Source organism: Lontra canadensis, unplaced genomic scaffold (genome assembly GCF_010015895.1).
Source record: "Lontra canadensis isolate GAN:19392208 unplaced genomic scaffold, GSC_riverotter_1.0 scaffold149, whole genome shotgun sequence".
Lineage (NCBI taxonomy): Eukaryota > Metazoa > Chordata > Mammalia > Carnivora > Mustelidae > Lontra > Lontra canadensis.
The window spans coordinates 1,814,471-2,352,118 of NW_022631143.1; the positions used below are offsets into that span (position 1 = coordinate 1,814,471).

Sequence of the window (537,648 nt, forward strand, 5' to 3'; positions counted from 1 at the left end):
TTGCCTTAGTCATCGTAAGTATACCCAGCGTTTGCTACATACCTGGTTCACTAGGTGATAAATACTGAAGAAAGAGTAGATAGAGTAAAATACTATTTCAACCCTCAGTTAGAACACGTGATTGGAAAAGTGTGTCTAGCAAACCATCCCAGCACTTGGCGCTGCAGAGGCCCCAGTCCAGCAGCAGCGTGCGCACACGGCACTGCCTCAGTGTTCCCGGCAAGTAGCAGAGCTAAAGAACACCCTCACGCACATCACACCAGCGAGTCCTCACCCAGAGCACACATGAAATGAGAACACATGTGGAGGAAGATACTAACACTCCATTTATAAAAAAGGAAACGGGCTCAGAGTTTAGACAACTGGTTCAGAGCCGCTATAGTACGCTCATTTTACTGAGGTTTGAAGGGAAAGTCTCTATAATGAAGCCATGTATCCCACGTCTGAGAACATGCCTCTTGGCCACAAGCCTCCCAGGGAACTGATTTTGTTTTTCTGTTCTTAGATTAATGTTTTACATTTACTGAGCATTCACCCAAGTGCAGGGCATCATATTTCAATACATTATCTCATTTAACTTAGCAAAGCTACAAATCAGCAATGTGAAACGCTCCTCACAAGTGCTGTCAACTACCATGATTACCTGCATTGCGTTTATATAAGGAAATGGGGGCTTACAGAACTGAGTTCCTTGCCTAGGGTCACAAAGCTTTGAAATAGTTAAACAGAACCTTAAAAAAAACACAGAACAAAACAAAAAACACTGGGCATCTGGCTCCAGAGTTCATGTTCTTAAGCACTACTGAGAAATTATTAATATGAATCTCCTAACTAGATTAGAAGGACCCATACGGAGCATTCTGTGTCAGGCCTTGTGACATGATCTCGTTTTAATCTAATCCTTTCTGCTACCATGTCAATTTTGAGTTAGACATTGAACAATGATATTTCCTCCTCCTGAACACATGTGTCCCAGCCCCTGGGGATGTTGCTGGTCAAAACCAGTAACTGCCCAGAGATGATAATATACTTGACTTTGTCAAATATCCAAAAAGGAACCTGTCTCATCAACAGCCACAGGAAAATCAACCAACATTTCTTCAAGGGATGGGGTGGGGGCATATGGGTTACATTCACACTGAAGAACAAAGTTGCTTACAAAGGAAAACAGATGCAGGTCAACAGAAGAATCATGTATGCACACTGCAAATTAGCCATAAGCTTTTCTAGGATTCTTCAAGTGTCACTGTCTCAAGTCCTGTCTCCGTACACATGCGGCTGTGCCAGAAATAAGAATCAGGGCCATCGAAGACTATTAGGATTGTTGGCTAGAATTATAAGGAACTGAGATGAGAATAAAACTCTCCAAAACAGAGAAATGGGGAGAGTGTGCATAAAAATCAAATAATGGTTCACACAAGATGAGGTTGTGCTGTAATTCTCTCCTGATGAGTTTCATGGCCCGCTATGTGGCGGGCATGCTAGATAAGTGAATTTAAAGACCACAAAGGCAATACTAAAACTTCAAGGTGAGGTTTCTGCCCCTAAGGAATCAAAGATGGCAGCCACATGGCTCATCAATTCTACTCCTTTGTATCTACTCAAAAGCAATGAAAATGTGCACACATGACATGCATGCAAATAGTCACAGCAGCACTATTCATAACAGCCCCGAAGGGCAAACACCCCAGTGATGAAGACATAAACAAAATGTGACATATCCATACCAGAGAACACAGCCATAAGAAAGTGACATAATGCATGCTCTAACATGGGTGAACCTCAAAACCAGTATGCTGAGTAGAAAGTCAAACACAAAAGACCCCATGTGACTTGATTTCATTCATACAGGATACAGAAGCAGATACAGAAGCAGATCAAAGGTTGCATGGTGCGTGGGGATGGCGACAGGGCATGGGTGACAGTAGGCATGAGGGAACTTTATGGGGAGATGGAAGTATTCTAAAACTGGATTATACTGATGGTTGCACAACCCAGTAAACTTAATAAAAATTTTATGCGATTGTACACTTACAGTGAGAAAACTCTATGGCATGTATGTTATTTCTATGTTTAAATAATTTTTTTAATATATAACAGGCCAACAAGCAAATGTATAGCTTCCATTTGCATTAGAAGCCAGTATGAAGTACTTTGAATACATAAAGACATATGCAGCTGTTTTTCTGAGAAGCCTACAGAAGAGTTTTTCATTGTGCTGGGTGTTCAAGGATCAATTAAAGTTCATAGGACAAACAAGGGCTTACTCGGTAGTAATAGATTTTCCCAATATTTTTTTCAGAATATATAATTTTACTTATGGTCAAGAATGTGTCCCCCTAAGACTTCACTGATACTGTGTTGTACTAACCCTGAGACAGCCACCATGTGCAAAGCAAACACAAACGTGACAAGTAAAACTAGCACACGTGCTCATCTTAAATACAAAAGGATGTGTGACTCAAATACTAGGTGTTAATAACTAAGACCTTAGTACTTACAACTTTATAATGAGAAAAATCTGGGACCAAGTCTTCTGTCTTTTAACTAAATCTGTGACCTTGAGAAAGTTCTATAACCACTCCAGTTCCACATGAAAAATGGAGTAACATCATCTTAAAGGAATGAGAGAAGTAAATGAGATACAGTATTTAATCTGTTAGCTCAATGTCCACCACAAAAGAAGTGCTCAAGACATGTTAGCTGTTTTGTAACTACTCCTCAAGGAAATCTAAAAGGGGAATTTTTTTTCATGCTCTCCCCAGAAATACACAGAAAGAGTGAATGATGAAGATGGGAACACCAGGACTATATATAAACTTTCAACCTCACATACCCTAATAAAGTAAGGTCACCCACAGGATTAGGGGAGACTGTTAGGATACTGGCCTGCATTTTCATTATGTCATACATTCCCAACTATCAGACCTTGGCAAGGGTCATCCAGAAGTGCAGTCACTTTCAGAAACGGTCTTCCTTTTCCAATGAGTATCTCATAGCACAAGAAGAGCAGTGCCAAGGCAATTAAAGGAAAAGTGGCAAAGTTACAGAATTTTATACAGCATTCTTCCTGGTCAATAAGGAGACTGCCCAAAAAAAAAAAAAAAAAAGAGGCAACCACCCTGTTCCTCTTTTATCCCACATGCAGAGTTCCCCCAGGCTCTCCCTCTAACTGAAGCATATAAATATGAACTAAATTGCCTCAATTGGCATTGAGAGGGAGAAAAACTGAACTCAAAATCACTACTATAAATATCTTTTTTTAAATACACCCAGCAGAACTGAAAACATGTCCACATAAAAACTTATATGCAAATATTCAGATCAGCATTATTTATAAGAAACCAAAAAATGGAAACAATCTAAATGTCCATCAACTGATAAATGGATAGATGAAATGTGGTATATCCATACAGTTAAATACTATTTGGAAACAGAAAGGAATGAAATACGGGGGCATGCATATAACACAGATAGACTTTGGCAACAGTATGGTAAGTAAGAGAAGCCAATCACAAAAGACCACATATATTATAAATCCATTTATATTAAATTCCAAAGTCGATCTGTGGTTCCAGGGGCTGGGGGGAGAGGAGGAGATAGTGAGGAGTGACTGCTTAATGGGTACTGGGCTTCTTTTGGGGGCTAGTGAAAATGCTCAAAAATTGTATTGATGGTTGCACAACTCAAAGAATATGAAAAGCCTTTGAATTATACATTTTAAGTGGGTAAATACTATGGTATCTGGATTATAACTCAAAAAAGATGTTCGAAAGTAGAAATATATAACCAAATAAGCCCTCTATTAATTAAACTGAATTTGTACTTAAAAACTTTTCCATTAAGAAAATTCCAGGCCCAAGGGTGCCTGGGGTGCTCGGTGGGTTAAGCCTCTGCCTTTGGCTCAGGTCATGATCCCTGGGTCCTGGGATCGCCCGCATCAGGCTCTCTGCTCAGCGGGGAGCCTGCTTCCCTTCCTTTCTCTCTGCCTGCCTCTCTGCCTACTTGTGATCTCTGTCTGTGAAATAAATAAATAAAAATCTTAAAAAAAAGAAAAAGAAAAGAAAATTCCAGGTTTCACTGGTCAATTCTATTCAACATTTAAAGGAAGAAATAATACCAATTCTACAGAAACTTTTCAAAACAAACAAACAAACCTGAAGAGGAGGGAATAATTCTCAATCCATTCTGTGAGGCCAGTATTATTTAACCTGATACCAAAATTAGCCAATAATTAGAAAACTACAGACTATCCTTCATAAACATAGACACAAAAATTCTAAACAACACTTTAGCATGTAGAATCTAACCATATTAAAAGGATGACACACCATGACCAAAGGGTTACCCCAGGAATACAGAGTTGGTTTCAAGATCAACCAATATAACTGACAATAGTGGAAAAACTAAGAAAGAAAAATCCAGAAGATTATCCTAACAGATGTAGACAAAGCATATGATAAAGCCCAACATATACTCCTAAGTAAAAGCTAATAAACTCTCAGCAAACTAGGAATAAAGGGAACTTCCTCAACATAATAAAGGGCATCTACAAAATACCTTCTGTGAGCACTGTACTTAATGTGAAAGGAACTGTTTTTTTCCCTTCTAATTTCAGTAACAGAGAAAAGATGTCCACTCTTATTATTTCCATTTAAAACTGCACTGGAAGCTCTACCCAAAACAGGCACACAAGAAAGAAAGAAAAAAGCATTTAGATTAGAAAAAAAAAAAAACATCTTTATTCATAGACCAAAGGATCATCTATGCAAAAGTTTTGTGGAATCTATAAGAACACAAGTAGATTTTTAAGAAGTCAAATACAGAATTATCATAGAACCATGAAATTCCACTCCTAGATATAGACACAAAAGAACTTAAAACTGGTCCTCAAGCAGTACACACATGTTCATAGTAGAATGGTATGCAGAAGAGAAAAGGTAGAAACAGCCCACATGTCCATCAATGGATGAATGGATGAATGAGTAAGCTGTAGTACATATCAACAATGAAATCTTATTCAGCCATAAAAAGGAATGAAGTACTAAGTCATGGTATAACATGGATAAACATCCAAAACAATATGCTAAATGGAAAAATGACACATAAAATTTCAAACATTGTTAGATTCCATTTATATCAACCACCTCTAATAGATCTATAAATACAGAAAGTATATTTTGATGGTTTTTAGGGGCTAAGGAAAAGGGATAAGGAGAAACTACTTTATGGATAAGAGTTTTACTTTGGGGTGATGGAAACGTTTTGGACCTGGTGGTTATACACTATGACTATACTAAATGCCACCAAATTATTTCCCTTTAAATGGTTAATTTTATGTTATATTAATTTCACCTCAATAACTTAGTTTTAAAGAGCTGCTGGAGGAGAGTGCCCAAGGTGGCAAATAGGGAAGCTCTGGACTCACCTCCTCCACAGATGCACATTAATTTATGGAACAATTCTTCCTAAAGAACTGAGGGCTGACTGACCTTTTGTACAATAAAAGAGAGGGAGAAAGAGAGCACAGAGAGAATAGCAAGAGGAACAGAGAGATGGAGACTCAGTAATGAAGGGAACCCATACCACAGCCCTATGAACTGCAGTAGGAAGAAATAGTACAGAGGGACCTTGAGCAGATTCATATCCCTAGGGCACAGACAAAAAGCTAAGGCTTAAAAGAACAAGTAGAATATAAAAGATCCAGCCTTAGAACCCTGCAAAATGTCAAGGGAACTACTCGAACACTTTCTGAGTGGGAAGGGCTGGTAAACACCATGGTTTATGCTCCCCCTGCACCTTAACAGTACAGATCAGAGCACATACCCAGTGCCACAGCTGGCCATCCCCCTCAGTAATCCAAGTTGAAGAACACTGTAACCAAAATGAAAAGTACATCAGAGGGAATCAACAATAAATTAGAGAACGCAGAGATCAGCAGTCTGCAAGACAGGTTTAATGGAAAGCACCCAAACTGAAAGGCAAAAAGAAAAAAAAGAATTGAAAAAATGAGAATAGGTTAAGGGATCTCTTGGACAAAATCAAGCAAAGAAACATTCACATTATAGGGGCTCCAGAAGGAAAAGACAGAAATGAAGGGGAAGAAAAATTATTTGAAGAAATAATAGCCAAGAACTTCCCTAACTTGGGAAAGGAAACAGCCAGCTTCAGGAAGCACAGAGAGTTCCAAACAAGTTAAACACGAGGAGACCCACACAACATGTAATAATTAAAATGTTAAATATTAAAGATAAAGAATTTTAAAAGCAGCAAGAGAAGCAACTGATAACATACAAGAAAAACCCTGTAAGTCTATCTGCTGATTTTTCAGCAGAAACTGATTTTTCTGTAGGCCAGAAGGGAGTGCTCAAGTGGGCAAGGTCAGCATTCAGAATTAAAACAGAAATAAAGAATCCTGCCAACAAACATAGGTTAAAAGAGTTCATTACCACCACACATGACTTCAAAACATGTTAAAGGACTTCTTTAAAAAATAAATAAGTAAGTAAGTAAATAAAATAGAAAAAAGGACTTCATTAAGTGGAAAAGTCTGTAATTAAAAGAAAAGGATGAAAAGAAAAAATTTCATAAGTAAAGGCAAACTTATATAGAGGTTGTAGAGAAATCACTTATAAAGCTAGTATGATGGTTAAAAGACAAAAGTAGCAAAATCAACTCGGATTGGTTTTTTTTTCTACTTCCTTGTTGAAATTCTGAATTCATCCTCTCTTCAGTCCATTGATCATCTTTCTGACCATTACTCTGAACCTTTTATTGGGTAGATTGATTATCTCTGTTTCATTTAGTTCTTTTTCTGAGGTTTTGTCTTGTTCTTTTTTGGAGCCTATTCCTCTGTCTCCTTATTTTGCTTAACTCCTTCTGTTTCAGTGAATTAAACTTGAAGGAATATTCTTGATATGGTTATAGACTGTGTAGACTGTGTGATTTGTGTAGACTATATGCGTGGTGACTTTGGCTGACTGGCTGGAGTTTGGCTGGCATAGGCTGGGGTTTCCAGGGTAGTTTGTATGGGGATGCATGGTTGGGACAGCTGGAGCTGAAATGAATGTGGGCTTGTGTGGTTCCAGGGTTCTCCATGCAGGAGGTACCCTGGCAGGACAGTTGTAGCTTAAGTGGTACAAGTAGGGATCCTGGAGTTTTTATGTAGGTGACACCCTGGTGGTTGGAGCCCAGACAGTTGTAGGCTGGGATGCTCTATTAAAGGGTTGCTCTGTGCATGGTATGCTCCATGCAGGGGTGCTTCTGGTGAGTCATCCAGAGCTGAGGGCAGGTGGAGCTGTAATAAGTGAATTTAGTAAAGTTTCAGAATACAACACTGGTACACAGAAATCTGTTGCATTTCTATGTATTAATAGCAAAGTAGCAGAAATAAACAATTCCATTTACAATTGTATCAAAAAAAATGTACCTGGGAATGAACTTAACCAAGGAGGTACAAGATCTGTACTCTGAAGACTATAGAACACTGATGAAAGAAATTTAAGACGACATCAATAAAAGATTTTCCATGCACATAGAATAGAAGAATATTTTTTAATGTCCATACTACACAAAGCAATCTACAGATTCATTTCAATCCTTATCAAACTGTAAATATTTTTCACAGAAATAGAACCAATCCTAAAATTTGTACAGAACAAATAATTTTGTATAGAACAAAAGACTCTGAATAGCCAAAGCACTTGAGAAAGACTCACAAAGCTCAATTCATCCCATATTATCACAATCCCAGACTTCAAGATATACTACAAAGGCAGAGTAATCAAAGCAGCACGGTACAGGCACAAAAAATAGACACATAAATAAATGGAACAGAATAGAGCCCATATTTAGTAATGTAATCCCATATTTATATAATCAATTTATAACAATAGAGGCAATAGTATATAATAGGGAAAATACTGTCTCTTCAGTAAATGGTGCTGGGGAAACTGGACAGCTACATGCAAGAGACACTTTCTTGCACCATACACAAAAATAAATTCAATACAGATTAAAGACCTAAGCGCGAGATTTGAAACCATAAAACTGGTAGAGGAAAACGTAGATAGTAATGTCTTCGATATTGATCTTAACAACATTTTGCTGCGCATGCTTCTGCCACCAAGGAAAATAAGCAAAATTAACTACTGGGACTGCATCAAAATAAAAAGTTTTGCATAGCAAAGGGAAACGATTAACCAAACAAAAAGCCAGCCCACTGAATGAGAGGAGATATTTGCAAACAAAAGGGGTTCATATCCAAAGCATATAAAGACTTATACAACTTAACACCACCACCAACAACAAAAAAAACCTAATTAAAAATGAGCAGATCCTGGGGCACCTGGGTGGTTCAGTCTGTTGTTGGTCTGCCTTTGGCTCAGGCCATGATCCCGGGGTCCTGGGATAGAGCCGCGCATCGGGCTCCCTGCTTGGTGGAACCTGCCTCTCCCTCTCCTCTGCCCCTCTCTGTGGGCCCCCACCCCTGCTCATGCCACCAATCTCTCTCAAATAAATGATACCTTAAGAAAAAGAAAAAGAGCAGATCTAAAAAACCATTTTTTTTCCAAAGAAGACATACAGATAGCCATACACATGAAAAGAAGCTCAACATCACTTATCATCAAGAAAATGCAAATCTAAACCACAATGGGGTATCACCTCATACCTGTGAGAATGGCTACATCAAAAAGACAAGTAAGTGTTGGCAAGCATATGGAGAAAAAGAAACTCTCTTTCACTGTTGGCGAGAATATAAACTGGTGCAACCAGTTTTTTTGGAGGTTCCTCAAGAACTTAACTAGAAATACTGTATGATGCAGTAATTCCATTACTGGGTATTTACCCAAAGAAAAATAAATTCAAATTTATTCAAGCTAATTAATTCATCTAATTGAATTATTCAAATCTAATTCAAAAATATATATGCACCCTTATGATGAGTATTACAAAATTACCTCCAACAGCCAAGATCTGGATGCAGCCCACATGTCCATCAAGAGATGAATGGATAAAGATGTGGTATACACATACAATGGAATATTACTCAGCCATAAAAAATGAAAAACTGCAATTTGCAACAACATGGATGAATCTAGAGGGTAAATGCTAAGTGAAATAAGCCAGAGAAAGATAAATAATATAGATTTCACTCATAGGTGGAATTTTAAAAAGAAAACAAAACAAACAGAAAAGCAGAAACAGACCCATAAATACAGAGAACAAACTAGTGGCTGCCAGAGGGAAAGACAGAGGGAGGACAGGCAAAATGGGTTAAGGGGAATGGGAGCTACATGCTTCCAAGCAGGGAATGTATACATCATGGAATGAAAGGGACAGTACAGGGAATATAGTCGATGGTGTTGAAATAGTATTGTATGGTGACAGTGGGAGCTACACTTGTAGTGAAGATAACATAACATATAAAATTGGGGAATCACTATGTTGTACACCTCAAACTAATGTAACATAGTGTGTCAACGCTTAAAAAATAAAGATAAAATTAAAAATAAGTAAAAATCTATGAGACCTAATAAGTGAACTTAGCAAGATTACAGAATACAACAGGGGTCAACAAACTGGTTAGGGCCAAACCTAGCCACTGCCTATTTTTCTAAATAAAATTTTTTTGAAATACATACACTTATTCATTTTATATGTGATCTCATTGCTTTCATACTGCAATGGTAGAGTTGAATGCTTCTGACAGAGATATATGGACTGCAAAGCCTAAAATATTTACTACCTGGTAACCGAATGAGTTTTCTGATGTGTGTGATAACAGATCAATATACAAAAATTAATTTTATTTCTACGTAGCAGCAATAAACAATTAGAAACCAATAGTTTAAGGTACTATTTCCAATAGATTCAAAAAATATGAAATACTTAGAGACAAACCTGACAAAGTATGCGAAAAACCTATACACTGAAATCTACAAACTACAGCTGAGAAAATTTAAAGAATATTTAAAAACAAGCAGAGAAACCTATCTGTTCCTGTGATAAAAGACTTAACATGATTAAGAAGTCAATTCTCAATTGTCCTGTAGTTTTAATGTAACTACAATCAAAATCCCAGTAGGTTTCCATAGAAATTTACAAGCACATTTTAAGGTCATGTGTAAATGAAAAGGACCTTGAATAATAAAAACATCTATCAAATAGAAGAACAAAGAGGGCTAACTGTACCTGATTCCAAAAATTATTGTAAAGCTATAGTCATCACAACAGCATGGTACTGGCATAAAAACAGATAGTTCAATAAAGAAGACTAGAGACTCCAATAAACCCACATTTATAGAGACCAACTCTTCACACAGGTATAGAGGCAATGCAATGGAAAAGAGTCTCTTTAACAAATGACTAGAACAACAAGCTATTCAGGTTCTAAAAATGAACTTAGATCCATACCTCGCACCACATACAAAAACCAACCCAAAATGAACCAGACATTAATGTAAAACTTAAAGCTATAAAACAGGATGAAACATAAGAGAAAAATCTCTGACCTTCGGTGATGAAGATTTCTTAGACATGCACAGGAAGCACAACCCATAACAAAATGAATTGTGAGATTAGATTTCAACAAAATTTAAAACATACACTCTTCAAAACACACTTAAGAAAAGAGAACTCCTGGGACTCCTGGGTGGCTCAGGTGGTTAAGCAGCTGCCTTCGGCTCAGGTCATGATCCCAGCGTCCTGGGATCGAGTCCCACATCGGGCTCCTTGCTTGGCGGGGAGCCTGCTTCTCCCTCTGCCTCTGCCTGCCATTCTGTCTGCCTGTGCTCGCTCTCTCTCCCTCTCTCTCTGACAAATAAATAAATAAAATCTTAAAAAAAAAAAAAAAAGAAAAGAGAACTCCTAAATCAGGAGAAAAGTCTTTTCAAGACATAAATCCCTATAAAGAATGTATGTCTAGAATATGTAAAGAGCTCAACAGTAAGCATTAAAAAAAAAAAAGTCAAAGAAATGCTTCACCAAAGAAGAAAAACAGAAGAAATAGGCATAAAAAAAAGAAAAAAAAAGATAATCAATATATATTATGGAAATACAAAATAAATGCTTCACCAGAGAAGAAAAACAGAAGAAATAGGCATAAAAAAAAGAAAAAAAAAAGATCATCAATATATATTATGGAAATACAAAATAAACCACAGTAGTATAATACTACACACCTATTAGAGTATTAAAATTAAGAAGACTATATCCAACATTGAATGTGGAGGAACTGGAACTCTGTTACACTGAGGATGGGAAGAGACAATGGTACATATGCTACACAAAGTAATACAATAGTTTTCTAAAAAGTTACATATATGCTTACCCTATGCTCTACACATTCAACTTCCAGCTATTTACCCCAAAGAAAAAGAAGTGTATGTCCACAGGTTTGTCCATTTGTACACTAATACTCATAGTAGCTTTACTTGTGAGACACAATAGAAAAAGTCCATGAATAAATGAAAAATAAATAAATCATGGTTAAGTAATACAACGGAATATTACTCAGCACTAAAAATGAAAGAAAGATCGATACATTCACTAGCTTGGATGAATCTCAAAAGCACTGGGCTAAGTGAAAGAAGCCAAACACAAGAGACTTCAGACTGTATGCTTCCATTTAGATGACACTCTATAAAGGTCAACCCACAGCAACAGAAATCTGATCTGTGCTTGCCAGGAGCTGGGGATAAGAGGGAAGTTACCACAAAGGAGAGAACTTAACAGACCGATGCCTTGATTGCTGTGTTGATCGCATATGTTTCCATAATATGTGAGTCTGTCAAAACTCTCAGTTGTACATTAAATACAGTGAACTTTACTGTATGTAAATTATGCCTCAATAAACATGAAGTTTAAAACAAAAACAAACTTCAGCTTACAGAATCTGATATAATTGCCCTTAGAAATAAGACACAGACCTAAATCATTTCTTAAAGAACATTAGGCACTACAAAAGAGTTCATATAAAGGTTCTCATATTAGAAATAGAGACCATGGCTAACATGTGTAAATTCTATTTTCCAGCTAAAACACTGAAGTTCTTTCAAAAAGTCCTATTTTAAAGTCCCCCAGACCACCACCACACAAGCCCTTATGATGCCTCAGCCAAATGACAGCAAAAATTTGCTCACTGATTTGTCTCACCACCGCAAACATGCCTCCACACTGCTTCCCACACTTTCCTCCCCAGACAAATCTGGCCATGCAGGCCTTCCATTCAAAAGCTTCTGATGCTTCCCCATAGCATAAATGTTAAACCTGTTGTGATGAGCACTGGGTGCTGCATGGAAGCGATGAATCACTAAATTCTACAACTGAAACTAATATTACGCTGTATGTTAACTAAATGCAACTTAAATAAAAATGTAAAAAAACAAAAAGAAAAACGAAAAATACTCCAAAGTCAGGCAAGGCCCTTCTCAGATTAGTCTTAGCTTACCACTTTAGGCCCCTTTCTGTTCAGTCTCCCCAACACGAACTTTTAACCCAATATACACAAACAAACTTTAACATCACTTCATGCAGACCACTTCGAATTGCATCTTGCTATCTCCCCCAACGCCCTTGTATCATCAGGCTCAGAGACCTGCCCCTGCCCTAACTGTTGCCTCTCTTAAGGTTCTTCTATAAAATCTCATCTTGGGGAAGACTTTTCTTGACCTTTTGCATCAGCACACACCTTCTTTACAGCATTCAGCACACGTTCTTACAATCTGTTCACTTGTTCACAATCCAGATCTTCTCAAGGACAGGTACTCTGTCTTGATTTAGGGCCTAGTTCTATTCTAAATGAATGGGTGCTTTCATGAGAACTTATTCAATGAATTTTTTTTTCTTACCACTAAAGCAGTGGAAAAGCAACTGTTGAAAACTTCGTATCATTTTTGTTTATTAAAACATTCTACATTTTGAAGATGGTGTTGTGAGAGACAAAAATCAAGAAGTGAAATCATTAAGTTTATATGAGCTACTCGTTAGTTGTATTACCTTGGGCAATTGCTAATCTTTTTGCATATATTTTCCAGATATAGAAGTAAGAATATTAATATTGGTCTTCAAAGAGATAATGCAAATACCATAATGTAATAACTCATTCTGAAAGGGTTTTTGTAATCTATTAGGGAGCTACACAAATTTTTAGTAGTAATAGGGGAAAATTACTATTTTTTCAGAAGTCAGCAAGATGGCAGAATAGAAATCCCTGGACCTTCCCCATCCCTACCTCCACAAACACACTAAGTCAACAATTCATGGGAAAATTCCCTTGTGAGAAACCTAGAAACCTATTTTTTTAAAATATAAACAAAATTGACAAACCTTCAGCTAGAATAAGGAAAAAAAGAAGACTCAAAATAAAATAGATAAAAGACATTACAAGTGATTTCACAGAAATTAAAAAATCTTAGACTACTAGGAACAATTAAATGCCAACAAGCTGGACAACATGGAAAGATGGATACATTTCTGGAAACACATAACCCACCAAAAGCCAATCATAAAGATACAGAAAATCTGAAGAGACCTCTAACTAGAACAGAGAGTGAATATCAAAAACCTCCTGACAAAGAAAAAGCCCAGGACCAGATTACCTCAAAGGTAAATTCCATCAAACACTTAAGATTTAAAAAGAATTAAAAGTATTAAGAACAAAGTCAGTCCTTCTTAACTCTTTCAAAAAAAACAAAAACAAAAGTAGAAGGAACGATTCCAAACTCATTTTATAAGGCCAACATTATCCCGACACCAAAGCCAAAGACATCACAAGGAAAAGGAAACAAAGCAACACAAAAATGACAGGCCATTATCTTTGAGGACTATAGATGTAAAACTACTCAACAGAATACTAGCAGACCAAATTCAGTAGGTCACAAAAAGGATCATACATTATGACCAAGTAGATTTATCCCTGGGATGCAAGGATGGTTCAACCATATGAAAACCAATGTGATATATACCACGTTAACAGAATAAAACATAAAAATTACACAATCATATCAACAGATGCAGAAAAAACATTTGACAAACTTCAACACTGTTTCATGATAGAAACACCCAACAAACTAGGAACAGAATAAAGTTACTTCAACATTATAAAGGCCATAAATAAAAAGCTCACAACTAACAGCACATTCAATGATGAAAAACTAAATCTTTTCCTCCAAAATCAGGAACAAGTCAAGAAGACTCACTTTAGCCACTTCTAGTCATTCTATTAGACTATATCATTGCAAGTCATAGAGCAATTATGCAAGAAAAATAAGTAAAAGCCAGTCACACTGAAAAGGAACAAGTAAAATTACCATTATTTGCAGATGACATGATCTTCTGTATTGAAAAATTCCAAAGATTCCATCAAAAAACTGTCCTATTAAGCAAATTCAGTAAAGTCGCAGGATACAAAAACAACATATAAAAATCAACTGCATTTCTATACATTAACAACATACTATCTGAAAAGGCAATTAAGCTAACAATCCCATTTACAATAGTACCAAAAATAAAGTACTTAGGAATCAACTATGGAGGTGAAAATTTTGTACACTGAGAACTACAAGACACTTATCAAAGAAATTGAAGGGGAAAAAAATGAAAAGATGTCCCTTGTGCATGGATTAAAAGACTAAGTATTGTTAAAATGCCTATACTGCCCAAAGTGATCTATAGATCAATGCAATCTCTATCAAAATTCCAATGGCATTTTTCTACAGAAATAGAGGAAAAAATAATTCTAAGATTGATAAGGAAACATAAATGACCCCAAATAGCCAAAATAATCTTCACAAAGAACAAAGCAAGAGGCATCATGCTTCCTGATTTCAAAATATACAGGCATACCTTAAAGATGTCACGGATTAAAAAAAAAAAATAGTGTGGACTCAGTTCCAGACCACTGCAATAAAGCAAATACTGAAATAAAGCAAGTGAAATTAATGTTTTGGTTTCTCAGTGTACATAGAAGTAGTGTTTCTACTGCAGTCTGTTAAGTACACAGTAGCATAATGGCTTTAAAAAAAACAACATATACACCTTAATTTTAAAATACTTTATTGCTAAAATATGCTTGCCATTATCTGAGCTACCAGTGAATCATCATCTTTTTGTCAATTGAGGGTCTTATTTCCACATTAATGGTTGCTGACCTGCCAGGTGGCGGCTGCTGAAGATTGGAATGGAAGTACCTTCTAAAAAGACAACAGTGAAGTCGGGCTCCTTAGCAGACTATCCCGTTCACAAGAGATTTCACTGTAGCAAGCTAAACTGTTTAATAGCATTTTACCTGCTTTCAAAATTGGAGTCAATCCTCTCGAACCCTGCCACTGCTTTATCAACTAAGTTTATGGATTATTCTAAATCCTTTGTTGTCATTTCAACCATCTTTACACCATTTTCATTTTCACCATCTCAAGAAACCCTTTTCTTTGCTCATCCAGAAGGTGCAAGTTCTTATCTATTAAAGTTCTATCATGAGATCCCAGCAAATCAGTCACATTACCAGGAGCCACTTCTACTTCTAGTTCCCTTGCTAGTTCCACCACATTTGCAGTTCCTTCCTCCGATGAAGTCTGGAACCCCTCACAGTCATCTATGAGGGCTGGAATCAACTCCTGTGAATGTTGATATTTTGACCTTGAATCACAAATGTTCTAAATGGCATCTACAATGTTGAATTTTTTCCAGAAGGTTTTCAGTTTACTTTGCCTAGATCCACCCAAGAAATCACTATCTCTGGCAGCTAGAGTCTTACAAAATATATTTCTTTAATAACATGACTTGAAAATCAAAATGATTCCTTGATCCATGGGCTGCAGAATGGATGTTGTGTTAGTAGACATAAGAAGAACATTAATGTCACTGTACATGTCTGTAAGAGTACTTGAGTAGCCAGGTGCAGTGTCAATGAGCAATAATATTTTGAAAGGAATCTTTTCTTTTAAGCAGGTTTCAATACTGGGCTTAAAATATTCAGTAAACCACATTGTAACCAGATGCACTGTCATCCAGCTTTCCTGTTCCATTTACAGAGCACCAGAAGAGAAGATTTAGAATCACTCTTAAGATCCCTAGGATTTTCAGAAGGGTCAATGAACACTGGCTTCAACTTAAAGTCACCAGCTCCATTAGCTCCTACCAAGAGAGTCATCTTGTCTTATGACATTTTGAAGCTAGGTACTGACTTCTCTCTAGCTATCAAAGTCCAAGATGGCATCTTCTTTCAACAGAAGGCTGTTTCATCTACACTGAAAATCTCTTGCTTGGTGTAGCTACCTTAATGAATTACCTCAACTAAAACTTCTGCTAACTGCAAAGCCCAACAAAATGAGGTATTCTTGTATTACAAACATACAGTAATTAAGTAGTACAGCAGTGGCAGAAAGACAGACATACAAACAAATGGAACAGAATAAAGAGCCCAGATATATGGTCAACTTATGTTCAACAAGGGTGCCAAGAACATACATCAGGTAAAGGACAGTTGTTCTTCAACAAATGGTACTGGGGAAACTGGATATCCTCATACAAAAGAAATTGTATTTTGACTTCTATCTCATACTTTATACAAAAATCAACTCAAAACTGATTAACTATTTAAACAGGCCTAAAACTGTAAAACTAGAAAAAACCTTGGGGAAAATTATCATGATAATGGTCTTGACAACTATTTCATGAATATGACACCAAAAGCACAGACAATAAAAGAAAAAAATAACATCTAACTAAAATGTTTCTTTCTGAACCGAAGAAATAATCAAGAGTGAAAAGTGCAGCCAACAAAATGAGAGAAAATATTTGCAAACCATTTATCTGATAAGAAGTTAATTTCTGATATATGTAAGAAACTTCTACAACTCAAGAGCAAAAAAATACCCCCCCCCAAAAAAAAAACAAGTTAAAGACCTGAATTTCTCCAAAAAAGATAAATAAATGGCCAATAAGGATATGGAGAGGGGGCACCTGGGCAGCTCAGCTGATTAAGCATCAGACTCTTGATTTTGGCTCAGGTCATGATCTCAGGGTCCTGGGATTGAGCCCCACATTGGGCTCCACATTCAGCAGGGAATCTAATTGAGGATTTTCTTCCTCTCCCACTGCTCTTCCTCTCCCTGCCTTTCGCTCATTCTCTCTCTCAAATAAATATTTTTTTAAGATTTTAAAAATTTATTCATTCATAAGAGACAGAGAAAGAGAGGCAGAGGGAGAGGGAGAACCAGGTTCCCCAAGGAGCAGGGAGCCCAATGCTGGGATCATGACCTGAACCAAAGGCAGATGCTTAACCATCTGAGCCACCCAGGTGCCCAATAAATAAATCTTTAAGAAAAAAACATGAAAAGATTCTTAGCTTCATTAATCAGGGAAACACCAATCAAAACCATGATGAGAAACTGTATTATACCTATTAGGATGGCTATCATCAAAAAGTCAAAAGACAGCAAATGTTGGGGAGGATGTGGAGAAACTGGAATCCTTGTACGCTATTGGCAGAAATGCAAAACGGTGCAGTTCCTATAGTGAACAGTATGGAGGTTCCTCAAAAAATTAAAAATAGAAATAGCATATGAACCAGAAACCTCACTTCCGGATATATATACAAAAGAATTGAAATCAGAATCAGGACATGAATGGGTCAAGAAAATGTGGCACATACGTACAATGGAATACTATTCAGGCTTTAAAAAAAAGGACATTCTACCATATACAAAAATACAGTTGAACCTGGAGAACATCCTGCTAAGGGAAATAAGTCAGTCGTTGAAGGACAAATACAGCATGATTCCACTTATGTACCTAAAATAGTCATAGGGTCAGAGAGTGGAATGGTGGTTACCAGGGGCTGGGGAAGAGGGAAATGGAGGATTGCTAATCAACAGCCATAAGTTTTCAACTATGCAAGATATTTTCTAGAGATCTGCTAAACAACATCGTGCCTAGTTAACAATATTATATGTACACTTAAAAATTTAAGATGGTAGAAAAAAATCACTATTTTTCTGGATCACAGAGCCCTCTCTGAAAAAAGAGTTTAATGTATAATGTTAATAAATAATTTGAAATTACCTTCAAAGTCAGAAGCCAGGGTGACTTACACAGCATAGAAGAGAGTTTCAGTACTCCATACATTTAGTGATGCCTTTGAAAGTCTGTGTTTAGCTGGTGTTTCAGTAATATTATTTAACAATCTAAGGTATTAAAATAATCTTGGGCAGGAGAATATAGTCAAGAAATTAATTTTTAAATTTTATCTAAATGATGAGCTTTTACAGATATAGCTGGAGCTCTCAATAAAATCCACCTTAGAGCTGGCAAAAGCTCAAGCTATAATTAAGAATGTTCAAAGATTAACTTATAAACAAACATAAAAGTAGAATTATTCTAATTGCAGCCTTCAGGAAGGTCAAAGACAAAATGAAGACTTAGATTAAAACACTCAATTTGTGTTGAATGGGCCTCTAATCCTGAAGGCGTGAAAATATGGTGGCTGTACTTTTCCAACAGCAAAATGCAGTGTGTCAGCATCCACTAGGATTGTTATAATTAAAAAGACAATAAAGAGTGTTGGCAAGGATGTAGAGAAACTGGTATGCCCAACCATTCTCAATGATGTAAAATGGTGTAGTCACTGTGTAAAATAGTTTGGTAGTTTCTCACAAAGTTAAACACAGAATTACTGGATGACCCAGCAATAGCACTCCTGGGTATATATCCAAGAGAAGAGAAACAAAAGGGCTACATAAAAACTTGTATATGGATGTTCGGAGCAGCAGTAGTCACAATAGCCAAAGGTAGAAAAAACCCAAACATCCATCAAATGATGACGGGATAATTAAGATGTGGTATATCCATACGTGGAGTACTGTTCACCTATAAAAAGGAATGGAGTACTATTCCATGCTACAACATGGGTGAACCTTGAAAATATTATGCTAAGTGAAAGAATCCCATCACCAAGAGCACATATTGTATGACTGCATTTATAAGAGATGTCGAAAATAGGCAAATCCAAAGAGACAGAAAGTAGATTAGTGGCTGCCAAGGGCTGAGGACAGGTAGGATGGGGGAGTGTACTATTAATGGGTACAAAGTCTCTTTTTCAGGTGATGAAATGCTTTGGAATTAGACAGTGGTAATGGTTGCACAACTTAATGAATACACTACACACCAGTGAATTACATACTTTGAAAGGTTGAGTTATATCTCAAACCTTAAAGACACAGGGTGTCATGATAGGGCATTGCATCTGATTAATCAAAGCATGATCTCTGAGAATTGAGGGCCACGAACAGTATAGCTGTTTCCTACTTAAACATGTTAGACTACAAATTACACCTTCCTGGGGCCAAGAGTCAAGTAAAGAGCTGAGAAGACGTTTTTCTCAAGCACCCCTTGCTATAGCCAGATCCATCTTTTGGCCTTCAGTACCACAAGAAGAAAATCTCAACATTATTTTTACCTTGAATATAAATGTTTCAGACTATAGTACATTTCCTAATGGAGTGAGGTGTTTTATAAGATTTTTTGTTCTAGGTCTACAACGTGGGAAAAGGCATTGCAACAAGTATGATCCTAAAAGGACTCTTCACTTCTCCAGCCAGTTATGGGTAGTTGGGAAGAATCTGTCTCACAAATAGTAATATCACCAAGGATGTTCAGTTGTCTGGAAAAGAACTGCTGAGTTAAGCCAAGAGCTAAAACTCAATAACCATGAAAGCCAACAAAGGGCCAACTAGCCAGAACACTAAAATTCACTCAGAGGGGTTTCCAGCACTCCAACTTTAAGAAAAAAAGATTATCTCTTTACTGTTTACACCCCAAATCCAAATTCTAGGATGTTAGCAGGGCCTTTTTTTTTTTTTTTTTCCCTAAGGTTTACTCATTTTAGAGCGAGAGCATGCAAGCAAAGGGGAGCACAGGCAGGGGGAAGAAATCTCCAGCAGACTCCCTGGTGAGGGCTGAGCCCCACGCCAGGATGGATCTCACCACCGGAAATCACCACTGGAACAGCTATCAAGGGTGGGAAACCCAAGAGACTGGGCCACCTAGGCCTCCACCAGGGGCTCTTATGGACAACACACACACACATACACCAACCCTGCAGCACTGTAGGTTACACACACTTCTGAGAAGAAACCTACACGTGCACTGTTCGTTCCCAGGTCTCAGCACAGTCATTAGCATTTTACCAGTAATATTTCTTAATGTTTGAGGAAAACCACAATCTGAACTAAAGACCCTACACCACCATAAACCGGGAATGCAAGAAACTACCTACCTTGTATGTCTACCTGCAAAAGTAGCAGAGGGAGAGAACTTTTACATGCATTCCACAAACTCCGTTCTTAGGCATTCCCAGATGATAGTCACTCACTCTTCCAAGAGAAAATTAAATAATTACAAGGGAACATGAAAGAAGTTTATCATCATGTTTGCATCTTGGGCAAAGGATAAGCTGGGATAAATTAAATGCTTTATTCGTTACTGCCCACAGGAAGAGGCTGATTATGCTCCTGACCCCATGATATGGAGTCTAGTGTCCTCAGGTTCAATGCACAAGCCGGCCAAATCTGTTTACGATGTAACTCATGAGAACAAAATCACAGTACCAACACAAGACGGGAGAGCAGAGGGCAGATGCTAATTGTTTCATTAACAGATTGCGTGACTCGTGGAGTGGGATGTCTGGGGCTTGGGGCCACCACCTACTTTCCGACCATGAAGGCACTGTGTAAGCAGAACAAGGGCACCCTGTTGTAATTGCGCCGCGTGCACAGGGAGGGGGCTCCCACTCCACCACTAAGAACTGCGAGCTTCAACAACTCGTCTAGGCTCCAGACGCTCTGTGAAGAAGAGATGGGACTCACCGTGCAGGGGGCTCTTGGGATTGCAGCAAGCACAAAAGTAATTTACGCGAGTGTAAACCACCTGGCCCTGAGAGCCGATAAACAAAAGTGGAAGCGTCCCTCCTTGGAAGGACACACACAAAACACTCCATAAAGGCGTCCTGAATTCATCCCTAGCTGTTTTCCAGCATGTGCACCCTGCCTGCCCGCCTGACGCGCCCAAGTTGCATGAGCCTAAAGTCCAGCAGGGGCGTGGACGCTGTGAGTGCAAGGAAGGGCTGGAAATGCACAGGGCCAGCCGTCGCTCATCACCTGCCTTGCCAGCATGGTGCAGACGCCAGCTGCACCTGGGCAGGTACTCCAACAGGGCAGCACAAGGGCCAGAAACTCGACTCAAACCAGCTTACGGAACATACAAAAGAAAAGCTGTACCTCAGAGAATGAGATGCGGAAACTCGACGTGAAGCCCTTGCAGCCTCGGCTCCGCAGACCTCGGCGGGTGTGACACCAGCCCCACGTCGGGCGACAACGTGGTTTCACCACCCGCAGGCAGTCTGGGAGAAGCAGGGTGAGCTCCCAGAAGGCCTCAAAACCGGTGGGCTCACCTTCTATTGGCCCACACTGGCTTGGGCCTGCCCACCCCCCCGCCAATCAGCGGCAAGAAAGAGCCCAATAATCGTGATTGACTGGAAGCCAGTTGTACAGGTGGAAGGAATGCTTGACGAGCAAACGCAGGGTCTGCCCAGTAAATAAATAGTCGGTGAGGAACGGTGGACTAATGCATGGCTGAGTCTGCAATATAATGGAATATGTGCTATTTTTATGTGCTCTTTTTAAAGGACTTTTCCATCTTTGGGGTGAGAGGCTGCCTTTGATTTGAGTTCCGCATAATTACATAGAGATAGTCGTCTTAAGCATTGGCCACCATTACTATAACCCAGTACTATGAGTCAGGAACTCCATGGAGGGTCACTTGGGCTTAAGAGCTCAATATTTGAAGTGAGACTGGACCGAGTTCAAATCCTGACAACACCATTTACTAGGTGTGTACGCATTGCTTGACCTTTCTGGGCCTCAGCTTTCTCCTCTGCCTAATGGGCAAATGATAGTTCCCACCTCACAGTGTTGTGAGAATTCAGTAATAAAACGTATTTAAAAGGGCAAGCATACGGAATGTTTAATGAATGCTAGCCATTACTATCATTCATAATAAATCCATCCCGAGACAGCTTTAGCTTCGTGTAAACTGTATATGAAAGTAGGAGAGGAAAGGTACCTGTTCTCTGGCTAATGTACAGTTCCACAAATGGAGAGACAACCGTTAAAATTGTCCTCTAATTAGCGGGTAGGATGGGGGTGGGTAGGCTGCTCCCACCTAAGTGGAGGCTGCCTGCTTGGGAACCTGGTCCCTTTCTGTGAGGATACCTCCCAGGAAACTCTGAACTTCTCCCTGCCCCCAACAAAGCAAGTTATTACTACGTTTCCTCATTCAAAATCTACCTATTTACCCCGAAGAAATGAAAATATATGCCCTTGCAAAGGCTTGTACATCCATGTTCATAGTAGCTTTATTTGCAGTGGTCGAAAACTGGAAAGAACCAAATAAATGTTCATTAGCAGTGTCTGGATAAACTGTAATATATTCATAAAATGAAATACTACTACTCACTGATAAAAAGAATGAACTCTAATACAAGCAACGACATGGACAAATCTCAAAAACATGTTGAGTGAAAGAAGCCAGGCACAAAAAGCACATATTATATAATTCCATTTATTTGAAATCTTATAAAAGGCAAACTAATTTATACTAACGGAAAGCAGATGAGTGGTTTCTGGGGAGCCAGGAGTTACAGGTGGGGTAGAAACTGGCTGGCATGAGCCAAGAGGGAATTTTCAGGGGCGATGGAAATGCTCTATATCTTGACCAGGGTGGTGGTAGTGGTTACAAGAATATATATAGTTTTCAAAACTCATTAAGCTGTTCGCTTAAAATAGCTCAATATACTTCAATTATACCTCAATAAAGTTGATTTTTTAAAAAAGCAATGAAAAGAAAGCTAACGTATTGATGACCCTCATGTGTATCTGTGTGTATATATATTTATGTAACTTATATCAATATTAACATATATATTTCCTGCTTAATTTTAGTATAATTGACAAATAAAACCTGTATATATTTAAGGTATACAACGTAATGTTTTGCTATACATATACATTGTGAAATGATTACCGCAATCACGCTAATTAACATATCCATAACCTTATGCAATTACCTTTTTTTTTTTTTTTTTTTGGTGAGAACAGTTAAGATCTACTTATTCTGGTTGTAAACTTAAGGTAAACTTAGTAAACTTCAAAGTACAATACAATGTTGCCGATACCATTTACATCTCCAGAATTTATTCATCCTGCATCTCTGAAACTTTATACCTTTTGACCAACATTTCCCCATTTCCCCTACCCTTTACATCCCCCATTCTACTTTCTGCCTCTAAGAGTTTGACTTTTTTAGATTCCACGTTTAAATGAGATCATGAAATATTTGTCTTTCTGTGTCTGGCTTATTTCACTTACCATAATGTACTACAAGTTCATCCAGGTTCCTTCTTTTTCTAAGACTGAATAATTTTGGGGGCACCTGGGCAGCTCTGTCATTAAGCATCTGCCTTGGCTCAGGTCATGATCTCAGAGTCCTGGGACGGAGCCCCGCATCAGACTCCCGGCTCAAGGAGGAGCCTGCTTCTCCCTCTGCTTGCTGCTCCCCCTGCTTGTGTTCCCTCTCTGGCTGTCTCTCTCTGTCAAATAAATATATAAAATCTTAAAAAAAAAAAAGACTTAATAACTTTCCATTATATATGTATAGTACATTTTCCTTATGCATTCATCCAACTTCGGCTGCTTCCATATCTTGACTGTTGTGAATAATGTTGCAATGAACATGGGAGTGCAAATTATGTCTGGAAGATACTAATTTCATTTCCTTTGCATATATAACCAGAAGTGGGATTACTGGATCATATGGTAGTTCTAGTTTAAGATTTTGAGGATCCTCCGTACTGTTTTCCATAGTGAGGTTTTTCTGGGATGTTAATAATGTTCTGTTTCTTAATTCTGGGTGCTGGTAACATGGGTATGTACAGTTTGTAAAATTCATTGAGTTGAGTTGTTTGTGTGTATATGTTATGTAAGGTACATGTTATACTTAGAACATTAGGGAAAAAAAAAACAACTGATGATTTGTCATGAGTTGGTCAGGCCACAGATAATATTTCTGTTTCTTCTTTTTCTTCTCTCTTTTTCTAAATTATACAAGTATTACTTTATAATGGACAACATATAAAGAGTTGATCTTGGCTAACTTTCCAAGTGACCAGCATGCACAGTACTTCTTTAAGCTTGGAAGGAGGATGTGCTGCCCTGGGCTGGAAAACTATAGGATTAGAAGGAAGCTCTTCAGCTCTGCTAAGAAGAAAGTGAGGGAGGTGTGTGGGGCAGGGGAGGAGAAAGGGGAATAATATGAGCCCATCTTTGGAGGCAGGGGTATGATGGACAATTATTGCTCTGTGGCTGCTGAGCATCTACTCTCCCTTCTTCTAACAACACCCCCTCAATATTCCCTGGGAGAAAGGACCCCTCTCCCATTCCCAGTACATGTGCAGACCTCCCCCTGGGCTCTGTGTAAGAAGATGCTTAGTCAGCATATCTCATCCCAGTAGATCGGAGATGGCCGTGTGACCCAAGCCCATCCAGAATAAAACTCCTGGGTTTTGCTGAAAATCTGGGGACAGAGAGACTCTCTGAGGAGCTTTAGCAGATATAATGTCTGCCTGGAGTTACTGGTGGCCGTGTTGGTACAGGGAGGGCAAAAGGCTGCCTGAAAACAAAACAACAAAAACTGAGGTGGGGCACCTGGGTGGCTTAGTTAGTTAAGTGCCCAACTCTTGATTTGGTCTCAGGTCATGATCTCAGGGTTGGGGGGCCCACCTTGCTTGAAATTTTCTCTCTGCCTCTGCCCCTTTGCCCTCTTTGCATGTGTGCACGCACTTTGTCTCTCTAAAGAAAAAAAAAAAAAGCTGAGATAAGTGATGGAGGGGCAGATCTCTGGCAATGTCCTGGAGCATCTGGATGCAACAATTTCTGAATGCAGTTTGCGTCTCCTGGTGTTTTCACTATTGTGGGCCAATAAAATCCTCTTTTATTTAACCTTTTCTGAGTTGAGTTGCTAGCACTAGCAACTCAAAGAGTCTTAGTCGCATACAAAGAGCAGGATGACACCCCAGAAAGCCCCGCAGGGAGGACTATTTTAACAGGACTTTGTTTACAATTACCAGTTTATAATAAAAAAGCATACCAGCGTTTAGTTGGTTTTGGTTTTGTAGAAATTTTTTATAGACCATGTAGGTCCCTACCGGGACCCTAGGGCACACCGCTCCCACTGTCCCCTCCTACCTCACTCCTTTCCAGGGCTCCGTGTTATTCTGCACACATGGGGAGGAAGAGCATGCGCAGATTTTGAACTGCATATGGTCTCGGAGAGACTTACCTCAGTGAATCCATTTATCAATTAGGAAGTGACACTTGGAGAAGAGAATAAATGTGGCCAGGAGCTGATCTGCACGGGTCCAGAGAGGCAAGAAGAAAGAGAAGTAACGTGCCTCACTGAGCCATGAAGCAGATGACCAATAGGAAATAAAAACCCTCAGTGGGCCTGGGACATTTCTGTTCCCACATCCTCTAATAGATGTTAGATGTGGGTATGGGTGGGGGATTTTTTTTTAGTGTACTGCTTTCTGATTTAAAGATTCAGCCACATCAGTCAGCTCAAATCACTGATCTATTTTTATCCAGAGATAGTGGCACTTGGACCCAGTCCTTGTCTGAAACACAACTTTCCAATTGGGCGGGAAAAGGAAAAAAACCCACCAAATGCCGGCTGCCTCTTCACACCAGACACACCAGCTTAAGCTGAGGCATTCCGGGAGGGCTTTTGTATTGAAAAGCTAGTGGGACTGTTCCTAAGATGGTGCACAGATGTCCCTGAATCAGGAGGCCACCAGCAGCTGTAATTTCACCAGAGAGGTAAGATTGAGACCCTCAACTCACCCCTCCTTGATCACAAAGTTAGATGACTGTGTTGGAAACAATCCTACCCCCGCTGCATTTCCCATCCTCCTGAAACATCTTCCCCCTTAGTCACTCTTACCGGGTGCGAGTTGCAAACCAAACAGGTGACACTTTCGGTTTCTGCCCACCCCCTTCATGTCCTCTTGCTGGGCAACGACCCGCTGAAACCGGTTACCTTGGATGTTAAGGAGTGGAGAGCAAGGGATGTAAGTACGGTTATTAGGATCTATTTTCTTTTGGGCCATTTGGACCTAGCAAAGGTTAGCATCTGAATGCTCTGGGTTCATCAGTTGAAGACTTTGTGAGCTTGGGCAAATAACTCTGTGCCTCAGTCTTCTCATCTGTAAAATGGAGCTCAGACCCATGTGGTGCTCAAGTGAAATGGAGACAGGTTCTTTTCCATGTCCGTGGACGGCAGGTATCCCAAGGTCAGATCACTCTTAGCCAAGTTCCTGCCCCACATCTCCACAGACTCACCCAATCCAGCAACCAAAGCCTGAGGGGCGCTCACTGGATCACTGACCAGGTCAGTGGTAATGCTTGGACTCAACTCCAGACATCCTGAGTCTCAGACCTGTACTAATGTCTTTAATGGCTCTGAGCTACGTTCAAATTTACCAGAAAGACAGAAATTAAGTAATTATGCCTGGCAAAAAACAGAGCCTGGGGAAGGTCAGGCTGAAGAACGCGGAGAAGTCCCCCCAGCTGCTCCTGGTGCAGCTGGGGAGGAGGCCCGCAAGCCTCTCCACTACAGGTGGGAAGGGTTTGCTGAGCGTGAATAGTTAGTAGCTGTTTTGCAGGCTGGGACCCCCAACCCCACACGAACCTGGTTGCTTTCTTTTTTTAACAGCAGAAGAAAAGTAGTTGAACTCCCTTCCCAGATAGGAAGCAGGAGAGCTAGACCTTGCAGCGAACAATCCCTTACACATCTTGGAAGAATCTTCCAAATTCTTCCTTGGCCAGCAAATTCCCTGTATTAGGCTTCTGCAGTAGGAGGCTGTCTTCAGAGAATTTTCTCCTGCATGCTCTCAATCTGGAGTGACCAGTGAGGAGAAGCGCTTCTGTCGTGCTTTGCTGGTCCCGACAGAATAAGGGCGACAGGGTCCTTCCTTCAGCAGCTCTGAAGATGGAGATTTCTGGGTCACAGCTGGAATGTTAGTTCTTCCTTGGAGCAGTCTCTGGCCCCTACACTCCCCTGGCACCATGGAGGTCTCCTTTACACAGCCCTGAAAGCTTTCATTTCTGTTCATTTAATTTCTGTATCTGTGCATATTTTACTAATGTAATCACAGGTTCATGGCTGCCTTGTCTTCAGGACCGCAAGGCTTACGAGGGCCAGGGGAGGGTCTGTCTCAATGACAGCTGTAACCTCAGGTGGGTATGCATGCTGCGTATGAGTGGGTGGTGTGCACGAACACATAGATGGATGGTTGCAGCTTCCGAGGCTTCTGTTTGGAGGAACTTAGGTCAGTTTAGAGGAACTTTACTTCTTTGGGCTTCATTTCCCACAGTGATAAAGAACATGCTTCTGTGTTCTCTTACAATGTTGAACCTGCGTGATTCCAGGAAGAAAGGGCCAGCAGCAAGTTAATGTCCTCAAGACAGGCTCCCACAGAGAAGCACAAAGGGAAGGCTTCCAAGATTCCAACTGGTAGTTAGGTGACAAAGCTGGGCCATGCCGTTGTCTGCGTGCAGCTTTGGATGTGCTCCCACCCGGAATGAGGGATCCTGGTCAAAATCCAACTGGAGGCTGGGCATACCACAACAACTGGGCAAACGATAACATCCATTATATCTACACGGAGCCTGGTCTTCAGTGGAAGATGCTTCTTTTATGTTTAGGACTCTGCCCTCCACCCTGCCATACTCCCTCCGTTCCCCAGCTGGTGCTCCTCCCAACCCAGAGCTCAAAGCTCAGACAGGTCAGGAGTGCCTGAACCCAGCCCCAGACTATGAGCTCAGAGGGAGGAGAGAGTCTTACGGCAGATCAGAGAAGTGACTTTTGGTGGCACAGACTAAGGGTGTCATTTCAAATTGATGGTTCACAAGCACCAATTTAGAAAGGTCCTCCTCCTTCCTTCGTGGGCTCTTCCTGTATTTTAACCTGAAAGGGACCCATGGTGGCATTTAGCTAATGTGATAAGCCCATCTCCACTGCCCTTTCTCCTAGCAAGAGCAGTTTACATGGATAATGAAATCAAGATGCATTTATCCTATAAACAAGTAATCCCATGTTTAAGAATCTCGATTATAGCTACACTTGCACTTCAAGTGTGAAATGATATGTTCAAGGACATTAAGTGAAACTTTGTTGTAATAGCAAAAGATTGAAAGGAGCTTAAATGTCCATCATGAGGAGACAAGTTAAATAAATAATCCATATGATAGAGACTGAGACAGGCAGATCTTTTTGTGCTGATACAGGAAAATCCTCAAGAATACACGTTAACAAAGCAAGCTGTAGACAAGTGTTTAGAGCATGCTACCATTTGCTTAAAATTAGCATGTACTTAAATGTCTGTGTTACATGGGTTGAACTGTGTCATCCCCAAGTTCATATGAAGTCTTAATCCCTAGCACTTCTGAATGTGACCTTACTTGGAGATAAGGGCTTTATAGAGCTATTTAAGACCAAATAGGATCATTAGGTCAAGCCCTAATTAAATATGACCTGTATCCTTAAAAAAAGACCAAATGAGGACACAGACAAGCACACAGGGAGAACGCCGTGTGAACGTGAAGGCAGAGACAGGGACGATGCGTCTATAAGCCAAGGAATGCCGAAGATTGCCAGCAGGCCACCAGAAGCTAGGAGAGAGGCATGGTACATGGTACATACTCTCCCTCACAGCCTTCCTAAGAAACCGACCTGGGTAGGCCCCTGATCTCAGACTCAGACTCCTAGACCTTGGCAGCCCCAGTGGTTAATACAGAGAGAGAGAGAGAGAGAGAGAGAGAGAGAGAGCGTGCTTGCGTGCTTTTTCCTTCCCACACTCCCCACACTCCCAGAATATATATATATATACAGGCAAATAAAAGTTGCCTTCAAGAGACAACATCCAGAAAGCATCCACATCTTCCTGATCTAACTTTAGGGTCTCAGTACACTTCACCCTTCAGTACCAAATCCGACGGATTGTGCAGGGCTGTTGCTGGGAGTGCTGTCTTGGAGGAGGATGCCGAGGCCTCTCCTGGGCTCAGTGGAGAAGAGTTCTTCAGTCACTGGCAATCTCTGCAAGGTGCAGGGAGGGAATCCAGGGGCAGGAGTTACAAGCATCTGCCATCCCTGACCAGTGGTTGGGATTTCAGCTTGGTTTGGGGGTACAGGGGGTAAAATGCAACTAATACTCACCTTCATGTAATAGGGATGTGATGATGGAACTTTGTTCTAGTGTGGGGTCAGGCAGGTGGCTCAAAAACACATGATATGATGACTCAGCTCATGCCTGAATCTGGGCCAATTGTGTGCCAAGAAATCCTTTCTCCTTTCTGAAGTAAATGGGCAGATGGATAGTCACTGTGTGAGTCACGAAGCCTGAGGCCCCAAATGGCTGTGCAGATGGAGAAAAATGAGATCCCGTGCAGGAGGCTCCCATCTCCTCCACCTGTGGGGTCTGAGCCCTGGGTGCACCGCACCTGCCAGAAAGTGCAGTCTTCCAGTGGCCGTCTAAGCCCCGTGGCAGAGGGGCATGGACTCTCAGCCTGGATTTGGCCACCTGCCAAAGTAGAAATGATCAGAAATGGGAAACAAACCTCAAAGTGGAAGAAATCAGAATGAAGGCTGTTAAGTTAGTGCCTGGGTCAACCTAACCCTGCTTCTAAATATCATAGGAAAACATGCATGTGTGGCAATGGACACCTCAGGTGTCAGCATTTTATACCATTTACAGTGTTTTTCTACTCAGTGGCTACTCCCTCCAAAGGATAACAGCTAAAGCCTTTTAAACAAAATCAGCTCTTTCTCTGATCCCATAGGAAAGTATATTTTCCCAGCTAGCAAATCCAGAATATAGCTTTTTTTTTTTTTTTGGCAGTAGAGAGACGTCCCAACACCCCCTTAGAGATCTGCTGAGAAGGCAAGAGACCAGGAAAACAGATGAAAAAAGAATACAAGTTCAACTGAAAGAAGTTGGAGAAAAAGGTAAATTTGGAAGCTTGAACTCCCCTTTTCATAGAATCACCATGCAAGTGCTTAATCGTATTGTGAAAGGACAGCAAAGGGCAGTGCTTCTCGCACACAGTAGTGCTCTGTGGGACAACAGGTGCATTATATCCATCCTTTCCTACGATGGCCAAGTTCAGTGCTGGGCGTACAGAACACCCGGACAGAATCCTTGATCTTGAAAAGCATGCAGTGTCACACAGAAACAACCATGAGACAGATTCGTGAGTTATACTAATGAAGGCATAGTATGCTCAGGGGTTATGGAAGAAGGGGAGGGGTAGACTTCAGAACTGAGTTAGAGAGGGAAGTAGGACTTTTCCAGGGTGAAAAGGAGGCAAAGGAGAGTGCACACAGAGGACATGGAGGGGGCAGTGTTCAGGGCAAGATGAAGCTGGAGGGCTGGGAGGGGCCTTGTCTAGTAACTCTGGTCCACACTGCAGCCTTGAGTCATTGGGAAGCCAACACATGCTTCATCATGGTGGGAGAGTAACCTGTTTCCTGCCTCAGAGGTAACCTTGCCCTTGATCTGGAATGTGAAGCAGGGTGGGGGAGCTGGTGAGGGGATACTACCCAGGAAGGGGCTGAGGTGGTGCCGGTGAGAGGTTACCAAACCCCAAGCCCTGAGTGTCAGCATGTGAGGGCCCGGGGAGGAGGAATTGGATCGAAGCCATGTGGGATTTGGAACGGATAGGACCTCCCACAGGTAGGGGCTCAAGGAGAAAGACTTGGAGTTTTCTGAGCTGGCGTGGGAGAAAGGGAGTGAGGTCTTGTTTAGGAAATGTTGAGTCTGAGATTCCTGTGGGTCCTCTGACTGGAGATGTCCAACACGCCAGCAGAAATATGGGTGTGGAGCTGGGGAGAGAGAATGCTAATGGAATATCTTTCTGATGACACATTCCTGTTAAACGTCCATTCTTCTGGTTTGGCTAATGCCACTGTGGATGGGTCAATGGGGAATTGCCATTCTGACCACCTGGGTGTGGTCTCACTGTCCTGAGAGCAGGACAGATTTCTTTCCCGCCCTCTGCGTGGGGGTCAGGACATGCATAGGCCCATGCACCAGGTAGAAGTTGAGGTGAAAACACTTGTCACACCTCTGGGGCCTCGTGCTGCGATTTGGTGGGCAAGCACATGTTTTCCCAGGGAGCTGCTCACGCAGGATCAATCCCTACAGCATCTCTGAAGGCTCAAGAGCCCCAGGTTTAGGTAACAAATTGGAAGCTTAGGATGGGAGAGGAAGGGGAAGAGGCAGCTCTCCTGCCCCAGGCCCTAGAAGGTTCCCACTAAGAGCTGGTGGAGCAGTTCCTACTAGAGAAGTTCCAGCACACCTTAATAGAACCCTTCTGATTTTGATCATTTCATAATAACATTGTGATAGCATTATTTTACACCTAAAGGGGCTTTCGATTGCTTGGGCATAAAACCCCTGCCATTTGCACTACCTTATTTACTGAATGCCATCCCTACGAGTTTGGTTCTATATTACAGTGATGATCCCCATTTTATGGATGAGGAAAATAGGGGGCAGAGAGGTTAATCGACCTGCCCTCAATTCACCTATCTGGTGAGTGATTTATCCAGGCTCTGGAAGCCATCTGCCTGAATCCAGAAGCTGCGCTCGTAAACACAGAGCCACAGGCTCCCCAGTACGTGGATCTGATGGCTGTATTTTTATGGCATTTTGTACTGCTAAAAGCACTCTCTTATATTTATGTCTACAAATTGACAGAGATGGGGCCAAGACTGAACCTTTAATTTGAAATGGCTTTCTACAGAGTTCTCTGGGGCTGGAAAGTGAATGCAATATCTGAGACACTGCCATCCCTTCCAGGAGATGAGCCTAAGACATGGTGTCAGAGTGAACCCCAGGGGCTACCTCCCACCTCATGCAGGAACACTTGATGAAGCCTGCATTTCCTGTAAGACCACCCATGGACCCCCGATCCTTGGACTATAGCTGCCCAGAGGAACTGAAACAAAGTGAATCCCAGAAGGAGGGTGGAGAGTTACATTTTGTACTGCAAGACCAAAAAGTGCTTTCAAGCAAACCTTTGTGCTGCTTTGGTATGAACGGATTTTTCTCTTGGCTTCTAAACTCTTCAAAATAGATTCAGAGTTCCATTAATAATATTAACAGATATAAGGACAGAGAGAGTTATCAGTTATTTAGTATGTGCTGGATACCCTAAAAAAAAAAAAAGTAATTTCAGACTTACAGAATTGTTGCTAAACTAGTGAATTTCTGGAATTATCATTCTTTACCCTGATACCTCAAATGTTAGTATTTACATATTTGCTCTATGTATCTATATATCTATCAACCCCTTACCATTTAAGATGCTATAGATCTGATGCCCTTTATCCCTAAATACTTGCATATATTTCCTAAAAGCCTGCCTAAAAATCCTGCCTCTCAAAAACCACACCGCAATTATGTAAATCATGGTATTAACATGGATGCAATACACATATTTAGTCTACAAACCTTACTCAGATTTTGCCAGTTGTCCCTATAATGTCCTTTCCAGCTAAAGAAATAATCCACAATTATATGTTGCATTCACTCATCACATCTCTGGACATCTCGAAAAGTTCTTGACTCTTTCTCGTTCACGGCATTGGACATTTTTGAAATGAACACCCCAGCTTATGCTCTAGAAGACTCCTCAGTTTGGTTTGTCTTTCTCATGGCAAGATCCAGGTTATACCCCTTTTTTGGGAATTCCACAGAAGACATGATGAGTTCTTCTCAGTGCCTCATAGAAAGGACAGGCTGTCAATTAGTCCCAATAAATGCTCCTGGGTTTCACCACCCTGAAGTCACTGTTTTGTCCTTTGTGATTACTAAATCTCCTGTGAGCAGATACTATGAGATTATGCAAATATGAATCATCCATTGATGATTCTCAACTGGCTCATATGGTTGCCAAATTGTAACAGTCTAATTCTGCCATTCCTTCTACAATTGTTAGTTGGCTTTCAACTATAAGAAATAATTTTCTTATATGCTTTTTAAATTTCTATCAGCATGGACTCATGAATTCTTACTTCATTCCATTATTAGAATTCTTTACTATCCTTCTTCTTCTTCTTCTTCTTTTTTTTTTTTTTTTGAGACTCAAAGTGTCCCAGATGTTTGCTAGGTACTTTCATGTAAATTATTTCACTGAATTCTTAAAACAACTCTATGTTGTGGAGATTATGGTCATCCCTATTTTCTAGATGAAGAAGCTAAAGCTCTAGGAGATTAACTTTTGCAACATTTAATTGACAGAATCTCCAAACTTTCTGTGTCAAATGCCTGATATGTATACATACATATGTGTGTGTGTATATATATATACATATATATACATTTCTCCTCTATTCCTCCTGATGTCTCTGCCCTGTAGGAGTTATCCTTTCCTCTCTGTTTTAAGGGAAAACAATCTCAGAGAGATTATTAAGTAACCTGTCCCAGAAGCTGTGATGAGAGTTCGAAGGCCTATTTGTAATCTCCTGTTGGTTTTTGGAGGACCACGTTGCCTCTTTCTGCTGTATTTCCTTCTGCAGGTGGGATACTTCAGCAGCAAGTCTTTTTTGCCATTTATGCAAATCTATTCAGAACAGAGGAGGTAAAAGGAGAAACTTTTTTTTTTTCCTTTCCTTTCTTTCCCTTCCCTTCCTCTTTTCCTTCCTCCCTTCCTTTCTGTTTTTCCTTCTTTTCTCTCTCCTCTCTCGCTTCCTTTCTTTCTCTTCTTCTTTCCTCACTCCTTCCCTCCCTCCCTCCCTTCTTCCTTTTGCTTCCCTTCCCTTTCCTTCCTTTCTCTCTTTCTTTCTTAACAATCTGTATTTGTAGCAGTTTCTGCTTCAGCTAAAAGCGACCCTGATTCTAACCAGCACCAAAGCTGGGAAGTAGTGGAGTTTTAGATCTTGCTAGAATCTTTGGTGTTCTTGGATAGTTTACAGCTCCAAGAATGACTGAAAATACAATCTCTTAAAGTGAATGCATTCATTCTAGCATTTAAAGGAAGACTTTGGTGAGATCTGTCATTATATAGTCACTCTCTAATTTATCATATATGGGTCTTTCCGTTATTCCGCTTGTGTTCACTTTGGTACAGGTGCCCATTAGAAACACAGACTCTGGAGACTCCTCCTAGACTCATCAAATCAGAATCCCTTGGATTTGAGAAACTTTCCAGAGGTCCCTGATGTTCACTGAAGTGGGAATGGATGTGTGAAGGCCTCTGACCACACTTGGTTCCTGTGGGCTCACAACAATGCTGGCTTCAGTCCAGTAGTGTCAGCCTCAGGGCCACTTGACCTTTGCCCCACCTCTGGCCCGAAGCAGTCACCACAGGAAGTGGGATTTGCCCTTTGCACTGCCCTCAGGGAGTGAGCCTAGGGTAGGCTCCTGTGTCCTCCCTCCTGCAGGAAGTGAGCAGCAGAAGGAATGCATCATCCCCCAAGTATTCTGATGTACAGGATCTGTACATAGTTCTTGGCATCCCTGAGCCAAATTCTAAGAAGTGTGTTTTGAGGGGGGGGTGGTGGCAGACCAACCCCTTTTCTAGGCTCTGGTTAAAACCAGTGCAAATAAACAAAAAACAGCTGTTGATTCACAAAGTACTGCCTGCAGTTAGGAAGTGTTATTTTATCCCCAAACCAAGATCACTGTGAAGTTACTGACTTAACTCCAAATGGGGTACGTGTAGCTTCTCTCCAGCTCTCTGCCCACCACCCCCACTCAGGCTGAAACTACTCTAGGCTGCAGACAGAGCCAAGGACAGATGTTGCCGATCATGTCAGCCCTAGGAGACCAAGCAGTGGAGCACTGGGGAAGGTTTCACAAGGATGGGCTGATTTGTAGCCTTTGGTGATTTCCATGGTATGAGAGCTCCCACCAAGGTCGTTTTCCAGCTACCAGCAATTTAACGACCAGATCACAGGATTCCTATGTGTCTAACAATTGCTCTTCTGAGCTGGGATGAGCCGGTTCCAGCAAGGGACAATCCTGAGCGGAAGATTTCATCAGCTTTCGTGGGTGTTTAGGCAGGGAGGGACACGACAGTGCTGGATGGTAAGCCCAGACCTCTGAGATCCCTACTGCAGCTCCCTAGCATCTGAGAACAGAAACATGGCAGAGCGCTCAAGACTCTTCACAGACCTCACCGTGCACCCAGGTTTGCCTTGAGTAGAAAACCACTGCAGGTAACACAGATGGAAAGAATGTCAAGTGGAGAGAGAAAGTAGAAAATAGCAGTTTCTTTTTGGCTCTCTCTGCAATACCAGAGCTTCATGTGTGTGTTTTCTGAGCAATGGGTAGTATGAACAATAAAAAGAGACTAAATTTGCCTGTGGAATTAGTGGTCAGCCCAGCTCATGCCAGGTTCTAAAGCTATCCTTCCTAACCCTAGCTAGAAAGCGATATGGGCAAGGTGTATACACACCACCGTCTCTCCTGGTGTGAAGAAATCTTATGGTGGGTTCCCTAGTGCAAGAGCTCCAGAATGAGGAGAAGCCCAAGGGTACAAACTCCATATCACAACGTGACATAGGGCCACTCATTTTGCTGACAGAACCTCTGGTTTTCCCCATTGCTGTCGGGACCCATCATGGTTCGAAGGAAGGCTCTTCTGGCTGCCAGGAGCAGAAACTATTCAAACTAGTCCAAATACCACAATGTGTTAATTGTAAGGATGGAGGGATCATTTGGAATTCTGTAACAGGGCATAAAGGATATTCAAGCACTCCAGGAACCTAAAAAGCTATTCAAGGTTGAGGCAGCTTTCCTCTTTTTCTTGGTTCCATTTGGCTTGTTCTCTCTGCATTAATCTTCTTCCTCTAAAGACAGGCCTCCTTGTATCTTTAAATGTGTACCCAGCACAACATGGCCACTGGTCGCAGCTCAACATCAGGATGTCTCCTCTTGTACACTCATCTATAAGGGCAACTTCCCTGGGAAGTCAGATCCACAGGAGCAAACAACTGACTGACCTACATTATGTGATTAAGCCAAGCTACCAGTCACTGCATTAAGACAACCTTAGACTTACGCATCTGCCCATGTATGGTTCTTATGGCCATGGCTGAAGAAGCAGGTGGGGAGAAACACACGACGTGTTAAGACTGTCCTTCACAGAGGTGATGGGCAGAACTCCAGGAGCAGAAGATGCAATCCCAGGACTGGTAGGCCAAATGCAGTAATGGCTATGAAACCATGTAACACACATCCAGATGATTTCCGAGGAGAGTGAATTTTATAAAGTTCATTAATAAGTGTTATTTTGTTTAATGGAAACAACCTTAGAGGATATGCATTCTTAGACCCATTTTAGAGATGAGGTAACTGATACTCAGAGAGGGTAAGGATTACTTCAAGTTCCCAAGGATGGGAACCAGCAGAACCAGACTTAATGTCAGGTCTTCTGACTCTAAGTCCAGTGCTCTTTCTTCTTGGCAAAGGATCCAACAATCAAGTGGGAGAAAGGACTGCACAGAAATCACTCTGAAGCTTTATCTGGAGCTTAAGACTTCAGTTGTTAGCAAAAGAATGAAACTCAAACTGTTTTGAGCACAATAAGAGTTTATTGGCTTATGTAACAGAAAAGCTCACATGCTTCTGGACCCATGACATGGAGTGTTGCTCTTCTGTGTCATTCTTGGTGGCTTATTTGAGTTTCCCAGTTGGGAGTCAAGCTCCCCCTGTAAGGAGACAATATGGCCGCCAGCAGTCCTCTTTGCTTCAGATGGAGAAAGAGAGTCCCTTATCACAGCAGTCTAAGAAATTCAGTGGTTCTTGGACTCAGTTCGGTCCTGGCTCATTTCTCAAGCAGTTATATTGGCTGGGTGTTCCAGGCCTAGCTGGGATCACAGGTTCACTACTGGATGCAGGAATGAGGCCAAGTCCCCTAAACCCATGGGACCTGAGAGTAGGGGAGGGGTGGCTCTCCAGACCAAAAAATGAGGTGCTGTTATCAGAATAAGGAGTAATGGTTGCCCAATAGGCAAAATCAACAGTTACTGTTCTTGGGGTGGGAAAAGTAAGGGGCATCTGACCCCAAGTTCACCTCAAGGATACAAGGAAACAGTACCCTAGCACTTGGATGTGGACATAGTAGATGATGAAGAGTTGGTGCCTCTGGGGCATAAAATGCATAAAGGAACATGAGAGAAAAGATGCTGGGGCCATACTGGGAAACACCCTTAATGCCATAGTGTTTTTGTTTTTTTTTTTTTTTTTCCCCTTTCAGGCCATAAGAGCTTCTGAAGGTTTTTGGATCAGGCATGTGCCATGGTCAAAATCTGGAGTAGGAAAACAACCTTGAGACTTTTCAAGTGTTATCCAGAAGTGAAAACATTATCTTTTGTGGGCCAGGAGTGGCCTCCTTGCCTGTGAAGGTTTTTCCTGTAAGATTTGTAATCTCTTTACCTGGATATCCCTGAGACAAGAAAATTGTGAGCACATCATGGAGAAACAGCAGCAGCAGGTATCTGAGTCTGATTAGATCACCCACCCCCTTCCAGGGCCTCCAACTATGTAGTCCCACCCAAATGAAGTTGAAGGTCTGAACTCTGACACTGGAGTTTCTCAGACTCGAATTCATGGGATGGTTGAACAGGTCTGGGTGCGGCCCCCAGGGTGTGTGAACTGAGGAGTACTTTATGCCATCCAGTTCCATATCATGATTAAGCATGATTTATTGCCATTTTTGAACTGCAACTGACTTGGGGGTCCTTCATGAGAAACCCAAGGTAAAATGTGTCAACACTAATGAACCACTGGGATGGGCCAAATTGTCAAGTAGTGACTTGAATCAGCTGGGGTTGGAAAAGTATTGTCAGAGGACTCTGAATGACACAATTCCTCCCTGTTCTCATGAGATCCAGTATGGCTTCTTCCGGTCCAGAATAGAGAACAAACGCTGGAATTTTAAAAATAAGTTATGCTTGCTGAGTTCAGGCATCAAGGTGAACTCATTCCAGGATTGGTCAAATTAGAGCAGTGTTTGCCCATTTCATATCGCAATTAATATTTCAGATCTTCTGCTGTTCTCTGAAGTGACTTTCCTGAGAGGTACACTACTAAAATCTCAATAAATACATACTTAACATAAAGTATGCGGGCCCTCAAATAAAGACAAGTGGCAGACAGAGTTCATATTAAGAAGTCATTTGCAGGTCAGGGGAATGGTACTTACTATGCTTCTCTGATAGGAAGAATATCTGTGACCCTGCGGCAACCTGTATACCTTACCCCAGGACAAAATTCTGGCACTGTGGATTTAACCAGGCCCCGGGCCCATTCTTTAACCAACCAATCACTGGAGCTGGATGGATCTGATGATCTCATAGGCCAGAACAGTGCCACTGGTACACTGCTGGATCAAGGGTTGATGCCCAGCCACCCAGACCCATGGAACCTAAACCCATGGGCCCCAAATGATATCTGAGGTGCCCTTGCCAGAAGGGGTACTGGATGCCAAAAAGCAAAAATAATAAATACTCCCTCAGGGCCAGGGAAGTAAAGAGCATTCAAGGGCAGGAGCTTCCAACACCTTCTCATCTGGGGACAGGGTGGGAGTTGAGGGTAAGCTGAGATATCAGTTTTGCTGGGGTTCCCTGTCTGCTCGGTTACTTATTGGCTTAGTGACTCTGAACAAGTTTCCTGGTCTAATACTTGGCTTCCTCATCTACAGAAGAGGGGAGTAATAGGGCCTATTTCACAGGGTTGATGGGAGGATTAATAAGATGATGCATGTGAAAGCAGTTAGTACAATGGAACTGCTCCATAAATGAGACTTACTTGGTCACTGTCATCTTGACATACAACAGCTCTATGCCTCTGAAAGCAAGAGACCTGGATGAGTCCCATCCTGCCTTTAAGGAAGTCCCACAAGTACTCACCATTGTCTGCCTTGACTTCTCTTACTAACTCCTCTAGCTCTGATTTTTTTCAAATCTCATTAAGTTCAAGAGGAGGTTAAAATGCCAAGGAGATTCTCTTTTTTTTAAGCATTTGCATATCAGGCTAGATACACTGGCTCTCCCACAAAAAGACACATGCTCATGGGATTTCCCTGGCAATCCCGTAAGAGCCTGATGGTCCGTTGTCGGCAGCTGGATCAGGGTGGGGAGAGGGACTGTTTTTAAATTGTTAAATTTTTAAAAATGTGCACACTACATATTTCCAGCCAAAAAAACATGGCTGGCCTACTACAGGGGCTGCCTCCTTACAGTGTCCTTAAGGATGCTGGGACCAGCCAAGGATTGCAGCTGGAGTCCGTGGGGCTGCCCAGACAACCAGGAGTGTCTGCAGAGAGCTCCAGAAATGGGGAAACTATTCACCCAAAAGGAGTGAGCACAGGGCTCCTAGGAGAAAAGAAAGTTTTTATTCAAAACATATCCTGTTCTTATTCTGGCCAATAGGGAACCAAAGCTAAGTGTTTGTGGGAGACTGCTCGCCAGAGCCCATTTTGAAGGGCTCACTACTGAAAAGGACAAAATGAGGTTGTTGATGTCAGGTTTGAGGATGCTTAGGTAGGGGATGGAAGAACCAAGTCAAAAGCAGAAGGAAAAACTTCCATGCCGTTAAAAAATGCTTACACATTTATGTAAGACCATGTGTGTATACCTATAAGGAAATTTTTTAAAGGTAAGAGCATATGGGCTCCAGAAGCAGACAGACCTATCCTAAAATTGAAGTTTCACCACTTCCTAGCTTGTGTGACCTCCCTGATCCTGTTTCCTCATCTATAAAATAGGAGTAATTATAGTATTTCTCATGAGTTTTGAGGATTCAGTGAGTTAATGCATTTATAATAGTGTCTCATGCCTAGTAAGACTGTAATTCATGTTAGCTGATATTGTTGGTCATTGGGAGAAAACAGAAGCCTAGAGGTCAATGTGGGGAGTGGGTGAGGGTGACCAAACGTACAGTTTTCCAGGAAGCTCTTGCCTCTTTATGTCCAATCATACCCAATTCACCTCCCTCTCTCTCTCTCCTCTCCATACCTCAGTCCTTGCCATCCTTGAGCCTGGGATACTTCTCCAATGGTCTAGGTGCCAAACTCCTCTCTACCTTTTGAGATCCCTCTCCAACGTCACTTCTATGAAGCTTTCTCTGGTACCTGCCTCCCAAACAGAAAGGCCCTTCTTTCACAGAGCCCAAGACTATCTGCCACACAGCAGGTAGACATGTCACATGGCATGTGTGGCTTCTCATACATGTCCCTGTTGTGAAGACCAACTATGAGTTCCCTGAGGACAGAGATCATGTCTTTTAAGTCCTGGTCGTAGGAGTTCCTGGTACATAGAGATGGTCCAGAAGTGTTTGCTGGATGGAATCACAAAAATGGAGGGTGATTTCTCTGAAAAAAAAAAAAAAAAAAAAAAATGAGGCAAGCAGGTCCCCACTCTAAAGAAAAACAGAAAGGAAATGGACCTTAAGCTGCATCATGGGAAACTTAAATTAGACACAAAGAATTCCCTTAGTGAGAATGTTAGATGCCAGACCAAATCCCCATGGGATAATGTGGAATTTCCTGGAAGGGTCTTCAAAAAAGAACACTTTTTATTTTGGGGGTGATTCTGATGTGGCTTTGCTTGAAGGCAGGCCCGAGCCTGGTATGAAGTTCATAAAACTGCCCATAAGCAATTCAGAGGACAGTGAATGGTCTTTGGCTCCCGGTCATCTGCTTATCCAGATGGCTTCTTATACCAAGCACTAGGGAGCGGGATGGGAAAGAATGTGGTTGTGTGTGTTGTGAAGGGTGGGAAGTCCACTTCCAAGGAGCTGAAATCCCAGGACGTGAGTGAATGGAGGAGCTTGCCAGAGGTCACAAGGTCACCTTGTGTTCAAGAACCCAAGTCTAATGACACCCAATTTCTTTCTTTCAACAAGAACTGTAGAGTCCAACGGGAAGGAGGAATATAGGGCCAAGCAGCGCTCTTCCACTTTCGGTCACTCGGTCAGCCCACCCAGAGGCTACTGGACATGTGCTGGGCCAGGCCCTGGGCTGGGAGCTGAGTGGACACGGGTGAGCAAAACCTGGTCTTTGCCCTTATGGAGCTGTTAACTAAGAAGAAGATGACCCTACACATTTTATGATGAAAACTGAATGGATGACACAAGGACATATGAAGGGGCCAAATGGTGTGAGAGAAGAAAAGGTAGGAAAAAACGGGCGACCCTTTACTGCCATTACTTCACTGCATTTAACACAGGAGAGGCAAGCTGCTTCACCGAGAAAGGTTCCGAGAAGGCAGAAGTTCATTTAAAAAACATCTTTCCAGTAACTTATCAGAAAAACTACAAAGAGGACATAGAGCCATAGTGTCAGAATAAAAAATTTTAATTTGATGGTGGGCTCAAGACTTGGAGGGTAAGATGTGATTTTTGTACCTAAAGCCCCAAATGAATTCAAGTCTTGATTAATTTGCTGGTTGGCCTTGTGAAGGCTTATTAGCTACCAGGGTTCTAGCAAACCGAGGCTGGGGCCCGCCTCATGGGGTGAATTACAGGAGATGAGATGCACAGTGTGACTGGCATTGCTGTCTACAGTGGGCCGTGGTTTCTGACTTTCAAATTAAAAGCTTCCTGCTTTGGTCCCCACTGACTGATGATGCCTGGGTGTGTAGGATGCCAGTGTGAGGGATGCAGCCCTGTTGGAACGCCCCTGCCTGCAGATGGTTATTTGCACCCTCCCATGCAGGAGCCTCTCGCCCCTACCACCAAGCACTTACTGCATTGGTTAGAGGCTCCTTCGGCTGTCATGCTGGTGGAACTCTGGCAATTCTGCCTAACCCAGCCTAGTTAATTAGTTGCAGCTTAGTTTAGTGTTATTAAAAGGAGGGCGAGCCAATGACATTGACATATTAGGGTAGGAGAGATGTGTGGTATCTGAGCAGAGACTGCAAGAACTAAGAAGGAATTAAAGCCCTGATTTAATTCCCAAGACAGCATACATATTTGGGGTCTAAGAAAATCTTTCATTTACTTAATTTCAAGTGTCAGTCCAGCCCATTTCTAACCATGGTGCTCTTTTAACCAATCAGGCAGCCAGAGCTAACAAGTGAAGAACACCAAACCAACCACAAGGCTTAGTAGGGCCATTTGAGCTCTGCAGAGTGGCTACTAAAATCAAAATGAAAATGAAATCTTTTCTGTTAAAAAGACATAAAAGGTGAAAGGATTGCCAAGTCTGTTAGAAAGGCCAAGGACAAAGATAAAACACAAATACATACCATATATCTCATGCTCCCACTATGGACATAGTCAGCTGTGTGTGCCACTCAGAAGGTCTCCCCTAGGTGCCGTGTGACCTCATGCATGTAGGAGACTTCAGATGCTCGGAGAATTTTCCAGGGCAGGCATAAGCTCCATGATGGCACAAGGACTGAAAGCTTGTGCTGTTCACAGGGGGAAAGCCAGTGCCTTCTTAAGTGACAAGTGAGCACAGTGTGAGTGGCTCATGTGTGACCCACGTACTCAAGTGGGCACCCCCCAAAACCAGGCAGCAGGGAGCCCCACTCTCCTCCTCCGCTGCCAGAGTGTCCTCCTGCCCTCTCCTTCTGAGCCCTCTGTGCTCACAACAGAAGGTGGGAAGTCCATTATAAACCCGGGTTCCGGGCTGCAACTCTGAATATGTCCAGAATGGACACAATGAATGAGAAGACTTGGTAATAGAAGCAAGCCTGGGACATGTTACAAGTTCTAAACAAATGATGTACAAACCTGTGGGACACACTGAGCTGTGTGGGGGGACTGCCTGTGTTGTGGCTCTTTGATTATCCCACGTGGTATAATGAACTTCTACAAAAGAGTGGTTTTGAAAACCGAATTCAGGAAGAATAAAAACAACTATAGCTTCCAGGAGATAAAGTCAGAAACATTAAATAGAATATGGATTTCCGGGGCTTGGTTGATACGCCTCACAGCTCCTCAAGTTCACTAGCAATAGCTCTTTCCTAAAAGAAAGCGAAGCTCTCCACAGCAGGTCAAAAATCAGCACTGCAGTTGTTACCAGCGACCACAGGGACCCAGACCTGGAACTGTGAGCATGTCTTTACACTCTTATTTGAAGGAATATGAAAATAGGCATCATGTCAAAATTTTATCAGACACTCAAGAAACAAACGTGCCACCAAATGGAAAAGTCATTTAATTGAAAAATCATACTTCCACTCGTTTCATAAGGATTGTCACATAAACCAAGCAGATGAAAGAAAGCCAAGTTTCAGAGGCCACTCAACAGAAACTGGATTTTCCTTATAGGTACGCTTAGTGACGCAAAAGCACATTTAAAAAAAACAGCCTCAACATGGCAAGACTATTTTACTAAGAACAGAGAAAAAGTTCTATTCTAGTCACAAATTACTTTTTAATTACAGAATTGGATTCTACACACCAGTCAATATTCAATACTGAAGTTTAAAACAGTGCATAATTTATGGTTTAAAAAAATTAAAGTGCCATTTTTAAGTACTTTATTGATAATCTATCACACAGCACTTTACAGTATACTCAAAGGTAGCCTAAATTAGGAGATAAACATGCAAATATTTTCTTCTCCAAAATCTGGACAAAATGTCTTTTAGAGTGCTTGTGACTGCTAGCCTAGTAGTAGCTACTAAAGGTTTATGAGTTTGATCTGTTTTCCTACACGACATTTAATAAGTTAATAAGGAATACAGCTGTAGATAGTAACCATTTGATAAATACGAAGTTTTAAAATGGCACTTAATTTACATCTTTGATCATGTTGACAATCAACAGCCTCTCGTTTCTCTTGTTCTCCAATTTGAAATCTTAAAAGGCTGTCAAGTCTCAGCGGCCGCCAGCTTCCGTGGGCGTCTACATGAGCATCTGTGTCTTTATTGATGTTGATGTGTGTGCGCATAAACACACACAATACACAGACACTTTAGAGTCACCACATGAACCTCTTTCCACAGGTACCAGCGTGATCCTGGCATCTGGATACCCAAGGGAGTTGCTCTTAGGTGTCTATAGGGACAACTTTGTAGAATGTCTTGACCTCTCCAGGACTGCTCCAGGGAAATGGAACATTTTGATTATCGATACTCTGGTTCTGATTACACTCAAAAGAATTTTCATGTAATAGTAACTGCTATTCTTATATGGGTCTAGGACTACCCCAGGGCTTTGGTCACTATAGCATTCTGCCTTGAAAGGCATTTCCATCTTGTAGAGTGCTATTAAAACTTTCATAAAAGTATCAGTTGTGAACTTTTTCTGTGGTCGATTTTTCCCTATTAAGAACTATATTTATTCCTCCTAACCAGCACCCCCCGCCCAGTTCTTCAGTGTGGTTCACCTTTCTCTTTTTCTCCACTCCCTGCACGACTTGACATCCAAACCTTTTCACCCCAGAATACAGCACTTCCATCGGAAGACCACATTTCAGTCAGGGATGGCAGCTCTGAATGACATCTGGATTCTCTATATGGTCTCTCCCTCTGCTTTGGGAAGTTCTTTAGTTAGATAAGTACTGTAGGCGGCGAAAGGAGAAAAGCTAATTATTACTTGTTGGGAGTCTCGTCGCAGGCATGCTGTAGGATTGTGCAAGGTTCATTGCTCTGCTGTTGTCATTTTGATGCTACAATTACAGAGAAGTGGTTCAGCACCCAGCCGATCAGCATGGCTGCCAAACACATTTGAACGCGAGATGAATTTTTTAAACACCAGCTAAGGGTGTGTGAGAGGACACCCAGTTGACTTAAAAGACATGTGGGGCAAAGTTGTCTAGGTAATTGATTACTGTCAAGTTTGCCAAAGATGACAGATAACTCTGGAGATAGAATACCTGGGACATTCCTTTTAAAGTTAGGTAGTTATTTGGTTTCTTCAAGGCTGGCTATCTACTGCAATAATATGGTTACTCATACAATATTCTGTACTAGGGCGATCTCTGAGTGCCTTGGTGGCCACTGTTGTACCTAGGACTCCTGTTGTCTATGAAACTGTTGGTCTAGACTTGCTTTTGGAAACAGAAGCCAGAGGATGAAAAGTACCAATAAAGAGTCATGAATAGGGGAGCAAATTACCTTTAGCTGGTTATTTCTGTCTCCCCATGCTTCAACCATAGATGTTTTTGCAGTCTCTGTAGTCAAGACAGAACTTCTGGGGTGACTGGGCTTGCTGTTGTCAGGAGACGCAGTTCGTAAAAGGACTTCCCTCTGAGCTACAGGCATGGCGCACAAACTGTGGAGTCCTGGGCATGCCTGAAATGGTCTTGTCAGTAGCATGACTCTGTCCTGCCGATGCCAACCTGCCAATGCGTGATTGCTTAGCTTCTTTCTGTTTGCCTCTCTGTCCAAAAAGCACTCAGCAAAAGGGAATGAACTAGAATTACGGTGTAAAAGACAGTTTGGTCTGACAGAAGTAAACGCGTATTGGCTGCAGAAATATTAAAACACTAAGTGAGAAACTGGCTCCAATTATAAGATACTAAGGAAGGCTGTGCTATACAGGGTCCGTCCCTATACATTGATTTTTGAACACAGAAGAGAATATCTTGAGCAAGGGATTTGGGGGCAGGGATTTGAAACTAGTATCTTTCACAGCATGGAATTCTGTAGCTATAGACTTCTTTGAGTACCTGATGGACGAGTGAGACGAATCATGATGCCCAAGTAAAGGTTCGGGCTCCATGTGCTTCACCAAAGTGCCTTACAGAAGAAACACAAGGTTCCTGGGAAAGCTCAGGGATCTTGGTCCACAGTCCTCCATTCTGATACCTTGTTCACTCTCCTAATCTGCTCCAAATTCCCTATTTGAGCAGAATTAGGAATGGGAGAGGGGCATAGACAGTAAAGAGAGTAAAGCCTCCTTTTAGTCATCAAATTCCTTCCCTGTTTCTTGGCTCATATTCTTAATGGTATCTCCAGTTCTGCAGCAAATGAGGAGGAGGTGAGCCTGGCTGGGGAAAGGGAGCAGAGCAGCCATCTGTCACAGCCCCAGCATGGCCACAGGGAAGCTGGGAAGGGGTCTACCTAAAAATTCCCATTGGCGGCAGTTCCTTTTCCCTCCGGCTTCAAATCATAGCCAACTGAAGAGGGAGGGACAGGCTTCCAAGTGGTCAAGCTGGGGCCAAGTGTTGACAGCTATGCTTCAGTGAGTAGCTCCCAAATCAGGGCCTGGGCCTTCTGCTCCTCCATGTTAGCTCTAGTTAGGGTTCCAGTAAGGCAGGTGACAATTTAAAACATCAAATGTGTTAAAAACAACAACAACAACAACAACAACAACAACAACAACAACAACATTGTGTGGGGTTCCTGACATTTAGAAAGCACAGTGGACAGACTATGCTTGTCCCCACAAGCCCCACTGAACAGGTTCCGCAGCTGTCCCAAGTCTACAGGGAGTAAGTGTAGCCAGTTGGCGTGTTCTTTCTTGGGTTTTCAGTGATAGCTTTCCTGAGTCCTATCTTGGACTTATCCAGTCTTAATTCTTGCTCTCTGAATTGGTAGTGGTAGTGTCTCACTTGCTGCTGGTTGAACTCTTGCATAATAGCTGGGTAATCCTTGAGCTGATCAACTGAATCACAATGACAAACTCCTTTAAACTTAAAGTCATCTATAAAGCTCTATCAACAGCACAGCCTACATCCCTTTTGGAGTTTTTCTTTTATTTTTGGGGTTATACGAAACTTGAGATGAAAAAGAAAGGAAAGAAAGGGAAAGCAGCAGCATACTGAGGACCCAAGATCCTAAGAAGCCAGTTTTTCCTAGAATGTAGACACACACACACGACGTTTACAAAATAGCTCGGCCTCATGTGTACAGCCTTGGAAGATGTGCAGAGGAGTAAGATATAAGGAACATGCGACAACCCTGTCGCCTTCTGTCCTGACATCTTGGGGTACCAAGAAATACACCTGAGAAGAAAAATGGAAAAAAAAAAATCTAACTCCTATCCCCACCTATTTGAATCCTGAGCTTCATCTTACTACTGAGCAAGAATTCTTCGAAAAATTCATTGCCTGAAAATGCTCTTTCTCTCTCCAAATTCAAAGCCCAAGAAAAGCTCAAAAACACATGTGGATAAAGACCACCAAATACAATCAGTGTGTCACGCCCACCAACAAGAGCCAGCAGAGTCCCTAGAAACGTGTCCTCCTTCCTCAAGGCCAGAGAAGGGATGACCCTGACTCTCTTCAACCTTGCCTTCTCCCTCTCCCTCTTACACACACCTACTCAACAATCAAAGCTTAAATGTGTGGAGTGCTAGCTTAAAGATTATCAAATATAAAACTTCACCATATAATATTTCAAATCACTCTATTTACAAGTTTATCTTTAAAAAAAAAAAAAAAGCAAAAGATACAGTAATTCAACACAATTCAAGTTTTTCTTTTCTTCTTTCAACTTCCCTAAAGAGGAGTTCCAGAAGCAGGAAACACTCTGGGGTGATGCTGCCAACCCGAGGGGCTCCTGGGGAGCTTGAGAGTCCATCATTAATTTGGAGTCTGTCTGCCCAGAGTCACTCTTGCAAGGACATTCTAAAGTGGAAGATACTGGGAACTCTATTCCTTTGAAGGCCAAGTGAATGTGATATGTCCAGACCCAACTTCCCCACTCCTGGCAGTCTTGCACAAGACCCAGCCCCTTCTGGACCAGGAAATTCTCTTTCTTAGAAGGTACCCATGCCACCTTCCAAGCCCCAACCTTTTGGTGCTCTCCTGGATCAAAATGGCTTACAATATTAGTCTTGTGCCTCAAAAGCCCGAGAAACAATTCCCTTTTTCTGAGTGGCAGTGAACGTATATGTCCTTTAAAACTACAGGCCATACAGTTATCCTGGGAATCATCCTTGAAAGTCGCCTGGTCACCAGTGCTCAGCAGCCCATGGCACCGCCAACGTAAGTGAGGGGCTAGAGGCAGTCAAGGGCAGGAGAAGGGACACGGAATAGGAGACCATGAGTGAACAAGTCGAGGGGAGGAGAGGATGTCGCCCATGAGGAGGCAGCACATTGCCCCCAAGAAAGCAAACACTAGTTGCATGGAAGAGCAGAAGTATTAAGCCTGTATGTAATTTAATCTCAAGAGGTTACTAGAGTTTGTTCCAAATATATCCTGATGCTGCTAAAATTCACCAGAAAGGGAAGCGTTCCCAGCTGCTATTCTGTCTGCCCCAAGCAGACCACTCTAATTCCTTGACCTTCTCCTTCAGGAGGTTGGCAAATCATTCAAAAAATGACCAAAAAGGGGGAAGAAAAAATATGTCTTGCAAAAAGAGTGTTTTTTTTTTTTTTTTTTTTTTTTTGGTTTGGTTTCAGAGTAGGTTGGGTTGCCGTGGTTACATGGTGATGGCAGCTCTCGGTGGCAGAGAAGTTCCTAGCTTGGGAGGAGGAACATGGGGCGGGGGGATGTGTTCCCTTGCACGAGAGGACAGAGCTGAATTCTGCTCATGTTTGGCCAAGGCTGCTTGGAGATGGTGAGAGATTGCATCTTATGTAAACAGTGCTGTAACCCCTCTCTCTCCTGCATGCAACCAGACAGACCCAGCTGCCTGTAGCACTGTGGGTCTCAAGTATTTAGAGGTGGAGTAGAGAGAGTGTCAACTGTAAACAGAAGCAACGGGCCCAGCCTGGGCCTCAGAGCCAATGCGCAGCCCTGTTAGACTTAGCTACATTACATGCTCTTGAGGACTACATACATCTTTCTTACTTCCTTTTTTGGATTTGGGTGACTATTGAAACAAAATGAATGCTCCCTATTTAGGGAGCTAAATGAGAGGAACGACTTCGCAAGCCTTTCTCTTGATTATTGAAATCAAATGGCCTCCACTGCTGATTTACTTCTGTTCCGTGCAGTATCACCACATGCCAGCTGACATGATCATGGGGATGGGTGACACCAGAGTTTATAGAAACATTCGTGTTGACAGGTGGTAACAGAGTCAGTCACCCTGCATTTCTCAGTGGCAAAGAGAAATGGCCTACAACACTGGAATCAGCAGTTGTCATGGACACCATGGAAAGCTCAGCAGGTCTGCTGGGGTCACCAGTTAGAGGAACTCCACGTAGTTCTCAGGTATGAGGCCAGTCTTTCCGTCGAGAGTCCCCTCCAACCAGCCAGGCTCCTGAGATGGATGAACTGTACCGGAAGAGGAGAGAGAGCAAGCGAGAAGAGAAGATGTTACAGGTAGGGCAGGTGGTAGATGTGTGTGCACATGAAAACAAATGAGTGCAATCGCTTGTTATATTTCACATTTCCAGGACTTGTTTAAACCAGGGGTTCTTAACTTTTTGTGGGACATAAGCTTTTCAATAAAGGTTACGCCAAATGTTCTTTGTAACAGAAAAGGAAACAAAGACGTTCCAAATTTTACATAGAATTTTAGGAGGTTCCTAGACTTTCTGAAATTGCTGGTTTAAACCAGAAAGAGGTGACAAATCTCTACTTTTTAAGGTTAGAAGTCAGTTACAGTGCTCCATCCATAAATTTATCTAACCATCCATCCATCTAGCCATCCATCCACCCAACCCATCTATCTACCCAGGACTGCCTATGTACCCAGTGGAGTGCCTTGGAGGAATGCTAAGAACTCGTCTTTAAAGATATATAGAATGCATTTTACTAATCTAATTATGAATTTCACTTCCTTTTAAATCCTTACCCTCTGCTTCCAACCTCCCTGCAAATTCTGTTTGGTTTTTTTGCATAGCCTTTGAACAGCCCCCTCTCTGTTCCACGCATACCCTTAGTTTTCTTTGCTGTTCTCTAGAATTTTCCTCCCTCCTACATACGATACTGAAAGCTGTCTTCTTCCACTCTCTCTTGCAACTTTCAAAATCTCCAGTTCTTTGATTTTTCAATAACCAAAAAAAAAAAAAAAAAACCCAAACAAAAAACACTCATTTCTGTGCTATCACAATCCATCTTCATGGAAATTAGTGATATTGTAAAGATTATATAAAATCTAGCTGAGTCTGCAAAGTTCAATAGCAAGAAGAAAAAGAGAAGGAATCGTGGGACCTGGAAATGGGGGGGGTGGATATTCATGCTTGTAAACTAGGAATATACAGATCACTCTTAATGGGAACTGCAACATATTTGCTCTTAGTGTGTTAGGAAAAGTCCAATTTTCTGAGATTGTTTGAAAAGAATGAATTTTTTCTTATTCCCTTCCTAGGCTAATTAAGTGACTTCCTGAGCTTGTTTTAGAAAAGCATTTCCGCCCCCATTGCTACTATATAACTCTAGTTTCAGTTTTTAGGGAAAGAAGCAAGAACAGAAACAAAAGGAAGCAACGGGGGAGAAACAAAAGGAAGCAATGGGGGAGTAGCAAAAGGACACACATTGAGACTTATAGATCAACGTCAATGTAATCTTGAAAGCTTCTTCAGGAAAAGACATGCTCAAACATCTATTAGTTGGCCTCCACAATGCTTGCATAATTTTGTATCACTAGGCTTCATGAATAAACCAAAAATAGTAAGGGTACTTCGGATTCATGACGCCCACACAAGGAGGAGTCTGGAAGAGAAGTGCCGTGGAAGAACACAACACAACTTAAAGGCAATCCGTCCTCTCCAATGATGAAACTCTCAACCTACCTCTAAGATACTAGCACCCAAACACCATCGCCTTCTGCCCAGCCACCCAGCTCACAATGTTAAGATCACTTAATTTCTGTACCTATAAACTGGTACTCTGTCAGTGAGTTCTTGTGAAGTTCCAGGGGCCAGCATGGAGAAAGCACTCAGCAGAGAGCCACGACACAGCTGGGCTAGTCAACAGGGGATCCTGCATCATTTCACCGTCACTTGGACTGCTCAACAAGGCTTTCGCCCAGTAATGGCCTGGTCTCAATACCCACCCAAGCTTTGGGGAACCTCAAATGTTCAGAACCAAAACAAACAAACAAACAAACAAACAAACTCACTCCCCAAGATAAAAGGCCTAGAAAGAATAACCAACCAACCAAACAAAATAAAAACAAAAAAAGACGCCTTCCACTTTACAGCAGAGCTCCTAGTTGAATTGTTACTCCACCAGATAAACGTAGTCCCTCACTTTCAGACATTCTCCCTTCCTGGCCAGCTGTTCAAACACATCTCAGGTGTTGAGGTAGTAATGTCTACAAACATTAAAAATGGAATTTGCAGAGTAAGGGAAGAGTGAGAAGGGATAAAGGAGGCCCTCCATATTGAAGAACAGGAGCTGTGTCACAGGAGACGGCAGGGGACAGTGCAGCCCTCAGCTTAGACTGGGATTCACGGGTGTCTTCAAGCTGGGTTCATCAAGGCATGGTAGCAGACTACCCGAATCACCTAGATGGTTATTAAAACTGCAGTCTTGGACCCTAAGGCATACCAGTTAAAACACAATCTCCAGGAGGGAGGTCCAGGGATCTGTCTTTTTAACTCATCCAAAGAAAGGTAAGGGTTATGACTTTTCTGTGCCAAAATGCCTCTGTAACGAGGGTGGTAATAAGAAAATGCAAATTCTCATTTACTGCTAGAGGAGGGAGGCAACATCAAATGTCCTCCCAGCTTCTGTTGTCTTCTGTTTCCTGTCCTCCCACTTCATGGCTCAGCTGAAGCTCTACTTCCTTCATAAATACTGGCATGGATTCTGGTCTACCGTACCTGTACCCTCTTTTCTCCAAACTCCTGGAATGCTCATGGTATGTTCTGTACATTGTTCATGGGTCCTATTAACACTGTTTAAATGTGTTAAGCTTTGCTTCCCCCCCTTTTTAAAGGACACTTAGTCTGTACTGTGACTCCCCTCTGCCTGGTGAATTATGACAGAAGCTAACAGATAGCGCCTGGGAAGGAGCCAATGGACTGAGAGCTTTAGACATACATCAGTTTATTTGATCCTAAAGATCCTAGCTTGCATTTTACTATCTGTACTTCACAGATGAGAAAATTAAGGCTCAGAAACATAAATTAATTTGTACAGCAGGATCACAATGGTAGAACTAGTGTTTGAACCCAGCTTGTTTGACTCCAGAGACCATGCCCTTTTACAAACCACTGCATCTATATTCAACCAGAGAATGTGATCTTTGGGGATAAGAATGATACATACACACATACTAAGAATGCACATATACATATATATGTACATGCCAAGTGGTGGCTTTTTGCTAATGCTTTGCCTGCACTAACTCCTTTCATCTTCAGAATGACTCTGGAGTTGATTCTGCTATTATCCTCATTTTACTGATGAGAAACTGAGGCTCAGAGAGTTTAAGCATCTTGCCCAATATTACACAGCTGACAGGGGATGGAGGTGGATCTGAACCCAGGGTATCTGACCAAAGAGGCTGTGGTCTAACCACTATAGCTTTTGCCTAGCCCAATGCTTTGGACGACAGTGATGCTCATAAGTACTCGTTGAACTCAACTGAGCCAATGTCCGACTTTCTGAATTGCACCAATGTCCAATGTGCTATATAAACACACGGAGTGTTTCCGTGAGTTGCCCAGGCAGCTCTCCAGCCCAGCAAGCATCTAATATAAGCTGCCGCTGACATGGATGTGCTTCCTGCCAACCACCTTCTCTCAGCTCCAGCCACACACACTCCCTACACCCCTGCACACACAACTCAAGCTCTCTCCTTTCCTTCTCTCACTGTGGACAAGAAGCAAGCATGTGGCTATGATGTCTAATGGCTGACTGCTCCAAAAGGAAGCAGCACTGGCTGGAAGAGGCAAAAACCCTTGTGTAGCTGAATACATTTACTCATTTAGCAAGCATTTATTAAGCACTTACCCTGTGCCAGACACTGTGCTAGGGAACCCTGGACACAGTACTGAGCAAGCAGAAGGATTCTGCTCTTGGATCAAGGCAATATATTAATAAAGAAGCACATAATTTTAGGGAGTGATGAAGGAAGAGAGAGAGACTGCGATAGGGATGCAGGTATGGAGAGGAGCTCAAAAAAGCTAAAACCTAAAGGATCTAAAGGAGCTAGCCAGACAGCAGATAATGCCAGTGCAAAGGTCCTAAGGTGGCAGAATGCCTGGTATGATTTGAGAACAGTGGTCTGCAAATTTTTCTCAAAGAGCCAGATTGTAAATGTGTGTTTCTACTCAACTGTGCCATTGTAGCTCTATAGGTAATGTGCAGACAAAGAGGCATGGGTAGCTAAGCTCCAATAAAATTTCATTTACAGAAATAGTCAGTGAGCTAGATTTGACAGGTCATAGTTTGCTGACTGTAACTGAGAACACAGGGAAGGCCTGTGAGGCTGCAGTGTATCAAGTGAGGAAGGGAAGGGCCAGGGGTTAGGAGCTGGTCTGTGGAGGCACCCACCAATAACTGTGGGAGGAACAAGAGACCAGGAGTATGTGAAACAAAATAACATGGTGTGATTTCCAAACCACACTGGCTGCTGCACAGAGAATGGGTTATGGGGACAAGAGTTGACATGACAACTATATAGGTAGCTGGTGGAAACACCTGGGTAAGAGATGGAGGTGGCTTGGGTTTGTGTTTGGATTTGGCAGTAGAGACAGCTGTGGAGTCCAAGACTTCACTGAGGACCTCCCCACAACACCCCACTGGTGGAGTGGCTCAGTGGTCCCCTGGGGGGGTGTTCTCTATTGCGGAAACCCAGGGCAGCCGGATCTTAACACTCATGCAGTACCCCATACATGGGAATGAATGGATCCAGCCCACCTCAAATCTTGAGGGAAGTATCCCAAGAACCCAATTTTAGTGACTACCATGTGAATTTTCCAGGTACCACTAATCACATTGCCATAAAATGACTAATGTTCCTGAGAACACAACTTATTTCTCTTTCCAGTTACTATCTGAGGTGCTCCTGGTGAAATGGGCTATTTCCTAGTAGACTGGCAAGGGCTGACAGTGGAGTTATTTCCGAGTATTGCACACCCATTCCACCCTGCACAAAGTCCAAAAGCTGACTGAGCAGCCACCTCAGATTTACAGCACAGGCCCCTGGAATCCAAAGACTTGTTGATTAATCATTGCGAAATAACAGAGTTTCCCCTCAGGGTGCCCCTCCTTCTTCCTCCTTATTCATTCTTCCTGATCCTGAAAAAGACGACACACAGGAACTCTAACTCTCGAAGCCTGTCATTAAGAAACTTTCTTCCTATTGGTCTGATGATTTAATCTCATAGCTACAGAGCATCCAACTTAAACAGCTCTTACTGAGGTCTCCAGAAACAAACTAGCAAGGGAGAGAACAAGGGAAATGATCTCCCTGCCTAACATGCTAACAGCTTTTTCTCCCGTAATGCCTGATTTCTCCAACAGATGTGAAGGGAGGGGGGAAATGGGGATATGTGTAGCATTTTCTAGGAATCACCACAAAAAAGTGTATTCATGGGGTGCCTGGATAGTTCAGTTGGTTCAGCATCTTTTGGTTGACTTTTGGTTTCATCTCAGGTTGTGATCTCAGGGTCCATCCTGGGATCAAGCCTGGCAGCAGGCTCCTTGCTCAATGGGGAGTCTGCTTGCTTGGGATTCTCTTTCTCTGCATGTCCCCAATCCCCCCCCCCCCATCATGCATACTCTCTTGTTCTCTCTCTAAAATAAATAAATAAGTAAATCTTTAAAAAGTGGATTCACATTTTGTCAGATCCTTCTTTGACTGCAGCTCAGTCAACACTGAGAGGTGTTTTCTTTGGGGTTTCATTTTACCTTTTGCTCTTCAGGGAATGTGAAAGGGCATCCCTGGTTAAAAACAAGCTGCAATGACTCCCAGAGATCACAGGAAGGCATGGATAAGGTCTCTGACTCATTAAACCAAACCTCTTTCCCGCTCTCCTTTATCATTATAGGATTTACAATGATGACCAAGTTGTGTGGTGCACGCAGTCCCAGGACGTACTAGGCAGAGCACCCCGTAGGGAAGCAAAGGACTTGGCAGTTAAAAATCACCTAAGTTTCTTTTCCTTCCTCTTTGGTTACCTACTTAAGCTGCTTCAAAAAGGAGACTTAAAAAGGTGGGAAGGTGACATGAAGCAACCTCTCTGTAGAACAGTCTGGCAGCTCCTTCAACTGTTTAACTGAGTTTCTGTGGGATCCAGTAGTACCTCTGCCCTCGCCCAGGTCTATCACCAAGAGACCTGAAAGGTGTCTCACAAAAATCTGTACGTGCACGGTTATAGCCGCATTGCTCCACACAGCCAAAAAGTAGAAATAATCAAAATGCCATTAACTGATGAGTGGATAAATAAAATGTGGTGTATCCACACAAGGGAAGACTACCCAGCAATAAAAAGGAAAGAAGTCCTGATGTACACTCCAACAGGGATGGACCTTGAAAATACTATGCTAGGTGGAAAGAGCCAGTCGCAAAGACCACATACTGTGTAAGTCCATTTATATGAAATACCCAGGGCAGGCAAATTAATAATGACAGAAAGTAGAGGAGTGGTTTCCTGGCTAAATAGGGGAGGACTGGGGGTGAATGGAGCATGGCTGCTAAGGGGCACTTTTGGGGGTGATGAAGATATTCTGGAATTAGATAGCAGTGATGGTTGCACAACTCTGAATATACTAAAAACCAAAGAATTGTACATTTTAAATGGGTAAACTGTATGGTATGTGGGTATCTCAAGAAAGTTGTTTGGGGGGGAAAAAAAAGGAAGAGGGTTGCCCTTGAAAAAAGGAGTCACAAACAAGATACACACACATACACATACCTTTTGAGAGTTTAGACCAAGTTTGCCCCTAAGATCAGGGGTCCTTTGTGCAGTCACAGGGAATAGCTGATAGGAACATGACAGTCCCCTGCCTGCAGGAGCAGTGAACTAGGGTTCAGAGGACAGACTTTAAGTTCTGGATTCACCTGTAAACGTGGGAATGTCTCAAATCCTGCCCATCTCTAGGCAGAAGGCCTACCCCTGCTGGCAGGGCAGGACACAGAAGGACTGCATGCAGCCCACGCGGGTCTGTCTGCTGGGAACGCTGCGTCATGTTAGGGCTGCGCTGGGACTCCACCACGTGGGCCTATTCAGGCAGAGCACACTTGTCAGTGACATGGCTCTGGACAGCCTTCCGTGGACCCATGTCACCTCAGGTCTGCCAGGGCCGGAATGCTCCAGCTGCTGACAGGAGAGGCAGCTCAGTTGGCTGGCTGCACTTGGATATGTAAAGCACCCAAGTGAAAGTTAATGGAGCGAAGGTTTAAGGACAGTGTTTTGGGGCTTAGAGAACAATACAAGAGGACACACGCCCAGCAGGCCACATACAGTCATGGGCTCACCCCAGGTCCTGCGGTCTCAGAAGGGCCTAGTGTGACCTAGGAATCCCCCAGGTGCTCTGTGACCTGTCTCCCCATGCCTAATTATTATCTCTGCAACGCTGAATGCAGGGCTGGGCAAACAGGGGGCTGCCCCTTCACATGGAGGTGCACTCAAGACTGTCCCCAGGAGTCCATCTTTACTTGGCTTAGAGGCTGCTAAAGACAGCCAGGACTCAGAGGGCCAAGGTGTGGTACCTACTGACCAGGCAAGAGCCAGGCCTGTGTTATAGGAGGGACAAATATAAAAGGGTCACAGTGAGCTATGAGAACATCAGGCTCTTAGATGGGCGTAATGATGGCAATCATCATCATGATAATAACACTGAATGCTTAATGTGTTGAGTATGCTCTTAAATACATGATGTGCATTACTGCAATTCACCCTCACAACCCTCTTATCTTTATGTGGCAGGGGACAGAACTGAAGCACAGAGAGTTTGTCACTGCTGGAGTTCACACAAAAGCAGGTGGTTGAGCCTGGACTTGCACTTTGGTGGCCTGAATCTAGAGCTCAGGCACTTCAGTGCTAGGTGGGGGCCTTGGCTGCTCTGTATTTCTGCCTCTCGAGCAGGTGGCAGGAGGTGTGACCTAGGACAAAGTGGGGCACTCAGCCCTGAAGGGGAGCGCTTGGGCGACAGGCACTCAGCCCTGCTCAGAAACTCTGCCACTACCCCACCGGAGATCAAGAAGGCAGTCCGTGAAAATGTCTGCTTCCTGAAATCAGGCAGCAGCTCTGGGTTTCTCCTGTGGGCAAAACAAGAGACCCTTTCACCCAAGGACCCAGGAAGATTAACCCCAAAGGAGAACTTCATCTGGCAAAAATCTCAGCTACAACAAAGACTCTGGCTTTTTCCCAGCATCCTAATTTTTCTCTTATGTAAATGGTAAGTTATGACAAACTATGACATCAATATCACTTTGAAAAATACTACATTTTCCTTATTTTTGGGAGGAGAACAAACAAACAAACAAAAACAAGAAAAAGGTAAGACTGGTTTCCAGTTCTACCATGCGGGTGCCACGACTCCATTTTCACACAGGATACTTGAGCAGCACAGCTGGGAGTCTGCTGGGAGATGGCCCCAAGGGAGTCGACTCTACACTCCCAACAGTCAGGGGGAGGACAAGCATGGCTGCATGGAGGCTCACTGACCCTGAGCTTGCCCAGTGCCCTGCTAGCCTGGAAATAAGCCTCACCTGATATGGAGAGTGAATGCCACTGAACCCAGGAGGAAAAGAGGCACAGACCCTGTGTGCTTCAGTCTTCACCCTGAGCCAGCCACTTGTAGGATCCCTGTTCTCTGCTCTGCTATCTCCTATCCTCTGTCTAGTTCCCAGACTCTCAAAGCCACTGCCAGGTGCTGAGCGGAGCCCTGTCCAGGTACACAATCATTTTTCATGTCCAATACAGCTCCATGAGGCTGAGTCTATCCAAGTGAAGACTTCTGTACACTGTCCTACTCTTGACAGCGCCTCTAGAAGTCCTGCTGCTACTCCCCTATTTTGGGGAAAGACCCCCCCCCACCCTACCACACTTCTTTTCAGTCTTACCCATTCAAGAGAGAGAGACTGTATTTTTTTTTTCCTCGTAGGAACTTTGAAAACTGCAGGGTTATTTTGCTCCCCTACCCCTCCCACGGCTCTGCAAGGGGATGAGAAACTCACCATTGTCGAAGACTGTGCCTGCTGTGAACGAGAGCTCTGAGTCATGTTCAGCTTTGCAGGCATATAAGGCTTTTGCCTTCCGGAACGGTGTGCTGTGTGAAAACAGGAGTTTATTTAGCAGTATTTTTAAACCTTCTGAAAGCCCCAGATATGTAATCTCTCTCATCCACTTCCCTGCAAGCCACCTAGTTGTCTCTTGCGGCAACAGCCTGACAAGGCAGCCAGATGGCAAAACATGAGGTGGAAAAGTTGCAAAGGTCACCAGAGAAAAATGAGAATTATTCAGAGACAAGACATAAGCCCTGAGCAACCACACTTCTTGTGGGGTCACCTTGTGTCATGTGAAACTCTGCCTAGGAGTTACAACACCTGAACAGTGGGAGTATAGGCTGAGACCCATTCTTGGAGCAGGAGTAGTTTGGGGAAAGGGAGGTTGGGCAGGAAAGAGCTTCCCAGTTGCTCTGGAGAGCACTCATAACAGACCTGGTTGAAAACTGGCAATGCTCAGTGAGTCAAAAAGCAGAAATTCTAATAGCCATGTTTCGGCTCTGGGCCACGGGCTGACATTCGCTTTCTCAGATGTCACTTATTTCTCATTGGGCTGGTGGAGCAGGATTCCAGAGCTGGAACTTCCCGACCCCCAGGGTAGGGCAGGCAACAAACAAGTTGTGTGTGTGAGCACTTACATGAATGTGTGTGGGGAGCGTGGGGAGGAAGAAGGGAGGGGGAACATGACATATATATGTGCATCAAAATAATTTCTGAAAAGCTCTCAAAGTGACTCTAGTGTGCAACCAGGGCTAAGAACCACTGTTCTAGATTAGGGGTTGGCAATCTCTTGCTCTAAATGGCCTAGCAGTGAGTATTCTAGGATTTGTGGGCTATAAGAACTCTGTTGCAATTACTCAGCTCTGCCTTGTGGCATAAAAACAGCCATAGACAACACGTAAATGAATTTGTATGGCTATGTTTCCTCAAAACTTTACTTAGAAAAAACAGGTGGTAGGTTGGACTTGATCTAAAGAGTAAATTGTTAAGAACTGGTAAATCCTATTACCTTCTATCAATTTTTGCTTTGATATCCAAATAGTTCCAAATGATCTATGGACTTCTCAAGGGTCATAAAACAAATAACATAGAACAGTCAGAAGTTGACTCTTTATTTGCTAAAAGTCATCTCTTCTCCCTCTGAAGAAGCACTTTTAGGAGCTCAGGGCACAATAACAAAAGAGCAAGTAGGTCCTCTGGGTTAAACAATTATTCCAGGGATGGATTATTTACTCCAGCTTCATCTGACTAACAGAAAGCCTCCAGGAGCCGGTGATGCTAAGTGCCCTCTGGCACACTGACTTCTAGCAGCCAAATGAGATTTAGGTAAGGAAAGTCTGGTCTTAGGTAAGCCCAGATAAAATCACAAGAGGCAGGGGTCTTGGGTCATTATGACACTGTTATTTCTCAGAGTCACCAAATCCAGCTTCTCTTTGGGAAGGAGAAGCCATGGATGGATGGATGGACACTTATACTGGGACCAGACATCAGAAGGTCTAGTCTTGGCTCCATGAAAACCGAAGGAAAGATAGTTTAAAAGTTCTGCTGCACACAATGATCATGATAAATGATTATCTAGAACTGTTGCTGGGCATAGTTTGCCATTCTTTTCTCTGGTCTTCTAGTGGCCAACAGATGATGGCCAGGTGGGAGAAAATTGGGAAAGTGGGAGAAAATGAAGTGGATTCACTGGGAATCAAAGAGAGAAGAGCCATCAAAATTCCTGAGCTTTAAGTGGAAAACAGCTCTTTCTGGGGTAATTGTCATTAAACTCAGAATAGAGCTCTGCACCAGAGGCATATTCTGTGATCTAACTGAACCAAGTCTGCATATTGTCAGGAAGGGCCAAACATCCATTGTGCAACTTTCCATGGAGGGAAAAATAGTTTGTTTTTGTTTTTGAGGGAGTGGGAGCCAAGAGGAGGAGTTGCCTGGTTATAAAAAGTGATAAAATGGCCCATATCCCATAATGGCAGGCAAGGAGAGCCTGGAAGGTAGAAGGAGAATCCATCTGACATTAACCTTGGTCACTGGCCCCTGAGGACAGTGCACAGCGGGTGGGTAGAGTGCATAGATTAGGGACGAGAAAAATCAAAGGTGAGGGTAAGATTACTGAGGCAAGCCTCCTCCAGCTGGATTTTCATAGAGGTTACTTATTAACTTCATTAAATAAAAGGAATGGGACAAAATGGGCAAACCAGGGAAGCCAAGTGGGATATCTGGCAGGAATCAAGCAGAGGGAATGGTCTCAGGTGCTGAAGTTTATCATTCAAGAGAAGTAAATTTTCTACTAATGTTAGGCTTTTGGAATTGAATCAAGTGACAATAAAATAATCCATTAAAAATAAAAACAAAGATCAGGAAAGGGACTTGCTTTTTTCTTAGATTAACAGGTGACTGACCATCTACAAGAAGGTCTTTTCCCCTGAGACCTCCTATTCCTGTTTCCCAGGACCAGGGCTGCCAAATAAAGTACAAGACACCTAGTTAAATTAGAATTTCAGATCAACGAGAAATGCTTTTGTAGTAGAAGTATGTCCCAAATACTACATGGGACCTACTTACAATAAGAGAAATCATTTGCCATTTATTTACCATTCAAATGTAACTGAACATTCTGTATTTTCATTTTATTTGCTAAACATTTGCTAAATCTGGCAATTCTATCTGGGGGACAGTCTTACCTTTTTTTAAAAGTTTGTCAGCCCAACAGGTCCAGGGTCCTATGTTATATTCGCTCTCAAAAGCCCCAGTAGTTTGCTTAAGATAGGGTTCCTAAAAACAGACCCTGTTGGCACTGAGGTTGTGTTTGTAGGCTTTGGCTCTGACTTAAAAAAATTAAAACTCCCCACACCAAGCATCCTTGGCTCTGTGGCTCCCCATTCTCTGCAGTGCATCTCAACACTGGACACAGAGAGCCTTAGGTGCCTTCAGCTGCTCCTGAGACAGTACCCTTCAGACCTCAGCTGGCCTTCAAGGGCATGAACAAGTTTGGCACCTTCTGCTGGTTCATTTTTAATTTTCGCCTCTGAGGATGGCACAAGGCCAGAAAAGCACTCAGAGGAGCTTCCCTCAAATGCCCTTGCAAGCCTTGCAAAATGATGACCCACTGTCCATCAGATGACACTACAGGGAGGTGGGGCCAGCCAGACTGGCAGGATGCAACAGCTTGATCATTCAGGCCCCACTGCCAGGGACCACTGTGTAAAGGGAAGGTATGGTTTAGGGGCTGGGAGCTTCTCTAGGGGTACAGGAAAGGGAAGTGTGAAGGGAATATGCTTCTATGACCCTTCCTCTGCTGTGCTATTAAAGGCATCTTCCTTCCTGCGCTTGAACTAACAAGCACTGAAAATGCTTGGAAGAGTGGAGAGGGAGTCATTCCCAGAGGAGACATTACATAGAAGTTCACAGGACCATTTATTAGGTCCTATGGAGTATTTACTTTTTAAAATCTCTGCCAGGGGAAGGAAATCTGAAGCTTCATGCTCTTGAAGTGGATTTGGGGAAAAGCCCCCATTGGACCTGAAAACAGGTATGCTCCCATCTCTTGGCTGCATACCCTAATGGCAGTTAGGGGACTTTAATCCTCTCTGTTGGCTAGGTCTGATGGGCTAGCTCCCAGTAGGGTCTCCATCTGTGCTCACCTCAGCACACACACTTAGCTCTGTGACAGCTGATTCCAAGCCCCAGTCTGCTTTTCCTATTTCAAAATGGCAGATTCCTAAAGTGTTGTTGAATGGTATCATCCAAATGGTGCTATTTTAATGATGGCCAGAGTGGGCAGTTCTGAATAACCATGACCCCAGACCTACTACAGTAGCAGATCCTACTGCCACCATGCTTTGTCAATCATGAAATACTTTGGGAGATGGAAAGGAGTAGCTAAAGAAAGAAAAAAACAAACAGACCCTGAAAATTTGTTGGGTGATGGAACGGAGTACAGAGGTGGAGATACTGGTCAGGCAACAGGCCCCCAAACTCAGAGACACAAAAAAGTGAACATCCTGAAAGCATAGAATATGTTCAGCTTTTTACCTGAATGATTCTGAGTCCCCCAGTCCATTCTGTTCAAGGGACCAGTGTTTTGAAGATTTTACTTCCCTTTGTACAAAATGAAGGAAACACGTTCTGCTAATGACCAAGCTTCTTCTATGAGTAGTGACGCTTATTGGAAGGTGGCTGTAGTTTGCTGTGGTTCAGGTCTTCATGGGGGAATGAGTGACTGAACTGCTCTGGTTAGATCCATGCCATATCTCATGTCCTAGAAAGTTAGTGTCTCCCAAAGCACCCAGAATATGTCTAAGAAATAATGAGGAAATAACTTGAGTGTCAGAAAAATAGGGTCTGAATTTTAACTTTATTCCCAGGATGAGGACAAGAGTATATGAAAAAGCTACCTTGCCCAACTTCCACTGCAAAGCTAGACAGAAAATCAGGAAGAGCAGGGCAGGCTCTGCAGCTGGGAGTGGCATGGAACCTTAGGTTTGGGGACACCCACCATGTTTGGAGGAAAGAGTGCTGAGTTGAGGACAAGAAATCCTGAATTCTGGATGGGCTCTCATCCAGTGGTGGGACTACAGTCAACTCTCTGTGCCTTAGTTTTCTTTCTCTGTAAGACAGTTCAGGCCATTTCTCCTCTCATTCTCACAAGATGATAGAATGCAATGATAGACTGGAAAGTTCCTGGAGAAGAATAAACTAATATATACATCTATATATATAAATAACATGGGTTTTCTTTTTTAAAAGTGAGACTCAATGTTACAAATTATTTAAGTCTCTCTGCTGGACCCATCCTTCAGGAAAAAAAAAAAAAACAGCTATGAGAAAAAGATGGACGAGAAAATACTGTTAAGGCTCCAGGGGCTTATGATGCTTTATAATTGGGCTCTACATTTTAGTTGTCTGCAAGCAGAAACTAAATTTGAGAGAGACACAGCCTTAGGATCCATATAGCAGAGAGATTCTGCAGGGAATTTTTATTAATTAATTCTTTTTTTTATTTAAATAGCTTCTTTTCTCTAAAGAATTAAGTCTAGACATCCTCAAACCAGAGAAGAACTAGATCAACCTGAGAAAGAGGTGCTGCCTATTCCCATGAGTGCTAAGGGTCCATGATGCATGGAGATCGGAGATCGGAGCACACAGAGGGCAAGGAGGCAGCCATGATGATTTAAAGAGAAACTGCTTCACATCTCCATCCTTTATTCCATTACATTCATCTCTCTCGTGATTCTGGTCTTAGCAACTAGGGGTCAATGCTCATGGCCAACAGTCAAACCCCACAAATAAATGCTGCCTGATGCTACTTGATAAAAATGAGGGAAGAAAAGGCCAGTACGTGTCTCAGCACTGTTCCCTCTGGTATTATCTTATACCAAAGCACAGAGAAAGCTCCATGACTCAGAGAACAGGGGCCCATCCAGGAGGCACTCTTTCCCCAACTCCAGGCATCACGGATTCATTCAGAAATTGGAGGAAGGGTTCAGAGAGATGTGGAAAATGCCATGCTGGTTCATGCACATGTCCCTCCCAGCTTCGGTCTCTTAGGCTGGAATTATAGGAGGGCAGAGGTTAGCCACCCCCACTGTTCCTGACTGGCTTTGGATAAACAGGAATAGATCGGTCATCATCCATGATTTTACCTGGAGTCTTCACGAACCGCTTCTTCTGGCCTGTCAAAAAGCAAGTGCAGGTTTGGATGGCGGGGAACAAAGTTGACGAGGAGGCTGAACACTGCATGAAGAGAGGACCAAGCCAATGAGAGAGCAACGGCAGCAACAGAAAACCAAACAAACCCTGCAACAGACCTGATGGGGGATGAGTCGCTGGACGTGGATGAGGTGGGCATAGGGCTGGATGGCGCCGAGAACATGGGCCAAGATGGCGAGAGGGGTGAAGTTGGGCTTGGATTCGGGGGGCTGCAAGACAGAACAATCAGAAAACTCGTCAGCACAGAGGGAAACCACAATGGGGGCAATGAGGTTCATGGGAGGCCAAATGATGGGGAGCTGGAGCAGACGAGGAGCACTGAAACCCGGCTGTGTTGTCAGTGCCAAGTCACTTTTCTCCAGACCAGACCTCGGTATATTCCAAGTAGCGCCTCTTCTGCAATTCCTTGGAGTACTAAGGAGTGTCTCTGCCCTGCAGAAGAGCTGCTTTCTAGGTCACAGGAGCTTTTTTTATGGTGTGCTTTGCCCACTGGTGGAAGATGCCCTGGGCCCATGTGTGTGAGCTCCCACTCATACCCTAGCACCAGCCCATGTGGAACAGGGCTAGTTTCTAAGAGGCCTTCAGGCTCCACTGCTGTGAGAGTGTTTTTAAAGTTGGATCTCAGCAAAAATGACCATTTTTCTGGGCCACATGGGCCATGAAGCCAGAAAACAATTTCCTGTTTACATTTTTAACTAAACGGGCTGTGTGCCATTGGAGACTCAGAGAAGCAGTGCATCAGAAATACGATAGCGGATGAAGGACGGGTCTGGACACACACCTCTCAGGAGAGGGCACACATTACCCACAGCATTGTGGTTCCCCTGAGGTTTGCTTGCCAGGCCTGCCCTTTCTCTTTTCATGGATTTTGGGCATTGTGATGCTCTAAGTAAAAGCCCCACAGGGAAGGCAATGAAAAAATGAGGAATAGAAATCTTCAATCTGTCATTTTGTTCTTTGATGGGTAGCTGATCAAAAGTTTGCAGGGGAAAGGTTAAAATTACTCACTGAAATACAGCTTGTGACTTTTAACTGGTCACGCTAGCCCTTTGACTTATTTCTACAAATTATACAAACAAACATCTTAGCAACTCCATAAAATCACATTAAATCACAGATAGTGGGAAGACCAATGACTGAGAAAACAATGTGGAAATCGTCCAGCCACAACACCCCCTGTAGTCCTGAGCCTCAGCCGACGGCTGGAATGTTTGATCCAAGCACTTTAACGGGGGGAAAATGACAGCAATCCAATTCCAGTGCAACAGACTCTCTAAACATAGCGCGATTTAGCAAGAACGCATAGATGTTCTACTTAATGGGCCATTCTCAATTCAGACATGAGATCTAATAATGGTCCTAATTACCTCTGGTTGTAACATTCATTCTCATGGAAATATACAGTAAAACCTATCACATGAGTTCACCAGAAATCACAGACTAAATGAATGAAACACTTACTTAATGCCATTATGTACATTATATTTCTAGAACATAAATTCTATAAGGGCAAGGATTTTTATCCATTTTGTTTACTGATCTATCTCCAATGCCTAAAATAGTGCCTGTAAGTATTCAAGAAATAATTACTGAGTAAATTAATAAATCTCATTTAACTTTCCCAACAAGCCAAGACACACAAAACAAATGTGGAAACTTGGGGCCAATTTGAGGCTTGCCTCTAAGTGACAGACCCCGTTCCCCTAGCCCTCAGCCCTGGGCTCTGGCCACCACAGTGTCCTATCTCTAGGGTAGCAGAACCGGCTCTTTTCCTTTATGCCGTGCCAAGCTTCCTTATAGGTCCGGTCACAGCACTAGAAGCCTTCTTAACCACTGATTTATGAGTTTCCTTTAGATCCCTGCCACATTTGCAAAGGAAAATGGGAATGTAGCAACAGACAGATTCAATAAGAATCAACACATTGTAAATTCCCCAATCCTGCCTCCAGTCTTCTCTCTGGTAGATTCACATAGCAGATGGAATTCATATAATATAAGAGATTAAATTCTAAAAATATGGCTTTTTTCTCTTTTTCTCAAATAATCCAGCAAAAAGCTACTGAGCATACAATATGTTCAAACACAATAAATGGAAAACAATTTAGCATTTGCCAAGATCCCTAACCTCAAGAGTTCCCAATCTATTTAACAAGATCGGACTGACCAAAAAAACAACTATAACATAAGACAGTAAGATTTGGCAGCTGAGGGGTAAGTTACTCTCTTATTAGTTGAATACCTGCTCCTGCTTGACTCTGTCTCGAGTCCTGAGAGAGAGTGCTGCCTCATTTTAACTGTGCAGTCCTCACTTTCTTCTATAGCTGCAGCTGGTAAGCAAGACCTTGCTCTCTCAGGCCTCTCCCCACAACACACCCCTCTTGATAATGACCTAGCAGGCAAGGCCTGGCCATGACTTCCAAACAGCAACCCAGTCCAGGAACCCAAGCTCTGACCAGGGAAAATTTGCAAGTTCAAGAGAGCAAGCAGCCCAGGCCAAGAGGCCTGAACTCATCTGTTCCTCTGGTCAGTGGTCAGCACAGGACAATTAAAAAGTCCTTGGACTTTTTGTTTGTTTGTATTCTTTTTTTCTTTTTAGTGGCTTTTATAAGTACAAAACACCTCCAGCTTCCTATCTCATTTGTACAAGAATCATGCCTTTGGCTAAAGGCATAGCTGGGGACATACTCTATGAACACAATGTGGGCTCTGAATGTTTTTTCACATCCATGCCTATCAAAGTGGTTCTTGGCCAGTAGTACATGGCTGAAATTATCTGGGGGTACAGTTGGAATTCCAAGGTATTTGAAACCATTATAAGAACTTACTCTTCAATCTCCATGTCAATTATTGTAGTACTGTCATTTTTAACAATTAATAAGATTTCATTTGTTTGCTTGTGTTTTACTCATAGCAGTGACATTTATTTGCTATAAAATGACCACAATTTAAAATTTGTGCTGACTATATTTTACTGTAACAATAAAATGCACAATCCACAGTACTCTGATTTTTTAAACTGCTGGAATTATGCTTTTTAGTCATTTGTGTTCAGAATCATGTCAATGAAACTCATGATCAGCAATACTATAGAACATGTGTTATTTATTTAATGATGGATGTCTATAGCAAAAGAATGACAATAATATGTAACTATTATTCCAAGAAGCAAGGAATACATTTTATTTTAATTGTGATACAACTCAGAGAACATATAGGTGGGAAATAAGATCACACAGATGATGCTAATGGCCCAAGACTGTATAATCTTTCATTTTCCTTCAGTTCCAAAGTGTCTGGCAATAGCTTACTGAAAAATGACAACAGCAGACAAAAAAAAAAAAACACAACAAAACAAAAACAAACAAACAAACAAAAAACCCACAAAAAACCTCTCCCTTAAAAAAACCTAAAACAAAACACACAAACAATAAAGGTCAGCTTGCTACTGGCTCTGAAGCTGCTATCAAATTCTCACTTTCCCTAAGGAGGCCAAAGATAACAAATGACTGAGGTTAGGATAGGAGAAAGTAATTTTGTAACTACAGTCTTAGCAGATGAGCCCCTAAGGCCTCTCGACCATCCTCAGAATAAGGCTGTGAGTATCTGAGCTGAATGCCCCAGCACATTTTTTCATTCCTGGGGATCTGCCCATGCCCTACCCCTCTCCCCGCCCCCTTTCAGGCCAGCTACAACAACAACAACAAGAGCTTAAACTTTAGCACGAAATGAATATTTGCTGTTTTAATTTGGATTCAGCTGGAAGGCTTATAATAGTTTAGTCTGCTGGTCCACAGTGTCCTCAAAAGGAGTCATACAGTCCCAGTCAGTCCTGTTGACATTCACTGGACAGTGAAGAAAGAACGGTTTAGGAAGATAAGGCTCAAAGGCCTGGCAGCATGTTGGGTTGTGGCCAATAGTTCAAGTACAGTGTGTGGCATTATCATCAGCTTGACACCCTTCTGTGGTGACTCATTTGAATGATGGAATGTCTGGTATACCAGCCAGGGCATGCCTGCCTTACTATGGACAGTGCTGCCCCAGCAGGCTCCCAATCTCATCATGCACGTGGCAGACTCAGGCTAGTCTCTACTCTATGGCTTTTAAAACCTGGTGCAAGATGAGCAGTAAGCTGACCATTAAGAAGAAAGCTATTCTTTGAAGATTCTGATACTCAAAATTATAGATGGCCTTGTAGAAAACTAGAAAATACCAAGAATCAAGAAAAAGCAATATAATCATAATTTATAACCACTGATAATCATTATTAATATCTTGGCATATCTTCTCATTTTGGGAGGAATAAAACTACATAGTAGCCCGTTTTTTTCCCCCACTTATTAAAGCATTTTTGAATATCATTAAATAGCCTTTGCTATCACATTCTTAAAATGGCTAGAGGGGTATTTTATCATATGGTATATACCCTGACTTATGCAACCTTCCTCTTATTATGTATATTCAGATTATTATGTCCCTCTAGCTATCATAAAGAGTGGTGCAACTCGCCTCCTTGTTGAAGATCACTGAATGTATGTTTCCTTAGCGTAAATTCCTGGAAGTTACATTACTGGGTCAAAGGCTAGGAGTCCTTTTTAAGGGTATTGATACATCCTAGCAAATAGCTTTGCACAACGGTTCTTCGGAACTGCATTCCCACCAACAATTCCTGGAGGCTGTCCCTTCCCTCTCACCGTCACCCGAGCAGCAGGAGGCATCATTAAAAAAAAAAAAATTAGACTTTTTCTTTCCCTGTTGGGCTCTACTCTTTCTTAGCACTTCTAGTGATGTAAAAATGAATACAATTCCCTTCTCTTGTTCTGTTTCAATCTGGAAGCAATGTTTAATTTTCCAAAGGGCATTCTGCCAAGAAGGTAGTATAGGGAAGGACACAAGCAGGTAGCCAGAGAAGACAATGTAAACCTGGAGAGTTAGAGCCCTCGTCAAATGGTGTGGCTGACCCAAGGGAGGGTGGGAGTGACAGATGCTCAGCCTACTCCTGGACTCTTAAAGATGGGACTAGCTAGGAGGGATGAGGTATAGAAGAGTGTCCGGATAGTCTTCTGCCAGGGGTGTACTATGGAGAAGTAAAAAAACTGGCATTTTCTCCTCTCTGCCAGGCACTGGACTGTGATCTATGGCCCAGGTTCCCAGTCACATATGTTGGGCCTGGGCAAGGACTGTGAGATCACTAGCCCAGGACTGACCTTAATGTACCATCAGTCTTCTCTTCCCAATAAAGTACAGAATAGGAAGGTGCTATTAAATCCAAGGGGGTATGCTTGTCTTTTCCCCCACCCCCTGCCCTTTCCTCCTATGAGAGATCAGAGAAAATTCCATGAAAACCAATAATGTCCTATTTAATCTAATCCCAAATCAGTGAATTCTTCTTCCTTGGAAAATATCCCTTTATGTCTTGATTTAAGGCACCATAAAAAAAGAAGGGATATCAAACCTCAGCCAAGAAAAGAGGGCCAAAAGGAATACTGATAAAATGGATAGTGGTGAATCCAAGCAAATGACACAAAAAATGATTTTAATTTGTTAAAAAACTGAACCACATATTTTTCACATGTGTCTGCTGAAGCTGTGTCAACACAGAAATCCTATATATGTCCCAAACTAGTGAATTTTCAGTATGTGCTTCACAGTCTAACTAGAGGGAAAACACACATGCCCCTGAGCTGTATCATTCTGTGTTCTTTTGACTTTTACCAGTATGCATAGTATTTACAGATTCTTCCCCTCATCTAATATACTACCTAATATATCTTAATGTGCATTTTTATCCTAATGTATTATCTATTTTAATGTGCATTTTGATCCTGTCAATGACAGTCCTGATTCTTATTTTAATGAGACAAAATGGTAAAATCCCCTTAAGGCCTTAGAAATTATAGGCAATCACTTTTAAGACAGTTTTTAAGTGATTGGCTTTTAAAATAGTTCAATTCATCTAGAGTGTAGTAGTTCCCTTTCTTTTCTGAAGCATAAATTTCAAACAAAATTTAAACTCGGATGGAGTGTGCTGGGCATGGCAAATAATTCCATGATTTAAACAAAATTCAAAATCTTAGAATAGAGCATCTGTCATCCTTAAGGTTCTCCAAGTCAGTAATTTGAAACTTTTCATGTATAATAATACAGAAATGGGAGGCAGAAGGGAAATCTCTGGATTGGAAGTAAAGATGACTGGACAACAGTTCCAGTTCAGTTGCTCAGTGTGCAGGGAAAAAAGCCTTAAGGGAAAGGACCAGCGAGGGTAAGAGGGCCAAATACCTCCACTGTGCTTCATGGTGCAAAATATTGAATAAGCAGAGTATTCTTTTCTGTTAAATCTGAGGGTAGTCCCTCAGGCTCTTTCAGTGCCACATCCCAGGTACATGAGAATTGATTTTTATGTATTTACTCTCTTTCAACTGAAAAAATTTCACAATTTATTATTTATTGAAGTTATTTGTAAAGAAAGGCTGAAGCATTTTGGGTCACTACAGAGAATGCGTATGCTCACACTTGCTGTTTCAAAGATTTGAACAGTTGCTGAGAAATCACCAAACTTCCTTACTATCTTAAATTGAGTGCAGTACAATTGTCATTTCCTCTATAATGAAGACATCGCACAAGCAAATGCAGTCACTGTAATTTAAAAAGAGAAGGAAAGGAATAGTGCTGCCAGGTTCAATCTTACTACTGTCCTGAGGTGTAACTTAAGGCCACCATTCTAATGCTAGGGATATTTAAACATTATTCTTAAAATACATCTGCAAGGAGGAAACTCTAACTACACCTCAGGGGATTGAGAGCGGGGAACTAGGTGGCATGGATTTAACATTCACTTTTTAATTTTATTTATACTGTTTTAATGTTTTAATCATGAGGCTATATTATTTTGTAATAGTGGAAAGCACTCTTCTATAAATGATGCTAGGATAATTGGATATCTGTATGGTAAAAGTAACACTTGATCTGTCCTTCATATCATACCTAATATACGATTTCCAGGTGGATTACAGATCCAAATGCCGAAGGCAAACAATAAAGGTTTTAGAAGAGAATAACTCTGGGAACTTGAGCTTGGAACATATCCAACAGAGCCTATAAAGCAGTAACCATAAGGATAATACAGATATACTCAACTACATTAAAATTAAGAATTTGTATTTATCAAAAGACAACATTAAAAGAGAGTAAAAAGGCAGCTTACAACATATAAATAAACAAAGGGCTTATAACCAGACTCAACAAAGAGTTCCTACTGATCAGTAAGAAACAGACAGACAACCAAGGGGGAGATGGCAAGCAACTTGAACAGGGACTTAAGAAGAGAAAATGCATCCAGACGCCTGGGTGGCTGAGTTGGTTAAGCACCTGTCTTTGGCTCAGGTCATGATCCCAGGGTTCTGGGATCAAGTCCCACCTACATCAGGCTCCTTGCTCAGTGGGGAGCCTGCTTCTCCCTCTGCCTGCCGCTCCCCCTGCTTCTCTGTGCACTCGTGTACTCTCTCTCACGCTCTCTCTCTCTCTCTGACAAATAAATAAAATCTTTAAAAAAGAGAGAGAAAAAATGCAAAAAAAAAAAAAATGCTTAACCTTGCGGTAGTCCAAGAAATGTAGATTAAAACCATAATGAGGTAGATTTTCACACATACCAGAGTGACTAAATAGCTAACACCAAAATGCTGAAAACACCACGTGGTTGCAACATGTGGAATGTCAGAGCTCTACTACTTTATTGGAGGGATGGAGACTGCCACATCCACTCTGGACAGTTTGGCTTCATCTGGCAAAGGTGAAGTGATCACCCTCTCTGATCCAGCAGTTCCGTTCCCAGACATACTCCCTCCAGCATGGCATGCATGTGTGCCTCAGAAGAGATGCATAAGAATGTGCACAGCAAATTATTTGTAAAAGCAAGAACAAGAAAGCCGGAAGTTCAGCAAAAGAAGAATGGAGAACGACTTTTAGTATATTAATATGATAGTACACTCTACCATAATGAAGATAAATAAACTAACGACTAATTTTAAAAAATGAATGAAGGACTCTGAAAACCACTGAACAAAGGAAGCCAGACATAAGAAAACAAAAAATTGTGTTTTAAGGATGCATACAGGTGATCCTTATTATTTGCAGATGCTGTGTTTGTGAATTCGTTTACTGGCTACAGTCTATTTGTAACCTCAGAATCAATACTCATGATGCTTTCATGGTCCCTCATCAACACCCACCCGCAAAGCAATGCAACACCGGAGTCTCTCTAAAGCGCCCAATGTGCACAATGCCAGCTGAGACGGCACGAAGGGATTGTTGTTTCGGTTCTCCAGAGCTTCTAAGTACAAGAAGGCACGGATGTGCCTTATGTAGGAAACATGTGTTTAGTAAGATTTGTACAGGTATAACTTACTGTGTTGTTGGCCATGCCTTCAATGGTAATGAATTAACAATGTTAGACACCGTATACAGATCAGTTGACAAAAATGTGGTAAAGGGGTGCCTGGGTGGCTCAGTTGTTAAGCGTCTGCCTTTGGCTCGGGTCACCATCCCAGAGTCCTAGGATCGCGTCCCGCATTGGACTCCTTGCTCGCGATGGACTCCCTGCTCAGTGGGAAGCCTGCTTCTCCCTCTTCCACTCCCCCTGCTTCTGTTCCTTCTCTAGCTGTGTATCTCTCTGTTAAATAAATAAATAAAATCTTTTTTAAAAAAAATGTGGTAAAGCCAGAGGCTCACAGGAGCATAACCCTGTACTTCCCCTAGGAGCAGTGGTTCAGTATTTGCTCATTCAGTATTTGTATTGACTCTATTGAACATAACTACTGGACGTAACAATGATCTGTATTTAAGAGACAAAAATGCAAATAAGAACATGGAATTGATTACTGTAAACATCTGATCAGTGATTCCTTTTGTTGGGGGGAGAGGACTAAGAGAGGGAAGGAGAAAGCAAGAGATGCAGACACTTCTGGGGTCTTGGCAGGATTGTACTTCTTAACCTATGTGTAATCAGGTGGGTGTTTGTTAAACGATAACTTCTTAAACTGTACATTCATATTTCATGCCTTTTTTTATAATAAAAAACATGGGCAAACCTATCTTAAAACAAACCGATAGACAGTAAGTAGATCAACATATTAACGGCATTCTCTGGATGATGACAATAAAAGTAATTTTTATTTTTTATGCTTTAAACTCTCTTCCACATTTCCTATAGTTAATCTGTTATGTTTATAACCAAAAAATAAATGTCACTAATAAAAGCAATCTCCCTAATCATATAAGTGGCTACTTTTATTCTCTGGAGGAGGGATGCTTAATAGAGCCAAAGTGACAGTTCCATCTTTCTTGCACCAGTCTGTAGTTTGGGTTGCATAATACAGTTGGCAGCTCCCAACTGTTCGTGCTGTTTCTCTTCTCTTTTCAGTCAAATACAATCAACAAATATTTGCTGAGTACCTTCCATATATAAGAACTAATTTTCCCATCCTGCTCTCCTCACTGAGAAATGATGTTGGGTCCTCGAGAGACATTTTTATTTTGGCAAAGTTATTACAGTAAATCAACGGTGTCTTCTTTTCTCCCAACGATGGGGAAGTCAAATAGGACAGTTCCAATGTCACATTTGAGTAAGCTAGACAAGATGTTAACAACACGGGCTGTAAGTCACTGGCCATCTGGCATACTTTTCTATAAGGTCTGCTTGCAGGGAATATTTCCTGTTTGGACAAGGGGGAGGAAGAGGAGGGAGAAGGATTTACTAAGAATCTCAGTGTCCACTGCTGAAAATAAAGGAGTATCTAAAATTAGCAGTGGTGGCCCAGGACACTTTAGCTTAAAAGTAAACCCTAGGGAAAGGAGATTCCCTGAATAAAAAGGCTGAAATATTTCACTATGTTCAGAACTCTCAGCAATAGAAAAAGCACTTTTGCTAAGGATAATATTCAGGACGATTAAGTCAAATTTCTGCAAGCCTACAAATCCTTGGTCTGGATACCACAAAAGGCATGAGGCAGAGAGATAAGCAGAGATGAACTTTGGTGAAAAGGCCAACAGTCTGACTCTCTTTTCCTCCTCCCAAGCAAATAGCTGACTTCCCTCTAATTCTTGTGTTTATTCAATAGTCTAAACATGTGGAAAATTATTTCTGATTTGATTTCAACCCACACAAACATCTTCTCTACTCCATTTATTACCTTCCATGCCTGGCCTTGCTCCTTCAGTGTGACCATGCACAAAACCTGCATCTTCCCCTGGACCACACTCTGTTTCTACAAAGGTTGGCTCAGGCTGCCCAACAAAGGAATGCAATCTCACTAGGTTTCATGGTGATTTTTGCCCCTTGTTCCTTTGGGTCTGAGTTGCTTATTGACTTGACTAGAAAAAACTTCAAATGATTTTCCAGCAAAGTCACCCTTGCCAGTGGGGAAAAAAAAAAAAAGAGTTTTAACATCTGTGCATAAAAACAAACTGAAGGAAAATGATTTCTATATTCTGCTCTAGTTATTATACTCTAAAACCAAAAACCCACTGAGAAGTCAATGAAAATAGACACAGCAAAACACCATTAATTCTAATCTTACAAATATATATATATTTGTAATTATATATATACATAAAATGCATTTTCAAATATGAGGCAGATACAAATTACTCTGCAGAATCTTTGGCAAATTTACAATGTAAGCAAGATGTTCAACACAGATACTTAAGAGGACCGTTCCCAAATCTGATCCTGTCTACTCTTTGCTTAGAACACTTCAGTGTTTCCCCTTTCCTCCGAGGACGAAGACCAATGCCATCTCACCTAAGACTACACAAAGACTCTCTAGCCTGGTCTCTCTACCTTTTTACCATTCCAATCCATCCTACCTCATGTTGTAACTACATGAACCTCTTAAACTCATAGCTCAAATTTTGAATGAATAGCAATTTCCTTCTCATAAACTTCTGACTATCTATTGCACAAAGAATAAGGGAGAGTGAAAGATGTAGTTACACAGTTTATTCCTGGCCACTAGTTTTCCCCCTCCCTTTCTTCTGTTCCACAAGTGATACAGGTGGAGCCAGCGTCCCGTGGATTTCATTACAGGGGCAGGCGTGTGATCCACTCTGGCTTGTCCGAGGGCCCCTTTCCTCTGGACACAGAAAATGGGTCAAGGATGGACATGCAACTGACCATAGTTCCTCCTTGTGTTCCAACATACGAATGCTCTTCTGGAAGCAAAAGCCATTGGCTTAGTGTGACCAGAGATCTTTTTTCCCATTACATGGCAAGCATCTGTCTGCAAATGAAGTTTGTTTGTTTGGTTTTTGTTTTTGTTTTTGTTTTGTTTTGTTTTTAAAGGAGGGAAGAAGAGTCAAGTAAAATAATAATTTGGGTTCCTGGATCCAGTACTGCTCGAGGTTAGATCCACCCTGAGATTTCCCAAAATTGTAACTTTTTAACTTCCACTTTTTCCTTAGGCCAGTTGGGTTTCTGTCATTTGAAGGTCTTTCATAATACAGCCCCAATTGCTCTTCTTAATCCAGCTTACTTGCTTTTATGCCCTCAGGGATTTCCGAGTCAGCAAACGTTTTCTTAAAGGGTCATATAGTAAATATTGTAGACTCCCTGGACTGAGAGGCAAAACTGAGGGTATTAGGTAGTTACTTACATAACCATTTAAAATATAACAGCTGAACAATGTAAAAACCATTCGCATCTCATAAGCCACAAAACAAAAACAAAACCAAAACCAAAAACAATAGACAGCTGGCTGGATGTGGCCCATGGGCCTTAGTTTTCCAACCCGCTGCGTTCTAGCCAAACAGTTTTATTTGTGCCACGGGGGTGCTTTCAGCTTTCCATTACCATGTTCTTTGCTGATGCTGTTTTCCCACCTGGACTGTCTCTTCCCTTGCCCCTAATTAATGCCCATCCACCAGTCAAAGCCCATTTTCAGCGTGAACTCCGACATGAGGCTTCTCTAGTTATCACAGTAAGTTCTATACTTCTTTGAATCCTCAAGCACTAGCCTTTCCTTTCTGGTCTTGCAGAAGGGAAGTTATGGTCCTCATCTTATATCTCTTGTACACTATGATGCTTCCTAAGTTTCTTTGGAATTGACAATATATAAAGGTTTCATTAAAAAAAAAAAATAGACCCCACAGGATCAAAGTCATTAAGGAAAGAAAAGGAAATAGGGTTCTACCAGAAGCCAAGCATAAGGCCCTGGTAAGCCGGGCAGCTAGATATTCCTGAGTCAGAATGATCTGATATCATAAAATGTAAGCATATCTCAGTCTAGTGCTGTCATGATGGCTTGCATTCTTCCCCCTTTGCTCGCCTCGGATGGCAGTGCCTGACAGGTATGACGGAAAGGGTGTTTCAAACCTTCTGCTTCTGGCAGGGAGGGAGACAGGCACACTAGACTGTACTCTGATGGACTCCTGTGTTTCCATATTTAATTTTGGTCACTTGTTGGCATTATTCTTCCTCCTGACTACTGGGGAGTGCTGCCCAAACCTAGTCATTTGCCCCAGCCTCCTAGCTTTGGCTGTATCTGTGTATCATGTGTACATTTAATACAGAATATCCTAATATTTTTTTAAAAATTGATCCCTGTAATAAAGCAGAAGCATCCACTTATTCCCTTCTAAATCATTCTTATTAAAATGAAGAAAAAAGGTCATCCAGGCATTATTTAAAATGTTCAGGTACCTCAGTGTCATAAGACTTAAATTTTGGAAATTTCTGTTCTTGGTTATCTTTTTCTTTCCTCTAGTAAAAGTACAGCATTTATTTTTCCAAGACCTATTTAGTTATTCTAAAAAGCAAAATTAATTAATAAAAAACTTACATGCTGATTCCAGGCAAGGATTTAATGGTTATTTAACATTTTTGCCTCTTAATTCTGCTTTCATTTGTCAATACTACATCATCATCATCATGTCAATATTTACTCATTGTGTTTACTATTCTTGGAAGAAGAGGATATTAAAAAATAATTTTATTGAGGTATAATTTCATAGTATAAGGGTCACCCATTTGAAGTGTACACCACTGATAAGAGTTGTGTAGCCATCACCTATAATCCAGTTTTATGATGTTTCTATCAGCCCCCAAAAGGTCCCTCCGGCCACTTGCAATGAAGCCCTGCTCATGTTACCAGCCAGTGGCAACCACTGATGTACTTTCTGTCTCTAGAGATTTGCCTTTTCTGGACATTTCACAAAAATGGAATCATGCAATGTGTCTTTTGTGTTTAGCTCATTTCTCTGTTTTCACATGTTTATAGCAGGCCAAGAGCTTTCAAAGGGAAGGTGAAAATGATGATGGTAATAAGTGGTGAGTTCTAATTTTTATTAAATACTTACTATATATCAGTCATTCTGCCAATCTTTTCACAGGCGTCCTCTCAACTTTTCCAAACCACCTCAGGGATAGATATTATTATTCTCATTTTTCAGGTGAGAAAACAGAAGATCATTAAGTTTAAGTATCTTGGTTGCCTCAGGCCAAGTGGTTAGTGGACAATGAGGAGCTGGGATCTGAAACTGGTCCTAACTCTTAGCCACTAAACCATCTGCCCCCTCTTTAAAAAAAAAAAAAATCTTAAAATCAAATAAACTGAGCTCTTTCATTTAAAAAATATGAGTGTTCAACTCATGGGAGAAGGCAATGTATAGTTTAAAGTGCCGGGGAAAAAACCCTGTGAGGGCACCTAGAAGGAAAGGTTCACTATGGTGAACCTTCTTAGCACATCTGGCCTCCAAGGGGGCACAGAATCTCCCTTGTGCATGCCAGACACGCCACACCTGCTGCTCAGGTAAGCTGGAAGTGCCCTGCTCCCTGCAGCATTGTGCATATGTGCTCTTGCGCTCAATCTACTAAGACTTTTCACTTTATTTAGAAAGCATGTGTTGGAAGACATGAAAAATAATATATTTAAGGCTGTTTATGAGCAAGTTTCCTCAAAAAGCCTCAGAAGCTGGTCCATTTGTGCCATCTGTTCTAAGAGAAACTAGAAACCACCTGTCTGTCTGCTTGAGCTCCGCTCTTATCAAGGAAGTTGTAATTACCTCTTTGGTGAAGGATTTGAATCATTACAGTAAATCCCTTATTCAGCACATATTGTATTAGGAAGGCATTCTGACCCTAAAAACTAGGGCTTTTCTCTTCTCGTCCTGCAGAGACGCAATAAACCTCAGCTATTGGGAGCCTGGCAAGTGAACCATGCCTTAGCCTTCCTTGTTACTCAATAGTAAATACTAAACAAATATTTAGTGCGCACTTAATACATGGCAGTTGCTGTCGCAAGCACTGGGAACACCTCAGAAAACAAGAGGAGTGAGGCTTCTACTCTCAAACACAGCGTCCTGCAAGTCAGGCCATGTGGGGAAAAAAATATCAAAGCTTCTATTTGCATTTTTTATCTGATCCTTGTAAGATTTGTATTTTATATATATCATCTGATATATGTAATATAATAATTAGTAAGGTAGGTATGTAATTTATAAATAAGTAAATAAAAATAACTAATACATATTGGAGATACATGTCCCCAATATTTTTTCTAAGTATATTTTGATCATTTAAGTAACCAAAACAGTTCCTAGGAAAGTGTTACCTGTGTGTGTAATAGACAATAAAAAAGTAAACAATCAGGTAAGACATTTTAGCTGGTATGAAGAGCTATGAAGAAAACAAAAATCAGGACAGGATGAAAGTGAGCTCCCGAGTAGGAATGGGTGGGTGGGGGTGACGCGGGTTCTGTGTGGACAAGTCACTGCTCTCAGGACTCCTGTCTGAGCAGAGGACTCCACAGAGCAGAACATGAAGACCTCATTCTCTTCAACACCTGGGCTTCTTTTTATTTTAACATCTGAGATAAAAACAAAGACCAAGCCCCATTTTTTCCTAAGTGCCCTGACAGTCTCTCTGCCTGCTTGTAAGGCTTTTCCCAGAACACTATGTAAACTTGATGGAAAGGGCCCTATCTGCAAAGAGAGGACTATCGAAAGAAGACCAGTAATAAATGCTGGCTGGGGCTGCCGCAGTTCCCAGTAGTGGCTGGTAATAGCAAAACATACTTTTCCTGCAAGAGACTGTTTCCTGGTACAGCTAGAATGTCATTCTGTTTGGGGAAACAAATGTTCCCCTTTTCAACGAAGTCTCTATGTGCCCTAAAAAAAGAGTATGTGGTTTGTTCCTTTTTGGAAGAAAGGAATTATATAATTCCCAAACGAAACCAACAGCCCAGACACTTCGCTTCCTCTATGCGAGCTGCCATGTCTCTGGGTTGCTACAGGACCAAACCCATGAGATACTCCGGTTATCTTATCCCCTTCTTTAAGGTTCCTCTGACTTTCACCATTTGAGGTGGAACATTTCTAGAGATGTAACCACTTTCTGTCAGTATGTTTATATTAATTCACTTACAGAGCTATTTGTGGTAATAGTATTACAAGCCCATTCGGTTCCCTTTGGAAATGACTGCCTAGACTTTCAAACACATCCACCTGAAACATGAAGGCAAGCCTTCCACAATGCCCGCACCACATGACTGTCAATTCTTCCTTCCTATGGTCACCCAGGGTTTTAGAGACAAAATGACACTTTGCATAGACTTAAATTTTCATTCTCCCAGAGAACTATGGAAAGGAGGATCCTCTCAAGAAAACCAAAGGAAGAACACTGCAAATCACAATTTAGCATATCATAAAATAAAAAGAAACACAATGTATTTTCCAAAATGAAAAGCCCTCCCAGCGTCAAGTCAATGGATAAGTCAGGCTCAGCTGGGTCATAAAAATCACGCTGTCCCAATTCCCTCCAACCTCAGCCCCGTGATTTTGATAAGCAAGTAGAGAAGGGAACCACTGATTCTTGGTTTCTACAGTGTTCCATGTCAGCTTTGGAAATTACTGGGAAATGTGACTTATTTGCATGGATTTCATTATATTTGGCCCCATAGCTGTGTACCCTCATCTGCTTAATGAACAGACTTTGAGTGTCCACCTCTGATTTGATCCCAAGAACTGAAGGGTTCTGAGAACAGAGGGATTGGTAATCTGGAGTAGTTTGGGAAAATTTCCATGGGGTTATGGTGTTCCCATTTTTCAATTTTGGGGTTAAAAATTAGGCAGCTGTGATCATCTTATATCTGGGAAAAGAGAATTATTGTCAAAGGCAAAATGAGCCCCCACTCTATGCCAAGACGAGGTGTAGCAACAGGACAAAGTCTGGCTTCTAACCTAACAGCTCCCACTGATAGAGTACTTCCAACATGCCAGGCCCTGGGCTGGGCATTTTTTGTCATGGACTCCTCCAGATAACCCTGTGAGGGCTGCCCTGATCTTGAAGAGGGGTAAGTTGAAAGATGGAGAGATTGAGCAGTTTTCTGAGGTGGAAAGTGGGAGTGCTGCAGCTGAACCAAGGCAGCCTGTCTCTGGAACTTGGGCTTCTCTGAATGCCTGTGCCCACTGCTTCCCTCCAGCCCTTCCCACCGAAGAGGATCCTAATGAAGCTTCCCAAAACATTTACTTCACGAGCCTGGTGGACAGAAGGGGTCAAGAAATGCCCAACACCAAGCTGGCCAACTACAGGGGGTTGTATGACATGTCCTAGAACCTGCTGAAACAGGTGAAATCCCAGTTCCAAGAAATCATAAATACACATTCAAGAGAAAATAAAGAAAAATGGTTTGGAAACTTCTCAGTAATTTCATGAGAACACCTGTCATATTTGCTAAACAGACTTCTAAATGAAAACAATATTCTTAAGAATAGCGAATTAACAGCTAGGTGCAAGTTTTTAGGGTCAGACGGCTCTCCAGTATTGGCTCTGCAGTGTGACCTCGGGCAGCTTAACTTCCGCGTCCCACATTTTCTTTCCCTGCTTAAAATGGGGATAATTAAGGAGATTATAAATATACTTAGTGTATTAAAGCTTGATATGCAGTAAGTGTTCACTAAAGGATAGCTGTTAAGATTAGGGTATGCTTCACTTGTCTTGAGAAAACAGTTTTTCTGTTACAAAATGAAAAGTAGGACTTATACCATCTATAAACCCCAATGAAATGATCCCAAGAGGAGTGAAAATGAAGAGAAAACGGTACCACTACTTAACTAACTACAAGGACAGAGAAGAAGTAGTAATATGCCTCAGGTTCTCGGGTGTCCCTCTTTCGATGATTCCCCCTCTTAGCACAGCTCTGTTACCTGTGTCTGCACAGCAAAGCCCCCAGTGGAAAACATAGAGGCACGTTCACAGGCACTCCGGTCGTGTTACCGGGGGCAGAGGGGTCCAGGGGTGTCAAATAACTGGTGCCCAAAGCCCAGAATTTCATGTTCAAACGGAGGTGTCAGTACTGAGCTCTGGCTCATTTAGGGACCTTAACTAAACCCTCGTTTTTCAGGGCAGGCTACCAGGAAATGTCTGTTTTTCCACTAGCTCTCTCAAAGAAATGCTGCTGGTGTCAGTGAAAGCCTTAGTGGTGCAGAAAATGGACCTGGGCAGATGGGCAAACAGGCATTACCCACCTGCCCACGCTCATTCTGGGGGTGTCAGTGGAGACAGTCTCAATCCCCAGTCACTCCTCTGGAATGCTTCCTGAGAAGCCCCCGAGGAAAGGGTGGGTGGACAGACAGAGTTGTAGGATAATACTTCCTCTTTGGGCTCCGTCTTTCTCCGAGGATGAGTCCACACTCTGAAAAGCAGCACTGCACGGGCTTCATACAACTGCTGCCAGGGACGGCACGGCTGTTCCTCTAATACTCTGCAGTGGGAACTGCTATGTCTAAGCTGGCCTAGGTGGGCTTGGCTGGATCCTTGAATGTCAAGACTCAATGAATGGCTGCATTTCTTGGGGGGTGGTGGGTGGCCCACTGCAACAGCTTCCATCCCTTCTTTTTCTGCACAACCATGGGCCTCTCAGTATCCAACTTCCCTTCTCTCTACGTATACCTCTGTCATCAGGGTAAAGGCTGGTTCTGTGAACAGAGTGGCATGTTGAGGAAGACAGGCCTAGAGAAGACTGGGAAACTTCTGTAGGGAATGCTAGGTTGAGTGGGAAGAGCAAGGCCTATGGACACAGGTGGAATTCCTGTGGGACTCTTTACCACCCAGCTCTCTCTCCTCATTTGAAAACCAGGGAAAATGTTACCCCAAAGGGCCTTTGTGAGGACTGCATAAGTGAACCTTCATAAAGGACAGGACACCACATCTGGTAGAAGGGGCTCCCAAAATAAAAGCAAGTACTGATACTTAATGAATTTGATAAACTCACAGATTTAGAGTGAGGAATACAAAAACCTTAGTGTTCGCACAATCATATCTGCCTATCTAAAGCAAAATTAACCAGGAAGGACTCCAAGGCTCTGGTTAATTCTAATATTTAAAGCCAGCTTACTTCCTCCGCTCCTCCTCCTCCTCTGCCCATTTTGGTTTAAAAAAAAAAAGGGGGCGATGCCCCATGATATATCTTTTCAGTGCATATTTATATTTTAAAATATAGAAAGAAAATCCATTGTTTCTGTTTTTGCCTATAAAAGCAACTGTGCTCAATGTAGACAATGAAGAAACAACAGGCAGAAAGACAAAATGAAATAAAAATAACCCGCAATACTATTACCCTACAGTACCATTGTTAAAATGTTGGTGACTGTTTTAGAACCTTGCTATGTGTAGATATGCATCCATATGTATTTTGGTTTGTGTATTAAACTGGCATTGTAATTTAAAGACTTTTTTATTCTGCTTTTTTCAACAAGGGCGTTTATTATGAAAATATTCCCTTGCTGATGAAATGTACTGGCAATACAACTTTTAATAGTTGCACTGTAGTCCACGGCTGTGTGTTAATTATCAAATAATCGCTATTCTTCAACATTTAAGTTTGTTTTTGAAATTATAAATAATACTGAGATAAAAGTCCATCCACTTTTGCATAAATCTCTCATTATGTATGTCCTTGTGGTAAATACTAGAAGTGTAATTGCTCAAAAGATAAGCCCATCTTAAGGCTTATGATCAATATTTCTACAGTGCTAAAAAAGGTCATGCTGATGTATAATCTCACCCACAGCGGGGTAATTTGGTCTCACCCATGTTCGTTTTTCTTCCCCACCTGTCCCCTTCTTTGGTCTCTTAGATACATGGGGTTTTTTTTCTTCCATCAAATGAGCCAATCAAGAGTACTAAGACAAGAATGGGGCCAAACTAACCTGGGTTCAAATCATTCCTCCAAAATAAACGAGAGCTCTCAGAAAAGACTGCTTTGAACCACTGCAGTGTTTTAGAACGAGGGGGTTGGTGGGACAAGGGAGGGTAGGTTTGCTCTCACTAACTATTCTCCTGAAATGAGGATTACTGGCTCCCTACAGGCCATCAACCAGCAAGCTGAGTCTGAATGCTGAATTATGAACGAGCTTATATAAAGTAGAGCCACACAGGCTGAGCCCAAACATGCAACCAGATACCCCCATTACATTTCCAGTTGCAATGCTGGAGACACTGTAGCAGGTAAAATGTCCTTTCTTCATCCTCACGGAATCAAGGGGGGAATGATTCTTACTCATTTTTTAAAGGAAGATAAAGGATTAGCAAGAATTAATTTGGGTTGGAGTCTCAAATATTTACACTGAGTGTTTCAGCTAGTTGAAAAGAGGCACTCTCCACCCCCTAATGGGCAGGAAGGGACAGCAGGCATTTTGCAGCTGGCAATTCCTCCTGGAAGATCAATGCCATCTCTGTGTGTGATAGACCGGTCTGGTTTAAAGTTTACTTGTGGAAATAGATAATGTAATATTCAGACCGTCAGCACATGGACACATATGCTGTTTTCCGTTAACCCCCTTTCCTTCTAAGAAATTTCTACAATCTGAATAACTTGCTCCCTTATTCGAGAAGCAGAGTTTATGATCAGAGGCAAAGGGAACTTCAAATGTTATGACTATCATGGAGAGAGGAAGAGAGACAGAACAAACAATCTGCAAGAACCTCAGGTTATCCAAAATTCTGCTGAAACCAGGAAAATGGAGCCCTTCCCCAAATCTCTTCTGCTCTCTCCCCATGAGCTCTGCCTGCTTACAAGAACGGCAGAGAGAGAGGCTTGTTCTGCTATCTGTGAGGAATAGGGCAACTGCTATAGAGCCTCAGGATTTGCAGACCTTGGCCAGACACCTAGGAGCTGGTGAAGGAGGCCATTCCCCTGCCATGCCTTTCCCCACAAGCAGAGGCAGTGAGTGGCCTTGGGGAATTTCCACTGGTGGCTGCAGCTGCTGCTTTCTGGGTAACTCACAGTACGTGTGGGCAGGGAAGGGCTCGAAAAATGAGTTGCCTGGAGCCAACTCATTCTGCAAGTTGCTCCCTAGCAGCTGACAGATTGTCAGTGAGTTTTGCAACTACTCAGGATAGGGTAAACTCTAAGTGTGTTAGAGACAAAGCCCAGTGTCTTGTGTCCTTCCAGAATATGAGCTGAGATGAGTGAACAATAGTACTAGGTAACATTTACCCAAGGTATATTACAAGGCAGGACACAGACTGCTTTGCTATCATTATTTCCTCAATTCCCACGATAGGCCCAGCAGATGAGAAGAACCCATTTTTGAATGTGGGGTTTTGGAAAATCACAGAAAACCCTCCAGGATATTTTACTTTGGGCCTATACCAACCCACTCCTGCCCCTCACCTTTGGAGTATTTAGCCAGCATTGTGTTTATGCATGTTTTGCGAGGTTATATTGTCACCAGTAACAGGCCAAATTCCCCTACAGGCCTTATCTAGGAAAAGAAACTGGCTCATTTATCAGTTTTGAATTACCTGAGGCATAAAGAGAATAACACCAAAACCAAAGTAGCCAAGCAGCTGGGTTCACATGGAGTCAACAAAACTGGAGGACCACAGAGTGTGTCTGGGCTCTTATCGACTGGTACCATCAACTTTCCAAGGAACCTGTGTTATAAAGGATCAGGTAGACCATGATCAAGAAAGGATCTTACCCTAAAAAAATACTTTTCTTGACATGATTATGGAAAGAACTACCTAAATAGGAATTCAATTTGAGACTGGAGTAGCTAAAGACAGAGTGATTAGCTACCTAAGAACTAGCCTGGCCAGGCCACCACCCAGACAGAGCAAAAAACGTCTGTACTAGCAAACTTCAGGACATTCTGGCCTGACACACCGGGTGATGAGTATATAAAACTTACTTGCTATGTGAATTATTTCCTAGGCCAATTACTTAAGCTACATGAGAAATTATCTTGTTCATCTTCTGTGTTGATGACAGGTTTTGGATAAAGGAATTCTTAGTGCATCAAAAACTAAGTTTTATTTTTTAAAAACTGGATGGATTTAACAAATATTTATGAAGCATTGACTCTGAGCTAGATCTTCTCTAGGTGCTGAGAATCTTGAGATGGTAAGATAGCATGGTTCTCACTGCCACAGGACTTACAGCGTCTTGAGGAAAGAGGGGCAATAAAGAGCTGAGTGAGTGTGTCTGGTTAGAACACATCAGAGGGAAAGTGTTACGAACAGAGTAAAAGGGTGATGTGGCAGACAGTGATGGGTGCGGACCAGAAGGTTCAGGGCAGGCTAGGGCATGTGAAGATCAAGGAAGAACTTTTTTTTTTTTTTTTTAATTTTATTTTTTTATAACCATATAATATATTTTAATCCCCAGGGGTACAGGTCTGTGAATCGCCAGGTTTACACACTTCACAGCACTCACCAAAGGAAGAACTTTCTAAGGCAGTAGGAACAGGTGTTGCTAAGGCCTAGTGGTGAGAAGGAACTTGGTTTACACAAGGAATAGAATAAGCATAGGACCATGGCAAAGCCGGGGAGACAGCCAGGTGAAGTGAGGTCAGAAAGGTCAGGTAAGGTAGGCAAGGGCCAGGTCACGTAGGCAGGATAGAGAGTTTACATATTATTTTAGCTATGGGCAAATGGAAGACACTGGAAATTTTTAAACAATTCTGGAATACAAGGAGTTGCTAAACATTTGATGTGTTTATAGAATTAAAAAACTAAAAATGGTAACGAAACCAAACTCAAACCACTAAAAATCTCAAAGATAGTGGCATTCCTGTGGGGAGGGTGCCAAAATTCCACTTTCTGCAAAAGGGATTGTCCAGAAAGCCTTCTCAATGTATTTTATGTGTTTATTCATTCATGCAGAAACCTATTTTTCCTATGTTCTCAGCACTGTGCTGGACACTGAGGAGATACAATTGAGAAGACATTCACCTCAGAGAATGTAACAAATAAACGGCTGATGACATCACACACTACTGGGAGCTTAGTGTTTCCCCAATATGCAGGGGTTACCCCATCAAGGGTGAGGAGGGAGAATCAGGAAGGGTTCTCTGCAAGAAGGGATGTTTAGTAACATAGCATTCCCTGGAAGTGAGAAGCCACAGGGCAAGGTGGAGGATGTAAAACCAGTTTGGTAGGGTCCACCCAGAGAGTTTCAACAGAGGCTGCAATGTCAGGCAGGGCTGGACCACCCAGGGCCTCTCAGTCAATTAGAGGATTCTGGAGCTCACAGTATCCATTGGTGAGGGGGGGAAAGTGGTGTGTTCAAGTTCGCCTGTTAGAACAGTCCTAAGGGTTGCTGTACAGAGAAGAAGCTGGGGGTACTGGCCGAGGGTCAGGAAGACTAGATGGGCAAGGCTTGGGCTAGGGTGGAGGCAGCAGGGCCAGAGACAGGTGGGCTGATGTGAGATAGGCAGAACTGATACGTCTTGATCACTGACAAATCCATGCTAAGTAAAAAGCAGAGGAAAGGAAGCTGGCCAGGTTTCCAGGCACTGACTATAGAGACAGCGCTGCAAAGTAGCGCCTAAAGTAGTTGATGGTGATGTAGTTGGGGAAGGCTCCCTAGAGGAGCCCGCAGTGGATCTTCAAAGACACAGCAGATATGAGCAAGTGCTTGCAGGGAGAAGAAACACTAGGCAGAGGGAATAGTAATCTCCCATTTTTCTACATTTCTCCCCCAGGTGATTCATTTCATACTATGAACACGATGCTGCTTTTTCTGTGTGCTGGTTCAACAGAAAGAACACTGTGCTTGGAATCAGAAGGTCTAGGTTTCCACAAAAGCCTCCTAACCTAAGACCATTATACATTCTCCAACAGGGTCCTCAAGCTCTCTCAGCTTCTGTTTCTCTCATTCACAAAACAGAAACCTTAGTTGCTTCATCCTACATTATCATTCTTGACAATAGTGCTAGCCAGATTCCAAATCTCCTAGGAATGTTTTCAAATTTCTGGCCTGCTGAAGGCACCTTGTTTCCAAAGCAGCTATGGGTCAAGGTTTATGGGTCTGCTATATCTACACACACACACACACACACACATGCTGTCACTCTCAGGTTATCTGTGGCTTGGTAATCAACTGTGACAGAGCAGTGTTGGCATTTGATGAGGCCTGCATGGACACACACAAGATGTTCCCATGTCCAAAGATGATCAGTTTAGTAAAAAAGACACTTGGACATGAATATGATGAGGTGTTAGGATTAATGTCATACTAACTATAATTAGAGTGATCATAGAATTTACTGCCCAGACAGGACAGTGGGTAGAGTAGGGCCTACTTAATTTTTACCTCGGCAATAGCTGTAACAGGCACACTGAGAAATATGCTCCCTAGAAAGAATAGAGAGGTCAAATTTTTGTTCAAAGTGATGTCAGTCAAATGCCAAAGCATACTGAGACTGTGGCCTGATTCAATGTAATACACATTTTTGCTTTCCATGAAACTATTTATCTCCTTTTCATGGTTCCTGGCAATATATAATTTCTTTTGCATACTGGACCCTAAAGGCATTTGTGGATTCTTAAATTATGAGCTGAAAATTGCATAAGGATGATAATGAGATACCTGAGTTTTTTTAATAGCAGAAATTAACATTACAGTAATGAAATTTAAGGTTCCATGCCATATCTACAGTTTTGCTTAAAGGCTTGCCACTTAGGTTTACATTAAACCTCTATCTAAAGGAATTTTCTCCTTGGGCTCCAAAATGAACTGTCTTTCCAAGTGCTTTTTTATATTAACCTTCAAAAGCATTCTCCAAGCTACCCTAGGGCTAAGCCAAATTAATTTCTCATTTTTAGACCGGCTCTTCCTATTCAGTTGTAAAAGAACTTCAACTTTAACATGAATGAGTATGGAGCTGATCCTCCTTGTAAGGTGAACTGGAGGAAGGACAGAAAAAAAAAATCCTGGAGACATTCATCTTACAGTATTTGGAAGTCACTACCTTGACAAAAGGGTGTGCCCACCAGATCTATAGATAATTTCCTACGTGAAATTTGCTATCAAAGTAAAGTCCCATGGGATTAATTCCTACCACGTTAGAAGTGAACTTCTGTTCCTAAATATGAGAACTAGACTTGGTGAGTCTCTGTCCAAAGTCTACTGAGCAGTGGATTCCTTACTACACAGGGAATGTGACTTTTCATCTTCCTTAAGAAACAAATGCATGACCAATCTTTGGTTTACAGGAAAAGATATACATCTCATGAAGATGATTCCAGCTCATTTCACATGCCATATTTCAGATGAAGAACTTAAATCATAAAAACAAAAAAGGTAAGGTTGGTTAAAAAACCATGAGAGACTGAACTATGGGAAACAAACTGAGGTTGCTGAAGGGGAGATGGGTGGAGGGATGGGGTAACTGGGTGATGGGTATTAAGGAGGGCAAGTGATGTGATGAACACTAGGTGTTATATGCAACTGATGAATTGTTGAACAATATATCTGAAACTAATGTACAATGTGTTGGCTAATTGAAATTAAAAAACAAAAAAACAAAAAAAAGAACACAAAAAACAAGGGCACCTGGGTGGCTCAGTGGGTTAAGCCTCTGCCTTTGGCTCAGGTCATGATCTCAGGGTCCTGGGATTGAGCCCCGCATCAGGCTCTCTGCTCAGCGGGGAGCCTGCTTCCCCCCTCTCTCCTCCTGCCTCTCTGCCTACTTGTGATCTCTGTCTGTCAAGTAAATAAATGAAATCTAAACAAACAAACAAAAAAAAAAAACCCACAAAAAATTCCTTATGCCAATTCTCTCTCAAACCTAAAAAAAAAAAAAAAAAAGAATCAGAAAGAAACGTAAGCCTGGTTTTGCAAAAATACAAAAAACTCCCTCCTCTCTACACCAAATACATTAAACAGCCTAAAACTTCTAGATCAGATGTATATTAGGAATCTTCTCACTTTGGTACCCATTATCCTTCATAAGAATAAGTTTATAATTTTTTTTTCAGTAAACACTAAAAATTTGGTACAAAATTCTTCCTCTAGAATATTCCCAATAATATGTACTTGCAAAAAGAAAAATATCATGTTAAGTTGAGGTATGGCAGACACCCTCATTTATGACAAGAATGACAAGATGATCTCAAACACATTTTCCTTCATTGTCACCAGAGTACCACAGTCCTGCTTCCTCAGACACCCTTAAGCATCTGTTTACGTTTTTCATGAGTTTGCCTTTCATGATGTTTATCAATCCCTTTGATAATTTACTGTTCATAAATTCTGCCAGCTGAAAACAAAAGCCCAGATGCTTGATTTTTTTTTTTTAAACTGGTTAAAATAATACTACCACTTAGTTACCTGGGAAGCACCAAAAAGTAAGACTTAGCTCTTATGTCACCTAAATAGCCTTAAACAGGAGACAGAAGTTTTGGGCTCCTTTCACATAGGAAAGGAAAACCTTGTGAAATGTTGGAGCAACGTATTCCAAGTACGTAAGTTCTCCACATTCCTTCCTGTAAGTCTGTATCAAATGTGAAATGTAGTTAAATCACAGGTTTACATTTAAGCTTCCTTATCTCTGATAAGGGACTTGGACACATATCAAAGAACCTGCCCGTGTACACTTATCAGTCTCTGACAGGTATGAGGTTTAGGAGTTCAATATAGGACTTTACTGCTTACTTGTTTAGAAATTCAGATGTAATGTATCAGCAAGTATTTGGATGAGGTCTCCAATTATTTATGATCCTAGGTAATCCTATATTGCTACAGGGTTGTCTGGTTATAAACTACCGATTTAAAATGCTCTTATGATGGATAATTCACAACCATGAGATAAAGGTACATATCTGTATCTATAAATAAACGAGATGAATACCTTTCAGCTTGTTTTGGGAATGTTTTGGGAATCACTTTAATTTGTACACTGATCTATTGTTTTGAATGGACATTATATCAATTGATAAAATTTCCAAAAATTATAAAAGGGTATCAGTATAAAAAGTTGAAAGGGAAAAATAAAGTCTCCCATTCCAGAGAAACCCCTCCCCACCCCCCCCACCCCCGACGTAACCATTGTTATGGGTTTCTTTTACTTCCTTTCAGAGATATTACAGAAAAGCTTAGGTGTATGCATTTATGAGAGAGAGGGTGAGGGAAGGAGGGAAGGAGCAGTACCAAAACTTCATCAACTTGAGAGGGAGAGAGAAAGAGAGAGAGGGAGAATGGTGGATGGATTGACTTCCCCATCTTTAAAAACAAACAGTAGTAAGTTGTTCACATTGTTCTCAACACTGCTTATCTTCCTTAACAGTATATCCCGGAGATTGCTCCATCAGTACATGAAGACTTGGCCCTTCATTTCTTTATGTATATAGATAACATTCCCTTGTACAGAAGCACAACGTCTTATTCAACCAGATCGCTACCAAGCAACATAAAGCTTGGTAAAGGCAGTTTCCTGCCTTTTGCTTTTGAATGGGACTGAATTATCAGAGCTGGACTAAAACCGTGGGGGTGGTGAGGGTGCACTGAATAAATATTAACATTTTGTCCTGCCTACTGCCTGCCTTCTTTTAAAAAGTACTGATGTCTACACAACAAGGAGAGCCTCTCTGGAAAAGACGGTTGTTAGCCTTCCTGCTGCCACACACAGGAAGGTAACAGTTTTCTCTCTAAAGCTGATGAGGTTTTGGTGCTGCCTATGCGCAGCAGCTGAATACTGGGAAGAGGAACCACCAGACTTTGCAAGAAGCTCATGTTAGGGGACCAGCCTGGGCATCTAGGCAGCCTACCCCAAATGAAAATTCTCCAACGTTAGGGAAGCCTCAGTGGAATCTAGGTCAGGATCACCCCTCCCTTCCACATGGCATGATGCAGAATTTCAATTCTGTTGGCGCTTAATTTAGAACTTCCACAGGCTTTGGACAAAACAACAACAACAACAACAACAACAACAACAACAATGACAAACTCCCAAACAGTGAGGTGGTCACAACTCTTTAGGGCTGGACTGGCTAGGTTTTGGGCAAGTTACCCAACCCTCCTGTGGCTCAGTTTCCTCTCTGTAAAATGAAAGTAATACATACCTCAGAGGGTGAGTGTGAGGATTAAGTAAAATAATGCCCATGTAACTTGCTAAGCAAAGTGCCTGACCTTTTTAAAGGCTCAGGAAAATGTTTATTATTGGTAAAACAATCCAACACCTTTTTTTTTTCCCCCTTTTTTGGAGAAATATCTTGGTAGCACCAAAAAATACACTGGTTGTGAATTTGGGACTCAGGGTGATCCTTCTGTCTCTTGACTCTTACTTTTCCATGCCCCCACATTCTCTGCAAGCCCCCTCACAGTTTTGGGACACATACTCTGTGTCCTTGTACTTATGCAGTTCCATATGACTACAATGTCCCTCGTCTTCACATGGGTAACTTCTACTCACTTTCCAAGATGAAGCCCAAAGGTCAAGGCTAAGTGTCCTCCTTCTGGATCCCACTGTCATGCTACCCGGAAGGGATGTGAGAGCAGGGTCTTCACAGGAGCTATAAACTAAGTTCCCAGAGCCGTGTTAACACACTGTAGGCACCTCTTAACTGTCGCTTGAATTAAAACGAACACCGATGGAGGCAGATTCCAGTCTACTTAATTCCCTTGACAGAATATAATCTATACCTCTGGTATCTTCTTATAATCAACAGTGTGGTTATTTGCATTTCAGGTGTTTATATTCTTAAAAGCCTCAATTCAGAATCACCTGTCATGTAGCTCCTGTCAGAGCATGGCTGAGCCATGTGGAGAGAGACTTCATGTAAGAGGCAAGCTACCTTCTGCCCATCACTCCCTGACTCGGGCAACCCACCAGAATGCTGTGACTAGGTTGTTCTCCACCTTGCATCATCGTAAAAAGAACTTTTCAATACTTCGGCCTAGCATTATACTCTACCTTTAATCAGAAGCAATGGGAAAAACGACTATATAGAGAAAGCCTAATTTATTTTTTGCATTAAACTGCTACAGAAGACATAGTCTATCGCGCTATTCAAAAATCACGAATACACAGACTTATATGGCAAATTACTTTTAAAATTTGCAACTCGCAATGAACTGGCATGCCTTCCTTGAACAGACCACCTCACAGTACATTCTGTCATATTTTTCCCTTCTTTGTTACGGCTGTGAGGTAGCTCAGGGCAGGCCAATGCCAAATGACTCTCCCCTTCTCTCAGCCACTGGTTAAGCTGCTGCTCTGTCTTATTCTAGATTTACTCTGCTGTTTATGTATTTTGAAAAAGAATAATGAATCTCACATATTTGTTCGGTTATCAGTAATGCTTGGAGAACATTTGTCATCAGACACCTGGGACATGTAATACAATTTGCTTGCACTGTCACCCAAATGTGCCCTAAACACACACACACACACAGTCTCTCTCATACTGAACTTGTCAGCACACAAAGACTTGAAATAAAAAAACAAATGCTTGCACTTAGGAAAGGGCTGCAAGTCTCAAAGACGCTGCCCCAGTTTTAGCTGGCAACAGGTGACAGGTATGCATGTGGCAGGTACCTGCACAGACGGTGAGCTGGGTACAGCACCTGGGCTGAAAAGCCATCCTTTCATCAGTGTACTGAAATCAGTTCCGCCTGGAGGGGGTCTATTCTACCTAAATTCCAAGCAATGAAAGGAAGGAAAGGGAAAAAGCGAAGAGGAAGTTCATTCCGCAAAACTGAGAGTGAATTGGGACTGTACTCACTAGACACTGGGACGGTGCCTGTGCCAGAGATAAGCGCTAGACTTGCAAACATCCTGCCACCACCTCTGCCATTTGGAGGCAACGACAGTGCCAACCAGATGGTCAGCTTCTGCAGGAAAGGTTTTAGTTTTGTTTTTAATGGCAGAAAGGAGCCATTATGAGGAAATTTCACGACTATGCTCACCTGAAATGAGGAGGCTAAGAAATGCTGAAGAGGAGCAAGTCTGCCAGCATACTTCACGTCTCAAGAGCCGGCTCTATAAAGTCTGAAACTTTGGAAGGAAGGAGGAGGGCTGTCAAGCAGTTTCCTTCCCTCCCGTTCCTCGTGATAGCAGAAAACAGCAGGAGTCTCCCAGCAAAGGAAGGGCTGTATCAGTATCCTCATCTCTGAGGATCTGCCCTATCTCAGGCTCTCATGGGAGGCTCACATCTGGGCTACAAACCATGGCTACGAATAAGAGACTCATCCTCATCCTCAACATGGTGGAGGACTGGCTTCAGTTTGACCCCTGGTCCTGCTGCCCCCCAGCTCTCTGATCTTGATGAAGCCATGCTTTCCCTCTGAAACCCAGTCTCCCCCTCCGCAAAGTGGGGATACTGAAAATGGCTGTTAACCGCACTGGGCTGCAGGGAAGAGAGACAATGTCCACAAAAGCCCTGGACTAGCACCTGGCAGCAGTAGGCGGTCACAAGACATCCATCCCACTCTTTCCCTTCCTGAAACCCCCCCATCATCATCCTTCATGTTCTCTGTTCTTTGTTCTAGTCTATTCCAACTGCTGCCTACTCTCCTCTCCTTTCTTCCTCTCAAACTTTGGCCTGCCCCACCTCTTTTCTCAGGTACTCTTTCATTGTTCCTGTTCTCCCACATTCTTCCTAGCTCCCCAAACTCACCCAGAATCTGGACTTGAGTGATACTAGGGCATGGAGGGTTAGAACAAGAGAACAAGCAGTGGCTGCTTCAGTGTCTTTCCTTATGTACCCAACAGGAGGAGCTTGCATTACCCACTCACTACCAGCACAGCAACAGGGCACGGTGACTGGGTGTGGAGGAATACTGGTTTCACACCCTGCCCCCACCCCTCAGGTAAGTTAGGTAGCCTCTCTATACTTTTTTTTTTTAAATAAAGATTCTATTTATTTATTTGACACAGAGAGAGAAAGTATAAGCAGGGAGAGCAGCAGGCAGAGGGCGAGGGAGAAGCAGGCTCCCTACTCAGCAAGGGACTCAATCTCAGGACCCCAAGATCAGGACCTGAGCCGAAGGCACAAGCTTAACCAACTGAGCCACCCAGGCGCCCTCTCTGTAGCTTTTTCATCATATGTAAAATGAGGGTTTCAGCAGAACCTCATGCATTACGATGATTAAATAAGTAAATACAAGCACAGTGCCTGGAACAGCCACCCTTAATGAATTACTAGCTATCCTCTACACCATCACCATCCTCCTCTATCTTATGGAGACTTGATGTCCCATGATTATATTTTCAATCTTTGAAAGCAAAATTTGTTCTTAGGAATATGAACCAGGCACGGGTACATCACATCAAGATGGAATTTTCCAGCAGTTCCATGTGATTCTGGCAGAAGAATCAGTTCTTATCCACATTTATAGGCTTTGGACAACGTCACCACAAGTTGGAGACTTGCACATAGCACATGAGTTGGCTGCTCTGCCGTTTCTGGCAGACCACCAGAAGATGCCACCACCCAGAGGCCTGTGCCTGAGGAGCTCCCAGAGCTGCCAAGCCAGAAGATACTCTGTTCTTGCACGTTCCTGGCTATCACAGAAGAGAAGGGGCCAGGCCTTTAAGATACGTTTTTCTCTGCTAAATCCCATTCTAAGATGCATCCTTATACCACTGTCATTAAAACTAATGGAGGCCAAACACCAGCACACTGGCATTTGTGTCCTCTAATGATCTGTAATGGCCACTGATAATGAAAGCCTTTTCCCAGAAATTTATTTTTTAAATGCATCAACTGTGTCCAGAGATAAATAAGAAGACAAAATTTTCTTTGTTTTTAAAAACTATACAATATGTTATTCTCAAAGGAGCCGGTCAGTTAGGAATAAATTCTGTAATAACCATTTTTAGAGAATATGTGAGGAACTCATGGAAACAACAATAAAAATCAGTATAGATTTCCCTCTTGGAATGTAAAGCTACCAAATCCGCCACTAAGTCCATGTAAGAAAGACCCACTGTAGTGATGTCTCTGGTTTGAGGCTGTCTCTCCTTCTGGGAATGCCCCCTCTTCTAAATTCTCACAATTCAAGAACTCTGCATGTTGATCTTCCCTCCACAGCCGAGGAGGAACAGGTTATTCAGGCCTAGCCCAATAGAGTATTATATACTCCTGCCCAGAGATTGGTTAAGAGATGGGGAGATGATTCAATCTGGACCAAGAGGAGTTAAGCCCAAATGACCGTTCAAACTTTTGCAGAAGAGAGGCTCTCTTTCTTTTCTCTTGGACTTGAAGTTTATAGAATTAAGTCCACCTGGTGGCAACCATCTTGCAATCAAAAAGAAAGAGCTTACCTAAGAGAAGAGTCAGCAGAGAGGAAACTGAGCTGAGAGATGCCAGAAGTTGGGGCCTGATGGCACCATGTGAGCCCCTGGATCCAGCCATGCCTGGAGTCTGTGATTCCTGTGATTTTCAAGTAAATATAATGAACCAAAAATTCCCATGTTAGCTTAAGTTAGTTGGGTTGAGTTTCCTGTTACTTGTAGGTAAGAATCCTAATTGGTAATTTGCTCAAGTTGACACAGAGGATCTTGAGTATAGCAACTGCCTATACATTTAAAAGATGTCATGTTAGGGAAGTTTATACTAGTGCTCAGCTTCCAGAAACATGTGAGAAGGACAGGAATAGCTAGCTCTCCTTACTATCTACAAAGGCCCTGGATTTAGAGAAATGCAAATGCTCCAAAATAAAGACCAGGGCAATGAATTAAACAGAGCACAGTGCTTTGTGACAGTGCATCAACTACATCTGAAATGCTGGGATGCAATTTCTAGAATTCACCTAAAATTTGAGAGAGTGGATGTTACCAATCCAAATGAAAATAAATACTAGGATCACTTTAGCAGGTTTAACACAGTAACTAAAGGCTAAACATAGCAACTCTGCCTAAGGAGTAAAAATAAGCAGGAATTTTCTGTAAGGCTGTGTGATGGCTATTTATACTCTCTCCTTATTAAGCCCCCTATGAATCTGGACTGTCACAATTGTCTCTGAACTACTCTGCCCTCCCTGAGCCCAGAATTAGTCTCTTAGAGGTATAGCCTAACTCCGAGGTAAACAGCTCCTGCTGAAAGCTGAAGGTGCCAGAATTAGTCTGATGTGTTTAGAGCTGGGTTGTAACAGACAAGAAGAATCCAGCGGATTTTCAGACCCATTTTGTTGGCTTTTTACAAAATAAAACTCAAAGCAAAGAGGATGAAGCACAATGTTGTAGGGCCTTGTGTGACACTTAGCAATGAAAACAAGCCCTTTGTGGAAGAAAATTCAGGCTAAAAAAACTAGGGAAGAGTTCCAGATGGTGAGGTCTATTTACTGTGAAGGAAAACTGTGATGAAAGTAGGGAATGTCTCAGGCAAGTCAATTACACAAGATAAATCGATAGAAGATGTTCTATGTGGATCTAGCTAGGATGGAATTCTGGAATAGGAAGACAACATTAATAGACTTTCCCTGCTTTGGCACCTTAAAGAAGTAAAAATCATATTGACATAAGAAACAAAACAATTTTAATACTATAGATGAAAAGCATATGTTCAGACAAAGCCAATTATGAGCTGCCCTTTACACATGCCTCATACATTCCTGCCTCTAGGTCTTTCCGTACTGTTTCCCTTGCCCAGAATACCCCTGGTACCTTTGGTCTGAAGCCAACCCACCTTTCAAGACCCAGTTCAAGTGCCAATTTGATGACAGAGCCTTCCTTGACCATCCTAGCTCAAAGTTATCTTTCTAGTTGGAGACTCTGAGCAGCTCTTTTGTCCTGTAGCACCTAGATCTTTTGGTATTGTTTTATAGTTTATATGTTGTATATTAATAATGAATGAATATATTTTCTATTTCCTTTATCTCTCACTATTCAGGGCACTGTCTCCATCTATATCACCTCTTACATGATTACATACCGAGGTCATTCAGTAATTCACTGAACTGAGGAATAATTTGGCAGCAGAAGTATGGGACACTTTGAACCAGAGAAAAGAAAAGTTGTACAGGAAGTCACTTTCTAGTGTTACTCCTACTATATTTTGTCTCTCTGTACAACGTAATCACAGCAACTGGTCTTTCTCCTTGCAGTGTGAGACACGGCTGCTCATCAAACTGAAGGCCAAGAGACATTCTTTTTTTTTTTTTTTAAAGATTTTATTTATTCATTTGACAGACAAAGATCACAAGCAGGCAGAGAGGCAGGCAGAGAGAGAGAGAGGATGGGAAGCAGGCTCCCCGCTGAACAGAGAGCCTGATGCGAGGCTCAATCCCAGGACCCTGAGATCATGACCTGAGCTGAAAGCAGAGGCTTTAACCCACTGAGCCACCCAGTCGCCCCACCAAGAGACATTCTTAACCCAGCTCCAGTTTAAAGAAAAATCCCTATGAAAATATTATGTTCAACCTGGCTTGGTCATGTATTCCCCTCCTTTCCCCACACAATTATCAGAACTGTGGCACAAAATCTACCTCAGTGAACAACAAGGCTTTCCATCCCTTAACTCTACAGACAAATTTAGTTATTTAAAACCCATGTTTTTATTACAACCAAGTGAAATCTTTCTAAGATACAGCATGCATTTTTTTCCCTACCTTCACAAATAGAATATATCAAATGGAATTTACTAAGGGATGAAGATTATAAACATCAGTTAGTGTTTGTGTTGTCATATACATGTCAACCCAAGGGGCTCTTGGGCATGAAGCATGGCTTGCTTTTTATCCAGACCTCTGCATTATTATAGCTTCTGTGTCTTTTCCCCCCCCTAAGTTCCCTGTACCTTGCCTCATCAGCAATTAACTTTTGTCAAATCAACAGACGAAGTGTTATATTTCAAACTACTGGATGATGGGAAATCTGGGAGCCAAGTGTGTTTTAACCGGTTACAAAATAACATATATCTTGGACATGGCAACCTTAACAGCTGCTCCCTGCTCAGTTCCTGCTGAAAGGTTCTGTAACCTAGCCCCTCAGGCCACAGATGAGTACAAGGTAGAACCACCTGCCTCAGGATCTCTGGCCCACAGGCACCCACCGGCCAATGACAAGGCCCAGAGCAAAGCTGAGCTCAGTCAGTCAGATCCTCGCTCTTGGGAAACAGGGCTGAGAAGCAGAGGGTGGCAATCTGTGGAGAGTGAAGCTCTGAGCTAGCTCTGGGCTGAAAGGGTCATGGGCACTCCAAAGCTATGGACACAGAAACCAGGGGTGGGGGAAAGATGCAGAGACAGAACAGTGGGAAAGGATAAGTCAGGGGTGAGTATGAAGCGGAGGCAGCTTCTTGTTGAGATGGTCAACACTCCAAATGGCTAAAGGGTAGTGATATGGCTGGCACAAAGAGAGCCGCTCAACTTCATTCTGGTCCTGGCTTTCCTTCAAGAGATGCCACCTCGCAGAAGCTCCAGCTCTTTCCGGCCTGACTGGATTTCTGGCCCGTGCTTCTGCTTCATACTCCCTCCATCCCCTGAAGTGATCAGAGGAAGGTGTGGGCTCTCCTGGCTATTCAGAGTGCTTTAGTGCTCCCTGTTAGGTGGGTAACCAAGATTGGTCTGGATGAGTTAGGGGGCGTGGTTGTGTCACTCTGGAAATGGATTCAGTGGAATCCTGTGGGCAGCCTCCCTTCTCACCCTGTCAGGAGGCAGGATTCAACATCTCAGTACACCCTCAGAGACACTTCACATCCTCAGTGACTGGTAAAGTAACAACTCTCCCAATAATTACTAACATAAATAAATAAAATAATATAATAAAATAATATAGAAAATAATATAAATAATATAAAAAATAAAAATAAATATATAGTAAGTGAACATTTATTAACTAGAAGCCTTGCTAAGTTTTAAGCCTAATGACAACCCTGTGAGGTAGATCTACTACTATTCCTATTAAATAGAGGTGCTTACAGATGCCAAGTAAGTTCTTCTCAGCAACACAGCTAAGAAGCAGTGAAGTTGGGATACAAACTCAAGTAAGTCTGTCCCAGAGTTCATGTTCTTAACACTGTGACACTCTGAATAATGAAAACTTGATTACTGAAGACTCATGAGAGGACTTGAAAGAGCATTCATACCTCTTACCAACATAAGAAACTTCCTAAGGTTTCCTTTTAGATAGTTCTGTTCCCCCAAAATTCCTCCCCTACTGACAACACTGTCATCTCTCCTCCCTCTTTCCTACCCAGCCTCCAAAAATCTCAATCTGCACACCCTGCTCAACAAAACCAAAGCACAGCCCTTAGAGGAGTCCTGATTCTACTCCCAGCTTTGCAAAGACACACATTCCCATCTCACAGCTATTATACGAAGCAAAGGCAGCCCCACAGTGATACACAGGAAAGTAGTCACTTATTTATTGTTTACATATTTTATTTATTTATTTGTCAGAGAGAAAGAGAGAGAGAGAGAGAGGGAGAGAGAGAGAGAGACTGAGCAAGCTGGGGGAGTGGCAGGCAGAGGGAGAAGCAGGCTTCCCTGCTGAGCAAGGAGCCTGATGCAGGACTTGATCCCAGGACCTTGGAATCATGACCTGAGCCAAAGACAGATGCTCAACCAACTGAGCCACCCAGGGTTCGCTGAAAGTAGTCTTTATAGGGTCATATCCTCTCCGGAAAAAAAGGGGGACATCTTTATAGGTGGCAAGACTCAGGTCAGATCATCTGAGCAGAGAAAGTATCTTCCTTCTCTTCTTTACTACAAATTCTTCTATTTCTTGATGGATCTGGAGTAAAAGTTAAGCCCAAGGCTGTGGCAGCGCATAAGAGGGTTTTTTGTTTTTTGTTTTTTTTTTTAAGATTTTAGTTATTTATTTGACAGACAGAGATCACAAGTGCAGAGAGGCAGGCAGAGAGAGAGAGAGGAGGAAGCGCGATGTGGGGCTTGATCCCAGGACACTGGGATCATGACCTGAGCCAAAGGCAAAGGCTTTAACCCACTGAGCCACCCAGGTCCCCCCATAAGAGGGCTTTGCTTGAAATCAAATTGCTCTCCTATTCTGGGGACGGGGGCCGACGTACTGATTACATATTTATATTCTTGATGAGGATCTTAGGTTTCTACTGACGGTTTTGTACATAGAGACCTAATTCTTCCCAAGATGTGCCTGACTTGGTGGAGAAATAAAGTGAGGAATAAGGCGCAAAGCTGGCTTTCAACAAGAGTATTCAGATTATTGGTAACAGAGCTCTCTTAAGAGCCCAGTTCAGATCAAATGGTATTCAAAATATCAACTCAACTTAGGTTCTGTTAAACCTCCCTTTGTACTGCCACTGGAATTGGTTAGTGAATTATACCTTGAAAAGAATAAACACCAGAAGCTGACATTTCTGCAAGAGGAAGAAGAACTTGGAAAAATCAGTCATGTGTGTAAAGAAAAATACAGCAGGAAAAGTTTCTTCCTTTGTAATGATGAACCAGAGTGCTTGCTTGTGGGCATATGACCTAATTGACTCATGCTGAAATTAAAGGCAGAACTTAATAACTTGTTTGTGAAGAAGAGGGAATTTAGAATTTCCTTATAGACAAAGAGCTAGAAAAAAGAGCCTGCACCCCTACACAGAGATTTGGCTGTGCGTGAAAATGTGGTAGCAAAATTTCTCTTGACCCACTATGCAAAGCATAGTCTCTGCTCACCTACTTTTCCTGGCTCTTCTGATTCAGAGTTTAAAGAACTAATTCTCAAGAGCTTTCCTTTTCCACATTAGTTCAGAAAACAATCCCTCAAGTTAAATTTCAACTTAACAGGATATTTGGTGTAGGGCTTTATACAAGCAAGTGTTAAGATTTTTGTAGCAAGTATTCGTAAACTGCTGGTTGTTTGGGAGGGAAAAAAAAGTACAAGAGTCCGAATGAGAAATTCTGGTTGGAGGTGGGGAGGCTTCAAAAACATAACATAACCAAATGAGATCAAATTCTAACTTTTAATTCCTTCAAATATTTTTTTCTCTCTCCATCATTCTTATAGTCCAAATTTTAAATTTTATGGCATCTTAAATGTGAGGTCCATAGAGACTTCTGGTTAAAACAAACAAGCCAACAAACAAACATTTGGAACATTCCACCATCTTGTTTTCTAAGCCCAAGGACAGTTGGCAGTCTTAACCATAGGCAGCCTTCTTGCTAACAGAATAAAAAAGTTGGGTCATAAAACTATAATTCTTCCTCCCCCACTCTCTGTAAGCTGGACCAAGGCAGACAAGGAAATTACAAACTTCAGGGTAGCTCTAGAAGATGAAGGAGGGAGATTATTGGAAACCCTGCCCACAAAACATAAATTGCAAAGACAAGTCAGTCAACCATAAATATTTTTAAGTGAACGACAAAGCCACTCATTTACTACTTAAAAACAGTCTCGCTCTGGCACCAACACTCCCCTCCCTATATATAGATCTGATTTCTACCATCTGGGTTGTAAGAGATTTGAGGGAAAAGTATTTGCTCATCTCTTTCCTAGTGCCTGGAACAGTGTCTTAAATATGTGGTATTCAGTATGTGTTTGCTAACTGACAGGGAAGGGATTGTCTGTCAGATCTGGCCGACTCCGAGTGCTGATGTTCAAGAGGCCTCCAGGGTGCAGGAAGGCTACAGCAGCAAATATTCAACTGGTGGTGCCATATACCAAAGGGACACGTAAGATTAAGTCTGTGTTCCACCGAGATTCAAGATAGGTTAGAGGGTCACGTAAGAGCAGTTGGTGGGTGTTCTTCTGGTAATTATTCAGTTGTAGTCTTCACTTGGGACAGTGCTGGGTCTAACTACTGTCTGGGAGGATTATATTGGCCATGTCAGTCACTAACATGTGGATCCTGTGTCTATTGGATTAGTGTGTCCAGGATTCCCATGACTCCACTTCTTGATTCTTGATCTCCTGCCAGTGTATTTTCACTGTGACAATTGCACATTGTAAATGCTGCCATGGGATGACTAAGGACATATTTCCTCTAATTCCACTTTCACACAAAGGATCAAGAGAAGAATGGGAAAGAGGATGTGTGAGGGGGTGGGGGCTGTTTCTCCCCCAGAGGAAGCAAAGAGTTCCATGGCACTCCTGTCATGAAGTTTGTGCTGTAAGGCATGGCGTATGGAAGTTAAAGGAGAATACAGGTTTCCTCCAAGACAGAGTTGAAGTCAACACATTATTTTAGATAAGAAATCTCTTTTGTGCTTCAGGTTTGGATTTTCCAGCTTTCAAGCAGTATTCTTCAAGTTTAAGGGCTGAAGTTAGTGGGCTTTAGCCGTTCTAGTTAGGGATGTTTGACATGGCATGATGACAGCCTTGCCCATGTCATTCCTCATTACAACCCTAGTGTTGTGACCCTTAGATTCAAATCTGCAAGTCGTACCTGCTTACATCCTCTAAGGCTGTGAGTACAGTGGTGAACAAAATTAAGCTTGCCAACTTGTGCAAATCTAAGATGATTTCTCTATTTCACTGCTTTAGTCATTCGAAAAACAAAAAACCCTCTTTTCAGTGTGTCTAATCACAAACAGTATCACTTCTCCTACTCCTATAGTAGAACCTAAACAGGATTATAAAATTACTCAATCGTTCTTTTTCTCATTAGCACCAAGCAGGTGATCTTACTGGCTAGAAGGCAGGGGATAGTGAGGAATACAGGTGATTTAAGCAGTGTGTCTGAGGTTACCAGGGCAACTGCTAATTATTATTGAGTAACTAGTGTACCTCTATAAAAGGTCGGGAGCTAAGTTTTTTTCATCATATATTTTGCTTTAAAATGGGGCTTTTAAAGGAAATTGAGGAGAGAGCAGATGGAGGATGACAGATGAAGATGAGGTTAAAGAACTATATATAGCTCAAGAAAATTAAACTACTTAAATTTCATAATGTTGGTTTAGGAAATGGTGGGGGAGTTCATGAGTAAATGTAAAAAACGACTTTCTGGTTTCCTAAGTTAGGGCTTCTCAAATTAGTAAGAAATCTGAAAAAAGGCCAGATGCAGAGATGTAACTGGAAATACTTTACTTAGTTCCCTGAGACAAATTTCCTCAGCTGTCTCAGAGTTACCATTTTCTAGACTGACCTGGAGCCCTGGGCAGACCAACCTGGACAAGAGTCATGTGGTCATTGAAAGAATAATTCAAGACTTGATTTCACTGAAACACACCAAAAGCAACACGTTCTTGGTATAAGTCTTATTCTTCAAACAGCATCTTATACACATCCTTAGTTATTAAGGATGTAACAAATTTGAAAAGTTTAAAAAAAATTCTTGTGTTCACTTTGGCAGCACATACACCAAAAATTGGAGCGATACAGAGAAGATTAGCATGGTCCCTGGGCAAAAATGACATGCAAATCATAAGCATTCCATATTTTAAAAATCAAACCATCAGACTGAATGCCTTAAACTTACACAGTGATGTATGTCAATTATTTTTCAATAGAATTGGAAAATAGAAGCTCACATGTATTAAAAAAATCCTTACAAAGATGTACCCCACAACTATAAAAAAAAAAGTAAAATGGTAATTTTAAGACTGAGCTAATCTATTTCTGATTTTCAAAACTGAACAATCCATACACACATATTAAAAAAATTCCAACACAACAAAAAGGTAGGGTTGAAAGGAAATCAGTTTCCCTTCCACCAAAGGCCACTGCCCTGTCTCTACCATTGACTCGTTCCCCTGTAACTTACAGAAATATTAAATATGTACACACATCTGTAGATATATATATACCTCCCTAGATTCTTATATATTAATAGGAGCTTATAATGCACACAGGAAGTTTTTAAATCTAGCTAGGTATCAAAATCACCTAGGAAGTTTAAGAAACATACCAAAATTCAGACACCACCCCAGACCAATGAACTCTGAGGCTCCAGCAAAGGAGCCTAGGTGTTGACATTTTTTTACTTTAGGTTTCCCAGGTGATTCTAATATTTTATTTATTTATTTGTCAGAGAGAGTGCACAAGCAGGCAGAGTGGCAGGGAGAGGCAGAGAGAGAGAGAAGCAGGCTCCCCGCTGAGCAAGGAGCCAGATGTGGGACTGGATCCCAGGACCCTGGGATCATGACCTGAGCTGAAGGCAGTGGCTTGACCCACTGAGCCACCCAGGTGCCCCTCCCCAGGTGATTCTAATATGCAGCCTGGGCTGAGAACCAGAGTACCTTGCTTTTTCCTTAATGTACCTTAGAAGGTTGTTCTATACCAGTACATATAAAACTACTTCATTTCTCTGCTGTACTGGGTAGCAGTCTACTCTAACATGTATTTTGCCCATCTTTTATTGATGGTCATCCCTTCAGATTCTACTCTTTGGCTTTTATAAATGGTGTTACAATGTCCGTCTGTGCTGGAGAACATCCACTCTTTTTCCTGCCCTCTTCTCTGGGAGCTAACCAGCATGGATTACATCACGAGGTCCCCTGCCTCCTCTGGCTCCCTGTTGGGGTAACTAAGGGGGAGCTCTGGCAAGAGATGAGCAGGAAGAAGGAGACAGCCAAGGTATTTATTTCCCTGTCTCCCTCTGAAGTTGCCTGTCCCTGACCGAACCCCTTAACCAACATTCCTTTCAAGGTGCTGACTCAGTAGACCTCGCTCCCCTTTTGAGTGTGGTAACCACTTTCCTCCAGCCTAAGGATAATTGGTTAGGTGCTACTGTCCCTGATTTACTGTACTATCCCGTGATTTTCCTGCCCTCTCCTTCTTCATAAATAAACTCTCCTTGAATTATGCTATTTTCATGGTGATGTTTCTACTTATGGTTCTAATACATCATCCTTGGACATACGTCTTTGCATTTTATTTCCTTATGGACAATATCATCTTGGTTCCCTCTGGAGGCAAAACTTCTTCACATAAGGCAAAAAGAGGATGGGGTGCCTGAGTGGCTCATTTGGTTAAACGTCTGACTCTTGATTTCGGTTCAGGTCATGATCTCAGTCAGGGTTGTAAGAGCAAGGCCCGCATTGGGTTCCACACCAAGTATGGAGCCTTGCCTAGGATTCTCTCTCTCCCTCGCTCTCTGCCCCTCCCCCCTCCACTTGTGCTCTCTAAAAAATTTTAAAAATTGAAAAAAAAAAAAGATGTAATGGGGCAGTCCATACAGCAGCTCTTTTATTCCTTTATGGAGCATTTTTGACAGCAGCCTGGGCACAGCCCCATCACCTGTTCAGTTTGTAAGGACTATTATAGTGAACACTGAAACAATGTCTTGGGGAGAAGTCCACTGCTTCTTTGAGAAAGAAGCCTATAGGCACTAAAAAGAGAACCTCCTAGAGCAAATACAATGAATGACTGAAAGGCAGAATTTCAGAATGCTTTCAGAAACTCTTTCTTTTTGTCATAATGACAGTCAAATTTACACAGAGTCACAGGCTGGAATGAAATTCCTGAGGCTAAATTATCCCCCAGTGAAAACTTAGACTGCAGTTAGTTTCTCCTCTAATTACTATGGTTCCAATTGGCTCCACCTAACAGAGAAACAATAGAGCAGATAGACGGCTTGACAGAACTCTGGAGAGTACACACCTAAACCTGCTGACTTGGTGCAAACAGCTTAAAGCTACTAATCCTCAGTATATTTTGTTATTTGTAGTTAACTGAGTTTTAGGTGCTTTATTTATTTATTTTTATTTATTTATTTTTTTTGGACAGAGAGAGAGACAGAGATCACAAGTAGGCAGAGAGGCAGGCAGAGAGAGAGGGAGAAGCAAGCTCCCCGCTGAGCAGAGCTCTTGATGTGGGGCTCGATCCCAGGACCCTGGGATCACAACCAGAGCCGAAGGCAGAGGCTCAACCCACTGAACCACCCAGGTACCCCTATTTATTTATTTTTAAAAGATTTACTTATTTGAGAGAGAGAGAGAGAGAGAGAGCAAGGAAGCAAGGGAGCAAGTGAGCAAGCGAGTGGGGGTGGGGGATGGGAGGGTGTGGAGGGTGGGCAAAGGGAGAGAGAGGAATCTCAGACAGATTATGTGCTGAGCCCTGAGCCCGACAAGGGGCTTGATTTCATGATCCTGAGATCAAAACCTGAGCTGAAACCAAGAGTCAGACGCTTAACCCACTGCACCACCCAGGTGTTTTATTTTAAAATTATCTCAGTGTTTTGATGTGGGTTGCTCCGTGTCACACCAGGATCAAAGAAACAAAAATAAACACTGAGTGTCTACTGCCACCACCAAAAGAAATCAATACTAAGGATTTGTTCATTGGTAAGGGGATAGTCTAAGAGCAAACCAATTTTTGCTTAGTGAAAAAGGGAACCTTTTTTAAAAAAGATTTTATTTGAGAGAGCGCATGTGTAGGTGAGCGGGAGAGGGATCTCAAGCCAACTCAACATGGAGAGTAGAGCCAGATGTGGCGCTAGAACACACAACCCTGAGAAAATGACCTCAGTTGAAACTAGGAGTCGGACACTTAACTGACTGAGCCACCCAGACACCCCAGAAACCCAATTCTTATTAACCACTTAATGTAAGCCAGGTCAGTTTTGCTGGCAGTAACTCATCTGACCCTCACAACAACCCTGATAATAGGTCTTCTTATTACTGATTATTTTTACTATCATTGTTACCATTTCACAAAAGAGGTTTAGTTCAGAGAGGACAAGTAACTTGTCCAATTTTACAATTAGGGAATAGCAGAGCCAAACCTCACTACCAGGCCACATGGGCTTTTCCCTACACCAGATCTCAAAAGCTTTTTGTACACGATAGAACCCACGTCAGCCTTCAGAGAGCTATTTGTAGCCCTACGTTTATATATAAACTGCATCTGTTCTCCTGAATGACTGTTTCCCATAATGCCATCCATTATGAGAAATACATTTTCCCCCCTCAAAAGTAGAGTATTCATTTGGAAAAGCCTTTCCTCAACCGCAAAATATTGTTTTATGATGCTATAAGAGAAGTGTTGTAAAGAGCATGTTCTAAGGTCAAATATACATTTAGGAAATGCGGCATAACACGTGCCCTTTTCGAATTCACAAGGGACATATGAATGACACAAAAGTCCTCTACACAAGTATCTGTGGAACTTTATTCAACTGAGAGCTCTTGCCTTTCCGCACCTGTCCCGCCCTCTTCCTGCCTCAGTTTGGGGAGTGCCAATTTATAAGTCTCAAATATCCTGTACAAGTCGATGATCATCTAGCACTTTCCAAGCTGTTTTCCTGTCAATGCAAAGGTCTTGATCATCTCTTGTTACAAGCACAGTAGGTGCTCAATAAAAACATCTATTGGTTTAACTGATGCACCCACCTTATCTTGATTTGTGACTGGAAAGGCATTTTCAAAGCAGCAGGCTGGCTTCTGTGGGCCATTGAAAAGTGTAGCCTTGGTGAGCTAACTGGGTTCCTCTATGAAGCAAACCCATCAGTCCTCAGCCTCAAATGTTGTGATTAACCTCAAAGACCAGGGACAGGGTGCTCTTAAGACCCTCTACAATCAGCAATGCAGGAACAAACAGAATGCCAGTGATGATACAGACCTGGTCCTGAAAGCATGACAGTGAGGTCAATCCTGTTTTTATTCTCATGGAAGTACATCCATTTAATGCACTATGCCTATGGTTCTCAGACTTCAGGATGTATCAGAATCACCTGCAGAGCTTGTTGAAACACAGAGGACTGGGTTCCTCCTCTAACGGGGCTGATCCAGTAAGTCTACAGTGAGGCCTGAGAAAGTATAGATCTAACAGGCTCCCAGGTAATGCCAATGACAGTGGCACAGGGAGCACACTGAGAATACCACACTGGCTAAGACCCTGCCTAGAAGACCAGTGTACCTGGAACCAAAGGAAGCGTACATGAGATTCTTAATGCAGAGACGGAGCTAAAAACAAGATCCTAAGGCTGTTTCCAACTAGAAATGTGTTCCTGGCTAAGTAAGTATCTGCCTTCCAGACTGACTAAAAAGGTTTAAAAGGCAGTACTTTAATATGACTTTAATTTACTTGATTTAGGATCTAAATCTACCAATGAGATTCCCCCAAAGTATACATGTAGGTAGAGAAACAATTCCTAATCTAATTCTAAGTGAGAAAAATGTCATTTTAAAGTTCCTTCAAAGTCCCTTTACAGGCATAATAGTGCTAAAAGCTATTCACAAAATATTAAGCCTATTTCCTTAAGATTCAATAAAAAATTCAAGATTTATAAATCCCTAACACCTACTTACATATATAAAATGCAATGGCATAATGCAGTTGAGGGCAGCTAAATTCACAAATACATTTTTTAAATTTTATTTTTTCAGCGTTCCAAGATTTATTGTTTATGTACCACACCCAGTGCTCCATGCACTATGTGCCCTCTTTAATTTATTTATACGTTTAATTAAACACCAAGACTTTACTTAGCATCTACTGTATGTCATGATAAATTTGGATAATTGTTTTACATTATTTAGCAATATTAATTCATTTACAAAAAAAATACAGACTCTTTATGATGTTAGCTCATCAAGGGGGAAAGAAAACAACAATGTGTGTGAAGGAAAACATTTTTCCATTTGCGATATCCACGCTGCTGGAAAACAGGGATGTGAGATGCGGCTAAGCCCTTGAATGGTGTCCCATCCCCGCCTCCTCCCATACCCCCTCTGCTGACAGGCTGTAGAGATCCAAGTGCCACTGACAGCCCTGGTGCTTGGGAAAGAAATCCTGCTGGGTCATGAAGTGTGAGGGCTGCCTTGAGCAATTTTTATGTTAAAAAAAATCCCTGCTAATCACCAAACACATTTATCCAATAAAAATCAGATGGGTCATCAGGAAGGAATCTCCACCCTCAACCAAGGGAGGCCAGCTGAGCTCCTGACTGGCGAAGGAGAGCTTGGCTAGGGAATGGGAAAAGCTGACAGAAAGCCACTCAGAAAACAAGAACACAGGTCGCATCATTGACAAGCTCTGAAGATGCCAAGGGGGCATACTTGGAGGAACTATGGCCATGGTGTCCCCAGGAGACAGACGTGTAAGAGGGATGGCTTGGGGCTTGTCCAAGAAACAACCATGAACGAGCTGGCTGGAAGCACCATAGAGGTTGTGAGGAGGAATGAGAAGAGGCAACTGATTCCTTGTGAAAAATAACTCTACTTTCAAATTATTTCCCAAGGTGAGGAATGCCATCAGGTTTTTAGGCAAAACAGAAGAGACCTTTTCTGCTTGGAGGTGGGTGAGAATCAGAATCCTCAGTCTTAAGAGGAAAGATCCTCCTCCACAGAAAAGTGATTCAACCACAGAGGAAAACTTCCTCTTTCAAATCCCTACATTCCAAAGAATGACAAATCAAGATCATTGTAGTAAAAGCATATTGCCTGTTTGGGTGTAACTCTTTTGGCATGAAATAGCACTTAGAGGAGATAAAATTACTTTTAAAAAATTCCATTTATTATGACCGTTGAATGCATTTTGTGATTCATTTGGTCTCAGTAAATAACAGCTATGCACACGGCTCAACCGCGTGGGATGTGGACGTTTCCAAATTGTTCAGCAATAGGCATGCCTAGTCTCCAGTTGGTCTTGGTTTAAAGCGGGGTAGCACCTGCCCCTAGAGAAGTTCCTCCTTTTCACTGATAACTCAGTGACTGAACTGATAGGTCCAGTCTGGGATTCTCTGATTCCAGATGGGAAGCTCATGGGGGAAGGTAAGGAGAAGAGCCTGGGACATTTCTCTGCACACAAGAAAGACATACCAAGGCTGAGAGGGTAGAGGGAGAGAAAGGGAATCTCTGAGAGGGAGGAGGACAAGAGGCCCCTCCACAACAAAATTAACTGCTATTCACAGATTCACAGTGCTAAACATATGAGGTAATGAAAGATGATCTCATTTACTCTTCCCAACTTTTTTTTGGAGGTATAATTTCTTTTTTGAGGAGGTATAATTCCTGTTTTATAGATGGGGAAAGAACAGAAGGCAGAAAGAACTACAGCAGAAATTCTTTTTGTTTATCACTGTACCTTCAGCATTTAGGATAATGCCTGGCCCACAGTGGGTGTTCAAATAGTATTTGTTGAATAAATGTTGAATGAATTAAGTAAAACACAAGTAAAATTTTGGAGATACCTCTAACGTTTTTCCCAGATTTTATCAGAGAGCAGCTGAATCAAATTCAGGAGCCAACAGTGCTTCAGAGAAACAACGGTGCCTGGAAGTAGGCCTTGTTTATCCTCTGAATTTCAGCGACTATTCTCTTGCCTCTCACTGGCCACTAAGAGGTAGAGGACGGTTGACTCTGGCATAGTCTGAAAGCATTTGGCATGTGTACATCTTTTAGGTCACCAGAAATAACTTGGAAATGCGTGTGTGTGTGTGTGTGAGAGAGAGAGAGAGAGAGAGAGAGCGGAAAGGACAAGAAAAATTAGTTTTATTTATGGGGCTACTGGGCAGTGAGTTATTTATTTTTTAGGGGTGGGGACCACTCAGGCAGGGAGAACTCCAAGCTTGGGTTCCTCCCATGGCTATAATCATCCTCCATCCTCCTAGCATGGTTTCCATCTTAATAAGCCCCTCTATCCCTACCCCAGAAATCTGAAGAAAGCATTTACCTAGTAGTTTTTAACCTGAGGGAATTACTGCAGTATTTTATGTCCCTAGTGGGATGTCCCCTAATTTTTTTCTTTGCATTTGTTTACCTCCTTCTTAAAAATCACTATCTTCCAGAAAGAAGTCTTCCAGATTTCTTCCAGAAATCACTATCTTCCACAAGGCCAACACCACTGGTCATTGTGAGAGTGGAGAGTGATTTTTATTTTGTCAGTCCTTTCTAAGCACTCTTTGAACAACCTCCGTAGTTAGAGACAGGTCAGACCCCACTTCTTCTGGCACAAGGAGCAGGGGATGGGCGCACTCAGGGCCAAGGTCGGGTACCAGCCAGTCTATGTCGGTGCCAGGAGTGAAACCTCGGCTTTCCTGCTTTCCATGCCACTGTTTGAGCTATCTTTCTGATTGCCTCAGTCATTAGCTATGGGTTTTGTTTTGCTTCTTAACTTCTTAGAATCTCACTTATGAGTCATCTGCTTTCAAAGAAGATTCTGAAAATTGACAAGCTAGTCTCCATGCTGCCATTCTCTATGGTGAGAGCCTGTCCTACCCTTCCACCTTACCCAGGAAACCCCACCCCCTCCCATGGCAGCTTGAGGATTCTGAGGTCACAAAAGCAGAGGCCTATGTCATTTAACTATTGCTGAATAAACTGACCTGAACTCAGTGGCTTAAAAAACCACTATGTATTATTTCTCATGCATCTGTGGATTGAACAACAGCTTTTCTATTAGTCCTTTCTGGACTCACTCATGTGGCTGCATTCAACTGACGAGTGGCCCCGGGTTGGGCATGGCTGGGACAGCTGGGCTTCTCTCTCCAATAGTCTTGCATGCTGAAAGAGACTAGACTAGATTTTTTACATGGCTGCTGGATTCTAGGAAGATGAGATGGGAAATTGCAAGGCCTTGTGGCCTAGGCTTGGATGTTATACATGGTATCATTTGTACCACATTCTATTGGCCAAATCAAGGCAGGAGATGAAGGTCAGCCTAGATCCAAGGACTCCACCTCTTCATGGGAGCTACAAAGATTTTGGCCATATGTCATCTATCATAGGCCTATAGCCAGGGGGTAAGGAGTGAAGCAGGCCAGTTGTGAGAAGATAGCCACCGTGGAGAACATCACTTGTTACCAAGTAACACACAGATTTAGGGTGGCCAAATCTTCTAACTTCTCAAAAGAAGTTGGAACTATAGATTAAAAAAATATATTAATTTTTTATAGCAGTTCTATGTTTACAGAAAAATGGCTCAAAATAACTCAGTTATTTCTCCCTGCTGCCTAAATTCCCCTGTAATTAACATCTTTCGTTAGTGAGGTACAATTATTAGTAATATTACATTAACTTAACATTACTTATATTAGGATTCACTCTGTGTTCTATTGGTTTTATAGGTTTTGAAAACCAATAATGTCTGGCATCTACTATTACAGTGTCATACAGAATAGTATTGCTGCCCTAAAAATGCCCAGTGTCCACCTATGCACCCTTCCTTCTCACTCATTTTTTTACTGAGTCTATAGTTTTGTCTTTTCCAGCATGTCGTAGAGTTGGTATCACACCATGCTGTGGCATTTTCACAGTGCCTTCTTTCACTTAATAGTCTGAACTCAAGCCTCATTCAAGTCTTTTCCTGACTTCATAGCTCTCTTCTTTTTATTACTGGATTATATTGTCTGGATGTACCACAGTTTGTTTATCCATTCACCTACCGAGGAACATCTTATTTGCTTCCAAGTTTTGGCAATAACAAATAACAATAACAAATGAAGCAATAACAAATAAATAACAATAACAAGCAATAACAAATAAAGCTGCAGGTTTTTGTGTGAACTTAAGTTTTCAACTCATTTGAGTGAACATATTTGAGTATGACTGCTGGACTGTTGTATGAGAAATCTATGTTTAGCTTTGTAGAAAACTGCCTAATCATCTTTCAGAATGGGTGTCTGCTTTTGCATACCCACCAGCAATGCGTAAGAGTTCCTGTTGTTCCATATCCTACAGCACTTGGTATTGTCACTATTTTTTATTTTAGGCCTTCTAATAGGTGTACAGAGAGATCTCATTGTTTTAATTTGCAATTCCCTGATGATATAAGATGTTGAGCATCTTTTCATATGCTTATTTGCATCTAAATATCTTCCTTGGTGAGGTGACTATACAGATCTTTTGCCCAGTTTTTAATTGGGTTTTTTACATATTATTGGATTTTAAGCGTACTTTGTTTATTTTGGATACTGATCCTTTATCAGATAAGAGTTTTGTAAATATTTTCTCTTATTCTGGGCTTGGTTTTTCTTTCTCTTAATAATGTCTTTCACAGAGCACAAGATTTAACCACAATGAAGTTCAACTTACAAATTTTTTCTTTCAGGGATCATGTACCTAGTCATTGACAAACCCACGGTCACCTATAGACTCCCTTATATCACCTAGAAATTCTAGTTTTGCATTTACATTTCAGTCTAGAATCCATTTTGAGTTAATTTTTTGAAAGGTGTCAAATCTATATCTAGTTTTTTTTTTTTTCTCATGTGAATGTCTAGTTATTCAGCACAAAAGGTTGGTTTATACTTTAAAATTGGGGGGGGGCACATAGCTGGCTCAGTTGGTGAAGCATGCAGCTCTTGATCTTGGGGTTGTGAGTTCAAGCCCCACAGTGGGTGTAGAGATCATATAAATAAAGAAAGAAATGTGGTTTGTTGTTGTTATTATTTTTTGGTGGTAGTGGTAGGGGAGGAAGGAACCTTCCCCTCTACCAACACACATGTTGTGTTGTCTGTAGGCTGTTTTTCTCCATCCTGGATCATCTTTGCCTCCCTCATCCCCCTCACCTGCAATGAACTTCATCCATCCATATTAATCTATTTAATCTTACTTAACACCAACCTCACATTTTCACTATCCACTTTTTCCAATATTCTGACTGGTGCATGTACTCAACATGATCAGTTAATGGTTGGTGAACTCTAAAACCACTTATGAGCTATAAATCCCATTTAGCACTGCCATATACCATTGTTCTTTCTCCTTAGCCAGACTACAAACTCATGGTGAGGCCAGGAATCATCCTGTTCTCATTTACCCCTGGTAGCCTAGCAGAGGTCTGGGCACAAAATAGGTCAGCAATATTTGCTGACAATTTTAGACTACCTGGGCTTTGGTCCTGACTTACCAAGTGTCTTTGATCTTCAAGAGGGATGGCTACACTTTAGAAAGTCCAGCTGAGGACCTGCCAAAATGGAAACCCCGCAACCTTGCCCTGCCATGGCCAGAATAGTGCATCTCTAATTTTGATGCCCGATTTAGCATTATGCCCACACAAACAAGAGGGTCCTGATCTCCTTAGAGAATTAGGAAAGATTTACCAACGAGACAGCAAAATGTGGTCTCTAAAGTACCGAATGATGCTGAGTCACAAAGCATGTTCCTTTCATTATGATGGTCACATGGTCATAATGACCACTCCAGTCATTCTGAAAACAATGAAAAACAAATGAATGAAATAAAAAGGAGAACAGACTGTTTCTGGTGACTGGTTCCCTACCTCATGCCCAATTAATAATCAAAGTAATAATAATCCCCCACCATCTGTGTTTTCTGTTTTCATCTGCATCGTTAAGTATTCCCACTCAAGGATCTCTGTGTAAGTCAAAGTGAACAATGATAGAGGGAATGAAAGTGTCCAGAACTGAGGTTGAGACCCCAGTGGTCTCTGATGGTTGTGACTGAGCCCAGTCACCATGGCATACTGTGCTCCCAGACCTTTCAGAATTCACTTTCTATAGCCAAATACTGCAGCGTCTATTTCCCAGGACCACCTAGCTTCTGTCTATGGCCCACCCAAGCAACTGTAGGCAGAAAAAAGAAGGGAGGCACAAACTTGGATATGGCGCATTCAGGGCCTTGGGTCTCAGAAATGGTTGGCAAAATTCTCGCAGAGCTCACGGCGCCTTTGGGGTGGGCCTCCGTGAGGCTACGGCAAACTCTGGCATCAGTGCCAGCAGCAGCATTCCTTCTGCCTCAGGAGCAGCCTGGGGCTCAAGACTCACAGGTGCCAGTCAGGTGTTCACTCAGGCTGTAAGAACAGCAGACATTTTGGCAATATCTACTATCCTACCTCTAACTTTCCTTGAAAGTCAAACAAAGTGCAACTGTTCCTGGCATCACTCTTCCTGCCCTGGGAAAGCCTCCAAATTCTGGAGCAGGCAAGGACAGTCCCTATGGATGGGGGTCACTGGCAGAGTGACCCCCAGTGTCTTATGTAAAACAAATCACATCTAGACAACTGAAAAACAAAAACCTCAAGTCCCCTCTTCTAGGACCTGTTTAAAAGACAGTGTCCTGCAATTGCACTAGTGGGTATTTACCCCAAATGTTCATAGTACCCAATGTTCATAGCAGTAATGGCCACAGTCATCAAACTGTACAAAGAGTCAAGATGCCCTTCAACAGATGAATAAATAAAGAAGATATGGTCCATATATACAATGGAATATTATGCCTCCATCAGAAAGGATGAATACACAACTTTTGTATCAACATGGATGGGACTGGAGATTACGCTGAGTGAAATAAGTCAAGCAGAGAAAGTCAATTATCATATGGTTTCACTTATTTGGGGAGCGTAAGGAATAACACAGAGAATATAGGGAGATGGAGGAGAAGTAAGTTGGGGGAAATGGGAGCGGGAGATAAACCATGAGAGACTATGGACTCTGAGAAACAAACTGAGGGTTTTTGGTTGGGGTGGGTGAGCCTAGGTATTAAGGAGGGCACGTATTGCATGGAGCACTGGGTACGGTGCATAAACAATGAATCCTGGAACACTGAAAAAAAATGAAATCACAAAAATAAATAAATAAATAAATAAATAATAGAGACATTGCCCTCTTTTGTACCATTTAGCCACCAAAACAGCCTCTTTAGACATACCATACTCAGTGGTAACTCAGGGGGCTCCCAGCTGCTAAAAACAAAGATGAAAGAGGGGTGTCTGGGTGGTTCAATCAGGTAAGCATCTGCCTTTGGCTCGGGGTCATTATCATGGAGTCCTGGGATCAAGCCCCACACTGGGCTCCCTGCACAGCACAGAGTTTGCTTCTCCCTTTCCCATTGCCCCTCCCCACTGCTCTTTCTCTCTCTCTTGCTCACTTTGTTTCTCTCAAATAAATAAATAGAATCTTAAAAGGAAAAAACCCACCAAAATTAAAGACCATTAAATGGTATTGCTGGCTAAGATCAGAGGACAGTAAGCAAAATGGGCTAGAAATTCAACCTTGCTCATGCTGAGCAGCAAATAACATCAGTAACTGACAGGTACAGAAGTTTAAACAAAATGGGGGATAAAAAGAGAGAGATATAAAAGAAACCAGAATCTTCTTTAAGTCGAGGAAAGCAGGTAAAGGAGTGCTTGACAAAGCCAGACAATGAGGGATGGAAATTCCATACATAAGTCTCGCCATGGAGAAGCAGAGGAGATTCACTGCTCATAAGCAAAAAGAGTTTTCCCAGTACATAATTTCATCTTACGTTACTGTTTTCATTTACGGTAGAAGTACTCCCTAAGTGCATTTTAGAGTTCTTCTCCCCCTATGCCTTAATATCCCTGAGTTTCTTCTAAGGAAAAAATTGTTGGTCCCATTTTGCAGATCTGTAAATATCTTACAGAGGTAGCATGGCAGGGTGTGACCACACAACCACCGCCCGGAGATGGGCAGGAAAAGGTTCTGATATCCTGGTGTCTCACCAGAAGCAACGACTGCCCTGAAGACAATCTGTGGCTGAACTTCAAACTATTTTCACTAGAGAAAGGCAAAGTCAATTCTGCTCTTCCGAAGTCTTATACAACCGCAGCCTGAGAGTCCAGCTGTTCTGGTCATGGCCTTACATTCTTTCTGTAAAGACTCTAGTTGACAAGATTTATTTGGTGGTCTGAAGAAGCATGCTAAGCAGTGTGGGAGGAAACCACAAGGGAGGACTTTCTGGCCATAGCATAGTGAATCTAGTTTCTGTGGAGGATTAGACAAGCAGCCCCAAGCTGCCTGTCTCAGCTATGGATGCTTATCACCCAAGGGTGAAGCAACAAAAGTTCTTCTCTTTTCTAGTCTCTGGTATGTCATCACAGTTGTGCTAAGGTTTGAGCATCTGAACACTGTAAGGGCTACTGGAGGGCTTTTCTTTCAAGAAGTGGACACAGAGGTAGCACTGGACATATTCCACATCATCAGGGAGAAGGGGAAACCAAGACAACATAAATGAGTGAAACAGACTTGGCTACTGATCTCCTGAGTTGCTACAGTGCCTGGATGTTTTATAAAATTAAAAGAAATCGCTTTTCATGCCCAGCAGCCAGCATAGTCAACAGCCATCACCAAAGCCATCTCAGCAGGAGGGTAAATCAAAGATCACCAAGGCCAAGAAGCAGTATGTTAAGAATAATGATTCCCCTCTGAGGTGATGATGCTCAAAAAATCCACAACAAACTAGCCAAGCTCCACATTTAGAAAGAAGGTTAAAATCATGTTCACAGGACAATGCTCAAAGTCAGATGAGGCCAGAGCATAAAGTCTGGGCAGGATGGTTGAGCAAAGCCCTACCATGGAAGGCAGTCAGAAATCATACTTACAGTGAATTGGGCCGGGTGGGTTTGAGCACATCCAGGTCTGGGTCACTAGAGTTCATGTTGGGCTGTAAGCTGCTGTTGGAATTAAGGATGCTATTTGCATTTGATGAGACGACAGATTCCAAACTGGAGTTGATGATGCTGTTTCTTTGTTCCTCTGGAGAAAAATAAAGCCCAAAACCCCATATTACTATTATTTCATAGGGATAGTTTGTTTCAACATATATAAAAACCTACCAATAATGAGAATGGATTGAGATCTCAGCAAAGCTCAGAAGAAGACATAGGAAAGATAAGATTTGCAGGTGGGAAAGGAAGATGAACAGGTGACTTACAACTTTGGAGCAAACCCACCTCTGTTCAGCCTGATGGGTCAGACCAGGCATTTTCCTAAGAGTGACCCTACCACCACTGTGCCATAAATTTTGTTCTTCTTTTGACTGGTAGATGGGCAGAACATAGAGTAGCCTTCAGAGCGCCCTTGTATTTTGGTTTCTGCGACATTCACCTTTTATTCTAAAACTCCTGCCCCCAATATGGTCTTAATTGTCAAGACCCTGTCCTACCTCCAATTCTATAGTACCTCACCATAAAATATCTACTACTTGGTCATCAACATCCTTATGACTCTGCAGTCTACACTCCTGACCACTCTCAAGACAAACCCTCCTGGGTTGCCTCCAGCTCCATGTAGTTGATGTCTAGCTTCAAGTCAGTTCTTTAAATAACAGATCTATAAAGGCTACAGAGTTGTCTGCATATTAAAAAACCGAGTCCATGGTCTACATAGTCACATTAATACTTGGAGAGTATTACTAAGCCTGGAGGGAGGAAACCTGAGTTCTCTTCAAGACTCCACCCCTGCTTGGCTGAGTGGCCTCAGGCAGTTTTCACTCTGTTTCTTGGCTAATGCATCTACAAAATGGGGAGAATGAGAACTGCCTTGCACAGCTCAAGGAGTTCATGAGGATGAAGTGGGTTCATATGCAAGAATGCATTTTGTAAACTTCAGAAGACTGTTCAAAGTCAAGAATTTTGTTTCTTTCCATCTTTAAAACTTGGAACCATGTGCTGAAGAAAACATTTTTGGGATAATTTAGCTAAATGGCACAGGCACCACTGCTGTAGCAAAATAGCAGAGACTTGGAATGTCATTCTTGTCCCACATTCATTACAGATACACCATAATGAAATCAGCTGACGCTGTGGGCAATCAATTCACTTCTCAGGAAACCCAGCCTATGTGGGTTACTCCTCACTGGAACTTTGAAGCAAGCTGGAGATATACCATGTCCCTAAGACAGACTAGACTTACTGACATGGTAGTTCAGAGGGTGATATTTGAATTCTTCAGGCAATAAAGGGGGTGATGTAATTTAAAAAAAAAACAAAACTTTTCCATTTGTACTAGTCATGTGCATAAAAATTTATCATGCTTATGCAATGATGTTAGAGTAATCTTTACATTTAATACACACACACACACCCCAACACCCCTAATATCTTGGCAAATTCTCTATGCCATGCTAAAATCCTATAGAAGAGTCAAAAACTCCATGAGGCTATTGGGAGATTTCTCAACTCTTAAGTAGATTTTGAAAAAAGTAGATTATTAACTTGATTCCTGGGATTTGGAACTATTCATATTACAAGAGTTTAAGTTCCAAACAGGAACAACAAAGAAAGAGAAACCAAAAGAATTACAATGCACCCAGATGGAGGCAAACTAACAGGGACTTTGAATGGGAACCTGCTATCAGGAAGAAAAACAACTCTAAAATTACATAATTAGGGGATCACTGAGAAAACGGATATGCCACTTACCAGTATGAATCAGTGCAAACTTTCCTTTGCACAAAATACTCACGTTGAGATTTCTGAAAAAGACTGAGAAGCCCAAGACCACCATACAGGAAAGGGCACTCAACATACTTCTCTGGGGTTCAATGAAAACAATTTCTGCTTCCCAGGGAAGGAGAGGTGAATAGTTTTATTAACTCTAGTCTGAAGCCAACTTTTTTGCATGATGTAATTCTCTGAATTCACAGGAAACCTAAGAGTATAACCACAGCTCATATTTCTCCTGTGATTATATTTACTTGCCCTTAAGAGGACTATGATTCTATAAATTAAAAACAACACCTTGCTAAAAACATGTTAGTTTTTCTAAAATATTATTGGGACTTTTTTTTCCCCTGACTTACTATACATTAGAAAAAGAGATGGAAGTTTCTTCAATTTTCATCTATTCAATGAATACTCAGTGAGTACCAAACACATTCCCAGATAATAAACACCCTTACACTAATTCCTAGGTGTTTTATTCAGATGTATACTAGAATATTTATTAGTGACTTGCACATACTTATTTGTTCATATGTCTACCTTCCTCGGTAGACAAGGAGCAACCTAAGATTGAACATGTGACAGATAAAGCTTTGAAATCACAACTGAAAAAAAATTAGATAAAGATGCTTTCCTTTACGTAATAACACTTTATCAGAATCCTTACCTCATATAAGAATCTGATTCTGTAAATGGGATTTGGGTAAAATTTTTGAGACCATATCTTCTGTTACAGTATTACAGACTGGCTTTCTCCATGAGCTAAGCAAGGAACACTGCTGCATATGGAAGCTGACATTTGTCTGAAACGAACCCACACAAGAATGAGGATGGGGTGGACAATGAGAGCCCAACCCTGCCTGGCCTGGAAAGGTCACAAAAATTAAATGGGTGGCTACCCCCAAACTGAACTCGAGGATTTCTAGCATTTCATTCAGTGGAGGACACTAGAACTCTTTTTTAGGAAGTAAATCCTTTTTGAGATTCTATTTTGACCTATATTTAGGTATTGTGGGCCTGATACATATGGCAAAATCTCTAACAAAATGACAACAAGAGCAAAAGATCAAGGAAAGGTGTCTTTGTCCAAAAAGAAAAAACACAAAAAAATTAATCATAAAATTTCATAGTTTTGCAGTCAAGATGGCCAAATATACATCTAAAGAGTCAGACTCTTTACCGGTATGACTCAATGGGCCACATGATAAGGAAATCTGGAAACCTGGCACTCTCGGATTATAAGACCACCACAGTTTTATTGGACATGAGACCACAAATAGCGAGAATGAGAACATCTAGGTGGCTAGGTTTCTGAGCTGAAATATTGACGATCCCTACTGAGGGTGAGCAGGACAGTGAGAGTCATTCCATGGAAGAGGTGGAGAGTAAAATCCACAGGAACTCACACGTTTTAGTGGTATGGCAAACTATACCAAGACAAATTCTAAAGCATTTGGCATGAATTAAGAAAAAAAGAGAACATGATTCAGTAATGTCAAACACGGGGATCTTTGTCAGGTGGGCTGATGAGTACTTTGCCTAACAGCAAAACATAACGAGAACAGGCAGCCTAAAACATTATTTAAAAAAAAATTAAATTAACCAAATTGTTCCAATACCAGACCTGGACTTCTCAGAGACATTGATGATTCAAACTAGGTCTGGCATCCTCATCAGAAGGTATAAGAAAGACTGATGGCAATTACATTGCTGAAGAAAAGGAAATTATAGGCTAGGGGACTGAATAAGAAAAACAACAACAGTTATGAGTCAAAGCAAAAGGATCACAGAGAACCACTTAAATGACCAAAAGAGAAAGAATATCTCAGGAATATTCCTAAACTGGATGAAATTAGTGGGGATGCTTGGTTTCTACAAACATGTTTGTCAATAAGAAACTCTTTTCATTTTAGTCACAGAAGACAAGAGCTCAGAAGCAATGAAATGATAAAATAAATCCCCCAGCAAATGTAAACATGTATGAGTAAGTGATGAATGTTTTCATGAACACAGTTTCTATGAAGAGTGATAAACTAGATGTGGTGCTAATGCTGAGAAATGCAAACTACTCAGGGTAGGGGCACGTATGCCCATACAGAATACCTCGAGCATCTGTTACAGTGACCTGCGAGGTCGGCATCAGTCACACGTTCATGGCACCTGGCCCATGTATAATATACACTAAAGCTCCATGAATGGTTCCAAGACAAATAATAAATATAAGGTGACAATAAGCAATGAAAATGTATTCTGCTAGCACAGAAAGAGGCAGTTCCGAGTGACTGAATTTTCCAGGTGGTTCAGACAGGGACCACTAATGTCCTTGAAACCAAAGTAATGGTTACAGTGGGCAGAGTCTGTGTTTTTTGTACAAATCAGGAGTGGAAAAATATGACTATGCAACCAAATCACTGCAACTAAAAAAAGAAAGCCACAGAATAATTTTGGTGATATTGTACTTGTTCTGGGGGTTGCCATGGAAATCTGGGAGCTAAGCAACTTCACTTTCCATATTTACCAAGTGACTCCTGCTCACTCTAATGACAATCCCTCCCCATCCCCACCCCCCCCATACAAAAGGCAGGGTCTCTGTTTATCAAAGAACCCAGAAACAAGGCCAGGAATGTGCATGCAGAACCAAACCGAATTCACATGTCTCGGCAAGCCTCAACACTCTAGCCCACTGAATACCTAGAGTTGGAGGATAAATAGGAAACACAGACTTGCAACGTAACTTCGGGGGAGGTTTCCCACCACGCACGGACGTCCGTCAGAATACGGACTAACATCATCTTTCCATGATGTCTGAGACTAGCTGTCAAAAAGAGGGAAGAGAAATGTTCTTTAACAGCAGCTCATGATGCCTCACAGAGCCCTAAGGAGGGAACATGCTCTCTACATGATCAAACAGGGAGGAAAGGGAGTTACCAGACTGACGGAAGTTCTGGAAAGACACAAGCTTGAGACAAAAAATATTAAGACAAAAGCAAAATACCCAGAGGCTTTCCCTTGCTGTGGTACGGAGAGAGGTGTACTTTCTCCTGCTTATTAAAGTTTTGCAATGAAGTCTGTAATGTATCATCTTGACAAGATAGGATGATAATAGAATGGCAGCTTAATGAATTTTGCAATAAAAAATGATGAGTGCACAGCAATTTCTGAGTTTACCATCTCTGGGAAACACCCAAGTACATGAGAAGCTTAGAAAAAGATTTTCTGAAGCAGTATTTTTTTTTCTCGGTAGTTTTCGTTCCTGATAATAGTGGCGTGCCAAGCCACACTAAAATCTGAGGTGGAATGATTTCGTGTTGACCCAGCGTCAGTCCCTATGATAAAAATAATCTCAAAAAGCAGTTTGAGCAATGTGTTTGGGCACATAAAAACAGTTTGGGCAATGTTTCAAAAAAGAGTCTTAAAAAAACAGTTTGGGCAATGACGGACTAAACAGTGAATTGATAAGTGAAAAATGTGGTCAAATTGTTGTTCCGACCATAGGACATACTACATAATATTAGAACTTTTGGCAGCTTGTCTTCAAAAAAACTACCAATTTTGGTACCATGTGGAGTGACTGACTGACTTCCTTCCCATGGTGCTCATAAAAAACCCTTCTCTTTACAAAGGGGAAAGAAATGCCAATAAAACTGGATTTCATGAGGGAGCGGGGGAATCACTGCGGCTGGCCCAGGGCTGAAATGATTCACAGGAAAGAGGCATGGAGGCACAACAGGGAAGCCCATCCCCGAAACAATACCTTTTCAAAAACCACAATGTAGAAACAAACCCCTACCTAATGGCTGAACAGGGAGTTGAATGATCAGAGTTAAATACATACTCTGCCACTTATAACATAGCCTTCTTTTCCATCTGAGAACTTGCTTTCTAGTAGGGATGTTCTTCCTTAAGTCTCTGGTTCCCAGGAGAGTGAGGGAGACGTCTATAGACTGCTTACATTATTGCTCATTAAAAAGAAAAAATTATATATATTTACTTATTTTTATACCATGACTCACTGCAAAATGGGCTTGAGATAGTATATAAAATGTGTGAAAATGTTGTTTGATTTTAATAATATAAAAATCAGTCAATATATAATAAATATGCATTCCTCTCTAATTTAGAAAGTACAGAAAAGCATATATGCGTTTTGTTGTGTAAATGTCTAGTTGTTTTTCTATACATAGAAAAATACACGCATATATACTTTTCTTTTAACAGAATGGTGTAACACCAAAACAATATTGAGTTACCTGTTTTGTTTACTAACTGATAAAGCCAGACACATAAGACCGCAAGACACTTTTTTTCATTTCATGATCTACCTTGAACTTTTTTCTTGCCATTGGCTTTCCATGGCATCATTTTTTAAATGGCCACATCAACTATGTCATTTTCAGTCACATATGGTAACTAAGTATAATTAAGCCAAGAGCCACATGATACCTTAGTTTGTGCGACAGTAAGAATCCATGTGGATAAACGTGTCTCCTGCCAAAACAAACAGGTGTGTCCAAAGTACCCAGGATCTGCAGAGGCAAAACCTGAGAACAGGCACATGCTGCAGCCTTGAGCACTTGGAGAAAGGCATTATGTAAGCCTCTGAATAATATGAATTCCCAGTTATTTTTCAACAAGGAAGACACAAATGAGTATATGAGTTGAATTCTTAACCTCTCACTGGGTCTGTCTGGGAGAGGGTCCAGGATGAATTAAATGCACTAAAAGAATTAATGACAGCTATAATCCCAGCAGCTAGTTAGTGTGATCTGGGTTAAAACAAAGCCCAAGAATCTATTCCCACCTCGCAGCCCCAGCAATGCTGTACAACTCATCCCAGCTGCTGATGTATTTGAATTCAAGCATCAAATCAGCTCTCTCTGGGGCCAGGGTGACTCTGCATTCCCCTCACATATGGGCCTCTTTTTTGGAATCTGCTGGATCCAGAGGGGGAATAATTTCCTTAGCAAAATGTAATGTAAAACTATAGTCTGATGATAACCATCACAATTGTAGCTAATGTTTATTAGGTGCTTACTAAGTTCTAGGCGCAGTATCAAGTATATGACATGCACTTATACTGGCTTACTTAATCATGGTAACTGCCCTCCAAGGAAGCTGTTCTTAGTGACTGATTTTACAGATGAGCAAATGGAGGTTCAGAAAGGGAAAGTAATGCATTCCAGTTCTCAAGGCTGCTAGGTGACAGAGATGGCACTGAAACAATGCAGCCTGACTGCAGAACCCCTGCTTTCCAACACCACACCAGGCTGATGCAAACCTCAACAGAGTCAAAGAGATGTTCTGGTAGTGACAGAAATAAGCAACCTTGACTGTTTGCCCCTCCCCCCAAGCCTATGTGTCTCTCACTCTAGCTGGCGTCAGCATCACCAAAGCATTCTTTAAAATACAGATGCCAGGGTGCCTGGGTGGCTCCATAGGTTAAGCATTTTACTCTTGATTTTGGCTCAGGTCGTGATCTCAGGGTCATGGGATCAAGCCCCACGTCTGGCTCCACACTCAGAGTAGAATCTGCTTGAGATTCTCTTTCTCCCTCTGCCCCTTCCCCTGCTCTCTTTCTCTAATAAATAAATAAATCTTTAAAAAAAATACAGATACCTGAGCTCTAGTCAAGACCTCCTGATTCAGAATATACCAAAGAGGAGGAGGAGGAGGAGATCAGGCATCTGTATTTTTAATAAGCTCCTTACAATGTTCAAATGCACACTAAGTCTAAGAATTACTGTTCCAAGAAACATGTTTCAACACCTTGGTGTAAGTACTAAAAATCTGAGACAAAAATCGGTGATAAATGTCACTTTGTAATCTCTTAGAAGATTATTATTATTTTTTCTCAAGTAGGCTCCACGCCCCAACGTGGAGCCCAATGCAGGGCTTGAACTCAAACAACCTTGAGATCAAGACCTAAGTGGAGATCAAGAGTTGGATGCTTAATACATTGAGCCACCCAGACGCCCCTCTTGGAAGAACTTTAAAGGGGACAAGACCCGGTTGCTGGTCCTCTAATCCTTCTGGCTCCACCTTCTGCAGTTGTCCAGAAAAAGTATAGCTTCTATGTCAGTAGCTTTCATCTAGATATACCGCTCCCATTTCTGCTATATGATGTATCCATGTGGCAACTTGGAGATTAAATGTAATTTCCCTTGCTACCATTCATCTGGCAGCACAATTGAAAAACCCTGTTCCATCTGTTCTGAGGTGATCACAAAGGAGAGTGACTACCTTGGCCCAGCAAATTAAAGGTACTGCTGTATGCATATTGCTCTCTGCATAGTTAAGGCTAGATTTGGAGGGGCTGCTGTCTGCTGGTACGCATATTGAGGAGTCCATTCAGGATGGTTCGAGTGCCCCCATGGCACTACTGGATGCTAGGACAGATGGCTTTTACTGCTTCTATAATTCAGTCTAACCAGATTTTCACTTCCATGGCTGAGGAACTGACACAGGCACCCTTTCGAAGACAACGTGGCATGGGGAACAGACACCGCCTGGGTACAAATTCCTTGTCTGCCCTTCATCAGTTGTGTGACCACTGAACCTCTGGAGCCTGAGTTAACCTGTCTGTGAAATGTGGTTCCTGAGAACCTACCTCACTGGGTGATGGTCATTTGTGAGAATGAAGTAAGATAGTAATGTGCTTAGGCTGCTTGCCATGTTAGATGAGGTATAATAATTTTAATTTTTATTGCTGTTATTACTGAATGAGGCTCAGATCTAACTTGGTCTCAAGGTTCTGATTCAAACACCTTCATTTATCTTTTCACACCAGCCCCCCACCCCTGTCTCTTTACAGGCAGATCCCTAGTTTACTGAATGAGTAAACTCCAGGTACATAAGCAATGCTGGAAATATTTTTCCTTAGAATAAAGGTTGAATTTGCAGGCTAGGTCACAAAAGCACAGAGAACTACATTTCCTCGAGAACAACTGCACAAGTTGAAACCAGAAGGCAGAGTAATCACTGGCTAAAAGAACAGCTGTGAGGTCAGAACAAATGGGTTCAAATCTACTTTGTTGCTGTGTGATCCTGAGTACATTAATTAATATAAATTATATTTTCCTCTGTTGTCCCAAATGGGGACAGTACCTATATCATGAAATTGTGAAAATTAAGGGAGTTGTTCCTATGCACAGTAGTTAGCATGGGAAACCACTTGATAAATTATGGAGCCATATATATTAAACATACATTAAAAAATTGATTTCTAAGAGAATTTTTTTTGAAAGATTTTATTTATTTATTTGACAGAGCGAGAGATCACAAGTGGGCAGAGAGGCAGGTGCGTATGTGTGCGGGGGGAAGCAGGCTCCCCGCTGAGCAGAGAACCCAAAGTGGGGCTCAATCCAGGACCCTGAGATCATGACCTAAGCCGAAGGCAGAGGCTCAACCCACTGAGCCACCCAGGCTCAAGAATGTTTTCTAAGTACAATTTTGAAACAGATCTTCCCACAATCCTCAGTTCTAGAGATAAGAACTACATATACAAATGCTATTCCAAGTTCCCTCTGTAGAGCATCACTGTCCCACCTTTCTGTCCTTTGGATGAGACTATACTCATTTCCTTTAGCATTTTACTCAAAATTCTACCTTTCAGAAATTTCTTGACCAGCTATATACAACTTGGATATCGAGTCCCTTCTTCACTAAAATATTCAGTGTTTTCCAAATGACTTGCATTTGTTGCTGTGATGCTTTTTAAACCCTGTATCTCCCTCATCATTTCCTTCCTTCTTTGACACAAAGTTTAATCTCAGAGACTTCTCCGATTTCGTTCCGAGCCCCACTTCTACCACACATTGATTTTTCTGTGAGGACCCACATAATGCCCTGGGGCTGACCAAAGTCCTGACCCAGCAAAGAGCAGGAAAAAGCATCTAGCTCCTCCTTCTGGGAAGAGATCACTGTCATCATATAGACATCTTTACCTTCAGGCAAAGGGAAATGCCACCTGGGAAAGATTCTACTACATCCATAGGCTGAAGCTGAAGAACCTTAGGGACACAACTGGGACACAACTCGTCTAGGGACCCAACTCATCTAGGGACACAACTGGGACACAACTCGTCTAGGTACACAGAAAGAAAAACACTTCCAGAAAACAAGACACACATCCGGGAGCATCAGTTATTACGTCACATGTTCCCGTGAGCCTGAAGTGCAGGTATGAAGCCAGAAGACTGAGCCTATGAATTCCCAAAGTGACTCTCAGGAACTTCCTCTCCAGAAGAGGGAGGCGATTGACAGCCTGAGGCCAAGAGTGTTGGCATGGATTCATGTCTATGCCAAAAGAATGGGCTCCACCTTCTGCACAGAGTGGGGGCGCTGCAGAGAGAGGAGAGAATAATGTGCGCTGACAATCAACAGCTGGAACTTCTCAAAGAGAAACACCCAAGTGAGCTGTGGCCGGGAGTTTTAGGCCCACTAAATATTTCAATTGGGACCGAAAAGAGGGCTAACCAATGGAACACAGAGAAAGTTGTCAACTGCAAGTGCGTCAGTGAGCAGAAAAGTATAATTGAACTCAAAAGAGATCAGACAGATGGAAATAAGAGGAAATGAGGCTCTGAAAAATATCATCCTCCAAGTGTGAAGGCAGAGAACGAGTATGTGGAGGTGTGCTCGTGTGTCCACACAAGAGCAATCTGACAAGATATCTGCTCTGGGCAAGAGCCGGCAAAAAGGTAAGGTCACATCAAACCTGGACAGGTGTCACGGGAACCCAAAGTGCAAAACATGGAAGTGACAGGGGAACACAATGAGGATCCACAGTGATGTAACAGCGAAATGACAATATCTGAACCCAGTTCCAGTCCGAAGAAACTCGAGTTTCTTAAGAGAAAGGAACCGAGTTGCCCCAAAATTCAGAGCAAGCTCTGTGGACTCTCAACAGTGGCACACATCTCATGGGTGGGACATAAGGTGTTGGGAAGAACATTCTTTATCTTAATGGTTACAAATTTATTTTAATGTATATTAGAGAATAATACAGTGAGACCATCAAATTCATGTTTTTAGAGATTTTACTGAGTAGGATGAGGCCATGTAAAGAAGTGACTGGCTTCAAAATTAATTTTTTTTTGAACTTGAATAATCCAGCTTTGTTAGACTGGACATTTACTTCAAAAACTCAGAAGAATCATATAAAATGAACATATGTGTACATAGCAATCAGAGCTGAACATGTAAAGAGAGAATGATCTGATATTAGAGAGAAGGAATTCTCTTCCCATATAGATAACAGGAACAGGATAATTAATATCCTGAAAATCATAGACAAAGGAGATTATTGAGGCTACTGAGGACAGAAGTGATGCATGTTTTCCACAAAATGTCTGGTACTAGACTTTAGGACCAACCAGGTGGGGTGATTTTTAGCCAGCACATTCAGAGAAGCCAGAAGCATCACAAAGAAAAATTCTCGGAACAGTAAACTTTTTGTCAGCTTAATATTCCCTTTGCTGGCTTTTTTGCCCTATATTTAATGCCCACTTTTAGGATGTATATCTACAATCACTCTTCCAAATAACCTTTGGAAACCTTACATAGAATCTCAGCAGTTTCAAAACTCAATTCATTATCTCTCCTTTCTTTTCACAGCACCAAGCTTCTTCCAATGACTCAAACTCAAAATTCCACATTCTTCTCCTTTGTTTCCTACATATAACACATTGCAAAATTATTTTCATATTCTTTTTTCTCTGTGTTCCTCCTGCAATCTGCTTTCTTTCAGATTCTGTCAAGAATTGGTGACATAATGTTGTAGGAAGACTGTAGGTTTGCAGACAGATAAACCTTGTTCTGAATCCACTCCTTCTCTCTGTTATATGATTTTGGAAAAGAAGTTCATCCTTTTAGGCCTTAATTTTATCATCTTTAGTAAGTACCACAGCACAGTATTAAAAAAATGATTGTCATGGATAGATGTGTTTAGTATTAAAAAGCATAGCATAGTATTAAAAAATGATTGTCATGGATAGATGTGCTATCATCTCATTGGTCTATGGGTTCATTTATTTATTCTCTAAAAAAAAGATGTTGTCAAGTGTCTACTATAAACTAGAAACTATGTTATACACTGAAGCTTTACAAATCAATTTAAAGAACTGTATTAAACAACAGCACATGAGTTATGTGGTTGTTGGCCAAAGAATGAACGAAGGCTTATATAAATGATTCGAGTTTGGGAAGGAACTGAGCTAGGTATTTCAAGTTCCCTTAACCTGAAAAATATCATCTTATGGAAATACACAATTTTTTTTTTTACCCACAAATGACTTGGGGTGTTTATTTGTACTTTAATTCTACAGAGTAAACTCAGCAAAGCGCTTTGATAAAGGAGCCTTCTGTCTTTATTTGCAAACGAGACAGAGGAAGAGTCAGGTGTGTGAAAACATGACAGTGCCCTGTCACCTGCTCATCTCACAGTGGCTGGGTTACAAGCTGGGGTGGGGTGCCAGCAGAACCTTCCAGCTCCTGGCCAGTCACCCACCCCTCCTATGGTACTTTCCAAGCCAGCCTGGATATCATCCTAGTTTCTCAGGAAAAAAGGGTTTTCCAAAACAAACTATAAAAAGTCTATGTATATATGCCCTCCTACATACTTTTCAGTGAAAATATTTCTTCTCTGAGAAAAGGAGGAAAGCTAAGCACCCCTCAAATATCCAAGGTTCCAGTCCCGTTTCCAGGGAGCATTTCCTAACATTCAGAGGAAAGACAGGCTGCTTCACGGTCTTGCCATCTTCTATCTTTCTGTCAACTGTTTGCAGACAGACACCGGCAGCTTGTTCTGTAGCTTAGGTCTGTCCGTTTTCATATGTCCTAACCTTTCATCATTTACCTCGTGTGATCAAATTAATCTTGGGTCAAGATCTAATTGATTTGCTCCTAATCTCTATCTTCTTTCTTACATGCTCCCAGAATATGCTTTGAAACCTGTTCCAAAGCTGCTTCTGCTTCAACCTAACTGTCTGAAGGGTCCTAATCTACACTATCCTCTGCTTAGTAGTGAACATCAGATGACCGTGGCTCTCCTGGCGCTGTGAGAAACACATCACCCCACAGCCCAATGCCGTCCGTGCTCATGGTAGATATGGGGAGACCAGTTTTGTTCCCAGTGTTCCCTGCTACACTCAGAGGAGCCCAAGCCATGTGCAGACCAAAGAGAATGGCCCAAGCCACATATTTAAGAAGAACACAGGCTATCGTTTGAAGAGAAGTCAAAGCTCTGAAACTGTGCATATCCTCTGACCTAGATATTCTTCCAGGAATTTAGCTTAAGGAAATGGTCCTGCCTGAGAACAGATCTGGCTACAAAAGATAACAGTAGTTTTACTCATAAAAACTAAATATCGAAACAACCCAAATGGTGCCCAATTCACCAAGGTCTAGCCATTTTATGGGATAGTATGATATCGTGAAATGCAGTGATGGTCTGGAGGCAGTGCGGATTTGTTTCCAGAATGAAAACAAAGGCCATTACCTCTGAAATACAGGGAATAAAAAATGTTTTTTGTTAAAGAAAAAAAAGTTTTTTGTGACAAATAAAATGATGTCAATCCACATATGTATTTTCTCTCCTCCTCAAGGCCAAGTGATTCATTCTTCTGATCTGTGTCTTTACTGTATCTCACAGAGGTTAACAACAACTGCAACACCCCCCAGCATTCACTGGGCACTCACTCTGCACTAGGTGCCATGTGAAGTATTCTAATCCGCACAGCAGCCCCATGAGGTAGAAGCTGTTGCCCCTGCCTTCTGGAAGAGGAGCCTGAGGCCTTGAGATGCAGGTAACTTGTCCCCATCATGTGCAGCCAGAGACAGCAGACACAGAACCAGCAGCCAGGCAATCCGGTGCCAGGGCACGCACTCAAACACCACGTGCTCCATAGCCTCTGTGAATAGACTTATCCTCTGAGGTCGGTTATCACGGTGGCCTGCTGCTATCTATTCACTTGTCTACTCCCCTCCCTCAACTATGAGCATGGTAAAGACAAGGTCTGCTGTTTCTATTTCCAGTCTCTCCCAGGCAACGTGCCAGTGTCGGTTGTGTGAAAAGAGTGAGCCTTGGTATTTGTGCATGATTAAATAATAACTAGTAATAATAGCAGCAGCTCTCAGCTCTTGCCAAGTCTAAGACTTGTGCCAGATGCTTAAATGTAAAATTTTACTTACTCCTTAACAAATCCTTATGAGATAGGCACTATTATCCCTACTTTACAGATGAGCAAATAGAGGCTGAGCAACAGTCAAAGGCTTGCCCATGTGTTGCTGCTGGTGCTAGAACCCAGGTCTGACGGGACTCCAGGCAGAGCTTCAGCCCTCAACGCTCACACTACCACCACTCAGCTCTCTTATTCCAGAAGGTGAAACAAGCCTGAATATTTTAGGACCCAGTCATCTGATACTGTAAAGAGCTCCGTTCTGACATGAAAAACAGATTCAGTAAAACTGTGGTGATAACACTGTGCTGCTTGGAACAAAGAGAGTGTTATTCTCTAATTAATTCATTCATTTAGTTCACACATTTATTGGGTGTCCACTAAATGCTAGGTTCTGTGAGAGGTGGAGTAGAAAGATCAGCAAAGGCAGGGCCTGGCCTCAGAGTCACATTCGAGTGGGGCATGTGACTTGCACTAATAAGCATTTAATGACAAACTGAGAAAAGGAAACTGGTTCTGTGCTGCTAACAAAAGAGGGGCGGAAGCCATGATGCCAGAACTGAGCTCCTACTGTGTTGTAGGAGGAAACAATGTTCCGCTGTTTGCCCAGAGGAGATCTGGAAAAGAGAGTCCTGCACAGCAAGTCGCCCTGGCCTTTCATTTTCCTAACACTGCTTCCTGTCCTACCAGCCTTACTCAGCAATGAAACCAGGCAAGGCCCAACCACACACCATCCTCAAGGACACTTAGGACAGTAGCACACAGAGAGGCTGGAGGTGTGCACCCTTAGCCATGGGACTCACGTTTCTCTGCTGATTGCATGGCGTGGAAGAGCGTCAGGGGCCTCTCGCTGCAAGAAGGGGGCTTGGAGTCACTGCTCTTCTTCCGGGACAGGTGCAGCTGGGCATTGGTGAGAGGCATATCGGGCACGGTGTTAAATATCTGCAAGTGAAGTTGCACAGAAGGGTTACACTACACACTGCCGTGAGTCGGGGAACAAGCCCCAACCAGTACAACTGAAAGCTTGGTGGTATCAAAGACTCAGCAAAAAGACCTGAAAAGACCACCCGCATTAGCCAGGACTTTGTTTGAAATATCTCTCAGAACTGGCACTAAACATTTTCTTTCAGGAGCATATCTCGGAGTTTGGTGACCATTCACTTCCATTTCTGTCATTCTGCTGTCACTTACACTTATCCCCTCTCTGTCGTTCTCTGCAGGGGTGAGGGGAATGAAGCATGCTAAATACAAGCCACTGTCTATTAATAGGGCTTGGAGTAGTTTGAGTACCTTTGTCCAAAACAGTTCATCAAAACCCTTTATTTTTCTCATTGGTTCTACTGACCAGTTCTTAATGACTGCTTCACAACTTTCTTAGAGTGTGAAACTGCATTTAAATAACATTCCAAGAAGAAGCCCAGGGCAGGGCACCAGTTCCTGGTCTGTAGTCACCTTTGGATGGAGCCTGCTTTCCAGCTCAGCAGCTCTATGTCATTTTTGATACTGAGCATTTTCTCACTTAAAAGGAAGAAAAAGGTTGATGATAAAAGTAACCGAAACTACAATTTGGAAAACGTAGAAAAGCATCGGAAAAAAAAGAGATCAACTTTTTATTTCTACCATTTAGAGACAACCACTATAAACATTTGAGCTTTCTTATGAACTTTTTTTCTTTTAAGCTTTTTACAACAGATGAAAATTGTGACAATATTTCTTTTTTTTACAGATATAAGTATGGTGGCATCATTATAACAGCTACACTTACATGGTGCTTACCATGATCACCATAACCACCACACAAAGTCACGTCCCTAGGGATTAGTGTGTTCTACAAGTGGCTCATTCAGTTCTCAGTGACATGGAGCAAGAGGTACTGTCTTCACCACTTACAATGAAGAACCAAGGCAGAGGTTAGCTGCCACAATTACAGATACAATTACAGATAACATAGAAAGCTGTATCCCTAGATTTTCTTGATTTCTTTTTTTAAAGATGTATTTATTTGAGAGGGAAAGAGAGAGAAAAGGAGAGAGCAAACAGTGGGAGGGGGAGAGAGAGAATCTCAAGCAGACTCCCTGCTGAGCACAGAGCCTGATGTGGGGCTCGATTCCAGGACCCACAGAGCACAACCTGAGCTAAAACCAAGAGTCAGATGCTCAACTGACTGAGCCACCCAGGTGCCCCTAGACTTCTTTTCAAATGCATATAAATGACAACACTACCTCAATCAAGAAAGATCTCTTGAGCATTTACTTCATACCAAGGACTCTGGATATCACACTGCACATGGTGAACACGTTCCCTGTGGATGGGACGGTTTGCATCCACTACCTGTGATTAACAGAGTGTTTGCCATGCCAGGTATCAGGTTAGGAGCTTTGTATGAGTTACCTTGTTTAATGTAAAAAAACAAAAACAAAACAAAACAAAAACCCACCTCCCCTAATTGAGATTACATAATCTACACAGTTTTGTATTCTATACATCTAACATTATATTTCAACATTTCTCCTTTCTTTAAAAAATCTTAAACATGATCCTTAATGGTTGTGTAATAGCCACACTATATTAAGATGTCAATATTTATTGATTTATTCATTATCATGTCTCACTCTGGAGCTAGCCTCCTCCTGGATTTCCACTTTCTCAACAATCATGAGTAACAAGAGGAAGGGGGGGCACCCCACTTCCTTCCACTATAGGTACCATTAGATATACTACACTCTTTTCAATGGCCCTCTCTCCTTTGTGTGTGCATTTAAAAGCAAAACTCTGAAGCTGATATATAGGAAGCAAAGTCATAAGAATGATGAGAATTTCAGCCAAAACAGCTGCTCTCCATGGGCTGGCAGGTCCTTGGGCTCCAATGATGCCAGCCAGCTGGTTAAGTCAATCTCGCTCCCAAACACAGCTGTCTGAAAAATAGCATTATCATATTTTCCCTAGGGGACTGAATTTTCAACAAGATAAACTGAATCACAACATAGCTGAGTTTAAGTGGGGCGAGAGGGTAAGAAGAGAAGGGGATTTAAGCAAAAACAACAGAAATGTCCTAGCTTCCAGAGTAGCTGGCACCCCTAAAAATAAGTACTGGTGCTATGTATATATGTACAGTCTCCTGAGTTCTGCAAAGGAAGCAGAGAGAAACTATGGTTATTGTCGAGCTCAAGGACTACAGACTCTAAAAGGCCTTCTCACCCCTTTCCTGTGTTCCCCAAACAATTCTGAGCTGCAAGCCTGCTCCCAGATGACCACCTCATGGTGCACTATTATCACTGACATTTAAACCGTGTTTCCGTATGTGAGTGTCTGTGCCCGGCAGGCGCCATGCTAGGCACTTTGCATGGCTTCTAAGCCACAGATATTAAGTAGGGTGAGCACGCCACAGGAGAGATCTCCTGACCTGCCGCACAGTGAAGCAGGAGAGGGGCTGGACCTGGAATGCAGGGTTGCAGCTCCTCACATCTGCACTCTCCACTTACTCAGCTGTCATTACTCATTCAGCTCAGCTTTTCCAGCCAATCTTCACTCCAGAAGCCATGCCCCAAATGTACGAGCAAGGATTTCAACAAATAACGGTATCTCTTAGCACCGCTCTGCCTCTGTCCTCAAGAATAACACTCTCAGCCATCCCTAGCTGAAAATGAATTCAGACTTGTGATGGCCCACCACCCCCTTATGTCTAGTCTCCAAGGTTTGTTTCTCTTTTCCTAACTGGAAATAAGCTTGTTGGGCAACTACAGTGGACACAAAGAGAATGGATACATATTTTAATTTCAACTATCACCAAGAATGTGAGGTTACAATCCTTCCTAAAAACCACATGAAATGCTGAAGAAGCAAAGAATAGGTTATGAAGAAAGCCTGCAGATTTGGGCAGATGCATGAAAAATTGTTTCCAAAACAATGTTTACACACAGCCGAGCAGGAAGAGACATGGAACCCAGAAGAGTCATTCATTCTGCATACTGGTCGTTTTTTTTAAAAGAGAAGTTGTTTGCCCATACTGGAACCAGTTCTAGCAGATTTTCACCACAGGTGAGACCAACAGTCCCAAAGGCCAGTTCTCCAGCCATCACCATGAGCCAGGCCCAGGCTGCTCAAGAGCTCTGATGGGGCCGCTCTCACACCACAAAATGTCAAGTGCCAGACACAAGACTATCAATGCGGTGGTTACAGATGTTTCCAGAGTGCAAGGGCACCTCTGTAAATGTGAACAAGTCAGAGCAGATGATACAAACTTACATTAACGAGTCTGGAAAATCATGCTCCAAATTACTGTTGTTCACTTAACTCTGAAACTTGAACACAAGCAAGCTGTTTAAAGCCTGCTTACTGTCTGGCCACTTTCTAGCCAGGCCAAAGGTTTGTCTCTATGCTAAAAGCTCAAGCTGGAATTCTGATGACAACCTGAATTTTTCACAGTTTCCTTGGTTATTCCAAGCCTATTTTGTTTGGAAGAGGTGATTTCAAGAAAATCAAGTGAAGTTTCCTTCATTCTGTTAAGAAGAATCACTGTAGAAATGACCCTGCCAAATGATGCAAGTGTGGGTTCCTATCATTTATGACCAGTGGATTTATGGAGCTCTACCATGTGGCTGGAACAATTCACAAGTTTCACAGAGACGTTCCAAATTAACATAAAAGAGGGGGATTTATTCTGTGCCCCAAGTGCCCTATTAATTCTGTCCAAACTTACTAATTGAGTTAGGAACCCTTTAGAAATAAAAGTTATTGGGAAGGCCATAAGCATTCTGGAAGCTACTGAGGAATAAAACTGTAACATGAAACAAACAAACAAACAAAAACTCTGCATATCTCTTCCAAGTATTCCCAATTTCAAGCTTCCTGTAAGTGGAATTAGCAGACCCATAAATACTAGCTTCTGTTTTCCTTTAAGCTACATGGGAGAGCAGTCAGCCTTCTGGATTCACACAGGCCCAGGCCCGGTCTGGGTTCTGCTGTTTACTCAGTGGGCAACACCTACAGTGACACAGTGGGAGGGGGAGAGAGATCTCACCATCACTGATAGCAGCACCATTGCCTTATCACCACAAAAAGTCCTACAAAGGAATTTATAGCCAGCATATGGGTAGAAAGCAAAGAGGCTTTGAAGCTAGACAGACTTGGGTTCAACTCAGGTAAGAGCCTCAACAACTCTGAGCCTGCTTCCCTGTGCAAACGAGGATCTAACACCTGCCTCGCAGAGCCATTTAAAAGTTAAGGCACAGTAAGTGCTAGAACCTAGCAATGAGTGGACAAGAAATGGTAGTGGTATAATGACAATAAAATAACCAAAATTTGTTGAGTGTTCATCATGCTATTTGCATGAATTATCTCATTATTTTACTCACAAGAACTCTATAAAAAAGGTACTATTATTCTTGGCATCGTGAAGGTGAGAAACCTAAGACTCAGTGAGATGAACTGATTTGTCCAAGGTCACATACTTGAATGCAGCTGGACTGGAACTTAGCATGACCATCTGGATATTACCCATGTGTGGTTTTATACCTATTATTAATTTGAAAGACATAGGACAAAATAAGAAGATTCCAAGTTTTACAGTCCAATGGATCTGACTTTAGTTGCTTACTAGTAGTTCTGTGACTCTGAGCAAGTTGTATAACTCTGTGACCTTCAGATGCCTCATCTGTAAAAACTCCCGGGAGTGTGGTGAAGACCAAAGCACCTAACACAGTTTGACACTCAATGTTCAAGAGACATTACTGCATTCAATAAAAAAGTATAAGAAGAGAAATAACTGGAGACTCAACAATGAATTATTTGCAGTCAGGACACGAGGATTTAATTTATAAGTGCAAATTTAATTACTGCTCTTTGCAAAACATCGATCTTAACTGCTTACAGCAATGTTAAAATTTGCTGTTCTTTTCCCTTGCCTTGTCTACAAAATCCAAATTTCACTGCCCATCCCCCTGCCTGCCTGAGGCCCACCCCGACAATTGTAGACCACTGCCACTTGCAAAATTTGTTGTTAGCGGTGGCACATACACATTTTTACACCTTTTGTGATCCCATTCATCACATGCTTCTGTAATTTACAAGGATTAGGAGCCTTCCTATAATGTGTGGGGTACACTCTTTATTATGTGCTGTGATATTTATGGGAGGAAAATTAGGTCATGATAAAGAGTTTCTGATCTATAACTTCTAAGTAGCTCTGAGACAATAAATCAATGACAGAGGCCTGGGGATAACAGCAAAACAGAAGAAACTGAGCATTTTCCTGAGACACAGATGCACGAGTTCCAAGTATTAAAGGATAAACAAATCTGGCCTTGTTTAATGTGGAGTTTCTGCTTTGGGAGTGGAGGGCTGGAACCACAGAGGAGGGCTCACACACTGCCCTCTCCTTCTCATGACACAGTGCATTAGGGCTGCTTAGGGCCTGAGAAGCTATAAACCCAGCGGCTTTCCATGGGAAAGCTGGGCAAGTCTTATTAGCAGGGCTCATTTATAGCAACTGTTAAAAAGCCAAATTCATAGGCTACAGTGACAGGGTTTTTAAGGACAAGTGGGAGCCCAATACCATATTGATATTAGCATTTTGGCAGAGGGATCAACAATGTAGAAAATAGTTTGGGGAGTTTTACTAAAAGTCCTTCAGAGAAAAAAAAAAAAAAGTCCTTCAAAAGAAACCAATTCCATTTAGGAACTGGGGGCATATCTAGATAGATGGCATGCATGGTCATCCATTGGATGCTGTGATTTTCCCAATCTCCAGAAAGTTTCTCTTTCCCATTCTCTTTGCCCATGAAGGAATAGATGAAAACATAACAAAACCCCATCCTTATTTAAGCGATATTAAAGGAGCTTCATAATTCAAACAGTGCTCAGTTTATCTGGAGCTTATTGGGAGGGAATATACATGTTCAGATTCATAACCCTATCGCATTAAAGAAGAGTAATTTGCACAGCACCTGACACTCAAAAAAAGAAAAAAGGCCTGTGACAGAAGCACTCCAGACCTACATATAAGTAAATCTAGCTTACTTTTAAACCTCACATGGGCAGGACCAAAAAGAGCATACTCGGGAACCAATGGAAGGAAAAGTAAAAAAAAAAATTAAAAAATGAAAATCAATGAACACATATAAAAAAAGCCATGACCATAAGATACAAAACTAGCTTCCCAAGCAGGCAACAGCACCAGAGATTATCTTAATGTAGTAAAGCATCGAGGCATTCTTCATCATTATCATTAAGTTGAAATATCGAGAACATGAAATAAAACTGCCAAATACTTGTCAGTTGCCGGAAACTGTTCAAATCAATTATATTTCACTAACTGATAGACATTTTGTGCACAAACCCCAACGGTGGTGTAATGGATTTCAATTCCACCAACATTTTGGTAAAAGCAGGTCAAGGTAGCTTGGTGGTTGAAAATCAAGTCAGATCAAGACAACGGCACCAAAAGACACTACCATTTTAATGGGAATGCAAGGTTGTTTAGGACTTGGTGCTTATACTAGGTGTTCAGAGGGGTCCCATCCATGCTTACCAGGCTCTTCTCCTTGACGGATAGGATTAAAAGTTAACATACTTCGAAAGGCGACACTGATCTTTGGGCATTTCTAAGAATTAACAACTCAAAGATCAACACTCCTCCCTCTTACAAAGCAAACTGATGACCTGGGAAAGGAATTATGATGCTTTCTTTTGTAAAAGAACAACAGGCATAAAAAGGGGCAATGGTGATAAAAGCATGTGGTGCTTAGGCACATGAGCACATCCACACTCTGCTTCATGTGCAGAAACCCTTTGCAGGCTCAGTGCATGGCTCAGTCAGTTAAACACCTATTTTCAGCTCAGGTCATGATCCCTGAGTCCTGGGATTGCGTCCCAAATCAGGCTTCTTGCTCAGTGGAGAGCCTGCTTCTCCTCTGCCTGCTGCTCCCCCTGCTTGTGCTCTCTTTCTTTCTCCCTGATAAATAAATAAATAAATAAATAAATAAAATCTTAAAAACAAAAACCCTTTTGAGTGCCACAGCCAAAAGAAATATGGACCATTACACAATGAGTGGGTCCAATCCTACCCTTACAGGTTGGAATTTAATAGGAAGATAAAACTCATGCATATATACATTATTAATCTGAGATTTCACATTCAACCGACACTATAAAAAGAAAGTAGTATGGGGGCGCCTGAGTGGCTCAGTGGGTTAAGCCTCTGCCTTCGGCTCAGTTCATGATCTTCGGGTCCTTGGATGGAGGCGCGCATAGGGCTCTCTGCTCAGCAGGGAGCCTGCTTCCCTCTCTCTCTCTGCCTGCATCTCTGCCTACTTGTGACCTCTCTGTGTCAGATAAATAAAATAAAATCTTAGAAAAAAAGGTAGTCTGTTTCCTTGGTATGGTTGTTCTTTCCCAAACATCTAAAATTTTCAAAGTTACTGGCAAGGTAACCTTTAACCAAAAAAATAAAAGGTAACTATTTTAAGTAGCAAAATTCCTGGGTGTTGGGGAATCTTAGACAATGACAGCACTCAACATTTTGTTTTGTTTTAACTAGAAGCATATAAATTTTGGTAACTTCCACTATAACCCCAATATTGGCCTGCTTGATGTTTCAAGGCTCAGAGTGATAAGCTATAAGCTAGGCAAAGATTGTGTCTCTATACAGAAATGGTAATTTTATATAATGCATTGTTATCTTAAAACAAGCATGGAAACAACTAAAGTTTTAAAATCTTTCCCCTTTGATATCTGACTACAATCTAAAAAATGACAACATACTTTAGGTACATAGATAGAAAAAGAAAAGAAAAAAGCCAGTCTCTTAAGACTTTTCTTCTCTAGGTCTCACTTAATCCAAGAACCAAAAGTATGGAGTCATTGAAGGGAAATGATGCCATAAATTAGAATTTCCCTTTAAAATTCTGGCAAGAAGAACTAAATAAAAGCCATTAGGATCTTACTCTACCCTGTGAAAAGTAAAGGCTGTAAGTCAAAAATGATACTCTGAGACTTTTTTTAAAATATAAAGCCACAAGTTTACAACAATACAGTCAACTCTGTGATTTTTGTGCTTTATTTAACAAGTGATTTTGGGATGTCTTTCTAAAGTGATGATATAATCATTTCACCCCTTTAAACTTGGAAACCTGAACGCTCCCATTTTTCAGGAGTAAATGCAAGCCCTTTTCCATAGCTTTCCAAGTCCCTGACAATGGGCTAAAGCCAACTGTGTGGTAGCATCTCCCACCATTTGCTAACATATAACCCACGTTCTTTCACAACGATGTCATTTTAATACACATAAGTTAATTAATCCCTGGAAGGCTGTCACTCATGTCTGAACTCTTTCTCTGCCTAGAAATGTCTTTTATCTGTCTGAGCCTGGTACAAGCAGAATTAAGTGATTTCTCCTCAGTGATGCCATACACTTGACTCGTCTTACTGGATGTCACTAAGCACGCTGTATCATGCTTAGACATATCCTGATAAAATCGGAGGGCCTTGGGAAAAAGGTCCCATCTTACTCCTTTTCAGCCAGTAGTAGATGCTCAATAAATGCATGGCACAGAGATAAACTAGAACAGATTTCAGTGGCTTGGGTTGTGAAAGCAGTTCAGACCTAGTTCTCTCCTGAAGGCTGTTTCTTAACTCTTTGCACTTCAGGTTCATGATTTGTAAACTAGAGGCAAAAATACTGACCTTATAAAAATTAAATGATATGATGGATACAAAGCTGCTTAGGACAGTATATTGTGGATAAGAAACTATAATGAAAGTTAACTACTACTGCCGTTATTACATCTAAACTATGTACCTTACAAAGATCCATTACCGTCAACAGAGTAAGTCAATCAATATGTATTACCAAACATGGAAAAAGGAAGATCCCTACCAGCCCCCAAACATAATCCCTATCTTCTGGCTTTTTCCTCTCTGCCTCCACTTACTGTGGGATATTTACCTCCTACAACTGTTCCAAACATCACTCTTCTCACCGGGTCTGCCAGGGGAGGCAAAGGACAAGAGTTTCTGGCCATATGCTTTAGCCAGTTCAAACATAGAAACCTTTCCCCTCTCTCTCTTTTTATTAATTTTTCTTCTCTTTGAAAAGAGATGTTTCATCAGGTAAAAGAAACTGAATTTTCTGGCTAGCAGACATTCCCTATCCCCCTCTTTTAAATGTCAATTTTAACGACAAAGATGTGTTTCCAGTTATAGACATTGATGAGTTAGTTCTCCATACTGAATCTTTCAAAGGGTATTTGAGGACAGACTTGTCAGTATCACCAAATGTCTGATGTCCCCTGGCTGTGTAAAAAATGCCAATGCTGAGAAGAATGCTTTCCGTAAGAAATACTGAGGAACTCCCTATGTTCAGCACAAGCCTCTCATAAGAAAGCAATGTCTTGGGGCGCCTGGGTGGCTCAGTCATTAAGCATCTGCCTTCGGCTCAGGTAATGATCAGGGTCCTGGGATTGAGCCCCACATCGGGCTCCCTGCTCAGCGGGAAGCCTGCTTCTCTCCCTCTCCCACTCCCCCTGCTTGGGTTCTCTCTCTCGCTGTGCCTCTCTCTGTCATATAAATAAATAAAATCTTAAAAAAAAAAAAAAAAGAAAGCAATGCCTTTTCCAACAGGAACGACAAGCAAACCTGCCAGGCATGAGGAGGGAGCCCTTATGGCAGAACACCTGCACAGATGGCAGCTCACAACTGCTCCTTCGCCTCTAGGTGTACACGGCTTCTCTCAGAGGTGCGGTCTCTTTCTCACCCCTTCAACCTGGCTGGCCTGGTGACTTGCTTTGACCAACAGAATGTGCTAAAGCCAATACTCTGGTCTATTCCAGGCTGAAGACTTTGTGGCTTCCAAACACAGACTTTGTGGCTTCTGTGTTTGCCCCCTTGGAAATCTGGCCCAGACTATCAAGTGACGAAGGATCACATGGAGATAGAGAGGCCACAGAGAAGAGGATCAAGGTGTCCCAGCCGACAGCTAGTACCAAGGTTTCAGACATGCAGACTAAGGCCATCTTGGAACACCCAGCTGCAGCCAAACCACCCCAGCAGATACCACATGGGAGACATAGGAGCCCTCCCCAAATATCTGACCCACAGAATTGAAAGGAAAAAAAAAATCGTTGCTGTTTTAAGTCACTAGGCTTGGAGATGATCTGTTATGCAGAAATAGATTTAACTACAACAGGAATCTTATGGTTTACTCTCTCTGTCTCTGAGTGGCTCCAGTTGCTAGATACCTGGGCTGTTATACCCTCTTTCAGTACTATATCTATTACTTCTATCTACTATTACTATAGTTCTATTACTTAATTTTATTCCAAGGGAACAAGTAAACACCTTCCACGAAATGTTCTTAACAACCTGAGAGACTATTATATCAGTCATTGCGGGGGGACATACCCTTAAGACCTATATTCAGGCTTGTTTCAAGGAAGAGGGCATATACTATCGTGTGCTTCTTGTTGGCAGACAGGATGAAAAGATGCTGTTGGAAAGCATTTCTTCAAGTGAGGTTTCAGAATTTTGTCCAACTTGTGACACTAAAGTTAGAAAAGTAGTCACTTGTGGACATTTCTGTATGTGTGTTCATCTATCTAGAGAATTATAGCCAAGCCTAAGGGAATGCCCATTAAATATTAACTAAGATCTTAATAGTGTGAATTTTAAAGAACATGTCTCTGACAATATTCATCTGAGGACATTAAGAGAGCTCTGGATTTGATGACCACAGTTCAGTTCTATTGGGAGAAATTTATCCAAAGCATTGTCTCCAGAAAGTCGGGGGCCACAGCATGGCCATGGATGCTTAGGATTCCTATTAGGTGAACTTCAGAGGCTAAGCCTAAGGTAGGAGCCTAAGGTACGAACTGCTCATTTTATACCAGACCTAAAGCTATATTTAAAAAGGAGTCTAGTTGCCTTACCCTAAATTGTTTTTACCAGAAAGACAAACCTGATGAATATGAAGGACGTTGTCCCAGAAGAATGTACGTATCTAGGTCTTGCAAACTTTGGCCCATCATGGACCCCAGATTAAAAACCTCTATCAAGGGGGTACACTAGCTCCTTCAGGACTGGGGACAGGCACTCTGGGGCTGTCTTCATCCCAGAAATGTTTTCACTCATACTCTTTCATCATTGGCTTCCACAAGAACATAAACCCTAAATGTGATTCATCCACTCTCTGGCATAGACTAATGAAAAGGAACATATAATGAAGCACTATAATACTCTTAATACTGTATGTACCTTAACAAATACACAGAGAGTAACATAATTTATAACCCACCAAACCAGATGAGTATTTTCCTACCAGTTCTTGCCCACATACTTACAGGCCTAGCCATGCACTTCATATTTCATTTCTATTTCTGCATTTTGTGCCCTAGGCAGGATGGCTGCTTATTTACACAAGTTTCAATCTTGTTGTTAGAACTTTCTGGTCCTTTTTTCTTTCATGCCACTTTTGAATTTGCTTGCTGGCTTTGAAAGCCCAAAGACACCAAAAAGAGTTGCAAGTTCAAAAATCATTGGACACTGCCTGTTATAGGCTTAAATACGGCCCATTTGGGGAGATGGAACATAATTACACGGCTCATTTTTTGCCTATCTGTCTCAACATTTAATATTTTATTCAAGAAAAGATCAAATTACAAAAAGTATTATTTTGGGAGGGAGGACATGTGACATTCAGAAACAAACTTGAGCTCTATTTTCTGGGCCCTTTGTTAAGAGTGCTAAAAACAATGGTTTAGTTATTAAACCTTACTTCATGCCAGATTCTTGGCTAAGTCCTTGACATATTGTACCTTATTTAATCCTCAGAGAAAACCAATTGAAGGAATGTGGCAAACTGGCTAGTTGATCATCAAACTCGCTTCCCCTAGCTCTGAACACATAGTTAGCTTGCTTTCCCAGCCTTCCTTACAGTTAGATGTCATCATGGGACTGACTTCTGACCGATGGAATATGGAAGGAAATAGGGAAAGCCTCCTCTGTGCTTAGTCCATACAATCTTTCCCCGTCTTACAGACTCCCTCATTTTCCCCCACTAGTTGACTGCAGAGATCTGCAGAGCAGAGGGCAGAGCCACCAGATGGAAGGCACCTGGATTGCTTAATTACCACTTTTGTAATACCCACAGAGAACTCTTTTGTGACCAAGAGATAAACTTCTATCCTCCTGAGTCACTGATATTTGGGGGTTATTTTTTCCAGCAGTTATACTGTACTGAAAGTACTTTTATGAGCCCAGAGAGCTTAGGGTAATCTGCTCATGGTCACATAACTAGAAAGAGGTGACAGATTTGAATCCAGATGGTTTCTCTGTAGAAAACATTTTTAACTGCTATTCAATTATATTCCTTTTTCACAGGTTCTCATATATCACATAAAGTTTACCTGTACCTGATTTAACTATATTTGAGGGAGGTGGTTAGATGGAGGTCCAAAATTTGGAATAGAGAAAAGATAATTTCTTCAAATAAATCATTTGATTTCCTATCTCTTTATTAACCATGTAAAAGGGGGCCATGCCCTAAACAACTGTGCAGGATACTTGCTACTTTGGGAAAGTTATATTCAGAGCTTCTTTAGTAGTAATTAATGCTCCACAGCAAATTACCTCAAAATCTTAGTGGCTTAAAACATTTAGCGTCTCTCCCAGGTTCTATGAGTCAGGAATTCAGGAGGGGCTGAGCTTACTGGTTTCTTACGAGTTTGCACACATGTCAGTTGGGGCTGCATCATCTGAAGGACTGAACAGGACTAAATGATTGACATCCAAAGTGGTTCACTCACATAGTGGCCCAATTGGTCTGCTTGTTGGTAGGAAGCCGCACTTTTGCCCCACAGGGTTGTGTGACTGCCGTTACAACCTGATGGCTTGCCTCCCCCAGAGTGAGCAAGTCCAGACGTCAAAGCAAATGCCGCAAGTTCTTATTTGATCTCTCTCCATTAGTTTTGCAATTTCCTATTAATTACATTGGGATCAATACTGGGATCCCCTATTCAGAGAGGGGAACACACAGAGCAGTGGATACCAGGAGACAAGGGTCTCTTGGAGCCATTCTGGAGGCCAGATACCACAGGAGCCCATTTGTTCAACACATACGTACTGAGTGCCTACTGAGGACCTGGGGTCAAAGCTGTGAACAAAACAGACACAAGTCCTGCATATGTCCAAGTGGATATTTCCAAAGAAAGAAGCATATATCCAAGTGGAGGTCAGAAAGGCAACATATTTAATCACTAGGCAAATTATGTACTATACTAGGAAGAGCCAAGTGTTATGGAGAGAGAAAACAGTATCAGGGAGAAGAGGAATGCTGGAGTTGGGACTATATGCAATTTTAAATAGAGAGAGGTTTTGGACTCTTGTTTTTAGGGAGGTTTTGATCACTGCTTCAATCTTGTTACTGGTTATTGGTCTACTCAGGTTGTCAATTTCTTCCTGTTTCAGTCTTGGTTTATAGGTTTCCAGGAATGCAACCATTTCTTCCAGGTTGCTTAATTTATTGGCATATAGCTGTTAATAAAAATTTGTAATGACTGTTTCCATTTCCTTGTTGTTAGTCATGATCTCTCCCCTTTCATTCATTATTTTATTAATTTGGGTCATTTCTCTTTCCTTTTGGATAAGTCTGGCCAGTGGTTTATTGATCTTATTAATTTTTTCAAAGAACCAGCTTCTAGTTTCGTTGATGTATTCTACTGTATTTCTGGTTTCTAATTCACTGATTTCTTTGCTCTAATCTTAATTATTTCCCTTCTCGTGCATGGGTTAGACGTAATTTGTTGTTGATTCTCCAGTTCTTTAAGGTGTAAAGATAGTTTGCGTATTTGGGATTTTTCTATTTTTTTGAGTGAGGCTATGATACTTTATGCGGAAAACCCAAAAGTGAACCATGAGAGACTATGGACTCTGAAAAACAAACTGAGGGTTTTAAAGGGGAAGGGGGTGGGGGATGGGTTAGTCCGGTGACAGGTATTAAGGAGGGCATGTATTGCATAGAGCACTGGGTGTTATACGCAAACAATGAATCATGGAACACTACATCAAAAACTAATGATGTACTGTATGGTGACTAACATAATAAAAAATAATAATAATAAATAAATAGCGAGGTCTATGTAGGCCTCACTTAGAAGGCCTAAAAGAGGTGAGGAAGTATGCTCTTAAGTTACATGGAGGAAGACTGTTCCAAGTACTTGGAAGAACAACTGCAAAGGCCTTGAGGTGGGCATGCTGCAATGTGTAAGAACAGCAAGCAGTCAAAGCAGCCACAGGAGTGAAGTAAAATAGCAGGCCATAGATGAGATGAGGTAAGTAACAGAGGCAAGAGCAAAGCCTGGGTAGGACCTTCCAGGCTCTTGTAAGGGCTCTGACTTTCACTCCCTGAAACAGGAAGCCACAGAAGGTTCTTAGCAGACAAATGATATAATTTGATTTAGTACTTTAAAAATTCCACTCTGGTGGCTGTTATCAAAATAGACAGGCCAAGGGGTGCTTAGGTGGCTCAGTTGGTTAAGCATCTGCCTTTGGCTCAGGTCATGATCCCAAGGTCCTGGGATCAAGCCCCACATCAGGCTCCTTGCTCAACCAGGAGCCTGCTTCTCTCTCTGCCTGCTGCTCCCCCTGCTTGTGCTCTCTCTCTCCCTCTCTTTCTGACAAATAAATGAATAAAATCTTTGAAAAAAAAATAGGTCAAGGGTAGGAGAAGGGAATAAATTAGGATGCTGTTGTAGTATCGAGACAAGAGATGATGATGGCTTATTTAGAGTATTTTCAGTGCAGACAAGTGATAAATAGTAGTCTGATTACAGATTTATTTTGCAGGTTATCTAGCACAATTAAATCACCATTCTAGGTAGAGTTTTCAATTAGGATGGACAACATTTTAAAATTATTTTTTATTATGTCCCAGCACTGTGGCTGTCAAATGGTGTTTTAGAGAACCCTGTAAGTTCTGAGAGACTTCTTAAGGATGTGCTACTGGAAACTAAGGTGGGACAGATGTATGAAACTTCATGGCCCCCACCCAAGTTTTGTAAGGGCAGCTCTGTGTTGACATACTTTATTATGTGAGACGAGGGAGATCATTTTAAGAAGGACAAGAAACTCCAGTGCCCTAAAAGAAAAGACAAACTCCCCCCAACATACACACAGTATGAAAAATTACACCATTTAGAGAACGGGAGGGTAAACTACAGATTAGGAAAAATATTTGCACTATAGGTAAAAAAAAGTTTAATCTCCCTAATATTAAGGAAAAAAACTCAAATTCATGAGAAGACAACCATGTAAAAAATGAGTAAGGGGCATTTTCTAAAGGAAGCTCGTAAGAGTCCCTCCTTCATTGGTTTATTACGATGATACAGTTACAACCCATATAAAGTACTTAGCACAGTGCTCAGTACAGAAGAAATGCTCAACCAATGTTGCCCACCACTACCACTTCCATAATCACCACTGCTGTCCTACTCTCCATTTGGTACCTGTTGCCATGACAAGATGATGACCATCACCAGCATCGCCACCATCAGCAGCAGCTTCATGGTGTAAGAGGCATTAGCAATAGGAACCTGCATCAACCTGAATGCCATTTCCAACTCAGCTTTCCCCCAAGGAAAATTCTTCACTCACAGTAACCAGTGATATATTACCTTTTCATGATTTTCTATTAGGATCTCAATAACAATATTCTGAAACTTGATGTCCATGATGGCTGCTACTGTTTCTTCCTGAGGACGCAGCAGGGTGGGTCCAAACACCACGCCAAGGTTTGCCACTGTCATCAAATTCTGCTTGTGGTTGTTAGCAACACTGGGAGGAAGGAAAAGAAAAGGCACAGATGAGAGAAAGACAGTACAAATAGATAGCTGACTTCCCCATGCCTTCCCTGTCTTCAGACTCCTCATCTGATAAGAGCCAGACTCTGGGACATCTTAAGATGTCTTTGAGTCCAAAGAGAGACTTCTCTACTTGTATTTTTTGTCCTCCACAGTTTTCAAAAATCTTCAGTACTCCAGCTATTTTGCTCTTTCAGGACATGACACTCTTTTACCCATTTTGTTTTGCCTACCAACCAACCAACAGCCAACCAACCAACCAAAGCAGCTGCCCTCCAAAATGTGAAAGTTTGCACATCTGAATCCCTGCTCTGCAAATCCAGCTAAGTGCTCATCTCTCTTAGTTATGACTTTCATACTTTGCTGCTGGTTAAACCATTGTGATCTTTAGCATTTTCTCTAATGCAAATATAAAAACTCTTGATGTAGTTTTAGCACATTTGTAAATACAGGCATGAAACAGACCTAATTTTCAAGATGAAAAGATCTTAGGAAATTCAGCACTTTAGGCTCAGAGTATTAAACCCCATCGCATTAAACATGTGGCTTACATTAAGGGAAACATGTGGCATAAACAAATAAAAATGCACTACCATGTATCCATGTGTATGGCTGTGTTTATATTGTCACTTATACTCAAAGTCTAAGGAACACACAGGGTCAGCAGTAGCTGTATCTAAGTAATCTGCTAAATACATACACATATTTTTGGATAAATACTACTCAAAACATGAGTATGAACTCCAAACTTGGCCACTGTGACCTAGCCATAAAACTCAATTGTTCATTTGTGGGCCCTGTGTTTTAAAATACACAAATAATCTACTGACAACAAATAAGTTAAAAGTTAAGCCCAATTTAGTATTGTTAAGAAAATATTAGGGGCTTCCCTAAATCACCTGTTAGAAAAAGGAAACTATTCATTCCTAGAGACTAGAGAGAAATTGGACAGAGATAGCAGTTTGCACAGACATACCTCCCTAGCATTTGGTGCTATTTATAGAGAGTATTTTTTCACACAATTCTATAAATGCCTGTACTGTTTCTCTTGAATACTTCTATTTTGTAGGAGGAGAAGACATTCTACTGCCTTAAGTGCTGGTTGTGAAACTGAGACTTCACTGAAATTACTACACCAACCAATTTTATCAACAGATATAGACCTTTCTATAATTTTCTAGGGCTAAAAGTCTAATGCCAATAAAAACTTTCTCCACTGAAAGGGGCAGGGAGTAGTTAGGTCTGTCAAATTTTAACCATGGAACCAGCCAGGTACTAAGAGAATTTGTTTTTTGACTGCTAAGCAAGTAGAGCTGCCACTGATGTACTGGCCTATTTCTGGTCCACATAAAAATATTTTGCAAACATTTTTTGAGTCTTGGTGGAATGTCTTGATTTACTTACATAGCTTCCCATCTACCCAGAGCTGTATCATGTTTCTGAAAGCATTAATACAGAAGGCCAAGTTCTTACCCATCAAGGGCAAAAGACTTTGGTTCTGTAACTCAGTCAATCAGCAGGTATGCCTATTTACAGGCTGCTAGTAACATCACTCCTTTCATCATGGACTCCTATGTGCAGGAAGTAAATTCTGTGCCCTTATACTTCCCCCTCCCAAATGAGCAAAGTCATTAGACTTACCCTGCCGGCCACAAAAGTCTCTTGTGTAAATGAGTCAACAAGCTTTTTATGTATGAAAGTACTTTTAAATTGGAGACCAATATAAAAACATATGGTTTGGATGATGATCACTTTTTACCATCAACACTACATCTGACTAAACCCACAGCCTCCTAACTAGGATATCTGACTAGCATCTCTAGGGTCAGCTTTATCCTGACTGCCACCACCAGCTTGCTTATAATGCAACCTTGATTAAGTCATTCTTCCTCTGCTGAAAACTACAATGGCCTCAAACCTCACTGGGTTGTTGGGAGACAACACAATGACACAGCGTGTATAAAGTGTTTAGCAATGCTGCTATTGTTTGACTATTCTGATAATGATTATAAACACTTAATGGGCTCCATTATCTTTAGTGTAAAGCCCAGACTCTACTGAAGTAATACACCTTTTCCCAACTCACCCCTAAGCCCTTCTCTGTCACCTCCCAACTCTTGGGTCTCTGGACAAATGATTCAGTGTCTAAGCTTTGGGCTCATCTTTGAAGGGGAGGGAAGGTGAATAATATGTCTACTTCATGAGGGGGTTGCGCAGATTAAATATTAATGTGGAGGAAACACAGTGATTATTATTATAGTAATTTACTATCCATCCTCTTCCCACTTTCCCACCTATCTGCCTTTGTCACTCCACTGCCTAGAGTGTTCTCTTACTCCTCTCAAATGGCCCCCTCCTTTCTGAAGTCTCTGTCCAGTCTTTCTCCAATCCTCCAGCTCTCAATGGAGCCAGAAGTATTACTTTTATTACATGTTAGTAATGTCTCTACCACTGCCTTAGGATAGAGACTGCGCTGAATTTAGGTGGTAACACTAGCACTGAGCACAGTGTCTGGCCCAGGAGAAGTCCAACAAATGTTCATGAAGTGTTAAATGGAATGTATTTGGGTAGGCATAAAACAACTGTTCCCAATCCAGCCACTTATTCATAAAACCTTCAGTTATTATTGATGATTTTGGGGGGCAAATATATCTCAACTATTCCAACCTCCCTTTTCAAAGTCTGGAGCTGTGTTTCATTTCTTAGATTTAATTAATGAATAACAATTACTCTAATTTGCAGGCCCCAATGCTCAAAGGCATTGGGAAAAAAGGTACAGTGATTCTAGATAAGTAACTCTGAATATAACAAGGCTTGAGGCCACTACCCAACATAATTCATTTCCTTTTTAACGATCCATTTTATTTTAGAACTTAAAAAACACATTGATCTAAGGCTTATGAAACTTTTTAGGGAGGAAAGTCGTAACTTTTGTAACTAACTACCATTATCTTTTGGCATACGGAAGTAATAAATTGATCTGTCACTTGATTATTACTGCTCACAGGTTCATATGGCTATGTTCATTACTCTAGAATGAATTATTAATGGCTTGAGATCTCTATGTATCCTGGGGAGAGAGGCATAGACTTCAGCCTCTACTGGCACCAGCCATCCATTATAGCTTGACAAATTTGCAGATGTGTGGGAGGTGGGCTGGCAGAGCACTGGGAAGCCTGGTCCAGCAGAGGCCATGGGATTCATTCATTAGTGAGGTCTGTAAAACACTGAGAGCCTGCTTTCTGGGTTGGTAATTGAGCTGCTTGAGCTCTCCCTCACGTAGTCCAGAGTGTCATGTTGAGTCTTGACAAGAAACAAAAGTTTCTTGTGCATTGCACATTCCACTGAAGGAGTCTTTGATATGCCTTTCAGATCCTTAGGTTCACATGGACTTTTCTGTCCATGGATGCCTTCTGCCAATTCTATAGGCCAATTCTATAGGCTTCCTTTACAGCTTGCAGAAACACAGTTAAACATGTGATTTCAACCTGGGGGAGACCCAGGTCTTTTTGTGACCACTGAGTTTGTTATATGAGCTGAAAAGCAGGCCATCTCCTTAAGAGCATGCCTTCAGGGTAGTTGTTGGGGGACTGGCACCCCATGTTCCCAGAAGTTCCCTCATGAAATGCAATTAATGAGAAAAGAGCACATTCCAAGGAAAATGGCCGTGGCAGAGGGTCCTCTTGCCCCTTTGTGAAAGGAAAAATGGGTGAGGACTCTGGATTGGTCTGATGACCTTTGAGAGGTGGAAGGAGGTAAATCATTTCCAGATGAGGATGGTGGTGGAGAGTGTTATGAGAGGAAGAGAGAGAAGTCAACTCCTTTGGGGCTTAAAATGCAGTGCCCCTGTGCTGTCATAGGGATCACATCTGTTTTCCTGTTGTTTAAATGAGAGCCATGACTGTGCAAGTGCTAAGCAGTGCTTTTTAACCAGACTGGTCCTGACGTCCGCCAACAAAACATAAGCTTATTTACTGCATTTGCAAACTTCCATCTTGAGGCCTGGAGTGCTGTGTCAAGGAAGGATTATCAAGGCTAAGTCCTGGGCTCCACTGGACACAATGTGGTGACAGGTTAGTTCTCCTTGCAGTGGACTGCATGGCTGGTATAACAGCACAGAGACACTGACCTGCCATGCTGTTCTTCATGTTCCAAGGTTAAATAATGATCCTAATTTCCACTTGAAGGGTGTTTTAGAGTTTCTAAGGAACTCTGCAACAACCTTTTATGTTTATTTGACCTTCGTGATATCTCAAAAACACAAAGCTTTCTGACAATGTCCCATGGTAGGGAACACATTTCCCTATGTAATATTTCACTTACGACATGCATACATAAACAGAAAGACACACACACAAACCAGAAACAAAAATTTCAGGAATAATAAGGGTGATGAATGTTGATATTTTTGATTCCATCCAATCCTCAATCAATTTCACACCCCACTAGTGTGTCATGACTTAAAATTTGAAAAATGCTACTCTCCCGGTATCGAGTACAAATATTATGTCCAATTTACAAATATGGAAAAAAAATGGCTAAAGGAGACAGTAAGGCACAGTAAGCACAGTTGTTGGAGTCAGACAGATATTCCCAGATGGAAGACAGCAGACAAGTCGCTTGGCATTTCTAAACCTGTGTTGTCACCTGTAAAACAGGAGCAGTAATACCTACCTCATAAAGTTTTAAGGCTGATTAAGTAAGACTAGGTGAATAAATCTCTTGGCCTGAAATAATGGCTTAATAAAAGAGCTGCCGATGTTCATGGTGGCAGTCAAGGCAGTGGTGATTGTAACGGGAGAAGTAGCAGCAACTGCCAATTTAAAGTCACAGTGTTTGGTGCTGTCACTTGGTATCCTGTGCAGGAACCTTGAAGGACTTGCTTCTACCTAGGGCGAAGAGCCCTCACTCCTCCACCTATATTTTCAGGACTTCTGTTACCCTGTCTCTTTGTATTTCTTCTCTTATTATCCTTTTGTTTTTCTTTCTTCCTTTTTAAAAATTACAAAATACATCAAAACTTAAGAAAAGTTCAGAAGATAGTATTACTTATTTTCCATCACTTCCCTCCAAGAATCTCTCGCATGAGAGACTGGGAGCCTTACAGCCAACAGCAAACCCACCAAGCTCACTTGGCCTTTAGGAGCACAGCTTTGTCCCTGGCCTGCTTTGCAAGTTCTCCCCATCCAAAGCCCACCTCCCGGCAAAGCCTGGCTCCAGACATTCCTCTGTCTGGAGGCCACACAGAGCTCGGTCCTCTAAATGATTATGTTCACAGTCATTCCATGGGATATTTCTACACCAACTGTTCCCCCCTCTCATGAGCGGCTCTGGACTGGGGGCTGGATCATCCAACATCCATTGGAGCACACAGGCAGGCAGTACTAGGCAGGCCCCTGGGTTACCTATTCTGAAAGTGGTTGGGTGGGCGGGCACTGAAGCTATCATCAGTATCACTCTTCTCTCTACTACCATCCACAGGCAGAGAAGCTCTAAGCTCTGGGGCTGAGAAGGGTGAACTGGAGATGAAGCTTTGGAATTATACTTTTTTGGTGGCCAACAAGTCAGATTTAATTTTCAGGACAGGTAATGTGGTTCCTTTCAACAACTTCAAATTCATCCTTAGTTTATAATGGGGAGTGGTGAGGGGAATCCCTGCCCCTAGTGTCTACAAGTTCCCTAGTAAGTCAGTCATTCTGTGTGTGTGTGTGTGTGTGTGTATGTGTGTGTGTGGCCTGGATGCCACCAGGACTTGGTAAGACTGGACCAGTCTAAATGGTGCTGGGAGGCCTGTGCCAAGGAAACTCATCAGAGCCATAAATATAGATTTGCTGGGTTGTCCCAATGGCTGGCTCCAGAAATAGAGTTTAAAATAAATTGTTCTGTGTACTGACTGGGGTCATGCTCACCAGTCAACATCCTTCTGGGAATGGTCACCCAGTGAGAAGCCATACTTAATGCTTTGAGTAATTCAGTTAGTGTTTATGGTTGATATAATCTTTAAGAGAACCCTTTGAGGTGGGTAGGTAAGGCTACTGCTGCCATTTTACAGATGATGAAATGAAGGTGCTGGGAAGTTAGGTAATTTGCCTGAGGCTACAAGGCCCACAAAGGGCAGAGCCAGGAAAGGAAGCCCATACTCTTTACCATGGCACTTGTAATTCCCACACCACTTAGGGTCAGTTCAGCCTAGGCTAAAAGAGGCAAACTTTTCCTTAGAAAACTCAACCAAAAATGAATATACAGAGAAGTTAACATATTTGAGCCTGTGGTAAGTAAAGTAGTGAATGTAACAACAACAACAAAAAAATTCTGCTCCTACATTTATCACCCAAATTACAAAATTAGAAGAAGGAAAAAAAACCCAAAACTTAGGAGATAAAGTGTTTATCCCTCTGAGAATGATACTGGACTAACCACTGTTTCTTCTCCTTTCCTGCAGTGAAAATGGCTGCATGCCTGACACAATCGTGGAAATGGGGAAAGACCCCTCAAATCTGAGGGCATTCCATTTGTGGTTGGCTGGCACAGAGAGCTGCTTCCTAATGATGAAAGAGTATCAGCACTGTAAGACTGAGAGAGAAGAGCAAATTGAAAACAACAACAACAACAACAACAACAACAAAAACCAAAAAACAAAACAATAAACAGGAGTGGCTGGAAGGATAGTTTCCCAACCATACCTTCTCCACCCTCTCTCCCCCAACACCAAAGACAATTATGGCCATATGTCCATCCATCCAGACTGCACTGCTTTTATCCAAGGTCTCAAAGCTATGTGAATAACTTCCAGTGTCTTCTCTGCTTTTAGTGAAATGTATAAAGTGTATTTCAGATGAGTGAACCTCACTGCTAAGGTGTTAAGTATTGCCCAGTTTCATATATGTCAACTCCACTACCTGCTTACAAAAAGAACACTTGGTGCTAAGAACTCTTCACACAAAAGGAAAAGAGTGTGCAACTAGCTCTATTTCCACTCTGGTTTCCTCCAATGCAACACTACTACCTGTTTAAAACCCACCAAAGAATTCTGACTATTTTCAATTTCAAGATGGAAACCGCTGGCATGGCCTTCAAGATTCTGGAATGGCTCACCTAACCTTTCCAGGCCCTTTGCCACCATGTCGCCTTTGCTCATCAATCTGTGGGCTAAAAATCTCTTTAGAATTGGGAGCCTTCCTTTATCATGTTGATCTCTTCACCAGGGAAGCTCTGCAGCCCCTCTTGATCTGGCTCTTTACTACTTACCACTCTTGCTTCCTCAGAGAGGTCATCCAGATACTCTGTACTAGGCCAGGTATCTTGTTTCAATGCTAATTCCTCAATTCTCCTTCTTGGCACTTACTGAATTAGGTCATCATTCATGGAATTGTCATTGTCTGTCTCCCCCACTGATTCCAAGAGAAAAAAGATGGCATTAACCTCCCTCAATGCCACACCCCCAGGGCCTAGATAGAGTTTGTCCATATCAGATATTGAGGGGGGGAAAAAAAGGGACATGAACACACTTTGGGAGGCCACCTTCATCTAAGGGTATCAAGTCTCAGCTGCACTAAATGTCTGGTGTAGACGTCCATGTAACCTATTGGGGTCTTAGAGTCTTTGCCAAGCTGGGGATAGCTGTTGGAGTAGCCAGAGCAGCTCACCTTGACAGTGAAGGGATATAACAAACCACATAGTTCTCCTTGCCTACACTGCTAATCTGGAAGGTATGAAGACCATAAAATATTCACAGGGTATGATTATCGTTATTACATGCATTACCTAATATGCATTATATAATACATTGTAAGCTCACGATATTACACCAATCTCCTTCTAATATACTTACAAAACCTTCTGGAATAGTGTCTCCTATGTCTTTTTCTTTTGCCATCCCTTCCTGAAAACCTCCCGTACTTCTTGCCTATCTCCAAATATGAAAATTGTCATCAATAATAACAGCTCTGACTCCTGACTCCTTACTCTAAGTCAGGAATGAAGCACTCATTTGATTATCTCATTTGATCTTTACAATAACTCTACAAGGTAACTTCTACTACTATCCCACAGGAAGCAGTTAATGCTAAAAACTCAGCAATTTGTCCAGGGTCACGTATCAAATAAGTGGTAGAGATGGAATCCGAAGCCAGGGAGTCTGCCAACCAGGGTGTTTGATTCCAGAGCTACTGCTCTTACATGCTGTGGAACAATGCTGTGTGTGTGTGTGTGTGTGTGTGTGTGTGTGTGTGTGGTGTGGTGGTGTGTGTGTGTGTGTGTGTGTCCGTGTGTCCTGTGTGTACAGGTTGCCATTTTGTCCTATGTGCCTCTCTTCTTTTCTACAAAGCCTAACCTTAAAGGGATCATGGGTAAAAGAAGAACCTGATTATTTTTAAAAGGATGTTTGGAAAGCAAACAAGAATATCAGGTTCAACGCTGCCCATCAACATTATAAAAACTAAACTTTTCTATTGGTAGAAAACTGATCTGGGTCATGGGAATTACTAGCCCCTTTTAGAATAGGCTGGGTTTTGTTAAGAATGAGAATTTTACTTTTGCTAAGCTGCCTCATCTTCTGAAACTAGTCATAGTCATTTAAAGACTAACAACAGGCCAATCTGAGCTCATTTGCCCTACGCTATTTCAGCCACTTGCTAGTTGAATAGTCTCACACACAAAGAAGGCACATGCCTTCCATCCAGGTGTTAACTGGTGAGCTTTCCCCTCTCTGGTCATGGTCAGTTCAGGTTCTAGCTTGTAGCTATATTCTAGGACCCAGTTCACATGACTGGATGGGGAAGAACTACACTCACGTTAAAAAAAAAAAAGAAAAAAATCTACAGGGAGGCTGGCCCACAGAACCCTTCTTCCTGGAAAATTACTTAACTATTTCAAATTGTATAACAATGTGAAACATTCTCAGGCCCAATGGAATTATCATTTTCAAAGCATTTTAGAGTTTCTAAGGTCATTTCACATTCATTACCAATGATTTATTTATTTTGAAGCTTACATTCTCCAATCAAGATAGAGATGCCAGAACATAAAAGAGGAGGTTTAAAAGTTGCCTCTGTGCAAGCCAACCTCTGGTACCAAGTGCTGCAACTCTATCAGTTCCTTTTGGTGGCAACACCTTCCTTCAGTGGGTTAGCCTATCATCTCTTGGCAAGCACTGTCCAAAAAGTCAGATCATAGAGAAGTTGCCTGAGGACTTTCTATCCGAGGGAAGAGGTACAAGGTGATCCAGAACAGAGGCCAATAGCGTACCATGTATTTTTCAATGATCAAATATTTTCGATTATCCATTATGTGCCAGGGACTGCTTTAGGTGCTAGGGATAGAACAGTGAACAAAACAGACACTTCCCCAAATTTCCCCCTGTAAGAAGCTTACATTCTTTTGGGGTAGGACAGACAATAAGCAAGTAAAATATATGGTGGAAAGGGACAACTGAGGGACTATTAACAATGTGAGACAGGGTGGTCAGGGAAGGTATCACTGTGAATGAGACATACACAAACAACCTGGGGGAGGGTAGAAAGCATGCTACACAAATCTTGCAAATCTCTGGGAAGAAAGCTACCAAGAGCAAATGAAAGATGCAGATACCTCAGGGAGGAACACATGTGGCATGCTGGCACAACCTGAGGAAAGCCAGTGAGCGTGCTTGACACATAGTGAGCACAGGGAAAAGTATTAGGAGAAGTCAAACAGGCAATGGACTTGGACCTGGCAAATCCTATAAGACTTTAAGAGCTTTGTTCTTGACTCAATGAGATGAAAAGCAATGAGAAAATTCTGATCAGAGGGATAACAATACCTGTCACCCCTCCCTGTAGACTCAGAAAGGTCTCAGTTACTAAGACTTACAGGCTCAAACTCCATGGAATATGAGACAGAAGAACTTCACAAACCAGCATAAAACCCATTCAGAGAATTTAAGACGTGTAAAGACTAAAATACAGCACTTTTCCAATTTAGCTGAGTAACTAAAATCTATCAGGCACTGTGCCTTTGACCTATGTCTGTGTTAACATGGTTAAGTCTGTGAGGTTGATCCACATTTTTCCCTTAGTCATTGTGCTGACCTCCACTAGGAAGCTGGTGGAAGAACAGAATGTTGAGCCAAAACATGAAATGAAGGCCTAGAGTAACAGCCTCTAGGTGCTAGTTCACCTATTACTCAATTACTCTCTTCTTTTCTACAACGCCTAACCTTAAAGGGATCATGGGTAAAAGAAGAACCTGATTATTTTTAAAAGGATGTTTAAAAGCAGTCACTCACAAACAGCACCAATATTAAACATGTCATTATAAAGCCCACTGAATTCAGCCATCTTTACTACCTTTAATTCATTAAAATAAATAGTAGTGAGGAGTCAAGATGGCGGAGAAGTAGCAGCTGAGACTACTTCAGGTTGCGGGAGATCAGCTAGATAGCTTATCTAAAGATTGCAAACACCTACAAATCCAATGGGAGATCGAAGAGAAGAAGAACAGCAATTCTAGAAACAGAAAATCAACCACTTGCTGAAAGGTAGGACTGGCGGAGAAGTGAATCCAAAGGGACGGGAAGACAGACCCCGGGGGGAGGGGCCGGCTCCCGGCAAGCGGCGGAGCAACGGAGCACAAAATCGGGACTTTTAAAAGTCTGTTCCGCTGAGGGACATCGCTCCAGAGGCTTAACTGGGGTGAAGCCCACGCGGGGCCAGTGTGGCCTCAGGTCCCGCAGGGTCACAGAAGGATTGGGGTGTCTGAGTGTCGCAGAGCTCGCAGGTATTAGAACAGGGAAGCCGGCTACAGAGACGGAGCCGAGGAGTGAGCTCACAGCTCGGGCTTACCTTGAACTGGTCGCAGGCTCGGTGAGCTCGGAGCGCAGCCGGAGGCCAGGCAGACGGGAGTAATTGGACGCTGTTCCCTGAGGGCGCACTGAGGAGTGGGACCCCGAGCTCTCGGCTCCTCCGGGCCGGAGACGGGGAGGCCGCCATCTTCCTTCCCGTCCTCCGGACTCTACGGAAAGCGCTCAGGGAACAAAAGCTCCCGAAAGCAAACCCGAGCGGATTACTCAGCCCGGGCCCTGGTAAGGGCGGTGCGACTCCGCCTGGGGCAAAGACACTTGAAAATCACTACAACAGGCCCCTCCCCCAGAAGATCAACAAGAAACCCAGCCAGGACCAAGTTCACTTAGGAGGAGTGCGGTTTCAATACCAAGGAGAGCAGCGGAATTCCAGAGGAGGAGAAAGCAAAGCACGGAACTCATGGCTTTCTCCCCATGATTCTTTAGCCTTGCAGTTAATTTAATTTTTTTTTTCTTTTTCAATTTTTTTTCTCTTCTTCTGCTAAATTTTTTTAAACTTTTACCCTTTTCTTTTTTAACGTTTTTTAACTAGTTTATCTAATATATACATATTTTTTCCTTTTTATATTTTTTTCATTATTGGTTTTCTTTTTTTTATTTGTTTCTTTTTTCTTTTTTCTTTTTTTTTTCTTTTTTTTTCTTTCTGAACCTCTTTTTATCCCCTCCCCCCCCTCACGATTTGGGATCTCTTCTGATTTGGCTAAAGCATATTTTCCTGGGGTTGTTGCCACCCTTTTAGTATTTTACTTACTCCTTCATATACTCTTATCTGGACAAAATGACAAGGCGGAAAAATTCACCACAAAAAAAAGAACAAGAGGCAGTACCAAAGGCTAAGGACCTAATCAATACAGACATTGGTAATATGTCAGATTTAGAGTTCAGAATGACGATTCTCAAGGTTCTAGCTGGGCTCGAAAAAGGCATGGAAGATATTAGAGAAACCCTCTCAGGAGATATAAAAGCCCTTTCTGGAGAAATAAAAGAACTAAAATCTAATCAAGTTGAAATAAAAAAAGCTATTAATGAGGTGCAATCAAAAATGGAGGCTCTCACTGCTAGGATAAATGAGGCAGAAGAAAGAATTAGCGATATAGAAGACCAAATGACAGAGAATAAGGAAGCTGAACAAAAGAGGGACAAACAACTACTGGACCACGAGGGCAGAATTCGAGAGATAAGTGACACCATAAGACGAAACAACATTAGAATAATTGGGATTCCAGAAGAAGAAGAAAGAGAGAGGGGAGCAGAAGGTATATTGGAGAGAATTATTGGAGAGAATTTCCCCAGTATGGCAAAGGGAACAAGCATCAAAATCCAGGAGGTTCAGAGAACCCCACTCAAAATCAATAAGAATAGGTCCACACCCCGTCACCTAATAGTCAAATTTACAAGTCTTAGTGACAAAGAGAAAATCCTGAAAGCAGCCCGGGAGAAGAAGTCTGTAACATACAATGGTAAAAATATTAGATTGGCAGCAGACTTATCCACAGAGACCTGGCAGGCCAGAAAGAGCTGGCATGATATATTCAGAGTACTAAACGAGAAAAACATGCAGCCAAGAATACTATATCCAGCTAGGCTATCATTGAAAATAGAAGGAGAGATTAAAAGCTTCCAGGACAAACAAAAACTGAGAGAATTTGCAAACACCAAGCCAGCTCTACAGGAAATATTGAAAGGGGTCCTCTAAGCAAAGAGAGAACCTAAAAGTAGTAGATCAGAAAGGAACAGAAACAATATACAATAGCAGTCACCTTACAGGCAATACAATGGCACTAAATTCATATCTCTCAATAGTTACCCTGAATGTTAATGGGCTAAATGCCCCAATCAAAAGACACAGGGTATCAGAATGGATAAAAAAACAAAACCCATCTATATGTTGCCTACAAGAAACTCATTTTAAACCCGAAGACACTTTCAGATTTAAAGTGAGGGGGTGGAAAAGAATTTACCATGCTAATGGACATCAGAAGAAAGCAGGAGTGGCAATCCTTGTATCAGATCACTTAGATTTTAAACCAAAGACTATAATAAGAGATGAAGATGGACACTATATCATACTCAAAGGATCTGTCCAACAAGAAGATCTAACAATTGTAAATATCTATGCCCCTAACGTGGGAGCAGCCAACTATATAAACCAATTAATAACAAAATCAAAGAAACACATTGACAATCATACAATAATAGTAGGGGACTTTAACACTCCCCTCACGGAAATGGACAGATCATCCAAGCAAAAGATCAACAAGGAAATAAAGGCCTTAAATGACACACTGGACCAGATGGACATCACAGATATATTCAGAACATTTCATCCCAAAGCAACAGAATACACATTCTTCTCTAGTGCACATGGAACATTCTCCAGAATAGATCACATCCTTGGTTCTAAATCAGGTCTTAACTGTTATCAAAAAATTGGGATCATTCCCTGCATATTTTCAGACCACAATGCTCTGAAGCTAGAACTCAATCGCAAGAGGAAATTTGGAAAGAACCCAAATATATGGCGACTAAACAGCATCCTTCTAAAGAATGAATGGGTCAACCAGGAAATTAAAGAAGAATTGAAAAAATTCATGGAAACCAATGATAATGAAAATACAACAGTTCAAAATCTGTGGGACACAACAAAGGCAGTCCTGAGAGGAAAATATATAGTGGTACAAGCCTTTCTCAAGAAACAAGAAAGGTCTCAGGTACACAACCTAACCCTACACCTAAAGGAGCTGGAGAAAGAACAAGAAAGAAACCCTAAACCCAGCAGGAGAAGAGAAATCATAAAGATCAGAGCAGAAATCAATGAAATAGAAACCAAAAAAACAATAGAACAAATCAACGAAACTAGGAGCTGGTTCTTTGAAAGAATTAATAAGATTGATAAGCCCCTGGCCAGACTTATCAAAAAGAAAAGAGAAAGGACCCAAATCAATAAAATCATGAATGAAAGAGGAGAGATCACAACTAACACCCAAGAAATACAGACAATTATAAGAACATATTATGAGCAACTCTATGCCAACAAATTTGACAATCTGGAAGAAATGGATGCATTCCTAGAGACATATAAACTACCACAACTGAACCAGGAAGAAATAGAAAGCCTGAACAGACCCATAACCAGTAAGGAGATTGAAACAGTCATCAAAAATCTCCAAACAAACAAAAGCCCAGGGCCAGACGGCTTCCCGGGGGAATTCTACCAAACATTTAAAGAAGAACTAATTCCTATTCTCCTGAGACTGTTCCAAAAAATAGAAATGGAAGGAAAACTTCCAAACTCATTTTATGAGGCCAGCATCACCTTGATCCCAAAACCAGACAAGGATCCCATCAAAAAAGAGAACTACAGACCAATATCCTTGATGAACACAGATGCAAAAATTCTCACCAAAATACTAGCCAATAGGATTCAACAGTACATTAAAAGGATTATTCACCACGACCAAGTGGGATTTATTCCAGGGCTGCAAGGTTGGTTCAACATCCGCAAATCAATCAATGTGATACAACACATTAATTAAAAAAAAAAACAGGAATCATATGATACTCTCCATAGATGCTGAAAAAGCATTTGACAAAGTACAGCATCCCTTCCTGATCAAAACTCTTCAAAGTGTAGGGATAGAGGGCACATCCCTCAATATTATCAAAGCCATCTATGAAAAACCCATCGCAAATATCATTCTCAATGGAGAAAAACTGAAAGCTTTTCCGCTAAGGTCAGGAACACGGCAGGGATGTCCGTTATCACCACTGCTATTCAACATAGTACTAGAAGTCCTAGCCTCAGCAATCAAACAACAAAAAGAAATTAAAGGCATCCAAATCGGCAAAGAAGAAGTCAAACTATCACTCTTTGCAGATGATATGATACTATATGTGGAAAACCCAAAAGACTCCACTCCAAAACTGCTAGAACTTGTACAGGAATTCAGTAATGTGTCAGGATATAAAATCAATGCACAGAAATCAGTCGCATTTCTCTACACCAACAATAAGACAGAAGAAAGAGAAATTAAGGAGTCCATCCCATTTACAATTGCACCCAAAACTATAAGATACCTAGGAATAAACCTAACCAAAGAGACTAAGAATCTATACACAGAAAACTATAAAGTACTCATGAAAGAAATTGAGGAAGACACAAAGAAATGGAAAAATGTTCCATGCTCCTGGATTGGAAGAATAAATATTGTTAAAATGTCTATGCTACCTAAAGCAATCTACACATTTAATGCAATTCCTATCAAAGTACCATCCATTTTTTTCAAAGAAATGGAACAAATAATCCTAAAATTTATATGGAACCAGAAAAGACCGCGAATAGCCAAAGGAATATTGAAAAAGAAAGCCAGAGTTGGTGGCATCACAATTCCGGACTTCAAGCTCTATTACAAAGCTGTCATCATTAAGACAGCATGGTACTGGCACAAAAACAGACACATAGATCAATGGAACAGAATAGAGAGCCCAGAAATAGACCCTCAACTCTATGGTCAACTAATCTTCGACAAAGCAGGAAAGAATGTCCAATGGAAAAAAGACAGCCTCTTCAATAAATGGTGTTGGGAAAATTGGACAGCCACATGCAGAAAAATGAAATTGGATCATTTCCTTACACCACACACGAAAATAGACTCAAAATGGATGAAGGACCTCAATGTGAGAAAGGAATCCATCAACATCCTTGAGGAGAACACAGGCAGCAACCTCTTCGACCTCAGCCGCAGCAACATCTTCCTAGGAACATCGCCAAAGGCAAGGGAAGCAAGGGCAAAAATGAACTATTGGGATTTTATCAAGATCAAAAGCTTTTGCACAGCAAAGGAAACAGTTAACAAAACCAAAAGACAACTGACAGAATGGGAGAAGATATTTGCAAACGACATATCAGATAAAGGGCTAGTGTCCAGAATCTATAAAGAACTTAGCAAACTCAACACCCAAAGAACAAATAATCCCATCAAGAAATGGGCAGAAGACATGAACAGACATTTCTGCAAAGAAGACATCCAGATGGCCAACAGACACATGAAAAAGTGCTCCATATCACTCGGCATCAGGGAAATACAAATCAAAACCACAATGAGATACCACCTCACACCAGTCAGAATGGCTAAAATTAACAAGTCCAGAAATGACAGATGCTGGCGAGGATGCGGAGAAAGGGGAACCCTCCTACACTGTTGGTGGGAATGCAAGCTGGTGCAACCACTCTGGAAAACAGCATGGAGGTTCCTCAAAATGTTGAAAATAGAACTACCCTATGACCCAGCAATTGCACTGCTGGGTATTTACCCTAAAGATACAAACGTAGTGATCCGAAGGGGCACGTGCACCCGAATGTTTATAGCAGCAATGTCTACAATAGCCAAACTATGGAAAGAACCTAGATGTCCATCAACAGACGAATGGATAAAGAAGATGTGGTATATATACACAATGGAATACTATGCAGCCATCAAAAGAAATGAAAACTTGCCATTTGCGACGAAGTGGATGGAACTAGAGGGTATCATGCTTAGCGAAATAAGTCAATCGGAGAAAGACAACTATCATATGATCTCCCTGATATGAGGGAGAGGAGATGCAACATGGGGGGTTAATGTGGTAGGAGAAGAGTAAATGAAACAAGTTGGGATTGGGAGGGAGACAAACCATAAGTGACTCTTAATCTCACAAAACAAACTGAGGGTTGCTGGGCAGAGGGGGGTTGGGGGGGGGTTATGGACATTGGGTAGGGTATGTGCTATGGTGAGTGCTGTGAAGTTTGTAAATGTGGAGATTCACAGACCTGTACCCCTGGGGGAAAAATATATATATATATATATGTTTATAAAAAATAAAATTAAAAAAAAAAAAAAGAAAAAAGAAAAAAAAAATAAATAAATAGTAGTCTTCTGAAGCCAGATCCTTTTACTAGTCCCATTTTACAGATCAAGGGACAGGGACAAAAGGGGCTAAGTCAAAGGTTAAGCAAATGGCCCTTCATCATGTGGCTTAGCTCCAACCATAACAGTGGCTGTGACACTAAGCAGTCAGACCTCCTCAAGTCCTATGATATGCAAAGCCTCGTTTTTATGGGAAGGACCACATTCCTTCCCAGAGGGCAAACCAAGATTCCAAATCCACAGATGGGATTACGAGAGAGCTGCAGAGTAAGAGACTGACAGATTGACAGAAAAAAATATGCAGGCACATCACATACATACATGCTGGGTCATCTATCTCCTTTCACAGAGACATTTTAAATCAGAAAAACAACTCATCAGGCATATTTTTGAAAATGAGGGTACTTTCACCCCCAAATGGAAACAGACAGAAAATTGCATTCCTTACTGTGAGTGTGAAACAAATTGAGAGGCCAAGGTTGAAAGAGCTGGCTTCATTTTAAGGGCCCATGTACCAAAATGACTGAAATTTATAAGCTTACATGAGCTATAACCAAACTTATGAATTCCATGTGGATATTCAACTAAGAGAAAAAAAATTATTTCAGTGTGTCCTGAAGAGTTCATGGCTCTTCATGTACAAGAACCAACACCCCATGGGAATGTTCTGGAGATCAGACAGTACTCACAATGATAGAAGTCCCAGATCTCTAACATCCATGAAGCGTTATTTCAACAGAACATCAACATTCTCTATGTTCATGTGTCCAACGCTAAAGAATAGAATTCCAAAAGACAACATGCTTTTCACAGCCCATAAAAGATAGAAAAAATCTGAGTGGGTTACCCCTTCATATGTCTCCCCACTTTTGAACTCTGGAGCCAACCTCTCCTATTTCCTTGCTGCACTACACCGTTATCTTCTTAAATTTCCAAGTAAGTTCATGCCTAAATGAAATAGTAGCTCATCTTATTTATTTATATGTATAAAATAATTATGTTTATATATAGTGGTATATGTTTGAGTAAGAGTGAACATAAACCCTTCTGTTGTAATACTGTCTTAATCACAAAAATAGATTCATCAGGGAATTATGCCAATAGAGTTCTTAACTTCAATGCATGCCTGGCAAAATCTGATTTCTCTTCCTCATAGGCAGCACAAAACTAGAAACTCCTTGAATTCTGCTCCTTTGGAAGCAAATTATAGAACAAAGTGCAGTGTCAAGCAGGAACTAGGGATCCAATGTGAGAAACCCAACCTGTCGTTAGGCAGAGAACAGCAGGGAGTATCTGGTAACAGAGATGCCAAATGACTTACGTGGAGTGGAGATCTGCGTTCCTGATCCCAACATTCAGGCTCTGGGAGAGTGTCATTCGCAGAGCCCAAACCCAACATCCTTCAGTGGGGAAATCAAAGTGTTTAATGACAAAGTTCTAGAATGCTTTCACTTGTGAAGGCCTCAAAGCTTGACACCTAATCTGCTGTCACCTTGCTTTGCTAGGCTCATTGGGAAAGGTGGGTGAAGAATGCCAAGTTGATGGCAGTGCAGACAGGGATGAGAAAAGCAGTGCAGCCTTGAGAAGCACTTCAGGGATACCAGGGTGCAAAATTCCCAGTAGAAAAGCCAGCAACGGCTGACTTTAGTAAACCAATCTGGATCATTTATAAATCCTCAGAGATGAAAGAACTTAATGTGAACATCAGATCCTCAAGTAACTCTAAACTCCTCACTGTAGCCTACATGACTATTATGCTGCCTATGTCTCCAACCTGCTGTCATGCCTTTCTGTCCTCATTTACAGCTCCCAAACTACCTGGGCCTTCTGCGTATTCCTAAATGTACCACATCTGCTCCATCCCCTCCTCTTCATGGACTGAACACCTATGAGATGCCATGACTTCTAGGCACTGGGATATAGCAGTGAACTGGACTAAAAAGATTCTTCCTTCAATATACTGGCACTGCATTCCAATTAGGAAGACAGAAAATACATAAGAACACAATAAGAATGTGAGGCTGAGAAAGTGGTAAGAAGAAATTAAACAGGGGTGTGTGATCAAAACTGGTGAGAAGGACCAACTGAGGTGAGCTGGGGAACACCTCTCCCTAAGGGGAGACATGTGAGCTGAGCTCTTCCATTAAAGAGTTCAGTCTAGAAGTCTGCGAATTAGGAGAAGACCACAAATCATACACACAAACACATGCAATTAAGAAGTCCTATCTTCAAACCCAGGCATCAGTGATGACTACCAGAGACCTCTTTAAAAGTTATATTCTAGAAGAATTCACTTCCTTTCCATGGGCATTCTGAAGTCTGTGTCAAGAGCTGTTTAGCACAGCTGAAAGCACCAGAATCTTTGCTACCCCTATGTTGTCCCACATGACACTAAGAATGCCTTGTGGCTTCTAGCTACCCCCCGCATACTCCCCCTGCAGCCACCCCCCACAACTCCACAACAATTCATCTCTATTGCCCCAATCCAGTTAGGAAGTGGCTCCTCCTAAAAACAAGTGGCTAATAGATTTACTGTTCAGTTTTGCAAAGGGAAGGCCACCTTCCTAAAATTCACATAGCAGAAGATAACTGTTGACTTTGTGCCTCCCTTTGGTTGGGTTATGTAAAAAGCTATGTAATCATTAAACAGGACGGGAAACAAACAAAAGAGTAAGCCTTTTAAAAAGATCATTTTTGTTTGGAAAACTTGAGGGGAGAAAAGAGCAAGGTTCCAAAGTCCTGCTACTCTATGAAAGGTCAGGGTTTAGAGTTCACTCTAAAAATATCAGAAAAGTCACCTGTACTTGCACTCACCTAAACAAGTCTTTTCCATGAATTGGTATTTAAGGGCAAAAAACTGGTGTAAATAGCAAATGGCTTCAACAAAGAATTAGTGCATCCACTCTTTCCTGCTTCATGAAGCCCCCATGCACGTGAAAGCTCTTTAGGCTCCGGACAGGAGGCCTGCAGCTAGCTGTACCTGGGGTATCAGAGGCAAGAGCATGCGGCCATGACTCAGGGGTGTGAACCACCCTGCTCAGCCAAGCACAGGTAGCATTTTTGGGCACACGGCTCTATGCAACTCCCTTGAGGACCACGGCAGTGCAAGGCTATGACCCATGACTATACATACACAAACCCCCATGTGGGTAGCACACTCCCTTACATATGCTCACATGTGTGACTCCCACAGGAGTGGACCCAGGACACACAAACAGGGGTAAACTTATGAAACATGCTTCTGTCTTCCTGAAGAAGAATCAGTAATTATCATCAGATTACAATTTTGTCCTTAGGGCAGTGGCCATTTTTAAAAAGCTGTCCTTTACTTTTTCTCTTAGTGCTTGTCATTCAGGAAAAAAAGCCTAAGACAAAAGTTTTCCTTTTTTTTTCTTTTTCAGTATTACAAGAGAAAAGCATTCATCACAGAATAACTGAAAAAGATGGAAAAGCACAAAGAAAATAAAAATCACCTGTGATTCGCAAAATCGGAAAAAATTAAATTTCATCCAATGTTTTAAGATGTGGATATTATTATGCCTACGCTTTTCCCAGGCATACACACACAGACACTCATACTTGAAAACAACGTGGAATCATGTTGCTTGCACATAATTTTACAACCTGTTTTTACTGCTTTACCATGAACTTTTCAAATATCATCTACTGCCTTGCTCAACATATTCATGGTTGTATAGTATTCCACTATATGGACTTTCCATAATATATTTAAGACATTAAATATTAGACATTCAGATTGTTTTTCATGTTTTGTTTCTAGTAATAGTTCAGTAAACCTATATACAAATAAATGTTTTTGTTCAACTTTACACCTCTAGAATTAATTCACAGAAACGGAATTCCTGGATGAAAGGGTATAAAAACTTTTAATATGTATTACCAAACTGTCACCTAAAAAATCTTTATCAATTTATATTCTCACCTAGAATATTTCAGTATGTCTGTTCCTCTGAACCCTAAGGCATTATTATTTTCAAGTTTTTAATAAGTAATAAACAGTGTCATGTCTCTCTGGCTTTAAGTTGCATTTCTTTGATTGTTAATGATACTGCCCTTTTTCTAAATGTTTATTGATCCAGTGACTTTATTAAGGGCCCAGACATAATAATCAGTCTCTAGGCAGCAGAACAAAAGTAACAGCTAAATAATAAGACATACCAAAGATGACCTCCTTTATTTTTAAAAATAAATACAGCTCTACATCTATTAAGGTGTTCCTGTTCCTTATAATCCAGGTATATTTCATGAAACTTAATGGGGATGAAAAATATTACTGAGCTATCAAACCCCTCTCTATGAATCTGGATAATGGTTATTTTCCCTGGCTCAATATTTGGTACAGGAGTATAATTCTGGGGTCTACTTCAGAACCACAGATGAAAATAGCCAGAAAGGAAATGACCTAATCCCCTCCTCACCTGGTTTGTAAGTACCACAAAGATAAACGCCATACCTGCTTTATTTATCAATGTATGCCCAGGACATGGCAGGACAAGTACTTAATAAATATTTGTTAGAACTATTTTCAGGCTGGTGGCCAAAGGACTTGCGGGAACCCAAGCTTCAGAATATCTATCCCACTGATTTCAAAATATCCCTCCTCATCCCAGTGAGTGTTGTCACACTTTGGAGGCACCACGTAAATGTCTGTGGCTGCCAAAGTCCACACAGGAATCTTATTACTACCCCCATCTACTTCACAGGGATGCTGTAAGGACAAAGCAAGGAGGAGAAGTGAAAAAGGCTCTGAACACTACCCAGCACTGTGCACAGCAGGATGGTGGTCGTGGTGATGATGACGATGGTGATGGGGAGGAGGACAAATTTAAACGGAAGCCTCAGAGAGGCAGAAATGATGAAGAGATGGCAGAGAATGGTATCAGTGAAGCAGGCTGTGCTGAGAAATCCAGCTTTCATGAGCAGTGTACCGGGAGTCTCTCTGCATCGAGCCTGGGCGGGTAATGCAACATGCACAGTGTAAGCGGACCACGACGTCCTAAAAGCCAACTTTGAATTGTAGGCCATGGCTGTGGGGCTCTTCTTTATTACTCAAGAGTCCTTTATAGATTTTCTCTTGGTCTAGAGTGTTCTGCAGCTCCTCCAGGATGTGTGTCTGTATAGCTTTAGTTTTGCTTCTCCTTTTGAAAGGCACCCTGACTATTGAATCTGTTTCCGATCTCTCGATTTAAGGGGCAGCAGGAAGTCAGTGATTAGCAGAACGAAGCATTGTTGGGCAGGCTTTCTTAGGCTCAGCATTCTGAGCTAGGAGGGAACAAAATAAAATACCTATGATAAGAACTCGCTCTATGAAAGAGTCAAAAAAAAAAAAAAAAGGCATGCTTAGGGGCCATTATTGAGGTCTGCAGTGAAGGTGAACCTCTGAAAGTGGCTGAGGTGGCGTTTCTAGGAAGACCTAACAGGGAAGACTTACATGCTGATAACTCCCAGCTGAGCAGACTGGCATTTACCAGGAGGGAGCCCCATGTCTGAGCTGCATCAAGGGGAGAGAAGAGGGCGGAGGAAGAAGGCTTGCATCTGCCTGCATGAAGCAGAGGAGTCTCCTCACGCAGGTGCCTACTGTACTGAATTGGATCGCTGTGATGGATGGAGGGGTCTTAGAGGTCTGTGTCCTGGATTTACAGCTCTGCTGTCTCAGAGCTCTCTATGCAGCTCAGAAGCAAAACCAAACACCAACCTACCCATCTGTATATAACATAGAGTCTGAATTATGAAAAATGGCAGTAATCACTTGAAAGTATGCTGGAGGCTACCACTGCTCCTGGGTACTGCTCCGCACTCTCCAGACTCCTGTACTGCCAGCACAACTGAGCCCCACCCCCAGACTAGCACCTGTTGCCATGGCAGCTGCTCTCTCCCTCCCAGGAAGGGCATATGCCAAGCCATTTTGAAAATAAAAAGCTTTTATGTTTCATGACCACCTCCTCTTCAGCTTCTCTCTCTGTCTTGTCCAGTTAAATTTTAGGTAGTGTACACAGCAGAAAATGAAATGTGGCCATTTCAATTACAGCACTGACAAAAAAAATTAATAATCTAGTTTCCAGACAGAGGGGGATAGGAAAAAACTGTTCAAGGCAACAGTGTGTGTGATTGAGTTAGGAAAAGAATAAAAATGAAAAGTAATTAAAGAAAGACATTTTCTGAAGCACATTAGATCTGACTTGCACCGAAGCACTGTGTAGTCCGATGCTGAGGAAGACAAAGGGGGACAAATCAGTAATGGTGATGGGTAATAACAGACAGTTGCTCCAAGTGGCTGAGAAAACAATCCCCTTCTGTTAACAGAAACCAAAGGAAGGAGTGAGAACTATCTGGAGGCCCAACCAAACATGTATTTAAGCACTATTCCCCTGGAGAGAAATCGCGGGGGTTATGTAAGTCACAATCCTACATCACGGGACTTGTTGATATCTAACATGGTACACAAAATGAAAAATAATGAGAAAGAAATGAGGAATGTTGTATCAGGATTGGAGGAATTTTTTGAATTGTCCTTACCTCTAAAAATGTATCCCCCCGCCAGCCCTCATTCCCATTTTTTCCTAACTCCATTATGATTGTCCTCGGGTGAGGTGTCTTGGCACACGATTCACTCTCAGGGATGCTTTCAAAATGAGCTATAGCTTCAGACCTCTATTGCAGTCCAGGAAAAGGAGTTACATGGATCAGTTCATATGCAGAAAGAAGGAGAGGTCAAGTTTACAACAAAAATGTAGAGATTTCATTTCTTGCCTATGAAGCCAGTGGAATTGCTGAGGCAATTGCCAGATAGTAATTATTCTAGTTTTATGCACAAACCTAAATCTAGAAGAAAGAAGGTTAATCCCCCAAACTTGGACCAATGGAGAAAAATAAGCCTAAAATCAGAGGAGATAGTAAGTTTAACAAATGATACTTAGCTATAAAATGCTACACCTAAAAGATACCAGTCTAAAACCATTTTCACAAAAGAGAAGCTCAAGGAGAAAAATGTATGTAGTCATTCAACTTATTTGTACAAGTACGGGGACTAGAGGTGCCAAGGGCAAAGCTAGTGACAGGAAGTTCTTTTGCTATTTTCTCATGCAAAGTGGGCCATGGTGTTGGGCTCTTAGGTTATAAATCAAGAGTTTCTTGTTATAGGTTTTCTCACTGTCTAGAGGGCTCTGCGCCTTCTCTATACAATGTATATTTGTGACGACTTAGTCTTCTTTCTCCTCTTCAAAGCTGGTCTCTATTACTGGATCTGAGGTTCCACATGATTAAGAAAATTCTCAACCTTTATCTCTTCAAATGATACCTCTTTGCATTCTGTCTCACCTTCTGTAACTCTTACAGACATATTTTTGACCTTCTGTCTTTCATGTGACTTCAAATATTTTCCATTTCATTATTTCTCTGGATTGCATTCTGGCACTTTTTAAAAGGTCTATCTTCCTATTTTGTAAGTCTCTCATCAGCTTTGTTTACTCTGGTATTTATTTAATCCACTGACTTTTTAATTTCAATTATTTTTTATTTCTCTAAATTCCATTTGCTTCTTTCAACTGTCCATTCTTTTGCTTTTAATCCCTTTATATGTTTTTAATTATTTTCAACAGTTATTTTTATGGTTTCTGTGGGGTTTTTAAATTACTACTTTATTATTTGAAGGTCATGGGTTTTGATATTTCTGTACACTGTTTCCATCGTCTCTGATTGATAGTGGACTGTTTTCTTGTGTGTTTTTAATTTTGAACTCATCTGCAGAGAAGCTCCAGTTATGGAAATCCTAGCACTGCAGGTTGAGTATTCTTCGGCCAGTGCTGAAGCAGTACCACTGAGTGCTAGTGGCAGAATAAATTTAAATGTAGCTACAAATTTCCTTACAGATTCCAGGCTGAGAAAGAAAAATTAAATCCCTGATGTATCCCTGGACTAGAGTGCTGTTGTTTGTTTTTTTTTAAATCTACTCCAGATTTTCAGTGACAGTGAAGCCTGTCTAGGAACCCTGATTAAGGCAGGGGTTTCAAAGCTAACTCTAGCCCCTCTACCCTCAAATGGTCCCCAGGTCTCACCAACATTCCCATATGGTTTTAAAACCCAACTTAATAGGGGCGCCTGGGTGGCTCAGTGGGTTAAAGCCTCTGCCTTCGGCTCAGGTCATGATCCCAGGGTCCTGGGATCGAGCCCCGCATCGGGCTCTCTGCTCAGCAGGGAGCCTGCTTCCCTTCCTCTCCCTCTGCCTACTTGTAATCTCTGTCAAATAAATAAATAAAATCTAAAAAAAAATTAAAAAATAAAAATAAAACCCAACCTAATGGACACTGATGACTCTGCATTCCGCTATCTCCACACCCCAAAAACAGCCACATTGCCAGCAAAACCTATTAATTAATTCTCTAGGTAAATGGAGGAGGAGCACGATGGTGGAGGAGTAGGAGAACTAAATATCATCGGGTCCCAGGAGTTCACCTAGATATTTATCAAACCATTCTGAACACCCAAAACTCAATAGGACATTGAAGAGAAGAAGAGTAGCAATTCTAGGAACAGAAAATCGACCACTTTCTAGAAGGTACGACGTGTGGAGAAGTGAATCTGAAGTGATACACAGGAAGCGAGACTGTGGTGGGAGTGGCTGGCTACCATCAAGTGATAGAGCAGAGGAGCACAAAATCGGAATTTTAGAAGTCTGCTCCACTGAGGGGCATGGCTCCAAGGCTAAGCAGAGGGTGGGGTTCTATGGGGACAGTGTGGTTTCAGGACCTGCAGGGTCACAAAAAGACCAGGGGTGCCTGAGTATGGCAGAGTTCCCAGGTATTGAAGCAAGGAAGCCAGCTACAGAGATGGAGCCAAGGAGGGGCTCTCAGCTTTGAGTTACTTAAACCATGATTCAAGGCTCAGTCGACCACTGCTTTTCAAGCAGGTACCACACAAGTGGCAGATCCGGGGAGACTCATCATCCTCCCCTGGAGGGAGGGGCATGGGAGTGCATGCCAGGAATCTGCTGGGTTTGGAGACTCCAAAGGGGGCCATGTGCCAGAGAGAGAAATGCTGGGTTACAGTCCGGGTGAGCTCAGAGCATGCCCAGAGACCAGGGAGACAGGAGGGACTGACTGCTTTTCTCTGAGGGTGCAATGAGGAGTGGGATCCTGAGCTCTCAGCTCCTATGGGGCCAGAGATTTGGGAGACCGCCATTTTCATTCCTGTCCTCCAAAGCTGTACAGAAAGCATTCAGGGAACAAAAATAGCAGAGGAAAAACCGAACAGATTATTTAGCCTGGCCCCTGGCAAAGGCAGTGCAATTCTGCCTTGGGCAAAGACGTTTGAGAATCACTGCAACAGGCAGCTTCCCCCAGAATATCGGCAAGAACATCTAGTCAAGACCAAGTTCACTATTCACTGAGAACTGCGTAACTCCAGAGCGAGGGGAAAGCAAAACACAGAATTCATGGCTTTTTCCCCATGATTCTTTAGTCTTCCAAAGTTAAATTTTTTAAATTTTACTTTTTTCTTATTCTATTTTTAAAAAATTTTCCTCTTTCCTAATTTAACTTTTTAAACTATTATACCTTATCAATACATTTTTAAAAACCTTTTAAAATTTTCATTGTTATAGTCATATTCTATCCCTTTATTTTATTCAACCTTATTTTTTTTATACATACAGGTTTTAATTTCTTTAAAATTTTGGGATACAATTTCTTCTAATAGATAAAATATACCCCAAATCTAGTGCATGGCATTGTTCTAGTCTCCAGCCTGATCACATTCTTTCTTATTTTTTTCTTTTTTCAAACAATTTCTTATCAATTCCTTTTTTAGAATCTTTTAAAATTTTCATGTTTACAGTCATATTTCATCCCTTCACTGTGTTTACCCTTATTTTTGTACATTTATAAGTTTTTCATTCTTTAAAAATTTTGGGAGGTAATCTTTTCTAACAGACTAAAATATACCCAAAATCAAGTGTGTGGCTCTGTTCTATTCACAAGTCGAATAATTATATATATATATTTATTTTCTTTTTTCCTCCTTTTCTTCTCCACCCATTTGGGTCTTTCCTGATTTGGTTACTGTATATCTTTCTGGAGTTGCTGCTACCCTTTTAGTATTTTGTTCTCTCATTCATCTACTCTTAACTGGATAAAACGACAAGGCAGAAAAACTCACCACAAAAAAAAAAGAACAAGAGGCAGTACCAATGGCTACGGACCTAATCAATATGGACATTGATAATATGTCAGAACTAGAGTACAGAACGATGATTATCAAGGTGCTAGCTGGGTTCAAAAAAAGCATGGAAGATACTACAGAATCCCTTTCTGGAGAAATAAAATCCCTTTCTCGAGAAATAAAAGAACTAAAATCTAACCAAGTTGAAATAAAAAAAGCTATCAATAAGGTGCAATAAAAATATGGAGGCTCTTACTGCTAGGAAAAGTGAGGCAGAAGAGAGAATTAGTGATATGGAAGACCAAATGATGGAGAATAAAGAAGCCGAGGAAAAGAGAGACAACTACTGGACTATGAGGGGAGAATTTGAGAGGTAAGTGATACTACAAGACAAAACAATATTAGAATAATTGGGATCCCAGAAGAAGAAGAAGAAAGAGAGAAAGGGGCAGAAATTCAGAGATTTTCCCTAATTTGGTGAAGGGAGCAAGGATCAAAATCCAGGAGGCAGAGAGAAACCCCTCAAAATCAATAAAAATAGGTCCATACCCTGACATGTGATAGTAAAACTTACAAGTCTTAGTGACAAAAAGAAAATCCTGAAAGCAGCTCAGGACAAGAAGTCTGTAACATACAATGGTCGAAATATTAGACTGACAGCATACTTATTCACAGAGACCTGGCAGACCAGAAACGACTGGCATGATATATTCAGAGCACTAAATGAGAAAAATATGCAGCCAAGAATACTATATCCAGCTAAGCTGAAAATAGTAGGAGAGATAAAATAGAAAGGAGAGATAAAAAGCTTTCAGGATGAACAAAATTAAAAGAATTTGCAAACATCAAACCAGCCCTACAGGAAATATTGAAAGGAGTCCTCTAAGCAAAGAGAGAGCCTAAAAGTAACATAGATCAGAAGGAACAGACAATATACAGTAACGGTCACCTTACAGGCAATACAATGGACTAAATTCATATCCTTCAATAGTTACGCTGAATGTAAATGGGGTAAATGCCCTTATCACAAGACATAGGGTATCAGAACGGATAAAAAAACAAGATCCATTGATATGCTGTCTACAAGAAACTCATTATAGACCCAAAGACACCTCCAGATTTAAAGTGAGGGGGCGGAAAACAATTTACCATGCTAATGGACATCAAAAAAAAGCTGGGGAGGCAATCCTTATGGCAGATAAATTAGATTTTAAGCCAAAGACTATAATAAGAGGTGAAGAAGGACACTATTTCATACTTAAAGGGTCTGTCCAACAAGAAGATCTAATAATTTTAAAGATCTATGCCCCTAACACGGGAGCAGCAAATTATATAAACCAATTCATCAACTGGTCAAATCAAAGAAACACATCGATAATAATACAATAATAGCAGGTGACTTTAACAACCCGCTCATTGAAATGGATATCTAAGCAAAAGATCAACAAGGAAATAATGGCGTTAAATGACACACTGGACCACATGGACATCACGGATATATTTAGAACATACCACTCCAAAGCAACAGAATACACATTCTTCTCTAGTGCACATGGAACATTGTCCAGAATGGATCACATCCTGGGTCACAACCAGGTCTCAACAGGTACCAAAACACTGGGATTATTCCCTGTGCATTTTCAGACCACAATGCTTTGAAACTGGAACTTAACCACAAGAGGAAAAGTTGGAAAGGACTCAAATACATGGAGGCTAAAGAGCAGCCTACTAAAAAATGAATGGGCCAACCAGAAAATTAAAGAAGAACTGAAAAAATTCATGGAAACAAATGAAAATGAAAACACAACTATTCAAAATCTGTGGGACACAGCAAAGGCGACTGGAGAGGAAAATATATAGCGATACAAGCCTTTCTCAAGCAACAAGAAAGGTCTCAAGTGCACAACCTAACCCTACACCTAAAGGAGCTGGAGAAAGAACAGCAAAGAAAACCTAAAACCAGCAGGAGGAGAGAAATAATAAAGATCAGAGCAGAAATCAATGAAATAGAAACCAAAGAACAGTAGAACAAATCAACAAAACTAGGAGCTGGTTCTTTGAAAGAATTAATAAGATTGATAAACCCCTGGCCAGACTCATCAAAAAGAAAAGGGAAAGGAAGCAAATTAATAAAACCGTGAATGAAAGAAGAGAGATCACAACCAACACCGAAGAAATACAAACAACTTAAGAACATATGACAACCAACTAGACACCACCAAATTTGACAATCTGGTAGAAATGGATGCATCCCTAGAAACATATGAACTACCAAAACTGAACCAGAAAGACACAGAAAACCTGAACAGACCCATAACCAGTAAGGAGATTGAAGCACTCACCCAAAATCTCCCAACAAACACGAGCCCAGGACCAGGTGGCTTCCCAGGGGAATTTTAACAAACATTGAAAGAAGAACTAAATACCTATTCTCCTGAAACTGTTCCAAAAAATAGAAAGAGAAGGAAAACATCAAGCATTACCTTGATTCCCAAACCAGAGAAAGACCCCATCAAAAAGGAGAATTACAGACCAATGCAAAAATTCTCAACAAAATGCTAGCTGATAGGATCCAACAGTAAGTACATTAAAAGGATTATTCACCATGACCAAGTGGGATTTATTCCTGGGCTGCAAGGCTGGTTCAACATCTGCAAATCAATCAATCAAGGTAATACAATACATTAATACATGAAAGAACAAGAACCATATGACACCCTCAATAGATGCTGAACAAGCATCTGACAAAGTACAGCATCCTTTCTTGATCAAAACTCTTCAGAGTGTAGGGATAGAGCGTACATACCTCAATATCATCAAAGCCATCAATGAAAAACCCACAGTGAATATCATTCTCAATGGGGAAAAACTGAGAGCTCTTCCCTAAGGTCAGGAACACAGCAGGGATGTCCACTGTCACCACTGCTATTCAACATAGTACTAGAAGTCCCAGCCTCAGCAATGAGACAACAAAAAGAAATTAAAGGCATCCGAATCGGCAAAGAAGAATCAAACTCTCACTCTTCGCAGATGATAGGATACTTTATGTGGAAAACCCAAAAGACTCCACTCCAAAACTGCCAGAACTCATACAGGAATTCAGTAAAGTGTCAGGATATAAAATCAATGCACAGAAATCAGCTGCATTTCTATACACCAACAGCAAGACAGAAGAAAGAGAAATTAAGGAGTCGATCCCGTTTACAGTTGCACCCAAAACCATAAGATACCTAGGAATAAACCTACCCAAAGAGGCAAAGAATCTGTGCTCAGAAAACTATAAAGTACTCCTGAAAGAAATTGAGGAAGACACAAAGAAATGGAAAAATAGTCCATGCTCATGGATTGGAAGAACAAATATTGTGAAAATGTCTATGCTACCTAAAGCAATCTACATGTTTAATGCAATCCCTAGCAAAATCCCATTAATTTTTTTCAAAGAAATGGAACAAATAATCCTAAAATATATACGGAATCAGAAAAGACCTAGAATAGCCAGAGGAATGTTGAAAAAGAAAACCAAAGTTGGCGGCATCACAATTCCAGACTTTAAGCTATACTACACAAAGCTGTAACCATCAAGACAATATGGTACTGGCTCAAAAACAGACACATAGATCAATGGAACAGAATAGAGAGCCCAGAAATAGACCCTCAACTCTATGGTCAACTAATCTTCCACAAAGCAGGAAAGAATGTCCAATGGAAAAAAGACAGTCTCTTCAACAAATGGTGTTGGGAAAATTGGACAGTCACATGCACAAAAATGAAACTGGACCATTTCCTTATACCACACACAAAAATAGACTCAAAATGGATGAATGACCTCAATGTGTGAAAGGAATCCATCAAAATCCTTGAGGAGAACAGAGGAGGCAACCTCTTCGACCTCAGCCACAGCAACTTCTTCCTAGGAATATCACCAAAGGCAAGGGAAGCAAGGGGGAAAATGAACTATTGGGACTTCGTCAAGATCAAAAGCTTTTGCACAGCAAAGGAAACAGTCGACAAAACCAAAATCAACTGACAGAATGGGAGAAGATATTTGCAAACGACATATCAGATAAAGGGCTAGTATCCAAAATCTATAAAGAACTTATCAAACTCAACCAAATCTATAATGAACTTATCAAACTCAACCCAAAGAACAAATAATCCAATCAGGAAATGGGCAGAGGACATGAACAGACATTTCTGCAAAGACGACATCCAGATGGCCAACAGACACATGAAAAAGTGCTCCACATCACTCGGCATCAGGGAAAATCAAATCAAAACCACAATGAGATACCGCCTCACACCAGTAAGAATGGCTAAAATTAACAAGTCAGGAAATGACAGATGCTGGCGAGGATGTGGGGAAAGGGGAACCCTCCTACACTGTTGGTGGGAATGCAAGCCAGTGTAACCACTCTGGAAAACAGCATGGAGGTTCCTCAAAAAGTTGAAAATAGAGCTACCCTATGACCCAGCAATTGCACTACTGGGTATTTACCCTAAAGATACAAATGCAGTGATCTGAAGGGGCACATGCACCCGAATGTTTATAGCAGTACATCCACAACAGCCAAACTATGGAAAGAACCTAGATATCCATCAACAGATGAATGGATAAAGAAGATGTGGTATATATACACAATGGAATACTATGCAGCCATCAAAAGAAATGAAATCTTGCCATTGGCGACGCGATGTGGATGGAACTAGAGGGTATTATGCTTAGCAAAATAAGTCAATCAGAGAAAGACAATTATCATACGATCTCCCTGATATGAGGAAGTTGAGAGGCAATGTGGGGGGTAGGAAAGGAATAAATGAAGGAAGATGGGATCATCAGGGAGACAAACCGTAAGAGTCTTTTTTTTTTTTAAGATTTTATTTATTTATTTGACAGATAGAGATCACAAGTAGGCAGAGAGGCAGGCAGAAAGAGAGGAGGAAGGAGGCTCCCTGCTGAGCAGAGAGCCCGAATCGGGGCTCGATCCCAGGACTCTAGGATCATGACCTGAGCCGAAGGCAGAAGCTTTAACCCACTGAGCCCCCCAGGAGCCCCCCATAAGAGACTCTTAATCTCATGAAACAAACTGAGGGTTGCTGGGGAGTGGGGAATAGGGGGAGGGTGGTTGGGTTATGGACATTGGGGAAGGTATGTGCTATGGTGAGTGCTTGAAGCGTGTAAAGAAGGCGATTCACAGACCTGTACCCCTAGGGCTAATAACACATTACATGTTAATTAAAAAAATAAAAATATTTTAAAAAAAGAATATAAAATGTAGAGAAAAAAAAAGAAAGGGCTATGAAGGAACAGTTCTTCTAAACAATAAAAAGTAAGGAGAAATCAGAGAGGTTAGAAACTCAAGTCTGAACTACAGTTTTTTTTTTTACATTGGAATTCTACAAAAAGCTTTTTCGAAAATCTCCAGATTTTTATCACCTATGGAAAAAATACGTCCCACTGAGCATGTCACCAAACCAAATATGTTGGAGGTAACCAGATAACCAAAATCCTAGATGTTAACAGGCAACATAAGAGCAATATTCAAGTTAGTTCTGCTTTGATAGAATTCATTGAATTCTCACGTACTACTTCTGTACAATCAGGCTAATTTTCTTTAGTACACTAACAGGGAAATTTCTTCTTGTCATCAGCTTGCCTTGACATCAGGTATACTCTTCTTAAGAAGTAGCTGGAGTGAGTATATTTATTCAAAGGCTATTTGTGATTTTTATTTTAGCTAGGATAGTAGTTCTCAGAGTGTGGCCCATGGACTCCTGGGAGGCTTCCAAGATCTTTTCTCGGGCCATGAAATGCAAAAACAAGGGTCAGTGAAATTGCTATGGACTTAGAATTAATCCAGGCAGCGGCCCCAAGCTATACCAACAGTTATTGTATTCTTTTTTGTTGCTGTTTTATGTTATGTCCCCCTACAGTACATTATTAGTTTTTGATGTAGTGTTCCAAGATTCATTGTTTGCATGTAACACCCACAAACTAACAAGTTAAAAACAAACAAACAAAAACCCCCAGGTTTTACTTAAAAAATACCTTTGATAAAATAGTAAGAATTATTTTTATTAAATCTTGACCTCCTGGCCCACATTTTTTTAGTACTATAATGAAGTAGGAAATATGCATAAAATACTTCTGCTACATACCAAAGCTGACTTGAGGGAAAGCAGTTGTGCAATTGTCTTAGTCGCAACTAAACAAACTTTTTTTTTTTTTACCTAAAATGTCATTTTAATTTATTCAGACTTCAGTATCTGGCAGACATTTTCTCAGAAATGAACCTAGTGAGTCTGTCGCTTCAAGGAAACAATGGACAGTATTTGTTGCAACGATAAAATCTATTCTTTCAAGCAAAAAAAGTGTAAATTTAGATAACCTGGATTGGCCACCAAGAGCCTGGCAGCTTCCCAATACTTAATAACTATTTTTTAATGAGATTACCAATGATGCTAACACCTATGATTTTTAAAATATTTTATGATGAAATGTGTCCACAATGGAAGGCTTATATAACTTCCTGAACTAAATGACCAATGTACATTAACAAATCATACATGGGTAAAAGAGCCATTCAAAGTGCAAGGTAGACCAGTAGGTTTTAAATCAATTTTGTGTGAAAAGCTCCCTGATAGGATTTCAATTCTCCACATTGAAATACATTTTTTTAAAAATTATCACTTGCTGAGTTTTAGCATATTAACAAAAAAGAATATCCAAAATTATCTGAAAGGTTAGTAGAAATATTTCTTCTTTCTCCACTGCATATATCTGTGTGGGCCGAATTTGTCCCTATCTTTCAATAACTGAATATATGGCAACAGACTGAATGAGGAAGGCACTATTATCTAATTACCTTTAAGTCAGACATTTAAGAGGTTTACAAAAATGTAAAATGTCATTTAATGAGTTTATAAATAAATCTTTAATTATTTTTTTAGTTTTAATTTCTAATTCTGTCAACACAGATATAATTCAAATAAAGGCTATTGGAGCCCTTTATAATTTCTGAGTGTACAGAAGGGGTAAGACCACAAAGTTTTAGAAATGCTGAGTTAATAAGATGAACAAGATGGTACCTTGGATGAGGTATGGTGATCAAAGAGTTTAAAAATAGACTACAGAGTTGATAGTTACAAAACAGGGTCAATGTACCAAATGCTACTGAATTGTATGCTTTAAAATGGTTAGTTTATGTTATGTGAATTTTATGGCAATTAAAACAATGTTAAAAAATAAAAAGGAATATAATACTTGGGAATGACAAGTCAAGAGTCCCACTGATCTTGCATTTTCTCCTTTCACACAGTGAAGACCAAGTACCATGTACTACCCACCATGAGATCACCTCAGTCTAAAATTATCTTACGTTATTTCTGCTGGGCATGAAATTTAAATATTCTAGGAAGCTCTTTCCTTGAAAAGGATGATGATCATGACTAAATTTTTACAGTTTGTCTCAAAACCCTGGGTTTTATAATCTCCCTGTCATTTCAAACCAATAAAGTTAACCATTCTGTCAACAGCCAATACAACAGTCAACTACTTCTCAGCCTAATCCTAAGTATACAGTGGACCCTTTATGACACACTGTGATGGGATGGGAAAACAAAAGAGTGAACAAAGATCATTAAGTGGGCCCTGTCCTCACAGGGCTCTCTCTCAGTGTAGTGTAAAGATCAACAGTAATCAGAAAATGGCACACATTTAAGAAACTATACAGTTGTGAAGAGTGCTTTAGAAAAGTGTACCATGTCAAGGTGCAAGAAAAGTAAGAGACTCAAACTAAACTGAAGACCAAAGAAGGAGTCCTAGCTTCACTGGGGAGTCTGTCAGAATTGTCAGATCCCAGGCCTACATTGGAAAAATCTGCATTTTTAGCAAAATTCCAGGTGATTCCTGTTTCAGAAGTACTCACTATTTTGAAAAACAAGTTAGAATTAAGTAGATGAAGGACGAGTATTCTGGCAGAGGTAACAGACCAAGACCCTATGGCCAGAGAGTGGAGGGCACATAGGAAGAACTCAAAGAAAGCCACAGTGTCTGGGCTGGAGTGTACACAGACGGTTTGGTGACGGAGATGTTAGGGGCTGGCATATCCTAAATCCAGTCATGAGTAAACAGAGGTTAGTAAGAGACTGTAGTCTCCTGAACCCTATCAAACTGGCCGTTCTGGCACTAAGCTGCTTTCAAAACAAACACAACAGTAAGATACTCATCTTTTATAGTTGCTGAAGGGCAAATTCCTTTAATTCCAATGTAACAACCAAGTTCTTATAGCACAAGTGGTAACAGCTCTGGTTCCCCACAGTGAAACAACAGGGCAGCCTTGCAACACCTTAATCTGCCAGTGTCTAAGAAATATTATTCACATCTTGATGCTCTGGAGGGCACTCATTACCAGGAAGCTCTGAATTTTAAAGAGGTAGTGATCACACTCCAGATTCTGCATAAATCCAAAGGTATAGTGTACTTGAATCCCCCGAGAGCAAACATGGGTCACAATACCACTGACCTTGATGAACAATTTATCTAGTGCTTGGGAAACTTCGTAGAACGTGACCCAGCAAGCCTGTAAAATCAGCAAACTTCACTGCAGGGGCTGCATTAAAGAGATGGCACAAAAGAAAAAGGTGAGGCAGAGACAGAGACAAAGAAACCAGGGCAGGAGGGGGTGGGGGCGGGGAGGCTCACAAGACAACATTGCACACACACACACATTTAAACGTTAGCGAAAGTCAGAGCAGGAACCCAAGCTTAACGGTGGCTCTAGGCATGCATGGATGTCTGATGATTGGATGACTGGAAGAACCAATCATACCCAGCAACACCCTCTGCATTGACTAAAACAAGTTCTTTAGTACCAAGACCCCCAACCCCACCCCAGTGAGAGGGAAGAATCAAGATGTGCACTTAGGCTGGAGAAGCATCTCAGCAGCAGCAAAAAGCGCTAGGATGGGCAGGAAATATCTTGATTAACTCAAGGAAAACTGGCTCAATCTCCAGGTAATAAGCCCTAGAAACAATGTCCAAGGCAAAGGGAACCTAGGGCTAGGATTTATGGCTCTGTGGTAATTTCTCATGTTCTCATCACTTTGGGGATCTAGGTGTACTGGCAAAAGTTGCCTGTATGATGAACAAAAATAAAGATGGAGACCCAATTCATTTCGCCCCATAGTCGAAATTCTACATAAATTAGAAACAAGGGGGTTGTGTTATTTTAGCAGTGTGAGAGACGACTGGAAGTTTTCTAGTTCTCTGAATGGCTATATCCAGCTTTACAATTCTTTTCCCAGACACTCTGGAGAGAAAAATATTCTTCCAAAAAAGATAGGATCAACTTCCTGGTCTTTTATGGTCAATAGAAGCCACAAGAGCAGCCACCATATGGAACTCCATATGGCCAGCTCTGACAATTAAAAACTAGGATGAAAACAAGAGTTTTGTCTTGTTTCTCTGTGAAAAGCACTGATGGGCAATCTATCAACCTTAAGAAGTAGAAAGCTTCCTTGCATGATAGAGACAAGTGCAGCCAAAATTATTTAACTATTTCAAGAAAGCATTAATTAAAAAAAATAAGAATCTCAACAACCAAAATGGTTTCCAATGAGTTTGAATTTCAAGGCATTCTTTTGGTTAAGGAGGCCTGTTTCCCTCTTTGTACCCAACAAGCCACTTTAGGGCTGAGACTCCTCAGCCAACTTTTGGTACTCACTCAAATTCAACTGAAAAGGATAAGCACTTGGTTGAGCTCAACAAATACTTTGGAGCACTCTGCGTCTGCCACCACCAACCTCAAAGACTGGGACAGGGACAGCCTGAACAGGAACTGGTTTTCACTAGTGCCTATTTGGTTATGAAACTCAGACTGATTACTTCACTTAGAAATTATTCATTATATGCAATTATAGTATTGCCCCTGCATATTTCCTCTAGGCAAATCTCCACCTTGGCCTCTTCCTCTGTGCACTCCAACTCCAGGGCTACCTTCACACATGCCATTATCTGGGAGCAACTTCCTTCGTGCCCTTTTTCTTTACCCAACTAACTTCTACTGATCCTTTAGCTCTTAGTTCACCCCAACCCTTCAATCGGCGACAGTTCCTATACTCTGCTGCAGTTTGTAGTTACATGTGTATATAGGATTATCTGCTGAAGGCCTCCCCTACTCACTCTCACCAGAGGAAGCTCTGAGAAGCACCTATAGCAGGGTAGGTAGAGTAGGACCACTGATGAAGCAGATATTGGGGTATCATCAGGGAGCTTGTTCTATAACAAAGAGGAAGATAAACCAGTGAATCCAGGTTTTCAGAGGCTGTGACCATGTTATGCATGATGCACAGGGTCAGGGTGAGGAACAGCTATTTCTGCCTGTGCAGCATTTCAGAGAGAGATACGGGCATATGAAAAGACAGACAGGTGCACAAATCTGTGGGTACTGCTAGCAGCTGGCAACTCTCAGAGCATCGGGCTTTTGGCATGGAGTGGAGAGGCAAAGCTAGAGGGGAAGCAGTTTCCAGATCAAGCATGCCTTAGTATGCCATGCTGCAGAGTGCAGACATCAGCTTCAAGTAGGGCAGTGCAAAGGGCAGGGCTCCCTTTAGTTCCAAACACGCCTCTTTCCAGTTCTGTGGAAATTCAGGCCATAATCCTTGCCTTGCTCTTCTGCCAAATTTCCCATAAGCAATAAATGCATTCTGCTCAAGGGAGCAAAAAAGAGTGAGCAGCTTCTCCACGCATTCCAAATTCATGTCTAAAGCCATCGTGAATCAATCAGTGCAGGGAGTGAGAATCCAGAGAACATGCTGGGCCCAAACAGTCCAATCAACCTCATTCTCATTTTCTTTTCTCTTTCTGTTTTAATGGCATATGATGAAGAAACTTGGCTTTTAAAAAGCATCTGCATGGACTGGCTGGTGGCATAATATCAAGGTCAACAATATGGATGGTGGGATCCTGACTTCAGTAAAATATGGAAAGGGCTAAAAGGTCTCACCTTGGAGAACATCATCTACTCTAAAATTAGGCTGTAACGTCATCATGTGGAATGACTTAAAACATGTCCTCTGCAAATGAAGTATCTCAAGGCTTTCTTATGAAAGAGGGAAGTCCCAATATGTAAGACCAGATAAAGATGTACTGGATCTGAGTTAAGATGCAAGAGAACAGAAGGGGCAGATTCTTCTCAATTCAAGGGATATTTAGAGAGGACCTGTGATGTGACCAATAGCCTAGACAGATGCTGGGGACAGTCAGACAAAACTTGATCCCCTATCCCACAAAAAATGCAAGACTAGAAAGGAGAAAGGGAGACAAAGATAAATTTTGCTATAGCAAAACTAATCACTGGACTAGTACTGGAATATACACTTGAGGCAAAAATGAAATTGAATTTACATGTATTTCTAAATAGTAAATCTACTTCCTTAGGAGAGTGGCTATAGCCCGTGTTTTAGATCACTAATAATGTAAGCTAGACCACACCTGGATAACAATGCAGCCCATGACTAAGGTGGTGAGGGGGAAAGAAAAAGAAAAGAACTCTAGCTCTAGTTTCTCCAATGTGCATTAAGGACTGCTTTCAACTGATGGCTACACATGTTGCAGAGATTCTTAGTAATTGTAACTTATTGATGCAGTCCAGGAAAATGTGAACTCAACAGTGATGGCCTTTTATCTTAAGGAATACAAAAAAAAAAAAATAGCTATGAATAACCAAACAAAGGAGAGCAACATGGTAGGAAAAAAAAACTATGAGAAAAACTTAGATTTTTATGATTTGAACAGCAATATTCTTTTTTTTTTTTTATGAAACTGAAAAGGAAATAAGTAAAATACAAGGAGGGGTTTGCTTAAACTGAGCTACAGACCCATTCCCATTATCTTGGTTTCAGATCTATGATGAATGCTTATATGGAGGTAGTATATAGTATGAAAAAAAATTAGGCTCAGGATTCAGACAGGAACATGCGGTGCACAAATCTTTACTTTGAAACCTGATAGCAGTGTGACTCTGGGCAAGATAATATGACTCTTTGAATCTCAGTGTTCTCCTCTGTAAACTAAAAATCCCAACATTTGCTTTTTGGGATTTTGGCAATGATAGTAGATACTGTATACTGAAAGCATTTGATACATAGTGGGTCTTCAACAAATGCAAAGTGATTTTATTATTCAATTCTTTGTGTTCATAAATACTTGAGTATAAATTCTTGTTGCTCTTGACTTTTGAGCAGGGACAAAAATGTGAGGGGAACTTTTCTCCCCAGATGGCAAGAGTGAACACAGCTCCAAATTCTTTTAACAGTCCAGAATTCATTTACTGTAAAGGAATTTCTCCAAATACTTCCAGGGTAACATAATTATTTTCCTGGGGATCAGGGCAAGTGTCAAGGCAGAAGCAACTGGGTATTGTCACCACTCCTAAGAGCCAGCAACCAAACAGCAGTTATAGATAGCAAATGAAGATCCCAAAAAGAAAAAAAAAAAAAAAAAAAAGCAGAATATTCAGTAGTGTAGAAAGTATTAAACATTCTTAGCAAAACACCCTAAGAGTTAACGTGGTGCAAGCTGCCGTTTTAGAGCCCTTACTCCGTACCAGAAACTGCAACATGCACTTTGCATGCATCAACTTACTCTTCACAATACTACTCTCAGGTAGGTCCTATTGTTCTGCCCATTTTATAGATGAGGATGCAGAGGTCCAGGAGTCAGATAATTACATGTGGCCCCCCAGTTCTAAGTGGTGTAACTGGAATTTGACATCAGATCTGTCCACTCACAAATGATATGCCATTTTCAAAACATCAATGGAAAACCAACTGCATGGTCATTACCTTAAATATACCAAGTCGTTTATTCCCCAAATAGCAGGTTTACATTTTCAAAGTTCAATTTTAATTCACTGTAAAAGGTGTGAGCCCTAACTAGGAACACACCCAGAGGCTTCTGCTCTCATGCTTTTCTGCTCTCATAGAAGGTTGGTCCTTCTAGTCTTCTTTGCTTGATCCTTCTCTCCCCCACCTCTCAACACTGCAATGCTCAGGACTCTGTCTTGGGACTTCTCCTCTACCCAAAGATGTGTTGTTCTCAGTGATCTCAGCAGTTCTATGTTGAAATATACTCAAGAAAAATCATCTATATGCTCAGAGCTCTCAATAGAACTCTTGGCATGTTCATCCTGAGACCAACCCACTCCACCCCACCCATACAACAGAACTAGACCTCACTGTCTTCTCTATAGAAGGCCAAAACCTCAGAAGTCACCCTCGATTCCTCTCACTTGCCACATCGAGCCCATTAGTTATGCATGCTGGCCCTATCTTCAAAGTATATTCCAAAGTTGACCAGTTCTCCTCACTCCCACCATTACCATCCTCATTCAGGCCTCTAAGGTCTTCAGTGTGGACTACAGCAGTAGCCTTCCAGCTGGTCTCCTAGAAACCATTCTCACCCCCATTCAGTTTATTCTCCAGGGAATCAACCAAGCAAATGGAGAAAACAACAAAAATACATCCTATCAGTCACCAGTTGGTACTATGTTAGCTTCCCATTACAACCACAACATAATTCAACCTTCTTCCCACGGCCCCCCGAATCCTCCCTTGGTCTAGCCCCTGCTTACCTCTCCAAATCCAACCTGTATTATTCTGACCTCACCATTCCTGGAATCAGCCAACTGTGTTTCCATGCTGAGCAGGTCCCTTTCTCAGGGCATGTGTACCTACTATTCCCTCTACCTGAAAAAGTCTTCCTTTAACTCTTCACAAGGCTTTACTCTTTCACTCATTCAGGTAGTGACTGAAATGACATTTCCTCTGATCACCTGATCTAACAGTTACTTGCGTACTCCCATCAGTCTAACTATAAAAGCTTCCCTGAGAGCATTTAACACTCTCTTAAGTTATTTTCCTAATAAGTTTAGTATGCATTTTCATACTATATTTTTAAACAATTCACTGCTCTATTCACAGGACACCGAGTAGTTACTCAATGAATATCTGTCAATATCTATCTTTCTCCTCAAAGTTTAAGTTCTAGGAAAGCATGGACTTTATCTGTTGCTATATCACCATGCCTAGAATAGCAGTTGCATATAACAGGTACCCCAATATTTCACAAAGTGAAAGGATCCTATCAGTCCTATATAGATCAGGCCAACTCCCTTCTCACAGGTAACAAGGATAGGCACTCCCTTATTGGAACTGCCATCTGAACTCCTGCTGGAGTAGTTCAAAATACCCCATTATCCAGAGGTAGGTCACACTCCTGGGGCTTCACATTAGGTCTTTTCCATCCAAATGTCCTGAAGCTAGGTGATAGCTAATCTTGTCATTCAAATGGGGAGAAAAGGGGCTCCCCTGTCAATTAAGTGTCTGCCTTCAGCTCCAGTCATGGTCCTGGGATCCTGGGATGGAGCCCCACACCACAGACGCCTCACTCAGCGGGGTGTCTGCTTCTCCCTCTGCCCCTCTCACTGCTCATGCTCACTCTCTCAAATAAATAAATAAAATCTTGAAAAAAAAATTGGGATGGAGAGAATGTGAAGCATTATCAGCCAAGGTTTTTGACACTGAGAGAATTCTGAAATCTTATTTCCTACCTCTAGATTCTACCCAGGTCCTTAGAGCCTGCATCAAACAAGCACATTTTCCCTAGACATTTTGCACCATCGGATCAATGTCACGAACACTACACTAAGGCAATAGGAACATGACTCCAAAGGCAAAGTAGGTCCTTTGCAACCTAGTTCTATCCCAAGGAGTCATGGAAATGATGCAAGTACTCGTTCAGAGGACTGAATGAGGCACATATGTTTTCAAAAACCATATTCATTTAATCCAGTCTGACAGTGATAAGGGTTTGTATGGGGCCCATAATACCAGGCTGGCTGTACTCTGTCTGGCAGGCCCAGCAGGTGTTCTCAGTTAAATGTGATAATCAAATTAGCTGCACAGCACAGATAACTCTGAAATGGCAAATGGAGCTTCCTGGGTGATCTCCCTGTCTGCCTTTCTCCCATGCTAAGCACAAATATGTAAGAACCTTAACCTCGTAGTAAAGGCTCAAGTGAAGGCCAGCAAGCCGAGGTGCCTTACAGGTATGCAGGAATAAAAACAGAGAAGTGTAAAGGGGGTGGGAGGTAGGTTTCTGCTCTAGCATAAAAGATGCTTATTTTACAGTAGATCAGGATAAACGCCCCCACCCCCCACAGTTACCCAACCTAACTTGTTTTGTTATGTAACTATATAGATCTTTTATATTCGCCCCCTCCCTGCCTACCCTTTACTTCTCTCTGGTTGATTGACTTTGCACTCAAGTGTGGCTAAGCTTCTTAGTACTCCCAACAGAGACTAAATTAGAGGAAGGAAAGGACTTCTGCAGGACTGGTTATGAGAAACCAAGGAAAAATTACATGTGTGATAAGATACTATGATAATCCCAGGACCTTTTCCATTGCCACTATTGTTCTTGCCCAATTCAGCTGAAATTACCTTTGGGGTCCAAATTTGCAGAGCATGGTAAGGAGATAATGTACCTGACTAGAGGATTGGTTCCCTGAAATGAAAATGCCATGTCAATTTCTTTTATTCTATTACTACGGACTCACTTAAATGGCTCCACCACACTACCTGTCCCACCAGTCAGCCACTGACAAAGTACTTAAGAGGCCCAGACAGTGCAGTGGCTGCACAGGTCTCTAAGTTGCTTTCCCAGTTCCTAAGCAGATCAAGCCCACCTGTTCCTATTTTGATACAGTGCACAGAGCCAGCTTTCAACCACTGATGTTTGGGGGAGAGGGATGGTGGCAATTTTCAATCATTCATGCTAAGCTGCAACAAACACATTCCTGAAAAGTTTACTCTAAACCCAAGGTTTGTATGTGAAACCCCATTTTCCCACTGCCTGCTAGGAAATTCCAGATATAGCAGAGATGGCCAACTGAAGACAGACCGAACCCATCTATTCTCTAGCACTGCCAATCACCGTTCCCAGCTTAGGGGAACAAGAGGAAAGATTCAGGTCTGCACGTTAACAAAAAGCCCACAAGAGGGATTTAAACCCAGCTAGGACCAGGATGAGGGTCAAGTGGAGATAGACCTGGGAGGTGATCGTCTACAAAAAGACTGAGAGTAAGCACCTATTTCACATTTTAAATTCTGCATCCTTAAAGAGGCACATGCTCTCAGAATTGTTAAACATCATTGCCTCCTGAAATTTTGCACCCCAGGTGTCTCTCTCTTGCTTCATCCCAGTCCCAGCCCTGGTAAACACATGCCAGTGTCCTGACTTACTTTACCTGCAGCTTAAACATTTTTTATTGAGTTACCATTATGTTATTGGCTGGGTAGGAACCTAGTCTTCATTAAGACTTTTTTTTCCCCCTCATCAAAAGCTTTCTTGCTTCCTTCTTTCCACTTCCTGTCCCTTCATAGGAGGTAGGAAAGGTAGTTAGTTACATGTTGGTTTACTTCAATGGGGGTAAAACCTATGAAAGGGCATGCAGAGACTAGTTTGCCTTTAGAGGGTGGTGGCAAAGCTGAGAGGCAATCAGGGCCTTATGGATATTCTGGCAAACACTGTTGGGGAAGGACAAATGTATTCGGCCTGTACCCAAGAAGAGGAACCCAGACACCAACAGCTAGAGCCTCCTCCCCATTACTGAGAAGCCACAGAGCCGCGAGTTCCTGGCCTTAGAGCCCTTGGGGGGCAGGGGGTCCAGATGGCTATGTAGACCCCAAGTCTGAAACAAAGACTTCTCTTTGCACATTTTGCTTTTAGAAACTCCTCAAATTACTTAGAAATATCAGTTTTATCCTCAAAAGAAACTTGCACAAAGAAGTTGGCAGGGACTTTGAAAGCCAGAAAAGGTGCCTCCACAGCCATGGAGACCTGGTGCAGACAGGAGTCTATGAAGCCCATTTATCTGCAGTGAGGCCTTAATGAGCCATGTCTGCAGTTGCTTGGTTTCTAGGATATGGTGCTATTTTATGGAAGATATGGCACAGGCCAGGAGCCTTTACATTCTAGAACAAACAGGACTTACTAAGGCGCCCTTGGAAGAACAATGAGAAGGAGAAGTGCTGGAATGTTTCTATGTCAGGTCTCTGAGTGGTGCAGCACCAGCTGGTCCAGCATCCTATGAAGACATTTACCCCTTTGATTCTTTGGTTCTTTCTTCTTCCATGATATTCTAGCCCTGCATTCTACCACCTCCACTCCAACCTCCATTAAGCCTAAATTCTACATTTTAAATCTTTATAGTTCAGGTTAGATGGTAATTTACCAACTCCCATGAACTTAATGCAGAGCACTTAACAGCAACACGAGAAACCCAAGAGGTGCCACATGAAGTATTCTGTATCTTTATAGATCTATCGTTCCAAATGAAAACTATGTCAAGCATACGAATGGATTAGTCATTATGGAGAATAATCTGGTTATATCTTAAAAGAAAAAAAAAATCAAGCTATGTATATTCCTGCAATTCTACTGACAGGTATACATACCTTGCCAAAATTCACACGTGCACAAAAGGATGTCTGTAAGGATGTTCCGTACAGCATTGTTTATAATGGCAAAAATGAGAAACAACTCCAAATGTCTATCAATAGGGGAAAGGGAGTAAATAATATGTGGCATATTTACATAGCATAGAGGAATGAACTAGCATTTATCTCAAAAAGATAAAACTGAGTGGCAAACACAAGCTGAAAAATGAGAGTACCCTCTGATACCATTTATGGAGATTATCTCACACACACACACACAAATACCAGATGACTATATTTGGACACAAAAAATTGATTTTAAACTACCAAAACATAGTTCAAAGGGTTACACACTACAATTCATGTTAACTTTCCACTGGAGGGCAAAGGGAATGGAACTGGAGAGGAGCCAAAAGAGGATTTCAGTGTTAATGTGACAGAGAGGAAAAAAAAGGCCAAATGTTAACTGTGATATAAGTATATATTCATATGCGTGCATAAATATATATGTGAAAAATTACAGCAAAACATATAAATATAGTCCAAATACACGTTATATTCCAAATGATACTCTGTACATTTTGCTCTAATTTCCATACAAACCCCCACCCCCCAAAAAAAGAAAAAACAAAGAGGAAGGGGGGGCATGTTTGGGAAATCACAAAGATTCCTTCATGTTGTCTTGGGGAACTTTAAAAAAACTCTGTATATGTTAGGTGTTGATAACAGATGAAAAGAAAGAGAAAAAAAAACAGTTTAAAAAATAAATGTAATAATAACTTTAAAAAAACGCATCTTTAATCAGTAGTATCCTTAACAGCAGTTTCTAGACTTTGGTATAGATGCAAATCACTTGGGAAGCTTATTAAAAATAAAACTCCCTGCCCTCCCTACCCAAACCTCCAACGTGATGATTCAGGAGAGCTTTGAAGGGGCCAGTGGATCTCCTTTTTATACAAAAAACAAATATCCTTAGAATTAACCGATTTTAAATGTACTGAGAAACAGTTTTAAAAAACAAAACTTAGGGACGCCTGGGTGGCTCAGTTGTTTAAGCGTCTGCCTTCGGCTCAGGTCACGATCTCAGGGTCCTGGGATGGAGCCCCTTATTGGATTCCTTGCTCAGCAGAAGGCTTCTCTCTCTGCCTGCTGCTCCCCCTGCTTATGCACACATGCTCTCTCTCTGACAAATAAATAAATAAAATCCTTAAAAAAAAATACTATAACACGGAGGATATTAGGAGATGGAGAGGAGAAGGGAGTTGGGGGAAATCGGACGGGGAGACAAACCATGAGAGACTGTGGACTCTGAGAAACAAACAGGGTTTTGAAGGGGAGCGGGGTGGGGGGTTGGGTGAGCCTGGTGGTGGGTATTAAGGAGGGCACATACTGCATGGAGCACTGGGTGTGGTGCATAAACAATGATCTTTGGAACACTGAAAAAAAATTTAAATTAAATTAAATTTTAAAAATAAATAAATTTAAAAAGAGCATTCATATCACTTAAAAAAAACTTAAAGCAAATAAAAATTCCAACTTTAATGTGAAAGTCTATTCCTCCTCTTAAGTGGATAGCTAACAGTGATACTTAAGAGAAAGTTTTAATTTTGAAAATGACAAACTAAAGTCCTTCTATACAATGTTTGTTTACATAGCTTTATAAAATGTTAATCCTGTAACAGAGCAGTAATTTTTATGCACAATTGAAATGTTAAAGGCGCTCTAGTTAAAATTATGACAACAGGTTATTTTAGGTCACAATGAACTTTAATGCAACAATTCCAGTTATTTAGAGTTAAATTTAGATTAAATTTAGTTAAATTTAGTTAAATTTAAATTAAATCCAACAATTTAGAGTTAAAAATCACCAAAGAAGAACAATGCAGCTTTAAGCTATCAAAGTCTTGTTATCCATTACCCAAGTTAGACTTCCTCTCTTCCTGCCTTCCCCAGTATAGTCAGGGCCCCCCCTCAGAGCTCCTGCTGCCCCTACCTCACACCTGAGCAAGAGCACACAGATCCATGCTGTGGTTTACCTGTGGACATGTTCACATTCCTCTCCAGGCTGTTTCTCCTAATAGGGAAGGCGTCGTGCTTGCCTTTGATACCTGTGTCTAGCACAGTGTCTGGCACACTGTAGGCACTCAGTAAGTATCTCCTGAACCACTTAGCGTGTCTCAACAGGTCTTAGCTCAATGATATCCAAGGAAAAGGAGTCTCTAGCATAGAGTTGGCAGACCTGTTCTCTCAAGAACCAGAGAGTAAATATCTCAGGCTTTGAGAGCCATGTGGTTTCTCTCACAGCTTATCAACCAACCAGTGTAACTTGGAGGCTGCCACAGGTAACACGTACATCATTAAGTGTGGCTCTATTTCAATAAAACTTTATATACAATGAAATTTGAATTTCATATAATTTTCATGTCATGAGTATTCTTATTTTTTCCCACCTATTTTAAAATGTAAGTAACCACTCTGAACTTATGAGCCATACAAAAATCAGCAGCAGGGTTTTCTAACCCCTGTGCTAACACATCTGGGCAGAGATATGTAGGAAAATCTCAGGATATCAAACAGGTTGGAATAGACAAGGAGAAAAGAGTCTGTGGTAGATGGATGGACCCTCACAAGACCTGAAAATAGGACAAAGAGACACAACACAGAAACAAAAAACAATGGGGTTCTTATTACTTTTCTTTTAAACTAGTTATACTGTAACAGTGAAGCCCACATTCAATTAACTAATGGCTAAGGAATTGAGAAAAAAAAAAAAAACTGATATATTTAAAAGTCATTAGTAATACTAGTTGGGGAAAAAAAACAAAAACCAAACCCAAGCCTTTTTAGGTTAAAGTTTTACCACCCTCTCCAGCATTGTTAAAATGTATTCTCCTTTGTCTCTGCTGCCCACTCTCAGGTAGAAATACAGATGAGCAGAGAAGCAGACAAAAGATTGGGAACAAAAGCAGACAAAAGGGATTCCATCTCAGAATACCAAAGATACCAAAGGATTGACTGTCCTGTCTTGTCCCACCCAGTCCTGTGCATAAAATCACAGATATCTTCAAATTAAAAGGACTCAAGAGTCACCAGGCTGCTCCATTCGCTAAAAATAACAAACTCTTTAAATAGCACAAATGATCATTTTATAAAAATTCAAAAACAAAGAAGCCAAGAGGGGGAACCTGGGTGGTTCAGTGGGTTAAATGTCTGCCTTCAGCTTCGGTCATGATTTCAGGGCCTCTGGATGGAGTTCCTGAGGAATAGTCAGGCTCCCTGCTCAGTGGGGAATCTGTTAGTCCCCCTCCCTCTATTCCTCCCACTCCCCACCTCCACTCATGCTCTTGCTCTCACTCTTGCACTCTCCCTCTCAAAAAAATAAATAAAATCTTAAAAAAAAAAAAAAAAAGAGAGGAAGAAGAAGCAGCAGCAGCACCAGCCAAGAGAAGAAAACCCGGGTATCTAGAGATAACAGTTAAGATACTGGTGAATAACTCCTTCTGGAATGTTTTCCTTAACTGCACTGTATTTGTGTATATATGTGTATGTATGATTTTTTTTCCATAAAACAAAAAGAATCATTATTTGGTAAACTTCCTCAAGATTGTGCATAAAATGAGCTTGTAAAAACTCAGGCATTGGACATCTCATCTTTTGAGCTAATGCTCTCTCCTACCACCTCCTAAAAGAAATAAATAATTTGCATCTTGAATAATGTTTACATTTACATTAGTACATAGCAGGTGCTCAGTAAACTAATACATGCTGAAATGACTGACACTAACAGTGCTGTCTCAGGTATTTGTCTTGGCCCAGCTCTGCCAAGCTAGCTTTTCAGAGATGCTCTTTATTATCACTAACACCAAAAGGCATAGCTTTCGACAGGCTGCCAAATCCCAAAGACCATATGGATACAAGGACAGTGTCCTTTAATAATAACTGGCATGTAACTTAGAATATCTGCTACTGGAAAGTGCTTCATTTTGGAATGTTTCCTTTTGGCTTTATTTTAAAATGAACCATTATTCTGCTCCTTTATGGATTTGTTCATGAGGGATTCATTTTTTGATTCCTCCCATGTCCTAAAGGGGGATATTAGAAGGACCAGTAAGTATCAAGACATTTGCATAAGGTTTGTCTTTTTTTTTTTTAAGATTTTATTTATTTATTTGACAGACCGAGATCACAAGTAGGCAGAGAGGCAGGCAGAGAGAGAGGGGGAAGCAGGCTCCCCGCTGAGCAGAGAGCCCGATGCAGGGCTTGATTCCAGGACTCTGGGATCATGACCTGAGCCGAAGGCAGAGGCTTTAACCCACTGTGCCACCCAGGCACCCCCTAAGGTTTGTCTTAATTTTCAGTTGAGTAATATCAGACTTAACCATGAATAAAACAATTTCTGATGGGCCTATTCATGTCCAGAGTCATGGTGCATTAATAACATGACAAAGAAAGGATAATCTAGGCTTGGCCAACAATTCCTGTTTCATTAACTGTCTGGCCAGGGCCAGGTAGAAAGATCCTATGAGATAGTCCAACTATTTTGGAAGAAAACCTTGTATCTGGGCAGCATGCTAAGCAGGTTAAATGGTAGTTCTAGTGAGAAGGGAAGTATAATTCTTAAAGAGGCAAAATGTTAAGGTTATCTCTGAAAAGAATAAGAAAACCTGATTAGCAAGCTAGATTGAGAGGCATGCTTGAAACAGAAAACTGCCATTTGCCTGGTAACTTAAGGGAATGTGCTTAAATGGTCCAGTTCTGGGGGTTAATGCACCGAGCTAGCACCTTCATTCCATCAAACTCCACTGGGATGACCCTGGGTCTACAGCAGATCTGAAGACCTTCTCTGAAAGGAGGTCCAAGGCTTTTATGAAGTGCTAGCTCATGCAGAAGGCAAACTATGCATTCTGGGGAACTGAGCTGTGTAACCAGGTATTAAAGAAATACCTAAATGCTCTGTCTGCTGTTTTTATCATTATGATGGTCCCATCTTCAACATAACAATGCATAACAGGGTCTCCAGGAACTTATAAGATCCACCAAAGAATTAGTATTTGTGCCAAGGCCTGAAACTTTCAATATATAATAGGGAATCTCAAACACCTGGCATTTTTTTTTTTAAGATTTCATTTATTTATTTGACAGACAGAGATCACAAGTAGGCAAGAGAGGCAGGCAGGGAGAGAGAGGAGGAAGCAGGCTCTCCGCGGAGCAGAGAGCCTGATGTGGGGCTCGATCCCAGGACCACGGGATCATGACCTGAGCCGAAAGCAGAGGCTTTAACCCACTGAGCCACCCAGGCACCCCTCTAACACCTGGTATTTTTATCTGTCTGGCATCCTTTGAATTGTGGCATCCAGTTTTCCTTGGATTGCCCCTCTCCCGTTACATGTGGTTCTACCAAGAATAGCAGTTGAGAACCCCACGACTGCCTCATCAAAGAAGTACGTGCATTACTCAAGAGAGGCTACAACTTTCTTTAACTAGGAATATTGACCTGTAGTGGAATCCCAAGAGGATAAAGGTGGTCAGAGATGAGACATTCCAAAGGTAGTATTCCAAAGGCACTATACAGGAGTCCCCTTGTTATTTTCCACCCCTTATTTTATCTATTATTCAACAAATATTTATGAGTGCCTCGTACTATATAGAAAGCACTGTTCTAGATGCTAAGGATTCAACGGCACAGAAACAGAAATCTCCAACTTCAGGAGTCTACATTTCAGGGAGAAGAATACAAAACAACAAACAAGTCAAATACAGAGTATATTAAAGTGACACGTGCTATGGAAAAAATTAAGCAATGCTAGTGGGAAGGGAGCACAAGGGATGGCGGTTACAATCTTAGAGCAAGACCTCACTGAGGAGGGAAAGGAAGGGAGGACAGATCAGGGCTACGGACTGAAGGGCATAGCAAACGGGACTAAAAAGGAGCAGCCAGGAGGCAGGAGGAAAACCAGGAGGATGTGATATCCTGGAAGCCAAATGAAGAAAGCATTTCAAGGAAAGAGGGAGTGAGAAACTGTGAAACCCTTCAGAATGATCAGAGAAGGGAAGTCTGAAGCTGATTTAGCAACACCAACATGACACTTCTCAGGGGAGGAGTAGGTGTAAAAGCCCAAGTGGAGTAGGATCTAGAGAGGATTTGGGAACAGCAACACAGACAACTATCTGAGAAATTCTGCTGAGAAGAGCACAAAGAATGGGGGAGTATCTAGAAGGAGATGCAAGATTGAGAAGGTTTGGTTTTGTTTTGTTTTTTAAGATTTTATTTATTTGAGGGGCACCTGGGTGGTTCAGTGGGTTAAAGCCTCTGCCTTTGGCTCAGGTCATGGTCTCAGGGTCCGACATCGGGCTCTCTGCTCAGTAGGGAGCCTGCTTCCCTCTCTCTCTGCCTGCCTCTCTGCCTACTTGTGATCTCTGTCTGTCAAATAAATAAATAAAATCTTTAAAAAAAAAAGATTTTACTTATTTGAGAGAAAGAGAGAGAGACTGAGAGAATGAGTGGGAGGAGGGGCAAAGGGAGAAGCAGACCCCCCTATAGAGTAGGGAGCCCGATGTGGGGCTGGTTCCCAGGACCCCAGGATCCTGACCTAAGCTGAAGGCAGACCCTTAACGGACTGAGGCACCCAGGAACCCTCAAGAAAGGTTTTTATTGTTTGTTTGTTTGTTTGTTTCATTTGTAAAGGGTCACAGAAATCACAACTTGTGCTGATGGGAAAGTCTCAAGAGAAACTGAAAAGTTGATCACGTAGGAGACAGGGGGAAAACTCTTGGGAGTGCAGTCCTCCTGGATGCAATCAGGAATCACCTCTAGTGCCCCAGGGCAGGGAATGCCTTTAGGTACAAGTGCGGGACTGTTCCTCTAGCACACAGGGAGGAAAGGTAGAAACATAGGCATGGGGGTGGTAGCTTCTGGAAGTTCTCCTGACTGCCTTTATTTCCTGAGTGAAATAAAAAGCAAGATCTGAGACAATTTACAAGAGTAAGAGTGAATGGTGTAGGAACGTGAAGCAGGATACCAGGCACATAAGGGCCCTTGAAATTGCTTTCCAATGTCTGATGGTTCAACTCTACTTTCAGTTATATGATTGACCCAGAAGACGTCCAATAAATTCCATTCTTTTTTGTATTAGCCACAGTTGACTGCTGTTGTTTACAACCAATGATCTGATATACCAACTTTTTCTTGAGGCCTAGGATTATTCATGTTCTCACTGAAAGTCTGACTTTAAGGGGCACCTGGGTGGCTCAGTCGATTCAGCGTCTGACTCTTGATTTCAGCTCAGGTCATGATCTTAGGGTCATGAGACCAAGCCCTGCATCAGGTTCCAGGCTTGGTGGGGAGTTTGCTTGAGATTCTCTCTCTCTCCCTCTCCCTCTGTCTCTCCCCCTGACCCCACTCATACACACACTCTCTCTCTAAATAAAATCTTAAAAAGTCTGACTTTTATAAAATAGTGATTCTATTTTATCAAATCCTATACATTCCTAAAGGCATGGGAAGACCAGCTTCCGATATACCAATGAGCCCAACAATTTGAGCTCTCCTCCCAGAACCAAGAAATAATATTTTCCATTTACAATACCAAATTGGAAACACTAAAGCAGTATGCTAAACTACTTAAAGAAAAACATGTCGAATCATGTGAGAAAGCAGAAACGACATACCAAAATTCAAATCCCCTGACAATTTCTTCAAACTTTCTTTTGAGTTAAGCTGCAAGAGTGTCTACCAAGACAGCATGAAGATGAATACACATAAAACTTTCCTCGGGGTGTAGAGTAATACTTCAAAACAGACTTCACTAACTCAGGGAGGGAAATCCACATCAAGAGTCCACTACGAGGTAACCTGGAGGCACAGAGAACTGTTTTTACAGTGGATGGCAATGTTTAATCTGGGAATGGCATCTGAGAGGGCAGGCAAACTGAGTAAGAATGAAGGAAAGACTCCCCCACAAAGAGAAACACTTTGAAGATCACAAAGATGAGTGGAAATTTCCAGACCATGCAGACTAAGATGAGTCTTCTTGATATAACGTGTCATCCCCTCCAGGAAATTAATAGTTATTAAACTGCAGCACAGACAGCTGCTTCTGAGATGAAATCAGTCTTGCAACACTAAGAAGCAGGAGGGTGAAGGCGAGTAGTTGCTAATCTTCCACAGAAGTCAGCCTCACATAGCTTCTTTCAAACAGGTGCACTGCTCTGCGGGGCATTTGACTCATGAAGAGCCCTGAATACTAACAGGGACGTGTGAAGCTTGGTTAAGATATGACCTGAAAGCAGGTATTAATGGGCTCTTTCTCCCATATGACCCTGAGCTGGCACATCCCTTGCTAGGAAGGGTGCAAGCAGTAGTCAGCCCTTTGGGCCAAATGCACACAAACTGCCAAGAAAATAAAATCAGAGCAAAAATAAACATATGCACACACAAGAGCTCTGTGTGCTGTATTTTCAGCATCAAGCCCTAAGATTTTTGCTTACCAATAATGGAACTATGAAGAAAGTCCCATCTCTTGAATAAGAATGACTTGTTTTGGCCTAATCACTTGAATAATTCTCCTATTTTCCCTCATTTTATAAGGCATGGCTCCATGATCTTCCCTCCCCCATTCTGCAACTCCTCCAACAGATTATGAAAGCCGACGATTACGGAGGGCGTCCTATATGCCAGACACTCTTCTAAGAGCCCTACGTGAATTAGTTCATTTAGTCCTCACAACAACCCTGAGAGGGCAGGCGTTATTGCTGTCTCTAAGTTTCCCAGAAAGAAGTGTAAAATAGGTGAAGCCTTTTATACTTTACTTCTCCAGGCTTTACTAGGGGTTTTGCAGGGGGAGTGAGGCAGAGAAGTTAGTTACCACCTGGGTTAAGCACCGGAACTTGCTCCATCTGTTGGGATCATCTCGCAAGTAGCTAAGGACTGTTGTTTGGAGGCCCAGCTCCTTCCCCCCACCCCCCCAATTAGTCAAAGGTTTCCCCTCAGAATTTTAAAAATAACCCCTTGCTTTCAGGTTGTGTATGTGTAGATGCCGCTCTGTGTCATGCCTCCCTGGAGTGGGAAGGAAGAGGCAGGAGGCACCTGGTATGGGAAGAGGTGACAAGCTACCAGGCTGCACCTGCATGAAGCAAGGTGCAGGCTACCTAACCGGTTCCTGCAGTGCTAGCTGAAGTACACACAGGACAAGCCAACAGAATCTGATGTGCTAATTTAAAAGTTTCTGATAGTGTTATTTGAGATCGGTTTCACATAAGGAAACTCAGGCATAGAGAAATAATTCACATAAAGTTGCAGAAGGGACAAGAGCCAGACCAGGCAGTCTGACTCCAGAAATGGTCTCTTAAGCACTGTGCTCTCTCAGTGATGAGCTTTGACTGCCTAGAAGTCTTCCAGCTGCCTCAACTGCAGCTGCCAGGTCTGAGCCACAATAGCTGGGAAGAATCGATTAGGAAACTGGTCAGAGTAAGAAAATAAGTACTGCAGGTAATGCTCACCATTCAATGCAAAGAAGGCGCAACAAGAGAGGGCGTGGGCGCCCCACACAATGGAAGCAAATCAATTACTGTTGTGCCACCGAAGAGAGAATTCAACAGAACCAATCCTGGGCCTAATGCCTAAGAAATAAGGCTCATCAGAGCAGAAATAAAAGAACTGGGGACTAAAAAGGCAACAGACAAGATCTTTTTTGAAAAGATGAAATAGATGGAACTTTAGCTACATTCACCAAGAAGAAAAAGAAAGGTGACTCAAATTCGGAAATGAAAAAGACTTAAAAAGAAAGGAAAGAAAGAAAAAAGAAGAGAGAGAAAGAAATCTGGTTCTGCTAAAAGCTGGCAAAGAAGAACAAAGTCATTTTTATGTTAGTTAATACCCTCGCTTTTATAATACCTCACAATAAATGGGGGCAGCCCCTGAGAAAGGAAAAGATGGCGTCCTTCTCTTTGCTCCTCCTGGAATTTGAGAGGGAAACTCCATGGCCAACTGGGTTCAGAAGAGGAAGAGATACATCAGAGAACAGGAAAGTCACTGAAAACATTAACCCAACAGAAGTGGAACAACTCAGTGCAAACAGGAGACCCAAATCAAAGGGGCTCCAAGACTGCTGAGCATTAACAGCTTGAAGCCAAGCATTTCCCCTTGCAGAATGGGTGTTTCTTAGGATGTGAAGGATTTAGTTCTTTGAATTCAGGAATTGTTTTTTTTTTTTTTTTAAAGCAAAAATTTAAACTTAACTTGTATCTTTCCTTCTCCTAACCCTAAAGACTGAAAGGTCACAGAACAGAGAAATTCTGGAAGTTGAAAGTAAGTGAAGGTCTGGCAACTAGGCTAAATAAGGGCTGAGGTTTGATTTTGTCTACATTTCCATTAATTTAAAGTGCTAAGTTGCCTGTTTGCTTTAAAATATGTGGTTCTCCTCTTTGCAGTATCCCTTTAAATAGATTTTCCTTTCAGCGTGCCAAAAATAGCTAGAGAAGGTCCTTTGAGAATCCCATTCTTAGTCTTAAAAAAATACATTCTCCTCTCCAGCCCATGCACATAAACAGATCTGGAAGCACTTCTTCCTACTTCTTCCAGTGACCTCTAATTTATCAGAAATAAATATTTTAGGAGAAAAAACATAGCTGGTCAGGGAAATGATTCTCCCAGGCCATTTTTGCTTGTTCATTAATTAAGCGATCACTCACTCTGGAGTCCCTCTTTCAGGACTAGCAGACAGATGGGCCAGGTGCTGATAATCCAGATGCCTACCCCATGGCCAGGCAGTTGGGGGCACAAAAGAGGTTGACTATACCCAAGGGATAACAGAGACCGCTAGGATTTGGTGCGCTGAAGAAGGCATGCCCGGGGGTTAGGGTGTGGCCTCTACCCAGTTGCAGCCAACTCTGAGCAAAGACGTCTAAATTTTTTCAAGTAAAATCACCCCAGTTAAAAATGTTAGAAATCTGTCCAAAATTTTAAAATGGCAACATGTAGAACGATACCAGACAGAATGCATGTATGCGCTACTCTGGCTGGACACCGTTTGCAACCTCTAAGTAAGAAACAAAAGATAAAGGAAGACAGACTGCCTGTCCCCTGAGAGTTTAATGACCTAGTAGGATTAAGAAGACAGCCACTTGGTCAACTGTCCCACAAGGTGGAATGATACCCATTAAAAGGGAAAAATAAGCGAAGCCTATGGGAGCTGAGGAAAGCGAGAGGGCCCTTGAGGCAGAAAGGATTCCTGTAGTCAAGATATCTGAGCTGGGGCTAAAGAATGAGGTAGACTTTGGCAGGCAGACATTGGGGAGGGACCATTCTAAACAGAGGAAAATGAATTGCACAAGGTAAAAAGAAGGAGTTGGAAAGAGAATGTTTGAGAAATTGTCAAGACACTTCATGCTTCTACCTGACAAATATGTGTGAGTGTCTGTGTGTGCCATGCAGTAGGGACGCAGAGGTGATCATGAGGGGACACAAGATGAGGCTGCGAAGTGTGAGAGTGTCCAGCCCAGACAAGATGTTGGAGGTGGTTCCCTGAGTTTTATCTTCAGAGCAATGGGAAAGTTTCCTTTGAATTTTTTTTAAGCAAGGGAATCACATGTTAAAATCTGCAATGTTCCAAGTTCCCCAGCTGCAGAGCATGCATTCTGTGGAATGGAAGAGAGCCAGAGTGAGTTGGGAGGCGGCCTTTGCAAGCAGTCTGGGAAAGAGATGACGCCAGCTTGGACTGGGGGGGTGGGTAGCTTCAGGAAGTAGAAAGGAGTTAAAATCACCAGAACTACCAGTTCAGGGTAGGATTCAATGAGGTAGAAGCCAAATGGGACTGGAGAATGTGGTCAGCATGGCTCCATGGGGGTATCAGGGCCCACCACCAGTGGCCCAGTAGCCAAGCAATGCTGTACTGGCAGCAGCGGGTGTCCAGGGGTTACTAGAGAGAGGGAAGGTTTAGGAGCCAGGGTGTAGGGCTGAGGTAAGATTGCCAGAGAAGCTCATAGGAGCTTTCCATTTTAGAAAGTCATCATCTCAAAAGCACTATTTTCTTTTAAACGTGCTTTGTAAAATTCCACAGCTGTTTTGTTTGGACTAGTCTTGAGGGCAAGGAAATAACTAGCTCTTCTCATGTTCAACAGTTCATCAATAAACCAAATCTTTAGATTTGGGATGGAAGAAGAAGGAATATTAGAATATCTATAAGATATATGTTAATGCCAAGTATCCATGCCCACTTCCTTTTATTTTGACCATTTCTTAAGAACTTCAAAGAATGCTAGTTAACCATCACGGTCTATCCTCTTTGGTTCTAAGGCCTAGCAATGGCTTTCTTTATAACCACAGGCATTTATTTTTTATTTTTTATTTTTTTTAAGATTTTATTTATTTATTTGACAGACAGAGATTACAAGTAGGCAAGAGAGGCAGACAGAGAGAGGAGGAGGCAGGCTCTCCACGGAGCAGAGAGCCCATGTGGGGCTCGATCCAAGGACCCTGGGATCATGACCTGAGCTGAAAGCAGAGGCTTTAACCCACTGAGCCATCCAGGCGCCCCAACCACAGGCATTTGTACATGAACCCAATTCACTCTCCTTCTGGATCATTAAGGAAATATGAATATATTCCTCTGGACTGGCAGGAATTCCTGGAAGTATTCATATTCCAAGGGGAAAACAGCCAAGCCACTAGATGCTCAACTCTTGATAACTTGTGACAATGGAGTTTACGTATTTTTTTTAAATTTCTTTTCAGCGTAACAGTATTCATTGGGAGTTTACGTATTTTGATAAGATCTCACTTGTATGCCAAGCATTTGCCCTAAATCATTTTATGATTTCTGCAATATACAGAATTTTGTCATTTTTGCAAAGCCACGACAAGTAACAGATCATCCAAATAAACATCAGATGATGGAGTAATGAAAATAATAGGAATCAGCAAGTGGTAATGAGACTAAAGTTGATTTTGCCCTCATTTCTCTGTCCTGTCTTCCACCTTCCAAATCTTAGAATTTTAGTGTATGTGTGCCCATACTGCAGACATATTCTTCTTCTCTCCCAAACTGGTCTATCTGTCCCATTTGTCTTAATTGTATTAGCACACCACATGAAGATCATTCAATAGATTTGATGTTCGCTGTTGAATCATATTTTATCAAGACTATTTGCAGTAAGCATCAGGCACTGCCTACTCAGAGCTCTGCTTTTATACTGATATCTAGGCTTCCCGCCAGTGGCCCAAGGAAGTTCTGCTTGGTATAAAAAAATCATGGTGGCCCCATTCCCCTTTTGAAGAGTGTTTCAAACCAGTAATATGTGATGGGAAGTCTGGAGAACTCTGGGGAAAAAATCATCATAGCTCTTAAAAAGAGAAGCGAAGAAAAAAATAATGCTTTTTCTGCCTCTGGACAACCACAAATGTGCAAGGATGCAACACAACATCTTATGACCCTGACCTAGCCAGCACAGTGATGCTGGCTGTGAGCAACACCGTAGAAATAACCTGAGTACTTCGTGAGCCAAGAAATTAACCAACCCTTTGGGCTGATTCTGTGTAATGAGAAACAGATTCCTTTATTGTTTAAGCCATTTTGAATTGGATTTTCTGTTTCTTACAGCCCAGAACATCCTAAATGATAGAATACTTCTTTGCAGAAGCAAGAAAAGGGCTCTACCTCTTTGACAACATCCTAGCAACAAAGGAATACTTGCTTCAAAAAAGAGAAGAGACTACGACTGATTTCTCAATAAGCATTTAGGAAAACTAGCTGTGAAAGGTGTTTTTAATAGCTACTCCTGATGTATGGAGAGTCTTTGAAATCCTTCCAGTGCAGCATAAACACTGTAATAAAATGATGAGCCACTTCGAATGGTATGTGTGGGGATATGCAACATAGTTGGAGTCATCATAATATGTAGGTATTAGGAAACTACCATTAAATTTGTCTTTATTTTTCATCTACTCTTATTTCTTTCTACAATTATAATATTGGGAATTTTTTCTCTTCTCCACTCCTTTTACCTGATGAAAACACAGAATTACATGATTAGAAGGGAACTCAGAAAACTGAGGTTCAGAGAGGTGGATTAATTTCCACAAGATCCCACAGCTATCCAGGGACCATTTCCTTTACTATTAAAAATGCTTTATGCATGATTTTAAAAGAAAACCATTTGCTGAACACTCAATTTAATGTAATGTCAAACTGTAAAGATATGGGAAATCAAAACTGGATTTTTTAGTAATTTGATTATGAAATCTCCTTTTTGAATTCATTGCTTTGAGCTTCTTTGTGCTATTTCTATTACCTTCCTAAATCCTAATCCTTTCCATCAATACCATTTCTCTCTTCTAGAAAATCCCTGCATGTGGCCCATTCTCTTAGCCAGTGATTCTTAAAAGACCATTTGCTTCTTAATTACCTGAGAAATAAACCAGACATGCAGATTCCCAAGGAGAGTCCAATTTAGTAGAGCAGGGGTGGGGCCCCCCAATTCAATTGTAAACAAACACGCCAGGTGAGTCGAACCGTACTTTGAGGGACATGACTCCAGATTACACACTAGATTCCAGAATCCAAATAGAAAACATCTAATTATCATAGTGGATTTAAGCTGGAACAACAAAAATATGTGCATGGTTGCCTGTAATTTTTATGTTCCCTCTGAGGTCTGAAACAAACCCAACAACTCTGTGATTTGGATGCACCCTGGTAAGCATTTGCTTGGAGGCTTTGAGATTTTATCCTTTCCCCTAAGACAAAATTTTTTCCCCTCTGAGTGCATTTCTACTTGGGATTAAATATAAAATGTCTTAACTCTCTCCACAGCTAAAAGAAATCAATTTTGGAAAGCGTTTCAAAAGAGCACTTTAAAAATTGCACAACACAAAGTATCCTTCCTTTGAACCGAACAACTGAGAGATACACAGGGAATACACGGTAGGTAATGAGAGCAGTGAACACGGGTTTTCCAGCAGATCCAGCCCTGAAACCAAAACTTAGGAAGGAAGTTGACCATTAAGTAAGTGGACCAGAGGAACAATAGTTCAGGCTTATCAGAGGGTAAGTCTGAAACTGAGAAAACTGGAATCAAACAGACAAACCCCTTATCCCAAGTTAACTATCATTTCCTGGTCAATTTTAAAATAGGACAGTGCTGTAAATGAGAATATAGCATTTAAATGGAATCTTAGAACTCCTCTGGGTGCCAAAGCCTTTTTTCAGAACTAAATAAATACTCCTTACTGGATTAAGCAACGCACATTTATACCCATCTCCACAAAGATACTTTTAATCCCTATCTTCTGAGACCAAGAACAGAGCCTACTGAGAACTTCAGTATGTGTGTTATAATATTAGCTCTGACCAACTCACACTATAGCCTCTATGTACATTCCTTAAGGATTAAATGAACAAAGAAATGCCACATAACCTCATAGAACCAAAGAAAATCATTGTGATTGTGAATCAAAGGCAAGACACAATGCTCCATAAATGCTATACTGTAAGTAACTCCGGCAACAAAGTTGGTTTAAATTCGTTAGAAGGCAAAAGTCAAGGTCATAGATGTCACCTGCATATTCCAGGTGTACTTCTTGTTAGATCAGGGACAAAGATGGTTTGAATTTAATGGGGTTTGGAACACAGAGGTGGACAAGAGGGAGAAAGTGAACTATCACCCAAGAGAAAAATAGGCTCAAGTGTTTAAGATCTACCTTAACAGTCTTTGGTGTTTTTTAAAATCATTTTCTTCCCCCCTTTAAGATTCCTAACAATCCTCATGGCATTTTAAAATGGGCAGATGCAGTAGTGAGTCTGCTGGATTACCATTTACTTTCCGTCATGCTCAGTCCAATTAAGCTCTCAGCACAACTCCACAGCTTGAAAAGCCCACTGCTCTCAGCTGGTTCTGAAGCCTTCTCCTCCAGCTGCTCCCTAGAGGCTCAAAGCCTAGTGGCCCTAATAGAGCAGCCCTGAGCATCCCCACACATACTTGGCCAGAGTATATAACCAGAACTTCCTCTGTTTCAGTAAAGGCCCTTCAAGTGTGCAAAGTTTTGTAACTAAAATCTAAACCAGCTTTTCTATTGAACAAATGCCTGACTGGGTTGTGTGGAATAGGCACCAAAATGTCATCTGAGAGCATCTGGAGTTACTTTTTAAACCCAGTTCTTATTATTTTAAATGCACTTCATCAGGACTCTTTGACATTTTTTGGGCATTCTCCTTGTAAGCTTGCATGTTCTCTGCTATGCTTAATTGTTTCTGAACATGCAATCCTGATACCACATGGCAAGAAAAACATTTGACCAATAACAGAGAAATCCTTGATTCTGCCTAATTGCTTCTGCCCAACATGCTAAACACTCTTGCTCCTTCATAGTTAAAATCTGTGGAAATCTTTTGGGAACACATACACTCTCTTTCTATAAGGCACTATCAATGTGCTTAGTAGAAACAGGAAAACAAACCATCATAATCTTTCTCAGCTGACTATCGACTTATCCCAGAGAAATGACTTAATGGCATGAGAAAAGTGTGGGTAAGGACTAAATGCACAACACACTAACCAGTTCCGTAGACTGTGTGGCTTAACGGCTTAAGTTAGCTGTTGTAGTCTTTCTTAAATACTCCAGTCTCCAACCAAGAACATTCATCCAAGTCAATGGAAGGTTAGAACATACACACATGCAGTCACTGATATAGCAAGGTAAGTCAAGAAGGCCATTTCCAAAAGGGCCCACCAATAGTTAATAAACAAAAACTCAAAACCATCCCAAGAGTAAATATTCTTAGCAGGACAATCAGGCCCCATGCTGAATGCCTTGCTTTATCTCAGAGGGCATGTAGGCATTTGTGAAAGATAGTTGATTTATTCCCTAGGCTTTAACACATGTAACATTCAAAAGCACTAACACTGTAGATAAAGAGGAGCCTACTATCCATACCTGACTGATGAAGAAACTAAGGAAGTGAGGGGTCCATTGCTTGTCCAGGGTTCATTAAGTGGCTTAAGAACACAGTCAACTCTAGAACCCAGGCCTCTTTACTCCAAATCCTGGGTCTGTAAACGCACAACATGTTCCTATTTGTCTCTGATCATCACAAGAACATACAACTCCTGAAAACTCTGCTTTGTGACCTAGTTATCATGGATGACATATTCCTGTTTACCCTAGGACATCACAAGAACAAAAGCCCCCTGACCTCTCTGCCTGGTGGCCTTGTATCCTGGGCGCTTCCCCAGCCTCCACTGTAAGGACCACGTGGCATTTACTGCTGTTATTCACCGCAGTTAACATTTCACACATTTCTTTCCTAACCCTTCAGCATTCCTGATGCAACAGTGGGAGGGGGAAACCTGAGCAGAACAGAGACCAGCTTTAGCACTAAGACATGAACTTTCTAAGGGTGAGAAGAGGGCAGCATTCCGTCTTAAACCTACTTTGCCAAGTGGTTCATGAGCAGCTGTAACATCTGCCTATTTTTCTCTGGGAGCCGATGAACAAGGCTGTGGATTTCAGAGACCCGAGACTCCTGGTTTTCCAGCTCTGCAAAGGAAGGAAGGACGTAATATTTGATCAGTGACACAGCCAAATCAGATTACAAAACAAAATCAAAGGAAACCAAAGGTTGGGCACTAACAGACTGAGGATTTCTCAAAGGTTTAAGAACCTGTTCTATGGACTCATGGCTAGGTCTAAGTGGTTTATTTATTTATTTATTTATTTATTTATTTATTTTATTTGACAGACAGAGATCACAAATAGGCAGAGAGGCAGGCAGAGAGAGAGAGGGGGAAGTAGGCTCCCTGCCGAGCAGAGAACCCAATGCGGGGCTCGATCCCAGGACTCCGGGACCACGACCCGAGCTGAAGGCAGAGGCCCAACCCACTGAGCCACCCAGGCGCCCCAGGTCTAAGTGTTTTTAATGGTGCTTTCTGTAACAATTCATTTTAAAAAAATGACTGTTTAAAGAATTCAAACCAAAATGATGATGGGAAGAAATGGAGCCAGTCAACTGCACACTTAGAGCAGACAGAAACCTGGGAGCAGCTGGCTTCCTAGAACGATGGCTTCATTTCAAGGAAGGAAGGAACTTTATGCACTTGTCAAATGATGAACAAATTGTACATGAACAACATTACAAGGGTCTCAAATATCAAAACAATGTCTCAAGACAGCATCTGACAAATCGAAGGCAATGTCCAGTCACTCTCAAGTCATGTGTGACACCCAACCAGCCCAGTGGAAGAAAGAAATGGCTGATGAAACATGTAAATCTTCCTGCCAACCTGTCACCTCAATCAAACCCTGCCATGGCGTGGTTGAATTTGGGTAAGTGGCTTCATTTCTCTGGGAGATAAACTGACAGTGCTCACACACCTATTTATAGTATTGATGTGAGGTTTAATTAGAGAATGGCTGCTATGGGTTTGGAATTTCTCTGAGAAAGAAATCACATAAACACGATCTTTACTCCCAGCTTTCTCTCAAGTCTTTCTCCTCCCTCTTTTAAGGAGACAACTCTGAGAAGATAAGGCCACCAGAACATTAGGTACTACTAAATAGGGCCAGTAGTAGTTACCACGACAAACAAACTTTGAAGGCTTAAAGGAAGCAGGGAGACCACAGAGACTATTGACATAATAACACTGTGGAGATTCATGCCAGATTTAAATCTGATAGACAATCTTACTATCTCTTACAGGAGGCCTGTCCCGAGCAGACAGATTCCCGTATACTTAGGGTAGCTTGCACCTAATCCCTATGTATTTTAATACCAGTAATATGACGCAAGGGACATGGATGATATAGCTGAAGAATGATCATAAGCTGTAAATGGAATCCATGATGGAAAGGGAACTGGGAAGTTATATAAATGGTGTCATATTCAAGGAAACAATTCCAGTGCTCAATTTAGGTAATGTGTGAAGTCTGATTCATTCTGCAAAATGCTACTCAAGGGCTGGGAAAAAACCCAAGGAGTTAGAACTCCAATAATCAAAATTAGAAAGCCAAACTTGCTTTCCTCTCCTCTCCCCACCCCAAAAACACATTCTGAAGTTTCTCTCCTCTACTGTAAATTCAGTGTGGTAGCAGGGCCCTTGACAATCCCAGTTTGGTTTCGTTTCTATTTTGTGTCTGTCTCATGAGCACATGTGTAGGTATTTACATACAAAATACAAAGGGTAGAAAGTTTTTATTTTGGGATACTAACTGTTCTTTGATATAGAAAAATGTATTCCTTTCCCCCTTAAAACTGGCAAAAAGAAAACTTACTTGCTGCTTTGATGAAACTTCTTTGAAACTGGTACATCATGAGTGGTCCTGGAAGCATTCTGGGATAAAAGGATATACACCAGTCAGTTTAATAAAAACAAACAGACTCCCTAAATAGCAGCATAGACACTGCCCAACTGTATACAGACTAAGATCAAGGGACACAATAGCAACTCAATAGCCCAACTGAGTTTCTCTTTTTGAAAGGGTCCTGAGATTTCCTGTGACATTTTCATGCTCTTTCTTCTTTAAGGGAATGGATACAACTATGTTTCCTAGTTACAACTAGGAAAGTGCTAATGTGAAAGTCTAGCACAAGCCAAGAGATTTCCTTTTCAGTCAGTGACTCACCCATTGACAAGAGCATTTTAAGATGTGTCTGAGAAAAAGGAAACTAACTAAACATTTATAATTACTTGTGCTTAAACTCTTGTCTTCCTAGCAGCTTGTAATTAAAAATCAGTTCATCTGGAAACACTATGAGAGACTTCTGTGATTTTGTGGCAAATTCACTATCGAGGGTTGCTCCAGAATGCCAAAAGGGCTAGAACCCCTAACATTAAGCACGACATAATCAAATTTTATATAGTTTTTTAAAAGTATGTTTTATACTTAATGTTTGTTAGCTAATCATTAGATCAACATGCACAAATTAGGTGCTAAATACAAACCTCTGTGATTTGGCTTTGTGTAAACTACAGTGATAGTATATGTGGTATGAATGTTTAATCAATATGTTTAATGAGTGTGTTTAACTGTAAACTTCAGCTTTTTTCTGACAGTCCAAATAACAACCTTCTCAACAGACTATAAATTATTCTTGGCTCAGGTTCTATTTTATTCTCACCAGAACCCCCAATTTAACTCCTGATCATCACTTGCATTACATCTTACTCTTGACTTCAAGATCCTTCTATCAATTCCCCAATAGCCAATAAAACCTGCATCACCAATTTCTTTTCTGGGGCTTTTTTCTCCTTTGTTTTTGAGCCAAGTGAATCTTCACAAAACCTGAACAAATGCTTATGCAGTTCACCGGTCTCCTCTTAGTTGAGACTGGACCCTCACCTACCCTTCAAGTTCAGGGTGAGTTTCAGTCACTTCATAAAACTGAGATGGGGGCAGCTAGAATCACCCATTCCCTAAGTAACCAAGGGAGGGGCAGAAAATAGGAGTCATACCATGCACAGTGTTACGAGATAAAAGAGTCTCTTCTCCAATAAAATAACATTTTCCTATATAAGCAGAAGGAGTCAAAAAGGACTTCCATTAATAAGGACAATCTATTAAGGAGTCTATCTATCTGTAGATAGATTATATTGCAATGCACAAAACCATCAAAACACATAGGATATGTATGTAATTATGCATTTTCATCAGACTGAGATATGGGGTTCCTTGTTTTCTGACTAGAGTATTTGGGGATTTCAGGAAATACCATACTTTAGGTTCTGTTAAAGGCTAATCATCATAGTAACTTCTCATAAAGAGCAAAGCTTCTTGAATCACTCATGGCATCCCCACAAATGGCAACCCATCAAGGATGGATGGCTTACAATTGGTTTGACCAGCTGAGCTAATTGCACCCACACATAAGCTGTTTCTATATCCAAACACCCACTCAACAGCTTTCTGGAGGCTGGAAATAAAACTGCTTTCTTCCTGATTGCATGATAGCAAGCTGGCACCCTGCCCTGCAAATGGAAAGTCCCTACCTTAGGTAGGTCTTCAAAGCACTAGTGATTGTCTTTATCTCCCATTCAGCACAGATATCAGTCTCTGTTTCAGAAGCTGTTTTGGGGTCTAAAAAGAAGAAAAGGCAATGTGTAAACAGGAGCAGAAAATACAGTTAAAAAACAAGCATGGTATATAAAACCATTCAGCCTCCCTATTAGCCAAAGAAATCCAAATTAAAACAAAACAACACCTATTTTTTTTTTTGTTGGTTCAGTTAAGAATATGGTTAAAAATCCAAGCATCTATTGCTGACAAAAATGTAGTGAAATGGATCCTCTCAGAAACTGCTGGAGGCAGAAGAGATAAAATGCAACAGTTATGAAAAGCAATTTGGCAATATGTATCAAGAGACATAAAACTGTTTATACCCTTTGAAGCAGTAATCCCATTTCTCACAATCTAGCCTCAGAAAATAAGATAAAGCAAAACCAAAGTTACATAACCCAGGAACATTCAATACATGCTAATTCTCTGTAACAGCAGAAAAAATTTTAAAAGGAGATAACTTAAATGTCCAATGATGGACGAATGATTATTTTGACATGGCTCCCTGATGGAAAACTATACTGCATTTATATGAAAATACTGACTATGCAACAGTAGGGAAAATGCGTGGATTATCATGCAATGTCAAGCAAAAACACCCAAACAAACCAAGATTTGAAAGTTTACGAAAAAACTGTATGAACAAAGGCTGAAAGGAAACACTCTAAAATTAATATAGTAGTTGTGTTAGAGGGGGAGAACTGTTGTTTTTATATTTCCTAAACTATGATTCAATTCCATTACTTTTATATGTCTTTTTTTAAATTGCCTTAAGCCAAGAAGTGCAATGGGGACTGCCATAATTACACTGGCTCCTTATCATTTCCTCTTTCGTCTCCTCTTGTGTGGACTGGTCAACAAACGTGTGTATTGAAAATGCACATGTATTAAAGGAAGAGACCACTCTTAGAGCTAGTCTTCCTGTGCAGCACACAGCCCCATCTCACCACTGACAAGATGGTTGGAAGTGAAGGCTTTCAGTACGGTGAAGATAGAATCCAGCTTTCTTACACAACAAGACTAGTGATTTGCATGCCTACTGCACATGCTTGGGGGAAGGCTCTATGCTTCCAGGGGTGGGAAATGAGAGTCAGACAGACCAATCAAAGCACAGCATCTCTTTGGCCCCATGGCTGGTTCAGGAAGAACCCAAGACCTAAGCCAGTGGAATGTCAGGACCTTTCTAGGAGACAGGGGAGAGACTCTCTGTTATTTCCTTTTGGGTTTGTACCTGGAAGGTTCTCCCAACTGCTCTAGATGCCACCACCTAGAGCCCAAGAGTGAAGTCTGACAGACAAAGCCAGAAATGAGAGAAGCAGAGAGAGCTGGTCTTGATGACATGGGTTGAGCCCTCATATCTCGCCATTCCTTTCTTATCATATGAGCCTATAAATTCCCTTTTCCTTAAGCTAGGTAAGGTCAGGTTTTCTGTTTTTTTCTTTCTTTCTTTCTTTCTTTCTTTTTTTTTTTTTTTTTTTACAATCAGAAGAGAACTAAATAATAGAGCAGTTAAACAGAAACAGCCACTGGACTCTTTCTCAACAGTCTCAAAGAAAAAAGAGGTTCTTCCTGCAGAGACACAGCTTTTCAGCTGGAAGGGGAGAATGAGTCACAAGCGGGCACAATATATTTTCTATTTATTAGGAAAGAACCCACTTTCATTCTAGTAGGAAGAGTCCAAATAATCATGAGTGGATTAAGGAGTTAGGCTCTAATCCCCAGGTAAGGGCACAAATCCAGCTGATACCGACTGCTCTCAGTATGTTCCCTGATACATTTAATTTTTTAAAAAGATTTTATTCACTTATTTGACAGACAGAGATCACAAGTAGGCAGAGAGGCAGGCAGAGAGAGAGAGAGGTGGAAGCAGGCTCCCTGCTGAGCAGAGAGCCCAATGCGGGGCTCGATCCCAGGACCCTGGGCTCATGACCTGAGCTGAAGACAGAGGCTTTAACCCACTGAGCCACCCAGGTCCCCACATTTAATTTTTTTAAAAAGATTTATTTATTTATTTTAGGGGAGGGGCAGAAGGAGAAAGAAACTTAAGTAGATTCTGCCCTGGGCATAAAGTCCACGAGGGGCTTGATCAGGTTGTGAGATCACAACCTGAGCTAAAACCAAGAGTCAGATGTTTAACTTACTGTGCCACCCAGGTGGCCCCCCCCATATGTATTAGGTGAAATAGAAAAGGCCCCAGCTCCCAATGCATTTAGTTCCTAAAGACAGCACATTTATGTGTTTGCAGGTGACCCTAGCATTAATGAAATCTGTCTTATCACATGAAACAAACAATAAACAACATAAAGTGTGTGATTTTATTTCTAGGGTCACAGAATAGCAAACTCCATAAAGCTCTATCGGAGCAAATTTCTGAAAAGCCAACCCAAGGGTGATTCTCCAAATGACCAAAACCTCTGCCGCTTTAATTCTCTTCTTGCTTTGTCATCTTTCACTCCCTTAATGGTTTCTTCCTGCGGAAGAGCATGTACCAAAAAACTTTGCTTAGCATGACCTTTTCCCCTCCCCAACCCGAGACACATGGAGAGCTGCCATAGTGCATGGTTCCTGGATGCAAGACAACTGTTACTGTACATTTTTCTGAGGAACAAACCAACTTCCACCCAAGAAGACTGAGCCCAACACTAAACAAGCAGCAGTTGGCAGGTCTGGGAGTTGTGAACTGTTCCACGGACCACATTTAGCAAACTAATGATTAGCGTCCATTTATTCGGGCTCTGTAACCATAGGAATATTGTGTAACATTACAGAGAGGAGAGTCATATTACAGACTGGCTAAAGGGCTTTTTATAGCACCAATGAGGCAAGGTTTAGAACTAGAGCACGTCCATTTTAATTCATTTAATATCCAAACTAAATTGAATACAGCCTCCCAAACCGCCTCATTTTCAGAAAGTGCTGCCAATGTCCACACCTCCCTTACCAATGCTCCCTCTCACTCAGAGAAACCCTGGTGGCATCCAAACATGACGCAGAGGCATAATTACAATTATCCTCTGAACTCAGTACATTTCTCCCCACCAAGTCACTTGACCATTGCATTACACTGTGAAACGAACCTAAGCCAGAGGATCGGGCCAACATACAGAAAGGCAGCCTGTGGGTAAACTAAACTGAATGTATTTCTTCATAAATCTGCTCCCACAGGAATCTGGAAAAATAGGAGACAGACTGGAACCAGCGGTTACAAGGGGAATAGTCTCAGAAACATCTCAACAATCAGATGGACTAGAAAGATCCATCTAGTCCAGTACTGTGTTGCTGATGAAAACACAAGAGACATTCTGGAGGAAAGGATCAGGACCAGCCATCTATGTACTCCTAAATTTCCTAAGAATTCATTATAATTGTATGTAAATTAATTTTTTTCTCTTTAACTGAGAAAATAACATGTGCACCTGGCAAAAAAATATTCAAGCAAAACAAGTAGATAAACATTAAAATGTAAACCTTTCCTGTGCTAGAGGCAACTATAAATAACAGTTCTGTGTATATGTATGCTATCTCTAATACCACATGCAAATATAAGCATATAAAAGCACATAAATACATACCACTTTTTAAAAACATAAACACATGTACACTATATATGTCATTTTGTGCACTGTTATTTTCATTTGACAATACCTTGAGAAAGTGTTCCACATTAGCACACAAATTTATCTACCTCACAGAAGTACTTCACTGTATCGTAATGTTCCCGTTAATGGAAATTAGATTATTCCCCGAGTTTTGTTATGATAAACAATGATATAAACTACTGTTTCCATGTATGTCTTACCTATAGAAAAAAAAATCCTCTCAAAGTAAAATTGAAATAAAAAAGTACATGCATTTTTTTAAAGATTTTATTTATTTTTTTGACAAAGATCACAAGTAGGCAGACAGGCAGGCAGAGAGAGGGAGAAGCAGGCTCCCCGCTGAGTAGAAAGCCTGATGTGAGGCTCGATCCCAGGACCCTGAGATCAAGACCTGAGCCGAAGGCAGAGGCTCAACCCACTGAGCCACCCAGGCGCCCCAAGTACATGCATTTTTAGTTTTGAAAGCTAGTCCTCAACTACCCTCCTCAGAGGCTGTACCATTGACTGATCCCCAGATCCTAGAGCAATATGCAGAACTTTGATCTTGGCCAGTGTGAGAGGTGAAAAAAGTCCCATTTTTAATATGCTTGTTTGGAAAAAAAAAAAAAAGGAGGAGGAAGGCTGAGAATCCTTTCCTATGTGTCAAGTTTATGGAGTATACTCACCTTTTTTAAGCACACGGTTGCATGATTTTGGACAAATGTATACAGTCAAGTGACACCCACAATCAGAATAAAGGTAATTTTCCATCACCATGAAAATCTTCCTGTGCCCCTGTACAATCAATCCTCTCCTTCCACCTCCAGCCCCTGGCAACCACTGTCACAAAGCATAATACTTTTGAAATCCACCCGTGTTGTTGCATGTACCAGTAGTTTGATCCTTTTCTTACTGGGTAGTAAACAATTTTATGGATATCCCACAATTTGTCCAACCATTCATCAGGTGATGGACATTTGGGTTTTTTCTAATTTTTTACTGTTATGGATAAAGCTGGTATAAATATTTACATACAGGTTTTTATGTGGACTAAAGTTTCACATCTTGGGTCACTACGTAGGAGTGGAACTGGGTAAAAATATGTGGGAGAGGTCACATAATAAATATGTTTAACTTTATCAGAAATTGCTAAATTATTTTCCGAAACAGTTGGGTCATTTTGCTTTCCCACAGCAACCTGAGCGCTCTAGGTGCTTCAAATCTTCATCAACACATAATATGGTCAGGTATCTAATTTTGAAATTTCAGCTGTTCCAGTAGACATGAAGGAATAACTGTTTTTTAAATTTCCTTTTCTAAGGACTAGTGACATTGTTTATCTTTTCATGTGCTTTTTGTCCATCTGTGTATTTTCCCTGGTAAACTATTCAAATCTTTTACCCATTTTTAAAACTGAATTGGTTGTGTTCTTATTATTGAATTCTTATTACTGAATTACTTGAATTATTTTTAATAAATTCTGGATACAAGTCATTTGTCAGATACATATCTTCAAAAGGTTTCTCATCTGTAGCTCCCAATTTCTTTTTCTTAGTAACTTTTAAAGAGCAGAAATTTTTTATTTGGATAAAGTTTTATATTTAATCAGATTTTTTTTTCTGTTCCCTACTTTTTGTTTTCTATTTAAGAAATCTTTTCTAAACAAAGGTGACCAAAATTTTCTAAATTTCCTCCTATAAGTTTTATAGTTTTAGCTCATAGGTTTAGGAATATAATTCATTTTGAGATTATTTTTATTTTTATTTTTTTATTTTTTAAAAGATTTTATTTATTTGGCAGAGAGAGAGATCACAAGCAGGCAGAGTCAGGCGGAGAGAGAGGGGGAAGCAGGCTCCCCGCTGAGCAGAGAGCCCGATGCAGGGCTCAATCCCAGGACCCTGGGATCATGACCTGAGCTGAAGGTAGTGGCTTAATCCACTGAGCCACCCAGGATTCTGAGATAATTTTTAGATAAAGTTTAAGATAAAGATGGAATTTTCCCCATATGGATGTCCAATTGTACATTCATTAAAATCACTGTCCTTTCCCTCACTGAACTACCGTGACAGCTTTATCAAAGATCAACTAATCAGATTCTGAACACCTACAAATTCAACAGGAAATAGAAGAGAAGAGCAGCAATTCTAGGAACAGAAAATCGACCACTTTCGTGAAGGTAGGACGTGTGGAGAAGCCAATCCAAAACGACAGGAAGATAGACCACAGGGGAGGGGCCGGCTCCCAGCAAGCGGCAGAGCAGTGGAGTACAAAATTGGAACTTTTAGAAGTCTGCCCCACTGAGGGATGTTGTTCCAGAGGCTAAGTGGGGGTGGAGCCCTTGTGGGGACAGTGTGGTCTCAGAACCCTCAGGGTCACTGAAAGACCGGGGGTGCCTGAGTGTGGCAGAGCTCCCAGGTATCGAAGCAGGGAAGCCAGCTACAGAAATGGACTGAGGTGAGGCTCTCAGCTCAGGGTTAGCTTAAACTGTGATGCAACGCACAGTCATACCACTGCTCTTTGAGCAGGGACCCCACAAGTGGCAGATCCAGAGAGACCCCCTCCTTCCTCCTCTGGAAGGAGTGGTGCGTGACTGCACCGCAGTGATCTGCTGGGTTTGGAGACTCCAAACAGGGCCCTGCACCAGAGGTAGAAATGTTTGGTCACAGGCCCAGTGACCCAGAGTAAGGCTGGAGATCAGGGAGACGGGAGGGATTGACTGTTTTTCTCTGAGGGCTCACTGAGGTGTGGGGCCCCAAACTCTCAGATCCTGCAGCGCTGGAAATTGGGAGGCCGCCATTTCCACTTCTGTCCTCCAGAGCTCTATGGAAAGCGTTCAGGGAACAAAAGCTTACTAGAGATAACATGAGCAGATTACTTAGCCTGGCCCTTGGCAAGGGCGGTGCAATTCTGCCTCGGGCAAAGACATTTGAGAATCACTGCAACAGGCCCCTCCTCTAGAAATCAGAAACAACATTGAGCCAAGACCAAGATCACAAATCAAGGAGAAATACAGAACTCCAGAGCAAGGGAAAAGCAACACATAGAATTCATGGCTTTTTTCCCATGATCCTTTAGTCTTATAGAGTTAAATTTTTTAAATTTTATTTTTCTCTTATTCTTTTTTTTTAACTTTCCTATTTCCTATCTTATCAATACCTTTTTCTAAAAAAATCTTTTAAAATTTTCATTGTTATAGTCATATTTTATATGAAATCATTGTATTTAACCTTATTTTTTGTATACATATTTTTTTTTCTTTAAAATTTTGGGATGTAATTTCTTCTAATATATTAAAATATACCCTAAATCTAGCTCCAGACTGATGACATTCTCTCCTCTATTTTTTTCTTTTTCCACACAACTTATCAATTCCTATTTTATTATCTTTTTAATTTTTCATCTTTACAGTCCTATTCCATCACTTCATCATGTTTATCCTTATTTTTGCATATATATAAGTTTTTCTTCCTTTAAAATTTTGGGACATAGTTTCTTCTATGAGACCAGAATACACCCAAAATCAAGTGGGTGGCTCTGTTCTACTCACCAGTCTAAAATATATATATATATTTATTTTTTATTTATTTATTTCCCTCCCTTTTTTCTCCCCCCGTTTTGAGTCTTTTCTGATTTGGTTAGCATATATTTTTCTAGGGTCTTTGCCACCCTTTTAGTATTTTACTCTCTCATTCATATATTCTTATCTGGATAAAACAACAGGGTGGAAAAACTCACCACAAAAAAAAGAACAAGAGGCAGTACCAATGGCTAGGGACCTAATCAATATGGACATTGGTAATGTGTCAGAACTAGAGTTCAGAATGATAATTATCAAGCTGCTAGCTGGGCTTGAAAAAGGCATGGAAGGTATTACAGAATCCCTGTCTGGAGAAATAAAAATCCCTTTTTGGAGAAATAAAAGAACTAAAATCTAACCAAGTTGAAATTGAAGATGGCACTAATGAGGTACAATAAAAAATGGAGGTTCTTCCTGCTAGGGTAAATGAGATATAAGAGAGAATTAGTGATTTAGAAGACCAAATGACGGAGAATAAAGGAGCCGAGCAAAAGAGAGACAAACAACTACTGGAGCACAAGGGGAGAATTTGAGAGATAAATGATAACATAAGATGAAACAATATTAGAATAATTGGGATCCCAGAAGAAGAAAGAGAGAGAGGGGCAGAAGGTATATTGTAGCAAATTATAATAGAAAATTTCCCTAATATGGCAAAGGGAACAAGCATCAAAAAACAGGAGGCACAGAGAATGCCCCACAAAATCAATAAAAAAAGATACACACCCTGTCATCTAATAGTAAAACTTACAAGTCTTAGTGACAAAAAGAAAATCCTGAAAGCAGCTCAGGACAAGAAGTCTGTAACATACAATGGTCGAAATATTAGACTGACAGCATACTTATTCACAGAGACCTGGCAGACCAGAAACGACTGGCATGATATATTCAGAGCACTAAATGAGAAAAATATGCAGCCAAGAATACTATATCCAGCTAAGCTGAAAATAGTAGGAGAGATAAAATAGAAAGGAGAGATAAAAAGCTTTCAGGACGAACAAAATTAAAAGAATTTGCAAACATCAAACCAGCCCTACAGGAAATATTGAAAGGAGTCCTCTAAGCAAAGAGAGAGCCTAAAAGTAACATAGATCAGAAGGAACAGACAATATACAGTAACGGTCACCTTACAGGCAATACAATGGACTAAATTCATATCCTTCAATAGTTACGCTGAATGTAAATGGGGTAAATGCCCTTATCACAAGACATAGGGTATCAGAACGGATAAAAAAACAAGATCCATTGATATGCTGTCTACAAGAAACTCATTATAGACCCAAAGACACCTCCAGATTTAAAGTGAGGGGGCGGAAAACAATTTACCATGCTAATGGACATCAAAAAAAAGCTGGGGAGGCAATCCTTATGGCAGATAAATTAGATTTTAAGCCAAAGACTATAATAAGAGGTGAAGAAGGACACTATTTCATACTTAAAGGGTCTGTCCAACAAGAAGATCTAATAATTTTTTTTTTTTTTAAGAAGATCTAATAATTTTAAAGATCTATGCCCCTAACACGGGAGCAGCAAATGATATAAACCAATTCATCAACTGGTCAAATCAAAGAAACACATCGATAATAATACAATAATAGCAGGTGACTTTAACAACCCGCTCATTGGATATCTAAGCAAAAGATCAACAAGGAAATAATGGCGTTAAATGACACACTGGACCACATGGACATCACGGATATATTTAGAACATACCACTCCAAAGCAACAGAATACACATTCTTCTCTAGTGCACATGGAACATTGTCCAGAATGGATCACATCCTGGGTCACAACCAGGTCTCAACAGGTACCAAAACACTGGGATTATTCCCTGTGCATTTTCAGACCACAATGCTTTGAAACTGGAACTTAACCACAAGAGGAAAAGTTGGAAAGGACTCAAATACATGGAGGCTAAAGAGCAGCCTACTAAAAAATGAATGGGCCAACCAGAAAATTAAAGAAGAACTGAAAAAATTCATGGAAACAAATGAAAATGAAAACACAACTATTCAAAATCTGTGGGACACAGCAAAGGCGACTGGAGAGGAAAATATATAGCGATACAAGCCTTTCTCAAGCAACAAGAAAGGTCTCAAGTGCACAACCTAACCCTACACCTAAAGGAGCTGGAGAAAGAACAGCAAAGAAAACCTAAAACCAGCAGGAGGAGAGAAATAATAAAGATCAGAGCAGAAATCAATGAAATAGAAACCAAAGAACAGTAGAACAAATCAACAAAACTAGGAGCTGGTTCTTTGAAAGAATTAATAAGATTGATAAACCCCTGGCCAGACTCATCAAAAAGAAAAGGGAAAGGAAGCAAATTAATAAAACCGTGAATGAAAGAAGAGAGATCACAACCAACACCGAAGAAATACAAACAACTTAAGAACATATGACAACCAACTAGACACCACCAAATTTGACAATCTGGTAGAAATGGATGCATCCCTAGAAACATATGAACTACCAAAACTGAACCAGAAAGACACAGAAAACCTGAACAGACCCATAACCAGTAAGGAGATTGAAGCACTCACCCAAAATCTCCCAACAAACACGAGCCCAGGACCAGGTGGCTTCCCAGGGGAATTTTAACAAACATTGAAAGAAGAACTAAATACCTATTCTCCTGAAACTGTTCCAAAAAATAGAAAGAGAAGGAAAACATCAAGCATTACCTTGATTCCCAAACCAGAGAAAGACCCCATCAAAAAGGAGAATTACAGACCAATGCAAAAATTCTCAACAAAATGCTAGCTGATAGGATCCAACAGTAAGTACATTAAAAGGATTATTCACCATGACCAAGTGGGATTTATTCCTGGGCTGCAAGGCTGGTTCAACATCTGCAAATCAATCAATCAAGGTAATACAATACATTAATACATGAAAGAACAAGAACCATATGACACCCTCAATAGATGCTGAACAAGCATCTGACAAAGTACAGCATCCTTTCTTGATCAAAACTCTTCAGAGTGTAGGGATAGAGCGTACATACCTCAATATCATCAAAGCCATCAATGAAAAACCCACAGTGAATATCATTCTCAATGGGGAAAAACTGAGAGCTCTTCCCTAAGGTCAGGAACACAGCAGGGATGTCCACTGTCACCACTGCTATTCAACATAGTACTAGAAGTCCCAGCCTCAGCAATGAGACAACAAAAAGAAATTAAAGGCATCCGAATCGGCAAAGAAGAATCAAACTCTCACTCTTCGCAGATGATAGGATACTTTATGTGGAAAACCCAAAAGACTCCACTCCAAAACTGCCAGAACTCATACAGGAATTCAGTAAAGTGTCAGGATATAAAATCAATGCACAGAAATCAGCTGCATTTCTATACACCAACAGCAAGACAGAAGAAAGAGAAATTAAGGAGTCGATCCCGTTTACAGTTGCACCCAAAACCATAAGATACCTAGGAATAAACCTACCCAAAGAGGCAAAGAATCTGTGCTCAGAAAACTATAAAGTACTCCTGAAAGAAATTGAGGAAGACACAAAGAAATGGAAAAATAGTCCATGCTCATGGATTGGAAGAACAAATATTGTGAAAATGTCTATGCTACCTAAAGCAATCTACATGTTTAATGCAATCCCTAGCAAAATCCCATTAATTTTTTTCAAAGAAATGGAACAAATAATCCTAAAATATATACGGAATCAGAAAAGACCTAGAATAGCCAGAGGAATGTTGAAAAAGAAAACCAAAGTTGGCGGCATCACAATTCCAGACTTTAAGCTATACTACACAAAGCTGTAACCATCAAGACAATATGGTACTGGCTCAAAAACAGACACATAGATCAATGGAACAGAATAGAGAGCCCAGAAATAGACCCTCAACTCTATGGTCAACTAATCTTCCACAAAGCAGGAAAGAATGTCCAATGGAAAAAAGACAGTCTCTTCAACAAATGGTGTTGGGAAAATTGGACAGTCACATGCACAAAAATGAAACTGGACCATTTCCTTATACCACACACAAAAATAGACTCAAAATGGATGAATGACCTCAATGTGTGAAAGGAATCCATCAAAATCCTTGAGGAGAACACAGGAGGCAACCTCTTCGACCTCAGCCACAGCAACTTCTTCCTAGGAATATCACCAAAGGCAAGGGAAGCAAGGGGGAAAATGAACTATTGGGACTTCGTCAAGATCAAAAGCTTTTGCACAGCAAAGGAAACAGTAGACAAAACCAAAATCAACTGACAGAATGGGAGAAGATATTTGCAAATGACATATCAGATAAAGGGCTAGTATCCAAAATCTATAAGGAACTTATCAAACTCAACACCCAAAGAATAATCCAATCAATAATGGGCAGAGGACATAAATAGACATTTCTGCAATGACGACATCCAGATGGCCAACAGACACATGAAAAAGTGCTCCACATCACTCGGCATCAGGGAAATACAAATCAAAACCACAAAGATACCACCTTACACTGGTCAGAATGGCTAAAATTAACATGTCAGTAAACAACAGATGTTGGCAAGGATGCAGGGAAAGGGGAACCCTTCTACACTGTTGGTGGGAATGCAAGCTGGTGCAGCCACTCTGGAAAACATCATGGAGGTTCCTCAAAAGTTGAAAATAGAATTACCCTACGACCCAGCAATCGCACTACTGGGTATTTACCCTAAAGTTACAAATGTAGTGGTCTGACGGGGCACATACACCTGAATGTTTATGGCAGCAATGTCCACAACAGCCAAACTATGGACAGAGCCTAGATTCCATCAACAGATCAATAGATAAAGTAGATATGGTATATGTATATATACAATGGAATACTATGCAGCCATCAAGAGAAATGAAATCTTGTCATTTGCAATGACATGGTAGGAACTAGAAGGTATTATTATGCTTTGAAAATAAGTCAATCAGAGAAATACAATTATCATATGATCTCTCTGATATGAGGAATTTAAGAGGCAGGGCTGGGGGTTGTTGGGGGCAGGGAAGGAAAAAATGAAAAAGATGGGATTGGGAGGGAGACAAACCATAATAGACTCTTAATCTCACAAAACACACTGAGGGTTGCTGGGCGGCGGGAGGGTAGGTATAGGGTGGTTGGGTTATGGACATTGGGGAGGGTATATGCTATGGTGAGTTCTGTGAAATGTGTAAGCCTGATGATTCACAGACCTGTACCCCTGGGACAAATAATACATTATATATCAATAAAATAAATAAATTATATGTTACCAAATAATTAAATAAATTATATGTTAATAAAAATAATTTTAAAAAGTTACAACCTAGTAAACCTAAACTCCACTTCTTTCAGAACAATGACCAAGTAGCAGAATCAGGATAAATCTATTTAGGCTTATAGATCCATACTGAAAGATCTTAAAATACCATAAAGTTGGATGGATTCAAATATACTAGCCCTCCAATTCATGTGACAGCATGATTCTAACAGCTTCCAGGAAAATAGTAGTAGAATAAGGAGAACCTATCTACAGTGAATTTAATGGCAAAGATTAATAAACTTCTCTGTGTTCAAGGTTTGATTAAAAAGCTGATGCAACACTTGGCATAAAATATGAAGACCAAAGCACTCTAATAAAATTTCAGAAAGCTCCTATTCTATACTATAAATGAAATTCAGAAAACAAATGGACGCTGTGAAATAAGGCATCAGAGTAAAAAGACACAGACTGAAATAATAAGCATGACTGAGAGGTATAAATGAAAACAGCTTAATAAGGAATGTAAGCAAAGACACAGAAAACCCAATTACAAAGTTAAAAGTTGCATTATAAATAGCAAGAAAAAAATATGAAGACCAAAAGAAATTTAAATAAATGACATGGAAGGGGGTACAAATTCGAGAATTTTTGCTAACATGCAAAGGATCAGGAGAAAATCTTTAGAAAGGTAAAAAAATGAAGAAAAAAAATTTTTTAGAAGATCAAGAGTTGCAGAATAACAAACAAAAAGAAAATTTATTTTCCTTTGGAGAAATATGTGTAAAAAGTCCATCATGAGACCCCAAAATGTATAAAAGAATGACTATATAGTAATATTAAAAAGTAGTAGAGGGGAGAAATTTTCTTATTGTATAGTTATTCGTCCATCAGATAAGTATTTAAGGAAAAGGAGAGTTAGTTTCCATTTCACATAAATATATTCTTAATGAGATATAAAGAAAAGAAAAAGGTTTTGTAATCCTAGATGGAAAAGGTCTTTTAAAGCATAATTCATCTAGGAAAAGGACTGATTTCATAAAAGACTGGACGTTATAAAAATTTAAAATATTCATAAAAGAAAGCAAAAGTACCACAAATAAAGTTCAAGATAAATGACAAAATGCAAAAAAAATACTGGTGATATAGTCTCCACATCTAAAAGATTATTACCATCAGAAGATGAATGTACCAATACAAAAATAGGCTAAGAACACAAAATCAGGCAATTCAGGAGAGAAGAAATATAAATCAGTAAGAAACATAGGGAGAATGTCCAACTTCACCCAGTACTACAGAAATGCAAAGTTAAATAAAAAAGAGATACATTGAAAACACACTTGTAATTTATACGCCCAAAAAAAAAAAAAAAAAAAAAAAAAAGGAATAAAGTGTATGGCAAGGCTGTGAGGTACAGGGCACTCTACAAACTGCTGACAGCAAATTTGTGCATCAGTTAAGGGCCTTGAAAACATGTACATACCTTGGGCCAGCAAGTCAACATCTTAAAACAAACCCTAGGGAAATCATTCAATATGAATATATAATTTAAAAATAACAACAGCCAACATTTATTTACTAACATGTAGAGGCTTTCGGACTCAGCAACCCACATGCATCTTTCGTTTAATTCTCACATTATTACAGAAGTAGGAGTTATTATTACAGATGATGAGACAGAAGACTAGACAGGTTTAAATAATTTGTGTAAAGTCAAATGGATAAGCAGTGGAACTGCAACTTGTCTAACTCCAAAACGCATGCTTTTAAGCTCTGCTTCCCCTATGGGGACGTTTGCCTGAGTGCCTTCTAGAATGATAAGAAATTGCAATCAGTTTATGTAACCAAGAATAAGGGATTAATTAAAAAGTTTTATCTACAAAATACATGGCCAAAAAAAAAAAATCACACTTTAGAAGAACTTGAATGAAATCAGAAAATAGACTGTCATGTTACATGAAAAAAAAACCTATTAATAAGCAATATATATGCATGGTGTGATTCCACCTTTATAAACATTTTATATTACAGAATATATTTTAATGGTATGATAAAATGGTCAATAAAGAATAAAGTTTATCTATGGTCTGCAAGACTTTCATTTTCTTCTTTCTACCTTCTTTCTCCAGATTTGCTATAATCATCACTCAAAAACCTTTGATCAGAAAAAAAGTTATCTAAAAATAAATACAGAGATGTACAGGAAGAGAAAACAGACATACTGAACAAATCAGCATATAGATGATTTGTATTAAAAAATGTTGAACTAAAATTTGGAAAAATTTATCTTAACATTCAGGGGACAAGAAAAACAATAAAACACACACGGAAGAGACTATTTCCAGGAATCTGCAAGTGTTCCTGAGAACTTTTCACTCTTCACAGATTAAGAACCCCCACTCTTAGGAGGAAGGAAGGGGATTTAGGGTAGCTCTTGGTAGGACACTAGCACCAGGCTAAACAGCATGTACTAAAACATATTCTAGCAAGGTTTCTTAAGGAATTCTAATCAATAGACGGAGAAAGTTCTCAAAGCACTGGCTCTTTTTTTTTTTTTTTTTTTTAAGATTTTCTTTCCGGGGCGCCTGGGTGGCTCAGTGGGTTAAAGCTTCTGCTTTCGGCTTGGGTCGTGATCCCGCGGTCCTGGGATCGAGCCCCGTATCGGGTTCTCTGCTCTGCGGGGAGCCTGCTTCTTCCTCTCTCTCTGCCTGCCTCTCTGCCTGCTTGTGATCTCTCTGTCAAATAAATAAATAAAATCTTTAAAAAAAAAAAATTTAAAGATTTTCTTTCTTTTCCTTCCTTTCTTCCTTCCTTCTTTCCTCCCAAAGAAAGAAAGAAAGGGAAAGAAAGAGAGTGCATGCATGCCCCTTAAGCAAGCAGAGGGGCAGTCAGAAGGAAAGGGAGAAGCAGGCTCCCCACTGAGTAGGGAGACCAACGGGGGCCTTGGGACTTGATCCCAGGACCCTGGGATCATGACCCGAGCCAAAGGCAGGCACTTGACCAAATAAGCCACCCAGGCACCCCTCAAAGTACTGGCTCTTAAGATTCCTCTTCCAACCTCAAGTCCTCTAATGTACTAAGAGCATACAAAGTAAACTCAAAGTGATCAAAGGAAGTCTCTGGTTTTACTTAATTCTAATCCATACTTTCAATAATAAAAACTCACACTTTTACTTGTGAGAGGCTCTGAAAAATAGTTCATATCCTACACATTGCCTAGCATCTGAAAGGGCATCCAATCAATACAGAATAAAGAACTAGTGAAAGAATGGTTCACATGCAGCCCAGCCAACTCAGCAAGAGGTTTTGCAGTGTAGGAGCCTTATTTGTTTTACACTCTAGGCTAACCCAGCCTAGTACCAATACCAGGATTTGAAGAAGAGGGCAGCATGTTCACACAAGGGAAGAGAGACAGGGCTCTGCCTTCAGGTCTGGAGTCTTCCTGGTCTAAGAGGTGATTCCTCACTTCCGAGATCCAAACAGGTTACCTTAACTGGTCATGAGAATCACGATACCATTCTCCACTTTTGATGAGATCTTGCACTGTGGCCATCTCTCAGCTCTGGTTGAGCCTCAGTTTGGATGCTAGTCTATCTGTAATGCTCTCCTGGCAGAGGCAGCTGGCCTTGTGACTTTCAGCTGCTGGCTATTAGTTTTTCATGACATTTCACAGATATTCATGATTATTTTGTCTGTCCCCAGGAAAACTGAGGAAGAGAACAGGACAAATACTTTGTTTGAGAGCCACTAAGAGAAGTGATTAAAATAAGATCCTTTGACACACTTTGCTTAGCATAAACTGGTTCTTTTTTCCAGTAAACCCATCCAAAATGTCATATTTCTTTTCACTAGTATCACCTTACATAATAATCTGTCATCTTCGAAATCTCTCTACCTAATATCCAGTTGGTTACAAAGTCCTGTTGATTCTCTCCAATCATTTTGAGGCTTTTTCCCTAACCTCAGAGCATCTACTTGGTCCAGCCCTGGTTAGCTATGCACTGCTTAATTATTTCAACTGTCTTCCTCCTCCATGTCTCTCCACATCAAATACATGTTCCCCATTGCTGCCAGTGCTACCCTTCTAAGACAAGTCTGATCTTGTTAAACCTGTGTTAGACATACTTTTTTTCCCCTTTTAATCTCCCAGCAGCCATTATTTCAGGAGAGCTCTCCTCCAACAATCTTTTACTAATTCTGTTCAGTCCACAGGCTTCTATGGACTAACCCCCTCCCTATTCCACTTGCCACACTTCCCCAACATCATCGGAGATAGGTCCAGAATCCAGGGCATCCACATCCACCTGCTGTAGGTCATGTGGCTGCCCAGAGATTTAGAAATGAATCATGTGAATAGCCCCATGATGACCAAAGTCATCCATGAACTGTCAAGAAAGATACTCTCTACTGAGTGATGTAAGATTCACAAACTGTTGAGGCTGAACAATGTGGGACAGTCCCACAAAGGAAACAGCTGATATCAAGACAAGCAGAGATCACAGATAATGAGAAGCCAGAAGAAAGGAGTGGAAAAGGCTCCAACAAAGGTTCCTCTGTCATTGGAGCCACTACATCCTGCTATGCTTCTGCCATCTTGGACAGAGCAGTTGTATGAGGAAATGAATGCCTTTTATTTTTCCTTTAAATTTTTTTAAGTTTTTATTTATTTATTTGAGAGAGAATGAGTGAGAGAGAGCATGAGAGAGGAGAAGATCAGAGGAAGAAGCAGACTCCCCAAGGAGCTGGGAGCCTGATGCGGGACTCGATCCTGGAAGTCCGGGATCATGACCTGAGCCAAAGGCAGTCACTCAACCAACTGAGCCACCCAGGCGCCCCCTTTAAATTGTTTTGAATTGTCTTCTTGATACTGTGTGTGCAAAAGAGCCCTCACACATATAGCATCACTACTTAGAAACTTTTTGGGAGGAAGGGATGGGCAGAGGGAGAGGGACAGAGAGACTCTTAAGTAGGTTCCACGCTGGGCATGACAGGGCTCAGTCTCACGTCCCTGAGATCATGGTCTGAGCTGAAATCAAGAATCAGAAGCTTAACCAACTGAGCCACTCAGGTGCCCCACTACAAATCCTTAATAATGTCTTTTTCTTTTTCTTTTTCTGTAGGAAGTAAAACTCTCACAAACTTCTTAGCACAATATTCAAGTTCTTTGACAAAAGGGACTATCTTACCATTTCAGTTTTAACTCTCCTGATCCAGCCTCAAGCACTTTCAAATATTAAAATAATATTAATAATAAATTAGTACCTTCCACTATAGCCACCACTGACCCTACCTTCTGCCCCTCATGCTATTGCTCATTTCGTGAATCTGAATTATACTCCTATTCTCTCCTTCACTACTCAATCTTCCAGATACAGCTTGTACTAGGTGCCAGTGTCTTATTTTACATCACAATTCTCATGCATGCATATCTCCCCCTACCAGACTCTTTGCACACAAGGACTGAATCTTTTTAAAGTTTCTACTCTAGCACCCGGCAGTCTGCTATGGCAAGGACATACTCCAAACATTTGCAACTCTGATCAGAAATGAAAGACTGAGGGGCACCTGGGTGGCTCAGTTGGTTGAGTGGCTGCCTTCGGCTCAGGTCATGATTCTGGGGTCCTGGGATCGAGCCTCGCCTTGGGCTCCCTGCTCAGCAGAGAGCCTGCTTCTCTCTCTCCCTCTGCCTGCTGCTCTGCTTACTTGTGCTCTCTATCTCTCTGTCAAATAAATAAATAAAATATTTAAAAAAAAAAAAAAGAAAAGAAATGAAAGACTGAGGGTTGATACCTGTTAAAATCTTAATTCCTCTATACATTACAACTTCTTAAAAATTCACCATGTCACTGTACAACCCAGCAATCGAACTTATGGGCAGTTTATCCTGGAAAAACTAATTTATGTTCACATTTAAAGCCTGTGCAGAACGATTTATAGCAGCTTTATTCCTAATTTACCCACATTGGAAACAACCCAGATGTCCCTCAACAGGTGAATGGTTAAACTATGTAATACTACTCAGCAATAAAAAAAGAACAAAGTATTGATACAACAACTTAAAAATATCTCAAGGGAATTATACTGAATGAAAAAAAAAAAGCCAATCCAAAACAGATTACATATGATATGATTCCACTGAGATAATCTTGAAGTGACAAAATTAGAGAAATATACAAGAAATGAGGAGTCGGCAGGAGCAGGGAAGAAGGTGAGAGGCTAAGCAGATGGACCCTCGTGGTGACGACACTGTCCTGAATCTTGACTGTATTCATATCCTGGCTATGACCTCTTACTACAGTGTAGCAAGATGTTACTACTGGAGGACAGTGGGTAAAGGCACATATAACTATGTTTTATTTCTTACAACTGCATACAGACATAAAATTATCTCAAAACAAAAAGTTTAATTTATTAAGAATCTAACCACACTGTAAATATAAACCATGAAGCAGATTCTCAGTGCAAGAGTACCTCACAAATAATCATACTTTCAAATAAAATATGTCACTGTGACTAGCAATAGAAAAGGGTTTGCAAACAAGAAGTAAGGAGCTCTCTAGAAAAAGAAACAGAGAAGTGTCATACTGAACAATATGAGAGAGGAGATTTCTTTACCTGTGAAAACTATTTTCGGAAACCGGATGGCAAAAAAAAGAACAACAACAACAAAAAACACCCCGACAAATATAACAAAAGAAATATCCCTTCCCAGACAATGAGCAAGGACCCTAAGTGATAGTCTGTCTCTACAAGTGCACGGCTGGGCTTCCATGGGGATGAGTAATAGCCACTGATATGTGAAATCTGATCTGTTTGCCATTTAAATCCATGTGACTCACTGAAGCTGGCTGCATTCTCATCTAAAAATATAGGAAATCTGCAGCCTAAGCAAATTGGCTCATTGACTCATAGGGTTTTGATTCAAACACTACACATTTGGAGATAGTGCTTTTATATTTATGTCAGCTAGCTGTAGGGGAGGTTCACAACAGTGTCTAGGTAGAAATCTAGATGCAAAGAGGATCACAAGAATTATCTGCTTATATACATGTAATCAGGCAGTCACGTGACACCTTTTTGGTAACAGGGGACATGGCGTCTGAAGTGCTCTGCAAGCTAGAAGGATGCCCTTCCTTGGGCATCGGGTGTGCCCCACCAAATGCCTGTTTCCAAAGAGGGCCGTGGAGTCAGAAGCTATTAACGACAGAGTAGGGTGTGGTGGTCACATGAGTGACTGAGCGCCACTTGGGCTGGCAGTGGCTGAGTCTACAAACAGAGGGTGTGGTGCGTTGGCCCTGCCATTTTTGTTTTGTTTTGTTTTGTCCAGTCCCACTAAGTATCTCTTCCACTAATGCCTACAGCCATAAAAACTGGTGAGTGGGGCAGCTGATTTCTGGGCGTTCCCTCTTGGACACCCAATTCCTTCCCAAGAGGCTGCTCATACTCACAGAACTAGTGACTTTTCAGAGCGACCCCCTCGACCCCATTAGGACCTGCCCAGCATAGTCACTGCTGCACTCACCCATCAGGACACTGAGTAGCTTCTGCACTCTGGAATTGACCCCCACGATTCGGTAGAGCCCTTGCTCATTGATCCCTGAGAAGAGAAACAGTGATGATTTAATTAGAGGCATGTCAGAACACAAGTCAAGCCAACCCAGCCAGATGCACTTTTCTCATTTTCTCCGTCCTTCTAAAACCCACTCTAATTAAAGTCCCCTGTCACTCAGCTCTGCTCTTAGCAAAGGAGTGGGATTTGGTGCAGCTGTCTAGGATTTCACGGGTGTGCTGAACACTTCAGCCCTTGTGTTAGTTCAGTTCAGTCAACAGAGAGGAAAGAAACCTTCCTCTTCTCTTGCCAAATGCAGCCTCTGAAGAGTTTTAAAAGATGCCAAACATATACTCCTAAATAAGTTACATTAAACCAATTTTTTAATTTAAAAAGCCAAAACTGACATGATATAAATTTCATACTATAGGAAAGAATAAATGCTTTACAATCTATTTGTAAATACAGAATAAAAATATAGAGGTGTGAGAGGATTTTTTAATTTTGGACAATGTTCAACAAGACTTAGAAATGAGGAAATCCATTTATTTGTCATGTAAACATTCTTTATGAAGAAAAATGAAAATTACCTTCATTCAACCCAAGTAAATGTGCAGCTGAACTAGAAGAGAATTACCTCCAAACACCCCAAAAAAAACCAAAAACTAAGCCACCTCAGTGGTTTTTTTCATTTAAGTTAAGCAAGGATTGCTTAATGCTTAAGCAAGGATTAGATCACCACTATACCATTTACAAAAAGGGACCTTTTAGACCAAGTGATTGGAAATAATTTTTCTGTTTAGCACTAGGACCACCAAACCTGATACTTCTCAACTAAGTGGTCTCCTGCTTCCCATCTTATTATCCTGATGTCCATTTTCCAACCAGCAACCAAAATGAACTTCTTTAAGTATGTATCAGCTCAAATCCTCTCTTTACTCAAAACCTTCCAATGGCTTCGCATTGCATTTAGACCACAATCAAAATTTACCGTGGCCCACAAGGCCCTGAAGGATAAAGCATTGGCCCACGTCTGCATCATCAACCACTTTCACTCTGCTCTAGCTACACCGGCTTTCCTATTTCTCCAACACACCAAGCTTGTGCTCCCAAATCACAGCCTCTGCACAGCTGTTTCCTTCTCCTGGAACATGTTTCTCCCAGATCTTTTTATCATTCAGGTCTCAACTGAAATGCAACCTCTTTAACCTAGGGCATCCCATGACCAACCCTACTGGTGGGTCCCCTACCCTCTTTTCTTTGTAGTAAGTAATAATATGTGAAATTCTCTTTCTTTTTTAGCTTCTTCTTTGTTGTTCTCCCTACAACTATGGTATAGCCTCAATGTAGAGTGATTCTGTCTTCTTTACCATTATAGCTCCCATACCTAGATCAGCACGCAATAATGACATAATGAATAAAACAGAGTTATATTCCAGGGCCACTACTTTGGGACCAAAACAAAATTTCCTGGAAGAAATTTGGGAAAAGGCTGATTCTACAATGTCTCCAACCAGGCCTATGTAGAATTAAGGAATAAAAAGAAGTGGTCTAGAATGATAGGATTTTATAGCTAAAAAGGATCTGTAAAACATGTGCATCAGCCTCCATGGCTTGGGGACTAGGACACTGTGGTCTAAAACTAAGGGATGGGCCCCAAGCTATTCAATAGCAGAACCATTATTCAGTAATGTTGTGGCTTAAAGGGCTTGTCCTTTCTGAAGTGTCTCTACTTCTTCTGTTTTTGACCTTTCCTGGAACTGCATACAATCCTGTCTCCTGCTGGATGATGATTAACAAACCCTAGAAAATATGAGAGGTTTGTTCACCTCTGGTCACCACAAATAATGGATATGCATACATGCATTCCAGTAGGAAAATAACCACTTCCTTCAAGTATTTATGCTAAAATGGCATTTAACTCACATTGCTCTCTTTTCCTTTTTGTGTCAAATGAAAACTTTCCCCCAAGTTAAAACATATCATTTTCATCTTCCTTTTAGAGCAGGAAGGGACAAAGAGGCAGAGGCTAGGACACCAAACCACTGGTGACCTTGTTCTTCCTCTACTACTTACTATGTATATTTTCTGGCTTTATATCATAAAAAGCTGTCCTCCTGAGCCACTGGTCTGCATTTATCACAGACTCTGTGAAGGGTTTTAAATAATTACATTTCCCTATTGGTTTGGCCGCTGAGAACAGAGACAAACAGGTGGCCCACCTCAGGCAAGTGGATGAATTTCACAATGGAGGGGAGAAGATTTTTGTTTTGAACTTACTTTTGGCTGCATTTTTAGTATGCCTCTACTTTTGATGACCCTGTACCTCTTATTCCTCATTCTTTCCTCTTAGAATGAACAGAAAATTTAAAAACCTGTTGAAAAGCTATCTTAGTAACAGATAGCTTAAAAATTCAGAAACTGCAGTTAAGGCAGGTAGATAAATCAAAGGAAGACAGAAAGAAAAGCTGAGAGCCCCACTGACAACAGGAGGATACCGGTGCATATGCAGATCTCCCAGAATGGGTTCATACTGTGCAGGCTGTTTCATAACTTTCATTTTTCATTTAATATGTAATAATGAAAACTCTGCATATCAATAAATGTATTTTCCTACAGTTTTAGTGATTCATAGCTTTTTACTGCATGGATGTACCACTGGTGATTCAACCAATTTTTAAAACATTTGACCAGTTTCTACTTTTCACTTTAACACCATTGTGTAAACAGCTTTGTGGCTCAACCTGACTGTGTCCTTATTTCCTCCAGATCAATTCCCAGAAATCTCACCTATTCCTACTTTATATTCTCTGGCTGTTATTCACTTCTCTTTGAAACCTGCCTTAACTCTTTATTTAAGGAAGGTATAATAGAAATAAGCAAACATTTAAAAAATCTTAGCACACATTAAAATAACTACTTTGGAAAGAACACTTTCTGACTGGGTGAGAAGAGTGGCTTATACAGTTAAGATTTTTTTCATCCCTCTCTATTCAATGCTCTATAGGCCTTATAAAGATATTTATGTTTCTTAACTAATAGAGTTATGGATCTTGCTTTAAAAGATAAAACTTCTTTCAATCAAATGAAAAAGACTAGCAAGTTGAGAGGCTGTGGAATACTAAGACTCACATCTTTAACAATGGTTCAAACTAAATCCACAGCAAAGAGAGTTAACAGCTTTTCTCAGACATCCCAAAGACCAGAGCACTCAAAGCTCCCAACTGCCAGTAACTGACAAATCTCCTTTGGGGCAACATCTGAGGAGGGAATGGAGACCACTGGGATGAATCAGCTTCCCTGGTTCTCAAAGTCCTGCTCCTACAGACCCAGGTACAACAGGCAGGGCCTGGCTGTAGCACTGCTACAGGAAACCAGGGGCCTGACCCCTTCTCCCCACCTGGATAGTAACCAGGGACTGGCTTTTCAAAGCGTGGTTCTTACCCTGCCATCCACAGACCCCAGGAGTCCACTAGGGAATTCAGAGTGTCAATGAACTTAGGCAGGAAAACAATTACACCTTCGCTTTTATGACCTTGTCACTGAAATTAAACATTTCCTTCCATTATGATATAAGCAATAAATCATAGTGTTACCAATACCTGTGACTTGTTCAGAAATCAGTTGTTTTCATAACACATTGTGACTTTTATAGACATCTTGAAATATCATGACAGTTAACCCTTGATCACCACAGATTTGAAATACATAGGTCTACTTACACAAGGATTTTTTTCAATAAACACAGTACAGTACTATAAATGTGCTTTACGATCTTTTACCATTTTCTTTTCTCTAGCTTACTTTATTGTAGTATTATAGTATATAATACATGCAACATACAAAAACATGTATTAATTGATTGTTTATGTTATTTGCCAGGCTTCTGGTCAACAGAAAGCTGTTAGTAGTTGTTCGCAGGGGAGTCAAAAAATTATATGCAGATTTTCAACTGCACAGGAGGGTAGGGGGTCAGGACCTCAAACTCCCACATTATTCAAGGGTCAACTGTATTTCCAAGTTATGCCAGTTATCAGGCCCATGTCTATTTCTTATTATTTAAAGTGGTAATAAAGAAATACATGTACTATTACATCACAACTGAATTCCAGTAATTAGACTCCTTATTATCCTACGTATTTGACATGTATGCCTTTAAAACATTCTACCAATCAGCCAAAGAGGTTGATGACACCAAATCAGCTGAGAGTGACTGCTTCAGAGCAACACAACTGATGGAAACACACCAAAAATGGCACTTGAGGAGTTAATGAGTCACTTAAAATCGGGAAACAGGTAGCAGGTCTGACGCCTCACCAGATGCGTGACCTTCACTGAGAACAATGCCATCTGTTGAATGACTTTACCTCTGGTTTCCACAGCGTGGATGCATTTCCTGATTATGCTGAAGCCAATGCTGTCCAACTGTGCAGCTGAAAGAGGAAGAGAAGGGCAGTCAAGTTGCTGGCCATGCACACCAACCTCAGACAAGGCCTGACAGACCCAGGATCAATCAGTCCCATGGTATGGCCACAGATAAAAATGATTTTTAAAAAATCAGCTGGCATTCACTGAGAGACTACCATATGCCAGGTACAGTTCTAACTGCTTTGTTTATATTATCTCATTTATTTCTCATGGTTACTCTGTTAGGTTATCCTCCATGTATAGCTGAAGACACTATAGTACAGAGTGATGTGAACTTTACCAAAAGAATAAGTAGGCATCCTTTAAATCACTTGTTCTGTTATTGTCAGGAATGGCAAGACTAACTGCTTTCTGGTCTCCTTCAAAGAGCATAAACTAAGTGGCACAATAAATGTTAGGTAAGTGCTTTACATAGATTATCTCAGTTAATCCTCACAAATCCTCTAGGCTGATACTATCATTAGCTCCATATTACAGATAAAACAACTGAGATTTAGCAAAGCTAAATGTCTTGACCAAAGCTGCAGAGCTAATAGGTGTGAGACTCACTCCTGAGCCTGTGAAGACCTAACTGCCCTAAATATGACCCTGAATTAAAGACAGAAGTCAATCCTGCTCAGGTGATTAGAAAAGAAGGAAAAATGGTAAAAAGAAAAGTGACCTAGAGGAAAAGAAAAGCAGCCCAGAACACAGAAGTTATCTGATGAATAAGGATAAGGCAATAGAGCCAGCCTGTGTGTTATCAGTCAGCAAGCAGTTAGAGTTCTCCAACGGCTACAAACCCCACTAATGTGACCCAGAAAATTAATGATCACATAGCAGCAACATTTTCCACAGCACAGAACCAATTTCTAACCTGGCAGTGAGGCTGGGAACCCACCAAAATTCATCTCCAGGCTTTGATTACCCAGTGAAAAGATGTGGATGGTAATCGTTCAGAAAGGGTTCACTTTTTGAGCACCTTGGGACATCAGGGCAAGACATTCTACAAACTCATGGGTCACAGTGGAGAAGAGAATGGTGGAAAGTAGGAAGAGAAGTGTTTTTAAATAATTTGTCATCATCCTGGGCAAGAAATAAACTTGTAAAAATAAGAGAACTGCACAGAACCTGAACTCACTCTTTGATCTAATCCAAACAGAACCTTTCTCAAAAAAAATTTTTTTTAAGTTTTCAATTTTAATTCTGGTGTAGTTAACATACAGTGTGTTATTAGTTTCAGGTGTACAATGTAGTGATTCAACACTTCCACACATTAGCCAGTGCTCACCACGACAAGGGCACTCCTTAATCCCCATCACCTTTTTCACCCATCCACCTCTCCTCTGGTAACCATGAGTGTGTTCCCTATAGTTGAGAGTCTGGGGTTTTTTTGTTTGTCTTTCCTTTTGTTTGTCTTTTCCTTTTTATCCTTTGTTTCTTAAATTCGACATCAGTGAAACCATATGTTATTTGTCTTTCTCTGACCTATGTGCCTTAGCATTTTACTCTCTAGTTCCAGCCATGTTGCTGCAAATGTCAAGATTTCATTCCTTTTATGGCCATATCATATTCCATTGTGTTATGTATGTATGTGTGTGTGTGTGTGTGTATATATATATATATATATATATATATATATATATACATACATATATGCCATATATTCTTTACCCATTACTCTATTGATGGACACTTGGGCTGCTTCCATAATTTGGCTACCATAAATAATGTTTCAGTAAACACAGGGGTGCACCTTGCTCTAATTCTTTATGCATATGAGTGAACTTACATTCAATGAAGATAAAAATCCTTAAGAAAATCATTGAATTCCTCAAACTAAAAAGGAATTCTGATTTATTAAAAATTCTTTTTTCAAAAGAAACAAAATAAGTCTTATTCTTACATACATACTTACCACTTACTGATATCTAATGTAAACACATTTGACCTCTAGGATAGTCAGTAAAGTACCAGAAATGAGGAAACAATATGTTTCTTCCTGGAGACTACCTGCTATATAAACCACGGTTCTTATTCTCTTAAAGCTATAAGGAGTTTACTAACTTACTCTCGTGCTTTTTCTAACATAAACCAGGTATTGACTCTGCAAATCATGTAATACAGAGCTTTCTGACTCCAAGCTGCAAGTCAGATTGAAATCAATGTTCCAAATGAAACTCAATCAACTTGTGCCATAGATGTTCCCCAAATTTAATAACAAACTATGATACACAGGCCAAACACCTGTTAAAATCTAGGTAAAGATTATCTAAAATAAGAGGTGTTTTTTTTTTTTAAGATTTTTATCTATTTATTTGACAGAGAGAGATCACAAGTAGGCAGAGAGGCAGGCAGAAAGAGAGAGGGAGAATCAGGCTCCCTGCTGAGCAGAGAGCCCGATGCAGGGCTCCATTCCAGGACCCTGAGATCATGACCTGAGCCGAAGGCAGAGGCTTAACCCACTGAGCCACCCGGCCACCCCTAAAATAAGAGTTTTACTGAGATATAATTCACATACCCTAACATAACCCATTTAAAGCTCAAAAGTCATTGGTTTCTAGTATACTTACAAAGTTATGAATCAGGCACCCTTATTTGATTCTATAACATTTTCCTTTTCTTCCACATAAAAGTTCATACACATTAGCCTTCATACCCTATCCCCTGCCTTCCATCATTTCCTTAAAAAAGGTAATCTGTTTTCTGTCTCTAAAGATTTGCCCATTTTAGGCAAGTCATATAAAAAGAATCATATGCTACCATAGTTTTTTGTGTCTAGTTTCTTTCAGTTGGTATACTGTTTCCTAGAGTCATGTATGTTGCAACATCAATATATCATTCCCTTTTATGAGTAAGTAATATTCTACTGTCTGGATATACCACCTGTCATTTATCCATTCATTGATTGTTGTTTCTACTTGCTGGTTGCGAAATGCAGCTAGGAACATCTGTGTACAAGTCTTTGTGTTGACATCTATTTCACTTCAGTATATACCTACAAATGGAACAGCTGGATTAAATGGTAACTCTATGCTGAACTTTTTGAGGAACTGTCAAGCTGCTTCCCAAAGTGCTGCACCACTGTGCATTCTCACCAGCAATGTATAAGGGTTCCTATGTCTCCACATCCTCCCTGATATCTGTCATTTCTTTTTTTATTATAGCTTTTTTAGTGGGCGTGAAGTGGTATCTCACTGTGGTTTTGATTTGCATTTCCCTAGTGACTAATGATGTTGGGCATCCTTTCATGTGCAGGGGAGGATATTCATTCCTTTATACAGTAATCAGAATAGAGCCTACTGGAAACTATTTGTCAGAGGGAAATTATTTTTTGTACTTAAGGAGGTTTCTAAAACGTTCACAACTGTGATTCAATAGTCAGTTGAAGCTTTTTAGTTCTTCTTTTGAGAGGTGATCAACATAATTTATGCACAGGGGTGATAGTCAAAAAAGTTCAGGAGAGAAAGAACCACCATTTTGCACTTTCCTCTGTGGCCCTACTGGGACTGATTCCAAACTTGGATGCTTTAAGAGTACATCAGCAGCCTGATCTTGTTCTATGCATTGATCAACGTCTATCTTGGACAAAAGGTATTTTGCTCCCTTTACCTCATAAACAGTGGTAAAAGTTTTAGAAAGTTGAAATAACCTGGCAGCTGACAGTGACAACCCCAGTGGCCAAAAGATACCTGCTCATAAAGCCATCAGCATAACTAGCAGATGGGCAGAGCCAGAGATAGACCTGCAAGTCCAAATGAGTTCTTGAACCTTTCTGTGTTTGACTCTAAGAAGCAAGATCCTTTCCTAGGTAAGTAATAGCTAGTGGAAAAGAATGCAATGGAACCTTCCAAGTATATCCAGAAAAAACCTGAATTTTATTAACCTACATTAATTACCATTACTTCTTTTAGAAATTAGCAAAGCAAACTACCCCCACCTCCTGAAATCTCTTAGCAATTCTCCTTTGGTTTCCCCAACATTACTAAGTCTTTTCATTTGTTTTAAACCTGCTAACTCCTTTTCTTGAAATAAATCTTACACAGATGTTACACATAAGGGCATTACACATTACACATGTAACACAGTATTAGTATATATTAGTTGTCTATGTTCAAAAGTAGAACACATTTACATATTACCAAGTCAAAGAGAGTTCAAGGTAATTCTGTCAGCCTCTAGTTATTCAAGTTGCATTCTGATGTAATTATTACAGTTTTAGAGGCAGATAACACAGTATTCAGAAATGGAATTCATATCAAACAACAGTTCCCAACAAAGAACTCATGACACAGAGTTTAACAATCATTGCTCTAAGTCTCTAAGCTGCAACTGAACAGTTATCACATTGCCTGCTGCCCTGGCACATCCCTGTTTCTCTCTGTGTCTCTAAGGCTATGTCACCCATAAGCACGAACGCTCACACACACAAAGAAGTCTGACTTCTAGTCTCATCAACTTGAACTCCCCGCTGATGTCATGATTAGGTTACTAATGATTAACAACTGCATTATTATTTAGCATGTACAGAGTACTACTAATGTAATAGTGATTATAGTGCATACATAACTAGAGATCATTAGTTCTGATCTCTGCCCAGCAGGTACATAATCTAAGTTAATTGAGATCCCTCTGCTGAAAAGCAAGTTCCCACTAAAAGGTTTAGAACATGATCCACCACCGAACAGAGTTTGCTAATGACAGAAAAAGTCTGAGCAGCCTGCCAGATGGACGCGGCTGTCCTTAATCCCCTGAAGCAGGTGATTCAGCTCTTTTACTGGGCCAAGGCTCAGAAAAGGTCAGGGATTTATTTGCAATTTCTGTATCCTTGTAATCTCCAGGAATAATCTCTCATTAAATATCTACTAGACTTGCATTATTCCCTTAATTTGACTTGCAATGAGGTGGTGCAGGACCAGAAGCTCCTACGCCTGTCATCCACTGTCTTGCAGCTAAGGCCCGAACTGGATTCTCTTCCATCCTCAGCCTCAACTTCAACTCTGCCCAGGATTCTGCACCAGACAGCCCAAACAGCTTTCATATGATGACTGTCAACAGAGCTCACACCAAATACCCAGGTTAACCCGGCAAGTTAGAAATGTACCACCATCTCAATTTTCATTCCAACTTTGAAGACTTGTTTGTCTCCTTGTAGGAGAAGGTCACACAAACCTATTTTCTCCAAGTTCTATGGAGAACACAAGAACACTGAGAGTTGGGCTGATGCTCAGTTAGCTTGGAGGGACTTAGCACAGAAGAGGGAAGAGGATGCTTGGCAGACCACTGGGGTTTTCACTTTTATGCCTAGGGTACAAACTCTAAGAACAGGGAGGCAAGTTAAATCCAGGAGCAAAAGGTTTTACTGCAAAGGGCTTGAAACTATATAAGGTTCATCTAATGATGCTCTTGCCTAAAAAGAGGAGGCTGGTGGCCAGATGGCCAAATGCTACCTCACCTGAGATGTTTTCCCTGGCTCTTTTCACCTTGAAAGAAAATGAGGTGTGTAGGTGATATAAATCCCTTTCACTCCTCCTTTCTTACCCTCATATCCAAATTATCACCAGGTCCCTCAATTTCATCTAGTTCTCTCCATCTTCACCACCACCATCCCAGTCCTGCCCTCCATCATCTGTCACCAGGACTTGTTATGATGATCACCTAACTGGCATCTTCATACGTCCCATGGCTCCTTCTAGTCTATCCTCTACATTGCAGCCCCCACCCCTAATCTGGACAAAACCAGATCACATGCCCTCCCTGTTTAAAATCTCTCAATGGCACCCAACTGCTCTCGGGAGGATAACCCAAATCCTTCACAGGTTTCACAAAACCCTGCATGGTCTAGCCCAGGCTGCCTCTTTCACACTACCCCCTGCAGACCTAAGCATCCTATCATAGGGCCTTCAAAGCATCCAACTGACCATACTTTCTCTCCAGCCTTTGAACATTCTGTGGATTTCCCTTGGAAGCCCACTGGCCAAAGCAACTGCAAATCCTCAGGTCTCCCCTCAAGTGTCAATTCCTCAAAAAGGCCCTCCTGATCTCTCCACCTGGTTTATGTCCTCACTGCAACTTGGATATAACACTATCAACTTCTCCTTCAGAGTATGTAACATAATTGTAAGTTTACATTTATTTCTGTGATGTTGCCGACCAAACCAGGTTTGCATTCATGAAAGCAATGGTGCATGTATATCTTTACACATTTGTTTTATTCAATACTCTATCTCTACCTTTCACTGTCTACTATGTTGGCCACTAAATATGATGGGGAGGGTCACTAAGGAACACTTGGTATAGTAAAAATTACCTTTCAAATTCCAACTCTTATAAACTCTACAAAAGTAGATGAGTTATTTAAGCTCTGGTGCCTAGGTTTTTCATCTTTTGGGAAGACATAAATGTTAAATAAAGATATGAATGGCCTGACCTACCTACTTTCTTCCTATATTAGCACAAAGTGGTATTACCACCTAATAGGACAGCTCCAAGAATGAGTTAAAAAGAAAGGAAAAGGGCGCCTGGGTGGCTCAGTAGGTTAAAGCCTCTGCCTTCGGCTCAGGTCGTGGTCCCGGGGTCCTGGGATCGAGCCCCGCATCGGGCTCTCTGCTCGGCGGAGAGCCTGCTTCCCTTCCTCTCTCTCTGCCTGCCTCTCTGCCTACTTGTGATCTCTGTCAAATAAATAAATAAATAATCTTAAAAAAAAAAAAAAAAAGGAAAAAAGAAAGGTATGCCAGCCAAAACATAAATTGAAGACAAAAACCAAGTTTTGGTTTTCCTGTACACTTGTAGAAATCCTCTGCTTGTCCATCAAGGCATTATCATCACCAAACTGTATGTGGCATGAAGCTGTGGCTGGTGAAAACAGAAGGTGCGGGGGTTCTCTCCAAGTAATACTGTCTAGGCCTTCTACATAATCAGATAGGCCTGAGGTCAAGGAAAGCCGTAGAAAACAAGAGCATTCTCCCCTACAGCTGTGCGCTACCCAACAGACCTCATTCTGCATGTCCAGGAGACCCTTTACTAACCTGCTCTTGCCCTATGCCAGTACTCAAAACATCAAGAAATTTGGCAATAGGTAGCCAAATCACTAATTCTGAATGGAAGGGACCTTTCCATACCACAGGTTGACTGATGGACATACGGTGTGTGAAAACAACCCTCTGGGACACATCCACAAGTTACCCAATACATGCTTCCTGGGAATTCTAACAAAGCTCAGAAGACAAATTCTTTTCCAAAAGAGGAACTAATCTGAATTAGTCTCAACACACATTAGAACACATTACCCATTTTCTTAAAGGTGGTATTCAACAGGTTTTTTTCCTAGCCTTTCCTCAACACATATTAGAACACATTACCCATTTTCTTAAAGGTGGTATTCAACAGGTTTCCTTCCTAGCCTTTCCCCAGGAATCTTAACTCAACTTTCCTTTCATTTAAAAAAATAATAATAAATTAATTTAAAAAAAAATCTTTCAAGTTTTTTATAGGACAAATGGAATTTGCTGGAAGTGCTGGATGTTTGCATAAAAATAAAAGAAATGAGAGGTAAATTAAGTTACTTCCCCATTTTTAATGTGGATGGATACAGGAAACTGTCTGGAATTACTATGAGCAGGCCACCATTTCAGGGACAGCTCCAGGGGCATGTTCTCACCTCAGAAATTCACTCAATTTCCCGAGTGCTTTGCTCTTTAAAGTCTGGCCTACCTCGCTCATTCTGAATTTAATCAATTTCAACACCATTAAAAGCCATGAAAAGAAACAACCACATTGAATTAAATACCAAATCCATCTGGAGAATAGCTTTCCAATTGGCTCACACACTCCAAGGGGCTCAAGTCCTTCCTCCTAATCATGTGAAGACCCAGAGTTGCAAGGGCTTCGTGGCTGTGGTCTCTTAGAAACAGTCTTCATGGTGGTAGTTTTGGAAACTTCCAGTGGCACTGGGAAGTTGGCCAATTGCTTCTCAATTATCCAGGTGTGAATTCCCTACTTTGGGGATTACCAATGGCCAGATCTTAATTCCAGTTCAGCTCCCCAAGACCCTATACCCTATTCTACTCTGTCCTATACTCTGGTTCCCAGCTATATACATTCAGGGAGTGTGGACTAACTTTAATATTAACTGAAGTCATGCAGACATAAGTGGTATGTACTAGAAAGAGAATGATAAACTTTCAAGCCAGACAGACCTGGATTAAATTCTGGTCTCTGCCACCTCTGACTAGTATGATCATAGGAGAGGTGTTTCAGCCCAAACTCTTAACGTTCCTCTTCTGTAGAGTGGGGAGAATTCACCTAGGTGTTCAAGGGTCAAAGGAAATGTATACTGACTTATTTGGTATTTCAAAAAATGGTCATTAGCAGTATTATCAACATTTGAATCAAACTTTCTGGTTGATAAAACATTTTTCATACCCAAGTTCATGTTATCCCCATAATAATCCCATGGGGCAAATACTGTTACTGTTCTTACTAATAACTTCTTGCTATGCTTCCACACTAATGAGCTCAATAATATCTTACTGCTTATAGAATATATTAAAATATTGTAACTTAACTGATTTTCCCAATGTATCTGATAAGCCTTTACGATGAGAACAGCCAGGCTCACAATGTTAAGTGGTAACAATGACAGCAAGAGCTAACGCTAGCTGAACAAACTGCACTGCTCTGGGCTAAGCACTTAAACGTACCATGTCCTCATCTGTCGTCCCCCCTATTATGTAGACAAGAACTCTTGGCTCCGGTGAGGTTGAGGAAATTCTCGTAAGACTTTGGCCTTAATGAGTGCTGGAACCAGGACTGTAACTCAGTCTGACTCCAGAGCTCATTCTTTATCCACTCCTACTCTTCAGCTCAAGTTCACATGACCAGTCAGACAAGGACGGGGGTGTGTGTATTGATGGGGGGTGGGGGGTGCTGGGGATCATGTTTTCTGGAGTCTTCCCTTTCTACTCCAGGAGGAGCTCTCAAACCTAGTGGACAAGAGAAGGAGGAGCACGCTTGTTGCCAAGCGCATTGTGGGCACCCTCCCACAGATTATAGTCCAGTAGGTTTGAAAAGCATGCTTGGGATAACAATGCACTGTATGCCAACCAATTAAAACTAGTGTTACTAAAGACTAACAGAAATTATTGTTAACTTTTAATTAGCTATCAACATCCGTATCACAGTTCCTATCTGATAATGGCCATTCATCAGTGCTATGTATCTCAATATATAATGTTGCTTGTGCCTCTCACGGTATATGAAACGATTCAAAAGGATTCACAAATATTTTCAAATAGCTGTGTATTTATTTCAATGAATATCAGAAATTTACCTTTTTTTAAATCACACATGACATGCTGCATTTATTTAAGTTAAAAACAGTGAACTGAGGGGTGACTTAGCGGCTCAGTTTAGTTAAGCAGCTGGCTCTTGATTTTGGCTCAAGTCATAATCTCAGGGTCTTGGGAGGGAGCCCCATGTAAGGCTCTGCGCTTAGGGAGGAGTCTGCTTCTCTCTCTCTCCTTTTGCCCCTAGCTCATTCTCTCTCTAAAATAAATAAATCTTTAAAAAAAAAAGAGTGAATGGATTTAAGAAAAATAGTAGGTCAATAGTAATACAGGTGGTATATGTATATGTAAAAACAAAACAAAACAAAACAAGAAGTCAGTGATAGAAAAATACCACATTTGAGAACTATTATCTTAACTTGTCCCCAGCCAGGCACTACACTGAACCTGGCTGGAAGGACAAGATGGGAAGGTACCATATTTGACCGCCAAGATTTCTACTTCAGTACAGTCATCATGGATTCCTTCCCTTCTCTCCCCCTACAACCCATCAACAAGCCCCATCAGGCAGCAGTTAAAAACACATGCAGAACCCAGATGCTTCTCACCATCCCCACTGTTCCCACTGTTGATACCTTGATCCAAGTCACCAGCATCTTTCACCTGGATTGCTCTAATCAATAACCTCCCAACTGCTTTTCCTTTTGCCCCATACAGTTTATTCTCCACCAGGAGCCAGAGCCATCTTTTTAAAATACACACTGGCTCATATATCACTTGCCTGATCACAACTCTCCAGGGACTTCTCATGACACTCAGAACACAAGCTTACCTCCTGACCATGGCCTCACATGGTCTAGTACCAGCCTACCTGACCACTCCTGCTCTGGCCTCCTCTAATCCAGTCACCACAGTCTTTCCCAATATTCCTTGAACACAGCTGGCTTATTCCCTCCACTTCAAGGGTTCCTCTGCCAGTTTCTGACATGCCTCACTTCCATTTGTTCAGGTTTCTGCTCAAATGGAACCTCTTCAGAGAAGCCTCCCTGTTTCAGGTTTCTAGAACAGCTCCCCCTTGCCTTGTTATTCCCTGTCCCTTTGCACTTATTTCCTCCTAGTCCCTCTCTCCACCTGAAAGTATACTTTTGTTTACTTGCTGTCTTTTGTTTACTTGTAAACAAAAGTATACTTTTGTTTACTTTCTCTCACTAGTATAACTCCATGAGAACAGGGACTTTATCTGCCCTGTTCATTATTGTAGCATCAATATATATTTCCCATAGGAAGCAACAAATACAACCCACATTTTCACCTGCTAAGACACCAGAAACCAACAGGTAAAGAAGTCCCCACACTCCAGGAGCCTCAAATGCTAGCAGCCGGCTGAACACACTGGTACCTTCTAGAGTTCAGGGGCGCTGTGGTGGGAAACACAAGATGAATAGCACTGACCAGGATATTGTTCATCTCCTGAACTCTAAGCATTAATACTGCCCATCGGAACCTTTTTTCCCCACCAGCCTACCAGATAAAAGGCAACTATCTTCTTTTTCATGGTTTCTGGGAACACACAGAAAAAAATAAGCCAAGAAGACCACAGATAAACAAAGTAAACTAGGTAGCAGGAAAGAGATGAAATCCCTGCCTGGCCTGGAATAAACCTACCAGCTCTCAGCTGAGTCAAGAGAGGCTCTAAGATACCTGTAAAGAGTGTTCCAGTTCTCAGCAAGACACCACAGCCAAAGTGGCAGTGTCCAGGCTCATACAGTTCAGGCTGAGAGTGGCAGATGGGCTTGCCGTGAACGATCTCCTTGTGGGTTCTGACAACTGCAGTCTCCCAGTCCACCTTAAAATCCCCAATCAGGACAGCAATGAAAGAGCAATGCCTAATGCACTGCCTGGTAATGCCAACCAGCTTCATCAGGACTACCTGTCTCCTACACAGGGGTCCACACATCCGGAGAAGGAATTACAGTCCACAGGCCTCAATTCCTGTCTGTCTTGAGGCATGGGTAGCTCTGCACTGATTTCTCAACCAAAAGAAATCGTCACCAGCTTTTTGAAAGAGGAAGTGTTTCAGTAGAGAACCATTTTCTTCTGCCCACCAAGATCCTTTTCCTGCCTTTACCTCCCTGTCTTCTCATTTTGATCTGCCCTAGGAATGGTTCGGGTACTTTTTGGTCAAAACAAATGGAGGCAGCAAAGGGCAAGGGAGGGAAAGACGTTCATAATCAGAGGCCTAACACTGACATTCATGGCTGCCATCCCCACTAACTGGTAGTGGAAGATGGGCATACTTCATCTCTCTGACCCTTCTTATCTGCACAGATCAGGTGCTGTGAAAATCAGCAAGGAAATGTCTGTGAAGGCCCTCTGAGAACTGCACACAGACTGTCTATGGTCATGCTTTTACATGAATAGCCTCTGGTTTCGGGGGAATGATGATATTATTGATAATAACAACAGCAGATAATAACGTTTAATAACCACTTAGAGTATCAGGCACAACTGAGCTAAGGATTTCCATCCAAATCTCATTTAATCCATCCAACAAATCAATGATATAAGTACTAAAGCTATACTGATCTCACAAAAAAACAAAAACATAAGCAAAAACAAAAACAAAACAAAAAAAACAAACCAACTCCTGAGGCCTGGGCGAATTAATTTTCCAAGGTCACACACTCAGTAAGTTGTGAGGCTGGGATTCCAACCCATGTATGTAGTAATACTGTAGAGCCCACTCTCCCAAGCACCACTCCACACTTGTCCCCACTGCGGGCAACAGGATTTGATAGCCTCTGCTGAATCTTGCATGCTCTGAACACTCTGGTCAGGATGGGAAGGAACGACCCTGAGAGACTACAAGTAGGGACTGAGGAGAAGGACTCCGCTTTCTCATCTGGAGATGGGGTCTATAATACCACCTACATCACAGGGTATTTATAAGGATCAAACAACATAACATATACAAAAAACCCTGAGCACACTGCCCTGTAGTAAGTATGTATTCAATAAACATTAATTGAGACCCTTGAGGAAAACCTTTCAGTCTCTGCTTTAACAACCCCTTGCACTGGACTTTAGAATTTAAAGATGCAGCCAGGAATCTGTTCACTGTTGCTTGGCCAAAGCCCAAACCAGAAAGCCAAGGGGTGGTTCACACCTGCCCAGGCCATGACTTGCTATTGATACAGAGCCTACATTTCTAAGAGAAAGAGGGGTATTAGGCCACAGCAAAGTCATGCAATGGCTGCATCTGTCATTCTAAAGTTGGCTGGGAGAGAGGATGGTTTGTTAAGTGTCATTTAGGACAAATAGAAAGGCTTCTGAATGTCTAGGCTAGCTGGAGGAGTGCCTTTGCCAGTCATGTCCTTCAGGGATTGGGGCCTCACCAAACAAAATGGCTGAGATCCCATATAATAAAATTTCTGAGAAAAGAAGCTGTCCTTTCCCCTTTCTCTCTTGCTAGCCCCCAACCCCTCAGCCAGGGTTATTCTCAAGCTAGGGCATTACAGCACAACTGTCCATGCAGGCCACATCCACTGTGTTGCACACACAAATCGTAAGGCAAAGTGAGGTGCAGAAAATCAGCATTTGGGTGAGCTAGAATTATTCCATCTTGCCTGCCCATGGCTCAGAAGATAAAAGTGGTAGCCAGAGAAACCTGCCATAGAACAAGAGGGAGGGGAAAGAAGAAAGCAAAAGGGCCCAGAGGAGTGGGGGCAGGGGTCTGGAAGAAAATTCAAACAAGGGAGAGATCCAGCGCCTGTCTCCTATCAGGCCTGGCCTGGAAGGTGTGGATGGAAAGCTGGAGGGGAAGGTGTACTCAGCTGACTGCCTTGTGGGCCAGCACTCAGGAGGTCAGGCCGCCATGCCCATTAATGCTGCCCATCCTTTTCGGGTTTAAAAAGGGAAATGTTCTATTTATAAGCTACTGACCAGTGGAGACCTGGCAGCCACTGGATGGCTCTGATCCCACAGGGATTCTGGTTACCAGTGGCTGCCTTCTCCTGCCTCTCAACTGTGGGTGTTCTAATAGCAAAAGGCCTAAGGTGACTAGAAGCACAAGAAAAAGAAAATCCTCCTTTCTGTCCTCTGCTGCTTTCATAGAATGTCGGACTTTAGTAATGTCTGAAGACTTTAAAACCTTTCCAAAACAATGACCCGTATGATCCCACGAAAACTTTCCCTACTATCTTTAAGACTAAATCTCTTTTTCTGTTTTACAGATCAAGGGAAGCTGAGGCCCAGAGATGATGGGAATGTATAAATCAGAGGCCAGACAACAAGCAAGGTAATGGTGCCTTCCCAGCTCTTCTCCTGGTCCTCAATTTTGTCCTTATGGAACAAGAAAAGCCTGGATACAGCACGATCAGGGAATGTGACTGAATGATGACCTAAGAGGGGCAGATGTGTGTAACAGGAACCAAGCAGCTTTGGTTGTGTTGTCCAATGTCTGCAGAAGGGCAGTGGGCCATGTTACAGTTCTGTGCCTGGGAAGCTGCAGAATCAATGACACACAGTAACCATCTCTCAGCGTCACGCAGAGCATGTGAGGAGCCATGGACAGTTCTAATGAGGAGGCTCACTGAGAAGCAATGTGGGATGGCCCCTCAAAAGCGAAGAGCTGAGGAGGTTAGGTGTTTGATGATGATGATGACAGGCCTCCCAGCTCCAATGGGCTGGCCACATAACGACAGGATGGCAAAACAGAGGAAAGACTTCCACTTGCGTTCTCAGTCTCTCTCTCAAGAAAATAGGTACAATATTAAAAAAAAAAAAAAAAAAAACAGTCTAAGAACTGACAAAGCCCTAGAATCTGTGGGCCAGATTTGCCATTGCCTGATCTGTAAATGAAGTTCTATTAGCAAACATGCATTTGTTTTCATATTGTCTACGGCTGCTTTCACGCTACAATATCAAGTGTTAAATAATACTGCAAAACTGAATATATTTATTCTCTGGCTATTTACTGAAAAGGCAGATCCTATACTAAGCAATAACATTCAGGAAACCAGGGGGTTTACATGTTCATGTGTTTTTTCCCCTAGTGCACATGAAAATAAATATATAAATTTAAACAGTAATTTAAAATGTGTGTCTGGCACTATCTAAAATTATCTGAGATACCACTAGTAGTATGTGTACCCCATTTTGAGAAATACAGTCATAAGGATTTAATGAACTCACACTCATAGGGCACCAGCCTGAAAACAGCAGGGATGTTAGCTGCCACCCTTCGTTCTCTTTCCTGCTCCCCTCAGGAACACTTCTGCCCATCCAGTGAGCTTCCCCCTTCTTATAAGATAGACTAATAGGCATGACCAAATAATGAAAAGGACAAGAGCCAATAGTAATGAGGCATTTATTAAATAATATGCCAGACACTTTGCTAAACTTCAATCATCCTAGCAACTTCATGAGACAGGTGTGGTTATCTATTACCCATGTTACAGAAGAGGCAATGCAAGCTTAGAGAGGCCCAGCACGGACCTGTTCCATAGCCAGTGTGGCAGCATGCTAACCCCCACCACTCACATGGTATCCTCCACCAAAACAGCTCTTTCCAATCCATGAGGTGGGACCTACCCACAGAGAATTATCTGAGGTATGTGCAAAGACTGAGGTAGACGCATGCTCAGGCTGATGCTACTCGTAACAGCAAAAATCTGCAGAGGACATCCAAGTCCAATGACAGGAAATCGTTCAACAAATTTGGATATAATCCTATGGCAGAGTATTAAACAACCATTGCAAATGGCATTTATAAACAATTTTCATGACATGGAAAAATGCTTGAAAATTATTTAAAGCAGGATAAAGAAAGTATATTCAGTATAATGCCAAGGGAATCAAAATACATACTGGCATTGACAAAAACCATATAAGACACCATGAAAAAAAAATAAGAAAGAATTATCTCTAGGCTGGCATTAGAAATGATTTATATTAAATTTCTGAAAACTACTGCTATATTTCCTTCATATTCTATAATGAATTCATATTATTTTTATAATAAGCAAAAATACCTATTTTTCAAGCTGCTTAGGGGATTCAGTGTTCCCCACCATGTCCCAGTGTAAACGACAACCTGAGTGAGCTCTTGAGCATTATACAAACACGAAAGATTCCTATAAAAGTACCAGATTAAAAACAAACTGGAAGGAAAGAAGGGATTGACATCTGGAAGCAGAAGAAGTGCTGCGTTTCCTTCTTCTGGGGGAAGAGGGAAGGGCGTTCCCATTTTTTTTTAACTCTTGCTAGCCTACGTGGAAGCCCATTCTGAGATCACTCTCTGACCAATGGGCTCTGGGCATTTTGTCTATACAGCAGGTACATGTGCAGACAGCATGACAATGATACGCACCCACACGCGATGGGCCATCTGGTCATCAACTCCATGTGGTCTGAACCTCAAAAGCAGACCATATATTCCTTAAAGGTAGAGGCATGTGTTCTACTTGTAGGAGTCCTTCCTTCTCTGCAGTCACACTGCCCTGCGTCATGGGCACCTAAGAACTTTGAGACGTATTATTTGAATGTGGAGCTACAGGAAGGCAGGACTCCTGCTGGGAAACCAGCGAAGAGTTCAGATAGGAGCACACAGGAACACATCGAACAAGAGCAGGAAGCACTGTCATCAACTGCAAGGTCCTCTTGAAAAGCCAGATGGTCCATATTGACCTGAGTGTGAACTGCACAAGAAGGCACGTCTGGGGCAATCTGGCCATATACCTTTGAAATAATCTGATTAACCTATGGCATTTGAGTGACTATTCACATAAGTGAAGTGGTTAGCTGTGGAGTTGAGATTAGGAGACTGAGCTCAGGGTCTGGCTCAATCTGTCAGCCTTCAGCCTTCAAACAGCTGGAGAAGCAGTGGGAAGGCAGCATTTCTATAAACAGGCTAATCTTTTTGGAGCTAAGTAGGCAGTGACATTTATTATTTAAAGACTTCTAACTTGGAAGAGATCAACTCACACTAGAAAAGCCTGCCCTTCCCTCACTCTCTTATAGTGGACTAGAGTTTCCTCTCTGACAAGTTCTCGTCTCTCTAACAAGTTCTCGTCTCTCTAACCATCCCTCGGGTGAGACTACAGGACAACAGCAGCCTTGGCAGAGAAGAGGCCACTTCTTTGTTTCATCTCCTGAGTCCTACTGGAGCTTATTTCAAAGGAGAATAAACTCATTCTCACAGAGCCTCTGGAGAGGAAATCTCACAGCTGCAGTCAAAGGCAGGGAAAGCAACAGGACCTAGAGACTGAGAAGATACGCACTAAGGCATGAGGAAATAATGCACTAAGGTGGCTCAGGGGGCTGCAGAGAGCTGGGTGGGAGCAGGGATTCTTGCCCAGTGCAGAGTCCTGTTCTTCACAATGAGAAAGGGGGCAAACCCATGACAGCTATCAGCGGTCTAGGTTATTAGCATTGGGGTGTGATCAGCAAAGCAGCTTAGGGAACAGCAAACACTTCCTTCCTCTTTAATATTCTTACTCGCATCTTCTCCCTCCCTTTCTCTAGCAGGCAAGAATTTGGACAGCTAGAGAAAACTCAGTATCACTGATGTATATTATGGACATTCCATGAATAAACCCAGGGCAAGTCCCTTGATGGCAACAGGATCCCCAGTAAGAGACCCATAGAACTGGCATAAATAGCAGATTGGTTTTTGAATTTAACATTTAAGGATTAACTTAACTAAGAATACCCAAGACCTCTATGTAGAAAACCAAAACTCTCAACTCCCTTCTCCTCTCTAACTCCCTTTGTCCTCCATGCTACTTGTTATGCTCCACAAATAAGTTGAGGGAAATTGGAAGGGGAGGTGAACCATGAGAGACTATGGACTCTGAAAAACAATCTGAGGGGTTTGAAGGGGCGGGGGTTGGGAGGTTGGGGGAACCAGGTGGTGGGTATTGGAGAGGGCACGGACTGCATGGAGCACTGGGTGTGGTGCAAAAACAATGAATACTGTTACGCTGAAAATAAAAAAAAAAAAAAAAAAGAAAAGAAAACCAAAACTCTGATACAGGACACAGGCAATCTGAATAAAAGGAAAGACATTCCAAACTTTTGGAGATGACTTAGTATTATAAGTGTCAGTTTTCTATGAATTAACCTATACAATCCAATGCAAATCTAAAGGAAAGTTTTAAATTTTTGAGAAACTTATAAAACTTATGTTAGAATTTACCCAAGGACAGAGGTCCACAAGCAGCTAAGTGAAACCTTAAAAAGTAGAGTAGCAGACATGGAAGACTTTCCACAAAGATATTATATGAAAAGCAAAGAGGTATTACCACCAGAACAAATAGGCCAAAAACTTAAAGAACCCAGAGAAAGAGCTCAGATACACAAACCTAATATACAATAAAGCTGGCAATGTAAGTCAAAAGCAGAAAGAATGACATTTGTGGGAAAGCTGATTCTTCATGTGGATAACAGTAAAACTGGATCTTCAGGAAACACCACATATGATGGTAGGTATGAGTGGGATTAAAATCCTCAACATGGAAGACAGAATCATGAAGCCAATGAAACAAAAGGTCGGTGCACATCTTTGTGACATGGGTTAGAAAGGCCTTCTTTAAAACATAACTTGAAAATCATAAACCAGAAGGTGAAAATTTAAAAAAAAAAAGGGTACTTCAATATATAAGAGGACTTTACATTCAAGTAAGAATATCACAAATAATATTAACAGATGACAAGGTAGGAAAATGTATTTAAAACGTCTACAGCTAACAAGTGATGGCTCTCTAAAATACAGAAGAAACTTTACAAATCAATAAGAAAAAAGTGGCAAATGAAAGAGAACTTGAGCAAAGGACATGAACAGATAATCCACAGAAGGAGAAACCCAGTCAAAAGGCATATGAAGAGATGCTCAAACATACTAATTATCAGACAGATGCAAATCAAAACAATAATGAGCTATCATATTTATATGATTGACAAAAAAATTCGAAAGCCGAATAAGTTGGCGGAAATGAAGAAATCCTCATGTAGGGCTGATGGGACTGCTGACATACCACTCCAGAGAATTACTCCCTCAAACTAAGTATACTCACACCCTTGGATCAGCCAACAATTCTCCTCAAGGGTATATCCCAAAGAAATTCTCACACAGGGAGATGTACAAGCTATACAAAGTTGTTCACTGCGGTGCTGTTAGTGCTCATGAGGAGCTAAAGTCCTAAGGAGATACAGTGTGCAGCTGTGTAAAAACAGATACAGAGTGTGATACACTACAGAAGGTGCAGAGGACAGAAGCCGCAGTCTAGAAGCAGACAGAGGAATAGGGATGGCTCCCAATACAATGCTGAGGGAGCAAAGAAAGAGAACATGACATACCATCATGGTAGATAAAAGATACAATATTGCTCAAAAATACACTTAATGTACACATTAGAGTGGTGGTCTATATTGAAGGAAGGAAATAGGAGCTGCGAAAAGAATTAAAAGCAAAGAAATAAAGAAATGAATGAATCAATAAATATGAAGCAAGGGGCCCGTGATGATCCCGTGCCGCAAACTGCGTAGTATGATTCCTGCAATCCCTCTACACGTGAGATTCAAACAGAGACTAGAGAAGAAGACAGGAAAAAGGCTCTGCAAAGAAATTTGTGTTTGTTTATCGGCTGCCATCCTCTCCCTGACAACTGGGCCATTCGGAAAATACCAGCAGCTGACAGGCATTATTTATGGACCTGTCTGATACCCCACAGGCACTGTATGCCCTGAGAGGAACTTCAAGATCAAAGCAACAAATTCAGAAGTTTCCCCAAAGGAATTTCCTTTTCCTACCTGCCCCTTCAAAACACTCTGACTCTCGGATAAAATAGTGGCATTCAAACGCCCATGAAAACATTTTCTAGAAAGGAAAAGGCTACACATGTAGAATTTGGATATTCAAGGCAAAAAGAGCAATGCCACACTCTGAAATTCTTGTTAGACTGACTTCCCTCAAAAACAGTTTTGGTGGTGGTATAAACATTGGGTTGCAGAACAATAGACCCTGGACAACAGTGCCACCTGTGGTGGCAGCTGAGCCCATGGGCGGGTGTGGAGGGAAAATGAAAATTACTTTGATCCACAGACATGGGAAGCTCAACTATGTTAGAAGAGAGAGGGAGCTAAGGCAACGTATGATGGGAAAATGGGGTCCCAATGCCAGAGGAGGTGATAAAGTATCAATCCAGAACCCGGCTCTGGTTTTGCCAGCTTGGAAACAGAATAACTTTTGGAATAATACTTTAAAAAATTCTTTCTATCCAAACCACTCCTGGAAAAATAGCCAATATGTTTTAATCCATCGTTTTGCTCTCCAGCTTGCTAAATGAAAGGGTAAGCAATTGAAAAATCATTAGACACTCCAGGCAGCCAGCTCTCTGGGCTCTGTGAAAAATGGTATGCCAAAAGCAAACTGTTGCATGGGTCTGTAGTCTCCAAAATGGAACTTTCTGTGTTGCTCTTTTCTTTGGGAGGTAGAGTATCTCTGTGGTTAACAGTAGAACCTCTAGTGTTAGACAGAATTCAGATTACATTGTGCTGCCTGAGTTTACTAACCTCAATTTCCTAATATACAAAGTAGGTCGAAAGTGCCTATCTCACAGTGTTTCAATTATTAACTAAGCTCATGTGCATAAAACATTCATAAACATAGTAAGTGGTGGATAAACAGCTATAATTTTAAAATATATAATCACTGCAGACAATGCAAAGCATGGAGAAGTATTTAAAACAGAAGGTCAGCCTCTCCCAATAATCTACACTCTATCCACTCTATCTGTTTCATGATCAAGGTCTTTCCAGACTTTTTTCTATCAATATATCTAGAGAAGTGAAATATTTTACTAAGAACATTGCTCTGTAACGTGATTTTTTAAACCTCAATTAATGATATACTGTGTGGAGTGCCTGGGTGGCTCAGTCAGTTAAGCGTCTGCCTTTGGCTTAGGTCATGATCCCAGCATCCTGGGTTCAAGCCCCACATCAGGCCCCTGCTTCTCTTCTCCCTCTGCTTGTGTGCTCTGTCAAATTAAAACAAAACAACAACAACAAAATAAGATACCGAGGACAGCACTTCCACAAATACACCTAGATTGCTCTTGTTCTTTTTAAAGACTACACAGTATCTTGATATTTTTAAAGAGTTTATTTATTTACTTGAGAGAGAGAGGAGGAGAAAGGGAATGTGAAGAAGCAGAAGGAGAGGGAGAATCTCAAACAGACTGCAATGAGCACGGAGACCAACACGAGGCTCCACCCTGAGAACATGACCTGAGCCAAAACCAAGAGTTAGGCACTCAACAGAGCCACCAGGCACCCCACATCTCGATATTTTTTATCAACTTCCTATTGCACATCTAATTGTCTCTCTTTGTTATTATTACCAATGCTCCAGTTCACTTCCTTGTTGCACAAACATTTTTGTACTTCGGTCTACTTCTTTAGGATAAATCACTGGTTCGAAGGATACTAGCTTCTAATACATATTCCCCAAAGGCCCTACAGAATGGTATAACCAGATGGTATGCCCACCCAGAGAATCAGGGTCATTTTTCAAATCTATTGGCTCTGATCTCAAGCAGAGAGGAGAAGGTTTATTAAAAGTCACAAGCAAACTTCTGGTTGGTAGTCACTCATACGTATCCCATTCCTCAGAGTTCTCGGGTCATTCATTATAGAATAGTGTGTCCCAGGCTGGGGCATGACATGGGCATCTTATTTAAGTCTGCTTGGCCATCTATCCTCTCTTGTTCTGGTGGTTTCCCCGATTTCCCACTGCATAAAATGCTCCCATTTTATGCAATACTCTTAAAACTGTCAGTAACAGTGTGTTGTTTTCCCCTGCATCAGCCTAAGCTAGACCAACCTGTTGTTATCTTTCTAGGAATCTGAATCTTCAGAAGAGTGAGGCAGGTACTAAAAAACAGTTTAGAGCTTTGTCATCCTGCAGATATTATTCAGAACACCCTTTCTTATTGGTTCCTGGGCTCCAGAGCTCGTATGCTTTCAAGCCTGGCTCTTCAGCTCTTCCTACCTTACTGCAAGTTACTCAACAGCCTTCCATATTCCTTCATTTTTATTACTGTGGTTTTTGCTATTGTTATCTTAGAATACGTTAGCCATAATTGATTTCAGATATACTGAAACAATCCCACCTGGGGATACAGAGGCAGGGAAAAGCACTTGTTTCCTTGAAAAAAATTTCCCTAATTCAATTCTTGAAGGAAAAAGAAGAAAAAATATTTTCGCTCTTCTAAAGGTCTCTTAACCTACCAATACCAACCACTCCAAATTACCTAATATTTTATATAAAACTCCTGGTCAAAATCTGTATTTTGGAAAGAATGAAAGGAAAATCTCTGTCCTTTAATGGATTTAACACACACACAAATACTTCATCCTTTTGTCCATATGGAGAAACACTGCTTTACTGATTTTTTTGACATCACTGGAATTCACGGTAGGGCTCTTTGAATGTTTCTCCAAGTAGATTTTACAAAGCGAATCTGAGGCAAGGGGACAGGATTTCCTTTGCACTCTTGTTAGCAACCTGGAAGGAACTGGTTCATACTCCTAGGCACCAAGGACATCAACAGCCCTAACACTAGCAGTGCCTTTTCATTTTAATCCCATCATCTTTACAAGGTTACAAATGTTCTTGGAAATTATGATTAACCAGAGTGCTCAGAGCCAGCAGCAGGGGAAATGTGCTGTATATTCTACAGAAGCTGCCCAGGGTCATTCCCATCAAAGAGGAATATTATTATAGACTTCACCAACTCTACTCTTTCCTCTCCAAAAAGGTAACAAAGAACACACAGTTACTAAGCAATCACTAAATAGTTGTTGCCTAACCAGTCCCTTGAACAAGACTGTGTAGGAGGCAATTCTGGCTTTCCCGCAGGACAAGGTTCTTGGGAAGCTGCATACATAGTACTCAAGCAAGTGGCTTTTAAGTGGTTATTGGAACTACATTCTCAAGACCTAGGGTTAACTGAGATAATATACATGAAAATGCTTTGTCAAGTGTGAAAGGTTATAAAATGCAAGGTGTCACTACGGTCTTGCCAGTCAGGCTCATTGAAATATCCTAGAGTTTCTGAGATGGTAAGTCAGGATGGAAGCAACTGACTACACCAGGGAAATGGGGCAGACCCAACATGCCCACAGCACCCCCTGGTGGTTCTTCCCCAGCATAGCAACTTTTAAAGCTCAATCCCAACCCCAGCTGTAGAAAATCATCTAAGGGACATACTTACTCCCTTCACTCTGGCTGTCTTTGTTCGAATTGTAGACCTGGAAAATAGAAATAAACATTTATTTGTGTGAATTTTATACCACCCTACAGGTTCAAATAATAAAATCATTACCTGGCCCCTTTCCCTAACTTATGCTATAAAATGGAAGGCAATTTCTGGCCCCCAAACATGAATCCTCTCTACAATTACCTACTTCCCAGTATTTACTTCAGGTATTCCTATATATATATCAGAATCACCTGTGCAACTTAACTTAAAAACAGATGATATTCTTAAAGAAAAAAAAACTCATTCGTATATTTAAATTAAAAAGAAGAAAAGTTTTAAATAGTTAAAATCATTAAGCTTTTACTGGGCACCAAGCAACATGTTGAGCAATTCACATGAATGATCTCAAATTATCTATACAACAATTCAATTGAGTAGGAACTCATCAATGTATTACAGATGGAGAATTTGAGACTTAAGTTAACTAAGGTCTCACAGCTAGTAAATGGCAAAGTCAGGACAAAGATACATTATAAACTGTTAAGTGTTAACACTGGGAAATGGAACCATTTGCATTCTGCTTTATATGGTTTTGAAATTTGAAAGTTGTAAGGAAAATATGTTACTTTTACAATGTAAAATCCTTAAATTATTTATAGAAATCATAAAAGGGAAAAGTGGTCCAATAGAGAAAAAGAGAAAATACCCCAATGTAAAACACGTAATGACATACTACAAGAATCAGCAAGCTTCTCCTATGAAGAGCCAGGTAGTAAATATTTTAGGTTTTGTGGGCCAAGAAACAAAATCAGTATTATGCAGATGCTTGTTTAACAAGAGAAAAAGTGAATTTCCACAAATTTTTGGTTGACAAAATTTAAAACATAGCAATTTTTTTGAAACTGAAATATAGGCAATATATAGGTATAATATTCATCACAGATTAGAATCCCTTTTAGAGTTCCAAGGGTCTCTTTTCAGAGATGCTTGGTTTATTTCCTCTAGAGGTTAAGTAAGTGGTTCTCAACCAAGAGCGGCCATCAGAATCCTGTGGAATCTCTCCTCCAAGGAGTATAAATTTTGAAATGTAGATCCACCAATCAAAAGAATTGGGTTTTATTTGTTTGTTGGTTTTACATAAGGAGGATAACATTTGGCTTAATTAGGGTTCAAAGTTAGTATTTCCTATCAAATCAATTGCAAATGTTCATCTATAAATGCCACATTTAGCTCACAGGTTATACAAAAAGCGGGTGATGTGCTGCATTTGGTCTATAGGGCATTTTGCCAATCCCTGATATGGTGACATTATTAAGTAAGATAAACCCTCTTTTTTAAGGGGGGTAAACATAGTTTTCCAAATCTCTCTTTGGTGATTTTAATTCTTTATATACAAAAAGGCATAGGGTAAAGCTGGCCATCATAAGTATGTTTGTATGTACATATGTACATATCTATCTATCTATCTATCTATCATCTATCTATCCACCTACCTACCTACCTACCTACTATTCCAAATGATTCTGATGGCTACTCTTGGCCAAGAACCACTTATTTAACCTCTAGAGGCAGTGAGCTGAGCATGAAACCCTAAAAGAAACCCTAAAAGAGATTTCTACCTGCTAGCAAGTGTGTGTGGAAATGGCTGGTCAGGAGCTTTCCAACCTGGCCCTTCAGTTGACTTCTGTCACTGGGTAAAGTTCTTGCCCTGTCCGGGCCTCTACTGCCTCATCTGTAAATTAAAGGAATTGGCCAAGAAGGTTTCAAATGATCAAACTCTAAGTAAGACAAATCACTCCATTTCATTATTACTGATTTCCTAAAGAAGACTAAAGAGGCACAAAATGCTTAAAAGTTCTAGAGATGAGGAGTCAAAAGACTGTGATCCTGGCGCACAGCCTCTTGGAGGGAAGAAGACTGGTGCAATCGGCAATCAGTGCATAGTAGAGAGGCGAGGGAGATGAGGAGGGGCAGAGAGGCAGCAACGCAATCCTGCAGGATGTTGTGACCTGTGAGTGAAATAGGTAGCCTAATAAAAAAAAGCTAGGACCAGCAAACTATTCCACTAACCTTGGAAAGCCAGGTATGCCAAGTGCAAGGGAAGAAACTCTACCTTGTCAAGTATTTTTATTTTCCAGCATCCTGACTAATTCATTCTGTCCATTAAATATAAACATTCTGAGAGAAACTTGCTCCTGTTTATAAATGGCAAAATCCAGAAAAGAAGAACAAAATGCAAGACTTTTAGCTCTCCTTTATTAGGAGGAGAATTGCACCAAAGTACTTCCCTTCAAAGTTTCCTGGGTCTCAGAAAGCCCGTGTGTGCAACACCCAAGCATTCCCCAAATCAGACAGGTGTGATCAATGAGCCAAAGGTGCCAGAAGCATGTGCTGCCCAATACTCTGAGGCCAGGCCATTCATCTCTGCTAGTTTATGAGCCAAAGACAATGAGTTTTTTGAAATAAACCTAACAAACCCTGCCCGCCAGAACTGTGTGACTACATGGCCCAGTAAGGAAGGCCCAGGGTGGGGGAGGAGCCTCACCACCACACAGGCTAGATGGCAGCACGGTAATAGCACTAAGTGAGAATGGCTTTGTTTAACTTACCAAGTACCACACACATCATTGAATCTTTTTAACCACCTTATGGCATAAGTACCAGGACTGTTCCCATTTTGCAAATGTGAAACCTGAAGCCTAGAGAGGTTACACAGTTTGTCCAAGGACAGAGAGCAAGTGAGAGGCTTCCTATTCTATCTTGCCTCTACAGGGAGGTTACAATACTCTTTTACTTTTCCAAGCAGTAGCAAATGTGCATTACTACCAAGCAAAACCAGAAGTCTATAAGTTCATAAATAGCTCCCATATTGGCAGAAGCCGAGAGTATGCATTTCACCTTGAAAAATGGTCATTCTGTTCTGGGGATCTCTCTCTCTCTCTCTCTCATTTGCAAATGTATTTTTCTTTTTCTTTTTTTTCATTTTATAATTTAAAATTTTTTATAAACCTGGGGATATCTTTTCATTATTATTATTCAAGTATAACTAATATACCTTGTTATATTAGTTTCAGGGGACATCTTCTCTATAGAGCTTTTGGTGGCCCACTAGTGTAATACTGAATAAAGTAAAGAGGTGAGGCCAACTACCTGAAATAAAAGGTCTCTTTGGCCATGGCTTCTGTCTTATGATTGATTAGCAGAATTATGTCAAGTTTGCAAGCTTTCAAGCAAGCTTTGTCTTGAAAGGAGAGAACATAACTCTCCTGTATTAATTCAAGGGGACACGGGTCACTAAACAGTCCCTGAATTATGGCTGCTATGAAGACTAATTCAATTAATACACTTTCTCCTGTCACTTACCATCTCTAAACCTTAATCACACCACCTATAAAATGAGGACATTAACATTCCCTACCTCTTAGGGGTGTTGTGAAAATTAAATGAGATAATAGATATAAAACATTTAACACAAAGCAGAGAATACTGATTCCATGTCCCACTTAGAGTTCCATAAAGATAAAATTCCACCACCATTATTTTTAACTTCCTCATTAATTCTCTTCACATGTATCCCCTTCTGGGATAAAAGGCTAAGGATGGGAATGTAGTTTGAGGGAGCCAATAACACTGGACTCATCAGCCTTTCAATTTAACCAACTGAAACTGAGTAAGGGACTAAGAGCAAGGAAAAGAAATAACCATCCAAAACCAACTTACAAAGGAATGGGTTCTCAATTTTTTTAAAAACAGCAGTCAGAAACAAAAGTAACCACCTACCACCAAACACTTGTTCAACCACTTTTTCACCAATTATGTGCCATGCACCATACTAAGCACTGAGATAAATAATTTTATTTCATCCTGAAGCCTACAGGGTAAGAGCACTGCCTCCACTTCACAGCACTATGTAGGTTAAATAACTTTACAAAGATTACAAAGCTAACAAGTGGCAGAGTGCTCTAGACTAGCTGTGTTCAACCCCAACTTCATGCAACTTCCCCACTCAGTCCCAATTCCTAGCGGAAAACAAAACCAAACCTTGGCAATTAACAAAGAACTCAAAAGAAGCTAAGCAGTAATTAAAGTGGCAACAATGCAACCATTATGTAAGAACAAAATTTCCACCCAATTTAAACATAACAGTAATTCCACAAACTTCCAATTAATACAAGCATAGCAGTAATTGAAAACCACAACCAGCTTGAGACACTTCAAGATGCCCGAAAAACATCCTTCCCCGAAACTCTGAGCACATACACAGAGAACTGGCCAACACTGCCAAGGACTGTGTGACAGACAGATTTCTTAGTAGAGTACTACATTCGAATTCTTATCAAACTCTATTAACAGGTTAAATTCAGAAATTTTAAGTGACACTCCTCAAAATTTACTAGTAAGACAACCTTTGTCTGTAGAATGCCACTTAATAGTGGACGTGCATTTTTAGATCAAGGAGAGATCCTCTTGTCACAGTGGGCCACAAGCTACACTTGTAATAGCTTTGAGAAGGAACTGTTTGAATCTTAAGCATGGAGAGATAAAATCGATTTGAATACCTTGCAGTCAAGAAGCGTGTATCTCAACTGGAGAGGGCAGAGCTCTGAAGCTAGGTACTGGCTCTTCCACCTTCTCCCATTAGAAGAGTGCCTCTCATCATCCCAGCCTGATGCGCTGGAGAGAATGGAAGTAAATGGCCGCTACTGCTTTTCTATTTATCACCTAGCAATGCTCCCTTCCGCTCGCCCCTTCCACCACTACCAGCATCGCATTTCCTGGCTTAGAGGGGCTCTCTTGAAGGTCAAGTCAATAAAAATGTATCTGATGGCTCTTTCTGATGACTTATTCCTAAACAAATGTGAAAACTTTGCTCTTGTACCCTCCAGAATCACATGTAAAGAAGGCTCAGTGACTAGAACACAGCAGGCCACTCAATAAAGAGTGACTGGTGAACAGTTTTTGAGAAGAAGAATAAAAGAGAGACTTAATTTTTTTATTTTATTTAATTTATTTTTATTTTATTTTTATTTATTTGACAGAGAGAGAAAGAGTGTGTGCAAAAGAGAGCAAAGTGGGCAGAGCAGTAGACAGAGGCAGAGGGAGAAGGAGGCTCTCCACTGAGCAGAAAACAGGATGCAGGACTCAATCCCAGGACCCGGGGATCATGACCTGAGCTGAAGGCAGATGCTTAACTGACTGAGCCACCCAGGTGCCCCCCACCATGTTGGAGTTGATGAAGACAGTGCCCTGATGCACTGACCGGACAGAAAAGGTAAGCAGATCTAACATTGCTGAGGTCCTATATGTCATTCTTCTAAGTATCTGGAATGTTCCAGGAATCTCTACATTAGACTAGAATGAAAATATACAATTCAGGCCTTATTACGAGACAATATAAAGCAGATTTACATTATTTGGCTTAACTCGAGGCTGTCAAAACTCAAAAGGGTGTCACCAGGAAGTTGTAAACGGCAAACCAAGGAATGGGTCACTATACCTCAGGGTACTAAGTCTCCTCTCTCTTACAAAAGAGGCACCACAGACACAGGCAGTCTCTTGGAAAATGTCCCAGCAAAGAGTGACAAAATGGCCGTGCTCCTGAAGCCAATTGGAGAAAGAATCTGATGGCCATTCAAAACTTACTGCATATCAACACACCAGCATACTAGTGTATATGAACAACTACTTGCTGTTCAACATGATTATGACAACGATGACAGAAAAAATACACTTTCTTTCCCATTTGTTCAAGCATTTCCAGCTGCTTTGTACCTAAGCATATAAATGGCTTACTTCTTATATAATTCCTCAGTAATGCTGGGGGAAAACAAAATGCTCTAGACACCTGCCACTTCTACCATCTTAGCATCCACGTTCCACATGGATGCCATACTCATTCTCCTTGGGGAGTCACCAGAACCAGTTTATCAATTCTATCACAATCATATTCCTTAAATCTATTCCTCATCCCCATTTCTTCTTCTACTGCCCTCAGCCAGGTTTAGACCACTTGTTGGCACTGTGGCATTGGTCTTCTACCTGATCTTGCTGGCTCTGCTCTCTTTCTACTGAAGAAAACCCATCAAGAGATAACAATACAGTCTTCAAATACTCAAAGGGCTGTCATGTAGAAGAATGACAAGACTCACTGTTCCAAACAGGGATGAAAGTCAGGGTGGAGTCCTAGGACAGCAGACTTCAGAGAGATACAAATAACTGAAAGTTAAGAGCTCTTCATGGTCCAGAAGAGCAGTGAAACTGGCTGAATGTAATCATGACACATAAGACTAAGCTCCATTTCATCTAGAAGGTGGCCCTGAGCATTCCTGGGCTGACAAATGCAGTTTCATTTGAGGTTTAATTATTGTGATCCTATCCTCTCATCTGAAAGTACAAGCTTTCAGTGGATTCCAGGTTGGGGGAAATGGCCCAGCGTCCGGTGAAGCAGGGTGGCAGAGTAGTGAGTGCTGCGGCCCTGGACAGTTGGTTCTACCATATTTTAGCTATGTGATTTCGCAAGGCAATTTGACATTTCTGAGTTTTCTTATTTGTTAAGATTTTATTTTTATTTATTTATTTGAGAGAGAGAGATAGCAGGGAGAGGGGCAGATGGAGAGAGAAAGGTAAAGAATCTCCTGAAGACTCCCTGCTGAGTGCAGAGCCCAATGCAGGACTCATTCTCACAACCCTGAGATCATGACCAGAGCTAATATCAGGAGTCAGACGCTTACCTGAGAGAGCCACCCAAGTGCCCCCTGAGTATGTTTTCTTATAAAATGGAGCTAAGTAAGAATACTTCGAAGGGGTCTTAGGAGAACTAAAATAACCTCATAGTGCCTGCAAGTACTCAAAAATGCTATTTCCCTTTCTGCTACCTCCATAAAGATGGTCTGACTGACTTCATGGCTGCAGAACCCCCCCCCACCCCCCGCAACTACCTTGGCCTCTCACTGTTCTGACAGTCTATTCTACACAGGCTAATACTTCAAAATACAGTTTCTTATTTTCCATTATTTCTAATTTACAAATAAATTCCTATGACTGCTTCGGTCTTACATTTCTACAGTGTCTGCCTGGCATCAAACACAATGTTACACATATGGTTAGTGTCTAAGAAGTCACTCCTGATTGGGGGATAAAGGAGCTCAAGACAAAGGATGAACCTTCTTTCAGTCATTCTCAGTGTCATTCCAACTTCAGTTGGAAGTCGACCATAAAGACCTTGATGAAGAAATTATCCTTAGAGTGATGCTTTCACACTTTGAGTGTCGCTGACACTTAACACACTTCCTGTGAGAAAGTTCAATTTAAGATCATATAATTTTAAGGGAAAAGGTGAAACTGGTCCTCCTGGGGGCATGTAGGTGGTCGGTCACATGCGGATATGCAGTCAAGGGGTGGATTATCTATTTTAACTTATTTCTGGTCCTGATGAATTTTAAGCATGAGTGCAGTGTTTCTGGAGTTACTAACACTGATTGTTGTGAGTGCTCCTCCTCCCCCACAACACTGTGATTTGCCTGTTATATAAACACTGTTGCCATAGTTATAATTCAGGAAGCTTTGTTGTTTGACCTCAAGAAAAATTCAACCTCAAGTCAGGATAACACTAACTCTCTAGACCGACAATAGACCATCAGAGGGTAAGACCTGCCAAATTCCTTCAAGCTTCTAGAAGGAACTACTGTATTTTGGGTAACAAGCGAGCAACAAGAAGAGGAAATGCTGCAACATTATGCAATTTCCTTGCATTTCATATTCAGAAATCCTGAAAACCCCTATAAGCAACTTCCCTAGCTTTCAACCCAAGATCAGAGTTACAGCCAATATAAACAAACCTGGAAGCAAAAGAGGAAAAATGAAATCTAAGTAATGTCTGAGTAAGAAGAGTATTTCAGGAAAATTTTAAGGGCAACAGAAAAAAACACAAGCTCACTTGATAGCAAATGCACAACATTAAGGAGATGGCATATGAGCTGACACATATGTAGGATGTGGTCAGATCACAGTGCGAGGAGTCTTCTGGCTTTAACATTTCCTGGCTTCACACCAACGTAACATTAAAACGTGGGTATGAACTCATTATCCCATCATGCTGATGGGCAGACAAAAATTGTAATTTTAAACAGAAAAAGTCTTTCTCTGTTCCTCTGCCCACCCCACCCCCTCTGACATCCCCTCCATGCCTTTGGAAATACTGGCACAGCTCCATCAAAGGAGGGAACCTTGTTCTTCTATGCTTTGGAAAACTGCAAATGAGAAATTCCTTGGTACAGTACACATGATTCCAAAGCTGGAGCTTGTAAGGTTCTGCTGCTAGAGCAGGACCTTGCCCAGGAGAAAAGATAACCAGACAGTGAGTCACTGTACAAAATTCATTCCTTTTAACTTCTAGTCCATTTGTCCTTCAGGCAAATTGAGGCAAGTGGCACTGTAATGATCTTATTAATTCCTGCAATGCCTCTCGCAGGGGTCGGAGGAAAATTTATCCAACACAGGCACAGGTGACCTCTTTCCCTACAGACAACTCCCTACAGAGTACTGCATTTCTAGATAGATGACTCAAACCCAAGTTTCCTCAGATACAGGTCCTACCCTAAATCTAGGAATAAACCTGATATTAACACAGCATATGCAGCAAGAGTTTCTGGGAATATTCATTTTGATTTCTTTGCTCTGAGCTGGTAGGGGGGGATCCCTAGCTCTTGGACATGATGAATCTCTGTTTTCCTACAACACCCAAGCAGCAGAATAGGGTTTACGAACTGGAAGGGCAGATCTAGAATCCTTTCTGGTTCTACAAAGGTTAAAAGTTATTAGACTGGGCTCTTTCTTATCTCCATACAGTGTCAAAGATAGGAGATTTATCAGGATATCACATGATTTCCGACACAATGATTAAAGTAAAGGGTAAGGTTGGGACCACCAGAGCCCTTCCACATGCAGATTTGTCTTTTGGTTACCCACAGTGTTCATTCACTAGTCATTAGGCAAGGGTACCCTGCTCTCTTTCCAAGGGTCTACACCTCTCCATCACAGACAGAAGTCAGTCCACTTCTGACTCCGGGGGTAGACAGATAGTATGACTTAGGCCAGGTCAGCCAGAGCAGCAATATTCACTCCTTACTCTCAACATTAACTCTGGAACATTTTCAAACTTTTTCAAACAGGAAAAAAAACAACAGTGAACACATACACATACAACCCATCACTTCCATCCTACCGTTATTAGTATTTTACTACATTTGCCTGATCATGTATGCAGCCATCTCTCTGTATCATCCACAATCCAATTTATTTTTTGATAAATTGTTGTGACATTAACAGTACCCATCTTGAGTATGCTTATCATTTATTAAAGTTACATATTGGTTTGTCAGCCTTTTTAAAGTAAAAGCTACCTACAATGAAATGCACAATTTTTAAAAATTTATTTATGTATTTTAAAGAAAGAGCACAAGCAGGAGGGGTAGAGAGAATCTCAAGCAGAGCCTATGTTGAATGTGGGACTCAACCCAGGGCTCAGTCTCGTGACCCTGAGATCACAACCTGAGTAGAAACCAAGAGTCAAACACTCAACCGACTGTGCCACACAGGCACCCCTGAAATGTGTCTTAAGTGAGCTGTGATGATTTCATATGTACCTTAAAAACCCAGATTAAGGCAGAAACTCTTCCATCACCTTGGGCAGTTCCCTGTCAACATCCCCCAACAACCACCCCCTCAATACACATAGGCTCACGCACCTGGGCAACAAATGCTCTGTTCTGTTGTGATGTGCTCCCAGCATTGGTTCTGCCTGTTCTCCAAACATCATACAAATGGCATCATACAGTAGACACTCTTTATGGATGTCTTATTTCACTCAGCATAAAAGTCATGAGATTTACCCATGTTGTGGCATGAATCAGTACTTCTGATCTGTTTTACTGCTGAGCATTATTTTATTATTTGACTACATCACTGTTCATAGATTCTGCTCTTCATAGACACCCAGGTGCTCCCTCCTTGTCTTTGGCTATCATAGATTAAGACACTCTGAATGTTTTTGTTTAAGTCTCTTTGAGAACATAGGCTTTCATTTCTCTTGTGTAAATAACCAGGAGAATTTCTAGGTTACAGGGTATGGGGGGTTTTTTTGGAGAGGGAGAGAGCAAGCGAGCAAGGGGAGGAGCAGAGGAAGAGGGAGAGAGAGAATCCCAAGCAGACTCTGAGCTGAGTGTGGAGTCCCACACAGGGCTCAATATCACAACCCTGAGATCATGACCTGAGCTGAAACCAAGTGTCAGATGCTTAACCAACTGAGGGACCCAGGCACCTTGGGGGGAGAGGGGAGTATTACTGAACAAGAAGCCGCCAACCTCTTTTCCAAATGATTGTTTTATACTCCAATAATGTTTGCGTGCTCTGGTTACTCACATACTCACCAACACATGGTGCTAGCAGTCTTAATTTTAGCCATTCTGGTGGGTATGTCATACTATTTCACCACGGTTTTCATTTGCATTTCCCTGATGACTAACGATGTTGAGTACTTTTTCATGAGCTTACTGGACTTTCTTAATCTTCTTTTGTGAGATGTCTCTCCAAGACTTTCTTTCTTTCTTTTAGTGCAGCTGCTCTTTTGTTACTAAGTTTTATGAGCTCACTATACATTCTGGATATGTCAGATGTATGTTTTCAAATAGTTTCTCCCATTCTGTGGTTTGCCAATACCTCAATGGTACCTTTTAGTAGCACAAGTTTTCAGAGTCAAATTTAAAGTCTTTTTTTTTTTTTTTTGTAGACCTATTGCTTTCTGTATCCTATTAAGAAACCTCTGCTGATGCCAGATAACAAAGATTTTACATTGTGTTTTCTTCTGGAAGCTTCACAGTTAACAGCTTTTACGTTTAAAGTTTATGACCTGACTTGAATTCATTTCCCTAGTTCCCCTGGTTTACAAACATAATTTACAGGTGCTTCTGAGTCACAGTCCAGATCTGAAACTCACTGGTTTAAAATACAAATTCAGTAACAAGTAGCACTAACCCACCCTCAACTCCACTTCTCCCCACCAGCTAGAAAGTGGTCATATGGAGTGGATCCATATATATAACTTTTGGTGGTCCTCACAATATTAACAGAACTACTATCCACTCTCTACCGACTCAGCTCACAGGACAAGGGAGAAGTAAATGAGCTTTGTAAAGACATATGTGTGCATATGTATATATCTGTATATGAGCATGCATACACACACACACACACACACACACACATACACACACACACACACATACATGTAATATACATACACAGACACTCAAGCCTGACTTTCAGGGTACATGGCTAACTATAAGGCCACCTATAAACTGTAATCTCAAGAGGCAGGGAGCCCTGGGAGCTGACAAATATGTGGTCATGACTAGCCACTGATGTCCTATGTGATCTTGATCAAGACTCTCGCTCTTTCTGGATCTTAATTTCCTAATCCATTAGAACACGAGCCTGAAACCATTTTTAAAACTGTTTGAATTCCACACCCCCTCCACTGCCTAACTTCTCTAATATCCCACCATCAAAAATGAATCCTTTTGGTCCTCAGGGGCTCAAATCAAGAGTCTATTCACTTGAAGGGTTTCATATGACAACGGGAGGGTAGCACCTTATATCTTATCGGCAACCTGTTTAATTGGGATTTGCTGACAACTGATTAAAAATGAGGTCTTGTAAATTTAGAACAAGGAGTAAGGACTTTGAAGGAAAGGGAGACATGATCAGAAGGCTGCTGACCAAAGATCAGCTCAGCTTCCTGGACAATGTGGTTTAAAGCTGACCAGGAAGAAAGGGGTTGTTATGAGTATTTGTATCCCAAACACACCATGCCCAGCCCAAGCTTCCCTAGCTTCTTCTATAGAGAACTAAAGCATGCCATACACAGAGCCACCAAGCTCAGTTACCAGCACAGCCAGAAGCCAAAGGCAACTGTTCGTTGATTCTCCTGGGAGAACTAAGAACAAAGGCAACTGGGAGAACTAGGCCCCCCAGGATCCCCTCCCCAGACTGGAGGACAGGAGAGATTAGGACATGCCTTACTTCTGACCTGAATTTGAGAGCATGGCAGGTAAGCACACAAATCAAAGGCCACTTTTGGGCCCTTTTCTGTTGCACTTGATATGGGTGATCAGACTGTGTCCTTTAAATGTTCACCTCTCCTGAACCCTACCCAAGCCTGCTCCACAGGTAACTCTGTAGGTTCCTCTACCCTGCAGTTATTTTTTGTAACTTGGGAGAAAAGTATTTCTATAAAAATGTTACATATGGATATAAAATAATCATAATGCAATCATAATTACAATTTTACAAATATAAAATACACACACATATTTACACACATATAATCAATTCATTACTCCCTCTAGTAACGTTCTTTAGAGTCACCATCAACAATGAATTAGTGAATACGGAACCTCTGCTCCTATGGGAACACAGCGTTAGGTTCCCAAAAGCTTCTGGTCATAACATTTTCATCAAGTAATCAACACATAACCTTGTTTTTGTGTGTGTTTCTGTTTAAAGACACCTTATCTAATACGTACTGTTGATTCACTAACACGGGACTCCTGACCAACAGTGCTATAACTGACGCCTGACAGCAACTCATCGAACAGGTGTTTTCTCTGTAATGCATACCACAACCTTCTTGTACTTAGGAACACTAGCCAGTACTTTAGCCCTATGCTTGGGGACCATTTTAAACAGTGACATCACCAAGAAAAAGCGCAAGAACACAAAATAAGTGGTACTAAACACAGCAAAAAGGACACTGACTTACAATCTGAGGGCTGAAACATGATGGCAGAGGATACCACCTTGTCCAACCTTAGCTGGACACATGCGTGAGGCAACTCAAATTTTCATCTGCACTGTGCAGATCTCCAAGACTATGAAAGCACCCCAAATATTGCCTTGGGGATATAAATAAATGTTCACAAGTAAGTAACTTCATAAATATGGACTCTGTGAATAATAAGGACTAATTGTGTGTATGCATGTGTGTAGAGTCAAACATACATATGAAATATTTTGAGCATACATAACAGTACAAAAAAAAAAATGATTTAAGAGTCACCCAGGAATTGGCAATGCAGATTTAACAGTTATTGGCAGCTTTCGAAATTTGTTTCCAATTGAGATCTCTAAGGAACTGAACATCATAGTCCCTAGGCCCATCTCTGTCTCTTTCTTCCCCTATTCCCAAGATGGTGTGCACCATTCCTATGTGTGTTTTACTACTTCTATTACATGTGTACACGTCCATTAACAGCATATTGTTCCTATACTTTTAAATGTGTGTAAATGGCATGATACCATGTATGCATATGATCTTACAACTTACTTTTTCATTTTCTATTATGTTCCTGATATTTATCCATATTGACACATGCAAATCAAGCTCATTCACTTTATCCACTGTAAAGCATTCCATAAAATGCAACAGCCATATTTTATCCATTTCTGTACAGATGAACAATATAGGTATTGTCACTTTTTTACTATCATAAACCATACTATAGTAAACAACCTTTTCACTGGTCTCCTTTTGTACATGTGTGTGAATTTCCTGGGGCAAAATCAGCCACTTAAAGCCTGTAGGCCACATCCAGTCTGCCTTGTGCTTTCAAGTAAAGATTTTTTGAAAACAGCGATGCTTAACCATTTACATATTGTCCATGGCTGCTTTGTGCTACAATAGCAGAGCTGAGTAGTTACAACAATAACCATTGCAGGATATGTACACGTTCAACTTTACTTGGTTTTGCGTAGTTACCAACTGACACTCCCACCAGCAATATACTTGGAGAACTCCTTAGCTTAACTCTAAAACTTCCCAAAGTTCTTCCCCTGGCTCTCTTATTACACTTTCTCTTCCTATGCACAGCGCCTAGAAATTTCATCCATTTCCATGGCTTCAACAAATGTTTTATGCAGATCGCACTCCACCTCTAAACATAAAACCCCAAACTCCTTCTGGATTTCTTAGTAGCACACCTCCCTTTCTAACTACTTATTGGTCATCTCTACCTGGGAATTTCCCTGAATCTCAAACCCAGCATCTACTCCTCTTAACACCACCGAGAAGGAATTTTGAGACAATGAAGGGGGAATACCTTAAAACTGTGAGCCAGCAGCTAAATTAGAACTTGTTTGTAGTTGGTTGATACAAGCCCATTTAACAGGGTGGGGAGGAATACAGAAACCTATTTTTTACATAGCAACTCTGTCCTTTCTAGTTGTGACACCTCTCTGTGCCTCAATTTCCCCATCTATAAAATGGGCATCATTCCATACAAGCTAAAGGATGGGGTAAGAGCAGTAAAGCAGCTGGCACAGTGCCTGGCACACAGTAAATGCTCAGTCAACAGCAGTTAAAAATCACTCTCTTCTTCAAGCTGGTGCAACCACTCTGGAAAACAGCATGGAGGTTCCTCAAAATGTTGAAAATAGAACTACCCTATGACCCAGCAATTGCACTGCTGGGTATTTACCCTAAAGATACAAACGTAGTGATCCGAAGGGGTACGTGCACCCGAATGTTTATAGCAGCAATGTCTACAATAGCCAAACTATGGAAAGAACGTAGATGTCCATCAACAGACGAATGGATAAAGAAGATGTGGTATATATATATACAATGGAATACTATGCAGCCATCAAAAGAAATGAAATCTTGCCATTTGCAACAACGTGGATGGAACTAGAGGGTATCATGCTTAGCGAAATAAGTCAATCAGAGAAAGACAACTATCATATTATCTCCCTGATATGAGGGAGAGGAGATGCAACATGGGGGGTTAATGTGGTAGGAGAAGAGTAAATGAAACAAGTTGGGATTGGGAGGGAGACAAACCATAAGTGACTCTTAATCTCACAAAACAAACTGAGGGTTGCTGGGCAGAGGGGGGTTGGGGGGGGGTTATGGACATTGGGGAGGGTATGTGCTATGGTGAGTGCTGTGAAGTGTGTAAACGTGGAGATTCACAGACCTGTACCCCTGGGGGAAAAAATATATATATATATATGTTTATAAAAAATAAAATTATTAAAAAAAAAAATCACTCTCTTCTTGATGCCCAGACTCTTCTAGCAGTAACTTGAACCCAAAATCTTAAATTTCTGTCTTTTTGCTCCCACATCTAATCAGGTGAGAGTAATTGTATTTTGCTTTCAAAATGATGATCATATCCATTCCTCCCCATTCACTCCCCAAACTCTTGTTGGGTAGCTTGGCACCTCTTGCTTGGAATGCCTTCAAACTGGTTTACTTTCTGCCCTCCCTTTGTTCAACCTATCCTTCATAGGACCACAGCTCAGAAATCACTTCTGCTCCAAAAGCTGTATGGTCATATCATCTCTGACAGCATAATGTCCTAATTTCTATGTGTGACCTCTGACAAGCTGGGCCCCAAGATTTCCTAACTTACTTTCCCCTTTCTCCTCCCAAACTTCATACCCCAACTAAATAGAATTGCCTATTTCCTACACTTGTCCCACGTCTTCCTAAGAACATTCATTTCTACATTTCCTGCCGAGAGAGCCCTTCTATCCATCTCTGCCTGTGCACAGTCTTCAAAGCCCTACTCACACGTCCCTCCTCTGTGAAGCGGTCTTGAACTTCCTCTGTCTAAAATCATCTCTTCTATTTTAAAGCACTGTGCTTATACCTCACATTTATCACCTCCACTGTGAAATAATAGCAAGGTGACAGATTTATCCCCACAGACACCAGAGGGCCTTGAGCATAGCTGGCATCAAATAAACATCTGACGAATGACATTACGAACCAAGGATGAAGTGCTATCAATGCACACCCTAGACTCAGTTTACATTAACTTAGTAAGTTCCAACCCTAGCACCTAAAGAGGTTATGCAATTAAAAATGAATTTAGGACTTAGAGAACCCTTCAAATCTGGGAGGAATAACTTACTTTCTCTCTACCAGCATTTTAAGTATTAAACTGCATGCTTATACTTGTGCCTCACACCAAAAAGGTTCAGCAGTCAGCATCAGGGCAAGACACAGAGCCGGAGTGTCCTCACTCCCAGAAGTGTGTCAGGCGTGAAAAAAAAAAATAGAATCTCTGAAAGCATAGCAGCTCATGCTATGCTTCTATAGCAGCTAACTCATATTCTCCATGTGCTTAAAAATCTGCTACACTTCTTAAACCAGCTCAGAGCATTTCGGGTCAGTTAGGAAGTAATGGTGCTGAGATAATAAGAATCATTTGGAGGGAAACAAAAATCAAGGTAGATCTCTACCTTACACTACTTTGAGGCCAAAACAAATCAAAGGTATTTAATCTCAGAATGCAGATGCCTCAAGCAAAAATAAAATACATATAAAGCAGCTCACAGCCTTAATACATAGTTCTTAAAATCAAAAGAAAGGTAAATACACCAATAGAAAAACAAATGGACAAAGGATAAACTATTTGCAAAAGGAGGACAAATAGTCAATAAACATGAGGAATATTCAAATTCATCAGAACACAAAGAAATTCAAATTATAACTGGCATTTCTTACCTTTTGAAAAAATTACAGATTTTTCTATAATGGGGGCTCAGGGAAATAGGCACTACCATACAGGACTTATTGAAATATAAACTGGCACAGTCTTCGTAGAGAGCGAGCTTCAAAAACAGATCTATGTATTCACCAAGCATGGCACTTTTATGAATTTATGCTAAGGAAAGACTCCCAGATAGCAGCCCAGAGAGGGGTCTCAGTGACTATATAAACCTCTCAGATATTATATATAAAGTGTTATATATTTAAACATCTTTCTGAGGACAGTATATACAATTTTGTTCATGCCATCAATGACTTTAGTTTCTAAGTCACCCAAGAACTTCTCGTTGTAGAACAGTATTTAGAAATAAGGTGTAACAGACACTGCTAGATTCCTTAAAAACAGACCCTTGATTATGCAGAAACAAAGTTTATCCAGCTGAAAACACTACAATCCTCTGGGATAGGACGTGACTTGTGTCTAGCCAGTAAGACACAAGCCAGTGTATGCTGGGGATTTCTGGGAAAACGCTGTGTCTCTGGCACATACACACACACATATCAATCTTCTTGCCTCCTTCCTTCTCCCTGCCTGAACCACAGACACGAGGCCAGGAAGTGCAGCAACCCTCTTTCAATCATGAGGTGACAAGGAAGACAAAGCCTACATGCTACAGATGGAGTAAGAAAGAGATAGAAAGAATTTGGTCCCTCAACGCTTCATAGAGCTACCCTATCTACCCCAAACCACTATCTTACAGCTCAATGCCTAAATACCCTGCCCCCAATTCAAGCTACTGTTTATTGGATTTTCAGTTGTTAAAACTCATGGCTAAAGTTACATAAGAGAAAAATACAATAAATACTGAAAATCCTTCTTATATTGCAATATATGGAAAGTGATCATTTTGTTTATGTGTGAGTATGTATAACCATATATATGAAAAAGGGTTGAAAACACAAACATCAAAAATTAACCACTATTCTCTTAGGAGGTTGAGTGATAATCATTTTTATCTTTATGCTTTCAGTTATTTCCCACATTTGACCATTTCTAAATCAATAGCAATAGAGGATTAGCATCTCTGAGCCTAATTCACCATGGAGCAGCAAGAAAGGCTCAGCCTCAGGTATCAAGGGCATATACAATCATCTCCATTTCAGATGAACTCAAATAGCAGTGAGGTGATCCATTCGCACTCTACCTCACCTGCCAACAAGACGCAGCCCCATGAAGGCGGACGGCGAGAGTGGCATGGGTACTAGGCAATCTCTGTGGGGCTGCTCTGGAGAGGCCTGGCAGTCTCAGGCAGCTCTTCGGTCACCTGGACAAATTATCTTCAGTTCTTGTTACAAGGCCTACATGTGGAGCCACAGATGGGCAGGCCCCTTGGACAACTGCTTCTGCATAACATCAAAGCAATACATAGGACGGCAGAACCAGAGACAGCCTTCCCTGTGAGCCCACTGTTGACCACCCAGATAGAAGGTCCCAGGGCTTTCCTGAAGTTTCTGATCGATCTTCTTCCAAACAAGAGCAGACACAACAAACCAAGCCTGTGTTTTGGAGCCAGTGAACTACAGCCACACTGTGCCTCAAATCTGCCAGAACTACATCCTTGCAAAACCTTGCAACAAGAAAGGCATACAACAAAAGGGAAAGATCAGACACATACAGAATATCCAGGCTGGAATTGGCAAATATTGGTGATGAGATCCTTTCCTTTCTTTTCAGATTCCTTCCTTCCCCTCCTCCCTGACTAACTTCATGGGGCTTCCAAGCTGTTTAACGTTGTTACTCCTGTCCTTCAGCCCACCCTTTCTTGTTCAGTCGAGGCTAAACAGTAGAGAGAGACCCCTTCCTGTCATAATCCACCCGCATCCCCTGTTCTGCCTCAGAGTGAAGCCAGAAGCCATGTTTAGGAGATCACAGCTCTGACTTTGTTCTACTATTCTGATTCACATAGCTGAACGAAATGATTGTTCTCATTAAAAATGAGCCCATGTTTTACAGCCAGCGCAGGCATTCCCAAGTGCTCCAACACTGAGTTTGCCCGGGCCAGCAGCCAGCTGTCTGGACTGCTCCAACAACTTATGTAACTTGCTGTGTTTCCACCTTTGGCTTGGGGGATGGCGGGGGGTGGTGTAAAACAGGAATGGACTTAGATCAAGCTGTCAATCCAACATGTCTGAACAGCCTGCTAAACATTTGGTCACAGGACTCTTTTAGCCTTCAAGAGCAACATAAGGTGGACTGGATCAGGCCAGCTTACGCGCAGTAAGAGCCAAAAAAGAGCATGAGGTCAAATGGATTGGAGAAAAGACTTCTGATGCACGAATGCAAAGAAAGCCTCCAAGAGTCTCTTTTCCATGTCAACAGGCTACAGAGTAAAATGCAGGCAGATGTTTAACTGCAAAAGACAATAAGAAAATGTGAACCTTTCGCTTGATGTCCTAACATGAGGTTTAAAAAGAAGGGTGGGAGAAGGTGCTGAATTAGCTATGAAGCAGGATGGGGGTGTGGTAACAGCACAGATGAGCCGGGTACCTTCCCCCAATGAGGGACAAAGGCAACTCCAATTTGATTTTGGCCAGAGGCTCTGGAGAAGTGAAGGGGAAGGCAAGAAAGAGAAACCTGCTAGTACTTTTAAGTAGAAAGTATACAGAAAGATCATTTGATTAAAGGTAATTCTGCCCTGTACAAGAATAGCCAACCTGCTGCTCATAATAATAACGACGATCAGGAGCACACTCAGCCCTTCAAAGAACTTTCTAAAGATTAACTTGTACCCTCCCTAATAAGGTAGACTTCTTAAATTTAAGAAATCTAATCATGAGGGTAACTCATGGCCTCATCACACCTGGAAGTAAGAAAGCACGGAAGGTACATGCCCTACTAGACAAAGACCAGTAGAACATTTAGATTACATTTTGTGCTTGGGGGTTCTTAATGCTTTGTCCATTTGGCCCAAGATATTTCAGGGACAGGCAGATTTAGGAGAAGCAAAATACTAGTAAGAGAATGGGTTTGGATCTAAGTTCAGCGGTTGGCTCTGACACTGGCTATGTGACCTGGGGTCACATTTCCCGGTATTGATAACATAGATTATAAAAGCACGTACCTCTATAGAATAGTGTTACAGTGAAATGTGCTAATACATCAACATACTTGGAACGGTGTCTGGCATATAATAAATATTCAAATGATGGGGTAGCTACTTATTACTATTAGTTGACTAGATATTAAGTTTCCTAAGAGCTGGAATCAGTACTCTTAGGTTATGATTCCCTAGATATACTCTAGCATTCTATTTAAGAAAGTGCTTGGGGCACCTGGCTGGCTCAGTTGGTGGAACATGTGACTCTTGATCTCTGGTTTTAAGCTCAAGCCCCACAACAGGCGTATAGATTACTTGAAAATAAAATCTTTTTTTTTTTCTTTTTAAGAATAGGTGCTTAATTAAATGTGCATTAGGAACCTTAGTCAAAATGGAAGGAAAAACAAACAATAAAAGGCTGGATCAGGGCTAGAATGAGAAGTTCAAAAGCTGAGCCATCCAAAAAATCAGGATGATAGCCCAAGGCCCTACACAATGGGTGGCTGGGACAGGCCACTGCACGAATGGGCAGGGGGATATTTAGATCCTGGCTAGACAAATGGAATAGGAGAAAGGAGTTGTTCAGCCACTTGGTGCTAAAAATGACTCAATGCTCACTTATAACAGCCCACAATCCAAAGCAAATATCTCCCTCCTCCTCCTTATCACCACCACACAGGCATAGCTATTCATTTATAATATTCATTGACCACTTCCTAATCCATCAAATACCATATCATAAATGACACCTTTCCCATTTAACCTTCCCAACACACTGGTGAGATAGGTACTGTTGTTATCCACATTTTTAGAGTGAGAAAATAGACTTAGAAACTGAAATATCTAACCAGCAGGTAAGCAGGCTGGGACTGGAATTCATGGTGTGAGACACCAACACCCATGCCTTGTATCACTAAACAGGAAGTACTCCCATTTCACAACGACTCTTGACAATCATATTGCCTTTATAGAAAAGACAAGCTTGCCCTAAAAATAATGACCGAAAGATGGTAGAGGCACTGATCAAAAGAAAATATCCACATGGTCTCCGTATCACAACTTGTCAAGGAAATGTGAATACACACCCAGTGAAACCCTAACATACACAAAGCCGAATGGCCATTAAAATAAGGACAATTAAAATATAAAAATAAGGACAATTCCAAGTACATATGAGGATGTGGAAAAATTAGAACGATTCATGGTAGAGATGCAAATGGGTACAACCACTTTGCAAGAATATTTGGGAGTATCTACTCAGGTAAACATCCATCCACGCTATGATCCAGCAATTCCACTCTCTGGGATATACTCAAGAGAAATGGGTGCTTATGATCAAAGACAGGTAGGAGAATATTCCCAGAGGCTTTATTCCTCAGAGCTCAAATTTAAAGACAACCCAGTATACATCAATAAAAGCATGAAAATCTTGTGATGTATTCTCTATAATGAAATGCTTTAGATCAATAAAAAAGAACAAGCCACTGCTCCCTGCAAGCACGGAGACTCTCACAGGCATTAATTTGAGGGAAAGCAGCCACCAAAAAAGGAGTACAACCTTATGACTCCATTTAAATAAAGTTCAACAAAACGGAAACTAATCAGTGGTGACAGAAGTTAGAAGAGTAATTACGTGGAAGGTGGGGGAGGGAAGGAGGTATTTGACTGAGTGCACTAGGGAGCTTTTCTAAATATTCTCTACCTTCATCCAGATGGTGGCTATATATTTATAAATTTGGTTTCTAAGTGACAGTAGAGCATGACCTGCCCAGTTGACATTCCTCTCAGGGACACCTTATTCTCCAGTTTCTGATGCAGCTGGAAAGAGATTTATAGTAGAAAGAGCAGTGTCTCTACCTCCCGCAACCCTCCCTCCCTTCCTAAGTACTGGCAACAGTGACTGAGGAGAGTTAACTTCACAGGGTATTCTCTCCTGGGATTGGGCTCACACTGGGGCACTTTGCCTTCATTCTCACATATATACCCTCCTTGCCCTGGATATAAATAACACAGCCTGAATACAAGTTTGGGGACTCCGTTCTGAATAGTCCTTTTCAACTTCATGTGTGGAAGAAACTTTAAAATATTTTAAAAGCTGTCAGTCTACCCCTGCTTCTTACTTGTGCAGGGCTTGATGAGGCAACCAACCCATCAGTGGTATAACTAGTCCTCCAGAGATACATCCATCTGGGTCAAATCCTAAGAGAAGACAAGGAGTCAAAAGGAACACGCCCAGTACCCTCTGGATGCACCATGGTTCCCTGAGGGAAATAATCTACTTTTTGAGAAGACTGTTCCAGCTGGAGACACAAATGGAGCTGATGTGGAGCAAAACCCAGACACCAGCTGAGACCTCAGAACTTAGCAGACTTGGGAGGGGAGGAGAAGAGAAGAGAGAAACAACATCTAGTTGAAACTGCCAAGGTAACTGCTATTTATTAAGGAGGAAGGGGAGAAAACAAAGAAAAATTTATTTCTTATAAATCCCTACCTTCTTTAAATCAGTAATGATGTTATTTTTATCATAATGATGTTATTTTATGAGAAAAATTATTATGATACCTGACAAATTTAATGATAATTCCTTAATAGCTTCTGACAGCCCACATTGAAATTGGTTTGTTCAAATGAGGGTCCAACCCAGTTGAGGGCATTAGATTTGGTTAGGTATCTGAAGTCACTTCTGTTTCCAACAGTCTCCCCTCCCTTGTCCTTTGCCAAAGCACGGCTTTATGCAAGGACTTTAATCTGCAGTGCTTTAATTTTCATTTTTTTTAAAGATTTTCTTTATTTATTTGACAGAGATCACAAGAAGGCAGAGAGGCAGGCAGGGGCAGGGGGGTGAGGTGGGGGAAGAGCAGGCTCCCCGCTGAGCAGAGAACCCAACGCGGGGCTTGATCCCAAGACCCCGAGATCATGACCTGAACCGAAGGCAGAGGCCCAACCCACTGAGCCAACCAGGTGCCCCAAACAGTGCTTTAATTTTCTTAAAAAAAAAAAAAAAAAAATCCAGATAAAGCTGACTGGTACGACTAAGTTGTCCATTATACCAGACATTATGCCTCTTTGTATTTTTCCCCAATTTCAACACTTACAAAAAGGGCAAATCCCCTTCTTGATATAAAGCTCCAGTAATTCGATTATTATGACCTTTATAGGGTGTTCACTATGTGGCAAGTATTGTGCCAGATGATTTTGATGGATTATCTCATTTAACTGTACATACCAAGAACTCTGAGGTCAGTGTTAAAACTACCCCACTTAACTGATACGGATTTGGGGCCAAGATTAATCAAAGAGTAAGGGATGAGGCCTGAATTCAACCCCAAGTTTGTCTGACCAGACCACACTCTTGGCCATCATTCTCTACTGGCATTTTAATTTTGAGTCTGAAGAGCTTAAATCAATGTTGGGAGTGGCCACTGGTTAACTCTAGCCAGTAGATGGGTATAAATAAATGGACAGTGTGCCTTTCTCCAAAGGGAATCAAGGATTTCTCAGACATTATCTCATACCTCCCCATTGCTGGAGAGAAAAAGAGGTAAAGAAATGGGGAAACAAATTTGGAATGGCACTGCTGATGAAGGAAGAGGCATGCAATGACTAGGATGTCCCAGTGATGACCCTAAAGCCCCAGGCATGTCGTATAAACTCTCTCAATACAGCTAAGACTGAAAGTGGCAAAGCTAACCCTGCCCCAATTAATGCAGAAAGGAAAATTTTAAGATGGAATGTGCTCATTATGGGAAGGTCTGTAAAAGCCCAGGAATAAAATGGAAAATATTGTGAAGATGTCAGAGTCACTGAAAATAAAGTTGGAGTGGTCTAGAGGAACAAGGTCATGTTCCCCTGCCTCTAACGGTAATCTTTCAACCACCTCAAATATGGGGCTGAGGAAACTTTTCAACGTACTGCTGATGTTCTTCATACTGGTGAATTTACTCTGGAAGGAAAACAGTACCCATTAAATACACACACACACACACACACACACACACACACACACGATACCAGAGGCTCACTAAACTGTGCTAATGATGTCCACCCTAGTGTATCTCTGACTCATCAACTTCCTCAGTGAATTTTTGTGGTCAAGGGAGGGTAACAGATCTGTCTCTGGGGAGGCGAAGTGAGAAATGTTTTTGCTGCCTTTCCCTACCACCTTCCATTTTCTTTCCTAACTAGGAGTAGTTTAGGAGACCTCTGAAGGCAGCTACATCAGGCTCTGCCAAGTGGATTAAGCCAATCACACAAAGGCTGACTGGTACCCAGTAAACTACAAGGTTCAGCACGAAGACTCGAGGCAAATATCCAAAGATTATCATTTCACAGGGAAAAAAATATACCTGGGTTGTCCTGTGGCAGCACCGTGACCTCCAGTCAAGTCAATTCAACAAAAATTTGCCAACCTTCCACACGCTTTTGAAACAAATAATAAAGTCAAAACAGGATTATTCCTTTGCCTACTTTCTTTGCAAAATCAGGATAACTGATGATTCGCTGTGTATCAATAACCAAATGAGTATGTGTGAAGTTCTCTTTATTGGCCTGGCAATGCCATATATTAAAAGATACAGATCCTAAATCAAGTAAAACCATCATCTTAAGGAAGAACACAGGGCTAAAGCATTACTTCTATATAAATTTCTTTACCCAATCACCACAATAGACCCCTCTGAAGCTCATCTATAAGACCCTTTTTCAATTGCTCATTGTGAAAACATGTGTTGCTTCTGATTGCCTAAGATACAGTCCCCTTTCTACTGTTAACACTCAACTTTGCTTTGGGGAACTACTTCTTCCCTTATCTCTGTCTATGTGGTCAGGTGGAGCCAACCCCATGAGCTAGCACCTGACTCAGATGTGGCCCAACAGTCACAGCAACCACTTCAGGGACAGACCTGGAACCTGGCTGAAGCCACTGAAAATGTCGGCCACAGGACTTTTGCTGGAACCCTTAGGAAAGGACATACCCTTCCACACTGAGGGTACTTAATGGATGGCATGAAAACTAGGCACTGTGTTTACAGAGGCCTATCCATGATACAATGAGAAGTACCTACCTGAGAATGATGCCAAACACAGAAAAGCATGAGCAAACAGGTTCAGAATCTAAATTTTCTGTAGTTGACACACTATTTAAGTTGGTATGCTTGTTTTTAAGAGTTGAAATTCCACCTACAAGGAACCAGATGTCTCTGCAGAACTGTATTTCTAATCCAGCTTAGTAAGGTCTCAATTTATATTTTTGGCATGTAAAAAATATCTTTTCCTGGCAGTATATCTTATGAGCTCTGCATTTTTCAATACACGGTCTTATGGGGTGTGTTTTTCTTCCTTGGCTGAATTTATGTTGAATGGGTATATTTATATGGATAGATGTTAATGACTTCACAGAGACAATAAAAAAATATAGTAATAATGACTGGGGCAAATGTTCTGGCATTACAGAGGCCTTATCCTTGGGTTAATTTCAAGGTCAGTGAAAGGCTAGACCAAGATAATCTATCCTTTTCTGCCCCTTAGAAATAGCAGCTGCTCTGCACAGACTGCTATTCTGACATCATTTCACGTATTTACTTTTAAAAATTACAATTTCCTCAATAGAGGTGCTTTTCAAATGCTTCTGAAATATTCCTCTTTCAAAAGAATTTTTAAAATGCTTTTGGGGCACCTGGGTGCCTCAGTGGGTTAAGCCTCTGCCTTCGGCTCAGGTCATGATCTCAGAGTCCTGGGATCAAGCCCTGCATCAGGCTCTCTGCTTCAGGGAGCCTGCTTCCCCCTCCCTCTTTCTGCCGGCCTCTCTGCCTACTTGTGATCTCTCTCTCTGTCAAATAAATAAATAATGTCTTTAAAATAAATAAATAAAATAAAATGTTTTTAAAGAGTAAAGCAGCATTATGGAATGATCACCATGTAATAAAAATCCATAAGAATCCTCTAAGAATCCATAGAGGAAAAACTTCCCAAGAAGTGAAATGAAATATGATGATATCGCCAATCTAAACTGGGTATAAGATTATAAAGGTAACATTTAAAGCAAAACCCAGATAGAGTGAAAATTTCTCTTGAAAATCCCTTAAGCTGCACATATAGCAAATGTGCTTTGTCCTGTTTAAACTCTAAAAAAACTCTGTACACCATTAAGTTCCACAGAGGGGGTTTTCCGTACATGCTGGTTCCCTTAACAGGGCACCAAATCAAGAGTTGCTTGCATTCAGAGGCTGTCACACTGTATTTGTGCCCTTCACAGAATGCTTGATAGCTAAAATTCAGTTACAATAAATGCATGTGCCTGGACTAATTTTGTTATGCTTTCTTAATACTATCCAGGTGACCCATGACAAAGAGACTGGGGTTCCCTTTATCCTATGGAATCCTTTAGGGACACTACACACATTGGAAACGTCTAAAGAACAAAGCCAAGTCAAATGAAAACTATTTTTTGAGTAACTCACTGGAAGGCAGAGTGATCACACTAGGATCTGATGATTAGTATATAAACTATTAGTATATAAACCCTTTTATCAAAAATTGATTAATCCATCAATCAGTCAAATGTAAAGCCTCAGCTGGGGCGCCTGGGTGGCTCAGTGGATTAAAGCCTCTGCCTTCAGCTCAGGTCACGATCTCAGGGTCCTGGGATCGAGCCCCATATCGGGCTCTCAGCAAGGGAGCCTGCCTCCCCCTCTCTCTCTCTCTGCCTGCCTCTCTGCTTACTTGTAATCTCTGTCTGTCAAAAAATTAAATAAAATCTTCAAAAAAAAAAAGTAAAACCTCAGTATACTACAAAGAGGAAAGTGAGACAGCTCTGGGAGAACCTGGGAGAAAGCCTTCCCTTCAGGTAAACAAACACAGACTCCCAGAGGTTCCTGACAGGATTTGAAAACTGCTGACCTAGGGGTCCATCTCTAGTCTCCCCTTTCTCCACCTCATAGCAGGAGAATCACAGGCCCAGAGAAGGTGAGTGACTTTTCCAAGGCCATACAATTCACTTGTACCAGTGGACTGGACACCAAATTTCCCAACTCACTTCACCATCATTTTCATTACAAAACCAGTTCCCTTCCACTTCCCACCCAGTATCTAAGATGGTGATCTTTGATAACTGTGTGCAAAGGGCTAACAGAGATTGGGAATGACCAAAGTTGGATGTATCAGGTAAGGCCAGACTTCCAGGAAGAGGTGAATTTGGTGCTAGCTCTTAAAACCAAGGCAAGTCAGCACTGAATTAATGGAGAAAGCTCCTCAGGTGAAACAAAAAGCCTGAGACTGGAGACTGGGGCAGTGGTGGGGGTGGGGATGGGGTGTGCGGATGCAGCAAAACTGAACACAAGGTCTCAATTAAGGACTGGGTCTAACATACCCAGGGGAAGAGGGAGAAAGGAACAAAGGTGGAAAACAATATATGGATGCTAAATAGTTAAGAAAGATCTATTGCCAAAACTGTGTATCACTTCCTGAAGATGAACCTGCCAAATTCTTTGAGCAGTAGTAACACAGGGCCGGCGTGTGGCTATGAAAAACACAGGCCTAGAGCCCTGCATGTAGGCCTGAATTCCAGAGGAGGCTCAGCTTCCTCACCCACAAAGGACAAGTAATAGCAGCTCCTAACATATTAAATGAGCACATGTTCAGGAAAAAATACTTGGTAAATATTAAGTCAGTATATAAGGTTACTGCCTTTTAAAAATAAAATGTTAAGTCATCCTTGTGTATGAAATAATCTACTTGCATGAGAAACTGATGCAAAAGGGATTTGCCTTCAATTCTCGAACATTAACAAGGAGTTTGTAGGCATCATGCAGTCAAGATTGAGGTGTCAGGAGAACAAGACAACATGAAGAATCAGAACCCTTCCTTGATACTCTGCAGCCATCAAAAAAAATGAAATCTTGCCATTTGCGACGACCTGGATGGAACTAGAGGGTATTATGCTTAGAGAAATAAGTCAATCAGAGAAAGACAACTATCATATGATCTCCCTGATATGAGGAAGTGGAGATGCAACGTGGGGGGTAGGAAAAGAATAAATGAAACAAGATGGGATCGGGAGGGAGACAAACCATAAGAGACCCTTATTGTCACAAAACAAACTGAGGGTGACCGGGAGGAGGGGGGTAGGGAGAGGGTGGTGGGGTTATGGACATTGGGGAGGGTATGTGCTATGGTGAGTGCTATGAAGTGTGTAAACCTGGCGATTCACAGACCTTTTCCCCTGGGGCTAATAATACATTATATGTTTATTAAAAAAATTAAAAATTAAAAAAAAAACAAAGAAGCTTCCTTGTATGACAATTCTTGATTATACCGTTATCAGATTTGTTATTGGGGTAATCAGGGACATCAAGAAAAACCTCACTATTTGGGTCAGGCAGAGATACTGAATTATCCAAATACTCAGAAAGAAGCGCCGAAGGACTGAGATAAGAGGTGAGTGGAATAGGATAGCAAGGCAATGACAAAATCAAACCTGCACACTAAACAATAACAGAGCAGTAAGGATCAGAATACAATTTATTAAATTTTATTTAATGCATATCAATATTTAATGTATATTAAATGTAAATATTAAATTTAATGTAAGTAATCAAATAGAAAATAGGATAGCAAACAAACTCAAAAAACATGCTATAAAAATCCAGAAGGCAAAAGCTTAAAATGTTAGGGACCTGCCTTCTCTAAAATAATCTCTTCAAAATGGACAGGGAGAAGGGGAGAGCAAGGACCAGGAACCAGTCACCAACACAAAAAGCAAAGGAAGATAAAAGAAGCAAACTTCACATCCTCTGCTGGCACTCTCCCCACCACCACCCCAAAAAACCAAGAAAGTCTTTTTGGATTGTGTCACTGACCTACTTTTGGACATCCACGGAATAATTAAGTACGGTTTCATAAAGCCTGGGGCAGGGAGGGAAAATGAAGCACCCTGGGTCTTAGAGTAGTGACAGACTTAGCTCCTCTCAAACACGTTGGTGGTTTTCATTATGGAGTTCAGAGAGCCTTATTTTATTACTTAAATCTCACTTTTATTCATTCATAAACAATAGGTGTTATTTTCAGTGTTGGTATTTTTTACATAACAGTAATACCGGTGCATGGGGTAAAATTAAACCCTACAGAAAAATAAAAAAGCTTAAGTCCTCTAGCCTCTCCCCTAAGGTTTCAACTGTTCAATTCTTGACTACCATTTGTAGAAGAGAAATTATTTATACACTTGGAGGAGCATGTGTGCATTCCTCACAAACGTCCCTTCACTGATTTGACTGAGACCTTGCTGCCCACAAAGTTTTGGATGCCACTACTGCCACAGCACTCTTCCCACCGTGCATGTCAGGCTGCACTGCATGGCAAACCACTGTATAGACGCTCCTCAGGAAGGACCTGTATTAGGAAGGCAATGTGAGCAATTGCTTCGTAACTACCCACCCATCTACCCACCCACCTATATCTATTAGTTTTTTCAACAAAGCTGCAATTAACATCCTCAGCTGCAAGCCCAGCACCTGTTCTTATCCATGCTTCTCGGTAAGGGTCTGTTTTCCTTCTGCAGGTACCCCTAAGGTGACTGCACTAAAAGGGGTGGGCTAGTACAATTCTCAACACAAATCGATCCTTAATAACAGTGAAAACTTACACTAAAATATAATGATAAATGGAATAAAAATTTACTTGGATAACCTTATGTCCAATATACAGAAATAGTTATCATTTTTAAAATGTCATGTAAAAACAATGTAGTACAAAGGTTTGGGACCAAGCCTTCATTCGAAAATAAAGAGAAATAAGTCCCATATGATAGGAGTCTTTTAAAGCAGTCCCCTCTTCAGATGAGTTTTCTTTTCCTCGAATGTTAGAAGGAAACTTATGGGTTGTAACTTGTATCTGTGTAACTACTCTCTTCAAGTGGTCTGGCAAGAGAGGCTGAGAAGGAACAGGCCTTCCAACCACTGAGGGTGAGCCCACCAGCCGGCCCCTCACTGCTTCTGACTTTCTCTTCCTCTCTAACAAATGACATCACAACTCTGGATCACTGCTTAGTATCTTAAAGCCTCAAGTATCACATAAAAGGGAAATGAAATTAATGTCCTCCTTAATGCAAGCTCCCTCAAATGACTTTGTCCCAGACGTGAGACAGACACCTGTCTACCTCAAATGTCACTCATCAGAGAGGTAGTCCAGCGTCCCTCTGATGATCCTGGTGCTGAACTCAACGATTTCAGGATATGGCCTCTCTGTGCTGCAGATCACTCAAATGCAAACAGGCATACCTACCCTCACAGGACCATGAGACAATACATGTGGTACTGTTAGTACAAAGCATGGTACACAGTAAGTGCTCAAAAGGTGTCAGCAACATACATCATCATCAGTGTCAGATTAAAAAAAAGAAAAGAGCAAGCACAGAAGAGTCCTCTAGCTCTGACTCCCAGAAGAAACAGACTTTTGCTTAGAAATATGATTAAACCTGTTCAAGCTTCCCACAATACAGCTAATTATGTATACCCTGGGGCCTCCTCAGCCCAGGAGATAGCAGCTAATCCAGGCCTGCAGTAAGGCAAGGACACATCAGACTAGAAAGAGGGTGAGGGGGGCCCTCCATGGCACAGAAAATAGTACATGGCACCTATTGGCTACTGTCAAGTTCCAGACAAGTGGAACTTTCTCAAATATAAGCACTTTCCTTCCTCTCTCTTTTCTTCACAAGCATGCTATTTTATTTCTTAATTATCATTATTCTCTCCCACCATCTATGTGAGTTTACAATACGCTACCTAACACCGTTCCTTGCAAATGTCATGTGCTAAAGAAAAACAGTTACAACTTGGGCTTTTTTTCTCCTATTTAGAAAATCCATCAAATACACAGACCCATCACATCAAGTACCATAATAATACCTATCTCTAACAAAAATTATTTTTTAATCTCTACTTTAGTCTTTAAACTTAAAATACCACCTAAAGAAAGAACTTACAGAATCTTAAATTTCACCAAAATAAGACTGAAATCTGAACTTATATTAACAGAATCACACTTTTACAAGTTTCACAGAAAGAATTCCATGTCCTAACAGAAGGTTAATTTAGTCTTTGATTCATTCATTCATTCCCCTCTTCTTTCCTTCCTTTAGAGTGACTGGCACATTCTCTCCATCACCCACCCTCCACATACAGGGACTTCTATCAGCGGATTATTATTGTGCTGATCCTTGTTTTGAATTGCCCCACAGCCATTCCCCCTTCTGGAAGGAGTGCCTTGAGTCTCCTTTAGGGAACCACTCCTCCTCAAATGTCAGTCCAGGTGATTCCCTTCTCTTCCTAGCCACACGACCAAATCTGATCAATCAGCATATTCTATCCTCCCCCTTGCTGACCACAGTGGCTAGCTGAGGTTGGGCACCAGACCCAACTCTAAGACTTCTATTGGAACTACAGGGGAAAAAAAAAATCAGTCTTCTCACTGGCCTGCTGACTATGAAGGTCATGCCAAGCAAGCCTGGAGCCACTAGGAGTGGGGACGGCTACTGGGTCACACACGCAGAGAGGAAAACACTCAAGAGACAAAGTCTGCCCCTGGAATTTTTAGATACATCAGTCAAAATATTATCTTTTTTGCCTGGAGCCATTTTCTGGTATTTATTAGCAAACCATGCTCACAAATCAAAGTCTGCTCCACTTACAGCTTCACATGCTCATCTCCCTGTACTAGATCACAAGCGCTTGAAGGGCAGAAACCAGATCTTACTGGCTTTCTATAACGGTAAGCAGCAGCAGGACTGGTTCAAGAGTGCTTACCATGTGTGGCAGCATTGTGCTTGGTGGGAGTTTCCCTGCAACCAACTGTGCTACTTAAGAAAGGCTTCATAAGCACCTGTTCACTAGCTTAGCATTACTAACAGTATCCTCAAAAGGTATCCGATGAGGGGCTACTTGCACACATTGACAGAAAATAAAATGAGGCAGTCTTCCTCTTTGCCTACCAAAAAGCAATCGTTAACTCTCTATATACAGCCCAATCCTCAAACACAGCAAGAACAATTTTTTAAAAGTGAGCCAAGTTTCCACAGCAGTGTCCCTGAAACACTCACATGAAAAGAGCAGAGGGATGGAGGCAGGAAGCAGGGAGAGAACAGGTCCCCAAGGTGTGGGGGTTCTCACCATGGGCCCCTCATTTCCAGGGGCCATGATGCTCTGAACACACATGGTTTCTCTAAGGAGCGAAGTCTGCAGCTTCGTTACAATATCACAGGAGTCTCAGATTCCAGAAAGGTGAGAACCACTACTCTAAAGGGTACAGTAAGTGTTCCTGGCACTTAATTTCTCTTCCCCTAATCCAGTTAGGAGAAAATGACCATAACTGAACAAAAGTCATGAAATAAATCAACTGGTGCCTTTACCCACAAAAGATAAAGAGTCTCCAAAGAAAAGGCCAACATAAAATCAAGTTTTGTTTGTTTGTTTAAATCTGGCCCCTGCCGGAGGAGGAAATAATTTCAAGTGTAATTGTCCCTAATGGGAATGGTCAATGACAGCCAGGAAATGCCCAGCTGGATGGAGGGAAAAATGCTCTATCCTCACCTTGCCAATAGCCTGCTACTCTACAAAGGTACTTCACAAAATTGCAAGCTACCTGACACAGGGGAAGGGTGTTATTTATTAACACTGAAAAACAGGAAACAAACTAAATTTTCATTAAAAAGACTGCTTAAGTATTATGGCTTAAAACAACTGAAGCAAAATGATCCCTTAAACAAATATTTATTGAGCATCTATTATGTGCCAGCACACTGCTGGGAAATGAGACACAATTCCAAGTCAAAGAGAACTATGTGTACAGTCATTAACATGATATAAGATCTCTGTGACAACCATTTAAAAAGCACAAAACCCCAAGAGTCTACGAAGCAAATTAATATACACACACATAAAATACATGTATATAAACATAAACATACAAACAATGAAGTCCAACCCCATTAATATAAATTTTTCAGTATTCAAAGAGGACTAAAATAATGGTCATTAAAACATGACCTATATTAGATGATTATGACCTATATATAGATGATTACCTATAATCATCTGTGCAAGGTGGGAATTTGGGTAATCATTCTTCACCTTCCTCACACTTCTTCCACCATACCATTTGGATTTTTAAGAGCATATATAATATTTGCATGTTAAAAATTTTTTGAGATTTATCACACACGAAATGTGCAGATCCTTATGTGATTGAGAGAGGAGAGGCTGAGAAGTTGTTGTAGATCTTTATTATTAATAACTGAGTTATAATAGTTCACCCAGAAGCTATTGTGCAGTTTAATAATGCATAAGAGAACTGGCTCTTGTACCAGATGATCTGGGCTCAAATTTTACCATTGCTAACTTATTAGCTGTATGACTTCAAGCAAATTACTTAATCTGTGTCAACCCACCTCAGAGGTGTTATGAGAATTAGATGAGGGAATAGCAAAGTGGGAGGAAATGATGATGATGATGATGGTCACAGTGGTACTGGTGGTGGTGATGATAATGGGGTAAAGGAAAGAGGAAAAGCTGCTCCAGATATGCTACACATGAACAAGGAGGCTTGTCTGAAACAACTCTGGGTATAAGGCTAATTCAAACCATCTGTCCCTTCACTGGATACACTCCTCACAGAGCAGCAAGGTCTACCTCTCTAGGGGTATTAAGACCTTCTAGCACATTCTTGCTCATCATTGACCTCACTTCCCAGCCAGGATAATCTGTATCCATGCACCACCCTCTCTTACCTCCATATCCAAAAGAATGTGACTTCTTCAGCCTTGAAAGTCCTGTGTTCTCTAACAAACTGGGTTCCACCCTTCTCTTTAATGGTGCTCATTAAGCCTTATCCAAGTAGATCCTCTTGGTTCTAATTAGTGTTTCCTATCCTAGCCCATCCTACTCTACTCTATTTATCTCAGTGCCTAGATAAGTCTTTGAAATACACTTATGTTTGAGGGGTATTTTTATTCCCAACCACTTCAATATTAAACTCTGATTTGGATGTATGTTCTTAAAAATCATCCACCTACCCACCCATCCATCAACCATCTATCCCTTCATGAATGACAATAATAAGCCAAGCATTGTGCTGACCCTAAGCCAAGGTAGATATCTGAGACTGGGAAGTACCATTACACAATCAAGAGCTAAGTTATTATGAAGTTTAATGGTTCTAATAAGATTCACTTTTGCTCGACTTCCCTATACAACTGAGGTTGACTTTGTCTTACTGCCCCTTGTTTTTACAGATATGTGGTCAACTTGGTTTCCTTTTCTCTTCTCCTAAGTACTATTCCTGACAAAAATATTAATAGCACTAAAAGAACATTAAGAATATTTTTTGTTTTATTCAATTTTTGTTGAATCTTTTTTAAATTTATTTTTAATTAACATATTTATTAACATAATAACATATGTATTATTATCCCCAGGGGTACAGGTCTGTGAATCGCCAGGTTTACACACTTCATAGCACTCACCATGCACATACCTTCCCCAATGTCCATAACCCAACCACCCTCTCCATACCCCCCTACCCCCGGTAACCCTCAGTTAAGAATATATATATATATATTTTTAAAGATTTTATTTATTTATTTGACAGACAGAGATCATAAGTAGGCAGAGAGGCAGGCAGAGGCAGAGGGAGAAGCAGGCTCCCTGCCGAGCAAGGAGCCCGATATGGGACTCGATCCCAGGACGCTGGGATCATGACCTGAGCCGAAGGCAGCTGCTTAACCAACTGAGCCACCCAGGCGTCCCAAGAATATTTTTTATTAAAAAAATCCATCACCCTAATAACAGTTGCTTTCTTGTGTCTTTTGTGTTTTTGCATGTGTTTGTGTGAATTTGCATAGTTGGAATCATAACACACATATACTCTCATATCACCTCTTTACTTATTAAGCATTTTTGTGGACTGAGTATTTATGGTGTCGATAGCAGTAAAAACACCGAAAGAGTGGTCCTACCATGGTTTACCCTCATTGCGCTATGGATGAAAATGCAGATTATTCCCATTTTAAAAGATAATTCATTAATGAATGATCCACTCGTATGGATCCTTTTTCTTATTTTTGATTATGGACTTGAAATATTTTTTCCAGCAACGGGATTATCAGAGCAAAAGCTATGGAAAAAACTTAAGGCTTTGAGTAGTGATAGAGCTTTTTCGAAAGAAAGTTAACAATTAAACATGCGTAAAACCAACACTTTATTATCCACACTAATGGAAGGAGGTAGTGTTGAACCTAACAAGTTATTTCTGTTTGCAACTGGGAGGCCAAATATTTACACATACTTTTACACATTATTTGTCTTCTTAATTATGCTTTGCATGCTTGACAGAGAGCATGCAGAAAAAAATGAGATCAAGTATGTTAAAGTATTCTGAAATATTAAAAGACCAATACAATACAATTTGAACCCTGCTGGGGAGCACGGGAACATCAGTCATGTAATTCCAACTCAGCCAAAAGTCATCCCCACACAGGGATACTTGGGTGGTATCTACGTCCTCTCCTACAGTATGTTGTGATTCCATTCAGACCTCAGTCCTCAAACAGACAAAGGGAAGTAGTATCAGTAACTCTCACCTAAATTCTTTTCTCCACCATTCCAGATGTACAAAATCATCGTCATACTGCATGCTGCAAAACTAATCATGAAAAACAGAAACCCAACTGTCCAAAGTGCAAGAAGGAATGGACTGGGAGAAAGAAAATGAAAATCTCATATTAGAACTGTCTACTAAAGATTAAAACGAAACTACAAATATTTATAAACCCTTTTAAATCACCACACTCCACCTATTTACACTGAAAGGCTTTCAAAAGCTTGCCTTTACTCCCAGCACACATAAGACCAACGAAATCACCATGGCTGATCTCAGCAGCTTCCTACGTGGCCTGCATTCCCTAAGTGTGAGATCTATGCTGCTGTACAAGACATTTCAGTTGGCCCAGAGACACATCCTTCAAAAATACTGTGTCACAACATAAGATATTCCCTTCACATTCTTTTCAAAATTGAGTTATAGTTAACATACAACATTGTGTAAATTGAAGTTATAGACATACTGATTTGATACATTTAATATTGCCCTATGATTGCCAAAGCAGCATAACACCTCTATCTAGTACAATACTAACCATTTCTTCTAATGTTAGAAACAATTAAAATTTACTCTTAGCAAGTTTGACTATAATACAGTTTTGTTGACTATAATCCCAGTCTCTTCAAAGCTTTGTGGTAGCATCTAAAAGAAGTGCACTTGGTATTAGCATGTCTTCAATTAACAGTTGCTAATTTCCCTCTTTTTTTACACAGAAAAAAAAAAAAAAACCCAACTATAAATGCAAATGTTTTAGCAAGAATAGGTATCATTAGAAATGACCTATATAGGGGCGCCTGGGTGGGTCAGTGGGTTAAGCCTCTGCCTTCAGCTCAGGTCATGATCCCAGGGTCCTGGGATGAGCCCCACATTGGGCTCTCTGCTCGGCAGGGAGCCTGCTTCCCTCCCCCCCCACCCCTGCTTTCCTCTTTGCCTACTTGTGATCTCTCTCTGTTAAATAAATAAATAAAATCTTAAAAAAAAAAGAAAAGAAAAGAAATAAAAAAGAAATGACCTATATAGCTTTGTTCCCATTTCATTTATTTTTAGGGTTCCTGTAGTCCAGTAAGTGACACTGGTTTACATAGTAAGAAATGTATTTACCTTTTTAAAGGTAATCTGGCAAGTAAAGAAAGTGAAATGAATCGAAGTAATAGTAACAGCAATAGTAAGCAGAACAACTGTTATGGAAGTATGACCAAAATCAATAGGGTCGGAGGTGACAACTAAACTTCGGGAAGCTGCTTAAGCCTATTTATTCTGCATGGTCATCTTTTTAATGTCCTGCTCTCCTCAACTTGACAGGGATATACATAAGGGTAAAGGGTTGTATTTTAATAACACATCTTACTTCAATTTCTAGGTATCCTATATAGAAGCAGACAATCTAGCAGTTCAGATTTCAAACAATTAAACTAGACACACTAAGACCATCAAAAATATTATAATTTCAGGTTTGCTTTATCTTGATTTTTCATTGGTCCTTATGTCCATTTTAAAAATCGTTATACTTTAACTTTGCTCTATCTCGGTTTCTGAATGCTTTGTAATCATTAATGACTTGGAACACTTCAGCTCTGTTTTCCCCTCTGTCAAGTATTTGACATTTGTAAAGAATACTGCAGATATTCTAATAAACAGGTAAAGTGAACCTTTATAATGCATGGATATGGGGAATCCTTCTGACCGGTAAAGTTATTTTACTCATTTATCTGTTTGCTAAGATACTCACAGCTAAAGAGTTAAGCATTCTCCATACTAATGTAAAAGGCTGTGTCCACCCTCTGTTCTACCCCTACTTCATCTGATTTGCCTGTCTGGGGGATTCAGGTTGCTTTTCCCACCACTCGGGTGGAAGTATGCTTTGCACAAAAATAGCTTTATCAGTGGGAGGCCTCCCAGCTCTTCAAACAACAACAACGACAATGACAATAACTGCCACCATTCAGTCACATTAATCAAACTAGGAATACTCTTGACAATCTTCTGGCTGGTAGCCCATAAGCTGAGTAAGACTATAAAGATACCTATCAATCTTCTTATCACTGCCCAACAATGCAGATGATCTGGAAACTTGGCATAAAGGGTCTTGGCTTTTCCATTCTTTTATCCCCCTAATTCTTCCATAGAGTTAAAAGCCAAAAGCAATCCCACCCAAACAGTACATAGTGAATTCCTATTTACTCAAGAAAACTCCAGAGAACTGAAAAGAGGCTAAAGGATGCAAAAAATGAAAACCAACAAAAACCTGAGAGCACAGTTTTGTACTTGCCAAGGTAAAATTCACATGGAGTTAACCAAACTCAAAGCACCTCAGTCAAATTTCAGTAGAGAATGAAATACCCAGTAAAATCTGCATTAGATACACAGACAAAGTTTTATTTTGGAGATAATTTCCGTGCAGTTTACCACCACTCACATCTCTCCTTGCTCGAACCTTTGAAGTTCCTCATTAATTTGGTCTCAGTACCGACCACACAAGTACCTCAAAGGGTAAATGATATTTTTAACAAAGCCAGGAGTGTTGAGGGTGAGGAATATTGGCCAGAGTTCGAAAGATGTGTAATTTCCACTGGGAGATGAATCTGTCATCATTTTTGTTTAATAGACACTGAAAATGAAAACAACAAATTTGGAAGAGAACATATAAGCAGAAAAAAAATGAAGAGACTATGAAGAGTAAACTGAAATGGGACATGAAATGGCTGTCATTTATTTAATTTCATTTCAAAGGCAAGGACTTCAAAAGTTGAATATTTTCAACACAGACCAGTTCTTCCTTGTGGGAGAATCAACAAAAATATCAAATATTCTGGAAACTAATCTTAGCTCCTACTAGGATTAACTGTATGGCCTTGGGCTAGTCATTAAGTGATTCATATCCCAATTACCAAACTGGTAATTAGGAATACCAATAGGTCAAGAGACAGGCTGAAATTTCCTCAAACTCTCAGGGACAGCACTACTCCCTGCTATGCCATGGTTTCCCTTTATGACAATGGAACTTTTAACCTTTCTAGACTCCTTTAACATCCAACAAATAGTGACTGTCTACTATATGCTCGACCCCTGATCTAACTAACCACTGGGGAGACAAAGGTGAGTTAGATAAAACCTAATTCAAGAAGTGACATTCTAAAGGCAGGAGACAAATCATAAAAAGCACACAGTGTAGGCTGTACAGGAGATTTGCAGGGTAATGTGACAGAAGGTCCCACAGGCTGGAAAAAAGACAGTAATGTTATAAATAGGGCCATGAGAAAACACCTCTTTGAGAATGTGACATCTAGCCTAAGAACTGAGGAATAAAGAGTGAGCTAAGTAAAAAGGCATGTTAAAAGCCAAAAGAACATTGCAGAGAGGCAGAAGGATGTGTGCAAAGATCCTGAGGTGGGAAAGAGCTTTGGTGTGCTGGGGAATAGAAAGATAGCCAATGATGCTGGCCTTTCTAGTCACACCAGGGATTTGGGTTTCACTGTAAATGAGTAATTCCCCAATGAGCCACTGGGGAACTGCTTAAGTTAACTACTTTTCTCATACAGTTTAGCCTTCTTATGTGGCCAAACATTAAGCTATTTTTTGGTAGGAATTTCTCTCAAATCCTATCATTTGATTTTCAATTCTTCAACTGAGTATGTGGAATACAACCTTTTCTTGTTGACTTAGGCTCATTACTAGTATTTGATTGCAGTAGCCATGAGGAGGACAAAGGTGTCTGAACCATGTTTTTATAATACAATTCCTTCTCTTCTACCAAAAATTACTTCCTGTGTCCATCAAGTTATCATAGCTTTAGCTGTGACCATCAGGCTATGCAGGACACTGCCTTTTATATGCAATCAAGTGCCTGAATTTTTTAAGTTACTGCTGTCCAGAGCCCATCTCCATCACTAGGCCCTTGGAATACTTAAAAAAAAAAAAAAAAAAAAAAAAAAAGATTAACCTCATTTAGTGGTCTTTATTTTAGGATTCACAGAAGTGTCACAGATGGTAAGTTCTGTCCAAAGTTTGTCCTGTTTGGCAATGAGGTAAATTAGGAAGTTGGGTATGATAGGCCGAATTCTAAAGATGGCTCCTCTAAGATTTCTGCCCTATGGTTGTTCAATCAAACACTAATTTAAGTACTAGGTTAAAGGAGTTTGAAGATATAATTATAGTCCCAACTCAGCTAACCTTAAAATACAGAGGCTACCTGGGTGGGCCTAATTTACTCACGGAAGTCCTTATTTAAAATCAGAGTTTCCTCAGGTAGGTAGCAAAAAAAAGTATCAGAGGGATTTCAAGAATAGGAAGGTTCCACATACTGCTGTTGGCTTGAAAATGGAAGAGGCCTCATGACTAGGAATGCAGGACTGCCACTAGATGATACAGTGGGCCCAAGTTGACAGAAAGCAAGGAATTATGGACTCAAGTCCTATAACCATGACAGACTGAATTCTGTCAATCACAGGAGTACAGTGTTTAGGACTCTGAATCCAGATGTCAACACGACCAGCCAACACCTTGATTTCAGGGTGGGCAGAGAACCCAGACACATCATGCTGGATTTCTAAGCATCAGAACTCTGAGGGGTTGTTTTAAGACACTCAGTTTGTTTGTGGTGATTTGTTACACAGCCATAGAAAATTAATATATTGGGTAAAGTGGGTGTCCTAAAAGTTTGCCAAGTTAATGATAAAATGAACAGATAAATGAGCTCTTACTACATCATTCTTACAAATGTCCACATAGGGAGCACCTGGGTTGCTGTGTCGAATGAGGATCTGCCTTTGGCTCAGGTCATGATCCCAGGGTCCTGGGGACTGAGCCTTGCATAGGGCCCCCTACTCAGTGGGAAGTCTGCTTCTCCCTCTCCTTCTCCCACCAACCCCCACTTGTGCTCTCTCTCTCACTTTCTCTCTCAAATAAATAAATAAAATCTAAAAAAAAAAAAAAAAGTCCATTAATAGCATGGCATAATGAAAAGTGCATCAACTTAGAAGCCAGAAGTCCTGGGTTCTAGTCCTGGTTTTGCCACCTAGTGCTTGAGAGATCTGGTGAAGAATTCACTTTCCTTCTCTGGACTTTTCTTCTTCTATAAATGAAGGAAATGCTTAAATTGAACGTTAAGATCTCTTTCAGCTCCAGCAGTCTGTGAGATTAATCATCCCTTATTATATCAGAAAACTGAACTAAAAACAAATATGCACATTTTTCTCTATATTTCAAATGATACACATCTTCTCCTGCAGATTAGCATGTCTTAATCTCAAGGTCACAAATTTTTAAAGAAGGCTGCAGAATAAAAATCTGCTAATATTGCTTATTTTTTAATATATCAATATATGATTACTACATTTATTTTTAGCTTTGATTATACCAGCATCTCAGAGGCTTTTCAGTCTTGCAGTTAACTAAATATTTAGGCATTTTATTTTAGAGAGCTTATCTTTGCATAAAAACTGAGTCAACACAATCCCAAAACTTATTTTAAACATAATCTGGGTACCATATCAGGGTGGAAGGAGAGGGATTTATATCTAAACACATGACTTAAAGTCTAAAGAATGTTTGTTGAATAAAAAATGGTCATCAAAGATTGAGACTTCTGTTCAAATTTTCATATCTCTCCTTTGAATTTTTCATTACTGATTTTTTTTTTAAACAAATGGAGAGAAGGGCCCTTATATATATTCCCCTCTGTTATTTCAAATGTAGCTCATGTTATATTAAAGTTGCAAGTTACTCTGGACTAAAACATTTGGAAATAAAAATCTCTCTAGAAAAGTTATGTGGAGTCTATGCTGCAGTTGAATTATCTTTCTAGACTGGAAACTAGAGCATGTCCACAAAGTAATGTGTGAAAGTGGGAGGATCTGGGAGTCACAGGAATTTACAGTGTTTGATAGGCACAAGTTTCTGTAATTCACTTGCTAAATTCTCTGTACTTAGAGCTGAGCTCTAAGTTGTCACACAAGAGTACTTGTGCACATTCTATTAAACGTAGGGCACACTGCAATGCAAGAAGATATTTCCCAATACACAGCAACAGGAATAAGAAGAGTGCAGTGCAAAAATCTAGATCAAACCAGAAAATATTATCCTGGGTGAGAGAATCTAGAAACCTGTACCCAAACCCAGTGGCTATCATGCATCATGTACCAGAAAGGGGGCCTTGTTACCATTGGATAGTTGGTACAAAGACAAAGCCATAAGGTGAATATTGATAACGTGAAGACCAACACTTTACGGTCAAATGGTGGCCCTTAGGTGGTAGTAGGGTGACTAGTATGACTTTATCTAGAAAGATGAAATAATCAAAATAAAGTTCCTTTAATTAAGATATAAGTTCTTATTTTAACTGTGCACAAAATCTTAATAGAATAATAATGGGAAATACAATTTTTCCTTTAAGATTTTATGATAATGCTGTAAGATAATCTTTAACTTCAACTTTAACAGCATTATCAAAAAGATGGTCAGTCCACTTTGGTGGACTTCCTGAAATCCCACAGCTTTTATAAGATTTATAATTTCTCTTTCTCTTGCTTTTGATGTTTATCTGCCATTTGTAGAGAGACCAGGACACAAAGAAGATGTCCTAAAAATAAATGAAAGTGTTAAGCAAGGAGGACAACTGGTTGAGCTATGACTAATTTTATTAGTGGTCTGTCATCAGTTAATGTTTTCAATTAATCATAACTTCTGCTTCCCCAAGTAAACTCCTGACTTTAGGGACTAAGATAATGAAAACATATAAACAAGAGCCCCTAACCCCATAATTATGCTTAAAACCTTATGCACAGCTTCATTACAAAGTGTGGGTTTATGCATCCTCAACTAATCCTCTGTTGTCTTCAAAAGTCCTAAATAAAAGAAGCCCTCCAGAGATTGTTCTACAGAAATAACTGGGCTGGCTGAACTCCACTCACTGTCACAGCCAAGATTCTGGCATTTAGAGCAAGCAAAGGCAAGTAAGCAACAAGCTTCACAAGGATTTACTCCGAGTGTGCTACATGTTACGTGGGGACAGCATGAGACGTGTCCTGGACCATAAGACTGGCTACAAGGAGTATTTGGAACTAGTCATCTGGAACTGGTCAGTATTTACTTCCATTTTCCCTATTAGAGGCCTACTGAGTCTTTTAGTGTTAATAACCTAAACAAGGTTCTTGATATAAAACATTGCAAGATGTCTTCTTCAGTCATTCCTGGGAGAGTTTTCCCAACAGTGTCAAACAAGGACATGCTCTTTTATAATTCGTGGTGCCAGAGATTTGCAATTGGGTGGACTCAAAGGACCTATAAACCCCCATAAATGTTATGCCAAAATTTCTTTCCTGGGTACATTCTTCTTTTGTTTTTTGTTTTTAGATAGTCCATAATATTCACTGGATTTTTAAAGGAGTCTCTAACTCTCTCCCATCAAGAAACCTCCTGTCCACATAATTTTTCTCCAGGCTAATCACAGTACATCACTAGGGATTTATATATACCATCTTACTTCTGTTTTTTTTTTTTAAGATTTTATTTATTTATTTGATAGAGAGATCACAAGCAGGCAGAGAGGCAGGCAGAGAGAGAGGAGGAAGCAGGCTCCCTGCTGAGCAGAGAGCCCGATGCGGGGCTCGATCCCAGGACTCCAAGATCATGACCTGAGCCGAAGGCAGCGGCTTAACCCACTGAGCCACCCAGGCGCCCCGGGTTTTTTTTTTTTTTTAAGATTTTATTTGTTTGAGAGAGAGAGAATCTGAAGCAGATTCTGCACTGAGCACAGAGCCCAATGTGAGGCTCAATCCCACAACCACAAGATCCTGACCTGAGCCAAAACCAAGAGTCAGATGCTCAAGTGAGCCATCCAGGTGTCCCCATCTTGCATTGACTCAACAACACCTTTTTCCTAGAACTGAAATGCACCTTATAATCCTTGTTTATATTTAATAAAATATTTCCTTTGTGCTCCCCAGAAGTGATTATTAAATTGACAGGTCTCTGAATTGATGACATTTAAACAATACCAGAATTAGGCCTCCATCAAATATATTAGTAAATAGGCAAATTGCATGTTCCTGAACCACAAATTAAAAAAACTAAGAAAGAAGTTTCAGTGTCCCATGGGGACACAGTGGGCACCAGAACACCAGGAACACATTTAAGTTGATGCTCTATCAACACTGGACACTATTCAAGTTTCATGCACTTACTCAATGTGTCTGGAGTGGACTATGTGCCAGATACTGTGCTGCTGGAAAGTTACTGATCTAGGCAGAGGACCTGGCAAATTCCCAGGAGGGAGCATGCAGAGATCCCAATGGGAAGTGGGAAATCGGGACTAACAAGGAAGTGGAGTGTTTTTAGAAAGAAAGAAAACAGAGCTGGAGAGAGAACAGGACCAAATGAATGACTCCAAAAGGGCTAGATTGAGTGGGGAGCATAATTCACCAGCCCAAATGAAAATATATTTATAACATAGAAGAGAGGTAACATTGTAAAACTTCAATTACAATAACAAAGGGACTCTATCAGAAGCCAGGGACAGACATCAGGTCAGCTAAAACTCTGACCATAGGAGCAGGGAAAGAAAGCACAGCCTGGTGCTCTAAATTGGGTGAATATTGTAATAAGTCCTGAGTGGGGGAAAAATCTCATTTTATGGGAACTAACATTCTTTTATTTTATAGAAAGAATGGGGTTAACAGATCTTGACTACTTGAGTAATATCCCCCAAAGTCTGGGTGCCCTTTCCCAGAGATGGGCTAAAGGATTAAAACATGTAATGTTTGCAAATCCCTTGTTAAGAAAAACAAAAACAAAACAAAACAAAAACATCTCTGTTTAGATATCATACTTGCTTGCTTTGTACCATCTACAACCAAATAGGAGGAACATGCCTCTCAGTGGTCCAAAGGAGGCAAAAGGTTTGAACAGATACCATGAGAGACCAGGTTTGCAAAAAGCAATTCTAGTGTTCGTATATCCCACCCCAACTGGACTCTGCCCACCAAGGATCTGAAGGAAGTCATCTCTCATATCGGAATGATAACCACTATATGGCTCCATCCCACACGGATGGTTGAAGCTCACCTTCAGGCAGAGATATGTAAGATGTAACAGAGATGTAAATGCTGCATGTCTTAAGATAAAAGGGAGAGTCAAACTTTTCTGGTTTGTCTCTCCTCAACTGGGACTCTGTAAGTTCCACCTAACCAAAAAAAATAAATAAATAAAAATAAAAAATAAATAAAAGAACAGTCCTGTCCATATAGGATAGGCTGCCTTAATTTTGTCAAGTCCTGAAATACTGAACTAGCCTGACACACAGAGTGTCTGCCAGGGTCAGGAATTGAAGAACCAGCCAATTAGAAAAGGTGGTGAAACAAGCAGGTACTTGAAACAGATACTCATAAACCTATGAGGAGCCAAGCTCTGAAGCTACAAAATACCACAACCGTACACATATGTGGTATACATTTATATGCAGAATGCCTCCGTAGACTTTCCTGCGCTGAGGTGTTAAAAACAGAACCAGTTGTTCAGTTCAAAAGAACTAAGCACTACAGTGGAACTGGAATAAGGTACCAACAGAGAAGGGAAAAAGGAACCATGACCCATGGGCAGATGCCTAACCTGTGTACTTCTTAACTCTCTCACTACCATACAGTGGGTAGGACACTGTTTATACTAAAAAAATGTTCACTGGAATTGAATCCCAGAGGTTAAAAATTTTGAAGAGCAGCTTACTTTCCTCTCACATGTTAACGAAGGAGAGAGCCAGTAGGATTCCAGTGAGGGACATCCTGGGAGGTGTGGGTGCTCATTTTGTCAAGCTAAACCCCAGCATGACTTAAGGACACTGACTGGGACAAAGTATTATAAGCTATATCCTCTCCATGCCATTGTGGCTACTTCCACCTTAATAAAAACAAGCAAATACAGTAAAAACAAACTGCCAACGGGAATGGCGGTCCAGTAGTAATGGGAGTTTTCTCAGAGCAAATACCTGTTTCTGCCTTTGAGTAACAGAATAGTCCAGGGAACAAAGTTCCCATCCACTGTTTCAAAGTTACTTTTCACTTTTCTATCAATTTGTCCCCACCCCCAAGCCCTCCCCTCCACTAATGAGCCAAGGCTTTCCTCTGCTTCCGGCTCATGCTACAACGTCTGTAAGAACAAGGAAGGGCAGTAAGAAAGCGATCTATAGGCAAACACTAAAACAGGTTTGAGTACATCTGACTAAGACAGCAGAACAAGACACAAAATAAATATGCCCAAAACAGAAAACTCCCCAATTAGATCCCAATCCCACAGCCAAGTGTTGGCATCAAAGATGGCATATGCCATCTCTAAAATGCAGAGACCAAGAAAAGAAATCAGCCTGCTCTGGTGAATTGAACGGTGGCCCATGTAAAGATATGCCTGTGCCCTAACCTTATAAATATGACTTTAGTTAAAAAAAAAAAAAAAAAAGATGTTCTTTGTAGCTGTAATTAAGAAAGAGCATCTTGGGTGATCTGGCTAGCCCTCAGTCCAAACACAAGTGCCTCTATAAGGAACAGAAAGGAAGACATGGAGAAGACCACATGAAAACAGAGGCAGAAATGAGAATGAGGTAGCCACAAGCCAAGAAATTCCCAGGCCCACCACAGGCTGCAAGAGGAAAAAAGATTCCTCTCTTAGAGAATTTGGAGGGACTGTTGGCCAGTTGACACCTTGATTTAGGACTTCTGGCCTTCAGAACTGTGAGACAATAAATGTATATTACTGTAAGCCACCAAGTCTATGATAATTTGTTTTCAGCAGCCCTAGGAAACGAACCCATCTGCTACACCAACTTGGGTATTCCTCTCATAGCATGTTCAACTCCAAACTGCAGATGTAGAATAACTTTGTAAATAAACATCCAGACCAGTACGGAGGCTCCCGGAGGAAGGACCCTCAGCCACTCTAGTAGTAGCTGCAGATCCGTAGATCTGCAGAATTTGACTAGTTGTTTAGTCAGAAGATGTAGATTCACATCACCTTAAAACTGGTAAGATCCTAATGACTGACACACCTACCACCCTGATGAGCTCATATATATTTTTCAGATGAGGCAATCAAGTACTAAAAGTCAGCTACTTGCTCAAGGTCCATGGCTAGCTGACTCAATTAGATCCCAGCCCAAATCCTAATTTGGTGCTCCTTCTGCTACTGCCCAAAAGAGCAATAAACGTGGGGACACTATGCCTCCTGTTTTCTCATTTTACATGTATAGTCTTCCTCAAAGGTCCTCCAAAGACAACGATCATTTTGAAAGAAAGTAGTGTTTCTGCTTCCCATACATCTACCACCCTAAAAACTATCTCACAGGAAAAGTGCCATGGAACTAGCAAGAAAGGCTCTCCCAGAAGAAATTATCCTTACAGAGGACCCATCCATAATCCTGAATCAGTGTTTCTTTTCTTCATGTAACTCCCACAGCCATCTCTGTAGCTCTCCTCTAATCTAAATAGGTCTCTATAATAATTTGGGATAAGTTCATTGAGAACAAGCAGGGATTCACAGACTTTCTTATAACCATGAAGTTGACTTCCTTGGTCAATGACTTGGATTGATCATCAAAGCCAGAAGCAGAGCACTCTGGTAACAAAAAAAGAACCAAACAAGAAAGAACATGCAGGGGGGAAACAAATTACCTTAAGAATTTCTTGTTTGAACTGGGAATAAAAACTGAAAGGAATAGAGCTGTCTAGGAAAAAGAAAATGCAATGCTGATTCTACTTTTCTTATAAGCAAAACATTTAAAGCTACTCATAAAGAGTATGGAAAAAGAAATCATACCACTAGTCTCAGTTTAATTGTTAATTGTGGAGTCAAAAAAAGCAAAGCTAATAAGCACTAATAAAAATGGGGTAAGTATTATCAGTATCAATCTAACATGGAAACCCAATAGTGAGACTGAAAACAACCTCCAAATGCACATGTGCCCTCTCTCCCTGTGCCTGTCACTCCCCACTCCCTCACCCCACTTCTCTCTTATACACACATACACACTCACTCACTCTTCAAAGCTTGTCCTCTGTATGACTCATCTGTGAAAGAAATGAAAATGTATACTATCTTTGAGCAAGCTCAAAATGCAGGCAGACGGCAGACAAATGCACTTGACGGTGAAGCGTTCCAAGACCTCTTTAACTCACAAGGAAGCTCAGAAGAAACAATGTCATTACTTCACTAGATATTAAGAAAGAGAGCCCTCCCCCAAATATTTATTCTCATGAAACAACCAGGTCTACATGAAGTGCCCAGGTGGCAGTATATCACAGTGCCCTCTGACAAACGAAGAAACACTACAGCCTTTTCTCCTTAGCATATCCATATCCAAACATCTTGCCTGCCACATCGAAGGGCTCACAGACACTACCACCACACTCCTCCCGAAATCTATCCCAAAGTGAGAAGTCCTTGTTAACCACATCACTTGATTCAAGTTTATTTATTCAAGTTCTAACTACTTCCTTCCCTCCTTGCCCCTCAAACTTGCTCTCTGTATCTCTAGTTCCTCTGCTGGTATCAATCCTTGTTTGATTGTGATGACTTCATAGACCAAATCAACTACATGGTGGCCAGAGTTTAGAAAAATCTACTGAACAGTCCTGAACCCAGTAAGAATACTGACTGACACACCAATCCAAGAAATAGCCCACATCCTATGTAAAATTGCTCTTAACCTCTAGAAACAAATTCTGATTGGGTAATACCAGGCTAACTGCAGAACGGCAGAAACCCAATACTCATTATTAGATTTTAGCACTAAAGAGACAACAGTGGCAAAAAAACGAAGGCTTACTGGAACCGGTGAGAGGGATCCAGCTCTGCTCCTGCGTCTTTTCATATAAGTCTTTGCAACAAAAACAAGATAGTAGGACACCCTAAGTAGCCTCCACAATCCCATCTGCGAAGACACTTCAACCTGATCTCTGAAAATTAAGCTATAAACCTCAGTAGGACAGTTCTAGGCTTGTTTAATGTGTTGTTGCTAAGTATTGTTACCATTCTGACACAGAGTTAGCAGAACTGGCTTGACAATTTCAGAAGCATATTTTTATCCAAGTTTTAGTCCTAAATTGATTTTAAGTATTAATGTTTTTGCTTTGTTTTTTATCCTCTTCTAAGTTCTGCTGCCAAAAATAATGAAATATACCGTACTTGGGTTTTTCTGAATTATTATAGTTCTACTGACTGTAGCTAGCCCAAAAGACAGTTAATGGAGGGTCAAATGGATCTTTCAAATCCCTAGACAATGATGTACATAGGCATATGTACATCATACATAGGCATGTATAGAATATGTAACTCTCTATAATGGACTATCCATTACACAGCTAATCTTTATAGAATGGATACCTCACAATGTGGTACCTTGTGGAGTCTCGTAAGGACTATCACTCTCTCCATTTTACAACGGGGTAAACTGAGCAGATCAAGATTCAAACTCACATTGGCTGACTCCAAAGCCAATGTAAGGGTTACTTCACCACAACCACTGAAGTAAACTAAGACAAAAGGAATCCACTATACACAGAGTGAAACCCATTTGGGAAATTATAATGAATGCCTACTGCTAAGTCCTTTATTATACCTCGTCATTGCACAAACGTATGTATGTACATATATAAACACATACTTTTTCTTAAAGTATATGTTTCTGAATTCGAAATAAAGGCCTAAAGTAAAGGAATGATTTCAGGAAACGGAAGACCAACTAAGATCAGCTCTTAGCTATCAACTGTAGGCCTCTTTCGCATGGCCACAGGATGCTGGTAGCCAGTTTCTTTTATAGCATGGTGACGTGACCCACAGGAACTAGAGCTCTGAATATATTTATGCATTTTTCAGAAATTCAAGGAAAGCCAGTAGATGACAAATTAAAAATATGTAAGTATATATAATAATATATACACAGAAGTACAGGTACACATTATGTATTATGTATAAAATTTCATACATATACATCCTAACCTTATTGTTAGTACTACAGACAGGAGACAACAGTTTACAGATTATTAATTTCAATCAATTACAAATCTTTGGTCTCTAAAAACCCTTCTACTCTGAGACTTTCTCTGTTGCAGCACCACTGGTGCCTGCCATATAACAATTACTAAGAAGCAGAGAGGAATCGGCAGCAAGGATGTAAATGCAGTAAGTTCAAAGCATGTTGATTTAAAAAAAAAAAAAAAAGCCACACACCCCTGGGTACTCTTTTTTCCATTTATTCATTTAAAAGATATTTACTAAACATGGATTCTCAATCCTTATGCACAATTATTTGGGCCTGGGGTTGTTCTAGGTGCTGGGGATATAGTGAAGAAAAATAAAGTCAAGATCTTTGTCTTTATAGATTTCTATTTAGAGGAGCCAAAAATGACCAGAACCTAAGACACGCAAAAGACAAATCTGACTGTGTATTACCTAGCAGGACTCCCCTTAACGCATTGCCTCCAAATTAATTCAATGAGTAATGGGTGCTTATTGGGTTTCAGAGCACTCTGCTAAGCATCAGAGCAGAAAGGATACTATCAAGGCCTGCCCTTAGTAAGTTGAATCACCCTAGAATGATCATACACAGAGGTATGAACTAGGGGAAAGTGCCAAAGTAACATATTGTTATCCATCCAACATTCTATCAAGAGAAAGCACTCATTTCTGTCAAGAAGTTGCAAAGAAAAGGGAAAGTAAAAGATGCTCCAATTTATTCCAACACTAGGAACCCTCTCCCCTAAAAATAAAATAAAAACAAAAACCCATATCCACTAACCCCAGTGGGATCACAGTGATGATTTCCTTAGTCTGGCTACAATAAATCTGTTTTGAAACTAACAAAACTAATTAGCAATGATTACTTATAAGAGCGCATGTATTTCTAACCTGAGGAATCTTAATTCATTTTCTGGTTCCCCTCACCCTGTGCTCTTTTTTGCTTTAAAAAAAGAGAGAGGGGGAGTATTAAAGAAGGTGGGAAGAGGGGGAAAGGTGGGGGAAGGGGGAACTTGCATTTCTGGGCATTGGGTCAAGACCACACAGTATGAGAGAACAATGGCGGCCGCTGGCTGGGGGCTGGCCAGGGCCATGTTCCTTCTGCTTAGCCTTTGGCTGTAACCACTAGACCACATGTCTGCACTATTTTTCAGATGACCAGAAGGGAAGACTTTTAAAAAAACCATACTAGAAAATGGCTTTGCTTTTAGGATGTGTTTATATTTGTTCTGGTGTTTTCTTGCAGGGTCATGGGGCAGAATTTTTTGAAACACACCTTAAAAGAACACAGTCACATTGGCATCATCAGTCCTCTTGACTTGACCAGAGTGGAGCCCGATTCAGCAAACCCAAAGATAATTTTTTTTAAATGCTTATCTTGTTCCACACTTCACCACAAAGCAAACAACCTAATTCACAAACTTCCTAATATTCAAAATGCCTCCAGATCTGTCAATATTTTTTTTAAATGCCATCCTTGATTTGATCACTAACAAATATGTCCACTTCCAGGCTTTTATGATGTAAGAGAAAGCTGCAAAAATGGACCTAAGAGCTAGTTCAATCATTCTTCAAATTGAACAAAGTCACTCTAAAAAGATCTTTCTCTTACTGACTGCCTTTCCAACAGAGGGGAAAAAAAACTGAAGTTAATCCAACCATAATCTCCACTCCCATGAATCACTGCCATAACATCTGAGAGAGGGCCAACAGTAATTGGTGCTGCTGCTAGAGGCAGGAGGTCACTCTACGGAATGTCTATTAAGATATTAAAGCCACAGTTGCCTTTAAATCAACAACTGCAACACAGATAATAAACATAGTAAATTGCACTAGGAAGAATTTATGATGTGAGTAGTTAGGGCAGAAGACAAAAGGCTCAACAGAAATAGATGTATTGTGAGAAAACCTACAAACACTAGGTTGAATGCCTATCAGAGAGCCTTTGGAAGCAGACAGAAACGTAAGTGGTTTGGTTGTGGAAAGATATGAATTATCACCTAGATGGAGGTAGGATACTGATAACAGTCCCCAAATCCACCTCAAGATGGGAACAGAGATAGGATGCTGTCCTGATGGAGGGTTTCAACTATCTTGACATCTACTCATGGTAATGTGCCTTTAAAAAGCCCAGCCACTAAACTGATACAAGTTAAACGAAACTAAGGTGATGCGACAACTAAACACAATATGTGATCCTGGAAAAGATTCAAGATCCCCCCCGAAAAAGATTTTATATATATAATTACTGGACAACTAGTGAAATTTGAGATCTGTATAATAGATATAAGATTATATCAAAGTTAATTTCCCGGTTTTATCATTAAGCTATACTTATGCAAGCTGTTAGTATTTTGGATATCTGGGTAGAGAGTATTGTGGAATTCTTTGTACTGTTTTTCTCTTTTTTTAACATTTTTGTAAGTCTGAAGTGATTTTAAAATGAGAAGTTAAAAAATAAAAATGAGCTAATACACACACACACACACACACACACACATATACATACACACGCCTCTGATAAATTCTTGACTTACAAAAATGTCACCTTCCAGAGGGAAGAAACAAAACAGCTAACTCTTACTTTGGCCTTAATTCTGATTAAAATGACCAACTAAGTGGTGACAGAAACCTTCACAGCTACAGACTTACTTATACCAGCCTCTTCAGAGATTGGGCAGTAGTTAACCTAGGACACAAAAATATAAAAATATATTCCGCACCCCCCCCAAAAAAAATTTATGTGTAATTAACAAAACTGGGAGGAGGCAGAATAGTGACTAACCCCTGAAGAGGTAGAGAGAGTGGCAGGCATCCTGTTTCTCTTCTCAGAGATGGATCCAGAGGTCAGAGGGCTGAAAGGAGCAACACCCATCAGCTACAGGGAGGGGCACATCTAGGTCAGGGCCCTTGGGCTGAGAGCCCTTGAAGCTGTTAGAAACTGCAGCTACTGTGTCTCCTTGAGAAGGGATGGGACACTTTCTCCTTAGGAGTTAGAAGGACCTTGGTAAGAGCTGGCTAAGTCCAACAGGTTGCTGACTGCTATTAAGAGTACACAGGTACAGAGAATCTTCAGGTTCCCATTTAGTTCATGTAGCCTACTGAACTGGGAGAAGAGCAGTTCAGGTGAGACACAAGAAGTGCCTTTGTTATTCACCACTCCAAAACTCAGCAGCAGATGTGGGTTGCTAGAAAATAGAGGTGCCATGGAGGATGAAGTGAAAAAGTCATAAAGAACATTAGAATAAGTAAGGTTTCTACACTGGGCTTTAGAAAGCAGAACTGAGAAAAATGATGGGTGTAATCCCAAGGCCGGAAATTTGAAAAAGGAATAATGATAATACTATATATAGCATGAATCATATGCCATATATTGTCTTATGGACCTTATATATATCGCAGCACTGAAAAGGTGAAACATGAAAGATTTTCAACAATCTCATTAGTAATTTAAGAAGGCAAATGAGGGGCACCTGGGTGGCTCAGTCGTTAAGCGTCTGCCTTCAGCTCAGGTCATGATCCCAGGGTTCTGGGATTGAGCCCGGCATCAGGCTCCCTGCTCCACGGGGAGCCTGCTTCTCCCTCTCCCTATACTGTGTTCCCTCTCTCGCTGTATCTCTCTCTGTCAAATAAATAAATAAAATAAATAAAATTTTTTAAAAAGAAGGCAAATGAAAGCAACATACATTTTTCCACCATCAGACTGACACATAAACATACACACTTAAATTATACAGTATTGGCAAAGGATTAGAGAAAATAGGCACCTTTGTAACTGACAGGAGGCAGTATAATTAAGTACTTTTTTTTAGAGTAATCTGTTAATATTCATTAAAATATTAAATGTCCCTACCATTCGACATGCAATTCCACTTGGTATATACCCTGGACAAATGCTGAAATAGGTAAACAGTGAAGTACGTACAAGGGTTTCCAGTCTATCATTCTGCACATTACAATGGCATGAGGAAAAGCTGAGAAGTGCCTACATGTCAAACACTGAAGGTTTAAGAATCTATAGGAAATCTATACTATGTCAAAAATTCTACAAAACAAAGGAGTTTATTCCTAGATTACATGTACAGGAATAAATATACAGAAAGTTCTAGAAGGATACATACTACAGGTTTAACTTGAGAGAGGGACTTTTGCCTTCCATTATGGCTGGGGACAGAAGGTCCAAGTATGTATCCTCATACAACCAAGTATGAAGATACAAGTGTAACTAATGCCCATGACAAAGGCCTCAAGCCTGGAAAGGTGTTAGTGTGCAGGTGAGGTCAACAAGCTGAGATCTAAGGCTTGCAGAAAATGCTGAAGGCAATCAAAAGGGATTTTATGTTTATGCTTAGACCAAAAAAGTGAACAAAGAAGTAAGCAGATGTGTGGCGATCCATAAAAGGTAGGTGGGGAATTGCCAAGAACCAGCCTTGTTAAGAACCAGTCACACAAAACCAACGATACCTTAATTTTCCTTAGGTTCATTCATCTGATTATTTGACAGGTATGTACTGAACACTTTCTCTGAGCCAAACAGTATGTACAAAAGATACAAAAACAAATTAAAACAAAACAAAACAAAACAATCAAAAACCCTGACAATGCTCCTGTCCTGTTGAATACGATAATCCAGCAGGGGGACAGATATGAATCAAGTAACCAAACCAATCAATTTACTATTACAAGGTGAGACAAGAGCTTGGAAGTCAGGAATCAAGTGTCTCCAAATGGCTTTGCAAAGAAATGGAGTCTGCAGACAGAATACAGGGGTCCATGAACTTGGGACGGTGGAGGAAAAAAATAAACCTCTCTTGCCCTAACCTTTAACTGAACTTTAGCATCTCCTTCAATATGAGCATGGGCAACAAACCACAGTGGTTGTGACATTGTCACAAATAAAAATCATAGGTATTCCCATATAACATTACTACTGTTGCAGATATTCTGAATTACCATTTATAGGACTTATGAGACCTGCCCTTCCTTTTATTAAACAATGTGATAATTAGAGAAGCATATACTTCTATTCCAAGTGGTTTTAATATTTTGGTAACTATTTCTACATATTTTTTTTTCCTTTTCAAAGGAATTTTACTTTATTTTATGCATCTGAGAAATGGTCTAAAAGCTTTACCTGATTGTCAAACGAATCCATGGCATCAAAAAAGATTAACAATCACTCACCTAAATTCTGGTAACAAGTAGATAGGTATGTATATAAATGAACTACAAAATCAAGAAATATAATTACACACATGGGCTTACATAAAGAAAGCAACCCAATTTCCTGCAAAAAATAATAAACTAAAATAAAACAAAACAAAAAATAAAATAGAATAACTAACACTCAGTTATCTTCAACTCTTTAATTTTGACTCTAGTTGTTCAACAAATATTTGCTAGCGCTTACTTTGTGCCACCCACTGGACAAGGCAATGGGGAAACAGCAGCAAACCAATTCTAATAAGGTGGTCTGTTCCTCCCTCATCTTGGATCTTCATGGTCCATCAAAGTAATCGGTGGACAATCTATAAATGTTTGCTAAATGCTAAAAGAAGAATGCCTACGACTGGAATAAGTGCCGCCAACATGTTATGAAGTCCTAACATTCAAGCAAAAATCTTCTGGCTGTCATTCCACTTCTTGGGAAAGTTTCATCAACTCCCCAGCATAAAACTCGGTTTCATCTGACTTTCTCTTTCTTCCCACTTTGTATATCACATTGCTCAATTAAACAGTCTGACTTTTATGAGAAACTGCTCTTCGCAAGAACATCTAACCAAAAGGAACAAACACCGAGGGAACAGTATTCAATTCCTTTTAAGACTTGTACACATTGGGGTGATAATATTAAATACTATTATGAATTCTACCTATATAAAAACATTCACAGGCCTCAAAGAGGAAGCTTGCAGCCAGCTTCTTGCTCTAGTAAGAGAAGAAGAAACACGAGGAAAATAATACAGAAGTCTAATCCTATTTCCCAGCAACTGGGGGACAAGTGGGAGAAAAGGGAAGCAAACCCGAGACCTCACCTTCAGCCTCTTCACCTCACACTATGTGCATTACAAAGACAGCTCTCACAAACGAGGCAGAACTAGCCTTCCAAACCATTGCACCACTCAGAAAGGAGTGAGAACTGCATCATGACACAAGAGCTTAGCAGTTTCACCCCACACCTCCTTAACCATTCAGATTCCTTTGATCGGCTATTTTACCACGGAAAGGAAGATCTAAGCATTTGCAGTGAGGTGAGGTGAGCTTAGCATACAGCTGGGCTGATGAACGGCCAGGCCTGGGCTGCATTATAGCAATGGAGGCTACAGTTACTTCATAATCCTCTGCTTGCAAACTTCAAGTTAAGCCTGACTGCTCAGTGAAATCACTTTTTCCATACAAGTGAAAGCAGTCCCTGCCTGCCCTCTGGCGAACCCAGGCAAGGTGACTTTAAATAAATTCTGTGCTCAAATGAGCCAAGTAATTTCGAAGTGGAAGCTAGAAAGAGAATCCAATTATCCTACTATCTGCCCCCCTCTCCAAAAAAGACAACAGTAAGAACTTTTAGTGGGCGCTTGACCATGTATAGGACTTGTGCTAATCACCTGACATATATACTGATCCTTACAAAACAATTGTATAGGAAGATACTATTATTATCTCCATTTTGCTACCAAAGAAACATGTTTGCAGGGACTAAGTCATTGTACAAGGTGAGAGACCTATTAGTGGTGAGCAGGGTTTTAAACTTGGGCTGGCAGAGCCTACCTTCCTGGTTTGTTTTTTTAAGATTTTATTTTTATTTATTGGACAGAGAGAGAGATCACAAGTAGGCAGAGAAGAGGCAGGCAGAGAGAGAGGAGGAAGCAGGCTCCCTGCTGAGTAGAGAGCCTGATGCAGGGCTCAATCCCAGCACCCTGGGATCATGACCTGAGCCGAGGGCAGAGGCTTAACCCACTGAGTCACCCAGGTGCCCCTTACCTTCCTGTTTTTAAGTAGGCTCCCTACAGAGCTCGGAGCCCAGTGTGGGGCTCTAACTCATGACTGTGAGATCAAGACCTGAGCTGAGGTCAAGAGTTAAACATTCAGCCAAACTGAGCCACCAAGTGCCCAGAACCTACACTACATTCTTAACCACCATAACATTCTGCTTCTGATCCCAGAATCTGATCTTAATGGTAATCAATTTTACTTTTTCCTTTAAATACTCTAAACAGCTCTTTCAGGTACTGGGTGCAGAGCGTAAAATACAATGAAACTATTCATTTATTCTAGGAGTTCTTGAAGCACTTAGGGGCTAGAGTTTGGGCACAGCAGAAAAAAGTAAGAGGAAGAGCACACTTCGTTCAGTCTCCAAGTCCACAGGACTAAAACAGAAGATTTCTTTAAAATGGAGGCAAGCAGAAGGAAGCCACACTGTCTTGTCCTCTCACGAGAGGAGTGGTTTTTCCTTAGTGTCTTCCTCTTTTCTCTTCAACCACTGCAGGAGCCAAAATAAAGTAGCTCCACCTAAAAGAGAGGGTAGATACAATTCAACTACAGCTTCCTAATAATTCAGCAGTATGTGTGTTGTAGTAAAAACAGCAGAGAGGTGGAAGCTAGCAGACCTGGATTATCTATCCAAGATCAACCAAAGGTGCCTCACCTTTTCAGGCACTGGTCCCTCTTACATAAATAAGTGTGTGACACTGTGTCAAAAGTAGGAGGTTCAGCTATAAGAAAAAGCCAGTATGGGGCCTTTTCTGACCTATAAAGGTATCAGTTTCAAAGTTTCAACTAATACGTGGATTTACACACCATCTTTCATGCTATAACACCTGTTTCTTATCTTCCTAAACAAATTCTACATAATTCTGGCATCAAAAGATATTCAAGGAGTGGTTCATTAGATAAATACCTAATTTCACTGAAGAATCCTTGGAATATTCAAGAGAACTAATACTTCTAAATTAAGGTGGTAATAACAGCAGTTCCAGACAGACATCGTAAATCATAGCTAAGAGAAATATATGGGAACACAGTTTAGAGAGGCTGATCCAGGATCCGAGGGTCCAGGTTATCCTATTAGTTCCACTGAGTCACTGGGTCATCTGTACCAGATGCTATGTTGGTAATGGACAAACAAGGATGAATGCTCCAGCTGTGGGCATTTGGCTCAGGTTACCCACAGTCTACGTGGGAGGCAGGTAAGGACCAGGTAACAGAAGATTAAAACAAAAGCTTATGTGGTTACAACAATGAATCTGTAGCTTGTCAACCCAGATTTAACAGAAAGCTAGGAAAATCCAGAAGAATCATTTCAAAACTGTATCTTACTCACTAGCTTGTTGTTTAAAAAAAAAAAAAAATAGTTATATACTCACATCTGTAGGCCTTTTATTTTTTTTTCTTGCCCTATTCCTCTGGCTATGACTCCCAGTACTATATTGAATAAAACTGTTAGAAATGAACATCTTTGTCTTGTTCCCATTCTTAGGGAGAAAGCATTTAGTCTTTCACAATTAAGTATGAGGTTAATGGTAAACTTGCGGTTTTCACTCTTGGCCAAGTATCAAAGAATAAGCTCTTTGAATAGAAATTTTAATGAAATTTAGATATTGGAATAGGGAGAAACTGTCACTTTTAGCTATCTCATATCTCCCCCCTTTCCTCATATAACAATGCTTTGATTTTTCCCTTAGGGGAAGCCAAAATTTCTCCACCACCACAGTTCTAGCACAGTGGGCAGGGGAGTCAGGTCTGGTCAATTCAACTATCCCACCCTATGGTCCAAGTATTTAGTCCAAGAAAATTCAAATATGGGACTTCTTTAGAATTATTACATAAGGCTCTCTTTCCACTAGACTTATAGATTAGGGATCAACAAAGTATGACCCATGACTGAAATCTGGCTTCTACCTGTTTTTATAAATAAAGTTTTATTGAAATGTAGCCATACCCATTGTCGATGGCTGCTTTTGAGCTACAATAGCAAAGCTGATTAGCTACAATAGTGACCAGAGGGCTCCCAAGGCCTAAAATAATTACTCTCTGGCCTTTTAACAGAATAAGTTTCCTGGCTCCTGTTCTTGATAATGTAAACCTGGAACAGTCTGAAAGCCTATCACCATAACTGGAAAGAACCTACTAGAAACACCAACACAAAAGAAGAAACCAACTCCAAATATTATGGAAGTTTCTGGATTCAGATGGGCTGGAACTATTATATCCCAACTTATTTTAAGTTCCATAAGCCAATAAATCCAGCTTTTTTTCAGGCCAAGCATAAATGAGGCTTCCTTCATTTGAATTTAAATTAACAGCATAGATAAAAACTATAATACTCATTGCAGAACCACAACTCTAATTTCTTCCTCCATTATATATCCATGAATACCATAAAGACATTCAAAATTTCTTTTCAACTAGAAAGTCACTGAACGCTAAAAACTGTAATTTATGCAACAATTAACTGAAACTGTAAAATCAACTAATTCAGGGCTCATTTAGACTGTTTTTCCAACCAACCATACTAAGGTGTTATTAAACGATAAAAGAACAAAAAGGATGCAAACCAAAGTTACCCCCCTCCAAAAAAAAAAAAAAAAAAAAAAAGACAGAGATTCAACACAGAATAATCATTCACAGAACCACTGAACTCTAAGTATAAAACAAAAGTTAGGTGCTGCCATTGTAATCTCCCTGATACAAGGCTAACACTCCAGAACCAGCTAAGGAAATAGGTTTCTGCTTCCCTTACCAAAGCCAAAACTTCTAAGGGGATAGATTTAACTAATTAGGCAGACTGTGATTAAAACTGGAGCTGCTAATTTTCTACTGGGTATGTGACTCCAAGAATGTCCCCTAGAGGCTCTCAGCAATGGGAGACAAAATTAAGCCTAATATTCCTGCCACCTATGCAGTTACCATTTGTCTGTTTCTCTCTCTTCAGGAAACTGAAAAGTACACAGAGATGTTGTTCTCAATGTAAGCTATATGTTCCTGTGAGGAAATAATTTTATATTATGTTTAGAAACAGAATTATTTTGTGTTTAAACTTGTTTTAATGTGTACATTCTGGAGCAAGGAGATGTTTTCTTTCAACAGCATGCTTTCCATCTGCAGAAGCCAGATGTTAATCTACAGGAAAACTCAAGTGGTTAGTAAGACCAATTACATACAGACAGAGAACAAATATCAAATGGCAGGGAGAGGGAGGAAGGGGAGGTTTAAAATGGGAGTTGGTAAAGTCGTTGTAGAACTGCAGCTTACGGGGCTGGGGAAACCTCAAAACAGTGGGGGTTTTATCCATACCAAGAATAGTATGCCCTGACAAGATTTTTTTTCTTCCTGGGTACTTCCTCCCCTAGAATTGAAGAATCATTCAAGAAACTCAGATAAAGTATATAAAAATGAAGTGAGTGAGAATTCTTGAAGGCATCTTCAAGATGCCTATTAATCTCCATTAATGATAAAAATCAAACAATCTCATCTCTATTAATGATAAAAACCAAACACATCTAGGACTATGCATGGGTTCAAATTCTACCTCTGCCACTTTGATGGAAACTGTCAGCCACCCTATAGTCTTCTTTCTAGAAGTGATAAAATACCCAGGGTACTGGCAGTCCATGGCTGCCTATGTTCAACCTAGATTTCCCATCCTCTCCTGTAGATAGATGTGGCCAATTTAAGTATGTTAGGGCCAGTGGAAGTCATGTGTGCATCCTCGAGGTCCTGGATACTTTCATCTCCATTAACTGGCTGAAAAACAGCAATGACTAGTAGAGCAACTTCAAAAGTCATGAGTTGAGTATGGCAGAATGACCCTGCAAAGCATGGACTGCTCATTCCAGGCTTGGAGAGAGAAATCAACTTCTATGTTACTTAAGCTACTACACTTTGGAGTCTCCTTGTTATGGCGACCTAACCTGAACCCTACCACTATAGCCACTTACTGTCTGTGCTACTAAGCCAAGTTACTAAAGCTAGGTCTCACTTTCCTCAACTATAAAATGGTAGTATTTTGTGATGTCCTAAGAGTATACTTATTTAATAAGGTACTAAGAAGAATAAATGGGTTAAGACATGTAATATGCCAAATCTGTGACTTACACACACAAAAGAGCTCAATTAAGGGTAATGGTAGCAAAGATAAAGGACAACTTAGGAAGGGGCTTTCAAATGCCTCTGACAACAAGCAGCTATTGTGCCCAAGAAACCCTAATGGTAGAAATGTATATCTACTCTATATACACAGCAGAAGTGCCTTCTCTTCCAGCCTCTTTGGTCTTGGCTGCAGAAGCCAGATGAGGAAAGGGACATCATCATTTGAAAAGCATCACGTTAAGACACACACATTGTGTCCCCACTGCTCTAAGGCCTATAACCTTAAGAAGTTGACTTGTGGTAAATGTGGCTATCCTACCAAGTAGAAAAGGAAGTATAACTGGATTGCCAAGGCTAAAATATGAAATACCCCTGGGACTGGTCAAATAGACACCTAAAAGTTGTCTACCACAGATTCAGGCCTGGACTCTGTGAAGGAACAACACTTCGACCCAACAGGGGAGCTGTGGCAGCATCTAGTTCATCTTAAGAATTTCAATAATCAGTCACACAATAAATAAACATCCTGGTAAAGAAAGAAAGAAAGAAAGAAAGAAAGAAAGAAAGAAAGAAAGAAAGAAAGAAAGAAAGAAAGAGAGGAAGGAAGGAAGGAAGGAAAGAAAGAAAGAAAGAAGTCTATCTGCTTTGAGAGTTTCTATCACTAACAATGTATTCAGAGAAAACAAGGGGTAACTTAAAGGTACTGCAGAAGAATTAAGATTAAATAATGTTCAATTCGAAGTTAGCTGTTCCAAACTCTTTAAATGGTTCTTTAAATCTTGCTCTATGTTATTAAATACTATCCAAACAGTAGTTATTTGTTTCTGCTCAGTTGACTGGAGTTTCACATTTATATACAAAATAGCTAAGTAGAAAGACACATTCATCAATATAGATCACCTAACCTGGGTAGGCTGAGAAACATACAAATGAACTGGAATCATCTATGATTGCATATTGATGCAGAGTTCTGTACTCAATGAAGGTTGTGGCCTGATGGCTTTGCACACATTCCCCGCTCTGGATAGTGCCTCTGCAAGTTATAACTACTAGCCCTATGACACCGGATTCTTTTTTATCTTTTGTATTCCTAGGATGTACTCTTAGGATTTCTATTACCCTGGTATCTGCTGAATACTGCAGCTGAGATCTTTGGCACCAACGTAAGGCCACTATTTTTGACTTTAGGGACTCCCCCAGGGCCCTGACATGAGTTTTACATGTCACACGATACAGGAAAACCACCAGACTACATCAACCAGCAAAGGCCAGCATCTCGAAAATGGGAGCACAGATCATACTACCAAGGCTCAAATCCTTCCATCTACACTGATAATCCCACTGTATATAATGGGATGTGGGCTACCATGGCAAGGGAATGCTGAACAAGAAGGCGATGAGAAAAGATACTACATAATCTATATACACTTCTAAAATCAGGTATCCCATTCAGATAGGTTTGAGATAATGTTTTGCATCCTACTCCATGGAGACATCAATATTCATTAAGCCAGACTCTGCCTCCTCTAAGAGACCCAAGGACACTACAGTTGCCTTGGCTACCACATAGCCTGAAAGTCCTGAAGGACTGAGAGGCCAAAGCTCAGGGACTGCAACCACACAGAAACAGTTTCATTATCGATGAAAGTTCAAGAGTAGAAGATGTCCTCTGGTACACTGGAAACCAAGGCTTTAGATAGAGAGCAAAAATCACTGCACTTGGGAAGCAACAAACAACTCAGGGTCTTTATTTCTATTCTACTTCCCTGAATTGTTACTTACAGGTTCCCGGCCATCCATGGCTTCCATCCAGAGCCTCCGGTCTTCTTCCGACAATGCCTGCATGGTGATAACCCCTGGCCTGTGGAGAAAGGAGGACACAAACATGAACCCAGTGTCACTGGTAGAGAGATCCTGATGAATGTGAAACTTCAAGAAATACCCAAACAACAGAGTGAGAGATTGCTAGGATTAACAAATGAATATTGGCACACAGGCAGCTGTCAGAGTCACCTTTCAGTCTCAGAAAGCAAAGTTATCTCCTGAATTCCCCTCAATAAACCTGTGTCCCTCAGTGAGCTAGGAAAAAACACAGCAGACATTACCCTACTGCTTACAGTTAAGGGACACAAATGACTAAAGTGATTCCTTTAGACCCTGTTTTTGTTCCTTCAGGTCTTATTCATTCCTATTCTCCAAAATGTGTAACAGAGACCTTTACTCACAGTATGATAGCAATTCATATGTATTAAAGCGAACAGAATCACTGGACTCAAGATTAAAAAGAGAGGAAACAATCAAGCTGAGGGGACGCTGGCCTCTTAACCTCTAATCCAACGTTTCTAAACTCCTTTTGACATGGAGATGTTTTATGATGGTAAATGGATTTATAATGATATTAAATGTATATCTTTTTTTTAAAGATTTTATTTATTTATTTGACAGAGAGATCACAAGTAAGCAGAGAGGCAGGCAGAGACAGGAGGAAGCAGGCTCCCTGCCAAGCAGAGAGCCCAATGCGGGACTTGATCCCAGGACCCTGAGATCATGACCTGAGCTGAAGGCAGAGGCTTTAACCCACTGAGCCACCCAGGCGCCCTAAATGTATATCGTTTTTAAAGTGAATACTTTGTCATGTCAGGTATTAAGTTCTTCACATGCACTAATTCTTTTTACCCTCTCACTGAAATCTGCTTGGCCTTTCAAATTGAACACAAACCCTCCAGAAAGCTTGCACATGGTATCAAATGGTGTTTGTTGAGTTCCCCTTACAGATGGCACTCCACTAGCAGAGACTTGAGCAATGAAAACGTTCTTGGGAGAGGGAGCTAAAAGTGCTCTGTGCTCATTAAAGCAGGAGTCATTACGGTCCACAGATGGGTCCAAGAGAGTCTATAAACCACTCTTCCATCTTCAAATATACGTATATTTTTCTGTATTAACAGTTCAATCTCAGTCATTATCAAAAGAGACACAACCCTCAAAAAGTTAAGAACTACAGATTTAGGGGTGCCTGGGTGGCTCAGTCATTAAGCATCTGCCTTCGGCTCAGGTCATGATCCCAGGGTCCTGGGATTGAGCCCCACATCCTGCTCCCTGCTCAGAGGGAAGCCTGCTTCTCCATCTCCCATTCCCCTTACTCGTATTCCCTCTCTAGATGTGTCTATCTCTGTCAAATAAATAAATAAAATCTTAAAAAAAAAAAAACTATGGATTTAAATCCTCATTTTTTGACTCTGAGAAAGCTTAAAAGTAAGTAAGAGGTCCACTAAGCAAGAATTAAGTCTTATTACCATCTGAGTCTGTGGTACCATAATGATCGCAGAACAGTATGGTAATGAAACACATATGGGCCTGGCCATACCCTGATCAGCACAAGTCTATTCATTCTGACCCACATAATCACTGGTACTGACTTATTTCCACAGTCCCATTGATATGCTAGATCTATTCATATTGAACATATTTTAAATATCACATCCCTCAACATCCCCTAAGGAAAAACATTTCCAAAGATGTAAGCATCTAAGTACAGGGGGGTTGGGGACTCAAGAGGCACTGAGGTGTGGTATGAGTGTGTGTGTACATGTTGTGTGTGTGTGGGTGGAGGTGGACAACAGAGGTGGACAACAGCTGGGTATGCGGATGGATGAGTGAAGGTCTTGAACATGAAAACTTTAATTCCCCAGAGGCAATCCTTCCTGTGAAGGCCATCCTGAGCAGTAACACCCCAACACAAAGAGGACACAGAAAATATAGTAAGCCTTTTTTCTACGGCTCCTGCCAGGGCCCTCCCTCCTCTTCCCAGAAATTCTCATTCTCAGACTCAAATCCCCATTTCCCACCATGAGCTCATTCAGTGCACCAGACATTGTCTGCAGACTACTGGCAGTCATGGCTCCACAGAGCTGATCCTTGGCTGGCAAGCATGGTGGACTGATTCTACTCTTCTACCTCAAGCACAATGCTTTAATGGCTTAGAGGGGAAAAAAGTATATGAAACTGCAATCTGCTTTAGAACTCTCAAGTCCCTGGACCTGAACCTTTGAGTATTGCTCAAGTGTTGTGCCTGGACCACCAGTTTCAGAATCAGGCATTCCCTGAAAAATGGAGATTCTTAGTCTAAAACTACCTTATTACTGAATCTGAATTTCTGGGCTGGGTCTGGGAACTTGGATTTTAACCAACTCCCCAGGTGATCCCGATGCACAGTTAGGTCAGAGACCCACTGCCCTGGCTCCCACCCTTTCCTTCCTGTCCCCCCACACTAAAGAGCAAAAGACACCCCCCGGTATACACTAGGGTCAAGCAGCCAACAAGTCCCCAGTCCATTTCCTGCTAGGTTCCTACCAGCAAACAGTGGGACCACAATAGTTGCCTAGCATACCAAGATTTCAGGGGCTCTGCAGATATCACATCAACCTCATGGCACACATTGTGAGATTTCCACCCAGAACCACAAGGAGGAAGTTCAGACAAACTCAGAGGCCACTTGGCCCTAGTAACCAGGAAAGTCAACAGGATCTGTTTTCATTTCAAGAAGAAATATCAAAATGTAAGTTCTTTTCCATATGTGGTTTTGTTCCCCATTTTTGTGGAAGGAGGTAGTATGGAACTGAATAAAGTGGATTTAATACACTTAGTTCTAATCTTATCATCATTCCAAGTTCAGGTAATTTTCTCTCAATCTTGTGTATGAATGTCTGGATCACAGTACTATCCTTTCTAGGCATCTAGAAAACACTCCTTCAGCTCCAAGTTTCTTTTCCTTCATAACAATTTAAACCATAATTACATAAATCTCTTATGTGTGAATTTCCAAGGACCAAGGTGAAAGGGTCAACTTTATTTTGGAATCAAGCAATAACTTTCTTTCCATATTCCCCCTCCCTGTGTCCCTACTAGCTACCATTCCTCAAAACAAAATAAAACGAGCAAAACTCTCTATGACCCTCTACTTTCCACGTCAGCAGTTCATGTTTTAAATGTATCTGGTTTTTCATAACAAAAATGGAGAGGGGGAAAGAGAAAGAGAAATCCAGAGGAGGGTGTGCAATGAGCAAAGGAAAATATAAAACAATGAAAGAGAACTGAAATAAATGAGTTCTTTCCAGCTCTACAAAGAATTGTGTTACTATCAAACACCATAATGGAATATAATCTACAGTAATAATAACCGAGGAGGGTATGTCAGATGCTATGCTAATCACTATATATAAATTAATTCATTTAATCTTGACAATTATATCACGTGGTAGGTATATTCTCATTATCCCATTGGGGAGATGAAAAGAATCAAGGCTCGAATAGGTTAAATATCCTGTCTACAGTCAGAGAGCCAGGATCTCAACCCAGCAGTCTATTGCTTCACCCTTACACATAAGACCACAGGAAATGTGGAGGTGCCCTACCCCACAGAAAGCAGATACTGAACATTCCTCCTCCAAGCACCAGAAAATTCCTACACAGAATCAAATAAGATCAAACCATAAAAGGTTCTGTAAAGCCTGAAGTGTTTCATAGATGCAGTTACTACCAGAACACCATTCAAACAGCCAATCCAAAAGAAGAATATGACGATGTCCAATGTGACTATAGCTGACTTTTCTTCAGCAGAGGTTCTCCACATTTCTTCTGCTTCAAAATATTCAAGAGATGGAAAGGATGAGTTATTTATTTTTTTATTATGTTAAGTTAGATACCCCACAGTACCCTATTTGTTTTTGATGTAATGTTCAATAATTAATTAGTTGTGTATAACACCCAGTGGGTGATGAGTTTTTTAAAAGACCATAAAAGACACCAAACATGGGGGCGCCTGTGTGGCTCACAGTCAGTTTAAGCGTCTGCCTTTGGTTCAGGCCATGATCCCAGGGTACTGGGATGAAGTCCCAAATCGGGCTGTCTGCTCAGTAGGGACTCTGCTTCCCCTTCTCCATTTGCCCCTCCCCCCCCCAACTTGTGCTCTCTCTCAGACAAATAAATAAGATCTAAAAAAAAAAAAAAAAAAAAAACTTAAAGCACTAATCTAAAGAAAAAAGGAAATAAGGAAATAAGACTTCAACTAAATGAATAATTTTCATTCATAAAAAGGTACCGTGAAAAGGCAAACTAAAGAGAAAGAGATGCTATAATTTGTATCTCCAGTGAGACTCCTAACCAGAATATGTAAAGAATGCCCACAAATAAGAAAAAAAAATGAACCCAATTAATGAAATGGATAAAAGACATGAACAGGAACTTTAAGGAGGACACACAAATGACCAACAAACATAAGAAACAGGGCCCAACATGATGTCTCTTTGAAGAAATGCAAATGAAACCACAATGAAACCCCCTCCTGAAGGGAGAGCATTCAGAAGACCACCAATACCAAGTACTGGCAAGAATACAGAGCCACTGGAACTCTCATATATTGCTAGAAAGAGAATTGATAAAACCATTTTGGCACTATCTACTAAAACTAAACATACACCTTACCTGCTGTAGGAACTAGAAATTCTACCTCTATGTATACATCCAAGAGAAATGAATGTGTATGTCCATCAAAAGACACATTCAAGAATGCTGTTTTATTTTTTTAATTAACATATAAGCAAATAACATGTATTATTTGCTTCAGGGGTACAGGTCTGTGAATCATCAGTCTTAACATAATTCACAGCAATCCTCATAGCACATACCCTCCCCAATATCCATCACCAAGCCATCCCATCCCTCCGGCAGCAACTCTCAGTTTGTTTCCTGAGATTAAGAGTCTCTTATAAGAATGTTTTTTTATTCTTAATGGCCAAACTTTACAACAACAAAAAACTCAAATATCCATCTATGAGAATAAATTGTTTATATTTAAACAAGGGAGCACCATACAAAAATTAAAAAGAACCAACTACAAGTTACAATCAACAAAATGAATCAATCTTATAATAATGAAACAAAGAATCCAGACACAAACTACTAACAGTACAATTCCATTGCTATGACATTCAAACACTAGTCAAAGTCATCTATGGGGACAGAATTCAGAACAGTGATTTCATTTGGGAGAAGAGGTATGATGATGACTGGAAGGAAACCATCTCCTCAGGTAACAGTAATGTTCTATAATCTGATCTGGGTGGTTACACCGGTATAGGCATTGTGGAGGGCAGTCATAAAGATATGCTTAAGATATGCACTTAAGATTTGTGCATCTGGGTGCCTGGGTGGCTCAGTGGGTTGAGCCGCTGCCTTCGGCTCAGGTCGTGATCTCAGGGTCCTGGGATCGAGTCCCGCATCGGGCTCTCTGCTCAACGGGGAGCCTGCTTCCCTCTCTCTCTCTCTGCCTGCCTCTCCATCTACTTGTGATCTCTGTCTGTCAAATAAATAAATAAAATCTTAAAAAAAAAAAAAAAAGAATTTGTGCATCTTACTGTGATTACACTTCAATTTAAAAAAAAAAAAAGTCTTTTAAATACCAAAGATATAGGTCTTGTCATCAATAACTTAGGCACCCTAGTTATCCTGACGCTGGTGCTTCATGGCTACATAAGTTCCTAGTGGACAACTAAATCAACTAGTCCATATTCTTCTTTACACTGCAGATTTAAACAATACCTATTTCAAGAAGTCATTGTGAAAGTTTAATGAGATATTCATAAAGTGTTTCACACTGTAAATGCTCCAAGAATTTGCTCTTATCACTGGGGCAAATGGAGGTGGCAGGTGGAGGGGAAAAGATGGCAAGGGTGCAGTAGGGTCAAAACTATGGAGGAAGAAGGGCAGGTGAACATAGTTTAAAAAGGAAAAGAAACCAGCCACAGGTGCTGCAGATACACGTGACCCCACCCCCCAACACACACACAGAACTGAAAATCACACCTCTACCACAAAGGGAGCCAGGCCAGGGGCTGCGCTGACACATAGGCTCTGACATCACGGCCATTTCCTTTTTCCTCCTGAGTAAAGCATTTAAGTGGCCTACTTCCCCCTTTTGGAATTAATGTCAGATAAAGGATAAGGACAAAGAGGGGTCTTTAGCAATTCTAGAAAATCTGCCAAGGAGGGCCCTCTGCCCACTAGTTGGGAGAAGTAACAAAAGAAGACCTGCAATCCTTTCTGCAGCTCAATTCTGAGATACAACGTATGATATGGCACCTCATTTTGCCTCTGAATAAATCCTTGGTTAGTGCTATATCTTTATCAGCTTCAAAATGGTGAACAAGTATCTGTAATTTTCTCTAAGATGGCACTCTACCTCTCACACAACAGGGGAGAAGATGCAAAAAATTACTCATCTGTCACAGGCCAAACTGCGCCCCAGCACCATACCCCCTTCCACTCTGGCCTCCAGAAAGAGCCCGTGGAAAACAGTGTACCCTTCACTGCCACATCCAGGAGCGGGGACCACTGATGTCACCTCACAGGCTCCTCAGCAGCAGAGAGCAAGCAGAATTACAACCAGCCCTGACTCCAGGGCCACACCACAGCTTTCCTGCTCTAATCTTATTCCTGAATCTGAGTCAACAATAGTGATCTCAGTGCCTTGGCAACTCCACTACTTCCTACTGGACAAGGAAATGCTGTTACTGACTCCACCCCACTGAAACAAACACTCAGAATCTCTTCTTTCTAAATCAACCTCCAAAGATCCAAAGATGTAGGGGTTACTTATTCATAAGACTCTAAGTCTTCTGTTGGCAAGAGTTCATCCCCCAGCTTCCAACCACACTACAGCACATGTAAGAGTCAGGTTATGTTTGTATAGGAAGACACAGAATGGTGAAGCCTTGAAGAATGGGCTGCCATCCATAGTGGGAAAGAGGTGCACAAGTGCCAGGGACAGGAAGTTGTCCTTTGCTTCTAAAATCCTACTGGGAAAACAGGTTCCCAACCATTATTAGTGTTTGAAGTTCAGGACGTCTTCGTTTACACAAAGATATGGCCAAAGCCATACCAAATAATCTTGGAGAATGACAATGCTTTCTTGTCTATTAGATTACAGACTCAAACATCCACAGAGAATAGGAAGTAAGCAAAATCAGTGAAATTGAATGAAAAGATTATTTATTGCCCCAAGGAAAATAGGCTCACTCTCATTTTCCATATAATATGCAGCCCTTTACTTTTACTTTCGCATATTTACTTTTTGATGGTCATAGGAACAAAAAAGTACTTCCCTTCTATGGGAAAAATAATGGTGCAAGTACAAGGCAAAGCGGCAGCTGTTACCTATCATCACAGTGAAACAACAGGGCATGGTGGGGACAGCAGTAAAGTGAAGAGTGTATGCCCCACCTAACGGAGGCATCCACCCCTCACTCTATAAACAGCTGGTACATGGGGAGGCAGAGCAACATTTACAGATTTTTTTCAACTTCAACATGTTGGCTCAAACACTACTCAAGCCAAACCAAACATGTCTGTGGACCACCAGTTTGCAACTTCTAGTGTCTGTGTCGGTCTTTCTCTGAGCTCCACCCCAAGTTACCACGACATATTATAAAGTCATTTGGTGCACTAGAACCAGCAACGATGCAGGTCTGTATTTGTGATTCACCTCACAGTCAAATTCAGCCAAGCATCTCCAATGTTTCATAAAAAGAGGAACGTGGGCTATTTCCTCTTTTATCTCCAATACTCAGGACCCAGTGTCATCACTGGAGGGCAACATTAATCTATACGGAGATAAAAAGTTATAAATATGCACTGAGATAATGACCCACTGAAGGTCCTTGTGCATTACAGAGCCTTCCGCATAAAAAGGATATGAGTAGGCTAAAGGTAAGAGACAGAGTTACTGAGAGAGAAAGCAGAAGTTGCAAATTAGTGGTCCATTAACTGTGACTAACATTTACTGCGTATTTACTAGGTGCCAAACACTGTGCTAAGGACTTTACTTGCAATATAGTTTATTCTTCAAAATAACTTTCTGAAGTAGGTATTATCATTATACCTACTTTAAAAACTTGCAAAATCTCATAGCACTAGGAAGCAGCAAAGCCTCGACTTGAACCCAGTCTGCAAAGCCCATACAGAAGCAAAGCCTACACAGAAGCACAATACTGTACTGCCCCCACGTGCATGTAGTGTATGTGCCCTGGGATCCATGGTGACCGAATCCTTAAGCCTTAAGGGAGGGAAGGAAAGAGGGGAAGCAGGGCTTGTGCGCATGTGCTCTATCACACACACACACACACACACACACATCCCTTAAGAAGTTTTTAGAAGTAGGCTTCTCATCAATTTAGAAAGGATCTTGTCCTAATGAATAAATTATAATATATCACTGCCTACAGCATTAATCCCTTGAGAGGAAAAGTCCTAAAATAATGAGCACCATAGCAGTAGTGATACTCTCAAGAGTAAATACTGCCAATCATATCAAATAATTTCCTACATTTTTATTTTAAAGGAAAGTGCAGTCATAAAACATCAGGAAGCCCAAATAAAGAAATCTTTGGCACATGAAACTGCATTATCCTAAGAGAAACTTATATGATTACCTATTATGGGCCAGCCATTATGCCAGATACTGGGAACACAGGAGTAAAGCAAATTTTAACACAGCAGCAGCAGCAGCAGCAGCAGGAGACAACATTATTAATTGCCACAATGAGTAAAACTCAGGGAGAACAAAAATACTTGTTACTACCATTGATAACAAGTTGAAAAAATTATCTAATTTAAGAAATTTATTAGTCATTTACAATTTTTTGTTTTTATTATTCTAGCTCATAGTGCATAGAAATGTAAGTAAGTGGAATTTACTGATTGACTTGTTTCCTCTTTTCAGATTTAACTGCAACATTTTGGTTTAGATTTAAAAAAAAAAAAACTCATTTTATACTGGCATCTGCCATTAGCAAAACAAATTTCAGTATGCAGACCGAAGAGTACAAATAAGGTCACCCCCATTTCCCTTCATAAAATCCAAGAACCACCACATCCCATTTTTAGTTAAACCAGAGTCAAAGAGTAAACACTCTTTCAGTTAATTTACAAAAAAGAAAAAGGGGAAGAAGACCATTAGATAACAATTTCAAACTGCATGAATATTTAAGATTCCAAAAACTTCTCAACTCGCTTATTTTACAGAACAGCCAAGAAGCAATCCAGAAAGCACAATACTTCCCCCCAGTTTACCCCCACCCAAGTATGGAAGTTACAGCAGAACACCCTCTGAGGAAGGAAAAGCCATTTCCTGTCTAAAATGTCAGTGGTACTGAGGACCAGCACTCTAATCCAACCACCAGGAAGGCAAAATCAAATATTATTTCAAACCAGGGGTGAGAAGGGGAGGGGCAGGGAGGGGAAGTCTGAAACCAGGAAAAATAGATTCATCTGTTGCAAAAGATAAAGGCGCCCTGCACCAAGAGGGAAAGGCAGGTTGGCCTGGTGTTCAGCACACATCGGACAGCCAAAATCACACATCTGTTTTCTTCACCATACTGAAATAAGCCATCCCTGAAGCAAAGAGCCTGACACTTTTCATTTAGAAACCAAGGTAAAAATGTAATGTTTAAACAGAAGCTTGATTAACTGAGCATGCTTGCTTTTGCAGGGAAGCAGGTATGAAATGATCCATCACAAAAGGGTGAGAGGAAGGAATTTTGACAAAGAATGAATCATTTAGAATACCTTTTCTTTAAGGAGTAATTCACATCATTTCTTCTCTAGCGCAAAAACACCGCCCCCCTCCCACCACCGCTGACTCCTAATTGTTGATGTATAAAGGAGAGCTGATTTTCCACAAGACCTTCTTAGTAGTTACTAATAAATATACTAAACTGCCATCTAGAGGTTGAGCACTGCAGCAAATCTGTTACATAATGTGATCCTTTTTGGAAAACACATACCATCCTACACTCACACATCCTCACCAAGACATACAAACAAGTGCATACACACACAACACATAGCAAATTAGAAACAACAGTATTATTTTAACTTAGTACAGTTCCATTTTGAGACAGTAAGTCATAAAGAAAGGCATAACCCTTCTTGTCTTACATAGGATATATATACAAATAATGGGTTACCACATATATAATTTGAAAACAGAATCTTCCTCTACCAGCCCCTTTGCACATATACTTAATGCACCTGTACTCACTCTTAGTTTATAGTGGACTTGAAAAATCATTAGACTATAGGAAAAGGAACAACATCAAAATGGAAAAAACATGCTCAAAGAAACATCCACCAAAGCAAAGGTTCAACATAAGAACAATGAATTCCAAAATACTGGGGTTGAGAAAAAAAAAATTCCAAAAGCACAACTTTTGCCAACACAGGACTGCATCAGGAAGGAGTATTATCATATTCCATCTTCAAAATAGTCCTGCAAGGGTAGTATGATAAGTCCCGGACCAGAGTCACACAGCTAGTAAAGGGCAGGTCCCAAACTGAAATTCAAGGCTGTTTGCATCTTTTACCTGCATTCTGTAGTCTGCCATAAAAAGATCCTTGAAATGACGGTGGTAGCTGATTGGAGGGTTTGGGTTAGATTTTCTCAGGTCTTCTATAAATCTTCTAAGACTCCACTATTCTTTCTTTAACCAACCTTTCATTTTCCTGGAATTTTTTTCACCCTACCTTATACTGGAATGCAGAGTATGTGAGTACTTGCTCAAGTCTTAATTTAAATAGCACCTAACATGATTAAGCTCCTGTAGTATCTTACAAAACAGTTCACCAAAGTCCTAAAAATAAGAACAAAATTGTCTAATTCAAACATTACTCTTCCATAACAAACAAAACAAAAAAACCCCATGCACATAGTACTAAATTAAAAACCATAGAAAATGATGTTATCATGCCTCTGGAAGCAAATTACTTGACACACAAATTTAGAGTTGAACAGAGGTATACAGAACATACCTAATTCAACAACCAGCGAACCGCTACCAAGAAGAGCTCATACACTGTACAAGGGCACAGTACTCACAGTGGGACACACAGGAGAGTTGATAGTGGGTGTGGCCCCTCAGGTTGATGCTGGTCAGAGGAAACTGTCTTGCTTTACCTGTTTGTGGGAAGCTTGCACTAGGAGGACTTCAAGTTTAGTTTGAAATCAAAATCAGGTGACAGTTTTTAAGAAGGAAAGCCCAGTAGATTCATAGTACTTCGTTAAACTTCCTACCTCCACTGTTGGTAATATCTGTGGCATGCGGTTATGCTTCATCAATGAGGGAAGGAGGGAAGGAGAGGAAGAACAGGTTCAGAGTATTCCAGTCATGCCATTAATCTCTGTTAGAACAGAAGGATTAGGTCCCTGTGTTTGTTACATTTGTCCTATGCTTTCTGGTCCTCCAAGTTTGCTGAAACACTCAACATCCCGGTTTATACCTTTAATTGCATGAATGTGTATGTATATGCATTTGCGTCTGCTCTTTCTACAATCAAAAGCAAACCCAGTGCAGGTAAGGACTGTGCTTGTCTTGGCCCCCATGCCAATGCCAGGAATGGGGCGTGTAGTACTCCATGTAATGTCTCCAAATGTATGGACTTCTGCTGGAGTCAGCTAGTCCTGGAAAAAATAAAGTATTCTAATTGTTTCCTTTCCTCAAGTATAAACACCTCCTCTCAAGAGACTACATTGATTCAGTGCATCAAAACGAAGCCTTTTGTTTCTATTACTTTCCATATGGTTTAGTGGCTCCTCCTGGAAAACATATGGGAGAAAATATCCATGTGTCACATCTGTGAGAAATTTCTTTAAACAAATCCAGAGATGCTGGGAGGAAGACTCCACCATGGTCCTTTAGCTTGAAAAAATATTTTCCTTACTTTTGCTCATTAATTTCCATAGGATGCTGCATGGTGGAGTTAATTATTTAGAGTGACTGAAGAGAGGTCCCAATTGGCAAGTATTAGTAACTCACATACCACTACCACTAACAGCTACTTTTAGATGGAATCCCATTTCTACCCATGAATTTTACATTGAACTCCCTCAAAAAGAGGTGGCATACTTTAAGGAAGAAAATGATAAATCTAGTCCTTATTCAATTAACCAACATAAAATACAGACCTTCAAATGCTCGGTGTTATGGCAAGATAATTCAAAAAACACCAAAGATTGTTTCTATATTAAGACATAAGAATGATTTTTTTTTTTTAAGCTAGAGAAAGGTTAGACTACCATCAAGACGATGCAGAGTAAGGAAGATAATTTAGTCAACATGCTGTTTGTGAAGTGGGGCTTCTTCAACAAGTATGTGCTGGCCCATCCATCTAAAAGGCTGTCAGGGATACTGCTGCTGCTTGATTGAGAGAGGTCCTCCCTATTCAATACTGGGTTCGGTTCCTCTGCTAGGACAGATTTAATAAAGTACCACAAACAGGTGACAACAACTACAAAAATTTAGCAGCTCACAAGTCTAGAAGCTGTGAAGTTCAAGAGCAAGCAGTTAGCAGGGTGGGTTCTTTCTGAGGATGTGAAGGAGAATCCTTTCCATGCCTCTGTCCTAGATCCTGGGGGTTTACTAGCCATCTCTGGTATTCTTTGGCTTGAAGACACATCACTCTTATCTCTGCCTTCACGTTCACATGATGCTTTCCCTGAGTACATATCTGTCTCGGTATCCAAATCTCTCCTTTTCATAAGGACATTGGTTACACTGAATTAGGGCCTACCCTCATGATGTAACTTTAACTTGATGACCTCTGGAAAGAGCCTGTTTCCAAATAATTTTGATTTTTAGACACTGGGATTAGAATAGAACTTCAACATATGAATTGAAGGATATACAATTCAATTCTTAATAAACAACTTCTAAGAAAGTAAGAAAATACTCCTCTTTGTACCATATTGTGGCAACATCCTACAACTACTCCAAGTCAAACACACTCATTTAAAGCCTTATAATAGTCTTAATGCTAGAGTCCTGAAATGGAATTAAAAACAAAAACAGAAGACAAATTCAAAGCAGTATCACATCAATTTAATGGACAAGGTATCTTGACCTAAACAACCTTTCACTTTGGAATTGAAGAAAGACACAAGAGTTTCTACTAATGTTAACTTTTCAATGTTGGTAACAACAAAATCCTTTTGAAGGAAAGATATGAAAATATCAGCCTGTGACATATTTACTCAGAACAGACCAGAGGTCTTCAACAAATTCTCGGGTCTGAACCTCCCCTAAAACAAGTTCTGAGAAAAGGAATCAAAGAAGGGCACTGGAGAATAAGGGACAGATAAGATGTGAATATGTGGGATTAGGTAATTATGTGAAGTTACTATAGAAGGCTGTAACATACTGAGAAGAGACGATAGACCTAGTTGATATACCAAAAGAAAAGCAATTAGATACAAGAATTAAAAGTAGATTTCTGAAATGTATTCAGTTTACAGAGAACCTCAGACATAAAGTTCAAGAACTATGGATCTAAATCTCATACCTCTGAATTAACAGTTAATTTGATTCCCAGCTTGTTCATGGGTCAAAGAGTCATAACACTTCTTCCTTTAGGACATAAATGTCAGAGCTTAACCCCTTTTCATCAGTATTTCAGGAAGAACAAATTAACAGCAATGCATTATCATACGGTGAAATCAACTGATAAATACCCCGTTGCTTTCTGACTCATGCTAGTCTTTCTAGAGAGAGAGAAATGAGTGTCACCTTAAAAATAACAGGGAGAAGAGAAAAAAACACAGCATTCGTGGGACACCTGCGTGCAATGTGCCCAGTGCCTGTGCTCTAGCTGTACTGCCTCTTTAAACTGTTAGCCATGTGAGGATCTTCTAGAGGTCACAAGGCAGTAAATATAAGAACAGAAGCTAGTTTGCAGCTTTAGTTCATCCATTTGTTTATGATGCCACGTGCAAGTGAGTATAATGAGAAAGCACTTCTCAGATTTCACATCTAGCAAGTTGAACACTCAGTGGTATCCCTGAAACCCAAGTAATGACAGCCCTGGGTTTAACGCTGGAAACGTTTCTAACATATCCTCAGTTTGCGGCAGCAAGGTGCCCTGCGGTGAGTGCCCATGCACCTCGGTTCAAATCCCTCCTGAGCCCAGGGGAAGACTCATACCTCTGAACTACAGATTCCTCACCAGTAATGTGAATTAACTGGAGAACAGTCCTCCTAGACTGTAGTGAGGATAACATGAGAATGTATGAAGAGCGTTCGGCTTCTACAGAGTGTTCTCTTACTGCTGGATCCCTCACCATTCTTCCACCTTTAGCTTAAAAAGTGAATTTTACCATGGTTGCTGCTGTTGCTTTTTCCTGGTCATCTGTTATGAGAGGTTGGAAATCACCTCTTCTACTAGTTATATTCTTCTCCTCCATAAGGGTAAGATTTAAGCTCCTTCATAAAGAAGCCTCGTTTTTTGGGGTTTCTGTTTTGTTTTACTGTCATTCCTAGTTACAGTGTTTTTAGTAAGGAAACATTTTCACACCCTGAAAAATCTGTATTGTGATAGGCATGGTGTTTACTGCATCCATTATTAGTGAGAATAAAGGACAAATGAAGAGCTTATTCCAAAAGTGGATTTCATAGTCTCTCTCCAGGAGGGTCAGAAGGACTGTGTAGGTCTGGGGCAGGGGCCAAGAAGCTGTAGTTCTAACGAGCACCCCATGGATGCTGAGTGCAGGTATTTCTCACCACACAGTCAGACAGGCTGATGTAATAAACTGAAAAATATTGACCAGCTGGAATATCACTTCCTAAAAGCTGTAGCCTCTGTTTAAAAAAAAAAAAAAAAAACGAACAAACAAACAAAACCCACACAAACATAAAATATCAGCACTAAGTCTAAAAGATACAAGTATTCGGAATAATCCTAAAAACCCACCACGTCATATATTTTAAGTCAAAAAATACTACTTTCACATGCATGTGTACCTTAATAGAGTAAAACACTAATAGCCACTACATAAACATTTATAAATAGAACAATTTCCCTTTTACTTCCACATTTCCTAAGTGCTAAACTTGCATTTTGTCCCTCCACCTCTCTAGCCATTCAGGTACAGCTGAGGTATCAGGAGAAGGCTCAGGTTAGAAAAGCAGTAGGAATCAACTCCTTGCTAAAGCACACTGGGGAAAAAAACAAGGTGTAAGAAATCTTCCAGTGGAGAGAACTCTGGGCATAGTTCCCAGGAATGTTGCCAATGAACCCATGGAAATGTTTTCCTTCTCTCCTTAGTCCCTTCCTGGATGGGTAAGAAAAATACAGAAAGACACTAAGTCAAAACAAGAGACAGATAAGGAAAAATGCTGCCCAACTATAACCTAATCTTTGAGATCAAAGATAATGACCTATATAAAAAACAGAGAAGTTTTTCATATATGTTCTATGTTATTTTAGGTAAAAGTCAAGAGACACAGAAGATGCTCAAGCTCAGAAAACAAAGTTTCTTAAACTCCCAGGTCCTAGAAACAGGATGAATTCATGGCATACCTAACAGGGCCATATGGGAAAGAGCCAGCAGCCACAGGGCTACTTGTTAAGAGTAATGATGGGACAGCCTAGCTGGTCGTTCCTGTTGGAGTTTCCAAGGGAAAGGCAAAGCACGGCAGGGTCAACAGTTGATCGGCTAGTTTGAATAATTTCAGGGGGCTCTAAACTATAGGAGTGGCCCTCCTTGCCTGGTACCTGAACCCCAGATAACTAAAGCAAAGGAATATTGCCTCTTGGGGATTAAGGGTTCAGGTGGAGGAAGCCTGGCTCTGAGTTGGTTAATTTGCCTATCACGCTCCAGGCTGTGCCCTTTGCTATCTCTAAGAATTAGCTGGCTCAGGAAGGGACAATCTCTCCCCAGCCAGAAGGGGTTTTAAGGTGTCCTAACACCACATATACAGAAAATTTAAAATATAAGCAATACAACAGAACTAGCTACTCACCTCCTGCTTCCTAAGAGGAAATTTAGCAGCCTCTTTCTGAACCCGGACTAAAACCCCCTCCCTGTCATCCCCAGAGAACCAGAGACAGCAACTTAGGAGAAATCCACTTCCCAAACCCACTCAGTATGTTCTATGTGACACATTTGCCTTCAGCTTATAATTGGGACATACAAAGCTTTTAGGTTATAATCAAGGGGAAAAATGGTAGGAAGTACTCGCGAGGTGGAAATGAGACGGAGGCACCACGTTGAGTTTTAATTGCCTAAAAAGCAACTCTCTAAAACTTCTGGGAAAACTTCTGAGAAAGAAAACAGGAAACAATTCAGTTTCAGAAATCATTTCTGAGCTAGTTTTCAAATAAGGGACAGCTGCAACATGAGGCACACCTTCTTCCAAATAACCAAAGAGATGATAGTCTCTAGAAACAGTTGACAAGCATCAAACAATTAACTCTGCTTTTAAACATATGTGTCTTCTCCACCTCTTTTATGGATGCCAACAATGTGAATTCCCTTAGATTTCATACTGAGATCAGAGACGCATACAGGTGCTTAGAGTATCCTGAGTTAGGATTTGTTTAAAATCAAGAATATCCAATTTCAGTGTGAAGGAGACACTGTGCAATTCCCCTGTGCTACCGTGGTTCAGCCTATGTCCTTGTGCACCCTTTCCCTATTACCCTCCCACATCCCCAAACACAGTGAAGACCTGGAGTACTTTCTTTTCTTTATAAACTAGTTTACTTCTCACCATTCAGAGTCTAACCTTATAAAATAATCAAGTCTGGTGACAAGCTAATTAACAAATAACAGCTAACACTTGCTGAGCGTTTATTATTTGCCTCCCTGCCAAGCATTTTACGTGGATTATCTCCTTAAATCCTTACAATTCTAGGAACTAGGTACTATTATTGGTTCATTTTCCAGATAAGGAAATCAAGGCCCTGAGAGATTAAGTAGTAATAGCAAAAAGTCACATGGCTATGAAGCAGCAAAGTCCAAATTTAGGGCCCCGCTACCCAGCTTGAGAGTCCAAGGTATAATGATTAAATGCTGAAGAGATGAGGTAGTTTCCATGAATTTCTGATTAAAGCACAAGTGCATGCTCCCTTCACAGGAGCTTGAGCAGCCTCCAGCAGCCACACTGCAGGGAGACAACAGGGCATTAGAAGGCATCCCAAACCTGCCAACACCCCAGAAGGCACTCAGTCTCTCCATCTTCTAGAATCCGGAAAAAGTGGCCCTAAGTAAATGTCCCAGAAAGGACAGAAGTACTGAATTCACAAAACTGGGTGTGGGGGGGGTATGTTTAAATAAAGGGGAGAAATGGCATTATCGGAGAATCATGCTGAGATTTAAGGATCTTTAAGGCTGGCACTGTTGATCTTGAACAGACAGCACAAAAAAGCTTAACACGTGGCTTTCACTCAAGGAATTAACCTGTTGCCAAGTAAAGTGTTTCAAAGAATTGGAACATTGTCAAACTAGCTTAACACCATGAAATGGTACAATTTAATGAGACTCCATAAATATTGAGGACTACAACACAGAGCTCCCTCTGCAAAAAGTGATTTTACAAGTGGTTCGCTGTCTTTCCTGGGCATATACACACAGTGGTAGATGAAATGCTACAACTAAAAGCTATCTTTTTTTAACTGAGTACAACTTGTTCCATCGTTCATTTTACCTGATTCCTTTTGGACCATTTTTTAAATTTAAAAAAATAAGTATTTTTAAAGTAAAAAAATTCTCAAATAGCTCATATAATCATGCTAAACAGTTTTCTTTAAACATCTACTCCACCTCCTAAGATAACAAACATTACTTCTCAGGAAAGCCCTAATGTTAAAGCAAACCAAACCAGAGGCTCAGTACTGAACCTACAAGACAGGAGAAGCTATGCTGATCCTTGCAGACTAGCAACTGGCCTGAGGTCTATTCCAAATTGAGTATTTGGAAAAGGAGTAGTGGGGGATCAGAGGACAGAAAAGCTCTGACTGAATGGAAAAGGTAAAAATAATCCAAATAATCCAAATAAAAATCCCAGTAATATCTGCTCCTGAGCAAAGTGTGACTGCTACTCACCTGTCTACTGCTTCTACGTCAAAGCAAAACCTCTTCTCGATGGAGTCTGTTTTCCGCCGGGTGCAGGATTTCAGGGTGACAGATTCATCTTCTCCCTGTTGGGAGCATACAGACTATCAAAATGAGGCCTGACCACAGGCTATGCTATGTGCCTCTCCAGCATACCACAAACACACCACATCAACCAAAGTGACCACCCATCTTCTCAAGCCTGAGTGTTCATGACACACAGGAAGGTGGAATGTTGACCAAAAACCTTCCCTCACTCACGAGCCTCACACAGCTAAAACCTGTAAACCAAGTTTTACTTTGAGCCAAATATCTCTTATTTTAAATTGGTTCTAGACTATCATAACGGTACAGCATCAACCCATGCTACATAAACTCTAGTTGGCAATGTTTGCAACAGGTTTAATTTGCGGGTTTTTAAAATTTTATTTATTTATTTGAGAGAGAACATGAGTGCAAAAGCAGAGAGATGGGCAGAGGGGGAGCCAAAGGGGAAGGGAAAGGGACAAGCAGTTTCCTCATTGAGCACAGTGCCTGATGGGGGACTCGATCTCATGACTCTAAGACCATGACCTGAGCCAAAACCAAGAGTTGGACACAACTGACTGAGCCACCCAGGCACCCCTAATTTGCAGGCTGATAAGGGTTAAACCAGATGACCTGCAGATCTCCTGACTCTGAGTTTCTATGTTTCACTGCCTTCACTTTTTCAGGAAGGCCTTCCTGGACCAGGTCAAATATCCCAAAACATGTTCACATAGCACCATGAACTTCATCTTTCACACAGCACTAATTGTAGCTAGAATTGTCCATTGATGTGGGCGATGATTCCAATCATGTCTCCCTCCTCCTTAGACTGAAGCTCCCTGAGGGCCGGGACTGTGTCTGTTCTTGCTGATTCCTATGTTCCCAGAGCCCATATAGGCCCTGGAACAGAATAGATGCTCAATAAATAAGTTCTTAACAGCTTCACAGGTGTATCTAATGTATAATAAATTGTACATGTCAATTTTTGAGTTTTAACTTCTGTATCTCTCCAGAAAATCAAGACCACAATCAAGCTAATGAACATTTCCATCACCCCCAGAAGTTTCCTTATCTGTTGAATTCCATCTCTCCACCCAGTCTACCCTCAGGCAAATAGTGAATCTGCTTTCTTGTCATACAGGTTAGTTAGCATATTCTATCATTTCATATAAATGGAATCACACAGTATGTGCCCTTTTATTTCTGACTTTTTTGACTTGGCACGATTCTTTTGCAATTCACATATGTTGTGCAAATCAAGAGTTTATTTCTTTTCACTGCTGAGTAGTATCCCTTCATACAAAGGGAATCCAACACTTTCATCACATAGTGCTCTTTTATTGCCTAAAAACATAAGGGTTTCTGTCCCTGATTTCTTCTCTTTTTCCCCATATAAGAATGTAGGGTTCCTGTTTCTCTTGCCTTTGCCAATCTTTTTCTCTAAACAAGGGGGAAAACTAGTAAACTTGCCTAATTTGTTGAAATAGGAAATGTGACTTCCTATGGTAAAACTTAACCACCCCCTAGTCAAAATACCACACGAAACACAGAAGACCTAGCAAAAGATGGTTTATATTTACCAGCTTTACATCTACTGTGTTTTTTAGGAGGTGGAGAATAGCAGGTGGAAAGGTCCTGTGGTCAGGGTCCATGGAGCCTGGGAGGAATCGAAAGCCCCAGCTAGTATGGTTCAATCCCAGAGTGAAAGGCAAACTGGTATGAGTCTGAGGGAATCAAGAGCCAAATCATACACATTATGATCCATCAACCTGAGAGCATGGGGAAAATAATGAAGAGTTTTAAGCAAGGGAAGGGACAAGGTCAGCTTTGGTCTGCTCCAGACCTCACACAGAGAGAGCTACCTCATCTCAGAGGCTAGGATACAGGAGAATTCTCTTTCGCCACACACACTCTGATCTCCAAGATGGTGGAACAAATCTGCTCACATACCCTTGCCTGAAGCTAAGAGAAAAGCAGGTACTTTTACAGGAAAATAATCCAAATGAAATGGACAGCAAGGTGAAGGAAAGCGAAGTGAAAAAGCATGTTAGGGGAAAAAAAAAATCCACCCTATTTCCTATGTTAAGTCTACCTCCACCTACTAGGAGAGCTTTGTACAAACACATATATCATATGTAAAGATGTCAAATGATTCTCCTGTACAAACCAAGATGACATCACCTCCAGACAGTCAGTCTTCCTATTCCCTCCACCCTAAAGCTGAGGAAATAGAGTGATGTCAAGGACAGCCATTATTTTATATATTTTTCTGTTATTATTGTTACTATTATTAGCAGCAGCCACCTCCAATTCAAGAGATGCACACTCCAGAATCAGGGTCTGAGTACTGGCTCTGTAACTCACCAGTTGTACAGCTTTATAAATCACTTTTTCTCTGTAGAGACCTCGATTTCCTCCTCTATGAAGGAGAAAACTGGATTAACAGGATAATATAGGACAATACATGGACTTGGAAAAATAGAAAATAAATTTAAGGAATTATTAGGAAAACTAATTATTGTACTATTACAGAACTCATTGTGTGTCAAGCTCTCTTCTAAGAGTATAAATACTAATTCATACAAACTTCTTAACAACCCAGTGAGGTGTTTACTATTAACTCACAGAAAATGTGGGAGTTCCACACATCCACCATAATTGGTCTGTCATTCACTTTGCAGTGGGATAAGACCAAACAGAAAAAAGTTCTTCTTTGAAGGTTTAGGAAAGCACAAGGTCGAAAGTCCCAAAATAAAGAGTGTGAGAGAATAATTTAGGGATGCTCAATTCTAGAAAGACAGATTGGAAAAGGACTATGGCTCAACCCAGGGGAGCAAGTCTAACTCTATTTCCATTGTATAAAAACTAGGGAATACCCAGTGATTAATGTTTAATATCTCTTCTGACTCCTTAATTTCTTTGTTTCTATATTTGAACAATGTTGTTTTCCTGACATTACTCCACTTTTAAAATATTAAAAGAACTTTGGTATATTCTTCTGTAATACATGGAAGGAAAAGAGATGCTGATAAATTCCTGTACTGTGACCTAAGTAAAAGAAAGCGAGGAAGAAAAATTGGAAGTGGTACAGACTAAGGGCGGAGTCTGATAAAGTAGCCAACAGTAATGACAGATGCATCTAACATTACTGAGTTGGGCAGTCTAATTTCAAAGCCGGTGCTCTTAGCCTCTGCAATGCCTGCCCCTCTGTAATGCCCTCACAAACCCAACATACCACACCACAGTGTGCCACAGAGAGAACCAGAGATGGAATGCTTACTGGGGACTAATTCATCAACATATTAGACACAGCTTAAAAATTATTTAAACATAGAATCAAGGAAATTATGTAGAATGGAATCCAGAGATACAGACAGATGAAAAATATAAATGTTTCTGTTAAAAATAGTTAGCTATCTCCCAAAGGACTTATGTCCAGAAGGAGACATGGAGAGGAGGCAAGATTCAAAATTATAAATGATAAGAATCTCCCAAAGTTACTAAAAGACACCAGTCTCCAAATACAGTAAGGCCCCACATTCCCAAGAACAAAAGAATGAAAAAAAAAAATGGGACCATCATTATGAAATGTAGAAACCAAAAGGAAAAAAATGAAGACATTAAGAGCAGCCAGAGAGAAAAGACACATTACCACAACAGGAAATGCACTCAGGCTACAGCTAGGGAGCCCAGAGGAAAAGAGAAAGGCACAGTGACAGCAAGGCCTATGGTCAGAGCCGGCTGCAAGAGTATTTTTATCCTAACATTCTTCATGCCATGTGACTGTAATATTCTTCCCATTAAGGGGCTGGTCTGCATGCTCTCCTCATGAAATTGGATGGGCTTGGGTGGGCTTCAACCAACAGAGCAAAAGGAAGGCTGTTTGACTTCTAAGGCTACATGCAGTCTCCGCTTTCATTGCTGGAATATTCACTCTTGACATCTTTAGCTGCCCTGAGGCCACCATGCTATGAGGAAACCCAAACAATCTTCCACTGAGAAACGAGATGGACAGGCCCTGAGACAATACAGAGCAGGGAGGAAAGAGGGAAGGGGAGGAACAAAATCAGGAGAAAAGAAGAGAGCCATGACTGACCAGCCTCTAGTGACTTCAAACCCTCACTGTTCCAGCTCCTACCACCATCTGATTGGAAGCCCCTGAGAAACCCTGAGCCCAAAGCACCCATCCAAATGCTTGCCCAATTCCTGACCCACAAAAACTGTGAGAAATACTAAAATGACTGGTGTTGTTTCAAAAATTGCTAAGTTTGGGCACCTGGGTTGCTCAATCAGTTAAGCCTCTGACTTTAGCTCAGGTCATGATCTCCAAGTCCTGGGATGGAGCCCTGAGTCAGGCTCCTTGCTCAGTGGGGAGTCTGCTTGTCCCTCTCCCTCTGCCTTTCTCACTGCATCTCCCCTGCCTCTTCCCCTCTCCCCCGGCTCATGCTTTCTCTCTCAAATACATAAATAAATAAAATCTTTGGGAAAAAAGAGTTGTTTAAGTTTTTCGGTGATCTGTTATACAGCAACAGATAATCGGGACACCTAAATGATAGCTGGCAGCCCTCTTTGTATCAAGTAAGAGTGACATCCATCAATCTCACAGGACAAAGCCATCCAGGGATCTCTAGCATCTAAACACATTTGACATACTTAGTAGTGTATATTTATGAAATACCAGAATCCTTCTTAGTTGTAGTTCTTAAAAAACTTTAAGCTAAGAATATTCGCTTTGCTATAATTACTGTCTAATTACTGCTATAATTACTGTCTACTATTCTTCCTGGAATTATTGTATAAAAGTAGGAAAATTACAGCAAAGCAATCTTGAGAAAGAAGAACAAAGCTGGAGGTACCACAATCCCAGATTTCCAGATATACTACAAAGCTACAGTGATGGGGCGCCTGGGTGGCTCAGTGGGTTAAAGCCTCTGCCTTCAGCTCAGGTCATGATCCTGGGGTCCTGGGATCGATCCCCGCATTGGGCTCTCTGCTTGGCAGGGAGCCTGCTTCCTCCTCTCTCTCTCTCTGCCTGCCTCTCTGCCTGTCAAATAAATAAATAAATAAATAAATAAAGCTACAGTGATAAAAACTGTATGGTTCTGGCACAAAAAGAGATATATACCTCCATGGAACAGGATAGAGAATCCACAGATAAACCCATATCTATATGATCTATTAATCTATAACAAAGGAGGCAAGAATATACAATGAAGAAAACACAGTCTCTTTAACAAATGGTGCTGGGAAAACTGGTCAGCCACATGCAAAAGAATGAAACAAGGATATAGAAAGGAATATTACTCAGCCATGAAAAACAATGATGTATTCCCACTTGCAACAACATAGATGGACCTAGAGGTTATAATGCTAAGTGAAATAGGTCAGAGTTAGACAAACACCATATGATTTCATTTACATGAGCAGTTTAAGAAACAAATGAACCAACAAAGAAAAAAATAACAGATGGACCAAAAAACTGACTCTTAAAAATAGAGAACTGGTGGTTGCCAGAGGGAAGGTGAGGGGGTGCTGAGTGGAACAGATGAAGGAGTTTAAGAGCACACTTACTGTGATGAAGACTGAGTAATGTATATAATTGTTGAATCATTATACTGTATACCTAAAACCAAATGTAATACTGATGCTAATGATACTTCAGTTAAAAAAAAAACTTAAAAAACAAGAAAAGAAAATGACAATGATACATTGAAGGTGTTGCTATACATACGCATTATAACCTTCCTATTTAGCCAAGCAAATCAAGCATGAAATTTTAAACATGAACTCACCCCCTTTCCTCCTGACTTTTGGTCAAATGGTACCATGGTGATTTGTTTGGAATCCCGTTGATATGTACAGTAGTGCTTCACCCAAGAAGTTCCAAAGTGACCTGCAAGGTAGTATTTTCCATGAAACATCTCTATGTGTCGAAAGCATACTGGAAACACACACAACCCATAACCCACAGTGCTCACCTACCCTTAAACCATTTCTCGGGGCAATATAGTCTCCACCAGCTAGACTGAAATAGGCAGAAATCTGATCCCACAGGCTGGAAATGGAACTGACTCCAAGCTTTCCCCAGGGACCAAGGAAAACTGTTTCCCACTAAATGCAGCATCCAATGGGTCTTAAAATACAAGGGAAGTAGAGGTTCCCTGGGGAAATTAATTCACTTTCCCATCATCAATCTTCACTTGAAGTTTCCTTTCTCCCCTGACAGGAGTAAGATGACTGAAGAAAGAACACAGAAAAGCTCCTCAAAGTGCCTGTCACTGTTCCCATCTGGCATGATGACTTCATGCTTCCCACACAGCCGCTCTGCAACTCTCTGCAAAGACATAGAGGGGTTCTGACCTACTGCCAAACCCCTAATCTGTACTTTAGCAGAAGTCAAGATGATCTGAAAAGCAGACAGGCAAACTCTGACACAGAGATGTAAATGGAAGTAACTATAAATACCCAAATGTAATCTAAGGAGTCTGTCCCTCGGTATTATCCCTCAGGGAAGAGGAAGAATGCCCTTCAGTCAAATCCTAACAGTCTCTGATTTTACCTGGCGGTTGGCGAATTACCTTATTTTGCATAACAAAATATTATTAGGGAAAGAAGGGATAATCAGCATTATTATCCTCCAAGGCCCTCAATCATTGCCTTAGATGCTCACAGAGATCACAACGCAGAAATGTTTTCTGGGTGTTTTTTTTTTTTAAGTAGTAATATGAGATTTAATAAAGATTTTATAGTTCGTTTTCAGGGTTTCAGTGCCCATAGCAAGAGTTGAATAGCGCTTAGGAAACTAAAAAAGTAAAAAAGCAACACACTAAGTATCTACATTGAAGCATCAAAGACAAAAATACCAACCACTCTAATTTATTTTTGTGGCTCAGAGAAAAAAATCCAAGGACAGTACAACACAAAGATTCCTCAAGTTCTGTATCTTAAACCATTTGATTAGCCAAAGAAATAAGGATAATACTGGATTTGGATTTAGCCTACTGAATAGAACAGAAATACTTAATTCCATCCTGACAACAAAAAGATGGATGGATGGATGGATGGATGGATAGGAAAGAAGAGAACGAGGAGAGGGAGGGCAGTCACCTCCTTGCAGTACACTAAATGGCAACTAATAAACATGGAGGAGGGACACAACTGAGAAATTGCCATTTTGCAACCATCACAGTAACTATCCGTTTAGGCAAGAACTGCCAGTGGATGCTAACTCTAGGTGGGGACAAAGCTTGATGAGAAAGATATAGTCTTAAAGGGTCTCCCCATAGACTGTTAATAAGCTACAAGGGAAGAATCTTGACTGTACAGTGGATAAACTAAATGATACTTTGACTGAGTGACCAAAATTAATATCACCAGTGAGGGGCAGACGGCCATTCTGTGCCACTAGATGTGGTCCCCAGAGAAGAACACAAATATTACTTATGTAGGATTTGACAAGGGATCCCTAAACTGAATCTAATCATTGGGAAACATGAGACAAACCCACATTAAAGAAAATTCTAGAAAAGAACTGGCTTATACTCTTCAAAAATGTTGATGTCATGAAGGACAAAGAAAAGCTGAAGAATTATTACAGAGTAGATCATGACAAGTAAATGCAGTACGAAATCCTATCTAGACAGAAGGAAAAGAAAATGCTTTATGAGGGCATTACTGGGACAACTGACAAAACTGGAATATGAACTGTCATTTACATTAAGTACTTTATTAATGTTAAATTTGCTAGATACAGTAACTATACTGTGGTTACATAAAAAGAATATTCTTACTTTTGGAAAATACACACTAAAGAAAAGGAGCATGGAGTATGGAATCTTCCAAAAGGATTCAGAAAAAATGGCAATGTGTGTATGTCTCTGTGACTGTTACGTGAGTACATACATACCCGGAAAAAGAAAAAGCTCTTTAATTATGGGAAAATTGTAAAAACTCATGCATCTAGATAAAGGGCATATGGCTATTCATTATACTCTTCTTGCAATTTTTTATTCAGGGTTCAAATTATTTCTAAGCAATAAGTTACCAAAATTTTCAAATAAAAAGAGCTATATCCCATTGATATGCTCTAGACTCACATGCTTGAGAGTTAAAATCTTGTTCTAATGGAAATCAAGACATTCATGTTTTAAAAGGCACGTGAAGTGTTTGAATAAAATTGGATTATTAATGTGAGTGCAGATTTTATATATGTAAGTGAATAATATTAACAAATTAAGTATTATAAGTGGACTCTGAACTATATTCAAGTTAACCTTAAACTTTTTGGGCTGGATCTTCTCATTAGGCAAAAAAGTTAACATCTTACATTGAGGCTTACAGAAAACCCAATACTACAGTACCTTCCACTTCTTACAAACCTCAACAAGCTCATCCCTGTAAGAATAAAGGGCATAAAACCCCTCAAGATATCCAATGCGTCCAACCTCAAACCCCACTACTGCCCTCATTGTCACGAGGCAACAATTTTAGGGCCAAGCAAACTTTTGAGCAATCACTAGCTAGAATAATCACTGAAATCAAGTGTTTTGTTTCATTAGTAAGCTTCTAGGAATGAAGACATTTGCCTTGCCCTGAATCAACAAAAGGACAGTAAAGAGTACGAAACCCACAAAAATCTGGGAGGAGTAACACGTCCAACTAAAAAAGGAGGAATGGAAGATTAGAAGAATTGTCCATTAAAGAAAAAAAAATTGACTTTCTTCTATCACTAGCACTCTATGAGCTAAGTCTGGAAGTGCTACCCTCATAGTGCAGCCCCATCAAAAAGCCTTTCCCCAGGCCTTGCACAGTAGTCTGTGAGTCATCACAGAGAAGTCTGGGTGAGCAGCACCTGGTGTTTCTTTCCTTGACATCTCATGGGCAGGACAATGGGTTTCTCTTCCTACCACTCAGAGTGAGTTTGTGTTTCTACTCATAAAATTTAAGTGTTGAAATGACAGCAACTGAATAAAGCGGGGAGAGGGCCTAAGTCATGACTGTTTGGTCCCTGCTGAAACAAGCCTTGAATGGAACAAATTCACTCCATAGTAAGTCCACCCAAGGATATGACTGCTAACAGACGATAAGGTCAAGCATGCAAGGCCCTTCCAGAGCCTCTATGCCAAGAGTGTGATAGATAAAGCCATGCTAAGGGTGCAGACATGTCAAGTGTGACACTACAGAGAAAAAACACCACCATAGAGTCTCAGTGAATTCCAGGTTCCCGAGGGAATTTCCAGTTACAAAGAAAATAGAACCCATCATGAGGAGGTAGACAAGACCTTTGGATAACTTTCCCTTAAAAAACTCAACTATCGACTACTCTCATTCACCCAAATCTATATTTATAGAAGCTATGCTCTAGGTTAGGCACTACTAACTATACCCTCTATCTCCTGGGTAAAAGGCATGCGTGTCCCCCGAACTACTGTTTGCCACCAACACTCACGTTTCTCCTGAACGTACAGGTACCCTTCCATGGTGTAGGGACTGATGGTCTTGTGCTCAAGGGGGTTCTCCTTCATCTTTTTCATCAGTGATTCCACTTCCGACCTGGTGCCTTCAAAGCGATTTCTTGTCTAGGATGAAAGGCATTTTATTTAAATCAAAGAAAGGAAACCTTGTTCCCATCTCTAACAATTCACAACATCAACCTATGGAAACCTAAAACCAGGTAAGGAACATTCAACCACCTCGGAATTGGGCAAATATTCACTTTCAAGACGTACTTTTTGACCTTAAAGTCCTGTACCAGAATGACTCTCAAACTGTCAAGACCATCAAAGTCACCTGGAGAATGTGGAGAAAATACAAATGTCCAGGCTTCGCCCCCCCCTAAGGATTAATTTATTACCTCTGGACCTAGAAATGTGTATTTTAAAGACCCTGATTCAGATAGTTCATAGAATGGTCCCCAAGGCCCTGCTTCACTATGTGGCTGGCTTTCAAAACAGAGGGACTTATTTCTCCAACTGATGGTTCTTGCTGATGGTTCATAGGTGGTTCCTTCCTCAAAAAGGGAGCTTCCTCACTCAAGGTAACTCCTTTCCCCCAGTGCAACCTGCACACCATGACTAATCAAGGCTAGGGGCAAAAGGGGAAGGGGCCCAAAGTCTGGTACCCTTGCTTCTACTGAGGCCACTGTGAAGGTCCATATCAGCTCCAGGACACCCCAGAGCATTGACTGAGGCCTCACAGCTAAACTTCTCCTGCAGGGGTCTGCTGCCCTCTCTCACACAGGTGATTTTGCTGACGTTACTCCCCTGTAAACCTGCTACATGTAAACCTCCACTTCCGAGTCTACCTTCTGAGGAAGCTGGCCTAAGGGGAAGCCGTGCTTTGTGAAACCTTGTCCTCAGCAACTTCCTGTTTTCCGAAACAACACAGAGAACCATGGCAGGGCAAGCTTCAGGCTTCTAAACCCATGCAATACAACTCACAAGGAAACACTTGGGTTTCTTTTCTACACAGCATCATCTAGAGACAAAGACAACATGCAGACTAATATTGCCAGCCACACAGTGAAGCAGGGGCTTGAAATCAGTAACTGCTAACCAAAGGACCCTTAGTACAATTCTGAGTACCAAAAGGTCCCGCTGGTTAAAATTTGGGGAAGAAGACCGAGTAAAAGGCTCTGACTTGGATTTCTTGTGAGCAGTATTGAAAGTTGAACAAGATCATATTCTTTGAGTGGAGGCCAGCATGTATGCCCCACCCCCAACCCCTGAACACCCTCCAAGGTCTCTTGTGGCCAAGTAGCTAGATGCACAGAAGGGAGGCCGGACCTTGCACTGCCAAAGGAAATCCTGACTCTGGTGCTACAGATTTAAAACAAAAATATCAGCAGGACTTCCGAGAACATAAATAGTGCTTAGAAATAATGGAAAAGAGGATGATGCTCTAACCTGAGGCCACCAAGCACCCTACAAATACCTGCCCCCAGCTGCCCTTTGAACCCAAGCGAGACCCATCGTCCTCATCTGTGTTCCAATCCAAATAAGTGACCTCTATGCAATCAGACCCATACTTTGTGTTCTTTCCTTTCCTCAACCAGGGAAAGGAAGCTTATCCCTTTGCCCACTCACATTCTGTATGCTAATGGTCAATTCAGTCTTGAAGTCGCTGAAATCCTTGGCCAGCTCATAACCATGGTGATAGAAAGTGAAGAGTCCTTGCAAGAATGCCAGGAGCTGTAATGAAAGAAGAAGGGCAGAGTCTACATTAGCATGCTGAACAGGTATTATGCAGCTTTAACCTGAATTTCGAACCTTGATCTGAAAAGCTAGAATACGGTAATAAAAATGGCTATCATCTATGGAGTTTCCTTGTATGCCAGGCACTGTAACATATGTCTGCTCTCACTAAATGCTCCTAACAGCCTAGCATGTAAGTACTACTGTTGTCGCCATTTCCATATTGAGAAAGCAAGTTCAGAGAGGTTAAGTAACTTGTTCCAAAAGACAAAGTAAGCAGCAACCAGGATTTGAAACCAGGTCTCCTCACCATCAGCATCCAAGCTCTTAATCGGAGCCTCAGTACCTTCAAAGAAAATCATTTCTTCAGAAATTGAAGACCAGTTTCCTTCAAGTCCAACTCAGTCTCCATCAAATACATCTGTAGTATTAGGTTACCATACAGAAAAGTGTAGTTGTATTGACAGCCAACAGAGAGAGGAGAAGAGGAAGATGGTATGTCCTGAGTTCGCAGTATATAACAGGCAAAGCTAAATCAAAGAAAATCACCCGGCTCAGACTTCAGCTCAGACATGCTTCTGGGCTGTCCCTATACTATCCACAATAAACACTAGGGATGCTATTATTAAAATATTCCCAGTTCCCACATCTTCAGTTATGACAGTTTCCCTAAATTATCATCGCCTCGAGCTAAAAGGTACTAAATCCATTCACTTTGTAGTCTTGTATTCAGTGAAAAGTGAAAACATCTTTTCAGCCCGATTCTCACAACACACCTTCACCCTCTGAAAACTATGAATGTTCCCTCCCTGCGCCCTGCCAGTCTTCACTTCTCCAGGCTCAACCAATGTTCTTACCTTATTTCCTCCCAGAACCTACACACAAAGCTACTATTGTTAGGTTTTCCTGGCCCCTTTCCAAGTTCTAGGCCTCCTGCCTCAGTTCCAAATCTCAACCTGGAAAAAGGATTGTAATAAAAGCCTCAACAAGGTTTTAGACAAACCAGAACTTTACCTTGTCACAAGTTCTGTTGTACTGCACTTGGGGACTCCATCCCTGTTCTAACTCAAACTTTTCAACTCACATTCTCTGAGTAGTCTGCTCTGACCTCCCTGATCTGCCTCTAACACATCTTACATCAAGATGCAGCTGCCTTGATTTATATGGTATTTAATTTTCCAGTTCCTAAAACGAACATACTAGTAATTAAACATAGCCTCACTTTATTTTTCACCTAACTCTCCTCTTCTGGGAGGTAGTCCTAACAATGATGGCAAGGGAAACTCAGCCCACCCCTGTTCATCTCCCACCTGGCTTGTGGCAGGAGTGGGAAGCACTAAAGTAGGTGCTAATCTACCTGAGTTAAGAGCAAAGAATGGTTGTTGGATTGAGCCACATGCCTAGCCCAGTTGATCAAAGAGCTCTGTACTGTGAAGTAAGGCAAAACCCTGCTTTTAAATAATATGATAACCTACTGCTACTGTCTCCAGGGCAACTATCCCTTTAGATCCTTATGGGAGGTCAGAAAGCAGGCTTTACTGGGTCAAAGATATCTGGCTCAAAAAATATCTTGTGACATATACAGATCACTTATATAAATCAATGAATGAGTGGTAAACCACATAGAATCACCAAAGACTAATAATAAATTCTTTTCTTGAAAGATGTTGGAAGCTATTGAACTTCCACTATATAAAATACTTTTTTTTGAAAGGAAAGCTTCAGCTTTCCTTTCCTTGATGGCTCCATAATAGAGAAGAAGAGACACTTACGCCAAACCTAGTGTCAGCGTTCACAGTGAAAACTATTGTTTCTTATCTTTTCCTTCCCTCCACCCCTCACCCTCCATTTTCGAATGCTGTGCCCATCACTTTTCCAAGGCACTGAATCATCCACTCCTACAGAATAATACAGAAGATAAGCAACTAATTCTAAAGTCATTTCTCCTGTTAACTCTGATTTATCTTTCACTTAAAGTCAACAGAGCCTCTCTTAGCCAAGGTAATTAAATATCTTCCAATAGCTCCCTAGGACACCACCTGGGCGCGCACACAAGTACTCCAAGGCAGAGAGTTCCTAGTATTTATTTTGGTTTTCACTTCCTTTGCTATCATGCTTGATTGTCCGCTTCTCTATGGGAAATGATTCCATAGATATTGTTATCTTTGGCCCACTTCCCTTCTCCCCTGGCAGCATCTCTCTTCCCCGGGTCCACCTCCTGACATCCCCTTCCCACACATTGCATGAATCTATTACCCAGTGGGAAATGAAAGTCCACTCCGCAGAGGGCTGGGCGAGGCCCACAGAAAGACCCCAGAGATGGGATCGTCTATCTGCCTCAAAGAAATGCTTGTACTCAAACACAAAGAGGATAAGCTTATTGTAGCCTCACCTTGGTTGGCAGATAAGTCAGCACAGCCATATAGGCTCCTCCCTGAATAGTCAGAGACACGGAATCATAGCACAACAAAGCAAATACCAAAGAAAGACCTGCCCCACCTCCTTTTGCCTTCAAGGACCCCCTTCCTTATTCTCTTCAGAAAATAACTAAAAAATATCTATTCTTATTTCCTAGCAGACAACATAGCTCAATATATATTTTTTTTCTTTTTTTTTTTTTTTTAAGTGAGCAAAAATGTAAGTGCTCCATTTGGTGACAATTGTACCATTCTGGACTATCTGATAAATTTAGATTGTTTCCATTCATAGAATAAAGCTACTGTTATAGGCTGAATAGTGTTCCCCCAACGCTGACAAAAAAAAATTATGTTAAAGTCCTAACCCCAGTAACAGAATGTGACTTTATTTGAAAATAGAGACTTTATGGAGATACTCAAGCTAAAAATCAGGCCCACAGGTCCTGATCTAAAATGACCAGTGGCCTCATAAAAAGGGGATATTTGGACAGAGAAGCAGAGAGATGACAGCCACATGAGGACTGGGAGAGCAGTGTACCTATTAAGCAAGGAATGCCAAATACTGCCAGCAAACCACCAGAAGCTACAAGGAAGAAATGACAACCTCCCTACAGCTTTCGGAGGGAGCATGGCCCTGCTGACACCTTGATCTTGGACTTCTAGCCTTTAAACTATGAGAGGCAGTAAGTTTTTATTCCGAGAACCCAGTTGGTGGTACTTGGTTATGGTAGCCTTCCAAATATAACCACCAACAATGACTCATTTCCATGACAAAGAGAAGGGCAGATAGTAGAGTGATGAAAAGCTGCAAGGGGCCAGCCATGTAATAATGTCCTGTAACTCCTCTTTTCCAGGAGAACACTAATGCGACCTACTACTGCACTGGGTGGTCGTGAAGACAGAGATCACCTATGCAATAGCCTTAGCACAGAAGTGCCGACAGGAGCTGTTCAGAAGATGGATATACTTAGATGGATATGTTATAAGATACACTGTGGTGGCAGTGTCCAGCCCGGCCTGAGGAAGCGGGGAACCCAAGATAGGATGCAACAAATCAAAGGAAAAAATGAAGACCTACAATGGGGTAGAAGTAGTGAGAAAGGACAGGAAGGCAAAGCACCAAAAAATATTCTCAAGGTACAACTCAGAGAATGCAATATCTGATGAATGTGGGGAATGAGTTCTCCGTAGCACTCCATAACCTTCAATTATGAAAACTCAGGGAACAGATGGAACGTGGCTTCACCTTCAAGAAATCAGGATGTCATTATCTGCAATCCAAAATCTCCAGAACATTTAGTACCTCAACAAGAAAATAAAGGCTTCCAGAGCACACACACAAAAATATGGTTTAGGTCCCAGAAGTCTGAATTTTTCTTCCCTGGAACACTAAAATTTTGTTTCTTTTTTCTGAAGGTCAGTAACATCCTGGTACTTGAAGTTACTTTCTAAGAAACAAATGAACATAGTCAGTAAGCATGGAGGTTCCTTGAATGGCTGGAAGATTCCCTTGATTGCAACCACCTCAAAATATAAATACCCACACCAAGTGCCCCAGCAATTCATTTCAATAAATTTTTTGCTGGTTTTCTTTCCACATGTAAGCAATCAAATACTGTTTCAGAGAGACTAAGAGCCAGATCATTCCACTTCTGCCAGGTACCAGACATCACCTTAAAGAACAAATGTGCTTCCATTTCCTCATCTGAAAACAGACATGGAACAGCAATCATTTACCCTCAGAGACAGTGTAAGGACTGGATGACATTATGAAGGTGAAGGGATCATTAGCATATAACACAGTTACAACTCATCATCAACTGTTATTTCAGGGTCTTCTGCATCATCTCAGCCAGGGGCTCAAACTTAAAAGTGGCACAGAATCACCTTAGAGGGCTTACTGAAAGAGAGATGACTGGGCCCCACTCCCTAATTTTTGGGTCTGGGTTAGAACCTGAGAGTCTGCATTCCTCATACTTTGACAACCACAGATCTAATCAGCAGTGTTCTGGATCAATCCTCCTGCTATCCACAGCTCCCGAAGCACTGACTGGCCCATGAGGTGGTGGGTTAAGCCATGTTTGCTTCTATAAAAAGTGAAGGTTAAACATGTGAGTTCTACATGTAGCCTTCTCAACCAACTCATTTAACTGTGGGCAAGATCCTATCACTTTCCTTTCATTCCAACCAAAAATTTTTTTCATTAGCTTTCCAGGTGCCTCACTGCATGGCCTGGGACACAACCATAAATCATAACAGTTTTCCACTCTTGAAATCCCTCTGCCACTTCTCCACATGATCCCTCCTGACCCAATTGGCACTGAGCTGCTTGCTCCCTTGGCTACCTCTCTACTGCCTTCATCATACTTCCCTAATGAGGCTTTGAACTCCTCAGAAACAGCAGTGGGATCTTCAGCAATTTTTCTGGCAGTGAATAAATGCTTTCAGATTTACCAAGAATTTTTATATTATCACAGGTAGGCCCTGTTAATATTGCCACTTGACTTGTTTGCTCATCTGAGCAGACCCTGGTTGACTGGGTGCTAGTTAGCAACTATATACTAACTGGGTGCTAAGTAGGTTGATTCCCTCTATTCTAAGCATCATACATGCATAAACTAAGTTATTCTTCCTAACATCTTTATATTCTTTTTCCTTTATTTATTTATTTATTTATTTATTTTTACCATTAACATGTAATATATTGTTTGTTTCAGGGGTACAGGTCTATGAATCATCAGTCTTACACAATTCACAGTGCTCATTTACCACATACCCTCCCCAATGTCCTTCACCCAGCCACCCTATTCCTACCTCCCCCTCCCCTCCAGCAGCCCTCAGTTTGTTTCCTGAGATTAAGAGTCTCTTATGATTTGTCTTCCCCTCACCTTGTTTCATTTTTCCCTCCCCTCCTCCCATGACCCCCCTGCCCTGCCTCTTAAATTCCTCATATCAAAGAGATCATATGATAACTGTTTCTCTGATTGACTTATTTTGCTTAGCATAATACCCTCTAGTTCCATCCATTGTTGCAAATGGCAAGATGGGGGGGGTGGTGGCTGCATAGTATTCCATTGTATATATATACCATATCTTCTTTATCCATTCATCTCTTGATGGACATCTAGGCTCTTTCCATAGTTTGGCTATTGTGGACATTGCTGCTATAAACATTTGGGTGCACTAACATCTTTATATAGTAGGTGATAGTATTATACTCATGTTGTAGATAAGGAAACTAAGGCTCAGAAAAATAGGTAACTTCCCCCAAGAACACACAGCTAGGAAATGGCTGAGCTGAGATTTAAATCTAGGCCATCTGGCTCTGGAGCCCTTACCAATGATAATACTGCCTTTCAAAAACTCAAGACACTGATATACTAAAAGTGAGTGCCAGGAAGTAGAAGGATTATTCCTTGCAGGTTTCTTTTAAAAAAAAAGAAGGGGGAAGAGGAGGGGAAGGAGAGGGATGAGGGGGCAGGGGAAGAGGAACAGGGAGAGGGAAGAGGGAGAGAGAGAGGAGGAGGAGGGGGAAGAGAAGAAGAATGAGAAGGAGAAGAAGGAGGAAAAAAGAAAAGGAAGAGGAGAAAGAGAAGGAGGATGAGGAGAAGGAAAGCCCATCTAGATCAGCAGTCATCCAGCTGAGTCCAGACCAGATTGGCTGAAACACCCAGATTTAGAAGAAATAAATGTCTACAGCTATATGAGGTTTTGTGGTTGTCACCCAGCAAAAGTTAACAGATATAGTACCTGACTCACTAGGAACACCTACTGGGAGGTCAAAGTGGACAGCAACAACAACAAAAAAATCACCTCAAAGAAGATGGGAGAATTAAAATCCAAGTCCTCAAAAGCAGGCAATTGCAGAATAATATCAATGTGCACAAAAGATTATTACAATCACACTATTGTTTTCCTCTACAAATTCTGGTAAAATCAATTAAACATGGCCAAGCCTCAATCTACAACAGCTTTTGAATGCCTGCCCACACCAAAGGAAACAGTCTTCAGTAAACCTCTCATTGAAACGCTGGCTTTAACAGCTCTGTGTCCTAAGCAGGGAAATCAATAAGCTCGCTTTCTCTGACAGATGGCTTTTGCAGAAACATGAGGATTTTGACCTGAGCTGTGACAGAGACCACTGCTAGATAGGAAGTTGGCTCTAAAGTTTCTAATTTTCAGATAAGAAGAATGAAGTAATTCAAGACCTCAAGGAATTTGCCAGATGAAGTGACAGAGAGTGGAATCCCAAGATCACAGTTTCAGTATAGTAAAAAAATCAAAGCCAACTGGATTCTGATAAAACTATTAGTGAGTCTACATGCCTAAAAAGCATCCCAGAAGTCTATAAGTTAGAAATAAAGCACAGAACACTCTTTACTAAAAAGAGTGGTTATTTTCTTTCAGTTTCTTACAATTTTATTCTGTTGCCTAAGAAAATCACTTTCTTAAATCTAGGTAGGTAAGAATCTTGTTTCTATAGAGACCCCAAGCTGGGGTCTCAATCACAGCCAGCATTTTTAAGAAAGAATCCCAGGTCTGCAGGAGTTTTAAATTGAGGCCCACATGCTCTTTTGGTGGTACCTGCATATCCTGGTCATGTGCATTTGGAGGGCCACAGTGGGGCAGGGCAGCACCCCTGAGCCATGACCAGGCTAAGGTGGCCTCAACTAAAGCCAGACTTGTTTCTACATGACACCCTTTTAAACCCACTGGGATACAGTGACCGAGTCCCAATCCCATTATTGTTCACTAAGCACAATCTCCTGGCTGCCCAGTTTTAACAAACTACAAGGAGAAATCACTTTATGTAATAGCACATTTTAATGCATGGGAGGAACTTAGAGGGGCTTTGAATTGAGCAGACAAAAAGAGGAAAGTAGTATGTACATTCCCCTTTTTCCTTGGGCAACTACTATATCTGGATTATTTGAGGGAGAAAGAAAGGGGTAGGAGGGTGAAAAGTTAAGGTGTAATCACTACTGTTGGGCAAGATTTAAACCCTTGCCCTCTTTCCACCTAGACACCAATTAGCAGAATGGAGGGGGACTTGACGAAGCAACTACCCCTGAATGCACCATGACTACCACTCAGGTTGCCCAGGAATGGCCTCTGGGGACAATCCAGGGTCAGCCAGATCGACAGAGCACTGTGACTTAGCAGGAGGCACAGACCCGGGGCTGGTCAACCTCTTCATCAGCAACTCAGAGCATTTTGTAATCTAAGCAGTGAAATGAGGGCTGGGGATCAAAGTGTGGGTACACCGCAAAACCCTGAGCATCTACTTACAGGTTCCACGAACTCAAACATCTTCCTCTCTTGGACTTCCTGCACCTTGAAGACATACTCCAGGGATACTTCATAGAAATGCTGCCGGACCAAGTCCACTTGGCTGTCTGCCTACAAACAAGAAAGAATTTCAGAGAAAAAAACTGGTTACTACCCAAGGAGAGTATTCAGCAAGCAGGCCAGAAAAATCTCTGGAGACGATTTTTAAAAACAATGCAAACAGCACGATATAGACATAAGAATAATGACAATGCTCACCCGGGCACCTGACTTTGTGTCAGGCACCATGCCCGCAGGTGGACATATTTTACGTTACTCGCTCTTCATTAACTATAGTTATTTAATCCTCATTCCATTCCTAAGAAGAAGACATTCTCATTACCTCTAATTTACAGGAAGAAAATGAAACCTGCTGACGTTAGGGAACCTGAAGCAGCGGGTACACGGCAGAATTAGGATTTCTGTACTTGTGGATCCGCCTCCAAGACCCTTCATCACCTTTTTTAAAGAAGTACTTATTTATTTGAGAAAAAGAAAGAGAGCAAGTGCATGGCAGGGGCGGGGGGTGAGGGAGTGAGAGAAACTATAAGCAGACTCCACAGCGGGACTCAATAGCACAATCATGAGATCAGGACCTGGGCAGAAACCAAGAGTTGAGTCTTCCCTGACTGAGCCACTCAGATGCCCTGCACCTCAACCATCTTTAACCTAGTAGTCTGTACTGCTTCCCACACCCTAGGGTAGACCGGGGTTCCACGGAAAACAAATCTTGAAGGAGAAAAAAAAAAAACACCTGCAGGGATATCCACATCCCATCAGGAATGAACCAAATAAGCTGTTAGAGGGCAGGGGACCTCAGAAAAGGCCATTTCCACGTGAGTTTCCCATACTTTCTTTGTTGTCAAAGCACAAACTGTCAGTTTACCCCAGCAGAGTAATTACATTACCCCAACCTAGCCTCAGTCCTCCCTCTTTGCAAATGTGGGAGAGGGGACACCTGAAAAGGCCCACACATGAGTACAATTAAACCACTGATGTGGGACATAGGTGCCAGAGGAGAAAATGGGGGGAAGGGGGAGAGAGTGTGTGTGTGGGTAATAGCAAGATGCTATGCTGCGAAGTACTGCAAGTATCACAATAAAGCTCATAGACTTTCTGCGGTATCGCTGTCACCTCAATCTCTCAAAGCAGATAATTACACTGAATGCACACTTTGATGACAAAATATACATATATTTATACGTGTGTGTGTGTATATATATATATATATTTAACAATTTTATTTATTTGCAAGAGAGAGCACAAGTGGGGGGTGGGGGAGGTGAGAGGGAGAAGCAGGCTCCCTGCTCAGCAGGGCTCTGATGCAGGGCTCCATCCCAGGGTCCCAGGATCTTGACCTGAGCTGAAGGCAGATGCTTAACCAACTGAGCCACCCAGTATTTTTTAATAGAAATGAATCCCCCGCTGGTAGGAAACACAACTCTGCTCTCTTTAGAAACGGAAGGATCAGAAACCATTCTACAACATACTTCACGAAGACACGAAAAGCCCCCAAAGAACCAAGTCTTTCTGTGCTCCCCTGTCAAGATCCCTGCAGAAGAAACTTGGGACAGACCTTAGCTGCCATTACACCAAATATGGCACAGCTATCTTTCTGTCTAAAGGACTTGACAAATCATTCATTCATTCAACCATCATGAACAAAAAGAAACTTCCTTTGTGGAGCTCATTGTGTAGTGAAGAAAAGAGATATTAAAAAATCATGTAGGTAGGGAGAGGGTGGTGGGGTTATGGACACTGGGGAGGGTATGTGCTATGGTGAGTGCTGTGAAGTGTGTAAACCTGGTGATTCACAGACCTGTACCCCTGGGGCTAATAATACATTATATGTTTATTAAAAAATTAAAAATGTTTTTAAAAATCATGTAAATAAACAGAAGATTGCAAACTCTGGGAGAGCACAAATGGCCCATTCCACTCTCCTGTGAGCATCTTCCTCCCAGATCAACCTATTAATACACAGAAGTTAGTCTACTGAGTAAGTGCTGAACAAAAGCAAAACGAAAGGCTAAGCCTGGGGACATTTTCTAAGCCTCCAAGCAGAGCAAGTTGGCATCTGAGGACTGAGAGATCTTTATTCAGAGACACAGTTTCAGAAGTGCTGCCCTCCACCGCACCACCCCCACCCCCAAGGTATGGCGGTTCAGACCTCTGGGCTGACATCCCTTCCACCTGGGCTCCTGCCAGCTAAGCCCCATATGTTCCTGCAGCCTTTAATTTCCTCGTAGTACAAATCCAACACACTTCCACCAGGGAAGCATCTACTTCCCCGGACCACCCACACAAGTCCAACATTCTCCCTGCTCAGGCTTGCCAACTGACACTGCAACGGAAGAAAGGGTCATTCAGGAAATGTACAAAGTGGCTCCTGCAGTTAAGCAGCAATGGAGGAAACTCCTCTGAGACAAATAGCAGAGCCCAGCATCAGCCAGAGAGCTAATGGCAAACAACTGGCGTGCACTTGCAGTTCTAGCATTCTCTAGCTAGAGAGACCTGCTCAAGTCCCTTAACCTCTCAGGTCTCCTTCCCACACCTGGAGGCTGGAGATAGTATCTGCCCTTTTTCTGCAGGCGAGCTATTTTCAAGAGAAAATGAGCTTAAAAGGATATGAGCAATTTGAATACCAAAAGATGCTGTGTGCACAGTAGTTGTCACTACCACCAGGCACTGCAGAGAAGATGGGCCTCGATCCCAGCTCCTCCCCCAAGTCAGCCATGAGTCTCTGGGTGATTACACTCCTCTCCTAACTGGTCTCCCTATTCGCTTTCTCCCCACCACCCCAATCCAGTCTGCACCCAGCAACCAGAAGAGCTTTCTTCAAATTTGAGCCAGAGCTTCTCAAAACCCCCTCAATGCCTTTATCTGGTTTCTACCATGTCTACAAGACACCCTATGACCTGCCCACCTATCCCTCCTCCCAGCCTCCCTCCAAAGCATTCTCACCATGTTCCAGCCTCCGAGATAGACTCCCTGCCCTGTAACATTCCAAATGCTTTCCTGCCAATCAATCTTTGCACTTGGGTGTTCCTTCTGCTAATAAACCTCTTTTCCTTGATAAATACTAAATTTTTTTAAAACTTTAAGACACAGTAAGAAACACCTTTTACATTATGATCTGAAAAAAAACATGCCTCTATAGGCTTCTTCTGTTCTAGCCTCCTCTACTGCATTTCATGACCCAGTAGTCCAGATTTTTAAGACACACACAGTTTTTAAAAACAGTTTAAGTAATCTCTACACCCAGAGTGGGCCTCGAACTCACAACCTTGAGATCAGGAATCACATGCTCTAGCAACTGAACCAGCCAGACAAACCAACATACCACAATTTAAAGAACACTGCCCTAGCTTTTCTCTTTGTTGTCCTTCTCATCCTTCTGGTTTCCACTCAAATATTAGCCTCTTTAGAGAAGACTTTATTGACCACGTTACTGTACATAAGACAAAGACTTCCTGGAGTAAACTACCTCCCAATTTGTTTCCTTATCACTATATAAAATTCTTTTCTATGATCCTCTCTTCTAGTATTTTGCCTACGGCAATATAATGTCAATGAGAGCAAAGACTTAGTCTCATTTTCCATTTTACTATCCCGCCTTCCAGAACAGTGCCAGGCCCTTAATAAGTATTCAAGAGAGATTTGAGGAATGAATGAATTGATCTCTATGTGGCCAATAGTGATTCAGTTCTCAGAAGAAATGCCTAACTTGATGTATTTCCAAAGGAAAGGGAAAAAAAAATCCAAGTGTAATAATATGTTTCTCCTGCTAATGTCCCTACTCATCTGGGCCACAGAATTCAACATATCTTTTAGACCCCCATCCTGCAATGGACTAATAGGTCAAGAGCCCAGCCCACCTGGCTGGCCACTCAAAATCGTTTCTCCACTTGTTACCAGAGAAGCAGTGAATCTCCCAGCTTGTTTGAGACGCACCAACCATTCTATGCTTCTTGGAAAGAAGCACTGTCCTAGACTAAAAGTTCCAGGAAGCCAATCATTCATTTCACTCTCCACAATTCGCTCAACACCTGAATAGACTCACAGAAGCGTGTAGTGTACTTTTGTTAAGTGAATCTTTTCTTTGAAGCTTCAAAGCTCTTGAAAAATATGCTGATTTTTAAAAAAGAATCATCCACTAGATGGCAGTGTCATTCCACACGACTGAGCTATGATTTTACCCACCAGGATGTGGGGATGGGCTAGATGTTAAAGGTACTCAGTTCTGAGGCCTGCAATCAGGGAAGAATTCTGGATAATCAAAGAAAGGAGATTTCATCAAAAGTGCACTAGGTGTTTAGTCACGTTCCTAAGTTGATTTTTTAATAAATGTGAAGAAATCATCACTAAATAGCTGGAAGACCTTGAATAAATCGACCTCTGCTAGGAACCCAGTTACTTCAAATATATTTCCAGGAGGTTCAACCAGAAGATTATCAAGGTCCCTCCTTCAGGCCAATTCTATTTTCATGACACGTGCATTGAATAACAACGACTTACAGGCAGCCTAGCAATGTCCCACCCTCCCAAGACAGAAAGACAAGCAGAAGGGCACAGTGAGGTATGAGAAAAGAGCTCCAGAATCCAGTGTGCGCAACCTCACTGAAGAGCTATGAGCAAGCTATTTAACACCTTCGAGCCTTAATCTCCTCATATGTAAAATCAAGGAAATACATCTGTACCTCACAAGAAGGTGGTAAGGATTTGAGAAGCTTCCAAATGAAGTGCCTAACACAGTACCCAGTACAAAAATAAGCATTCAGTAAATATTTCCTGCTATTATTGTTGTTGGTCGTGGAAGTATTATATCATTTTTGTAATAGTATTTTTATCAATTCAATTCAGCTAAGGTACAACTAAAAAGCAATCCTTGAGAACTGACCCAGACGTTTCTGAAAGACCTGCAGCCTGCTCCTTGCCCTACAAAGTACTTAGAAAGCATGACTGGGTCAAAGACAAGCACACAACGAACTGTAACAAAAGAACATAATGAAGAAATGCCCACTAATACATATAACTGGCTAGGTCAGTGCTATGAACTAATGTTTGTGTCCCTGACAACACTCATATGCTGAAACCTAACCTCCAGTGTGATAGCACTTAGAGGTGTGGCATTTGGGAGGTGATCAAGTCATGATGGTGGAGTCCTCATGAATGGGATGAGTGGCCTTATAGAAGAGACCCCAGAGAGCTCCCTTAGCCCTTCTGCCACGTGGGCCACAGCAAGAAGACAGCCATTTATGAACCAGGAGGCAAGCTCTCACTAGACACTAAATCTGCCAGCGCCTTAATATTGGCCTTCCTAACCTCCAGAACTGCGAGAGTTAAATTTCTGTCTCTATAAGCTACCTAGGGGCGCCTGGGTGGCTCAGTGGTTAAAGCCTCTGCCTTCGGCTCAGGTCATGATCCCAGAGTCCTGGGATCGAGCCCCGCATCGGGCTCTCTGCTCAGTGCAGAGCCTGCTTCTCTCTCTCTCTCTGTCTGCTTCTCTGCCTACTTGTGTTCTCTGTCTGTCAAATAAATAAATAAAATCTTTAAAAAAAAAAAAAAAAAAAAAAAAAAAGAAAAGGGATGGGGAAAAATAAGCCAGTCTTGGGGTTAGTACTTTTTATTTGTTTAGCAGCCATAATTTGCCTTCTCATGCATTAAGTACACAGAATAGATAATTTGTATTTTATAAAAAATGGAACTAAAAGCTCAGAGAGATGAAAACTTGTCCTAGGTCACACAGTGACCCTGGCATAGCAGACCCTGAAGTTAGATATCTCTTTGCCACCCAGTTCTGTGGTCCTGACACTGTGCTATCTCAGGAGAGGGCTTGGTGTGGCCTTAAAAGAGTATGTTAGACTCATCCCAGACCATATCAGCAGGATCCAGGAATAGAGGGAACAGATCGGAGAAGCATCCTCACTCTGGGGGACACCATGCCTACATACTAACTGTACTACAGGCCTCTCAACACCAGTAGGTGCTGGAACAATCATGTCGTTGCTCAACTCTTAAAGACCCTGACTCCTGTTAACTGCTTAGAAACTACAGAGCTGGCCAGCTCTGGTCATTCTGAGTTGCAGCCAAAAAGACTGTCCTTAAATGTAGTTTCCAAACCTTAAATGCCAAATGATACCCAAAGAAAGACAACTAGAAAGTGAGGGCATCAGGACAGATCCTGAATGGATTTACACACTTAGCATGAATGACCACATATGAGCATCTTCCAGGGCTCATACCCCATGTACAGCTGGGATTCCATTCAGTGAATTTAGTACTTAATATACAATCCACTGAAAATAGGTTTTCTTTAGCCTTCTCAAGTGTATTTGACAAGATTTACCTGAGTAGCTATGCTATCTTCAAGAATCACCTTGCCATGTGTTTGCTGCTTTTTCCCTAGACAGGCACAAGATCATCAAAGATAGGTTAGTGTTTTCTACTCCCCACAGTTCAAACCAAGTGCTCAGTTGCTTTTGGTTGGTTGGCCAAGAACTGGTCTGCAAAGCCCACCACAAACACTTGTTGCCAGAGTCGCTATTGAGCCCCATTTGTCACTTACACAACTGGTTTAAACTCCCATATCAAAGCAGAGAGTTCTGAGAACCAGATGTCCCTGAGGACCTGGTTGGCAGGGGACTTGACTCCACCATCCCCTGAGGAATCATCATCGTTCAACCTTCAGCCACAGGATCTGCAGAGTAACTTTCACCTGACAGAAATACTGCATGGTATTTGCTCAAAAACAAAGTAAATTCAAGAACAAGGGCTAGCTTGACAAGTGTCCATCGACTAATGAATGGGTAAAAAAGATGCAGTTTAGAATTACAGAGGAGTATTACTCAGGCACTTCAAAAAAAAAATTGCCATTTGCTGCAATGTGGTTAGATCTAGAAAGTATAATGCTAAGTGAAATAAGTCAGCCAGAGAAAAACAAATATCATATGATTCCACTTGTGTGGTATTTAAGAAGAAAAAAAAAAATGAGCAAAGGAAAAGGGAGGAAAGGAGAGAGAGAGAGAGAGAAAACAAGAAACAGACTCTTTATTAAAGAGACCACACCGAAGGTTACCAGAGGGGAGGTGGGTGGGGAGATGGGGTAAATGTGTGATGAGGATTAAGGAATGCACTTGTCCTGATGAGCACCGGGTGAGGTATGGAACTGCTGAATCACTGGACTGTACACCCGAAACTAATATTATACTATATGTTAACTAACTGGAATTTTAATAAAAACTGAAATAAGAATGAGAGCTAGCTTGGAAGTCACAGCCTCTCTTTAGCACATACTTGAGAAAGGTCAAGCAAATTGTTAAAAGCAAAATAACATTCATGTTGTCAACTTCGGACTTCCACTAGGAAACTGCTCTATCTCCCAAGAAAAAAACACCCTCACTATGCAAATCTCCATGAACTAAACAAAAATGATCAGAGATCCACAGCTGCAAAGCTAACTTATCTTTCCAAGTGAACATACTCTTCATGTCAATCCAGAAAGGCTCAGGGTAGGTAAGATAAATTACCTTTTTTAGAAACAAGGTTAGGAAAGCATAAAGCATAGGAATAACAAAACTCGCTTAAAGAAAAAAGAAAAGGAAGCAAGAAAGACAGACTAATATCAAGTACTGGTTGAAGTAATTTTTTTTTTGGTTGGTTGAAATAATTTTAAAAAAATAACAACCAGGGCACCTCGAAGGCTCAGTTGGTTAAGGCTCTGCCTTGGGCTCAGGTCACGATCCCTGGTCCTGGGCTAGAGCCCCAGGTCAGGATCCCTGCTCAGCAGGGAGCCTGCTTCTGCTTCTCCCTCTCCTTCTGCCCCCGTCTACGCCCCTCCCGCTCTCTCCCTCTCTCAAATATATAAATAAAATCTTTTAAAAATAATAACAATAGTAGTAACAATAAAGAAGGATGACCAAAGTGTTCCAGATGCTAATGTCTCAAATTACTGATATAAGGTAGGAAGACAAAAAGTAAGACAGGAAGTGCAGAATTAAGGTAAAGGGTAAGAGAAACAGGAAACCAGATTTCAGTTTGAAAGGAAGAAGCACGTTTTAGTGACTAGGGCTGCCCAATAAGGAGGTGCTTGATCTTGACCAGCAGTACCTGCCCCCATCCCATTAGTAGGTTGGACAGCCAGAAAAGGGGTGCTGTGGGCGGGAAGATACAAGGGCAATACAGGCAACAGGCATCTGATGACGGATCAAGGTCAAGCTCCTGGTTTGTGAGGTCTTTTCAAACCTCAGGATTTTCTGGCAAAGGTGAGCCAGCACGCATCCCCTGTACCACACAGAACTTGAACACCTTATTCAGGATACTACTGAAGTTTCTTACCTCCTGAAGCTGTGATTCTTTCTTCTTGGAAGACAAATTTAAGTGTTTTTCTAAGATGCCACAATACTTTTCTGTCTCCTTGTCATACTTCTTTTTGGCTTCCTGGCAAAAAGAGGAAAAGAGAAAAAGTAAAATGTTTCAGGAATAAAAGCAATCTTGTCAAGACCTCTGCCTGTTCAATTTCATAGCTTCATTGTTCCCTCAGACCCAGAACAGTGGACAACCCAGCTGTTTAATGTGCATTAAATAAAGCCACTCCCCGGCCAACAGCAGACCAATGGTTTTGAGTGTCTATCATAAAGGAACCACTACAATGCCAGAAACAAGGTAAATACCAGTATTTAATAGTGGCAAAGCCAGGATTCCATGTCCTGAGAACCTCAGTTGTGAAAAAGAAATTTCTAATTTCTAAGTTCAAGAATATTCAAGGGCAAAGAACAGAGCAAAGTTACCTATGAAGCACAAAGACCCAACTGAAATCTTAAGTGGGACAAGTCTAGAATAAGGGTAGTTCCAGCTTTAACAATGGTCAAAAAGTACTTAATATATAGATCTAATATCCCTGGGCACAACAGTAGCACATGTGGGTCTTTAAAATGAATGAAGATTCAAAAGAAAACAAATGAATTCACAGAAGCATCATTCTCACTAACAAACAAATAAAAAAAGCTAAAGCAACATCACTGCCCATAGAAAGGGTTTGAGATCATGAAAGGGTTGGACATCTAATAAATTTAAATAGAAGGGCGAGGTAGTCATATGGCAAGTTGCTTGTAATGTAAATTATTAATATGATACAAACTTGGTGCATCCTACATAGAGTGTAGCTACCTATAGACAAAGATTAGATGGCAAAACGAGAATAATCAAGTTAAGGAAATGGGATAATGGGTGATTTTCTTCTCACATTGGGAAGTTTTTATTATCCTACATTAACAGCTTTCAAAATAAAAAATAATAAATATCATAATACGCTTAATAATCCCTGCCAAATCACTGAGTCATTGAGATTCTACTTTTATCTCCCATTTTACAAATAAGGAAATTTAGATCTAGGGAAGTTAACTTGTAAAAAGTCATAGAGAGTGACAGAGCTGGGATCTGAGGCCAGAGACGCTGCCTCCAAAGCCCACCTCTCAGTCGCACCTGAGATGTATGTTCACAGGTGGTCTCTTTTCCATCCACTTTCTAGTGGGGATGGCAAGCAAGAGGGCTGGAAGATGGTGGACAATGGCCTAATGAACATGATCAATTTCACTAAGTGAGGCCCTCAGTCTTACTCTTAACTTAGGTGGAACCCACAGGAACTAATTTTCTATAACTCCAAGGCCTTTATAGAAGAGAAAAAATTTTACAGCCAGATAAGGAAGCTCAGAGACATCTCCATTCATTTCACAAAGATGTAACAAATAACCACTCTGTGTCAGGGTCCTGTAGCCAATGGTCAAGGCAAAAGTGGTCCCAAGCCTTATGGTAGGGGTGTTCTAGTAGGACAGACACAATTGACCAGGAAATAAATAAATAATTATCGGCAGCCACAAGTGCTATGAAGGAAATAAGGTGCAGTCAGAGATTCCACAGATAGGGTGCTCCAGAGAGGCCTCACTGGGGAAGGGAGTGTGAGCTGCTAATCATGTGAGGGACAGGGTGGACCCTTCTAGAACACTAGAGCAGTAAGTACAAATGCTCCGGGCTTAACACTGGGAAGCCTAAGTGGCACAGGAATCACCAAGAAGCTCTCTCCTGAAGCCCTGACAATCTCCTGCCACATCAGAACTCCATTTTTCTGGTTGACAGCATGATTCTAAGTCTTCAAAGTGGGAGGACTCATCACAGACCCTTGTTAGCTGACATGTAACCATTTTTACAAACCTGAATTTTGCTTGGAAGCCTATTTATACACGAGAACAACGTAACATGCAGAAGCAAGTGAGGAAAAAGCCCAAGGAGACATTACTCCTTCAAATTTGAAGAAGGGTACATACAGGCTAGACACTTGACTTAACTCTTTCTTGCATAGAAATCAGCAACTTTGCACTACGGCCCCAATTCCACTTCATGCTCACAGATCCACTCCAGCAGCCTGTCAGCAAGCCCCAAGGAGAACCCTGTGCTGCAAGAACCAAGCCGGCCAGAGGTGAGAAAAGGCCAGTGAACATGAGTCACCAGCATTCTGTGACTTTCTGGCAACTTGAGCTGCCACATTCCGTGTTCAAGAGGACAGCCAGAGCTAACGAGAAAGGGAAGCAGTTTCTGTCCTGGAAAACAGCAACAAGACCTCTGAGGATAACTCTACTAAGATAATGGTCTTAAGTTGAGAGGGTAGTCTTAGTGAGTTTAAATTCTCTACTCAGATATAAGATGGTGCTTGCCTTCCAGGGAATCCACTGTGGCCGCCTAAATGGATGAAGGACAGAATTAGGATTCTGGAAATGATTCCCAATTCTACATGGATCAATTCTAAACAAATCACTGCCCCTCTTCAGAACTGGGTTCTCTCATCTATTAAACTGAGGAGGACTCCAGGAGGTAACTGGTCAGGTTCCTTCCTCTTTCAGCTCAGAGTGTTTAACAAAGAATAAAAACACCTCCCCCCTCACAGCCTATTAGGATAAAATGAGATAAGCCACAGACCATTCTTAGCAGAGGGTCCATCACATAGAAAATGCACAATAAAATTCAATAATGATGATGATGATGGCAGTAGTGATGGGCAGCTATCGCGGTGAGTGACAGTGGTCAAGCAGCCCATCATCTGAATGTGCCTCCTCCTTACTGAGAACACCACTTCCTTCCCATGCCTAAGGTCCCATGAGGGAAGCCTGCATAGCACGTACCACAATTTGAAATTATGCTTATTTACATCTTTTTGTTTCATGTCGTTTTCCCCAGCCACACCAGGAGCACAGTACATCTTTACTTGTTCTCCACCATAAACCAGTGTGTAGTGTGGTACCAGGCACAAAGCAGGCACTCACCTATCTTTTATAGATGAATGAACTGTATGTACTGAACCTAACGGCTAACATAAAAAGCCTATATGACAAGCACTGTTCTAAGCACTGTATGTGTGTTTACTCATGTCTTTTTCATAAGAACTCTACAAGGTAAATATTATCAGTGTCCCCATCCTACAGATCAGGAAACAGGTACAGAGAAGTTCAGCTACTCCCCAAGCTGGCATGCCAATGCAACAAATGAGGTTAGGGCCCCCTCTTCACCATAAACTTCTCCTTTCACTGGAGAGACCAGCTCTCTAAATGCACCTAGCCTGGAGGAAAAACAAATTCCCCCAAACTCAGAATTCTGAACCCAGGGTCACAGTTATGCCCAGCTCCAGGGCTGTGCCCTACCACAGGCAGCTATGCTAGCACCAGAATGCCCATGGGTCCTCCTCCCTGGCAGCCTTCACACCCAACACTAACTTCTGCTTCTTGCAAGTAGCAACAGGTTGTTATAGCAACTGAAGCCACACCAGAGGGGGAGGAAGGGTAATTTTAGCACAGGCAGAGTTCAGAAACTTCTACTTGGCTGCTCAAGAGCACTGGCTGGCTCTTAGGTATTCCTTAGTCTGCTGCTTAGACTGTCTGGTGAAGAGTCTGTTTCTTTGCTTTCTCTTAAATGTATACAATACTAGGATATAAATGTGTGCATGTACAGGGAGGGGAGGAACAAGTACAGAGAAAAAAGGAAATGACACAGGAAGGAGGAGGAAAATCATCTCCGACATCATCACCCTATTCAAGAGGAATGAGAGATAAGAGTATGTATGAGAGGCAACACGTTTTGATGAGTGATGATTTTATTCAAATTCTTTCATTCTTCTACTTCTTATCTTCTACAGACATACCCCCACCCCATGCCCAGAAGAGTAACAGCTCCTGTCATTACAATCACTGGTATTATGCAAAACGAGGCCACTCAGACTCCTGCTTCACCTCCGTGGCAACTGTGGGAATGCCCAAAACCAGGGACTGAGAGAAGAGGGCAGAATGAGAAGCATCCATGCTCAAAGGCAGGAAAGACTCTTGGAAAGAGGACTTGATAAGGAGGTCTGTCTGCTCCACTGTGGCCTCTAAGCTTTTCAGAATCCCCAGAGCCATGGCCATATGTTATCATGAGTAGGAAGCACAGGTCCCAAGGCCACTAAAGGGAAGGCCTGATTACTGGGCCTACAAATATGAGAACTTGGGGAGGGACACTCATGGCAAATTCAAAGTCTTGGACAAACTCTTTATGGAACAAGACTCCCTTTTAATTTTACATTCCTTAATCTCTGATACAAAACCCATGAGCTTTAATTTCTTCATAAATGTAAAGTGTAAAATTGGTAGAAAGTGCTACAGAACTGGAAGAAAAATCTTTGCTGTGGTTCATCCTTCAAACTACAGTCAACCATCCCTCTGAAGAACGTTCACTGAACAGCAAATCATTTTTTCAGACCCTAACCACATTCATTTTCAGAAGCACGTGTTCGTAGGTGGGGAGGTGGGGTTGGGAGACAGATCCCACTTCATTACATTGCAGTTACCTATTCCCCACCTATTGGCATCTACCTCTCAAGGCCATTTCACAGAGGAGTAAAATTACCGTCAGAGCGATGTTGCCCCAAACCCCCTGCAGGTGGCGCACAGGACTGCAGCTGAAGAACTCACGGTTCCAGAAAAAGAGGAAGAGTATCTGGTAAATCCTTCTGCTTTCACTGATCCCAGTGCAAACACCTTCTCTGCAGGTGGCCTCTAACACCCTACTACCAGTCAAACCAGCTAGGGTTACCTATGATTTCTCACAGCATAGGGGAACCCTGGAGAATTCATCTTTCAAAAATGAACAAGATTCCCTTTGCACCCTTCTCAGAGAAATTTCAGCTGCAAGCCAGCCACATTTCAGCTGCAGTCCCTCCTGGTCAGTGGTAACAAACCAGGACAAAGAAGTTGAAGCAGTCCTGTTTTTTGACCTGCACCATGTGGAATATGTACTTTTAAATTATTTGCCAATTTTTTTAAATTTTATTTTTTATAAACATATATTTTTATCCCCAGGGGTACAGGTCTGTGAATCACCAGGTTTACACACTTCACCGCACTCACCATAGCACATACCCTCCCCAATGTCCATAATAACCCCACCCCACCTCTCCCAACCCCCCTCCCCCCAGCAACCCTCAGTTTGTTTTGTGAGATTAAGAGTCACTTATGGTTTATCTCCCTCCCAATCCCATCTTGCTTCATTTACTCTTCTCCTACCCCCTTAACCCCCATGTTGCATCTCCTCTCCCTCATATCAGGGAGATCATATGATAGTTGTCTTTCTCCGATTGACTTACTTCGCTAAGCATGATACCCTCTAGTTCCATCCACGTTGTTGCAAATGGCAAGATTTCATTTCTTTTGATGGCTTCACAGTATTCCATTGTGTATATATACCACATCTTCTTTATCCATTCGTCTGTTGATGGACATCTAGGTTCTTTCCATAGTTTGGCTATTGTAGACATTGCTGCTATAAACATTCAGGTGCACGTGCCCCTTCGGATCACTACGTTTGTATCTTTAGGGTAAATACCCAGCAGTGCAATTGATGGGTCACAAGGTAGTTCTATTTTCAACATTTTGAGGAACCTCCATGCTGTTTTCCAGAGTGGTTGCACCAGCTTGCATTCGCACCAACAGTGTAGGAGGGTTCCCCTTTCTCCGCATCCTCGCCAGCATCTGTCATTTCCTGACTTGTTAATTTAGCCATTCTGACTGGTGTGAGGTGATATCTCATTGTGGTTTTGATTTGTATTTCCCTGATGCCGAGTGATATGGAGCACTTTTTCATGTGTCTGTTGGCCATCTGGATGTCTTCTTTGCAGAAATGTCTGTTCGTGTCTTCTGCCCATTTCTTGATTGGATTATTTGTTCTTTGGGTGTCGAGTTTGATAAGTTCTTTATAGGTTTTGGACACTAGCCCTTTATCTGATATGTCATTTGCAAATATCTTCTCCCATTCTGTCAGTTGTCTTTTGGTTTTGTTAACTGTTTCCTTTGCTGTGCAAAAGCTTTTGATCTTGATAAAATCCCAATAGTTCATTTTTGCCCTTGCTTCCCTTGCCTTTGGCAATGTTCCTAGGAAGATGTTGCTGCGGCTGAGGTCGAAGAGGTTGCCTCCTGTGTTCTCCTCAAGGATTTTGATGGATTCCTTTCTCACATTAAGGTCCTTCATCCATTTTGAGTCTATTTTCGTGTGTGGTATAAGGAAATGATCTAATTTCATTTTTCTGCATGTGGCTGTCCAATTTTCCCAACACCATTTATTGAAGAGGCTGTCTTTTTTCCATTGGACATTCTTTCCTGCTTTGTCGAAGATTAGTTGACCATAGAGTTGAGGGTCTATTTCTGGGCTCTCTATTCTGTTCCATTGATCTGTGGGTCTGTTTTTGTGCCAGTACCATGCTGTCTTGATGATGACAGCTTTGTAATAGAGCTTGAAGTCCGGAATTGTGAAGCCACCAACTTTGGCTTTCTTTTTCAATATTCCTTTGGCTATTCGCGGTGTTTTCTGGTTCCATATAAATTTTAGGATTATTTGTTCCATTTCTTTGAAAAAAATGGATGGTACTTTGATAGGAATTGCATTAAATGTGTAGATTGCTTTAGGTAGCATAGACATTTTCACAATATTTATTCTTCCAATCCAGGAGCATGGAACATTTTTCCATTTCTTTGTGTCTTCCTCAATTTCTTTCATGAGTACTTTATAGTTTTCTGTGTATAGATTCTTAGTCTCTTTGGTTAGGTTTATTCCTAGGTATCTTATAGTTTTGGGTGCAATTGTAAATGGGACTGACTCCTTAATTTCTCTTTCTTCGGTCTTGTTGTTGGTGTAGAGAAATGCAACTGATTTCTGTGCATTGATTTTATATCCTGACACTTTACTGAATTCCTGTACCAGTTCTAGCAGTTTTGGAGTGGAGTCTTTTGGGTTTTCCACATATAGTATCATATCATCTGCGAAGAGTGATAGTTTGACTTCTTCTTTGCCGATTTGGATGCCTTTAATTTCTTTTTGTTGTCTGATTGCTGAGGCTAGGACTTCTAGTACTATGTTGAATAGCAGTGGTGATAACGGACATCCCTGCCGTGTTCCTGACCTTAGCGGAAAAGCTTTCAGTTTTTCTCCATTGAGAATGATATTTGCGGTGGGTTTTTCATAGATGGCTTTGATAATATTGAGGTATGTGCCCTCTATCCCTACACTTTGAAGAGTTTTGATCAGGAAGGGATGCTGTACTTTGTCAAATGCTTTTTCAGCATCTATGGAGAGTATCATATGGTTCTTGTTCTTTCTTTTATTAATGTGTTGTATCACATTGATTGATTTGCGGATGTTGAACCAATCTTGCAGCCCTGGAATAAATCCCACTTGGTTGTGGTGAATAATCCTTTTAATGTACTGTTGAATCCTATTGGCTAGTATTTTGGTGAGAATTTTTGCATCTGTGTTCATCAAGGATATTGGTCTGTAGTTCTCTTTTTTGATGGGATCCTTGTCTGGTTTTGGGATTAAGGTGATGCTGGCCTCATAAAATGAGTTGGGAAGTTTTCCTTCCATTTCTATTTTTTGGAACAGTTTCAGGAGAATAGGAATTAGTTCTTCTTTAAATGTTTGGTAGAATTCCCCCAGGAAGCCGTCTGGCCCTGGGCTTTTGTTTGTTTGGAGATTTTTGATGACTGTTTCAATCTCCTTACTGGTTATGGGTCTGTTCAGGCTTTCTATTTCTTCCTGGTTCAGTTGTGGTAGTTTATATGTCTCTAGGAATGCATCCATTTCTTCCAGATTGTCAAATTTGTTGGCGTAGAGTTGCTCATAGTATGTTCTTATAGTTGTCTGTGTTTCTTTGGTGTCAGTTGTGATCTCTCCTCTTTCATCCATGATTTTATTTATTTGGGTCCTTTCTCTTTTCTTTTTGATAAGTCTGGCCAGGGGTTTATCAATCTCATTAATTCTTTCAAAGAACCAGCTCCTAGTTTCGTTGATTTGTTCTATTGTTTTTTTGGTTTCTATTTCATTGATTTCTGCTCTGATCTTTATGATTTCTCTTCTCCTGCTGGTTTTAGGGTTTCTTTCTTGTTCTTTCTCCAGCTCCTTTAGGTGTAGGGTTAGGTTGTGTACCTGAGACATTTCTTGTTTCTTGAGAAAGGCTTGTACCGCTATATATTTTCCTCTCAGGACTGCCTTTGTTGTGTCCCACAGATTTTGAACCGCTGTGTTTTCATTATCATTTGTTTCCATGAATTTTTTTCAATTCTTCTTTAATTTCCTGGTTGACCCATTCATTCTTTAGAAGGATGCTGTTTAATCTCCACGTATTTGGGTTCTTTCCAAATTTCCTCTTGTGATTGAGTTCTAGCTTCAGAGCATTGTGGTCTGAAAATATGCAGGGAATGATCCCAATCTTTTGATACCGGTTGAGACCTGATTTAGGACTGAGGATGTGATCTATTCTGGAGAATGTTCCATGTGCACTAGAGAAGAATGTGTATTCTGTTGCTTTGGGATGAAATGTTCTGAATATATCTGTGATATCCATCTGGTCCAGTGTGTCATTTAAGGCCTTTATTTCCTTGTTGATCTTTTGCTTGGATGATCTGTCCATTTCAGTGAGGGGAGTGTTAAAGTCCCCTACTATTATTGTATTATTGTCGATGTGTTTCTTTGATTTTGTTATTAATTGGTTTATATAGTTGGCTGCTCCCACGTTAGGGGCATAGATATTTACAATTGTTAGATCTTCTTGTTGGACAGATCCTTTGAGTATGATATAGTGTCCTTCCTCATCTCTTATTATAGTCTTATTTTGCCAATAGTTTTTTAAGCCAGGACATTTCAAAGAAAACTCTGACATTTCACTTTCTCTTGAAAAATTTCAAGATCTGGCAACAAAGGGCGCATTTTCCCTCAGCAAAAATGAGCTCACAACAGGGTCGCGAGACCCTCAGGGCCCATTTTGCAACTCTCTGGTCTAGGCTCTGAGCCCTGGACTCTGCAGTAAGTACAATTCCACCTTGTCCAAGCACAGAGGTATCTGCTAACACAAGGAGGCATGGTTTCTACCTTTGCACAATTTATGAACTAGCAAAAAAAGATTAGGTAACAAAATACTAGAATGACTGCTCTGGGGTTGACCAATCAGTCTTACTTTAGACACTTGTGAGTAACTGATGAACCACTATATAAAATCCAAAAACAAGGCTGCCCTAAAATCCAAGAGCAAGGTTTGCATAATTCTCACCTTGGCAGCCCCAATCTGCTCCTTCCGAAACTTCTCCAAGGGAGTGATGAGCACCTCGCTGGCATTCTCAATCTGTTGAGGAAAAACAGGGCAGGGGAATGGGGTAGACACATATACATAAAAGCAAATATCAGTTAAGAATTCTAGCAGTTTTGGCACAAAATGCCTCTCACTTTAAAATCTGAGTAAGCAGGGTGCCTGGGTGGCTCAGTCAGTTAAGTGTCTGACTTTTTTTTTTTTAAGATTTTATTTAATTTGACAGAGAGAGATCACAAGTAGGCAGAGAGGCAGCCAGAGATAGAAGGGGAAGCAGTCTCCCCACTGAGCAGAAAGCCCGATATGGTGCTCGATCCCAGGACCCTGGGATCATGACCTGAGCCAAAGGCAGAGGCTTAACCCACTAAGCCAACCAGGCACCCCATCATCTGACTCTTGATTTAAGCTCAGGTCATGATCTGATAATGCCCCATGGCATTAGGTTCTGTGCTCAGTGCGGAATCTGCTTGAGGATTCTCTCCCTCTCTCTCTGGCCCCTCCCCTACCATGCTCTCAAGCTCTCTAAATCAAATCTTTTTTTTAAACTGAGTAAGCAATACTGTTGCACGTGTCAATTTTTCACAATACTTGAACAGAAAGCATGTCAGATCAAACTCATCATCTCAAAACATGGAATTCTTCCTGTGTGTGACTGATTCCTTAAAAATGAGTACCTTTTGGGGCGCCTAGGTGGTTCACTCAGTTAAACATCTGCCTTTAGCTCAAGTCATGGTCCTAGGATCCTGGGATTGAGCCCCACATTGGACTCCCTGCTCAGTGGAGAGTCTGCTTCTTCCTCTCCCTCTGCCCTTTCCCCCAGTCATTCTCTATCTCAAATAAATAAAATCTTTTTTTTAAAAAAAATGAGTACCTCTGGGGCACCTGGGTGGCTCAGCTTATTAAGTGTCAGCCTGTGGCTCAGCTCATGATCCCGGGGACCTGGGATCAAGCCCCGCAGTCTGTTTCTCCCTCTCCCTCTGACCCTCCCCACTGCTTGTGCTCTTCCTCACTTACCCTCTCTAAAGAATAAATTAAAAATCTTAAAAATAATAAAAACAAGTAATTTGAAAAACGTAAGCAACCATGTAAAGGCAGAAGGGAACTGGTGACAGGGTAGGATCTAAATTTCAGCTTCAGGTATATCTTATGAATGCCCATTCACCCAAGCTATATTTAGGTAGATATATTTTAGGCAGATCAACACTGAGTCTAGGTTAAGAGCAAGAAACACCTTTGGACATGGGGTGGCATGAAAACCTTCCAAGTCTGACTTTGTGTATTCCTACCAGTACAAGAATCAGAACATCTGTGCCTCCAGACTACTGGCTACCTCTCAACCTCCCCCACCACTCACTCCATCAGGTCCTAGATGCCAACCATACCATCGCCCCCATGCACCTCAAATGCACAAAACTAGTCCAATTTCCAGGCTTTTGCATTTAGACATTCCCTCACATGCTTGATCCCCAAATGCTCTCATGAATGACTCATTTATTATTCTAATTGAGGTACTGGCTTAAAGGACACCACTTTAAGAAGGCCTTCCATGATCACCCGCATATTCCAAAGAAACTTCTCACCACGCAACCAAGTGTTTTCTTCAGAAGATGTAGGCCAGCTAAAGTTTTCTAATTTACCACTATGCAAACACACACACATACCACTACCTCATAAATGTTCACTTGCCTACCATTTCCCCCCAAACACAGAAGAGTGCTGAAACAAAGAAGCACTCAAATATTTTTCAATGACTACAGGAATGAATGAATTATTTCTTGACTAGCTGCCAACTGTGTGACCACAGGCAAAGTATTTAACCTCTCTGGGCTCTAATTTCCTAATCTGCAAAATGAGTAGGCTGGATTGTTCCAGCTCTAGGAATCTATGATCTATTCTAAGGCAGTAAAATATCTTACAATCTTTCCTTTTAAATCATTCACTGCTCACTTGTCACTCAATTAATTATTTCAGGAATCTTGATACAACAAAGCATTATTTTTCTAAATCACATGCATATACATCACAATGAAACCAACAAAGTAAATGCCAGAAGCCAAAGATGGACACAGCCAAGAACTAACTGAGCAATGGGAGGAATAAAATGTGGCAGGTCTCCAAATTTATTGCCACTTGCTTTTTTCTCAATTTTGAGAGTACTTATCTAGGAAGAGAGCATTTTAACATGAGGGTTGCAATGTTTAACTTGTTTGATTTTTATTATTATTTGATGTTGCTTAATGGGCTCACTTGTTTAAAACTTCCACAAATCAAGGGTAAGTCTCCGAAGCTCACAGTGGTATGCTGAGCCCCTAAGCCACTAATTTTCACCCTAAGCTGCATGTCAGCCTCACCGGACACTTCTAAAAATCCCAATGTCCAGGCTACACTTCAAACCAATAAAATCAGAATCTCTGTACTTCATCCTAGGAATCAGTATACTTTAAACTTCCCAAGTTGTTTCAATGGGCATCCATGATTGAGAATCTAGCCTTAAGGAGATGCTAAATACACAAAAGCAGTACCTACTCACCTGGGAACCAGGATGCCCAAGATCCTGTCCCAGTCCTTCTACTGCTTGCTATTTGCCTTCACCAGACCTCAGTTTTCCCATGTGGCCAATGAAAGACTACAGACAGTGAGAAATAAGGTTGTTCTGGGTCTAAGATTCTAGGACTGTGTAATTTCCACCAGTTGCAAGCACTACACTGATGCTGGGAACAGAAGCCCACTCTATGCCCTTCAAGAACATGGGACAGACACATGCAATGATTATCAGACACAATGTGGTAAATGGAGAATCAGAGACATGAGCTGGATACTAAGAAAATACAAAGCATGGCCAAATACCCCAGGGACTCAGAGAAGGCTTCCCAAAAATGTGTGGCTTTTCAAAGCTGAGCTCAGCTGATGAGGTACGGAAGGGGCTTGCAATGGCTAGATACTCAGATGCACACAGCAGAAACTCAGTTCACGGACATTAATAATAAAATTGCAGAGGCAAACTGAAGAGTATAATCCATTCATTGTTCTCTTACCATAGGCCACAGCAATCTGTCCAGTATTCAGCTTGATTTGCTTACCACACCCCCCACCCACAAATACTGACTCGGCCAAGAATCAGACTCCAAAGAATCACTTCCCTTTCTCAGGCAGTAGCACATGCACAAACACACAAGCTTTCCCCTGCCTCCACCCACCACCAATCCTGCTGCAGCCACCAGCCTCCGGATTCTGGTTCAAGTGCCCAAAAATGAGCAATCAAGGAAAACAGAGAGACACTATTTCTGTCTCTCTGTGCAGGGCAGAAGGTGAGAGCTTCTGCTCTATTGAGAATTTCAACGAAATTTCCCCATTCTTTGGTCTAACACAAATTTGGGTTTGAATCCAGACTGCGACTGTTTTTAACTATGTGATCTTGGGCATGTTAATCATTCTAAACCTCAAGATCTTTATCTAGACACTGGGATGCTATAGGTACCACCTCACAGAGTCATCATGCGGGTTAAAATTTACAATGTGTGCATATATAATGTCTTGGTCAAGACTGTGGACTGAGCAGCATCTCCTGAAAATTTATAAGGGGAAGCCCTAACCTCTATCAATTAAACAAAGAGACTCTAATGGTCTAACAGCCTATGTAAGCCAACCAAAACCCAAGGCTGTAAATCCCTCAAGGTTAAGAAATGGAAACAACTAGGCTTTCCCAAATAAGGCAACAGCCTGCGATATAGCCCATCATGTAATTTCCTTGCTACTTCCATATGTTCTCTATAAAAGTATTTGCTCTATAGTTCTGTCGGTAGAGCTTTCCTAAATATTTCTAGTTTGGTACTGTCCAATATGAACCAATTTTTGTTCAAATAAAATCCTAAAAATATGATATGCCTCATATTATCCTTTAATACCTTCAGCGTAACACTATCTGGAGATGAAGCCTTTGGAAGGTAATTAGGTCATCAGGGTAGAATCCTCACAATGGGATTAAAGCCATTCCAAGCAAAGACTGAAGAGCCATTCCGTCCCCTTTCCCTCCCATTTAAGGACACAGCAAGAAGGGGGCCATGTGTAAGCCTGGAAAAAGTGTCCTTACCAGGAACCAAATCAGTTGGTTCCTTAATCTTGGACTGCCCAGTCTCCACAACTTTGAGAAATCAGTATTTGCTGTGTAAGCCATCCAGCCCATGGCATTTTGTTATGGCAATCTACGCAGATTAAGATAGTGGACTTAGTCTCAAAAGATCAGTTTTAGCATGGGAAGAGGGGGAAAATCTTCATTGATAGACTCTTCCTAGGCCTCAGTAGCACTGCTGGCTTAGAGGCAAGCCTTCCAGGGACAAACCAGCATGCAGCCAGCAGGGGGATTTCAAATCAGGCTTCATTCTTGGTATCTCAGCGATAAGAAGAGGATGCAAAAGAACTTACAGATGCGGAATCCCTCATCTGTTGATGTTGAGCCACATCAGAATGAGAATACAGGAAGTATCTCTTAAGAAACTGGAGATCAGCATTTGATTCTTGATTTTGCACAGTGCCTCCCTTGGAAGAACCTCTTATAAATGTCATCATTTACTCCGTGCCCATACACTACATACGGGGTGCATACTAGAGGGCAGGCACTAGGATTAGGCATTTTGGAATAAAAAGTGAAGGAGTGCCCTTCAAAAGCTCTTGCATAAGTTTACCAAAATGAGGAAAGCAGGGAGCAGAGTGTTACACCTTCATTTCCACTCTGCCTGTAGGGAATTGGAGACACCCAAAAGTTAATTAATTCAAAAGATCCACCCGTAAGTCATACTTTATGGGTGCACCTTACAGTGAATCTTTGGGAGGCCAACAACGTGGTTCTAACGTTTATCCACACTAATCCCTTAACATTTGCAAAATGTTTCTAACCCTGCAAAGATGAGAAGATGAGGCTTGCTCAAGAGCTCAAAACACTCAAGTGGTGGAGGCTGGACTCAAACCCAGTTCTTCTGACAAATCTCTTGACATAATCACACTTATGGGAGCAAAAGCAGCCCAGCCGTACTCACCATCCGTATCCGTTCATCTTCAAGATTCCTGAGGACAGTGGCAAACTCCTGCAAAGACCTTGCTGGAAAAGAGAAAGTACCATGAAAGGGACATAGAGAAATGGGCCTTTGGGAGCCTTTCCAGGTATAGCTATTATGTTGTGGACTGAAATCCCTCGGCACATGCAGAATCTTAAACTCAATTGCTTCCCAAGGTTCCCCTTATCTTTTAATCATTAACCATTCAGGATGACCCCCCGAATGCAGGTTAATTTCACCTGGAACTCTAGCTGGGAAAGGATTTCCTTCAAAGACCTGCCTGTTCCTGAGACTACCCAGGGCTGATGAGGTGCTGGCAAGCTTCCAGACTATAGACTGAAAAGGGCAGAGTTCTGCGTAGGAGTTGAAGGATTTCCTGCCCAGGATCTGACCTCTTCAACTTTGGTTGTGGGACTGCGTCAGAAATCAACTTTCCTCTGATACCACGACTGAACCAATGTAGCTTGCAATACAAGCCACATCTCTGGCTTCTACTTGGATTCTTCTTCCTGAGTCCTCAAGCCACTTGTGAATATAATACACTATAAAAATGCAGCATGGTGGTCAGACATGGAGAGTCCTCAACAGAATAATTCCCAAAGGCAAAGGGCAGTAAGTGCAATAGCCCTGAAGATATTCAGGACATACATGAAATGTTGGGAGCTCCAGAAGTTACTATAGTAATACATTTTCATTGCTCTCAGCTATCTCCCAGCTGCCTTCCCTCAACCCCAGATCCTAGCACTCTGTGTGACAAGAGGAATTCAATAAGCATTTGACAACTTTTTCAATCCTTGCTCACCCCTGGAGCTAACCAAGATGCCCAATGTAAGAAGAATCAAGGGCAATGACTAGACCCTGCCAGAGACAGGTGTCTTGACACTGCAAATCCTCTGTGCTCAGCACCACCTGCAAGACACAGGAGGTAAAAGAAAAGCAGAAAAGAGAACCAGTACAGCAATCAACAGTAACCCTTCCCTCAGCCTCTGGTTAAAGAAAGGGGGAGGAGAGCTGGACAGCAAGCTCCTCTGTCCATCTGAAGGCAGGGGCAGCTATGGAGCTCCACACCACAACTGCCAGACCTGAATGTGGGGCCAGCTGATCAGAGTCTCCAATTTTCAAAGAGATGGAAAACCAGAACTTTACACAAAGTCGATTCATATGTTAATTCAATTTTAAGAAATGAGTGCCAAAGAAAACATGGTTGTATTCTGATTTCAGCCCACAAACTATCATTTGCAACCTGTAATTCTTTCCTCATCTACCTGTCTTCTGGTCTTGCTCTAAGTTCCATAGTACCAGGGCAAAGAAAAGTCACAAAAACAGCCAGAAGCAAAACATTACAGGAGGGTGGAGAGAAGAACCCCACTGCAAACCTTCAAGCTGCCTCCTACAGGCCCCAGGGTGAGAGAAGTGGTCTCAGAACTCTGAGAAGCAGCCCAGGATAGCCCCCTGACCCCTGACCCTCCCTACATTCTGCCCCCTCCACTGTTGGTGTGGACTTCTTAATTTATGACACTTAGATACTTCCTATCACAGGAAAAAGGCTCAGTAAGAACACTGACAGTTATGAAGAACAGTGACTCATCTTATCAGACACATGGTTATGACTTACCTATACACATTTCATCATCTGTTTCTGCATCTCCTATGCACTGAAATTTAAATTCATTTAAGGAATCAGCAAATTTCCTCTTCGCCAAAGACAAATCTAGCAAGAAAAAGAGTAAAAAATATGAATTACTGACGTAAATTGATTTTCACATTTGCTGAATGTTTTAGTCCTTCTACTAATGTAGCAGCTAGATTTGGTCTTGAGGCTATTTCAAACACAACGTAAATTCAAAATACTGAACAGCTGTTTCTAACATGAAATTCTTACTGGCTTGAAAAATTACTATTTCTGTTACTTTGCTTTAACCATTCCAGTCCCAGTTCTAATTCCTCAAGCCACATACTGAGTCCTGTCATATACATTGGTCACAGGTGGGAATCCGGGAAGAATTGGGGGTCAGAGCAGCCTGCCACCGACCTCCCCTGTGGTCCAGCAGTGGGTAGGGAGCGGGAAGAAAGAGCATGGAAGTGCCCCATTCCCGTGGCACAGGAGCTCCTGGACTCCTCATTCTGCCTCAAGCACACATGAGACCGAATTCTCACAACCCTCTCGGCTCCCCCTCATGAGGACGGTGGCCAGCCAGCATGACAAATTCCCATCTGAACCATTTCCCTGGGTCATCGCGTTCCCCACTGCCACAAGAACAAAGCCCTGGCACTGTTCTGAGTTGGGGTAAAAACACCCCACATATGTTCTCTATAAAGAAAGTTCTTAGAAACCCTTGTCAAATCTAAAAAATAAGCTTTCATTTAAGGCAGTATTAAAAGCCAATGATCCCTCCTGAACCCTCAGCTTCTGTTGAGGGTATAAAACCACCCAGGTACCTTTAAGTGGCCTGACAGACACAGCTGCTTGGTACAAATGTGCTTAACTTAATTCCATGTGCAGCCTTCCTGCAGATTAGGCTAATCATTCAAATTACCCTCATAGATGTTTCCCTTATTGAAGGGGAAATGGTATTACGTCCAAATTCCCAGAGGAGGGAAATAGGAGGCATAACTGGCAACATGCACTGGCTTTAATGAGATATAGGGAGGAGGTTGGGAGGATTCTGGCTTCACAGATCAACATAATCTAATGGAACAAAAGTATCCATGGGCTTCAGCTCTTCTCCTTTCTAGTTCCCAGATGTGTTCCTTAAAGTTGGGGGTCATGTTTTTTCCCATCTTTTGGTTTTGTTTGTTTCCTCTGTGTACCCGTCAGGGCGTCATGCTCAGTGCATGCTGAATAATGTGTGTGGAGGGCAGTATACAAATTTGACCACCAGTGTGCAGCTCGCCAATCCCAGAGCTTACTCCAAGCAGTAGGGGCCAGTGGAAGAGCCTGGCTAAGCAGTCCTGCTGTTCTCAGGTTTGGGGCTCAGGCTTACCACACAGACAGCAGGGGCTCCTGCTGGGAAAACCACCCTCCTGTGGGCTTGCACGACATGAATCCCAAGATAGCATGGCTTATGCAAGGCCCTCCGCTCTGCACCAAAAGAGGAAGACACTTGAAGTGGAGAAGGAGAATCTAGGAGCCACCAGCCAATACTCTCCGGTCTCTCCCTGGTTCAGTCACTTTAATGCAATGGTCCTAGGCAAAAAGTCCAAAGATCCTGGCAGAGGAGTCAGCCATCTCCTAAAACTGGCCGACCCAAGCTATCCCTAAGAATATCCCTATAACCTAAGATATCCCTAAGAATACCAATCATTCCCTGGCAAGTCAAGATAGAAACAGATTCATCTCAAAGTCAGAACACTGTGAGGAGGAATGACAGGAGGCCATGGACAGGCAGGATAAAATAAAGGAAGAATCACCTTTCAGAGTGGAAGACAAAGCCCCCAAGAACACCAAAGAGTATCAGGTATAGAATGTGGGCACGGCTGTGCTCGGTCTCACTGGAGTCAGAATGTTCTGATCAGAAATCACAAAGAAAGGCTTGAGCCAAGAGTAAGACTAGAGTTGCTTCTCTATCCACCTAACAATCCTCTGTGCCTCCTCCATAGGCAAGAAAGACTCAAGCTGGACAACCATCTCCACACGGTGGAAGAAAGGTGAAACTTAAGGCAGGCTTGGGAAACCTCCCAACACGCACAGAGAAGCTCTGCTGCCAGGAGCAGCTACCAATGAGGATCAACGAGTGGATAATCCTGCACAACAGGGCCTTTGTGGGGCCTTTTCATAGGAGGACCCATTTCACCTGGAGCAGAGATTGTTAGCTTATGACCAGAAAGTAACCTTATTTCCTTGTTGAGTGACACATAGCACACCCCACCACAAAATAACCTGAAAAGTCATGTGGGCCCCACAAAGCTAATAAAGAGGCCTCTCCCCCTGACAAAAGAATTAGGTAATGAGTACTAGTCTGGAGTCCATGCTGGGTTATAGGTCAGTGAGCACAGCTAGATAGACTAAAAATCCCAATTATTGATATCTGGAAAGGAAATCACCATGGGCTTGAATGGCTCACGCCTGAGAGAGAAATCTTGGTAAAGGTGTAGGAGGACAATAGGTATTTTGCTCGTTCAGTATCCACCCCCCAGTTTTTGGAACAGCAGCTCAAGCTTGTTTTATTCTATTTTTTAAAAAGATTTTATTTATTTACTTAGCAGAGAGCAAGCACAAGCAGGGGAGGAGGCAGGCAGAGGGAGAAGCATGCTCCCCGCTGAGCAAGGAGCCTGATGTGGGACTTGATCCCAGGACCCAGGAATCATGACCTGAGCCAAAAGCAAATGCTTAATTGACTGAGCCACCCAGGCATCCCTCAAGCTTGCTTTGAAGAACCTCCGCTTTTATATTTGCCTGGCATGGGTCCTGGTTGTAGGCTGGTCAGCCCGTTCCCTAGCCCCTTGCCCTCACCCCAACCTCACCTGGCTCCTGGGTTCAAATTTTAGCTCCACTATTTCCTAGAAGTGTAACTACCCCTAGGTTAGGCCTAACTTCTTATTCGCCTCACCTGACATAAGTTGTCAGCCCCACCTAGGTCATCAGATTGTCAGGAGACCCAGGGAGACACACTACACAAGCACTCTGTACACTGTCAGCTTCAGGTCTAGGTAAGACTGGGCTCTTCTTCCCTAATGTGTGAATCCTGCAATGACGAAACCAGAGAAGGTAAACAGGACTACCTATGCTGAGAACTCAGCTAAGTAGAGGAGTGACATAAGAGCACACAGCTCAAACATGGGGATCTAGGACTCCATCAGCCTCTGGCAGCCAAGAGCCTTGTAGCATGTGGATACACCATGCTGCCTCACCCTGTTAAGATAAAACCCTCTCAGTTACTTGGGACAATGAAGAAGACATCAAAAAGAACATCTAAAACACACGGATTCTTGTCTACTTCAACCCAAATGACCAGTAGAATCTTATGTTGACGATCAACTCTGCCACGCATATATAGGGAGATTTCTTTCTGGAGCTTTCACTGTGACCCAACAGGAATCTAACATGCACACACCAGTGAGAGGAGTACAGAAAGCAGAGAGGCTGGTACTGGTGCTGAGTGCATGCCAAGCTTCACGACACCCTGCTTGTATAACCCCACTGTGTCATGTTCAGTACAAGATAGAGGAAGGCGCCAAAAGTCAATGATATTTACTATGCAGAAACATCTGTTGCTAGAAAGGCAGAATGCCGGCCAGAGCAGACAGGAGTCGTAACTGGCAGCTTCTGGGGAGGCCAAGTATTTGCCTTACAGAATTAAGTCACCTCTGCCTCTGGGTGAGGAGACCAGGCAGCTAAGCAACACAGAAGCAGCTAGAAGTCTAGGCATTGAGGGACCACTCTCAAAGGTGCCTGCTGACTGGGGAACAGAGGGAAGTGCCCTTCTCTTCCTGCAAATGCCCATGCTCTGCCCCCGGATACTCATCGCACAGAGTGCTAAGAGAATTTAACCTAAATACCAATTCTTCTTTCAGTAAAAGAAGGTTGATGCTTTTTAAGCTGGGCTCTACCTTAGGTTACACAAGTTCTACCTCAGTACCACAAGTCAAGCCATTCCCATTTTCTTTTGGGGGGAAATTTAACATTTATGTGCACACACAAACATACCATGCTGAAAGACTCAAGGTAACCTCACTATTATATTTATTTCATGCATCTCTTACCTTTCTTTGATCTCCAAATATATAACTATCCATAAATTTTTTTTACTCCTTGGTCACATCTCCCTGGATTTAGAAACTGATTACAGTTAATGAAGTCCAGCTGCCAAGGTTAAGTATTTGTGACAAAAATGGCCTGTTGGCTGCTTAAAGCACAAACATTGAAGTCCTCAATCCTAGCTAATCCTTCCCTTCTCTGAAAGTCAATTACACTTACTCTCTGTGCCTGATCACCTTGTATTTGGAATGATTCCAGAACCATGCATGAGTAGTTGGTTCCCTGGCATAACGTATAGTAAGTGCCTGAGACAGGCCCAGACGAGGTGGCCCTCAAGACATGTTGTACTGATCTGACTGGGCAGAGCCACAGATGTTGGCTTACAGGTGGAACATCTGAGATGGCACAATAAGAGGACCCACAGTGAGGGCTGGAACATGGACATGAGTCCCTAAGACTGCAGCTTGGCTGCAACTCCCATTCTCAGGTAAACTTACCACTCTCTAAATCAAACTCTCTCTCCTCTCCTATCTTCTCAAAAAACAGCCAACCAAGGACCTCTTCCTGCATCCCCAGTTTGGCAAAGGGGGCCACCATCTGTCCTGTCACAGAAGTCAAAGTCACACACCCTCGTATCACCCCTGGTAGCACGGTATCCTTCCCAAGTGTGTCTGTCTTGCCTCCTAAGCATCTCAGTTCTGTTCACTCATCCCTATCACTATCAGCAACCCCTAAATCAAATGCCCCCATTTGCCTGGGTAACTGCAACTGCCTCTGTTCTGGTCCCCCAAACCCACTTTTGTTCTTTCAATCAGTTCTCCCCTCAGTCATGTCAGCTCCAATAGTGAATCCTGCAAAAGGCTCCCAGAGTTCTAAAAACCAAGATTAAAGTCCCTCCCAAAGTCTGAGAGGCCCCCAACTCCCTTTCTGGAGCCAGCTCCTTGAACATCCTGCTCATCCTGCAGTCCTTAGAAGTTCAGTCCACTAAAGAGCCTACTCTGACTTCTATAACCAGGCCAACCCCTACCCTCCCCTCACTTTAAGTCCTATGCACCTCCTTTTTTTTTTTTGTACCTCCTTCTTCATAGCAATTTTATATTGTTCAGGTGGTAATTCTATTAGTACCTCCCCAACTAGTAAATTCCTGAAGGGTGAGAACTGTGTCTCTTCATGCTCACCACTACGTCCTCACAAGCTAGCACATCACCTGACTGAGAGCAAGAGTCACAGAAAGCACAAAGTGGGAGGGGAAGCTGGGCACTTTACTAGCTCCCTGCACTCATCAAAGGTGAAATTCCCGATTATATAATTCATTTTGGAAAAAAAAAAGTTGATTAGATATATATTGGAGGAATTTCAAACTTAGGTAAGTCTGGCTGAAGCTTGTATATATAGGAATATGCTTTCTGTTAACATAAAACCACCTCCCCTAATGTTGTCTGTTGAGGAAGATTCCCACAGAGCTGTAGCAAGAGCCACCAGGAGGCATATGGAGTAAAACCTTCTCTATAACCAAGAGACCAGGAGAAATGGGCAATAAACATGTCTGGTGGGGCGCCTGGGTGGCTCAGTGGGTTAAAGCCTCTGCCTTCGGCTCTGGTCATGATCCCAGCGTCCTGGGATCAAGCCCGGGGGGGCCACGAGGCTCTCTGCTCAGCAGGGAGCCTGCTTCCCTTCCTCTCTCTCTCTCTGCCCGCCTCTCTGCCTACTTGTGATCTCTGTCAAATAAATAAATAAAATCTATTAAAAAAAAAAAAAAAAGTCTGGTGTTGGCCACAACCATGTGTGCCCTTTCAGCCCCAGGCTGTCCCCAAGCCAGGAGCTAAAACAGACAAAGGTAGAGTTCCAGAGACACTTCTCTTTTTGCCCATACCTGGGCCAGCTGAAAATATATCCTATCAGAAACCATGCTTGGGGACAGGTATTTCCCAGTCTGCAAGTGGCATTTCAAACCTAGTGCCACTGCTTAACTGTAAGAAAAGCAAGTGTTGTTCCTTTGTTCTTCTACAGCCTGAAACCCTGCACTTCAGGAGCAGAAAGAGACAGTGTTCAAATCTGACAGTCGAACAAAATACCCCCATAGCTTTCATCTAGTTTCTGTGATGCAGTCTTACCTATGGCCACTAGGTGGCGATGGACTGTATCAGGGAAAGGTGGCTAATAACCCAAAGAGAAATGACAAAGCCAGCCTCAAATGTAGTGCTGGGCACAGACCATGTCCTGCTGATGAACACACCCAGCCGAGAAGGGAAATGTCCAGTGGGCACTCAATCAGCAATGGAGAGAGGGGCCCTGGCATCCATGGGGAAGAAATGCCCTAATACATTAGAGCGTTTTTGTTCATCTTACCCATTCAAGCCTGAGACATGGAGAGAAAGGGTTGGAGGGATGAAGTCACTGCCAGCACGTCTCTCACATTCTTTCAGATCTGGTGGGAGCAGACTCAGAAGACCATTCGTGTCACCCGAGGATGATATGCCCACCAGGCACATCAACCACCACATCATGTGCATCCTGATTATACATCCATGTGCTTTTCCTGAGGCCATTTCCCTAAAATTCTATTTCCTAAATGAGGCCATAGCCAACACACACTCTGGAGAATTTGTTTTTCCAACCAGAGCACTAAGGCTAAAAAAATTTTCCGAGTTGATTTTTAAAATGAAATTCAATAGAAGAAAGGGGCTTCACCCTTTTCCAGATAAGATTTCTAATTCTATTTACATGGAAACATCCTTCAAGAATAATATGGGAGACCCAAACTCATCTTTGACTACATCAAAATAAGTGTAAACACATTTTGCATTCATTTATGGGGTACTTATTATGTACTTTATTTTTATATAATTGTGTACTTTATTTATGGGGTACTTTATTCTGTACTTATTATGAGTACTTTAACTCATTTTGTCCTCACAATCATCCTATGAATAGGAATTATCATTCCTATTTTGCAGATGGGGAAACAGATTCAGAGATTAAATAATATGCCATGGTCACATAGCTAATGAATGGTAATATAAGAAACCTGGTCTCTGTGACTCCAAAACTCTCAACTACTATATTCCATGGCCTAACCTACTCAAATATTTGAGACTCCTCTATCAATGTACTCAAAGAAATCAAAGAACTATACATACACATTCCATATCCTTTAGGAGGATGTAAGTTAGAAGGACCTCATCTGGGTACAATAAGTGCTCCCTTACCTGTGATTTCAGTTGCCTGCCATCCTCCTCAGTTCATAAGCAGATGACTCTCCTTCTGCCTTAATGTCAGAAGGTCAGTAGTAACCTAATGCTATGTCACAATGCCTACGTCATTCACTTCATGTCATCTCATCACGTGGGCATTTTATCATCTCACATCATCACAAGAAGGGTGAGGACACTAAGATATTTTGAGACACAGTCCACATTCACATAACTTTCATTACAATGTATTCTTTTAACTGTTTTACTGTATTTGTAATTATTGTTATTAATATCTCACTGTGCCTGATTTAAAAATTAAACTTTATCATTGGTATGTATGTGTAATCTAAATGCATGGGAAAAAACAAATAGTACATACAGGTTTCAATGCTATCTGTGGTTTCAAGGCATCCACTGGGGATCTTGGAACATATCCCCTGTGGATGGGGGGAGGGGGAGAAGGACTACTGTATACAAACTTGCAAATTAAGGCAAAACATGCCAGAGCGATCAGATCAGAAAAGCTACAGAAGTGCAAGCAGGCTATTATTCTAGTTATGCTATTGGTGGAATCTTCCCCCCCCCAAAAAAAAAGAACAGGAAGTAGCATTTGAAAAGAGCTTTAAAAGTGAAATCAGTTAAGACTGATGATTCACAGACCTATACCCTTGAAACAAATAATACATTATATGTTAATTTAAAAAAGTGAAATTAGAAGAGGTGCAGGGCAGGGTAAACAGGCATGAGAAGGTATTCTAGAAGTAGCAACAGGATGCAAAGAAATGCAAAAGCAGAGAACCCAGAATCAAACAGTAGGCAGTTGCTTGATAGAAAGAAGGTAAGACTAGGAAAAGGGGTTAGAATCACGGAAGGACTGGAATGCCAAGCTAAGGAATATAGACTTCATCCCTAAAGAAATGATAACCATATTTTTGTAAAGAAGAAAGACAAGATCAAATTAAACATTGATTATGACTTTTACTAAGGCCCAGAACTTCATTTTGGGACTTCTACTCTGACTTCCCATCCTGCTTCACTGCTAAAAACATATACCCCCAGTCAAGGGGCTTTCTCCTTGTGGGATGATTACATGGTACAGGAAACCTCTCAACCTTGACATGGATACAAAGACCACAGGTCAGCCAGGAGATAACCAGAAAATGAGGGATTCAAAGAAACTCTGCTCCCTACTGAAAACTCCAAGTTCACATCTGGATTATGAGGGCTCAGTAACACCCCTACTACAGACAGGTAATAATATACAAAGATATATACTAAGACAACTGTATTTTCAAAGGGCTACATTTTCTGTTCTTTTTTTTTTTTAAGATTTTATTTATTTACTTGACAGGCAGAGATCACAAGTAGGCAGAGAGGCAGGCAGAGAGAGAGAGAGAGAGAGCAGGAAGCAGGCTGCCCGTGGAGCAGAGAGCCCAATGTGGAGCTCAATCCCAGGACCCTGGGATCACGACCTGAGCCAAAGGCAGAGGCTTTAACCTACTAAGCCACCCAGGTGCCCCTATCTGTTCTTCTTAAGAACACGGGGAATTTAAGTCCTAGGATGTGATCTTTTATGAAGAAATTCCAGACTAGCTTATTGTCACAGAATAGGTCCTCAAAAAGCATTTGCTCATCAAGGACCACTATTTTGAATGATTAAGTCAGCATCAGACCTATACTGAAACCTCAAGCCCAAAAGAGCCCAGCCCCAAATGCGCATCGCTCAGGCCCGATGCAAAGCAGAAAACAAGGACACAGAGAACTGAGGGAATGGATTCAGAACAATCACATTGGCATAAAGCTCCAAGACCTTCTAAGACAGTGGGTAAGTACAAGAAAAACTCCCTCCAGAGAAACAATAGTGATTTGCTTGGTTAAAACAAAGAACCCCATTTTAAGAGGGACCGATCAAGTGAAAGAGCAAAAAAGAAAGGGTATTTCCATGCAGTTCAAGTGTAAACGTCACACACACACACACACAGTGTCAAGGTCAATTCAGAAGAGTATAAAGTGTGTGGACTCGCAAACATGGATTCAAACCCTGGATCTGCCAATTACCAGCTCTAGGACTGGGAAAATGGCTCAACCTTTCCAAGAGTCTATGTCACTATGAGGGTAACAAGTCCCTCACAGGTTTGTTGTGGGAATTAAATGGAAGAAAACATGTGAGCAGAACACAGGGTTGCCCCTAGATGCTGGTTTTCTTTCCTTCCCACACAGGCACAGGCTGGCTGAATGCAGGTTGGAGACAAGAGAATCAACAAAATGAGAATCTTCGTTAGCTTTCAGAATTAAGGAATTTTTGTCTCATTAATTCATGAAACTTACCAAATACAGGTATCCTGTTTTTCTGAAGTTCGACTTACACCACTCCACTTTAACAAAGTATGTCCCTTAGTACCCATTTTCACTAAACAAAAGAAAGCCAAAAGGATTTTTCCGTTCATGGGGAAAGGGAAAATAGTGTTCAGTGTTTGCTGTGCCGTGAGCCGTGCCTAGAGCGGCTAGAGCGGCCATAGCTTTGAACTGTGTCTGTGAGCATCTGTGTTTTATCTCAATTGATTTTGTGCAGCCGTTAGCAAGACATGTCCGAAAGTACCCAAAAAGCCTGAGAGAAGTTATTTTGGGGCACCAGAGATGCTTAAAACTTTTTTCACGTAAATTAATAGTAACTGCTTCTTCACTGTATCCCATTCTCTCTTAGGAAAGGTTTCATAGGAACACTCTACCTGTGGATAGGGGGATAAAGCTGTAACCTCTTCTTAATGAACTAGATACTGAAAATACATTTGAGTCCTTAAAGGTTCTCCTCAGATCCTTGGAAAACTCTAAAGTAACTAGAGAATTAGAATTTCTTTTTACCCCTTGTAGATGAAAGGAAAAGCAAAAACCCTGGATGATATGACACTATTTTTATCTGAATAGTAACTGAAAGTAGTGTGCACTGTCTGCTTGCAAAGTTTTTTAACCTAAGTGGTAGCTCTTAAATGCACTGAGGCTAAGAATGATATCATGAAACCCTTCTTGTCCATTAAGTGGGAAAGGAGGCCAGCCCCAAGTAAAAAAGAATCAGAATGCCAACAAGACATCCAAGATAAACGGGCTTTTTAGGATGCATGGGCCTAAAGTGCCTAGCTTCATGAGAAGGTGGTATTTGTTTTTTCACTTCTCAAATAAGCACACTTAGGAAAAAGGGGGAAGGGTTAAGGAGAGATCACAGGAGTCAGAGCAAAGAGTCTACAGGAAGAGCAGGTCACACTAAAACTTAAAGACCAGGGGGTCCAGGTGGGGCAGAGCTAGAACTCAGACAGAGAATGTGAGCTTCCTCTAGCTCAACACCACTGCACTACTATTATGGCCAACATAGAAGAGAGGAACAGTATGAGGGAGGGGCAGCTGATCCCAGCTTGGGCCTCTAAGACTTAGCTTCTGCTTCTACAATGCCCTACTCTCTTAGAGGAGCGATTCTCAAACTTACATAAGCACCTGAAGACCAGGTCTTCTTGTTAACATGCTGATTCTGATTTGGTAAGCCTGGGAGTGTGCATCTCAAACAAGTTTCCAGGTGATACCAATGTTGTTGGTCCAGGCATCACACTAAGTCAAGGTCTGGAATTCCCAACAGAGACCTTGAGAGTCAAGATCACAGTGTTTTCCTCCTTCCAAGCCCAGCACCTAGAGCACACAAGACCTCAGTATATATTTGAAGAATGGATTCCTGTTGCACAAAAAAAACAGAATGGGAGCTAGAGTAAGAATCAGAAACAGGCTGCGTCCTTGCTCACCCAGGAACAACGCCTGTGAACCTAGGGAAAGTAAATTAACACCTTAGCCTTGGACAGCTCTGTGAAAACCAGAAGGATGGTCAGTAATCTTTAAGGTCCCTTCTAGCTCTAAAAATTCCACCCAAAGTATTTTTTCTGTGCTTTTTTAAAAATGTGTTAATCGTCAGCGTATACACTGGCTATTCCTACAGTGAGGCACACCTCTGTCATTCTCAGATAGCAGTTTCCAAAAATCCAACTGAGAGAACACAGACTCTGTTAGTCTCAGCAAATAACCATAGCAACTAATACCCCCAAATAAAATGATGTCTTCACAATGATGTGCTGGCTCAATCAGATTAAGAGGGTGACGTGTACCATCTCAAAATTTATGGTAGTAAACTTAGAGCAAAAGCCAGACTTTCTTGGAAGAGGATTTTAAGAAAAAAAGCGGGGGTGGGGGAGGTGGGGATGAGGGGTGTCTTGCCAATAAAATGAAGACGGGACAGGGAGCCAGAAAAACAGAGATGAGAAACTGGAACAGAACTGCCCTGCCTGTCCAGGTCCATGCATACAAGGCCCAGGCACCCACATGGGAATCCAGAACTCAGTTAATTGTCCTCAGGGACAGTTCTTTTTTTTTCTTTTTTTCCCCTCAGGGACAGTTCTGAGGGCTACCACTTCTACCAGGGAGTTATCAAGCGACTGCATTTTGTCCTTCTGTGCCTTTCTTCATGCATATAATAAAAGGAAAATGAATACTGCTACCTCAGAAAAGACTTGAGGGATTTACCAAAGGGACCATGAAGCTCTTGAGTGAAAAATGGGGTATCGCAAAAGAGTCCATCCAGGCTGATAATGGATTTCCAAGACCAATTCTCCACAGATCACCCGGGATGCAGATATTCCTGTTCCAAGGTCTTGAGATTAAAGCTGGAATTGTGAAGCAAAAACCCAACATCTGGAAGATCTAGAACTTAGGCCTTACCGCACCCCCAGGTTTGCCTCTTCCAGCATCTGCACAATCACAATCACTCTGAACACATTCAGGCAAGCAAGAATTTCGCAAGAAAAGCAGGAAAAAGGAAGCCAAGACCCATCAGCTTCCACTAATCCCTGACACTTTTCTAGCAAAGAAAAGAAAAGAAAGAAAGGAAAAGAAAAGAGAAGAGAAGCAAAACCAAAAACCCCGCCCAAAGAATCTGGTCTTAAATTGCATTCAAATGTAAACAACAATTTCTGTTAACAAGAAAATCCCAAAAAGCAGAACCCTGAAATAATGCACAACATCAGATCCACCTCCAGCTGCTCTCAACAGCTAAGATGAATGTGAACATAGCCAAAGCAAGACAAGGCACTGCGAGTAAAGAGAGGCCTTCCTCTAGCCAATCAAGCCTAGAATAATGAGTAAGCACTAGAATAAAGAGTAAACTCAAAATCTCCCCTCAGCCATCTATAATGTCTCTATATTTATTTTTCCACCTCCATGAAATCATGGCCAGGGGCGGGGGTGGGGGGTCCTGTGAGTAAAGAGATGATGCTCAGAAGTGCTTAGCACCCAGCCTGCAGCAAGCACTCAAAAAAAATAAATAAATAAATAAAATAAAAACAAAAGCAAAAAAAACAATAGATATTAATAGTACTCGGGATTACTCAAGAATGTAATAACTAATATGTAGGGTGATTTATTTCTGTATAAAAATCAGAGGACAGCCACTTGGCCTCCTACCACCCACCTTTACACTCCCCTACCTTGCATACCTCTGACCATTACTATGATCTAAATGGAATCCATCTAATGCTCAGGCACAGTTCAAATGTCCCCACTAATACCACAGGAGGTAGGGCAGCCATTCCTCAGCATCAGAATAAGTTCCATTTAAAAAGGAAAAACTGCCTGTCTCCCCATGGATTAAATCAACGTTTCCTGAAGGGTGGGGGGAAGCACATAGTGATTCTGAACAGAGCCACACCTAATAACATCCTCAGAGATTAGTTTCACTTTCTTTTATCCCCTGTTCAATGTGCCACTCTCCTGCTGCACCTAGGGGAGGCTGTGCTGTTCCTGGGACCAGGCATTGAGGTCCAGGTGGGCAACAACTGCCCTCCACACACTTCCCAAGAAAAGCCTAGGTTCCCTACTATGTTGCCTCCTTACCAGTTTTGCCCCAGTCAGATAAGAAATTGGGCTTCAGCTAGTTCTCAGAGAATCCCCATGCTCCACACCATCACAGGATTTGACAGGTCAGATTAATGTGTCTCCAAATACACTGAACATTAACGGTGACAGACCTGCCTTGGAAGCAGATCCCAGCCACCTTCATCAAAATTCCGAGGCTAGGGCCCAGGAATTTGGGCTCGCAGGCAATTCTTATGCATGCTCAAGTAAGAGAACCGCTACTATCTAAGCCCTCAGAACATCTAGTACCACGTACCAATAATGGAACCTCTCCTGATTACAAAGGTAGAGTGGCAAGGAACAAGCCAGAACTTCTAGTTCCTGACAATAGGTTTACAAATGTTCCCAAAGCAGGCAATTAATGCCTGTAGAAGAAGAAATCTAAGTGACAGTAGAGGTGGGAGGAGGGAACACCGTAATTCAATTTAAAAATCATAAATGCTGAATACTTAGACTTTTTCCAAAAATGTTCTTAATCATGTGTCTTCTTCCAAAGCCCACATGAGCACCTCGGAAGGCAGCCTCTTTAGGGCCTGATTTGTACAGACCCTGCTATGGCACGAGGAGCTGATGAATGACCCTCGTGCTGTCTGCCTAGAAACCCATCCGGAATCCATGCTTCCCAAAGAAGTGAGAGCCGCCTGCAGCGCGTGAGAAGCCAAGCACTCCTGGACCGCAGGCCTGGGCCAGGGCTGCCCATAAGAATCTAATCAGTTAATCTTCTCCAACTGAGCATGCAAAAAGCAAACCTGATACAGACTCAAGCGAATCCAGGATACAGGCTCCCAGGCATCTGAGAGAGAGGACTATCGCTCTGTGGACATGCAACCTATGCAGTCACACTGGAACCCACACTGAGAAGGGCCACTTGGCTTAATGCTATCCTGCCACCACCTTGACATTTAAAATTGTATCTCTGAACTTGTGTTTTGTAAGTGAACTCTGGTGGGAAAAGCAGAGCAGAGATCTCCAATATGCGTGTCCACCAGGGCCCCTTGCAGCTCCAGGTACATATGGTGTTTGCAATGCCCAATGAGTCCAGAACTCTGGTGGACCCATGATGTATGAAAGTTGAGCTAGACAAAAACCAAGTACAAGGTACGTGTGTCACGTCTGTAACTGAGTAAGTGGGAATGCTGATAGGCTCGAGAGCTCATGTTTTCCTTCCAAATCAAAACTTAGCAAATGCAGAAAGGCGGCATTCTAAGAAATATGAATGACCAAGGGACCCTGCCATAGCTTTTCTTACTCATGTTATTTCCCTGGTTAAGTCAACCACACAATGCAGGGAAAGATTTAGCAACCCACACACCCTTGCTCCTTCAGGTCCTTCCTTACTCCTTCAGGTCCTTCCTTACTCATCAGTAAGGTAGAGAACATTCATAAAATGTTTGATTTTGAAGACATGAAACAAAAACAGCTGAATTAGGGCGTTTTCACAGAAACAGTAAAAGCTATCTTAAAATCTGTATGGAACTACAAAAGACCCCCAAAAGCCAAAGTAATCTTGAGAAGGAAAAAAGCTGGCGGCATCCTGCTCTAATCAAGAACTACCATACAAAGCTATAGTAATGAAAACAGTATGGTTTCGGCATTAAAATAGATGTACAGACCAATGGAACAGAACAGAGAGCCCAGAAATAGACCCACACATAAATGGTAGATCAATTTTTGACAAAGGAACCAAGAATATACAATGTAGGAAAAAAACAGTCTTCAAAAAATGGTACTGGGAAAACTGAACAGCCATATGAATGAAAGAATGAAAGGATGAAACTGGACCACTATCTCACATTACACACAAAAATCACCTCCAAATGGATTAAAGACTTGAAGACCTGAAACCATAAAACTCCAGGGGAGTCCCCTTGACATAAGTCTTGGTGATGATTTTCTGGATTTGACATGAAAAGCAAAGGCAAAAAGAAGTAAAAAGTAAACAAGGGGGACTACATCAAAGTAAAAAGTTTCTGCACAGCAAAGGAATCCATTAAAAAAATGAGAAGGCAACCCAATGAATGGAACAAAATATTTGCAAATCCTATATAAGGGGCTAGACTCTTGCAACAGCAAAAAAAAAAAAAAGGGGGGGGGGAAGACTGAGGGATCTAAATGGACATTTTTCCAATGACATACAGAAGGCCAATGGATACAAGAAAAGGTATTCAACATCACCCATCACCAGGAAAATGCAAATTAAAACAAGTTTGGCAAGGATGTGGAACAAGAGAGAACCCTCTACACTGTCAGTGGAAATGTAAACAAATACAACCACTATGGAAAACGCTATGCAAGTGCTTCAAAAAGGTAAAAATAGAACTACCAGAGGATCCAGCAAGCCCACTTCTGAGTATCTCTCTGAAGGGGAAAAAAAAAAAACAAAAAAACACTAATTTGAGAAGATACCTATATCCCTATGTTCACTGCAGCTTTGTTTACAATAGATAAGACAGGAAAACAAACTAAGTGCCTATCCATGGATGAATGAATAAAGAAAACAGAAAATGTGGTGTGTTGGGGGGCAGTGTATAGGAATATTATTTGGCCAGAAAAAAAAACAATGAAATCCTGCAATTTGTGACAATATGGATCAACCCTGAGGGCATTATGCTAAGTGAAATAATCAGATAGAGAAAAACAATGTAAGTCTCACTTATGCATGGAGTACAAATCAAAATAACAAAACAACAAACAACAACAACACAAGGTCATAGTACAGAAGAGATGGGTGATGGCCAGAGGCAGGGGAAGGAGTGGGTAAAATGGGTGAAGGTGATCAAAAGGTACAAATTTCACATTATAAATCACAGGATGTGAAGTACAGCATGGTGACTACATTTAATAATAATGTACTGCATACTTGAAAGCTGCTAATAGATCTTGTAAGTTGTCATCACGAGGAAAAAAAAATTAACTATGTACAGTGACAGATGTTAACTAGCCTTACTGTGGTGATCATTTCACAATACATACAAATACCAAATCATCACGGTGTGCATCTGAAACTGATGTTGTTATGTCAATTATACCTCAAAAAAAAAAAAGATCTGCAAACACATACACACAGATGAGTTAGCTTGTGTAGTGCTTCCAACTTCCTAGTAAGAACAAAATGAACAGGCATCTGAGCTATATAATATGAATTATGTGATTTTAGTGATTCCACATGCAAGTCAGCTTATCTTCTGTTTACATGTAAAATGGGCACTGCACGATAAAGACAAACAGTTAAATTCATAAAAATAGTGTGAACATTTTTTAAGTTTTTTATTTTTATTTTTAAGTAATAACTATCTAGACACAATACAGGGCTCAAGCCTACAAGTCCGAGATCAAGAGTCACATGCTCCACTGACAGAGCCAGCCAGGCACCCCCAGTTTTTTTTAATAGCAAATAAAAATGCCATAAGTCAACAGAGATACTATCAAAGAAAGGTTTTATATTGTCCATGTTTGTGCTTTATGAATAAGGGCCCATAGGATCACTACCTAATCCTGGACACAGAAATACCTGAGATTCCTTTTCCACCTCCATTAACTTTCTCATTTCCTCCAACTGTTACCTTGAGGAAGACCTCCTTTCCCCGCAGCATCGCCAAGCCCAGTCTAGCACCACCTCTGGTCTGGACTCCTAACTGGCCACCCCCACTTCCTCCTGGACCCCCTCCAGACTGTTTGTCACTCAGCTGCCCAGGATAGCCCTTCTGAAAAGCAGATGTGATCTTGTCACTGCCCCTTCTATACCCTCCCCAAGTGTAACTCCTCCTTTTCATTTCAAAAACTGCCCAAGGCCCACAAAACATGGCAATCGGCACACCCGGCTGCCTTTAGTGCTCCAGCCCCATTGGCCCAAGCAGATCCTCTAATGTGCAGGAACTATGCTCACCCCGAAGCCTGGAACAATGTGTTCCCTCTGCCCAGGAAGAAGTCCTGTACCCACGAGCCCTCATCAGACTGGAGCGTTCCCCAAACCTCTCCACTCTTCAGATTTCACTTGAAGGGTCACTTCCTCTGAGATGTGGCCTTCTCTCATCCTCCACCCACTCCCCCTGGTAAACTCTCACCGCTCCCTAGGATTTCCCTTCCCATCCCTTTACACGATAGCTAATTTCCTTTAATTCTGGTAACTGTTTAATGTGTACTGCCTGATGAGATTATAAACACAAAGCAGGCAGTACCAATGTCTGTTTTGTTCAGAAAAGGACAGTATTCGCAGTTCTAGTGTGTAGTATGCCCCAAGCCAATAAATGAATACAAACAGGCAGGTGACTCTTTAAGAGTTCAGTCAGGAGAATGACAAACCCTGCAATCCCCTTTTTACTCAAAGAGAAAGCTGAAAGCTGGGTCACAGAAATGAAGACCCAATAGGCATCCCATTATTTACACCATTACAGACACAAAATGAAACAACCGGAACCACATTTCCTAGGTTTAGCCTTGAAGCCACAAAACACACATTCCCCGTCGTGTTCTTCACCAAACAGTATGCTTATGTTCTCAAGGTACTGCTAGTTCTATTTTAAAATCACTTTGCCTATAGGCAAATATAGGCAAAGAATTTGCATTTGTACCTCTAGACAGCCTACCTAGACTGTTAAATAATCTGATGACAAACTGTGCCAATTAGCGTCATGTAAATGCAGAAGCCATTCGTTCAAATACACCAAGTATCACTATCAGGAAAACACACACACACACACACACACACACACACCACTATCTTTTGGAGGAAATGTTTCTCAAGTTGGCTTTTGAAGTTCACCTGAATCACATCACTCCAGATTCACTCTATCAGAAATTCTGAGAATCAAATGTGGAAATTAGATATGGAAATCAAACCTGGAAATCACAGTAAGTTTAAAAACCACTGTTATAGGAAGACGGTGTTGAGTAATTTGTTTAACTACGAGGGAACTGGAAGAAGTGACTGACACTGAACCTGAGAAAACAGACAAACAAGAAAGAAAAGGAAAGCGAGGTCCTGGAGACCCAGAAAGTCCCTGGCAACATGCCTACAAGAAAGCAGCAGGAAACTGTTTCCAGAGGAGAGAAGGACCATGGAAAAACCCTAGACCATTGTTGGCTCAGGTCATTAATTATTCTGGCCATTTTATGCTGGTGGCCACTTCCTCCTCTCTCAAGGTGATTGAGGGACGGTCAGGAAGAAACCCTGACATCTGTCCCCTCGCTGCAGGAAGGACAGGATGACGTGACCGAGGATGGCATGAGAAGGGCCACCTCCTACAATCTCTCAGCTCCATTTAGGCACTGAAAGAATGAATCCCATACTTGCAAGTCCTTGCCAGATACAGGAATTCTAGTCACGGCTGGCCAGTCCTCCCCACAACCAAGTCTGTGGCCTGCTGTCAACCCAGAAGCCTTGAGAAATGAGAAGACCCTTAGGAAGCCTCCCAGCACTGTTCCAGCAATTTCAGCACTCCCTCCTGAGATGGGCTGAATAATGTTCTCCAAATTCTTGTCTACCTGGAACCTCAGCATCTGAGCTTATTTGGAAACAGGGTCCTTGCAGATGTAATTACTTAAGATAGGGTCATACTGGATTAAAATGGGACCTAAATCTAATGACCGGTGTCCTTCTAAGAGGAGGAGGAGAGGACAGAGACACACAGGGAAAGAGGAGGCAGACACTGGAGAGATGCAGCTACAGGCCAAGGAACACCAAAGTCTGCCAGGAACCATCAAAGCTGGGAAGAGGCCAAGAAAGCTCCTTCCCTAGCACCTGCAGAGGCGTTGTTTGAAGCCACCGAGTTTGGGGACATTTGTTATGGCGGCCACAGGAAGTCCTCTTAGGAAGCCAGAGTCTTAAAGTCATACTGTTACCAAAATCTAAGGGGTTCTGCAAACACACAAAAAGGAATACTGGCTGTTCAGATACTGGAGATGGCCTGGTCCTAGCCTCTTCCAGAGCTGCTCTCCACATTCAGGCCACCCCAGCTTCCTTCCCAGATGAGCTCCCTCGGAGACCTTCTTCCACCCTGCCAGACTCTGCCAGCACCTAGCTCCCTCAAGGGAAGGCTTCCCAGTCCATCTTCCCACACACTGCCCCCCCCACCCAGGCTGGCCCCCACCATGGGCTGACACACCTGGATCTCTCCCACTAAGCACTCTCTACATGTGTGGGCAGAGACCAGGTCAGTTCTGTATTCCAACATAGCCCAATGACCAGCACACCTCAGTATGAGGAGAAGCTGAAAGAACGCCACTGAGCACATGCGTGTACACTTAATGGCATTCACAGACATCCCTCATTCTTCCTTACCTGGACCAGATAGTGTTAGCAACTATCTTCTGTGTGACTTCTCACAGCTCTGACTATACTCATGTTAAAGCATGCCCCACACTATACAGATCACTCATCTATTCCGTTATACATGAAAAAAAGCTATGCACAGACTACGCTTATGCGCCTGATATACTGGTCACTGGAGAGACAAAAGAAAGCAAAAATCAGACGAGGCCTCTGTCTTCATAGCATTACAAATGGTGGTGAGGGTGTCAGTCATTAACAACTTCACATTAGAGGAGAAAATGATAGAACAATCTTGTTCCTAAGCCTGTCTCCTCTCTTAAGTTATTTCCTACTCTGGGTTCCCATAGAACAGTGGCTTCCATATAACAGGCAATCAATAATGCTGTGTGGCTGGAGAATGAATAGCTTGAAGATGGGTGCGTGGGTGGATGGCAGAAGGGAGGGAGGGCGGGCAGGGAGGGAGGCTAGGTGTGTGGTACCTATGGATGAATGGACAGAAGTATGTGTGGATTCAGGGCCTGGTACATAACAGGTCGTCAAGAGTGACGGGCAGATGGAAGAATGGCTGACTTTCTAGGGAGCAAAGCACCTGGGACGAGACGTGCACAAAGTACAACTTAGAAGTACAAAAGCCGCCACACCCCTTGGAAGTGGTAGCTGGAACAGCCGCATTTCATCACAAAGCAACCAGCCACCACCTAGCACCTGAAAGAAACAGTCACTGTGACTGAATCTTGCCTCCACCTCTCCTGTTAACATTTAGGAGAAAGTCAGCCAATAACACAAATACACCCTCTCTTGTTTCCCACCTTCCCCTTCCTTCCTGCAGTGGGGCTTTTAAAAGCCGGTTTTGCCGGTTCTCCTCTACCACGGAGAGTATTTACTGCTCTAAAATGTTGACTCTTGCCAAATGTACACCAAAGACCACTACCTGGTTGTGTCATTTTTTTTAATTATTATTTTTGTGCTGCTTCTTTGAGTGCCTAAGAGAGACTTCTCTCTGAGGCCATCAGAGCGGACTCTGAAAATTTCACTGTGATTTATGACGCAGAGGGGCGGTAGGGAAGGGAAGAGGCGAGGCAGGGAGGGTGGGTTATATCACAAGCTGGAGAGAGAAAAAAAAGATATCTGGGGGTCCTTGTAACAGCATACAGTTAAAGCACCCTTCTATGGCAGCCTGTAGTATCGAAACAGTTTACAGTAAAAAGCAAACTAACAGAGCTCCAACATAAATGTTTAACCTTGCACGGAACAGTTGGGCCTCGGAATGACAGCAAATGTCCCCACGTGCCTCATTTTTGGGCCTGGCTTGTGTCATGGTGGATTCCCTGTATTTCCAGGGTTTCCTTAGAGTCACATCAGTAATGAAGTAATTCAGACCCCAAGAGGACTTTTTCCCTTTGATTTCCTCTGATGACGGTAAGAACAACTTTCAGTCTCTGGGAACTCAGTCCTCTGTGTTCCCAATTCAGGCCCAACAGTGCCATGTATCCATTCTGGCAATGCGGTGAATGAATGGACCTCTTCACCTCCCCACTGAGGGCCTCCTAGATGGTGGGGATTATGGGAGACAATGAGAATATAATATTGAACTAAACTGATCTAGTTCTTGTTCCTCAACATGCAACCTGCTGCAGACAGACAAAGACACACACACACACACACCCCATAATCATCTAAAATTCCATAGCAAGAACATAAAAATGCACAAGATGGCTAGAAAAGACAAGGAGGAAAGCACAACGCCAGCATCCCACCCCCTCACCCCCACCTCAGTGAAGCACCTGCCGGCCAAATGCCAGCCCAGGCCAAAGGGTAAAGTGGCTTATCAGCTACAGAGAAAGAAAACACATAGGCATTAAGAAATCCCCCAATGCTGTGGAGATGGCTTCAGAGGTATATACAGATGTCAGAGTTTACCAAACTGCACAATTTAACACATATAGTTTCTGGGTGCTAATTAAGCACTTAAAATTTAAAAAAAGGATTTCCCCCAAAGATGCTACCTACTTACCAAGATGTTGAAGGATCCTCTAGCTACAAACTAACAAAAATCCTAGCTATACCCAACATGCCGCCCAACCACACTGCTGTGACTGATCCACGCACAGGTTCACTCACTCATCCCAAAAGGACTTACTAAACACATACTATGCACCACTTACCATCCACTTGTGTTCTCCATTAACAAACAAAATGCATATAACCAAGGTCTCCTGGAACTTGTAGCTTCCTACAAATGCATACTGAAGTGGAAAAGATAGCTGCTGTCTGCATACTCAGAATGACTGCAACATTTCCAAACAGGGAGTGAAGGCTAAGTCTGAAGGATTTTCAACACCATGAAAAGCAACAATTTATTGAAAGGTCACTATCTGCCCAGCCCCTGAGTGCTTTAAAGATATCACTTCATTCTCCCAAAATCTCTTTGACGCACGTACTATTGTTTAAATCCCTTTTACAAATGAGAGAATTGTCAGTAAGTGAAGGAACCAAGCTACAAACCCAGGAACCTGACTCTAGACTCCCACAATTTTAAAATCTAAACTACACCACCATTAACTTTTTGCCCATTAACTGCCCCAGAAAACTACTTTATAGTCAGAATGATTCTTCCAGTCCAAACTCTGCCGAGCAGAACCTCTGACCCTCCCCATCAGTACACCCACTGCCTAGAGAGCTTGACTCAGGCAAGTTTGAGAAGTGAAGGCGGTCAAAGGTTTCAGAGCAGCAAGCCTCTGCAAAAGGGAGACTGCCTCCCACATCTCTTTGGGGGAAGGGAAGGGCTCGGTGTCATGAAACTTCAATGGGACAAGGAAAGACAACAGCTTGATTCCATACCTGCGAGCAGGGTGTACCCAGGGCTTCTGGCTGGTAAACTTTTCTGTTCTGTTGGTCTTTTAAAGCACAAGTAAGACACACACACTTCCAGGGCAAGATCACTACTGTGGGGGCACCTGGGTGGCTCAGTGGGTTAAAGCCTCTGCCTTCGGCTCAGGTCATGATCCCAGGGTCCTGGGATCGAGCCCCACATCAGGCTCTTTGCTCCGCAGGGAGCCTGCTTCCTCCTCTCTCTCTGTCTGCCTCTCTGCCTACTTGTGATCTCTGTCTGTCAAATAAATAAATAATAACATCTTAAAAAAAAAAAAAAAAGATCACTACTGTGATAATGAGAGAGTCCAGGGGAACACTGAGTCCTCCTCTGAATCAAAGAAACTTTGTACCATCCCCCACCCAGGACACTCAACCAAATCATGTAAAAATCAATCCAACTGCTGGTAACCAACAAGCAACAAGGGGCCAAAACGCCTCACCATTCAAGAATGCATGTGAGAAGTGAGGAAAAAGGCCTATGGTTCCAAGGCATAGGCATATTTATTAATAACACGACCCCTATCATTAGTATCACGTAGGGAAAAATAAAATATATCTGTCCCTAGGTAGCCTCCATATAGAAACCCAACTCTGAATTTCATGAGATACAAGGATGGTTTTAAGAATCTAGATTTTGCCACACTGGCTTTGTTTCCCAAGAAACCCTTTCACCTTGGCCAGCAGGCACATTTGTAAAGAGGAGTCTGGCAATGCCTCTGCAGAGGGCTAGTCCCATATCCCCAGAGGACAACGTTGGGGATCTATTCATCAACACCCACTCCAACACCCATGTGAACATCCCACAACTCCTCAAAGATGAAATAACTCCCATTTGACAACTGCCTCTTCCAAACTACCTCCAGCTGCTCAGAGCCCCTAGCTGGTAAACCATCCACTAATGTTTCACCCTATTGCTTACCTCCCATATAAAGCCCTTCCTCATTATCATTTCTCTGCATAGCATTGCCTGCGTCTTCAGAGAAAACAGATAGAATCCTCTGGAGCACTTTTCATTGCTTTATCAAGTTCTGGAGAGAGGACAGCAGGCAAATCCAAACTATTGCTAGAATACTTCTTGGCCAAAGTGAACCATCTTTCCAAGGTTGAGGAGGGGGTGTGTGCCTATGTACAACAAATCCTAGAAATATACAGACCCTATGAACAATTTGACATGACTCAGGCAAATCTCCCATCTCCGGATCTCAGTTTGATGAAGAACAGGAAAGGGACTGGGGCTGCCACAGAGAAGTCCGGGATTCAGGTATACATGATGGGGGCAGGGGGCAGGGCTGGAGATATCAGTAACACAGACACATCATTTAGTCTGGAAGGCTAGGGGGGGCTAGAAACCTTGGCAAGACCCACAGGACACAGAAGATGAGCTGGGAAGGGATTCTCAGAATGATCCAAGGAAGCCTGGAGAACATCCAGTCAATGAAGGCAAAAAGGAGTCCTAAGAAAGGAGAGGAATGCTAAGAACAATCTGGTTTAATTAACTAGCTTGTTCCAGTGACTCTAAGACAGTAAGTTCAAGAGAGAGCTAGAGGCAAGAGCCAGATTTCTGGGCTTTGCGGGGTAAAGCAATAAAGACAGTAAATGCAGAATATTCTTTTAAGCAATCTAGCTATGAAAGAGGCAGCAGCACAGGATAGCATGTAAATAGGAAAAGTACAAAGGGAAGTTTTGTTGGGATTGCCTCCCCCGCCCCATCCATCTCCTTGTTTTAAAGATAATAAAGACTTCCAGCACATTTGCAGACAAAGAAGAAAATATACCACTAGCAGAGTGGTCTAGTGATGCCCTGACCAGGGAACGAGGCTCTGAGGCATTAAATTAGTGGAACGAGGTGTCAGAGGCAGGAGGGCTACAACTAAGAGGACAAGCATTAAGAGGGCCAGTGGGTTAGCCTTAGAAGGAGGGGAACTGCTTGTTCTACTGAGTAACTGTGTCACAGTTCCTTTTTCTCTCCACCCACACAGCACAAGATGTTCAAAAACCACAAGGTGGGTAATATGTGACAATGGACATACACCTACCCAAGCACCCTTCCTCTCTGTGGAAGAACAGTCAATACACATGTGAGTGCTTTGCGAGGGGAGGGACAAAAGTTGTGGCTGCTGCTGCCTCATCTGTTCTTTTTCTTTTTTTTTTAAGATTTTATTTATTTATTTAACAGTGAGAGACACAGCAAGAGAGGGAACACAAGCAGGAGGAGTGGGAGAGGGAGAGGCAGACTTCCCGACAAGTCGGGAAGCTTGATGTGGGGCTCGAGGAGGGGCTCAATCCCAGTACCCTGGGATCACGACCTGAGCTGAAGGTAGACACTTAACAACTGAGCCACCCAGGCACCCCATGCCTCATCTGTGCTAAAGTCTTTCGGGTTTCGGTTATTGTTTTTGGCTGTTTACGTTGTTTTTTTTTTTGATATGGGAACCTGTCTCACCTGATTATGAGAAATAATAGAGAGAGGACAAAGTCCAACCCAATTCATGAAAACCTACTGTAATTGTCTTAGCTAAGGTGAAAAGTATCCTGTCTTCTCAGTGGTTTCAATCTATCAAGACCTTTTTTCCAAAAACTGTAGACTTTCATTCCCATCCATTTGCCCCCTTTCAAAGTGCTATTTGTGGCTCAGAAAAGATGGTAATAACCTTCCCCTTTTTTTTAAGATTTTATTCATTTATTTGACAGAGAGATCACAAGTAGATGGAGTGGCAGGCAGAGAGAGAGAGAGAGAGAGAGAGAGATAGAGGGAAGCAGACTCCCTGACGAGCAGAGAGCCCGATGCGGGACTCGATCCCAGGACCCCGAGATCATGACCTGAGCCGAAGGCAGTGGCTTAACCCACTGAGCCACCCAGGCACCCGCTTCCCCTTTTTTTTAGATCAAATTGCAACTGGGGATGGAACTGTCATGGAACTGATAAAGAGCACAGCAGAGATAGTCAAGGATCAACTGAATCACTACCTCCATTTTAAAAAGAATTTGGGGCAAAGATAACTAGTTGCTCCTGGGATCTTCAACACCAACATTCATCCTCTGACAGCCACTACTTAGTAAAGCCTAGAAACCAAACAGGAGGGAAGGACAGACTGCGTTACCCATGAATCAGAAGCCCATTGGTTAATTCCTACAAGCCATGTCTGGACTACAGTGAGAGAGCAGGTTCCCCTCATGAAGGGCTTCCAACCCTGTAGCCTGCTCTAGAAAGACCCAGGGCAAGAGAATGTAGGGCTCAGATGTTCAAAACAAAAGTCATTCTTTGTCCTAAAGAACCCACTGCAGTCTTTCATGTGTCGCTCACCTTGGCAGCATCTACATCATCTCCGCAGGAGAGATGAGCACACAACTTTTCTCTAACAATACATCAAGTTAAGAAGTATTTGTCCTTTACTGATGAACCAAGGCCTGAGAACCACCTATAGTGAGAGTGTGGTCACAGACAATATAGAAAAATAGGAACAGGGTAAAGAGGGGAAACATAATTGGGAAAACCTCAAAACCACACATGATATTTACTTCCAACAAACTTTTACTTTGTCCAAGGTTCTACGGTCTCAAGTGTAAAGAACCCCGAGGAGAAAGATGCCCCCCCCAGTCCTATAATCTCCTGTTACCAAAAAAGTGCTGACCAATAGCTCAGCGAGGGGCTGATTTACAGTCCAAGGAAAACCAAAACTAGTTTCTAGAGTGACTTACAGTTTAAGTAAGATGGCTGAGAAGGTCAATGTTTTACAGCAGAAATAAACAACCCCAGCTCTCACTGTTAGCAGAAATCCCTTCTCCAAATGAAGTTCAAAATTCCTTCCTCCCAGATTGCTCCCCGTCACAATGAAAGCTTTCCCACCTCCACAGAACTGCCATTCAGTTGGAATTGAACAACTTTATATGGAGCCCCTCCCAGGCACAAGCCCTACCCTAGGTTCGAACAAACCCAGCTCAGGCTCTACCTACTTTCACGGGGCTTACACAGCCCTGCTTCTTCTGCTGTGAATCAGAGGGTTCCTGAGTTCACGCACCACTGAATTCCCATCGCTGAGCATTTGCCCTTGCTGTTCCCCCCACTGACAATGTTCAGCTTCCCCATCTCCACTGGTCCAGATGGGCCAGACTTTCACATGCCATCTCCTCCATGAAGTCCTCCTCTATCTCATGCCAGCCTGCCTAGAGCATCTCCCTACACCCAGAAAAAGCAGGTGCCACTTCCCTCCCTTGGACCTCCTCATGACACTCTGTGCCATTTAATGTCAGCTAAAATGTTACTGTTGTTTGCTGAAACCACTGTGACCTGGGCAAGGACAGCCTCTCCAAGGCAGGGTTTCATTATCTTTAAAACAAGGAGAGAAGAATAACTAATAATAAGAGGAAAAATAGCCACCTTTTACAGAGGTCTTACTATCCACCAGAGGAATGCTTATGAACACTACCTCATTTGCTTCTCAAAATCCTAGGAGGTAAATAGGCACTGGGAACCCCACTTCACAGATGAGAAAAAAAAAAAAAAAAAGTCAGAGAGGTTCAATTATTTGTCACAGGTCCCCAGACAGCAAGCCAAAAGGCAGAGATCCTCACTCTGTAAGTCCTCCATCTTGATCCCTCTCAATCACTATTCCTTAATGCCCCACTTCCTTCAGCTTCCTACCTATCTCAGAGAGTCATTCTGAGATAATACATGAGAAATCCTTAGCATGTTCTGGGTCTTTCCGTCCCCATGGTAACCCCCTTTAAGGGAGAGCTACTGACATATGTGTATGCTTTCATCACACTAACCGACAGATAATGAAGGAAGGAATGAAATGAAAAGAATGAAGGACATCTGCTAAACTACGAAAATAAGAGAACAAAGTGTCTTACAAGTAGTTACTTCACATCCTATAGACAGGATCTCACAGGACAGCATAAAATGTGGCCTCTTCTCCCTAATGTCTTTCGGACCATGCAGTCTTCACTCGGGCCAAAAAGGGGAAGATGTGGGGAAGCTCAGAGTCACAGCCGCAAGTGAGCAGGAAAGACACAACACATCGCAAAGCAGCGGGTCCAGTTCTGCAGCCCTCACTAGGACAAAATCCCCCACAAGGGCAATCCCATCCAAATCCTCTTTGCCAGAGTGAAGAAGGTCAAAGAGATTAATCCTCCAAAGGACCTGAAATTCTGGCTCACCTGTGCCACACCAAAGGACAGCCTCCTGGAAGCAAGAAGACGAACGCGAACGTGGCATGCCACACCCTATTCTGTGCTGACTTGTCCTGGCTTCACACACACACCACAGCTCCCACCTTAGCACAGCCACCACCTCAGCCATGCGACTTCAGGCATGTCACTGGCCCGTCCAAGCCTCAGCATTCCCCTCCAGAAAATCCATTAAGAGCAGAGCCACCTTCACAGTGGTAGCGGGAAGAGCCAATGGATAATCCATGGAGCAGCCAATTTGTGTCAGCTATAAATGTGGGCAGGTAACGGGGGCCCAGAGGGACCTAAACACTGCAGTACACAATCTTTGCTTTCCCTGTGTGGTTGCGTGGCCCCATGAACTCCAAGCAGCCAGGGCACAGTTCGGTACATGGGTAACTTAGGGGGGCAATTTCACTTGGAACACAAACTACCTCTTCAACAGTAAGAACTCAAAATGCAGTTGGTCTTAGAGGTAAGGAAAAGGCTTTGTGGGTAGGCTGGGGGTAGGGAGACAAAGATAGGGAAATGCAAACAGGGAAACAGAAGAAAAAGATGTCGCCTAACCAGCTGCCGACAGGCTAAGAGCTGTGCTGGTGGCAAGCCCCAACTGCGGAGTTGGGGCAGGGGAGCCACAGATCCTTCTGCAGACTTAGCGCTTAGTCCAGCCTATCAAGAAGAGAGACCTGAGGGTCAGTCCTGTTCCTAAGGCCAATGGCAAATATTGCCCAGCCAGAAGACCAGGCTGCCAGCAAGAGGAACATCTGCCAGGGCTGACACTCAGTTGCCTTGGCTAGTTTTAGTATTCAGAAACTGAAATGTCTCTGGACATAAACAGTGCACACAGAAGTCTCTTCCTTTTCTAAAAATACACATCTGCAGTTGGGCACTGAAAAGGCCATCTAGAACACAAAACAAAGCCGGCAGCCACAGATGAAGGAAAAGCATTTCCTTGATCAACCGCAAAGGGTGAGAAGTTAGCCTTTAGCCCAGAAGCTGACTCCTGTCTCTGAAACAACTTGGCACAGAGAAGCTCTCTGATTGACAGAGACTGAACCTGACTCCCACCTTGTCTGCTTTCTATTCTCACTTAACTTCTCTCGGCCTCTGTTTCTTCATCTGCGGAGTGGGACAGGGAACAGTATTTTCCTGACTGGGTTCTTTGAGGACTAGAAATGATGACTGCCAAGCACCTAACACAGCTGCTGGCACAGAGCAGGCCACCAGTCAACAGTAGCTCTACTATTCCTCCCATTTCAGAGTCCGCTGCTCCCTCCCCTTTCCTCCCTCTCTCATGTCTGAAATAACCCAGCCAAGGAAGACACAGCCGGATTTTCCCTGTTCTCCTGGCAGCTTCCTTAAGAGTTGCAGCTCCTGAAGGACACTGCTGGTGCTTGTTCTGGGCGGCAACACCAGGGCCAAAACATCAGGAGGCTGCTTGTTAGTGAATGTAGCAGAGGAGTAGGAAGCAATGTCCCTATAGGCCTCACAGAAGGGCTTTTCTACATACCCCAGCCTTGGCCAAGTGTCAGCAGGGGTCAGAGGGACAATTCGGAGAGGTCCCTGAGGAAAGGAGGCTATCATCATCTAAGGGGTCGCCTTCTGGAGTTCACAAACAAAAAGCTTTGCAAGGTCGTGAACCCTGAGAAAGTGAGTGTGATTTGGATGAACATGCATTTTCTTGGGAGAGAGTCCAGAACAATCATCAGAATTCTCAACAAAGTCTGTAACACTCCCCTCAAATGAAAGGGGGAAAAAAAAAAGCTTTAAAACGACCCACTCTTTAAGGGAAAATAAGAATCTCTGAAAATGAATAACAGAAAACAATCTCTCATTTTTAGCTCACATGTGCTTTCCCACGGGTTAGCTCCCTCGGTCCCTACAATAGTGGAAAGAGACAGTTAGCAACCCCAGATGAGGAAACAGGCTCAGAGGAGGCTGCCACTTACCAAGGCCCTTTAATTAGCAAATGGCAGAGCCAGGAGTTAACCCCTACAACATCTGAGGCCAGAGCTCAGGATCCTAATGACCACATCGGTGTCACCTTCTCCAGGCCAAGCTTCAGGTCTTATGAACTAAAAGGAAGGGCAACAGGGAAGTGGAATGGGAGAAGAAACTGCTTGCCATCTTGGAGTCAACAGTCTTTCCACTGTACCCATCCTGGCCCATGTCTTCACACACTGAGATTAAGAATTCTTCTAGATATTAGAAAAAATCAAGAAGCCATATAGTATATAAAAAGTTGGAGTGTGTGCTTTCAGTACCAAAGGCCTCACTTTCCTGGCTGGAAAAATAGAGATTATACATTACTACTCTATGCATGTCTGGCATGTTATAAGCATTCAATGAATGGTAGGCATAACTCTCAATATTACAGTCTGGTGAGATAGCATATCTAGCAATCTAAAGTGGACTCTTTATGCTGATGAACCCTACACTGTTTCCTTCCATAAGACCATCTTCCTGCATCCTGAACTCCACTCAGATGCTGGTGAGAGACAGGACTCAATCTGGCTCCCAGGAGTGATCACTCTCCCCCGCCCCCCACCCACCCAGCTGCAAGCTCAGGAAGCCAGCAGCAGCAGCCAGCAAGACTTGGGAGCAAGCCCGGGTCCCAGAGCCAGCTATACGACGTCATCCAAGGTGCCGAGAGGTCTTGGAAACCTCCAGGGTGATTACGGGAGGTAAGAAATATTCATGGCAAGCTTCTCCAGATTCAGAAAAACAAAACAAAACAAAATTTAAGAAGTTATCAAAGGTAGGCAGGTCCACCTCTGAGTCTCATAAGACCACGGATGCCAACTCCAAGGTTTTGGCAGACCAGGGATTGGAGGACAATGGTTTGGGCAATTTGGACTCAAAGCCTCTTTATCCCTACAAGAAATTCATCTAACTGGTGGGATTCTTCAAGGAAGGTCATTTTCATGACTTTGTCCCACTCTTCACAGCCAGAATATATATACAGCCATATATATATATATATATATATATATATACATATGTGTATATATATATATATACACACATACACACATACACACACACACACACACACACACACACGGCACCAGATATAGATATAGATATATAGATACATATACACGATCGATCAAGTCTCCACAATTGGCACCTGTTATTGTTAATAGCTGTTTTATGCATTACACAATTTTACTATGTGCTTAGCCCTTTCTATATATTATTTCATCTGACCCTCAAAATCTCATTTTGAGGAAACTTCCAACCCATTTTACAGATGGGAAATTGGCCTCAAAAAGGTTAAGTAGCCCATCCAAGGTAACAGGGTTGACAGGTGACAAAAATTTATAAACACCATTCTCTTAACTACTATGTATGTATAGATAAAACACTGGGCTCCACCCATGGGGCTTCTGGACACTTTTTCTCCTAGTCCTTCCAGAAACATATTAACTTATTCCACTCTATCCTAATCCAAAAGACTTCTTATGCAGAGTACTGAGCCCAAGATAAACTCTACTAACTGAGGGGTCACCTATAATCAGAAATACACAAGACAAAGGCATAAATGACACAAGTTATTATCTTACACACCAGGTGAGAATATTAATAGTAAAGGAAAGGGGGATATGACCACAAATCTTCTGTCTGACACACTCCCATGCCCAGAACATTCCACACTCCTGTGTTCAAAAATATTTTCAAGAAAAGATGCCTTCTCACAAGACAATGAAGTTCTGGAAATGTTAATGGATTATCTGTAGCAAAATGAAAGGTGACCACAGAAGTACGCAGGAAAAATATCACTTGGGAAAAAAAAAAGCAAACCCTTAACACCCTGCAAGTGTTCTCCATTAGATTTCCCAAAGCAAGTCATGACTTTGGAACCAACCCGTTAACACAAATCAAAATAATCTGAACCAAATGTTCCCATTTAAAGACCCTTTCCCCCCTGAAGGGTTGTACAATGTTCTACAAGGGGAAATGCACTCTCACACACCAGGCCACCTCACTCCGGTAATTACCACCAGACTTGAGGCTTCAGGGGCTCTGATCAAGCCAGCAAAAGTCTACGAACCCCGAAACCAAGAGCAGAGATCACAAGGGAGGTGAGGAGAGGTAGACATAATGAATGTGGGAAATTTTGCAACAGGACCTCCCTCTGGAAATGAAACACTCTCTCTCTCTCTCTTTCTGGATTTTTGTTCCTAGAAGTCTTCCTTTAGCAGGATTCACACACCACAGTACTCCACTTGCCTCCACCCTTTTCCTTTGGCCACCTCCTTTGCTCCTGCCAGAGTATCTGTTATTTAGCAACTACTCTCCAACAAAAATATGAAGCCAGATGAAATCAGGCTTTTGACATCTCTTGCTACTCATGGGATAAGCTTCAGGTAGAGCCAACAAATCTACACGTTCTGTCAGACCTGGGTTCAGAACAAAAGGAGCACTGCAGAGAGACCTTCATTCAGTGTCACTAGGCACCCTGGAACACTCCAGCCAGGGTAAAGTGTTCTTACTCAACTTCAAGGATGCAAGGACTCAACATACTACAATAAGCACAGCCTCCCACCAGCTCTCATCTAAGCACTCCTCAATTATACGTTAGGATGCTGGTACTGATGTTCTGCATTTGGGCCAATACATCTTCCAGTGTAGGCCACTGGCTAAGCACCACAATAACTGATCCCCCACAATCACCTCCTCAGAGACTTTCAGTGACACCTCACCTAAAGTCAGTCCCTCCCTATCACCCAGGATTTGTTTCTCTCCTGGTTATTTTTATGTCTTATTTTGTCTCGTTAATTTTTTTTGTCTCCCTCCATGAACACAGGAACCTGATTATAGTTTATCCTCAGCCCAGAAGCTGACCAGGGAAAGCTGACAATTACTGTTTATTGTATAGAGAGGATAAGATGGTGAAAGGGAAATCACATAGAGGTCCTTACAGAGTCTTTTAAGATTATTTATTTATTTGAGAGAGAGAGAGAGAAAGAAAGAAAGCATGAGAGGGGAGAAGGTCAGAGGAAGAAGCAGACTCCCCGCTGAGCTGGGAGCCCGATGGGCCTGAGCTGAAGTCAATCGCTTAACCAACTGAGCCACCCAGGCGCCCAAGTCCTTTATAGATTCTTAAGTGGGAAGAGACATATTCTAACATTACTAACTTCCCTAAATAAACTGTTACTGATCCAGTTTTCGTATACTTACAAAATCTCTTCTTACATCTTTTCATACTTTCGGTCTTAGGGAAAATCAATGAATGACATGTGTTTACTGTGTGGAAGTAATACTTTTTACGTTCCTCAATTGCCTCTATTGAACCTTTCTTTGGAGGGGGAGAGGGGGAAATAAAACTGGCAGGTAGTGCAGGTGTGGCTAATCCGACTATTACTCTAGGATTTTTGTCAGCAAGCCCATGCTTACCACAGCCATTCCAAGACAATTTCATTTCCACTTACAGATGGTGCACATACATGGAGACCCAAATAAGAAGGCTAAGTGAAACTCCTCAGAAGTCCTTTCTAATGACTGTTGGTCAACTAACTCGGACCACATGACACCAATGCTAACCACCACTTATCCTAGGGTTTCCCCACCTGTTTACACAGGAATCTTATAACTATTTGAAATTCTTTTTTTTTTTTAAGATTTTATTTATTTATTTGACAGAGAGAGATCACAGTAGGCAGAGAGGCAGGCAGAGAGAGAGGAAGAGAAGCAGGCTCTCCGCTGAGCAGAGAGCCCGATGCAGGGCTCGATCCCAGGACCCTGGGATCATGACCTGAGCCGAAGGCAGAGGCTTTAACCCACTGAGCCACCCAGGCGCCCCACTATTTGAAATTCTTATCCATTGACTTGTGTACAGTCTCCCTTTTCTGAAAGAATCTAAGTTTCATGTGAGAGGAAAACCTTGTCTGTGTGTTCATAAGCTCCTCCAACATTTTGATGCCCCATTAAACACCTGTCAAAAGAACTTATAATAACTAAGCACTTTGAGAAGTTGCCTAGACTTTTGGACAAAGAAATTTGTTCCCTCCCTTGTGGAAGAAAAAATAATCTATGGATTATTCCTTCATGATGAGGTAAGGCTTCGCCAGCCACACCCCATCATATATATATGCACATGGCTCTGAGTAAACTCAGCTCAGGTTCTACCCAAAAACTGCTTACGGTTAGCCTTTTGAGCATCTGCAAATTCATAAATCACACTAACTATGAGAATAAAGAGATTCAGTATACTACTCGGGACCTGAAAGAGCCTATTTAGCAAGAGTAGAGTCAATACACTGGAGGCAGATTGTACTGTCCCAAGATGGTCACACTAGCATAGCCCATTTCACCCGTTCTTCTTACAATGAATGAGACATAGACACTCCATCAAGCAGTGGGGCCTCTGTCCCCCTCTCTTGAAACCCAGTGGGACACTGCAAGAAGCTCAACCAAAAGACAATGGCAGAAGTGACAACACATGACTTCAGAAGCTAGGTCATAAGAGGTACTACAGAATCTCTCTGGCATGCACCACCCCACACCTCAAACCCTCCCACCCTCCCACCCCCCAACTCACGCAAAGGACTTTGGAGCCCAGAGCCACCTTGTGGAGGTGACGCCACCATGCTGGAAACACCATACAGAGAGACCATATAAAGGGAAGACCGGCTCTTCCCACTTAAGTAGCTCTTTTAGTACTCTGAGCCCAAATACCAGACAGGGGAATGAGCAAGGATTTAGATGATCCTAGCCCCCATCCCTCAAGATCCCCCAGTGCCATGTGGACTCTGAGGAGTCCTGTACACACTGCAGATCAGTCAGTAAAATCAGTATGGTTGGAAAACCATCAGGTTTGGTGTTTTTTGTTTTGGAGGCAGAGTAGCTAGCCAGCTTAAAGCATCAGTAAGAACAGTCCCTCACCTGCACTTCCATGGCCACGTCCTATGGGATGGGGTCTCACTCCATGTACAAACTGGAGGGTGAAGTATAAAAAAAAAAAAAATCTCTAGGTCAAGTAATGTCATAAAACAAGCAGAAAAGATACAAAACCACAAAGCACCTAAGTTTTTCCAAGTTCTACAGGCTGAGCTTTTTGGACTTTGAAGCAGTCTGGTTCTTGGACAAGCTGCCACCTTCTCCCTTCACCGTCCACATCTTTGGCACCAAGAGAGACTACAACAAAATGAGAACATTTTCCTGATGAACAAATTCTTTTTACCAGCTTATTTACTCTCAAGAAACCTTCATTCCAGAACTTTTTTTGTTTTGAATAAGCCAGAATAAGGATTATTTACCTGTGTGAGGTCTCTCTTAGGTCTGTTTCAGACTTTATCAACTAAACCTGGAGGGATACTCTCATAATTTAAAAAAAAAAAAGAAAAGAAAAGAAAAGAAAAGAAAAGAAAGAAAGAAAGAAAGAAAGAAAGAAAGAAAGAAAGAAAGAAAGAAAGAAATTCTTTAAATTTTAATATTTAGTGCAAGAATAATTCATATGCCTGTATCTACTATCCCACGTGGGTTTCAGTATCAGACACACATGAGATTAAAAAACCAGTTGTGTCATGTGCTAGCTATGTGACCTTGGGCAAGTTGACATGGGTTTATTATGTCAGTGAAACCGCTAACAACAACTCTCGAAGAGGTGCTGTAAACATTAAATGAGGTTATTGCTGCTAACACTTACAAAGGGCTTACCATATACCAAGCACTGTTCTAAGTGGCTGAAGGTGCTCAGATCAAACATAGCAGACAATGCGTACTCCTTAAGCGGTGGGTTCTATGAGTATCATTAATACTAGTGTTATTAGATAATGATTAGTTCCCATGACAGTGGCCATAATGCCTGTGGGATGACTTTATGAATATCAAGTCATTATAGCACAAGAGCAGTGAGGCTCAAATCCACAGTCAATTCCAACAACTCATCTCAAACTCCTATAAATAGGATAACCTAAGATGGTTAAGAATCATCTGAGGAGCTGTTAAAATGAAAATCTATGGCCACACCTCCAGAGACTTTGATTTAATAGTCTGCGACAGAGTCCAAAGAAGTTGCTTTCTTAACGCATCCATCCCCTCATAGCTGTTTACAGCAAATCCTGCCCTACAGATGTTGAGGTAAATATCTGGGCTGTATCAATCAGGATGCCATTAGCCAAGAGTCAGAGGTTCTGGATTCTAGTCTCAGCTTTGCCCCTAACTAGTTCTACAGCTTTGACACATTGACTGGGACTCAGTTTCCTCATCCATAAAATGAAGGTTCCGGACTAGATAATCCCAAAGGTGCCTCCTTTTCCAAAACTGATCCTACAACATGAATACTAGACCGAGTCCCTCAGGTAATTTTGCTTTGTGCATTTGCAGCAAATAAACTAAGACCTGTCATTTATTAAGCCCCCACTACGTGCAAGACATTGTCTGAGATGCTTAATTCATTTCTAAAAGTCTCAAGCATCTGAAGTTTATGTAAGATGAGAAAAACACCTCGGAAAAGTTCAATAACCTGACTGAGGTGACAGAGCCAACATTGTTAAGAGCCTTCATTCCATCCCAGACTTACCTGACCCAGTATTGGTTCTGACACCATTATGCCTCTGGCCATCTCACTACAAATAGTTCATTTTCTTTGCATTTCTTTGCTTTTGTTCAATTGAGAGAGGTAATGAAAGCTCAAGCCTAAACTCTTCAGTTCTGCAAAGCACCAAAGGGCAAGAACAGGGCAAGGGGGAAAGAAGTGGGTACAGCCAGGCACTGCAAACCTGAAAAGCAGGTCTCCTTATCCCTCAAGTGAAAGTGAGAGAGGAGGGGAACAAGAATCCGTATCAGAATCACGCCCCTAAGTGTGAGGATCCACAAGGTAGGTGGTAGAAGAGAAAAGCAGAGAAGCGAACACAAAGCACTGAGGCTGGTCAGCAGGAGAGGGTGAAAAAACAGAATTTCGCCAAGATCTTTCCTCCCTTTCTTAATTCCTCTCAGGGGAAGAACAGAACTTTCCGACAGAGTATCCTCCACTGAGCTTAGAGATACAATGGGAAAGTTTCTAATGACGTCTACTCTTTTGTTTTCTCTTGCCAAGTAACTTAATGGGAACCTAATCCCAGGCCTGCTCGCCTCCAAACTTCATTACTTCATCTCAGGGACTCCGAGGCAAAGTAGAAAGATGATGAGGACAAGTTCCAGATAATGGATTTTATACAAAAGCTATTTTGGTCTCCAATGTGTTCTGTAAGAGATTTAAAGGGTGTTTGAAGGACATGTGGCACAGGGGAAGTTGCACAGGGAAAAGCACAGGATTTGAAATCAGAAAACTTGGAGCTGGGAACCCAGTTCCACATGAGACACTTCCCATCTGACATGGGGAAGGCTGTACAAATGTCCTTCAGGCTTCACGTCTGTCAAACGGGGACAATAACATTGACATCAAAGACCTTTTTTTTTTTTTAAATAAATGAAGCAGGGTATGTGAGATGCCTATCTGACCCCAAGGTTTTGTAAACTGACAAAGAGGTTAAACTAGAAGTGAGCCAACAAGTCTTGTTTCTAGCTATACAGTGTCAAACCTCTCAGAATCACGATGGGGAGAAAGAACACTGGGCCACCCTGCAGTTCTCTTCCAGTCCCCACTCTGAGTAACCCAGGGACTACCTCCCCTGGGAAAACTAATGACTTGAGGATGCATCAAAACTGCCACCGATGCCAAGGAAAACTATGCAATTATTTCAACTGATTATGTGAGAGACTCAAAAAAGAGAAAATGTAGCCTAATGAACAAGTAAGAGCATTTAGCTCCTGCCTTATAGATGAAATCGAATTAAAATCTGCAGAGCAAAGAAAATATCTGTAAAGTTGTAAATTATTTATAGGACTGGTTCGACACACAGGAAAAAACTGTCAGGCTTTATGGAAGCCTGATCCTCTCTTCGGAGGGAATGAATGAACCCTAGATTCAGTGAGAAGTGGACACGGCACAGAGATCATGAGGGGAGAGAGATGGCAGCATGGCACTGCCAGGGCAGAGCCCCTGTGACTTCACTGCTGCCCAGGGTGCCTGGCTGGGACATTAAACAATAGGGGAGGGTGGAGTCTGTGGAACAGGGTCACATATCCTGCCTTCTCTAACAATCCAGACATCACGTCAAAGGACTCAAAGATTCCACTCTTGAGAGAAGCAGGAAAGGGTACTGCAGTTCTGAACTCTGGATGGCATGGTTTAAATCCTGGCTCTGCCATTAACTAGCTCTGTGAATTATTTAACTCTCTGTGCCCAAATTTCCTGAACTGCAAAATGAGTATAAAAACAGAACCAATCTTAGAGGTTTTATGAAGATTATACACATTAATACAACTGAAGAAGGACACCTGGGTGGCTCAGTTGGTTGGGCGTCTGCCTTTGGCTCGGGTCGTGATCCCAGGGTCTTGGGATCAAGGCCCGCATCGGGCTCTCCGCTCAGTAGGAAGCCTGCTTTTCCTTCTGCCTGCTGCTCCCCATGCTTGAGCTCTCTATCTCTCTGACAGATCAATAAATGAAATCTTTAAAAAAATACAACTGAAGAACCTTGATCACAGCAAGTGCTCAATTAAATGAAAGCTATTAATACCCACCTCGTAGCACTGGCCATCCATCATCGAGCTTTTCTGATGTACCATATGCCAACTATGCATTGCCTAATTTAGTCCCCCAAAGCCCTGTGAGTCACCGAATGTAAAGCACTGAGCTCTATGCCCTCCCTAAATACAGCAAAGCCTTCAATAAAGCGTTCAATAAAATAAAGGTAACCCACTCTGATTATCATTACCAAAACACTGTTTCACTAAATTCTGAAAAGACACCTGGGCAAACAAGTCAAAGAAAATCACCAATTAAGCATCTTTTTGGTAATATGTAAATCAAGTATTTTTGATGAGTCAGAGACTCTTCCTGTATCAAGCAGCCTAGCTGTTACCTTGATTATTTCATCTTAACACAGATTCTAGGACCAATCCAGCAGCCAAATGAATTAGGCCTCCTAAATACTCCCTTACAGTGTACTTTTAACAACACCCATTTAAGCTGCAGAATAGTTTTCATGTTGGTAAACCAACAGCTTTAAATCATTTCCTAAAATAAGCTGAGACCTGAGTTTCTTTTTCAAGAAAAAGAAAAAGATATGGTAAAGATCAAACATGGTTCAAAAAAAAAAAAAAGATCAAGCTCTAAAAGCACTTCTATTTCTGATCCAATCATCTTACAGCAAATGAAGATAAAAATGAATCCCCTAACTGCCCCCAGCTACTTTGCTCTGTCAAATAGCAGCGTTCACATGAGAACCAGGTGGAAAAGAGCCTCAACAGTGTAAATACAGCTGTCTTAATAATAACCTTGGACTACAGAGTACTAGTACTCTTCCAGTGATATGGTATACATTGTTTAATGGCCACATACATTAAATGCAAGCTCCTTTACAATGTGACTTTGCCATTCTTCGAATGCAAAGGTAGAGTCTGTTTCTCCACTCCCCTACATCTGGGCTGGCCTTGTGACTTGCTTGGGCCAGCAGAATGTGGCAGAACTGATACTGTGCAAATTGCACAGTCCAGGCTTCCAGAGAACCTTAGACTTCCACCTTTGGCCTTTTGGAATACTTTTCTAAGATAGACTTACCACACAGAAGTCCAGGAAGAAAGACTACAGAGGGAGAAGCCCTGGTTCCAGCCCAAATCCAGCTGCATGAGCGAGCTCAGGATGGGCCAAGGTAAGTCCCCAGTCAATCCAGCCGGTCCCAAGAAACACAACTGTTCACTTCAGTCTCAAACATTTGGAGTGCTTTGTTGTATAGCAAGAGATGAAGGATACGGGTACATCAGCTGGAGTTCACTTAATTTTAAAAAATTCACTTTAAATTTAAATTTAATTTTTATTTTATTTTAAATTTATTTTAATTTATTTTAAATTTAATTTTAAAACTTAATTTTTAAAACTTCATTTAATTTTTAAAAAAATTTTTTAAAGTTTCCAGAGGCACCTGGGTGGCTCAGTTGGTTGAGTGTCCAACTCTTGTCATGATCTCAAGTCATGATCTCAGAGCTGTGGGATCGAGCCCCCTATCGGGCTCCGCACTAGGCATGGAGCCTGCTTGAGAATCTCTCTCTCCCTCTGCCCCTCCCCGCCCCTTTCTCTCTTAAAACAGACAAATAAAAACAAGTTTCCAAACAGTTTGAAACTTATAAAACTCAACAAGAGGCAAAATCTAGATTGCTGGAACTCAGAAGTAATAGTTATCTTCAGAGAGCAGGGATGGGGTGGATTTAAGAAGGGAGCTTTATGGTATGCTGATGGTTTTTACTTCTTGGCCTGAGCAGTGATTACATGGGTGCATTCACTTTGTGCTAATTTATCAAGTGTGCACTTCTAAACTTGCATACTTCTTCTGTATATATACTGAACATACATTTAAGATAATTTAAAATAAGCCTCTCTTGCAAAATCTCTTTGAAAAAAAGTGTTATGTGCTTCAGGAAATAAATCATGCTCACAATTTTCTGTCTATTGGTCAAATTCTCCTCAGAGAAGCCTGTAACATACACAAGACCAGCTCTAAAAACTAAACATCACTGTTACATATGAGCAGGTTTCTTCCTTGCCAAAAATATGACCCATTTATGAGTCAGTCTAAAAATGGCCCCAGAATCCCAGCAAATTTTGGAATGCCTAGGCCAAGATATTTTCAAGTGCTGGTTTAAAATCTCCTTATCATTTTGGAAAGACTGTTTAAGCCACATAAAAGGAAAAGGTCCTCAGAGCGTCCATGCTCACAGATGGGTCTCCCTTCACAGATCACACCAACTCCAAGGCCACATCTCATTCTCCTCCCACTGTCCCCAGCCCCAGCACCCAAATGCCAAGCCAAGCAGAGTCACTTGTTCACACAGAAAAGACTCAACATACGTCTGTGGTTAGCTGGATGTCCCCAAAGCCCTTAACAATGTTTCTGTCCTTTGACTAAGGAACACCCCTTTAAATAGTCTATTCAAAGGAAATGACTTTTAACAGAGACAAAGATTTATGTATGAAATTGCCAATCAAGTTCTTTAAACTAGTAAAAAAATAATGGAAACACTCTAAATGTTTCAAGATAGGAGATTAGATAGGGAAATTAATGCAGAGACACTTAGAAGGACATAAAACATTACAAAAGAAACGAAGTTCTCTCTTTGTGGTGGAATTATGACTGTTCCTACTTCTTTGCAATTTACTGTACTTCTCAAATTTTCTCTAAGAAGCAGGTATTTTTCACTCTTATAATCAGAGAGGGAAAAAACAAAGTAAAAAAACTGGAGAAAATGTGTTAAACTGAAGATGATTAACAGTATAATCTATTTCTCTTTTGGGATCCATTTATGACTTTATCTGTTATTCACATCCCTTGCCTGAAATCATCACTTCAGCTATACACATATATTGAACATTTTACCAGACTCAATTTCCACTGAATCACAAAAATCTATCTTTCTTTCCCTGTAGGCTCTGAGCTCTTCATTATCTTTGTAAACCCAGTGTTCAACACAGTCCCTTGCTCTTAATAAGTGTTCAATACATTTTGGCTGGAAGCTGCAGAATGTCAGGGTAAGGACAAAAGGATTTACCTGACCTGCATGGCAGCAAAGGCCTCATTTCCCTGTACGTCCCATGCCTGCCACATGAAAGATGTACAGTAAAGTTACCTGTTATTTGTGATAGTAAGCTCAGGCTGCCTTAACAAAATACCACAGACTGGGTGGCTGCAACAACAGGTATTCATTTCTCACAGTTCTGGAGACTCCAAGTCTGACATGAGGGGGCCAGCATGCTTGGATTCTGGGGAGAACTTTCTTCCCGGCTCTCAGGCAGCTGGCTTCTTGCTGTACGTTCACACGGAGGGAGAGGGAGAGAGCTCTGGTGTCTCCTCTTCTCAGGAAACTAATCCTATATAACCGCATCCTTATTATCTCACTTAACTTAATTACCTCCTTAAAGGCTTCATCAAATATAGTCACACTGGGGATTAAGGCCTAACATGTAAATTTGGGGAGAGGGGACACATTTCAGTCTGTAAAATTATTAAATGAAAACTGATAATATTTCACCTAACCAGTGGACCAAGTGAGAGGATACAAAGAATAGACTACTACCATGACTATCAGAACAGCCTGAAAAACGTCATCCCCTGTGTCAAGTGGGGTACACCAAAGGACAGGTATAAGGCTTTGGTAGGTCTTCACAATTTGATGTACAATAAGGAGACAAGGAAGGATTTGGGCATGGAGGAGATAGACCCAAATCTGTGCTCTGGGAGAATTTATCAGGGATCAGTAGAAGTCTGCATCCAGATGCACAAACAGTGAGCATTACTGTTAGAAGCCATTCCAAGGGTCAGGTGAGTGCTGTGGGGACTGGTAGGAGAAACAGCTAGCATGCTAGTGGCAAAGGGAGAGAATAAAGAGCAGATGTGAGGGGCTTCACCAGTCAGACCCACAGGAAACTGTTAACCACCAACTGGATAATCAGAAACACAGAAGGAAAAAGCAGCAAAGATGCTGGTAAGGTAAAGGGAAGACGTGAAGAGAGGAGAGACACACATTCCGAGACCTGGAGATGGGAAGAGGAGGACATGATGCTTGCAGAAGGAAGGGGAGGGCAGTTTGCATTTGACATGGGTTTAATCTGAGCTGCCAGGAGATACCCTGGCAGAGATGCTAATCAGACAGTTGGAAAATGGGTACATGGAAGCCCAAAGAGAAGTCACACCAGAGGTAGATACCTCAATATCATGCAAAGAAGTAAACAAGATAGCTAAGGAATCGTCAGTGAACTGAGCATAGAAACTCAAAGACAACCTTCTCTGGACAACAGAGAAAGAGGCCAAAGAACAAAGGAAAAGAAAGGCCAGAGAGGTAGAACAATAAGAGTAAAGCAGGGCCATGCATCAGAAATGTTTTCAGGTACAATGAAGGGCTGGGTACTAGCAAGAGGACAGAGACATCAAATACACAGAGACAGAGCATTCAGGAATGGCTCTTAACATGATGATCAATGGGATCCTTGCCTGAGTTATTTCAATGGGGTGAGCAGTGCAAAGCAGTGAGCTGCAGAAAACGATAAAGAGACAAGACAACAGGCTGAGCATCTAGGTGTGTGCCAGGCATCATGAGAGGAATTTTGTATGGATTATCATCTTTGATCCTCACAAACACCCCTACAAAGTATGCGCTATTAAAATTTGTATTCAGAGCATTTTGTGTATTTAAAAAAAAAAAAAAGGAACGAAATGTATCTACAAGATCACATTTGCCTATCTGAAAAAACAAACCTGTCATACATATTTTGAGGTAGCTATGGAGATTTGAGAGCAGGCATGTAGGTGGAAACAGATATCAAGGAAAATGATACAAACGACAAGGGGTGGAGTATGGAGTGGCCTGGCTGGGTGACTCATCACAATGATCAAAATGTTTGTGATGGCTTCAAATGTATTTAACCCCCAGTGGCTTCGGGGCTTCTGTGAGTGTGTATGTCTGTCTCTGACTCCCACAGGAGCTGTTTGGGAGAAAAACACAAAACCATGCTGGTCTAGACAATTAGCCCCTTGTACTATTAGTAACATTCTTTGCAAGCTGATTTTTTTTTAATACACCTGCACAGCTCTATTAATTAAAAAGTCTGAGTTCACCAGATCATTAACTGAAAACATCAAGTTTTGACTCACTCACAGGTCATCCCAACTATGAAAAAAAGACTTGATTGCTAGAGTATACACTAACCAGCATCTCAAACCTGTGGAGATTTAACACAAACAGAAAAATTGGGGATTCTGAAAATCATTCATTTCCCCTTCCTACCCTCTACCACAACTTATTCTTAGCACAGAATCTTCCATCCTCACCACAGCCGCACTCAATAGCACTAATTAAAAAATACATATATCATACCTTGCCTTTCTTAGCCAGATACTCAAACCATACTTGATAGTAATGAGCTGTTTTATTAGAACCGTTAAAAAAAATAATAATGCTAGCAATTCAGGGCTTGGAAGGAACCGTGATAATAGCAGCTTCTCTGGATTTACAAAGCTATAAATCTGTGGAAGCTGTCTGACATTTATTGAACATGAATAACCTCCCCACATGCTGTGATCCTGAGGCTTGGCCAGAATTCTACGGAAAAGATTTAACTTACACAGAAAGGCTTAAAAAGGTTCACCCTGGACCAATACATCCTAATACCAACCAATTGCCCCATCCTAATAGTCTCATCAGGTCAAAACCATTCATCGTTTAGCCCTCCCAAAGGTAAGGGTATAAGCCCTGAGCTTGAGTGTTGCTTCTGTCACTTCCTGTGCAACAGTAGCTCACGTTCTAAATCAATTTCATCCTATGCATGATGGGAATAAAACTTATCAGAGCCTGGAGTTGAAAATGCTAGGCCAATATGGCAGACAACAGGGAGCAGTGGAGAAAGCCAGGCACACCTGGGCATACACTCTGGATTCACCATTACTTACTTGGCTGATAACACTGGGAAAGTTGATCATTCATTTGCTTCATCTTCCTAATTATCACATCTGATTTTAGCCCATTAGCCTCAAAGTCTTATGCTTTTAACCAAAGATAAAGACAAATAATCATATCACAATGCATTTCACTCTCTCCCACAATGGGGATCTAAAGGGCCCTCTGCTCCGCAGATCTGTAGTTTTTTGAAGTTAATAAAAGGTGGAACTTCTCACAAACTTCTACAGAACCACTCTCTTGTCCCTTTGGATGGAGGAAGTAGTGCCCTCACCTCTATGATCTACTAGGAAAAATATACCTCTGAGAGCTGATGTTCATTCCTACTGATAAGGGTGTTTCAAAGAAACTTGATGTGATCCATACATACGGTGACCATATCCAAACTGGGGCAGTTTTGAGAAAAGGAGAACTATTGATAATCATGAGGAGATAGCAGATATGACCCAGGACATACGGTCCATCCTAGTCAGATCCTTTGCAGGGAAGATGGCATATAGCCTGCCCTCTCCCTTCTAAAAAGTTTCAACCAGGGAAATCTCAAGGACAGAAAGGTTACAGTAACCTCAAAGCCTCCTCCCCTCCTTATCATGACCAGTCTTTCCCTGATTCAACAAAAACATGTGCCTAACCGGCACTTACTAAGCTATATATCAAACTGCGCCTTTTTCTTGATCATAGTGGCCAAATTCCAATAACACCAATAGTGGGCATCATTAGCACAGAAGCACTTAGGTAAGTAAAGCAAAAATGCAGTCATACTAGCTGGTTTGAGCTGAGGACAAGGGTCAGGCTGGTGCAGGAATGAGAGGCACCTGCTATTTGTCACAATCACCTAGCATAGCAGTCCGAGTACTGGTACAGGAGGCAAAGTCCAGATCTGGGCAACTCCAGAGAAGAGCCACATGGAAACTCTCCCTGAGAGTGCTGGTGGTGCTGCCACACCCCAGAAATACAGAGACGATCCCACATACAAGTCCTTGTGAAATCAGACCATGCTGGTCTCACAGCAACAATCTATCAATAGTCCCCTGCACATGAGGACAAAGTCTTTCTCCTTTAATCAACCCAAAGATACAGTGTTTTAGTTACAAGTAATTATAGGGAAAAACAAAGAAAACTCATAGCAAGACAAACCTTTGGGAAAAAGAATAACATGTTTTGTTAATTTTCTCCTTGATGCTTTTCCTTTCCCTTTTTGTTTTCTCAACCATTTTAGAACTGATCGGGAAGTTCCCTGGTTTACCATCTATGTATTGGGCTTAATGAAAAGAGTCAACTAATCTTAATTTATAACAGGTTATATAAGCCCAAGAAACTCTTGTGACAAAAAAACAAGCAAACATACAAGAAAAAAATTTAAATGAGTTAAAAGTAGAGTAGTACAGAGTATGGGAATAACCCTTCCACTAAAGTATATTCAGTTTCCTGCATAAGGAAGGGCGTAGATGCCAAAGAGGACAACACTTTCCATTTTTAACAGATACTTGTCTCCTGAGTATCTCTGGCATTTCACATCACCTCCCAGAGAATTTCCAGGCTGAGGACCCAACAGCGTGACAATTCCTACCCATGAAGGAACCTCACAAAGCAAAGTATCTATTCCCCCAAAAGACGTGTGTAACTGATTCCGGAACAAACCATGTATTAGTCCTACTTCAATCTTTGGTAGATGGGAAAAAAAGGAACAAAAACCAGGAAAAGTGATCTTGAAATTACTTGTGGTGCTGGGAAAGAGGGCTCAAACTACATTTAAGGAATAAAAGGAGCATCAACATTTCCTGGATGGCAGGGTAAGTTATTAGCTAGTAAGAACTGACATTTTTTTTTAAGATTTTATTTATTCATTTGAGGGAGAGAGAGAGACAGAGACAGAGAGAGCACAAGCAGGGGGCAGGGGAAGCAGAGGGAGAGGGAGAAACAGACTCCCCACTGAGCTAGGAGCTGGACATGGGACTAGATCCCAGGACCTGAAGATCATGACCTGAGCCAAAGGCAGAAGCTTAACCATCTGAGCCACCCAGATGCCTCAAGGACTAACATTTATTAAGCATTTCCAAGTACCAGGCACTATTTGATGCACTGTATATATGCATTTAGCTAGTCCCCCCAGCAATCCTGAGAGGGAGGTCTTATTACCATCTTTGGAAATGAGAAACCTGAAGCAGTTTCCACACTTGGGTTACCAAAAACTTAAGTGACAGAGGAAGAAATGGATCCTCACATTAACATAAGAGCCCACACTGTTGACCTCTACATTACATAGTGTTATTGGTCACCCAACTGGTGAAGGGGAAGAATAAAGGGCATCATTTATGGAGGGCTTGCAGAGCCAGGATAAGAAAACCTTGGCTTAGAGATGTTCATTTGACTCACATCCCAAACAAGTATGCGGTGGAGCCAGGATTTAAGCCAAGTCCATTGGACTCCAGAGCTGAGCTCTCAGTCCCTCCAGGAGAACCCAGAGCTGTAGCAAGATTATGATCACAGGACCATACTGCAAACAACCACGGAGGCCAATTCCAGAGGTGGCTGTCACAAAGTCACTGACTCATTCTTCAGGTCTCACCCAGCAACTTCCTGCTTTTGATTTCACAAAAAAAATAGAATAAAAACCCCAGAAGCTCAGTTTCCTTATTCACAGCAGGTGAGAAACAACCCAAAGGGACTGAGAGGCAGTCAGTGACAATCTCAATGACCGCAGGTAAGTGACAACTGACACAGAGGGGAAGAAAATGAAAACCTGGAAAGTCAGACGCAAAATTATATGGTACATCAATGAAGCACATAATGACAGGCCTGAGTCATCAAGAAAAAATTGCTTTCTGCTTAAGCATCTTCTGTTTTTAAAAGCAGCAAAATGCCTAACATTTAAGCCGGGTTTTCATCAAATACTTAAAATTTTCCAAGTCTTGGAATTTGAAATAGTAAGAGGCAGAAGGGCTTTGAGGAAACAGGAATGAAGGCCAGTGGGCTTCCCTGAGCTTCAGAGCTGAGAGGTACAGAACACTCAGCTATGAGCCAGAGACCCATGGAAATCACAGCACCACAGGAGACTCAGCGAGGGGGAAGGCCTTCAGGTCCCTTCCGCCACCAGAATTCTGTGAGAAAAAACACAATATGGTGGTAAGTCATGTGCTTTGGACCCAGACCATCCTGGGATTGATCCCAACCACCTCAGTGATAACTCATATCTGGTTTGCTCATGAGAATCATCCTGGTAAATGGCACACAGAGGACAATGGATAAATAGTTCTTTAATGAATGATCAAAACCATATAAGTTTGGTTACTATCTGTGAACTTCAACTTGTGAGGCTGCAAAGTAGGAATGACAATTCCTACAGTATGCAACAGTGATGAGGATTAATGAGTTGATTATGCAAAGCGCCTCCTCCAGGACCTGGATACAAGACTCACTGTGCTGTGACAGCTGGACAGCTAACCTGTAGTTATCTGGAACTAAGACCTAGGAAGCAGCCTCCATTCCCAAAGGATAATGCAAAGAAGAAGCCCAAATTCCTCAGCCTGTCAAATTATAAATTGCAAAATGAGCAAGTATCTACCCCCTTCCTCTTAAAATAATCCCTAAATTCAACACTGTCTCACTGGTCATTAATACCCTTATGAGCTAGAAAGATGTTCTAAAATTTACAATTGAAGACATGGAGCATAGCACTAAGTTTTCCTGGGTTAATCAGCAAATCAACCACAAAAACTGGATCTTCAGGCTCTGCTTCCTCCTCCTCCTCATCCTCATCTCTCAGCAGCAACTACAAACTGAATTCCCACAAGCATCCTGTGCAGAATTCCACAAATCTCAGGCCGGCTGACTGCAGAACAAATAGCAACATTGTCACAGGCAAATTTCAAAACTGTGTTCTGAGCAGTGATTCCACCAAGGACACCTATAAATGATACTTTCTAGCCCAGGAAAAGTCTCCTCCTCTCTGATCTAGAATCTCTGAACAGAAAGACCTTTTTAAAATACTGGCTTCTAACTACTACTTTCTTTATCCTTCAGCTGGTGCTGCCAACTTCACTTCTCAAAAAAAAAGAAAAAAATGTCCTGAATGTCCCCAAAGGAATTTATTGTCCCTCTAAGGAATTACAATAGAAAAATAAGACCCTTTGAACTTTTGGTGGCCTGTGGGCAGGGGAGAGATTAAATCAAAGAAGCCGATGTTGCTCCAGGCTATGATGCCCAGGCAGTTTCCAGGAAGGGACTGTTGACCTCGGCCCCCTCCCAGGCTGGGTGCTGGCAGGGACAGCCTTCAGGCTCCTCCCTCTTGGTCTCCACATCCACATCCCTATGTCCACCTGCATCAGGAGGAGCACTGCTTGAGACCCCAGGCCTCTCCAGCAGTGGGTAGACAAAGACAACCAACCACACTCTTCCTCCAGAATCACCCCCTCCTCACTCCATGACTATGGAAATATCAGTAATAACACAGATGTTATTGGTAATACAGAGCACGTACTGTGTGCTGGATAGGATTATAATAAGCACTTTAAATGTATTAGTTGATTTAAATCCTCGCAACTACCCTACTAAGGACACTATGTTATTATCAGCTCTGTGATATACAAGGGAACGGTCTTCTTTACCATTACCTCTATTGCTTAGCTGAGCACACTTCCCAAGCTTGAAGGAGAAAGGAACATGCCTCTTGTTCTGGTTGGAAGGAAGGAGAACCACATCTTTAATCCAGAAGCCAGTGAATCAATATAAAGGAATGGGAAAAGGAGCTGGCCCAAGTTCACTAATTATCCCAGTATAAGGGATAAGGGATAAGCCCACGTTCTCCCTTCTCTCCTGGCAGTAGCATACAGCCAAAGATTCCCAATAAACATTTGTTTAACATATGCCAGATTCCCCCTTAATTCCTAAAAGATAGTTCCTATGCATTATTCTGCTTATGGCCTAGCCCCTACGGCGGCACTCTTAATGCCCATAGTAAGGCCTCCTAGGAAATCCTTTTCTAGCCAAACACATTGTGCTTTGAGCTCTCATTTCGTACATGCTCTGAAGCCCCACAGAGACACAGCTGTGGGACCACTCTCTGTGGGCGTCTCAACAGTTAAGCATGGTGGCAGCGGCCGTCTTGCCTCCCACCTTTGCTGGCTGTATAATCAGCCTCCTTCTAATCCTGCCAAGCTCCAAGCTGCCTGGCACCAGAGGCCAGAAGCTGCACGGGGGTAATAATTTAACAAATCACCTGTCTGGCTCTCCTGCCAGGACACCCACTCTGAAGCTTATACAGCTGCTGACGCTAGGGCTGCAGCCCCGTGGGATGTCAGCGAGACAGCAGGTACCAAAGCCTCAGGGCCTACACACTCTCCAGCTCCATCCTGCCGAAGAAAATCGAGGTGAGATGTTTGATGAGGGGGGACTCTCAGAGACTAAGCCTCGAACTCCACACCTAGCTCCTTGGGGATTTTAAAATATTGTTATTTTGCCAAATGCAGGACTAACAGCTGTGCTCAAGAAGCAATGACACAGACCCTCAGGAACCTGGATGGCAGGACACACTGGGAAGACATGGAGAGAGAGCGAAGTGAAACGCAGCTAACATATACCAACAAAACACTGAAACTTCTGCAGAGTTTATGGAAATATCAAAAAAATGTGACGTGAAAGTGATTGTGGAATCTGTCCCAAAATGTATGAGTCATACTCAGCCCAGAACTACAGGAAAGTAAGGTAAATGGCCTACAAACTATTGTAAATACAATACCTATTCACTGTGTTGCTGTTTATCTGTCAACCCCTGAAAGAAAAGATCTTTTTAGAGGTACAAATAGTTGTGCCCACTTTTAAAAAATGAAAATTCTGCCAGGACAAGATTTATAAAAGAACAAATCCTTTTGCCCAAAGCAGTGGTAAAGGGAAGCTACCTAAAGAGAAACAGCCTTTAAGTAATCATCAGCAAGTTATGAGCTGTCCCAAACAGATTACTGCCGTCAAATACCTGCTAACAGACACACCATGATATTCACATTAAAGACAACAGAGCATGAATTTTTAGGATAATCTAAAAAAATGTTCCAAACCAGGCTCTCAGTCCTCTGTCTTAAGAAGGGAAACACGGTTTGTTTTTAATCACAATACTTGCTTATGACCAACACTTTGAGACTGCTTTGTCACTAACGCCAGATAATGTCAGGGTGGCGCGGCTTACTCCAAAAACTCTAGGAGCACGTCTAAGTTCACTGAGTCCCTACAAGGGACTAAGACGGACAATGGAGGACTGGGAACACACTCACCAATCTGGGGCTTTATTTCTACAGCGAGAAAGAGCAAAAAGACCTCTCCTCAACCAACATTTTATTTCCACATCTGTTTATCACTTGAAAGGACCCAAGCTGAGGCAACTGGGTAGCTTAGTGGGTTAAAGCCTCTGCCTTCAGCTCAGGTCCTGGGATGGAGCCCCACATCAGACTCTCTGCTCAGCAGGGAGCCTACTTCCCCCTCATTCTCTGCTTTCCTCTCTGCCTACTTGTGATCTCTGTCAAATATATAAATAAAAACCTTAAAAAAAAAAAAGAAATAAATAAAGAAAGGATCCAAGCTGAAGCCATGGCCCATCATTCTCTGCAGGTCAGTGCCCCTCACATGAACAGAACCAGATGCTCGTGTATTCAGCACCAGCTCCAAAGTCCACTGGCCTGGGGTCCAATCTCTGCTCCACCCTCACCATCTGAATGACGCCAGCTAAGTTCCTTGGTAAGTTTCCTCATCTGTAAAGTGGGAAGAGTGATTCCACCTGCCTCATAAGGTCATTGAGATAAACGAGAGAATGTACTTGAAGTGCTTAGCACAGGGCCTGTCTCATAGAAAGCACTCACTAAATGACAGCATTTCAACAAATCGGGTCTGACATCTGAACCAGAATACAGACTAGTAAACGTGGTTAACCCACTCGGTCATTCAGCAAGTATTTGTTGACTGCTCCCCTCTGTGCCAGGCACCGTGCTAAAGGTTAGAGATAAAGCACTGAAAAACGTGCGGCTCAAACTTCAACAACTCCTGTACGCTGGAGAGACAGTCATGTAACGAGTACAGTGTCTGAGGTTTAGATGAGGACAATAAAATAGTATAAGCAATTTATTGTGTTTTAGAAATGAATCTTAATTGTGACATGGGTCAAAATATACATATATACATTTATATGTATTTTTTTTCAGATACCCTATTATGTTCATTCCCTACATAGGAATTTAAAGTAAAAAATACTAAGATTCACCCTACCCTGATTTTGCCAACAAACCCAGAGACAGTTAATGTTCAATAATGGGCTTATGTCCAATAATGATGTGGAAGGACTGCCAGATCAATATGCAAAATGAAGAGAGGCTTCCCTTCGGAGATGAACAGAGTCCAGTGTGTATGTCACTAGAAAACATACAATCATAAAACTGTCCATAAAGATATGGACATCAAGCTGGCTGCATTTATTAACTGTATGAGTCATCAGGCAACTCTCTGGGCAAAAATAAGACTAAACTAGGCTATTGTTGACAATTCATCAAAAAGTCAGTATAACAGAAGATGAAGAGTGAGCCAACTCTGGGAAAAAGGTAAGAAAGGGAAGAAAAAGGACGAGCAAAGATCTCCAAGATATCCATGACAAGCTGAGAAGTCAACGTCATTATTCCCTTAAAAACCACAGTGACACTGTTAGAAGAAATTCCTTATGGGGAATGGAGTTTGCTTAGTAGATCAATAGTTTGTCACCTACCACACTATTTTCTGTAAAGATTTTTATTTATTTGTGAATGAGAGAGAGATAGAGAGCATGTGTGCAGCACAAGAGTATGGCGCAGCGTAGTGGGGCGGTGGGGGGCACCAGAGGGAGGATAAGCAGACTCCCCAATGAGCAAGGAGCCCAATATAGGGCTCTGGGCGTGGGATCACAACCTGAGCTGAAGGCAGATGCTTAACCAAATGAACCACCCAGGCATCCCTTACCTACAACTTTTTATTCCCCTCAAAATGCTGAGTCAGATGACATTTTATGGCCAACCTAAACATTCATGTGAATTAACCAATGTAAGTCAAAAGAACACCTTTATACAAGTCTAACTCAATTTATAATCAGCTAAGCACCCCATATGCAAAGAAAAGAGATAAGAATTATTACATGCAAAGGTACCCTATTTCCTAAACAATTTGATAAGGAAATACAGCTGTTCTTAATAAAAATTCCTCCTAATACAGAGCTGGCATTAGAAATTGACTCCCTCATGGAGTGGTTTACCCAGAGCATGGTTTCTCAAAGCTTAATGTTCATATAAATCTCCCGAGTATCTTATCAAACTGCCAGTTCTAATTCTGTAGGTACAGGGAGGGGGGAGCCCAAGATTTCTGTAACAAACTGTCAGATGATAGGGTATTACTGGCCCATAAACCATACTTTGAAAAGCAAGGACCTAGGGATGCCTGGATGGCACAGTCAGTTGAGCATCCTACTCTTGGTTTCAGTTCATGTCATGATCTCAGGGTCATGAGATCGAGCCCCACATCAGAATCCGCACTCAGGGTGCAGTCTGCCTAAGACTCTCTCTCCCCCTCTGCTCTTCCCCCGCTAAAATAAATAAATAAATCTTAAAGGTGAAAAGCAAAGACCTATACCAGCCAGCCAAACTCCAGGGATGAACATTCTCCTCAAAGCGAGGCCATCTGTTCGGGGTAACAGACAGCAGCGAGAGTACAGTAGAAGCCAAGGGCTCCACTACTCAGAAAAATATATGTGTGCACGTTAGACATAAGCACATACACACAAAATTTCAAAATTCTACCACAAGCCATCAAAGAAGCCTCCCCACTTCTGGAAGGTGGTCCATGGATCCCAAGATAAGAACCTCTTCCTTAGCTGTCTACCAGTTACTGTGGCCAACACCAGACTAACACGGGTGGGGCAGATGATGCAGCCCTTAACCACTCTGACATGTGTGAACAATTCATCCTCTCTTGCCTTGATCCAAGGTAACATAGTTAAGATGCCTTCAAGATAGGGGATAACAAATGGGAAATTAAAAATATACATATTTATATATCAGGAAGCTCTTATCCTCTAGGAGTCCAAAACAGTTTCCCCACCATCAGATTGAGTTCCACCTCAAGTACCCCTCTTTCTGGCATCCTTCTTGCCCTAAGCAAAGCAGAAGCTGCCAGAATCCCACTACTACGTGGCATTGCCTTCCCAGATAATGTGATTCCAAGGCTAGACCGAGGGAGGAAAGGCTAGCCCTCTCTCTCTCAGCTCTCCTACCTACTTGGTCTCTAAGTCCATTTCCTTACTTATAAAATGTGATTAGGAACTGACCCCACTTCATAATGTTTTGGAGAAGAATAAGAAAGTGCACACAAGATGTGTCTGGCACATTTCAACTGCTTTAAAAATGTTTTATTGTTATTATGCTTTTATTGTGATCTTTATAAACATCCAGAGATCAGGACCTATTCAAAAGAAAATGTTCCAGGGCTCCTCGTTGGTGCCTAGGGGCCTACTCCCTAGGGTCCAAGTCCTTGTTCAGCTCAGGTCATGATCTCAGGGCCAGGGGATCAAGCCCTGCATGGGGTTCCAGGGTGAGCATGGAGTCGGCTTGGCATTCTCTCTCTCCTTCCCCTCTGCTGACTCACTTGTGCTCTCAAATAAACAAATAAATGTTAAAAAGAAAAAAATGTTCCTTTCTTTTCTCAGTAGAAAAGCATAACTGCTATACTGTACCTTTGGGGCAAAGACCAGCTCCCGCTCTTCCATCACTGCACAGATACACACCAGTCATCGGAGGATCGTGCTGGTGGCTGCTGCCGCCATGCATGAACATTTGTGATTGTCTTTTTTCCTTTTTTTAAAAAAATGCGTGATTATCTTTAACAACCACCGTGGTCAAACACGTCTCTCTCTACCATTGGATTTAAGGTTACCCAAAGCCTTCATCTCCAGGCTGGTATTGTTCAACACAAGCCTTGGACTTTACTAGCATCTCGAACTAACATGGCCAAACACAAACACAGAAGAGCTGTTCTGTGAAAAGAGAACCACATTGCTAAGGAACCCTTAATAATTTGTGATATAAATATATCAAGCAAATTCCTGTCCACAGACCTCAAAACCTCTTGATAAAAAAGTTTTACCAGTTTGCACAACAATCTAAGGGTGCTGGGATGGGTCACAATTGGATTCCCAACTCTGTACTGTCCTGGACCTCTTTAAGAAGTGTTTCTCAAAGTATGGTCTGAGAATGACTGTTGACGGTCACCTAAATGTCTGTGAAAAACACACATTCCTGGGCTCCATTCCAACCGCTACATCAAAATTTGGGGATAAGGAAACTGTAATGTTTAATAAATAACCCCAAGAGACTTCCAATGTGTTCCAATGCACACTAAATTTTTAAACCAAGCTAAGACCTACTCCCTAGGAAATAAAGGCAGGCAAGTAAACACACAAAATTTTGCCTACAACTTCAAAGGACTCACAAACCTCCTAAAGTCTTTCCCTAGGGATCGCAGGTAAAAACCCCTTTGTCTATACATAACCAGCTTCCCAACTCATTCATATACCACCTTCCCTTATTTTTTTTCCCAGATTCACGTTATTTAAAAATTTTTAAACACTTGTTTTTACTTACACATAATATAAAAGGAAATGTCACATGTAATAGTTGTGAAATTGTGGGTCTGATCCTTAGTTTACGTTTCCTAAATAAAATACATAATTATTAATACAAAAACATTTTGTTCTTGTTAACACCAAAAACCATCTCCCGATGTCACCTGTATATAAGTACAACCTCTCCCCAGGAAACACTGGTTTGTATGATCCAAAGATCTGGAACCACCGGGGGATTTTTATGAGGCACTCGTGTCCTGTGATGTGTGGTGCTACCTATATGGCAAATCCCTGGTGACCTAATAGCCTCAGTCTACATACACCTGGCAGAGTCGACTAAGGAAAAAAGAGAGAGGACTTTCTCTCCTGCCAGAGGGCCAGGAGACAGGACACACTGGGAAGTGACTGATCTCTCTGTGACCTGCCTGTCCTTACCAATGCTCTCCCCACCCCCTGGCCCTGGCTCCTCACTGCACAGACCAGAGATGGCATCTGGCCTATTTGGGCCAACCTGCTTCCATTCAGGGAATTTATAATTAGGGCACAGAGGAACTTGTTAATTGATGCTGAACATTCAAACTGAGGAGTGTTAAGAACTGGGCTGGGGTGGGGGGGGGGCATTCTGTTTCTCCCTTGTGTGCATGCTGTGGCAGAAAGCTGGTCTGTGGAGGCAAGTGACAGGAGACATGAAAAGCCCCAAAGAGAAAGTGTGCTCAAGCCAGCTTCTGATTTCCCAATTCCTGGTTCCAGGCCAGCTGCACTTCCTGGCCGCAGGGTCCATGGGACAACCCAGCATCCCAGAAATTAATTTCTTCTCCTGGCTTCAGCTGGTTTGAACAGGCAGCTACTTCTTGCTACTAAATCAGTGCCAAACTGATACTCCTTATGTTGCACAGCCCTGGCCCAGGTGAACGGGTGGAGCTGAAGGCAGGCCAGGGCCAGAATGGGCCCCCATTCAGACATATCCAGAGAAGGGGGGGTGCTGGAGGCTTACCCCAGGGATAAGAAAGGAGGCTCTAATGAGAGTCCCCTCCACACCACCTGGTGAGAGGAGCCACAAGAAGGAGCTGGCATAAGGGCACATGGAGCTCTACCCCTTTGCTGATGTTAGGACCCAGATAAGAATGATGACACACAGCTAACATTTACTGAGTATATTAGCATATGAACTAGGCTCTTCACAATTATGATTTCATTTATTCTTCCTGAGAGTCCAAAGAAGGTAGTAAGGTCATTTTTCGAACTTTATACATGAGGAAAATGAGACTCAGAAAAATTAAGGGATTGCCAAAGCCACACAGCTAATAAATGTGGGATCCAAACTCCAGAGTCTAAGTTCCTAGGCATCATGTTACCTTCCTTTACGAAATAATATTAAAAGATAGCACAGAGACACCAAATAGAGCTAGTGTCCGAGTGACAACAAAAGGCACAGCCACCAAAGGATCCTCCCTACAGCAGCCCTGCCTCCTGTGACAGTCCCATACCCCCAGACAGCAATACCACACCTACAGGTGCAGCACTAAGAAAATAAGGGAGCATAAAGGTAAGAAGCTGAGAGAAGATGTGTCACCCGGCTAGGACGTGGCTTGGCTGGACTGAACAAGACCCAGGGGAGCCCGGCCTTGGTCCAGGTCCCAGAAGGTAAAGCAGAGTGATTTTTTTTTTTTAAAGCAGTAACTGGTATATGGTATTCCTATTTGTGGTCCCACATAGGATGGAAGGGACTAGATGCTCCCAGGCCAGGCAAATCTAAGGAAACCTGCCACAAGCTGTGCTAACAGAACTCCTAACAAACACTGGAACAGAAACCACATTCCCAGACTTGGGACTAGATAACACACTAAAGGTGAAAAATTATAATCCCAGAGACCATTCTGATACCTCTTTTATTCTTATCTTAGTTCTCTTTTTTTCCAAAGATTTTATTTATTCATGAGAGAAAGAGAGTACAAGCAAGGGAAGGGACGGGGGGTGGGGGGGAAGCAAGAAGCCCAACTTGGGGCTTGATCCCAGGACCCCAAGATCATGACCTGAGCTGAAGGCAGATGCTTAAGCAACTGAGCCATCCAGGTGCCCCTATTTATATCTTATTTCTAAAACCAGAACATCAGAACATACAACTAACCTTCCAAAGATTCAGAAATCAATTACAACCAAAACTCTGATTCCACAAACTCCAAGTAGATCCAAAGTCCAGTGAGGAATTTTAAACAAGGCACTTGAACTTTTCAAAGTTACTGCAGTTGATTTTCCTACAAAAACAATGCTGATGTATCCACCTGCCACCATCTTTGCAAGAGGCGCAAACAGTGCAACGTGATAAGGATGAATGAAAAGACCATTCTGGGCAAGGCATGGAGTCAGGCACTGAAGCTGCACCAATCTGTCCATACCACCTCATGACAGCGGTGGCCATTTACTGTCTGCCCAGGCGTGGAGACGCAGTCTGTGGTCAGGGAACAGGAGCAACAAAGGTGGCAGGCCAACAAGGCAACATGCCCAAGGTCCTCTTAGCCTTTACCAAGTTACAGCAGGAAAACCCACCTTAGGAACCAAGGCTTTCAAGGCACCATCTTTTCCGGGTCCCTCCCCTGAATCTCTGACTATTCTCCACAAGGCTCCCTGCTTCTTCCTCTTACCCTCAGAGGGAGATGGTCCTCCAAGTTCTGCCCAAATCCCTTGCTATAGACTAAATGTGTCTTCTTCACAATTCACATACTGAAACCCTATTCCCAAATCTGATGGTATGAGGAGATGGGGCCTTTTGGAAGTCAGCAGGATTAGATGAAGTCATGGAGGTAGAGCCCCCATGATATGATTAGCATCCTTGTAAGAGTCAGCAGAGAGCTTTGTTCCTCTCTCTGTAGTCTGCCACAGAAAGATACAGTAAGAAGGGTAACGGTCTGCAACCTGGAAGAGAACCCTCACCAGAACTTGATCATGCCAGGGGCACCTGGGTGGCTCAGTCAGTTGAGTATCTACCTTTGGCTCAGGTCAAGATCTCAGTGTCCTAGAATCCAGCCCTGCAACAGGCTCTCCACTCAGGAGCGAGTCTGATTCTCCCTCTCCCTCTGTGATCTCTCTCACTCTCTCTTTCTCAAATAAATAAATATAATCTTAAAAAGAAAAAAAAAAAACAACTTGACCATCCTGGCACCCTGTTCTTGAACTCAGCCTCTAGAACTGTGAGAAATAAATGTCTTGTTTGTTGTTGTTTTTAAAGATTTTATTTATTTATTTGAGGGGAGGGAGGAGCAGAGAGAAGAGGGAAAAGCAAATGCCATGCTGAGCACAGAGCCCAATGTAGGACTTGATCCCACAACTCTGAGATCATGACCTGAATCAAAATCAAGAGTCAGATGATTAACCAACAAAGCCAACCAGGTACCCTAAATGTATACTCTTTTAAGCCAGCCAGTCTATGGCACTTTGTTACAGCAGCCTAGAGAGACTTAAGACATCCTTCTTTTCTCCCTTCACTTCAACAATAACTCTACAAAGGTGAAACTCATTTTCTCTCCCTTGCCATCTCCACTCCTGCTTTTCCAGCCACCTGCTGAGCTTCATACCTCAATGCTGTGCTGACACCCTTGCCTTGCTCCCTCCCCTCCCACCTGTTTCTCCATCTGAATTCCTTATTTTTGGCACAGGGAAGAGAACATTACCTGAATCCCAATACTTGCCAGGCACCCTACTGGGTGCTTTCCACATTTCCATGCACAGTTGGCTACAGCTTCTATGCTGCAGAATGAAAAAAAAAAAAAAAAATCAGTGTCCTATAGAGGAACCAGGAAGGCCAGCCAGAAGAGTGAAGCTAGGATGAGTCTGAACTATGAGTAATAAAAAGGGGAAGCTGCAAAAAAAGGTTTCAAGTCCAGGGATAGTCTGTGCCAAGGCCCTGTCGTGGGCAAGAGAGAAAGGCCAGTATGACTGGAGAATGCAAAGGAAGGACAGGAAGGATGCAAGAAGGTGACAGGACATCTAAATAAATGTGTGGAGTAAATATGAATGCATGATCCTCACTTAATTACCATACTATTTCTTTTAGCCAATAAAACTAACCAATATTTAATATTTAATATCCAATATTTAGCAGAATACCAAATAAAATTTTAAAAAATACTTCTTTCCTATTTGAAAGAATTATCCTGCCTACATGTAAGTCTCATTTTCAAAAGAAGGTTAAAATAAGCTTACCTGGCTAGAAATGGAAAAGCAAATAAGGTTGGACCACGACAAAACTCATGTAAATCCATGTAACTCCAAAGTAATACAGTGCTTTTTATTCTTAATTAGAAGTTAGCCACCAGCCTGGGGAAACAGCTTGGGGATTATCCTGCATGGGTAATATAGAGACTAGCAAATGGCTAACGACTGTTGAGCACTGACTCAGCGTGTTACATGCATTATCTCTTGATCTTCACAACACCTCATGAGGCAGGTACCAAAATCACTCCCCTTTTACATATAAGGAAACTGAAGTTCAGAGAGGTTAGTAATTGGTCCAAGGTCACACGGGTGTTGCACAGTGGAGCCAGGAATCTGAACCAGGTCAGTGGGACTCCAGAGCCTGTACACTTAACCACCACACTACTCTGCCTCACAAACTAGCTATAATGTCAGCACTTCTAGACTCCTACTTGTTTTTTTACCGCCCCTGATGTACCGTATATTTAAGCTACTAAACACTGACAATGCAAAAAAGATAAAATAATCTCTGAAGGAATGCAGTCAAACTTCTGGTGTCAGCTCCCTTCCTGTTCCACGTCTCCTTAAAACACCCCAACTCTTCCCGCAATTTTAATAAAAAGTAGTTTTCCAGTTCATTGCAATACTTAATAACCTGAGAGAACAGGAATTAGAAAATGATGAATCTTCTCAGACTACATCTCAGCCAAAGTCAACAGAGTCCAAACCCCTCTTATAGGCAGTCACTGTTTATAGTACCTCTAACCGGAAGGAAGTCAGTTGCGGGGGGGTGGAGGGAGGGTTCAGATTACTGGAAATCTCCAGCGATGGTTTTCCCAACTCTTGACAAAGTTCTGAGTCTTGTCCAATGGAGGATATTATCCTCCCAATCAACAAATCCTTCCCCAAACTGTTGTGGAAGTAGCCAGAACACAACGTAAATGATCAAAGCTTACCTACTTTGGATAGTGGGTGTCCACCCACTTGAGGCCTGGTCAGCCCTCCTGAGGATCAGCAGAGGCGACTTAGCCTGAAGCTGGCTCACCTCGAGTTCTTCCTAAAACTCTCAAAGACCCATTGGAGCAACTCAAGACTTACATAAAGAGTGTACTTTAGAACTGCCTTCCTGAATCACACTGTTATGGGGTGAACTGTATCCCTCTAAAATTCATAAGTTGAAGCCCCAATCCCAATACCTCAGAATATGACTGTATTTGGAGATGGGGCCCTTAAAGAGGTAATTAAGGTAAACTGAGGTCTTATGGGTGGGCCGTAATCCAGTATAACTAGTGCCTTATAAAAACAGACTAGGATTCAGTGATGGAGGGAAAACCATGTGCAATTCTAGGGAGAAGACAATCATCTACAAGGCAAGGAAAGAAGCCTCAGAAGAAAGCAGCCCTGCAGATATCTTAATCTCAGACATCTAACTTCAAGAATTAAGAGAAAATAAATTTCTGTCATTTAAGCCACCCAGTCTGTGCTATGTCGTAAGGGCCACCCTAGCAAACCAAGACATGCTACTTACTATACATACCGTTCAAATAACTGTCCCATCACTCGAAAGGTACAGGCCAGCTGGGTTTCCCTTCTGAAGCAGTGGCCCATACAGCATGGCCACAGGGCACAAAAGTCACTATCAGGCAGGGTACTGAGTCTATGGAGACTTGTCATTAGGACAGGGCAAAACCTTATGTTTGTGTGGTTAATTACAGAGGGGATGCATTCAAATTTTCCTTTTACAACTGTACAGAATTAAAATACAGCCAAAGCCCTTCATAAACAAGTGCCAAGGCCCAGCACCAATACCTCTGTTTTACACCAACCATGGTATTATGGGTTTCTCCCATATGCAGCAATAAAGTTTTGTGTTAAAGAGCGCAGGGCTGGGCCAGGTTTTCTGCTCAAACCTTCTTCATACTACAGGAGTAAGGAGGTGGTATCGAGGGAAAGTGGGAGAGAGGAGAGCAGGGGAGAGAGAGAGGACAAAATGTCATCCAGGGCCTGAGAATGTCAACTCATCATAGCAGCTAGGTGATGAGCAAGCTTGTTTCAGGGGGTGGCCAGGGGATTTTAGAGTCCTATGATCAGGTAAGGAAGCTCCAAGCCAAGTTGGTGCATTTTAGAGGCTATGGGGTTTTAAGAATTAATTAAAGGCTAATGAATCGTTCAACACTACATCAAAAACTGATGATGTACTACATGTTGGCTAATTTAACATAATTAAGAAAAGAATTACTAAAATTCTAAGCAATAAGGAGGTAAAATTTCAGTGGGATGTTGTTGAAGATAAAGCAAAAGTGGGCTCAAAGCCTGGTACCACACTGGGCACCTGAACAACATAATTAAGCAGCTAGCATTTATTAAGCAATTGCCAAGCCAGGCACTAGGCTAATACTAATAAGCAGACTTAATATACAGCAACTCACTGAAACCTCACAATAACCAGGGGAAGGACAGCCATCATTACCCCCATTAAGCACATGAAAAGCCAGAAGCTCTGCAAAACATGCTCCCCACCACCACCACCCTCCCATTTTGTTAACGAGTATATCCCTAGAACCTACAACAGTGGCTGGCACATAGAAAGCACACAATGTTTATTTGTTGAATAAGTGAAGAAAGGGATTACTTGTCAATGTCACAGAAGGAGTAGGCTAGGAATGTGAACTTGGCTGTTGGTGCCAGCTTCTGCTGGCCACACAAGACGGAGCAAACCTGCTGAGAAGTTCAGGAAACATCCCCTGGCATGTGGACAGCTTGGTCCACTGCACAATTCAGTGTCTGCACCTTCTGCTACTTAGCCCTGGCGATGTTATTCTGCACCCAGAGTTCAGAGCAAAGTTCATCAAAGGGCCAGCGCCACATATGCATGGACAAAGGGGCAGGCAAACATGTTCCCTTCCCTCATAGCTGTGACACTACCCGTGGGCTCACACACACCAACTTATGTTATCATCTAGTGACTCACTTTAGTACAGGAAGGGGAGATGGGAGGGCAAGTTACTGGGCAGGAGATTTATTCCTAGGGCTCTCCAGGAACATGCTGGGGAAGCTGGTACAATGTACAAAAGAACTTCCCAAAGTGTGGCAAGCATACAACCTTGTGGTGTACAAAATCATTTTAGGTAGCACATAAATAAACATTAGAGTTGACAGATTGATTTTTATGATTACCTTCTATTTCGAGCAAATTATACGGGTGCTTTATTTATGACCAAGTTATGAAATACCCCTTTAAAACAAAGAGTGTCCTTTCAAAAAGACTAAGTACTCCCATTTAAAGAAATATATTAGGTAAGCAATAGAATAGGTATTACATCTGTGTGACAGAAAATCACGATGGAAATATGTGAGTGACTAAATGTTGGGAAATATGGTTTCCTGGAACTCTATTGGGTTCTCTATGTCAAATGTCCCCATCCCTGCAACTCGCTCATCCACCCAACTAACTACATCATAGTTCAAAAGAAAGAGAATTTACAGACACTAAATTCTAAATTTTGCATCAAAATTCTTTAATAAATGAAATGACTACACAATGAGGGAGAGACCTAAAGAGACAGCAATAAGAGATTAAGAGGGTCCAAGAAAGAGTATGAATAGACACAAGATACAGAAGGCATGTTGATTAATACGTGACAAAGTTAACAACAGGGCTTGACCCAGGGCTGAAGTCCTGCCCTCTGCCTGGAGAGAGCTATAACACAGAGCTCCCTTTGATACTACCCTAAATTCCACACTGATTCTTTCAGCTATTATTTTATGGCATGGTAGCTTATTTCAGCCCTGTCCAAAGAACTCTACCGGTCTCTGGGACCCGTTCCAACAACAACACACAATGAGGCTTTCTCTCTCTGATAAAGCCAGGAACCCCTCCCTCTGTCATCTGCTCTTCTGTACCTCCCAAACAAAAGTGAAGTTCCATTTTGTGACGAATTCAGCCAGCCAACTGCTGCTTTCTCCTCACCTTCCCTGTTGGGGACAATCAAGTTTCATGTTGGCTGTGGGTCTGAGGGTGAAATGAGCTCCAAAGACATAACCAAGGAGTCTGATCAACTCCAGGGGACAGAAGAAGACGTTCATGCCATAGAAGGAAAAGCTGAAAGGGCAGTAATGATACCACAACTCGTACCAATCCAATGTAAACTCGCGACACTAGGAACTTGTCTTACTCATGCTGTATTCCAGAACCAAATGCAATCAATGTCTGGTGCTCAGCAGGTGCACAGTATCGGATACTGAATGGATAGATAGATGAATATTAAAGAATTAATGAGTGAATGAATGGACAGCTCCAGCAGAGCTGGAAGGAGTAAGCCAAGAAGAAGGACTCTACATTTCCATCTTTCTGCTTGAGAAACTGCATAATCAGGAGACCCCAAAGGAGTAATTTTCCCTTTTCACAGCCACCTATGGTAGGTGGTAGATTAAAAGCAGGACTTCTGGATCCAGAGTCATCTGGGCTCATAAGAGAATGCAGCAAAATGAATGTTACTTTGACTTCCTCCAGCACGTGTTCAGACAGTCCAACCGGTCTTGATCTCTAGTGTCTGGAATAAGGAAGAAAAGAGCGATTCTGGGAATGATAATGACTTGCACCAACTGCCTCGACCTCTCCTGGGAAGTTCAAAGCCTCTACATCCTGACTTCTCTCAAGGGGTTTTTATTTACTATATACAACTTTTTCCCTTTCTTTTCCTCTTCCCCTTTGCTTATCTGAATCTTCTAACCATTCTACAATGAATACAGATAACTAGAGTAATAAAAATGTCTAACATAGACTGATAAAACACGCAAATAAGGCCATTCAAAAAGGACACTGAGCACAAACTTTATCAAGTTCCATTTTAACATGTCTACACTACAAAATTTAACGCTGTCATTTCATACAATTGTATTCAACTAAGTCCTTTGAAAAGTTGTAAATTTCTGGTAAAAGTCAAGGCTCATGACTTAAAAACAGAAGACCTGGTCATACAGGCACGTATCTAAAAAAAAGGGCCAACTAACTGATGGGCAAGGTGCCAGAGAATTAAACAAGTACAAGGACACAAGCTGAGTAAGTCATGTGCCAAATATGGATACGACATATGTTCTGAGTTCATCCATGGTAAGAAAAGCAGCTCCTCAACTCTCTTCCAGTGCTAGAAACTTCCAGCAGTCCATAGGAGCCAGGGTACCCTCCGCATTGATGAAAGAACTTTTCTTTCTTCAAGGGGCTGGTTGGTCCATCTTGGAGGTTAACACTGGTCCCACACAAATGGACCATGCTAGATGTAGCTCAGCCACCAGCTCAGAGGGGCCTCTGTTTCTGCCCAGTGCTCAGATCTCACAGTCAATGGCCAGTCTGTTCCACAAAGTGGTAAGAAGGAAATGAGCTGGGCTAGCAATCAAAAGACCTGATTTCTAGGTCTGATTCTAGCCAAATACTGCACAACTCAACCACTGCATGCCTCAGCGACTCCATTTTACCAAAACTTGGTAACGCCAGCCATATTTCACTGTTTGCTGAGGATAAAACTAAGGTAAATGTTAAATTGGAGGGGGGTGGAAAGGAAGAAGAGGGAAGAGAGAAAGTTTTTCAGTACCAATAAGCATAATTATACCAGCTAAATGAATGGGATTTCACCACCTCAAACCATAGCCAAAGTTAAGCAAATAAAAGAGAGGCAACTATTGTTCAGTCCAATGTTGTCCTACAATACATTCTTAAACTTAAAGGAGAAATGAAAAGAACCTTCGAATTTCTAATTTTCAATCTACCTTCTTCACGAGAAAATGGCAAAGCATTTAAAATAAGGCCTGTAAGAACTGAGTGAAGATAACATAAAAATAGCCTCCATTTCCCAAGGGCAGGCAAGTGGGGGGCAGGCAAGTATGGGGAGCCACCTGCACAAGATCCAACAGAACCCTCTGGCCCACAAACACCAATGAACAGGAGGACTGGTGCTTAATCCCATCCTCAGCCCCAGGAGACAGGGGTGGCAAATCGGGTGTGAACTTGGAAGATTCTGGGGATGTATCAACAAAAGGGGTGAAGGGGTCAGCCAGGGCAAAGACTTCCCAAGGCTGAATAATAGAATCGTCTGTACACAGAGGGGCAGCAAATAAAGCATGTTAGACACACCAGAGCTGTATGGACCGCCTCAGGCAGGCCTTGCTAAGCACATCCCACAGAATCCATCCTCGACTTCTTTTGCATACACAAGACCTCCGCAGGGAAGGTGAATCCAAAGTGCTGGACCTCTGGAAAAGAAATCTGGGATAGAAAGTGCTGATCTGAGAGGCTTGGGTTTAAAAAAAAAAAAAAAAAAAAAAAAAAAAAAAAACAGGTTGAGATTGAATCCCAGCTTGTCCGCTTACTGGCAGTAAGCTCCACATTTCTCATCCAGTGGCAACTTAAGTGAACAAGTTACTAAACATTCCTGACCCTAAACTGCTTCACACAAAAATGGAATAACCGTATCTCTCTAACACAATTGTTGCTAGGGTCAGATTACATCATGCCTGAAAGCACTTGGCCCAGTATTCGGCTCAATGCACTTCACTCCTATTAATGTCATGCATGGCATCATCACTATTGTTACTACTAATTGGGGAAATGGTTATGTGTACTTCAAGATCACATTACAGAAAAATTCCACTCCCTAAACCCCATGCTAGAGAATGGGCACTCTGAAGCAGGACTGAGGGCTCCCTCCATGCTCAGGACCAGGTGCCGTCCTGCCCCACACCTCTCACCACAGTACTGTGTGCAGAACCTCAGGCCTCTGCACAGCACCCAAAGGAAACAACCACTTTCCCTGAAGAGAATCAACTGTTGGTTAGCCCAAATGTGTATAAGAAATCCAACTTGAGCTTGATTCTGGCTTCCTCACACTACTGAAGCAATTGATAGTGGCATGTGCCCAACGAATGCATATATTTGGAGTCAGATGTCTAAGTAAGTAACGGGGTTGCGTGCTTCTGAGGGTCTTTTCTTGATTTTTACTAACCTTTTAAGTAGGTCTCATCCAGGCCTCACTGCAGTTGTCTACCCTCCACAATTACAGAAGAAAACCAGGAAGGAGGCAAAACACGAGGGCCACCATGAATTCCAACAGCCTCCTTCCCAAAACTTTCTCTGGAGCAGTGGTTTCCAGATTTGGGAATCTAAACAACCAACTTAAACTAAACACAGACACAGACACACAGAGACACAGACACACACAAGAATTTATTTGCCACTATTTTATTCTCGTAAGCACAATCATTCAAAAAATGTCTTTCATGGAGCACCTGGGTGCCTCAGTCAGTTGAGTGGCTGACTCCTGATTTCAGCTCCAGTCATGATCTTGGGGTTGTGGGATTTGAGGCCCACATGAGGCTCTGTGCCTGGCAGGGGAGTCTGGTTGAATATTCTCTCTCTCCCCCTCTCCCCCTCCCCACCACTTGCATATTCTCTTCTCTCAAATAAATGAATAAATCTTTTTTTAAAATATATTTCCCTATCACTTAATATGACAAACAAGTCTTACCTATTCCAAAATAGTAAGAAAGATACACTCTCAGAATAAGACACAGACCTCTGATTTAAATAAATTTAGCCTTATGAAACACTCATTACTTATATTGTCTATATTTTTCTCAGCAGAAACTGGGACTCAGCATTTGAGAACTGATACTCTAGAAGGAGGCACCACTACTTTCCTGTTAAGGACTATCAGTGTTGGAAGATTATGAAATGGTATTCCAATATCTGGGTCCATGAACAACAATGGAAAGAGAAGCCTTTTGACCATGCTGCCAAATATGAAAGGAGAAGTAGCATTAGCCTTCATGGACATCAGGATCTCTGTGGCTAATTCCAGCTGCCCTTCTTCACTCTCACAGTTGAAAATCTGCCTCACTACCCTTGCTGGGTCCCCGTACTTTAACTCTAGGTCATCACTGCCTAGCTGACTAACCCAAACCTCATTTCTACTTTTAAGCCTTTGTATAAAGCCATTTTTCACTCTCTTTTCTCAAATATCTGCTTAAATTAAACGTAAATTTGCCACATGACCCCACAATTTCACTCCGAATTACCTAAGAGAAATGAAAATACACATCCACACAAAAACTTGTATAGAAAATTCATAGTATTGATATACATAACAGCCAAAGAGTAGAAATGATCCAAATATATGTTAAATGATGAAGAGAAACACAAAATGTAGTGTATCTATACAATGAAATACCACTCAGCAACAGAAAGGAAGGAACTAGTGACACACGCTATATGGACGGAACCTGAAAAATATTAGGCTAAGTGAAAGAAGCCAGACACAGAAGCCTACATGTTGCATGATTCCATTTCTATGAAATACCCAGAAATGGCCAGCATACAGAAAATAGATCAGTAGTTATCTAGGGGTGAGAGGAGGATTCACTATCAACAGGGAGGAGGAAAATTTTTTATCATAAAAAGTAGATGGGGGGGTGACTGCTAAAAATTACGCTTAATATAATGCTTGGCAGAATTTTGTGAGCTTCTTTTCAATGAGTGAGCTATTGAGTGAGTGGGTGAGTAAACATGTGAAGAAATGAAAACTAATTTCCCAGAAGCGTCTCTGATAAGCCTTAAACTAGGTCCACATATCTCATTCACCCCAGCCAGTCTCAGTAAGTCATGTGTAACTAGCAAGTCGCATATAATAATGGTGAATTGAGTTGTGTATGTGTGTGTGTGTGTGTGTGTGTGTGTGTTTGTACATCTGTATACCACATAATTCTTTGGACTAGGTTGAACTTTCTATGCAACTGTCATTTTTGTAGGTCAAAAAGAATTGGTAAAATATTGGTAATTTCATGTGATTCAACCTATACATGCAATTTTTGATGCAAGAGAAAAGACAGACAGAGGCTTTTAAATCAGACCAACCTGTGTGTGATTCCAGGCTTCAGTCCATTATTTTAAGCTTCAATTTCCAAACGTGGAAAATGGGGATAATCATAGGATCTTGCTAATGGAGCTGCTGTGAGGATTACTGTAACAATACATGGAAAGCACCTACCAGTGTTGAGCACTTCCTTTGTGACTCTGTTTCACTAAACTACTACAATTATCGATACATGCTGATCCTATCTCTCTATGAAACTACACATTCCTCAGTTATCAAGGAGCAGGATTTTCATTCCTTTGGTATTCATGTATTCCCTGGATTTGCATACAAGGGTGCTCGTTGCTGGAGTCCTGCACAGGTTAAGGCTTCTGAAAGGCTACTGAAGCCTGAGAACACAGTTCCCACCTGTGGAGCCCCAAGGTGAAAAGTGAACATCACAGCCAGACATTTAAGATTCCATTCCCAACCTCCTTCTCAGCACAGCAATACTATGAAGTAGAAAAAGTGGCATCACAGAGATTTTCTTATGCTTATTTCTCAACAAAGATTTTTGGCTGCTATGCAACCAGTGTTTTGGTACATGATGGGGCTACTCACAAAAGGCCAGGTTTCTCCTAGCAACAACAAAGGATGAGGCTATGGGAGAAATGAAAAAAAAAAAAAAAAAAAAAGTCATATCCCTACACCCTATTAGAAATCCTTTGCCTCACTTGTAGTAATCATAAAGGTAGCCAAAAGATTTCAAACAGGAAAAAACAGGGTTATACTAGGGTTGCCAGAATTCACAAATAAAAATAAAAGACAACCAGCTGAAGTTAAGGTAACCAACAAATATTTGGGGACTGACTTACACTACCAAATTTTTGTTCTTTATCTGAAATTCAAATTGAATTGGGCATCCTGTATTATATTGGTAACTCTAGATTAAATTGGTCCCACAAATACCTAATTTATTTCCCTAACATAAGACAATGCATTTTCAATTCAATTAACTATTCATGCATTTTCACACACACACACACACACACACACACACACACACACACACACACCTTCTGTATAGGCCAGAAAAATAAGGTTCCCAAATTCAATGACTCCATCTCTGAAGCTGGTTTAAGGGTCTACACCGGCTACCGTTTACTGAGGGTGTGCCAGTTCAGTTCTTTACATGCTCTATCAGCTCACTGAATCCTCAAAGCAGCCTTGGGAAGCAGGCCCATGTACTATTACCTCTATCTTACAGGTGAGGGACTGAGGCTTAGAGAAGGAAGGGTCAAACTCAAGTTTAGGTCTCCTAATTTGAACCAAAAAGTAAAGTCTAGGAACATTTTCACCTTAGACTCAGTCTATTGTCTCCTCAGGTGTCCCTGAGATCATTCTAAATTTCCAGGGCACTGGCATGTGAATTATAGCTCAACAAAGCTAACAAAATGTTTTTCCAATACCTACTTATTAAGAAAACAGAGAAACTTCAATCCACAAAGCACTCTAAAGGCCCTTCAGTTAAGGACAAAAATTCCTTTTTCTCTCTTCCACCCAGCTCCAGACCTTAGCAATTTCACTTCACAGGAGACTTTCTACTAAAACTAAGGTCAGAAAAAACAAAAGGTGGCCAAACTTTAAATGTGTTAAATCTTCCCATTTGGCTATATTTCTATTAAAGGATGTTCTGAAAATAAGACTACAAGAATCAAAAGAAATCTGAAAAATTGCAACTTCAACACATTCATGTATATCCTTCTTATCAGTGATAATGGGACTGGGCTATGAACGACAAAACTGTAGTCATTTCCATAAAAAAAGAAAATTTCCTGGACGTTTGTTGTGAACAAATGCCTCATTCCTATAGAAGATAACATAAAACAGTTTTTCTCAATGCTCATCACCTCTGGAGCTGCCAGGGATTTAAGAAGGAACAGGCCCTTCTTGATGTCCATTTTTTCAGTCCAATTTTATCCACTTCCCACAAGATGACTGAATCTAACCTACATCCACTCTTGTCTCAGCAGATAGAAGGCAAATGCTTATATGGACACTCTTACCAATGGCTGGCATTACAGATGAATAGGAATGGCATGGATTGAATTCATTTTTAAGGAATGCAATGTTTCCCTGAGAGGTTGGAACACTCTAGCCACAAGAGTTCATGACAAGACATTTTTATCCCTCTTCCCTGTAAGGAAAACAGTTGGAATGGTAACATTCTTCAAACAAAAGAGTAGCCAAAAGCAGAGGGAAATCTTCATCGTATTTGCCTTTGGAAGGCAATATATCTCCTTGGTAACAGTTCTAAAAAAGAAAAGGGCGGGGGGCGGGGGGGACCCTGTACTGAATCTTACACCTTAGCCAGCAGCCTCGAAAATATGCTATGATTCAGGCAAGGTACTGAATCATAGTACCTTATGATTATGTTTTTTGTTTTCTTTTTGTTGGTTTTAACAAAAAGGAGCATCTAATATCTTTCCAAATGGATCTCATGGGTTTCTTCACCTATAAAATGGAGATGGTGCCAACAGTGATACTATCACTACCTTATAATGCTGTTTCGAGAATTCAATGAGAGTGTATACAGGATTTACAGAAGGTCTGGCACATAAAGCGTCATCAGCAGATATTAATTATAACCATCACTGTTCCCCAGGGCAGCACTGGAATCACCGATAAAACTTCAAGATGACAGGAGGTAGAACTGGATGACATGTAAAACACAATTTAAAAGGTTTCTACGGAAATTCCATAGCTCAAGACCAAAGAAAAGAATCAAAACAATGTCCTGAAAATTATCTTTAAAAGAAAGAAGAAGCAATTAGCCCAGCACTCCAACCAACTAAGCCACACAGTCACCCATCTTGCAATCAAAGATGCTTCACACAGGAAGCGGTCCCTACAGTGAGCTGATGATTGAATCCTACATACAAAAACACATTCTCTGCCCAGAGCTCCATCGGAGACCCAGTGTTCCTCCTCAGAGAGGATCGGAGCCATATAAGATGGAGGTCTGGACACTTGCTTAGACTGGAACAAGAAATGAACCAGCATCATTTCCATCTCTCTCTGCCATAGCCCCCACTTTCCTCCCACCCTGATCCGAAGACCCCTCAGCTCGCAGAGATACCAACGAGGAAGGTCAAAGCATATGAGAACACAATGCCGGGTTCCTGAGGAGAGTCATGGAAAGTCAGGAAGTTACTAAGCTGACACCACAAGCAAGTCTAGGAATGAAGCACAAAGTAAAGGATTAGAAAAGAAAAAGAGCTTGGGGGGCGCCTGGGTGGCTCAGTGGGTTAAAGCCTCTGCCTTCGGCTCAGGTCATGATCTCAGAGTCCTGGGATCGAGCCCCACATCGGGCTCTCTGCTCAGCAGGGAGCCTGCTTCCTCCTCTCTCTGACTGCCTCTCTGCCTACTTGTAATATCTGTCTGTCAAATAAATAAATAAAATCTTAAAAAAAAAAAAAAAGAAAAAGAGCTTGGCCTTCTGATGGCAGTCTAAAGGAAGAGAAGCCCAAAATAAAGAGAGAGGGAGGGAGAAGGGGAGGCAATGGACTCCAATGAGTCACAAAGAACAGACGTGAATAAGTTGTGCAACCTCCCAGCGCTGCACCCCAACCTTTAAGTTAGGATGAATGTATTCATCCTTTATCCATTTAGTCTGGATTTTCTGGAGTTATTTATTCTGTACCCACTGTTCTCTGAATCACTGTAGCAAACAATGGGGAGATAAGCACAGTCCCCCTCAGAGCTCACATTCAAGAGTAATAGGAAGATAACAAGGTACCACCTTTAGATGTGCCACAGTGGACCAAGCCAGCTCGTTTAACACTGTATATCCCATAGCTCAAGCCAGTGAATTCAAGCAAGGGAATAAGCAGCTGTGAAGCCGATTATAAATGTGCTCCTATGGCTCATGTCGCTCCCTACAGCGCATGGAACAGATCCTGCTGAGGATTTCACAGGTACAAAGAATCACTACCTCAGCCTCAAAGAATCACTACCAGGACTGCTGAAAGATGGGGGAAGGTGTGCCTGCCCAATATATTATAAATTAAGACATTTCTCCTTATGACCATGTATGGAGTGGTTATTATGTTCCAGTCACTACACAGACAACTTAGATATATATTTTTTAAAGAGTTTATTTATCTATTTGACAAACAGAGATCACAAGGAGGCAGAGCAGCAGGTAGAGAATGAGGGAAGCAGGCTCCCCACTGAGCAGAGAGCCTGATGTGGGGTTTGATCCCAGGACCCTGAGATCATGACCTGAGCCAAAGGCAGAGGCTTTAACCCACTGAGCCACCCAGGCAATTTAGGATATAGTCACATGCCTACTGAGGTCAGAATTTAAGTGGACCTTATAGTCTAAGTTGTAATAAGTTATAAGAAGGCTCCAAAATGCAGACAAGAAATCTCCAAAGTGGGAGTGGGGGGTGGGGAGAGACCATTAACAGATGCCTCTAAAAACCCCACAGTTGTTACTTCTGACAGTAGTCACTGCTTAAAGAGTAACACAGCAGGAAAGGTGACCAAACTAATGAGGTGTGTTGGATTTTCTGCCAAACATATTCAAGGCATCTCTTCAATGCATTCCAGTTTGGGAAGAAATAGAATGACCCAAACAGGGCAGCTGACATACCCAGGTAGCTGTCAAAGGCTGCTGGGCTTCAAAAAGCAAATACACACCAGCAACGGCCCGGTGGGTAAAGAAGCCTGGGTTGTAATCAGACCTGGGTTTCTCTTCTCTTACAACCTTCAACTAGGCAATTCCTTCCTCTGGGGTTTAGTTTCTGCTTTTATAAAACTGCAAGAACAAGAGAAAAAGGAGAAGCATGGGGGTAGGGAAAGGGACATATGACCATTCACCGAGGGTGTACACATGAACAACAGCCTCCAAACCCAGCTTTACATGACAAGAGTTGTTCCTGGCGGAAACTCTTAGCTCATCCCCTTCCTCCTACACACCAAGTACACTTTCACCATCACCACCCTTCCAAGCAGAGTAGTTTCTGAAAGGCACCTCTTGCGTAATCTACAACTTCCTAAAATGATGCACAACATTCCACTTGAGGGAACAATTAGAAAACAATATCCAGCAATGCACCAACCAAACCCCCTATTTCCTCGATGCTGGCCCAAGCTATGTGCCAGAATGGCTGGGCAATGGACCAAGAGGCAACAGCAAAAGATCACTATACTGGGAAGCCAGGGGCAGCTTCCAGAGGAAATAACACTTGAGCTGAGATTGGAAGGAGGAATAGCAAGTGGAAGGAAGGTGGAGGAGTGCTGCATCAGAGGGAACTATGTGTGCCAAAGCTCAGGGTGGGAGGCACGTGAGCATCAAAAGGGGTGAAGAAGAGGCCTGATGGCTGGAAAATGCAAAGATGGTATGAGAGGAGGCTGGAAAGGCAAATGGGCAGGACCATTATACATAGGTACAATGGGGGGGCCAGGAGGGGTTTTAAGCAGTAAATGATAGAAAGAAGCAACCTGTATCCACCCCCCTCAAAGTGGCCCATTATCTACTAAACAGAATCCAAACCTCTGCCAAAGCTTCCAGAAGCATCCATGAGTCACCTCTGACGGACTGCCTCTCAACACTCAACACAACTATTCACCTCACTACCTGTTTGAAAAATGAACGAAGCCATTGGCAGCATTCATGGGTCTTGCAGACCACCATTCTATCTAATTATTAAAAACACTTACTGGTTTAATACTGCTTTTCCATGACGCCTAAAATAAGTCCTTTAATCACTACGTATCCCAGCTTTTCCCATGTACAAAACAGGAACCCTAGCATTTATCCCTACCCACTCCCCCACAAGTATATATTAGGGATTAGGGAAATGATGTTTTCAATGCTGTTTGAGGTGTATCTGTATTGTTTAGTTCATTAAATTTTTATTATGTCACCATGCTGCTCAAAAAGCTTACAGTGGCTTCCCAGTACCCAGTGAAGACAGACTCTTCACTGTGGCACCCAAGCCTTCCACAATCTAATCCCCAAAACCCTAGCATTCTTATTGCAGAGCTGCTCCAGCCAACCCAGACTAGCTACAGTTTGAGCAAACTCGGTCCTCTCCTGTCTCCACATTTTAGGTAGTGAGATTTCCAGTGAAACTGGAACCCTGTTGCCAATCCCTCCCTAAGTCCAGACCCACTATGTGTTGAGACCTAAAGTATAGGTAGGCAGAGGCCAAACAAAGGGGGATAGGGAAGGCACCAAGGACACCAGGTGGAAGGAACAGAAATAGTAAGTGGACTGAAGCTGGGGAACCCATCATTCCTTCGAGAAAGGGAAACAAATCAGAAAGACTGAAACGCAGTGCCTAGACAAAGAGGCAGTGTAAAGATGGAGGAAATCAGGCAGGGCCAGAGTCTGCAGGACTCGGAAACCCTATCCACACAAGAGGACCTTAACTTAAAAGGGCTGATGGAAAGGTGCTTGAAAGCAACCATACTAGAATACTGAGAACTGTTTTAGGGAAGGCAGAGCGTGCCTCTGAAAACTTTTTCTGAAACCCTCTTTCAATCCACTTTGCCCACCAATGAAATTCAAACCTTTTAGGAAATATCTGTGGCAATTTTAATAGCAGTACATCGTTTCTTTTAACCAGAGATTATAATCATAGAACTAAAGACCTAGTAGGAACTTTAGCAATCATTTACTCTAACCCCTTATTTTAAAGATAAGAAAACTATAGAGCTCAGAGATTAAATGATTTGCTCAAAGACAGATGCAATTTGTGGCACAGTCAATATTCAAACCCAAGTCCCATGACTTCTAGGCCAGAAAGAATAGGACGTAGTTAATATTCCAATATAGGAATCAAAGCATTCATTCATTCATTCAATGAGTATTTATTTATGTACCAGATGCCATTCTAAGCACTGGGAACACATAAGCGCAAAGACAAATACCTTGCCCTTATAGAGTTTTCATTCTAGCAAGGAGAGATAGACAAAAAGAAACCATGGTAAACCAATTATATAGTATGTTAGAATGAGAAAAGTACTACAGATAAAACTAGAATGAAAAACTGATATGGGAGAAGGGCTGTCAGAGGAGGCCTCACTGAGAAAGTGACAACAGAGCAAAGACCTGAACAAGGTACCTGCTTGCAGGACAAAACGCACCTGAGAAGTGATATGATTTCTATCCATTCCATCATAATTTGCCTGTACAAATTACAGCAGCAGGGCAGAGATTTAGGGGAAAAATTTGGTCCTTTTCCAAATATTTCAATCTATCCACCAAGTTCAACAAACAAAAATCCACAATTCCAGGGGCGCCCGGGTGGCTCAGTGGGTTGAGCCTCTGTCCTCGGCTCAGGTCATGATCCCAGGGTCCTGGGATCGAGCCCCGCATCGGGCTCTCTGCTCAGTGGGGAGCCTGCTTCTCCCTCTCTCTCTGCCTGCCTTTCTGCCTACTTGTGATCTCTCTCTCTCTGTCCAATAAATAAATAAAATCTTAAAAAAAAAAATCCACAATTCTGACATTTTTTTTCTGATAAAGCAGGAAAAAACAATTCTCCTTTTGCCTTTAATAAGAGGCCTTGATAGGCTGATAAACTGGAATATAGTAAAAAAGTGGACATGAAGGGAATTTTCAGGCTGGAAGCAGAACAAATACATATTCTGCATTTTTATAATGAACCAAGCCAATTTATTTCAGTTACTGCCAAATATGGATTACAATGTGGGTCACTTCCTGAACACACCAGAAATGAAACTGAGATTGGCATCAAGTTCCCAAAACCTGATGAAGAGTTGCCCAAAACAGAGAAAAAGTAGGCATCAAAAGAGGAAGAACAATGGAAATTACAAAGACTCTGAAAGCTCAGCCCCATTTCCCCAAGAATATGCTCAGCGGTAGTAAAGGACCAACATCATGATTCCAAAGAGCCGGTATTTTCTCAGCAATCCTTACAATAACCCCATGAGGTGAGTACATTGCTGGACCCACTCCGTAGAAGAGAAAATTGGGGCAAGTGAGTCTCTGAGAGCTTAAAATGCTCAGAGTTCACGAACCATCCAGACAAGACTAGAAACCAGGAACCTACACTGGGACTTGGCTAACTTTGGTCCTCGGCTTGTTTTTGTATGACCTATGAGCTAAGAATGGTTTTTACATTATCAATGGGTTGTAAAAATCAAGGCAAAAAAGAAGCATCTGCAACACAGACCCTACGTGGCCTGCAAAACCTAAAATATTTACTGTCTAGCCCTTTACAGAAGTTTGCCAAGCCCTGTAGTCTAATCCGTTATACTAGACACAGGCAGATTCAAAATAAGGTCTACCGGATGTAGTCTCCCAAACCCTCAGTATTATAAGATGAAAGAGTCAGGCTTTGGAAGACCACAAACTAGCTTTCATACTGGCCAGGCTGTAAGACAAGTAATCGTCGGCTGGGGAATCAACGGATCTGTTGCATTACCTAATAGTTCTCATACAACGCTCTGCGTTTGTTTTTTATAGTTTGTCCCAGCAGAGGTAGTGTCATCTCACCCTGACACCCACCTGATGCCCCACTCCCTGTTCATTAGGCACTTGACTCCCAAACACTATTCTCAGGCTGCCCACAGTCTGCCCAATTCTGGTGGGCCCCGAGGCTTCAAAACTCTCTTTTGTTTGTTCCTCTCCAAATGTGAATTTCCAGGGTAACTTTATTAAAACATACTCTGAAAAAAGAAAAAGAAAAGGAAAGAAAAAACCATGATAGCCCACATTAACTTATCCAAATGTGGAGAAGAACCATGAGGCTTTTGGGAGGCAGAACCCTTTCTCTTCCTTGGATGACCCTGTTCAATTTGCTCAGACTAGTGTAGAGGAATTTTGTTGCCTTGGCCTCCTGGCAGCTATCCCCCCTTCTTCTGTATTTATAGCACCCTAATATTCCTCTGGGAAAGCATCCCTCCCAGACTTTCAGAACATTTATTTCATATGCTGTTGACTCCACTCTGGGTTCAGGCCAGGCGAGCTTCAAGGATTATCTCAAGGACGAGCATATGACTCAACAAGAAGCCAATGAGAACCACACTCGGGGCTTCAGTTCAAACTCTTGGCCTCAAGCCATCTTGCCAACTCGAGGGAAGAGGTCACCTGAGAATGGCACCAGCCTAAAGGAAAGCAGAATCGAAAGATGTAGGGATACCAGGGTCCTGCAGACATGATGTGAGCCACAGGACTCGGGCCAGTCTGAAGTCAGAACATGCTTGGGCTTTCCAGCTACATATCAAAATAAATTCCCTTTCTGCTTTAAGCAGCTAGGATCGGGTCTTCCCTCCTTCATGCCAGAAAGCAGCCTGTCTGGCCCAGAGCGGAGGCACTGTGTCTACAAAGTACTTAACTAAAACCAACTCAAAGGATGGCATTAAGATAAGCTGCATTCATGGTTGGCAGAGTGCCTCACCAAGACTCAGTGTCTGTGCTGATGCCTAATGGAGTTTACCTCTCTTCCCCCCAAGTAATCAGGGGACATGGGGCTCTCTTGACAGATGCCAGGGCCTTCTACTGTAACATCGTTATCTGATTAGAGCTGCACTGGTAAAGCTCTCACAATATTTCCAATTAGTACACTTTTTCTCTTCCTATCCAAAACTAGTAAGCCTCAAGCTCACTAAGTGAAGAGACCACAGAGGGGAAAAAATCAAAGGAGATTTAGAGCCAGTGGAGGAGTTCTCTTGCTTCTATTATGTCCAGGGTTGCCTGGCAACTGGCCTCAGCCTGGTCATTCCAGTGGAGAAGCAGAGGAACAAAAGTGAGACCTCCAGGTCTTGCAGCATGTCCTGTTTATGGTTCCATGACTCCAGGGCAGGGGTGGGCTCTTGCTGTTCTACAAAGCTAGCAGCAAACAGCCGACAGAGCACCTGCTATCTTCAGGGGCTCTCCCATGGGCTTCTGCCTCTCCCACACTGGTCAAAGTTCCTTTAACTTCTGCCCTCAGTAAATGTAAGCTGTAGATGATCCCCCAAAACAGATTAAAAATACTTTAAAAAACAACTTGATAGGAAAACAGAGTAAAGGTTCTGACACAGAAAGAACTTTAATTTTATTATTTAAAGACTTTTGTTATTTATTTGACAGAGAGAGAGCAGGAGAGCACAAGCAAGGGGAGAGGCAGAGGGAGAGGGAGAAGCAGGCCCCCCACTGAGCAAGGAGCCTGCCCTGGGGCTCGATCCCGGGATCCTGGGATCATGACCCGAGCAGAAGGCAGATGCTAACCAACTGAGCCACCCAGGCATCCCAATTTTATTATTTATCTAAAACATAGAAACTACCAAGGAGTGAAAGGGATGGTGTCCAGTCAGGAAAACACCACAGGCCAGCTGGTGTTTGAGGTGGAGGATTTTCAGGATTTTCTTGAATCCTCCAGGACCCTTCTCATTCCACTGCCACCTCCAAGAATTCCAGCACTGAAAGCACAGCCACAGGGTTCTCTGCCTCTAGGTCATGAGCTAATTTCCTACAACTGAGAAGTCCACAGGGATGGAGATTTCTGCATTCGGCAACAGATTTTAGTAGTAACTGTGGTACCAGATCCCTAAATGGCCTGTACACAGCAGGAGAAGGAGGAAAAGATGTGGGTCAATGAATCTCTAGTGCTTGCATGTCGCCAAACGGGTCATCTGCGTGTACAAAGATAGCTGTGATGCTGTTCCTTCTCTCTCTCTCTGCCCACTCCTAAATTAAACTTCTAAGAATGACTGGCTTTCTGGAGAACACAGAGAGCCTGAGACACAGATAAGAGACTGACTCTGAGACTTAAATTCTATTTAGCAAGACTCCAGTCCTAAAAATTAAGACGCTGTATGGGAAGCATTGTCTTTTATTGGCTGAATTCCTGTTAAGACCCACTTATCCACATGGAACTACCCAAATAAACTGATATTAAATCTTGTAAAAAGTCACTAAAGTGTTGCAGAAAAACCTTCTACAGAAATTGTGCCTTGGGGGTATCCCCTCAAAAAACAAGAGATGTGGTTCCAGAACGAACACGTTGTCAGCATACAGTACACAGAGGCCTATAATGAGAACAAATGTGGGAGAATAGTTTTTATTCTTTTTAGAGGAAAATGAAAATTAAGTCTTTTGTAATTAATTCTGAGGCTTATAATGGGTACCTTCAAATGAGAGTATGGAGCAGATATACTCTGAGTCAAAAATCTCTCTTTTTAAAGAAAAAAATAAGTAAATAGCCTTGTTGATTTAAGAGCTATAAATCCATTTCTTCTAGGTGTGAAGATTAGGAAAGGAATCAATTGATATAGGTTAACTAGCCAAGCCGAGGAGATGGGGACCTCCTGCTCAGTGTTACTTATGACAGAGATTTAGAAACTTTAGATTTTTCTTCCCTTTCTTCCATTCAACAAAGTAAAAAGATAGAGAAAGAGATCCAACAAAAAGAGCACAGGCAGAGGGATGAGAAGCAAGGAGGAAGCTGGTAACAGCATTAATCAACTCTTAGTTCTGATACTTGATTTTTTTTAACCCCATTTCTTGAGCTACTCAAAAGGAAGACTGGGTCACGATCCAATTAGAGCAGTCACACATGATCTGTCCAAGGTGAAATCTTTAAAACAAATCTGAAGAGAGCCAAGGGATGCTTGAGGCTGTGAACACTCAGAGGCACTTTGAGAATACAAGGCAAGCAGTCAACCTGGACTCTTTGAAGGCACATTTGATATTATTTGCTCAACTTCCACCAGGGAATTCAGAGGGTACAAAGTACTTTCACAACTAAAACAGGAAATGGCATAAAGCGGGGAAAGAAGGGATGGCTACTTAAGACATTAAATCAGTCCTTTAGGTGGTCAAAGGGCTTCTCTGAGGGGACCTGAAGATGAGAAGCAGCAGATGACCACATAGATACATAAAGATCTGAAGCAAAGACACTCCAAAGGAACAGTAATGGAGAATCCTATGGCTGGAAAGTACTCAGTGTGTAAGATGAATCTGAGACCAGAGAAGCTTAAGCACAGAGAGGAGACTGACAAGGTAGACAGAAGCCTGACCACACATAAGCCACAGTTAATGAGTTAAAATTATATTCTGAATGATGGGGCACCTGGGTGGCTCAGTCAGTTAAGCATCTGCATTTGGATCAGGTCATGATCTCAGGGTCTTGGGAATGAGCCCTGTGTCAGGCTCCCGGCTCAGTGGGGAATTTGCTTCTCCCTCTCCCTCTCCCTCTGCCCCTTCCCCCTGCTCATGTGTCTACTCTCTCTCTCTCTCTCTCTCTCTCTCTCTCAAGTAAATAAAATAAATCTTTCTAAAAAATTATATTCTGAGTGACATGGGAAGCCACTGGAAAATTTGGGATAAGAGTGATTTGATAAGGTTTATGTGTTTTAAAACTTCAGTCTGCCTGCCATATGGGGATAGATTTTATCTCGCCAAACTCACTAAGGTTCTGGGTGGTCATGACTACAGTGAGTAAAAAAGGTTTTGCCCATGAAAACAGAAAGGAAAAAAAATATGATCCAGCAAAGAGTCTCTCCATCAGGTGATAGCTTACAATTTTCAAAAACCATGGTCACCAAGTATTAGCCCAGAATATAAGGTCATTCAGCACCTCAGAGAAGCATTCTCTGATGACATAATCTACACTTACTTCCACTCACCACTATCCATCACTGTCAGTCTCATTTTATGACCATCCTGGTGCTTTTATCTAAGTGTATCCTGTCAGTTTGTTTACTTGTGCAGTTTATATTTTAGAGGGCAAATTAAACAAGAGTCAGAACTTTCTCTTGTTTGGAGCTACACTCCCAGTACCCACAACAATGCCCTAGTACACAGATGGTGTCCACTAAATATTTGTTGACTGAGCTAATGAAGAAAGGATCATATCTGTACTGCTACTCGAAAGAAACAAAATATCCTACCAGTCCCCAACTCTGGATTCTTTTCCAGGGCAAATGGCTTCTCCTGGGTTGTTAGGACTAAAATGACTTCAGAAATTCAGCAGACGTAAGGAGAGAGAAGAGTTCCCTTGACCTGGATCCCAAGATAACGCAGCCTACATATGGCCTTGGGATGCTCATGCCATTGTTTTCCTCAGAACTGGCCAAGGGTTCAAGTTTGCTGAGAGGTACCAATTTTGGAGTAAAGTGGGGGCAACAAACCCCTATAGAAGGGAACAGGCCTAAATCATGACCAGAGAATGGAGCTCACCTTCCTCCAAATCAACGTTTACACAAAAGACAACTTTTATATAAATAGTACTGCAAGAGATATTTACGTTAGAGTCAAAGAAGAACTCACTGTTAGAAGTTACTTAGGTGCCTGCTCAAGAAACTGATGGTGTGCACCTGTGGGTGGTAAGGCTGGGGTTGGCATGAGAGAGGTCCCTATGGGATGTGTCACTTTCATAATGGCCTTCGACAAGACAGTCCTGAAGAAAGTACGGAATGTTGTGATTGACAAGTTTTAAAACCAAGACATCTGGACTAAGGTCAATATAATACTGGCCAGAGTACAAGCTTCAGTCTAATTTCTAGAGATAAGTGTTAATATGTTTCACTTCCAGTCAAAAAGCCAGAGACTCTATGCAAAGACAGCACCAAGACAATTTTTTAAATTTCCATATGGGTCCTATCTTACAAAAGGTGAAAATAATTAGTCATTAGAGTAGCTGGCTGCTGTGATTTTGTGCCAGATGCTTTACCTCATTTAACCCTTACGATGGTCTCAACTGAGGACTAATATCCCCATTTTATAAATGAGGAAACATAAGATTCAAGGGACGAGGCTCAGATTCCATAATCAGCAGTACAGCACCAGTTAAGAGTAAAAGGGCTGGCAACGGACCAACGTTCCAATCCTGGCTGCAACAATCTGAGTTCATTTGACTTTCCATGCCTCAGTCTTCTGGTCTGTAAATGGGGATAATATAGTAGTACATTTCTCATGAGACTGTTGTGAAGGTTCAATGAAATCAAATTGGTAAAACATGTAACAAAAGGGTATGACACACAATAAACAGTTAAATGGTGGTAGCTATACCATTACTATTACTGTAGTTCAAATAAATTTAGCATCATGTTTTCAACATATGAGACTCTTCTTCATTCTCTGGCACTCTGAGAAGACGTCTACTCTTTGTCCCCAAGGTTCTGCTCTGCAGGAGAAAGAGGTGAGCAACCAGAGAGAGTTAGAGCTGCATCTTAAAGAGATGGAAAGAAACAGAAGAGCTGCCTATGTAAATTTATCTTATGGAGATAATTACAGTATGTCTCTAAGGACAACCGTTACAGACTAGTCAACAATCATAAAAACAAAAAAAAGAGAAAAACACCTTACTGTCCAAAAGTGAGTCACCAGTTAAGTAAATCTTGACACAGCATCCCTGGAACATTGTGTAGCTACTAAAAACAGTCTTAGAAAGCAGTTAATGATACGGAAAGATGATCGTGACCTATTGAGTAGAACAGGTTATAGAACCAAAATGACTATCTCTAATCAGCACTATTGGTGTAATTTGCATTTTCTTCTTTACCTCATCCGTAATTTCTAAATTTTCACTGGAGAGCATGTATTGCGCCTATAAAATAAGAAAAAAAAAGTCTGACTTTGGATTGCTTGACTTTTTTCTTTTCAAATGACTAGCCTATGTCACCAGAAAGAACAGGAAATATATATCTCAGAAAATGGGAGAGGAGCACCCTGATATTTTGCTGTTAATGGCTTTGTGAACTAAGAAGTGGCAGCTCAATGGAGGGAAATGTAATAAGACATGTTATCCAGGTCTCACTGAAATTTGTTCAAAATATATTATCCTGGAGATTCTAGATGGAATACCTGGCAAAGACTCAGATATCATAACCAGGTCTCTGACCTATCCCAAATAGGTTTCTAGGTCCCTAATTGGCATTATAAATACATAATTATATCTGGAGCTGTTCAACTAACCCAAATAACATGTTCTCATTCAGTGTCCCCAAATTTGTCATCTTGAAATATAAATCACTGACCTACTTTGTTAAAGACAACTTTAATAGCACCCTCGACCCTAATGATAAAAAAGGGCTGCGTACTTGTGATCTCTGTCAAATAAATAAATAAAATCTGTAAAAAAAAAAAAAAGGGGGGGGGCGCCTGGGTGGCTCAGTGGGTTAAAGCCTCTGCCTTCAGCTGGGGTCATGATCCCAGGGTTCTGGGATCTAGCCCTGCATCAGGCTCTCTGCTCGGCGGGGAGCCTGCTTCCTCCTCTCTCTCTGCCTGTCTCTCTGCCTACTTGTGATCTCTGTCTGTCAAATAAATAAATAAAGTCTTTAAAAAAAAAGGGGGGGGGGGGGACTTGAGGCTTGTATCAGGTGCCATTAGAGAAGCAGAAAATAAGCACCTAAATGCTCCCTGTCAATGTGGCTGTCAACCAGTAAGCAGGACGGCTGTCAACCAGTGAGCAGTACGTTCTGTACCCATGCTGGCTCTGAGCTTGTCCTTTTACCTCTGAAACCTAACACAGGATGTGTAACAGGAAAGGAGACCCCAGAGAGCTTCCCCCCCCCCAAAATGGGACCACTCCCAGCCCATACTTCCTGGTTCTATAGATTCTCAACCACCTTAAATCTTGAGCTATAATCCCCAAACTCCCCAAATCATTTCCAGGTCATTCTTACTTACAAAAGGCTTTGTTTTTCCCATTATAAAGAGATGGGAGATCAGTCCTGTCTTTGGCTCTTTAGCAAGGTCACGCCAGGTTTGGTGGGGGGGGGGGGTAGTAGAGAGCAGGCAGTCAAAGAATGAGAGGGAGAAAGGGAAGGGAAATGAAAAGGAAGGAAGCAAATGAGAGAAAGAGAAAACAGATGGTGAAGAACGAGTTACCTACATTTGGGCTGAAATTTCTTAGAACAATACAAGGTCTTTGGTAACTAAGAAGGACTTTCATGTTAAAAGCTTCAACACCCCAAACCATCATCATTTCAGCACGTAAAAAAATTACTTATCAATAGCTTTATCAACAGATAAAGGGATAAAACCCTCCAAATACAACTATCCAAATCAGAATACTATTGGAATTTTTTCCTCTATAGGTATATAAGTTCCTCTCTTCTGCTCAAAACAACGCACCTACCTATAACTGGATGTTGGGTTCTTCCTTCCTACTCTCACCAGGAAACTGCTCTCTCCAAAGCAAGAGCAGAACCGAGAGAGAGAGAAGTATGATAAAAGAAGTCTTAAACCAGAGAACTGCAAGCACTCATTAGCCCTGCTGCACCAGCAAGTCTGTCTGAAGGAGCATAGAGAGAAACGGAGTGCCAGATCCAAACATCCTGGCATTGAAATCACAGCATTCCTGGGATCTGCAAACTGTCTGGATACACCAAAGGAAAAGGATATGTGGCTTAACAAGATCAAGAAACAAAGCTGACAGGACAGCACCACACTTTAAAATCCTAAGGAAGTGGAAGCTTAGGGCCAGGGGGATGGGAAGAATGGGGGAATAATGGTTAAGGAGTACACGGTTTCTTTGGGTGGAAGATGAAATGTTCTAAAACTAATTGTGGAGATGGATGAAAAATTCTGTGAATATACTGAAGCCATGTACTATACACTGTAAATAAGTGAATTGTGTGGTATGTGAACTACATCTCAACAAAGCTGTTTAAAGAAACCCCAAGAAAGGACCTCCAAGGTCTCCACCCACCACTGCCTCACCCTATGCTGGCACATTTGGGGAGTTCGGTAATATGACTGCTTGAGGTGTCACATTAAGAGACATGACTCATCCTTCTCCTGCCTAACATTTCACAAGTTTCTCATTTCAGATAACCATCAAAAAACATTTCATTCTTCTTTCATAAAGAGACTCAGTTCTCCAGATTCAAGGGGATGGGGAAGATTAAATCCCAACATTCTGAACCCAGACTTATGAAAACAAGCCAATTTTAAGTTATCTTCAGCTGGTGATCATCTTCATGCTTGAACTCTGTGCTGTTCCAAGCACAAAACCCCAAGCCCTGTTGTTGTCTTTTCATTGCAGTATAGTGTGAAGTTATGCTGGCCAGAAGAGCTGGGGGAGATGAAAAGGAAGCCAAAGTGTTATCCCAAAAGACACTAAGGCCAAAAGCTCTCGGTTTCACTCCAATTTTCTATGCAATGGAGCAGAGCTTCCCTGCTGAGGAGCTGATTACAAGCATGCTGGCTATGTAAAGAGGAAACAGGATTTCTTTCCAGAGAGAGAACCATCTTGTTGTTCTAAACAGAGCTGGCAACATGGTAGCTCACTGACCTTGCATGCTGAGCTCAAGGCGGTTTCAGTCAGAGGGCCCAGGAGACCTCAGCAGGGAAGGCTGTCTGTAGCCCGAAAGCCTGGCCTGTAAACCAGAGGCAGCCAGTGCAGCAGGGTACGCTCAAGGCTGCAGATGTGGAGGCATCCATCCCCAATGCCTGCCTGGCCTCAATATTACCCACAGCAGGAGTTGTGAGGCCGGTGAGCTGCTGGATAAGCAGCCCAGGTAGGCTGTATGTCAAACATCTCAATGCACTAGGCAGATACAACTGCAAGAAAGCCCTGCCTGTGGAAAAGCAGCCCAGAGAATTTCTTAAGAAGCAAACAACAAGGGGTAAGTAGCACAGAGCCCCTCCCAGTGACACCCGGAGGTCTCACCAGCAGCGGCCATGGGGTGCTCTTTCACCCAGCCCCCTCAGACTGTGGAGAACCAGCTAAGATCAGAACACAGATAAGGAGGAAGCTGTTGCCAGAAATGAGTTGCCCCAGGGCACCTTTGAGACAGGAGGAGGAGAGATCAGTTCTCTGGGTTTGCACCTCCCCCTCCCCTCAGAGTCCTCAAGCCAGTCTCCCTCCTAATCTCCCCCAGACACTGAGTCCCCTGGAGCTGTGCAACAGCTCAGCCAGCTCATTATGCTTCCTGAATGTTTTTGAAGAAAAAAATGTGCAACATAATTACAGGCTCTGACCCCAAATGACTTTAACCCTGACAAGAGCACCCACGACTCACTGTGGGAAAAACGTTTGCCCTGTGATTGCTGGTGAACATAACGTTTCCTTTCAGGAGCTTCCCTACCCGCCCCAATGCTACAGAAGGGTTTGGACTCAAAGGCCAAGCTCATGGAACAACTAGACCCCAGGCACAGAGCCACATGCTGAGATGTTGTGAAGTCGTTCGAACTTGTACCTTTTCAAACCATTCCTCGACCTGTCATAATGGCTCCTTCCAGAAACCAGAGAGGTTCCAGCATGGGGGTAGCTGGCACAGTTTTGTGCATTAAAGGGGGACAGAGGATTTGAGACAACTTTATGTAAAATCTCTTCCAGCCAATTCCGAGGACCCCCTCCATGCAAATCACTTGGGGGCCTTGCAAGGAATGCAGATTTCGAGACCTTGCTCTAGAGCACATATAACAATCTCCTGGAAGGAGACCAGGAATCCTCAGTTAAGGGAATTCTTACCACATTCATGCTTAAGAACCACCATCTTAGAACACAGATAATCTGTAGAAATGTCCAGAATGGCACATTCCAATTACAGGACACTTACCATGTGCAAGCTTACTCTGCTAAACACAATACCTACAATTATCCCATTTATTCCTTATAATATTAAAAGGTGGATACTTAACCACCCTTATATTTGGGCTTTCTGCAGTTTCACTTCCAATGTCAAATCCAAAGGACTTTGGGCAACCCCTCACCCAAAGTAGCCAAAATTAAACACCTTGTCATCAGAGCAAAAGTCTCTCCCACTCTCTTAAACCCAAAATCTCTCCCACTCTCTTCAACACACCTGTTCTACTAATTGTTGCTATTCTCCTTGATTTTGGCCTCCACTCTCTTCTCCCACTGCAAGCCAGTGGTTCTCCACCTTTGCTGCAGAGTAAAATCACCAGGAAAGCTTTGAAAATTCCCCAGGCTCAGGGCACCTGGGTGGTTCAGTCAGTTAAGCACCCCACTCTTGGTTTCAACTCAGGTCTCCATCTCCGCATCATGAGATGGAGACCTGAATCAGGCTCAGTGGGGAGTCTGCTTGTAGAGTCTCTCCCTCTGTTCCTTCCCCGACTCGTGCACTCTCACCTTCCCTCTCTCTAATAAATAAATCTTTAAAAAAAGAAAAAAAAGAAAAATTCCCCATGCTCACATTGCATCCCAGACAAATTATAACAGAATCTCCTGGGATGAGTCCCAGCTCCTCAGACAATTTCAATGGGCAGCTAAGGCTGAGAACCATTGCCTGGGTTTCTAATAGCACCTAGTGAGAGGCAGATCTACATCATAACCTGCCAATCTCTTTCCAGAACATCAGACCTCTACTTCCCACTGCCTTGTAGGTGCTTCCACCTGCATATTCCATGGGAACTCAGCCAAGGACAAAACTTACTTAACCCCATACCCTCTATCACACACCACATTTCTCCTGTGGTACAGAATTCAACCATACCCCAAGACCTAAGATAGAAACTGGAGACACCCTGGCCTCCTCCCTCCTCGGTCTACTGTTGACTACATGTTCTTTTTGCCCACACCAGCATGTCTCCTCAGAAAAATGTCATGGAATCTTGCATTCTCCTCTATAATCTATCAGTGTTTGTGTGAATATTCAAATAATTATTCCATTGAGTGAACCAGATTTTCAGCAAAGTGTACTCCCTGTCACTTGCTTTGTATACTCCCTGGCACACTGCCACCTCCCCCAACACCTGTACCTAGTCTGAGAAACACATCCTTATCCCCCCTCCCCTTCCTTCCAGGCACCATGACCAGATGGTATCCATTTTCTCACCCATTTCTGCCTTGGGACAGCGTTAAACAGATTAAAGTTCAAATCACTGGTACAATATGGGAGTATTTTAGGTGAACAATGACAAATACTTTTCAATTTAATGATTATGATTTAATGGTTACATGAACATATTTTAGGAAAAAAATACTGCCAATTACATCAAACCTGTAATTTCGGAATGCTATAAAGTTCGCTTTCGAAATGAATGTACTTTTTAATAAGGAGACTTTTTCAAAGTAAATAAACAGTAGTAAAGGTGGGGCAAAACTAACAGAGGTGGTTTTAAATGACTTATCATTAGGAACACTGCCTCTGTGGACTTGATAAGCCTTCACCTGCCTTTCCTGAAAGGCAGGTTCCTTTCTCCACGACACTTTCAAACTTCTAATTGTACTGTGGACCGGCTGTACTTCCCCTGCCCAGGATGCTGAGCACCTGGGAGACAATGACTGTGACCACCCTGTCCCAGAAACTCTACCACAAGAAACCTTCCATCCCAACATGAGCTGTCACAGGCAGTGAAGTAAAGACCACACGGGACAGGTGGCACTATCCTACCCTCCACTGAGGAAAGTGCTAAGCATGGTAGAAGAGGCAACCACAAGAGAGATGTTGGATAAAACACCCTGTCCCCTCACCCCTCCCCAGAAATTCCATTGCCCAGAAAAGCTTTGCTGACAGACAAGGTGTGCCTTCTGGCCCAAAGTCCATGTGATTGCCCTCCTTCAACACCTGCCAAACTTCCTGAATAATGCACGTGCTGTACAAAGATAAAAATTCAACAGCAACCTCACTAGTAATGCCAACGAGTTCTCTGGGGCCCTACATTCAAGAAATTCCTAGTACAGCTATGTCTCATTTTAGGGAAAGATTTTGTTGTGGCTTTTAATCCCAGAATCAACACTATGTACAGATTGGGGAGTAAGAAATGGAGAAAACTCTAAGCATTGTTTAATTACAGAGGCTACTGGAGTGCCTGGGTGGCTCAGTGGGTTAAAGCCTCTGCCTTCGGCTCCGGTCATGATCCCAGGGTCCTGGATCAAGCCCCACATCGGGCTCTCTGCTCAGGGAGCCTGCTCCCACCCCTCCCCCCGCCTACTTGTGATCTCTGTCTGTCAAATAAATAAAATCTTTAAAAAATAATAATAATAATTACAGAGGTTACTTAGTAAGTAATAAACTAGCGACTTTCCTTCCTACACTAAAATCATGATTTATAAAGTCAACTTCACTCAGAACTTTCCAGAAACACTCCTCTGGGATGTTTATCAAAATAAAAACTGTACATACCCTTTAACCCAACAGGTCCATATCTAGGATTCATCCTTCAGGTCTACTTACTCAAGTGCCCATGACAAGTACCAAGATGTTCTGGTAATAGTAAAAGGCTGGAAACCATCTAAACATAAATATTATTAGGGGACTGGTTAAGTGAACTATGTCCTATCCATTCAATGGAGTACAATGTAATGCTAAAAATGAATAGCTCTATATGTACCAATGTACAATAAGATCTAAAATACAATAAAACTGTGCAATAAGCAAATTATGCAAAACAGTGCATATGGCAGGCTACCGAAAAATACATAAATATGTATTCGCTGGCACATGCATAAATTTTATCTGAAAAATTCACAAGAAATGGTAAAATGTTGCCTCCAGTACAAGAACTTGGGATCGGGAGGCAGGAGGAATTGGGAGGGACACTTGCATTCCTTTTTGCCCCTTTTGAACTATGTACCATATAAAGTTATTACCTACTTAGATAAACCTTTTTAAAAAGAAAAAGAGGTATGAATTAAAGTAAGAATGGCTTTCTAATTTTAGTTTATCGCTCAACTAACAATGATTTTCTATACCTGACCCAAAGTGCAATAACTCAGTAAAGACTCTGTCAAGATTTTTTTTTTTTTTTTAAGATTTTATTTATTTGACAGAGAGAGATCACAAGTAGGCCGAGAGGCAAGCAGAGGGGAGCGGGGGGAGAAGGAAGCAGACTCCCTGCCCAGCAGAGAGCCCAATGCGGGACTCGATCCCAGGACCCTGAGACCAGGACCTGAGCCAAAGGCAGAGGCTTAACCCACTGAGCCACCCAGGCAGCCCCTCTGTTAAGATTTTAGTTCTATGTGCCTGACAGTCTCCCTGGCACAGAAACTGCCTCAAGCTAACTCAGTCAGCCTGGAAATCTACCTAAAGTCTCATAGGAGGAGCCAGTTCATAGATTGAAAGTGTTGAAATTAGCCTAAGTAAACGTAAGAGCACATCTGATAGCGAGATCATATAAGCTTTGAAATCTACCTTTACAAACCATGTAAAATGGGGTTTATTTTGGCTTTTCCTTTGTGGCAGCAGCAGGAGTCAAAGTACAGCTACTGGCTTGGCCCAGAGAAGCCAGCTAGTTAACAAGGATTGGTCCAGAATTCCCAAGCCCCTAAAACCTTTGTCCATCTGGCAAAGAAAATGCACACACACAGAGACCACTCTAACCTCAGGAATCTCCTTTTTCTAAATATAGTAGGCAACTGCCCAGCCTCCAAGCTCACCCTCTGAAGCATTCTGTGCCTTCCAACCAAGGTGAAATGAGCCAGATGTAAACATGCCGTGACAGCTTCTGGCCTACACTGCCAAGCTGCTTTCCTCAATATTTCCTCTATTTCTCCACTCTGGGTTTCTACAGAAATGTGTAAATCCCAGTGACTCAAATTTGTAAACATTCCTCTGGCCACTAATACTGTTTTTCTCACCCTAGTAAATGTGATTTCCTTCTTGGTCCCTGATATTTGAGCTTGGACTAGCCTATTAAATACAGGCAAAGCCCCATCCCATCTCTCATTTCATCCCTAAGAACCTAGAGCTCAGAAAACATACTGAACAGGTCCAAAGCTAATTAGGACACAGCCAATTAATTGCACTCTCTGTCTCTCTCTTCCAATCCCTCTCTCTCTCTCTCTCTCCCTCTCTCTCTCTCCCTCTCTCTCTCACACACACACACACACACACACACACACTTCTTTTTTTTTAATCCCATGCCCTGGTTCTTTTAGAATCCATGTCAGTGGCTAACAGAAAGACCTCTTCTGTTTTGGGTTTGTTTTTTTTTAAGATTTTATTTATTTATTTGAGAGAGAAAGCACAAGCAGGGGCAGCAGCAGGCAGAGGGAGAGGAAGAAGCAGGCTCCCAGATGAGCCTGACATGGGGCTCAATCCCAAGAATCAGGACCCGAGCCAAAGGCAGAGGCTTGATCGACTGAGCCACCCAGGTGCCCCATGGGCCTGTTCTGTTAAGGATGCTTTTAATTTAAGGAAAACATGAAGCTTCAGAAACATAATCTAACATACTCAAAAGAGCACAAGACAAATATAAACGAATGCAAAAGACCTAAACAAAATATGACAAAGAGATTGTAAAACCTGGAGGTTGGCAACAATTCCATATCGAGGAAACTTCCAGGAATATTCAAGAATCCTGGGAATCTTTTCTCCCATGGAAATACTGGAGCTTACACACGAAGGTAGGTATGCAAATGATCCCTGAAGCACTTTCTCTAATAGAGAAAATCTAAATATCTTTCAAGAGAAGAATAGACTAATAAGCTATGCTTTATCCACAGCAGAACTCTCTGCAGTCATTTAAAAAACAACAACAACAACAAAAAAAAAAAAAAAAAAAAAAAACGTACTATGGGACTCCTGGCTGGTTCAGTTGGTAGAGCATGTGAGTCCTGACTTAGGGTCATGAGTTCAAGCCTCATGTTTGGTGTGGTACCTACTTCAATTAAAAAAAAAAAAAAAGAAAGAATGTACTATATACAGGTACTGACATGGAAGAGCTCTAAACCATAGTATTAACCAGAAAAGCAAAAGAATAATTCATATAGCATAATGCCATTTATGAACAAAACACCAAATATGCACAGAAAAAAATTTGGCAGTTGGTTAAGTCAGGAAAGTGGGTTCTTTACTCTGCATATTTCCATACTCTTTGATGCTCTTAGGAGAATGTATTCATGAACAAACTGTGTACTTTTCTTCATCTTTATACTATAAGCTTAGGTCATTCATCCGTTCATATTGTTAATCCCCCCCGCCAGACTTCACCATCCCCAAGTTGTCCTCATTTCAAAAAATAGCACCATCATTCACATAACTGCTCTAGCCAAAACATTTGAATCATTCTTGACCTGACTCTTTTCTCTCATAGCCTAAATCCTATTAAACAGTAAATCCTGTGGGCTCTACTTCAAAATACCACCATCTCCAGTGCTGCCACCCTAGCCCCAGCCCCAGGTGTCACTACCTCTTACCTCCTCTGTTCCAACAGCTCCTAACGGGTCTCCTTACCTCCATTCTTGCCCCCACTGTATCTATTCTCCATAGCAGCCTGACGATCTCTCAAAAACACAACCAGGATTACACCACAACCTCCTATGGCTTCCCATCACACTTAGAATGAAACACCAAGTCCTTTCTGGGACTCACACCATGGCCTGCCTCCTGGACTTACTCCCGGTTCCTTTGCCATCACTGTTCCTCCAAACATACTGGCCTCCCTGCTGGTCTTCAAGACCCCCTGCACACTCCCACCTAATGACTTCTGCACCTGTGACTGCCACCCCAAAAACCATTACTCTAGGACTTGGAGGACATAGTAAGAGCAGAGCAGGGCTCCATAGCTGTTAAATGTAAGTCTTCCTTTCACAGCAAAAAAATATATCATTTGAAACACACTGGGTTATCATTTTAAAAATCAAAACTAAGGTCAGTCAGAAACTTAACTTTGTTAACCACTTTGTTATGAGCTTCATACTGGAATCTCTCCCTTGGCTAGCTTTTTAAAATTCAATGGCCTTGACAGGATAACAAAGTCACCTTCATGAGTTCCTTTCCCCAACAGCTCAGTGGTGATTACTGTTCCTCCCTGGCCCATTCTCATTTCATCAATTCATGGGGCTTGTGATCATTACTTAGTATGTGATCATTAACATCAGTATGACCAGAATTAGGAAGTCCAGTCTGGGGCTTCTGCCCAGCGGGATGCTGTCGGCATTACAAAAGCAGAAATCTGAAATTCAGTCTCCTAAGAACCACCATCCTAAGCCCTGGCATCCTATAACTGAGCAGTCAAATGCATCTGAAGTTAAAGCAAATAGAAGCAAAAAAATCCCCCAAATGAGGACAAATGGAGAAACTATACTGAATGCTGTTCACTTAATCATCAAAAGTTTTATGGGACAAAATAAAGGGAAAAATCCCAGACATAAAACACTGTCCAGGGGCCCTTGGGTGGTTCAGTGGGTTTAAAGCCTCTGCCTTCTGCTCAGGTCATGATCTGAGGGTCCTGGGATAGAGCCCTGCATCGGGCTCTCTGCTCGGCAGGGAGCCTGCTTCCTCCTCTCTCTCTGCCTGCCTCTCTGCCTACTTGTGATCTCCGTCAAATAAATAAATAAAATATTTAAAAAAAAAAAAACCCACTGTCCAACAAAAAACATCTAAATATACATCTTAGCAAAGAAAATGTACCAGTGGTCAATAAGCACATGAAAATATGCTCACCATCATTAGTGAACAGGGAAATGAACATTTAAACCAAGATTAACCACTTCACAACCACTAGGATGGCTGCAATAAAAAAGGCAGACAATGACAAGCACTGGTGATAATGTAGAGAAATTGGAACCCTTATACAAAGCTAATGGGAATTTAAAAGGATGTTCCGCACTGTGGAAAACAGTTTGGCAGGTTTTTAAAAAAATTAAACCTAAGTTTACCATAGAATCTAGCAATTCTATTCCTACATAAGAAATGAAATAAGAAATGAAAACCTATGTCCACCAAAGACATGTACACAAATCTTCATTACAGCATTATTCATAAGAGCCAAAAATTAGAACCCAAATGTCCATCAAATGGTGAATGGATAAAGAAAGTATGATTTACAAAATGGAATACTCTTCAACAATAAAAAGGAATAAACCACTGACACATGCTACAGCATGGATTAATCTAAAAACACTCTACTAACTGAAAGAAGCCAGATGCACAAGAACACATATAGTATGATTCCATTCGGCCTAAATTTTCACAGAAGAAAAATCTACAGAGACAGGAAAAAGTAGATTAGTGGTTGTCTGAGGCTTAAGGTAAGAATAAAAAGTGCCTTTTTGGGGTGACAGAAATGTTCTAAAACTGGAATGGACTGATAATAGTAAACTAACTACAAATTAATGAATTATACACTTAAAACTGGTGAATTTTCTAATTCAATAAAGCTTTTAAAACAAAAATAATTACCCCAAAACAGGCTGACCTACAACAAACAGCTATTTTAAAAGGAATAACCAGAGGGGTGACTGGGTGGCACAGTCAGTTAAGTCTCTGACTCTTGGTTTCTGCTCAGGTCATGATCTCAGGCTTGTGAGATCAAGCCCGTTTTGGGCTCCATGCTCAATGTGGAGTCTGCTTAAGATTCTCTCCTTCTCCCTGTCCCTCCTGCTTGTGCTCCCTTGCTCTCTCTAAAATAAATGAATAAATATTTAAAGAAAGAAATAACCATAAACATCATGTTCATGACAGGCACTCATGATAAATCGATAGGTCAATTCCAACTCAGTGATGATTCTGTGGGGGTGAAAAATGAAGAGCAGAAAAAGAGCTTTTTATGATTTAAAGGAGAAAGAATAGTCTTTCTTAATTATAGTTGTTGGTAAGTAAGCCCAACAAATAAGATATTCAACCATAAAAAGGAATGAAATTCTAGCACACACTACAACATGGATGAACCTTAAAGACATTATGCTAAGTGAAATAAACCAGACACCAAAGGACAAATACTGTATCATTCCACTAATATAAGGTACTCAGAGTAGTCAAATTCATAGAAAAAGAAAGTAAAACAGAGGCTACTAGGTATTGGAAGAAGGGGAAGATAAGGGTTATTGTTTAATGGGTATAAAGTTTCAGTTCGGGATAATGAAAAAGTTATGGAAAGCAATAGCACTGCTGGTTATACAACACTGTGAATTTACTGAACACCCAGGAAGTGCGCACCTACAGAAGATTAAAGTGGTAAATTTTGTGTTATCTGTACTTCATGACAAACAAACAAACAACAACAATAAAAAAAAAACCTCAACAAAAAAGAATCAAACAACCTAATTAAAAAATGGGCAAAAGATCTGAACAGATACCTCATCAAAGATGATACAAAGTGGGCAAATAATACACATGAAAAGACGCTCCACATCGCGTTATTAGGGAGCCAAATTTCAAAAACAATGAGACAACACTACATGTCTGTTATGGCTAAATCCAAAACACTGACAACACCAAATTCTGGTGAGGACACAGAGCAACAGGAGCTCTCCTTACTTCACTACTGGGAAGGCAAAATGGTCCAGCATTTTGAAAGACAATTCAGCAGTTTCTTTCTTTCTTTTTTTTTTTAAGATTTTATTTATTTGAGAGATAGCACACACAGACAAGAGAAAGAGAGAGAGAGAGAATGAGAGAGTGAGAACGTGAGCATGTATGAGCGGACAGGAAGGGCAGAGGGAGATGGAGAAGCAGCCTCTCCACTGAGCTGGGAGCCCTATGCAGGATTCAATCCCATGACCCTGAGATCATGACCCAAGCTGAAGGCAGATGCTTAAATGTCACCCAGGTGCCCCAGTTTAGCAGTTTCTTACAAAACTGGACACACTCTTACCATATGATCCAGCAGTTGTGTTCCCAGGTATTTCAAGGCAAATGAGTTGAAAACCTACAGACAAATGTGTGTATCAACTTTATTCATAACAGCCCAAATTTGGAAGCAACCAAGATGCCCCTCAATTAATAAATGGATACATTCATATGGTACATCCAGACAAAGGAATATTTGTCAATGATAAAAGAAATGAGCAATCAAGCCACAAAAAGACATGAAGGAATCTTAAATGCATATTGCTAAATGAAAGAAGCCAATCTGAAAAGGCTAAACACCCTATGATTCCAAGCACAATATATGACATTTTGGAAAAGGCAAAACTAGGGAAACAGTAAAAAGAGCAGTGGTTGCCAAGAATAGGGGCACAGGAATGAGTAAGTGAACAAAGGGGATTTTTAGGGCAGTGGAACTATTCTGTATGATGTTGCAATGGCCAATACATATTAGTAAACATTTATCAAAACATAGAGAATATATAACACAAAAAGTGAACCCTAATGTGAGCCATGGACATCAGTTAATATCACTGTATCATTGCTGTAACAAATGCACCACACTAATGCAAGATGTCAATAATATGAGAAATAGAGGGGAACCTGGGTAGCTCAGCCAGTTAAGCGTCTGCCTTCGGCTCTGGTCATAACCTGGGATACACTCCTGCTTCGAGCTCCCTGCTCAGTGGCGAGTCTGCTTCTCCCTCTCCCCTGCCCCTGCTTATGCTCTCTCTTGCTCTCTCTCTCAAATATATAAACACTTAAAAAAAAAAAAATGGGGAAATAGAGAAGAACAGGTATATGGGGTTATATGGGAACGCACTATACTTTCCATTGAATTGTTCTATAAACCTAAAACTGCCATAAAAATATAGTCTCTTAATTATAAGAGGGACCTTAAACCTTCGTCAGTAGGTTAAGAACTATAGATCAGATGCAATTTATTCAACCCAGTAGAGAACAGAATGGATTAACGTGGAAGAACTTTTTTACAGTCAATGTTATATAAAAACTACAAAATTATATTTGGATATAATTTATTGTTGTTTATATCTGTATGAGTAATATTCCAAATGTCAATATTACAAATTACCACCATTTACAAATATTTAGGAAATAACTTCTTTTTTCATTTGCAAGATGCTAACGCAAAGCAAAGGAACTGGGAAAACCTCTTGGCTACCTAACTCCATATCCATTTGTCCTATTAGGATTTTGTAAGTAATATAATTATTCCTAAACAAAGCAGGTTGGCAATGAACATCCTCTGGGAGGCCATTCGAATGAAGGGCTCATCTCGCTAATGCAAAAAGCCTATGCCAAATCTCAAGAACTACAAAAGTGTGACATGATTTCAAGCATACAACTCTAACAAAAAGTAATAAATTCAAAACAGAAAAAAATAATAATAAAGCATGCAACTCCCAATGGTTTGTTGTTTTTTTTTTAAACTCGTTTTAACGAGCAAAGAGTATAAACCATTCATCTTACATCAAATCAGACCAGGGAACAGGTTTCTGGCCTTCCTGTGTGATGCTTTATTACCCAGCTAAAAGAGAATCACTTCCAGTTATAAAATAAATAAGTCATAGGAGGTAATGTACAGCATATTGACTACAGTTAATAATAATGTAGCATATGTTTGAAAGTTGCTGAGAGTGGATCTTAAAAGTTCTCATCATAAGAAAAAAAATTGTAACTGTATGGGACAGATGTTAACTAGAGTATTGTGGTGATCATTCACACGTATAAATACAGAATCATGTTGTACCCCTGAAACTAATACAAAGTTATATATCAATGATACCTCAATTTAAAATTTTTTAATTAAAAAAAGAAATTAATGTTATAAAAGTACATTTTAAAAATCATTTTAAAAAAGAATCACTGATAATCACTCAGTGCATATCCAAAGGGAAACTCGACTGTTATATAAAACCAAGAGATAGCCAGACACCCTCATTTGCCATTCTAGTCTATCTTTAATCCTATGATGGAAAGGAACACAAAACTCCAAAGCACAATACAAAATACTAGCTATTCTTTGCCTACCCAGGTCTCAGAATCTGAAAAACCAATGGGACAATATTTTTACTTAACCTAGCACCTGCTGCATGCTTCTCCTTTCTAGGGTGTAAATCTATGAAGAATTTGCATCTTCACTACCAATGTAGTTACTGAAGGCAAAGAAGAGACATGTTCAAGAGAAGGCCCTACTGTCTATTGCCAGGTTCAAAACCTGGTTACACAACTTTCTAGCTATTGAACTTAGATAAGTTACTCAACTCATAATGCAGAAAAGTAAGAGGATTCATCTCACCAGATGGTGATAAGGATGAATGGGACAATGTAGACACTTGGCAAAGTGACATGTACTTGGTAAGTGCCCTAAAAAACTGCCATAAAAATATAGTCTCTTAATTATAAGAGGGACCTTATAAACAAAAAAGGAACCTAATTATAAGTGGGACCTAATAAACAAAGGCACATCATCTCCAAAAATTCTCATAAATACTACAGGCTTAACAACAGAAGTATAAATGCATTTGCTTCATTTTGTATGTCACCCATCAGGATAAGACCCCCAAAGTAAGGCATTATGGAGCAGCACATACCCTGCCCAAGTTGACTGAAAGTTCACAGACGAAGGGGCTAGATTCTTAATTTTATCTTGGTATCCTCTGTATCCATCACAGTACCATGAACCAAAACTAATCTACTCCCTGCCCATGGATCTGAAACACAAAGGCATACCTGGGTTTCTCCTAGCCCTGGGACACTGTTCCATCTTTGGGATCTCACCCCTAGTTAAACCCCCTGAAAAAAAGCAGTTTATGGATTCAAAGTTCTACCTGAAATTCCAATGATAAACCATGAGAGACTGTGGACTCTGAAAAACAAACTGAGGATTTTGGAGGGAAGAGGGGTGGGGGTTGGGTGAGCCTAGTGGTGGGTATTAAGGGGGGCATGTATTGCATGGAGCACTGGGTGTGGCGCGTAAACAATGAATCTTGGAACACTGAAAAAATAAAATTAAATTTAAAAAAAAAATTCTATTACTAAAGTTGGTCGCCTCTACCTAGGAGGAAACTACTAAAACTGTACCTGTGATGTTCGAAATAGGCAAATCTATAAAGACTGAAAATACACTAGTGGTTGACAAGGGCTGGCGATAGAGGCAGGGGGAGCTGGAGAAAATGGGGAACGACTGCCAGTGGGAATTAAATTTCCCACTGGGGTGGTGATGAAAATGTTCCGAGTGAATATTTGGGGTGATGAAAATGTTCTGAGACTGCGGGGATTACTGCACAAGTCTATGAATGTACTAAAAACCTCTGAATTGGATTCTGTAAGTGAGTGAACTATATGATAGGGTGAATTATACCTTAAAAGAATTGATATTTTTAAATTTTGAATTTTCACCCCAACCCTCCCACCTTAGACTATGAGAATAAGGGTATCCATTCTATCTCAGAAAGCAGATGCCAAATATACAGGAACAAATCCATAAGCCAACTATCAAGATGGAAAGAAAGAGTTCCTAAAATCCCATACTACTCCTCAAAACCAACAGCCTGATTCACTTTCACTTCTGTGAAACCACATTTGGTTTGCCACAGGGTCCATGAGACCAGCCATGAAGTCCAAAGCATTCTGCGAGTTTTTCTGCAAGGCAAGAGAGAGGCAGCCAGCCCTGCCACTGAAGGGGTATGTTAATATATCAAGAAGGTTGAAAATTTAAGTTACCAAAATGTTATTAGGAACAGGAAGTATGTTGGAAGACTTACTTTTTTTTTTCTTTTTAATTTGTGGGACTTTTTTTGGCATAACCACATTATACAAACAGGATTACCAGGATTCTTCCCACTAGTGGTTAACACATACACAACTGTGTAAATTATGAAGAAGGCATAAGCCTAATTCCCTGCACCCAAACCAAAAAATATACCTCTGCTCTTACTAACTTTTGCTCTGAGTCTTGACAACCTTGAATCCTGGAAGATGATTATAGTTACCAGCAAGTGAGCAGTGCTACGCACCAGGGTCCAAGCTAAGTGCTTCTTTACAACCAATGATTCGTTTAGTCCTCACAACGCAAGATCAGGGTGGCTACTACCATTTTACATAGGAGGAGCTCAGGTTCAGTGATTTGTCGAGTCAACCAGTAAGTGATGGGGTTAAGCTTTGATCTGAAGAAATGTTAAAACTTAACTTCACAAGTCTGAATTTCATTTGAAGCTTCTATCATCTCTACAGAAAAATAGAAAGTCTTGAACATACAAAATCCTCCCGACTGAAACACTGATTCATCAGGGTACAGAACAATCCTGGGCATACGAGCACCCACAGAAAAGACCTGGACAAATCAGGACAGAAAAAAACTGACAAAGAGTTACCAAGGTAGGTCACAAATATTTTACTGTTTCTCTTCTATGTATCCAGAGCAGAGTCTTAGACTCCAGGGAAAAACTTGAAGGGGGTTATTTATCAGATCCTCAAGGGGATTCAAGAGACAACTTGTCAAGAGACCTCAACAACAGTTTTGCTTCAGGGTTAAGTGCACAGACTTTGGAATCAGACAACCTGGGTTTAAATACACCTAACTGCTTTGTCACCTTGGGCAGGTAACTGACCTTTCTGATCTTCAGTTTCTTCATGCATAAAATAATAGTAGTAATAACACTGATCCAGCTGAACTTTGGCAATCCCAAAAGGCTAATTTTATCGCCTCAAATTAATACACGAAGGAAACAATATAAAACCATAAAATTTTATAGCTGGCTAAGACTATAAATCATCTAAACCAGGGTTATTTATATAATTACGTATTTATTTTGTGTAATTAGTTTTAAAAACACTGACTTTATATTTTCAGTAGTAAGAAAGATGAGCAGAAGAAAAAAATAGTACACAAATCCTAAGATAGTAATACACACTGTAGCAAGCACCTAATGATAATGGAATGCCTGAAATCTGGGAAAGAGTGATCGATCAACTCCACCCTTTCCACTGAAGAGGTCACACGTTACCTATTCAAGTAATAGTTGCAAAGAGCATAGTTAATACATACAACTGGATATACAGAGATTAGAACAATAAGTTCCTTACTAGTCTTTCCCCCAAGTTACAGGGCTGCTCCATTCCATTAGACAACTTAAATAACTCTTAAACCCTATCGCCGCATTATTTCCTCCTACCCAAGGAATTCTTACCCCTGGCAAAAAAAAAGACTAGTGACAAATAAATTTCCAGTCACACAAATGCACCCTATGCATACTCAAGACAGACATACAAGAGCAGTTTCCAAAATCTAGCAGGCTTGGTCCAGAGGGTCCTTTCTGGGTAAGCAGGATGGGAAAGGATTAAGAGCTCTGTATTAGTGGGAACTCCAACTCTGGCTCAGACCATGCAGGGGTTCAAAACTAGGCCCCACTGCTGGAGCTGTGTGGCTCTGGACTAGTGACACCACCAAGCCTATGTTCTCATTTGTAAAACGAATAACATGAGATAATTCACTGGCAAGGAGTCAGTCTCTGTAGCCACAGGGGAACAGAATATTCACTGCTCCATGGTCAGAGGCCAGGGCAGCACCTAGCACAGAGCAGACACTCCATATGTTTGCTGAATAAAGCAGAAGCCCACTTAAACCCAGCTTGAGATTCAGTCAAAATTCGTGGGCCCAATCTATGAGGGAGCTCCTAACTTACTCCAAACCCAGGGTGGAGTGTTCCCTGAACCAAGGAATGTCACAGAGAAAGGAAGAGTTATTCAGGCTTCAGACCATCAGAAACCCTGCCTCTGAGGAAACTCTTCACATCACAATTTCATGTGTATTTCACCCCAAAAAAATGGCAATTGCTGTCTTGGGGTTCCATTATCTCCCTTTTCATTTTTAGAGGCAACAGGATCAAAAAAATGACATCTCAGGCACTTGATTTCTGGAAGTCTCCTTTCAAGAGGCCTGGGAAGAATTTTCACAGGTAGGACCCCACACAGTCAGGACAACCTGTCTTAGCTGAAAGGTATGGCCTATTAAGAAATCCATCACACAGACAGGAAAAGTAAAGTCAAAGACAATTCCGCTATCTATCTTCCTTCACGTCATTCCTGATTCTCAAAACTAAAAGATGGACCGAACTATTTTTAAACGGGCAGATTGACAAGGCACCAAAAACGACCTCACAATCCAAAGAGCTCATCCCTAGAACACTCTTGTTTGCCCAGAAGAAACTCTCTGGCTCTGCAAAAGTCAAGAGAAAATCATACACAGAATGCAAACCTCATTTCTTCGCCCCGCTCCGCCCCCTCTCCCCCACCAAAAGGAAATAAGTAAAAATGGTTTTACAAAAGGCTCCAGAATCTTGAAGGATGAGCTTAAACTTCTGCTTTCTGAGTTAGGCCAGAGGACATTCCCTTAAAACCTTTGAGTTTTCAAGGATAATGGGAGAGGTAGAAAGGAGAGCGAGGGAGCGGGAGAGGGAGAGAGTCAGGATATGTTCGTTCTATTTTTAAACCCTCGCCCACGGTTTAGAGTAAAGGAACACTCTGATGCTGTACTCCCACCGCTGTCACCTTCTGCTAAACACAAGAATCACAACCTGCACACGTACACGGCCCTGGGTCACCCGCTGCCGCTACCGCCCGGAACCGCGAGCTAACCAACCATTCCACCCAGCCCTTCCTTGGCAGCGCCGGTGCCTTTCGGAGAACCCGGCGGCCCCGGGCGGGCTGGCGGACTGAGAGCGAAGCAATCCCGAGCCGCCTTCTCCTGAGGGGAGGTAGCGCCCCCTTGGCAGGGCACGTTCTGCTTCCCCGGCTGGGTACCCAGGGGTTAGCGAGTGTTCACCCAAGGGAGCCGGCGTGGTGGACGCGACGGCATTTCCCATCCCGGTGCGGCGCGCCAGGCACAGGCGTCCGGCTCCTGGGACACCTGTGTGCCGCGCACACCCAGCCGCCGCGCCCCAGAGCCCCGCTCGCCCTCGGTCACCTCCCGGCCAGCCTAGAACGCCAACGGCCGGGGGGCCGATGCCCTTCCTCGTCGACTGCTGCTGGCTCGCCCATCCTACGAACCCTTCTCGCCCCACCGTAAGCATCTACAGCCGGCTCTCAGGGCACCCAGGGTGGAACGGCAGCCGCCGGCGCGCGGACGCCCAGGGCCGAGCCGCCCGACGGCCCTGACGCGTCAGGGCCCCGTCCCCGCCAGGCTCGGGACACTCACTCTTGAGCGCGCTGATGAGTGACTTCCCGTCCTTGATGAGCTCCTTGATGAATTTGTTGGTCTTGTCCAGCTCCGCTTCGTGAGACTTAAGCGTCTCTCGGAAGTGCGGGCTGTCGAGGCAGCAGTCGCTGAATTCAAGCGCTGGAAGCCCCATAGTGCTCGCGTCGCCCAGCCGGGGGGCGCGCCTCCCCCAGCGCCCCGGAGGCCCGCAGCCCCGAGCACGCACGCGGCGGGACCCCGACCGGGACCCCCCACGCCCGCCGGCTCCACAGGTGTGGCGCCGGCTCGCCCTCCGCGCGGTGTCCGCCGGCGCCCACGACTCCCGACCCTCGGAGTGGGGACCCGGCCGAGGGGCAGCTGCTCCGGCGGCGCGCCACGGAGCGGCCGGCGGGCAGGAAACGCAGCGACGGACCCGCAGCGGTGCCGGGAAGCGAGCTAGTAGGCGAGCGAGTGCAGCCGCCGCCTCCCCGCCTCCTTCTCCTGATAGCTCTCTAGCAGCCTCGAGCGCCCTCTCACAGCAGCTCAGCAGCCCCGCCGGCGTCCGGGCCGCTCGAACCTGCTAGTGGTGACCTAATCCAAGCCGGACCAATCAGCACGCCCGCCTCAGCCCGACCCCCCTGCCTCCCGGGGACTCCCGGCCCTTCCGTGGCCTTGATCCAATCAGCGGGGCATGGAGGCGGGGCCTGGGGTAAGGGGCGGGCCCACGCCACCGCCTAGGTCCGCAACACAAGCTCCGCCCTCTCCCGCCCTCACGGTGTTGCAGACCCAGTGCTAAAGCGGAGATCGCTGCGGTGCATGGGCCTTTCCCACTCCGGATCTTGTTGACTTACTGTCGCCCGAATTCGAACCCGAGGTGGTGCTTCTGCAGGTCTGGGGAACAGAGGACCCTAAATATGCCTAGCATGAAAAAACTGGGAATTGGGGTTGCAGTTCCCCTCAGCCCGCCCTGCAACGGCTGGGCAATCGAGCTTTCATTCAAAATGCAGCTCCCTACCCCGGGAGAACCTCGAGCGCACCGAACCACCATATCAACTCTAAACACACGCTCCTTATTCCAGTCAAGCAGAAAATATTTGCGTCTTTGAATTACCGGCTTCTCTTGCCTGCAGTCTTCTCGCCCCCCACAGTCTGTCCCCCTCATGGCCACTCCTGCTCAAAATCCGCCCACGGCTGCCCCCAGCCGAAGGATCTAACATCTTAGGAGAATTTCAGCCGCCTGTTGTTTTCCTGCTGGGCATCTAGCAGAATTTTACATAATTACGTCCTGCCTGTTGTCCTTCGATACATTGTGAGGTTCCCGAGGGCACAGACCACTGCAGTTTTCTTGTACGCTGCTGCATTCGCAACACCTAGACCAGCGGCTTGCATTCAGTAACAAAAATTTAGAGCTTACCACGTACTATGAGTGATATTCGTACTCCGGTGACTGACAAATATTTGTGGAATAAATGAATAAATCTTTCCCCACCTCCCACCCCGAGGGCGCTGCCCTGTTTTCCCTCTTCCACCGCTGGAATCAAACCAAGCCCCTCACTTTACTGCACTTGTCACGGCTGGTTCCCACAGTGCCTAGTGCTGAACTGTGAACTCCTGGAGGATAAGGACTGTCCCTGAATGAATTTTTGTATGTCCAGGAACTAGCGGCTCTCCTTCAGTTAAGGTTTTCCTGTTTGTTTGTTTTTTAAATAGGTCTGCTGTGTGCAGGCGCTAAACTAGATGATAGGGATACTAAGATGAGGAACAGAATGAATTTAACTGCTGCTGGTCGGTGGGAGAGATGGGAGAAAAGCAATAGCGCTGCGTGGTGAGACAGAAGTCCTCAGTGCTTGGGAAAACAGGGAAAAGTTGCCAACTCAGGAGCCAGAGAAGACATTTATGTTGAGAAATAAATTGATTGGTTTATTGAATGCAGAAATGAATGAATGAGTGTGATCTGTTTGGTGTTGTAGCTACAAATTTAGACTTGCGAGCGGGCCCAAACAGCTATGGGATAGATAATTAAAACCCTGAAAATAGTTGCTCCTCACTTGCCAAGGATGAGAAAGACCTACTTAATGCTGGATTTTGAGCACTTAAAAGGTGGGTGTTCTGGTTCTCTATGGATACGTAAGAAATCACACTGGAACTTAACAGTCTAAAACAACAGTCTTTCTATTTTCTTCCATGACCTCTGTGGGTCAGGAATCTGGGGGAGAGTTTAGCTGGGTAGTTCCATCTTAGAGTGTCTCCTCTGTTCTCAGTCAGATGGTGACAGGCATCGGAGCAAGGGTGGTTGGCTGAGCTGCTCCCTCTCCTTGGATGGGCCTAGGGCTTCTCCACATGCTCTCTGTGTGCCTGACTTTGGACTTCCTCACTGCATGGCAGTCTCAGGACTCTAGTCTGAATGCCCCATCTCACAAGGGGAAAGCTGCACCACCCTTTATGGCCTAGCCTTAGAAGTCACAATTTTCTACCACTGTCAATAACTACAAGCAAGTGACAATCTCTCACAGATTCAAAGGGAAGGGAATGAGACTATGCCTCTGGTGGGGAAGTGACAGAACGGGAGATACTGTTACAGCCATGTCTGAAAAAAACAATCTGCCACAGAGGGCCTGGCACATGATATTCAACAAATGTTAAATGAATGAAACAAAATGGGGGCCACAATGATTGATCTTCTCCTATTGCAGAATATTGGGCAACTGTGTATAAAGTAAAATAAATGTATTAATAATAATAATATTAGCTATCATTTGTCAAGCATTTAGTTTGTGCCAGACACTATGCTAAATTATTTATATGCATTTAATATGTACCTGGTAATATTGGTACTATGATAATCCCCATTTTTCAGATGAGAAATTGAGATCCAGAATTGTAACTTAAACCAGGTTACCTAGCTGAGAGGAGTGTGTGACACATATACACATACACCTTAATATGCCCATTTGCAGACAAATATGTGTGGATAACATTTCATTTCTTATTAATTTAATCCAGAATTTCCAAAAACACCTCCCACACTTCCGGCAACATTATCAGAAAAAGAGAATTAGAATGCAATAGTATTTAGTACAAAATTGGCACATGGAAGGTACAGTTCTTTCTCTCTTCCTAGAAACTAAGCTCCATAAATTTGAGGATTTTTGTGTTGTCTGCTGCTATAGCCCCAGCTCAGAACAGCAATGGATACTTCAGAGCTGCAAAATGCCAATAGAAGGGACACAGGTTTACTAAGGAAGAAACAGTAACATGTGTGACAATATAGGCTGTAGCTATGAAGGCAAATAAAACAAAAATCACTTTCATAGGAAATATAGAAATAATTTAGGCAAAATAACTTGGTCTAAATTCTTAGGAAGATGTCTGAATTCCTTCCAATTAGTCAAACAATTACTCTAAATAGTTCTACTTTCAGTATCAGTATAGTCTAAATCTGTAACTTCTGACTTCAGTTGTCCAATTTATTTTACACCTGCCATACAATGACCTTCCACTTAGAAAACTGGAGAGCATTCTCATAGATGTTCTCTCTGAGCCCACATAAACAGAGATGAGCAGAGGCCACTCATTCATGGCTCCTGAACACAAACTGAAGAACAGACTGGTCCACGATGAAGGTTCTTAGGTCCTCATGCAACTAACGACCAGAAATAGATGTAGCTTCTGGGTACTTGGATGATGATGTCAGCACAAGATTTCTCTCCAACCCATGAGCTCACCTTCCTCTATGGTGCCTTCATTCTCAGTTGCTCTCTGCTCCTCCAAACTTATATCAAGCAGTATTAGCAGTAACAGTGGGGTTCCCCCCCACCCCAGCAAGAATTAAAGCAGAAATTACAAGACTGAAACCAGGGGTTAAACAGTCCCACTCCTAAAATGTAAAGCTCTGGGGAAAAGTTGTTTCCCCCAAAGGACAAACAAAGGGCTGTGAACAGGAAAAGAGGGAATTAATGCTGAATAGGCAGAAGCAATAATAAGCAGTATATCTGACCAGTCAACTCACCTCCTCAAAAGGAATGCTCCTTCTGCTACATTTCCATGGTTTTGTAATCCTAGTTAGCACGTACTCATTCTTTTTTATATTTGCTACCACATGTTGCTTTTACATAGTGACTTTGCCTTTGTGTCATTACCAGATAAGACATCAGTTTTCTGGTTTTAAAATAATGACTTGGGAATTATGTTGTAAATATTCAATGTCTCAATTGTGGTGATGGTTACACAGGTATCAACATTTGTTAAAATTTATGGGTGCATTTTATTGTGTCTAAATCATACCTCAATAAAGCTGATTTTAAGAAATGATGATAGGGGCGCCTGGGTGGCTCAGTGGGTTAAAGCCTCTGCCTTCGGCTCAGGTCATGGTCTGAGGGTCCTTGGATTGAGCTCCGCTTCGGGCTCTCTGCTCTGCGGGGAGCCTGCTTCCCCCTCTCTCTGCCTGCCTACTTGTGATCTCTCTCTTTGTGAAATAAATAAAAAAAGAAAAGAAAAGAAATGATGCTGGTAGTGATATTAATGATATTTATTGAGCTTTTTTTTGGTAGTAGGATCTGTGCTAAGTTCTTTATTGCAATTCTAACCTTTACTAAAATCTGGGAAGTAGGAACTGTTACCATCCTTATTTTTAGAAACAGTAACTAAAGATTAGAGAAGTAAGATGCCTAAGGTCACATACTTAGTTGTAGAACTAGGCTAAGAATTCAAATCCATATGTCTTAAATAACTATCTGCATGTAAGGTATCTATAAGAAAGATATTATATATATATATATATATATATATATATATATATATATATTTTTTTTTTTTTTTTTTTAAGATTTTACTTATTTATTTGACAGACAGAGATCACAAGTAGGTAGAGAGGCAGGCAGAGAGAGAGGAGGAAGCAGGCTCCCTGCCAAGCAGAGAGCCCGATGTGGAGCTCAATCCCAGGACTCTGGGATCATGACCTGAGCTGAAGGCAGAGGCCTTACCCCACTGAGCCACCCAGGTGCCCCAATATTTTATATATTTTTAAAAATTAATAATATGAGCCAAACCTAAAATGGGAATAAAACCACACATGAATGATAGAGGACGTATCTCATTCTGAAATGTGTGTGTTTTTCCAGGACCATTTGCTGGTATGCCCCAAAAAATAATTCTGCAAGCCTCTAATTTGTTTTGGTTTTAAATCCAAGGCCCCTACCATTAGTGTAGCAGCAATTGACTAAAACAGACACGAAATCCTTATTTTCCTTGGAAGAAGAAAGAGTAATCTATCTTTACAAATTCATTGGTTTGTAGTTCTTCAGGGGAGGTGGCAGCACTTAATTAACATTCTTTGGCTCAAGAAATCAGTGAAATTCATATTACTTGTAGTATACAGGTCTGTTTTATATGTTATCAACATTTTTCACAACTGCTACTTTTTTATTCACTATCCTTTCCTTATCCATTTATTGAGAAAGTACTTACATATAACATTTACTATGTACCAGATACTCTCCTTCACACTTGACAAAAATTAATTCAATTAATCCCTTAACAACCCTATTATTATCTTATCTCCATTTTATAGTGAGGAAACTGAAAATGACTAATCTAAAGTCATAATCACTGAGCGTCAGAGCTGAGATTCTAACTCCAGACTAGTTTAGCTCCAGACTTAAGCTATGTTACTAGCAGAACCCCAAGTTCCAAGCTAAAGAATTGAATTCCTCAGACGTCTACACAGCTGCTTGTGGCCATGTGCCATTTTTTCTGGCCATCAAGATCTAACTGGAAATCTACTGGGTGGGGCTTTGGAAAAGATTTTGGTTTTTTGATAAAGGAACAGCTAACACACACTTTTTGCCCACCTTCCCTCCCTACTCTTTTTGCCTAGACTATGGATGTAATGTGTGAAGGAGCAGCAGTCATCTTGCAACCATGAGGATCAATGCCACATGTCAGATGCCTTGGTGATATCCATAAGCCACAACATCCAGCGCTTGGATGCCCAACTACCAACTACTCAGAACAGGAAGGGGGAAAAATTTCAATCTATTTGGGCACCATTAATGGAGTTTTCTGTTACTCAAAGCCAGATACAACCCTAACTGATATGATGCACTAATCACAAAAGCTATTTATCGTATCACCTCCTCTTGAATTTTGGGCATCTGCATTAATACATGGTTCTTAGGGAGTTTCCAAAATGGAAAATCATTAGGATTTTTTTTTAACATTTTATTTATTTATTTATTTATTTATTTGTCAGAGAGAGAGAGAGCATGCACAAGCAGGGGGAGCAGCAGGCAGAGAAACAAGCAGGCTCCCTGCTGAAAAGGAGCCCGATGCAGGACTTGATCCTAGCACCTGGGGATCATGACCTCAGCTGAAGACAGGTGCTTAACTGACTGAGCCACCCAGGTGTCCTGAGAATCATTGGTCTTAAGGATGGTTTCCTAAACATTTAAAAATAATATCTACATTTACAGGAATGTGTATTAAATGAAGAAAGATATTTAAGAAAGATGATACTCCATGAATAAAAATAAGCTTGTTCAAAGACTGAGATGAAACCAGAAAACTGTCAAAGATATTTTCGATTACAGACCCAGGATTATCTGGGTCCGTAAAAATAACCGGTCTGTTTCTCACAGTTGTTGCTGCTGAAGTGACCAAGGACAAGCTTACTTCAGTGAAGTCACCTACACAGAAGCAGTCCTGTGCACTTGCTCTCTTTCTTGCCTCCATATCTTCACGTACATTTGTATACAGTGCACGATAGCATATTAGAGGTCCTGAGATGTCCTGTAGTAATTAATCCTGTGAGACTGTTCTGAACGTAGCACTTCTCATTTTCCTTTGAGCACAGAACCCTGTTTCCCCTACACATCCCCCACTGTTCGTGCTCTATGAAACACATCTGGGAAATGAACAATATCCTAGACACCAAGAATGGGGACAAAGGAGTAAGGGGTCATTTCTAGTCTTTTGGTTGCCATTTCAGTTGTTGCAAAATAGAAGGTTTGTCACTGGGAATTTAAAAACTTTCTAAAGCAACTAGAAAACACTCACTATCCAACCAAATCCTTATTAGTGGGTAAGTTCTCTTCTCTGGGGATCCCTGCCCCTTTAGATGGCTCAGGTTTTGTGTGATGCTGTGGTTTTTAGTGGGTGCTTTTTCTATCGCAGTGGCATTGGTGGTGTAGTAGAGGGCAGTATTTCCGTAGAGAAATTATTCTCTCCATCACTTCCTTCTAAGGAGAAGCCAGTATGAAACATGAGTATGAAAATAGGTTATCTTGCATCTATACACAGGGCAAAGGGGATATAATATCTGCTGGATCTACAAGAGTAGATGTTGGCAGATTCCTTTTATTTATCTCCCCACTTCCCTTTCTAGTTCGTTTCTGGAATTTCCCATCACTACATTTGTATTACCCGGCACCATCTGCAGAAAAATTTGACTTACAAAATTAGTGGCTGTAATATGCTCGGCCTGAAGAATTGCACCACGAACACACTAACAGTTTCCAGTGTAAAAACTAGCTCTTTTCTAAAGGCTGTTTTGCCTGGAAAGTGACAATGTGAACCAGTCCTGCACTTCCCAAAGCTGATCTAAAATGACCTCTGCCAGCCCAGAACGAAGTTTTCTCTGATCTGTCATGGAACGAGAAGAACAGTGAGAATGCAATTTGTTTTCCATAACATGCATTCCATTGGAGGCAGCGCTTTCTATTTTGAGATTATGTCCTTCCTGCAAATTTGGTATGAACATACTCATTTTTTGTATTAACATACTCTTTTTGTTTAAAGTAGGATGATGATAAATGAAGGTAGGAGCAGTATTTAAAAAAAATTCTTTGGCAAAATTTAAATTTGGAAGTGCTGCATCCCTCCAGCTTTGTTTGCTGTTGTTTTGTTTCCTGTAAGTAATGTCTACACCCAACGTGGGGCTCAAACTCAAGATCCCAAGATCAAGAGTCGCATTTCTACCCACTCGGCAGGCCAGGTAGCCATTTTTCTGTTTTTGACTTGAGTTTGGAAATGGCTCCTTGAGCCCGGGAAACTCGTGTATCTTGTCCGTGGCTGTGTTCCCTGTTACTTGTAAAACGCCTAGCAACAGGAGGCAATCAATACAGTATGACAGGTGTTAAAAGATAAACTGAGGCACATTAAACTCTTTGAGGGTTTATTTGAGCAAACATCAATCCCATCAGGCAGCACCAAATGGAATGACTGGGAGCGCTCCACCACAAGGAGTTAAAGGCAAAGTTTTTATGGAGAAGACTTGGAAGCAAAGCAAAGCAATTATTTGGTTATAACTTAAGTGGTTGTTTTACGTGGGAAAGCCTGTGTGGTTGTTTATGATTGGTTGCTCTTCAGTTTCATTTTCTCGGATTCAAGTGCATTGAGTCCTTCTTAGGTTTTGTTTTGGTTACTTGGCTATCAAGGCCTCAGAACAACCTCAGTGGGTCTCCTTGTTTAATCACTTTAACACAAACTAACCCAGAGATCGGCAGACTTTTTCTAGAAAGATTTTCCAGGCTTTTTGGACCATTCAGGCTCTATTGTACCTCCTCAAGTTGGATGTTGTGGCAGGAAACCAACCACAGACGATACACAAATGAATGAATATGGTGGCTGGGTTTCCAAAAACTATATGGACACTGAAATCTGAATTTCATGTAATTTTCAGGCATCAGAAACTCTTCTTTTCATTTTGTTTTCCAGCCATTAAAAAATATAATACCTAATCTTAGTAAGCCATACAAAAATAAGTAGCAGGCTAGATTTGGCCCACAAGCCATAGTTTCCTAATTCCCGGACTAACCAAATGAAAGAAAGGAAAAGCAATTCAAATCCATTTCTTTGGCCTATTGTTAGTGAAGAGTATTATAAATGACAGTGAGGAAACATTTTGAAACTAAAAAGGACCAGATAATATCTCTGTCAGTATAAAAAATAGTAGATAGACCTACTAAATTTATTTAAAAGATTCAATTTCTTACTGTTTCCCAAAAAGCAGAAATGAGAAAACCAGGAGTCCCACTGCACACCAACCAATTATCTCTGAACTGTGCTATTCATGGACTCACAGAACCAAGTAGCCTTAGAGGTAAAAGAGATTATGGAAAATATCCAATTCAATCACATTGTCTTAAAGGCAAGGAAACTGAGTACCAGGGAAGAAAGATACTTCCCCAAGGTCACTTACCTAAAGAACAAAAGTAATTTAATAAGGAAAGAACACTTCAGAAGCCTGAATAAAAAATAAAGTTGTATAATGAAAAAAGCATCAGTTTCCATCCATAGGTTCAAATTCCGGCTTTGACACAATGATTTCGAATCTCAGGTAAGTTACTTAACTATCTGAGTCTCAATGTCTTCATCTTTAGAAGATGAACAGTAAGAAATTATCACAGAGAGCTATAGTTAAGAACAAGTGAAATAATTTACCTAGTACATTGTCAGACATAATAAATGCCCAATAAATTATAATTTGTATTACTATATGAAATTTTAAAAACCTCAAAATGTACTATGCTTGCTAAAAACATCTTGAAATTATAGCTTTTAAAGTGAGCTAAGAAGTGAAAGCCAAGTATTTGATGTTTTAACAAACATATTTTTATCTTTATTAGTTGAAATACTCCCTTGAATTTCTATTTATAGCACTCCTCAAAGATGATGAGTGTTTGTTTTAAAACTGAAATCACAAACTAGGATGGAGGTTTTCTTTTTCTTTCTTTAAGATGGCGTCTGATTAACAGCACTAACACAGGTCACTGAAATATCCCCCAAATCATTCAACTATGGAGAAACCCTACCACTTGTGAATTTGTATTTAAGTTTCTTAGCTAACAATAATTGGGAGAAGATGAAGAATGTAGTAGTTAAAAGACATGGTCAAGAATGTTCTCATATCATCTTTTTAAGTTAATTTATTTAAGTAGTCTCTACACCCATTTGGGGGCTCGAACTCACTAACCATAGATCAAGAGATGCACACTCCCGCAACTGAGTCAGCCAGGCACCCTTCACATTATCTTTTATAAAGTAATGCCAATAACAAAATCTCAAGCAACAGACAGACGTGGCTTTTAACTACAGCTCTGCTGCCTGCTGGCTGTGTGACTACGGCCAATTAATCTCTCAAAGTCTCCGGCATTTTAAGTATACAATGGGGGTGACAATGGTCCCTACCTCACAGGGCTGTTGTGAAAATTAAATAGTAGCATGCACAGAAAGTGTGCACTACTTAGACCAATGTCTGCACTGCATCATGGGTTCAAAACCAAATAAAGCAGTAGCTGGCCATGTTGTTTGTTGGAAGATGAATTTAAATAAAATCCATTTTTATAATCTTTTGTCTCCTCTGCTGGATATGAGATTTAAGTGTGAAATAACTTTTTCAGAGTTACAATGTAAACTGAAACAGTAACGGTGCACTTGAAGCTAGAGCTGCCAAAGGTTTCCTCCATTGTTCCAGTAAACCAGGAGGAAACCAAGAGCCTCGGGGGTTTCTAGGAACTAGGAACACAGGTTCAATTCCAGACTCTAAAATAGAAAAGGATTTTGCTGGTTACTTTGGAGATATTCAGCTCTAACTCTTCAAGAAGCTTTCCTGCCCTCCCAGTTGAAAATAGTCCTTACTCTTGGTCTTCATTGCTATTCTGTATCTCAGACCCCTGCTTGTTTTCTTCAGTGCATGCAAAACAATTTCAAGTTATTTGTTTATTGACTACCCCTCAGACACATTATCTCTCCCTTCTTCCTACCTCCTCCTCACTTCACTAGAACGTAAGCTGCTCATTGGCAAGGACGGAGCTGGGACCATGTGGTTCATGGCTCCATCCTCCCATGCCTAGAACAGCACCTGCACATTGTAAATTCCCAGTAACTATCTGGTGAATGAACCAATGAATGAATGAATGAATGACCGTATGAATGGGCAGCCCTGGCAGAAGCTTCAGGCTTTCGCTCAAAATGTAGAAAGGAAGGGGAACTGATCTTGTGGCTGACACAAAAGGAAAAGAATACTAATAAAATTGTGACCACACAGACCCAGCACTGAAGTCTTAGACCACAGAGGCTCAGAATTTCTAGGGCAGGGAATACAGGGAGTGTGTGATATGTGGGTGACTCCAGGCCAAAGAAGTTACACACAAACACACACAGAGAGAGAGAGAGAGAGAGAGAGAGATACAGTATCCAAAGACAGGGTACATCAGAATTTGCTAGGTTGTTACTTAAGGCACAATAATTTCTCTTCACTTGGCCTCTGGGTCACCTCCCACTCGCTGCCCTTGCGTCTCCTTTTTCATTGTCCTGTCTTCCTCTGTTTCCTTTGCTGATTCCTCCCTGTTCTCCCATCCTCTGACCACCGGACTTTCCCAGGTTAGTGGGAAAATCTCTATTCACATGCACCTCCTAGGTTACTCCAACCTGCCTCACAAGCACAAATTCTATCTGCAAGCTAACAAACACTGAATATCTATCCTAGTTTTGACCTCTTCTCTGAACTCCAGACAGGCATACATAGTTTGACTGCTCAACACTTTACCTGTATACCTAAATAAGCATCTCAAACTTAGAAAGAGACCTAGACTGAACTCTTGATTTTCTCCCCAAATCTGCTCCTCCCAATGGCAATACCAACCCCACAGATGTTCAAGCCAACCACCTTAAAAGCAGCCTTGTCTTCCAATTATTGGCGAGCTCTGTTGGCTGAGTCTTCAATATAAACCTGTAATCTGACTGCTTTTCCATCTTTTCTGCTACTATGGCCCAAGCTATCACCATATTTTTCCTAGATTATTATTTTTTTAAAGATAGCTCCTATTCTTTTTTTTTTAAGGATTTATTTATTTGACAGAGAGAGAGAGAGAGATTACAAGTAGGTAGAGCAGCAGGCAAAGAGAGAGGGAGAAACAGTCTCCTTGCTGAGCAAAGAGCCCGATGTGGGGCTTGATCCCAGGACCCTGAGATCATGACCTGATCCGAAGGCAGCAGCTTAACCCACTGAGCCACCCAGGTGCCCCAAGATTTCATTTTTTATGGCTGATGTATATGTATTTATGTATGTGTGTGTGTTTATCATAACTTCTTCATCCATTCCTCTATAGATGGACACTTGGGCTGCCTCCATAATTCAGCTATTGTAAATAATGCTGCAATAAACACAGTACCTGTATCTTTTTGAATTGTTTTTGTATTGTTTGGGTAAATACTCAGTAGTGGAATAACATGATCATAGGGTAATACTATTTTTAATTTTTTGAGGAACCTCCATGCTGTTTTCCACAGGGGCTCTATCAGTTTGCATTCCTACCAACAGTGCATGAGGGTTCTTTTGTCTCCATACCCTCACCAACATCTGTTGTCTCTTATTAGTAACTTTTCTGATGCTATGGTGTCAGACCAGCACATAGTTTAGGGTCTTTAGCAATTGCTTTAGGTCCCTAGAGTTAATCTTTGGGCAAAATGCAAATTAGATGACTTCCAACTGTCTGCTAGTAACCCTCTATCCCAGTCTTGGACAACAATCTGCTCTAGTTTTAGTATCTTAGGGGTTATCTTTTCATGCCATGAAAGCTACTAAGGCCAAAACATCTGCTCCACTTAGGAGGAAACATAGACCTTCAACAATACTTTTGAAATCCGACTAGGTTTCAGGTACTGGTGAGGCACTAAGGAGTCAGGGGTGAACAAGAGGGGCCCACGTCTTCAAGGAACTCACAAAGGAGTCCAGGTCTTGGCAAGAGGACCTGGTCTTTACAGAGCAATGACAGAGGGATGCCCAGTGTACTACAGGAGCCAAGTAAAGGGCACCCAACTCAGCCTGAAGAGGGTCAGCCACACTTCCTAGAGGGGATGGGCAGCTAAGCTGAGGCTTACATGGAGGTATACAAATGAAAGTACACAGTGGGTCATATATTAGAATGGAGAACAAAAGCAAAGAATCTGCATGCTGTATGTAGGAAACCACAGACATTTGAGGCAAGATACTCTTAAGGTGAGGCTGGAAAGGAAGGCAGAGAGCAGGATACAAAGAACTTGATTTAACATAAGTGAGGAACATGATCTTTGTTCAGCAGGCAACTAGAGACCCCGCGAAGAAGGAGAATGTGGATGCTGTAAGGACATGCTTGGAGGCAGGCAGACTGCAGGGAGCATCCAAGGAGAAGATGATACAAGTCTGAATTAGGCAGGAGGAGCAGAGATGGGGGAGAAAGGCAGACTTTAAAAACAGTGAGTTAAAATTAATGAAACTTGATGTGAAGGAGACCAGGAGGAGGCAAGGATGACCTTATGGTTTCTCTTCTTGAGGCTATTATCAAGTTCAAGTAGTAATATCAGGCGGGAAGAAGATTTCATTTTAGAGGCATTGAACTTGAAACTTTAAGGGAAAGGCATTCATTCATTTATCCCTTAATTTAAGAGCTATTTATAAAGTATCTACCATGTGAATGTAGGAGTGTGAATGTGAAGGGAGAGGCCTGGACTTCAGACAGTGGGCGTCATGAGCACGTGGATGATCGGGAGTTCACCCACAAGGACGGCTGGCACAGGACTTGGCTCAAAGGAGGCTGTCTGTGGGTACCTGCTGGGAAGAATGAATGAAGAGTTAGTGTTTGTAAGAAAAACAGAGCTGTGAACGAACCAGGACACTCTGGAAAACACCAGTGGTTCAGGCTTGAGGAAAGGATATGGAAATGGAGTAGTCAGAAGTGTGGAGGAGGGGCAAGGTGTCATATCATGAACATCCAGTGAGATAGGAACCAAGTACACACACATTATCATGTATTAGAAAGGTTTCTTTATTCTGAGACTTCTCCACTGTTAAAATTTCTTTAGGAATTATTTCTGAGTGGAAAGTGAAATGGGTCTCTAGACAAATATAGAGCCCCCTGCCCAAAAAAAAAAAAAAAAAAAAAAAAGGTCTCTCTTTTCTTTCCCTAGATTTTTGTCACCTTGTAATCCAAGGGTTATTTGGCCAAGAGCTGCATTGCTAGTTAGCAAATTTAATTACCACATTTGTGCTATTCTGTGATTTTACTTAAATCACTTTGAATCTTTTTTTTCCTCACACATGATGATTATTTTTTATCCTCAGTGATAACTCACTGATGCTGATTTAAACCAGAGGATGTAACTTTGTTAGTGTGAAAACAATTGAATGTCCAGGACCTGATGGCATCATTCACTTAGTATTATATTCATCTACTGGTGACACAGGTGAAAGCTTCTGGTCAATGATGTGTAAGTGTGATGATACTAGTTTTTCTTTGTTTTTGTTTTGTTTTGGTCTTTATCTACCCAACATCCATTTGCATATCCCATTCTTATGATAATGATACCTGAGTTTTCTTGGGAAACCACATCTTCCCCATTTCTAGTCCAGGTGATTTGGGTAGAGCTGACTACACTGGGCTTCAAGGGGAAGGCATGTGACCCAGGGTTGGTCAGTAAAACATGGTGATGCCCTGGGCTCAGTGACTAGCTCATGACAGGCACATGACCCAATCAAAGGCAATGAGATGGAGTTCTTGGACTTGGTAGAGCAATCAGACCAAAGGTACTCTACTGAACTTGAAGTTGGGTGGATATATATGGATATATACTAGGAGCTAATATGAGTCATCATATAATAGGGAGAGCCTATCTGAGAATGATGCTGATGTAGAGGAAGGAAGAGGTGAGACATGAAGAGAAAGAGAGACTAGCCAAGTACAAAAGACACTGGGATCCTAGATCTGGCCATACCTGAAGCTAGCTAGCTAGCATACTGCTATACTTCTTAGTAATATGAGCTGATCAAGTCCCTTTAAAGCTTTGGCCACATTTTGTTAGCTTTCCCACCTCTTGAACTCAAAAAAGACCAGATGAGACACATAAGGGCGTCATTTTTTTCTGCTTTATCTGCCAACAGAGAATCAACTGTGTAAAGTCATATAAACTCCCTTAGCCCAACTACCCTATGAATTGCAACCCACATTATAACACAGCATCTGTAGGGGCTCTCATCACCTTCTGTGTCAGCTTCATTTTCTGTTTCTAATCGATGCCCTCTCTGCCTCAGCTCTCTGTTCCTCACCTGAACTCACAGAACCCACAATGTTCTACATTGTAAGGTCCACTAGGCTGTGGTCCTTACTGCTTCCCAGGGACACTGCTTGTGCATTACGTTCACCTCCAGCGGGCTCTCTCTCTACCATAGCAGTCTGTCTGTTTTAACAACAAAAGCTGGACTGGAGGACTGAACGGCAGCCACTGCTGTCCCCAAGCTTGGAAAGCCCAGTGCCCAACTGTTGGGCTCTGGCTACCACCCAATGGCACCAGTACGCTCCAGCCTTCTTGTCCTGAATGCCCTACCTGTTGCTGTTTTTTTCCTCCCTCCCCTCTGAAGACAAGTTTAGCCTGATGCTATCCCCAACTCTGTCATTTCTGTCACTGCTGTGCCACCCAGGACCTTTGCCATATCCCCTCAGGGATCTCGGGAATGCCTATGAAATCATACCTTAGTGGTCTATAGGAATCCAGCTTTCAAACGCGATTTCACAAGCACCATGATGACACTCTTTCTCCTAAATTAGGTTGTTTAAAGCTGTCTCCCCTTTTCCTGCCTCCAAACAGGCAAGGGAAGTCATTCACATCTGCCAAGAAAGGAAAATAGCTATCTTCGGAATTAAACAAGAGAAGAATTTTTCTTTCAGCTTTTGCTGAAAATTCTGAGAAATAACAGAGGGATCAACACTTCCAAGGGCAGATGATCTTCCTCTGCTTTTACTACCTTTCTCTCATCAATGAGTATAAACTGAGTACTCTTTTACATTCTTGTCAAGCCCCGGAAAACTGAGTTGTAATAATTTAACTCAAATACACCAAATGTTTAATGAATATCTATTACCTGCCAGGCACTAGACTAGGTAAAGGGCATACAGAGGAGAATCCTACGGGAAAGATCCCTGCTTCATTTAGATTCTGTTCTGGTGAGGGTAGAAAAGAGGCAGCAAATCAATGTGTGAACAAATAAGTGAAAAGAGTTTCAGACAGTGGGAAGTGCTATCAAGGAAATATAAGGGAACAATTTTAGAGAGAGTTATCAGAGAAGGTTGTACTGCAGAGGTAATAATTGATTAAAACCCAGCTAAAGAAAAGGTATAAACCGCATGAAAGTCCATGGAATGGAGCATTCTGGATAGCAGGTCAGTATATGGCAAGACCCAGGGCTTGGAGCAAGCTTGATGTGCTAAGGGAGTGGTCAGTAAAATATGGCCCAGGGACCAAATCTGGCCTGCCTTCTTTCTATGTTCAGCCAAAAAAAGCAAGAGTGGCTTTTATATTTTTAAATGGTTGGGGGAAAAAAAACAAAATAAAATAACAATATTTCATGACACATGAAAATTATGTGAAATTCAAATTTCAGTGACCATAAATAAATTTTTTACTGGAAAGCAGCCATGCTCACTCATTTATATATTTTCCATGGCTGGTTTTATGCCTCACAGTCTCCCAACTCTGTGGCCTATAAAACCAAAACTGTTTACTATCTGGCTTTTTGTGGAAAAAGTTGACAGAACCCTATGTTAGAAGAACAGGAAGATATATCTTCCCGGGGTAGAAATAAACTTGAATTTCTTTAATTATTTAGGATTCTTTTGCCTATAAATAACAGAAATTGACTTAAGTAAGGTGGAGAATTAAAGGTAGCCATAGACTCTTTGATACGTTCCCATCAAGAGGTGGAATCTATGCCATCTCCTCTTAAATCTGGGCAGCATTTACACCCGCTTCAACCTATAGAATATGGCAGAAGTGATTCTGTGCCAGTCAAGGCTTGGGCTGGAAGAGACTGGCAGCTTCCACTTCCTGCCTCTTAGAACTTTCTCTCTTTCAAAGTCCTGAGCCCCATGTTAGAAGTCTGACTACCTTGAGATGGCCATGCTGGAGAGCCCACATAAACATGCTCTGATTGAAGGTCCCAGCTAAGCCCAGACTTCTAGCCATCACAGCTAAGATGCCTACTGTATGAGGGAAGCCATCTTGGATTTGCCAGACCAGCCCATTAGCCAACTGAATACCACTGAGTGAGCTCCGTTGATGCTCATGGAATAGAAAAATCATTTATCTGAGCCCTCTCTGGCTTTTGGCCCACAAAATTGTGCAATATAATAAAATGGGTGCTGTTTTATGTCTCTCCATTTTGAGATAATTATTTCATAGCAATAGACAACCAGAACAAACAAGAGAAAATTTCATTATCTCATGTAATAAGAAGTTCAGAGATAGATTAGGGTCCATGCACAATATATCCTCATACAGCTTTTCTGCAATTCCTTTGGCTCTGCTCTCTATTTTGGGTTGGTTTCATCATCTGGCTGGGAGCAAGATGGCTGCAGTAGTTCTAGGAGTCTCATTCAAACCTGACAGTGTCCAGAGTCAGAAGAAAGAATGTTCTTAAGAGAGAGAATATATGTAGGCCGATCAGTATCTACCCTGGAATTAGGGATGGAGTTTCCTCTTCTGAGTCACTGGGGAGGAGGGGGTGCCTGGGTGGCTCAGAGGGTTAAAGCCTCTGCCTTCGGCTCAGGTCATGATCCCAGGTAATAGGATCGAGCCCGGCATCAGGCTCTCCACTCAGCGGGGAGCCTGCTTCTTCTCTCCCTCTGCCTGCCTCTCTGCCTACTTGTGATCTGAGTCACTGGGGAGGAATGAACACCTGATCAAAACTGGCGAAAGGAGGGTAAGAAGAAAGTAGGGAGAGTGCAGGCAAGTGGATATTGGGTCAGCAACCCACTGTGTTCAAGGAGCCTTTCTTCCTACTATCATTTGTTCATTCATCCAGAATACTTTATGCTGAACCATATGAATATTTTTTTAAAATATTTATTTATTTATTTATTTATTTGACAGAGAGAGAGAGAGAGAGAGAGAAAGAACTATCACAAGTAGGCAGAGAGGCAGGCAGAGAGTGGGGGAAGCAGGCTCTCCGCTGAGCAGGGGAGCCCAATGCAGGGCCCAATCCCAGGACCCTGAGATCATGACCTGAGCCGAAGGCAGAGGCTTAACCCACTGAGCCACCCAGGTGCCCCCAACGTTTTTTAAACATTTTTTTGTGAATATGCTTTTTTAAAAATAAGTCAAACATAGCCAAATTTCAAATTGCTATCATTAATATTTATTAGGTCTTGGCAGGCCTGGTGCTAGACACTTAGGGCCACTATAATTAAAAGGTACTAAGATAAAGGAAGGGAAACAGTAGGATCTTAGATATAAGACCTACATAATGTATAGAACCTAGTCAAAATAAAAATGGAGAGCCCCTTATTAAAAAAATTATTTCAAGATGGCAGCAGTGCACCTGGGTGGCCCAGTCTGTTGGGCATCTGCCTTTGGCTCAGGTCATGACCCCAAACCTGGCTCCCTGCTCGGCAGGGAGTCTGCTTCTCCCTCTCCCTCTGCCCCTCACCCTGCTCATGCTTTCTATCTCTGCTCTCTTTTTCTCTCTCTCAAATAAATAAAATCTTTAAGACAGTAAAGAATTTCAAGACAGCAATAACAGAATATTAAGCCAAACATGCAGTCTTCAGCATACAGGGCCCTGTGTGATTGCACAAGGTGCATGCCCATGAAGCTGGCCCTGGGAAAGAACAGGGGTCCACAGGAGAGGACAGCAGAGGGCCAGGAAGCCCTCCTTGAGGAGGTGGTATTTATGCAAGGACCAAAGGATGATTAGGAGTGGCCAGGAGAAGAGCCAGGAGGAATGGGTCTCCCCAGCAGAAGAGTAGTCTTCTTCCTCCCTCCAGGTTGGCTGCGAGACTTAGGGTGGCCTGTCTTCCTCAGTAATGCTGAGACAAAGAGACAAGGTAACAGATCACTTTCCTGTCTGTGCCAGCTCAAGCCTGTTTCCCACCCCTTTTCTGTGTTCCAGGTCTTAACACTTGGATTATCTACCCATATAATCTGATCCTTCCCTTCCAGCGCTAGAGATGTCAGGAGAGCCCTAGAGGGGCCCAGCCCTGTTCCTTGCAGAGCTCAGTTGTAAGTGCTTCCCAGGACAGCAGCCCAAACTTCCTGATCCACTTGGCCCAGGCCTAACATGAACAGGGAAGAGTTCTTCCTATCCTCACATTTGCTAACTACAAACCATGAAGACAGCTAGCACTAACTGGACCTCAAAAAAATTTTATCACCAAACATGAATTTTTTCCCTAGAATTACCTTAACCCGTTTTCAGTGCTACAATATTGTTCTTCTATGTCAGATCTTATGGAAACTTGATGGAGTGGGCCTCCAAGTTGGTTGTAAATACAATTAGATAAGAAGCTTACTAAAAATACAGATACCCCAGCCTCATGCCAAAACCAACTCCTCTATTTTTAACAAGTTCCACAGGTAATTCTGATGCTCTGCCAGGTCTCTGAACCATTGCTCCAGAAAGCTGGAAAAAATAAGGAAATAATTCCCATTTGGCTCGTAGGAGTCAACATGTTCATTTCTGTCATTAAATGTAACCCATGAAGCAAGCTACAGTTCTATTTTCTATACATACACACCTATGGTAAAGTTTAACGTATAAATTAAGCACAACAAGATGCAAAGAACAATACAAACAAAAAAGAGCAATTACAACAATAGACTATAATAAAAGTTATATGAGTGCAGTCTCTAGCTGTCTCTCAGAATATGCTTTTTTACTGGACTCACCCTTCTTGCAAAGACTAAGATGCTAAAATGTCTGTGTGGTGAGATGATGTGAGATGAACGACGCAGGCATTGGAACTTAATGTTAGGCCACTACTGACCTTCTGACATTAAATCAGAAGGAGTTAATCTGCTTATAGGCCGTGATTAACTGCTGGTAACTGAAACTATGGATAATAGGGGACTACTGTACTTGAACTCAGTACCTCAATTTCCCCAGTAAGTAATCTCTCCAATACATCTCTAGCCTAGATGCTCTCCAAAGTGTAAAGTTCTTCTTGCCTTCCCATTAAGGTAGTGCCCCTTCTAGGGGCAGCACCTCAGTCTCCCCAGGCAACTAACGACCCCTCTCCTACAGTAGGTAGGCTTGGTAGGAGTGTCAGTCAAGGTGCTCTGAAGCACCCTAGCTGACCAGTGGACCCAAGACCCACGTTTGGCCAACCAGACTTTTTCTCCCAGGAAATGAAATCTTGAGACAAGTGAAACAGAGACCAAAGTAAGTGAAGTTGATTCATCTGGTGTGAGTGACCCCAAAAGTCTATCTGCTGGTTCCTGCTCCCTGAGTGATCCTGCCTCCTCTGCTTTCTGAAACCTGGTTTGCCAAGCTTTGTCTTGGGATCTGCAAGTGACCCCATTGCCCATTTCTTTTGCCTCAGTAAGCCAGAATTGGTTCTGTTGCTTGCCACTGAAGAATCCTAACAGATTCTTAGAACTGAGCTCTCTGATAGCGCTCTACGGGATAATGATGTCAGAGCTTCCACTCTTATCAAGCCGTTATGAATGACGCTCTTATAACTAAAGTGGCCATTCTACACGAAGAGTTTATTTTAATAATGACATCTTTGTTCCAGTAATAATAGACAGTGAAAATTCCTCAATAGGAAAAAGGATTATTCACTGTCCTGCCAAAATGTCTTCAATGGAAACAGGCTTTGGGTAAATACTCTTGATCTAAATGAGGTTCATTGTCCTGGACCTTAGGGAAGGAGAGGACAAGAGAAAAAAAAGAAAAAGGAAAAGAGTTTGGTTTTCAGTTTAAACTAGCTCCCCTTCAGTTGCATTTCACCCTTTTAACATACACATTTAAGACGAGGTCTACTCTTGAAGTATCTAAAAGAGGGCTGGAAATTGCAGCCAAACATGCACTTGGAAGGGTGACTAGTGCAGAGGAAATAGCTTCAGCGACTGAACCTTTTCCTCTCAGCAGCCTCAACCTTATTTCTACCCACGCCATGCTGTGACAGTACAGGCTTTGGTCTCGGTAGGCATCTTTGTGATTACAATTCTAACTAACAGTTAGTGAGTCCTTCCTGCGCACCAGGCATGCTGCTAGGTGTTTTATAGGCATTACACATTTAATCTTTACAGTGGCCCTTCCAGGTTAGTATTCTCATCATTCCCATTTTACAGAGGGAGAAACTAAGCTCAGTAAGTTTAAGGCTTAGGGCTAATGATGGATATAATCCACCACTTACTACTGGTGTGTCCCCATCTGTCCTGAAGCCTTCCTTCCACTGTGCCCTGTTGCCTTAAGTGGAAAGTGCCTGTTCAGTCCACACATCACTGGAAAGAGTATTGAACGTGGCATTACATATCAAATCAAATGGCAACTAGGCTGACTGTTCACGTAATGTTCTGTTTTCCTGAATAAATTATAAGTTCCTTGAAGACACGAACTATGTTTTGTCTACTGCAGTCTCATCAGCTCATGTCTGGCACAGAGGAGGTGCTCAAAAAATGCTTAGAGAACCAATGACTATCTTGTAGGGTACTCAGACCTTATGGAAAAGGAGGGTTCCTGTCAAAGGGACCCTTCTCAGGAAATAGAAATTCCAAATCACCCCTAGAGAATCCAGCCAACTGAAAAGTTCGGTCAAGCCTTTAAACAGCACAAATGATTCCCAATTTGGGGTCCTGGGCAGTGCTTTACATTTCAGAAAAGCTGTTCTCTCTTTGAGGCACAGTCATGCTTTGGCTTAGGTTTGAGGAGGGGAAGTTTCTAAAAATCTGAGAGGGAAAGTAGAAGCTAAAAGGCTGACATACAAAGTCATAATTTTTCCAGGACCAGCTGCCTCACAAAATGCCCAAATCTGTCTCTCATGAGCTCCACTGAGGACTGGGAGCTCTCAGAACAAGAGCTAATCTTTGATTGACACAAGATCCACGAGATATCCCTGGGTAAATTCATTTTGTGCCCCAAATGTGGAAAACCTCCAAATAACAACATATACAACCACCAAAATTTCCTGCCAAGTCCATGGGGTTCCCTTAGTGGGGCCTCATTTCTTCACTTACTAGTTCAGAGTTTGGCCTATGGATTCAAGCAAACCTGAAATCAGGTGTTGGCTGTGCCATGTGCTAGCCAAGTGACCTTGCCTGTTCTTGGGAGAATATGATCATGTCATTATGTGTATGGAATGCTTAACCTGATGCCAGGCACATGAGAAGCAAGCAGTAAATGGTGGCTTCATGATACCTCCGCTGGCTTCACTTAGATGTTTCATTCAAAACAGTTAGAGTCCAGTGCATTCTTGGTGATTTAAGAGGCAGGTGTGATCTGATGTCCTCCTTCAACCATGTAGATTACTTTCTCCACTTCCAAATTAGAAACAGAATGAGGAATAGGAATAAGGCAAGGAAGCTATATAGACTTATCATGACATATGTGTTCTGAGCTCTCCCTTGGAAAAGGTTTACTAAATCTATTTTTCTTACTAGCTCTGTCATAATCTATTATTCTTCCTGGGCCAATTATAACCTACTATATTTATTAAATCTTATTTAGTAAATCTTATTTAGTAAATATTCTTACAAAGATCATCTTGACCATTTGTCAAGGAAAAGCAACATCGCTATTAGACATCCCTTGACTGTTTCATTGACCAAACTTTCGGTTCTATTTTAAGGCCTCATTGTAAGGTATGGAGCAGGTTTGTCTTTGAACACAGTGAGCAGATGAAACATTACTGCTTTCTCAAAAGAGACTCTTAGCAGGCATTCAAAAATCCCCATCCTGCTTTTTTTCATTAGATCACTGGTCAGTCCTCTATAGTTTCAAGCCAAATGATTTCAAAGGTTCAAGACACCTCTTAGATCACAATGCCTCCAGGCAGAACCATCTGAGAGGGAGAAATACTAACATAGTGACAAGAGAACTCTGTTGAAGTTAGGTATGGCTACGGGAATGGGAGCTCCTGGAAGGTGGGCGATAGTCTATAAGAATCAGAATACGATTTATGTGTCCCCCTTCTCCCCACCAGGGACAGAGGACACTGATCTGGACATCCAATGTGAGCCAAATAACCTTATATTGTTTTCAGCCATAGAGATTTTAGGGCTCTTGGTTTCTACAGCATAATCTAACCCATCCTGCCTGATCAGAAAAGGTACAAACATAACTGACTATGTAACAGACACACTCACGGAGCCATGCCTACTAATTCTCTCATCTTGGTCAACAATTTCCAGAAGCTAGCAGTTTAGTGTTTTACAGAAATGAAGCTCTGAATTGTGGTCAACAACACAATAGTTTTAACAGACTGGTGGAAAGATTCAAAGCAATATTCCCCTATGCCACTGTGAGGGTGAGAATCATGATTCCCAAATCTGTATTTCTAGCTGGCATTCTCCTCACCTGTGGATAGACGAATCCACTGACCCCTTGTGGAGAATCCAGAGCAGGCTGTCTCTCCCTCAGCCTCAGGCACTGCCCAGGTCTTTGGAGAGCTGATGCTGACCTCAAATTGAGAACATTTGGGATATACCATCCACCCAAATAGCCTTCAGGATCAAAGGTGTATATTATTTGTCCCTCAAGTCTCCATGGATGGAGGGCTCAGGGTTGATGCCCATCTTGTACATGTCATGAACATTACTATTTTAATAAAAGAACCACACATGATCTAAATCTTACTAGTAATAAATAATTATGATGATCATTTGTTGAGTGCTTTCTAGGTGGCACCCCAATGAGCACTTTATAGATCTCATTTTATTTAGTCCACACAAATTGACTAGGTAGAAACTAAAAGCTCCTGTTCTACAAATGAAAAACAAACAAACAAACAAACACAATCCCCCCAAACTTAGAGCTGTCCAATAACTTGCCTAAGCTCAGCCAGCCGAGAAACAGCAGAAATATGTCAGCTCAAAGCTGTGCTCTTAGAAAGGGCACACGTGACCCCCTCTCCTGGCCATAGTGCTATGTCTCTCAACACTCCCACCCAAGATCTAAAACTCTGGAGTTTTCCTAGTATTCGTTGTGTTGCCAGTGACCTGATGACATCGTTTTTGGTCTCAAACCAACATTGCTTTAGTATATTCCCTGGGAGAATGAGGCCCCCAACACCTGCTTAGTTTCTTCCTGCCTCCACAGAGGAGGGTCTGAGAAACTAAAGGAAAAACAAAACAAAGTGATCCACAGGGAAAGAAAAAAAAAATGGATCGAGAGACGTTATTTTCCTCTTTGATAACTGTGGGACTAACTAGTTAACGGAGGAAAAGAAAACTGATCTGTGGGCTTCTAAGAGAGCCCGAGGCGGAAATAGACCCTGTGAGCCCAAGAAGGGGGCGGAACCAGAGTCCACAGCCAGGAAACAAAGGACAGGAAACAGGATTTCTTTTTTTCCAAAGTCCAGAACAAAGCTGACGAAGAGTTTGGCAGGAAGAGGGGCCACCATTTCATACTTAAAGTGGAAAAAATACCAAGGGCTCAAAACTGAAGATATTTGGGAATGGATGAGTCATAGAGGAATGGTGATAAATAATCTTTGCTTTCTGAGAACACACACTTAATATTCCTGCTCAGCATTCTTTTATTATTTGGCTTCAGTCCTCTTGCTTTCTATGCGAAGCAAGGAGAGGGCTGGCATGTTCTCACCTTGCTCATGATGTGATACTCAACCTGGAAATCTAAGCTCTGTTTCCTCCTCTCTGTTCCCTCTTTCCTACTCTGCAGTCCCTCTTCCTGGAATGCCTGTCCCACTGCCATTAGCATACGTAATTCTTCATTTGTAGGTCTCAGCGGACATGTCACCTCCTGAAAGGTGCTTTCTCCAACCTTCATTCCGTGGCAGAATGTGCTAGTTACCTATCCAGGATCCATCTCCCTTCTTTCTCATTGACAATATCCTCATTTTGTTGGTGGTGAAGTTTCAGTTAAAAGGTATATTTCCCAGCCTCCCTTGCAAGTGGGTGACCACATGACAAAGTTTGAGCCAATGAGATGTGAACAGAAGCCGTTAGCTTATACTTCTCGTTCCCTAAAAGGCCAATTCAACAGGTGAGCTGGTTAGCTCTGTTTGCACTTGGACCCTATTCCTTGCCTGAGCCTGGACCTCTGTAAAGGTGAACAGCACTCTAGCATCCTTAGGCTACCTATGAAGTGCCAAGGACTATATACTAATGATGGCACATCAGAAAGCTGGAAGGAATCTAAGACCCTGATGACATTTGTCTCTGAAGAGACAAAGTAGAAAATAAGTAATATCTAGATCAACGAAGTAAAATATGTATTTGCCTTTTTAACCCAAGCTGGTTTTGTTGCTCTATCATTCCCTGGAGTGAGTTTTTGCAGGAGACAATGACATAGCTTTTATGTAGGAGTTCACTGAAAAGACAGCACCATGATAAAGTAGTGAGGATTTGAGAATTATTAACCATGGACACTATTGTGATGACAGTAATGCTTGGGGAGTATCTCCTTTATCTCTAGCCTCTCAAAGTAATGAAGTAATTTCATGCACAACAATTTTGCTGCCTAGTAACGCCCAGGCTTCAAGCATATTGACTTTTCTCCATGGGAGAACATTATCCAAATACAACTTTTGTCTCATGTTTACTTATGTGTGTTGGAAAGAGCCAACTGGAAACTGTTTAGACTTAGTTTAATTTCTTCTTCTGGGAAATATTTTCAAATTGTTACTTTGGTAGGAAAATGTTACCTGGATAAAATATGTATTAAAATAGGGTCACACTTGTTCCTACTTACCATTTAATAAATTTGCACAGATGGTACATAGTTGTATAAAGCATACATCATGAAACTTCAGTTGGTGAGTATAAAAGTGGCCACAATCCCCTGATTTGCAAACAGCCTTTAACTTGGTTTGGACTCCCCAAAGAGCAGACCAAGAAACAAAGACTTGAGAGCAAAGAGTTCATTTAGGAGGTGCAGGGACACTGGGTCAGGGTCGGGGCGGTGACAGAGGAAAGGCAGGCAGCCAACAAGGGTGTGTTTGTATGCCTGCAGCTACACCAAGCAACTGGGACTCAACCCTCCAGAGAAACTCTGGGAAACAGTATAAAAGGCATGCTTCTGAAGTATCCCACCGGAGTGGGAAGGGGGGAGCTGGGCTACTTTTACACCAATTCCTATCAGTCACTGGTCAAGGCTCCTCTCAGGATGTGAATTCCCCGGCAGCCCCAGAGCAGGGCAGAGGGGCCTCTGTGTCTGAAAAAGCCCTTGGGCACAGAGGTGCACATCCTGGCAATGAGAAGGGGTGACAGCACAAAAAAGCAGCAAGGTCTAAAGGATACCAACAGTCAGTGCTACAGCCCCTCCGAGTAAATCTCAGGCATCAATGTCCAATTTCATCGGTGACAGAGAAGTTTTTAGATGGCACAAGGACAAGCCTTTTTATTTTTAATAGTTACAAATTAAACTTAAAATTTCCTTTACTTAATGCAGAACATGCTGGGTTTCCCATTTGTGGAACTGATGTAATAAACAGACTGTAAAAGAAATCAAATCCAACAAAGGTGATCAACAGATTTAAAGAACACGGAAAACAGTAATTATACGGATGGTATGCTAATATGCAGAAGTAATGGGAAATGACAGAAGTTTGGGGATCCCTGAGGGGTATGTACAGCTAGTGGAACGGAAGCATAAAACTAGGCTGCTGAGTGTTCAGGAAATATCTACTGTGTACCCAGCACTCTTCTAGAATATAAGAGATTTAGAGGGCATGAACCCTGCATGAAGGACCTTAGCAGTAGTGGCAGCAGCAGAGGTGGTGACAGCACCACTAGTAGTGGTGGTAATGGTGGTACTAATGGTGGTGGTGGCAGTAGTGGTGACAGTAGAGGTAGTAGCAGTGGTAGTAGTGGTGGTAATAGTGGTAGTGGTAGCGGTAGGAGTAGTAGGGGTAGTAGTGGTGGCAGTACGGGTAGCAGTGGTGGTAGTAGGGACGGTAGTGGAGGTAGTAGGAGGTGGTAGTTGTGGTAGTAGCGGCAGTAGTAGTGGTGGTAGTAGTGATAGTAGTGGTAGTAGTGGTGGAAACAATAGTAGTGGTAGTGGTAATGGTGGTAGTAGCGGTAGCGGTGGTAGTGGTGGTAGCAGTACTAGGAGGAGCAGCAACAGTAGTAATGCCAGTAACACCAAGGGGTTGAGGCCCAGCACCGTGAGGGTTCTTGGCTTGGCACGAGAAAGAGTTCAAGAGCAAGCCATCTAGAAACAGGGGACCAAGATTTACTAAGTACAGAAGTAAGAAAGGAGCTCCTTCACAGACAAAGTAGCAGTCTCTCCTCCCAGATGAGAAAAGAACCCTACCCCCTTTGCCTTCTAGGGGTTTTATAAGTTATTTTTTTTTTTAGATTTATTTATTTATTTGAAAGAGAGACAGAGAGAGTGAGCAGAGAGAAAAGGAGACAAACAGACTCCCTGCTGAGCAGGGAGCCCGATGCGGGGCTCGATATCAGGACCCTGAGATCATGGCCTGTGCAGAAATCAAGGGTCAGGCACTTAACAGATGAGCCTCCCAGGAGCCCCCAGGGTTTTACACGTTTTTGAAAATCAAGTAACTGTAAAAGGAGGGGCTGACTAACTTGGGGTTCATCACTTATGTTGAGCAGTTAGGTTTTCCAGTGTCTTAGGGTTGTGGAGTTCCTCTCAGGGAACAATTTTTATGAATGTCCAACTTTGGGGGCTTTTACCGTCAGAGGGAGTGAGGTCTCGTGGACTCCCATGAGTTGGATCTTGTGACTCTTTTTATGACCTGCTATCTTCCAGGTTAAGGGTCAGCCTACAAGCAGAACGGCTTGACCTGGGTCAGCTTGTCTCCTGAGTGGCCCTTCCCTCCTGTACCAGTAGCGGGAGCACCAGTGCAGTGATGGTAACAGGGTGTACGCTTACCACCTCCTGACTTGCCACCCTTGAGGAAGCTGCACCAGCCTTCCTAACATTCACGAAACAATTAAAGGGTTGTCCTTGCAGACAATGAGAGGAAAGGAGGATACCGGGAGATGGTTTCATCAGGGTTTCCAAGAACAGAAAAGCAGCCTTCCCTGCAGAATCAGCAAAGACAGTGAGAAGTGTCCTGGCCTGTCAGTGCCCCCAGTGTGAGAATAAGGAAGGCACAGCCATAGCTTCTTCAAGTACCGAGCCCTCTGCTACTCCACCCAAGCTACAGAGCCAGTCTCAGCAGCTGGGGACAGGAAGGACAGGGAGGAAGAGAGCTGCAGACAACGTTGCCATGCTGCCCCCAAAATGTGCTGTCTTGAGAGGCTGTCTTATTGTGTAAGATGACATAAGATCCAGATGGCAAGCTTTGGATTTGTAACTTCCTATGCAGAAGTCACATTTTCCAGTACATTCTAATTCTATTTAGGGTGTGTGTGATGGCCAAATGTCATTAACAATGGCCAGGCATGAAAACGAAGAGGGTCATTAGGCTAGATGGGCCTGGCAGCTGCAGCCGCTCTGTGCACTTGGAGGGGAGGCACAGGGTGCAAGAGCCAGCGCGGGGCTGCATCTAAGCGTCCCGTGGCCTCCAGGGACTGCATGCTTCTCTAAGCACAAATCTGGACTGACAGCAACATCACATTCAATCAAGGCCTGCTCTCACCCTGAGAGCCACAGACTTGCTACCACAGATGCCTCAAATGGCTACACTCAGAAAACAAATAGGTGCTTATTTGCATTAGAACTTCAATTTGCATGCTGTTGGCTTCACTTAGGCACAGAGAAAGGAAGTGGATGTAGTCTGTGCTCCCATAGTTCTACATCCTTCTCATGTCAGGCTGGGTCAGCTAAGGCTAGAACAATGAACCACGGGGCAGGCAGGGGGTGAAGTGGTTTACCAATCAGATGCCCTGGGTTTGAATGCTGGGTCTGCCTCTCACTCCAGCTGCTTAGCTTCCCAGAGTTCTTCTTTTTCTGTAAAATGGGCACAGTGAAAGTGCCCACTTCATAGGATTGTCATGAGAATTAAATGAGGCAAATTTTTAGCTGGGTGCCTGACATGCACTAAGTGTGTAAGAAATGCATGCTTATGGGGGTGCTGGGGTGGCTCGGCCAGTTAAGCCGTCAGGTCGGCTCAGGTCATGATCTTGGGGTGGTGAGATAGAGCCCTGCTACGAGGGGCTCACAGAGAATCTTCCTGAGATTCTCTCCCTCTTCCTCTGCCTCTCCCCTGCTCCTGCTTGAGCTTCTCTCTCTTACATAAATAAATCTTTAAAAGAAAAGAAAGAAATGCATGCTTCTAAATATGACTGATCTTTATTGTACCATCTTTACTTAGACTTTGATGTTCTTCCTTGCTGCAGAACAGGAAAGGGTCCTGTTAAACGAACTGCACAAGGAGACATTATACTGAGGTGGCTTGAATTCCCTGGTGGCCTAAGTAAGCAAGTAAACCAGAATCTAAGCCTGCAACTGCCGCAAGGGTACAGAAACGGAAGACAACCAATCACAAACAGCCATGTAGGGTTCATGCCAGAGCCCATCAAATGCCTTCCTCCTTTGCTTCTGCAGCATCTCTGTCTTTCCCTGGCTTCTGGCCCTTGAGCACTCATAACTGATTCCAGTCTGGAGCTGCCTCATTCCAGAGGGTTTTTGCCCAAATAAACTCTTCAAGATTTCAATATGCCTCAGTTTGCCTTTTAACAGTACAAGGAGGAATGGACAGAAAAATGGGGACAGGATTCACCCCGAGGCAAGCCCGACAAGATGAAAAAAGAAGAGAGAGATGGTAGAAGAATGGGTGAGGACCTACGACACCCAAAAGGAATGGAAATTGGGAAAAAGAAAGAGCGTGTCAGGACAGTACTCTTATACTCATAAACACAAATTAATCTGACCACAACAAACAACTTGGTGGGAAACTGCATATGTTTATTCCTAAATAAAAAGGGAAATGAGGCAGAGTTTAATTCAAATGTTTACTGGAAGCAGGAAAAGGAGCCCATACTGCTTTTGTAGGCAATATCAAAATACTAACAGTGATGGACGTCTTCTTGGAGGGATGGCCTTCCCCTGCTGCGGCCACAGTCTCTCCTGGACCACCATGACAGCTTCTCAGTGGCCTCCTGCTTCCACCCTTGCCCCTGCACAAACCATTCTCTGCCCAGACGTCAGTCATCTTTTAAAAATATCACTGAGATTACGTGACCACTCTGTTTCCAATCCTAAGGGCTTCCCAGTGGACTTAAAATACTATCTATACTCCCCGCCATGGCCTGAAAGTCATGATCAGGTCTTTGTGTACTTCTCTGGCCCCATCTCACACCGCCATCTTGCTGATAATTCTGTAACAGGCCAAGATCCTTTCCGCTGCAAGTTGTTCCCTCCCCCTGGACCACTCCCACCCACATCTTCAGCTGGCTGGCTTCCTAGCGTGTGATGCTCAATTCAGCCATCACCTCCTGGAAGAATCCTTCTTCAAACACCTAACCAAATGTGAACTCCCCTGCTCTATTCTCTGTCCTATTATTTTGATTTATTCTCTTTCTGACATTTTAACACTAGGCAAAATCACCTTCTACGTGTTATGCACTTGTGATCTGAATCCCCCCATACACACACATGAGGATGGGAGCCTCTGGAGAGAGACAACTTGTTCACCAATGAATCTGAGGGACTAGAGTGGCATCTGACACCAAGAAGACATTTCTTGAACAAGTAAATAAATATGAATATAAATTTCACTCTCTTACAACCTCCCCTCCACCCCATCTCCCAGCTGTGGAAGGGTTTGTGGCACGGAGCTAAAAGCTGTCCAGGAGGGCCCAGGTGCCTCAGTTAGGCATCTGACTCTTGATTTTGGCTCAGGTCATGATCTTGGGCACTGGGGCTCTGTGCTCAGTGGGGAATCTGCTGGAGATGCTCTCTTTCCCTATGCCTCTGCCCCACCTCTTCTCATGTTCCCCTTCTCCCTCTCAGATGGATAGATATAGATATATAGATATCTTTTTAAAAAGATAAAAGCAGAAGCTGTCCAAAGCCAACCTGTCCTTCTCTTTTTAATGAATCTCTTACCAAGTTGAAGACCCAGTGGAAGGGGTGCTTAGCAGGACTACTGCATAAGGGGTCTGACTTTAGGGAAACAAGCAGGATTTTCTTCAGCAGAGGGAGATCTGCAGATTGGTGAGTGATGGGACCTTAGAGATATTCTCTTGCCGATCCCTGGGATCACAGAGACCCGGAGCATGGAAGGAGGGAGGGGAGAGAGCTTCATGGTGGGCTAAGGGATGCAGGCCCCAGGCGCGGAGGCTTAGACTCCTGTACCCTGGGAGGCATGGAATTGCAAGGTCAGCAGGTCACAGATGCTCACCTGAGCCTGGATGAGGCCCAAGCCTCCATTCACTGTGTCACCTAGAGTGGTGTCCCTAGTGTGTGGGCACTGTGTGAAACCTGGGAATGGAGGAACTGGAGAAATAATCAAAACTGACGTTCCTGAAAGCCTGATGGAATGGGGGATTAGAGTTGGGTTTCTTTTGATTTTTCACAAAAATAACCAAGTAATGGGACATTTCAGACACATCTGAGTTTTGGAAGCCGATTACTGCTGCAATATCTACTATAGAAACACCCTCACTTCTGGCAGCTTTCATTTAGTAAGACATTCCAGTGCCAGGCCTGGCCTGGGCACTCTGTATACCTTACTCCCCTTAAACCTCAAAATAAAGATATGAAGGAGGTTCTTCCTATCATCTATCTATCTATCTATCTATCTATAATCTATCTATTAGCCAGTTTCAGAAGCCGAGGTACAGTGATGCTTGGCAGCCAGCTCCAGGTCTGTCTGGGGCACCTGGTGGAGTGTGGTGCTTGCGTCCCCCTTGCCACCCAGAGATGGCTCCACTTTGAGCTTAGTCCCCTTGGGACCCACAACCCTACCCTTACCCCCCTTGCAAGGTTCGTGAAGAATCCCTGCTCAAAAGCCAACCCCCAGCCTAGGTCATTCAGCTTTGGTTCTTTGTCCTGCTGCTAGAAACAAGGGCGGGCCACGAGCCTGACTGTGGAAGAGAACGGTCACAGCAACCTGCTCTCTGGGAGGAACAAGGCGTTCTGTCCTGCAAAGCTGCAGGGCAAGTGAAGGGGGTATAGCTTTCCTCCAGAGGTTTGGGCTGGGATAGTTTTCACCGTGAAGAGGCAACAACGGGAAAGTGCCTAGGGAGAGTGAGCTGGGCCTGTTGTCCTCCTCTGTCCCCAGCACGGGCTGGAGGCACCCTAGGGGACATAAACAGTGCCTGATTTTTTCCTTTTCCTAGCCCACCCACTGCATGACATTAAGGGTTGATTTTCATGCCTCAAAGACAAAAAGTTCTCTTCCTCAAATACCTGGAGATTGGTCAAGCAACCATATGCCACATAAAAAAAGAAAGAAAGAAAGAAAGAAAGAAAGAAAGAAAGAAAGAAAGAAAGAAAGAAAGAAAGAAAGAAATGCTCACATTCTCCTGGCAAAGAACAGTAGTCTATTACACAATATTCCATTTTTTTCATGATCAGGGCTTTCCGTGTGCCCCCTTAACCACTCCTCCTCATGGTGCCCACCCCCTGTCATGCACGGCCAGTGAAATCCTCCTGCCCAAGATTGAGGATATTTCCTGGGATTGAGGAAAGGCCTGGAAAATGAGTTCATATGGAAGCAATTGAGAGTTAATAATTTCATTCCTAGAAAGTGAGGGTGGGACAGGGATAGGGGTGAGGAGTGTAGTCTAAAAGGCGAAGCCTGGAAAAGATTGTGTTTTGGACTGAGGAATGGCTCCCATGGTTAGAAGTTCAGTCCACAAAGTCAGGGCGGGAACACAACTGAGATCCTGTCACCTGTCAGTACAAGTCACAATCCCGTGTCCCGCTACTTTGCATCCCTGAGACTAGGCCTGCACCCAGGGCCAGTGAGGAGAGTGGGAGTGGGGAGGGTGACGGGGGGTAGGCAGCCCAGGACAGGTATATAGCTGGGTTTCTAGGCCAAAAGGGGGCCTCCAATTTGGATACTTGGAGATTTGGGGCATTTACATATTCTCGATGGGCTCAGTCAACCAGAGTTCTTAGCAGTCAGGGCGGCCTCAGACTAGAAGACCAGAAAAGGCTGCTCAGCTCTCATGCTACTGCAGGAAGCAGGGGAGGGGATGGCGTGTGGTTGATCAACAGCCCCCTAGCCCCTCCATATATCTGTGCCCAGACAAATGCTTTCCAGAACTGCTCCCAACCAGGACTGTGCACAGTGGGGTCCTCGGCATGAAGCCTCTGACTCTGGTTCAAGAACCCTCCACTAGCCAGCTGAAACTTTCTTAGAACTGCTCTGCAGTCAGAGACTCTTCGTGACCATCTTCCTTTCCTAAGTCTCTTTGAACAGATGTCCAACCGATAGGATAGTCTGAAGGCTTGCCCTGCCCAATTCTGCTCCCTCCCCTTGTCCTAAATAAATTTTGTGAACTTCATCACATCTTGGCATCTGCTTTCCAGAGAATCCAAACGAGCACAGGACTGGTTGGAGAAAGCAGGCGGAAAGATGGGGGGCTGCCTCATTCACCACCAGGAAGGCAAAGAGGACACCATCCTGAGTAGATGATGGGGTCCAGAGTCCCTGGTGCAGGTGGGCACCTCTTTGCAGTGTCACTGGTGGGGACCTGGGCAAGCGTCCCAGTGGAAGGAAGCAGTCTGAAAATGGGAAGAAGCAGGCTTCTGAACAATATTGGGGAGTAGTTTGGGTGCTGTCTACAAGGGCACCAGAGTTTGTTGGTTCTTGCTAAACTGTCTTGAAGCTTGGCCAGGAGGGAGAAACTGAGGGTCATTAACAAACAGTTAAACAAACAGTTAAAGGCTAAGTATGACAGCCAGAGGGCTTAGCTGGAAGCTGACAAAGAGGCTCTTATTTCCTGCAAGGGAAAAGCTAACAGAGCTAAGGAACCCAAGCAGAACTCCATTGTTGGAAGCTTCTGAGCTGCAGAGACTTGCACAAGCTCAGCTCAGACTGGTTGTGAGGCTGAGGTCAAAGCTGTGGCTGGAAAACCTTGGTCCTGAAATGTGGGATGGAGACATTTAGATGGATGTTCTGGGCTTGTTCACCTCCAGGGGGATGCCTCCCTCCCCCATGCAGTGCCGGAGGGTGCTGCAGAGGCCTCTTCCCGAAAGCCTCAAGGAGCTGCTCTGACTTTCTAATAGCTAAGGTGAAACTCCAGGATACGCGGGGCTTCATCAGGGAGGAAAGTAACTCTACAAAGAGAGCTGTATGAATCAGCTAGCACGTATCACCTGCTGCTAGAGAAGGACCTCGGGGATTAGATTTGAGGGTTCTTAATCAAGGGGCAAGAATGGAGAACTCAAAAGTACTTTGGCTTGGAGACGCTTTCTTGGGACATGGGATTTCATGTCTGAAGGAGCCCAGGGATGGAGACAAAGCTGCTTTAGGGTTCCTATGGCAGACAGCCTCCAACATGGCCCTGTGCCTCCTGGTACTCCTCTTCCTATGGGATCCCTTCCCACTGAGTATAGGTTGGACTTATGGGCTCACTACTACCATGGAGAACATGGCAGAAGTGATGGGATGTTATTTTCCTGAGTAGACTGGCTTATGACTTGGGCTTTCTAAGGCTAGCCTTTTCCTCCCAGAATCCAGCCTCCATGTAAAGAGGTTCAGACGGTCTCCAGGAGAAGCCACATGGGGAAGAAAGGTCCTGGAGGATGAGAGGCCACGTGGAAGAGAATGGAGGCATCCCAGCCAGCACCAAGGGCCAGCCGTGTGAGTGAGCCTTCTTGGAAGCATGGCCTCCAGACCCTCATCAAGGCTTCAGTTGATACAACCCCTGGCTGACACCTTGACGGCAAGCTCACGAGAGTCCCTAAGCCAGAAGCATCCAGCCAAGCCACTTCCAACTGGACCCACAGACAGTGTGACATAATGTGTATTTGTTGTTTTAAGCCACTAAGTTTTGGGAAATTTGTCCACCACAACTGACAACAAAGTCAACAGCGCTCAGAGGCCCAGAGAAAGTGATGGCCCACCGGGAACACAGTCCTTCACTCTGAGAGCCAGTAAAAGGAGACCAGGGGGCTCAGGAGCAGGACTGTAGATCACCCAAATAGGAGCCCTGGCCCAGTGGCTGGCTGGAGGGGCCATGTGCATTACCCAGTATCAGTAAGGCCTGAGGTACACAGCAGATGGCTCCTGCTGAGCTGAACGTGTGTTTTATTCTCATCAGAAAAGAGGATCAGAAACAGTTGCCATTATCATTGAAACTGACCATAATGATAGTTCTGCTGCCAGGCTCTTTTATTCTCTCACCTTCTGTCACATACACTTCAGACAGCTGGGTCCCCGGGACACCCCCCAGAACATCACATGGACCCATTAGGCTGAGGGCAGCAGGCTGATCAGACAGGATGAGGAAAGGTGGCCAAACACTGGAAGCCTCAGTAAGACAAGTGCAGCCAGCAGGATCGGGTAAGAATGTTTTCAAGGTTCAGGGACCATCAACACCACTGGGAGGATTTTAGGGGTCCAGTGGTCAGAGCATCCCAGAATATCCCCTTTAAAGCAAAAGACAAATTGCAGAAAGACTGTGTGGGAGACTCGTGATGCAATCTAGGGATTCTAGAGCAAGGGTATGTAATCTACGGCAGACAAGCATATAGCCTTGGAGAAACAATGTGATGCATTGCTGACCCTGTGGAGACAGAATGCTTGACCACTGGGAACAAAGTGATCAGGTGTCTGCAGGTGCCTCTGAAGAGCTTGGTTCTGTCAAGTCCACCAAGTCATCACGCTGGGTGGGGCCAGCAGCAGTCCTGCTGTTGGAAATGGTGTTTTTGGGATCAAGCTGCATGGACAGAGAGTCTAGACTTCCAGGTAACCTAGCACAGACATCTCTGAGCTGGCCTGCACCTGTGCCGTGCTGCATGGCCTTAAGAGCAGCTGAAGGAGGGCAAAGAAGCCTTAGCTTGGTTTACACAAAGTTTGGTCTGACATAAAGGAAAAACGAATGTTGGCTGCATTACAGACACATTCAAGAATGGTCTTGAATGGATGGGAAGGACACGGGGAATGTCATGAGCAGACGGATCTGCGAGTGATCATCCATCTCGTGTGAAAGGAAAAGTGTTCTGAGGGAGAACAGAGAGACATTTATGGGTAGAGGCCGTCAGGTCAATGGATCAGGGGCCTGGAAGAAAAGGGACTCCTCAGCGGCATGGGGCAAGGCCTCTAGAGTCTGTGTGGTCTTGACATAGAGACTTGAGACAGAAGATCAGAACGGCACTGCCTGAGAAAAGAGCAAGAATTCTGAAATTTCTGTTGCCACCCTAGAAAAGGACAAGTTGGATGCTTCAGACTTAACATGCACCAACCTGAACTCCTTAACCTCAGCCTCTTCCTGTGCTTGCTCCTCACAGCTTTACCAACCCCAGGCTTCCAGTTGCCCAAGCACCCCCAACTGCAGTCATCTTTGAATCTGCTCTTTCTTCACAGCCTTTACCAAAGAACCCTATTGTACCTTGAAGCTATTTGCAGAATCAGAGCACTTCTCACTCTCGTGTACCCATCAGTCTGCTCCACACCACTGGCGGCTCTATCTGGCTTCCAAACGGGTCTTCCTGCTTGTACCCTTGCCCCACTATGGGCTGAACTGTTCTCTTCCCAAATTCACGTGTTGAAGCTCGAACCCCAGGACCTCAGAACAGGACTGTATTTGGAGATAGGGCCCTGAGAGAGGAGCTTAAGTTAACAAGAGGCTTTAGGGTGGCCCCTGCTCCAATCTAACTGATTTCCTCAACAGGAGGAAGAAATTTGGACACACAGAGACCACGCAAGGACACATGCAGAGGGACTCAGAAAAAAAAAAAACACACCTTCTGACATCTTGATCTCAGACTTTCAGAATGGTGCAAAAATCTACTCCTGTTGCTTCAGACACCCGGTCTGTAGTATGTTGTTGTGGCCTGTCCTAGTTGGCTAGCCAATACACTCTACAGCCCATTTTTTACACAACAGCCAGAGTGATCTTTTGAAAGCCTATCAGCTCTCTACTCAACACTCCCTGTGCTGTTCATTTCACTCCGGGTGAGAGAGTTTTCATGTGACCTGGAAGACGCCTTTCTCCCTCTGATCTCACATCTTCCCAGGGGCTGCCAGGTCACACGATTTCCAAAGGCATGATACACCACCTACCACTGCCCCCGTGCCCCTCACTGTGTCTGAGCCCCACTGATGTCCTGGATGTCAACTGCCCTCCTGCTTTGCGGTCTTTGCACACGCAGCCCTCTGTGCCCCAAACGCACTTCCCCACATCCACGCAACTTAATTCTTCACCCTTCAGGTGGCTCGTGTTACTCCCTAGAGAACATCCCCTACCAGTTGGTCTGAAATGGCTGTACCCTCTCCTGGGCTCTATCCATCCCTGCACACGGTTTCACTTTTTTTTTTTTTTTTTAGCATTTATTATCGCCTGACATACTGTCACATTTGTGTTTACTAGTATATTGTTTATTTCCCTCAAGTGGAGCAATAAAGTCCTTGAAGACAGGGACTTAATTTTGTTCATATGGCTCTATACTCAGGGCCTAGGACAGTGTCTGGCACCAAGATGCTCCATAAATAGCCAACATTTTTTTTTAATAAAGCAGAAGGCAGAGTGGAGGCTATTTAGCTATGTTTAGAACTGATCACTTCTTTGCTTGTTAAAAAGCTCAGAACCAAATCTGTGTGCTGTCTTTAGTAAGTATACCAGGGAATTCATACAAAAACTTCTACCTGGTTTCTTCAGTTTCCCTTCCTTTGCTTTCGCTTTGCTGTTATTTCTCTTGCCGAGATACACTGTATATAATTTGGTAAGCTCTCTCAATTTTTTTTTAAAGATTTTCATTCATTTATTTGACAGAAAGAGACCACAAGTAGGCAGAGAGGCAGGCAGAAAGAGAGAGGGGGAAGCAGGCTCCCTGCTGAGCAGAGAGCCCGATGCAGGGCTTGATCCCAGGACCCTGGGATCATGACCTGAGCCGAAGGCAGAGTCTTCAACCCACTTAGCCACCCAGGCTCCCCAGCTGTCTCAATTTTTAACCCAGTGAGCCACCCAGGCGCCCCTTAGCTGTCTCAATTTTTGAAATGACACCAAGTTTAATGAAATGAAGTTAAAAACAAATTTTTAAAATGCCTCCAGTTTCTAGTCTTCTGGGATGGCTATTTGATCTCTGGCTCTTATGGGGGTGAGAGAGAGAGACACTGTGAGTGCCCCCAGTCCACACTGTTGGGTGGACATAGGTGGCTCTTGTCCCCAGAGCTCCTGGGGGAATTTTGAAGATCTACAAATCCTGCAGGGATTAGTAGCTGCAGAGGAAGAAAAGAGACCCTCCTGAAGAGATCATGGTCAAAGAGTATGGAAAAATTGGGCTTTGAGGGAGGAAAGTGCATCTTCTCAGCCTCTGAGAGGTGGGACCAAAGTTGAAAGGAGAGCTTTTAAATTTGCCTGCCCCGCAGGGCACAAGGGCAGCTCTGGCTTAACTGGCTGGGTACTAGTGAACACAGGAACAGAGTGCCCATTGTCCAGCTGTCTAGGTTCCAAGAGAATGGCTCTGCATTGGGTCCTCAGGAACTCACAGTGCCCTCACTGACAGCCAGAAGAGGGGCCACCAGGGTGAAGGCTCCATGGGGCTGGTGGCACAGCCTGCCCTGACACACCACACAGACACGTGGACTGCACCCCTCCGCTCCCTCGAGATCAGACACTGCAGACTCAGCCCGGGGCTGAGGCCTCTGACCTCTGGGATCCAAGCTCCCAATCTCTCCGCTCACACCATCCTGCCCCAAGACTGCCACAATGAGTCAAACTAAGTCTAGAAGCAGCTTCTTGCTCTCCAGGAGGAAGCTGTTAACTACAACTGGCCCAGGTGCCCAAGAACTGTGTAGGGTTGACAGTTTTCAGAAGGTTCACACATGACATCTCACCCTCTGAAGCTTTGTCACAGTCAAGGTGAGGCACCCTAGTGTTTTTCCATCACAATCTCTTGGCCTCAGACTCAATGTGGCTTCAGATTACATCACTTTTCTACTTTCTTTGCTTCTTTGTATTCTGTTGGCCAACACTGCTCTTTGTGGCTGAGGGAAGTCTGGTTGAGTCAGGGGGAAAGAAAATCTAGGGTCTGCAAGATGGAAATGTAAGCTTAACCGTTGTAGAACATGGCTTTGCACGTGCCATGATGTGTCAGAATGATTGATGCAGTGGTTCTCAAACGTCCACATGTTCAAGACCTGAGGTTTAGGTCACTTGTTAAAAATGAAGCTATTGATGGGTGAAATAAATCAGACAGAGAGAAAAATGCAGTATGGACTCCCTTAAATGTGGAATCTAAACAAAACAAAACCAATGAACAAACAAAACAAAACAAAAAGCAGAACTCATAGATATAGAGAACAGACTTGTGGTTGCCAGAGGGGTGGGGGGTGGGGGCGGGTGAGCTGAGGGAAGAGGCTGAGACTTCCGGTTATAAAATAGTTACGCGACGTCATGTACTTCACGGTGACTACAGTTAGTAATACTCTATTGCAAATCTGAAAGATGCCAAGAAAGTAAATCTTAAAAGTTCCCATCAAAAGAAAAGAAACTTTTTGTAACTACATATGAAGACAGATATTAACTAGGGTTGCTGCTGTGATCATTTCCTAATGTATACAAGTATGGAATCATGAAACTAATACAATGTTGAATGTCAATTACACGTCAATTTAAAAAACTTAGAGCCCCCAAATCCTAAAGCTGTCTATTTCATGAGTTTGGGGTCAGGTCAAGGAACCTGCATTTTTATTTTATTTTTTTAAGATTTTTTTATTTTAGAGAGAGAGAGAGAGCTCAAGCATGGGGGAGGGGGAAGGGCAGAGGAAGAGAGAATCTCAAGCACTCCCTGCTGAGCACAGAGTGGGTCGTGGGGCTCCATCTTATGACCTTGAAGTCACAACCGGAGCTGAAACCAAGAGTTGGACACTCAGACAACTGTACCACCCAGGCGCTCCAGAACCTGCATTTTTAAATGATCAGTCCAGGTGATTGGATTCAGGCAATCTGCAGACCACACTGTGAGAAGTCCTAAGGGGCTGAATAAAGATACAAGTGTCTGGGTCTGGCCACATATGTACCCTTCCAGAACTCGCAGCCCTGTGTGTCTCCCACTCCAGAGAGGAATCTGGCATACAGGTAAGAGTGGGACCTACTGTCACAGAAATTCTTTCATTCAGAAAAAATAAGCCAGACTTGCACTTTTCATGTCCCTTCCTCCTGGGGCCCTTATCACTACCTGAAAATCAGGGTACACAGCTTTCAGCACTGCAATCTTGGAGAAAAACTCCCATGCGCTCCAGCTGCTGAGGTCCTAAAGCAGAAAGGACTACAGATAGGGACAGTGTGACTATATTCATTTTAGAGATTTTCCCTCTTTTCCTGGGAATCCCCAAGGTGAAGATGGCTACCTGGAGCTACCCAGCTGGCTGGGAGATTGTCCCCTTCTGTGTTCTTTGGGAGCAAGGGACACAGGGAAGCAGCTGTATCCATCCAACACGCAGAAGCCCATGAGGCTGTCATGCCTCTTGAACAGATGCAGATTTCCAGCAGATGGGCTCCTCGGTGCCAGGCGCCAGGCTGCTGCAGCTGCCCGATGGAGAGCGTGCTGCTGGCCTGGCTGTGAGCCCCTGGAGAGAATGACGAAACCTGCAGGAATGCTAGATTCCGAGGAGTGCAGACAAGCCCTCTGGGGAAGATCAGCGGCCTCAGCACCCAGTGACGCCTGATTCAGCTGCAGCATCTGTGGTCAGATAGGCGTGCGGAGGCAGGCTCCTGCTCTAGGGGACTAGATAGCTTCACTGGGACTTTACACTAAAGCCAAAATGTAGCTCCATCTCAAATGAATGTAGCCTTTATTTCACAGTCCTCAAAAGTCAAGCAGAATCACGGGCCAGTCTCAAGCTTAAGATCCTGCACGATCTCCCAACTCCCATTGGTATCACTGGGGAGGGTTAAACCATTGCTGTTTTTCATTCATTCAACAAACATTTACTAAATGCCTCCAATGACAGTAACTCACACTAAGTCACTGCCCTGACCAGGCACAGGCCTAGACCTGCCAGGGGCATCTTACTCAATACTTGCCAAACTGTGTGACTAACACTCTACTTTGCATAAGGAAACGGAGGATCGCAGAGGTGAAGCAGCCTGCTTACGCTATCACAGCAGTAAGAGGCGGTCAGTCCTTCCATGTGTCAGGCTGAGCTCACGTGATGCCCTCTTTCAGCCTTTCAACTGATTTAGCTCATCCATTCACCCACAAACCAGTCTCTATTCTCTCTGTGGGGTCTACCCCTTAGCCCACCAACCCTGCCTCCTCTAGCATCAGCTTTCTATCAGCCCTCTTGGGTGCATCTAACGCTGACGTCCCCAACTCGTCCTGATGCCTGGCCACAACTCTCCTGGTCCTGCCTACACCCTACACTGGCTCTTCCAGTGCGGGCCCGTTGAACCTCGCTGCTCCTCGTGGTTCTCAGACACTCAGCTGCTGTGACATTTCTCACAGGAAGTCATCCCTGACTGACCCCTCCCCCAACATGCAGGACTCCAGTGTGTGACCTCACAACATCCTGGGGATGCCTTTATTCCAACATGACATCCCACAGTATGTTGAGATTTTTGGGCTTCTGTTAGCATTTCCTGTTAAAACAGTCTCATGGGGTGCCTGGCTGGCTCAGGAGGTACAGCACATGACTCTGGATATCAGGGTGGGTCCTGAGTTCCAGCCCCACAGTGGGGTGTAGAGTTTACTTATAAAATAAGTAAAATAAAAAATAAATAAAATAAAAATGGTTTCATGATTGTGAATGACTGGGGCCAGCATGCTACATGGCGTGTGAGGAGTACTCTGTAAATATTTGTTGAACCAACCAGAAAAGACCCACATTCCACACCGAGGCACGGGCAAGGAGAAAGCACACCAATATTTTAACACAAGAAGGTAAAATGCAACCTCACAAATATTCACACTTGGAAGGGGGAAAGCCATGACTGAAATACAGTAACTGAACTCTACAGGAAAGGATATTATACAGAGACTGAAGGCCCGAGTCAGGAATGTGACCACCTGGGCTGGAGTCCTGGCTTCCCTACTTACCATGCAACCTCTGAGCCTTAGTGCTCCCATCTTTAAGACAGGAGTAGCTAATCTTACAGGGCTGTGTGAGGATTAAATGGGATAATCCAAGGGAAGCATTTAAAAATGCACTGTTGATGTTTAGTGAACATCACACTTATTTTTTTGTTGTCCATAATATGTGGGTTTAATAGAAAAGAATGTGGGAGAAAACTAAGAAGATATACTAGCTTTAGTATTTTCAGAGTATGGTGCAAATCCCCAGGCCAGGAAAAAAAAAAAAAAAAATCCAAGTCAGAGGGGTACTTGGCTGGCTCTGTTGAAAGGGCATGAGACTCTTGACCTGGGGGTCGTGAGTTTGATCCCCACATTGGGTATAGAGATTACATGAATAGATATATAAAAACTTTAAAAAATATTAAAAACTTTTAAAAATATGTATTAAAAATATATAAAAACTTTTTAAAAAACTCTTTAAGTTAAAAAAAATAAAAAAAAATCCAAGTCAGAACTGACAACCAGAGGCCCAGATTTTTAAAATTTTAATTAGCTATCATATTTTAAAATGAAGAAACAAATAGTCTAATTAAAAATAGGCAGAGGAGGGTACCTGGGTGTCTCAGTAGGTTGGGTGTCTGCCTTGGGTACAGGTCATGATCCCAGAGTCCTGGGGGTCCTGGGATAGGGCTGGGAGGACTCCTTGCTCACTAGGGAGCCTGCTTCTCCCTCTCCCTCTGCCACTCTCCCTGCTTGTGTGTTTGCACTCTCTTTCTCTGTCAAATGTGTAAGTGAAATCTTAAAAAAAAAAAATAGGCAGAGGATATGAATAAAAATTTTGCCAAAGAAGCCCTACAGATGGTCAACAGGTCCATGGAAAGGTGCTCAACGTCACTCATCAACAGAAAAATGCAAATCAGAGCCACAATGAGTTATCACCTCCTACCAGTCAGAACAGCTAGCATCAAAAAGATAAGAAGTATGCATTGGTGAGGATGTGGAGAAAAATGAATCCTGTGTATTCTTGGTGGTAACGTAAACTGGGGCAGCCACTGTGAAAAACAGTATGGAAGTCCTTAAAAAGTTAAAAATAGAAATACTATGTTATCCAGTAATTCCACTACTGGGTATTCACTCAAAGAAAATGAAAACACTAATTTGAAAAGATATATGTGCCCTTTTTTACTGCAGCATTATTCACAATAGTCAAGATATGGACGCAAACCAAGTGTTCATTGATGGATGCAATGGATAAAGAAGATATGATGTATAACCGTGGAATATTGCTCAGCCATAAAAATACATAAGATCTTGCCATTTACAACCACATAGATGGACCTAGAGGGAATTACACTAAGTGAAATAAGTCAGAGAGAGAAAAAAAATACCATGTGATTGCACATATATGTGGAATCTAAAAATCGAAGCAAATGAACGACACCAATGAAAACGAGCAGAAGTAGACCCATAATACAGAGAAAAGACTGACAGTTGCCAGAAGTTAAGAGGCTGGGGCTGGGGCTGGTGAGAAGATGGGTGATGGGAAGTGGAAGGTACAGGCTTCCAATTACAGAATAAATAAGCCACGGGGATGGAAGATACAGCACAGGGAGTGCAGTCAGTGGAACAGTAACAGCACTGTTTGGGGACAGATGGGAGCTAACTCGTGGGGAACACAGCATCATGGATACACTCATCAAATCACCATGTTGTACACCTGAAACTAACATAACAGGGTGTCAATTATACCTCAATTTTAAAAAACCTAGTCTCTTTTAAAAAATGGAGAAACTTTACATTAAGAGAAAGAAGTCCAGAGTTCTGCGTTCTGACTGCCCAGTGATTCCCCACATTAGAGTGGGCCCCTCCCAGCCCAACTGCTTCGTACCTGACCTGCTTCACACCACATGCCTTTCCTTCGTGACTCCTGCAGGACAGGATGCCTTCTTGGTACCTTTAGAATTCATTCTTCCACACAGTTCTCTGCTCAGGAAACAACTCCAACTTCATCTGTTACCTCCTCCATCTGGGGACCCATCCAGCCTCACTTCCCACGACTCTGCATCATATCCTCCAGCCCCCACAGGCTGCCATGGCCCCTCACACTCTGGCTCCTTCCTGCTTTGGGCTGGAAGGGACCCTCCCTCCCCTCTGCTCACCTGGAGCCCCCTCACCTGCCAAGGCTTAGCTCAAGTCCAATGGCCCTCGGGAGCTTCTGCCACACTCCGCAGCCTGCAGCGCAGTCTCCCTTCCCTAGGGTTGCACTGCACAGGGACAGGAGCAATGATGGCCGAGTGCACTTGGTTGTTCTCAGTCTTTATCCTGAACCGAAATCTGTCCTTGTCCACTCTGTTCTCTCCTTTCTCCCTGCCTTCGGGGGTCTCTGTCCTTGCTGAATCTACCCCCTGGACTTCTGTGATCTAAAACAAAACCAGAATGGGGTGGGGGGAATAGGACAAGAGATGGGGGAGGGTAGGAGCAATAAAAGAGAAAACTAGGGTAAACCCAGGGTGGGCAGTGAGCAGGAAGGAAAAGGAGGGGGCTGTAGCAGCAGCTGGGTGTGAGAGAATGGAAAAGCAAGGAAGGATGGCAGGGGGAGTTCTGTAATGTGTGCACTTCCATTCTGTTCCCACAACCAGTTAGAACCACGAGCCCTCTTGGTCTTTGGTTCTCTTGGTCTTTGCTTTGGCCATCCCCCATTCTACAGGTGAATGGAAGCTCATAAGGACTGACACTTCACTTAGCTCTCCTTTCTATCTCTCAGAGTCCAGGGACTGCACACATACACACAGACAGACAGACCTCCGTGTCCTCAAGTGTTCTCAGGTAAGTGACCTGAAGAATATGTCAGGCATCAAGAACCTGGGCTCTTAGATTTCCTCTTGGCAGAAGCGTGACGAGATCGGATAGCAACGTGGTTTTGCATCCCAGCTAAATACCCTGGAAGATTCTCTGGACTAGAAAGCAGTGGTTCTCAAACTTGAGCCAGCACCGCAGTCACCTGGGGTGGAGACGGGGGATAAGAGGGAAGATGCTTGTTAAAACAGAAATCATCATCGGGTCCCGCCCCCAGAGCTTCTGATTCAGCTGGTCCGGGATGGGGTCCAGTAACTTGCTTGCCTAACAGCTCCCAGGTGATGCTGATGCTGCCAGACTGGGGGCCACACCTTGAGGAATCTGGCCCCAGAGTCCAGGGCGGAGGTCCAACTCAAAAGTCACACCACTGAACCACTTTACCAAAAAAGTAACCGTTCCCTCCCCACCCTTCACTATCTAACAGGTCAGGCCACCTTCCCCTTCAGGGTCTTTACTTGGCCCCGCGGACGCCCATGGAAGGGTGGAGGGTGCCCCCTTGTGGCTGACATGGAAAACTACCGAACGGTAATACATTCGTTCTAGACCATTACGAGGTTTGCCGAACTCATTTTAACTGTTATCTGCCTCACAAAAGATCCGGGGAAACCTGCGTGGTTCATCATCCACCAGCTCGGGTGCACATGTAGATAAGGGGCCAAAGAGTCATTCAGGTGTGCGATGTCAAGTGCTCGGCCCAAAGGTGCTCAGGGACAGCAGAAACCACTGATTCTCATGGTCTGGGATTTTGTAGGGTGCGAAATTTGAAAAGAATAATCCAAACCGGGTTATTCCCCGAATTCTCTGTTGGAGAATATGCTTCATAGAAATTAGAACGGAACAATTTCAAAGCCCTGTTAGCACTATGCGGCTAAGAAGGGACCCTGAACGAGTTCGAACGATGTTTTCTCCCGAGCTTCCCGAACGTTAGAAAGCAGACATTAGAGTTTGAGGCCGCGCGCAGCTGCGGGCTGACACAGCTGATCCCGAGCGAGCGCGCCGGGTCTCTCTGCCTTTAGCCGGCCGTCGGATCCAGATGTCGGGTCTGCTGCCACCTGCTGCTCAGGCGCGGAACATGCAGGAGGAGGTAAGCAGGGGACACAGGCAGCTCAGCAGGCTTTTCAGACTTGAGAGTGTATTATTACAGCCACCTGGAGGGCTCACTTGTTAAACCGTAGATTTCTCAGCTCCACCTTATCTGATTCAGTGGGGAAGGGGGCGGGGCCCAAGAAGGTGAGTTTCTAATAACTTCCTGGGTGGTGAGACTGCTGCTGGGGGTGGTCCCGAAAGCACCTGGATGACATCTGTAGTTCTTCTTGTGCCACACATTTCTGAAGCTTGATTATTTATCAAAGCCTGTAAATGACCAAAAGCCTCTATTTAACTCAGGGCTGCTCACCTGGGACACTACTGATATTCTGTGATGGGGCGGCAGCCGTGGAGGGTAGGGTGGGGGGTGCGTGCTGTAAGCTGTAGGATGCTTAGCGTTAGCCTTTGCCTCTGTCCTCTAGATACCTGGAGCAGCTTCATTCCTCCAGGGTTTGATGAGCAAACATGTCTCAAACATTACCAGATGGCCCTGGGAAGCAAAACTGCCCCCACCCCAAAACCGCTGCTCTTAAAGGTGGGTAGGTGTTCCTTTCCCATTTGGTGGACTGGGAAGGCATCCTCAAATATTGCCTTAAATACATAAAGATCCTGACATATAGTAAACTCTCAGCATCTTGGAATTAAACAACAACAACAACAACAACAACAACAAAAACACAGCTTACATATGCTGAATACCTACTATACGCAAAGCACTTTGCTAATGCTTTTCAAATCACCCCCTTTAGAGGAAAAGTAGAGAGGCAAACCAAGAAACAGACTTTCAACTATAGAGAACAAACTAATAGTTACCAGAGGGAAGGGAGGTGGGGGGATGGGTGAAAAAGGTGATGGGGATTAAGGAGGGCACCTGTTGTGATGAGCACAGAGTCATGTATGGAAGTGCCGAATCATATGTCGTACACCTGAAACTAATATTATTACACTGTATGTTGACTACCCTGGAATTTAAATAAAACTTTTTTTTTTTTAGTTAACATATATTATTTGCCCCAGGGGTATAGGTCTGTGAATCATCATTAAGTAAAAACTTTTAAAAAATTAAACAAATTACCCCTTTAATTCTCATAACACTTCTTTTACTGATGAGGAAACTAAAGCTTTGACTTGTTAAACAACTTGCCCCCAATCATGGTTATTGCCAGTGTAAGATGTGGGGGCACGTGGAATATAGGGCTATCCAGACCACGACAACCCAATAAAATCATAAAACAAGTCACAAGTACGAGCCACGTGTGTGATTTTACATTTTACATTTATAGAAGCCACATTTAAAAAGAAAAAGAAACACAGTAAAATTAATTTTAATATAGTTTGCTTAACTCAGCATCTGAACTAGTATCGTTTTAATGTGTGATCAATAGTTTTTAGATTTTTAATATATCTTATGTTCTTTCGTTTTTTGGTACTTAGTTTTTGAGATCTGTGTGTATTTTTACACTCATCATACTTCTCAATTTCCACCAGCTACATTTCAAGGGCTCGAGAGCCGCCTGTGCTGGAGGCCGCCCCTCTGGACAGCACAGGCCCAGACTCTTTGCTCAGCTGTCCTCCAGCTTTCATTTGTGGACCAACATGTGCCAATTTTACTTCCTTGACCTTCAATTTCTGCCTGTACTTCAGCCATTTTGTCAGACTCACAGGCCTATTCACGTGCTCTGCAATCTGTTCTTGGAGCATCTCTACTTATTTTAAAACAAGGACTACAGTTTTAATTTATTACAGTAGATGCCTCCTCTGGTGGACAGACTGTTGACTACTATCTAATTTTAGTTCTAATGGCTCTTCCAGTGGCTGTTTCCCTACACAGTCTGTGTTTGTACTTGGGGAACAGAGATCATTCATCTTATCTGATGCTAACCACATAGGCACATTTTCATCATACTCATGTGCTTTCTGGTTTATCTCCCAACATCTAGGAATGTTCATTCTCATTCGAGAAGTCTGCCTTTCTCTGGGCCCTCTGCAATGTTTCTCCCTGTAGTTTCTCACACTACCCTTTTAAAATGGCTTTCTGGTTTTGTTTTTTTTTTTAAGTAGGTTCCACACCCAATGTGGAGCCCAATGCAGGGGGCCTGAACTCATGATCCTGAGATCAAGACCTGAACTCAGATCAAGAGTCGGACGCTTGGGGCGCCTGGGTGGCTCAGTGGGTTAAAGCCTCTGCCTTCGGCTGGGGTCACAGTCCAGGGGTCCTGGGATCCAGCCTTGCATCGGGCTCTCTGCACCCCACCCCTACCGCTGCCTGCCTCTCTGCCTACTTGTGATCTCTCTCTGTCAAATAAATAAATAAAATCTTAAAAAAAAAAAAAGAGTCGGACGCTTAACCAATGGAGCCACCCAGGTGCCCCTTAAATGTTCTTGATCATTCAGGAAACCAATGATTTTTCTAGAAACTTTTGTAGCAAACCCTTAGTCTTGCCACATTCATGCATTCACACTTTACAGGTATGAAAATCAAGGTGGACTTAGATCATAAGGTCAACTTATACCAATAAAAAGTAATAATGAGAGCTTTTGCTTATGAAATGCTTCCTATGAGCCATGCACTGTGCTCAGCACCTGACACACACTGTCTTACTCACTTCTAATAGTCCCATGAGGTATATACTATTGTGATGGCCATCTTTGAGGTGAGGTGAGGAGGCACAGAGCATTGAAGTAACTTGTCCAAGGTCTCCCAGGTAACAACTGGCCGAGCTGGGGGTCTCTCCGGGTCGGTTTGATGATAGAGTTGATCTCCTGACCTCTAGGTTCCACTGTCTGAAAGATATTATGCAAATGTTATTCTTGTTCGAGTTTGTAACGATATTGTTCCATTGATCATACCCCTTACCTGGGTTACCATACACCTTCATGGGGAAAAATAAATATGTATTCTCGGTATTCTAGAGACTGCATCTGAGGCTATAGGCCAGGACTTCTCTGAATGCAGTGTGCTTGCTGTCTTGAATAGGACACTGAGACTCAGGTCTACCACGAGCTCAGACCAGAAGGCCCAGCAAGGTCACAACCAGACCCAGAAGAAGAGCATAGGGACCGAAGCCAGAGTGCAGTGGGTCCAGGACTGGAATGTGAAAGCAGATTTCACGTTAAGACAGGCTTCCAGGGGGACAAGGGGGTGGGGGAGGTGAAGGAAAACGGCTCAAAGGAGGGGCTGTGCTTTTACCTTGCACTTTTGTTTTGTTAAAGATTTCAGCATGTTGCAGTGCTGATGGGGATTAGTTAAGAGTTGAAGACACAGGAGAGCTCAGGGAAGGGTAAATGGGAGTCCACAAGGATCCCAAAGAGTCAGGACAGGAAGGTGTGTGGAGCCCATGTCGGGGAAATATGTTTGCCAGGTTTAATGCCAAAGTATATTTGTTCCTCCTACATCATTCTGTCACCTCCCAATGTCACTGCCTGATAAATCACCACAATCAAAATGCCCATCATCAACTGGCTTGGGAAGTTAAGTGTTTTGTATACACCTTCTCCCCATTGGGACAACTTTTTATTCTTTTCAGTGAGGAAAATGTAAAATAAATGATGCCAGAACGTGCATCTGGGGGCCGTTCCAAATGCAGGTGACCTGATTTGGTAGAGGGGACACTGAAGTCTGTTTCCACCTAAAATAGCTCTCACTGACTTTCTTGGGTTCTTAAAATATCCCACTATTTGAATTATCTCCCTAGAGTCCTGTTGAAATATAAATATGTCATATAAATATAACATATTTATATATAAATATAACATATTTATATATAAATATAAAAATGAAATATAAATATGATTTTGAAAAAAGCACCTAATATCCATTGTAGCATTATTCACAAAAGCCAGAAGGTGGAGGCAACCCAGTGTCCATCAATGGCTCCATGCATAAACAAAATATGGTTTATACATACAATAGAATAATAGTATTCAGCCATGAAAAAGAAGGAAATGTTGGCAGGTCACAACATGGATGAAAGTTGAGGACATTATGCTAAGTGAAATCACGCTGTCACAAAAGGACCAATACCATATGTTTCCACTCATATGAGTTAATACAACAGTCAAAATCATAGAGACAGAAAGCAGAATGATGTTTGCCAGGGGCCAGGGGAAGGGAGAGATGGGAAGCTGTTGTCTAAGGGCATGGAGTTTGTTTTGCAAAACAGAAAGAGCTCTGGGGCACCTGGGTGGCTCAGTGGATTAAGCCTCTGCCTTCAGCTCAGGTCATGATCTCAGGGTCCTGGGATCGAGCCCTGCATCAGGCTCTCTGCTCATTGGGGAGCCTGCTTCCCCCTCTCTTCTCTGCCTGCCTCTCTGCCTACTTGTGAGCTCTCTCTCTCTCTGTCAAATAAATAAAATCTTAAAAAAAAAAACAAAAAAAAACAAAAAAAAAACACAAAGAACTCTGCTTTTCTGCCTGTTGCCTGCTCTCCTCCCTAGTGGAGCAGTGCTCAGGCTGGACCTCTGTCTCCAGGTTCCACGATCCTGTTAACCTAGAGCCATCCCCATCTGTCTCCACTCTCCACCTGCCATTGCGTTTGTGGACTGGGACCTCATCAACCACGATGGTAAATCCTCAGACATCAAGATCAAGGAGACCAAGGGTGGGCTGCCCACCCGAGGTGGAGGGGAAGATGGTCAGCAGGACAGAGGGTAACACTGATGACTGACTCATTTATGGCAATGCCTCCACTAAAGACCCTGAGAGGTAAAGAAGGTACCCAAAGCAGTCACTGGCGTTGATACTGTCATGACCATCACTTGCAAGAAACCAGTTTCACGTTAAGAAAGTCTATAAGAAGTACATCACAGACATCATGAACTCAACCAAAAGTAAACCTGAAGAACAGAGACCCAGGTTACAGAACAAAGCAAGCCTATCCTTGCTAACTGCAAAAACCACCAGCTCTTTATTGACGGGAACACAAATCAAGATGGCCTGGTTGCTCTGCTGGACTACTGTGCTACTGTGAGGACAGTGAGAGCTCCTAGTATGACTTTCTTTAAGGATGGTTTAGAAATGGGAAAATGAGAATAAGTTTGGCTATTACTTTAGATCTATTGCCTGCTGTTGTAACTGCTGCTGCTTTTCATGCCCACACCACCAACACTTAGACAAATGGGTGATAGGCTCTTGAGCTCTCTATTTAATCTGACCTCGGTTTATTTGGAGGAGAGGCATTGTTTTTTTTTTTTTAATTTATTTTTCCATATCTATATTTTTATTTATTTTTTTTGACTTTTTTTTAAATTTTATTTTTTATAAACATATATTTTTTCCCCCAGGTTTACACACTTTACCGCACTCACCATAGCACATACCCTCCCCAACGTCCATAATAACCCCACCCCCCCCCCCC

General features: G+C 41.8%; 1 protein-coding gene, 2 long non-coding RNA genes, 1 other non-coding gene and 1 pseudogene across 7 annotated transcripts; 2 read left to right on the plus strand and 3 right to left on the minus strand.

Moving 5' to 3' along the window:
• Nucleotides 1-43,263: 43,263 nt before the first annotated feature.
• Nucleotides 43,264-486,846, minus strand: ARHGAP26 (Rho GTPase activating protein 26). Of its 4 annotated transcripts, none has more exons than XM_032844264.1 (23): nucleotides 486,340-486,846; nucleotides 383,976-384,071; nucleotides 382,343-382,404; nucleotides 377,274-377,345; nucleotides 367,997-368,098; nucleotides 359,621-359,731; nucleotides 351,807-351,911; nucleotides 350,171-350,300; nucleotides 346,515-346,615; nucleotides 340,687-340,781; nucleotides 322,542-322,620; nucleotides 260,397-260,433; nucleotides 237,796-237,861; nucleotides 233,402-233,476; nucleotides 213,441-213,528; nucleotides 211,726-211,784; nucleotides 209,889-209,994; nucleotides 147,861-148,020; nucleotides 132,003-132,141; nucleotides 117,182-117,335; nucleotides 63,748-64,023; nucleotides 58,055-58,146; nucleotides 43,264-49,245 (listed from the first exon to the last, which is right to left on the minus strand). In XM_032844264.1, the coding sequence occupies exons 1-23, from the start codon at nucleotides 486,491-486,493 to the stop codon at nucleotides 49,157-49,159; spliced, it is 2,448 nt and encodes an 815-aa protein (XP_032700155.1). In that variant the 5' UTR covers nucleotides 486,494-486,846; the 3' UTR covers nucleotides 43,264-49,156. The 4 variants fall into 4 exon arrangements, with proteins under 4 accessions (XP_032700155.1, XP_032700156.1, XP_032700158.1 ...); XM_032844265.1 differs by having other exon boundaries at nucleotides 63,913-64,023; nucleotides 486,340-486,844; XM_032844267.1 differs by lacking the exon at nucleotides 486,340-486,846 and adding an exon at nucleotides 391,268-391,293 and having other exon boundaries at nucleotides 63,913-64,023.
• LOC116859181 lies at nucleotides 80,554-106,568 on the minus strand. Its single transcript, XR_004381101.1, has 4 exons — nucleotides 106,461-106,568; nucleotides 105,535-105,538; nucleotides 91,269-91,283; nucleotides 80,554-80,564 (listed from the first exon to the last, which is right to left on the minus strand). It is a non-coding gene; the product is annotated as an uncharacterized LOC116859181 (long non-coding RNA).
• On the plus strand, nucleotides 103,274-103,379 carry LOC116859182. Its single transcript, XR_004381102.1, has one exon. It is a non-coding gene; the product is annotated as a U6 spliceosomal RNA (small nuclear RNA).
• On the minus strand, nucleotides 298,037-300,507 carry LOC116859180. Its single transcript, XR_004381100.1, has 2 exons — nucleotides 299,620-300,507; nucleotides 298,037-298,287 (listed from the first exon to the last, which is right to left on the minus strand). It is a non-coding gene; the product is annotated as an uncharacterized LOC116859180 (long non-coding RNA).
• Nucleotides 320,848-321,249, plus strand: LOC116859179 (annotated as a pseudogene).
• Nucleotides 486,847-537,648: the final 50,802 nt, after the last annotated feature.

Bases quoted from the DNA above. Each gene is read 5' to 3' on its own strand.
- ARHGAP26 (XM_032844264.1), bottom strand. From the start codon at position 486,493: ATGGGGCTTCCAGCGCTTGAATTCAGCGACTGCTGCCTCGACAGCCCG. The intron at 211,785-213,440 runs GTAGGGACTTTC...CTTTTATCCCAG, and splicing joins GCTTTGAAGACCTACCTAAG to AATGCTTCCAGGACCACTCA. The intron at 49,246-58,054 runs GTGAGTTTCTCA...CTTCCGGTACAG, and splicing joins AGGCACAGTCTTCGACAATG to TTCATCCATCTCAGGAGCCT.